At 39.3% G+C, this 520,452-nt stretch overlaps 6 protein-coding genes, 1 long non-coding RNA gene and 2 pseudogenes across 51 annotated transcripts; 2 read left to right on the top strand and 7 right to left on the bottom strand.

Moving 5' to 3' along the window:
- Nucleotides 1-13,770: 13,770 nt before the first annotated feature.
- QSER1 (glutamine and serine rich 1) lies at nt 13,771-87,782 on the bottom strand. 5 transcript variants are annotated; one of them, XM_072791057.1, is made up of 14 exons: nt 87,696-87,761; nt 59,547-59,735; nt 56,590-56,702; nt 56,049-56,210; nt 49,545-53,228; nt 37,075-37,403; nt 35,836-35,952; nt 35,067-35,200; nt 33,113-33,330; nt 25,597-25,734; nt 24,043-24,140; nt 20,465-20,617; nt 18,706-18,801; nt 13,771-17,444 (listed from the first exon to the last, which is right to left on the bottom strand). In XM_072791057.1, exons 4-14 carry the CDS (start codon nt 56,143-56,145, stop codon nt 17,304-17,306), a joined length of 5,205 nt encoding a protein of 1,734 aa, XP_072647158.1. In that variant the 5' UTR covers nt 56,146-56,210; nt 56,590-56,702; nt 59,547-59,735; nt 87,696-87,761; the 3' UTR covers nt 13,771-17,303. The 5 variants fall into 5 exon arrangements, with proteins under 5 accessions (XP_072647158.1, XP_072647156.1, XP_072647157.1 ...); XM_072791055.1 differs by lacking the exons at nt 59,547-59,735; nt 87,696-87,761 and adding exons at nt 85,617-85,718; nt 86,441-86,703; XM_072791056.1 differs by lacking the exon at nt 87,696-87,761 and adding an exon at nt 85,617-85,715.
- Nucleotides 87,783-108,458: 20,676 nt separating this feature from the next.
- On the bottom strand, nt 108,459-128,479 carry PRRG4 (proline rich and Gla domain 4). 3 transcript variants are annotated; one of them, XM_072791054.1, is made up of 6 exons: nt 128,402-128,479; nt 127,481-127,605; nt 121,008-121,171; nt 119,379-119,427; nt 117,726-117,858; nt 108,459-112,499 (listed from the first exon to the last, which is right to left on the bottom strand). In XM_072791054.1, exons 2-6 carry the CDS (start codon nt 127,581-127,583, stop codon nt 112,271-112,273), a joined length of 678 nt encoding a protein of 225 aa, XP_072647155.1. In that variant the 5' UTR covers nt 127,584-127,605; nt 128,402-128,479; the 3' UTR covers nt 108,459-112,270. The 3 variants fall into 3 exon arrangements, with proteins under 3 accessions (XP_072647155.1, XP_072647153.1, XP_072647154.1); XM_072791052.1 differs by lacking the exon at nt 128,402-128,479 and adding an exon at nt 128,162-128,308; XM_072791053.1 differs by lacking the exon at nt 128,402-128,479 and adding an exon at nt 127,924-128,122.
- Nucleotides 128,480-161,942: 33,463 nt separating this feature from the next.
- On the top strand, nt 161,943-301,382 carry CCDC73 (coiled-coil domain containing 73). 17 transcript variants are annotated; one of them, XM_072791027.1, is made up of 19 exons: nt 161,943-162,002; nt 162,138-162,303; nt 193,434-193,586; nt 215,524-215,595; nt 220,048-220,119; nt 221,988-222,023; nt 222,976-223,050; nt 240,250-240,288; nt 248,886-249,021; nt 249,253-249,332; nt 270,889-271,017; nt 271,518-271,577; nt 272,330-272,434; nt 279,006-279,116; nt 282,172-282,303; nt 290,563-290,743; nt 292,388-293,866; nt 295,931-296,064; nt 299,186-301,382. In XM_072791027.1, the coding sequence occupies exons 2-19, from the start codon at nt 162,262-162,264 to the stop codon at nt 299,405-299,407; spliced, it is 3,258 nt and encodes a 1,085-aa protein (XP_072647128.1). In that variant the 5' UTR covers nt 161,943-162,002; nt 162,138-162,261; the 3' UTR covers nt 299,408-301,382. The 17 variants fall into 17 exon arrangements, with proteins under 17 accessions (XP_072647128.1, XP_072647129.1, XP_072647130.1 ...); XM_072791028.1 differs by having other exon boundaries at nt 161,984-162,294; XM_072791029.1 differs by having other exon boundaries at nt 161,984-162,303; nt 240,250-240,276.
- On the bottom strand, nt 237,008-237,853 carry LOC140613478 (protein SET-like; annotated as a pseudogene).
- Nucleotides 299,778-324,504, bottom strand: EIF3M (eukaryotic translation initiation factor 3 subunit M). Of its 3 annotated transcripts, none has more exons than XM_072791043.1 (11): nt 324,334-324,464; nt 321,547-321,679; nt 320,127-320,265; nt 319,861-319,984; nt 319,613-319,707; nt 307,729-307,812; nt 306,670-306,769; nt 305,985-306,066; nt 301,448-301,591; nt 300,426-300,486; nt 299,778-299,970 (listed from the first exon to the last, which is right to left on the bottom strand). In XM_072791043.1, the coding sequence occupies exons 1-11, from the start codon at nt 324,373-324,375 to the stop codon at nt 299,850-299,852; spliced, it is 1,125 nt and encodes a 374-aa protein (XP_072647144.1). In that variant the 5' UTR covers nt 324,376-324,464; the 3' UTR covers nt 299,778-299,849. The 3 variants fall into 3 exon arrangements, with proteins under 3 accessions (XP_072647144.1, XP_072647145.1, XP_072647146.1); XM_072791044.1 differs by lacking the exon at nt 324,334-324,464 and adding an exon at nt 323,961-324,193; XM_072791045.1 differs by lacking the exon at nt 321,547-321,679 and having other exon boundaries at nt 324,334-324,504.
- Nucleotides 324,478-454,454, bottom strand: LOC140612849 (uncharacterized). Of its 8 annotated transcripts, none has more exons than XM_072791046.1 (7): nt 454,313-454,454; nt 424,423-424,588; nt 412,873-412,971; nt 392,098-392,154; nt 331,542-331,631; nt 325,257-325,334; nt 324,478-324,730 (listed from the first exon to the last, which is right to left on the bottom strand). In XM_072791046.1, the coding sequence occupies exons 2-7, from the start codon at nt 424,497-424,499 to the stop codon at nt 324,478-324,480; spliced, it is 654 nt and encodes a 217-aa protein (XP_072647147.1). In that variant the 5' UTR covers nt 424,500-424,588; nt 454,313-454,454. The 8 variants fall into 8 exon arrangements, 6 of the variants coding, with proteins under 6 accessions (XP_072647147.1, XP_072647148.1, XP_072647149.1 ...); XM_072791047.1 differs by having other exon boundaries at nt 324,478-324,724; XM_072791048.1 differs by lacking the exon at nt 331,542-331,631.
- On the bottom strand, nt 396,592-397,835 carry LOC140613477 (zinc finger matrin-type protein 2 pseudogene; annotated as a pseudogene).
- LOC140613476 (uncharacterized) lies at nt 410,002-412,027 on the bottom strand. Its single transcript, XR_012014488.1, has 3 exons — nt 411,879-412,027; nt 410,443-410,493; nt 410,002-410,241 (listed from the first exon to the last, which is right to left on the bottom strand). It is a non-coding gene; the product is annotated as an uncharacterized lncRNA (long non-coding RNA).
- Nucleotides 454,455-454,807: 353 nt separating the features above from the next.
- Nucleotides 454,808-503,884, top strand: WT1 (WT1 transcription factor). 14 transcript variants are annotated; one of them, XM_072791016.1, is made up of 10 exons: nt 454,811-455,483; nt 461,010-461,132; nt 461,595-461,697; nt 471,576-471,653; nt 472,707-472,757; nt 491,175-491,271; nt 494,905-495,055; nt 498,929-499,018; nt 499,703-499,786; nt 502,476-503,884. In XM_072791016.1, exons 1-10 carry the CDS (start codon nt 455,039-455,041, stop codon nt 502,595-502,597), a joined length of 1,344 nt encoding a protein of 447 aa, XP_072647117.1. In that variant the 5' UTR covers nt 454,811-455,038; the 3' UTR covers nt 502,598-503,884. The 14 variants fall into 14 exon arrangements, with proteins under 14 accessions (XP_072647119.1, XP_072647117.1, XP_072647116.1 ...); XM_072791015.1 differs by having other exon boundaries at nt 461,007-461,132; nt 499,703-499,795; XM_072791013.1 differs by having other exon boundaries at nt 454,989-455,483; nt 461,007-461,132.
- The last annotated feature ends 16,568 nt before the right edge of the window (nt 503,885-520,452 follow it).

The raw sequence follows: 520,452 nt of genomic DNA, 5'->3' as shown, positions 1-520,452 counted from the left end.
TGTTATAAATACGATCAAAGAACTAAAATAAAACACGTTTAGAGAATTAAAGGACTGTATGGTAACAATGTCTTATCAAACACAGAATATCTGGTGTGACTCAGTGGTTGAGCATCTGCCTTCAGCTCTGGTTGTGATCCTGGGGTCCTGGGATCAAGTCCCGCATTGGGCTTCCTGCAGGGAGCCTGCTTCTCCCTCTGCCTGTGTCTCTGCGCCTCTCTTGAATAAATAAATAAAATCTTAAAAAAAAAAACCCAAATACACAGTATCAATAAACAGACAAATTACAAAATGGAGTTGAAAAGTATAACTTAAGTGAAAAATTCACTGGAGGAGCTCAACAGCATATTCAAGCTGGAAGAAGAGAGAATCGGCACACTTCAAGATAGCTTAATTGAAATGATTCCGTGTCATAAAGAGAAAGAAAAAGAAGTGAAGAAAATGAGCACCTTAGAGACCTGTGGTACACCATCCAAGCATATGAACCCTAGATGGGATTGCTAGAAAGAGAGTAGAGATAGAAAGGGATAGAAAGAATATTTGAAGGACTAATGACCAAAATACTTCCTAAATTTGGCAAAAATATGAATCAACACAGTCAAAAAGCTTAACAAATTCTAAGTAGGATAAAATCAAGGAAATCTAAGCCTAGACATGTTTGTCAAACTGTCAAAAGACAAAGAATCTTAAAAACAGAAAGAGAGGGACCCCTGGGTGGCTCAGTCAGTTAAGCATCTGCCTTCAGCTCAGGTCATGATCTCAGGATCCTGTGTGGGGCTCACTGCTCAGCAGGGAGCTTGCTTCTCCCTCTGCTCTCTGCCTGCTGCTCCCCTGCTTGTGGTCTCTCTCTCTCTCTGTCAAATAAATAAATAAAATCTTAAACACACACACACACACACACACACACACACACACACACACAAAACTGAAAGTGAGGGGCTCCTGGGTGGCTCAGCTGGTTAAGCAGCTGACTCTTGGTTTCAGCTCAGGTCATGACCTCAGGGTCTTGGGATGGAGCCCACCTTGGGCTCTAGCTTAGTGGAGAGTCTGCTTGTGGAGTTTCTCTTTCTGCCCCTCCCTCTGCTCATACTCTCTTTCTCTTAAGTAAAGAAGTAAGTAAATAAGTAAATCTTAAAAACAACAACAAAAAAGAGAAAACTGACTCACTGCATACTCTTGATCTCAGGGTTGTGAATTTGAGCTCCACATTGGGTGTAGAGATTACTTTTTTTAAAAATCTATAAAAATAAGGAATAAAAAAATAAAAAGACCCAGGATGTATGGCCCAAGTATCCAGAAGAAATAATTTCTATTTTCACTAGTAGTTAATAAATCTTAGTTTATCTTCATTTTAATTTTTATTGCTGTGTAAATCTCAAAAACAAAACACTTCATACAGAATGGATGCTTAATAAACTAGGTAATGAATTATAAATATTGTTTTCCAGTTAGCCAAAAAAAATTAATATTTTTTACGATGAATGGATTTGAGAGCTAATGTTTTTACAGGCAGTGAATTAATAGTAAATTACACCCACTGAGTTAACCATCTGCTTTTTTTTTAAATTTATTTATTTATGATAGTCACAGAGAGAGAGAGGCAGAGACATAGGCAGAGGGAGAAGCAGGCTCCATGCACCGGGAGCCCGACGTGGGATTCGATCCCAGGTCTCCAGGATCGCGCCCTGGGCCAAAGGCAGGCGCCAAACCACTGCGCCACCCAGGGATCCCAGTCATCTGCTTTTTAAATAAAATACATATACACAGAGCACTTAGGGCATGGACCGTGTTGGATACATAGCAAGATAAACAATGAGGGGGATGTCAGGTTGTGCCTTCAAAGTTCAGTATGAGAAGTTCTAAATCCAATGACAAAAGCTTTCTTTTAAAGAACTGGATACAGGGATGCCTGGGTGGCTCAGTGGTTGAGCATCTACCTTAGGCTCACAGCATGATCCTGGAGTCCTGGGATCAAGTCCCATATCAGGCTGCCTTGAGGAGTCTGCTTATCCCTCTGCCTGTAACTCTGACTCTCTGTGTCTCTCATGAATAAATAAAATCTTTAAAAAAAAATTCAGGTTATGGTGAAAGGCAGTTGGGAGGAGATCTATGACACAAGCTAAACTATAGGCTGGTATTTGGAAGATAACTAAACATGACAGCTGAGGTCAGAGTGAATATCAGACACTAAACTCAGAAATTCTTCCTTCAAGTGAGCCTTGATTGGAGTAATTTGTAGACCAATTTAGGCCCAGGCATAAACTGTTAAAAATAGAGCAATCAGCTAGAAATTAGTGAAGTTTAACAGCTGGGTGTGGTTAAGGAAAAGAGGAAGACAGCCCTACCCAAACCACTGTCATCTCAGTGTGATTGTGGGCATACCCCAAACTACACTTTTTCTGAGGAGCAACACCAGAGGCTCGACTACCATGCAAGGGGGTAGTAAGGAGGGGAGACTTCACTGAGGTAATCCAGTCAGTCCCTAAATAAATAAACACATAACAAGTCCTGGAAAGGGGTGGGGACCAATACTCAAGAGTTACTACAAGCTACAATATATTGTCTGAAACATCCAGTTTCCAACAAAAACTAGGACATATGCAAAGAAACAGAATAGTATGACCAAACCCCAAGAAAAAGCAGGCAACAGAACTTGTCTAAGGGATATCAGATTTATCAGAAAAAAGACTTCAAAGAGGCTATTATGAACATGTTCACAGAAATAAAGGAAGCCATAATTAACAAAGTAAAGGTGTATATAATGACAATGGTCCTTCAAATAGCAATAAAAATATAGAAATCATAAAAAAACAAGTGAAAACTATGGAGTTGAAGAGTAAAATGATGGGCGCCTGAGTGGCTCAGTGGATGCATGTCTGCCTTTGGCTCAGGTCATGATCCCGGGGTCCTGGGGTCGAGTTCCTCATCGGGCTCCCAGCGAGGAGCCTGCTTCTCCCTCTGCCTGTGTCTCTGCCTCTCTCTCTCTCTCTCTCTCTCTCTGTGTTTCTCATGAGTAAATAAATAAATAAAATCTTAAAAAAAAGTAAAATGAATGAAATTTTAAAACTCAGGAGAGGGGCTCAATCGTATATTTGAACAGGCAGAAGAAGGAGTAAGTGAACTTTGAGATAGGTCAATAGAGATGATGCAGGGCGCCTGGGTGGCTCAGTTGGTTAAGCGTCTGCCTTCAGCTCAGGTCACGATCCCAGGGTCCTGGGATCCAGCCCCACATCAGGCTCCCTGCTTGGTGGGGAGCTGCTTCTCCCTCTCCCTCCCCCTGCTTGTGTGCACTCTCTCTCTGTGAAATAAATAAACTCTTAAAAAAGGAAAATATTTTTTTATTTATTTTTAAGATTTTATTTATTTATTCATGATAGACAGAGAGAGAGGCAGAGACACAGGCAGAGGGAGAAGCAGGCTCCACGCAGGGAGCCTGACATGGGACTCGATCGATCCCAGGTCTCCAGGATCACACCCTGGGCTGCAGGTGGCACTAAACCGCTGAGCCACTGGGGCTGCCCCCAAAAGAAAATATTTTAAATAAAAAAATAGAGATGATGCAAACTGAGGAACAAAGAGAACAAATAGAGTGAGGAGAAATGAGTCTCAGAGAAATTGGGACCATTAACACACCAACATACATGTTGGGAGTACCAGAAGAAAGGAGAGAGAGAAAAGAGCAGAAAAAAAAAAAATACTTGAAGAAATAGGGACGCCTAGGTGGCTCAGCAGTTGAGCTTCTGCCTTCGGCTCATAGCATGATCCTAGGGTGCAGGGATCGAGTCCTGCACTGGACTCCCTGCAGGGAGCCTGCTTCTGCCTTTGCCTATGTCTCTGTCTCTCTCTTTATGTCTCTCATGAATAAATAAATAAAATCTTTAAAAAAATACTTGAAGAAATAATGGACAAAATTCTCAAATTTACTGAAAAACAATAACAAAGCTAGACAAAGACAGAACAAGAAAAAACATACTGCAGACTAATGTCTCTCAGGAATACAGATGCAAAAAAATCTTCAACAAGGTCCATAAAAAACTGAATCCAGTAACCTAAACAAAGACTTACGGGGGTACCTGGGTGGTTGAGTGTTTGATTTTTGATCTTGGTCAGGTCTTGATCTCAGGGTGGTGAGTTCAAGCCTGGCATCAGTTTCCATGCTCAATGTGGAGACTACTTTAAAAAAAAAGAGAAGAAGAAGAAGAAGAAGAAGAAGAAGAAGAAGAAGAAGAAGAAGGGGAGGAGGAGGAGGAGGAGGAGGAAGAAGAAGAAGAAGAAGAAGAAGAAGAAGAAGAAGAAGAAGAAGAAGAAGAAGAGGAGGAGGAAGAAGAAGAAGAAGAAGAAGAAGAAGAAGAAGAAGAAGAAGAAGAAAAAGAAGAGGAAGAAGAAGAAGAAGAAGAAGAAGAAGAAGAAGAAGAAGAAGAAGAAGAAGAAGAAGAAAGAGGAGGAGGAAGAAGAAGAAGAAGGAAGAAGAAGAAGGAGGAAGAAGAAGGAAGAAGAAGGAGGAGGAGGAAGAAGAAGGAAGAAGAAGAAGGAAGAAGAAGAAGAAGGAGGAGGAAGAAGGAGGAAGAAGGAAGAAGGAGGAAGAAGAAGAAGAAAAAGGGCAGCCCAGGTAGCTCAGCAGTTTAGTGCTGCCTTCAGCCTAGGGTGTGATCCTGGAGACCTGGGATCGAGTCCCACATCAGCCTCCCTGCATGGAGCCTGCTTCTCCCTCTGCCTGTGTCTCTGCCTCTCTCTCTGTGTGTCTCTCGTGAATAAATAAATAAAATCTTAAGAAAAAAAAGAATTATGCACCATGACCAAGATTTACTTGAGAAATGCAAGATTGGTTTAACATATGAAAACCAATTAATGTAAAAAACATAACAACAGAGTATAAAACAAAAATCAAATGATCAATCTCAATATATGCAGAAAAAAAATCACAGCACATTCATGATGAAAAACCCTCAACAAGCTAGGAAAAGAAAGGACTTTTCCAACCCAATAAAGTACGTCTGCAGAAAACCCACAGCTAACATCATACTAAATGGTGAAAAATTGGATGCTCTTCCCTAAGATCAAAAACAAGACAAGGAACTCTGCTTCCTTCCAACATTGTGTTAGGTGTTCTAATCAGAGCAACTAGGCAACAAAATGGAATAAAAGCATCTAGATGGTAAAGGAGGAAGCAAAACGATCTCCATCTGTGCATGACATGATCTTGTATATAGAAAATCTCAAGGAATCCATTTAAAAAAAGCTGGTAGAACTAATAAGAAAGTTTAGCAAGGTTATTCTAGTCCTGTTTTTACTCCTAGGGCACCTGGCTAGCTCAGTCGGAAGAGCATATGACTCTTGATTTTGGGGTCACGAGTTCAAGCCCCACATGGGGCAAAGAGCTTATTTTTTAAAATTTGGGAGGAGGTACCTGGGTGGCTCAGTCAGTTAAGTGTCTGCCTTCCTCTCAGATCATGATCCTGGGATCCTGGGATGGAGTCTTGCATCAGACTCCCTGCTCAGCAGGGAATCTGTTTCTCCTTTTGCCTCTCTCCCCCAGCCCCGTTTGTGCGTGTGTGCTCTCTCTCTCTCTCTCTCACACACACACACTCTCTCTCTCTCTCATACACACTCTCAAATAAATAAAGTCTTTTTAAAGATTTTATTTATTTATTCATGAGAGACACACATAGAGAGGCAGAGACATAGGCAGAGGGAGAGACAGGCTCCCCGCGGGGAGTCCAAGGAGGGACCCGATCCTGGGCCCCTGGGATCATGACCTGAGCCAAAGGCAGATGCCCAACTGCTGAGCCACCCAGATGTGCCTGGAAGTATCTCTTAATCCTCTTCACCTATTTCACCCATCCTCCTACCCACCTCCCCTCTGGCAACTACTAGTTTATTCTCTGTATTTATAATTATGTTTCTATTTGTCATTGTTTACTGTTTTACTTTGTTTTTTAGATTCCACTAAGTGAAATCATATGGTTTTTGTTTTTTTCTGTCTGATTTATCTCACTTAGCATAATATCTTCTAGGTCCATCCATAATGTCACAAACGGAAAGATTTCATTTTTTTAATGGCAGAGTAATATTTTATTGCGTATACATAGCACATGTTCTTTATCCATTCATCTATTGATGAATACTTAGGTTACTTCCATATCTTGGCTTATTGTAAATAATGCTGCAATAAACTTAAGGGTACGTGTATCTTTTCAAGTGAGTGTTTTTGTTTTCTTCGGGTAGACACCCAGAAGAATTACTAGCTCATATGGTGCCTCTATTTTTAGGTTTCTTTTTTTTTTTTTTTTAAGATTGATTGATTGATTGATTGATTGATATTTGACAGAGAAAACACAAGCAGGGGGAGCTACCAGCAGAGGGAGAGGGAGAAGCAGACTCCCTGCTGAACAAGGAGCCCAATGCAGGACTTGATCCCAGGACTCTGGGATCATGTCCTGAGGCAAAGGCAGATGCTTAACTGACTGAGGTACCCAGTCACCCCTATTTTAAGCTTTTTAAGGAACCTCTGTATTTTTCAGAATGGCTGTACCAATTTACATTGTTATCAACAGTGCACAAGGATTCTGTTTTCTAAAAATCTTCACCAGAGTTATATTTTCTTGGGATGCCTTCGGCTCAGGGCATGATCCTGGAGTTCTAGGATGGAGCCCACACCGGTCCCCCTGCATGGAGCCTGCTTCTCCCTCTGTCTGTGTCTCTGCCTCTCTCTCCGTGTCTCTCATGAATAAAAATACAAAATCTTTATTTTTTTAAAAGATTTTATTTATTTATTCATGAGAAACACGGAGAGAGAGGCAGAGACACAGACAAAGGGAGAAGCAGGCTCCACACAAGAAGCCTGACGTGGGACCCGATCCCAGGGTCTCCAGGATCACTCCCTGGGCCAAAGGCAGTGCTAAACCGCTGAGCCTCTCGGGCTGCCCCCTTTTTTTTTTTTTTTTAAGATCTTTTTTTAAATACAAAATCTTAAAAAAAAAAGTTGTATTTTCTTGCTTTTTACAGTACTAGTTATTTTTGATTTGGCAACAGTGTGAATTTTACATTGTTGGGTGTTGGATTTTTTTAAAAAAATTCCTTTCTATATTTTTGGGCTTTGTTCTGGGCTGCAATTAAATGAATTGGAAACAATATGATCTTTCTCAAGTTAGCTTTTAAGCTTTGTTATACTGGTGCAGAACAGCCATTAGTCTAGGTTCAATTCTGTTGCACTAGTGAGATAGTAATCTTCTGAGGACTCTACTGATGTCTTGTGTTAGAAAGTCTTTCCTTTTTTTTTTTTTTAAAGATTTTATTTATTCATTAGAGACACACAGAGAGAGGCAGAGACACAGGTAGAGGGAGAAGCAGGCTCCCTGCAAGGAGCCTGATGTGGGACTCAATCCCCGGACCCTGGGATCACATCCTGAGCCGAAGGCAGATGCTCAACCACTGAGCCACCCAGGCATCCCTAAGAAATCTTTCCAATCTCACTGGTGGGGTCATGAAGCCTGCTAGTCCCTGTCTGAGCTCAGATTGTTCTACTCAACTTTCTGGTGGTCCTTTTTTGGCCTTGGAAAATTTCCTCCTACCTGAAAGCTGGTCAGTACTTAGTTGGAATCTTGAGGGCAACCCTCTGCAAATCTTCAGAATTCAATCTTCGTCAAGTCTCTTCTCTCAGGTCTTCTTCTCTGCAAATTCCAGCTGCCTAGGCCTCCCCAAAGACTGAAGTTTGCCTCCTTAATTTAAGAAGACCCTACAGGCTCTTTTTGGATTCACTCATCCTGTACTGTGGCCTTAGAACTCTCTCCAGGCAGTGGCTAGGACAATTGTGGGGCTCATCTCCCTGCTTTCAGGTTTAATGTCTTGGGCTGCCTATTGTTTAATGTTTGAAAATCATTTTCACAATTTTGTCCTCCTTTTTGAGGCAGAAAGTTTTATCTAGTTCCTGTTACTTTACCATGTCTGAAAGAGGAAGTTGCCATTTTGGCCTTTATTCTTTTTTTTTTTTAAGCTCCAGTATAATTAATGTACAGTTGTTATATTAGTTTCAGGTGTAAATTTTGGTCTTTATTTTAAGAGCAATAGAAGGGTTGAAGGGTTTTTAATGGGGAGGCACATGATTAGTTATTTTTTTAAAAGATTTTATTTATTTATCCATGAGAGACACAGAGAGAGGCAGAGACACTGGCAGAGGGAGAAGCAGGCTCCATACAGGGAACCTGATGTGGGACTCGATCCTGGGTCCCCAAGGATCATGCCTTGGAACGAAGGCGGTGCTAAACCGCTGGGCCACCCAGGCTGCCCTGATCAGTTGTTTAAAATCATGGACTGCCTAGAGGAGCATGGATGGAAGGCAAACCAGGCAGGAAGTGGGGGAGACAGCAATTCATAGGTTACCATATCCTGACAGTTGATGGTGTTCTGGGATCAAGAAAATGACAGAGGAAGAGAGAAGTTGGGAAAGGTAAGGTTTATTTAGGAACTAACGGTATATTGTTGCCTGTGTGAAGTCTAAGTGGCAAGTCTTTGACCTCTATGCTAAGGGAGTTTCATTGTGACCCTCTGCAAATCCTAGTAGAAGAGAGGAATTGTATATAAACTATGTTCTTGCTTCTGGATAGACCAGGGATAATTTTAAGCCAATCAATTAGTGATGGCTATTTGCAGGGCAGGCTTTCAAATTTTCTGTCATAGTGGACACCTCAGTGATTTAACGTTATGCCTTTTGTCCTGTGCCTCCAATTCATGTGTTGAAGCCTTACTCCAGTGTGGTGGTATTTGGAGATGAAGCTGTTGAAAGGTAATTAGGGTTAAATGAGCATCAACTCACTTCTGGACCTTGATCTGGGACTTATCCAGAACTGTGGGAAATAAGTCTCTGTTGTTTAAGGTACCTAAGTCTGTGGGATTTTGTGATAACAGCCCAAGAAAGCTACCACAGGGGCACTCGACTACCTGTTAGTGATGACCTGGTGTTTCTTATTTGGATGGCCCAGTGTTTGTTCATGAGCATGGGCATTCTTTTAAAACAGCAAATTTTTGCTTTGCAATGCTTTGTGAATAGTGCTTTAATACATAATCTTTTTGATAGTGAATTGTTTGCAAACTCCCGTGATAACGTTAATGCATTTGCATTAGCATCACCTGTAAAAAACCTCAACTTCCCGAGTTCTACTTAAGTCAAATAACGTTATCTTCTAATAAGCTCAATGGAGAACTGGCATTGAAAAGACCTTCTCCTGATTGGCCCATTAGCAGTTTTTAAGTCATTGATAAAAGAGTAGGTAAACAAGGCTAATTTAAAAAATTCATTCTGAAGCCTGGTTCTTTCAGTTAAGCCGTTGCTAGCGTTTTGAAATCTCTTGCTTCACTGCTTAAAGACAGCTGCTCTCCGATGATAGCCCATTCACTTCCATAGTTTAAATGGAAATTAAATATAAGAATTAAGAGAATGGACTTTGGTCTGTTGAGAAGCAAGCACAGTAAGAACTAAGAGCATGACATGCAAAAGGATGGGTATAATGAGAGATGGGTGTTTTTTTTTAAGCTTTTATTCATTTATTTGAGAGACTGAGCACAAACGGGGGAGGAGCAGAGGGAGAGGGAGAAGCTGACTTCTTGCTGAGATGCAGCGCTCCATCCCAGGACCCCATGATCATGACCTGAGCCAAAGGCAGACACTTAATTGCTTAATCGACTGAGCACCCAGGTGCCCTGAACCTTTTTTTTTTTTTTTTTTAAGTAATCTCTACATTTGATGTAGGCTCAAACTCACAACCCTGAGATCTAGGGTTGCATACTCTTTCAACTGAACCAGCCAGGCAACTGAGAGAGGTCTTCTTTTGAAGAGAAAGCAGGGAATGGATCACTGACAATAATGGCATTTTGAACTATAGGCTAGCTTGAAACAACTGATAGGCCAGCTTGAAAACACTTTAAACTGATTCCAAATGAACACTCACATATATATCACTCATCTGTTCAACACACACCTGTTAAGTGCCTAATTGTGTAAAAGACTTTGTGCTATTGGAGCTAGAACAACGAAGACAATGTAGATAGGACCTTGAGTACTTCACAATTGGTGGTGGCAGACATAGTTCTAATTAATCCTGTACTATCACAAGATAAACTAGGTGCTGCCGGGGGTGTGTGTGTATACGTTACCTGCTTAATGCTTTTGATCCAAGTCTTTGAAGTTAGTAAAAGCTTGGAAGTAACATACCAACATCATTCGTTCCGTTCTGCTATACCTCTCTTTTGGTGCTGCCACTGAACAACTTTGCTTTTCTGTCAACATTCCAGTCTCTCTGGAATCCAAGAACATTAATAGCCTTAGAAGACTTAGTTTCTTACCTCTCCTTCAGGATGAGAAAATAGATCTAGGTTAGGATTCACAGGACATGCTTGGGGACAGAACTAATTTAGTGGCAAGGAGAAACCATTTTCCTGACTGCTGAGTATTATGCCTTTTTCTTCAACCAGCTTTGTGTAAAATTCCTCCCAACCTTTGAGACGTGGCTTAATCATTACTACTCCCGTGAAGCCCTGCCTGACACTCTCCAAACAGATAAACTCTGTAAGAGTATTTTGTTCACAATGAGTACTTCTAACAGAAACATTCATTTACTTTTACTGGGACTTTGTTCCCTAATTATTTCAGCTGGAGCCTCAAGCCCAAAGGACAGAGGAATGTGAAATCATGGTTCCTGGGCACTCCCTGCAGATGAGGACAAAATGTGAAAAATCGGCCACATTTCACCTTTTCATAAAGTACCAATAATTTTTCTATTGTACGAACTCTTGGTATTGTCACTTTCTTCCGACGTTGCAATTACTTATTGCTCACTAAGGTCATTAATGCCTTTTTTGTTCACTCATTGTGAACAAAATACTGTCCTGTTTTTACCTTTTTAATGTTCCCTGTGACTTTTCTTTCATAATCCAGTTATTCACTAAATATTTAATGAGATCAGATATTGCACTAGATGCTGGGAATGCAATGGTGAGCAAAACACACATAGGTGCCATCACAGGATAGCCCTAGATAGGCCGCCAATCAAGCAACCTTAACAAGGCATAGTAAATGCTACATTAGAGCAATCACAGGACACACAATCTGGTTCAGAGGGTTAAAAACTAGTTTCATCCAACAGAAGTGAAAGTGAAAAGCGAAATCTGGAGAATAAAGAGATGAAAGAAGACCAGTCCAGCAGAGGGAATGTGAAGGACCAGAGGCAAGAAAAAAACACACGTTGGAGGAATTTAAAGATGTTCCTTAAGACTGGGTCACAAATGGGGAAAAAAGGGCAGGAGAGGTAAGGAGGGACCGTTTCATCTCATAAAGTGCTTTTAAACTGTGATAACAGTCTGGGTTAAGGCAATGAAAAGCTAGGAAAGATTGTGAAGAGCAGAAGGACAAGAGAAAGGTCATTCTCGCTGCAATTTAGGAAACACATTTCTACCATTATTTTTTATTCTAGGTTTTAAGTGATTTTCACTGTTGGCTTATTCTAAATACTGTAAAAGGAGCTAAATTAAAGGAAAACCTTTATTTGATTTCGGTGAAAACACTTCTCCATGCATCACTGGTAAATTACACGTAAAACAAGTTACTCTTGCAAAGCAATTTCTTGACTCCTGATTAACATCACAAAATAGATAAGGTTTAACAATAGACTAATAGGTAATTTTATCTTCCTTTTATTTGAAACCAGTCAGCTCTAAATTATTCATGCTAACTGAAGAACCGATATATATGCATAACCTAAAATGGTCAATAATCCAAATAGTTTCTATTTCACTTTGGAAAGTGCCTTTTAATTTTCATTTAAACACAAGAATCTCTGAAATCTAGTAATTTACTTAAAGCCACACCAGATTGCTGGAGCGGATGGGGTAACTGTGTGGTGGGCATTAAGAAGGGTACCTGATGTAATGAGCACTGGGTGTTAAATCCAACTGAATAACTGAACTCTACCTCTGAAACTCATGATACACTATATGTTAATTGATTTAATTTAAATAAAATTAAATTAAAAAGAAAGCCACAACCCAAGGCCAATTCATAATACCATAATGATTTTGTGATCCATCCCAAATTGGGACTTGAAACCATGTTCTAAGCTGATGTCAAGACTTTTTTTTTTTTTTTTAAGATTTTATTTATTTATTCATGAGAGACACACACACACACACACAGACACAGGCAGAGGGAGAAGCAGGCTCCATGCAGGGAGCCCGACATGGTACTCGATCCCGGGACTCCAGGATCACGCCCTGGGCTGAAGGCAGGCTCTAAACTGCTGAGCCACCCAGGCATCCCTGATGTCAAGACTTAAGAGAGTGATTTATGCCTTTTTCTTTACACTTTCATGTTCTCTGAATTTCTTTTTTCCCCCAAACAGTAAGTATGTAGCTTTATTATTTTTCTGGTAATAAAAACAATTCCATATGGAAAACAAAGAGAAGTACCCTCTTTCACATCTTCCTTGAGAAGGTCAGGTTAAATATTTTGAGAGCTTTCTCTGAAATACAAAATTCATTTTAAAAAACACTAATAGGGGCAGCCCGGGTGGCTCAGAGGTTTAGCACTGCCTTCAGCCCAGGGTGTGATCCTGGAGACCCCAGATGGAGTCCCATGCCAGGCTCCCTGCATGGAGCCTGCTTCTCTCTCTGCCTCTCTCTCTCTCATGAATAAATAAAATCTTAAAAAAAATAAAGAATAAACTAACAAAAAGAACTAGAAAGTAACAGGACATTAACAAAGCAGTGTAGAAGTGCTATCTTTTAGGTTTGCAACATGGATGATTTTAATAATGACTATTTTCTAAGATATCAGAATTACTATTTTCTAAAATGAACACGATTTTAGCAACCAATGGAGAATAAAACAGGATGTTACGGAATTCTAAAAACTTTTCTTTTTTAAATTTTTATTTATTTATGATAGTCACAGAGAGAAAGAGAGAGAGAGGCAGAGACATAGGCAGAGGGAGAAGCAGGCTCCCTGCAGCAGGAGCCCGACGTGGGATTCGATCCGAGGCCTCCAGGATCACGCCCTGGGCCAAAGGCAGGCGCCAAACCGCTGCGCCACCCAGGGATCCCTTAAAAACTTTTTTGATAGAGATCATTCGTCAGATTTAGTTTTGAACAATGTAAAATATTCCAGGGAATGAAAAGTGCTTTTACAATCAAAACTAATTGGGATGGATGCCTGGGTGGCTCAGCGGTTGAGTGTCTGTCTGCCTTTGACTCAGGGCATGATCCCGGCCTGGGATAGAGTCCTGCATCGGGCTTCCTGCAAGGAGCCTGCTTGTCTCTGCCTATGTCTCTGCCTCTCTCTCTCTCTCAGGAGTAAATAAATAAAATCTTTAAAAAACAAAAAACAAACTAATTGGGGCATCTGGTTGGCTCAGTCTGTGGAGTGTGCAACCCTTGATCTTGGGTTGTGAGTTTGAGCCCTATGCTGGGTGTAGAGAGATTAATCTGAAAAAAAAAAAAAAACTAATTAAAACACTGCAAATATGCGGAGTATTTATTTACTTGAAATACTTACTGTTTTTAAACAGTAAGGTAAAGGCAGGATCTTGTTATTCTGAAAATTAAGGAATCAGGATAGACTTGTTTTTATCTATTCAATAGTTTATATAGATTTGTTCCTAATAACTTTGTTTAGGACCTTACAACATATGTGTTGTGTGAAGAATCTGTAACATGATGATGCTTTTGGATAACAGAATACCTGTTTTCAGTTCTTTAAAAAAAAAAAATCTCATAACATTCTGATTTTGTTGTTTAAAAAATTGTTTTCATTTTAATGATCTGAGTTAGTAACAAACAAATATACAAAATTGTCTTTCACATTTCCATACATTGTATTATGGACCACTTGAAACTCTGGGCTACAAATGCAGGTTTCTTTGTATCCTTAACTTCAATTATTGTCACTTATAAATAAAGGTGATTTTCGAAAACATGCATTTGTGAACATAGATGCCAAAAGTTGTACATGTAAGTTAATGCACAACCAATGGTGTACATTGTTCTTTTGTGCAGTTATGTGTCAAGTGCAATTGACACACATAGAAGCAGTTATCCTGGGACAGTTTAATCTATTTGAAAAGCATTTTTGAGAAGCAGATGGAACTACAGTTTAGAACAAAAACTGTATTCTACAAATACAATAAAATTCACAACTTGCACATCTGAAGCAACTTTTGGGACCGAAAGCTGATTCAATAACCTTGCTGCTATATTGGTTTTATGGATATATCCCCAAAATCATAGATTGGAAAACAGCTGTTTCAACAAAAATAAATATATATATTAAAAGTGGGACTTTTAAAATTGTGAGGAAAGCTCTGCAAATAGTAATAAGGTATGAAACACCTATAATTTTCATTTTTAAGTTTTAGAAATTTAAAGAAATCTAGAAACTGAAAGGTAATCTGAACATTTTCTAAGTGGTTTTAAATTAGGATTTTTCCATTTCACCAATGTTTTCTATTTGATAGTATAATAGAAAAATGGACGGTTTCTATTGTTTACTTCCCATGATAATTCCTAAGTCATAATAAATTTGTGACTTCATTTGCGGATCAAATAGGTAGAAACCTATTATCATGGGTTATCATGAAAATGGGAACAAGGAAGCCCCTTCTACAATCACTAATCTGAACTACAAATAAACCACACCAACACAAAATGATTTTTTATATTAAATTATTTCCAGGTGTATCTGTAGGGAGGAAAATCCAATCTTTCTTTAAAATGTTTTCCTGGTTGGTGGCAATATGTGCTTTACCTCTTTAACTCTATCTACAATCTAAAATTATTTCTATATTATAAATTTCAAACTCCCTGGCAAGGAATGCAAAGGCTAACCAGCTAGGTATTTATTCAATTTCATACAAAGAAAGGACTCATGAATAGATGTCATAAGGCCCAAGTTTGATGTCCTTGCCTATGATATATGATCAAATGAGAGAAGACGGTGCAAAACAACTGGGTTTCCTTCAGGCAATTATCAAAGATGTGGCCTCTGATATTATGAAAACACTTGTTTTACTAAAATGAATACAACTGCCAACATTTTGAGAGCAACTGCAGTTGAAAGGAAATGGGTTATTTTCTATAGGAAACCTAAGATCAACTTTAATGAAATGTCCCTGTTTTCCATGGGCCGGCCTCACGAAGAAGATGTGGCTAGTGATTTCAAACATGTACTTCAAATGTTATCTAAATACATGACGGCTTTTAAAAATGTTTAACCATCAATGATTCAGGAAAGCAGGCTGGGGGAATGAAGACATGTACTTATAACACTAATTAGGAGATGTAGTTATCTACTCTGCAGTTTGGAAATGAAAGAAACCAATTCTGTCCAGAGTCAGTATCAGAAGGAAATATGGCTGCTTCCTACTCTTCTCCACTTTGCAAAATCAATTTTATGATGCTCTCACTGCTGATAAGTCTCATTTGAGTTAGGCAAAATGAATCTAATAGGTTACTTTTGTTTTCAAAATAGACTGTTTAAACGGGTCTTTTTAAAGACTTTCAGAAACAGAACATTTAACCATGGAGAGATACTTCCATTATTACCTTGTCTAATGGCAGGTAACAAAGACTGTTGGATTAAGGATTATTGCTTTTAATAAGATAACCATCAGAAATAAATATGTAAGCTTAACTCAAATACTCATTTTCTACCCAATGCTACAATATGTTTTATTCTCAAATCAAGTCACGTGTTATCTTTAATTCTTTGCCAGTTTACCAAGGCTTTAAGTTTAAAAGAAGTTGGCCTGTTAACTCAAAATCAAGACGATAGCAATGTTCACATAAGCACGTCTTATTTGGGCATTGAGCAGGAACACTGCTTTCTTGATAGGACTTAAGGCACTAAATGGTGGTAAAATAAACAAAAAGTATGATGATTAACAACTTCTTTAGAATCCTAAAAAAGGAGATCGTTTAGAAGGACACTAGTAAATCTTTTTCTCAAACAAATAAGGCATCCTGTTGGCAAACACAAATAAAAACAAAAGGTCATGTTGAACCTAATACATTCACTGTCTCAGCTAAACTACTTGAAACACTAGCTATCAAACTAAAGAAAGCTACAACAGCATGTATAAAGGTTGGAAAGGCACCAAGAGGAGAGTTATACTACTTCCAGTTCTAAGAGTTAGGTGAGCTGTGTCTAACACTGCACGTAGCCTAATTAGAAATTTCATTCTTCCAAACGTATGTGGTTAATTTTGATTTTGACATATCGATTAATCAAGCACTAGTTTAGTCAGGAATTTATTTTCATGAACTAGAAAATTACTGCAGTGTCTAACACAACTCCACTTATAAAGCTACACTAATTCTAGTACTGAATGCATATTCTGGATAACACTGGAGCAAAACCATATAGACAAAAATGGTTACCTCAAGATAGAATTCACAATAGAAATTCAATATATAACTAAATAAGATTTACTGAAAATAATGAAAAGTGTAGTACAGATACATCAAACATAATTATAACCACATTTTCCTTGTGAAAAATACAACTATTAGTGAAATAAAATGTACAATTGAAAATTTTTCCAAAGGAAAAACAGTATAAAGGAAAATACTTTTCTTTGAGATAGGGAAAATAGTATGTCATTGTTTTTTTTTTTTTTCATTACAATATAATTTGACACAAAAAGCAGTCCTAGAATTGCACCAATTCCACATCCAGTTTCCTGAACATGATAAGAGTAAAAGGAGTTCGTAAAGCAGAATGCAGTTTCTGAATTTCATATTTTAAATTGAGGATATTCTCATACAAAATGTCACATCACACCAGATCTGTTTACATAATATACAATACTTTCTGTTTTGTGGCCAGACACGAATATAAACATATGCATTTTGTGCCACCTCTCTTTCGTTCTGGTGTTTAGTCAGAGTCAGGAAAAAATAATCAAGTTACTTAAGTGTTATCTCTCTAGCAATAAAGAAAAATTATATTTAGTGCATGCTTCATCATTTGTCAAAAAACATTTCTGAAAATAAAACTCAGTTACCCAATGGTTTACAAAATAGAAAAATCATTCATTAGGATAAAAATGTGGTGGGATTTTAGGTCCATTTCCAAAGGACTGACTTCCTTGGCAGCACCACTGTCCTTCAGCAGAGGTTATGATGCAAGTTCTATGATCAAAGCAGGTATGCCCGCAGACCACTGCTTGACATTCAATTATATGAGGCCTTACACCCCCTTTGACCACCCTTCTCTGCTAGTTCATTAGTGCTATAAAATAGACGGAACTTTTGTGGAAATGTTAGGAACATTTCTGCTGTACATGATTTAGAAGTTCTCCAAATTTTTCAAATAGGTCTTCCACCCATTTTACATTTTTCATACAAAGTTGAACAATTTCTTCCTGTCCTAAGTCTTCATTTCTTTTCTGCACAGAAGAAATCTAAAATAAAGAGGATTATCACATTAGCTCATACTTGACACTTTATTAACTCTTTATAAGGGTTTATTGTTGCTGTATCTTGAACAAAAAGGATTTTATGGATATACCTACAAATATTGATTTAAAAAAAATTCCATCCATGGAGGATAATTATTTCATATAAATTTGAGTGAAGTCTAATCCTATAATTTTTAGCTCCATTAGGGCAAAGAGGAAGGCTAGAAAAAAATGGTTCAAATTTTCTGAATTCCTTCCAATCGCATTAAAAACTAAGTGACAGGGCAGCCCCAGTGGCTCAGCGGTTTAGTGCTGCCTTCAGCCTGGGGCGTGAGTCTGGAGACCCGGGATCGAGTCCCACATGGGATCGAGTCCCACATCGGGCTCCCTGCATGGAGCTTGCTTCTCCCTCTACCTCTGTCTCTGCTTCTCTCTGTCTCTCATGAATATAAATAAAATCTTAAAAAAAAACAAAACTAAATGACAAATTTTGGGTTTAATTTTGCATTTCAGAGCAGAGCATTGTAAAAATAATCACCACCTTTTGCATGACCATCTTTATTTTCTCCTTTGCTAGAGGTTAGATTTATGAACATCTTTCCACTGATTTTCACCAAATACATCAAGTGTAGGCTTGATCCAACTTAATTCTTAAATAAAAAACTGATAGTGTTGATCAGAAGATACTACAGTCTACAAGCATTTAACCGTTGAGGAAATTGATCTTTATATCCCCCCCCCACAAAGTGGTATTTTTGTCATATATAATTTCTGAGCAACTTAAATTATGGTACTTAAAAGTTACAATTAAATTTTAACTATCATTTCTTTCTATTCTTTTTTTTTTTTAGATTAACTATCATTTCTTTCTGCCAAGGCACAAAAACCCCTTTTACAGCAATTACGCGGGATAAGGCCATTCTAGTGATAAGGGAAGACAGCAGGATATCAAAGCAGTGACTGAAGTGAATTAAAGCAGGATCATTATGTATTATGAGTAAAGAAAATGAAATAAAGTACCATTTATTATGGCGATATAAGGCACGCATAACAGCTTAAAAACATTACCACTTACAGTTTCTGTAAGAGCCTCAGTTTAATATAAGCACAACACATAATAAAGAGACTCAGAATATTATTTACATAATAATAGACATGTATTTTTAAAAAACAATTCACTTTAAAACATTAAAAATATACCATAGCTTAGAGAGTCTCCTTAAAGTTCAGAAAAACAGATTTAAGTAAATGAAAAAAAAATTACCTCATCTTTACATATCAGATAAACATGATATTTATAATGATGGAGTGAATGATATAAAGAATATAGCTGTATTTTCTCTGGATCAACAGCAAACTCCTATAAAAAGAAAAGAGTTTACAAGTATATTTATTTCATGGAACTTTCAAGTCTCAATGGAAATCTTAAAAATAAATGACTAATACGGCTAGATACAAGCTTAAATATGGGCAAGAGGCGTATTCAAAATAAGAATTTAAATTGTATTTTAAAGTCTTCACTCTTGGGCGGCCCCGGTGGCACAGCGGCTTAGCGCCGCCTGCAGTCTGAGGTATGATCCTGGAGACCTGGGATTGAGTCCCATATCGGGCTCCCTGCATAGAGCCTGCTTCTCCCTCTGCCTGTGTCTCTGCCTCTCCCTCTCTCTGTATCTCTCATGAATAAATAAATAAAATCTTAAAAAAAAAAAAAAGAACCCAGGAGTCTGTTTAAAAAAAAAATAAAAAAGTAAAATCTTCACTCTTTTTCTTGAATATAAATGTATTTATATTTTATAAATATAAATATTTATAAAAATATTAAAAAATAAAAATATTATAAAATAATATAAAAATATTATAAAAATATAAACAGTAAACAGGTAAGATGACTTATAAAGAATCCTATAAACTCTTGTTTCAGAGTTAAACAAGGTTAAAAGCATGGTATATAGGTTCTTCCATATTTTTCCTGTGTATAACATGTATTGACACTAATTTTGTCATGGGAAGGAAATCCTACTATACATATTGTTCTGCAATTTTATTTTTCATAACTTGTTTTTAACCCAACTAAAACTGGCATATCCTTCTATTTATTACATATACCCACCTACTGCTATAAATTATACGAGGGCAGGGAATTTTGACCATTTTTCACAGTTCTATTCCCACACTTAGGACCGTATTTGGCACATGATAGGCACTCAAAAAATGTAATTGAAAGAATGAATGAGTCTCTCTCTTTTTTTTTTTTAATGAGTCTCTTTTTAAAAAGTGCATAGTGTTACATTATCTGGATGGCTCTACTTATCCAGTCTCCTACCAGTGATACATAACTAGATTGTTCCTACAAAGACTGTGCAATAAGTAAAGGTATATATTTTTATGCATGTTTCTACAGAATTTATTTTTGATGTAAAATTGATATGTTTCCTGATTTCTAAAAAGGTGATTGATAATTGGGGCTCCTGGGTGGCTTAATTGATTAAACGTCTGCCTTCGGCTTGGGTCATGATCCCAGGGACCTGGGACAGAGCCCTGCATCCCATTGGGCCCCCTGCTTGTGCTCTTTCACACTCCCTGAAATAAATAAAAATAAAATCCTTAAAATAATAAAATAAAAAGGCAATAATTTACAGTATGTTTGAAAATGAGTGAATTCCAATTTCAGTAACTATACAAATCTGGAATACTGAATCTTATGGGTATGTGCACCCTCAGATATGCATTTGTACCTAATGACAAAAAATATACTGAAAATATAAATATAGGCATCAGGTAATTCCTTGCCTATTCATCTACTTTAAAAATCTGCAAGCACTAACTACCTGTAGATACTGTACTATACAATGTAGAAAAACAAAATAAGACGGAGTCTCTGTTCCCTTGAGCTGGAGCTGTTCACTTCCAACTGAAAACACTTCACATTTAATAACAGTAGAGTAAAATATTTATTTCAATATTTTAAAGAGGAATTATATTAACTGAAAAAGGTATAATTATATCACTCCATAGACACTTACTTGTGCAGATTTGGTGGTTGTTTTAGAAGTCCTTAGAGTTTTCTTATTATAAGCTTTGCCGTTCATTTTGATTTTAGAAATAGTAGAACCCCCACTTTTTGCTTTAGAGTCTCGAGTAATTATTGTTAGCTCGGGAAAACTTTCCAAAGCAGTCTTTAAAATAAAGCAAAAATAACTGACATCAGAAGAAAACTAATCCAAACTACTTCCAACTATTCAAAACTTATTTTAAAAAATACAGATATGTATATACATTTACATGTAGTACAAACACATATATAGATGGGATATGATAAATATATACAACTTAGAAACATACATGAGTATTAAACAGAGCCACAAATTCTTTGTAGCTCCTCCATCAAGGTGTGGAATCCGTGAATCGGGGTGAACCTTAGCACCTGCTTTGTAGGGACTCCTCAGAGAGCCAGGGAGTTCTAGTACCCTGACACTTGGCCCAGTCCTGCTATTAAGAATTCACCTGTTCCCAGATGAGGATGAGTGAAAAACAGCAGCATTACAATACTTATCTGGCTTCACCACTTCCCTGCTTCTTTTGACCTCAGTTGTATGAAGAGTCCAAAACAGACCTCGATACATTCTCCGGCCACCATGACACAGTAGTTACTCACTGATAACTCAGTGGTCATGTAACCAAACCAATTCTAGCCCACTCTTTAACAGTCACTGGTGTATTTATGTTCTTACCTATTTGGCAAATCATTCGGACATGAAAAGCTACTAACAATAACTGAATGATATTTGTAGCTAAATTTAACTAGTTTTAAGTATTGTTTTAAGGGGCACCTGGCTGGCTCAGTCAGGCACAGAATTTACTTCAAAAAGTTGTTTTAAAAGATTAAACTGAGTAACCACTATCATTTACTATTTTGACGTTAAAAGGGTTCAACTGCTCCCATTATATTTATTATTCAAAATGAAGTTCCCATTTGATAAGCTACACTGTTTTGTAAACAGTTACAACCTTTAGGGCTACTTTATTCCAGCCTCTGCGTTCCCAAGACTTTTTGTGACAAGATGCTAAAGATGATTGGAAGCACATGGATTTCAGAGGAAAACAGAACATGATTAACTTCAAAAGGCTTTAGGATTCCTAAAATTACTGAGATCATCATGGGTAATGGTGTTAGTTATTTCTAAAGAATAGAAAATCTTTTATAATCTACTATTTGTAATATTTTACTATTTTAAAAACATACTGTAATACTGTGCATGTATTTTGGCTTTGAAACGCAAATTGCTGTAAGTGAAAATAATCAAAGTTAGTAACTAATTTTAAAATTAAAAATTTGTGTTTTCTTTGAAAATAAAAACATGGAAACTAATTTTTCAGTTGTTCATCATAACTATTGTATAAGTTTTAAACATCTAGTGCATCTATTAAATTTCAAGTGGTGGCTTTAATACAAATTATTACAGAACTGGTTTAATATTTCTAAAGGGTTGGCCAATGGGTGCTTGGTTGGCTTAGTCAGTGGAGCATGCAATTCTTTGATCAGGGGGTTGTAAATCTGAACCCCACATTGGGTATAGATATTACTTAAAAAATAAAAATCTTTAAAAAAAAATAAAAATAAAACGAGTAGCCAAATTGGTCATTTTAAAGGTTTAGTAAATTTTTAGAAAACACACATATTATAGCATTCCCTTCTCTGCACAAAATATGGCATTTTTTCAAATTTCATTTGATGACAGCAATTAAGCAGAAAATATTGGATTTAGGAGTCGGTAGACCAGATTCTTAACACTGCCTTCATACTACCTTTTGACCGTTTTTTCTCTGCAAGTACACGCCAGTGAAGAATAAGAATAGGACTATTAGTAGTTTGGTGTTGTTTATCTTTGATCTTTTTTTAAAAGCAAACTCTATGCCCAATGTGGGGCCCAAACTCATGATCCCAAGATCAAGTCACATGCTCTGTTGACTGAGCCAGCCAGGCACCTCTGTGTCATTTAATTTTGAACACCATCTCAGAGCACTAATTTTCTCCTAGATAAAATGAAGTCAGTTTTCACTTTTATGTGGAGTTCAGATAAAACAAGCATGTGAAAAAGCTATACAAATCACCCATATGAATTGAAAACTTACATCCACACAAAAACCTGCACACAAATGTTTATATAGTAGCTTTATTGATAATTGCCAGGATCAGGAAGTGACCAGGATGTCCTTCAGTACATAAGTAGATAAAATGTGATATATTCCGAGAACAGAGTATTATTCCCCGGTAAAAAGAAAAGAACTATCAAGCCATAAAGAGACATGGCAGAAAAAAATTCTTTCTTTTTTAAACAAGTTATTTTGTAGATCTTGATTTTTTGTTTTTTAAAGTAAGTTCTATGCCCAATGTGGGGCTTGAACTCACGACCCTTAGATCAAGAGTCATAGGCTCTATTGATGAGAGTCTGCTAGGTGCCCTAGAACATTAAATTCTTATTAGTATGTGAACGAAGCCAATCTGCAAAGGCTACATATGGGATAGTTTTCAACTATAGGACATTCTGGGAAAGGTAAAACTACAGAGTAAAAAGATCAGTGGTTGCCAGAGGTTAGGTGGAGAAGGAGGGAAGGCTGCATAGAGTATGGAGGATTTTCAGGGCAGTGAAACTACTCTGTGTGACACTTTCATAGTAGGTAACATTTCATTATACTTTTCTCCAAACTGACAGGATGTATACCATCATGAGTGAGCCAGCAGACTGAGAACTGGTTAGAAGGATGTGTCAATGTAGGTTCGTCAATTATGACAAATGTACCACTCTGTTGGGACATGCTGATAATGGGGGAGGTTGTTCCTATGTGGTAAGATGGGCACTCTCTGTACTTTGTCCTCAATTTTGCTGTGAACTTAAGACTGCCATAAAAATAAAGTCTCTTTATAAAAATAAAAAAGCCATACAAATGTATAAACAACTTCTTCCAAAGGAAACATGATCAAATGATTCTAAATGTTTTATGTTATACTTTCACTAAGAAAAGCTAGAAATTTCTGGATTATGAAGTAGCTTCTATGATAAGTTTTTTTGTGTGTAGATTAGCTTTTTGTTGTTCTGTATTTCTGGTAACACCAAAACCAATTTAGAGTTCCAAGATACATTAACAGATATAACTATATATATCTACCATTATGTTAAGATCAGTTTTTCCTCAGAAACTGAGGAAATCGGGCATGAAAAAGGAGTTTTGATAAGGAAAGGCCAATTCTAATTATAGATGAAATGCAAAAATTTGAAAAGGTTTAGAAGAAAAACAAGATTGGAATTTGGTAGTTTAAAGGAAGTACTTTTGAAAGCATTTGGAAATTATTATGTAGAAGCTTTCTAGATGAATATAGAAGCCTTAAAAATAAATTTAAGCAGAGAAAAGTAAATGACTAACACTAAGGATGGGCTTAATAAACTAAAAAGACAAGCAGACTCATAATGAATAAAAATCAAATTTTCAGTGGGTGAAAAAATTTTATAAAACTGAGAATGACTTACATAAATCTCCTGCCTATTACACTTAAGACTATGAATGCCAACAAGTCTGCTAATAAATCATCCGAAGGAAATACCTTGAATGACTGATCCAAATGAAGATTCAAAAGAAGTCTCTTTCGGTTATCATTCAGCATGCTATCAATTTTTTTCATATGAGGCAAAAGTAGCTCATCTAAAACAAGATAAAAATTTATTGTAACAGGATAAACTGCCAACACAAAAACTTGTTAAAAATCCAACTTTCCTCAAAGTTAAGACATTAAATTCATTGGTGTATACAAATATTACTTTTAAGATATTGGACACAGCTTTCTGAACAAAAGCTAACTTGAAAAATAGGTCTGCCAATAGCCACATAAGAAAGCAACAGCATAGTAGGATGACAGAATCAGAAGTCCTGGGTTTTAACCCTCTCTGCCACTAGATTGATGACAGCTAATGACCAGTGAGCAAAATGCCTAATTTCTCTAGACCTCTTTATCATCTAAACAATAATCATGAGCAGCCCGGGTGGCTCAGCAGTTTAGCGCCGCCTTCAGCCCAGGGTGTGATCCTGGAGAACTGGGATCGAGTCCCACGTCAGGCTCCCTGCGAGGAGCCTGCTTCTCCCTCTGCCTGTGTCTCTGCCTCTCTCTCTCTGTGTCTCTCATGAATAAATAAATAAAATCTTTTAAAAAAATAAGACTGACTTACAGATTACAGTCTCTGATTATATGGTCAAAAATAGGATGCACCAGAAATTAGACCTTGGATTTGAATCCTTTCTCGGCTACTTGTAAATTGTAGGCTCTTATGCAAGTCACTTATCTTCTATGAGCCTCAGGGTCTTCATCTACAAAATGGCTTTCTGAATTGTTTTGGGATTAAAACAGAATAATGTATATCCAAGTATGTAGAAATAAAATATGTACTATGAGGCACTACTGTTGAAGTGTATTGTTAGTGATTTTTCTTTGTTACTATCTTTTGTTCATACATGCATACAATTCATTGATAGAAGGGTAATGGAAACTGCTCATTAATCCTTTTATTCCTTTATTTTAGGTGTCCTTGGTGAATGCCATAATAGCTGAGGGGTAAACATTAGTGAGCAACACTAAATACATGAATCACCAGGTTATTTCATACATTAATTTCATCTATTTTACTGTAAGAAAAAGTTACTAAAGGAAGAGTATAAAGGAATAATATTAATTTTGTTAATATTAATAACAATACATGAATTATTTTACTATTAGTTGATTAGAAAATAATTATGTAATGTATCTTTTACTAGACACAAATGTATGATTTTAATCTTTATACCATTATTATCTGGTTCATCTTTCCAATTACTAGAAAGCAGAATATACTGACATCTGGACCTTGCATGTAATTTAGTGAAGACTTGTGGGTAGTTACAGAATTTTTCCAAGAGTAGAAATCAATAAAAATACATTCAATATAGAGTTTTTCAAGTATAGACAATTCATGAAATGACAGGACTACTTTATAGAATCAAAGCATGAATTTGTGAATTGACAATGTACAGATATCACAAAACTCATATATTAACCATGTAACCAACGAACAAGAATCAAGAAGATCCATAAAGTACTACCAAGAAAGTACTACTTAGTGGACTGTACCATTGCTCTTCTCTAAGGCTTGCATCGTGTCAGGGTCCAAAGCAATGCTAACAAGCAATTCCATGTAGCTCTTAAAGGTTTCCTTCATCGCTCTTGTGTTCAAAAAACGAGTGACAAAGGGAGCTGGAGGATCAAATTCTGGGAGAGTAAAAAGAAAACATAAATATCCTTTCTCGTAACTTTTAAAAACTTTTGTTTATAACAAGAGCCTATAAGCAGATAAATGGTTGTACATAGAATTTCTTCAAATTCAAGTTTTGCCCATTCGGTTTTTAAAAACACCCCAGGTTAGAGATTCTCAAAGTTGGTTTGTACATCACAATCACTAGAGAGCTTTTTAATTTTTTTTTTAAGATTTTATTTACTCATTCATAGAGACACAGAGAGAGAGAGAGAGAGAGAGAGAGAGAGAGAGAGAGAGAGAGGCAGAGACACAGGCAGAGGGAGAAGCAGGCTACATACAGGGAGCCCGAAGTGGGATTCGATCCCGGGTCTCCAGGATCACGCCCTGGGCTGCAGGTGGTGCTAAACCGCTGCGCTACTGGGGCTGCCCTAGAGAGCTTTGTAAAACAAAACAAAACAAAAGAAAGAACCCAGATTGCTGGACTTATTAAAACAGATCTTTTGGTGCATAGGGGGTGGGAACAGTAATAATAAAGCTTAAATATTATATTTCCCAGGTAACTCTGATGCCCAATACCAGCTCAGCATTTGCAAATGTCAGCCCCATAGAACCTGTTTCTTCCCGGCGCCACCACAAATATCTGCCACCAGGCTGTGTGACTCAAAAACTGATGATTTCCCTAAATCTAAGAAATCATAAAATATCTAAGTAAATATATAGCTATCTCTTTTTTACTTCTGCACTTAAATTATGTAAAATTCTGGCCTAGAGCCAAGGCTTATGCAAGATTTTAAGAAAATATAAAACAACCCATAAACAGAAAATTTCACTCAAATTCAATGGCAAAAACAAGATTAGAAAAGTCTCAATTTTTACTTTTTTTCATTCAAATACATAACTTGTCAAAAAAAAAAAAAAAAGGAAGAAAGAACCACAGGTCCAAAATGGTATCACTAAGGCTAAGGCCCTAACTCAGTAAAAATTTTTTTTTTTTTAATAAGTAAGTCAAGATTTAAATACCTAACCTAACTATAGTTCTAAGCCCCCAGAAATGTGACCTTTAACCAGTCAACATGGGAATTTCCTGGTCAGCAGTAGGAAATTTATTGATAGACCCATTTCAATCCATCTTAGGAGGGTGACCTTGCTTAAAACAACGGAATACTTTGCTAATAATTTATTTTTTTCCACTCTCTCTACCTTTAAAAACCTTTTCTTCTCTGTAGCCCTTTGGAATTCCCCTCCACCTGCTAGATGGGATGCGACTGATCCATGAATCAAATAAAAGCGAATTACATCTTTAAAATTTGCTTGGTTGCATTTTTTATTAACAAACTATTATCATAGTCTTTATTATTTTTTTTTAAAAGACTTATTTATTTATTTATTCATGAGAGACACACAGAGAGACACAGAGACACAGGCAGAGGGAGAAGCAGGCTCCACACAAGGAGCCCGACGTGGGACTCGATCCCAGGACTCCAGGATCACGCCCTGGGCCAAAGGCAGGCGCCAAACTGTGGAGCCACCCAGGCTGCCCCCTATCATAGTCTTTAATAGCAGTTCTTAAAGTATGGTCCAAGGATCTTTTGGGGTTTCCCTAAGATCCTTTACTGATTTCAAAATTATTTTCATAAAAGTATTAAATGTTATGTATCTTTTTTACTCTGTTCACCTTTATAAAAATGATGGGTAAAATTGCTGGTACCTTAGCATCAATCAAGGCCATGAAACCAAATCATACTAGTAGTCATATACTTTGCCATCTTACTGCCACGTATTTTAAGGGGGAAAAAAAAGTCAGTTTCACTTAAGGATAGTCCTTGGGACACCTGGCTGGCTCATTTGGTGGAACAGGCAACTTTTGAGGTTGAGGCTTTGAGTTTGAGCTCCATGTCGGGTAGTGGTTACTTAAAAAAATCAAAAAGTTAAAAACAAAAAAGAATTGTTTGATAAAGCAGTAAAAATTGTTAACTATTAAATCTTTACTACTGAGTAAATGTCTTAATATTCTGTGTGATGAGAGATATACATAAAGCACTTCTATTATGAAGGTATGATGGTTATCTCTAAAAAGAACATCCATGCAATTTTTTGAATTGATGAACTAGTTACTTTTCTCCCCATGGGACATCATTTTCATTTAAAAGTATGATTGACACACACACTATGCCTATGTAGACTTGGTATTCTTAAAAAAATTAATGGAAGTAAACCTGTCATTCATGAAAACAACTGACAGCATTTGCTGTCAATGATAAATTTGAGGTTTCAAATGAAAATTAGAATTTAGAAAAACATGTATCAACCACTATAAGCCTGACAACATCCCAAAACTTAAGGAGTTCACTGATGAAATCGGTCATAGCATTAATAAGTGTTATTTTTTGATACTGTAAAAATGTATGACCTAAATGTAAGAGCTAAAATCATGAAACTTGGGCAGCCTGGGTGGCTCAGCAGTTTAGCGCTGCCTTCAGCCCAGGGCCTGAACCTGGAGACCGGGGATCGAGTCCTGCATTGGGCTCCCTGGATGGAGCCTGCTTCTCCCTCTCCCTATGTCTCTGCCTCTCTCTCTCTGTGTCTCTCATGAATAAATAAAATCTTAAAAAATAAAATAAAATCATGAAACTCTTAGAAGAAACTATAGGGGTAAATCTTCATGACCTTGTATTTGGCAATGAATTCTAAATATAACACCAAAAATCTAAGCGATAGGGCAGCCCTGGTGGCATAGCGGTTTAGAGCCGCCTGCAGCCCGGGATGTGATCCTGGAGACCCAGGATTGAGTTCCATGTCAGTCTCCCTGCATGGAGCCTGCTTCTCCCTCTGCCTATGACTCTGCCTCTCTCTCTCTCTCTCTCTGAATAAATAAAATCTTAAAAAAAAAAATCTAAGCAATAGAAGAAAAAAATAGATAAATTTGGCTTCATTAGAATTTCAAATTTTTGGGACGCCTGATGGCTCAGTGGTTGAGTGTCTGCCTTTGGCTCAGGGTATGATCCTAGGGTCTGGGATTGAGTCACACATCGGGCTCCTTGCAACGAGCCTGCTTATCCCTCTGCCTACATCTCTGCCTCTCTCTGTGTGTCTCTCATGAATAAATAAAATACTAAAAAAAGAATTTCAACTTTTTGTGCCATCAATGGACATTATCAAAAGTGAAATATCAACCTACAGAACAGAATAAAATATTTCCAAATCATGTATCTGATAAGGGTTTAATATCTAGTTCATACAAAGAACTCCCAAGAACAAAAGGAAAAATGATTCAATTAAAAATGGGCAAAAGATTTGAATAGACATTTCTCCAAAGAAGATAAGGAAATGGCCAATAAGCACTTGAAAAGATGTTCAACATCATTATTTGTTAGGAAAATACAAATCAAAACTTCAATGAGATACCACTTTATACCCATTAGGATGGCTACAATAAAGAATAACACACCAAAACCAAAAAATAACAGGTGTTGGTGAAGATGTGAAGAAATTGGAACCCCATGCATTGCTGGTGGGAATGTAAAATGGTGCAACCACTGTAGAAAATAGTTTGGTAGAGCCTCAAAAAGCTAAACATATAATTATCATGACTTGGCAATTCTACTCCTAGGTATATACCCAAAGAACTGAAAAAAGGATGCAGGCAGATATTTGTATGGCAATGTTCATTGGTGTTCATTGCAGCATTATTTACAATAGCCAAAAGGTGGAATCAATTCGTGTCCATCAATAGATGAAAAGATAAAGTGAACATACAATGGATATACTTATAATGGAATAGCATTCAGCCATAAAAAGCAATAAATGTGAAAACATGCTGTAACATGAATGAACCTTGAAAACATCATGTTAAGTGAAATAAGACAGGCACATTTATATGAGATATTTAGAGTAGGCAAAATCATGGAAACAGTAGCGTTGAGATTACAAGCAACTGGGGGAAAGAGAATGGGGAATTATTGCTTAATGGTTACAAAGTTTCTGTTTGGTATGATGCAAATGTTTTGCAAATCAATAGTTGTGATAGTTGCACAACAGTGTGAATATAATTCTATAATACTGAATTCTAACTCAAAAATTGTTAACAGCAAATTTTATGTTCTATATATTTTACCACAATTGCTTTAAATGTGGAAAAAAGCAAAATCAAATATGTACATGAATGAGCTAACAGATATTTTCACATGACTAATGGATAATGTTATAAAATCATTCATGAATTAAAGACACATTCAAGGGATAAAACAAACCAATAGGTTTTAACGTAACAAGCATGAAAAGATGAAGAAACTACCACTTGTCAAGTTTATAAAATAAAAAACTTACTATCAAATAAAAATATCCATAATTGTTTGAAAATTAAAATATTCTTCCCTTTCCCAACTACAAATCTATCTAAGGCTGGGTTTTCTTCTTTCTTTAAAAAAAAAACAAAACAGGGATCCCTGGGTGGCGCAGCGGTTTAGCGCCTGCCTTTGGCCCAGGGCGCGATCCTGGAGACCTGGGATCGAATCCCACATCGGGCTCCCGGTGCATGGAGCCTGCTTCTCCCTCTGCCTTTGTTTCTGGCTCTCTCTGTCTCTCAGTCTTTCATGAATAAATAAATAAATAAAATCTTTAAAAAACAAAACAAAACAAAACAAAACAAAAAACAAACCACTTTATTTATTTGAGAGAGAGAATGAGAAAGCATGGGAGGGGGGAGGGGACACAGAGAAAGCAGCAGACCCCCCACTGCGCAGGGAGCCTGCCACGGGGCTGGATCCCAGAACCCCCAGGGATCAGACACTTAACTGACTGAGCCACCCAGGCGCCCCAAGGCTGGGTTTCCTTTTATATTTTAGCTGAAATAATACATGTAGAAGCAAATATGAAAATGCTACTCTTCTAACTACTGTGAATTTACGAAAATACAATTATTGTTTAAGAAATACTAACATGTAATGGGTTTATTTTCAATAAATATTTTTAAAAATTTATTTTAATTGATATTCGGTAAATATCAATAGGTAAAGCCCACAAAAACACAAGTGTTTTGGAATTCTCAATAAATCTGAAGATTATAAAGAAGTCTCTTAAAATAGTTTTGAAAACCACCAGCCTATAAATCTATGTTTATTAATATTTGACTTTTTAAGAACTAAAAATGCTTACCTACTAGTGACACCTAGTGGCAACTCAAAATAACAATAAAGAAAAATTTTATCGAACGTCGTTTGAAGAAGCGGTATAATTGTGTGCAAATTCAGAATCCAAACTACTCCATTCTAAGCAGTAGGCAGGAATGCTAACTGCAGAGATTATTTATATTGCCTTCCACACATACTCAAAGCACTAATTTCTCTATAAATTTTGATTTGCATACTTTCTAAGTAGCTTTTAAAAACAGGGCAGCCCCAGTGGCTCAGAGGTTTAGTGCTGCCTTTGGCTTGGGGTGTCATCCTGGAGACCTGGTATTGGGTCCCATGTCAAGCTCCCTGCATGGAGCCTGCTTCTCCCTCTGCCTGTGTCTCTGCCTCTGTCTGTCATGATTGAATAAATAAAATCTTAAAAAATAAAAAGATTTATTTATTTATAAAGATTTTATTTATTTATTCATGAGAGACATAGAGACACTGTGGAGCTCAATCCTAGGACCCTGAAATCATAACCTGAGCGCAAGGCAGACTACCTGAGCCACCCAGGTGCCCCCAGGCTTTTAGCTTTAACTTGGCACACATGGCCGTCCATCATCCTTTCATCTTTTTCGGTCTTCCTTTAACTTTATGCTCTAGGCTTTAATGGCCATATGCTCTCTGTCGCAACGACGTCGCAATGACTCAAAAATCTGCCACTGTGGTAGAACAGCAACTATTTGAAAATATGTAAATGAATCCGTGTTCCAGTTAAAACCTTATTTATAAGAATAGGCTGCCACTGCTGATCAGGTTTGGCTCACTGGCCGCAGTTTACAAACCTTTGCCCTAGATTGAACTGTTTGATGTTGTTTCTTGCATGTATTACACAACACGCCTGATGGCTAATGGATTGTAGGTGGGTGTATTCTTATGTTTCACAACTATCTCAGGTTTAGTTTCTAATAAAGTAAATACGTCTATATCTACATCTACATCTATATCTACATCCAGCCTACAAAAATGCTCTTTGGTGTCTTCAACAATTTTAAGAGTAATAAAAAAGTGTTCTGAGGTCAAAAAGTTTGATAACTGCTGGTATATTTCAAACTTTTCATTTTATAAGAGAAAACAGGGGCACCTGGGTGGCTCAGTGGTGGAGCGTCTGCCTTGGCTCACGTCATGATCCCAGGGTTCAGGGATTGAGTCCCATATCAGGCTTCCCCGCATGGAGCCTGCTTTTATCTCTGCCTCTCTGTGTTTCTCACAAATAAATAAATAAAATCTTAAAAAAAAAGAAAAGAAAACCAAGGCACAGAGAAGTGTTCCTAGTGTGCCTACATAGTCAAGGACAGCTGGTTGGCTAATGGCAGATACACAGCAGCATGTGATATATTATAATTAATAAGCATATTCCATATATACAGAAGTATACAGTATATTATTAACTAGTTTTAGAGTTACTGCTTCCTAGGCTCATTTTACTCTTTTCTTCTAGCATAAACATGGACTTGGAAGTTTAGAACAACAGGATTCTTTCTGTTTTTAAAATGGTATATATTTATTCATGAGAGACAGAGAGAGAGAGAGAGAGAGAGAGAGAGAGAGAGAGAGAGACAGGGACATAGGCAGAGAGAGAAGCAGGCTCCATACAGGGAACTCAATCCCGGGACTCCAAGGGCTCAACCGCTGAGCCACTCAGGTGTCCCCAACAGGATTCTTACTAAAAGTCATCTGATCTAATCCCCCATCCTACCCAAAGAGGTGAGCTAACTGGCATTACTATGATTAGAACTCCCATCTGTCAGGGGTCCCTGGGTGGCTCAGCGGTTTGGCGCCTGCCTTTGGCCCAGGGCGCTGTCCTGGAGTCCTGGGATCGAGTCCCGCGTCGGGCTCCGAGCATGGAGCCTGCTTCTCCCTCATCCTGTGTTGTCTCTGCCTCTCTCTCTCTATGTCTATCATAAATAAATAAATAAATCTTCAAGGAAAAAAAAAAAGAACTCCCAACTGTCTTCTTTGAGTTCACTGCTTTTTCTGTTTTACAAGACTATGTGTGGGCAAACTGTGCTTTCTATTAGTGGTCAGGGAATGTGACTTTGTGTTTGTTATTTATGTATTTATTTTTTGAATTTATTTTTATAAAAGCCTAGGCAGAACATAACTAGATTGGTAAATTCCCTGAAAAATAAAACAATTTTGAATTGTGAGCATCGTTGCTTCTCTCTGTTCATGTAGATAATCCAAAGTTATCAAGGTAGTCATTTCATGGAGAACTTACCCTCATCATCACTACTACTAGAATGGATCTCAGGAGAGGAGTCAGATTGGGAGGATGAAAACTCTTCTTTCCATTTCTTCCGTTTCTTTGGTGGTGGCTCAGCCTTTACTTTCAGCTGTTTAACTTTGGGTTTCACGGAAGGGGCTTTTGTTGTTGTAGTTTTTGGTGCTGGAGGATCAGAAGTTTTACTGCTACTACTTGGCTTAGCCTGAACAGTTCTGCAATGTTACAAACAACCTCATTAACACACTGAAATCTTGTCAAATTAAAATAAATTAGACCAAAAACGAGTACCAGTAGTGAAGAAAAGTGTATTTAATTACATCACCAATGCCTCAAAAATAAAGTCCAAGTCTTATATATCTTCAATGATAAGTCCTCTCCCAAATACTCTTCATATACACTCTAACCACTGACATTCAATATTCAGTTATTAAAGGACTATTAATCCAATCTCTATTTCTCTCTTCTCACTCCTTCTCCCCCTTTATGAACTCATTTTCCTGCAGATGAGGCTGTACAACCAGTGATCAAAGGCTTTGGGAAATAATGCATAATATATTCTTGAGAGCCACATCTAGCTCTGACCATCTGAAACCCTCATAGGCTCTGGTGGAACCAGGTTCTTTTTTTTTTTTTTTTTATTTATGATAGGCACACAGTGAGAGAGAGAGAGGCAGAGACACAGGCAGAGGGAGAAGCAGGCTCCATGCACCGGGAGCCCGATGTGGGATTCGATCCCGGGTCTCCAGGACCGCGCCCTGGGCCAAAGGCAGGCACCAAACCGCTGCGCCACCCAGGGATCCCCTGGAACCAGGTTCTGACGTGGAGACCAAACTGTCTGTCCTAGAGCCCCTCAAGATTTGCTGTGTTAGTTCTGGAGATATGAGTGGATAAGATTTCCTCATAAGAAAAAAAGGTGCACTGCTTCTGGTAAGTTGGAATCTTAACCAAACTAGACCTTGCTAGCACTAGGCTGAGAATATCTAGGGTCATACCTCTTTCCCCATACAGATCACAGGATTGTGACTAGGTCAGTTGTCTTCCAGGTTTGTGTTCCAGACAATCCAGAATTACATTAATTAATATGATAATTCTATTGTACACCTGCTTAGTAATAGAGGTCTTATAATTTTTTCTCAAAATTTATATCATTTAAAAATTTGATGTTTCGGGATCCCTGGGTGGCTCAGCGGTTTGGTGCCTGCCTTTGGCCCAGGGCGCGATCCTGGAGTCCCAGGATCGAGTGCCACATCGGGCTCCCGGCATGAAGCCTGCTTCTCCCTCTGCCTATGTCTCTGCCTCTCTCTCTCTCTCTCCGTGTGTCTATCATAAATAAATAAACTCATCCATCCCTCCCCACCAACTATATTAGGGTGACACCAAAAGGACTCTGGGAAAGAAAAGAGTATCCATCCCACCACAGACAGTCATGGGCTGTAATTTATAGCTCCTATCTCATTACTTCAAAAGGAATCACTTATTAAAGGCATGAATTTTCAGACTTATATATATGAAAAATAATCAGGCTCTTCAATTGATCTCATTCTTTTTTTTTTTTAAGATTCAATTTATTTATTCATGAGAGACAGAGAGAGAGAGAGAGAGAGAGAGGCAGAGACACAGGCAGAGGAAGAAGCAGGCTCCATGCAGGGAGGCCAACATGGGACTCGATCCTGGGTCTCCAGGATCACGCCCTGGGCTGAAGGTGGCGCTAAACTGCTGAGCCACCCGGGCTGCCCTGATCTCATTCTTTATATAAAACATTGCCTGCATACCTGGCTGGTTCAGAAGGAGGAATGTATGACTCCTGATCTGGGGTCATGGGTTTGACCCTCACATTGGGTATAGGGATTACTAAAAAAAAAAAATAAGCTTAAAAAAAAAATCACATTGCCAAAAACAAGTCTTCCAATAAATGCTATTTAAATGTATTACACACAAAAGTAAATACCTGATAGTTTGTGAAGGCTTACTTCTCGGCTTTTTGGAACACACTCTGACATATTCCTTTTTGTTTGTGTTTTCAATGAACTTTACATATATCTTTTTGTATTTACTCTTTGCATCTCCAAAATACCCAAGGTACTAAGGAAGGAAACACTCTGAATTATATACTTATACATTCTATACATAAAATATTTGTTAGCTTGACTATTACACATTGCATCCTTTAGGTTTTTCAAATGCAACTCTGGCCAGGCTACTTTTTACCCTCAATAAAAATGACCTCAGGCTTCTTAACTGCAAGCCCACACATAGAAGCAATCTTATTCAGCTAATCACCAAATGCTTACTTACTCAATGCTATTAAGTAACTATATAAGTACAAAAGAATCATTTATAAGTTTTATTTATAATCATTTATAAGTATAAGTTTTTTGGTAAATCAAAATGTTTGACAGAATGATCAATATAATATAACCTCTAAGCCCATATGAACTTTTCATAGGCTAATAACAATTCTTTAAAACAAAACAAAACAAAAAAAAAGCTAGTAGAAAGTGTCTTAATTTTAAGAAGCTGGTATTTATATACTGCTTGTAACAAAATCAGATGAGTATCATATATCAAATATTATGCTATTTTATATTAGAAACATAAATTACATTTAAATGATTCTGTATTTTCCCCAGGATCATTATTTTGGAAAAAAAAAAAAAAGAAAAGAAAGAAAGAAAGAAAGAAAAAGAAAGGAAGACTAATGTAAAGATTTTACTTACACTATTGGTAGCAGCAAATTCTCTTTGTCCATCTCGAATTTCAGGAACAAACTTCTGTAATAAAGCTTTTTGTACTTTCCAAATAGCCGGGGGTTCTTTTCCTGTTTTTAAAGCCTCCTGTAATATATAGAATTAATTACATTTATAAAAAACTGACAACAAATTCTGGATTTATAGAATCATAGAGCTGAAAGGAAAAATAAAAGACTTATCTGGCTAAACTTTTGTTTTTTACCTAGCTGAACTTTTGCAACAATTCTTATAAGCTGGCTATTAAGTCTCTGCTAAAATTCTTCCAGAAATAGGGAGGACACCAACATGCATGGTAGCTCATTATCCTTTTGTGTAACTATTGTAAAGTTTCCTCTAATGATATTGTCATACATTATTGATATAATTTTACAAGGGCACTTATGTATTCAAAAAGATCAGAAGCAAATATGCTAAAATATTAATAGTCGTAATTATGAATGGAAGGTTGGGCAGCCCTGGTGGCCCAGCGGTTTAGCACTGCCTTCAGCCTAGGGTATGATCCCGGAGACCTGGGATCAAGTCCTGCATTGGGCTCCCTGCATGGAGTCTGCTTCTCCCTCTGCCTGTGTTTCTGCATCTCTCTCTCTCTCTGTGCCTCTCATGAATAAATAAAATAAAATCTTAAAAAAAAATTATGAATGGAAGGCATAGTGGTAATTTGAGGTTACGTACTTTCAATGCCATTTCTCTCTGCCCCAGTTACAAAAATCAAAAGCAAGGAAACAACCCCCCCCAACCCATTTTTTTAAACAGCTAAAATTTCTTAGTATGAAATTTGACATTCTACCTATAGTTCCACAACTTGCAATTATGAAAACAAGTCAATTTTATGTGTACATCATATTCTTGTTTTCTTTAAACATTTAAATTTAAAAATCATTTTTTAATTTAATTTAGTTGGGAGCCTTGAAAAAAATTAACATTTTAAAACTACTCAATTACTAGTACCTAAATGCAGCATATTGACTAGTCAGAAACATGTAAATCTCAGATATAAGTCAAAACTATTTTAAGCTGTTTTCTTTTTCAAAATATCTGATATCTGCTAGTTTGATTTTATTATTTAACAATTATGACTTATAATAATCATCAAAATATACTTTTTGCAATTCAAGTTAGATCATACTATTAAAGTTATTATGAAGGCTTATTATAGGGCATGCCCACTCAACTATGACCTTTAAAACTTATGAACATTCAAATCACCTTAAAAGTCTCTATGTCTTCTATCTTCACCACAAATTCATCACGCTCTCTGTATTGGCCTTCTCCTCCACTTTCTGTGTTTTCCTCATCTGTAAAACCTTCTATGGCAACAGTGTCCTGTCCTTTTGCAAACTGGTCTGAAGGAAGACCATCAAGTTCGCAGGGTTTTGAGGGTTCTGTAGGATTTACATTTTCCAGGATATTTACTGCAGATGAAGTAGAGTAGGGAGGTTCTTGTTTAACTGCACCCACAGTGGTAGAGGAAGTAGTAACAGTACCAGTAGTATTGGCAGTTGGGCTAGTAGTTGTCATCCGTAGGGCTTCTGAAACTATATCAAGCAAATGCAAATCAGTAATACAAATAAATATTTGTCTGAGTAAAGTCTAAACAGTTTAAAAAGAAAGACTTGATTATTTTTACCATCAAATTGTTTGAAACAATGAATACTACAATAAGAAATTAAAGAATGGGGCAGCCCCAGTGGCGCAGCGGTTTAGCGCCGCCTGCAGCCTGGGGTGTGATCCTGGAGACCTGGGATCGAGTCCCACATCGGGCTACCCGCATGGAGCCTGCTTCTCCCTCCGCCTGTGTCTCTGCCTCTCTCTTCGCTCTCTCTGAATGAATAAATAAATCTTTAAAAAAAAAAAAGAAATTAAATAATGTTAATTTCCAAGAATTAAAGTGATGGAATTACATCTGGATGACCATCAGACTGAGAACCTCCATCAACCTACACTTACCCCTAAGTCCATTAAGTAGCACAAAGATATTTTAAGTAGAGACACAGAAGTGATGCAAGATAACAAAGGGTCAGCTGACAAAAGTTGTGAAGAAGCCCTAAAGAAAAGCCAACTGGATGCAAGAAGGGAAAACAACACCCCAAAATAATTTGAAAAAGCCCCAAGAGCTACAGAAATAAAGGGAATAATGAGGTAATATGAAAAATTGTATACTGACAAGATGAAATGGACAAATTCCTAGAAAGATGAAAACTACAGAAAAGGACTCAAGAAGTAATAGAACATCTGAAAAGACCAACGAGTACAGAGAATTAAAGAAATTAAAAAGCATCCCACAAAGATAAGCACAGGCCCAAATTGTTCACAAGTAGATTCTACCAATAGTTAAATAAGAATTAATACCCATCCAAATAAACTTAATAAAATAGGAAGAAGCACTCATTTTATTGGGCCAATAGTATTCCAATACCTAAACCAGACAAAAACACCATGAAAAAACCATAGGATCAATATCACTCATTAATATAAACACAAAAATCTTCAAAAATATGAGTATATCAAAAGCATTTAGCAAAATTCAGTATCATTAATTTAAACACTTTTGATAAAAAATGACTCAACAAGCTAAAAAGTAGAAGGGAACTGCTGCAATCTGATAAAGGGCATCTACGAAAAAATCTGACATACTTAAGGGTAAAAAAATAGATGCTTTCCCCTAGGAAAGATGTCTGAAGAAGTAAAACAATCTCTATGTGCAGATGACATGATCTTATAGACAAAAAATCCTAAGGAATCTCCTAAAAAACTATTAGAATTAATAAGTGAATTCAGTAAGTTTTCAGGGTATAAGATCACTATATAAAAATCAATTGCTTTTTTTTTTTAGGTAAGCTCTATATCCGACCTGGGGCTTGAACTCACAACCCTAAGATCAAGAGTCACATGCTCTATCTACTGAGCCAGCCAGGTGCCCCCACTTGCATTTCTATATACTTTCAATGAACTACCCAAAAATTAATTTAGGAACACAATTCCATTTATAATTGCATCAGAAAGAAGAAAATGTTAGAAAATAAGTGCAAAGCTTATATTCTGAAAACTATAAACATTGTAGAAAGAGTTTTGTTCTCTGTGTTCAAAAGTCTTATTATCCAGGAGGAAAAAAGATTATTAACAGATTTCAAGACACTGAAAATACTGTAATTCCTATTATAAGCAGGAAAAGAACAGAAATACTTCATCAAAATAATCAAGGGGGGAATCCCTGGGTGGCTCAGTGGTTTAGCGCCGCCTTCAGCCCAGGGCATGATCCTGGGGTCCCGGGATCAGGTCCCACATCAGGCTCCCTGCATGGAGCCTGCTTCTCCCTCTGCCTGTGTCTCTGCCTCTCTCTGTGTCTCTCATGAATAAATAAATAAATATTTTTTAAAAAGATAAGGGTTGGGAGAGTAGGTAAAGATATGAATGAAACAACACTGACCAAGTATCAATGAGGATTAAAACTGAGTGATATATAAATTGGCTTAATTATACCAATCTTTTTGTTTACATTTGAAAATTTCAATAAAAAACTAAGCAAATATATTTTTAAAAATGAATGTATAACTTTCAAAACAGTAGAAGAAGAAAATGTATCAATACTATAGAATGCCCTTTTTATGAAGTTTAAAACAAGCCAAACAAAAGTATAGTGTTCAGGTATAATACAGCGTAGTATAGTATTGACAAAGGGGTTATTAAGAGGTACAAATTTCAGTAATAAAATAAATAACAGAAATGGAACGTACAGGAGAGGGAATACAGTCAATAATATTGCACCAATGTCCTATGGTGACAGATTAATAAATATATGGAGTTACTGAATCAATAAGTTGTACCCTGGAAACTAATATAAAATTGTATGTCAACTATACTTCAAAAAAAAAAAAAAAAAAAGGATAGTGCTTAGGGAGGTATATACACACACAGGCGGTAAAATTATAAAAGAAAAGCAAAGAAGTGATTACTATCCCCAATGTAGATAGTGGTCAGTTCTAGAGGTTATAAATAGGGTTTAATTTAATACTCAATTTATTTTTGTACTTTCTTGTTCTCTAACACTATAAATCTTCTTCTTTGTTCTACACTTTTGGCACATCTCATCAGTTTTGAAATATAATGTTCCACTGTCCTTTCTAAGTGGTTTATCATTTCAGTTTTGGTTTCCTTTCAAAGCCGTGAGTTATTTAGGAGAAGTTATTTAGAAGTTATAAAAATAGAAGCTTATTTTTATTTGTCTTTTTTCCAACTATTATTTTATAAAATGACTGCACCATGGTCAAAGAATATGGCTTAAATAACGTCTGCATTTTCAAATTTATAAAAATTTTATCTGTTTTTCTTACATGTTTTATGTTTCCATATGTGAGTTTTATTTCGCAAGAAAAAATACTCTGAAAGAAAGAAAACAGATATAGAAAAATATACCAAAATAATAGCAATAAAATTAGTATGGTAATATTAAAAACAGATATGGGAAATTAAACTTAGTAAAATTTTATGTACCCAGTCACATGGGTTCAAAACATATCAAGTAAACAGTATTAGAAAAACAATCAAACATAGTTGGAAACTTTAACACACCTTTTTCAGGAATCAACAGATCAAGCAATCTAAAAACAAATAAGGATAGGGAGGATTTAAAAAACTGTTTATTATTAATAATTTCAAACATACATAAAAGTAGAGAATACAAATCCTCAAATACCATGACGCAGCTATGACCACCATGAACATTTTGGTATACTTCTTTCATATGTCCATCAACTCCATCTATATTTGCTAGGATGGCTTAAGGCACATTCTAGACCTGTCATTTACCTCCTCCACCATATACATATACATTTTCTTATGTGACCTAATGTCATTGATTACATTAAACAAAACACAAAAAGATACAAAGGATTTGAACAGCATTACCAAATACAATCTACTAGCAATTGGCATTCATGGAATATTTATAAAAATTGACCACTGACCAAGCTACTAACAAAATTTTCATAAATTTCCAAAAGTAGGCATTATTTAAGCATTCTCTTGACCAAAATACAATAGGGTCATAAATTAGTAATAAAGGAATACCACTATCACCACCACTAAAAACATAAACCTACTAGGAAACAGGCAAAACCCCACTTTTTCTTACTAACTCTGGGATTAAAAAGGAAATCAAAACTGAAATGATAAACCATTTAAAAAGGATGGTGAGAGCATTACAAATTGAAACCAGAGGCATAAATAAAGCCAGGTATAATGAAAACTTACACTTTAATGCTATTCATTAAAAAGCAAGGATATACAAAAATCAATTAAGTATTAAACTCAAGAAGCCAGAGTGAGAACAGTAAGTGGAACCCAGGGAAGATAGGGAAAAATAATTGATTAAAGAAAAATTTAAAAAGTGAGTAAAAATAGTGAAAACAAGAGTAAAAAAAGAAAAGCACACTGGTTCTGTGAAAACAACTATTAAATAGGCAAACTTTTCACAAAATGGTAAGAAAAAGATTCAAAGAGATTCAGAGCAAGAAAGAACAAAAAAGATTAAGACAAAAATTATAAGCAATAATCTCATTTGTGAGTTTAGGTGTAAAAATCCCAAACAAAACAGTAGAAACTTATATCTTGCAATGGATTAAAATAATTAATCATGACAAAGCAGAGTTCATGGTAGAGTTATCTTAAAAAGGTTCAGCATTAAGAAATCAAGTAATTGATTGGGGTGTCTGGGTGTCTCAGTTGGTTAAGACAGACTCTTGGTTTTGACTCAGGACCTGATCTCAGGGTTGAGTTGGGATCTGCACTCAACATGGAGTCTGCTTGAGAGTCTCTCTCTCTCTCTCTCCCTTTGCCCCTCCCCCTGCTTGCATACATTCTCTCTCTAAAATAAATAGGTAAATCTTTAAAAAAAAATCCAATAATAGATTAACGTGTGAAAAAATTTATCAGAAGCTCAAAAAAGCATCTAACAAAATTTAATATCCATTGTTAATTTAAAAATATTTTTTAAGAACCTCAAAACAAATTCAAAATTAGGAAATCAAGTAACAGGTTAATGTGGGGAAAAAGGAGATTAGAGGTTCAAAAAGGCATCTAACAAAATTTAATACCCACTGTTAATTTTTTAAAAAAAACAAGAATCTCAGGATAGAAGGAAATTTTCAGAGTGTACAGTACTAGAAACTGACAACAAATATATTTCATGGTCAAACACTACATATTCTATTTAATACCAAGGAGGAGGTCAGCATGATTGCTATCACTACTACTATTAAACAGAGGCTGAGCCAGTGAATTAAATTACAAAAAAAAAAAAAAAAAAAAAGAGAAAGAGAAAGGTAAAACTTCTATTATTTTTACAAGACATAACTATCTAAAAATGCAAGAAATTGAGAATAAAAATTCAATAAAAATGCCAAAACCAAAACGGAGATATAAAATTGTCATATACCATCAGTAAGCAATAAGAAAACAATGTGGGGAAATTTATAGTTAAAAATTGCAGAAACGGGGGATCCCTGGGTGGCGCAGCGATTTAGCGCCTGCCTTTGGCCCAGGGCGCGATCCTGGAGACCCGGGATCGAATCCCACGTCGGGCTCCCGGTACATGGAGCCTGCTTCTCCCTCTGCCTATGTCTCTGCCTCTCTCTCTCTCTCTCTGTGTGACTATCATAAATAAAAATTAAAAAAAAATTTTTTTAAATTGCAGAAATGATAGTATCTGTGTAGAAAAAAATTATATGATATGAAAATACATAAGATCTGAACAGATAAATAATATATTCCAAAAGTGCATGAGAAAACTGTAAAGATAAATTTTCCCTTAAAATCAATTTATGAATTCAATGTAATCACAATAAAAATACCAAAACATTGAAGGAACTCCTACTTGCCAATTATAGGATAAGTTGAGCATCAGAAATCATGACTATAAATTGATTAAACAATGAATTTTAAAAATTTTATGGGGCAGCCTGGGCGGCTCAGCGGTTTAGCACCACCTTAGCATCCCAGGGCCTGATCCTGGAGTCCCGGGATTGAGTCCCACATCAGGCTCCCTGTATGGAGCCTGCTTTTCCCTCTGCCTGAGTCTCTGCCTCTTTCTCTCTCTCTTCCTGTGTCTCTCATGAATAAATAAATAATTTTTAAAAAAATAAAAAAAAAATAAAAATTTTATGGCTTCTTGTGCTAAGCAACATGAAGTAGGCCCACTAGAGCCTATTATCACACACACACACACACCCCTATATTACAAATAAACACTTTGAACAAAATATAAAGGGTAGCAGGCAGCCCTGGTGGCTCAGCGGTTTAGCACCACCTTCAGCCCAGGGCTGATCCTGGAGACCTGGGATCAAGTCCCATGTCAGGCTCCCTGCATGGAGCTTGCTTCTCCCTCTGCATGTGTCTCTGCCTCTCTCTCTCTCTCTCTATGTTTCATTAATTAAAAAAAAAAAAAAAAAAAAATATATATATATATATATATATATATAAAGGGTAAGTAACTACCTGAAGACTTTGAGAAGTTAATAAAGCAGGTGGACTGGAGAGGTAAGGGCAAATTTAAATAACAATAAACGGAAATGTTTCTTACTTCTTTCCTCTCATCTCGCCTAGCATTGACCAGAGGTAACCCCCCATGCAGAATTGCAAGAGCACAGACAACAAAAACTCCAAGAAAATTTGTCTTTCTAGACAGAAGAGTAAAAGAGAGGAGCCTCGTGCAAGGTGAAGAATGTGGGGGGCAAATGCCATTTCTTTTTTTTCTTTTCTCTCTCCCAGACCTGCCCTGAGGACAACCCAAGTCACAAAGCTGCAATGCAAGGGACGCCTGGGTAGCGGTTGGGTGGCTGCCTTTGGCTCAGGTCGTGATCCCAGGATCTGGAATTGAGTCCTACATTGGGCTCCTGTGAAGAGCCTGCTTCTCCCTCTGCCTGTGTCTCTCCTTCTCTCTGTGTGTCTCTCATGAATAAATAAATAAATCTTTAAAAAAACAAAAACAAACAAAAAAACAAAGCTGCAATGCTATGGTGGTGAACCAGACATCTTAAACCCTGACAGAATGCCTGTCTTTTTGGCATTCTAGAGGAAACTGGAAACAGGGCCACTATGGTATGAAGAACACAGGGAATGTTTCAGGACATATATAATTATATATATATACTTATATAGTCAATTATATCTCAATAAAGCTGAGGGAGGAAGCCTAGGGGAATTCCCTATTTTTGGTCTTGTTGTATCACTTTAACCCCCACATGCAGATAACTGTGTCAACGCATCAGCAGCTAAAGCTCCAAGAAAAATTCCAGCTTTCTACACAAATGCCTAAGGAAAAGGAACGCAGGGAGCTGGGTAGTATGGGAAATTCCCAGAGAGGAAACAGCTGCAGAATGGTATCCGCTAATTCTACATATGAACACATGCAATCTGTTTCACGCTAAATTGCACTTACGCAGAGTAGATTCAAACTAGCATAATGAAGGCTTTGAGATCTAAACTATAACAAAGTCTACTCATCACCCAAGTTCTGGATTAACCACTGAGACAGATCCAAAGCAGTAGAGCAAAGGCTTTGTAAAACTGAACCAACACTGGAACCACCACTCAAAGATGAGATGGAATTTTGTAGTCTGACTGCCTGCTAAAACAACACAAATCAATATTTTCCAGAGAATTTTAATAGAACCCAGAGTCTTACAGTATAGTACTCAAAATGTCCAGGATAAAATCCAAAATTGCTCAATATACAAAGAACTAGAAAAAAGTGACCAATTCTCAAAGGGAAATTAGATGCCACTTTTAACATGACTTAGATGTTGGAATTATCAAAGTCTTGAAGGCAGCTGTTATACCATGCTCCAGGAAGTAAGGTAGCATACTTTTAAAATGAATAGAAGTATGTAAATTCTCAGTAGAAAAAAGAGGAATGAGAAACAAGAATCAAAGACAAATTTTATAATTTAAAAATATCTGAAATAAAAAATTCACCGGATGGGATCAGGAACAGAATTGAGAAGGATGAAAAATCAATAAAATTTAAGATAGGCCAATAAAAATTATACAATTTGAAGAACAGAGAGGGGGAAAAAGGATTGAAAAAAATGAACAGAGGGGATCCCTGGGTGGCTCAGCAGTTTAGCGCCTGCCTTTGGCCCAGGGCACGATCCTGGAGTCCTGGGATCAAGTCCCACGTCGAGCTCCCGGCATGGAGCCTGCTTCTCCCTCTGCCTGTGTCTCTGCCTCTCTCTTTCTCTATGTCTATCATGAATAAATAAATAAAAACTTAAAAAAAAAAAAAGAACAGAACCTCAGAAACAGTATCAAAAAGTTATACATTTGTGTCACCGGAATCCCATAAGCAGAGAAAGAGATTGGTGCAGAAAAAAAAATATCCCCAAATTTCTCAAATTTGGTTAAAGACATAATTTACAGATTCAAGAAGCTCAGTGAACTCCAAATAGGATAAACCCTACCCGGATAAACAATTAGACTGCTGAAAACCAAAGAAAAAGAAAAAGTCTTGGAAAAGGAAACGTTCTTTGGGCTGATGGGAAATGATACCAGAGAGAAACCTGGAATATCAGGAATAAAGCAACTGCAATAGAAAATATGTATGTCTAGGTAAACACAATAGGCTTTTTTCCTCCTCTTAAGTAATTTAAAGTATATTGGACTTGAAAGCAAAAATTATTCCTTTATTATGGTTTTCAATATATGTAGATAGATGTAATATATAGGACAAATATGTGAACATACGGGCAAAGGTAAAGGGACTTGTATGGTTGTTAGGCTTCAACATTTTACTTGAAATCATAAACATATTAATTTTAAATGGATGCTAATCACTAGGTCAACCATTAGAAGACTACAAAAAGATAACTGCTGGAAAAATCAGAAATAAATTAAAAATAAAATACAAAAAGTTCAAATAATGTGTTTTTAAAAGCTAGTAAAGAGGAAACAAAAAAGGGGGAACCAGAAAACAATAAAATGGAAGATCTAGCTATATCAACAATTAAATTAAATGTAAACTGTCTAAACATACCAATTCAAAGACAGAGATTATAAAATTAAAGCTTAAATAAAAGACAAAACTAAAATATATACTATCTACAAAATACCCACATTAAATATAATGTCACAGATCAGACAAAGTAGACTTCAAGTAAGATTATACCAATATTAAAGATGCACATTATACAATGATAAGGTCAATTCACAAGAACTTAACAATCTAAAACACAGAACTCAAAATACACAAAGCAATAACTGATTGACAGAAATGCAAGGAGAAATAGAAAAGTCTACAGAAATACTTTGAGACTTCAAAACTCCACTCTCAGTAATTGGCAGAACAAGGAACAAATAATCAGCAAGGACCTAGAAAACCTAAATAACACTAACAACCAACTTGACCTAATCAACATTTACAGAACAATCCAACACCACCAGCAGAATATACATTCATTGAAAGTACACATGGAACATCAATCAAGATCAAGCACATTTGGGGATGCCTGGGTGCCTCAGCAGTTGAGCATCTGCCTTCAGCTCAGGACATGATCCCAGAGTGCCAGGATTGAGTCTCACATCCGGCTCCTCACGGGGAGCCTGCTTCTCCCTCTGCCTGTGTCTCTGCCTCTCTCTCTCTGTGTCTCTTATGAATAAATAAAATCTTAAAAAAAAAAAAAAAAAAGACCAAGCATATTTTGGGCCATAAAGCAAACCTTAACAAATTTAAGAGAACTGAAATTACACAAAGTAGAAATCAATAAAGAAAAGGTGTCCGGAAAACACTCAAATATTTGAAAATTGAATAACTCATGTATCAAAGAAGCATTAAAGAGTACTGAAAGAAAATAAAAATAATAAAAATAAAATTGTGGGATACAGCTAAAGCAGGGGGCAATGAGAGGTTTGTAATATTAAATGCTTATAGTAGAAAAGACGAGGGGTCTCAAATGAACAATTTAGGCTCCTACCATAAGAAATCAGAAAAATAGAGAATGAATCTAAGTCAAGCAGGAAAAAGGAAATAATGAGAACCCCCCAAAAAATCAATGAAATTGCCAACAAAGGAGAAAAAGAGTCAATAAAACCAGTAAACTTCTATCCAGACTGACCACAACAAAGAAGATACAAATTACCAATATGAAGAAATGCTACCAACAACTTTATACCCATGAATTTGACAACTCAGATAAAATAGGTCAATTCCTTCAAAGATACAAACTATCAAAACACAGTCAGGAAGAAACAGACAAGGTGAATTAGTTCCATATCAAAGAAACTGAATTCACAGCAAAAAACTTTCTGACAAAAACAAACAAACAAAACTTTCTGACAAAAAGAACTCCAGGTCCAGATGGTTGCACTAACAAATTTGAACAACCATTTGTGGAAGAAACAGTACTACTCCATTTCTTGCAGAAAAAAGAAAACAAGGGGATAGTCCCAAATTCATTTATAGGGTCAGCAATAACCAGATACCAAAACCTGACAAAAGCATTACAAAAGGAAAACTACAGACCAATATCTACTGCAAACATGATGCAAAAAAATTAGAAAACTGAACTCATCAATGTATTAAAAAAGAACCGAATACTTCACAGTTGTTGGAGTTTATCCTAGGAATGAATGCAAGGCCATGAATATATTTGAAAATTAGTCAGTGTAGTTCACCACACTGAAAGACTGCATAAGAAAACCACATGGGGCGCCTGGGTGGCTCAGTGTTTGAGCGGCTGCCTTTGGCTCAGGTCATGATCCTGGGGTCCTGGGACCGAGTCCTGCATTGGACTCCCTGCAAGAAGCCTGCTTCTCCCTCTGCCTGTGTCTCTGCATCTCTTTCTGTGTCTCTCATGAATAGACAAAATCTTTAAAAAGGGGGGACGGGGGTCATAGACCTAAAGGTAAAATGCAAAAGTTAAAAACTTCTAGAAGAAAACAGAACATGTTTGCAAAGATTTCTTAGGACACAAGCACAAATCATAAAAGGAAAAAAATGGGTAAATTAGACTTCATTGCAATTTAAATTTAAAATTGCCCTTCAGAGATACTTGAGAGCTGTGTGAATTTAGAAGATATGAGCATGAATTCTCCCTGGAGTAACTTCCACAAAGTGACTTTGAAGATGGTCTTCAGAGACGACAAAATGTCTGCTGGGCTGAAAACATCAAAGAGGGCAATTCTGGTTAGAGAAAAACCTGTTCAAAGAGAATTGTGAAAGTGCGGCTTATGGGTCTCAGGAACAATGAGAAGTTTGGCTGTTATAGAAGAGGATAAGTGGAAAGAATGGAACCAGAAAGTAATATGGGAAGGAAGAGTTTTTACATATTATTTTAATGTTTTCCCCTAGAAGCACTGAGAAGTATCTTACTGGTGTGAAGGATTCTACCAAGAAGCAAGAGATGAGCTCGTGCACAGGAGGAAGCAGTGGGGATGGCATCGAGAGAACTTTGAATACCTAACAGGAAGAACTGGGTTGGTGATGAGGATTTCAACTACAAATGAGGCAATAATACCTGTCTGGAAGAAACCAGTCTAAGATTCCTATTTTAGAACAGAAATTACAAAAGCTTTGTTCTACAAATGGAAGAGGGAATATAAAAGTAATTGCAAAGCAGCCTGAATTTGGGGAAAAGGAGTCTAAAACGTTACTACGATTAGATTAGCCACGTCCATAACGTCTTTGATTCTAACACTGACTTTCCATTATACTAATTTCCCTGTATAACAAAGTGAGAATTCTTTAGAAATGTGTTAGCAGATGTTTATGCTAACAGATTATTTGGGATACCACAGTTGTTCCAGATCACTCCAGTAGTTAAAGGTAGTCTTGAGTTCAGAGAGAAGCTAAGAGTACATCACACAACAAAGTTTAAACTTTTAAAGCACCACTTTACTTATACAAAAGAGCTAGGCAGGAATACAGGCTCTACAACCAAACAAACCTGAGTGCAGACTCCGGCTCTGTCAGTTACTAGTTGTATGGACCCACACAATTCATTTACTCTTGGTTTATACCATCTATATATTGGAGGTAACAATGCATATCTCATAACATTGCTACTAGTTCCCAGCACAGAGGTGATGGCTATTATTGTTATATATATTCTCCCTTAGCATGTTCCTTAAATAGTTGACATGAGGCAGTGCTTCTTAAAACAGTTCCTCCAAATGTTCCCTTAACTACAGAATAAAGTGAAACACATACCCAAAGACTTGGCGACACAGTCTGGAGCCAACACAAATTTTCTAAATGTTATCTTAATTATATTCGTGTACATAATACACGTAACTATATTTAACACTAAAACATTAATCTTCAGGTAAAAACTGACATACCAAGAAAATATGACAGTTTATACTAGAACTGTACAGCACAATGCCTCATACCTGTAAACCACTCAAGTTGTCTCAGATTAGAGAAGTCTGGATACATACCATGTAAGTCATGTGTCACGTGGGAGAAAGTAAAAAAAACCACCAAGTTCTCAACCTAAAACCCAAAACTTTCCTACAGGGAAGGAGCATATGCAAAAGAGTAAGTACGTAAAATACCCACCAATGCATTTTGCCCTGAAAATTTATTTACAGACCTGCTTCAAGCTAAAAAAGCTTAAAGTCCAGTCTATCACCATACAAATAATAGTGGAAAGCCATAATTATGAATCTAAAATTTAAAACTTTACCTGTTTTCTTCTTTTTATCAGAAGTAGCATCTGAAGTAGTTAAGGTAATAGAGGCGCTTTTATAAATATCATGACTGCATACTCCAGGATCTTCTTCATCAGAAGAAAATGAAGATAAATGGTCCAAGTTTTTAAGTTCATTATCAACTTTTTCTGATGGACTGTTACCCCCAGTTTCAGACACTAAAGGTGCGGGTGTCGTAGAAGTTGTCTTTGGAAGCGGCGGGGGACAAAATGTACGAACAGTCTGGGTCCCTGGTCGTCTAGTCCTGTTGGGCATTCGGACGGCAAGAGTAGAAAACTGCTGCTTGGGCCCAGATTTCAGAAAATCTAAGAAAGAGGCAATAAATCCTGTCTTGACTTCTGGCTGTTTTTCCTCCACTTCTTTGATCTTCTGTCTCATTTTTTCTTGATGCTGATAACCATCGTGGCAGCTTTCTGAGGAAGGAGGAGTGTATGGCAAATACACATCTGTTCCCCTTGAATTCTGGCGTTTGCCCTGGGCAGGTCTTTTTGGCTGTTTCTGATTACTGTTGTCTTCCTCTTTCATTTGCCCCTTCCCAGATTTTTTCTTCTGAAGGTTAAAATGCATTAAATCTTGATTTTCTTCTTCAATCTTGACACCAGTGGCCTCCCCGGGCTGGGCCATGGCCAGCAGTGCAAGCGCACTTCTGGTTGGGTTCACCGACACACTGTTGTCATCACCCCCCAAGGTGAGCTCACTCTCTGATGCAGCATTCTCTCCACTTACACTTCTACTAGAAACAAACTCTTGGTTTCTGCTGTTATTTAATGTATTATCGATAGGAACTTCACTATCCTCTTCAGATTCATGATTGGTAGCAGACTGTTTCTTGAATGAGCCAGAACTCTGCTCCTGGGCTTCATGACTTGGTCCAACCACTGGTGAAATTACTTTAGGTGCTTTATTTTGACCAGTTTCAATATGCTGTTGATCGAGAGTCATTTTTGACTGGAGGTTAGGTACAGGTGAAAGGTTTACAGCAACTTGATTTCCATTTAAGGAAATGTCATTTATATTCTGGGGCTTTCCTACTGCAGCTGTTATGGAGTTAAAATCAGAAGTCACATGAGCAACATCTAATGACTGTTGAAAATGAGATTTAGAATCACCATCTTCAACTGCTGGAATGGTTTCATTTGAAGTTGACTTGGAAAAATCAGAAGGAGTAACCCCACAAGCTGCTGCTGTAGCTGCTAAGATATCATCTACATTTGATAAAATATTCCTCTCATCACTGAGAAGCATTGCCTCTGGGAAACATATTGATCCAAGAGAAACAAAATGATTCTTTGAATCATGCTGATTTGTTTCACTAAAATGGCCCTTTGTTGTTAGATGTTGTTGTAATGGTTTTGAAGACTCAGAGAGGTCCATTTTCATAATTTCAGAAGTTTGAGGATGGAGTTGCTGCTGAGAATGATCACCATTGCTCTGAATAATATGGCCATCCATTTGAAGGAAAGGATGTACTATTTGTTGAGGACTCTGAACACGCTGTACTTGTAAAGATGCTTTTACTTGTCCTAAACCTGCCTGCAGTATTGACTGCTGAAGAATCTGTAGGTCACATGCAGAATCTAAAAGAACCTGTGTATTAGGAAGAGATGCCTGATGGCCATGCCCTAAAGAATGATTTGGAATTTGAATCTGAGATGAGGCATTAATTATTTGATCATGTTGCTCCTGGACCTTGGCTTCATGTACCTTGTGTATAAGAGCATGCTGCTGGTTGAGGTCTTTAGTATTCAATCTTATCTGTGGGGTTGGCATTAAATTAGTTGCCTTCTTCATATCAAGGGTTGCTGTACTGACTTGGCCAATTTGTTGGGTAAGTTGTGTCACTGAACCAACCATGCTTTCTTCTTTTTTTGAGCCTGGTAGAGCAATCCCAACAACCTGATCCTCAAGACGAGAATTACTTCTGATCACACTCTGAGAATATCTGTCCTCTGCTTTTGACACCTTATAAGCTGATTCTTGAACATTAATTTCTCCATCAGATAGCCTTTGGGTCGATGACTCAAGAGATACTTGTGGCTGTAATACCTGTAACTCTTGCATTGGAAAATCCTCCTCTTGCTTTGAAGATGTATACACATTTGAGTCAAGTTTTCTTTCAGCATAAGACTTTGGATCAGGGGAAGGTATGCTGTTCTGTAACGTCTGACAGTGAGTAGAGGATGCAAAAGATGATGACTGGACAGCAGGCAAAAACTTCTGGGACTGGGGAGAGGATGACCCTTGAGTCTGAGCATTTTGGGAAGAATGCATAGAAATATAATTCTGGGTTGGGCTAGAATCTGACAAATTCTGAGCCCGAGAGGCAGAAGAATAGGAAAGAGAAGGGGCGGTCAATGTCAGGGACTGCCCTGAAGCATAGCTTTCTGAAGGACTGACTGCAGACAATACTTGTGACTGAGATGAATAACTAACCTGTGTCTGGCTAACTGGTGATAAACCCTGAGAATGACTAGATGAATAACTTTGAGACTGACTAACTGAAGATAGATCTCTTGTTTGAGAAGGGTAGTTCTCATTTGTAACTGAAGATAACACTTCTTGTTGATTAGGAGAATAATTAAGTGTCTGATTTTCAGAAGTTAGAGTCTGAGATGATCCAGAAAAAGTCAATGTTTTATATAAGGATGGCAACTTCTCAACTTTGTTGGATCTATAAACCTGTGAATGAACAATAGATGGCACGTTATGTGGCTGTACTAAGCCATAATTTTGGGACTGGCTAACAGATAAAAGGCTTGGGAGCTGCGCTGTAGAATAAATTTGTGCTTGGCCTGATATTACAGAACTCTGATTATGTAAAGGTTTGGAATAGCTTAATGTTTGCACAGGAGGAATTATACTTTGAGGTTTGGGGGTCTTAGTTGACGTTAGTGGTTGTTTTGTAGAACAGCTTTTTACTTTTGTAGTAGGAGGAAACCCTGATGATGGAATTGCAGATGAGTAAGACTGAGCAAGTTCCACTGACACCTGGGAGGTCTTCTGTTGTAATCCTCCATTGCTCACCTGAGTAGAATCTCCAATTGGGCTACAGGATAAAGATGACTGCCTGCTTGTTTCCTGAAAATTAACTACACTTGCATTTGATAGATAGCTATGTAAGGAATGCTGTGAACCAGTCAGTTGTGCCTGAATAGACTGGGTACCTGAAGGCCGCTGATGGTGTTTAATAACACTACATTCTCGAAGAAGAGCTCTTTCAATGGAAGCAGTAGAACTAGTAAAGAGAGTTGAACTGTAGGCTTGAGGAGTTTGCTGGGCTCCCCCAAGTGCTGAAGGCAACAAACTAAACTGAGGTTGTAAAAGATGGGGTGCAGACTCTTGAGCTGAGCGATATGTTGAAGACTGAGGTGGTATGCTGTTACTTAACGCAGAACTGCCCAGGCGCTCAAATGCCAAAGCAGTTGGAACAGTTCCCTGGGAAGTTTTGATTTGTAGCAAAGGGTCATGAGGATTTAAAATTCCATTTGATGTAGTGTTAAAAGACGAATCCTGAAGCACCAAAGGTGAGGTGGTAGCAAAGTTTCTATTGCTGAAGGTGGTGGGATGCTGATAAGCAGAGAGGGCAGAGGGTGGAAGAGTTCCAGTGGTTGGCAAAGGTCCAGTAACGAACAGCTCAGTTGCTGCTGAGGAATGCATACCTAGGAAGAGAAAACATAAAAAACTTTAACAATTACAGCATAAATACTATTATACACACACACAGAGACACACACACGTCACACGTCTTCACAGTAGAGACTTACATAATCTCTAATCCATTAAAATCTCTATAAGACTGAAAATGCCTGACAAATTATTTCTGCATGTAAATTGAAAATTACATTTCAAAACCAGCTAGTTTACTTTTTTAATTCTTTAAAGTGTGAGCTCCAATGGGAAGGGGCAGAGGGCGAGAATCTTTTTTTCAAGATTTACTTATTTTATTTTATATATAAATATATATATATATATTTAATTTATTCATTAGAGACACAGAGAGAGAGAGAGAGAGAGAGAGGCAGAGACACAGGCAGAGGGAGAAGCAGGCTCCACATAGGGAGTCTGACACGGGACTCGATCCCAGGTCTCCAGGATCATGCCCTGAGGTGAAGGCAGACGGTCAACCGCTGAGCCACCCAGGCATCCCAGCCACCCAGGCGTACCCTACTTATTTATTTTAGAGGCATGTGTACGCACACGCAGGGAAGAGGTGTAGATGGAGAGGAAGAGAAAGTCCCAAGCAGACAGAGTGCTAAGCATGGAGCACAATGTGGCACTGGATCTCATGATCCTGAGATTACGGCCTGAGCTAAAATCAAGGGTCGGTCACTTAACTGACTGAACCACTCAGGCACCTCAAAACAGCTAGCTTTCTTTTTTTTTTTTTTTTAATTTTTTATTTATTTATGATAGTCACAGAGAGAGAGAGGCAGAGGCACAGGCAGAGAGAGAGGCAGGCTCCATGCACCGGGAGCCCGACGTGGGATTCGATCCTGGGTCTCCAGGATCGTGCCCTGGGCCAAAGGCAGGCGCCAAACCGCTGCGCCACCCAGGGATCCAACAGCTAGCTTTCTTAAAGCAAAAACAAAATTACAAAGGTATTTGAATTCCTATTTATAATTGTTATATAAATGAGTTTATATATGTTCGATAAGGTCATCTGAAAATTAAGAAAGCAATAAAAATATATGTAATCTCCAGTGATTAATTTATCCTGAAATCTCAATGCAATTGCAACAGGATACAATATCCATAACATTAAAATTAAACCCAAACTGCCTACGTTTAATATGATAAATGAATCTAAAAATATACAATGAGATTAACACTGCAAAGTTTCTTTTATCAAAATATATACATTTTTGGGGCATCTAGGTGGCTCACTCTGTTAGGTGTCCGACTTTTGATTTGGGCTCAGGTCATGATCTCAGGGTCATAGGATCAAGATCCAAATCAGCTCCTCACTCGGGAAAGTCTGCTGGAGGTTCTCTCTCTCCCTCTCCCTCTGCCTCCCCTGCCACCCCGTGCACCCCTCTCTAATAAATAAAACTTAAGAAAAAAATATATATATACACATTTTAAAATGTTTTGGCTTCCTATGAACAAATTCCAATGATAATAGGTGCATGCTTATCATAAAAGGCTGACCAGAAATTAATATTGTCAAGAAGAGATTATTCACATTTCAGGAAAGCATTCTAGCTAAAAGTTACCGTATATCTTTATGACCCAAAAGTTCTACTTCTAGAAATTTATTCTGTGGAAATAAGTGGACACAAAGATATTTGTACAAGAAACTTCTTATAGTTATTGTGTGTGCTAATAAGTAGGAACCACACATATGTCCATCATCATAGGACTGATCAAATAATTATGGCATATCCTATTAATACTATTGCTATAAACACTGATTAAGTGGATATATATGTTTTGATATACAAAGATATTTACTGATACTTTACCAAAGAAGAGTAAATATCAGACTTAACTCTTCTCTACAAAAGTGGGACTGTAGTTAGGAACTATCCCCTTCCCTTTTGTAGACCTTTTTATTGTTTATTGTTTACATGTTTTTTAGTGACTGCCATTAACATTTTTTTTGTTGATTTAGAAAAATAGAAGAAAAAAGAAAAAAAAGGAAAAAAGATTCTCTGGCCCTTTCAAAAACCTTCTTCTTACCGTTAAATGTCAAAAAGTATTACTATGAAGACAAAATATATAGTTACACTTGAAAAAATAACATTTAAAATTTGTTTAAAATAGTATATATAAATAGGGGAAATACAATAATATCAGCCTATAATGGCTTTTACTAAATAGTGACATAATCTGTTCAATTCTGGATAACTTTACATTACTCTAATGATGAAATCAGTCCCGAGACTGTTTTTTACTATACTACCTACTCAGCCTGAAGTCACTAAGATAAATGAATTTAATTGTTCACCAAAAAAGCCAAAAATGATAAATATGGCAGGTGATGGATGTGTTAATTAACCAGACTTGGGGTGGGGGTACTCTTAAAATCACAAAGCACATTTCAAACATCTAACAATTTTATAGCAATTATACCTCAATAAAGCTGAAATGGAAAAATAAAAGAAATGTTTGCTTCTATTAAGTAGACAAGTAACTACTTAAATTGTTAGGTTTGAACTTTATATCTAAGGTTTATTTTTTAATAATTATCTTCTTCTGTCTACTTAAGTAGACAAGTAACTACTTAAATTGTTAGGTAAGAACTTTATATCTAAGGTTTATTTTTTAATAATTATCTTCTTCAACTTATTCGTTTTCATCAGAGTGATAAATCTGACTTCTCTCTAATGTAAAATTGTGAAAAATTCCAGGTTTTAAAGTTCACTGGGAAGTCAGTAATTACTCTCAGCCACACTACAGAGTGACAAGGCCATGAAAAGTTTCTTTTTTATCAGTATTTTTTCTGGACTTAAAATTTCTGAAAACAAAGAATCAATCACCTGTCTGCCAGGATGGAGCCCTGAATTGTGGTAAAAGAGTAGTTCCTGAAGAAGCAGCCTGAGCAGTTCGGGATTCAACAGCAGAGAGAAAGTTCATCACTGAAGATTCTTTAGTGTTAGTGCTGGCACTGTTCACACTAGTATCAAATATTCCAGAAAGACCTACATTTGAAGATATAGGATATATCACAAGGTAAATATTTATGAGTATAAAATTATATTTCTGTTCTTATTTTTAAAAGGAATTTCTGAAATCTGAGGCCAAAAGATCTACAACCCTCAACGATTTTATTCTGAAACAGCAAATATTAATTTGACCAAGTGTAGTTAGAATTTAAAATCCACAAAGATCCATGAAAAAAGATCTCCCAACTAATTATATAGGTATTTCCTATCAGTGAAAGACAAAGTTTTGATTTCATTTTCACTTTTCCCAAGGCTCCATTTTGTCCTCCCCCCATGCATAACCCAATATGTGAAAACTGATTTTTCTTCTCGTTCACTACATGTAGCCAGATTCATTCCAGAAGAGCATTTTTACCAGTTGGCTGAGGTGTGGTAGCATATCCAGGAAGCTGATGAGAGGCTGCAAAGGTCTGTCTCTGAAGGAGATCGGTTTCAGAATGTGAGGGATGTCCTTCTTCATAGCTCAAACTAAAGAATAATAAAAAAGAAGTGACCAAAAAACACAGAGCTCAAATCATAGTACCAAAACATTTATAGGAGAACAATTATCAAAAGTAGCAGAAACCTCCGATTAAATTCCTGACCTACACACCAATAGATCAAACACAGTCTCACAACACTGTCAAAATGGGGTAAATACTTTGAAGATACCCTATGAAGAAAAATGATGCATAGTATTTTCCTTAATTTAACTTTACTTTCTTTTACTGGGAGAGAAGAGACATGGTATAGTGGGGAGAGCAAGAGCCTGGAAAACAGGACAGCTGAGGTTCATTGTCCAAGCTCTACCGCTGGCTTACATTTCAATAAGGATTTCAATGAGGAACTTAATGAATGTCAGACTAAATTCCTCATCCGTATGAATAAAGGACTAGACAAGATAATCTCTAAAGTCCCTCTAATTCTAACTTTCTATGGAAAATCAGATAATTCGAATAAACTGATAATTAAAATAATACCTAGAAAATTTCAAACTTGTATATTTTGAGGGCAACACAGAACAAGAGATTTTTCTCTCCTTGATTTTTACTTTGAATATTTTAAACTCATTGAAAAATTGAACTAGTCCAATGAAAAACTTATATCCTTTCCTTAAAATTCATCAACTTTTCGTTACCTTCATTTTTCTTTATGCAGATATAAACACACTTTTTTAGATTAAACTATTTGAATATAAGTTGCAGACATGATGCTGCATCTTTAAATATTTCAGTTGCATCTCCTAGAAACTGAGCATTCCTTTATATAGTCAATTATCATTATTAGACTTGAAGAAATTTAACATTAAGTCAATAGTGGTATGTAATAACAGAGGTCATATTCCAATTTCCCAATTGTTGCCAAAATGTTTGGGATTTTAAAGCTCTATGTAGAATCCAATCAAAATTTAAGAACTGTATTTGATTATGTCTCTTTGAATTGATAACAGTGCCTTTACCCTGCCTCTGATCCCAGATCCCTTTTGTTTTGATTTCATGACACACTTGTTGTTGTTGAGTAATCCAAGTCAGTTGAATGGAGACTATCCCAAATTCTGGCTCTGTCTAATCAATTCCTCCTGAGAAGTACATAAATGATATAGTCTGTACTTCTTATTGTATCAGATGAAGATGCACGTCAGCCTGTCTCACTACTGGTGATGCTAAACTTGAAGTGGTTATGTACACCTGTCAGATCTCTCCCTGTAGTTGTTTTTTCTCCTTTGAAATGCAGTTGTGTGGGATGCCTGGGTGGCTCAGCGGTTGAGCATCTGCCTTTGGCTTAGAGTGTGATCCTGGAGTTCCAGGATCGAGTCCCAGCTCGGGTTTCCTGAGAGAACCCGGCTTCTCTCTCTGCCTGTGTCTCTGCCTTTCTCTCTGTGTCTCCCATGAGTAAATAAAATACATATATTAAAAGAAAATAAATGCAACTGTGAGGTGTTACAGTGTAAAAATCTTATGCCCAACAGCCAAAGGTTTCAGACACCATCCACTAATGACTTTTAATTCAATTATGACACTGGAGATTGGAAATGGTAGTTTTCTAATTACATCATTCTTTTAATATTTAAAAGGCAGTATTTACAAAATAAAAATGAGCCCTTTTTCCCTCTCATGTACATGACACATATATATACATACACACACACGCGCGCACTTATGTTTAATGTTTTTCTAAAATGCACATATCTTACACTTAAAAAATATCACTGTAGAGTTTTAAAAATTTAAGTACAGTTGACATATATTAGTTTCAGGTGTACAAGACAGTGATTCAACAATTATACACATTATGAAATGCTTACCATAACACATGTAATTACCATCTGTCACCATACAACATTATTACAATATTATTGACCATATTCCCTGCTAGGAACATTTGTATACAAGTCTTTCATGGACATATGTTTTCATTTCTCTTAAATATCTAGGAGTGGAATTACAGGGTCATAAAATAGGTGCATTTTACATTACCATCAGTAACGAATCAACATTCCACTTTTACTTTACATCCTTGTCATGACATGATGTTTTCAGTCTTCCTTTTTAAAAAAGATTTAGAGAGTGAGAGAGAGGGTGAGAGAGAGCACGAGTAGGAGGGGCAGAGAGAGGGAGACTCTCAAGCAGACTGTGCTCAGGCTGGAGCCCAACGCAGTGCTTGATCCCACAACCCTAAGACCACGACCTGAGCGGAAACTAAGAGTCAGCCACCTTTTTTTTTTTTTTTAAGATTTTATTTATTTATTCATAGAGATGCAGAGAGAAAGAGAGAGAGGCAGAGACACAGGCAGAGGGAGAAGCAGGCTCCACGCAGGGAGCCCGACATGGGACTCGATCCTGGGTCTCCAGGATCAGGCCCTGGGCTGAAGGCAGCGCTAAACTGCTGAGCCACCCGGGCTGCCCATGGCCTGTTTTTATTATAATAGTCATCTTTGTAGGTGTGAAATAGTATCTCATTGTAGCTTTGATTTGCATTTACCTAATGATGTTGAACATCTTTATTATTTTAAAAATTATTTATTTATTTGAGAGAGAGACAGAGTGTGCCATTTGAATGACAGCAGAAGAGAATCCTCAAGCAGACCCCTGCTGAGTGGGGAGCCCGACTTGGAGCTGATCCCACAACCCTGAGATCACGACCTGAACTGAAATCAACAGTCAGACAGTTAATCCAATGAGCCACCCAGACACCCCCATTTTGAATTAATTTTTCTACATAGTGTTAGGTAGTAATCTAACTTTATTCTTTTGTTACTCATTCTGAATATAATTTGAAATGCTTTAATAATAAAAAACCAAATACCAGCTGTTATTTTCAAAATATTCCTACCATTTTATCTGCTTTTCAGATTATCATAGCAATCATGCTTTATATTAAAACAATCTAGGAGGCGCCTGGGTGGCTCAGTTGGTTAAGCTTCTGCCTTCAACTCAGGTCATGATCTTGAGGTCCTGGGATCCAGCCAGTCCTGTGTCGGGTTCCCTGCTCCGTGGGGAGTCTGCTTCTCCCTCTCTCTATCTGAAATAAATAAGTAAAAATTTTTAGGAAATTAAAAAAATAAAACAGTCTACACATATACATTTCCTTGTTCTGTCAGGTGACAGAGCCTACAAATGAAGACTCCTCATGGCAGGCTCTGTGCCTCAGAGGCTGGGAGTCCATATACATTATTTAATATAGAACCTGCTCTAATACAGATAGTTCTTCCTAGCTCCCAAGGCCTGAATGGGTAGTAGGGAGAAAGAGAACTTAAACTATCCCCATATATACTCCAAAGTTACAGGAGATAAGACCTAGAGAAGAATAAGGAGAATATTAATCTTCATATTCCCAGCCTAGCACAAAACTTCAATCTTCCATCCCTTCTCCACCCACTCAAAATAAGGTAGATTCAATGTTGAAGATAAGAAGGACCAGAATTTTGCAGGGGGAAGTAACATCTTCCTTCAGTTGCTGTCACTTAAATGCCAAACTAAAAAAGTGACATTTTGCTATAAAATAAAACCAAAAGATTAATTATTCAGTTACTACCCACTATTTTAAGTCTGAACATTCTTTCCCTAACCTTAATTTTATTTTTTTTTTTTTTGAGATGAGGAGAAAGGGAGAACTAGAGAGAGGGAGGGGAAAGAAGGGAGAAAGGAATAGGAGAGAATCCCAAACAGGCTCCATCCAAGGCACCAAGCCCCATGTAGGCCTCCATCTCACAATCCTGAGATGATGATCTGAGCCAAATTCAAGGGTCAGATGCTTAACTGACTGAGCCACCCAGATGTCCCAAACTTCTTAATTTTAATCTAATATGTTCAGCAAAGAAAATTAAGTTTTAAGGCAGATAAGAAGCCAGAGGAAAAAAATCTCATCTAAATGATAATTCATATAGTGATGGTATATAATCATAAGAAAAAAATGTTTTAAAACATACTACTGAGAATAAGCTATCTTACAGTTTCTATCCAGTTAGTAAGAACATACAAATCTACCCCTTGGGTAACATACTCTTATGTCCACAGTAGTTAAGAAATAAACACATTCCAAGTTTTAAAATCAATTAGCAAAAAAATAAAAATATAAAAAAAAATAAAATCAATTAGCAAAAGCTCTATGAAATATGTTAAATCCCAGGGAAACAAGCCAGTACTTGCACACAAATAATACGTTACTTAAGCACTGAATGAATGATTTTGCCTTATGTAGACCTATTTTTTATTTTTATTTTTATTTTTTAAGATTTTATTTATTTATTCATGTGAGACACAGAGAGAGAGGGAGAAACAGGCTCCATGCAGGGAGCCCGACGTGGGACTCGATCCCGGGTCTCCAGGATCAGGCCCTGGGCTGAAGGCGGCGCTAAACCGCTGAGCCCCCCGGGCTGCCCTAGACCTATCTATTTTTTAAAGATTTAGGGATCCGGGATCCCTGGGTGGCGCAGTGGTTTGGCGCCTGCCTTTGGCCCAGGGCGCGATCCTGGAGATCTGGGATCAAATCCCACGTCAGGCTCCCGGTGCATGGAGCCTGCTTCTCCCTCTGCCTGTGTCTCTGCCTCTCTCTCTCTCTCACTGTGTGCCTATCATGAATAAATAAAAATTTATAAAAAAAGAAAGATTTAGGGATCCCTGGGTGTCGCAGCGGTTTGGCGCCTGCCTTTGGCCCAGGGCGCGATCCTGGAGACCTCGGATCGAATCCCACGTCGGGCTCCCGGTGCATGGAGCCTGCTTCTCCCTCTGCCTATGTCTCTGCCTCTCTCTCTCTCTCTCTCTCTCTCTCTGTGTGAATATCATAAAAAATAAATTTAAAAAAAATTAAAGATTTATTTATTTTAGAGAGAGGAAGTGTGTCAGAAAGGAGCAGAGCAAGAAGGGGAGAGAGTCAAGCAAAACTGCACTGAGTGGGGTGCCCAACACAGTGCTCAATCCCATGACCCTGAGATTATGACCTGAGCCAAATCAGGAGTCAGAAACTCAATGGACTACATCACCCAGGCACCCCACCTTAAGTAGTCCTATTACTTTCTTCTCTGTGTTAAAGAAATTGGCCACTGAAGATATAGATATTCTGGTATAATAAAAACAAAATTCTCTTTAAGCTTTGAAAATATGATTTTAGGGGATCCCTGGGTGGCTCAGCGGTTTGGCGCCTGTCTTTGGCCCAGGGCGCGATCCTGGAGACCAGGGATCGAATCCCACATCGGGCTTCCGGTGCATGGAGCCTGCTTCTCCCTCTGCCTGTGTCTCTGCCTCAATCTCTCTCTCTGTGACTATCATAAAAAAAAAAAAAAATTGAAAATATGATTTTAGTCTTAGATATATCAACTTTTCATAGTCAAGAAAAAAAAGACCCTGGATTAGAAGGAGCCCCAGATTCCAGTCCTGATTCTTCAAATAACATGCTAGAAGACTTTCAGCAAAACGTAATCTTGTAGAGCCTTCATTTTCCTATTTATAAAGCCTAATGCTCTTTGTATTAACTCATATTCTGAGTCAAGCTAGATATTTTTACTTCATCTATCATACAGTATTTAGTACAAAATCTGCCTTCAAAATTGAGTACAGAGATAAATTACATGGAATTCATGTAATTAACTTTGTGTGTGGAATTCTAATGTGTCTGTCCCACTCACACTTAAATGTCAAGTTATTTTATAAATACTTTATTTTATTTTAGCTAATCATACTCTGAGAATTAGTAACAAAAACCTGAAGTATAAGAATAATCAGCCTTGGGATGCCTGGGTGGCTCAGCAGTTGAGCATCTGCCTTTGGCTAAGGGCATGATCCTGGAGTGCTGGGATCAAGTCCCATATCAGGCTCCCTGCATGGAGCCTGCTTCTCCCTCTGCCTGTGTCTCTGCCTCTGTGTGTGTGTGTGTGTGTGTGTGTGTGTGTGTGTGTCTCATGAATAAATAAATAAAATCTTAAAAAAAAAAAAAAAAAAGAATAATCAACCCCAACCCCTTGGTGGCTCAGACGGTTAGGCATTCAACTCAATCTCAGCTCAGGTCTTTTTTTCTTTGAAAAGAAAGAAACATATGTGTACATGGTGGGGGGCAGTGGGGGGACAAGGATGTGGAAAAACTAGAACCCTTATACATTGCTAGTGGGAAAATAAAATGCTGCAGCTACTTTGGAAAATAATCTAGCAGTTCTTCATAATGTTAAACACAGAATTACCATAAAATCCCAACAATTCCACTACTAGGTATCTACCCAAGGAAAACGAAACATATGTTCAAATACTTTTATGCAGGGGATCCCTGGGTGGCGTGGCGGTTTAGCGCCTGCCTTTGGCCCAGGGCGCAATCCTGGAGACCTGGGATCGAATCCCTCATCGGGCTCCCGGTGCATGGAGCCTGCTTCTCCCTCTGCCTATGTCTCTGCCTCTCTCTCTCTGTGACTATCATAAATAAATAAAAATTAAAAAAATAAAAAAACAAATACTTTTATGCAAATATTCACAAGAGCATTATTTGTAAAGCCAAACAGTGAAAACAACCAAATATACATCAACTAGTGAACGAATAAACAAAATAAGCTACATCTATGCAATGGAATATTATTCTGCTAAAAGTACTTATAGTACTATGCTAACCACATGGATGAATTTCTAAAACATTATGCTTAGTCAAGGAATCCAAACACAAAAGAACACGTATTTTATTATTCCATTTATATGAAATGCCCAGAAAAGGCAAATCTAAAGAGACAGAAAATGGATAAATGGTCGCCTAGAATTAGGGGTGAGAATGAGGAATGATTATAAATGGGCACAAAGTTTCTTTTTAGGGGTAATGAAAAGGTTTGAAGATTAGATTGTGATGACACTGTGGTGATATAAATATACTAAAAATCACAGTATACTTAAACTAGGAGGATTTTACAGTGTGATAAATTAAATCTCAATAAAACTTAATTTTAAAAAATTGATTTCTTTGAAAGAACCAAATGGCTGCTTCTTTGGGCCTTCAATTTCTCATCTGAAGACTACATCAGAGCACAAGTAACTCCTATTCACTCACTGTATCACCCACTCTTTAGGGGCCATTAGAAGTGGGTTTTGCAAAACATTAGAAGGCAGAAAAGAAGAACCTAAATATTATTCGTCCGTTGTCTCCACCACAACCATGTTTTCAGCCAAGCCACATCCCTCTACAACTATAGCTCCTTTTGGGCTCCAATAACTTGTTACCTGGCTCCACTGGCCTAGAAATGGCTTCACACTGCTACAACTCATTCAAAGTCCCATCCTTTTTTGGTTCCCTTAACCTTGCCTCTTCAACTATAAGACTGAGCCCCTCATTAACACAAATCAAATGAATCAAAGGAATGAAATTATGTTTCAGGTAGCATCCTTAACTGATAATTAGTGTAAAGGAAGGACAATTGGTACTTTGTACCAACAAATTATTAAAACAAGTATGATTTCTTGAGATAAGTAAACTTGCTTTAACAGTTACATACATCTTTAATGATCTTTACCAAAACAATTATATTTCATTTTATATAAATGATACACTAAAGTGGGTTAAACAGATGTTTTCCTTTTTGCTAAGAAGGTGAAATAAAGACTAGTATGGTATTTCCTGCCTAGTGGTGTGGTAGGGCATATTAAAAAAAATCAGTCTATCAGTTCCAAACATTATCCACACAAAGAGAGACAGATTTTGGCATTTGTAACAGATGCCCAAGAAAAACGATGCCAAAGTCAAGGCTATGAGGAGTTTCCGTCTGTTGTTCTGTCAGGAAATAAATGAAATGTGATGGTGATGTGGCATATGCTTGGCTATATTCATAATAAGAGACACCAAGGCTTGGGTTGGGTTGGACACAATTCCAAAATTCCATTTCATCATCTTCCTTTTTTATTTGTCATCACCTGTATTACTGACCTTTCCTTTGAACAAAGACAAAATTTTCAGATCCAACTTTTCTCATCTCCAATATTTTCTGGAACACTTTTCTTTTAGAAGAAATACATCTGTACAGCTACATGCAAAAGAATGAAACTGGACCACTTTCTTTGGCTATACATAAAAATAAATCAAATATATTAAAGATCTAAATATTAAGATGTGAAACCATAAAACTCCTGCAAGAAAACATAGGCAGTAAATTTCTGGACATCAGCCTTAGCAGTATATTTCTGGATCTGTATCCTCAGGCCAGGGAAACAAAACCAAAAATAAACAACTGGGACTATATCAAACTAGTAAGCTTTTGCATAGCAAAGAAAACCATCAATAAAACAAAAGGGCAACCTACTGACTAGAAGATATCTGCAAATGATATATCCAATATGGGGTTAATACCCGAAATATAAAGAACTCATACAACTCACCAAAAACACAAATAATCCAGTTAAACCAAAACACAAATAATCCAGTTAAAAAATGAACAGAGGACCAGAAAAGACATTTTCCTAAAGAAAACATATAAATGGTCACAGACCCATGAAAAGATGCTCAATATCACTAATCACCAGGGAAATGCATACCAAAATCACAATGAGATTATCACCTCACACCAATCAGAATGGCTAAAAAAAAGACAAGAAATAAGCAATGTTGGCAAGCATGTGGAGAAAAGGGAACCCTCATGCACTATTGGTAGGAATGTAAATTGGTACAGCTACTATGGAAAACAGTAGGGAGGTTCCTCAAGAAATTAAAAATATCATACAACCTAATAATGACAATTGCTAATCTAGTCCATACAACCTAATAATGACAATTGCTAGTCTAGTCTAATAATGATAATCTATGACAAGAAATATCATACAATATGGTAATTTTACTTCTCGATATTTACCCAAAGAAAACTAAAACACAAATTCAAAATATATTCACCCCTATGTTTACTGCAGCATTATTTACAAAAGCCAAGATACGGAAGTAACCTAAATGTCCACCCATAGATGAATGGAAAAAGATGTGGTGTATATATACACAATAAAATATTCAGCCATAAAAGTGAAATTTCCCCATTTGCAACAACATGGATGGACCAAGAAGATATTATGCTAAGTGAAATAACAGAGAAAGACAAATATCATATTTTACTTATATGCGGCATCTAAAAACAAAAAACAGAAATAGGCTCATAAATACAGAGAACTGGTAGCTGCCAAAGGGGAGGGGATTGGAGAAAGGGCAAAACAGGTGAACAGGATTAAGAAGTACAAACTTCCAGGGGCACCTCGGTGGCTCAGTTGGTTAGGTATTGGACTCTTGATTTTGGCTCAGGTCATGGTCTCAGGTTCTTTGCACTAAGCCCCAAGACAGGTTCTGTGTTGGGTGTGGAGCTTGCTTGGGATTTTCTCTCCCACTACTTCAGCTCTGCCCGTCCACCCCCACACTCTCACTGGCACTCTCTCTCAAAAACAAAAAAAAACAAATTTCCAGTTATAAATACTTATAAATAAATAAGTCACAGGGTACCTAGATGGCTCAGTCAGTTGAGCGTCTGATTCTTGATTTTAGCTTGGTCATGAGATCAAGGCCCAAGTTGGGCTCTGTGCTGGGCATGGAGCCTGTTTGAGATTCTTTCTCTCCCTCTGCTTCCCCCTACCCTCCACTCCCACTCTCTCTCTCAAAAAAAAAAAATTATATATATATATATATATATATATATATATATATATATATATATATATAAAATAAATAAGTCACAGGGATGACCAGAACAGCATAGGGAATATAGTCAATATAGAATATAATGCAAAATAGGATATATACTGCAATAACTTTGTACAGGGACAGATGGTAACTACACTTATCACAGTAAGCATTTCATAATGTATTTAATTGTCAGATCACGATCTTGCAGGTCTGAAACTCATATAATATTGTATGTCAACTATACTTAAATTTAAAAATGTTTAAAAAGAAAACTGGGGGGCACCTGGGTGGCTCAGTCAGTTAAGCATCTGCTTTCAGCTCAGGTCATGATCCCAGAATCCTGGGATTGAGCCCCACATTGGGCTCCTTGCTCGGCAGGGTGGGGGTCTGCTTCTCCAACACCATCTGCCCCTCTTCCTACTGGTGCACGCATGCCTCTCTCACAAATAAATAAATGGAATCTTTAAAAAAAAGAAAAAGGAAAAGAAAACCAGGGGGAAAGAAACCCCAAATACATCTATCAAAGCAAATTACTTTGTGATTCAAACTTTTGCAATGTATTAACTCCTGTAAGGTCAACATTAACATAGTCATTTAAGAAGTAGACAAAAATGGGCAGCCCAGAGGGGCTCAGCGGTTTAGCGCCACCTTCAGCCCAGGGCCTGATCCTGGAGACCCGGGATGGAGTTCCACATCGGGCTCCCGGGATGGAGCCTACTTCTCCCTTCGCCTCTGTCTCTGTCTCTCATGAATAAATAAATAAAATCTTAAAAAAAAAAAAAAAAAGAAGTAGATAAAGATGGTCATGTGAGCCCTGGATGATTGTCTATCATTTTAGGCTCTGAAGGAATTATTAAAAATGAACTAATATACAACTGGTTATTTCTCACAACACATAACATAGTTCAAATTTCCAGGATTCAGGGACACCTGGGTGGCTCAGTGGTTGAGCATCTGCCTTTGCCTCAGTTTGTGATCTTGGGGTCCTGGGATCGAGTCCTGCATGGAGCCTTTCTCCCTCTGTCTGTGTCTCTGCCTCTCTCTTTCTGTGTCTCTCATGAAGAAATAAATAAAATCTTAAAAAAAAAAAAAAAAAAAAAAAACCTCCCAGGATTCAAATGTATAGGTATCACAAAATGTTTTTTATTTTAGCTTCTTCATTTTATCTGATTGTTTGTGGCCTAGTTCCCTTAACAAACTGAATTTCTTCCTCTTATGAGAAACTATTACAGCTGAATTTTTACTGTATCACAATTTTGTTCACTATTAACATGGTCTAGGATTTCTAGGCATTAGGTAAGTCAAGTATGTCTAAAGATACACGTTTATCACAATTCACATTTATGTGCTGATATCTAGACATTTATATGCCTTTGATTTAATATAAGAACCTAATAACATTTTATAGAGTAGAGAAAAAGATTTTCAGGTAAATCAAAACCCAAAGTTATAATATTCAGTATATTTGATACTCAATATGCTGTTTTTTCCTTCTCCACAAATTTTAATAAACATTAACCAAAAATTTCCTATAAGCTCAAAAGGTTTGCTACTTGTTTTAAGGATGTTTCCAGAAATTTGTAAGTCCATTAAAAAAAAATTTTTTTATTTATTTATTCATGACAGACACAGAGACACAGGCAGAGGGAGAAGCAGGCTCCCTACGGGGAGAGCTCACTGTGGGACTCAATCCCAGGACCCTGGGATCACGACCTGAGCCAAAGGCAGATACTCAGCCACTGAACCCCTCAGGTGCTCCAACTTGTAAGCCCATTAATCAAAGACATAAAACCACTATTATAACATTGTAATTGCATTATATTACTTATACCATCACAAAACTGACTTATATACCAAAGCAGGTAGACTGCCTTAAAATATTCTACATATTATAGTTATGTTAAAAAATGTTTTAAGTCTGTTTTCAACCTCATACTATGGTTGAAAGAGATACATAAGTAGCCTTAAATTTGCTTTGAAATAATACAAAATAAATACAAAGTAGGGAAATTAGTGGAGGTATATATATGAAATTAGTGGAGGTATATATATGAATAAGACTGATAACGTGTTGAAGTTTTTTTCTTGTTTGTTTTTGTGAGTGTTGAAGTTTTTAAAGCTGACTAATGAATAAGTAGGGGTTCATTGTAGCATTCTCTCTAAATGTGTTTGGAAATTTTCCTTAATAAAAATGTTATTGTCTGTAATAGAGAAAATAAAGCTCCAAGTGGCTGGATTTCTGGTTCACAACAATTATTAATGCAAATGAAAAAATTATAATGAACATTAAAAGAAAGGTATACACAATAGTTTGAAACAATAGGTAAAAACAATTTTATAACTTACAAGCTTACTTAGTTTTTTATAAACATGCCTGTTAAGTATGAATAACATTCATACTCACTCCAAAGTACACTTTATGAGGATGATGTTAAGATAAGCGTAATAAGGTGCACAATAGATCAGGGTTAATTAGCTGATATACCAGATTAGGTTTTAATAGCAAGTCTGAAACCATCATGTCCTATGCTATATCAAAACAATTTATAAGTTTTAGAAGCAACTAACATTAGCATGTTAGGAAGGATCAGATTGAAACCAAACTTGTTCTTGTTTAAAAAAAACACAGGGGGGATCCCTGGGTGGCGCAGTGGTTTGGCGCCTGCCTTTGGCCCAGGGCGCGATCCTGGAGACCCGGGATCGAATCCCCCATCAGGCTCCCGGTGCATGGAGCCTGCTTCTCCCTCTGCCTGTGTCTCTGCCTCTCTCTCTCTCTCTCTGTGACTATCATAAATAAATAAAATTAAAAAAAAAATAAATAAATAAAATAAAATAAAAAAAACACAGGGATTCCTGGGTGGCTCAGTGGTTTAGCGCCTGCCTTCGGCCCAGGGCATGATCCTGGAGTCCCTGGATGGAGTCCCACATTGGGCTTCCTGCATGGAGCCTGCCCCTCTCTCTCTCTCTCTCTCTCTGTCTCATGAATAAATAAAATATATTTTTTAAAAAACCCACAAAGATATTAACCAATGACAAAACACCATTGCTGGTTTTGTTTTTTGTATAGCCACAGTTTTTTTTTTTAAGATTTTATTTATTTATTCGAGAGAGAGAGAGAGAGAGAGAGAGAGAGGCAGAGACACAGGCAGAGGGAGAAGCAGGCTCCATGCAGGGAGCCCAACGCAGAACTCGATCCGGAGACTCCAGGATCATGCCCTGGGCCTAAGGCAGGCGTTAAACCGCTGAGCCACCCAGGGATCCCCTATAGTCACAGTTCTATTTAAATCCTATCCTTCCAAATCATTCACACTTTTATTTTGGGATTATTCCACTAGACTCTTTGTGGCTCTGGGCAAATCAAACTTTGACTTAGTCTAATGTCTATAAAAGTGAGAATACCACCAGCAATACTCATTTTCCAGTTTGTTCAATATGAGAGATGTTTTAAAATGTTAAGCCATCTAATTTAAGCAGACCCAAGCAAAAGTATTTTAGGCTTATCCACATTTTTGTATTTGTCATGCTTCACTGGGTCAGACAAATCTGGTCTCAAGTTATTTAAATAGGATCAGTGATCACATAGTGATGAGAATGATGAAGTCATATGAAAATTTCATTATTTTATGCTTAGTTATACCCCATAAGGGCCTACAGGCCTACCTCTTGTCCTACCATAGGACAAGCTACATGGTCAGGATCCCTAAGGGACCTTAAACTTATGGAGGCCAAATTTAAATTCTGAAGAGGAGCTAACAAGTCAAAGCAAAATATATGTCAGCATTAAATATATTTGTTTTAAAAAAAGATTTATTGATTTTAGAGGGAGAGTGTGTGTGTGCACAAGTGGGAGGAGGAGCAGAGGGAGGGAGAGACTCTTCAAGCAGTCTCCCTACTGAACACAGAGCCCTACATGGGGCTGGATCTCAGGACCTGAGCTGAAAAACAAGAGTTGGAAAGTTAACTAACTAAGCCATTCAGGTGCCCCAGAGTCAAATATTCTTTAGAAAATCATTATTTTTTTTTAATTTTTATTTATGATAGAGAGAGAGAGAGAGGCAGAGACACAGGCAGAGGGAGAAGCAGGCTCCATGCACCGGGAGCCCGACGTGGGATTCAATCCCGGGTCTCCAGGATCGCGCCCTGGGCCAAAGGCAGGCGCCAAACCGCTGCACCACCCAGGGATCCCGAAAATCATTATTTATTGAAGTTATTATATGATGGGTACATGGCAGAAAAAAAATCCAACTGCTCAAGGTAGACTGTCAAGAAACAGCCAAGTTAATGAAGATGGACCAACAATAAACAAGAACAGAGAAATGTTTAATATCAAGTATGGATGAGTGCTATGAAGAAACCTCAAGAAGAGCATTAGGCGGGGCAGCCCAGGTGGCCCAGCGGTTTAGCGCCTGCCTTCCGCCCAGGGCCTGATCCTGGAGACCTGGGATGGAGTCTCATGTCAGGCTCCCTGCAGGGAACCTGCTTCTGCCTCTGCCTCTGCCTGTGTCTCTGCCTCTCCCTCTCCCTCTGTCTCTGTCTCTCATGAATGAATAAACAAAATCTTTAAAAAAAAAAAAAAGAAGAGCATTAGGCTACACAGTGATGGGGGAGGTGCATACTCCATTAAGGATAGTAAGGAAGGACCTCTCTAACAATGCAACATTTTAAACTGAATTAAGTGACAGAGAAAGCCATGTAGATTATCAGAGGGAAGAGTGGTCCCTAGCAGAGGAAATAGCCCAAAGACCCCAAGATAATAGCATTCCTACGGTGGCTGTTCAAGGAACAATGAAAAATGTGTGTTTCATTCAGAGATAAGAGACTGAGGCCAAGGGAGAATCTGTGGTCATGTTCTACAAAAAAAATGAAAGGAAAACAAGCCGTGTCCTCCCATTTACTCTTCATATTATGCAATATGTCCACACATATTAGCATAGAGCTAGCACATCGACTAACAAATGCTTACTATTGACCAAACGAAAAGAGAATTGATTGCAATTGCCAAGGCCTGGACTAGAAAGGCCTAGCTAGACAGGCCTGAGTAAAAATTAGGAAACTGACCATAGCAGCCCCTAAAGCAAAGTCATCTAGCATGGTGCTAAAATTGAAAACAGCAGAAGTAACAACAAAGGATAAACATGTAACAAAGAAATAAGATTTTTGGTAAGCGAATTTAGCAAAGTAGGTAATTCTTTAAGAACAAAATCTGTAGTCTCATTTGAATTAGTGGCCGAAAAACAAAACAAAAAGTCTTTTATTGGAGTACCTGCTTCTCACTGTGAAATATTTCTTCTTTTCAAAAGATTACCGCCTTCAAGTCTTTGTTCACATATCACTATTTTGATTAGCCTGTCTAGTCCAAATTATTTAATCTGCACTATCCCCCAATCCACCTTCCATTCCTCCTTACCCTGTTTTCTTTTTCTCCTATCACCTCCAAATATACTAAATAATTTAGTTATGTTTATGATTTGTTATCTGTCCCATTCCACATACCTCAGCATAAATTACAGGACATGGATTTTGGTTTTGTTCACTGATGTACCCCAAGCTCACAAATATTTAATATATGAGAAGTGCTTGGTAAACATCTCTGAAATTCCCATACCTATGGCAACCATCCAATCTGATATAAACTCATATATCCAAATTTCTTCAAAAACTTTTCATGAGGGACACCTGGGTGGGTCAGTAATTGAGAGTCTGCCTTTGGCTCAGGGCATGATCCTGGAGTTCTGGGATCAAGTTCCACATCAGGCTCCCTATGGGGAGCCTGCTTCTCCCTCTGCCTGTGTCTCTTGGTGAGAATTTAGAGGCCCAGGGTCCCCAGCTTCATCTGTCTTCCCACACCTCCTCATCCCAATTTACAGGATCTCAATGCCCTCACTTTAGCAGTAGACACCCTGTGAGGCAGAGTGTTCAGCTTGCGTTATAATTCAGCCAGTCACAGGATGAGATTCTGCACTGATTTTCAGCAGTTTCAGCCCAGTGGCTACAGGAGGTAAGGTTCTCCTTCGGGACTACCTAGAAGCTCTTAGATCATTTACTCTGCCCTAGACCTGGGAATTCAAATCCCTGAGCTCATCCCCTTTTTTCACCACTTTGTCCAGCAACATTAGGAACAACCAACGTCATAATACTCATTAGTTTTCCAAAAATGTTTGAAAGTATCGTATATAGTCATTTAGCTTTTTGCTGCTTACAAGGAGTATCCAGTGCAGATGTTTTGCATACCTCTATAAGTTCATGCCATGGACTATCAGTGCTCTATTTCTGGAGTCATCACATATTTAAATCTAATCAAATTACAGAACCAGTTGCAGAAACCCCAGGACCATTTCAGAAAACTCATCCTTAAAATTCTGCTCCTATGGAACCACTCTTGATACCAAAATTTGTATTGGTCAGTGTTCTCCAGAGAAATGGAACCATCTGTCTTCCGTATATGTGCATGTATACAAACACACATATAAATGGAATTTTAGATATATATAATGGAAGTTTATCGTGAGGAATTTGTTCGTGCAGTTATGGAGGCTGAGAAGCCTTATGATCTGCTGTTTGCAGTCTGAAGAGCCAGGAAAACTGGTGGTATAATTCAGTCTGAGTCATGAGGCCTGGGAACCAGGGGAGCCCATGGTGTAAATCTCACTTCAGGGGCGGGAGGAAATGAATGTCCCAGCTCAAGCATGTGAGGTAGGGAAATAGGCACAAATTCCTCCTTCTCTCACCTTTTATTGTATTTAGGCTCTCCATGGATTAGATGATGCCCATTCACATTGGGAAGGGCCACCTACTTTACTGAGTCCACTGATTCAAAAGCAGATCTCACCCAGAAATAGTCTTTTTTTTTTTTAAAAAGATTTTATTTATTTATGAGAGACATATGAGAGACTCCCCTATGGGGAGCTTGATGCGGGGCTTGACCCCAGGACCCCGGGATTATGCCCTGAGCCAAAGGCAGACGCTGAACTGCTGAGTTACCCAGTCTTCTTTACTAATGGAAGAGGTTTCCCCACCCCCAGTGGAAGCATCCTTTCTACCTCCATATGAAATAATTAGCCCTGCAATGCCTGATGAAAGAGTGATGGCTTCCCACTGAGGCACAAGCTATGTAAAGACAATGCTGATTTTCGCTAGGACCCACTTATATCTTCTAGATCTATCACTAGGCTCAAGTCCCAGCAGCCCCTAAAGGTGAGGTACAAGGTGTTAGGTCCATGACAAAGCGTGTTACAGTCAAAAAGAACTACCTGAATTTCTATTTTATACAGACAGAAATCTGAGGACCATGAATGTGGGAATGGGTGTGTGTGTGGATCTGATGGTGGAAGAAACATAGTTTGATCAGGCCAAATTTATTGACATGGGCTCACTAAGCAGAGGTTCTGCATTTATTTAATGCTGCAGTTTAGGAGGTTAGAAAAGGCTCTGGCAGTTTGGTTGGCTAGTTGAAAAACGGACTAAGGGATGCCTGGGTGGCTCAGTGGTTGAGTGTGTCTGCCCTTGGCCCAGGGCGTGATCCTGGAGACCCGGGATTGAGTCCCACATCGGGCTCCCTGCAGGGAGCCTGCTTCTCCTTCTGCCTGTGTCTCTGCCTCTTTCTGTCTCTCTCATGAATAAATAAATAAAATCTTAAAAAAAGAAAAAGAAAAATGGACTAAAAAGTGGCCAACATAAGCGAACCGGAAATGCCAACATGCCTTGGTTTAATGCAGAGGAAGGGCTTCAAAGGCTTATGGAAATTAGAATGTTCCAGTAGATTTGTCAAGATGTACTGCTGGGAAGGTCCAGAACACATGCCTTTCACCAATACTGTGAGGAGTAAATAAATTTGTGAAGGGAGTCCTATTATCTTTGAAGAGCTCTACGACCACCCTTCTCTGAGGACCAAATCTCATCACAAAAACTGCACCAATTAATTGGGAAACCTAAATACATGAGAATCATTAGACTCCAGGATGGCTGGGGCCAAAAGTCACTCAATCACCAAAGGCAAGGTAGACATGGTTACTGTAATGGAAAGCAGAGTCAAAGCAGAAATCAGAACAGTCTGAATCACGTAGACCTATATTTTTGATTACGGTGTTCTTGAAAGTGAGATAGAAAGACTACCAAATTCTTAATCTGTAGAAGTACAAAATTTCTAGGTCAAGTGAACAAAAGCCTAATTCAAATAATAAAAACAGCCCTTAAGTCAATTCCCAGACATGGGTCAGACTGCAAACTCAGTACCCTTTGAATAAAGGGGAGGCCAGGTCTCCTTGAGGGAGAACCACGGTACATTATTGAAAATGTACACTGTTAATCCTTCTCCCCACGTTCCCCAAAGGGACCTATGTATATGGCATTTTACCAAGGTAACTGTACATCACAGAAAAGGAAATGTCAGACCTTTCAGGAACTCCTGGATGTGGGCTATAATCTGACACTAATTTCAGGAGATCCAAAAGATCACTGTAGCCCACTAGTCAAGAGTAGGGGCTTATGGAGGTTAGGCTCAAGTCCATCTCATGGTGGACCCAGTAGGTCCTTGAACCTATTTTATGGTTATCTCCCTAATTTGAGAAGGCATAATTGGAATGACAAAAATAGCAGCTCAGAGAATCCCTATGCTAATTCCCTGACCTGTGGAGTGAGGGTTTTTGTGGAAGGTAAGCCCAAGTGGACATCATTAGAACTTCCCCTACCTCAAAATATATTAAACCCAAAGCAATACCAAATCCCTAGAGGGACTGCAGAAATTGGTCCTTGCCATTCATCTCTATTTGGCCTATGCAGAAGATGGAAGGGTCTTGGAAAATGACCGCAGATTACTGTATATTTAACTAGGTGGCGAATCCAACTGTAGCTTCTATAGCAGATGTGGTTTCACTGTTTGAACAAATTATAACACATTCCCTAGTACCTGGTATGTAGCTATAGCTATAGATCTGGCAAATTCCTTTTTCTCCATACCTGCCCATAAACACTTTGCTTTCAGCAGGCAACGCCAGCGATACACCTTACTGTCTTATCTTACCTCAGGGTTGTGTTAACTCTCTACCCCTATGTCATAATTGAGTTCAGAGATCTTGATCACCCTTCTCTTCCACAGGGTATCACCCTGGCCTATTACACCGATTATATTAATGCTGCTTGGACATAATGAGCAAGAAGTAGTACCTACTCCAGACTTACTGGTAGGACATTTGCATATCACAGCGTGGGAAATAAATCAGACTAAAATTCAGGGACATTCTACTTCACTGAAAATCTAGGGGTCCAGTGGTATACAATATGTTAGGATATCCTTACTAAAGTGAGGGATAGGTAGATTGTTATCTCTGGCCTTCATACAATCAAGAAAGATGCATAAGACACATCTTTTGGAGTCTGGAGGCAACATATTTTCATTACTCTGGCCCATTTACTGAGTGACCCAAAACTGTTAGTTTTGAGTGACAAGAAAGGCTGTAGCCCCACATCAGGCTTCCTGCCCTATGGGGAGCCTGCTTCTTCTTCTCCCTTTGCCTGCCTTGCTTCCTGCTTGTGCTTGTTCTTTCTCTGTCAAATAAATAAATAAAATCTTTTAAAAATTAAATTAAAAACAAAGGCTGTATAACAGGTCCAGGCTGCTGTGCCAGTTATTCTGCCATTTGGGCCATAATGATCCAACAGACCCATCGGTCATTAAGGTGTCAGTAACAGGGGTGCCTGGGTGGCTCGGTGGTTGAGCACCTGCCTTTGGTTCAGGTTGTGATCCTGGGGTCCTGGGATCCAGTCTCTCATCAGGCCGCTTCTGCTAGACAAGGGACACACAGGGAACCTGCTTCTCTCTCTGCCTGTGTCTCTGCCTCTGTGTGTCTCTCATGAATGAATAAATAACATCTTAAAAAAAATTGTCAGTAACAGATAGGGATGCTGTTCAGAGCTTCTGGCTGGCCTCTGTAGGTGAATTACAACCACAGACCTTTAGGATTTGGAGCAAGACCCTGCCATCATCTACAGATAACTACACTCTTTGAAAAACCACTCTTGACCTGTTACTAGGCCTCAAGAGAAACCGAACGTTTAACCATGGGCCCCAAAGTAATCACAGGACCCAGGATACCCATCATGAACTAGGTATTCTCTGATCCACCAAGCCATGCTGGGCATGCACAGCAAATTCCGTCATCAAATGGAAGTGGCATATACATGACTGGACCCAAGCGGGCCTTGAAGGCACAAGTTACATTAAGAAACGGCCCAGGGGTGCCTGGCTAGGTCAGTGTGTAAACCATGCTACTCTTGATCTCAGGGTTGTAGGTTCAAACCCCACGTTGTGTGTAGAGATTACTTAAAAATAAAACCTTGGGCAGCCTGGGTGGCTCAGCAGTTTAGCACCGACTTCAGCCCAGGGTGTGATCCTGGAGACCCGGGATCAAGTCCCACGTCGGGCTCCCTGCATGGAGCCTGCTTCTCCCTCTGCCTGTGTCTCTGCCTCTCTGTCTCATGAATAAATACAATCTTTAAAAACTAAAATAAAATAAAATATTTTTAAAAAGTGTCCTATATGCCCATGGTCCCCATTCCTGCACTACAGCCTTCTTTCTCCCAGGCTGTATCTTTGTTAAGTACCCTTACAATCAGTTGACAGAGGAAGAAAAGTCTGTCACTTATAAACTGGGCCCAGTTTGTAAGTAGTCCAAGATATTTAAGCACCACCTAAGGTAGACAGCTACAGTAGTTACAGTCCCTCTCTGGGATATCTCTGAAGAATAGTGGTAATGGGAAATCCTCCCCATGGGCAGAAAACGACATACCTGGATATCCATTTTGCTTGAAAAGAGAAATGGCCAGATGAGCAATTATATACTGATTCATGTGCTGTGGCCAATGGTGTGGCTGGATGGCCAGGGGCTTGGAAGGAACATAATTGGAAAATGGGTGACAAAGAATGCTATATGGATATATGCCTGAATGGGCAAAAAAACCTGAAGGTATTTGTTTTCTATGTGTATGCTTACCAAAGGGGGACCTCAGCAGAGAATTTTAATCAAGTGGATAGAATGACCTGGTCTGTGGATACCAGAGAGCCTCCTTTCCCAGCTACCCCTAATGAACAAAGTGGCCATGGTGGCAGGGATGGATGTCATGCAGAGGCTCGAAGGCTGATGTGGTTATGGCCACTTCTAAGTACCCAAACTGCCAGCAAAAGATACCTACACAGAGCCCCTGAAATGGCACCATTTTCCAGGGTGATCAGACAACTACCTGGTAAGAGACTGACTACACCGAACAACTTCCATCATGGAAGGAGCAACACTTTGTTCCTACTTGAATAGATACTCTGGATATGGATTTTCTTTTCTGTTTTCAGTGATTCTGCCAAAACTATTATCTGTGGACTTAGGGAATGCCAATACCTGATCCACCATTACGGTATTCCTACCACAGCATTGCTTCTGATTAAGAAATTCACTTCACAGCAAAAGTAGTGCAACAGTGAGCCCATTCTTATGAAGTTCACTGGTCTTACCATGTTCCCCATCAACTGAAGCAGCTGGCTTCACAGAATGGTGGAATAGCCCTTTGAAGACTTCTTTAGTACCAGCTAGGTGGCAATACCTTAAGAACTGGGGCAAGGTTCTCCAGAAGGCTGTATGTGCTCTGAATCAGCATCCTGTTGCCTAGTACTCTTTCTCTGATACCTAGGATTCATGCGCACAGGAGTCAAGGGGTAGACTGGGAGTGTCACCACTCATTAACATCCCTAGTGAACCACTAGCCAAATTTTTACTTCCTGTTTCAGTCACTTTATGCTCTGCTGGCCTAGAGGTCTAATATCTAGCAGGAGGAAGGCTTCAACAGAAGATCCAATAATGATTCTATTGGACGGGAAGTTAAGATTTCCATTTGGCCACTGTGAGCTGCTCATGGTACTGAACCAACAGGTAAAGAAAGTAGTTACAGTGTTGGATGGGGTGAATGATCCTATCAAGAGGAAACTGAAATACTCCACAATGGAAATAATGATGAGTATGTCTAAAATATAGGAGGTCCCTTAAGGAGACGCTCCAGTATGATTAAAGTCAATGGAAAACCACAACAACTAAATCCAAGCAGGAATAGTAATGGTACAGACCTTTAGAAGTGAAGGATGGGGATCCCTGGGTGGCGCAGTGGTTTGGCGCCTGCCTTTGGCCCAGGGTGCGATCCTGGAGACCCGGGATCGAATCCCACATCAGGCTCCCGGTGCATGGAGCCTGCTTCTCCCTCTGCCTATGTCTCTGCCTCTCTCTCTCTGTGACTATCATAAATAAAAAAAAAAAAAAAAAAGGAAGTGAAGGATGGATGGGTCACCCCACCAGATAAAGAACCACAACCAGCTGAGATACTTGCTGAAGACAAGAGAATGGGTAGTGGAAGAGGCTGTTATAATACCAGCTATAAGCATGTAACCAGTTAAAGAAACAAGGACTGTAACTGTCATGAGTATTTCCTCCTTATTTTGCTTATGTTTTTGTGCATCTGTGTGTGTATATCTTTCCTCTGATATCCTTATCATATAAGGTGTAACTGATTTTCTATTATAATATAGTATAGTATCACTAATTTTACAACATAGTATTTAAGTTACGGAAATTAAGAAGAGTAAACATCATCCAAGGCCTTAATCTGCTCTCCCGGGGAAGGGATTAGCATGTTTTCAGTTGTATACAGATAGTTAAATCATGTTAGAAGAAATTATGATCTTATCTTTATTTAGAGATTAAGTACAGTTTAAAGTGATTCCCATAGGTATAAGGGCACCTAGGTGGTACAGTCAGTTGAGAACCAACATTTGGTTTTAGCTCAGGTCATGATATTAGTTAGGGTTGTGAGATAGAACTCAGCATGGGGCTCCATGCTCAGCAGAGTCTGCTTAAGGCTCTCTCTCCCTCTGCCCTTCCCCCCACCATCTCCCTAAAATAAATATTTTTTTTTTTTAAAATAAAGAGATGCCTACAGGTATAAAGTTAATAAGGGGTGGATGTGTCTGATGGTTCATTTTATTTGTCACTTTCACTGTCCACAGGATACCCAGATTAAGCACTGTTTCTGTCTCCTTTTCCCCAGAAGGAATCTGCCCCGTTTCCTGCCTCACTGTTTGAGCTGGGACACCTCATCTCATTTTTCTCCTGCCCTCAGATTTGTATCATAGGTTCCCCTGGTTCTCAGGCCTTAGGAAAATAATCTTATTATAACACGTTTTTGCTCATAATTATTATCATCATTATCCTTCCCCAAAGCCTTTCAAAGCTTCCTATTCAGATGTAGAGGCTATATCCAAAGGCCTGTCATCAAAGTCCTCTAAAACCTAGCATGAACACACTGTAGTAAAGTGTTACCCTGGTGACCTCCCCAATGAAACACACCTTTGTACGGTCTCTCCCCCGTAACTTTGCACTGGTCTCAGGACTGCTTTGACCAGTAGCCTGTGGCAGAAGAGAGGCCATGCCAGTTCAAAGATCAGCCCTTAACTGGCCTAGCAGGGGTCACTCCCTCCCTCCTTGTAACACTTGCTCTTGGAAGCCCCCTCTTCATGCTAATCCTCTATTCCACTCATGCAGCATGAACAATAATTCAGATCAGTTGTATGCAATACATCTGACAAAGGCTTCCACGATCTCCTTGAACTTTACCTAATTTTTCCTTCTAAGTCTTCCAAGTATTTTTGTAACTCTTAAAAAGAAACAAATATTCTCCCTAGTAGTACCATCATTTAATTAATTTGCTGAATAATTAAACAGGTACTTACAATGTGCCAGACATTGCTCTATGTGCTGACAATAAGGCTAATATTCTATATACTATCCTATATACTACAGACATGGATATCATTCTAAAACACTTTTCTGGTTACCTCATTTAATTCTCAAGAACTCTAAAAAGTATCCTCATTTAATACAAGGAACCTCAGGCACAAAATGAATAAGAAACATTTTTAACATCATACTGCAAGTGGAGTCAAAATATAACCCTCAAAATTCTGACTTCAGAGTTTATGCTATCAACCACTACTCTAGACTGCCTTCTACACACGTGAATAAGACAGACAAGATCTCTGTTCTCATGGAACATGCATTCTATTCATGGTAGTGGGAAGAGGAAAGAGTAGTTATAAAGGGTATGTATAAATCTACAAAATTACCTCAGAGAATGATAATGCTACGAAGAAAATAATGCTCTATGATATGATGCAGTGATGAGAAGTTACTTTAGTTACTTTAGATGGGGGAGCCAGAGAAGGCCTTTGTGAGGTGGTAACACCCAGAAGACCTGGATGTCCAGAAGAAGTGGCAGAGCAAGACTTGTGAAGAGAATACCAAATAAAGAGAACAGCCCATGCAAAATTCCTAGGATACAAATCATTTTAATCTTAGCATGTTTCAGGAACAGACATAATAAAGTCAGTGTAGCTGAAGGATGATAGGTAGAGGAAGTAGAATGATGAGGCTGGAGAATTAGCTGAGGTTCAGATCACATAGTGCTTTGTAGGCCATGATAATAGACTTTGGATTTCCCTGAGTAACATCGGAAGGTTTTTTTGGTTTGCTTTTGTTTTTAAAAATGTTATTTATTCATGAGAGATACAGAGAGAAGCAGAGACACAGGCAGAGGGAGAAGCAGGCTCCCTGTGGAGAGACTGATAAGGGATTTGATCCCAGGACCCCAGGATCGATCATGACCTGAGCTAAAGGCAGATGATCAACCACTGAGCCACCCAAGAGCCCAACACTGGAAAGTTTTAAGCTGGGTAACAACATTACCTGATTTATATTTTGCAATGTTACCTGGCTGTTAACATTTAATAAACTCTAGAAGGGCTAAGATAGAAGCAAGGGAACCAACAGGAAGCAAATGCCATAGTCCATGTGGGAAATTATGGATATGAGGATCAAACCACCAGGATTTACTGAGGCAATGAATATGGGAGGAAAGAAACGAATCACAGATGGCTCCAATCTTTTGGGTCTGCACTACTAAGCAAATAGTGGTATTATTAACTGAAGTCAGGAAAGGTTAAAGGTGGACCAGGTTGGAGGGTTAATGTGATAATCATGTTTGGGACATATTATGTTTGATATATCTATTCAATACCCAAGTGGAGATGATAAGGAGGCAGCTAGATAGATATGATTATAGAGATATCAATTTGAAAACTGTTTGATATACATAGCAAATTCATCTAGAATGAGTGAGGAGAGAAGGAAAAACGATGGAACTTCAAGCCCTTGGGCACTTCAACATTTAGAAGCCAAGTAGAGGGAAGCTTAGGTGGCTCAGCAGTTGAGTGTCTGCCTTCGGCTCAGGGGGTGGTCCTGGGGTCCTGGGATCGAATCCCGTCAGGCTCCCTGCATGAAGCCTGCTTCTCCCTCTGCCTATGTCTCTGCCTGTGTGTGTGTGTCTAATGAATAAATAAAATCTTTAAAAACAAAACAAAAAAAGCCAAGTAGAGACGTACCAAGTGTTTATCTACCCTGTCACCCCTCTGGATCACAAGTTCTTTGAAACACAAGATTGTGTCTTTTTCATTTTTTGGTGCCCCATAGAAAAGTTAGTTCACTAACAGAAACTCAAAGATGCTCAGTATATTCTAATGAATAAATGTCATTTGATTTCTCAAGCTTTCACTGCAGAAATATAAAACTTGAGGATAAAGGCAACAGCATCTCATATATTGTGGGCACTCAAGTATTTGTTTAATGAATGAAAAAATAATTAGACTAGGTTTTGCTAGATATATTTTAGTATTCATTGTTCCAGAGAGCACAGCAAGGAAAGGGAGAAAGCAAGCAGCAGCCTCCATCTTCACACTTCTAACCAATCATAATCACAAATAATACCTAAACCCTTCATCTTGGTTCCCATTACAGAGTAGAGGGGAGAGATGGAGGAAATGGCAGTAAAGGCTGCGGCATCAAGAAAAGGGATTCCAATTCCCACACTAACTCAAGAGTTCAGGCCTTCATGTCAAAAATATGTATTAAGCACCAACTATATGTCAGGTATCAGAGTAAGTACCAGGTATACAGCAGTAAGCAAAACAATGTCCCTCAAAGCACTTATCCTAAGAGGAAGGTATCTATTATATAAATAGCACATAGGTATAAAATTGAATTTCTAAGAATTATTTAAAAAGTACAGTAAAATGTACCATGAAAACAACCATACCATTGCACAAGACAACATGGGACAGAGCTTGAAAGGCAGTAGGTTTCTGACATGAGATACCTTACAAGTCAGGTTAAGAGGTAGGAAAAGGGGGAGTTATCTAGGTGGAGGTAACAGCATGTATCAAAGTTTTAAGGAAGGAAGGAAAGGAATTTAGAGCGGCCCAAAGAATTTAAAATGGGCGAGTAAATGCAGGGCCATGTACGTCGTATCACAAATTTTTAAAAACTTGACCCTAAGATGCAGAAGTAGCCACACACAGGTTTTAAGCAAAGGAGCAACATGATCAAACTAGTAAATTTATGTTTAAAAAAAAAAATCAGTCTGAATTCTATGAGATGTTTCTCATAGAAAAATTGAGGGAAGGAAAGAAAAGGTTCATGATTATTTAGTTTGGAGGATACTGCAGTTATTGTTAAAAAAAAATGGTGGCTTGGATCAGAGTAGAACAGTGGAAGCAAAAGAAGTAGACAATTGCAAGATACATTTAAGAGAGAAAAACGCCAACAGGGCTTGGTGACATAACCCCCAGGTCCTGACCTGAGCAACAAGATGTACAAAGGTGTGACTTACTGAGACAGGCCTCCCTAGAGAAGTAGAGGTGGAGTAGTAGGTGCAGAGAGCATGAGCTCATCACTAAATGGCTGTCATATACCCAAGTAAAGGCTCAGAGAGGTAGATAGCTAGTTATGTAATTAGGTGATGAGAACAGTTTGGACCTTAGACATATACGTAGGCACCACCAGAGATGATATTTAAAGTCACAGGCATGGATGTAATTATCCTCAAGAGCAAGCACAAGAAATTCTATCAAACCAAAGCACTGAAAAAATAACAATGTGTAGATATCAGAAGAGTAAGAATTAGCTGAGAAAAGCAGTGGGTCAGAAAGGTACAAGGAAACCAGCAAAGCACAATCCTATGGAAGTGAAAGAAAGCACATTTCCATCAGGACAAAAATAGTAAAGAGTGACATGAACACTGAAATAAAGATACTAATGATACTCAGTCAACCATAAAAACTCATTCAATCCATAAGGTAGTCAGACTGCATTGTTAGACTATCTTACTATGAAGCAGTGCAGCATAATTAAACATGCAGGCTCCAGATCCACAAGGTCTAGGTTTAAATCCTAGCTCCCCTACTTAACTAGCTAAGCAGCTGTAAGTATATTATACTTAATTCCACTTTCACTTAGTATATATTTAATGTCTCTGTGCCTTAGTTTCCTCATTCACAAGAGGAAGGTAAAAATAATACCCATCTAAAAGAACTGTTAACACTAAGTGTATGTATGTATATGTATATGCTCATCACTTAAAATAGTGGCAGTACAAATCAGTTCAGTAAATGATAGCTATTATTACTCACAACATCGTTCCTATGGGAAAATACTTTCCGAACAAAAGAAGTTTGTTTGAAATAACCTTTCACTAATTTGGGACTGTCCCTGCTCCCCATAAATTGTGATCTTACAAGGTCTTTTTCCAAAAGCCTTGAGGGGAACTCTAGATTTAAAATTTACTCAAAATGTCCTTAATATGGTAGCTGACCAGGGGTTTTCTGGGTTTTCTGGGTTGTTTTGTTTTGTTTTAGAGAGAGAAATCAAGTGTGGGGTGGGGTGGGGAGGGCAGAGGGAGATAGGCTCTTAAGCAGGATCCATGTCCAGCGTGGAGCCCAACTAAGAATGCCATCTCACGACCCCAAGGATCATGACCTGAGGTGAAATTAAGAGTGGGATGCCTAACTGACTGAGCCACCCAGGTGCCCCAGCAGCTGACCAGTTTTAGAGAAGCTAATCATTTTGTTTCGTTTTGGTTTTTGGAGGGGTACCTATCCTCCTCATTACACATTCATGCTGTGATGAGAAAGAACTTATATATTAGAACATTTAAAAAACTAATAGCAAAAAAAAAAAAAAAGGCTGTTTCAAATAACAAAGTTACAAAAAAAGAAGTCTATTTCAAACAAAGTGTTTTTATTTCGTCACTTTCTAGTGCATATTTGAATACAAGCATATTTATCATTAATAATGAAACAGCCTCTCAATGTTCTGTGTAAGATACCCATTCACAGGTAGAGAAAAGGAAGCAGATCTGCAGCTTCCTGAGGATCATCTTATTATCAAAAATATGCAAAGGTATTACTAGGATCTAAGCTCCACAAAAAGTATTTCCAACTGCATCACGATAGGCAAAGATATGCTCTTTTGGTCCCTAAAACTAACTAAGAACACAAATAAATGGAGACTTGTGGGACCAATTTTTATCCTCAAATTTCCCAGTGACTTAGCAAGTACTAGTTCAGAAATATTTGGAAAACTCTCTGTACGCCCTAAGGTAAAATGTTGGAGTTTCCCTGTAGCAGTTTGCTTTTTAATTGTTAAAACAACAGAAATACCTAATATGTGATGGTGCTGCTATACAAAAAAAAGTATTATTTCAGGGTAATAAGAAATTGTTTACCATGTTCTTTCCCCATGAACTAGTGAAAACACTCCATTTCAGGATCAAGCAAAGACACAAAGTAGGGACATGTCAGTAACAACTGAATGTCATTACCATCTGTTAGCTTCTGAATAGGTTACTGGAAACAAGGTGACAGACAAGCTAATTCTTTATGGATAAGTATCCATATCACATCATCACAACTAGTACTCATTTGCACCTTCAAGAAGAAACTGCCACAAAGGGGAACAAAAACATTCAACTGATATATGAATTATGAAAAAACTTTTTAAAATATTATAAAAAATATGAATAAGCTTCTGAAAATGCAGAATAATACTTAAAGACAGGCCATATTTCAGATTCAGTATTTTCTATATAACTGAAATGAAAGAGGACATCGCACAATTTGAAGAATAAAATGAGGTACAATTAAGAAGTGTGTAGTCCTGTACAGATGGCCTGATCCTAACACAAGATGTTAACAAAGCAAGTTGGTGGGGGAGGGGGAAAGCCTGCATTTTCTATGCTAAAATTTGGTTGACTCCACCCCCAAATACATATTTTTTTTAGGGGGGGCTTAGCATTTAAGAATCAATAACTTCCAAAAACAGAAAATAAATCTCTTTTAGATTATGTGTTCCAAATGAATCTACTTACTGTTTTCAAATGTGTTTGGGAAGTCATTCTTTGTTACTTTGATAAATAACATTTGGAAAATATGACAAGTAGATTTTAGTTTCTTGCCTCAGAAGTATTCTGCTAAAAGAAATAACAGAAATAACTAAGTAGAATTTGTTCCATTTACCTAATAAAACACTTTTTATTTATAACATAAAAAATGCTGCACAAATACCTATCATTATTGTTCACGGAAGAGAAAGTAGTTTTAAATTGTAAGTCATCACACTCAATGCAAAAGCTACTTGAAAAACAACAGTCGAAATAGCATCAAAAAAAATTTTTTTCTTAGCACCAAAAAAAAAAAAGGAAAAGTGCCAAGGATCTTTCATAAAACTCCTTCAAATGTCTTAATTGCATATAATACAAAGTTATGACTATATCTGAAAAGTTTCAGCAATTATTTAGCTCCAGATTGGCACGTCACATTATTATTCTTTTTTAAAAACCCAGCTCTTTTTAAACAAAGGACCTAAAATTTTCTGAGAAAGCTTGTTTCCCTTTTCTTGAATCAAATTTTTCTCATTCTCTCTCAATCATCCCACGGTACTATTTAAGACAAAGACCAGCTACTCTTCACACATGGTTTTCCAAATCACGAAGGTGGAACTTTGATAAAAACAAAGGAGATAACCTAGAACACCATAATATATAAAGCAAAAAAAAAAAGTTCACTTCTGTCGTGACAATAGTGAAGAAATCTGATGAGATCATAAAGCCACGAAGCTTCCTGTTGGTAGCTGAGGATGAAGTCATTAGCAACCCAGGATTCCCTGGTCCTTGTAATCAGAGGCTGCACCTACCAGATTCTGCATTGTTTGGCAGAGGTGGCTTTAAAACACCCCGCTCCCGAATCGTCCAAAGCAGACCACGCCTTCCAGTGATCATTCGAATGGACCATTTCACAGTGTGCCACTACTACCCGTTTCCCGAGAGCTTAAATATCCAGTAAGAGTCAACATTTTAGATTCCCTTGGTCATGATGGAGCAAAGATGAACTCTTGAACCCCGCGCTACGTTCAGAAGCCCAGATGGAGAAGCCTGCATGCTTGGGTTCTTCAAAACCTTTATGGCCTTCACTGACCACCCCCCACCCCCACGCCCCGGTCCAATTTCTTCCCAACTCTCAGTCACCCCAAGACACACGAGGCAAAAAAAAAAAAAAAAAGAGACTCCTTACTTCCTGCTGTTGCTAAAAGGGGAGGAAACCCAAGAGTAACTTTGAACGCGTGGAAGAGAAATAGCTTAATCTTGGCCACCACTGCAAACATATGTCACCCAGCCCCATCGCAGCTTGCGAGCCCCCCCGGCCCCCCGCCCCAGGGCTCTCCCGCAGCCCAGCCCGCCCCCGGCCCCCCGCCCCGGGGCTCTCCCGCAGCCCAGCCCCCCCCGGGCCCCCCCACTCCGGGCCCCCCGCCCCAGGGATCTCCCGCAGCCCAGCCCCCCCACTCCGGGCCCCCCGCCCCGGGGCGCTCCCGCAGCCCAGCCCCCCCGGGCCCCCCAATCCGGGCCCCCCGCTCCGGGGCTCTCCCGCAGCCCAGCCCTCCCGGGTCCCCCCGTGTCAGGGACGCAGCCTGGCGCCTCTTCCTCCCGCGCCTCCCCCACCCGCACACCGCCGGGGTCCCCGACACCACATTGTCCGCTCCGATACAATGGAATGTCACTGCCCGGGTCTCCTCGGGGCGCCCCGCGGCCCCCCCGCGGCCGGCCCCGGCTCTCCCAGCTCGCCGAGTTCAGGCACCACCCCGAACTTCACCATGTGAGAGCGCCCGGGACCCGCGAGGTGACGGGGACCGCGGCTCCCGCCCAGCCCGGGTCCCGCTCGCTCCCAGCCCGCCCCCCCCGCCGAGCGCGGATCCTGCCCCGGCGCCCCCCAGCCCCTCGGCCCCCCCGAGCCGTCGGCCGCCTCCCCCGGCGCGGGCAGGGGCGGCGGGAGGCGCGCGGGGCTCCCCGCCCGGCCCGGCCCGGCCCCCCGGCGGCGCGGCACCGCGGACGCAGGCCCCGACGCATCCCCGGCCTTTCCTGGCCCGCGACGACCCCGCCGCCCACCCTCCCTACCTGGCCTTGAGGCTGGGGCTGCTGCCGCTGCTGCAGCTGCTGGCGGCCGCGGCCGCGGCTCGGGGTTCGTAGGCCCAGGCGGGGGCGGGGGGGGGCGCGGCGGCGCCGGCGCTGGCGGGGGCGGCGGGGGGCGCGGGCGGCGGCGGCGGCGGGTCGGCGAAGCCGGAGGTCGCGTAGTTCCTGTCCATCGCGGGGGCGGCGGCGGGCGGGCGGCGGGCGGGCGGCAGCGGGGGCTCCTGCAGGGCCCCGCGCGCGGGGGGCGGGAGGGGCGGGAGGGGCGGGGGAGGAAGAGGAGGAGGCGGCGGCGGCGGAGGGAGCTGCCCCCTCACATGGCCCCGGCGGGCGCGCGGCGGAGGGCGCGCGGGCCGGGGGGCCGGGGGGCCGGGGGCAGCGGGCCGCGGCGAGGCCCCAGGGGCGCGTCAGGGCAGCGGCGGCGGCGGCGTCCACGGCCGGGACTCGCGACGGCGGCGGCGGCGGCGGCGGCAGCGGCGGCGGCCGCTTTGCCCCATGTTGGTGGATTTCCCAGGATGCACCTCCCGCCCCCTCCGCCCCGCGGCCTCGCCCCGCCTCCCCTCGGCGCCCCGCGCTCGCGGCTCGCGGGCCCCGCGGCCTCCGCCGCCCCGGCCGCCTGGCCGGGGCCTGCGGCTGCGGCCGGCTCCAGGGCCCCGGGGCGCCGCGGGCTCTCCGCCGCCGGCTGCTGCGAGGGGAGCCGGCCGCGCCGCGGGGGAGGGGGCCGCTCCTGCAGCTCGCCCTGCCGGGGGGGTACCCGCCTGCAGCTCGCCCTGCCGGGGGGGGGGTACCCGCCTGCAGCTCGCCCTGCCGGGGGGGGGGTACCCGCCTGCAGCTCGCCCTGCCCAGGGGGGGCCACCCGCCTGCAGCTCGCCCTGCCCAGGGGGGGCCCGCCTGCAGCTCGCCCTGCCGGGGGAGGGGAGAACCCGCCTGCAGCTCGCCCTGCCGAGGGGGGTACCCGCCTGCAGCTCGCCTTGCCAAGGGAGGGGGGGGTACCCGCCTGCAGCTCGCCCTGCCGGGGGAGGGGAGAACCCGCCTGCAGCTCGCCCTGCCGAGGGTGGGGTACCCGCCTGCAGCTCGCCCTGCCAAGGGGGGGGTACCCGCTTGCAGCTCGCCCTGCCCGGGGTGGGCCCGCCTGCAACTCGCCCTGCCGAGGGGGTTCCGCCTGCAGCTCGTCCTGTGCGTGGAGGGGGCCCGCCCGCAGCTCGCCCTGCCGAAGGGGGTCCGCCTGCAGCTCGCCCCGCTGGGGGGGCGGGAATCGCGCCTGCAGCTCGCCCTGCGCGTGGGGGGGCCCTGCCTGCAGCTCACCCTCCCGGGTGGTGGGGGTTGGGGGTCCGCCCGCAGCTCGCCCCGCTCGGTGGGGGGAGGCCGCCTGCAGCTCGCCCTGCCGAGGAGGGGCCGCCTGCAGCTCGCCCTGCGCGTGGGGGGGCCCTGCCTGCAGCTCACCCTCCCGGGTGGTGGGGGTTGGGGGTCCGCCCGCAGCTCGCCCCGCTCGGGGGGGAGGCCGCCTGCAGCTCGCCCTGCGCGGGGAGGGGCGGGGAGGGGAGCCGCGCCTGCAGCTCGCCCCGCGGGGGTGGGGGGTGCAGAAGCCCGGGTCGCTGCCGCCGCAGAGGGGCAGGCTTGCCAGCGTTGCCCGGAGGTGGTGACTTGACCCCTCGAGTAACCCCTGAGTGTCTCCGGTACTCGGCTCCCACATCGCGATTTCTTTCCCTCTCGGAGCCAGGTCCCGAAGCCGAGAGCGCGGAGCGGGCTGGTTCACAGTTCCCTTTACTCCCTGCACAAAGCTTGCTGGGCTCGAGGACCCTCTTCCTGCTGTTAGGGGAGATTTATATTCAAAGAGATTCAAATTCAAACGTATTATTTTCCAATCCTCGTTGAAAGGACCTTTCCCAGGGGCTCTTATTAGCTGTCCCCACCCCCACCTTGGGGATTTTTCTTTCTGGATTTCAGAATCTTCTCTCCCAAGGTAAATACTGCCTCTTCATTGATTAATCCAACTGCCATCTGGATGACTTTAATTACATTTAAAGTCACTGTGCTCACTTTTTTTGTTTCAGACTTGAGACTTCAGCAGGACTCGACCTAAATATTTTCCTGTGTGACCTCCACGCTGTTTGACGAGGGTTGATTTAATGGTTATTTTGGGTTATCTTCTGTTGTAAATCAGAGCTGTGTTTCTTTTTTTTTTTTTTTTTAAGATTTTATTTATTTATTCATGAGACACACACACACAGAGGCAGAGACACAGGCAGTGGGAGAAGCAGGCTCCATGCAGGGAGCCCGATGTGGGACTCCATCCTGGATCCCCAGGATCAGGCCTCTGGACTGAAGGCGGTGCTAAGCCGCTGAGCCCCCCGGGCTGCCCCAGAGCTGTTTCTTCTATGATTATGAGTAGTGAAACTTGGGGCTCATGGAAATCATCGTTTGGTCCTTAAGCATAAAGTAAAAGTTAGACCGTAAAGTTTATGCTTATTGACCATCACCCTTAAAAAAATCAATACTGGTTTAACACCTCTTATGTGCTCAGCACAGAAATCTGCCCCTCAAGATAAGCCTGAAGGTTTAAACAAACCAGACAGGCATAGCAGAAGACCTAATAAATTTGATACACTATCACTGATCACCATTTTAAAAGCCAGTTTAAATTTCGGTAATACCTGATACTGAATCTGCTATTCCTTCTGAGGTTATTTTTGTTCTTGGGAGATTCTGTTTTCCTCCTGGCGCCAACATCCTTTTGTTCCTATTCCTTCCTTTTTGTAAGTCTTTTCGGCACCTGTGATGCTTAAGAGTCTGATCCTGGGGTGGGGAGGCAAGGAAGTGAGTAGTGGTTATTTACAAATGAATTCAAACGGGTAGACACAAGTGAATCCTGCCAATTTTATGCTAATTTCAGTATGCATTTACCCAGGATATCTTTGAAAAGAAGTTTTCCTTGGGGAAGGAATTTGCCAGATAATTTGAGATCCTGCAGAGAAGTAACATAAATCTTCCTTACCGCATTTATTTTTCTTACTGCAGACTGGAGACCTGTAACCTAAATAAAGGGGGAAAGTTCTCACTACTAGCTGTTACACTTCTAAGTATTTTTGTGAGCACTGAAGTTTTGTCTTTACGGAAAGTGTAGGAAGTGGACTGGCAGGCTATAAATGTTTTATGGCACTTAGTTTGAGATACCCACAACTGGTACTCAGAGTGAGTTATGCAGGCAATAGCAAACAAGTGGCAATAAAACCTTTATAGTCCCTCACACTGTAATGGAGTTTATTTTTGTCACATAAATCAGGAAAGATATTAAGGGAAATTTTGGGTGAGTGTTTAAAAAATAATATTACTCTGTCACCATATATGATATTCCTTTGCCCACCCTTTCTATCTCAATTCTAACATTGGGGGACAAGTTTTGAAAACTAGTGACATCATAGGCAGTTTGGTTGCAAGGTGAATCGAAATCTAACACTTAAGAAGTCTTTCCTCATCCCCACCTCCATCTTCACTTCCTTCTGAGTTTATTGTCTAGGAGTTAGTAATGCCTGAGACTATATCTACAAACAGTATCCTCTGATTTCCCGGCTTTCCTGCCATCCCATTAGAAAATCACCCAAGTATTTCAACTGGTAGGAAGCTTGGAAGTTTGACTGAGTAGTTAAACACAATACTTTGTTGAGAAAACGGAGGCCCAGCATTTGGCAACTTGCTTTAAGTTGATGGAGGCAATCAGTTGGAGGAGGGAACAGTGAAACCCTGCCTCCACTGAGGCAGCTTTGTTTATTAGTTTGTTTGGGAAAGACAGAATTTGGACTTGCCCGACTAGAAAAGTAGTCACTAAATTCATAGATTCCAGTGTTATAAATAGACTACCTATTAATTGGAAAGATCCAATAAAGTCAAGTTTGTGGTTTTTACCGAGAATATCAGGAGTATTTTTGTGGGAAGTGGGTTCATGAGGGGAAGGGGCTTAGTTTTTCATTTTCCCTTTCTCTTCTGGCATTGAGGAAAACTATAAGCCCTGATTTCTGCCCTTAGGTCAGCATCAGAAATTAAAACACAGTAAGTCCCACTATCCTTTTCTTTGCCTCAGGAGCTTGACCCTAACATTTTGCTCCCTATTGCCTGTAATACCTACCCCCCCCCCCCCCCCCCCCAGGGAGACAGCAATAGAATCTGAAGAGCCTGCTTCTTTGGAAGCCACAGCCTCACTCAGAGGTGTCACTGAAAGACAATGATGAGGCATATTCCTCCTAGTGAGCAGAACTTCAAGAAGCATATTGATCATCAATTTTGTATGCATAGGAAGTGGTCTGAGCTATGGATATGGATGGACTCAGGCTCCAGTGAATGGCTTAGCGGATCAGGGTTCTGGAAGGGTTCTGGAATGAAGGTTGAATGACTGGAGACCAGGAGGTCTGGGGATGAAGAAACAGTGGTGTGGCCTGATCATGAAGTCTTCCATTGAGTGTATCTTTTATCTCTTTGAATAGATTACAGGAAATTTAAACCTCATTCTGTAGATGATAGCTATTCTCATCAGAATAACCAATAAATAGGGGCACCTGCCTGGCTGATTTGGTAGAGCATATTACTCTTGATCTCGGAGTTGTGCATTTGAGCCCCACATTGGATATAAAAAAAAAGATACAATGAACTGATGGGGGTGCCTGGCTGGCTCAGTCAGTGGAGCATGCCACTCTTGATCTGAGGGTTGTGAATTTGAGCCCCATGTTGGGTGTAGAGATTACTTGAAAATAAAATCTTAGGGGTGGGTGGGTGGCTGAGTTGGTTAAGTGGCTGCCTTTGGCTCAGATCATGATCTCAGGGGCCTGGCATCAAGCCCTACATTTGGCTCCTTGCTCAACAGGGAGTCTGCTTCTCTCTCTCTCTTTCTCTCCCCCCTCCCCCCCCCCCCCCCCCGCTCATGCCCTCTCTCTCTCAAATAAATATTTTAAAAAACGTTTCTTTTTAAATAATATCTTTAAAAAAATAACCAACAAATATAGAATATATATGTGCTAGGTTCTGTGCTTTGGGCTTTACATGGATGGCCTCATTTAATCCTCTCAAAATATCCTTAAGATGTGGGTGTGGGTTTTTATGTTTTCCATTTTACAGGAAATTGAGGTGTAATGAAGTTAAGTAAGTCTCCAAACCCTGCAAGCTCACACAAATTGATGATGGTGCAAGTGAAGGCCAGCTATGTTTGGCTCTAAAACTCAATAAGCTTGGTTAAAGAGCTCCTGCCAGGTTTCTCCACTGAAGAGTTAACCATATTTTCCTTTATAATTAATGCATATTTTGTGGGTACTTTAAGACTATGTAAATTCCTGAAGCATCATTCTTTCACCACTGGTTTTAGCATCTGTACTAGTTTCCTGTGGCTGCTGCAACAAATTATCACAAACTAAGTGGCCTAAAACAACAAATTTATTCCCTCTAAATTCTGAAGTCTGAAATCAAGATGTCTACAGGGTCATGTGCTCTCTGTGAAGGCTCTAGGGGAGAATCCTTCCCTTCTTTTTCCAGCTTCTGGTGGCGTTCCTTGATTTGGGGCCACAGCACTCAAATCTCTGCCTCAGCCTTTATAAGACTTCTCCTCTGTACATCTGTCTTCTTTTATGTTTTTGGGTTTTGTTTTTGTCTTTTTATTAATCTCTACATCCACTATGGGGCTCAAACTCATGACTCAGAGATCAAGAGTCTCAGGCTCTTCTGACTGAGCCAACCAGGCACCACTTCTCTTATGTCTTTTATAAAAGCATTTGCCATTGGTTTGGGGGCCCACTTGGGTAATCCAGGATGATCTCATTTCAAGATCCTTAATTTAATTACATCCGTAAAGACCCTTTTACCAAATAAGATCATGTTCACATGTTCTGAGGATTAGGACATGGACACATCTTATGGGGGGCCACCAGTCAACTCACTGCAGCATCCATTAATGATTTTTGTTTTAAATAACTCTTATTGGGGTGCCTGGGTGGCTCAGTCAGTTAAGTGTCTGCCTTGGGCTCAGCTAAGTCCTGGGATTGAGCCATGGGTCTGGTTCCCTGCTTAGCAGGGAATCTGCTTCTCCCTCTCCCTCTGCCTCTCCCCACCACTTGTGCTCTTTCTCTTTTGCTTTCTCTCTCTCTCTCTCTCTCTCTTTCTCTCATCAATAAAATCTAAAAGAGAAAAAAGAAAGAACTGTTATTATGGCTACCAAATAGTTATTTTTCTAACTCCATCATTCATCCTCTAATCATTAGTTACCACTCTTCTACAGGAAGGACTTTTCTTTATCCATCCATCTATCCATCCACCCACCGATCCCTCTATTTACTTCAGTACAGACTCATGGATTCTTATTTTATTCAATGGATTTGTGCAGTAAAGGATTAACTAAGCAGGTCCAGGTTGTCCAAATTCTGTCCATTGCAAAGAAAGATTGGGCCCTTGCCAAGCTCCAGAGCAGTAACTTCTAAGCACTTGAATATCCTGCCAGTTAAGATATCTTCGTTTACCTGAGGCCTTGGACCATACCAGATATGCTAATGATGTGACTTATGGTGGGGTCTTTGGACCACACAGTATCAGCTTGGCTTCTGGAAGGACTGGGAAATTAAGGTCAGCCACCAGGGCAATCAGCCATGTCTGTATAACCTATTCTCAATAAACACCCCTTACACCAAGGCTCAGATGAGCTTCCCCAGTTAGTAGTACTTCACTGATTAATGCTCACAGGACTCTACTGGGCAGGACACTGCAAGCTTGCACTGGTCTCCCTTATACTCTGCACTATGTGCCTTTTGCCATTTTAATCTGTATCCTTTCACTTTAATAGGCTCTAACCATCAGTACAACAACTTCTCTGATTTTTGATTTCTTGAACTCCATAAATCATTAAACATGAGGGCATTCTTGGGGAGGTCATAGTCTATTACGATATTTATTTATTTTAAACACAGGATTTATAATCTCTTACCATACTTATTTATTTTGCATGCAAGTGTGGTCTTGGGGGTCTTTGAACACGGGATTAGAATTCATTACCATATTTATTTTTAGGTTCAAATAATCCCATATTTGGCCCAATAACCAAACATTTAATTACTTTAGTATATTTCCTCACATTAGGAGCAACGAGAACCTTTTAAGCTGGTAATGACATGATTAAAACCATGGAAAATACTCATTTTTCTGCTTCTTCATTCCTAACATCCCACTCTAGTCAACATCTTCAGGCTAGATGGAACATTGGCATACCAATACAAGAAGCAAAGTCCCTTCATAGATTCACATGCATTCACACACCACCATCCCCACCACCAACGAGAAGAAAAGAAAAAATATTTCACTACTTAGGATGATAGTCCCACTATATTCCTGTTGTCCTAGTTGTTTGCAAATACAGCTTGAGGCAAATAATTTCCAGGGGTTTTGATACTGAAAGACTGAAAGACTGAACTTCAATCAACAGTGATAGAGCATATGTTCTCTAGTCTCCAGATTCTTCAGCTACACTGTAAGCATAAGACACTAAAGCACACTGTCTGAACAGAAAGCCATCTGCAAAGCTGCTTTATACCCTCTCTCTTCTCTTGTTACTTCTCTGTTCCCTTTGTCCCAAAGCCCTAAATATGGTGATGGTAAAGGAAGTTTATTGGGAGTGGTCTAGACTTCACCTAATTATCATGCATATTAATGTTAGTATATAAGATACTACTAAAATCTCATTACTTGGTATGAGATTTAATTTTGTCACATGGAATGTCTCAGTTACTTAAAATTCAGATATAGTTGGCTCAAATATCTTGTGGAAATCCAAAGCCTCTTCCAAATTTCTGCAAATTCTGGAAACTTGAGTCTCTTGCTCAACATGCCCTCCAAGTTTCTCTTGCTTCCATTGAGTGATTGTTCTGTTCAAGGTAGAAACTGAAATACCGTCTCTTCACGGAGTTACATAAGCATGTATGTGCACGTGCATATGCATACATATGCACACACACATGCAAATCCACTCATAGAGAACGTTTATGAAAGTAACAAAGTAAGAGCTGGACTATTCATTATACCAGTTTTATATTTATGTGTGTGTACTCATTTTTCTGCTTCTCATGTAATATGGCTGCTTGCTTACAACTTTAAAAACTCAGAGGAAGCATTGCTCATGACATGTTGTAGCAGACCCCTCTGGTGCCCTTGTCCCATCCCCTGGCTCACCTCTGAGACCGTTCTGACTTACCTCACTCTCACAGCATCCTATTCTAAGACCCTGTCATCTGTCTTTCTATATTCTTTTTATGACACCACTGGAGCTCTGTGTAGTGTAGGGAGGTTTGTATCTCCACAACAGGAGAAAACCTCAATCAATGGAGAATGGAAGTCAATGGATGAGTCAGCGACCCGGCTTCTGGATGGGCTGCAATGGGAGGCATTTTGTGCCCTTCCCAGTGGTCCTCATGGAAGGGAGCTCTTGTTGCTAACAACAACAACTTTGAAAATAATGCACTTTGGCTTATCCTCTTGCCCAGTGTCTCTCCCTGCTCTGTCATTCCTGATGCCTCCCAATTAACTACTTGCGTTCAAATCATTGTTTCAGGTTCTGCTTTTGGGGAAACATGTTTTATCCTATTATTTGATGTGACTACTTAATTTTAGTGCTTTAAATTTTTATGTATGTCTTTTCATAAGTGTCTGTCCCTAACTCAAAGTAATTATTGAAATTTCTCCTGTCAGATATGGATTGGCTTAGGGGACAAAGCAGAGTGAAGGAGTGTTGCTAAAAGTGCTAAAAGCTGCATTCTAAAAATATCCTCAAGACGTCAGAACTGGGACAAACAATCTGAAGTTATCAATATAAAGTGTGGAACAACTGAATTTATTAAGTCTTTTAAGTTTTTATTTTTATTTTTTTTCTTTTAAGTTTTTAAAACTTAAACATTTTAAAAAAACCAAACAAAACAAAACACTATAGGGTTTCCAAACAAAAGCTTACATGCCCTCTTGGTATGATAAAAGTGGAATCCTGAATCTTGCTGGCTCTCTCCTTAGCTCCCCATGCTCAACACACCTTATAAAACTCCATGGCCTTTATGAAGATGATTTTAAAACTATGGTGCTGGACAAATAGCTAGAGCCCAGGCAGAAAGCAAAAACAGGACCCAAAAATAAGAGTTGCTGATATTCAGGAAATGGGAAGGTGGCTGTTTAATTCTTGGTGCTAAAATGTTATCTATAATAGTGTTCTAATTTTGTTAAAATTCTGATAGCTATATCATAGCTGCTGTTAGATCTCAGCCACTGCCCTTTTTGCCTCTCCTGTCTCCCACTGCCCTATTCTCTGCCCCAGCCCCAGGAGACCCTGCCTTGCACATTTGTTTCCCTCTTAACTAAATTTGGAAATTCAAATTGTCCTGACAAGTTTTCTTCTTCACATGGGTAAGGGAGAGCTTTCTAAGCCAGTCTTCTCCCCAGTGGTCTCTGGAATCCTTTTGTGTTTGAGTCTTGACTTGAGGGGATTCATTTCTTTGAGCAGCATGTTAGGAGATGTGAACTCAGAAATGTCCTGTGGGATAGTGTCATAGTACTAAGTGGCACGTGGCTGATAGAATATGGTTGTTCTCATTGTTAATCATTTTGTATCTTGCCATGGTTGTCTAATAAACCTCTTGTATCCTTCTTGTGAAAAAAAACCCATCATATTGGAATGCTATAATTCAATTAACTCTTCATCTGTTGTTGAACATTCATTTCCAGTTTTTTAGTTTTTATACTTCAATGAGCAACTTTCCAAAAATATGTAATTCCTTTGATTCTTTAAGATACATTCCTAGAAGTGGCCTTTCTTTGTCATGGAACACAAGTGCTCCTCAGTGCTCCTTCAGGTCCTTGATCCATATTGTTAAATTATTTTCCAGAAAAGGTGCATCAATTTGTCTTCCACCCACACCATGTTGAGTGTACCCACGTCAGCATGAATGCATGGATACTTTTAGACTTACCTTGTTTAAAACAAGGCCACAGCAGCCACACTTGTGCTATTTCCTTTATAGTATTGGGTAGTTTAGAATCACAACTGGTCCCTTTTCTCTTTACAGTTAGTGTTAGACCTAAGTCCCTTTGCCCCAAGTCCTGTCTGAGCCATCCTTGTGACCTGAGTGTCCTTACCTTCTGTGCCACCTTGATTAAAGCGACAGCTGCTTACCAATTTTTTTCAGACACTTATCTACCAAAGTCAGTAAAGTCCAGTGGTTCTTCTCCAGCTGTTCCAATTTATAATGAATGAACAAACAAAACGAAAACCTTAGGTAAAGAGGTATTCCAGTTGAGAAACTTAGCCTTATTAGGAAAGGAAATAAGAGGGGATGACATTATAAGAGTACCTATGACTATCCTTATAAGTTTTTTTTTTTAATTTATTTATTCATAGAGACATAGCTAGAGAGAGAGGCAGAGACACAGGCAGAGGGAGAAGCAGGCACCATGCAAGGAGCCCGATGTGGGACTCAATCCCAGGTCTCCAGAATCACACCCTGGGCTGCAGGCAGCGCTAAACCGCTGCGCCACCGGGGCTGCCCAACTATCCTTATAAACAAAAAGATGTATGCTTTGGAGAGAAAGAATAGCATAGAGATTAAGAGCATAGACTCTGGAGTCAGGCTGCTTTGATGAAAATACTGCTTCAGCTTCCTACTGTGTGACCTTGGATAAGCTACTTAATCTTTCTGTCTCTCAGTTTCCTCTTTTGTAAAACTGAGTATTAATAACTGCTTCACAGAAGTGTTGAGAGGATAAAATAATTTCATCTATGTTTAGAACAATGCTTGGCACATAATTTGGGGGTTTTGTTTTCTTCAAATTTTTATTTTGACATAAAGAAGGTCAAAGAATGGTACAGAGAATAACTTTATATTGTTCATTAACATTTCATAAATGTCAATATTTGCCACATTTTCTTCCAATCTCTCTTGCTTTTGTATACCATTTTATTTAACGTTGCACTAGAGGTTTAGCCAGTGCAATGAGGTGAGGAACATATAAATAAAAAAGTAAAATTCTCTTTGGAAATGTCATGATTTTGTCATAGAGAATCCTAGGGAATTTCCTGTAAAAAGTAGAGCTCATAATTGAATTTAGCAAGATGACAGGATGCAAGGTCAGTAAGTTGACCCCGCTGAGCAGGGAGCCTGATGCAGGAGTCCATCCCAGGCTCATGACCTGAGCCGAAGGCTCAGGCGACCCAAAAAGATAACCTTTTAAGTAAATCTTGCTAAATAACTGCATGGTTCAATGAAGATGGAAAAAGAATCTTGATCCTAACTTCATATACACACAAAAATTAGACTTACATGTAAAAGCTAAAACTATAAAATGTCTAGAAGAAAACAGAGAAGGACATCTTTACAACCATGGGGCACATAATAACTTCTTGGCAAGACGCACAAAAAAAACAATGAACATTAAAAGAAAAGCTGATAATTGGACTCTTCTGGTCTTTGAAAGACACTTAAGAAAATGAGGGGATCCCTAGGTGGCTCAGCAGTTTAGTGCCTGCCTTCAGCCCAGGGTGTGACCCTAGAGTCCTGGGATCAAGTCCCACATCGGGCTCCCTGAAGGGAGTCCCCTTCTCCCTCTGCCTATGTCTCTGCCTCTGTGTGTGTGTGTCTCTCATGAATAAATGAGTAAGATTTAAAAAAAAAAAAAAGTGAAAATGAAAAAGTGGGGCTCCTGAGTGGTTCAGTAAGTTAAGCATCTGCCTTCAACTCAGGTCATGGTCCCAGAGTCCTAGGGCCAAGCCCCATGTTGGGCTCCCTGCTAAATGGGGAGCCTGCTTTTCCCTCTGCCCCTGCTCTTTCTCTCTTTCTCCAATAATAAATAAAGTCTGAAAGAAAGAAAGAAAGAAAGAAAGAAAGAAAGAAAGAAAGAAAGAAAGAGAAAGAAAGAAAGAACAAGGAAAGAAAATGAAACGGCAAGGCATGACCTAGGAGGAAATGTTTGCTAAGCACATACCTGATAAAGGACTTATATCCGGAATATTACAAAGAACCCTTTAACTCAAAAGTAAGATAAACAAGCCAATTTTAAAAAGGACCACAGAATCCAATTTTCAACTATTAGGAATCACACCAAAAATGGAAGAAATAAGTAGAAGAAAGTTACCAAAAATTATACTTGAAAATTTTCTAGATTTGGATTAAGGCCTACCCTAATCCAATATGACTAGTGTCCTTCTAAGAAGAGGAGATTAGGACCCAGACATATACTAAGGGAGAGCCATATAAATACATAGAGAGAAGAGGGCCATCTACAAGCCAAGTAGAGAGGGCTCAGAAGAAGTCAACCTTGCTGATCTTGTTCTCAAGGCTTCTAGCTTCCAGAATTGTAAGAAAATAAAATTTCATTGTGTAGGGGGAAAAAGAAGGTTCTATTGGAAATCAAAGGTCATATGTAAAAGAATTCAATCAGAATGCTATTAGAATTCTCTTTCTTTCTTTCTTTCTTTCTTTCTTTCTTTCTTTCTTTCTTTCTTTCTTCTTTCTTTCTTTCTTTCTCTCTTTTCTTTCTTCTTTCTTTCTTTCTCTCTTTTCTTTCTTTCTCTCTTTTCTTTCTTTCTTTCTTTCTTTCTTTCTTTCTTTCTTTCTTTTTCTTTTCTTTTCTTTTCTTTTCTTTTCTTTTCTTTTCTTTTCTTTCTTTTCTTTTCTTTCGTTTTACTTTTAAGTAATCTCTGTACCCATCATGGGGCTCAAACTTACAACCCTGAGATCAAGAGTTGCATGTTCCACTAACTGAGCTAGTCAGACACCCCAAGAATGCTATTAGAATTCTTAATGGCAATTACATGCTAGAAGGTATTAGAGCAATATCTGCAATATGCTAAGGAAAATGATTTTTATTTAACCTAGAACACTGCACACAGCCTAATTATAAATAAAATATGAGAGTAAAGAAGACATTCAGAGGCATGCAAGGACTAGGGTTTGACCCACTCTTTTCTACTTCCTTTTCTTTTGGGTGTGCCTTGGCTAGCTAAGGAATAGGATCAATTTCCCAAAATTGTTCTCAATATTGTTATTTTTTTGTTTTTTGTTTTTATAAGATTTATTTATTTATTTATTTATTTATTTATTTATTCATGAGAGACAGAGAGAGAGAGATAGAGACATAGAGGGAGAAGCAGGCTCCATGCAGGGAGCCCGATGTGGGCCTCGATCCCAGGACCCCGGGATCATGACCTAAGCCCAAGGCAGATGCTCAACCACTGAGCCACCCAGGTGCCCTTGCCTTATTTATTTATTTATTTTTCTTGACCATCCTCTTGATTCTGGACTGTTTAGCCCCTGCCCAACCTTATCTGGGTTGGTACAAGAAGTTCTGATTGGTCTTGCCACTTCTCTTAGGATGATTTTCAATGTCTGATGTAGAGAGCTGCTGGTTTTTCTGCTCAACATTTTTGGCCCTGATTTAGTAATAACATCAACTTATTTTGGGGAACTGTCTCTCCCCAACTTCCAGGAATAACATGCTACATTCTGGATATGAGATGGGCACATGAATCAGGCCTGCTCACAAAGTGGACGAGGTAAGGTCCTATGACCTGCACTTGGCCAATTAGAACCTTGGTTTTTTTATTTAATTCTTTTTTTAATTTAAATTCAATTTGGTGGGACACCTAGGTGGCTCAGTGGTTGAGAATCTGTCTTTGGCGCAGGTCATGATCCCGGGGTCCCAGGGTTGAGTCCTACATTGGGCTTCTCCCTCTGCCTATGTCTCTACCTTTCTCTGTGTCATAAATAAATAAATAGAATCTTTTAAAAAATAATAAATAAATAAATTCAATTTGCCAACATATAATATCCAGTGAATCTTGGTTTTATTTATTTATTTAATTTGTTTATTTATTTATTGAATATATATATATATTTAGATTTTATTTATTTATTTATTCATGAGAGACACACAGAAAGAGAGAGGCAGAGACGCAGGCAGAGGGAGAAGCAGGCTCCATGCAGGGAGCCCAATGTGGGACTTGATCCTGGGACTCGATCCCGGGACTCCAGGATCACTCCGGGCAGAAGGCAGGTGCTAAACTGCTGAGCCACCCAGGGATCTCCTTGAATATTGGTTTTAATATGTTGGCTTTGGGTCAGAGAAAACTGTCTCCTCTGCGGTCACTAAGCAAGTATGGTGTAAGCCTGTGGCTGTACCCCCCTCCCTCGACATGGAGAAAGTCTGTGTGCAATAGGAAAGTGTTAACACAAACAAGCCCAGTTTGGAAGAACTTGAGGTATCAAGTCCCTGAGAATTTCCAGTGTGAGACTTCTCAGTTTTGTAGGCCAGTTTGAATCAAGTTTTTGTGACTTTCTTTTCCCTTTTTCTTTCTTTTTTTTTTTTTTTAAGTAAACTCTGCACCCAACATGGGGCTTGAACTCACGACCTCAAGATCCAGCGTCACATGCTCTACTGACTAAGCCAGCCAGGCACCCCAAGTTTCTGTGACTTTCTACTAGAGTTCAGGTTTCTAGCTTTTAAAGATTGCATTTATTTATTTGAGAAAGAGGGAGAGAGCATGAGAGTACATGAGCGGAGGAGGGACAGAGGGAAAGGGAGAAGCAGCCTCCCCGTTGAACAGGGAGCCCAACACAGGGCTCTATCCCAGGATCCTAGGATCCTGATTTCAGCCAAAGTCAGACACTTAATGGACTGAGCCACCCAGGCGCTCCCAGGCTTCAATCTTTCAGACCTGCCTCCTAACCAATTTAACAGTGACTCTTTCATCATTTCTTCCAGGTCCTGAGTGAGAAAAATATACTTAGAGTCAGCAGTGGATTCTAGATAATACTGCACTAACTTTGTCAGGGTGTCTCTATTCAACCCTACCTCCTAAATCTTTATGAATTTAGTCCCCAGAGTTCTCTGTCTTCTCCAAATTGATGTTGGAAACATATTCACTGAACTGTAAGACAGGTTCTTCCTCTATATATATAATATATATAATATATTTATATATATATAAAACCCCTTGAAATTTCACTTATAGACTTTCCCTAGTAAAATTACACAAATAAATTACTAAACCAATTCATTCTTTTTTTCTTAATCTTCAATGGCATATAAATATTTTTTTAAAATCTTGTAATTGAAAAAAAATCTTGTAATTGGCCCTAAGAAAACTTTTTGTCTTAAAATCACTTCTTTCTATTAATAAACTTTACTTTTTAGAGTAGTTTTAGGTTCAGAGTGAAATTGATTGGAAAGTAGAGAGAGTTCCCAATACCCTTTGTCCTCCTCCCACGAATGACATCCCCCACTATCAACATCCCATACCACAGTAGTACGTTTGTTTTAATAGATGAACCTACATGGACACATCATTATCATCCAAAGTCCATAGTTTACATTACAGCTCACTCTCAGTGTTGTGCAATTTATGGATTTGGACAAACATGTAATGAAATGTATTCACCATTATAGTATCATATAGAGTAATTTCACTGTCTTAAAAAATCCTCTCTGCTACAAATAATCACCCCCCCCCATCCCTGACAACCACTGATCTTTTTACTATTCCCATAGTTTTGCCTTTCCAGAATGCCTTATAATTGGAATCGTACAGTATATAGACTTTTCAGATTGGCTTCTTTCACTTAGTAACATGCAGGTGAGGTTCCATCATGTCTCTTTATGGCTTGATAGCTCTTTTTTTTTTTTTTTTTTTAGCATTGAATAATATTCTATTATCTTAATGTACCATGGTTTCTTCACCCACTGAAGGACATCTTTGTTGCTTCCAAGTTTTGGCAATTATAAGTAAAGCTACTATAAACATCTATGTGCAGGCTTTTGTGTGGATATAAATTTTCAACTCATTTGGGTAAATACCAAGGAGCATGATTGCTGGATCAAATGGTAAGAATATTTAGTTTTGTAAGAAAATGCCACACTATCATTGAAAGTGTAGCTTTTTTTTTTTTTTTTTTTAAGATTTTCTTTATTTATTTGACAGAGCACAAGCAGGGGAAGTGGCAGGCAGAGCGAGAGGGAGAAGCAGGCTGCCTGCTGAGCAGAGAGCCCAATGTGGGGGTCAATCCCGGGACACCGGGGTCATGACCTGAGCCAGAGGCAGACGCTTAACCAACTGAGCCATCCAGGCACCCCTGAAAGTGTACCTTTTTTGTGTGTGTGTGTGGGGGGCAGGGAAGAGCACCATGATAGAAAACTGGTGGGACTATTTATTATTATTATTATTATTATTTAAAGATTTGTTTATTTATTGAGAGAGACACAGGCAGAGGGAGAAGCAGGCTCCATGCAGGAAGCCTGACGTGGGACTCGATCCCGAGTCTCCAGGATCACACCCCGGGCTGCAGGTGGTGCTAAACCGCTGTGCCACCGGGGCTGCCCAGAAAGTGTACTATGTTGTACTTCAACCAGCAATAAATGAGAGTTCCTGCTGCTCTACATCCACGACAACATTTGGTGTTTGTTATACATTTTGACCATTTTAATAGATGTGTAGTGGTAACTGTTAATTTCATTTGCAATTCTCTAATGACATATGATGTTGACCTCCTTACTGGTCATCCATACATCTTCTTTGGTGAGGTGTCTGTTCAGGTCTTTTGCGCATTTTTGAAATCTGTCAGTTTTCTTGTTGTTGAATTTTGAGAATTCTTCGTGTAATTTGGACAATATCTTTTTTTTTTTAAAGAATTTATTTGTTTGTTTATATGAGAGAGAGAAAGGGGAGGGAGGAGTAGAGGGAGAAAGACAAGCAGACTCCGCTCTGAGCATGGAGCCTGAGGAGGGGCTTGATCCCATGACTTTGAGATCATGACTTGAGCCAAAATCAAGAGTCAGACACTTAACTGACTGAGCCACCCAGAGGCCCCTGGACAACAGTCCTTTATCAGATGTGTGAGGTTTTTTTTAAGGTTTTATTTATTTTGGGGGAGAGAAAGAGCATGGAGAGATAGAGATCAGGAGCAGGGGAGGGGGTAGAGGGAGAAGCAGGGTACCTGCTGAACAGGGAGGCCAATGTGGGACTCAATTCAGGGACCCTGGGATTATGATCAGAGCTGAAGGCAGACCCTTAACTGACTGAGCCCCTCAGGAGCCCCCAGATGTGTCTTTTGCAAGTATTTTCTCCTAGTAAATAGCTTGTCTTCTCATTCCTCTGATTAAAGTAATTTTAAGGAGTATAAATATTAACATTTGTGTAAAACTCAATTTAATTAAACAAATTAAGGTGGTTTAAATGTTTAGCATGAAGTAATATTTAATAATAACCGTAGTTTAGGGATGCCTGGGGGGTCAGCAATTTGAGCATCTGCTTTTGGCTCAGGGTGTGATCCCGGGTCCAGGGATCCGAGTTCCGCATTGGACTCCCTGCAAGGGGCCTGCTTCTCCCTCTGTCTGTGCCTCTGCCTCTCTCCTCTCTGTGTCTCTCATGAATGAATAAATAAAATCTTAAAAAAACAAAAACAAAAACAGGGGATCCCTGGGTGGCTCAGTGGTTTGGCGCCTGCCTTTGGCCCAGGGTATGATCCTGGAGTCCTGGGATCGAGTTCCACGTCGGGCTCCCTGCATGGAGCCTGCTTCTCCCTCTGCCTGTGTCTCTTCCTCTCTCTCTCTTTCTCTCTCTCTCTTTCTCATGAATAAATAAATAAGTCTTAAAAAAAAAACAGAGTTTATTTATGCATGTGATACTTAGTATTACTTTTTTTTTTTAAGATTTTATTTATTTATTCATCAGAGACACACAGAGAGAAAGAGAGAAGCAGAGACACAGGCAGAGGGAGAAGCAGTCTCCATGCAGGGAGCCCCACGTGGGACTCGATCCTAGGTCTCCAGGATCAGGCCTTGGGGGCGCTAAACCGCCGAGCCACCCTGGCTGCCCCAGTATTACTTTTTTTTAAAAAAGATTTTATTTTATTTTATTTTATTTATTTATGATAGTCATACAGAGAGAGAGAGAGAGAGAGGCAGAGACACAGGCAGAGGGAGAAGCAGGCTCCATGCACCGGGAGCCCGATGTGGGATTCGATCCCGGGTCTCCAGGATCGCGCCCTGGGCCAAAGGCAGGCGCTAAACCGCTGCGCCACCCAGGGATCCCTAAAAAAGATTTTATTTTTAACTAACCTCTACACCTAAAGTGGGGCTTCAGCTCACGACCTTGAGATCAAGAGTGGGATGCTCTACCAACTGAGCCAGCCAGATGCCCCAATACTTAGTATTACTTAATGTGTCTCTCTTAAGCTGGAAGTACTATTATTCCTATAATTTAGTATAACATCACTCTATTTTCTTCTGATTTTAAATTATGTATAGATATAGGACACAGAAATAAATTCGGTCTTAAAGAGTAATATGTTATAAATTTGCTTTGAACAATATATTATTATTATTTTTTAAAGATTTTATTTATTTATTCATGAGAGAGAGAGAGAGAGAGAGGCAGAGACACAGGCAGAGGGAGAAGCAGGCTCCCTGCAGAGAGCCCCATGTGGGACTCGATTCAGGGTCTCCAGGATCACGCCCTGGGCTGAAGGTGGCACTAAACCGCTGAGCCACCCGGGGATCCCTGAACAATATATTAAATATTAAAACTGTGTTAAAGAAAATAGCACTTTTGGGATCCCTGGGTGGCGCAGCGGTTTGGCGCCTGCCTTTGGCCCAGGGCGCGATCCTGGAGACCCGGGATCGAATCCCACGTCGGGCTGTCGGTGCATGGAGCCTGCTTCTCCCTCTGCCTATGTCCCTGCCTCTCTCTCTCTCTGTGACTGTCATAAATAAATAAAAATGTTAAAAAAAAAAAAAAAGAAAATAGCACTTTCATGAGTGCAACTAAATTGTTTAAATAGAAAGCTAGGGCAGCCCCTGTGGCGCAGCGGTTTAGCGCAGCCTGCAGCCGGGGGTGTGATCCTGGAGACCCTGCCTGGATGGAGTCCCATGTCAGGCTCCCTGCAGGGAGCCTGCTTCTCCCTCTGCCTGTGTCTCTATCTCTCTCTCTCACTCTATGTCTATCATGAATAAATAAATAAATATTTTTAAAAAATAAATAAATAGAAAGCTAGTCCCACTTAAATAGAAGATATACTCAGCAACACCATGCTGTGAACATTGTTTTGAAAACATGCAATGCACTGTTTGCATTTAATTCATATAATTATATGTCATTATGTAGGAAGAATGTTTAATTGAAACAAGCAACAGATAGTTATTTAGTATAAAGTTTATTCATATGTATAAAAGTGCCTGTAATAGGAAATCCATTAAACCAAAATTTAATCAAGGGTGTTGGAAAAATGTGCATTCAAAAAAAAAGGTTGCTTTTTCCAGATAGTGAAAATATTGGCATATTTGTATTGGATTGCCTTAAATTCTTAAACTGTTAGGTAAACATTTTTAAACAACAAAAAAAGTCAGAGGCAACACACAGTACAGAAGATTGAAGGCATCAATATATGTCATATATGTTCTTAAATCCCACATAGGCATATCTACAAAAGACTCTAGTTTTATTTTATTTTTTTTTTTTTTTAAAGATTTTATTTATTTATTCATGATAGTCACACAGAGAGAGACAGAGAGGCAGAGACACAGGCAGAGGGAGAAGCAGGCTCCATGCACCGGGAGCCCGATGTGGGATTCGATCCCGGGTCTCCAGGATCACGCCCCGGGCCAAAGGCAGGCGCCAAACCGCTGCGCCACCCAGGGATCCCAAAAGACTCTAGTTTTAAAAAATTACAGAAATTCCAGACACTCCTCTAAGAGAATAAATGCTATACATAGTATTTCAAAGCAAATTAACAACTAATAAAAATGTAATTCACATTCAAATAGAACAAAACCAATTTGAATAATATGAAATTGAATTTTTGAGTAGCACTAACAAAATTTTTTTAATCAAAAAATTTTCTTCTACATAATGAAAAAGTATACACACACATAAGTTATCTGAGAAGTAGAAAAAATTGGTTAGAATTTTACAGGTCAGGGAGAAACTGAAGATACAGAAGACACTGTTGTTCTAGTTTTTAATGGTTCCAAGAATTTTTACCCAACTCTATACTCACTCAGAGGGCACATTATTAACAGATGCAAAACTTTGACACAGTTTATGCTTTGATTTTTTTCATTTTGAAAAAGAGAACATTCTGTGTAGAATTATATAAGGTATATCCTTATAAATATGTATTTGTCTTTTTTCCTAGTTTGATTCCCTATCTATACCCATATTCTATTCCTTCCTGATTGTAATGGAGGGACTGTAACAATCTAATTAAATACAAGTTTATGTCAAAATAGATTTAATGGTTAAACACTAATCAGTTGCTTGGGGAAGAAGCACAAACAAAACAGATCAAACAAAGAAAATACACTACCAAAAGTACAATAGGAATATAAAATGGTGAATGAGACTGAAATGTATGTCAATAATTTTATATTAAGATATTTTCCTTTCAGTCATTATAAGCATTTACCAGGTATGAAATTAGCATAGAGTGTTATATTATTTTCAAGTGTATAACATATTGATTCAACAATTCTGTATATTACTCAGTGCATCTGTCACCAAAGAACGTTACTATGTATTATTAACTGTATTTCCTTTTTTGTACTTTTCATCCTGTGACTTGTTTTATAACTAAAAGTTTATCCATTTGAATCTTTTTATTTATTTCACCCATACCCCCCACCCACCTCCCCTCTGGTAACCATCAATTTGTTTTCTGCATTTAAGAGCTTTTTTTTTAGATTCTGCTCATAAGTAAAATCTTTTTTTTTTTTTTAAGATTTTACTCATTTATTTATGAGAGACACAGAAAGAGAGGCAGAGATACAGGCAGAGGGAGGAGAAGCAGGCTCCATGCAGGAGCCCGATATGGGACTCGATCCCAGGAATCCAGGATGAGGTCCTGAGCCAAAGGCAAACACCCAACCACTGAGCGACCCCTGCGTCCCTGCCTGTCAGTAAAATCTTATGGTCTTTGTCTTTCTCTGTCTCACTTATTTCACTAAGCATAATACTTTGTAGGTCCATCCATATTGTCAAAAATGGCAAGATCTCATTCTTTTCTATGGATGAGTGATATTCCGTTATATATATGCCACGTCTTCTTTATCCATCTGTCAGTGGACACTTACATTGCTTCTATGTCTTGGCTATTAAAAATAATGCTGCAATAAATACAGGGGTGCATGTATTTTTTTAATTAGTGTTTTCCTTCTCTTTGGGTAAATAGTAGTGGAATTACTGGATCATCTGGCTTTTCTATTTTTAATTTTTTGAGGAATCTCCATACTCTCTTCCACAGTAGCTGCACTAATTTACATTCCCCATCAACAGTGGACAAGGTTCCAATTACTCCACATCCTTGCTAACACTTTTTATTTCTTATCTTTCTGATACTAGTCATTATGACAAATATAAGGTGGTATCTTATTGTGTTTTGACTTGCATTTCCCTGATGATTAGTGATACTGAGCATCTTTTCATGTGTCTGTTGGCCATCTGGATGGCCTTTGGGAAAATGTCTATTCAACTCCTCTGCCCATTTTTAAATTCGATTGTTCAGTATTGCATTGTGTAAGCTGTTTACATATTTTGGATATTGACTCCTTATTGGTTATATCATTTGCAAACATTTCCCTTTCAGTAGGTTGTCTTTTCATTTTGTTGATGGTTTCCTTTGCTGTGTAGCAGCTTATTTTGGTGTAATCCCATCAGGCTTCCTGCATGGAGCCTGCTTCTCCCTCTGCCTATGTCTCTGCCTCTCTCTCTGCATCTCTTATGAATAAATAAATAAAATCTTAAAAAATATATTTTAGTGTAATCCTGTATCACATTTTCCTTTGTATAAAGTATTATGATCTCAGCATTGGATGTTTTACAAATATCAGTGATTTCACAATCTTAATGATGAATTCTAGAAAAATTCGAGTGAAAGCAACAGTTTTACACTAAATGATGGCATATAACAAATCTAGGCTATTGCTGGGAGAAAGGGGTAGTCACAGTTCTGAAGTGAGCTTTGCAATTAGATTCTTATGAGTCAGTGGTAGTAAACAAGTTCAAGGAATATTTCAAATAATTATTCAATAAGAGATACATTCTGTCTTATATTTCTTTTTTTCCTTTTTTAAAAAAAGTTTATTTAGGTAATCTGTACACCCAATGTGGGCTTGAATTTATGACCCCGAGATCGAGTCGTATATTCCTCCAACTGAGCTGGCCAGGTGCTCCTGTCTTATATTTCTATTTATCTTAAGAAATACATGTGTGTGAGAATACATATACATATATGTAATATATGAACCTATATATATTTATGTACGTATGTTAGATGGACATAACTTTCTCATACAGAGCTAGAATTAAGTAATAAGATCCTTGTTCTTTATAATTTGAATTAGCATAATTCTGTGGGTAAGAGATGGGCTTAGAAAGGTGTGTCTGGGCAGCTCTTACTGCCATAGGTCCTGTCCCTGTGCTTTTATAAAACCACCAAAAAAAAAAAAAAAAAAAGAAAGAAAGAAAAGAAAAGAAAGGTGTGTTTGCTCCTTTTTTTTTTTTTTTTTAATCCATGAGAGACGCACAGAGAAAGGCAGAGACATGGGCAGAGGGAGAAGCAGGCTCCCTACGGGGAGCCTGATGAAGGACTCGATCCCAGGACCCTGGGATCACGACCTGAGCTGAAGGCAGATGCTCAAGCACTGAGCCACCCAGGTGCTCGTGTTTGCTCCTTCTAAACCTAGCTCTCACCAATATGTTAGATTTAGGGCAAATTATCCTTCTATGCCTTAGTTTGATTGCTACAAAGTGAACAAAGTAGGGTTTGCCTCTGACCTTTTGGAGAGAATGAAAATAAGGGCAAAGTGCAAAGTTCTATGAGAAAATAGTCCTTATGTAAAATCAAGGTATGACTAATGGTAAATTTTTTTTAAAGTAATCTCTACACCCAAAGTGGGACTTGAACTCATGGCCTCAAGATCAAGAGTTGTATACGCTACCTACTGAGCCAGCCCCATAGTGGTAAAATTTTTATAGGTCCTATAGGTGGCTTTGCTGGGGTGCCTGGCTGGCTCAGTCAGTGGAATGTGTGACTCTTGATCCCGGGTTGTGAGTTCAAGCCTCATGTTTAAAAAATCTTTAAAAAAATAAAATAATAAAATTAAAAGACCACTTTCCCTAATTATATCTAAATGTTGCTAGATAATTTCTTTGTGACGAGCAGCTGAAGAGACCCCAAAATCTAGAAGGATAAAGTGTTTGGCAGTCTAATGAGTAAGGTCTTGCTTACATCTGCCTTAAGATCATGTTGTCTTAAGAGACAGAAACACACATGTAATGATTATGCTTTCTAAACATTTAATTGGAAAGAATTACCAAATACGTGTGGGTTTTAGTCTCACTTCCGTAAAAATTATAAAAGAAAATACAATTTTACAAACGGTCTTAAATAATAGGAAAATATAATGCCTATCAAAACAAAAAGAACAGAATTTTCTCTTATTTCTCAGGCATATGTTATTTCTTGAGTTCCTGCAAAGAGAAAACAAATCCACATCCACATCCACACCCATTCACATAAATGTGTGCAAACATACTCACTCCAGAGGTTTATAGCTTATATTCTATTACATTGTTAAGGAGGACTGGTCATATATACAATTAGAAGAAGAGACAAAGTATACGTTCAAATTATTACTTATGGTGTTTTGTGTTGCTGATAACTTTAGTTAGTATTATTTTAATAGCAGAAAAGTAAACTAATTTTTTCTAGGTTCTTGAACTATTATTTATAAACATCAACAGAGTTTCAAGATAAAGAATTACATGTAGTTATATATAGATAATTTAGCAATGACAAAGGATGTGTCTACTCATCAGTAGCATGGGCAACTTTATCAAGTTCTAGTCACTCCTAGATTTGAAGACTATGTATTTGATAGTATAACAACCCTTGCAAATCCTTGCCATTGCAACTCTGTACCTTCTGAAGACCTAACTCTGCATCAAGTGATTTTTAAAAATTACTTACTCCACTCCATAACAAAACATGAGTGATAGTAATTGTTAACAACTAAAACCTACAAAATGTGGTGAATGCTATGCAATAATTTAAAATGTAAAACCAAGTGATTATATTAAGGCCACCAGTTTATATTGAAGTGTCCAATTTTGTGAAGTATTTCCAATCAAAAAGAAATAAAGAGTGGGTCCACTATCCTGACCTTGGATAATCTGATGATCAGAAATTCTTTTTTTATATTCAACACGAGAAATCTGCAACCTTTATTTGTACAAAAGATAGTTCACCAGTTCTAGCTATGGCATCTGTAACACAGATTTTCTGCACCATTAAAATAAACAAAAAAGTGGTCTCTTCTTTACTGCAAGGGTAAAGTTTCTTATCAAGCTGATAATGATCAAGTTCAGATCCAAGATACCAACAGAACTGCTGTGGTGCTTATTCTTTCTTCACTCCTTGCAGTTTGTCATAAATGGCTGAAATGACATGTCTCTGTGGTTCATGGAAAAATGAACCATTCAAATAACATGAATCTCCCATACCACCATGGTGGGCCTAGTGAGATGGGAGTGACATAGACTTTTTAAACACTCTAAACTCTTTTGCTGGCCCAGGGTATGGTGGTGGCGGGGAAACATTGTGTTTTCTGGTGAGTGCCATTGCCTGTTCATAGGAGGGTAATCCCGTGTCCTCCACTGAAAGTGGTGATGGATTCAAGGCAGCCTCCTCAGGTCTTCTGAAAATGATGGAGGGAGTGTGCCTTCTTACATAGGTAGCTGAAGAACTAAATGGAGACACAGCATTTAGGTCTAGAAAGGCAGCATTTTTAGGCTAAAATGGCAATATTAAAAAAAAACCCAACTGACTTTTGATAAAAGTTGAACCCAGTTTATTAATATAACATCATTTTTATTTTACCCATAGACTCTGAAAAAGTCTTGGTATGGTGGAAAGGTCAAGAGCTTGGGGGTCAGACATGGATATGAAACTGGATCTTCTTGTTTCATAGCAGTGTGGCCAAAGGCAAGTTATTTGTTTCCTTCACAGTAAAATGAGGTCAATAATAGCTACCTCAACAGAGTTGTTTTGTGTGTAGCAGAAAGATGTATGTCAAGTACCTAAGCAGTGTCTGGAACACTATGACAAAGACTCAGAACATGCTAATTCCCTTTTTCTCCCACTTCTGAATGAGAACTTTCTCAAAATACAGTGTGAAACCAAATCCTTTCTTGTCAAAAGGTAGCATTACTCCAAGCCAAGGAGACTGATGTCACAGAGATCATCACGAAGCTGTAGGCTTCAGCTCAGGTCATGATATTGAGGTGTGTCTCTCGTCTCTGTTTCCCCTGCAGTCCTGCTGCCTGGGCCTTCTCTCCTAAATAGCACCTCTATCATGTCCCTCGTCTCTGCAAAAGTCTAACCTGCAGCCTACTTTCCACTAAGTCAACTCCCATAACTCCTTTTAAAAGCCTCCCTTATTCTGGCCTCTCCATATTTTTCACAGCTCTCTGCTCTTGCAAGGTAGCCTCCCTACACTTCTCTATATGTGCAAGGAATTCTGTGTCCTGCCTCTGTGCTTTCACTGCTGTTGTTTGCTTTCTCAGATTATTGGCTTTTCACCACTCCATTGACCTAAGGCCAATAATTAAAAAAATATATGGCCTAGTTCAAGTTCCACCGTTTTCACAAAACTCTGTCAGCTATATTAGCCAATGAAAATCGAAATGCAACATTGGGTCTGGTGTTTTGAGCCTGTGTTTTCCCTTCTCATTATTGAATTATGAATTATAATTTAAACATTAGTAAATTGATCTGTTTGGACTCTAAAGTTGGCTGTCTATGAAGCACTTATGTATAAATTAAGCTCCTAGAACTATGGCTAATAAGGTAATTAAAATTCATAAGTAATCTCCAACTTCTCGTCAATATTTACAATATTCTTCCCGACAAGAGACAGGCAGACTCAAAATACTGTAAACTTTTCCAAACTAAGGCAGTCACTTTGCACCTTAGTACACCTTTTCCTTGGAGGCAATCATGAGATATGAAACTGGAGGAAAGGAAAGAGGATGACTGCAGAGAGAAGTGAAGAAGATCTGTGTAAATCTAGGAACTGGACAGTCAGCCCTTCAATAGCTGAGGGGTGACGAAGAGCATCCATCACAAGTTTACTTAGAGGGCTCAACACAATTCCTCCTCTGTCAGAAATCTGGAGCGGGTTTCTGGTAGGCTAGTCACTTGCCACGTTCATTAGTTTATGATGAAAAGTTCTGTTTGTTTGTTTATAGAGAACAGGAGAGACAGATGTTTTATTTGAACAAATAAACTTTTCCGTGTTGACTTCTAAATTTCAGATACAGAAACAATATTATAATTGCATTAAAGTTATTAAATAATCTACATGGTGATTTCTTACATACATCTTAAATGATTGATATCAGAAAGTAGGCACCAAAAACAACTCAAATAAACTAACATCATACTATGCCTATTTTCTTCCATAAAATATAGGAACCAAGAAATGAAAAGATTGTTTCCCATTTCTTGGCTTGTTTTGACAGAGGAATGAGACAGAAAATGATCTTATTTTTTACTCTTTTCTTTCTCAAATATTTCATCACCCTTCCCCCATTTTCAGACTTGCAAAATATATAGAAAGTGGACAAATAACTCTGCTAGAAGAATTTCTTGGGATAATAGATGAAAAGTACTCTAGTATTTGTTTAAAAGTTAATCCCAAAATAAGAGAATGTCTTACAAACCTAGTGTTCAATGTTCCCTAAAATCAAAGGGTTGCTCTGAGGATCAAAGTTAGATGATGGATGTAAAAATGATCTGTGATCTGTACAGTATTATACTGTACTGACATTAAGTAAGTATCACTAATCTTGCTTTTATTTATTTTTTATTTTTATTATTATTTTTTTTAAATCTTGCTTTTAAAATAAGAGATATTCAGGGATGCCTGGGTGGCTCAGGAGGTGAAGCAGCCCACTGCAGGCTTCAGCTCAGGTCATGATATTGAGATTGTGAGATCAACTCCACAGGTAGGCTCTGCACTCAGCCTGGAGTCTGCTTAGGATTCTCTCTTTCCCTCTCCTTCTACCCCTCCCCCTGCTCTCATTCTCTCTCCAAAATAAATAATTAATAATAATTATTAATAATAAATAATTAATAATTAATAACAAATAATAATAAATATAAATATAAATAATAAATAATAATAAATAATTCTACCCCTCCCCCTGCTCTCATTCTCTCTCCAAAATAAATAATTAATAATAATTCTAAAAAAATTTTAGAATAAAATAAGAGATATCCAGAGTTTTAAAATTTTACAGTAACATACACAGAAAATATATCTAATAAAACTATTTTGCTCCCTGTACCTTTGAATTCTGCTTCTAACCTTCAGCAGGGAAGAAGCTAGAAGTTTTCAGACAAAAAAGGCCTAAGGTAAGGAGATGTAGTGGTGCAGAAAAGTAGAAAAATGCAGAAAAATGAAGAGAAGAGAGAAGAAAATGCCATGCAGGAGGACACTGAATAATGGCTGTGCTATCACAGACCTTGAGCACAATTATTATTTATTTAAGATTTTATTAATTTATTAATGAGAGACACACAGAGAGAGGCAGAGACACAAGCAGAGGGAGAAGCAGGCTCCCTGCAGGGAGCCTGATGTAGGACTCCATCCTAGGACCCCAGGATCATGACCTGAGCCAAAGGCAGATGCTCAACCACTGAGCCAACCAGGTGTCGCTTGAGTACAATTCTTAAACATGAGAGTATACATGAACTTTTTTGGGAAGACATTATAAATGGGGAGGAAAAGAAAGATAAAAGGCAAGAAGAGTCTCCAAAGACAAATTTTGCCTAGATTTTCATTAGTTTGGGAGTTTCCAGGACTTCCTCCCCTACTTATAGAGAAAGCCACACTGAATAAAATTTTAGTCAAAAGTCCTAGAAAAAAAAAAAGTCCTAGAAAAATAGAAAGACCTTGCTCATTTCCTATCTGTTCAATAAGGGAAGTTTTTTTTATTTTTTATTTTTTTCAATAAGGGAAGTTAATAAAAGTGTCTCAGCTTAAAAGATGGTGGCTTATGAAAAATTAAGCAAGTTCTTCCTTACTTTCTCTCATTTCTCAGATTTTTTTAAAAATATTTTATTTATTTATTCATGATAGGCACACAGAGAGAGGCAGAGACAGAAGCAGGCTCCATGCAGGGAGCCCGATGTGGGACTCGATCCCGGGACTTTAGGATCATGCCTGGACCGAAGGCAGGTGCCAAACCGCTGAGCCACCCAGGGATCCCCATCATTTCTCAGATTTTTGCAGGATTTACAGAGGTCTCTGACAAACTGCTTTGTCTATGCCCACAGGTCATGTTAATGCCTCAGGAAGCTGTTCAGGAATTCTAGCTTGGGTATAGAATTACAATTTATGTTGCCCCTGTCCTCTGCCCTCTTTCTGGCATGTCTTCTTTCTGCACCTTGCTGTGGGTACCCTTTAATGCTCTGTCCTTTTCCATCTGTCCTTACATCACCCTCAGAGAACTTGCCTACTCTCATGGCTTCATGGTACCCATGGATTTAGTTTTATCCTCCAATAGATGAATCCTAATTCCACATCTGTTGCCCTAAACTCTCAATTTACAATAAAGAAAAATTTTGTAGTGGTAAAATACATATAACATAAAATTTACCATTTTAACTATTTTTAAGTATATGACTCAGTGGTATTAATTATATTCACAATGTTATGCAATCATCACCACTGTTTCCATAATCCTTTTGTCACTTGGTCACCATCATGAGCTTTTCTCATGATTGATTTGAAAGTGTGAATAGAGATATGTAAGCATCAATTTCGAATACTGTTTAGCACCTGGCACTTTTTTTGAATAAGGTTACTTATACACTTACTCATCTGTACTTACTGAGAAGATAATAGAGATAATAGAGAATAACTTTTTATTTTAATGAGGATGTTGAGGTTCTATTGTCCAAATAATATGGCTTTTATGAATCCTAATCAAGCTTTATTAATGTGCTATTATCTTTAAGTGGCAACCATTTTATTTCATTCATTTTTATCTAAAGTACCAATAAAAATGGCTGAATTTATTTTATTTTATTTTATTTAAAACTGCCTTTTTTTAAAGATTTTATTTATTCATTCATTCATGAAAAACACAGAGAGAGAGGCAGAGACATAGGCAAAGGGAGAAGCAGGCCCCATGCAGGAAGTCCAATGTGGAACTCCATCCCAGGACTCCAGGATCATGCCCTGGGCCAAAGGCAGGCGCTAAACCACTGAGCCACCCAGGGATCCCAAAATAGTTGAATTTAAAAGCCAGTTACATTGTTTCTATTTGGGTAGCTACATGGCTGGATCTGCTAAGACTGTGACTCAGTAAATGATGGGACTTTCTGCCTCTGGAAACAAAGTAGGGACACTGGCATCTACTCTCTGCTTAGAAAGGAGTATTAAAAAATCAAGCTGACGCTTGTGAATCCTCTTGTATTCTTTTGAAGGATTTTAGGAATTGCATCATTTTGTTGTTTATGTGTGAAATCGGGCAATCAAACAAATGTCACAGACCGGCAGAGCCTGGAGAGACAATGACAACTAAATGCCATGTGGTATCTTAAGTGGGTCCTGGAGCAGAAGAAAGACACGAATGGCAAAATTGGTGAAATCTTAATAAGGTCTGGAGTTTAGTTAATAGTAACGTACCAAAAAAAAAAAAAAAAAAAAAAAAAAAAAAGAAGTAACGTGCCAGTGTTAGTTGGTTTGTTTAACGAATGTACTATGATATATGAGATATTAACAAGGAGAGAAAATGGGTGAAGGATGGGATCTTTGTGTGATCTTTGCACCTTCCTGTATATCCAAAATTATTTCAAAATAAAATGTTTATTTTTAAAAATAGGCAGCCATTTTTATCCATTTAAATATAACAATATAGAATGTACAATAGTAAAATAAATATTTTTACTTGGTACTTACCTGGGATATTGTTGCCTGTTACACTTGGTGATACAAAGATAGTAACCAAGTAATCCAAAAATAACCAAAAATACTCCAGCAGCAATTAATCCAGTCAGAAGGCCCATGACATCAATTTTCTCTCTGTTGGCATCTTAAGAGAAATCAACAAAATAACGTAGCTATATCAACTGAAAAGCACTTCCTATGATTTCAATAGATTTATTTATTTAAAGATTTTTGTCACACAGAGAGAGAGAGAGAGAGGCAGAGACACAGGCAGAGGGAGAAGCAGGCTCCATGCAGGGAGCCCGATGTGGGACTCGATCCCGGGTCTCCAGGATCATGCCCTGGGCCAAAGGCAGGCGCCAAACCGCTGCACCACCCAGGGATCCCTATTTAAATATTTTATTTATTTTATTTGAGAGAGAAGGAATACAGGAACTGGGAGAGGCGCAGAGGGAGGAGACTCCCCACTAAGCAGGAACCTGACGTGGGGGTTGATCCCAGAATCCCAGGATCATGACCTAAGCCAAAGGCAGACGCTCAACTAACTGAGCCACCTCGATGCCTCTGATTTCAATAAATTTAACACTTGATCTAAGCATACTATTAAGAATCTAATAATATTGATTTTTTAAAAAAGATTTATTTATTTTATGATAGACATAGAGAGAGAGAGAGACTGAGACAGAGACACAGGAGGAGGGAGAAGCAGGCTCCATGCCGGGAGCCCGACGTGGGACTCGATCCTGGGACTCGATCCTGCGACTCCAGGATTGCACCCTGGGCCAAAGTCAGGCACCAAACTGCTGAGCCACCCAGGGATCCCCTAATATTGATTTCTTTACAAAGTCTTTCTGCTAGCAGCCAAAATTTGTAAATAACACTTTCTAAAAGCCTTGGTTATAGTTTTATTTACTGTAAATAGGTCATATTAAATGGATAGCATTCAAGACTAAACATATTCTGGGGTCCTGGTTGGCTTAGTCAGAAAGGCACACAATTCTGACCTCAGGATCATGAGTTTGAGCCCCATGTTGGGTGTAGAGACACTAAAAAAAAAAAAAAAGACTATACATATTCTTTGTTCAACTAGGCACATTTGGTATTAAACACACAGATAAACATACTAAGCAACACTAGCATAGCAAGATGATAAAGTCTCCTCTAGCTGGGGCTGTATCTGAGGGGAATGAAGGAAGAGCTGGCAAAAAAGACCTGACTGAAAAAGCAGCTAGAGATGATAATACAGATAATATAAAGGATCTCCCCTCTATAGAACTTATCTAATTCTAACACTCTTCATTTACTTAGTAGCAGAAGTATTCCATTTACTTGTAATGGTAAAAAAAAAAATTAAAATAGCTTACTACTTGGAACTAAAGGAGTCCTACTTTTATTCTGTGCAAGTCTTGACTTAGCTGAGTTGTTTAAAACACCTTTAAGCCTATTATCTCATTTCCCTAGTATCTCACCAAACTTGATTTTCAGTGTATAAAGATGAATGTGGCTTCCTCTGTCTTAGATAGCCCAGTGTATAATTGAGAAATCATCCCTGGATTTACAAGGCACATATGTTGAGCAATAGCCAAACTCAAATAATAAAACTAAAATGTATTATAATAGAGAGAGGGCGGGAAAAACATTCAATTTCATCAATTCTTGCCTTACCTGATTTTGTGGTTGGTCCTTTGACGGAATATTTCTGCCAGAATGCCATCTAAGAGAAAGGTACATTTTCCAAGTTTATTTCATTGTTTTGTTTTGTTTTGAAAGATTTTATTTATTTATCCATGAGAGACACAGAGGCAGAGACACAGGTAGAGGGAGAAGCAGGCTCCCTGTGGGGAGCCCAATGCGGGACTTGATCCCAGGACTCTGGGATCACTTCCTGAGCCAAAGGCAGATGTTCAACCATTGAGCCACCCAGGCATCCCTATTTCACTGTTTTATCATCATTTGATCCCAATGACCCGGACTGGGAAGGTAAATTCTTGGCATGTGCGACAGGTAGTATACTAGTTTATTCAAGCTGGAGGACTTGACTCACTCTAATTAAAGCATTACCACCCATCACTGTTTCTCAGGAACTGGTCAGGGGATTGTTGCCAGCTCCAGCTCTCTGCTACTGTACTCTGCCATTCTCTTCACCTGCTCAGGGTATCTGCTCAGGTATCAGACGAGACTCTTGCATTAGAGAGTCAGTGACAGCACCAAAGGTGCGGAAGCAGTAGACCCATTACCAAGTTTGAAAAGGAGCCTGAATTTTTCTACGCAAAGTGGGCCCTCGGTTTGCTAGGAGATTTTATTGAAAGGGATTGATCTGGGGAAAAGACATCCCTAAGACTCTTCAAGTTCAGTGTTACTTGAGAGAATGAAGCAGATGGGAAGGAACTACAATACAATTATAAAAAGGGTTTGCAAAAAACAGGATAAGATTTCAACAGGCACAACTACAAATCTAGACTTTGTTTTCCTTCTCTAGCCAATGTGGCAGCTGTCAGCAGGGAATGAGAGGCTGGGCACAATTTGGGGAGAAAAAAAAGCTAAGCCCCATTAATACCTGCATGTGAAGGATACCTAGAGTTCCCTGTTCTTATTGACCAAAGAGTAAAGTGGAACACCTAAGGAAGAGAAAAAAGGAGCTCTGCTAATTTAATTTACAAAAGTAAAGAAGTTGGGTCACTTAACATTCTCTAAGAATATGCTAGACTATAATAGGAACTGTGCTGTTCGTTTGTTTTGTACTGTCTCAAGATTGGTAGACAGGATTTAATTACATTTCAAAGGAGAACTTCTAAAAATTTCTCCCTGCAATTACACAGATATATCAAACAATAAACTCCTGGATGCAGAGACTAGATAATTTGTATCTTCAGTCTCTGGCAGAGCACTTGGCACATAGTAGATTGAGAATAAGTACAGTAGTCAGAAAAGATAAAGTCACTGGTAGGAAAAATTGCACTCAGTCTAGAATGATTGAAGCTTGACTCGAGGACTAACTCAAATAATATCCTAAAATTTAATTCGCTCCAGTACTTGATTGTTCTTAAATACAATTAACATCACACACACAAAATCACAACACAATCGATAATCTGCTAACTACTCTAAGTCCATTTAATTAAGTATAAAGCCAAGTATAAATAGGTTAATAAGCATTTTAAGGAAGTAGAAAGGGATAACAGGTATAAAATCTCGATTTTATTTAAAGCATAAAATCTCTGATGACTGAAAGTGCCATTTTCTTAAGTATGGTTTAATAAATTTCCAGCCAATTGACATTGTCAACCAAATTACCGTTTTATCTTCATCCACAAAAATCTCTCTGGCTTCTTCATAATTGCAAAGTTCTTCTTCGCACTCTCTTTCTAGGTCACCGGGCGTGAAGAGCTCCAAATCAAATCTATTATATAGCAGGTGTCTATGTATGAAAAGGTTTGCTTCTTCTTTTGCTGTGAAGACTAATAAAGAAACAGGTTTCAAAGGCTGATAAAATAGAGAACACTTCTGTTTTAATTATGGAAAAAGTGAATGTAAGATTGATGTAAAATACCAAACTTTTTTGTATGCTTTTAAATTCTTTTAAAAAAGATTTTATTTATTTGAGAGAGAGAAAAAGAGCACAAGCAGAGGGAGAAGCAGACTCCTTGCTGAGCAGGGAGCCAGGACCCTGAGATCAGGACCTGAGCCGAAGGCAGCTGCTTAACTGACTGAGCCACCCAGGTGCCCTTGTATGATTTTAAATTCTGATGATAAGAAATGTCATCAGTAAAAAAAAAAAAAAAAGAAAGAAATGTCATCAGTAAAAGCAATGTCTGCTAAATATGAAATACAAATATTAGCATAAGTCCATAAAATACTTGTCCTGGTTATGTCCAAAATTATTAGCATAAATGAAAATTATTTAAATATCACTTTTCCCTAGACTCTTCTACTTCAAAGCATTGGCTCTTGGGGCACCTGGGTGGCTCAGTCAGTTAAGTGTCTGCCTTTGGCTCAGGTCATGAGCCTGGGGTCCTGGGATCAAGCCCTATACTGGGCTCCCTGCTCAGCAGGTAGTCTGCTTCTCCCTCTGGCGCTCCTCATGCTCTGCTCTTTCTTTCCCTCAAATAAAAAAGAAAATCTAAAAAAAAATAATAATAAAGGGTTGGCTCTCTATTATCTTGACTGAGAAAAATCAGTCTGGTGTAATGGACAGAGTATTAGACTAAGAGAAGACAGAGATCCTTGGTTGTGATTTGACTTAGCTCTCAGTTGTTCATCTGTGATAAATCACTAACATCTCTGTGTTGCCATTTCCTCATTTGTAAAATTAGAAAATAAACAATTACTAAGATCTCCTTATGTTTTAAAATTGTTAATTAATACATTTATGTTAAAAATTTTAGAGCAAGTTTATCCTAAAAATTTCTAAAATTTTAAACTTCTAAGTTCGCAAAATTATAAGGTAATTATAAGGTTAATTAAGAGACATTCAGCCCCTCCTAAAGAAATAACTCTCCTTCTCTACTCATCCCCTGAATAGGTGTCTACAATGCTTTATAAGACACCCTCTACCTTTTCCAGGAACGTAAATAGTAAACACGATAGAGTTACACACAGGTTAACGCAAAACCAAAATATCCCACCATGGCAGTATTTTCAAAACCCACAAACTTTAAACTCATTCTAGTTGCACACAAAGAATGCTTAAGAAATCTTGTTCCAGGTCACATTACCGAGACTGGAATTCAGAAGCTCTGAAAACTACAACAAATGCTTAAAAGAATTTGGTATTTCACACTGCTAACCCGTACTATAAAGGAAGAATATATTAAAGTAGGCAACTGAAAGATAGCTCAGGACTGATGAGAGAGCATGGCCTGGAAGACTAATTCTGATTTGGGAATGACCTCAGGTTGGCCATTTATACTTAGCCCCTTGAGAACAGTCACATCTTGTCCAAGATATTTTTTTCCACTAGTCAATCGCCTTTCCAAACAGGTCTGAATCTCATAGAGCTGTTTTGTTCAAAACAGTAGCCACTAGGCTCATATGGCTATTGAGCACTTGAACAATGGCTAGTTTGAATTGAGATGTGCTATAAATGTAAAATATACACTGATTTGAAAGATTTAATAAAAAGATTATCTCAATGTATTGCTTATATTTGGAAATGATATTTTGGATATAATGGGTTAGATTAAATATGGTTATTAATATTAAATATTAAATAGTATATATATAATTTTACCAATTCTTTTTACCTTTTTAAAAAAATTATTTATTTTGAGAGAAAGAGAGAGAGAGAGAGAGCACAGGGGGTAGGGCAGAGAGAGAGGGAGAGATAGTCTCAAGCAGACTCTATGCTGAGGGTGAGCCGGATGTGGGGCTTGATGCCATGTCCTGAAATCAAGACCTGAGCTGAAACCAAGAGTCAGATGCTCAACGAACTGCATCACCCAAGTGCCCCTCTTTTTACTTTTTTAATGTGGCTGTTAGAAAATTTAAAACTATTTATGAGGTTTACATTATATTTCTATCAGCCTCCACTACCCCAGCATATACATTTCTATGTTATGAATAACATATATGAGCTATTTGAATCAAGGGGGAAGCTAGAATGCGATCACTGGTGATAGCTGTTTTAAGAACAGTGCAATGAACCAGTGTGATAAAATCTTTCTATTCTTTCTTCTCCCTTGTCATGTAGATTTTATGCTACCACCAAATGGAGACAAAATGAAAAAATTCCCAAGTCACCATTATCATTGGGATTCTCATAATGGCCCTCTAAGCGGTCACCTTGCTCCCCTATACTCTGTTCTTAACACGGTGTTCTAGCTACACTGGCTTCCAACGCACCTGGTTCTCTCCCGCCTTTGTATTTGCCGTTTCCCCTGAATAGAACTTTCTTCTTTCGGTTTGCTTTTTCACCTTCTTTAGTTCTTTTGTTCAATGTTACCTTAAAACCTCATCCCCCCAGCCCCGACCCACCTCTGGCACTCCCTGTCCCCTACTATACTTGGTTTTTCTCCATCACACTTGCCAGCATCTGGTGTTCCACCCATGTTACCACTTGTCACCACTCTGTTCCCCTTACTGGAAGAAAAAGTTCCATTAAAGACGGCATGTGGTGCCTGACACATACGAGGTGCTCAAAAAACTATTTACTGAATGAATGAATGAACTCAACTTTTCTACATTGGGAAGAAACTCTTGGACCTAAATTCTACTGGTTAGAGCAATTCATAGGTAGAGTCTGGTATTAGTTTGTTGTAGGTTTATTTTTATTTGTTTTTAGATTATTTATTTATTTATTCATGAGAGACACAGAGAGAGAGAGGCAGAGACACAGGCAGAGGGAGAGGCAGGCTCCCTGATGCGGGACTTGATCCCAGGACCCCGGGATCACGACCTAAGCCAAAAGCAGATGCTCAACTACTGAGCCACCCAGGCGCCCTGTTGTAGGTTTTCTTTTTTTCTTAGTTATTTATTTATGAGAGAGAGAGAGAGAGAGGCAGAGACACAATACAGGAAGAAGGAGAAGCAGGCTCCATGCCAGGAGCCCAACATGGGACTCGATCCTGGAACTCCAGGATCGCGCCCCAGGCCAAAGGCAGTCACTAAACCGCTGAGCCACCCAGGGATCCCTTGTTGTAGGTTTAAAATACTAAACTAGTGCTGAAGTAACTCATGGCCTGCCCCACTTAGCTATACTTACTATGTGAAATCTAATTTCAGAATGGAGAATTAGAAATCTGTTTCTGTTTTGCTACGTCTCAGTTACGCAAGATCTTTACATTTTATCGGCTAAGAAAGCAGTGCCAAATTTCTCATTGTTGGTCTTCCCTTCAAATAGGTTATTTGAGTTATAAAAATACTCTGTCCAATAGAACTACTTTCAACTTTCAACTACTCTCAAAGAGAGAATCATCATCATTTTTACTGTTCCTGAAATAATTATGCCAGTAAAAGTCTTCACTCCTGAATTAAATGTGCCCTCCAGGGGCTGCTGTTTGCCACTTGCCTGAGTGTGAAGGTTCTGATTCAGTCAGTGGTTGACGTTAGATCTTCGGTGCTTTGTTAAACTTTTGCCGGTCTCCCTTTTGATCTTAGATTATCTCTTTATTTCTATACTGTCCTTTGCTACTGGGATCCTAAGTAATTTGTTTGTTATCCAAAAAGGCAAACCTCCTTGTCCTGGAGCATCCTGAACTTCTCCCCTGGCCACTGCTGGAGAATGCACTGTTCTTAGTACTTTAGCATTTGCCTCAGGTTCTCCTCCCATTTCTATTTCTCCCATTTTAGGCCATCGTAAGAGGCTGTCTGTACATTTCACTATTTCTTTTCTTTTCTTTTTTTTTTTTTTTTTTATTCATAGAGACACAGCTAGAGAGAGAGGCAGAGGGAGAAGCAGGCACCATGCAGGGAGCCCGATGTGGGACTCGATCCCGGGTCTCCAGGATCACGCCCTGGGCTGCAGACGGCGCTAAACCGCTGCGCCACTGGGGCTGCCCACATTTCACTATTTCAAACCCACCAACCCAGATATTCCATTCTCTTCATTTTTCCTGACCCTCCATATTTCCTTTTTTTTTTTTTTAAGGTTTTATTTATTTATTCATGAGGGACACACAGAGAGAGGCAGAGACATAGGCAGAGGGAGAAGCAGGCTTCCTGTGGGGAGCCTGATGCAGGACTGGATCCCAGGACCCCAGAATCATGACCTGAGCCAAAGGCAGACCACTGAGCCACCCAGGCGGCCCTCCACATTTTCTAAATAAATTTCTTTTGAGTCACTTGAACTCTACCCTTGGGGTTTATCAGAATTTAGTTGAAGGTCCCTTATTTTCCTAGTTACTTTTCTTATCTCCACTTATTATGGGCTTCTGTGCCATACAACTCTTTGGAAATAGAGTTACTGCTACTCTGTTCTTGAGCTCTCTATTTCTACCTCCGTCCCAGAGCTTACGGAAATTAATTCTTTACACTTCACCCCCTCATCGGATGAAGAGGTCCTCCAGGGCAGGGATTACAGTCTTTCATTGTTATACCTCCAGTATTTAGATTAGGGCCTTGCACATAGTATGTATTAATAAAGAGATTACAAACTGAACAAATCAGCTTTTAAAATAGATAGGATTCCTCATTTACATTTCCCATAGATATTTCCAGCCTTCTGCACTCAAGTATGATCCCTGAATTCCTTCCATAGCTTGTGAGGTCCTTGAGAATCTCTTTTATGGCACACCTGGGTGGCTCAGTCAGCTGTGTTTGCCTTAGCTCAGGTCATGATCTCCGGGCCTTGGATCCAGCCCCACATTGGATTCCCTGCTCAGCAAGGAGTCTGCTTCTCCCTCTTTCTCTCTCAAATAAATAAATAAAATCTTTAAAAAAGAGACAGAGAGAATCAATGCCTTTTCTGTCTACATTATGTGAACGAATACACTCACCAGCATTCTGGGGATCAGCATCTGGTCCCACTGAGTATGGACCTTCAATCTTATATATGAGTGGACTTACACGTGTGATGTAATTTGGGAGGTCACCAGAAGGATCTCCTTCTTTTTTTTTTTTTTTAAGATTTTATTGATTTATTCATGAGAGATACAGAGATAGAGGCAGAGACAGAAGCAGGCTCCCCATGGGGAGCCCCATGCGGGACTCGATCCCGGACCCCGGGATCACGACCCAAACCAAAGGCAGATGCTCAACCACTGAGCCACCAGGTGCCCCAAAGGATCTCCTTCTAAAATCTCTCCCTATTCTCATTAGCTAGCTTATCCCACTGCCTAGAATTCTGCTATCACGGTTTGATTCCTTTGGTTCAGATACCTATTCCTTTGAGTTAAGATGTCTGTCTTAAAACACACATATGCACACCCTCCTGTAAGGTTTAATACACCAAGCTGTATTAATCATTAATAAGTTGTCCAGGACTATTAGTGTAACAGATCCTTCCCAGGTGAGAATGAGCTGAGAGTAGATCTGATAAAAAGGATTAAGATACAGGAATGTGTGGGGATAGAGAAGCACAATGACTAGGCAAGGAGAGGGATGCTGAAGCCAAAGCCAATTTTTTTTTTTTTTCTTTTCTCGTTCTATTTTCTGGGTTAGACTTTTTTTTTAAGGTTAGACTTTTCTTTTAATGTAGGCAGGAACCAGTCTGTTTATGACTTGGAACCCACAAAGTATGAAATTCTAGGTTAGCAAGCCCCAAACCTAATCTTCCATAACCATCTGACTTTATCCAAATAACCAGAAAATTCGTTGTCCAAAAGGACTTCGGGGATCAATCTACTCCCCACCCCCATCATTTCTATAGGGGAAGAAATTCAAGCAGAAAGGGGTTAAGTAACTTAAGGGCGGGGGAGGGGGGGTCTCCTAGCAAGTCCAGACTGGATCCTGGAACTCCCTGTCCATCTTTCCAGGAAAAACAAGTAATTATGATCATTATCATTCCCACACAGCCTCATCCAGAAAAACGGCACTCACTGATTTTCAGAAGTTGAAATGGGTTTTCCATTCAGTGAACCACAAACCAGGTCTTAAAATACATGCTCATCAAAAGTAACTCACAGCAATAGATTTGTATAAATTGTACCTAACATAACCACAGCATTGCCAAATAGACCACAAATTCAACTAAAGGTATCTCAAGGCTTCTGTGATGGATGGGGGGCGTGCGATTGCAGAGCCTACACTTTCTGGTTGGACTTCTGCCGCAGGTGGCTCAGGTTTCCAGGTTGGGGGGGGGGGGGCCGGGAACCCGAGCCGGGCGTGCTCACCTTCTTCTCCCGCATGCCTGGACTCCTTGGGACTTCTTGTGCAATGAGGAAACGCGAAGCTAGCTGGGGGCAGTTGGCTGAGCAGAACCAGCAGGGTAAACATAGTCTGGTAACTGTCAAACCACCTAAAACAAAACAAAATAGCAACAAAAAAAAGGTCAAGAAAGCCCCTGGCTCAGCGCTCTGAGTTCCGGAGCGGCCTGAGTCACCGACCTGCTTGCTGCGCCCCGGCTCGCGGGTTTCGGTCGCCCGGCCCGGCCCGGAGAGCCCGGGAGCGCCTGGGCACGAGAGCCGCGCCCCGGACCCCGCCGCCGGCCGAGGGGGCACCTGCGGGCACCTGCGGGCACCTGCGGGCGACCCCCTCCGCCCTCCCATCCGGCGGGGCCGGGGCAGACCCCCCCCCCCGCCCCAGGAACCCGCCCCACCGGCCGCGGGCCCCGCACCTGCGGCTCCGGGCGCCTATGCTGCAGCAGCTCCCGGGCCGGAGCCCCGGCGTTGGGTTGTCCCTGCGGCCGCCGGGCCCCCTGAGTCGCGGCGACGGTCCCGGGAGCTGCTGGGGAAGCGCCCGGGGTCCGCGGACGGGCGCCTGGGCCCCCCGAGGGCGCGCGCGGAAGACGCAGCCCGGGTCCCGCAGGCCCCGCCGAGCACCTGGGCGCGCTCCTCCCCCGGGGCCCGGCCTACCTGGGGCGCGCGGCGGGCGGCAGGTGCTTCCCGCGCCCCGGGCCTCGGGCGGGTCCCGCCGCCAGTTCTGGCCCCGCCTCGGCGCGGGAGGCAGGGTTTGGACTCTCTCCACCCCGCGTTGCTGGGGAGTTGGGGGGTGGGGGGTATTTTCAGGGGTCAGGGCGAGGAGGAGGCCCCCGGCGCACCCTCGGGCTTTTCGCTCTGGGTTTCACTGGGCTCAGGGGTTACCTAAGTGGTTACCTTAGGTCAGGCGGTTCTCCAAGGGCGGTTTGGGGATGTGAACGGGACAGTCATCCGAGAACACACACGCTTCGTGAGTCCTAAGAAATGGGAGGTGACTTTAGAATCAATCGATACCATTTGGTTCCCAAAATGTGACCCGCCAGGTCTTGGGATGTCTCCAAGATCCTCTGAAGGGGTCTCCTAGGTCAAAACTATTTCCAGTGGGATAATAAGTCATGATTTGCCTTTTTTTTTTTTTTTTTTTTTTTTTTTTTTTGCGCTTTCATCGTCTCATGACTGTACAGTGGAAATTTCCAGGCCCATTTGACGTGAATGATGTCATCACTCTGCTAGTAGAACGGGCATTCTTGTGTTTTCTAGTATGCTCTATGGTAGCGGGCTTAAATAGCACTATGTGCATTTTTAAAAATATTTTATTTATTCATGAGAGACCGAGAGAGAGAGAAAGAGAGAGGCAGAGACACAGGCAGAGGGAGAAGCAGGCTCCATGCCGGAGCCCGACGTGGGACTCCATCCCAGGTCTCCAGGATCAGGCTCTGGGCTGAAGGCGGCGCTAAACTTCTAAGCCACCTGGGCTGCCCTCACTATGTACATTTTTATAGAGATTAATAAAATTTATATGTTCTCAGAACTTTTGTAATTAGCTGCCTTTGATCATTCCTGCCAGAATAGCCATGACCTTATTATCTTCAAATAATTATCTTGAAATCTTGAACTTTGAGTTTATGTGGAAACAGAACAAAAAAGTACACTTTATTGACTTGATTGGAGATTATATTTTGAAACCAGTTTTAATATGTAATATGATAAATACCATTAGATAGACTTCACGTTAGTAAAGGCTCTTTGGGGCCCTGGATGGCCTTAAAGAGTGTAAAGAGGTCCTGAGACCTAAGAGTTTGGTAATTGTTGCCTCAAGTAATGAAGGCAGCCTGTGGACAGAGGACCCATGCCAAGTAACATTCACGTCCTTCCTTGTCCAAATGACTTGTTAACAATTCTTTGAAACATAATTTAAGATTCCGTGCTTTGACCCTAAGTGGCTTGACACTTGCTGGAAATCAGAGGAAACGTTTTTTTCCCCTTTCTAGTTCTTTTTTTAATTAAAAAAATTTTTTTTATTTTAAAGATTTTATTTATTTATTCATGAGAGACGCAAAGAGAGAGGCAGAAACACAGGCAGAGGGAGAAGCAGGCTCCATGCAGGGAGCCCGATGTGGGACTCGATCCCGGGACTCCAGGACCACGCCCTGGGCAGAAGGCAGGCACTAAACTGCTGAGCCATCCATGGATTCCCAACCCCCTTCTAGTTTTTAATTCAGCTTCCACCCGATTCTTTTTCCTCTTCACAAAGGCTATTGCCTGTTTTATTCTAATTATTTGGAATTAAGTGAATTCTTCCTAAGTTTTCTGCAGAGATTTTTGTCTTCAAGGATTCCTTCAACATACTGTTCTTTCTTTTCCCTTCTCCTAATCTCTTCCTCTTTGATTTCCATTTGTCCACCTTGTCTCTAACTTGTTTCCATGATAGATCTTTCTCTCTTTCAATCCTTTTGTTGTTTTTAAGCAGCTGGAATCAGAAGGAGAAGAGACAAGAAATGATTTCTTGTGTTTGACATCCCAGAACAGGAAAGATCTTTATTAGAGCACCCATTCTTCTACTTATTCATTTAGCCAAACTACATCACTAAGCCCGGAGGATACAAAGATAAATACCACAGTGTCTGTTTTGGAGAAGAATTTAATCTAAATCTATATCTAAGAATGTGGGTCTGTAAAGTTCTCATAAAGGCAAGAACTGATTTATTCATCTTTATATCCTCCATGGTACCCAGCAGAGTGCCTTTTATGTTGTTCATGCTCAATACATTTTTTTTTGGATGGAAGCAATTTATTTTCATGTGGGAAAAGTGCTTCACACTATATTGGGAGAGGCAAATGGTCAGATGCCTCATGCTGTGGAATAAGCAGATGTGAACTTTGGTGACATTCCTTGGTAGAATGCATCCACCCACATATCTGGATATTTGGACCAAAACAAATGAGGCTTTGTGCTTTCATCAAATATCAGAGTTTATAGTCTGAGAGGGGAGTCACATACAGAAATGAAAGTGTTTCTCAGTGGTGAATTACATCCCTGCATGTTTCCCTGTAATATTGGATCCTAAAGAATATTATAGCGTTTGGCAGTATGCATACAAACCTCAGCCACTATAGAATTGCAAGAGATTTTGAGATTAGATAACAAAGAAAGAAAAGAAGATATAAGTAATAACATTAATATATAAGTAATAGCATTGTCCACGACTGCCAATTTCGGTTATTTACTTGCTGTGTTCATTTTCTTATTTTGTGCCATTTCCTTTTTAAAGTCGTGGTATTCCTATGCTTTTCTTCCAAAAAAATTTAAGTACTTTTATTTTGGCCACCTGTGGAATTGGGCCAGATATTATGATTCTCATTTTGCAAAGAGGGATACTGAAGCATGAAGAAGTGAAGGGTCTTGAATAGTCATTGGCCAAGTAGTCACCTGGCTTTTGACTCTTCCCAGTGCTTTTTTGAGTTATTAACAAGCAATGGAGGGCAGTAGGTAAAGCATTATTTGATTTCAAAAGAAATAAGAAAAAAACAGAGCCATGAGATGAACGGACTTGGGTTAATGTGATAATGCATCTCTGAGTTTGAGCATATACCCACCCATTTACCTGTGTGAACTCAAGAATGAAATGGAAACTCACTTTACTGTGTGGGCATGAGGATTGACTCAAGGACTGTGACAGGAAATGTGAAGGCTGCAGCCATGAAGCTTTGCAATGTAAGGTCGCATCCACATCCTTAAAGACACATCGATGACTGTGTCATTAGCCTACTTGGAGCAGGAGATGCAACTTTACTGAACTTGATGTTTCTGTGACATTTTAGCCTTGACATTTCAACAGCAATTGTTTGCTGTTTTAATTTATCCCAGTAAAATCAGTAGGTGGAAAATGTAAGACTCCTCCTGTTCAAAGTTGATTATCTATATCCGAGCGCAGGTATGTTTGGATTCAACAAATAGGCAAAGGGACTAAAGATTTAATTTTAAATATTTACTTAAAACCCTCTACAGGAACTTTTGGCTACAGCTCATATATAACTCTATCATTTAAGAACAATGATTAATAACAAAATTAAATCACATCAAGAACGGTGTGAAAGGTAATCCAATTTCATGGTCATCTGGTTCTGCGTCATGCTGTGGGTAGTAATAAGAGCTATATGTCATGCTTTAAAAAAAATTGTAATCCTTATAGTCCTAACAGGGCACATTCGAACTCGAATCAGTGTGTTTCCAAGCTGCCCTCAGGGGCCTGTGACAGGGACTTGTGTCACAGTTGGTCACAAAACTCTCACTCTTTGTTCAGACTTCAGCATTTTTACAATTATAGTTCTGTCACTCGTCAGACTCAGTTCATCATCATAATCTTACTTTCTGACTGATAACACATTTTTTTTCTTCCTCTTCTTTTGTAAACCCATGTTCAGATAATCATGATGTTCTAAGTAAACACACAACATTATGTGACATCAATTGCAAAACCATACTTTCCGTGCACATGTGTGAAAAGGGAATTCAAACAAATCATTCATTTTTAGCTATACAATTGATGATGTTTAAGTATTTTTCATTTATTCTGCTTCAAAGAAGGATCAATAGCACAGTGTTGATGTTGCTGGTAGAGATGAAAAACACACGTTAGGAAATCTAGAAACCAGGATCCTATTTATCCTTCTTTGGTGAAGGATTCTCCTCTGGTTATTTTATTTTATTTTTTTAATATTGTATTTATTTATTCACGAGAGACACAGAGAGAGAGGCAGAGACATAGGCAGGGGGAGAGGAAGGCTCCTTCCAGGGAGCCTGATGTAGAACTTGATCCCAGGCCCCGGGATCAAGACCTGAACCCAAGGCAGACCCTCAACCACTGAACCACCCAGGTGTCCCCTCCTCTGTTATTTTATAGACCACCCTGGCTTGAAATGTTCAAATAAGAGTTCTCAATAGCTGAGTTTTGACATACAAAATGTGGATATTAAAGTATTATTTCTTTTACTGATGTACACTAATGGCTTTAGTAAAGTTTATGACTCTCCTTTTCTACTTTGACCACTGCCACTCTGACAAGTCCTTGAGATCCAGGAACAAAATTCACTAATCTCTGTACCTCACCTGACACATAGCAGGCTTTCCTGACTGCTGAGTAAATGAAAGAATTCTCTCGCTAGATTCCTTTGAACAAATCGCTTCTCTGAACAATCTCTGTCTCTTCTGAGACACTGAAGTTTTGGCCTGAATGAACTCTAAGATTTCTTCCTATGCTAAAATCCTATGGTTCTTTGAACATCTTTAATAATAGAAGGGTAAAGGGGGCTTTAAGTAATTTTTTTTTTTAATTATTTTTAAGTAATCTCTACACCCAATGTGGTGCTCGAACTCATAACCCTAAGATCAAGAGTTGCATGCTCTGCTGACTGAGCCAGCTATGTGCCTCTATTTAAATAATTTTCTAATTATTCTTTCCTGTTATAGATAGTCTTGGATGATATGCTTTTATATAACTTATGTTACTTAAAAGGAAAGTAATCACATTAATAAATGTTAGAATTTGGCTGTATACACAAATTATGTATTTTATAATTTGTTAAACCATAATTATACAAAATGGGAAATTAATATATTTTTCTATGTGGCAAAAGAGATACTAAACCATTTCTAGACTTATCTCTAGTCTGATAACTTGATTTATAGTTTTCATTTTTGTGTTATCAGGTGACATTGCTGCTGAACTCCTGTTTTATTTCTTTTCAACTTTACTACCTTTTTATCAGATTTGTATTGAATTTATATATAATTTTATATTTCTACTGCAGTTTCTTCCGTTATAGTTCTCCTACCACCTCAATATTTTAAAATTTTTTCCCCAGAATTTAGGATTTAAAAACATGGGGCACTTTGGTTTATCTTTCCTTGTTAAGGAGAACCATATTTTCTTTCTTTCTTTTTTTTTTTTTTTTTGAGGCACATATTGTGCCTTTCATGAAATTAGCTATATAGTGTTGGACGCTCAGTACACACTGGATGAATTAAATTAATTATTAAGAATATACTCATTTTTCAAACAAACAGACAAAACTCCTCAAACTAATAGATAGAACAGATTGTTAGTTGGCAGAGGCAAGGGGCGAGAGGTGGGTAGAATGGGAAAAGGGGGGTCAAAAACTACAAACATCTTCATTACATCATGAAGTATAGTGAAGTATAGCACAGTGACTATAGTGAATACTGTATTGCATATTTGACAGTTGCTAAGAGAATAGGTCTTAGAAGTCCTCATCAGAAGAAAAAAAATTTTTTTTGTAACTATATATCATGATGGATGTTAGCTAGACTTATTGTGGTGGTTATTTCACAATGTATACAAATACTAAATCATTGTGTGTACCTCTGACACTAACGTAATGTTGTATGTCAATTATACCTCAGTAAAAAAATAAAAAAATAACTTATATTAGTTTTTATTGTTGTATGTTTTTACCATTTTCTTCTATTTTTGTTTATATGTTCCCTTTTTCCATTCCCCAGTGATATCTTTTTCCTTTCATTCTCTCTTATTTTATCTGAGTTGTTAATTTTGAAAAAAAAATGTGTTTTTCTCATAGTTTTCAACTCTTTCTTATTTCTCCCCTCTCTTAGGAATCTCTGTAACTTTCTTAGGTTGAACCATATGAAATTACCATTGTTGTGAAAAAAAAATGCTTGATTATCAGGGATTTCATGTGGTTCAACTTAATAGTTTTCCTCAGTGCCTAGCACAGTGCAGGACAGATGCTCAATTCATATTTGTTGAATGAATTAAGAAATAAATCCTCCTTTTCTCTAAGGGCCTTTTCTACAGAGAGCTTCTGTACCAATTGTGGACTTAATTTTTAAACATCTTACCAGATTCGCTTATTGCCTGATTTTATTAGTTTTTCTCATCAATGTGCTAGAGATAAACCAGAAGATATGCTTATGAGCAAGCATGTGGTTACCCACATCACTATTATTATATACAAATATGTGTGATTGTTAGTAAACATAAATTTATGGATTACACATGTATTTATAAGCATTTGTGTTTGCAAATATATACATGCAATTGGCTGAAATATGCTAAAAGAGAAGTAGCAGAAATTGAAAGGAGGGTTAGGTTTTTAAAAACAAAATATTTTTTCAACCTCATCAGCAGTAATGAACAGACGTGAAATGTCTGTTATTCCCAAAACATTCACCTCTGATAATTCATCCCCTTCAATGGGCCTCTGAGAATTTATGAACACTGAAATAACAGCTGAGCCCTTGAGAGGAGACTTATTAATTAAGGAAACATTTTAGGTTTCCTGAGTTCCTGGATGACTAGAATTGCTAACACTGTCAGTGAAGATTTTTATTCAAGTTGCCTTTAGTACTTTGCTATGTTACCTCATAAGCTCATCTTCTCTAACAACTAAGATCTTTGTTTAATGTATTGACAAACAGGTACAGAAATTTTAAGAAATGTGTCTAAAGAAATTTAGTTAGTGAATCAGGGAGAGCATTGAAACTAGGATTTCTGGTTTCTCCCCAGTAGGATTTCCACTTCACCCCACTGGTATTAGAATTTCACTTAATCACCTAGCACTTATGATTCACGCCCTATGAATCATGAATCTTTTGTTCTTCTAGTCACAAAAAGGTGAAGTTCAAGATCTGACTCTGACATATGGCATCAACCTCTCATGTAATGAAGAGCATACTTTTTGTTTCTTTTTTAAAAAATAAATTTCCAATTTTTTGACAGCAAAGAAATACATACCCTTTGTAAAACATCCAAATAATATAGAAGTTAGTTAATAAAGAGTCCTTTTCCAAAAGAACACTATTAAAATAAGTTTCAATAGAACCTAGTCCTTTTTATTTTTTTAAAAAAGATTTTATTTATTTGAGTGAGAACACAGGCAGAGGAAGAGGCAGATGGAGGGAAAAGCAGACCCTCCACTGAACAGGGAGCGATCCCAGGACCCTGATCATCTATCTACCAGACGCTTAACCAACAGAGCCATTGGGCACACTGAATTTAGTCTTCTTAAAATAACTCTGAAGAAAAAAAAAAAAAAAAAAAAAAACCTCTGAAGAACTGTTTAAATGCTTATGTCACAAGAAATTTTGGTTTTGGGACATCTGGGTGGCTCAGCAGTTGAGTGTCTCTGCCTTTGGCTCAGGTCATAATCCCGGTGTCCTGGGATTGAGTTCTGCATCAGGCTCCCTGCGGGGAGCCTGCTTCACTCTCTGCCTATGTCTCTGTCTCTCTCTCTCTGTGTCTTATGAAGAAATAAATAAAATCTTTAAAAAAATGTGTTTTTAAGAGTTAGTTGGCTCTCTTATGTCTTACTCCCAAATAAACCCCAAATGGCTTTAAGAACGAAATGAAAAAAAAAATGACCCATAGAAGAATTAGAAGAACAGGTAGGTGGATTATATCTACCTCTAAAGTTGAGAAGGGGGATCCCTGGGTGGTGCAGCGGTTTGGGCACCTGCCTTTGGCCCAGGGCGCGATCCTGGAGACCCGGGATCGAATCCCACGTCGGGCTCCCGGTGCATGGAGCCTGCTTCTCCCTCTGCCTGTGTCTCTGCCTCTCTTTCTCTCTCTCTCTCTCTCTATGTGACTATCAAAAAAAATAAATAAATAAATAAAAAATAAAGTTGAGAAGGACTCTAAGAATAAAAGCAAAGCAAAAATAACAAAGAAAAAATTAATATATTTTACCTCATAAAAATAAAATATTTTTACATGTTATAAGACACCATTAAAGTTGGCACTGCCTTCAGCCTGGGGTGTGATCCTGGAGACCCGGGATCAAGTCCCAAGTCGGCCTCCTTCCATGGAGTCTGCTTCTTCCTCTGCCTGTGTCTCTGCCTCTCTGCCTCTCTGTCTCTCTCTGTCTCTCTGTCTCTCTGTCTCTGTCTTTGTGTCTCTCATGAATAAATAAATAAAATATTAAAAAAATAAAATGTCATAACAAATTAACAAGGAAAAAATTACTTAATAAACATGCAGCACATGAACAGATAACATCTCAAAGCAGAAATATGAACCGCTGGTAAATAAACCTTAGAAAATATTCAGTTTCACTAATGATCAAAGAGATGGGAAGTAAAATGAGACTTTTTTTTTTTTTTTTGCTGGTTGCATCAGTACTGAGAAGGGTGTGGTAAGAAGGCCATTCTCTGCTCACTAGTGGAATAACCATTTTAGAAGGCAAGTTAGCAACTCATTTCAATAAGGGTAGAGATTCTGTCCTTAAACATTACAAGAGATTATTGACTCATCCATTTTCATCGACCTAACTATTGCACTTTTGCATTGCTGATTTGTAAAGATAATGTCTCATGAATCATTCTCTAATTGCAGGTCTAATATCTCCTCAGTGTTTCCATATTTTATGTTTATTGTTTTCTAGATATATCACAAGTTCATTAAAGTTCTAGTTTATTCATAAAAGTGTTTAAAAAATTAAGCTGGCTTCAACAAAGCAAACCGGTTAAGAAATGCATGTACTATTTACTATTATAAGAGCATATTTACGTTTATTGTAGAAGAATATAGGAGGTTAGGGACACCTGGGTGGCTCAGTGGTTGAGCATCTGCCTTTGGCTCAGGGCGTTATCCCGGGGTCCTGGGATCGAGTCCCACATCCGGCTCCCTGCCTGGAGACCTCCTTCTCCCTCTGCCTGTGTCTCTGCCTCTCTCTCTGTGTCTTTCATGAATAAATAAATAAAATCTTTAAAAAAAAAAAGAATGTAGGAGATAAGGACAAGGGGGGAAAAGTGTTTAATTCTATTTCCAATGTAGCACTTGGAGTACATCATTCCAGGTCTTTTATTAGCCATAAATATATGTCTGTATTATACATGTTGTCAAATTAACTCTAGAAACGGTTATAAATGTATATGTTTATCTACATATAATGGTTAATGACAAGCCAGACCATAAGTTCCCATTGTGGATGGTAGATCTTAACATTTAGAAAGTGGTTTAAAATAGCCTCATTTTAATTAACTTAAAAAAAAACCATACTCAATAAAATTTTACAGTTCTTTTTTGAGTTCCCTATTAATATTTTTTGTTAGATTATATTTTAGCCAAGTGTAGTCCCAAGATTGTTAGAACTGTTTTGTTTTAGTCAGACCTAGCCTATTGAATTTTCTCACAGAGCAATAAATTACCATTTACTTATGGTTTGTTTTGTATTGAAATTGCAATCATTGGGATCCCTGGGTGGCGCAGCGGTTTAGTGCCTGCCTTTGGCCCAGGGCGCGATCCTGGAGACCCGGGATCGAGTCCCATGTCGGGCTCCCGGTGCATGGAGCCTGCTTCTCCCTCTGCCTGTGTCTCTGCCTCTCTCTCTCTCTCTCTCTCTCTGTGACTATCATAAATAAATAAAAATTAAAAAAAAAAAAAAAGAAATTGCAATCATTATAATTTATAGAAGTTACTTATATCATTTCACCTTTGCATTTAGGGCCATATTAAATATCTTTTCCTTTTAGAAAATCACTTTCTTAATGATTCCTCCTTAGGCACTGTAGAGGATACAAAGATGAGTAGTAATATAAGTAACTTTTTTTTTTAAGATTTTATTTACTCATGAGAGACACAGAGAGAGAGAGAGAGAGAGGCAGAGACACAGGCAGAGGGAGAAGCAGGCTCCATGCAGGAGCCCGATATGGGACTCGATCCCAGGAATCCAGGATGAGGTCCTGGGTCGAAGGCAGGTGCTAAACCGCTGAGCCACCCGGGCTGCCCCAAATAGCATTTTCTTAATGAGCTAAAATTCACATAGTAAATAAAATTTTAAAATTTACACAAAATGAATCATTTTAAACATTTAAAAATGTAGAATTCAATGGGTTTTTGTATATTTATAATATTGTGCAAACAAACCGTCATCACTAATTCTAGACCATTTTCAACATTCCTATGCAGCCTTATGCCCACTAGCAGTTACTCCCTATTTTCCTTTCTCCTCACCTCTGGCAACCACTAATCTACTTCTGTCTTTATAGATTTGCCTCTTCTGTACATTTAATACAAATGGAACCAGGGGCACCTGGGTGCCTCAGTGATTGAGCGTCTGCCTTTAGCTCAGGGGGTGATCCCAGAATCCTGGGATGGAGTCCCGCATTGGGCTCCCCACAGGGAGCCTGCTTCTCCCTCTGCCTATGTTTCTGCTTCTCTCTGTGTGCCTCTCATGAATAAATAAATAAAATCTTAAAAAATAATATAAATGGAACCACACAATATATGGTCTTTAAAAATTATTTATTTGAGAGAGAAAGAGAAAGTGCATGCATGCTGGATGCAGGGAAGAGGCAATGGAGGAGGGAGAGAGAATCTCAAGCAGACTCCATGCTAAGTGCAGAGCCCAACTCAGGGCTCCATCTAATGACTCTGAGATCACAACTTGAGCTGAAACCAATGGTTGGATGCCCAATGTATGATCTTTAGTGACTGACTTTTCACATAGCATTATGTTTTCATGTATTAGCACTTCACTCCTTTTTATGGCTGAGTAATATCCCATTATGCAGATATACCACATTTTGTTTATTCATCAGTTGATGGACATTTGGTTGTTTCCATTTTTTGACTGGTGAATAACGCCTCTTTGAACATTCATGTACCCATGTTCATGTGTGAACACGTTTCCAATTCTTTTGGGTTTATATCTAGGAGTAGAATTGCTAAGTTATATGGTAACTCTATGTTTAAATTTTTGAGAAGTATATAATATTTCTGAAAGCTTCATATGGTGTGCCCCTTCACAAAGCACTTGACTTATACCGTCTCATTGAATTCTCACAGCTATCTTCAGTAGGTCCAAGTATTATGTCCATTTTACAGATGAGGGCACGGCAACTTGAAGATATGAAACAACTTGCTTCAGTGTTCAAGGTGGTTGGGACAGATCCAGGATTTGCACGAAGACAGTCTGGCTCCTGAAGCTGGAACTCTTTCCTTATTGTCTTAAGACAATGCTTCAAATATGGGTATGGTTCAAATAGGGTAGAAAACAGCACACAAGTAAGAAAACAAGGTGAAATGAAGACATGCAAAAGCCATGTAATGTGCCTAGAGAATTAATTAATTAATTGGAGGTGAGAAGTGGAACCAGGTAAGGCTTTCTAGGAGAGGAAACATTTGAAATGAACTTTAATGTATGACAACCAATTCAAGAAGAAGTGGGGTGAGGGCCAACTAGGTGAAAGGACCATTACAGGGATGGCAGGTTACTTGCATTTCACCTGCCAATTCCTGGTCACTGGTAGTGATTGTCTATAGCACTGTGCTGAGACATTGTGTCCCACCTCAGTGGGAAAGAGTATGATGATTAATTAGCAGTATCTCCTAAAGGCAGGGGAGGGGAGATTTGAAGCACTCGTGATATGAGTGTTCATCACTGGACTATTACGACATGGAGATGAGAAATTATGGGTCATGTTCTGGAAAACAATGACTACCATATGATTTTAACTGGATTGGAGGGGATGAACACCTTTAGAAAGTGGAGGATAAAACAAGATTGGAAATATGTGATGAAGCCATATTGCAGGATGTCTTAAATGACAGACTGGAGAGTTTATGCCTAATTCAGTAGATAATCAGGAGTCATTGAATATTTTTGAACAGGAAATTGTGTCATAAGAACCCTATAAGAAAATTAATCTGGGGGCTCCTGGGAGGCTCAGTCTGTTAAGCGTCTGCCTTCAGCTCAGGTCATGATTCCAGGGTCTTGGGATGGAGCTCCACATCAGGCTTCCTGCTCAGCAGGGAGTCTGCTTCTTCCACTGTCACTCACTCTACTCCTGCTCTCTCTCAAATAAATAAATAAAATCTTAAAAAGAAGAAGAAGAAGAAGAAGAAGAAGAAGAAGAAGAAGAAGAAGAAGAAGAAGAAGAAGAAGAAGAATTTGGGAGTGGCATACAGAATGAATTGACATGGAAAAAAATTAGAAACAAGGAACCATTCAGGGTCATATTAAAAAATTTAATGGGTAAGGATGATGCCATATTAAAACAAGGATCTACCACTTTTTCTGATTAATTTGATAACGATTAAAATGTAGGTGAGAGGGAATGAACATTCTAAAATTATGTTGGTGATACATTAGTTCAACTTCTCTGGGGGGCAATTTGGCAACATCTATAAAAAGCCTTAAAAAAAAAAGCCTTAAAACGTGGTCTATTCTTTTTGATACAGGATCTAGAAATTTGTGCTAAAAAAGTCATCCTGAGTATATGCAAAGATATAGTTCTAAAGGTGTTCATTGCAATGCCATTTTAAAAAACAAATGTAGGGACTCCTGGGTGGCTCAGTGGTTGAACGTCTGCCTTTGGCTCAGGGCATGATCCCGGGGGGTCTGGGATCGAGTCCCACATCAGGCTCTTTGCAAGGAGCCTGCTTCTCCCTGTGCCTGTATCTCTGCCTCTCTCTCTTTCTGTGTCTCTCATGAATAAATAAATAAAAGCTAAAAAAAAAAAAAAACCACAACTAAACAAACAAACAAAAAACCAAATGTAGCCCAGATACTGGCTGTACAGTTTCTCCTCTCAAAGCCATCCCACCTGTGTCAAGACTCGGCATTTAATTCACTATAGAGAACTCACTGCAGTGAGTTAGTAATGTTGAATTTACTAAAGATTACGTAGGCAAGTTGGAAGACAGTTTTTTTTTTTTTTAATTGAAAAATGCTCTGCAAACTTGGTAGATTCCCCTTACACATTTCTACTTTCTCTGCAGTGCTGGGCAAGGATTCTCACCTCTCCAACCCTTGTCCATACAGCACTAGCTTTGCTTCCCCTCTTCTTCCCTCTTTTACCATTCAGACTTATTTCTTCTGCTTTGACTTTGGGTCTCAAAGCCTGTTCTGAGTTAGGTTCTTTTTTGAAAAGCTGGTTTCTATTGGAAAAAAAATTGTTATAAATATCTGTGGAGGATATAAAAATTACTCACAAGTTACACAAAACACTGGGAACACATATGTTAAAAAAAAAGAAAGGGGATTTATTAAACAAATTATGGTACAACTCATACTTATTGAACACTCTTTACAGATATTTCCTTCCTAGGTGATTGTGTTCACTTCCATGGTTTTAAATATTGCTTATGTGCTGACAACCTCCCGATTTATACCTCTAGCACAAATCTTTCCTTTGTGCTCTAGATACATATTATCTTACTCCAGACTGATATCTATACTTGATATCTCCACTTGATGTCTCATACACAGCTCAAGTTTACCATGTTTTATTTTGTTTTGTTTTTTAAGATTTTATTTATTTATTCATGTGAGACACAGAGAGAGAGAGGCAGAGACACAGGCAGAGGGAGAAGTATGCTCCCTGTGGGGAGCCCAATGCAGGACTTGATCTCAGGATCCCAGGACCATGACCTGAGCTGAAGGCAGACACTTAACCAACTGAGCCACCCAGGTGCCCCAACAAGTCTGTTTAGAATTGCCTTCAAAATATGGTCATCAACTCCTCTTCATATTCATTGTTACCCCTACTCCAGAAAGAATTTCTGGACAGAGAGCACATGATGTGGCCCAGAGATCTAAGAAAGCTGGATTGTCCAAGAAAACTACAGATGTATCAGGGTGGTAGGTCTATCTGTTTTTAAGATGAAGTGGTAGAGAAGTGGAGAGGATGGGGTTCAGAGCCAAGGCAGCAAGTTTTGTTGGGAGACTAAGCAGGGACTTGGGGGAAACACATAGGCCATCTCGTCTCAGAAATATGAGTAAAGAAAAAAAATCAAAGCAACACAGGGCAACAGCGCAAGTCACAGACTTTTAATAAATAAAGAGAGGTTATAAAATTCTTTCTATTTCATCTGGAAGAATAGGTCTTGCTAAAGGTACAAAATCAAACGTGTTACTATTGAAAGCCGTTATTAGGAAAGGGAAAATAATAGAAACACCAATGTTCACTTTTAGTTACCAGCGAATTTATTTAATCTAGAGATCAGAACTGGCTTTATGTTGGCAGATTATAACTTTTGAGGAAGGCCCAATATATAACTTTCTTCTCTCTCTCTCTCTCACTCTCTCTTTCTCTCTCTCTCTCTCTCTCTCTCTCTCTCTCTCTCTCTCTCTCTCGTTTAAAGTAGGCTCCATGCTGAGTGTGGAGCCCAACACAGGCTTGAAGTCCCCACCCTGAGGCAAGACCTGAGCTGAAATCAAGAGTTGGATGCTCAACTGACTGAGCCACCCAGGCACTCCTCTTTTCCTTTTTTGGTGTTAAAACATTTGAAATTAAGATATAATTTATAAACCACAAAATTCACCCTTTTAACATGTAGTTCAATGGTTTTAGTATCTTTACGAGGTTGCAAAACCATCACAAGTATTTCATTCTGTAACATTTTACCACGCTTCCAAATAAACCCCATACAGTTACTCCCTATACTTCCCTCTCTCTAAGCCCCTGGAAATTACTAATCTACTTTCTGTTCCTATGGATTTACCTAATCTGGATATTTCATATAAATAAAATCATACAATATGTAGCCCTCTGTGACTGGCTTCTTTCACTGAGAATAATGTTGTCAGGTTTCGTCCATGTTGTAGCACAAATTAGTACATGCTTCATGTCTTTATATGGCCAAATAATTTTTCCCTGTGTGGGTATGTCATATCTTGTCTATCCGTTCATCATTTGATGGGCATTTGGGTGGTTTCCACTTTTTTAACTTTGGGGAATAATGTTGCAATAAATATTTGTTTACAAATTTTTGTGTGGACTGTGTTCCCACTTTTCTAGGGCATATATCTAGAGGTGGATTTGCTGAGTGATGTGGTAACTCTGTGTTTAACTTTTTTCCTCCAGCTTTCTTTTTTTTTTAAATTGAATTGTGTTTGATGTATAACATTATGTAAATTGAAGGTGTACAACATTTTGATTTGATATATTTATGGATTGTAATATGATTACCACTGTAGCAATAGTTAGCACCTCTCCCACATCACATAATTATCACTTCTTTTTTTTATCACTTCTTTTTTGAGGTAGGAATAACCAAGATCTATTGTCTTATTGAGTTTGATAATTACAATGCAATAGTATTATTCATACTATGTGTTTAACTTTTTGTGGAACTACCAAAGTGTATTCCAAAGTGGCAACACCATTTTATATTCTTACTAGCAATGGATTCCAGATTTTGCACATTTTTGCTAACACTTGTTATTGTCTGTCTTTTTATATTATAGCCACTATCATGGCTTGCTTTCCTTTCTGCTCTCACTTGTTGGCTGAAATCTGATATTCACTTATCTTTATTTTAAGTCATCTGACTATGATTGAAACTGGTAGCCCACACAATATTTTAAAGATCAGAAAATTTCTAGCAAGCCTGGAATATTTGAAAGTTTGGCAATATTGAGCAACAACTGGCCATAGTGGAGTAGGGGCCCTGTGATCTTCATCATTTTCTACTGTCTTACATTTTGGTCTGGTTTCCACATTGTTTTTTTTTTTTTTTTTTTTTTTTAATCTGGCTCCATAGACAATTGAATTTGCAGCTCCTGGTTAAAGTCATTTGGCATAACTTAATTTTGAATGTTGACTTTCAGAGCAAAATATAATGTGTTCCATATAGAAGTAGATTTAGAAACAAATCTAACTAAAGAGGTACATAAACTTTATGAGGAAAATTTTATTTTATTTTATTTTTAAAATATTTTATTTATTCATGAGAGACACAGAGAAAAAGAGAGGACGTGGAAGAGGCACAGGCAGAGGGAGAAGCAGGCCCCATGCAAGGAGCCCGACATGGGACTCGATCCCAGGTCTTCAGGATCAGGCCCTGGGCTGAAGGCAGCTCTAAACCACTGAGCCACCCAGGCTGCCCTATGAGGAAAATTTTTAAATGTTTTTGAGAGATATCAAAGAAGGCCTAAATAAATGAAGAGAAATAATATATTCAAGGTTACAATGATTCAGTTCTCCCTAATAAAATCGAATTCAGTACAATACAATAAGAATTTCAACAGGATTATTTATGGATACTTGTCAAAATAATTCTAAAATTGATTTGAGGGGGCACCTGGGTGGCTCAGTAGTTGAGCATCTGCCTTTGGCTCAGGTCATTAACCTGGGGTCCTGGGATGCAGTCCCACATCAGGCTCCCTGCAGGGAGCCTGCTTCTCCCCCTGCCTATGTCTCTGCCTCTCTGTGTGTCTCATGAATAAATAAATAAAGTCTTAAAATTTTTTTTTTAGAAATTAATTTGGAAAAGCAGAGGCCCCAAAATAACCAAGACACACTTCGGGGAGAATATGGTAGAAGGAGAGTTCCCCTACCAGATTATCATATGACTTGCAAAGCTATAGTGATTAAGATAGAGTGATATTAAACTAATAGATCAGTGGAACAGAATCTAGAGGCCAGTAACAGAAACATGGGAAATTTATGACTTGATATACAAATAGATATGTCATTGCAAATCATAAGGATAAAAAGGACTCTTCAATAAATGGTATTGGGACAATTTGTTATTCATATGAGGAAAAAATTCACTTCTCATATGATACATGAAAATAAATTTTAGGCTGTTTGAAGATTTACACATAAAAACCAGAATTTAAATCATTGAGAAATTATGTAGAAGAATATCGAGGAACATATCATCATCAATCACATCAAGGAAGGAAAGAATTTCTTTTTATTTTATTTTATTTTATTTTATTTTATTTTATTTTATTTTATTTTATTTTATTTAGAATCCAAGAATCACTACCTGAGCCAAAGGCGGACACTGAATCACTGAGCCACCCAGGTGTCCTGGAAAGGAAGGATTTCTTAAGGAAGACATAAAAAACACATCCTCAGAGAAGAATATTGATAAATGAAATAATGTTTTCAGCAAAAGACGTAATGAAAAAAAGTTGAAGAGATAACTCATGAGGTATTTTCAAAATAGATAATTGATAAACAATTGGTATTTTAATAATTTTTTTCAAATCAATAAGATAAGGACAACCAAAAAAAAGGTTCATAGGGGGTTGGAATAGCCAATGAATATATGAGAACATGCTCAATATCATTATTAATCAGAGAAATGTAAAATAAAACTACTACATAATTGATTGATATAAAAAAAATCTTACGTGTCCAAGTGTTAGCAAGGATATAGATCAATGGGAACTCATATCATCATTTGGTAGAGTAAAATTCGTAAAAAGAACTCCAGAAGACAATTTGGCATTATATCTCAAATTTAAAGATGCATATAACCTTACCACTCAGTGATTCCACTATTGAAGTACTTTTATCCCCATGCAACAGGATAGAGGTACAAAGAATATTCTTGGCAATTTGTTTGTAATAGTAAAAAAAATGAGTTGCTCATTTACAGAAGAATGGATAAATACATTTTGGTATATTCATCTAATGCCATGCAATACAGCACTGAAAACATATACAGTTGATCCTTGAACAACACAAGAGTTGGGGTTACACCCCCCCCTGCAGTCAAAAATCCACATATAACTTTCAACTCTCCAAAAACTTAACTACTAATAGCTTTTATTGTTGACCAGAAGAAACCCTACCAATACATAAACAATACATATTTTGTATGTTCTATGCATTACATACATAAAGTAAGCTAGAGAAAAGAAAAATGTTAGTTAGAAAATCACAAAAGAAAATACATTTATAGTAGTGTACTATATTTATCGAAAAAAAAATCTACATAGGGGTGCCTGGGTAGCTCAGTTGTTCTGAGCTTCTGCTCAGGTCTGCCTTCTGCTCAGGTCATGATTCCAGGAGTTCCGGGAGAGCCTGCCTCTCCCTTTCGCCCTCCCCACCACCCCAACCCCTGTTTGTGCTCATGCACATGCTCTCTCTCTTAAACAAATACAATCTTTAAAAGAAATAAAAAAGAAAAAATCTACATATAAGAGGACCGACACAGTTCAAGATCAGCTGAACATTAAGGTAACATAAAACAGTTTTTAACAAATGAAATGTTGAATAAAAAGAAAGTTATAGGAATATATTTATGTTTATGCAACTTACATAAGGTTTAAAAGCATGCACAAACTAGACAATATATTAAATGGGGGTACATTCACATCTTAGTAAAACTGTAAAGAAAACCAAAGAAATGATAGAAAAAGAAGAAATGATGGGAGAGTGGTTGGTTAACTTCTGTGCATGAGAGAGAAGATGAATTTCAGGAAGGATCAAGAAGTGGTGATATACCAATGGTATGTTTTATTTCCTAAAATAAGAAGTAGGTACACCCGGGGTGTATGTGTGTGTGTGTGTGTGTGTGCATGTGTGTGTGTCAAACACACTGTTTATGTATGAAATAGTGAAATAAAATCTCAGAGGAGTTTTCATGAAGGACAGAGGGGAGGGGAAAGACTTAATTGGGAACCTGGTAGGAGTATCAAATGTGGAAGGAGCTATCAAACAGGAAGGGAGGGATCAAAGAAAGCCTTGACTTCAGAATTTTGCCAAAGGTTGGCCTTTTCAAATGTAAGGTTATATTTCTTTCCATCTGAACCTCACAAAAAGAAAATTGGGAAAATGTACACATTTTCTTTTGTTATTTTGCACAGGAGATTTCTACCTCTTGAGGGCATGGGAACTGAAAACATTACACACACTAACAATATGAAAAAGCATAATAAAAGAATTTTCTTTTCTCTTCCTTTAAAGTGCTTGATGAATTTGAAAGAGCACTGGATAGGAGTCAGAGACCGAAGTTTCTACTTTTGCCCTGTTCCTAATTAATTGTGTGACCTTGGGTTACTAATTTAGTCTCACTGAATCTCCGTTTGCTTAACAAGATGATTTCTAAGGCTCTGGTTTACATTCAGTCTCTATGAGTTAGAGAGCCTCTCAACCAAAAAGAAAGTGGGCATGTACATTCATCATTTTAATAAAGATATATTCTATTAATTTGGAAAAGCTGAAGAGAGTATTAATTTTCCTCCCACAGTCTTAATGAAGAAATAAAGAAACTAATTTTCCATTACCATTCAAGGGGCAATCCACTCCTTCACAGATTGTGAAATTAATGTAACAGATCCAGCCAACTGAACAGTCTATGCATCTTTCTTCCCCTCTCCAATTCTAAACCCTAGAACTGTATTTTATATAAACAAAGTTTAAAAAGTTAACTAAAAATTAGTGCAGTTTTAACTTAGTTTATATATAGTAACGTAGTTAGAGCAAAATGCCTGCAGTTTCCAGTATCTTTGACTTTCTACCATTTATTGAGTGTTGTCTAAGTCTGAAGCACATCAGATATTATGAACTCTACTAATTATAGTTTTGCTAATTAAAATCACTTGTATCTATAATGCATTCTTTTCCTAAGGTGTTCAGGGTAGTTAGCAGATATTAAATCATTTATCTTTACAACATATTAATGAAGTAGTAGGATCAAATATTACTCTCATAATTTAGAGGAGAATATTAAAAGTCAAAGAGTAGGTCATGACCATATAGCCATTTTTTTGGTGAGGAATTTTAAGGCTAGATCTCTCTCTCTCTCTCTCTCTCTCTATATATATATATATATATATACACACACACACACAATATTTCATATATTATATACATATATTATATTCTCTCTCTCTCTCATATATATTCCTCTCCCATCCACTTCCTATTGAGGGGCAGTTCCCTATTGTGTGTAAACTTAGTGGGATGCAAGGGCCTGCCTTCTACTACTAAAACCAAAGAGGGATAACCTTCTCTTTCCCCAAGCTTGGGGCAGCCAGGGTAAGGGCACTTTATCTAGGATCCAGTATTTGGCACTCCAGCTCAAAGTTTTGAATCCTGAGGGAGTAACACACAGATGCAGAAACAATTTAGGAATTACTTGTAATAGCAAAGACAGCAAGAGTCTACAATGGTGTTAAGTGTCTGATGTCAGCTGGGTCCTGTGGTGTGACTCTTCTCAGCGTCTTAAGTAACCTGCTCCTCTGTTTTTCTCTGGGTTGTGGCTCCTGCTGTTCGGTCTTCCTTGGCTTCTGCCACTTTTTCCAGTCTCCTCCAGGCTTCTCATTGATTTTGTGAGCTGCTCAATCCCCTTCCACAAATTCCTTTTCTGCTTAAGTTAGCCAGACTTGATTTCAATTGCTTGCCTACGAGAACATAGATTTTCTTAGTCTTACTTCAATTCAAGACACTTTATTTTATTTTTTTTAAAGATTTAATTTATTCATTCATGAGAGACAGAGAGAGAGAGAGGGAGAGAGGGAGAGAGAGAGAGGCAGAGGCACAGGCAGAGGGAGAAGCAGGCTCCATGCAGGGAGCCCGACATGGGACTCGATCCTGGGACTCCAGGATCAGGCCCTGGTCAGAAGGCGGCGTTAAACCGCTGAGCCACCCGGGCTGCCCAAGACACTTTATTTTAATCATTGAGTTGTCCTATATACTAAAGATGTTTAAGTTTTGTATTAAAATTTTTTCTACCATATTAATTGAAGGTTGACTGTGAAATCAAAAAAATTCTGTGTAGGGGATCCCTGGGTGGCTCAGCGGTTTGGCGCCTGCCTTTGGTCCAGGCAGGGCACGATCCTGGAGTCCTGGGATCGAGTCCCCTGTCGGGCTCCCGGCATGGAGCCTGCTTCTCCCTCCTCCTGTGTCTCTGCCTCTCTCTCTCTCTCTCTCTCTGTCTATCATAAATAAATAAATAAATCTTAAAAAAAACTCTGTGTGTATGGCCTTTAGAATAATGCCAAACACATATTTTCTACTGGACTAATCAATAAAATTAAAAAATTAAAATGGAATAATAGATTGAACGTATTTTCATTGTATTAAGGAAGGAGAGGCAAGAAACAAAGCAGTATGTATAAGATGATCTTAATTTTATAAACATACATCTGGGGAAAAAAAGGTACTAAAGGGATGGACAATGAAAATATTGATGGGGTAACATCTGGGTAGTGGGATTATAGGTTAGAGTGCTTCTTTGTGCTTTATTTTGACAATTAAAAATTTAACATGTATTTATCATAATTATGAAAAACCTATACTTACTTAAAAATTGTTTCTTATGAAAATTTACAAAAATAGGAAAAAAGAGTTCTTATCCTACAAACATAGAAAGAAAAGTATCCTTCTCCACCACCTCATCTTCTTAAAAACAGATAGACCTACCACCCTGATACATCTGTAATTTTCTTGGACAATCCAGCTTTCTTAGATCTCTGGGCCACATCATGTGCTCTCTGTCCAGAAATTCTTTCTGGAGTAGAGGTAACAATGAATATGAAGAGGAGTTGATGACTATATTTTGAAGGCAGTTCTAAACAGATTTGTCGGGGCACCTGGGTGGCTCAGTTGGTTAAGTGTCTGCCTTCAGCTCTCAGGTCATGGTCCTGGGATCCTGGGATCAAGTCCTGCATTGGGCTCCCACAGGAAGCCTACTTCTCCCTCTGCCTGTGTCTCTGCCTCTCTCTCTGTGTGTGTCTTGCGTGAATAAATAAATAAAATCTTAAAAAACAAAACAAAATAAAACATGGCAAACTTGAGCTGTGTATGAGACATCAAGTGGAGATATCAAGTATAGATATCAGTCTGGAGTAAGATAATATGTATCTAGAGCACAAAGGAAAGATTTGTGCTAGAGGTATAAATTGGGAGGTTGTCAGCACATAAGCAATATTTAAAAGCATGGAAGTGAACACAATCACCTAGGAAGGAAATATCCGTAAAGAGTGTTCAATAAGTATGAGTTGTACCATAATTTGTTTAATAAATCCCTTTTCTTTTTTTTTTAACATATGTGTTCCCAGTGTTTTGTGTAACTTGTGAGTAATTTTTATATCCTCCACAGATATTTATAACAATTTTTTTTTTCCAATAGAAACCAGCTTTTCAAAAAAGAACCTAACTCAGAACAGGCTTTGAGACTAAAGTCAAAGCAGAAGAAATAAGTCTGAATGGTAAAAGAGGGAAGAAGAGGGGAAGCAAAGCTAGTGCTGTATGGACAAGGGTTGGAGAGATAAGAATCCTTGCCCAGAACTGCAGAGAAAGTAGAAATGTGTAAGGGGAATCTACCAAGTTTGTTGAGCATTTTTCTTTTCTTTTCTTTTTTCTTTTTACAGATTTTACTAATTTATTCAAGAGATACACACAGAGAAAGGCAGAGACACAGAGGGAGAAGCAGGCTCCCTGCAAAGAGCCTGATGTGGGACTCTATCCCAAGACCCCAGGATCACGCACTGAGCTCCAAGGCAGATGCTCAACCACTGAGCCACCCAGGCGTCCCCATTTTGGTTAAATTTCTAAGTTTGCTTCCTACTTTTCAAATTCTGCTTCTAATTTTTGTTGTGTATAGCTTTCAATGCAATTTTAAATTTGATGATCATGTTTTAAATTCAATCGTTTCTATTCTCAAATTGTTTCATTTTTCAGAATGCCTATTTTGATATCTTAAACACAATTTATTCTTGACCTTCTAGAGAATAAGAAATAGAAAATATTATAAACTTTGGTTTTTGAGGCGAATTTATTTTAGAGGGACCCATTTCCCTGATTATTCTAGGTCAAGGGTGGGCAAACTACAGCTCTCAGGGGATTGTTTTAGTAAATAAAATGTTATTGTAATATAGCCACACTCTCATTTACATAGCATCTCTGGCTGCTTTCCTGCTACAATGTGACTCTATCTTGTTACCACAGACTGTATAGCTTGGAAAACCTAAGTTATTTATTATATGGTCCTTTGTGGGAAAAGTTGAATCCCTTTTCTAGGTGGTTTCTTATTTTTGAATTTCATAATGTTTTTATAGGTCCAGAGATTTTTTATTTGCATATCAATAAGTATTGTAAACAAAGGGTTTGTACCAGAATCAAATAGGGAAAGGAGCTTTTCAAAATTTTCCAGCTCTCAGCCCCACATCAGATCTACAGAATCAGTGTCTGTGTTGCGTTGTCTTTTTTCCTCACACTGGTCTGGATCTACTGTTCATACCATCCTGAAGAGGCCCTCACCATTCTGCTGTATGGACAGCTCTCTGATCTGAACCTGGAGAATGGGGGTATGTGAAATCTCTTGCCTAGGAAAAGGCAAGAGATTTCACATACTAAACTTTTCTTTTCTTTCTTTCCTTTTTTTTTTAAATTTTATTTATTTATTCATGAGAGACACAGAGAGAGAGAGAGAGAGAAGCAGAGACATAGGCAGAGGGAGAAGCATTCCTTCTGTGGGGAGCCTGATGCAGGACTAGATCCCAGGACCCCAGGATCATGACCTGAGCCAAAGGCAGATGCTTAATCACTGAGCCACCCAGGTGCCCCCCCACCCGCCCCACTAAGCTTTTCTTAAAGTCTACTAGCTTTTTTTCTCCATGCCTTTGCTGATTTCACCTCTATGTTAACACAGACCGATAGGAATTAAAATGTTATTTTATGCTGTTTTGGCTTGATATAAATAACTACGATCAGTAACTGAAATAAACTTGAATTTTTAAACTTTACCTGGTCTTATGTTCACAACATAAAATATATGCATATTAGGAAGTTCACAAAGGGCAATGTGAGTTAAACATTATTATTATCTTGGGTCAAATTAGTTTACTATTTTGTAACAAGAAAAGAAGACTTTCCAAAAATGAATCTTAGGCCCTAAGTAGGCCATAAGAATGAATCACAGATTTGGAATTAGTATTAGCTTATTTGACTTTGGGAAAAGTAATTGAATTTCCTGGCCTTACCATCAGAATTATAATTGAAATTGAGAATTTTCTCAATTTTTTCTTTCTGGCCAAAAAATTCTTTAATGGTACTCTTGAGCAGTCCTAGAGCCTGTAATAGTGGTCAGCTCCCTGTGAGTCTCTACAGAACCTCCTGTAGTGACTCACAGGGCTACTCACAAGTGGGGTGGTAGGGTGGGGGAGGTAGAGGGTAAAGACAGAGAAATTAACTGGAAAATAGCACAATTTTTCCCCCAGGACTAGTTCAAGTCTCTCTTGCTAGGTCTTGTGAAATTGTTCCTACCTGATTTGATAAGGATGTTTCAAGCCACATTTGGCTAGAGCACAATTTTTTTTTTTTTTAGAACAAGATTTTATTTTTTGTTTTTTTATTTATTTATGATAGTCACAGAGAGAGAGAGAGAGAGAGAGGCAGAGACACAGGCAGAGGGAGAAGCAGGCCCCATGCACCGAGAGCCCGATGTGGGACTCGATCCCGGGTCTCCAGGATCGCGCCCTGGGCCAAAGGCAGGCGCTAAACCACTGCGCCATCCAGGGATCCCCTAGAGCACAAATTTTTATGTTAGATAAATTTTGTGTGAAGAATTTTCTTCAGAAACTTACTTCCAGTTGGCCTTGCGTCTTATTTTGTTATTTGACTCAGATCTGTGTTTCGGATAGTTTCATACACTTGATTGACTTATTGAAGTCTATGAATAAAGGGGCCCAATAAGCATATTAATATATTTTATAACAGTATACATTTTAAGAGCCTTTCATCCTTTTCCTACATGTGTGGAATTCCTATTAATGTCATGAAGTATTACTGTGATTGAAATGAAGGAAGTCTGTGTCCTTGAAAAGTTTGTAAGCAGTCTATAGGCATATAAATGGTATTACTTATTTATGAACATCATGTAAAAGTTTAAATAGCATTAAATGAACAGAATAAAGTAAGATGTTGAAGATATGTCTACATTAGCAACTGAAGAGAATTGAAGGAAAAATTGAATTAATTATCTGGGTAGCCACTTCATTGTTTCACTTTAAATTTGGGACAGAGTATTAAGAGAAGCTTGCTATTCAGGTTGGGTAATAGAAATGCCTTCTTTCAGAAAAAAGTTTCTTTAAGTTTGAGTTGGTATATTCAGGGTTGCAAGACCAGAACTACTTTTTCCTGGTTAAAAATTTTTTTTCCTATCCTCTTAAGATAGTTTGTTTCTGCATCCATTCCTTTATCTCACAGTTTGAGTCAGGGAAAAATGGGTAGATGTTTTATCTATATTCTACAACTAGTTCTGGAGGAAGAAAGGAGTGGGCAGAGATAAACATTCCACACTATTATTTAGCAAAAGTGGGGGGGTCTCTTTTTTATCTCAATGTAAATACTCAGTGAGGAATATCCGTACTTCATACATCAAAGGTATTTAACACAGATAGGGCTTAAGTAAACCTTTGTTTTGAGGTTATGGATTAAAATTTTAACCACAGCATGAAAGAAGAGGGAAGAAAGTGTGGAAGGCTGAGAAACTCTCTACACCATTTCTGGGAAAATACTTGGCTTACAAAAGTCCTAGGCAAAAGGTAACTCCACTCTGGGTTAGTTGATTATCAAGGTGAACATGAAACTGATTCAAATCCTCTGCTCCTTTCTGGAATTTTAAGCAGCTCTAGTTAGTGAATTTATGACCATGAAGAGATAGCAGAAATGAGACCTTTAATTTGACAAAAATACCATATCTAGTGAATTACCCATTAAATGGTCACATAATGGACTTTCAGGTTGTACTTGAATTAAAGAGAGTCAGTCATAACTAGAAGCTAATCTACAAATATAAGGATAAATCTATAGCATTATGTCATGTTATAATATCTAGGAGAATCGATTAACTGATACTATTTGGGTCATGGCAACACAGGATAACTGTAATATAATGGCAACATGCAAAGTTCAATGTTTAGTTCTTAAGTTAAAGGTGCAAAAATTCAGTTTTATCTGTTCTCTCATGAAATTGATCTGACTAAAAGATTGAATTATATGAACCAACTTAATAAGTGATCATTAATATTCAATAAGATATTCATGTGATTTAGTGTATTAATCTACCAGTGGAGACAAACTAGGATCATAAGTTGTTATGGCAAATAAAGCTGCAGAAAAAGGGGAATGATCTGAAGCTATGATAGGCACAAGAGTAATTATTACAGCAGTAACATTTTGAGTCATTCAGGTTAAATTATGATTGATGTGTCTTGATATTAAGCACATTTTACTGTGCTTGAAAACTGGCTGGGCGTTTATGATATTAGTCAGTCTTTATAAACAGAATATTGAAATAGGTAGATATTCCACATAGCAATCACACCAGAGAAAGAGAGAACAATAAATGTTAGTACAGTAGGCAATCATTCATGAACTGATGTTTGGGAGTCCTGCCTAATAGAAAATAACTTTCCATTGTGTTTTTCTGTGGTTCAGATGTGTCATCAGAGATACTGGTTAACATATGATTAAAGATACTGGGTGTTTGCTATGCATCCAGTGCTTTATGCTTATTGTCTCGGTTGACTCTCACAATCATCCAAAAAGATAGGTAATGTTATTATCTATGCTTTATTTATTTTTTTTCTATGCTTTAAATATGACCAAATTAAGACCCTCTTCTCTATACTTTGGGTGATCCAATCTATATTCCCCAGGGTTAAACACTTTTTTGCTGTTGATTCCAAAATTTATATCACCAAATGAAATTTTTATCTGAGCTTCTGACTCAGGTTTCCAGTTGTCTTCTTGATTTTTCACTTAGATGTCTCACAGATATCTTAAACTTAATTTTTGCAGAAACAATCATAAGATATTAATTGGTTTTTGTAGCCAATGCTTTTGGTTGCCTATTCAATTCTCTTTCCTCCTTTTATCTTACTGTCAGACTCTTGATTTTGTTGGGTGTTCTATACTCCTCCTCAGCATGTGGCTCAGGGGAAAATGACCCTGTTTCCCATTCTAGAAGTAGATCTTAATTGATCTAAGCTAATCATGATGATCTCATTTCTCAGATCAGTGATAGGTTTAAGACATGTGAGTTTGAGCTAATGAGAGATGTCTGCTGGCAGGATTTTTCTCCCTTCCAAGAAGTTACTAGACAATATGTCCCTTTTCTTCCTCCTTATATTGTTGTCCTCTGGATATGATGATAAGAACTGAAAGCTATCTTGTTACCACTGTGAGAGTGGAGCCAATACCAGAGGTAAGCATAGCAAAGAGAACCACTGAAAAGTAGAGCAGAAGACTTAACAAATCAAATCTAGAGTCCTGGGGTGCCTGGGTGGCGCAGTCGGTTAAGAGTCTCCCTTCCATTCAGGTCATGATCTCGGGGTCCTGAGATTGAACCCTACATCAGGCTCCCTGCTCAGTCTCTCTCTCCTTCTGCCCCTTCCCCTGCTTGTGTTCTCTCTCTCAAATAAATAAATACAATTAAAAAAATTTAAAACCCCGAATTTGGAGTCTAACTCTTGACTTCCTGTTATCTGAGATTAACTTCCCGATATCTGTTAATTAACTCAATTGGAGATGAAGTTTTAATGGCCACATGATCTATCTAGTAGCTCAAGTGAAAACTCCAGGATTCATGATTTTACTTCCCTTCACTTACTTCACCCAAAATCCATCAGTAAGTACTGAAACTTGGAGAAGAGGAGTAAGAGAGAGGGAAAGGTTAGAATACTCTTCTTCTTCTTCTTCTTCTTCTTCTTCTTCTTCTTCTTCTTCTTCTTCTTCTTCTTCAACATTTTACTTATTTATTCATGAAAGACACAGAGAGAAAGAGGCAGAGACACAGGCAGAGGGAGAAGCAGGTTCCATGCAGGGAGCCCAACATGGGACTCGATCCCGGGTCTCCAGGATCACACCCCGGGCTGCAGGCGGCGCTACACCCCTGAGCCACCCGGGCTGCCCTATTCTGAAGTTTCTATCCTAATTAACTGGGAGAATGGTGCAATGATAACAGCATGATATAAGTAAAGGGGTCAGGAAGAGGATCTGGTTCGGAGGGCAGACAGGATAAATTTCATAAACTTGCTGACTTTGTTTTGTTGCTTTTCATTACAATTTGAATTAGCAGTTAGAAGAAAAACCTAGTATAGGGCAGCCCTGGTAGCTCAGCGGTTTAGCGCTGCCTTTGGCCCAGGGTATGATCCTGGAGATCCGGGATTGAGTCCCACATCAGGCTCCGTGAAGGAGCCTGCTTCTCCCTCTGCCTGTGTCTCTGCCTCTCTCTCTGTGTGTCTTATGAATACATAAATAAAATCTTTAAAAAAAAAAAAAACAACAAAACTTAGTATATTAGAAAAAAAAAGTCTTGGGGAGAATATGTTTAATTAGAAAATGCAAGTTTTTGAATATAAATGACTTATTTTTCTTCTATGTAGTGCATATATAAAATAAAGTTAAATAAAAACAAATCAGAAGCCCAGAATAAACTTCTTCCACAGCATATGTAATATATATAATACATCTTGTGGTTGATTAATCCATCATCCTGATATTGACACCTAAAATTCAACAACTGATGGATATGTTACAGTCTTACATATTGTCAAAGTGAAAAATCATATCCAGCAAATTTTAGAGAGATTTCTATCACAATCTGTGGCACTACCAACCATTACTTGAAATTCTTTGAGGTATATGCAACTTTGACTTTAAATTTTAGTATGTATCCACAAACATTTATTATATGTATTTCATGGGCCAAGCACTGTGCTCAGGTTGCAAGATACAAAGACAAATAAGATACAATCCTTTCCCACAACCATGGAAACAAATAACTATAATGAAATGTGTTAAATGTTGTAGCTTTAACAAGTTATAAGCACTTGTTTTCACTATAGCATTTACTACCATAGGCTGTAGAAATCTGTTCATTTACTCTGTGCATATAACATTATTCTTTGATGCAGATATTATCTTCTATTATTCTCCAAGGGAGTCATTGTGCTTATTCATGACAGGTTCTAAGTAGCTCCAGGCCTATTAATATAAGATATGAAAACTCTGATTATAGAGAACCTAGTTTGGGAGACATGTAAATATGCTCACTCCCTTTGCTGCATTAGGTAAAAATGACATACATTCACTCTCTGACAATTATGGTTAGGGTCGGATTAGAAGCCTTAATCTATGTCAAGTGTAAAAACTATTCTACATTATAAAAAAGAACACAGACTTTGTAGTGAGGAAAGGTTTTACTTTTTTGTATATGTTAAAGTTATATCAGATTGACTGAGGAGGAAATCCTCAGGGGGGTACCTGGGTGGCTTAGTCAGTTAAGCAGCCAACTTTTGATTTTTGGTTTAGGTTGTGATTTCAGGGTCATGGGAATGAGCCCTGCATTGAGCTCTGCGACGGCCTCTGTGCTGGGTGTGGAGACTGCTTAGGATTCTCTCTCCCTGTCTCTCTGCCCCTCACCCCTTTCCACCTCCTCCAATCTTTCTCAAAAATTAAAAAAAAAAAAAAAAAAAAAAAGGCAAAAATAGGAAAGTGCAGAAGAAAGAAGAAGATCTTACCACTAACTGGGCTTGGATTTAGATGCCTGATAGTCACCTAAAATACAGCTCACTTGTTCATTAGCTCATTCAATCAATATTTACTGGGTTCTTAGAAACAGTAGTCATGATAATAACAGTAGTAATAAAAATGATAATGATAACAGTCAACGCTTATCAAATACTTACTACTTGCAGACACAGTATGTACTTTATGCACCTTATCTATCACATTTACACCTTAAGGATAGGTACTATCCTTATCCCCATTTGACTGATGTGGATTTTGAGGCACAGAGAGATTAAGTGCCTTGCCCAAAGTCATGAGCAGTAAATAGCAGAGTTAGGATTTGTATCAAGCCATTTGTTCTTCTTAACTACTATGTATGTGCCATTCACTGTGCTAGCCTGTAAGAGATTTATTAGTAAATATAATCAGAGTCCCTGTCCTCGAGGAGTTCACAGTCTGTCAGGAGAAAGAAAGTGCAAATAATTGCAGTGCAGTGTGATAAATATTACAATAAGATATATAGAGTGCAGTAATTATACCAAGGAGAGGATGATTAATTCTGCTTAGATGGGAGTGGAGAGTTGATGAAATTTCAAAGAGGAGACTTGTGAGCTAGGATTTAAGGAATAAGGTATTTTTAGGCAGGCAGAGTGATTGAAAGGTAGAGGGAGCAGCATGTGCAAACACCAAGGGAACTTCAGGGTGTGGTGAGGTAGTGGGTAGGGAGAGCCAGGAGGAGGACTACAAGAATATACCAGGCAAGTGACAGAAGTATGTGGAATTTTAAACATTTTTAATGTGTTTGCTAACTTTCAGAGAGCATGTCTCTTTTAGCAACTTATTCAAAGACAAAATAACCTATTCATTAAATGGAATTTGCCATAAAATATAACAACTTAAAATTTTGTTTGTTTGTTTATTTATTTATTTACTTATTTATTTATTTTAGAGAGACAGAGAGGAGGAGGGGTAAAGGGAGAGGGAGAGAATCTCAAGCAGACTCCATATTGTGTGCAGAGCCCAACGTGGGGCTCGATCCCACAGCTCTGAGATTATGACCTGAGCTGAAACCAAGTCAGACGCTCAATCGACTGAGCCACCCAGGGATCCCTAAAATATAACAACTTAAAAAAAACTTAAACTTTAAAGGATCTACTCAACCATTATTTTCCCTCTGTGGATATCACTTTTAGGGCATTGTATACACAGATATTAAAAAAGCCCATAGTTTCCATTTTATATTGTATTAAAATATATTGTATTAAAATACCTTTTAGGTATTTTGACAAAGATATTTGGTCCAGGTAGTTACTATCTGGCTACCAGAATGAAAATTCTAGTGTTCAGGGAGGAAAAAGCAAGGTTAGCAACATATATTACAGAATGACATCTTAAGGCTTCTATCTTTGAGATATATGAGAGAAAATCTCTACTTGGGAAGGGTGTCTACCTTAAAAGGACTTCTCACTTGGCTCTTCTAAGTTTTATAGGCCCTTTCATAAAGAATCCTGGAGTAGGGTCAGATGGGTAGAGTAGAGCCCTCCTTTAGGATTTTTCTCTTTTAGTCTTTAGACTCTCCTTTTCCCCACATAATTGACTTAACCCATGAATTAGATCATGGCAGATACTAAGGGGTAGGTAGCATTGTTCTATTATGAGTCCATTAAGTAATCATATAATAGTAATGCAATTAACAAATCATGATAATCATATGATAAATAAAAATTCTATATAATAACAATGTTATGATCACAATAAAAAGGGGTTCTGTTCCTTCACAATAATTTTCTTATTTTGTGTAATCTTTGAAATACTATTTCAGTGCACTGTAATTTACTCAATCATTCTTTTATTTTGATATTTAGGTTATTTTCAATTTCAGTCTGTTATAGATAATGTCAAAATAAATATCTTTGCACACATATTTTTCCCCATGTTATTTTATTTTCTTTTTTTAAAATTTTTATTTATTTATGATAGTCACAGAGAGAGAGAGAGAGAGGCAGAGACACAGGCAGAGGGAGAAGCAGGCTCCATGCAGGGAGCCTGACGCAGGACTCCATCCTGGGACTCTAGGATCACGCCCTGGGCTGAAGGCGGTGCTAAACCGCTGAGCCACCCAGGGATCCCATTTCATCGTTTCTATCACTGTGTGTAAAAGAAAATTTCTACTACAGCTTAAAGCAAGTCTACATAGTTGTAACTTGAAATAATAAGGCTTTAGAATTTATCAAGTTTCCTTAAGTACTTTAACAATTAAAAAAAATTCATGAATTTAAATGATGAGTTACGTTGTACTAAAGTCTTCTCTGATCCTTCTCAGAATTCACAGATAGAGATATAAAGATTTGTAGCTTTAATCATGCTACCTATTGCTGGGTTCTGCCTTTTATACTTGAGTTCTCTTACATTTTTGTGCATTGAAATCAATTTTTTTATAGATTATGAAGGATCTGAATGTATTGATATACCATGTAGCTTCTAAAAATATCTAGCTATTTCAGAATTATTATTTCAAAATTTTCACTACTATAAATAGCTCAGTTACAAACACCTTTGTAAAAATTGTTATTCTTCCTTCTCCCATCTCTAGTTGATTATTTCTCTTGGAATGTTATCTCCAAAGTGGGATTACTGGGTCAAAAGATACATTTAGTATTATTGTTCTTGTTAACATAATGATGAGGTTATTTTTACATGATTAACGAAATTCTTATTTTAAAATAGGCACGTTAGTTGAAACCAGGATATTTTCCATTGAGCCAGATATGTCTATAATGAATATTTTAGTAAGAGATATAACAAAAAATTTCTAAAAATTATTTTCAATTTCTCTTCTAGGAACAAGTTATATTTTATACTTACCCGTCATTGGAAAATTTGCATAGAATTAGAAGGGGATCAGAGGTCGTTAAATTCTACATCACTGTTGCCTAATGTGCAAAAAGTATAATAATAAAATATAATAATAATATTGTATACAATATGATAATATAATAAGGTTGTTGTAGATACTAAAAGGAGATAATATACGTAAATCATTTAGCTCACTGTCTGACACAGTAAATAGTAGATATTTGTCATTGTTAGAGTATAGCTGTTATAGTTACCATACGCCAAATTGAAAGGTTATATTTATTGGCATTTATTACGCCACCTTGTGCTAGGATTTTGCATGCAAAAATGAAAAAAAGTAGTTTCTGTTTTCATGGAGCTTATGTTCTAGAAAACAGATAAACAGATACTGTGTTAGATGGTGATTGTGCTACAGAGAATACAGCAAGGCGAGGGTCAAGTATGTTGCATGGGTGTTACTTCTTTCTAGAGTACTCAAGGGGAATTCTAATAGGGTGACATCTGGGCAAAGACCCGAAGGAAGGGAGCCAAGAAAAAGAGTTCCAGACAGAAATGTACTTGGATATATGGTTAAAATTTTGAGGGCAGGGATCATTTCTTTCAGATTTTGATAGCACAGCAAAAACTATGCAGGAGGCCTGAAATATATTCCATTCTGTATTAGGTGCTGGGGTAGGTGTAATCATCAGTATGTGTGTTTATTTATTTTGATCCTCAGTATGCTTAGAGCTATAGTTTTTCTCTTAATTTTTTCACTTCCAAAAAAAAAAAAATCAACACTTAATTTTTTTGTGCCATAACGCTTTCATAGGATTCAACATAAGAAAGTATAGAAAAAATGTGTTCAGTGAGGTCTTCTTCCTGTCTTTCCCATCCCCACCCACACACTTCCTCTTGCTCCCAACAGGTAAAACATTCATTTTTCTTCATCTTTACAAATATATTTTTTCAATACGGATAGATAAACCAATAAGTAGTTTTTTTTTTTTTAAGATTTTATTTATTTATTCATGAGAGACACACAGAGAGAGGCAGAGACACAGGCAGAGGGAGAAGCAGGCTCCATGCAGGGAGCCTGATGTGGGACTCGATCCCGAGTCTCCAGGATCACGCCCTGGGCCAAGGGCAGGGGCTCAACCGCTGAGCCACCCAGGGATCCCCCAATAAGTAGTTTACTTAGAGCCCACAAAGAAAAAGCTCGAACAATCAGAGAAACTTTCCAGGAGCTAGTTTTTCTGTCTTGTGGTTTTTTTGTTTTGTGTTTTCAGTCAATGCCACTTGGCCCCAGGGGCGCGTTTAGCTGGTCTGGAGACCGGAAGTTCCGCCGGGAGGGGCGGGCGGGGCGGGAAGGTGAACCGGAAGCTGGAGGAGTGAGCCGCCGCCGCGCGGTCCGCTGAGGTAACTTGCTGCGGTGTCTAGCTTGCAAGTGGGCTTATCAGAGGCCGCTCTGATCTTCCCATCCAGCCGTCGGTGTAAGGGATTGGCCTGTATTTCTGGCCGCCTGACCTTTCCTTCTTCTCCCCGGCCGTCCAGGGGTTGACTTTCCCCGGAAGTCTCCTGACGTGGCGTCGGCGGTGTCTGGAATCTTCGACGCTCACGCCGACCGGGGAGAGGCCTTCACCCCTGGGCCTCCCTGTCTTTGCTTCTTGGGCTTCTCATGGCGTTTCCTGAAGCGGCGTCAAGGCTGCCGGTTAGTAATGTGAGTCTTGTCTGTTCCTTATAGAGACGCGCGGGAGCATCCTATACGTATGCTTTAGGTTTTGCTTATTTTTAAAAAATATTTATTTATTCATGAGAGACGCAGAGAGAGAGGCGGAGACACAGGCAGAGGGAGAAGCAGGTCCCATTCAGGGAGCCCGACGTGGGACTCGATCCGGGGTCTCCAGGGTCACGCCCTGGGTCAAAGGCTGCGCTAAACCGCTGCCCCCCCCCCCCCCCCAGGGATCCCCTGTTTATTTGGTTTTAAACCTCACGTTTGCGTTATGAATAAATAAGGTTGGTGAAAAAATTTCAGACAAGCCTGGGGCTCACAGTTTGCAGCGTTTTCAACCGTTAGCAGTGAATCTCGACTTTCTTTGGTGGATGTCACTTTGCAGAATGTTTGAAGCGTGGTGCCAAGTTCCGCCAGTACTAAGCAGTTGCCGAAGTGTGTAAACCTCCAAGGGAAATTTCTCCGGTGTCCTTTATCCGCAGAGTGATGATGTTCTTTCTGAAGTGCCTTGCACAAGCAAACTGAAGTGGAATTGCCCTGGGAATAAAATGACTGGCTTGCCAGTCCCCCTGATGCTGAATTATAGATTTACATTATTCATGGCATTGTTTTATCTTCCAATTACCTTTGCTTTTGGAAGTAGTGACAACTCTCAAGGTGTTTATGGGAACGTTTATAATCAGTACACTCATTTAGAAAGTACATGTGGGGGGCGCCTGGGGGGCTCAGCGGTTGAGCATCTGCCTTCGGCTCAGGGTGTGACCCCGGGGTCCCCGGATCGAGTCCCACATCGGGCTCCCCGCAGGGACCTTGCTTTTCCCTCTGCCTGTGTCTCTGCCTCTCTCTCTGTGTATCTCATGAATAAATAAATAAAATCTCAAAAAAAAAAAAAAAAAAAAAAAGAAAAAAGAAAGGATACGTGAAGGTTCCATTAAGCATCTTACACTTAGAATAATGAGATCCCTTTACTTTTGGTTATTTGCTGTTTTGCCTTAGTTGTGATAAATGCCTATGGCTCTTTGTTTTGAACCTCGAAGGAAAAATCCTTATGAGGTATTACAACCTGAAAATCAACAAACATTATTTGGGTGGAATTTATTCTACAGTCTTCCACAATTGTCTTTTCGAAAACCGATTTTTGCGTTCATCACCCTCCCTGGTTTCAGGGTTGACTTGAAGTAGTTTTTCAATTACTCTTTTTTTTTTTTTTTTAATTATCTATCTATTTGAGAGAGAGAACGCGAGTGCAAGCGGGGGTGGGGGCAGGGACAGAAGGGGAGAGAGAGAATCTCAAGCTGACTGTTCACTCAGGCAGAGCCCTAAGAGGGGCTTGATCCCTGGACCCTGAGAACATGACCGGAGATGAAATCGTGAGTCCCACGCTCAACTGATTGCGCCACCCAGGCGCCCCAGTAGGTCTTGAATTCATAAGAATTATATTGAGTTTTTTTTTTGGATTTTATTTATTTATTCATGACAGACAGAGAGAGAGAGGTAGAGAGAGACACAGGCAGAGGCAGAGGGAGAAGCAGGCAGAGGGAGAAGCAGGCTCCATGCAGGGAGCCTGATGTGGGACTCGATCCCGAGTCTCCAGGGTCACACTCGGGGCTGAGGGCTGCGCTAAACCGCTGGGCCACCGGGGCTGCCCTAGTGTTTTAATTTTTATACTGCTTCCTACCATAGTATCCGGAAGAAACCTGGTTATCACTTTCTGTATAATAATGCCCACTGGGTGGCAGCATAGCGTTTTTAGTTTCTTTAGCTTTGACTATGGGTTTCATAACTACTGGGGCTGTAATAGTGTTTTTCTGATAGTAATAGACATCTTTCATATGTTGAAAGTTTATTACATGCCAAGCACAGGACTAAATGCTTTATGAACACTATCTTATTTAAAACTAAAAAAAAAAAAACAACAACAAAACAAAACAACAACAAAAAAAAACAAAACCCTAAAGAAAATCAATCTTATACTTGGTGACCTAAGTGGTTTTTTTTTTTTTTTTATAATGAAACCCATTTTATCTTTTTTTTAAGATTTTATTTATTCATGAGAGACACACACACACAGGCAGAGACACAGGCAGAGGGAGAAGCAGGCTCCATGCAGGGAGCCCGACGTGGGACTCGATCCCTTGTCCCCAGGACCACACCCTGGGCCGAAGGTGGCGCCAAACCGCTGAGCCACCCAGGCTGCCCCTGACCTAAGTGTTTTCATTAGCATTTTTGGAACCCGTAGCATTCTTAAACTTTCTAATTATAGCTCACATTAAGAAATACATTTTACATTCAGGTCAGTATAAGTGTGTATATACACCTGAAATACTGAATAAGACGAAGCAACTACTTTAGTATGAGCAATTTATGCTTTTTTCTATTTTATTTTTTCTAGTCTATTTTTTTTAAGATTTAATTTTTTAATTTTTTATTCATGAGACACACAGAGAGAAAGAGAGGCAGAGACACAGGCAGAGGGAGAAGCAGGCTCCATGCAGGGAGGCTCACGTGGGACTCGATCCCAGGACCTCAGGATCGCGCCCTGGGCTGAAGGCGGCGCTAAACCGCTGAGCCACCCAGGCTGCCCTTCTAGTCTATTTTTAAGTGATAAATGTCTTTGTCGAAGATAATATTCTTCTATTAGTCCTGGTAACAGTTGAATGAACACATTTTTTTTGGGGGGGGGAATAAGAATTCTTAATTCTTTATAATCAATTCAAGCCTCCATCCATAAATCTCTCCACCTCTGTACCGTCTCCTGCTCTCGATTACTGAGAGGACTGAAGAACCTTACCTATTTGTCTGGTCCCCTCCAACCTATTACCCTAGGGCTCACCTCCTGTATCTTCACCTTCTCAAAATGTCACATAGCCTTTGTTTGGTTTCTAACAAGTAAACATGCCCAGATCTTTCCCATCTTTAAATAAAAGGCACTTTTTCTGTCCAAAAAAAAAAAAAAAAGCCACTAGCAAAGTAAGACCATGAGAATGATTTCATGTGAGAATTGTTAGAATTTCCCCAAATACATTCCTTGGAACACATGTACCCCAGAATATTAGTTTGCAGTTTGAGTTACCTAAAAAGAAAAATGTTCCATGGTTAAGATAAACTTGAGAAATTGGGGTGGATTAAACTTAAACAGGTTCTAACTATGCTAATGATGCTGTTAATCTCTAAGATGGGAAGTTAGTATGCAGCATTTCCCAGATTTATTTGACAGTGGAACCTATTTTTAGAGCTCTGTTTTATGGACCTCGTGCCCTCTAGACTTTGGAAAATGATCATGTAGATAATTAAGGAAAAATATTTTTGTTGTATGTATTTTGGGCGAGAATTTTTACTGTAATTTATTCATGTAATTTTCATAATTTATTCTGTTTGCTAATATGGATGTTACAAAAGTTATGTCAGGAAGCTGTTCAGCTTTCTTAGTTTTCTTATGATCCATGGAAACTCTCTGTTAATAAGAAAAGCCTTTATGGAATTCTCTGGCACTGATTAATATAAACTACAACTTTTATTTTCAGTTTAAATTCAATAAGCAATAAATTTCCAGCTATATTAGAATCCCTCTTTTAGGATATTTTGGAAATTTACTCTTGTTTGTTCATATTTGGAAAAATTTGGAGTTTAGTATAATTAAAGATTTTAAGTGGTTAAGAAATATTTAAAGGATTTTCTTAGATTTTATTTATAAGGTGGCCAAAATTAGTGTTTATGTATTTAATACAAAGATCTCTGTTATATTGCTTTAGATTAGTTGAATTTATAGTATTTTTAATAGCATATTTCATGTTTGGTTTCATATAATGACCTTATGGAGAGAATTTCCAATTCTTTCATTTCCTTCATATATTTCAGACTGTTCATTTTTAGAATTTAAGCATTACATTTCTAAAATTTATATATGGAATCCCTATTCTTTTTCTTAAAACAAGGAGCAATATGGCAAAGATTTTACTGCAAATAGAGAAAATTTTACTTATAATAGTGTAAAACATTTTCTTTCAAGAAACTCAAAGTGTTTTAATAATTATACATGATTTATAGTAATTTAAGATATTATTTATCAGGTATTCCCAAAGTGCATTTCCCTCTGGACCTTAATAAACCTACAAAATTGAATACTTAATGAAAAAAAACATTTATGGCACCATTATAAATTGACATAATAAAGTGAAAAATTATGTGTAACAGATAGTAAGAATGTATGGCAATAAATACAATAATCACGTGATATGGGCAACAAGTACAGTTCAGGAAAGGAGAAATGGTATAAACTGGATTCACAAGAAAAGTTTCACAGAGGAGATGAAATGTGACCTGATTTTTGATTTGCATTTAAACAGAAAAGATAGAGGAAGGCATCCTCTGTGAGAGAGCAGAGGTGTGAAAATATTAATTAGTTCAAGCTCCTTAACATGGAACAGAAGACCTAAAACCTGTGTGTTTCTCAAGCCTTATCTCTTCTTCCAGCCTTACATGTTAAACTATAATCTTAATCTGTTTTTAGTTCCTCATTTAAAATGATGATGTGTCCATCTGTGCCTTTGCTTATGCTGTTTTTCCCCTCTAAAATACCCTTACCTCATTTTTCATTTTGCTAACTTCTTAACTTTTAAGATTTTTAAGCCTCAGTCCAGAGGTCACCCAGGAAGTCTCAGACCTTTTCAATTGTTTGATTTTTTCCCTTGCTAGATTAGAAGCCCTTTCTTTCTACTATCATAGTGTTTTCTAAGGATCTCTACCATTGCACATGACCATATTGTATTATAATTATTTGCATATATCTGTATCTCCCTACTAGAGTTCTTCAGGACAAGGGCTCTGCATGTTTTGTTTGTTTATATTTTATTCATTCATTCATTCATTCATTCATTCGAGTTATAGAGAGAAGCAGAGACCTAGTAGAGGGAGAAGCAGGCTCCCTGTGGGGAGCCTGATTCAGAACTCGATCCCAGGACCCTGGGATAATGACCTGAGCCAGAGGCAGATGCTCAACCGCTGAGCCACCCAGGTGCCCCTATATTTTTGTTTTGTTTTGTTTTGTTTTAATAATTATATTTTGAATGTAGAAGGAGTTCCATAAATGTTGAATGAATGAATGTTTTTCCTTTGTTTACATTAATATTTTCAGACTTCAAGATTCTCCTTAGGTTCTGATATTTTGAAATTCATTAAATAAGATCAGGTTTATGCCTAATTTTATAATGTCCTGTTCCTTTCTGGAACCTCAGTAGTCTTTGTATTTTGCCCCTTTCACTTTATTTTTCACTTTGCTTTCTAAGAAAGAAAGGAATGTTCTTCCCCCACCTAACTAAGGCTAATCATTCATCATATTATTTCCCCTCTGCTCAACTCCTAGACATCACTCCTTCAATTATCCCCTCTGTTTTCTCATTTAATTCCTTGTCTTTACTGACTTCTTTCTGTAAAATGTAAAATGTTCCAATTTTTCTCCTTCCCCTACCTTTACTTGATTACTTATGACCTTAAACTGTGTAATATCTCACTTCCCACTTCATTTTGTGAAAATTGCTCAGTGACTTCTACTTTCTAAATCAGTTTGTGTAAAGACCTACCCTCCTATCTTTCAGCCAGATTTGATTTTCCTTTGCTCAGGGTCTGTCTCAAAATCCTTTTTTTGCGAACTATTTCTTGAATTCTTCAATAGCCTAAAATCTCTTCTTCATAGATTAATTAAATCTGATTTTTACTGCTAGAAGTGTTGCTAGACATCATGTACTCCAATTTGCTGTTGTACTTATAACTAGTTTAGTGTCTTTATTTTCTAGATTGAATAATTAAGGCTTGGGCACTATGTACTTTGAATTTTTTGAACACTTTACCCTTTTTTATCTGTGTCTTATATCATGCCTAGTATTATCATGTTTGGGCTTACACTTACTTGAATGAATGCTTTATCTATCTACCTTTCTAGACTTTGAAGGTAAAGATCATTAACTCAGATTTGTATCATTTGCAGTTTCTTAAACAGATGTGTTAAATTATATTAGTCTTGGTTCTTTATTGTTTCTATATTAAAGTCTACTTAAAATCCATCTGTGGACATTTTCCATTTTCCTTCATTACACAATTATTCTTCAATAGGTCTTTTCTAGAGTTGTGATATATTTCTTTTAAAATTTATCACAGTTACAGGAAATACTGATTGTACATCCTAACTTATTTGACTCATGGTTTCCAAATATTATCCTCCCCACCTTATCCAAAGGGTAGGAGTTAGTAGTCAGTTCATTGCAACATGCAGTGCAACACATATTGAGTGCCTGAGTTTTGTAAATCATTGTATTAGTCAATGTGAGGATACAGAAATGAGAGAGACTTGGCCACTAGTTAAGGAATTTATAATGGCTAACATAACCATTGCTAACACAAGATAGAATATGAGTGCAAATGTACTCACTTCTACTTGGCACTGTCCTATACATAAAAGACCCTTTGGTCCTTCACTTTTAGAGGGATACACTCTAGGAAGTGTAATATAATAAAGGGTTTTGATGGAGTTAGGTGGTTTCCCAATAAGTGTCTCAATCCATGATCAGATAATTAAATAGTGTTTATATATTTTTAGATCATGTTATGGCATTTTTTTTCTGAATCTTTTCCAATCTACACACACACCACTGTGTGTATAATTAATGAATACAGTTTTTCACACATTCACTTTTTGTAACAAATGTCACCCATATTTTACATTTAAATATTAATAATTACTTATGAAGGAGATAGGCTTTTGAGACTGATTTAGTACTCAGTTCAAGTCATAAGAGTGTTCCTAAGAATAAAAGGCAATATGATGAAACCAATTTAAGTGCTATTTAAGGAAGAAAAGAAAACTTGGAAGTTCTGCCTCTTTAACAAAGAATTTTGGAGGAAAAATTCTTTCTGTTACTGAGAAATTAAATTGTTTCTTACATTTGTAAAGCTCTTGTTGATGATTTTGCGTATACTCTTTGAATGTTTTAGCTAATGTCAAAGCCTACCAATTGTTATTATGTGAAATGATAGTGTGAAATTGATGCTGTTATAGTATAACAATAAGGACGTGACTCATGTATTTTATGTACACATGCATTCAACTGTAGTGACAAATGGCTTCATGCTGTGTGATTAAATGCATATTAGCGTTTGCCCTAGGCATTTGATTATTACCATCTTTACTTCATTACATTACCACACTGTATGGCCATATAATTTATAAGATAATACACACATCACTTTGTTGCTGATAGGAATTATTCTGTTTTATGGATGGTGTCCTTTAATTTTGCCTTTCATGGATTATAAAATTGGTTAATATCTGCTGAAGTGAATCACTGGAGAAGCAAATAAAGATGTTGGCCTCAGGTCACAGTGTCATTTGTGATACTGGCAAAATCTTACAGGCTCATTTATCCCTGTACATGATTGATAACAGCATGGGTTAAATGGAGAAAGCTTTGCTTCTATTAAAGGATCATCATGAATGAAGACCTCCCACTTAAAAGTCAGGCATGATGAGAAGACAAGAGACTATCTACAGGTCAAATTAAATAACTTAAATAATTTAAGTAGAATGACAGTGTAATTTGTCCATTTTGTGTTATTACCCTGACCCCTATCAGGATTATAGGCTAACTTCCTTTCCTCTGTAGAGTATTTAAGATGTAATTTTTAATAAATACTTTCAAAGATATAAAAGCCTTTAGAACTCCTAAATTGTGGTAAAATATAGATTTTTATTTATGTAGTTTTGAAAACTCTTTTAAAAAATGGCAGTACTTGCAAAATATAAAATCAGTAATATGGTGAATGTGGAGGTAATGCTTCAAATATTTTATTCTATTGGTGTTATTTTTAAGACTGTTAAATAATGTAGTATAACTAATATATTTATGTTATGAGTATATTATACATACTTAAGTATTATAAATAATAAACTTATAAATTACTATAAATAAATGAACTATTTGTAAGAGTTTGTTATTAACACTATGGAGCCAAATGTTAAAAATAAAGATAGTCAGCCTTTTTTTTTTTTTTTTTTTTTTAAATTTATTTATGATAGTCACAGAGAGAGAGAGAGAGAGGCAGAGACACAGGCAGAGGGAGAAGCAGGCTCCATGCACCGGGAGCCCGACGTGGGATTCGATCCCGGGTCTCCAGGATCGCACCCTAGGCCAAAGGCAGGTGCCAAACCACTGCGCCACCCAGGGATCCCGATAGTCAGCCTTTTTTAATGACTTCTTTCCTATATGGAATCATTATTTGAATTTATTCAAGTTGTGTTTCAAAATAGGGAAAAGCATATGTATTTTTGGCGATTGCTGTAATAAAAGCAATATTGAAATATGAAAGTATTTTGATTTACAGAAAAGTAAATGAAGCCTCAAATTAAATATTTCCTGTCTCCTTTATAAATGACCAAAAAGGCATGTTTTTTCCATATTAGCATTATTGTTTCTTGTTCACTAGCAGTTGAATCTCTTTATGTCAGGACTTTAATAAATTGCCTAATTTTTAAAAAAGATTTTATCTATCTATTTATTCATGAGAGACACACAGAGAGAGGCAGAGAGAGAAGCAGGCTCCTTTCAGGGAGCCCAATGTGGGACTCGATCCTGGAACTCTGGGATCATGCCCTGAGCTGAAGGCAGACGCTCAACCACCGAGCCACCCAGGCGTCCCTAAAATAAATCTTTAAAAAAAACAAAACTATTTTTGGACTCTGGCCCACAGTAAGAAATACATTTTATATTGTGTCCAGTATACATGCATATGTTTGTATTTACATAAAATTAATATGAAAGTTTAATGAAACTTGCTACATGTGAAGATTGCGGATAAAGTCTAATCTAGGGCCACCTGGGTGGCTCAGTTGGTTGAGTAGTTGAGTCTTGGTTTCAGCTCAGGTCATGATCTCAGGGGTCATGGGATTGAGCCCATGTCATCTGACTCCATGTTTAGCAGGGAGTCTGCTTGAGGATTCTCTCCCTCTGTCCTTCCCCTAACTCTTTCTCATGCACTTGATCTCTCTCTAAAATAAATAAATCTTAAAAGAAAGTCTAATCTATCCTATTCTTTTCTTTCATAACAAATGCTGCTTGCAACTAAACTAATTTCATATCTCTCCAAGAAATATCAACTGAAGTAATTCTATAACAACTTAAAACAAATTTTTTTCCTCCATTATGGATATTTTTTATAGAAAGCAGGATGGAGAAAATATCACTTGTGCTTTGATCACTGAAAGATAACTGCAGTTATCATTTTGATGTATTCCCTTTCAATATTTTTTTGATGAAATTTATATGGGTATGGTTGGTTTTAACCAAGATACTTATGTAATTTTGAATCCCCAATTTATTTTTTTTTTAAGTAGGCTTCATGCTGGGCATGGAGCCCAACATGGAGTTTGAACTCAACAACCCTGAGATCAAGACCTGAGCTGAGATCAAGAGTCAGACTGACTGAATCACTTGAATCCTGATTTTTAAGAATTTAGTATGTACTTTTATCAGTCATATGAGTACATAATGTAATTAGTTAAAAAATTTCAAGGTTTGTTTAGAAAAACAGTAATTAAAAAAAAAAAAAAGGAAAACAGTAATTTACCCTGCTGTTTTTCTCCTCCACAGCAACTACTTTAAGCTATTTCAGCTTATTCTTTAGCCATTTACTTCCACATATCTAAATAATATATTTCTTGTTGCTGATTCTTGATTTTCCAGTTTTAGGCATTATCTAATGACTATCCATGATTGGAGGTGAGGATTTAACTTTGTTTCATCTTGTACCTCACCCTTTCCCCCGTCACATGCTATCCATCTTATGATAGTTATATCATAATCTTGACTATATCAGTGTTTAGAGTTATATGATTATTACTGCATAAATGCTATTCATAACTGAATCATTGTAGTATGCTATGATTATTTTTCCTTTCCTGTACATCCCCCCAACGATTGTCTTGTTTCTTCCATTGCTTACTTTTTTATGTGTTCATTACGAATTAACCTCAGTAAATGAGACTTTTCTCCTTTATGTACAACTCTTACTAGTGATTTAAAACAGTAATCTGTTCATTTCATCTTATTGAGGAGCTTTTTTCCAGAGCCTACTAAATTACACCAATCTGGACTGGTTGCTGTACAAGCTCCCTTCCCCATCCCAGGGGTTTGTTTCCTTTCTCTCTCACTTAGAGTCCCTTGTTTCCTGGATTTCATATCTTTCTCTTCCTTGAAGAAATCCTTAAGTAGCTTCCTGAGAAAGGATGCATGGAAGGTAAATTGTCTTGAGCACTGCATGCCTGAAAATATCTTTTACCTTCACACTTGGCATAGCAATAAAATTCCAGTTTGGTAATAACTTTCCCTTATGTTTGAAGACTTAGCTTCTTTATTCTACATTTTATTGTAAATATTGAAAGCTCTAATGTGTTATCATTTGTATGGATTTTTTTTTCCTTTTTGGAAGCTCTCAGGTCCCCCCATTTTCTCCGGTGTTCTATCATTTCACCATGATATGTCTTGGTGTCGATACTTAATGAGCTCTTTGCAAACTCATATTTTTTAGTTCTGAGAAAATCAGTCTTGAAAATTTATCATGATTTATTCTCTAATTTCTCTATTTGCTTTTTTGGAACTTCTAGGGTATAATTATTGGGCTTTCTGAATTAATCCTCTAATACTTTTTTCTTCAATTCTGTATTTTTTGGGGTTTTCTTTTTGTAAGATTTTTTCAATTTTGTCTTTATTTCCACTAAATTAAAAAAAACTGTTTATTTCTGTGACTCTTCCTTTTATCATAGCCTCTTTCTTTTTTCTTTTTTAAAGATTTTATTTATTTATTCATGAGAGACAGAGAGAGAGAGAGAGGCAGAGACACAGGTAGAGGGAGAAGCAGGCTCCATGCGGGGAGCCTGATATGGACTTGATCCCAGTACTCCAGGATCATGCCCTAGGCTGAAGGTAGGCGCTAAACTGCTGAGCCACCCAGGTATCCCCGCATCTTTCTTTTTTAATAAATGCAATCTATGGTCTTATCTTTTAGTGAAAATATTAAAGATGTTTCTTTTGAAAGTGTTCCCTCTATTTGATCTTTGCTTCTTCTAAATTGCATTTAAAAATTTTATTGTTTGTTTTGGTCTTTGTGTTTGAAATTAGACATTTACCCTCAAGTCTGTTGTTCTTTAGCTCTCTGCTGTTGTTTAAGAATTAGGCACCAGAAAAGTGGATTGGAAGCTCTAAATGTATGGGTATAGTTTATGGACTATGGTCTTTATTTTAGGATAATCCGACTAAAATATTTTGTGAGTAAGCTCCCACTGTCATATTACTTATGTCTTTTCTCTTGGCCCAGATTCCCTTAAAAACACACTTCCAGTCTTGCTTGGAGAACTGGATGCCTGTCAGTAGCTTTGGGAGCCCTGTTAGAGGAGGAAGGCTGGTCAGGCAGGGTTGTCTCAACATTTGGTATGTACACTTTTCAGTATAGTAGGTCCCCCCAACCCCTGAGGTGTTATCTCTTATTGTAGACTCTCTGCTTTGATCACCTTTGGAACTTCTAATCTGTCCAGATGAGGAAAGTGTAGCCATCTGGTTAACCAGAAAGAGAAAGGAAATCTTGGGTCTAACTTCTTAAATAGACATTCAAGGAATTGTCCTGTTTTTGGCCTCACCTTTGCCTTCCCTTTGAGAGGTTCTGGTATCTCTAGACCTTTGCAGGGGTGAGGAGAAGGGTTCAGGGAAGTGGTGTGGCGAAGGGGTGTGAGTGATGTAAGTCAATTGCTTCCCAGTTTTTTGTTTACTGGCTTTGCTTTCTTAGGTCTTGTAAATACTACTACTCTGTCTCCTTCCCAAAAAACTGTGGTTTTTGTTTTTGTCACATTTCTCATTTGCTTTGCCCAAGATTTCTGCCTTAAGTTGCTTGCTGTTGTTTTAGTGGGGCTAAACTATATACTTGTGTTCAACCCAATATTTTTTTTTTAAATTTTTTATTGATTTCTTTGAGAGAGAGCAAGAGCACGAGAGGGAGGAGGGACAAAGGGTGGTGAAGGGGAAGTAGACTCCCTGCTAAGGCTTGATCTCAGGACCCTGGGATCATGACCTGACCCGAAGATAGGCACTTAACCAATTGAGCTACCTAAGCACCCCTAATCCACTCTTTAACTGGAAGACTCTAAATTCTGTTTTTGTTGATTATTTGCTTTTTATAAAACATTATAACGTAACATTTTGTTATAAACTACATAAACACAGTATTGAGAGGCAATATAATGTAGTGGTTAAGAATACAGGCTTGGGACTAGATTATTGGGTTCATATCTTGGTTCCATCCCTTATGTGTAACCTTGGGCAGATTACTTAATCTCTTTATGCCTCAGTTTTTTCATTTCTGAAAGGGAAATACTAATAGTAAATATCTCAGAGTTGTTTGGAGAACTAAATATATGTTAAGAATGTCTTGCATATGGTAAGAGCTCAACGCATATTAGCTATTTTCATTTTAAGTGGCTGCATATATTGTACCAGGTAGTGATACCGTAATTGACTATTTTCTTATTCCTGGACATTTAGGTTGTCTCTAATTTTCTTGTTTTACTACTACTTACCAGTAAATGTCTGTGAATGTGGAAATTTTTCTACATTTAAGATTTTTTTCTTTTGAGTAGATTCTCAGAAGTAAAATGAGTATATATCTGTATAGTTTATGATTCTTGAGACATTCTCAACTTTTTTCCGAAGGATTGTTTCCACTTATGTTTCTACCAGAACTGATTGAATGCCAGTTTCACCATCCCTTTACTAGTACTGGATGGTAATTTTTATTTTTATTTCTTTTACATTTTTAAAATTGTAACTCAATTTGCCAACATATAGTATTAGATAGTCATTTTAGAAGATTTCTTTATTTTTAGAGAGAGAGGGAGAGCATGCGTGTGAGAGGTGGGATGGGCAGAAGGAGAGGGAGAGAATCTCAAGCAGACTCCCTGCTGAGTGCGGAGCCCACTGCAGGGCTTGATCTCACCACCCTGGGATCATGACCTGTACTGAAATCCAGAGTTGGATGCTTAATCAACTGAGCCACCCAGGCGCCCTTTGGTACTAATTAAAAAAAAAAAATCTGTTCTAATTTGATAGGTAAAAATGTTATTTTAATATAGTTTTTTTTTTTTTTTTTTAGACTACTAGAGTGGCACTTGCCTTTAATCCAAAGAAAAGAAGCAGTCAGTTTAATTTTGTATTTAACTCATTTAGAGATATGTGGTAAGCTATTATGGAAAGCTGTTTTTGTTGACTCCCATACATTCTTCCTTTTTCCTCCTAACAGTATCTGACGTTTCCCTAAATAGTCCTCACTTTCTCAGGCATAGTGATGTTTGTGAGATTAACCTGGATTGACTTTACCTCTAGCTCCAGAGGTTGAACTTGTTGAGCTGTGCTTGCATCAGTCCTGAGCTCAGTAATTGGTTCAGGGTTGGAAAGATAACCTATGCAGCCCCAAATAGGTAACCTTAGGACTTTTATCAGGATGAAGACTCTCTCTTTTCCTTGTGGGAAGAATGAACAAGGAAATACATAACTCTGCTAACTGCTTACAGCCATTTTGTCATTATAAAATGATAGCCTATTGAGAATGTAGCCAGTATCAGGGTAATATAGGCAAAAATTCAAAGAATAACAATCCAGGTGCTGGTTACATTGCTTGTCTGAAGGCACACTTAATTCTAGAGTATTAAATCAGACAAGCCAGTAAATTTCCTTTTCTTTTTAAACCCAGTTTGAGTTGTATTTTGTGTAACTGCAACTGTTATTCTAGTCATTGAATTAGCAGAAATGGTTAGAAGAGTGCTTCCTACTTTTTTCAGCTCATGTCATGGTACAGTTGGAAAATGATAACACAGTATTTGTACAGTGGAGAAGGGCATCTGGACAAAGTTAATCCTGTCCAATTGCAACCAGTTCTGGGTGTTTTGTTTTGTTTTTTCCCAGGCTGTCCCCAGCCTTTTGTACAACTAAGAGGAATAATAATTATTCTCAAACCTAGTAACTTATTCATAGCACACTGTCCTACCACACCAGTTGGAAATCTCTGGGTTAGAACAGAATATTTAGGGGATCCCTGGGTGGCTCAGCGGTTTGGTGCCTGCCTATGGCCCAGGGCGTGATCCTGGAGTCCCGAGATCGAGTCCAGTCTGGGATCGAGTCCAGTCCGGGATGGAGTCCCACGTCAGGCTCCCTGCATAGAGCCTGCTTCTCCCTCTGCCTATATCTCTGCCTCTCTCTCTCTCTCGCTTGGTATCTCTCATGAATAAATCCTAAAAAACAAAACAAAACAGAATATTTATAAACTTAAGACCCTGGGATTGATTCTCTTTTGCTTTGCTTTTTTTGCTGCTTCTACAACATTCCTGATTCTGATCATAAATTTTAAAAGTGTGCTGAATGCAGAAACAGTTAAGTCTTCTTAATCATATGCCCTGGTACAGATTTTGGAAATATTTCAAATTTGGGGTATTTAGCATTAATTTTCTCTGATTCTTTTTTTTTTTTAAGATTTTATTTATTTATTCATGAGAATATACAGAGAAGAGAGAGAGGCAGAGACACAGGCAGAGGGAGAAGCAGGCTCCACGCAGGGAACCCGATGTGGGACTCGATCCTGGGTCTCCAGGATCATGCTCTGGGCTGAAGGCCGTGCTAAACCTCTGAGCCACCCAGGCTGCCCGTTTTTCTCTGATTCTTAATAAAAGTTTAGAGTTATCACCAAGTTTCTCATTTCCATTTTTGAGGCCTGATTATAGCACTCATCAATATTTGTATAGTACTTTAAATCAGCATTTGGTAAATTAAAACAGGAAGCCAAAATATCTTTTCCTAGGCAGGACCTAAACTTCCTATATATTTAGAAAATATTCAGTGACTGAGTAATAATGGCATGCCCAGGTTAATTTGCATCATGGGTTTTGATACTTTAGTGGACTTGTTAAAGCAGGATTGTTGGGCCCTATCTGCAGTTCTTCATTCAGTAGACTTGAAGCCCTGGAATTTGTATTTTTAAAAGTCCTTTAGGTGTTGCTCCAGGAACCACAATTTATTTCATTGCTCTGTTTGTTTAACACTGTTATTAAACAGATAATATAATTTTCTGCTTTTAATGTAGAGATATTATTCCCAAATTTGTAGATATTTGGCTAATGATTTTGAACTATGAGTATGTAAGATAAGTAATGCTATGGCTCAGTTGGTTAAGTGTCTGACTCTTGATCTCAGCTCCGGTCATGATCTCAGGGTTGTGAGATTGAGCTCCATGTGGGGCTCTGCACTGGGTATAGAGCCTGCTTAGGATTCTCTCTCTCCCTCTCTCTCTGCCCTCCCCCTAACCCACTACCCTTCCCCTTGCATGTATGCATGTGCTCTCTCTCTCTCTCTCTCTCTCTTAAAAAAAAAAGGTAATGTTATATAGCAAGAAACAAATACTGAGTCACTAAATAAATGTACTTAAAGTATATATATTTTTTAGATGTATTTTTTGAGAGAGAGAATGCATGAGCAAGAAAGGCAGAGGGAGATGGAAATTGAATCTCAAGCAGACTCAGTGCTTAGCATGGAGCCCCATGGGAGGCTTGATCTCATGACCCTGAGATCATGATCTGAGCTGAAACCAAGAATTGGATGCTTAACTCAGAGCCCCTAATATACTCAGGCACCCCAAAGTATATTTCTGATAAATGAATAACATTTTGACATTGACTCCCCATATAAAATAGCAGCATCTGATGGAAATAATTCAGTCTTCTCTAGTAATCAAAATCACAAATGAAAATGTAGCAAGCTTCTTAAAGAAATCAGTATCTTAACTTTCATTTGAGATATATTTGGATAAAAGTAATAGATAAGATCTATTTAAAGAAGTATAGCCTTCTGGTAAAATAGTAATAATACTTAAAACATTTGTATTATTACATATAATATTTTTTAAAGTTTCAGTAGTGTAAAAATTAAAATCAGATGTAGTTACAGATTTTTCTTATATTCCCTTCACACTTCTTAATTTAACTCATTGGGTTGTTAATCCATTTAAAAATATGTTTCAGTCTTTCAACAGTGCTGATCTCATAAAATATAAGCCTATCGTTTTGGGTTAAACTTGAAATTTATTATCAGGTTAGGAAACTGGGTCTCAGAAAAATTAGTCTTTTGCCCCAAGGTTTTATAGTTGTCACAGCAGTCAAGTTTGTTTTGTGTTTTTAAAAGATTTTATGTATTTATTTAAGAGGGAGAAAGGATACAGTTGGGGGGAGGGGCAGAGGGACAAGCAGACTCCCTGCTGAGTGGGGAACTGACTCAGTCAATCCCAGGAACCGGAAATCATGACCTGAGCTGAAGTCAGACACTTAACCTACTATGTCACCCCAGTCTCCCAGAGCAGTCAAGATTTTACTTAAGTATAGGCCTGAACATGTCAGAGATGCAATTTAAGGATAAAGTGGAAAATTGAAATTGCATTGTAATATGTAAGGAGTTACATAAAAATGTCTCTCCTAAGAGCACCTGACTGGCTCAGTGGTAGAGCGTCCAACTCTTGATCCTGGGTCATGAGTTCAAGCCTCATGTTGGACATGGAGTCTACTTAAAAAATAAAAACTCTTCTAATTGCCATTTAATTCACTGAGTTCTTACTTTGTGCTTAGCACTGTATTAAATCCTGCAGAATTATAAATGAAAGAAGTGTAGAATAGTTCTTGCATTTAAAAAACATCCCATTTAAAGAAATAGATTGAACACAAATAGAAAAACTGGGAAATTATATTAAGTCTTGTGTTGAATTTAAGCACACCAGAAATTTAGAGAATGGAGGGGTCTGTACGGGTTAGAGTGGTCAGGGAAGGATTCTTGGAGAAAAGGGGCCTTGAATTGGATGTAAAATGTGGATAAAATTTAGGTAAGGGAGGAGTTGAAAATTCTAGGTATAGAGGTGGGAATGAGCATGGATTAGATAGGAGACAATAAGGAAATTATAGTAGAGGGTATCTTGGTCCCTTATTGGGACCTCCACTGTGTGCAGAAGATGATGAAAATTGAAAAGGACGATGAAACTAGAAAGTGGAGAACCATTAAAAGTCAGGCAGATGTGTTTGGACTTGGTTTGTAGATAATTGGAAGCCTCTTGGATTTGGAGATTGACGAGATTTAGGTGGTATTTTGAAAAATAATTTTGGAGAAATATGCAGATTAAATTAAATTGGGGAGGAAGATTAAAAGGATAACAGGAAAAGATGATTATATTTCATATCTGAAGGAATAAAGGTCTGACTTGATTCATAGCAGTGAGAGTAGTGATGCTGAATGAATCTAAGGGGGATGCCTGGGTGGCTTAATGGTTGAGTGTCTGTCTTTGGCTCAGGGCATAATCCTGGAGTCCTGGTATTGAGTCCCACATTGGACTCCCTGTGGGGAGCCCACTTCTGCCTCTGCCTGTGTCACTGCCTCTCTCTCTCTCTGTGTCTCTCATGAATAAATAAAATTTAAAACAATCTGGAAAGATTAATAAAGTGGAATCCCTGCTTTAAAAAAAAAAAGGATGAATCTAAGGGCCAATTAAAAGGAAGAACAAACAGGTCTATTTAGATATTAGATTTAGGGGATAAGGAGGAGTAAAAGAGGGAGAGAGATCGAAGATTTTGTGAATGTTCATCTTGGAGATTTAAATAAAATATGTGATACTACTGACAGAATTGGAATTTAAAAGATTTGAGGATGAAAAAGTACAAATTTTGATTTGTTAAATTGGAGGTTAAAGAAATGTATTTTTGAGATGACTGAAGATGCATTAGGAATTGTTCACATGGTAGTCACTAGATAGAACTGTGTAGCTGGAAATAAATTTAGAGATAAAAGTAGATCCAGAAAGGTCAAGAGTTTGTTTGCCATCACATGACTACCTATTAAGAGATCTGTTAATACCAACTGATTCTCAATCTGTTTTTTTTTATTTTTTATTTTTTATTTTTTTTTCAATCTGTTACTCTTTGAATGATTATATGCCTATAGCAAGAGTTACTAACTAATAAATACCTTTGAGAACTAGAGAAATAAAGTAAATTAATTCAATATTCAATAAAGATTTATGTAATCTTGGATATTATTCTGTTATCAGGCTCTGTCCTAGGTGCTGAAGACATATCATGGTCAGTACAGATGAGATTGTATTCTCACAAAGCTTATTTTTTAAAGATTTTATTTATTTGAGAGAGAGAGAGACAACTAGCATGTGTGTGTGTGTACATGTATGCGTGCAAAGGGGGAAGGAGCAGAAGGAGGAAAGAGAAGGAGAGGGAGAGAATCTCGACTCTGCAGGGAGCATAGAGCTTGTGGCAGGCTCAATCCTGTAATTATGAGATCATGACCTGAACCAAAACCAAAAGTAGGATGCCTAACCGACTGAGCCACCTAGGCACCCCTCAGAGCTTTTTTTTAAAGATTTTACTTATTCATGAGAGACAGAGAGAGAGAGAGAGAGGGGCAGAGACACAGGCAGAGGGAGAAGCAGGCTCCATGCAGGGAGCCCGACATGGGACTCGATCCCGGGTCTCCAGGATCAGGCCCTGGGCTGAAGGCGGCACTAAACCGCTGAGCCACCCGGGCTGCCCCAAAGCTTATTTTTTAAACAAGGAGATATAATGAAGTTAGATGGATAATTAACAGATAATTTTGGTTAATGGTAAGTGCAATGAAGAAAATAAAACAGAATGATATCCTGAAGAGTAATGAGGTGTGGTGCATATTGAAGAGGTAATATCTTTTTTAAAGATTTATTTATTTATTTATTTATTTATTTTATATTATTTTATTTTTTAAAGAATTTGCTTATCCATTCATAAAGACACACACACACACACACACACAGGCAGAGACACAGGCAGAGGGAGAAGCAGGCTCCATGCAGGGAGCCCAACGTGGGACTCGATCCCAGGTCTCCAGAATCATACCCCGGGCTGCAAGCAGTGCTAAACCGCTGCACCACCAGGGCTGCCCTATTTATTTATTTTAGAGAGAGAGTGCAAGTGGGGTGAGGGGCAGAGGGAGAGAGAGCATCTCAAGAAGACTCTGCACTGAGTGCAGAGCTGAACACGGGACTCGATCTCACAACCCTGAGATCATGATCTGAGGTGAAACCAAGAGTTGGATACTCAGTGGACTGAGCCACCCAGGCACCCTTGATGGAGGTAACATTTGACCTGAGACCTAAAAAACATGAAGAAAATTCTGTGCAAATGTTGAGATAGAGCCTTCCTTAAAGAAGGAAAAACAAGTACATAGGCATGGAATAAATTTGCTATGTTTTGGACTGGTAGGAGATTTATTTAGTACCATTGTGTGCCAGACATAATGCTAGGCTCTGGGGGACAAGAATGAATAAAATAGCAGTAGGTGGCTCTCAGAACTGAGTGACACGTCATCTAGACTTGCACTGTGTGATACACATTTCTGTTGGTAAATTGATAAAGTTTGTAAACATATAGTTATCATCTTGTTTATGTTATTCTCCCCCCCAGCCAATATTTAAGGTCTAGCACAGATACTGTCTTTTCTATAACATTCCTTGTAAGTCCTGTTGATAGAATCAATTGTTTTCATTTCTTTTTTTAAAAGATTTTACTTATTTATTATTATTATTTTTTGTATATTTTCTTATTGGAGTTTGATTTGCCAACATATAACACCCAGTGCTCATCCCGTCAAGATTTTATTTATTTATTCATGAGAGACAGAGAGAGAGAGAGGCAGAGACACAGGCAGACTTCCCACAAGGAACCCGATGTGGGACTCGATCCCGGATCCCGGCATCACGCCCTGAGCTGAAGACAGACAGATGCTCAACTGCTAAGCCACCCAGGCATCCCAGAATCAATTGTTTTCTTATATGTATTTTCATAGGTATTTTGTATATGCTTCTATGTTTCTGTGTCTGTCTTTCCAACTAGGTTGTGAGCTTATATCCTCAGAAACTAGCATAGTGCTCTGGGGTATGCTAGGAACTGAACTATAAAGCGTTTTAATCACCTCTGTGCCATTCATCATTTTTTTTTTAGGAGTAACATTGTTCAATATGTTCTATGCACAACAGAATTTATATAATTATAAAGGAGTTGGGTTTTGAAATCCTGTTTGAGACTTCTAAACATGCTGGATTAACTGCATATATTTGTTTTTTCACTGTCATTAAAATGCATTAAAAGAGTTAATGACTCGCAGAGACAGGAGAGATAATTCAGCAGTACCTGTCAGAAAGAAAATAGAGGAGTTAGTGACTGACTTAAAAATTTGGAAGTTTGCTTAGTACTTGGGGAATACCAAATAACCTGAAAGGCAAGAATAAGGTTTGGGCATAAAAAGAAAGATTTGTTGAAAATCTATGTGTAGAATACTTGAACCTTCCCAGGTCTTCTTCCCCACAGAAGATGGGAAATTTAAAAATTTCTGAAAAACTTTGAACCATTGCAGTTCCAGTCAGGAGTATACCAGACACAATGGACAGAGATGAGTCATAGGCTTGCAAATAAATACTGAGTAAAAATCTCCCCACTGAACTTGGAACCCTTACCTCCTATCTGTCACACTTCTATCAGAATCGATGCGCCAGATAGAATCCTCTATCCTCTTCTCTTCCACTCCAAGACAGGAGAATGGAGAGTTTTTCTCTGGAGAAAATGAAAGGCCTGAGAGAAAACATGTCTACATATTGATGTTGGGGAGGCAGTCTCCTGATGAAAAGATTGTCTTGCCATTTGGTCACCTGGTATGAAGGCTGTAGTCAGTAAGCCCTCCCCCAGAGCTTCCCACAGCTTTCTCGCATATTATTCCATTTTGAAAAGTGACAGCTTTATGAAGATCTAGTTCACATACCAAACCATTCATTCATTCAAAATGTATAATTCAGTGGTTTTTAATGTATTCTGAGTTGTGCAACCATCATCCCAGTCAATTTTAGAATATTTTCATCACCTGAAAAAGGAACCCCACATTTATTAGCATCACTCCCCTTTCCTCTCTAGCCTTCCTAACCCACAGCATTCAGCAACCACCAATCTATTTTCTGTTTCTATGGATTTGCCTGTTCTGGACATTTCATATAAACGAAATAATACAATATGTGACCTTTTGTGACTGCCTTCTTTCTCTTAGTATAATGTTTTCAAGGTTCATCCATACTGTTACATGTGTATCAGTATTTCATTCTTTTTTATTGCTGACTGACCTACCATTTTATGGATAAACCACATTTTGTTTATCCATTCATCAGTTAATGGATATTTTGATTATTTCTACTTTTTGGCTATTATGAATAATGCTCCTATGAACTTTCATGTATCTCTTAAGTATCTAAGAGTGGAGTTGCTGGGTATGTGGTAACTGTATGGTTAACCTTTTGAGGAACTGCTAGATGTTTTCCAAAATGGCTGTACCATTTGTATTCCCACCAGGAGTTTATGAGAATTCCAGTTTTTTACATCCTTGCTAACACTTGTTATTATCTGTCTTTTTTGATTATAGCATCATTCTATTTTTCCCTAATATTTTATCTTAACAAATTTCAAACTTTAGAAGAATTCAAATAATAGAGCAATCAACACCTTCTTACCCTTTACCTAGATTCACCAGTTATTAAAAATTTGCTGCAAAAGCTGGATCTTCATCTCTATATACTTCTTTTTCCTGAAGTAGTTGAAAGTAATTTTCAAGCTTTATGATACTTTGAAATGCTTAGCATGTATTTCCTTAGAAACAAGAATAAGGACATTCTCTTTCATAGCTATCCAGGAAATCTAATATTGACCTATGAATGTTATCTACTACACTCAACATTCCAATTTCCCTAGTTGTCCCCCAGATGTCCTTTTATATAGGTATTCTGTTATTCACTCTAGGAACCAAAGTTCGCACTTTATTTGGTAGTCTTTTTGTTGTCCTTTAATCTAGAGCAGTCTCCTTGTGTTTTTCTTTTCTGATACTGACTAAAGTAGTACTTTTATTTTTATTAAAAATATTTGCATTAATTTTTAAAATTGTTTTATTTATTTTATTATTTTTTAAGTTGGCTCCACGCCCAGCATGAACTCACAACTCTGAGATCAAGACCTGAGTTGAAATCAAGGGTTGGATGCTTAGCTAACTGAACCATCCAGGTGCCCCAGAAATTTGCATTACTTTTAAATATGAACAGATAGCCAGGGATGAGCAGATATTTGAGAATAGCATGAAAGAGTTGAAAACTAAATAGAAAAAAAAAAAAAAAGGAACTTGTAGAAAAGAGACAATGCAGAATTAAAATGTTAAAATAAACATTTTTGAATATATGGCTGCATAGGAAATTATCCCCAAACTTAATGTCTGAAAACAATGACTATTTTTCATAACTTTGCAGGTTTGATGGTATTTTTTTTTTTTTTTTTCTGGTCTTGCTTAGACCTACTCTTACAGCTGCATTCAGTTCAGCTTGTAGATTGGTGGAGGGCTGTGCCTCTCCCTATCCATGTAGTTTTGTTCTTCACGGCGTGACAAGACAAGGCAAGGCAGGTTCAGAGCAGCATTTTAAGAGAGCTCAGACTTCAGGGCCTATTGGTCAAAGTGAATCCTAAGGCATTCCCTTGTAGAGAAATAGATTCTGCCTCTGGAAGGGAGAAGTGATCATGTCACATTTCAAATGAGCATAATGAAGAATTTGTGGCCATTACACAATTTAGCACAATTTACCTGGCTTATATTTTTCTCATAAGCAAAATATGCTCATTCTCTCCCAAGATCTCACTCCAAAACAGTATCAGGCTCAATATCTAGAATCACTTGATCTTTATTAGACATAAATGTGGTTGAGGCTCCTGGGCTGCAGCTTCTCAGGTATAGCTCCTCTTGATCCAGAGACCTGCCAACTAAAAAAAATCATTCACCTACCAATCCAATATACAGTGATGAGACAGGGACAGGATAACCACAATAGACACTTTCATTTAAAAAGAGGAGAAAGAACATTTAGTAGTCATTAGTACATAGTAATTCTATAATGCAGGTGGGTATGTGTTATCATGGGCATGGAATGTTCCCTGAGAGGTCTCTGATATTGTGGGTTTATAATAAGAATGTATTGATGAAATTTGCTCTTCATTTTATTTCTGGCATAGAACTGTTAAAACCTTTGGAATTTTCTAAGATAAGAACAGTGAGAACATCTTTTGTTGGTATATAGTCTTTTGTCTTCTGTTCTTGAAAATAGCTCTAGAGTTACAAAGGTGAAAGAAATGTCTTGTTATTCATAACAGGCCCTTTCACCCACATCTGAGTTTATGTTAATGAAATGACTTTTGGAAAGCTATTAAGGATGGGGGCTGCTTGCTAGGGGAACCAATCATGTGATGAGAGAGTTGGAACTTTCAGGTTCCCCCTTCTCACCAGGCCTAGTTTAGGAAGGGAGAGGGACTAGAGATTGACTTGGTTGCTAATGGCCAATGATGTAATCAGTATGTCTATGTAATGAAACTTGCATAAAAATCCCTGAACTGCAGGGAATTGGAAAACTACTGGGTTAGTGAAGTAAGAATGCACCTCCAGGGGTGATTTCAGTTGGTTAAGCCTCCAATTTGATTTTGGCTCAGTTTCTGATATCAGGGTTGTGAGATCGAGCCCCGTGTCGGGTTCCAGGCTGGGCATGGAGTCTGCTTAAGATTCTCTCTCTCCTGCCTCTTCCCCCACTCCCAAAAGAATGCATCTCTGAACCAAGAGGGTGGTGTATAGGAACAGAAGCTCTTGTGCTTAGAATCCTTCTAGATTTCTCCCTGTTATCTTTTCTTCTGGCTGTTCATTTGTAACTTTTAATATCCTTTGTAATGTACTGGTAATCTGGTAAGTAAAGTCTTTTCCTGAGTTTTGTGAGCTGCTTTAGCAAATTAATTGAACCTGAGGAGGGGAGGGTTGAGGAAACCTCAATTTGTAGCCAGTTGGTTTGAAGTATAGGTGGCAACCTGGATGTGCAATTGACATTTGAGTGGTGATGGGGGGCAAGTCTTGTAGCTCTCAACCCTTAACCTCTGGGATCTGATCTGATGTTATCTCCACTTGGGTAGGGTCAGAATTGACTTAAATTGTAGTTCACCCAACTGGTGTCACAGAAATGGTGGATTTACTCCCCATTTATTTGGTGACCAGAAGTATAAGTGAGGTATTGTGTGTAATGTAAAGGAAGACAGTAGAGCTGTTCTTGACAGTCTCCATTCTGTCCCTTGGGGGTGTTCATTCTAATCCATTATTTTCTTTTTGGCTTTACCTCCAGATTCTTGGCTCAGCTCTCTTTGAGAGGCTCTTTATTTTTCATAAGAAATCATCTCTGCAACTGAGTAGTTGTTTCAGTCTTGCCTCCTACTGGTAGAACTTTGGTGGCCCAGAAGCCTCTTCATTTTGAATTGTTTCAGTCCTTTTAGTTTAAGCTGGCAGTGCTTCTACCAGTACTGTTAGAACAAACAGAAATGAACAAACAAACAAAAAAGCAGAAACAGACCTAATATAAAGAACAAACTGATGATTGCTAGAGGGGAGAATCATAGGGAGAATACACAAAATGAGTAAAGGGGAGTGGGAGGTACAGGCTTCCAGTTATGGAATGAATAATAAGTCCCTTTTGATGAAAGGTATAGTATAGGGATTAGAATCAGTGGTGTAATATTGTATGGTGACAGATGGTAATAACTACACTTGTGGTGAGCATAGCATAACAAATAGAACTGTTGAATCACTATGTTGTATACTTGAAATGAATATAACAGTGTGTGTCAACTATACTTCAGTAAAAAATACTCCACAAAATTTTCTGGATTTCCTATAAATTTTTCTCTCCAAAGTCACATAAAATTCTTTTCAATCCTGACCTCTCTCTACCTTGGGCATATCAGGCTGCTGTGAGATAATTCTCTTGAGATTCTTTTTTTTTTTTAAGATTTTATTTATTTATTCATGAGACAGAGACAGAGAGAGAGAGAGAGAGAGAGAGAGGCAGAGACACAGGCAGAGGGAGAAGCAGGCTCCATGCAGGGAGCCCGATGTGGGACTCCATCCTGGGTCTCCAGGATCATACCGCATGCTGAAGGTGGCGCTCAACTGCTGAGCCACCAGGGCTGCCCTAGATTCTTATATAGTAATGTTGCCTTGTATTTTTCTGAGGCATTAAATGGTTTTATACCCATGCCCTTGGTTTGATATTTATTTTGAACTATTTCTTAGTGTGAGAATTTTGGTTGATTAGAGATACTAGAAATGTGAATTAGCATTAATTTACTACCCTAGCACATCTTGGGTTCTTCATATTTTCCACATATTAGACTTAATGAACCAGAACAGGTTTTTTTCTTTAATTCATCTCTCTTCTCATATCTTTCATATTCAACTAAAAAAAAAAAAAAAAAAAAGGCCACTTGACACTTCAGCATTCTGCCCGGAAATCTCCTCAGACTCATGTTTTTTCAGCAGAGAGTCTGCTTGAGATTCCTCTCTCCCTTCGCCCCTCCCCCATGTGCATTCTCTCCCATTCTCTAAAATACAAAAAACGAGTAACATTTAAAAAAGAATTACAGTGAATCCAAAATGGATTTTAAAAATCCATTTCTACAGATATCACAGTAAAAAATATGAAAAAAAATCTTAACAGAATACAACTAAATCTCAAAGGACTTAAACTATGTGATTTTACCAAAAGAAGGAATCAGAAAATATGGGATTGAAAAATTACAGGCCAGGATAACTAATGAAAGTAGATCCTGATTCTAAACAAAATAATAGCATAGTGAAATTGACAATAGACAAAATGTTACAAGCAAGTTGGGTTTATCACAGAAATCTAAGGTTTAACATTAAAAATCAATTACTGTAATTCTCTACATTTTTGTAGATTCTGATCAAATTAAGAAAGTTCTCTTTTGCTTATTGTTTTCTAAGAGTTTCTGTTTTAGAGAGAGAGTACGCACACAAGCAGAGAGGGTCAGAGGGAGAAGGAGACAGAATCTTAAGTAGGCTCCATGGTCAGCACAGTGCTCAACTTTATTGCAGTACTCACTTTATAGTGATGGTCTGGAATTGAACCCATAATATCTCCAAGGTATGTCTGCAATGCTGTTGGAAAATAATACAGAATATATTAGTCGCTTTTGGTCTAGGAAAGGATATTTTAAATAAGACATAAAAAAGCACTGGTAATGAAGCAAAAGACCAATAACATTCATTATTAAAATTACAAACTTCTATTCACCAAAAGACATCTGAAAGAGAGTAAAAAGATAAATCACAAAGCAGGAAAAGATAACACATACAGCCAAAAAAGGAGTAATATCACAGAATATATTTTAAATATAATAAAAAGAAAATGACAGATAAACCAATAGAAAAATGTGCAAGATATTTAAACAGATATTTAATAAAAGAGGATATCCAAATAGACAATATGCACAGGAAATTATGCTCAGTCTCATAAGTAATCAAGAATATGAGAATTAAAATTCTCAAGACTTCACATCATACACTCCAGATTGGCAAAAATTTTAAAGTTTGACAATGCCAAGTATTATTGAAAAAATGAAGCAATGGGGACTTCCAGACACTGTCAGTGTGTAAGTTGGCAAAACCACTTTGGAGAACAGTTTGGTAGTATATTGAAGATGTAAATCCTTTATCAATATAACACCCCCCCCAAAGAAAAAAAACATCAACAGCTGAAAATAACAACAAATAAAACATAAAACAAGTACCTCAACATGATAAAAGCCATATATGAAAAGCCCATAGGTAACATCACACTGAAGGGTGAAAAGCTGAAAGCTTTTCCTCCAAGATTAGGAAAGAGACAAAGTTGCCCACTCTTACCTTTTATTCAACATAGTACTGAAAGTCCTAACCAGACCAATTAGGCAAGAGAAAGAAATAAAAGGCATCCAGATGGGAAAGGAAGAAGTAAAACTCACTTTGCAGATGATGTATATACAGAAAACCCTAAAGGCCCCACCAAAAATGATTAGATTAAATTAATTCAGTAAAACTTCAGGATAGAAAATCTATATAAAAAAATCTGTTGCATTTCTATATACTAATAACCAACTATTAGAGGAATTAAGAAAACTAATTTACATTTCATCAAAAAGAATAAAATACTTATGAATAAATTTAGTCAAGGAGGTGAAAGACCTGTACACTGAAAACTGTGACCTTGATTAAAGAAACTGAGGAAGACACAAATAAATGAAAAAATAATTCCATGCTCATGGATTGGAAGAATTATTATTAAACTGTCTGTGCTACCCAAAACAATCTACAGATTTAATGCAATCTCTATCAAAATTTCAATAGCATTTTTCACAGAAGTAGAACAAACAATCCTAAAAGTGTATGGAACCACAAAAGACCCCAAATAGTCACACAAGAAACAATAGGTGTTGACAAGGATGTGGAAAAAAAGGAACCCTTGTGCACTGTTGGTGAGAATGCACACTTGTATCTCCGAGTTTGCTTTTTGTTGCTTGTTGTTGTTTAGATTCCACATACAAGTGAGATCATATGGTATTTGTTTCAGTCTAATTGATTTCAAATTAGCTTAATGCCCTCAAGGTCCATCCATTTTGTTGCAAACGGCAAGGTTTTCTTTTTTTACTGTTTTCTTTATCGGTTCATCCATTGCTTGATACTTGTTTTCATGTCTTAGCTACTGTATATAATGCCATAGTGAATATGGGATGCATATATCTTTTTGAGTTAGTATTTTCATTTTCTTTGGATAAATACTCAGAAGTGAAATTATTGGATTATGTGTTAGTTCTATTTTTAGTTTTTGAGGAACCTCCATACTCTTTTCCATAGTGGCTGCAACAGTTTACATTCCCACCAACAATGCCCAAAAGTTCCCTTTTCTCTACATCTTCATCAACACTTGTTATTTCTTGTCTTCTTGATTTTGGCCATTCTAACACATGTGAGGTGATATCACTGTGATTTTAATTTGCATTTCTCTGGTGATTAGTGATGTTGAACACCTTTTCGTGTACCTGCTAGCTATCTGTATTGTCTTCTTTGGAAGACTGTCTATTCAAGTCCTCTACCTGTTTTTAAAAATTAGACTATAGGCAATTATATAGGAGGTGGGTTATTTTTGCTTCATCTTTTCTTGAGTTTAACTTTTCTTAATTCTACTTAATATAGTAGGTATCTTATTGGACTTCCTACTTTGACAGGCGCTAGGTTTGCCGTCCCTATCTCTCAAACCAGAGGTCATCAATGCTGTTATTTAATTTTACTCAATTTGGCAAATGCCCACAAGATAAAAACAGTTTTCTATGTTTAGTTTATTTCTTGGTTCATAATCTTTTTATTTTTTTTTTAAGATTTTATTTTTTCATTCATGAGAGACAGAGAAAGAGAGGCAGAAACACAGGCAGAGGGAGAAGCAGGCTCCATGCAAGGAGCCTGGAGTGGGACTTGATCCTGGGATCACGCAGTGAGCCAAAGGCAAATGCTCAACCGTTGAGCCACCCAGGTGTCCCATGATCTTTTTAGAATTTAGAATTTTGCTTGATAATTTTTTTATTATCTTGCTAGGTCTTTGATACTTTTAAGAAAGTTTATTTATTTATTTTTTGAGATTTTACTTTTTTATTCATGAGAAACAGAGAGAGAGGCAAAGACACAAGCAGAAGGAGAAGCAGGCTCCATGCAGGGAGCCTGACATGGGACTGGATCCCAGGTCTCCAGGATCATGCCCTGGAGTGCCCTGAAGGTGGCGCTAAACTGCTGAGCCACCCAGGCTGCCCAAGGAAGTTTAAAAATATTTTACTCAAATTTATTAATTGTTTGTAGTTGGAGAATTCATCCAAATAGCATAGTCCATCATTTGCAGGAATGGAAGTTTCCCTTTTAGAGTTTCTTGCATACATACCTGTGATGGTTAATTTATGGGTCAAGTTGGCTAGGCTATGAAAGGGTAAACTCATTAAAAAAAAATACAGAAAATATATTGACCAAATGTATTTGCCCAAACACCTGTCTAGATATTGCTGTGAAGGTAATTTTTAGATGAGAGTAATATTTAAATCAATACACTTTGAGTAAAGCACATTACCCTTCAAAATGTGAGTGGTCCTCATCCAAACAGTTAAAAGCCTTAGAGGAAAAGACTCAAGTTCCCCAAGGAAAAAGGAATTCTGCTTCAGGACTGTGTTTGGTCAAGTGTCAGTATCAATTAATTCTTCACTGAGTCTCCAGCCTGCTAACTTGCCCTGAACATTTCAGGTATGCCAGATTCCCAATCACATGAGCCAATTCCTTAAAATAAATTTCTTTCTCTCTGGATATATACATCCTATTAGCTCTGTTTCTTTGGGTAATGCTTACTAATTAAACACCTGTCAAAATGACTAGAATAAAAAATAGTGGTAACACTGAATGTTGGTGGGGATTTGGAGAATCTGGATCACTCATACATTGCCAATGAGAATGGATAATGGTATTAACATTCTGGAAAATAGTTTGGCAGTTTCTTTCACAAGCTAAAGTGGACTCTATTCATTCATCTCAGTAGTTGTACTCTTGGAGATTATCTCTAAGAAATGAAAGCTTACCTTATGTAGAAATGTTCATTCATAGCGTCTTTATTCATAAAAACAAACCTAAAACAACTCAGATGTCCTTCAATGAGTGCATGTTAAACAAACCATAATACATAGGACGTACTATGGACTATTACTCAGCAATAGAAAGGAATAAACTATTGGTGCTTAGATAAACCTTAAGGTGATTATTATGAATGAAAAAAAAATTGGACTTTTTTTATTAGGAGAGATTAATGTATTAATTAAGTGATCTCTATACCCAGTGTGGGGCTCAAACTCACAACCCTGAGATCATGAGTCACACGCCATACCAACTGAGCCAGCCAGGCACCCCTGAAAAAAATCCAGTCTTAATAGGTTATATATGATTCCATTTATATAACACTGTTGAAATAACAATTATAGAAATAGAGAACAAATTAGTGTAGTGGGTATGGAAACAAAGAAGCTGCTTTGTTGTTACGATTCTGTATTTTGTTGATGGTACAATTCTGTATTTTTATTACAGTGGTAGTTACATGAAGCTATACATATAATAAACTTGCACAGAATTATGCACACACCCACACACATGAGTGAAAGTATAACTTGGTAGAATTATTATATAGTATAAACTCTGTGGATTATACAAATGTCAGATACACAGTTTTTGTATTGTACTATTATTCTGCAAGATATTAAAGTTGGGAGAGGGGATCCCTGGGTGGCTCAGTGGTTTAGCACCTGCCTTCGGCCCAGGGCGTGATCCTGAAGTCCCGGGATTGAGTCCCACATCAGGCTCCCTACATGGAGCCTGCTTCTCCCTCTCCCTCTGCCTCTCTCTCTCTCTGTCTCTCATGAGTAAATAAATAAAAATAAAGTCTTTAAAAAAAAAAGTTGGAAGAGGCTGAGTGAATGGTATATAAGACTCCCTGCACATTTCTTTCCAACTATCTATGAATTGATAATTATTTTTATGAAAAGTTGAAAAGAGAAGTCTCTTGCAGCCTGACTCGTACATTATCTGGGTTGGAAAAGATATATAAGTGCCTTGGTTTTTAACAAAGACAGTTACTCCATTCTTCTTCTTTCAACTTTGTAATGTTTAAAGATTGTCTTACTATTAGTATTCATACCATCCTTGCAGAATGCTTTATATCAAGGCAAAGTTAGGAAGCACAGTGGCAGCGTTGGTACGAAGCATTTACTGAAGGGTCAACCTTGCCTGAAGCTTATAGAACATGGTGTCTAGGGACATGCCAAAAATTTAGCCCTTGGAGGTACTAAGGTAACAGAAAAAGCTTCATTTACAGAGAAATTGGATGGATCATCGTTGCTAAGTGTTGTGTGTATCAAGATCCAGAATAGGAGTGATGACGAAAATTCAGTGTTAAACCTGGAGGATTATGGGATACAGGTTGTTATATTTTTGTGGTAATTCTGCTGTTACTGAAAAACCTAGATAAATGATTTTTTCATTTAAAACCTTTTTATATTATAGGAAATAAATGTTAATATGGAGAATGATTTTAAGAGTGATTCATCGTCCTCTACCTTTGCTCTTCAAAGTTCTTCGGAGACCATGTTTTCTATTCAGCTATTGGATTTCAAAACAAGTTTACTGGAAGCATTAGAAGAGTTACGTATGAGAAGGGTAAGCTCACTTTTAAAATCCTTTTTTAAGTTAGGGAACTTGATCTTGTCCAGCCATTTGGTTTAAGGAAAAAAAAGATACAACAAAATAACTTCTTATTTTGAAAGTAGAAATATAGAAGTATAGTCCAGATAATGAAGTAAAAGAGAAAAGGACAGATTTAGTCATTATCACAGAAGGGAAAAGAAGAATTTATAAAGCAGAAAGTAAAATGGATTTTTAGATTGTTAAATACTCTGTAAGTCAGATAGTATTTACTGAGTGCCTAGGAGTGCATAGGTATTACTATAGCTGACACTCTGGCTTATTTAAAAAAGAGCTGCTCTTCAGGAGGTTATATTTTTGTTAAAGGCTATGAGATAAGTGTCTATGAATGATTAAGTAATGAAACAGGACAATACATTAAGTGACAAAATAAATTTATGTAGTGAGTATTCTGATTCAAAGAATAAACTAAAAAAAACAAAAACAAAGAATAAACTAATAACTCTTGAGGTATTTAGAAAGGAAATAGCCTGGGGCAGCCCAGGTGGCTCAGTGGCTTAGTGCCTGCCTTCAGCCTGGGACATGATCCTGGAGTTCTGGGATCGAGTCCCACGTCAGGCTCCCTGCATGGAGCCTGCTTCTCCCTCTGCCTGTGTCTCTGCCTCTCTCTCCCTCTCTCTGTGTCTCTCATGAATAAATAAATAAAATCTTAAAAAAAAAACTGCAGAATTATAAACAGTTCTATTTAAAAAAAAGGAAATAGCTCTATAAAATTTTTTTAATTTATTTTTTAAGGTTTTATTTATTTATTTGAGAGAGACACAAAGAGTGAGAGAGAGAGAGAGATGGAGTGAGGTGATGGGTAGAGAGTGAAGCAGACTCCCGCTGAGCAGGGAGCCCCGATGTGAGACTTGATCCTGGAACTCCAGGATCATGACCTGAGTCAAAGGCAGACACCCAACCGACTGAGCCTCCCAGACACACTAAATTTATTTTTTTAAGATTTTATTTATTTGAGAGAGAGAGGCGAGGGAAAGAGAGAGAGAGCAAGCGAGAGGAGGAGCAGAGAGGGACAAGCAGGGAACGTGATATGGAGCTCAATCCAATGACCCGAGCTGAGATCAAGAGTCAGACACTTGGGGCAGCCCAGGTGGCTCAGAGGTTTAGTACCGCCTTCAGCCCGGGGCATTGATCCTTGAGACCTGGGATCAAGTCCCACGTTGGGCTCCCTGCATGGAGCCTGCTACTCCCTCTGCCTGTGTCTCTGCCTCTCTCTCTGTGTCTCTCATGAATAAATAAAATCTTAAAAAAAAAAAAAAAAAAAGACCTGAGGTAGATGCTTTACTGAGCTACCCAGAAACCCCCTGCTTTAAAAAAAAAAAAAAAAGTCAGACACTTAACTGACTGAGCCACCCATGTGCCCCTATATAAAATTATAAAAGTTGTTTCAGCAGAACTCTATTGTTCAAAATCCCTTAAAAACATTTCATTTCTGAGATTGTGGGTCTACATTTGAAGTGTATGTTGTCAGTTCTTTGTAAGATAGATAGATTGGGGTTGGTATGATTATTATGGAGAGAAGAAAATAAACTATAAAACTACTGCAATGATGGAGATGGGATCATTAGGATTTATATATAACTGTGAAGACAGAACAGAAGAGACAAGAAGGAAATCAGTAGAATTTGGTGGTTTCCTGAAAATGAGCTGTGAGAAAAAAGATCTGAAACCACATTTTTATTATGTGAATCTTGTTCTAGGATTTAAAAATATTGAAATTTGTTATAATAAGAACATTTAATTACTGCAGTGTTCATCCTATATAAAGGTATTTATTATCTGTATATTAAAAGCATATTTAATAAAGAAATCCTGCTAAAAAAGGATATGTTGGATAAGCATTAAAAAATAATTTTTGTAAGAATAGCTTAAGGTGGTATCTTTTCTAAGTTAAATCAAGTCTAGGTAACTATTTAGAATTTCATATTCTCTATGTTCTAAGCATTATATTTAATCTGTTTATATTTCCAACTTAAAAAATACATTTCCTTTGAAAATCTTTTGAAAGTTTCAGGGTAGCAAGAGGAAATGTGTTTTTAATAATTAAATGCAGATACATATATACTACTTTTAATAATAATCTTTACTGAAAGAAGACTTTATTCTTAAGAAGGGGAAAAATTCTTCCCTTTTATTGGAAAAGAGATGTATTGATTTTCACATTTACTGTGGTGGTAACACTATATCCCTATTGTGGGATTTTAATTTTTCCCCCATATTTTATTAGGAAAAATGAAAAAAATACGCAGTTGTTGAAAAAATTTCACGGTAAACATGTATATACCCACTGTGGTGGGTAGAAAAAATGGCATCCCAGTGATCTCCAAATCTTAATTCTGCATCTTTGAATATGTTACCTTACATGGCAAAAGGGATTTTGCTGTGGTGTCTGGATGGCTCAGTTTAAAGAAACTCTTGGGGGATCCCTGGGTGGCGCAGCGGTTTGGCGCCTGCCTTTGGCCCAGGGCGCGATCCTGGAGACCCGGGATCGAATCCCACGTCGGGCTCCCGGTGCATGGAGCCTGCTTCTCCCTCTGCCTGTGTCTCTGCCTCTCTCTCTCTCTGACTACCATAAATAAATAAAAATTAAAAAAAAAAAAAAAAGGATTCCTTTAAAAAAAAAATAAATAAATAAATAAAGAAACTCTTGGTTTTGGCCCAGGTCATGATCTCAGGGTTGTGGGATCGATTCCCACCTTAGGCTCTGTAGTGGGCATGGAGCCTGCTTGGTATTCTCTCCTTCTCCTCTGTCCTCCCCCCCACTCACTCTCCCTCTCTTAAATAAATACATCTTTTTTTTAAAAAAAGGGATTTTGCAGATGTGATAAAGTTATGAATTTTGAGAAGAGGAATTGTGCTGGATTATTCAGAGGGCCCAACATATTTATGAGGGTTTAGAATCAGAAGGAAGCAGGATAATATCAGAGAAAAAGATGTGATGACAGAAGTAGGGGGCATGGTGAGAGAGAGATTTGAAGATGTTGTGTTGCTGCCTTTGAAGATAGCAGAAGCAAGTCACAAGTCAAGGAATGCAGGTGGAAGCTGAAAGAGGCAAGGAATTTTTCTCTGGAGACTTCAAAGGGTATGCAGCCCAGACAACATCTTGATTTTAGTTAAGAACATATCAGATTTCTGACCTCCCAAACTGTAATAGAATAAATTTGAGTTTTAAGCCAACAAATTGGTTATAATTTTTTACAGCAGCAATGGAAACTAATATACCCACCACCCAGATTCTATACTTGATCTCGTATATATCCATATAACATTGGCCCTATTTCTTTGATACATTTCCATGCTGGTTTGAAATTAGTATACTTCAGTATGCATATCATTAACTGAAGTTCAATATTTATGTATTTTTCTTTTAATAGAAAATGTACATACAGTTGACCTTTGAACAACATGGGCTTGAACTGCCTAAGTACATTTATATGAGGATTTTTTTGGGTAAATATAGAATAATACTGTAAACACATCTTCTCTTATGATTTTCTTAACATTTTCTTTTCTCTAGCTAATTTTATTGTAAAAATACAGTATATAATACATGTGACATACAATATATGTATTAATCAACTGTTTATGTTACTGGTAAGGCTTCTGGTCAACAGTAAGCTATTAGTGGTTAAGTTTTTGGAGAGTCAAAAGTTATATACAGATTTTTGATTGTGCTGGGAGTTGGTGCCCCTAACCTTCAGGTTGTTCAGAGGTCAACTATACAATGAAATGTTTAGTTCCTAAGTGCACCATTTCATGAGTTTTAACAAATGCCTGTAACTGTCTCATCCAAATCCTTGTCAGGATATAGAACATTACTAACTCCCCCAGAAAGTTCCTTCATGTCCTTACTCACTTATTCCTCATCCTTATGTATCCAGAGGTAACCATTGTTCCAGTTTTTTTCACTAGGGATTAGTGTATTGCTGTTCTGGAAATTCATATAAATAGAATCATTACACTATATGTTCTTTGTATAAGTTTTCTTTTACTCAGCATGATATTTTTGAGATTAATTTGTTATTTTACATATCAGTAGTTTTTTTCCTTTTTATGATGGAGTACTAGTCTGTTACATAAATCTGTAACACAATTTGTCCATCCTAGTGATGGACGCCTTGCTGGTTTCCACTTGGTGGCTCTTATGAATAAAGCTGCATGAATATTTTTGTACAAAATGTTGGGCAGACATGTAGGACACGGCTAACCAGGAAAAGATCTTATTTGGGAACTATTTAAGAGATACTGATTACTTCACATGCCCTTCCTGCTCTGCTGAATCTTCATTGAAAATTTTTAATATTTCCCCTTGGTAGTCTGTGAATAGATATTTTTATTTAGCATTTTTTTAAAAAGAAAAAGGTAAAAAAAATAAAAAGGAAAAAAAGAAAAAAGAAAAAGTTTGAGATCCAATCAAAAGTAATAATTATATTTAATTTATAAAGTTAAAAATGTAGAACTAAAATACTGTTCTACAATTACTGATATGCTTGGATGGAATTGATTCTTAGGTCCTTGTATTGTTCAGGAGGTAACATATTGACCAACTATAGACTTTGTTTAGTTATGTAGGCATATTAAAATTTTCAGAGTAATCAGTAAGTGAATAGAAATAGGTTTGTATCATTCCAAATAGTGGAGAGAAAATATGTAATCATAATAAAGTATCTTTGATTTGATGTTGCAAATAGCCATAAAGAAAGAGTAATTTTAGATTTTAGCTGTCTCTGAAGTTTTATCCTGATAAAAAATACTGATGCTGTCTTCTTTGTATTCCAGAAGTTGGCCTAGGTAATCTCCATTTTTCTAACAAGTTTTAACACTGAAAGTTCTGTTCATGGTAAACTCAAGGCTTTCTTTTCTCTTTTATTTATCCCCTCCCCTTGCCTCACCAGAAAATGTCTTTGTTTTGCCATGGATTTGTAGGTTACCATTTTTGTTCTGTCAGAATTTTGAAGAGATTTTGTTGAATTCTTTTGTTGCAGTTGAGAAGTTTGATATTCATTTAATTGTCCCTCTGTGGGTAATCCATCATTTCTTTCTATTTGCTCGCTGGAGTTTCTTTTTATCTTTAATGGTTTGTAGTTTTAATGAGTCTGTATGAGATTTTATTTACATTTCTTGAGACTAATTTTGGTTCCTGAATCTTAGGAAAATTTTCAGCTGTCATTTTTTTTTTTTTTTTTTGTCATCTTTTTGAGTATTGCCTCTCTCTTATTTCTTCTATTATCTTCTATCTGGAATTCCCATTAGGTAGCATATTAGACCATGTCATTTTATCTTTTATGATTTTTTTTTAAAATATTTTATTTATTTATTTATGAGAGACAGAGAGAGAGAGGCAGAGACACAGGCAGAGGGAGAAGCAGGCTCCATGCAAGGAGCCCAACGTGGGACTTGATCCCCAGTCTCCAGAATCACGCCCTGGGCTGAAGGTGGCGCTAAACCACTGAGCCACCCGGGCTGCCCATCTTTTATGATTCTTAACTCTTTTCTAAGAGTTTTTTTTGCTTCTCTATTGCACTCTGGGTGTTTCGTTTTGTTGTATTTGCTGTTCTATTGCACTCTGGGTGTTTGCTTCTCTATTGCACTCTGGGTGTTTCGTTTTGTTGTTTCCTAATTGTCTCTTCAAATGTTTTTACTTGCTACCTAACTTGATTAGAGCTTTAAATTTCAGTGATTAAATTTTTCATTTCTGTAGTTTCTTCAAAGAATTTGCTATGGTCTGAATGTTTGTGTCCCTCCAAAATTCAAATGTTGAAACCTGATATCCAGGGTGATGATATTAGGAGGTTGGGTCTTTGGGAGGTGATTAAGTCATGAGGGATAGAGCCCTCATAAACGGGATTAGCACCGTAACAGAGCCTCCTAGCCCCATATGCAATGTGAGGTTATGAACTGGGGAGCATTTGTCACCAGAAATAGAATCTGACCATGTGGGCACCCTGATCTTAGACTTCCGGTCTCTAAAACTGTGAGAAATTAATTTCTGTTATTTGTAGGCTGCCTAGTGTGTGCTTTTTTGTTATAGAAGACTGAACAGATTAAGACAGTATCTAAAAATTTAATGAAATATCAATAAAAACCCAGGAGAATGTTTTTCAGAATTTTGCAGGATGATTCTAAGGTTATATCTATAAGAAAAATGTATAGGGGCACCCAACACAGTATTTGATCTCATGAGCCTGAGATCATGACCGAGTGAAAAATCAAGAGTTGGATGCTTAACTGACTGAGCTACCCAGGCTCTCTTTAGTATACTATAATTTATTTAGTTTTATTTTTTAAAGATTTATTTATTTATTTATGATAGACATAGAGAGAGAGAGAGGGGCAGAGACACAGGAGGAGGGAGAAGCAGGCTCCATGCCGGGAGCCTGGCGCGGGACTCGATCCTGGGACTCTAGGATCGCGCCCTGGGCCAAAGGCAGGTGCCAAACTGCTGAGCCACCCAGGGATCCCCAGTATACTATAATTTAAAACATCAGATACATTGGGAATTAAAGTGTTATTTTTTTTGTGAAAAACCTATTCAGATAATTTGAACAGTGCTTGTCTCATTCTTGCATGTCACTTACAATATGGAGTTAGCATTATTTCTCTGCCTTTACAACTATAATACTCTTGTTCAAGTTTGGATAAGCTTGCCACCGTTTATCCATTGCATTTTCAATGTTGTCAGATAACTTTGAGAACTCCTTCAGTGTGCTATTTTTGCTAGCATTACTAATTCTGGGACATCTTCATCCTTTTGATCACAATCATTTTACTTCTATAATCACTTTTTGTTAAATTGATGTTTATCTTCTTTCTATTCTTCTGGCTGCATTTCCAGTCTCTCAAATGACAGCAGTGTAAATATTCTTATGGTCACCTTTTTTTTTTTTTTTAAATAATCTGATTTTTATTCCAATATTTGGAAAACTGCTATATAATTTAGATGAATATACAATGATGTATAAATAATAATAACAAAGGCTTTCTAAAGAAGCACATTTATTTATTTTATTTTTAAATATTTTATTTTTAAATATTTTATTTATTTATGATAGACATAGGGAGAAAGAGAGAGGCAGAGACTCAGGCAGAGGGAGAAGCAGGTTCCATGCCAGGAGCCCGATGCGGGACTCCATCCCTGGACTCCAGGATCGTGCCCTGCCTGGGCAAAAGGCAGGCGCTAAACCACTGAGCCACCCAGGGATCCCCTAGAGAAGCACATTTAAGCTTAAGAAAAATTCCACAAATTGTTGACATGTTTTCTACATTCAAATTTAAATATTTTTCACATGAAATACTTATAATTGATTATAAAATGAAATTTAGAAGCACAAAAATGTGAATCAGCTCAAGTATCAGGTAGTCTTTATTTATTTTTATTTATTTATTTATTTATTTATTTATTTATTTATTTATTTATTTATGATAGTCACAGAGAGAGAGAGAGAGGCAGAGACACAGGCAGAGGGAGAAGCAGGCTCCATGCAGGGAGCCCGACGTGGGATTCAATCCCGGGTCTCCAGGATCGCACCCTGGGCCAAAGGCAGGCGCCAAACCGCTGCGCCACCCAGGGATCCCTCAGGTAGTCTTTATTAATAAGACTCAAGTCAGGGCAGCCCAGGTGGCTCAGCGCTTTAGCACCGCCTTCAGCCCAGGGCGTGGTCCTGGAGATCAAGTCCCACATCCGGCTCCCTGTGTGGAGCCTGCTTCTCCCTCTGCCTGTGTCTCTGCCTGTCTTTCTCTGTGTCTCTCATGAATAAATAAATAAAATCTTAAAAAAAATAAGACATCAAAATAAAAAATAGATATATTGAATTTTGTGTCTACTAAAATTAAAGGAGCATGAAAATATGTATTGCAAACTGGCCAGTTGACCAGAAGAATTTTCTAAAGAAACCTCTTCATGGTGAACTAAAAGATAGATAAAATGTTAATTTTTAAAAGGTTTACAACTGTCTTCTTTTGGAGAATAAATGACATTGATTTAAATTTTTATTGTATGAACTGGATTGACAAATCTAGCTTTATTTTAAAAAATTATTGGAAAAAAAATTAAAAAATTATTGGGCAGCCCCGGTGGCTTAGCGGTTTAGCACTAAATTTGTGCAATTACTCATGATACTGTTCCATAGTAACTGAAAATTGAACCATGTCGTTAGGTAACTGGTGGTGTTTATCCAAACAAGGTAACTGAAATTCGTGTTTATTGAAATCGTGAGGACTGCTTGTATATTGTTAAATGAAAAACGCAAGTTGTTTTTTAAAGAATTAAAGTATCACTTGCCATCAGGGAAATACAAATCAAAATCACAATGAGATACCACCTCACACCAGTGAGAATGGGGAAAATTAACAAGGCAGGAAACCACAAATGTTGGAGAGGATGCAGAGAAAAGGGAACCCTCTTACACTGTTGGTGGGAATGTGAAATGGTACAGCCACTCTGGAAAACTGTGTGGAGGTTCCTCAAAGAGTGAAAAATAGACCTGCCCTACGACCCAGCAATTGCACTGTTGGGGATTTACCCCAAAGATACAGATGCAATGAAACGCAGGAACACCTGCACCCCGATGTTTCTAGCAGCAATGTCCACAATAGCCAAACTGTGGAAGGAGTCTTGGTGTCCATCGAAAGATGAATGGATAAAGAAGCTGTGGTCTATGTATACAATGGAATATTACTCAGCCATTAGAAATGACAAATACCCACCATTTGCTTCAACGTGGATGGAACTGGAGGGTATTATGCTGAGTGAAATGAGTCAATCGGAGAAGGACAAACATTATATGTTCTCATTCATTTAGGGAATATAAATAATAGTGAAAGGGAATAGAAGGGAAGGGAGAAGAAATGGGTAGGAAATATCAGAAAGGGAGACAGAACATAAAGACTCCTAACTCTGGGAAACGAACTAGGGGTGGTGGAAGGGGAGGAGAGTGGGGGGTGGGGGTGAATGGGTGACGGGCACTGAGGGGGGCACTTGACGGATGAGCACTGGGTGTTATTCTGTATGTTGGCAAATTGAACACCAATAAAAAATAAATTTATTATTAAAAAAAAGAATTAAAGTAAATGTATAGTCAAAAAAAGCAGTTCTGGAAGGATATATATTACATCATTAGCTATGGTTATTTCAGAAGAGTAAAGTTCTTTGTAGTATTTTTGTATCTGTTCTGTAAATTTGAGGATGTTTTATAGTCAAATATTTAACATAAAGTATTTGGTATACCAAGAAATACTATATAAATCAACACCAATATAAAAACCAGACAATAGAAACAGTATATGATTTGGATATTGGATTTTAAACAGAAAGGGGGCACACCCCGGGTGGCTCAGTGGTTTAGCGCCATCTTCAGCCCAGGGCCTGATCCTGGAGACCCAGGATCGAGTCCCACGTCAGGCTCCCGGCATGGAGCCTGCTTCTCCCTCTGCCTGTGTCTCTGCCTCTCTCTCTCTCTGTGTATCTCATGAATAAATAAATAAAATCTTAAAAAAAATAAACGGGGCATTTTAAATAGAAAATGATATTTAATATTATAATTAATACATTGAAGAAATTAGAAAATTGAGAAAATAGGGGAAGAGATGGAAAATTTTCTCTGAGACTTCCAATTTTAAAATAATCAAGTGGAAATTCTGGAAGTAAAATATACAGTACCCCCCCCTCCCCATTAAGAACTCCCTAGATGTAACAGCTGCTTAAACACAGCAGAAGACAGAATTAGAGAACTAGCAGTAGAAAATATCCAAATGATAAAGTGCCACCTACAGATTAAAGGAACTCTGCAAAATCCAAGTGTGATGAATACAAAGGAAATCACACTGAGATGCATCAGAGAAGGACTACTGAAAAACCAAATGGAAAGTCCTAAAAGCAGCTAGAGTGGAAAAGATCCATCAAAGGCACATACAATTGATGGTGGAGTTCTCAGTAATAATTATTCAGCCCCAAAGACAATGCAGTGACACTTTAAAGTACTAAAAGAATAACTACCGGTCTAGAATTCTATTCTCTTAAAATATCCTCAAAAATAAAGGTGTGAATCTTAATTAATTTTTAAATGAATTTTTTAAGAAAGAAAGAAAGAAAGAAAGAAAGAAAGAAAGAAAGAAAGAAAGAAAGAAAGAAAGAGGGGATCCCTGGGTGGCTCAGCGGTTTGGCGCCTGCCTTTGGCCCAGGGCGCGATCCTGGAGTCCCGGGATTGAGTCCCGCATCGGGCTCCCGGCATGGAGCCTGCTTCTCCCTCTGCCTGTGTCTCTGCCTCTCTCTCCCTCTCTATGTCTATCATGAATAAATACATCTTTAAAAAAACAAAACAAAACAAAACAAAAAAAACAGAAAGAAAGAAATAAGGCAGGCCAGCCCAGTGGCTCAGCGGTTTAGCGCCTGCCTTCAGCCCAGGGCGTGATCCTGGAGACCCGAGATCAAGTCCCATGTCGGGCTCCCTGCATGGAGCCTGCTTCTCCTTCTGCCTGTGTCTCTGCCTCTCTCTCTCGCTCTCTCTCTATGCGTCTATCATGAATAAATAAATAAATAAATCTTTAAAAAAATAATAAAATCTAAAAAAAAGAAGAAAGAAGCCAGATCCAGGTACATTTATATGACATCCTGGAAGAGACAAAGCTATAGGGATGGAAAACAAATCAGTGATTGCCAGGTGTGATAGGCATTGACTATAAATGGAATGTGTAAGAGAATTTTTGGGAGTGATAGACCATTCTGTATGGTAAAGTAGTTGGAACATTACTCCACATGTTTGTCAAAGCCCATAAAACTACACCATAAACAGTGAACTATGAAGTATGTAAAAATTCAGTCAGGATTCAGAAGAATTACAAAATGGAATACAGACTGTGAAAATATATGTAACTGTTTCACTAACATAATGACATCACTTCAGTGAATGAAATGAGTAGGAAGAGAACTTGACTTAAGTAACTTTGGAAAACAGCATTTAACAAGATACTGTAAGGATAACACCAAAAAGGTGCATAAACACTTTCTAGTTGGTGAATTTGTTTCTCATGGGAATAAGGCTGAAACTATACATATGCTAGGGTTGAACAAATAAGCAAAAATTGTGGATAATGAGAGCTAGGTAGAATATTTTTCTCTGTTGAAGGAAGTTACAAATAAGCTAGACTGAGCTCTGTGGTCCTAGATTTGAGTTGGAGATACCACTATGAACTCATGATTTCATTATATATGCATATAAACAGATATAAAAATACAGATGTATGTATGTACATGAATTAGTATATTCTAGCTGCTGAAAAGGCCTAGAAATAGTGACACCACAGTATCAGCAACCATTTATAGTGCCCAGATCTTGGTTCTAAATATCTTATCTAAAAAGAAAAAAAAAAACTTATTTAATAAAAGAAACCAGGACTTCTTGGAGAAATGGCTTATTCCAGGGTTGGACATCTTATAGTCCTGGATAGTAAGGAGGAACAACATGTAAAAGGATACAGAAGCCAGCCTGAAAGAGCTCTTCATTCTTCATGGACAAAGCTGCAACAATTTGAGCAACAAAATAAGTAACGACAGTATTGGATTATAACCCAAAGAATATTGGATCCATTATTTCCTACTGATAGAAATAAATGATTGGGGGAGACAGAACGAAGAAGAGAACTAGAAAATTACCCTTAGAACATTAGAGTAATAATTGCTGCAGGCAAGATCCACTGCTGATTGCTAACATTGGTGGAAGAAACTTATAGGTGAAACAGAATAGTTGTATAGCAGTTCCTCCTCAAATTATTTGGTAAGTTACTGTGTTTTGTTTTTTAAATTGAACTATAATTAACATACAGTGTTACATTAGTTTCAAGTATACAACATATTGATTCAACAGTCTTATACATTACCCATTGCTCACCTTAATCAATGTAGTTCATGTTTGTCACCATACTATGTTTTTACAATATTATTGACTGTCTTCCTTATGCTGTAATTTTCAGTTGCATGATGACTTATTTTATAACTGGAAGTTTAATACCTCTTAATTCCTTTTATCTATTTTTACCTATCCCTCCCCACTTTCCCTCTGGCAAACACCAGTTTGTTTTGTGTATTCAAGAGTCTGTTTCTTTGTTCAAAGAATTTTTGTTTTTAGATTCCACAAGTAAGTGAAATTGTATAGCATTTGTCTTTTTGTATCTGAATTATTTGACTTAGCATAATACCCATCCATGTTGTCCCAAATGGCAAGATCTCATTCTTTTGTATGGCTGAATAATATTCCATTGTAAATACATATTACATCTTCATGATCCATGTATTAGTGGGCATTTGGGTTGCTTCTATATCTTGGCTATTATGAATAATGATGCAATAAATATAGTGGTGCATCATCTTTTTGAATTAATGTTTTAGTTTCCTTTAGGTAAATGTCCAGTAGTGGAATTACTAGATCTTACAGCATTACTATTTTTAATTTTTTGAGGAATCTCCTTACTGTTTACGATAGTGGCTGCACCAGTTTACATTTCCACCAGTGGTGCACAAGTGTTCTTTTTCTCCATATCCTCACCAAAACTTGTTATTTCTTGTCTTTTTGATTCTAGACATTCTGACAAGTGTAAAGTGATACCTCATTGTGGTTTGGGTTTGTATTTCTCTGATGATTAATAATGTTGAGCATCTTCTCATGTATCTGTTGGTCATCTCCCTGTTGTCTTTGAAAAGATGTCTGTTTAGGTCTTCTGTTCATTTTCAATTAAATTATTTTTTTTGGTATTGAGGTATATACTTTTTTTTTTTTTAATTGAAGCATAGTTGACACACAATGTTGTGTTAGTTTCAGGTGTACAACATAGTGATTTGACAAGTTTACCTTATGTTGTGCTCATCACAAATGTATTATGCATTTGTCACTATGGAACATTGTATAAGTTCTTTATTTTAGATATTATCTCCTCGTCAGATATATCATTTGCAGATATCTTCTCTCATTCAGGAGGTTACCTTTAGTATTGTTGATTGTTTCCTTCACTATGCAAAAGCTTTTTATTTTATTATAGTCCCAGTAATTTATTCTGCTTTATTCCTTTGCCTGAGGAGACATATCTAGAAAAATGTTGCTAAAGCCAAAATTGAAGGCCAATTACTGTTTGTATTTTCTTGTTTCAAGTCTCACATTTAGATCTTTAATCCATTTTGAGTTAATTTTTGTGTATGGTATTAGAAAGTGGTCCAGTTTCATTCTTTTGTATGTAGCTGTCCAATTTTCTCAACACCATTTGTAGAAGAGACTGTCTTTTCCTTACTGTACATTCTTTCCTCCTCTGTTGTAGATTAATTGACCATAAATATCCCTAGGTTTATTTCTAGGCTCTCTGTTCTGTTGTATTGGATGGTGTATCTGTTTTTGTGCCAGTACCAAACTATTTTGATTCCTACAGCTTTGTAGTATATCTTAAAACCTGGGATTGCAATACTGCCAGCTTTGTTCTTTCTCAAGATTGCTTTGGCTATTCATAGGTTTTTGTGGTTCCATAAAAATTTTAGTATTATTTTTTCTAGTTCTATGAAAAATGCTATTGGTATTTTGATAGGGATTGCATTGAATCTGTAGGTTCCTTTGAGTACTATGAACATTTTATCAGTTTTAATTCTTCCAGTCCATGAGCACTTGGTATCTCTCCATTTATTTTTGTTATATTCAGTTTTTTTCATTAACATTTTATAGTTTTCTTAGTATAGGCCTTTTACTTCCTTGGTTAAATTTATTTTTCACTGTTTATGATTTTTGGTGCAATTGTAAATGGGGTTGTTTTCATAATTTCTCTTTCTGCTGCTTCATTATTAGTGTACAGAAGTGCAATGGATTTCTGTAGATTTATTTTGTATCCTGTAGCCTTACTGAATTCATGTATCAGTTCTAGTAGTTTTTTGGTGGAGTCTTTCAGGTTTTCTGTAAATGTATCATGTCATCTACAAATAATGAGAGTTTTACTTCTTCCTTACCAATTTGGATGCCTTTTATTCCTTTTCATATCTAATTGCTATGGCTAGGACTTCCAGTACTATGTAGAATAAAAGTTGTGACAGTGGACATTTTTGTCTTGTTCCTGATCTTGGAGGAAAAGCTCTCAGTTTTTCACCATGGAGTATGATGTTAGCTGTGGGTTTTTCATATATGGCCTTTATTATGTTGAGGTACGTTCCTTCTAAACTCACTGTTGAGAATTTTATCATGAATGGATGTTGTACATTGTTGAATGCTTTGCATCTATTGAGATGATTGTATAGTTTTTATCCTTTCTCTTGTTAATGTGTTGTATTGCATTGATTGTTTTGTGAGTATTGAACCACCCTTGCATCTCTGGAATAAATTCTACTTGATCATGGTGAATGATTTTTTAAATGTGTTGTTGGATTTGATTTGTATTATGTTGTTGAGGATTTTTTTTATCTATATTCATCAGAGATACTGGCTTCTAGTTTTCTTTTTTTGTAGTGTCTTTGTCTAGTTTTGGTATCAGGGTAATGCTGACTTTGTATCATGAATTTAGAAGTTTTCCCTCCTATTTTTTGGAATAGTGAGAGAAGAATTAAGGTTTTTTTTAATTAATTTATTTATTTTAGAGACACTAGAGAGAGCAGGAGTGGAAGGGGCAGTGGAAGAGGAAGAGAGAATCCCAAGCAGACTCTGTGTGGAGCATGGAGCACAACAGAGGGCTTGATCTCACAACCCTGAGATCATGACCTGAGCTGAAGTCAGATGCTTAACAGACTGAGCTATGCAGGTACCCCAGAGTTGTATTCTTTTTTTTTTTTTTTAAAGATTTTATTTATTTATTCATCATAGTCACAGAGAGAGAGAGAGAGAGAGAGGCAGAGACACAGGCAGAGGGAGAAGCAGGCTCCATGCAGAGAGCCCGACGCGGGATTCGATCCCGGGTGTTCAGGATCGTGCCCTGGGCCAAAGGCAGGCACCAAACCGCTGTGCCACCCAGGGATCCCCCAGAGTTGTATTCTTAATGATCAGTATTTTTTTCAGGATCATGAAATTGTAGAATTTTAGGGGTATAAGTGCTGAGATAGTTTGTAGTCCAGCCTAAAGCCCAGAGCTTTTAAGAGACTAGTACTCTGATGTCTCTAATCCTTGTCTAAAGCTCTTCCACTGGACTGACTAATGCGGTCAACATAAAATTTGGCCATAATATAAAGGGTTAGATAGTAAAGTTTTTTTAAAGAAGCAAAACACAATAGACAATAAAATAAAGTCAAAGAAACTTTCTTAATTCCACTGAACTACAGATTTAATGTACTTAACTATGCTGTAATAAACAAAGTAACTCATTTTTTTCTGTATGGACCTAAATTGGTGATGATATTTTAAAGACATTTGTTTAAAATTAATGATCTTTGAATAAACAATCTGAGTCAACAGATAAATTTATATTGAATCCATAATATATGTTTTTTAGAAGTTAGACAACATTTCTGGTGATTCCCTTATCAGATTATATAATAACTGATTAGTAGGGATGAACCAATGGCAGAGGGGTCACAAATTCAATTTCCTTCAGGATTCAGGTAAGTTGGCATGTGATATGAATAGGTTAGGAATTGTGTTGAACTGGAGAGCCTTTGTCTTCAGTTCAACTTACATTTGCCAGTCAGCTTCAAAAACTTGTTGCCATTTAGAACAGTGAGTTCTGTATTATCAGTTCTTCCAGTTACTGAAGAGAAAATAGAAATCCAGACTTTAATAAGAAATCTATTAGATTCTAAAAATAGGAAGTGGGTTGAAAGTTTTTAAGCAAACAATATTTCTCAGCCAAATCATCTATACAGTGAGGATAAAAGAGCTCTACCACAAAACTTTCACTCTTAAAATATGTATTCATTTGATAACCTTTGAAAAACCACTACTCAGTCTTACCCTAAGAGAATTTGAAAATCAGTCATCACCTAATACTATATAAATTAATTACTATATTCTTACATATATATATATTATGTATGATAAAATTATGAAGAAAAGTAGTATAGGAGTTCAGAAAAAATGCATTAATTTATTAACTATGTGAAGAGCAGGAAATTTTAGAACTTTAAATTAGCAATATATAAAAGCCAGGAAATTTGAGCATTCTAAAATAGCAATGATTTGCTAAGGAAATTGTGAAGGAAATATGTGGTAAATAACATTAAGCCTCATTTCAGTGCCCTATAAAATTAGTTATGCTATGAGTAGAATTATACCCCTTTATAATTATAATGATTTGTAGAATATATGTCTCTATACCACATGGAAAACTGATAAAATGGGTGTTATCTGCAATGCTGAAAGGTAACATTATAACATATCTTTACTATTAGGATTTTAATTTAACTTCATGCTTTTATATTAAACATTACTATTTTTCTATTGGAACTTTTCATTTCTATCTTTCATTAGTTCTTCAAGCAGCTTTCATAAGTTATTAATACAAATCCTTACTGTCAATGAGAAAAATATATTAAATTTGGTAAGAAAATCCCATCTGTAACTTCAATAAAGTATCCAAGAATATAGAACCTTAGAAGTGTTCATTTTTTATTATCTGCCTTAGGACTACAAGGATTTAAGTGTTTTTATAAAAACAATAAAAGAAGAGTAATTTGATGGTTTATTTACTCTTTATAACCTTTAGAAAGTGTCATGCTTTTTTTAAAGTGCTTGCTTCAGGCTGTAGTTTTACAAGATGTGCTGTGTATTGGTCAGGCTTCTTCAATTCTTGACCCTGAACAGATTTAGGGACATAGTACATATAGCAGGCACATGTCCAAGCAGCCAAAACTGTAACTGGGTACTTTTATTCTCCTTTTCAAACTCAAATCCACCTCCTACGAAATTGCCCAATTCAATTTCTCGTGTTGTCTAATAAAATACTAATCATTCTTTCAGATAGTTTCTTAGTTTGATTAGCTACAAAGTATTCAAGATAAATATCAGTAATATACATGAAATAGCCTAAAAGTTTGTATTTTTAAAAACCTCTTTTCTAATTAGTATTTAAACTGTTTTCACATTTTTCAACTTAGTCTATTACAAAGGTTTCTGAAATAGAAAAATATTCTAAGAAAATTTGTAGCAATTCTTAATTTGTTTTTCTATTCAAGAAATATTTCTACTTGTTATTTTGAAATGTACCAAATATTCAGAATGTACTTGTATACTTAAAATAGGTAATATAATTTTGAATGTCTTTCTATCTTTTGTGGGATATGAAGATTAAATTCTGAGTTTTTTTTTTTAATTCTGAGGGTTTTTTTTTTTAATTTTTATTTATTTATGATAGTCACACAGAGAGAGAGAGAGGCAGAGACATAGGCAGAGGGAGAAGCAGGCTCCATGCACCGGGAGCCTGACGTGGGATTCGATCCCGGGTCTCCAGGATTGCGCCCTGGGCCAAAGGCAGGCGCCAAACCGCTGCGCCACCCAGGGATCCCCAATTCTGAGGGTTTTGAAGGAAAGGAGTGTATCATAGCAATCCATACTGTCCTACAGCACCCACAATCTCCTAAAGATAATGAAATAATGTGTTTAAGAGACTCTAGAGACAGATCATCTAGGTTCAAATATTAGCTCTGCTGTTTAGTTGCTATGTGAGTTTAGGCAAGTTACTTATTCTCTTGCTAACTTAGTTTTCCTCATCTGTAGAATAGTGATAATAAAAGTACTTACCTCAAAAAATTACACCTAGGATTAAGTTAATCAATACAGGAAAAGTACTTAGAAGAGTTTCTAAATCACAGTAAGATCTCAGAACCCATTTAAAAGAGAAGTGTATAACCGGGCCCACGTGAAGAAAGCAGTGTCTTGCACATTTTCAATCCAACTGCTTTGGGAAGATATGTGTGTAATATGTACCCCTTTTCCAAGCAAATGTGTATATTTTTATTTTCCTTTTTAGTATGTTTTGACCATAGTTACGTATTTTGGAAGAGCTTATATTTTCTCCTCACTTTGTTAATTGCATAGCATACCCTGTTGGTATACATTCTCTTCCTTATTCCATATTAGAAGAACCCTGACTGTGCCTAGGATCCACTTCTCACCAATGTGATTCAGGTAGATCCTTACTGATCTTAACTACACATAAAGGTCCAGTGTATTCCCCTTGCCAATGACTGACTTAGGAGTGGGTATGTGGCCTGGTTATGGCCAATGAGAGATTACATGTGTTGGGAAGCTTCTGGAAAAAGTTTTGTTATTCTTTTATTAAGAGATTATACTTTTTTTTTTACCACAGTGTATTGCCCTTCCTGACCATAATGCCTGCAATTTAGGCAGCCAAGTGATGAGAAGCCTAAAGAAAATAACTTAGATAATGGGAAAATGAAAAGATGGGCAAAACCATAGTCCTTGATGATACTGTTGAGCCACTGAAAATCAATGTTAGAAGTCATTATCATGTGAGATAAATCCCATAAACCATTGTGAGTTGGGGTTAGTTGTTGCTGCTTGCTGCTGAAAGCATTTTAAATGAGACAACTTTCATGAAAACCTATCTTTGAATACGTATTTGTGTATAAGTCAAAGAACATGTAAGAGAGGCATAAAGAAAATATTTCAGAACAAAAACATGTATTTTATCTGTTAACATTCACTTTTTGATCTCTTCAAAACATTTCATTGTGAAAATTGTCAAACATACAGCAAAACTGAAAGAATTTGACAGTGAACACTCATGCACCATTAACATATTCCTGTACTTGCTTTATCACATATCCATAGATTTATCCCTCTTTCAGCTTCATTTTTGGTCATTTCAGAGTAAATTTCAGGCATTGGTGTACTTCCTTCTGAGTACTTAAGACTGCAAATCATTAAGTAGAGTTCAACATTTGTTTACAGCTTTTTATTTCTTAAATTAATATACAGTAAAAGGTACAAATCTTAGCTGTACATTTGATGAGAATCATAGATCCATAAGATATAAAGCCTTATCAAGATATAAAATGTTTCTGTCTATCCAGGCCAGTTCTACTCCTACTCCCTCCCCAAGAGGCAACCACTCTTTGATTTTTTTCCCATTGTCAATTAGTTTTTTTCTAACATTTCATATAAATGGAATCATGCAGTATGTACTCTTTTAGGTAAGGCTTCTATCACTCAGCATACAGATCCATGTCTATCACTCAGCATACAGATCCATGTCTATTAAGTGTATACCTGTGTATTTCATTTTCTCTGGAGTGATTATAAATTATGTTGTGTTTTAAATTTTGTTTTCTGCATTTTTATTGTTAGTATATAGAAACATGATTATTTTGAGTGTTGATCTTGTATCCTGAAACTTTGCTGAACTCAATTATTAGGTTTGGGAAATTTTTTATAGATTCCTTGGGGTTTTCTATGTAAACAATCATGTCATGTACAAATAGAGACAATTTTCTTCTGATTTGTTTCCTTCCTTCTTTTTTTTCCCCCCTTGTCTTTCTCTTTACTTTTCCTCTTTCCTTTTCTGTCTGTTCATCCATCCATCTATCCATCCAGGCTTTTATCTCCAAATATGGTGTTTAAGTATAGTGTTTTTATGAATGTTCTTTATCAAATTGAGATATTTCTCTTTATTCCAAAATGGCTGAGAGTTTTTATCATGAAAGAGTGTTGGGTTTTGTCAGTTGCTTTTTCTGTATCAATTAATATGGTCATGTGATTTTTCTTCTTTAGCATATCGATATGTTGAGATACATCAACTTATTGACATTGAATCAGCCTTGTATATCTGGAATAAATTCTAGTTGGTCAAGATGTAGAACGTTTCATATGTTATTGGATTCTATTAGCTACTATGTTGTTGAGGATTTTTACATCAAAACTTGTGAGGGGTATTGGTCTTAGTTTCCTTTTTTTGTACTGTCTTTGTCTAATTTTGGTGTCACAGTAAACAGGTCTTATAAAATGAGTTGGGATGTGTTCCTCCTTCTTTTACTTATCTGGAAGAGAGTGTAAAAGTTATGTTAATTCTCTATATGTTTGGTAGAATTCCCTAGAGATGAAACCATTTGGGCCTGGACATTTATTTTTGGGGAGCTTTTTAAACCAGTGGCCATAGGGCTATTTAGATTGTGTATATTACCTCCAGTGAGCTTTGGTAGTTTGTAGTTTTGAAGAATTGGTCCATTTCTGTAAGTGGTCAAATTTATGAGCATAAACTTGTTTGTAGCATTCTCTTATTGACTTTTTAATGGCTGTGGTATCTTTGTACATGATTTCTTTTAGTTCTTAGAGCATATTTAATTGTTTATGTAAAGTTTTTGTCTAGTAAGCCCATTGTCTGCACTTGGTCAGAGACAGTTCTTTTTAATTTTTTTGCTTGTGGAAGGATCACACTTTGTTTCTTTGTATGCTTTGTGTTTTTTGTTGGGAACTGGACATGGACATTTTGAATATGTGGCAACTCTGGAAATCAGATATTTTTCCTTTTTAGGGTTGCTGCTTGTTGTCATTGTTTAGTGACTTTTCCTAAATTTGTGAAGTCTGCTGTTTCTGTCATGTGTGGCCACTGAAGTCATTGTGTTCTTAACTTAATGATTAGCTTAGTACTTTGTCAGAAATTTCCTTAAATACCCGGAGCCAAAAGAAACTAAAACAACTCCCAGCTTTGCAGATGGGCTCTTTTTATGCATGTTGGGGCATACCTTTAACACTACAGGGTCTTTTCAAGTCTACCTGTTAAATTTTTCAACAGAAGGTTCAGATTTCCCTAGTGATACCTTGTATTTATGGTATAGGCTGATTCAGGAGTGTTACATGATTTTAAACAAAATCAGAGGATTTTTCTAAATAACTGCTTCCTGTGTGGCTTTGGACCTTGTTCCTTGACTGTGAGTCTTCCGTTTGTGCTATCTCTGAGAGTCTTTGCAGCCCTCCCAGCTGATCTCCCTATTCTTTTTATTCAATACTAATTTGTCAGGTGGTGGCTGCAGGTGGAGGGAATAAGGGCATTCTCTGACATTGTTAAATTTCAGTACTTACATGAAATTGTCTCAGGGTGAGGTCTTCACAAGAGTTCTAATCCCTCTTTTGTTTTTAATGCTAGGCCTACTGTATTCCTGCTGTTTTTCTGCTTCTTCCCCAGTGGTAGAGCTGTTATTTCCTAGCTTGCTTCCAGTGCAGTGGCTTTCCACAGGAGCTCTCATGCTGTAGTTTTTATTGCTCCTTCCCCTATTGATGAGGCCCTTATTCAATAACTTAGGGGAGTTAAGGAAGACCAGTCTGTCTTGGTAGAGTTTTCAGTGGTGACTCGTGGTCCCCTTTCCCAGCTGTAGAGGGTTTCCACTAGTGTTCTTAAATACGGTTTTTTGTTGCCCTTTCCCTTACAGAGTAAGATTCTTGAGCTGTAAGGGAAATAGAAAAGATGGGTTGTGACTGCTCTTCTTTTCCCCAGCCAGTCCCGCAGGGGAAAGCTCAGATTGCTGAATTCTTCTTATCCTTCCTTGTAAGCACCCGATGGACATCTGGAAGAAAAACCTGGTAAAAAGTATAAAGCCTCCTTATTTCTGCTGCCCCTGGGAATTCATATTCTTATACTAGTCCACGTTCTGCGTTTAGCAATTGTTTAAGAACTTCCAGCTGAGTTTTTTCATCAGCACTCAGTGGTTTATGTACCAGGTAAGCAAATCCTGTGGTTCTCTTCTCCTTGCAGGAGAGAGTTATCCAGAGTTTGGATTACTTGAATGATCTGATTTCAGTTCTCCGATGGGTTTGTCTATTTAATTTGCATTTTGTTCAGATTTTTTCTTGTTGTAAGCATGAGGGAATGCTTTTTTAATCTCTCTAGAAAGAGCCAAAATGGAAAGTTTCAAAATCTGCTCGCTTCGGCAGCACATATAGTGGAAAGTTTTAAAATCCTGATTTTCCTAACATTTTTCTTTTTGATTTAGGAAGCAGAAACTCAATATGAAGAGCAGATTGGTAAAATTATTATGGAGATCCAAGAACTTAAATGGCAAAAGGTGAGTTGTTTAAAAAGATTTATTTACGAGAGAGAGAGAGAGAGAGAGAGAGAGAGAGAGAGCGCGCAAGAGAGCGAGCGCATGGGAAAGCACACTGAGTGGTGGGGGAGGGGTAGAGGGAAGAGAAACTCAAGCGGACCTTGCTGAGCATGGAGCTGATGTGTGGCTTGTCTCACCACTCTGATATTATGACCTGAGCCAAAATCAAAGTCGGATGCTTAATGTACTGAGCCACTCAGGCACTTCAAAAGATGTGTATTTTAATTTTTATTTCAGGTTAGACTTTTTAGCATCTATTTAAAGAAGTATTCTAACTTAATTGAAATTTGAATTTTTAATTCAATTTAATTTAAATTTCCTAAACATATTTGGGGATTGTATATTATTTTAAACAAAGTATTAAGAGAATTCTGACTAAAACTGTTTTTAATAACATTTGAACCTCCAGAACCTTGAGAATGAAAAATTTTTTTCAGGCTTTTTGATAATAGTGCTGCAGACTACTATGATCTATTTAATACTTTAGAAACACAATATGTGTTATAATGGAGTCAGAATATCTTTTAAGAAGTAAAACCTCTTTATTTTCCCAGGCTGTTATTATATACCATAACCAAATATTTAAAAAAAACTCAGTAGCAGAGGGACATCTGGTTGGCTTTGTCAGTAAACCTGTGACTCTTGATCCTGGTGTCATGAGTTCAAGCCCCATGTTGGGTGTGGAGCCCACTTAAAAAAAAAAAACAAAAACAAAGACATAACCACCAGTATCATCAGATCTGAGTCTCTCTAGCCTTATTTATATGGAAGCATTTTTTGATAGTGCTTCACATGCCTTTCCACCAAAGTATCTTAATAGCTAAAAATTGAGATCTTAATTATTACCCCCCCCTTCACTATTTGGCAGTATTTAAACGGGAACTTGGAGGTAACATGTCAGAATTCACGTGACAGTGAATAGCTCAAACTAGAAATGATGGGAATTTTGAGACCAGACAGGCCCATAAGGTTGTGTAGAATATGGGAGTTAAACTAGAGCAGGATTTTATGAGGCAGAGATCTCAAATCTCTCTGCACAAGGAAAAACCAGATAAACGCCAAGTACAAGCAGAGACTCCAAGCAAATTAAAAATGTAAAGCTATATCTGTTTTTGGATAGAGAGAGTCAACAGTATAAAGTTATCCAAATCCTTAAGTTAACCAGTATGTTTAATATAATCCAGTCCCAAGATGGTGTTTGCTGTTCCTAGACTGATTATAAGGCTCATGTGGAAATAAACATATCAGAGTGTCTGGGAAATTTTTGAAAAAGAACAGGATGAAATAGCTATACTAGATTCTTAAATATATTATTATAAACCATAGTAATTAAGGTAGCTTAGTATAGCATACGTGGATAGGTATTCCTTGAAACATAATAGAGTCTAGAAATAGATCCAAATCATAAGCTAAATTAATGAATGATAAAGGTTGGATTTTATTCTGATAAAATTATAAAATTCTTTAACTTATTTGGAATTTTCATGTCCTTTTTGTGCTAAAGCAGTAAGTAGTTAAATGGAGTCAGTCTTAGAGCTCTCCTCATCTTTAGAACAACAAAAATTTGCCCATGTATTGAATAAAAGTAGAGTTACAGAGAAATTTAAGTTCCTTAAGGTTCCTCATTAAACCCCTGAGGCATAGCTGTCTAGGTAAATTGACTTTCCCAGGACTAAACAAACAGGTTACACCATCTTGATTTGAAGGGACACTATAGAAAGCAGAACGTGTATATATATATATATATATATATAGTATATGTAGAGTCAGAAAGCATTAAAGATAAAATAGTATTTGGGCTCAGTACCACAAAGAATTAGGGCCATGCTTATTTTATTTATTTCTCTTGAACAGATCTTTATCTTCACCCATTGGGTTTCTTGACTGGGAAACAACAGTATTCAAAGACTGGTATAAAATGTGTTTCATCCTTTCTCTATTATAGGCTTTTAGACTACTGGCTTTAGTTTTTAACTTCTGGTTTTAAAGATTTTATGTAAAGTTAGATAGAAGTTTGCTGCTAATATCAGTAAGACATTTTGTCCACGAAGAATGTACTTCATAGAGATCTTTATTTGGTTTGATTATACACAAAGGTAACAGTAAGTCAATATCTAAATTAGCTGTGATATGATTATAATAGAAAAATCCTCAGGGATGTAAAAGAAAAAAAATCAGGGAAGAATTTAATTTTGCAGTTCTGTTTACATAGTAGATTCCTTTATCTTATGTTAATGGGTATCGTGTCATAAAGGAGAAAATAATATCTAACTTGAGGATCCAAGGATAACAACTGGAGGCTGAAACAGTGGAGGAATATCTCTGGGTTATTAGAGATATTCATTATCTGAGTAGCTCATTGACTCTGAGCAAGAGGTTATGTGATGATGGCAGGATATATGGTGTAAAAATATTTACAAAGTTCCTTTTAATATTTAGAGAAGTTTCTCTTTGCAAGTGTGAGGATAAAATGGGAAGTTGGGTGCATGATTTGCCCTCAGAACATTATCATTGATTTGCCCACTTGGTTTTTTTTTCCCTTCACTTTTTTAGCTAGTTCAGGAAAGGTTTTTCCCCAGTGCCTTTTCTGTTTATGATAAATATCTACAGGTATTTACCAAGAGGCTCACTCCTTCAGTGCTTGATGACTGGGGTGGGCGCATTAAGTTGTTTTATCTGTAAGGCCTCCAGTTTATTCTGCTTTTGTTCTAAAGCTTTTTGAACATCTGCCTTTGGAGATCTAGCAATGGGGCTATTTCCTATTCCAGTTTTTGTTGCATATTACATCTATTTCCAGACTTAAGGCGTTTCACAAAAAGTGAGGAGAAAGCTAGAGGTCACATGTACATCAGAATGTACTCCTCAAAGAATCTATCCTGGAGGACTTCAATAAATTCTTTCCTTGCTTGCAAGCGTGGATTAGAGTCTAATTTATTTTCACAGAAAACTGGACAAAGACCTCTGAAAGGTTTTGTCCAACATTTCTAGCTTTTCTAAACTTGTCTGGTTTCCTGGGCATTTTTTGATTTCCTAAGCATTTTTGGGATTTTCTCACTTTACTTTTTCCATTCAATTTTTTTTTCATTTGGGAATGTGAACCATTGGTACAGATCTAGGAACTGGCAGTATTATTTTTTTTTAGTTAGCTGTAGGAAATAAAATATTTTTTAAGTTTAATTTCTTTTTTAGTAATCTCTGTGCTTAGCACAGGGCTCAAACTCAGATCCTTAAGACCAAGAATCACGTGCTCTTCTGACTGAGCCAGCCAGGTGCCCCAAGAATTTTTTTAAAGTAATTGCTAACTTCAGAAAAAATAAAAAGCTGTGTTAGGTAGAATGTAATTATGGTATATTATATGGCTGAACACTGAATAAAAATTGTATAGTCATAATAGTATAAATGCTGAAGATTGATTTAAGTCACAATTTTTATGTAACTCAGATTGTTAGATGATGGTTGTACAAGAAAGCCAACTCCCAACTATCATAATAGGAAGTCAGATAAAATTTTTAAGTTGGTAAATCAGCACATATTTAGAAACATGGAGTCAAATAACAGAAACATTCAAAGTGGTTCCCACTTTTAGATCTAATTTTTTTAATTGTGAGAATTATTCAGTAAACATAGAAAAAAAAGTTTGAAGTCCTCTTGAATCTGAAGAACAGAACACAACTTTTATCAAAAAAGGAAGGAGAGAAGAAAAAAAAGTCACATATGTGGATTTTTAAAAAATGCCCCGTGGTCATTTTGATATTAAAAAATTACTTCAGTGAATCTAAAGAATTGTGCCTCAGGTGAACATTTGTGTTTAGATAATAAAATGGGTTTCTTTGGGAATACTAAAAGACTATAGGCTTCTTGTGTACTATTAATTTTAATAACTTTTGATGATATATTTTCTTGAAAGCTTTGGGATCAACCATGTTTAGAGGTGTGTGTGTGTGTGTGTGTGTGTGTGTTTTAAAGGTTTATTTATTTGAGAGAGAGAGAGAGCAGGGTGGGGAGAGAGGTAAGGAGAGAGAGGGAGACGGAATCTCAAGCAGACTCACCACTGAGCATGGAGCCCCATGTGGGGCTCGATCCCATGACCCTGAGATCACGACCTGAGCCGAAATTAAGACTTGGATGCTTACTCAACTGAGCTACCCAGGCACTCTGAGCCATGTTTAGAGTTTAAAAACTTTAGGAAATGTGTTTTAATGTGAAGATGCAACTGAAAGCATGATTATTATATGCTGATTCTTTGACAGGTAAAAAAAAAAAATCGTAGGATTACTTTAAAGTTGCATTTAAGAGCATACAGTAATATATGCAATAAATGTTTAACTTTTATTTAAATTGTGAACCTAAGTAAAAGTTAAAATTGGAAGTTGCTCAAATTTATGTTTTGACTTTTCATAATTTTTAAAATAGGAAACTCTTCAGAATCAAAAGGAAACATTAGCAAAGCAACATAAAGAAGCTTTGGCAGCTTTTAAAAAGCAGGTAATTTTATAAGCATAGGTGAACACTACAGTTTCAAATATCTCACCCCCTGCCCCCATATGAATATTATGGCATATCACTTTGAAAATCAAAAGAGTATTAATGGAAGCAGGAGATAGAGTTCTTTGAATCACAAGTGATATGTAGTAGGAGGAGTTAAGGAGGGAAATTAGGAAAACTAGGTTTTTTTTGAGATGTATTTTCATCTCTCCTAAATAAATTAGGTCAGTGATGTGTCTGTGCTCTTGTTCCTTCTCTCCCTTCTCCCCTCTCTCTTTGATGAGAGGATTTTAGGCTCTTACCTTTTCTGCTTTCCTCCTTTACCCAAGCCAGAACTAGAACACTGATAAAAAGCTGAGATACAAGGAGGGAGATGTGAAGAATGAGGAGATGAGATCATCATGCACTGAAGCCTCCATAAATATTAACTATCAGCAACTAAGAGCAGAGAAAAACATATATGTATGTTATTTAAAAAATGAATAGAACTTCCTAAAGTTATTTTGAGTTGTATAGCTCTTCTTTCTAACTTCAGATTTCTCTTCAGCCCCTCGTTAGAAAATCTAAGTGTAAGAAATGTGCTCGTGATAAATACTGTCAACTTTTTTCTTTCTTTTTTTTGAAGATTTTATTTATTTAATCGTGAGAGACACAGAGGCAGAGGCACAGGCAGAGGGAGAAGCAGGCTCGGTACACGGAGCCTGACGTGGGACTTGATCACACCCTGGGCCGGAGGTGGCCTAAACCTCTGAGCCACTCGGGCTGCCCAACTGTTTTCTTATAGCCATTCCAGCATCACCATTTTTTCTTTCTTTTTCCTTCCCTCTTTTTTGTCTTCCCATGAGTGTGTGTGTTTAGAAAGTGAAATGCATAAAAAGAAATATACCTACATAAGATAAATTACTAGTTGGTTGAGGTTATTGTAATGCACACTGTAGTATAGGGTTGTTGAAGCAAATGATGAACTTTTCTTCTTTTTAGTCTGAGATTGGCCTCACCAAAGTTATGGGAATTTTAATTGAAAACTTAAGAAGCAGAAGTCAAATATACCATATAGTATTTTCTAGGAGAGGGGAAGTTTACGTCTCTCTTATCACAAGGGACTTTAGGCAAAATAACAATGTCTGGGTATCTGAAGGGTAGTGGAGAAAGTGCTCTTGGGCTCTTTTTTTCTCCTTGTTTTTGTTTATTTCCTTTCCTCCCCTTGCCTGCCCACCCTTCTCCTCTTCTTGATTCTTGAATGTAAGTGAGGGATGTGGAAAATGAGATGGAGAAGTTCCAAAGAAAAATTTTATTTCTTGTCAGTTTTGCCTAGTATCCTGTGTTGCTTGAAATACTTATTTTTCTTTGGCATGTTGACCCTAGTTACTCTGTTTTAAAATATCACTATTTATTTATTAGACAGCTACATGCATCTTTTAAAAAATTTCAGAAAATACTGCCAATGCTAATACAAATGATACAGATTTCATAAAATAAATTTATTTATTTTGTGTCTTCAAAGTAAAATTTTAAAAAAATTTAAAAAGTGTGCCTTCAGAAAATGTTACATGTTATTATTTAAGAGTAGATGGCAAACTATTGAAACGTTTAAGAAAACAAACTTGTGGAAGGAAAAATTAAAATTTCAAGGATGATGGCATCCCTAATCATGTGATTAAATTGTTCATTTTTTTGGTGACTGGCTTTTTGCCTCCTTTTATGTCTTTTATTATTTTTTATTTTCTCAGTGTAAAGGCAGCACGTTCATATTGTATTAAGTTCAAACAGTATAGATATGTAAAATCTTTTTATAGTCTCATTGACCAGTGTAAATCACTGTTAACAATTTCCTTACCAGTATTTTAATTTTTAAAATTGTTTATCAGTTGCAAATGAAGATGTGTGCCTTGGAAGAAGAAAAGGTATTTATTAATTTTTTAATAATTTAAAGCATAGTTAAGTACATTTTTTTTTTTTAGTTAAGTACATTTAATGATCAGCTGTTCACCACAATGAAAAGGAGTATTAGCAATAGGTAAATGGAGACTGTTAATTGCTTAAAACCTTAGATATTGTAAAGACCCAAGGAAATCATGTTACCTCTGTCATTTTATGGTTGATAATAGTGAAGCATAGCAAGATTAAATGACTTGCTAAAGCCCTTATTCTGAAGTGGCAAAGTTGGGACTAGAACTTAGATCTCTTCAGCCTCCAAATTAATGCTCTTTCTATTTTACTGCAATGTTTCTAGTAAGTGTATTTTTAATGCTTTTTAAATGTAATTACATGTTTAAAAAAACATTAAAATGATTTGCATCTGGATGCAGACCAATGGGAAAAGAAGATACAACTCTGAACTAGAAATTCACCTGGAATTAACTATTTTCTCTCATTATTTAATAGTTAATACATGTTTTATTATATCAGTAATCATACTGTTTATAAAGGCCTTTAAAAAAATTCTTCCATATCTTTATAAGACAAATATACTTGTAACTAATTAGAATATATTTATTCTAGCTCTATGAATTAAATAATTATATAGTGTCCATAAATTCTGTGGAATGCTCTTCTAATAAAATTATTATCATGCACCGAGGCCTCCATAAATATTTGTTATAAATATTTGTTTAATACTGATAAAGTGATTTGCTATAATCTTTTATTCCATGATATTGGTAATCTTATCTTATTGTAAGTTCATGGTATTTTGAAGTCATTAGGGATGTCAACTGTGGTGCAGATCCAAGTTTGAAGCTGTGAAGTGTTAGTTTTAAAGCAGAGGTTTTGGTTCTTGAACTTTTCTATTTTCCCCATTTACACTGGAAAGTACTGAAATATAGGTTTTTTTTGTTTTTTTTTTTTTACCTAAAGGGAAAATATCAACTTGCTACAGAAATAAAAGAAAAAGAAATAGAAGGATTGAAGGAAACATTAAAAGCATTACAGGTAAAACGACTTAGTACTGCTTTAAAAATAATTTGATATTTTAACATTGTATTAGTAAAATGTCCAATAAATATGTGGGTTAGCAAAACAAAGCTGAGAAAAATTCATATAGTATACAATTTAGGAGTTCTTCCCTGAAAGCCTTGAGTTTCAAATTAGTAGGATTTTTCCTCATCTTTTATTTTAAAAAGAAATATTAAAATTAGCCTTGAGTTTCAAATTAGTAGGATTTTTCCTCATCTTTTATTTTAAAAAGAAATATTAAAATTAGCTTCATTATTTCTTACTGTAGTATAATTAAATATGTTATTTTTAACACTTTATAGATGAAAAAACCAAGTCAGGCGTATATATTATAACTGATTAACTGTGGTCCTTAAAAAAGTTAAAATAGCATTAAGCAAGTCATGATTATTTGCTAAGAACTGCAAATACAGAAATGATAAAATCATCACATTTGCCTTTAAGTTGTTCACAGTCTCATATAGAATACAGAGGTATACAACAAGGATTGTTTAATAAGTATATTTTTTGAAGGTCTATAATATGCCAAGCACTGTTCTAAGCTCTGGAGATACAGCAATGAATAAAAAGGACGAAAGTCTTTACTTTTATGGAGCTTCCATTCAAAGGTAGAGGGGGAGAAGACAAGCAATAAAATGAGATACAAAGTAAAATAAAGATTGTTAGGGGAGAAAATACATCATTTTGAACTATCTATAGATAACATTGATTACAAAGGCCAAAATATATTTTTAATGGAAGGATCCTGATGGATCCTTAATTAGGTAACTCACATCATAGTGTCAATTTGTTTAAGCATATGATAAACTTTCGTTAGTTGATTAAGGTAGTAAGAAGGTTCCTTTTTCTTCATATCCTTACCAATTTTGTTATCTCTGGTCTTTTTGGTCATTGCCATTCTAATAGGTGTAAGGAGATACCTCTTTGGGTTCGATTTGCATTTCCCTGATAATTGGTGATGTTGAGCTTCTTTTCATATACCTGTTGGCCATTTGTATGTCTTCTTTCTAGAAAAGTCTATCCAGGTCTTCAGTCCAATGTTTATATTGGTTTTGTTTTGTTGCTAGGAATGTACGAGCTTCTGATACATTTTGGATTTTTTTTTATTTTGGATATTAACCCCAATCAGATACATGGTTTGCAAATGTTTCTCCCATTCTATAGATTGCCTTTTCACTCTGTTGATTATTTTGTTTGCAGAAGATTTTTAGTTTTATGTAGTTCTAGTAGACTATTTTTACTTTCATTGCCTGTGCTTTTTGGTGTCATATCCAAAAAATCACTGCCTATACATCAAGAAGCTTTTTCCCTGTGTTTTTTCTTCTGGTAGTTTTATGGTTTCAGGCCTTATGTTTTATGTCTTTAACCCATTTTGAGTTGATTTTTGTATATAGTATGAGATTTTGTATAAGGTGTGAGATGAGAATCTAATTTGCCTTCTGCATGTGGATATCCAGTTTTTCTAACACCATTTATTGAAGATTATCTTTTCCCCATTGTATATTCTAGGTACCCTTGTTAAAGATCAGTTAGCTGTTGGGATACCTGGGTGGCTTAGTGGTCAAGTGTCTGCCTTCAGCTCAGGATGTGGTCACAGAGTCTCAGGATAAAGTCCCACATCAGGCTCCCCATGAGGAGCCGGCTTCTCCCTCTGCCTATGTCTCTGCCTCTCTCTGTGTGTGTCTCATGAATGAATAAATAAAATCTTAAAAAAAAAAAAAAAAAAAAGATCAGTTAGCTGTAGTTGCATGGATTTCTGGTCTCTTTATTCTGATCCATTAACCAGTATGTCTGTTGTTATACTAGTATCATACTGTTTTTGTCACTGTAATTTTGAAATATATTTTGAAATCAGGAAGCATGATACCTCTAGCTTTGTTCATCTTGCTCAAGTTTGCTTTGGCTATTATTTTCTGGTTTTAGGGGCTTTTGTGGTTCTGTATGAATTTTAGGATTTTTTTTCTATTTCTGTAGAGATTAACATTCTGATTTTCATAGATTACATTGAAGTGGTGGATCACTTTCAGTAATATGGACATTTTCACAATAGTAATCCTTCCATCCATGAGCACAGGATATCTTTCCACTTACCTGTCTTTTCAAATTTCCTTCATCAATGTTTTATAATATTCAATGTACAAATATTTTATCTCTTTGGTTAAATTTATTTCTAAATATATTTTTCGTTGTGAATGGGATTGTTTTCTTAATTTCCTTTTTGGATAGTTTGTATATAGACATAAGGCTGATTTTTATATGTTGGTTTTGTATCCTACAACTTTACTGTATTCATTTTTTAGTTCTAACACTGTTTTTGTTGAGTGTTTAGGATTTTCTACATATCTGATCATGTCATCTCCAAACAGAAAATTGTACTTCTTGCTGATTTGGAAGCCTTTTATTTATTTTTTCTTGTCTAATTTCTCTGGCTAGGACTTTCAGCACTGTGTTGAAATTAGTGATAAGAATGAGTATCCATGCCTTCTACTGAAATGATGGTGATGTTTACTGTGGGCTTTTTATATATGGCCTTTATTGTGTTGAGGTCAGTTACCTTGTATACTCATTTTGTTGAGAGTTTTTATCATGGATGGGTGTTAAATTTTGTCAAATGCATTTCTACATCTATTGAGATGAACATGTGAATTTTTAAAATTCTGTATGTAGTCTATCACATTGATTGGTTTGCATATGCCAGACCACCTTGCATCCCAGGGTTAAATCCCACTTGGTCATGGTGTATGAACCTTTAACATGCGTTGAATTTGGTTTGCTGGAATTTTATTGAAGATTTTTGCAACTGTGTTCATCAGGGATATTGGCTTATAGTTTTCTTCTGTTGGCTTTTTCTGACTTTGTTATCAGAGTGATGCCAGCCTCATAAAATGACTTTGGGAGTGTTTCTTCTTCTTCTGCATTTTGGAAGAATTTAAGAAGGACTGGGATATTTTAATTCTTCAAATGTTTAGTAGAATTTGTCCATGAAGCTATCTGGTCAGGGATTTTCTTTCTTGAGAGTTTTTAAATTATTGATTCAGTTTCCTTATTTGTGATCAGTATGGTCAAGCTTTTTATTTCATCTTTCTTCAGTTTTGACAGATTGTGTGTTTCTAAGAATTTATCCATTTTTTCCAGGTTATCCGATATGTTGGAGTGTAGTTGTTTTTTATTTCTGAGGCATCCATTGTAATGTCTCCTTCCATTTCTGATTTTATTGATTTGAATTTGTTCTCTTTTTGTTAATCTAGCTAAGGGTTAGTAGAGTTCATTTATCCTTGCAAACAATAACTTAGTTGTGTTGATTTTTTTCCTGTTGTTTTCCTATTTATTACTTAATTTCTGTTCTAACTTTTATTATTCCCTTTTGCTGACATTGGGGTTAGTTCTCTTTTTTCCTAGTTCTTTGAGATGTAAAATTAGACTGTTATTTGAAATATTTCTCTCTCTCTCTTTTTTTAATGTAGGCATTTATCATTATAAAAATACCCACTAGTACTACTTTTGCCACATCCCATAAGTTTTGTTATGTTGTGTTATTGGTTTTATGTGTTTCAAGATGCTTTTTAAATTCTCCCTTTTTGGACACAATAATTATCCAAGAATGTTGTTTAGTTTCCACATACTTGTGAATTTTCCTGTTTTCTTACTGTTATTGATTCTTGTATCATGCCACTATAGATGGAAAGATACTTGGAATGATTTTGATCTTCTTTTTTTTTTTTTTTTAAAGATTTTATTTATTTATTCATAGAGATGCAGAGAGAGAGAGAGAGGCAGAGACGCAGGCAGAGGGAGAGAAGCAGGCTCCTTGCAGAGGGCCTGACGTGGGACTCGATCCCGGGACTCCAGGATCATGCCCTGAGCTGCAGGCGGTGCTAAACTGCTGCGCCACCGGGGCTGCCCTGATTTTGATCTTCTTAAGTTTGTTAAGACTCATTTTGTGACCTAATGTGATCTGTCCTGGAGAATGTTTCACATGCACTTGAGAAGAATGTATTCTGCTGCTGTAGGGTGAGAACTTCTGTGTGTATGTCTGTTTATGTTCATATGATCCATAGTGAGGTTTAAATCAGCTGTTGCTTGGTAGATTTTCTCTCTGGATGTTTTGTACATTATTGTAGTGAGGTATTAAAGTTTCCTATAATTACTGTATTTCTGTCCATTTCTCCCTGTAGATCTGTTGATATTTGCTGTATATATTTATATATATATTTATTATCTCTGATGTTGGGTACATATACAGTTGTTATAGCTGCCTGTTGAACTGACTCCTTAACATCATATAATGATCTTTTTTTTGTCTCCAAAGACAGAATTTAACCTGAAGTTTATTTTATCTGCTATAAATATAGCCACCCCTGCTTTATTTTTGGTTACTATCTGGTATATTTCATTTATCTCTGTACTTCAGCCTATTTGTGTCCTTAAATCTAAAGTGACTCTCTTGTTGATAGTACAGTAGTCCCCCTTTATCAATGTGGAGTATGTTTCAAGACCCCTAGTGGATGCCTGAGACCATGGATGGTATTGAACCCTAAATATACTGTTTTTTTCCCTATACCTAAATACTTATAAATAAACTTATAAAATAAATTAAGCACAGTAAGAGTTTAATAATAACTAATAATAAAATCAAACAATTATAATAATATATTGTAATGTTATGTGAATATGATCTCTTTTTCCCTTTTTTCTGTCTTTCTTAACATATCTTGTAGTATCTTATAATACTAACCTCACCCTTTGGGGGACTTGGGGGGCTCAATCCATTAAGTGCCTGACTCTTGATTTCAGCTTAGTTCATGATCTGAGGTTGGTGGGATTGAGCCTTGTGTCAGGCTTCATGCTCAGCAGGGAGTCTGCTTGAAGATTCTCTCTCTCTCCCTCTTCCTCTCCCCCTTCCCCTACTCTTCTCTCTTTCAAATAAATAAATCTTAAAAAACAACTCACCCTTCTCTTCTTGTGATGCTGTACGATGATCAAATGCCTGTGTGATGAGATGAAATGTAGTGAATGATGTAGGCATCATGACATAGTATTAGGCTCATATTAACCTTCTGATGATACATTAGAAGGAGAGTCATCTGATTCCTAATTGCATTTGACCATGGGTAATTGAAACCATGGAAAGGGAAACCACAGATAAGTGGGAATAGCTATATATCACTAGATTTTTTTTTTTTTATCCTGTCACTATTCCTTTTGGTTGAAAAGTTTAATATTTACATTTAAAACAATTATTGATAGGTGTGGAATTACTGTTGTCATTTTGTAAATTGTTTTCCATCTCTTTCACAATTGTTTTGTATATCTCTTTTCATGGTATTTTTGTAATGTAAAAGTAATGTAAAAAACTTGATGTTTTTGTAATGATTTTCTTTGATTTTTTTCCTTTTATCTTTGTGTATGTATTATAGTTTTTTATCTTTATGGTTATCTGAAGTCTCGCATAAAATATCTTGTAGTTATAACTGTTTTAAATTGATAACAACTTGAATTGCATACAGCAGCACTACACTGTAATTGTCCCCTTAACTTTGTGTTCTTTTTTTTTTTTTTTTTTTTTTTTTTATTTATTCATGATAGGCACACAGTGAGAGAGAGAGAGGCAGAGACACAGGCAGAGGGAGAAGCAGGCTCCATGCACCGGGAGCCCGACGTGGGATTCGATCCCAGATCTCCAGGATCACGCCCTGGGCCAAAGGCAGGCGCCAAACCGCTGCGCCACCCAGGGATCCCTAACTTTGTGTTCTTATAGCCAGGGTTTGCATCTTTTTATATTGTGTATTCATTAATAAATTTTTATTTTTAATTTTCATATAAGGGTTAAAAGTAATTTACTACTGATTCAGTCTTGAGTTACTCTGTATTTGTCTATATACTTACCTTTACATATGAGAATTATACTTTCATATGTTTTTGCATTGCTGTTTAGCATGTTTCAATTTGAAGAATTTCCTTAAGTATTTTTTATAAGGCAAGTCAAGTGGTAATTGATTCCCTTAGTTTTTGTTTGTCTGGGAAAGACTATATCTCTCCTTCATTTTTTAAATGATACTTTTGCTTATGTATAGTATTCTTAGTTGGCACATTTTTCTTTTGTTACTTAAAATATATCATCCCACTCTCTTCTTGCCTGCAAGGTTTCTGCTGAGAAATCTACAGATAATCTTATTAGAGTTCTGTTATACATGACAAGTTGTTTTTCTCTTGCTACTATCAGAATTCTGTCTTTGTTCTTGACAACTTGATTATAAAGTGTTTCAGTGTATTCTTTTGGTTCATTCTCTTTGTAGTCCTCTGAGTCTCATTAATCTGGATGTTCACTTACCTCCCAAGATTTGGGAAGTTTTCAACCATTAATTTTTAAATAAGCTTCCTCTGTCCCTTACTCTTTTCTCCATCTGGGACTCCCATAATGCTTGTATTGATTCCATTGATGCTGTTTTATAACTCTTGTAGGCTTTCTTCACCCTCTAACCTTCTTTTTTCTTCTCTTATTAAATAACTTCAGATGATCTGTTTTTTTTTTTAATTTTTTTTTATTTATGATAATCACACAGAGAGAGAGAGAGAGAGAGAGAGAGAGGCAGAGACACAGGCAGAGGGAGAAGCAGGCTCCATGCACCGGGAGCCCGACGTGGGATTCGATCCTGGGTCTCCAGGATCGCGCCCTGGGCCAAAGGCAGGCGCCGAACCGCCGCGCCACCCAGGGATCGATCCCAAGATGATCTGTTTTCAAGTTCACTGATTCTTCAATTCAGTGTGGCCATAAAGCTCTCTCTTTTGCATTTTTTCATTTCATTCATTGCATTCTTCAGCTCTACATTTTTTTGGTTCTTTGTAAAATGATTTCTATTTCTGTTTTGAATTTATTTTCTTACATATATTTTCCTGATTTTATTGAGTTTCCTATCTGTAGATTTTAAGTAAATTATTTTTTCCTACTAATGATTTATTACATGATGCTGTGATAAGATACTTTGTCTTCCTGAGCCTCATTTTCCTTTATGTAAAGTGAAGAAATTGAAATATGTCAGAATTTCCCAAACAAACAGAATTTCCCGAACAAGATCACTTCATGAACCACTAACATATCTACATTCCTTACTCTCAAAGTCAGGAATAAGGAATTTGGGAGAGGTCTTCATTTACCCACCCAGAAGAGGCATAAATATGAGAGCATAGATAGAAGATGGTAAAAGCTGGATTGGGAGATTTTCAGCTCTATAGATCTATTATGTCATTATTTCATTAAATTTTAAACTTACTGAATTTATAAATTAAGATAGTAATTACTTCCACAGAACTGAGGGCATATTTAATACAATAATTTATTGTTTGTACCATTGAAACACAATTTTATTAAGCCTTCACTAACACAGTGACAAGGGAAATTACATTCCTGTAGTGTGTACATTTATCCATGAGGAATTGGTAGACATTTGGATATTTTTTAGCTTGGAGAATCATAAATTTACAGAGATATTGGAAATACAATATAAAGAACTTAGGTTTTCCTGAATGATTTAAGAGTAGTGTGCCATCTTATACCCTACTATCCCCAAAACTATAGTTTATCTTTCCTACAATCAAGGACATTCTCTTATAAAACCATAACAACACCATCAAAATCAGTGAGTTAACGTTAACATATAATTAAAATCTAATTATCATACCCCAGTGAGGTTTTACTAGTTGTCCTAATAAGGTGTTGTAGAGCAAAAAGATCCAGCTTAGGATCTTGGGTTGCATTTGTTTGTCATATCTCTTTAATTTCTTTTATCTAGACTAGTTCGCCAGTATTTGTCTAATTTTTATGGATTTGACACTCTTAAAGAATACAGACCAGTTATTTTGTAGATGTCCAATGTCTGTTTATAATGACGTTTCCTCATGATTAGAATTAGCTGTATGGGGCTGCCTGGGTGGCTTAGTGGTTTAGCGCTGCCTTCGGCCCAGGATGTGATCCTGGAGACCCAGGATCGAGTCCCACATCAGGCTCCCTGCATGGAGCGTGCTTCTCCCTCTGCCTGTGTCTCTGCCTCTCTCTGTCTCTGTGTCTCTCATGAATAAATAAATAAAATCTTAAAAAAAAAAAGAATTAGTTGTATGTCTTTGGCAGTAATATTACAGAAGAAATTTCTTGTTCTTATAATTGAATCCTATCAGACAGTTCATGATTTCATTTTCACTATTGGTGATGTGCACTTTGATTAAGGTAGTATCTGACAACTTTCTCCATTGAAAAGGAACTCTTTTCCCCTTTGTAATCAGAGTATTTTGTAGGGAGATACTTTGAAATTATGTAAATCCTGTTTCTAATAAAAATTTTACTATAGTTGTATATTTGTTTATATCAGTATAGATTCATTGTTTTTTTCAATGGATTAAAATCTATGACTGTAATTTATTTTGTTGCTCAACACACCCTTGATTTGGTGAGTGGAAGTCCATAAAGCCAATTACTGAGTTCTTTGGATATGTCTTCATTCTTTCAGCATTTTCCTGCTTTTAGATAAAAGCAAAATATGTCAGGATCATTTTGTAATTTATCTGACCCTGCACTGGAATGAATCATTTCTCCATGTTTCCTTGGTTCCTTTTAATGGCAAATGGTATGTAGAAGCAAAGATCTGGGCACTGTTATACTCATTACTATGGGTATGTCACTGCTCTCAGACTTACTTGGTAGACTGAGATCTATGTATGTATTATATACACACAAATATAATTTATGTTTATGTATAATTTATAATGTTTATTTTCCTAACAACCTGTGTATATCAAAACTATAAATTCACATTACCTCCAATTTTAATACAAAACCACAAGGTTAATTGTAGTTTATTTCCTTTCTGTACTTACACATTTCTTTTCTATTACAGTGAGAAATGTGACATTCTTTTTCCTTAATATTTTTACTTCTTTGATAAACTACCTTGTATACAACCAGTTTGGCATTTTGCCATGCCTTCTTCCTAATCTGGATGCCCCTTTTTTTCCTGCTTTGAGTCTGGCACTATGAGCTGGGTTACCCTTTTACAGGAATTTTACTGGAATAAATTTTATTTTAATTCCAGTATAGTTAACATACAGTGTTATATTAATTAGTTTCAGGTGTACAATATGGTGATTCCAACAATTCCATACATCACTCAGTGCTGTTTATGACAGATGCATTCCTTAACCACTATCACCTATTTTAACCTTCTCCCCATCCACCTCCCCTCTGGTAACCATCAGTTTATTCTCTATAGTTAAGAGTCTATTTCTTTGTTTGCCTTTTTCTTTTCTCTCCCCTTCTCTCTAAACTTTGCTTATTTGTTTCTTAAATTTTACATGGAAGTGAGATGATACGGTATTTGTCTTTCTCTGACTTATTCTGCTTAGCATTATACACTCTAGCTCCAACTATGTCGTTGCAAATGGCAAGATTTCATTATTTTTTATAGCTGAATAATATTCCATTGTATATATTGCATACACACACACCACATCTTTATCCGTTCATCTATCGATGTACACTTGGGCTGCTTCCATATCTTAGTTATTGTAACATAGCTGTAAACATAGGGGTGCATTTATCCCTTTGAATTAATTAGTGCATTTCGAGGGTAAATACTGAATAGTGCAATTACTAGATTGTACAGTAGTTCTCTCTTTAACTCTTGGGGAACCTCCATAATGTTTTCCACAGTGGCTGTACCAGTTTGCATTCCCACCAACACTACATGAGTGTTCTCTTTTCTCCACATCCTTGCCAACACTTGTTATTTCTCGAGTTTTAGCCATTTGAACAGGTGTGAGGTGATATCTCATTTTAGTTTCGATGGGCATTTCCTTGATAATCAGTGATGCTGAAGATCTTTTCATGCGTCTGTTGGCCATATAAATGTCCTCTTTGGAAAACTATCTGTTCATTTTTAATTGGATTGTTTTTGGGGTGTTGAGTTTAAGTTCTTTATATATATTGGAAACTAACTCTATCGGATATGTCATTTGCAAATATCTTCTCCCATTCCAAAGGGTGTCTTTTAGTTTTGTTTATTGTTTCCTTTGCTGTGCAGAAGCTTCTTAAAAATCGTGATGTAGTTCCAATAGTTTGTTTTTGCTTTAATTTCCCTTGCCTTGAGAGACATATCTAGAAAAGTGTTGCTACAGCTAATGTCAGAGACATTTCCGCCTGTGGTCTCTTCAGGATTTTAATGGTTTCAGGTCTCACAGTTAGGTCTTTATCATTTTAAGTTTATTTTTGTGCATGGTATAAGAAAGTGGTCCAGTTTTCCAACAGCATATTTTGAAGGGACTGTCAACAGTTGGATATTCTTTCCTGCTCTGTCAAAGATTAATTGAACATTTATTTCTGGGTTTTCTGGGTTTATTTCTGGGTTTTCTATTCTATTCCATTGATCTATGTGTCTATTTTTGTGCCAGAACCACACTGTTTTCATTACTACAGCTTTGTAATATAACTTGAAGTCCAGAATTGTGATGCCTCCAGGAATTTGCTTTTCTTTTTAAAAATTGCTTTGGCTATTCAGGGTCTTTTGTGGTTCCATACAAATTTTAGAATTGTTGGTTCTAGTTCTGTGAAAAATGCTGTTGGTATTTTGATAGGGATTGCAATTAAATGTGTGGATTGCACAGACATTTTTAACAATATTTGTTCTTCCAATCCATGAGAATGGTATGTCTTTATATTTCTTTGTGTCCTCTTCAGTTTCATTCATCAGTGTTTTATAGCTTTCAGAATATTGGTCTTTCACCTTTTTGGTTAAGTTTGTTCCTAGATATCTTTTTATTTTTTGTGCAGTTATAAATGGGATTTGTTTTCTTTTTTTTAAATATTTTATTTATTTATTCATAAGAGACAGAGAGAGAGAGAGAGAGGCAGAGAGACACAGGCAGAGGGAGAAGCAGGCTCCATACGGGGAGCCCGACGTGGAACTCCATCCTGGGTTTCCAGGATCAGGCCTTGGGCTGAAGGCGGCGCTAAACCACTGAGCTGCTAGGGCTACCTGGATCTGTTTTCTTAATTTCTCTCTCTGCTGCTTCATTACTGGTGTATAGAAATATAACATTTTTCCACATCAATTTTGTATCCTGCAACTTCCCTGAATTCGTTTATCAGTTCTGGTAGTATTTTGGTGGAATCTTTTGGGCTTTTTCTTTTCTTTAGTAATCTTTACACCCAACATGGGGCTTTACCTTTTGACCCTGAGATCAAGAGTCACATGGTCTTCCAACTGAGCAAGCCAGGTGTCTCTCATGTTTTCTGTATATAGTATCCTGTCATCTGTAAATAATACCTTACTCAGCTTCTGACTCCTCCCAGTAGTTGAGGAAACTACTTGGATCTTGAAGAAATCCTCACAGATTTCCCTCTCTCTCATTGGGATCCTCTTTTCCCCATTCAGGCCTGACACCCTGTTCTGGAATGCTGCCACCATGACCCCTTCATCCCTTCCCTGAACACTAACCTTGCCCTATCCCACCCCATGGACTTAGGACTGAATTGTTCAGGAAGGGGAAAAGGTTAAATATTTTTAAATATAATTTTGAAGGATTTTATTACCAAGTAACATAAAGCTCGCTAATGGAAAAATAGTGGGAAAATAGGGTTTGCTCTAAAGAAATGCATTTTATAGTAGCTTTTTATGAAACTTTCCATAAAGTGAGGGATAACCATAATAGGAAAACATTTGTGCTTTATCTTTGAAACTGTCTTTTGTAGTTAATAAGTTTATTAGTGTTAGCATAGTTTTGTTCCTGTATCAGAAAGATGTCTGTATCTCATACTATAATCCACTTATATTTAATTTTAGAATGAAAAAAAGTCATTATATATAATAGCCTCCGTAAAAAGATTTTATGTCAGTCTAGTTATATTACGGTCAAATTCTACTTATGTTTCATAGGAATGCAACTATGTGGTAGGTTGTTAAGTTGGGAAGTGCTCTAGAAATGTTGATAAAATATAGCTGTGAATCATAATTCAGAAAGAACTAAATGCAGAAGTGTTAATGTCTGAAAAACAATGAATTAAAATAATTTTGTAAATATGCTCTAGGTGTATGAGTTTTACCTTTGGCAAATGGTAGCTGTGTTAGTGAAGATTCTTCAGTGAAACAGAACCAGTAGGATATACATATAGAAAGAGATTTATTATGAGGAATTAGGTTACCCTTTATGGAAGCAGAGAAGTACCACAATCTACTTCACGGATTCTGATTCAAATGCTCATCTCTTCCAGAAACACCCTCACTGACACACTCAGAAATAATGTTTATTCTAGGCACCTTTTGTTCCAATAAAGTTGCCATGTAAAATTAACTATTACAGTAGTGAATAATGATTTCAGAATTAGAACGAAAGTGTTCTGAAGTTTGTTTTCCTCTTATTTTTCTAGATAATTTCTACCCTTTTACTTTTCTTTTGTCTATATGCCTTAAAAAATACTCTGATCTCATCCCATCTCATGTCTTTCAGAAGGGATCTATGTATGAAGCACTTTCAAATATATATCTTTAGCCCCAAATCCCACCTGGATTGACATGAAATTTGATATATTCAAAGTCATGAACATGATTTTTTTTTTGTTTTAGAAAATGTCCCCCTCCTCAAAACTTTTGTCTTTTCTTTCCTTATTAATTATAGCTCCCTTTTTTTTTACTTGTTGCAGCTTTTTTTCCTCACCATTTCCCTCAGAGTATATTCAGACTATATTCTCACTACATTCATTATTAAAACCCGAGTCCTCTTTAATTATCCTTTTTCATCTGGATAGTGGTTTACTTGCTTACACCTGTATACTCTGTTACTGTTAACATAACAGTGTGATTCTTCCAAAAATTAAGTCAGGCTATGTTACACTTGTGCTTGGAACTTTTGAATGTCTTCCTGTCTCAGTCAGTATATAAACCTGAATCTGTATTGTGCGTTACAAGACTGACGATGATTTGCCCCTCTTGCCTCCTACTCTTCTCTCAGCTGTTGCTGTTCTTTCCCTTGCTTGTTCCCTTCCAGTCACACTGGCCCTCTTGTTCTTCTGTGAGTTCACATTTAGTTTTATTGTAACAAAGCAACTTGTTCACTTTTAATGTTTAAAACTGAGCATCATCTTATTTTCCAGTGAAACAAAAGGAAAATTTAAAAATATATAGGAACAAAATTACAATTGAGAATGTCAATTCCAAATAAAGTCCAAGTTCTGCTGATTCTTCCATTGAGTGGCAGGCTCAAGTCATTTGGATAGAATTTTATTTAAAAAGTATCAACTTAAACCACAAGGATGTCCATTAAAAATCACAATTAAACATGCCAAAGGAGAAGCCATATTGTCAAAATGCCCACTTAACCTACTCAGACATCTAAATTTCAAATTTTTCTGATATTCTATAACCTCATTTAAAAATTTTCTTTCTTTCTTTCTTTCCTTTTTTTTTTTTTTTTTTGACAAGATAAAGTAGACAGATACATGTTGGTAAGTGCTAGCTTAGCTGTCCATATTCACATTGAGGCACAATATAATCTCTGAGCCCAATATACAGAGAAAGGGGGAAGAAAGCTAGAATTCTGTGCACCACTACACCGGGGCCTAGCTCCCTCCAGCTTCCAGCAGAGCTAAGGTAGCAGAAGGTTTTTCTTTTTTCCCAGAGGGCACGGGGGGGTTGATTCTGTAAAATTTTTGTTGAAACAGGAAGGGATAAAAATGAATTAGGAACAGAAAGGAGTAGAGCTTCTTTTCCCACTGTATTCTGCTCAAGGTATTTCCCCCAAAATTAGTCAAGAACCATGGTATAAAGGGAGAGAAAAGAGATTTCAAAAAACAGGGTGAATAAGCACAAGGGGTGGGGGCGGAGAGATTGCAGCTTGCTCCCAGGGACTGTAAAAAATTCACAAAGGAAGGTTGGAATCTATCAGTATTTCATTAGTCATCACCTCCTTCATCCTCTTCTTCCCCCTCATCATCACCATCATCTTCTTCACTCTTAATCCTCATCTCCTTTTCAATCTCTTCTAATCCTTCTTCATCACCTTATCTTCTTCTCCTTCCCCTTCTTCATCATCCATATTGGGAACCAAGTAGTGCTGTGATGGATTTGGCTAAATATCATCTTTGATGACCTCTCCTAACTCGTCTGCACCTGTATGAGGATGGTCAGTAAACCATCATGAAGCTCTTCGGTGAAGAAGCTCTTCAGTTCCTCAGGCCATCTCTTCCTGCTGGCTTTATTGTGTGTTTGACTTGAACGTTTCATCAGACCCTTCCCAAGTTTCCATTTAATTTCAGTGGACTTTGAAGATGGATCAGATGAAATTCTTTAGAGAGAACTTTATTTTCGAAGTAAGCGTTTTCATCAAGATAAAAATCTGTTCTGTAACCTGATTTAGTATCTTCAAATTCTGTCACTTCAACTCTTGTCAGATAATGCAGCGCCTCTTCATCTTCCTTCTCAAGTAGTACAGAGGCTTGTAGATTGTTGACAAATGTTGTTACCCCAAAATTTGGGATTTTGGCAATCAATTCCAACCTATTCTGAAAAAAATGGTGGGTGGGGTTTGTTATATTTCTGTTCTACTTTAAAAATCTCCTCACTGGCTTGTTCATTGTCTATTTCATTCTGTACTTCATCAATATGTTCAATTGCTTCTTGCAGTTTCGTTTCTCCCTTTGGCAAGTGCTGAGAGGTTGAAGTCTTCTCTGCCTTGAGGGCAGGAGGCAGTCTCAGTTTCTTTGTTTGAAGCAGAGTGAAGACTGGCATTTGGGGGCCATGCTGTTAGGAGAGCTCACGAAATAAGGGCAGATGCATTTTTGCAAGAAGGTCCAATTTCTCTTTCTTGTTTTGAACATGCCATATGTTCTCCTACCTTAGGGCCTTTGCAGTTGCTGAATTCTCTTCCTTGCTCCTATCAAGTCTTGACTCAAAAGATGCCATCTCAGGAAGGAAGGATTTTCTTGGGTATCTTACACATCCCCTTCCTTGATTTATTTTTCTTTAGTTCTTCTCAATATTTAATAGACTATATATTTTAACTTATTTATAGTGTTATTTTCTATAATCCCCAGATTTTAAGCTGGACAAGATTTTTTTATTAAGATTTTATTTATTGGGATCCCTGGGTGGCGCAGCGGTTTGGCGCCTGCCTTTGGCCCAGGGCGCGATCCTGGAGACCCGGGATCGAATCCCACATCGGGCTCCCGGTGCATGGAGCCTGCTTCTTCCTCTGCCTGTGTCTCTGCCTCTCTCTCTCTCTCTGTGACTATCATAAATAAATAAAATTTTTAAAAAAATTTAAAAAAAGATTTTATTTATTCATGAGACACACACACACACACACAGAGAAAGAGAGAGAGAGAGACAGGCAGAGGGAGAAAGCAGGCTCCATGTGGGGAACCTGATGTGGTACTTGATCCCGGGACTCCAGGATCATGCCCTGAGCCGAGGGCAGACGCTTAACTGCTGAGCCACCCAGGTGTCCCAAAATTATCAGCTTACTTAAGGCAGTATGCTAGAGTGATTTCATAGGAAATGTGAAGTAATTATTTTTGCTTAAGATTTAGCAAATAAGAGATTTAGGAAAATGAGCACTTACACAGCTGGTTGGAGTTTAAGTTGATCAGCCACTCCAGAGGACTTCATAAGAATTGCTAAGAGTTTATGAAAGGGAACAGAAAATAGGAATTCTGCTTCTTGGAATTTATTCTGCTAAGATGAGTATACTTCCTGGTACAAGCATGTTTATTTCACAGTAGTGTTAGAAAACTGCAAACTGGGCAGCCCCGGGTGGCCCACAGCTGTTTAGCATTGCCTGTGGCCCGGGGTGTGATCCTGGAGACCCTGGATCGAGTCCCACGTCAGGCTCCCTGCATGGAGCCTGCTTCTCCCTCTGCCTGTGTGTCTCTGCCTCTCTCTCTCTCTCTCTCTGTGTCTGTCATGAATAAATAAATAAAATCTTAAAAAAAAAAAAAAGAAAGAAAACTGCGTACTGGGCAAATCTACAAAAATGAGTTGGTAAACTATGGTATTAAGTTAAACAGTAGAATACTATGTAACCATTAAAAAGTTGCATTGTAGATTAATTTGTTTTAGAAAGGTGTTCCTTCTATATTAAGTAAAAATGGGTTATAAAGTAGTACATATATTATTATCCCACTTCCTACTGGCTCTCTCTTAAAGTATAAATGCATAGAAAAATAGCTGGAAGTACCAGAGTATTAATGATTATTACTTCTGTGTTGTGAGATCATCTGTTTAAAACTTTTTTCCCGGGATCCCTGGGTGGCGCAATGGTTTAGCGTCTGCCTTTGGCCCAGGGCGTGATCTTGGAGACCCAGGATCGAATCCCACGTCAGGCTCCTGGTGCATGGAACCTGCTTATCCCTCTGCCTATGACTCTGCCCCCCCCCGCCCCCCTCTCTCTGTGTGAGTGTGTGTGATTATCATAAATAAATAAAAAATTAAAAAAAATAAAATTTTTTTCCCTATGTTTTTCCATTTTATTAGATTATCTTCAATGAAGAGCTGATACTACGTAGGAAATTCTCCTGGGCTGTTCTTGCTATTTTGCTTGCTTTATTTTCCTTCATAGTAGTTGTCATTCTCTAACCTCTACTTTTTACCTATATTTTATTGTCTGTCTACCACTACCCCTACTAGACCGCTTCTAAAAAAAGGACAGGGATCTGTTTTGTTCAGTGCTGTATCCCAGACTTGTAAGAAAGTGGCTGGTATATGGTAGGTACTCCATAAGTATGTGTTGAATAATTAATGAATGTATTGTTTTTATTTTATTTATTTTATTATTTTTTTTATATTTTTAAATTTTTTTTTAAATTTTTATTTATTTATGATAGTTACACAGAGAGAGAGAGGCAGAGACACAGGCAGAGGGAGAAGCAGGCTCCATGCACCGGGAGCCCGATGTGGGATTCGATCCCGGGTCTCCAGGATCGCGCCCTGGGCCAAAGGCAGGCGCCAAACCGCTGCGCCACCCAGGGTTCCCTATTGTTTTTATTATATGGAAGAAAGTTATGGTAAATAACGTCTTGAAAAAAATAGTGCATGGGAAATAAACACCACATTTTATAGCATACAATTTTAATATTGGGAGGAATTTGTAACAGATAAGTGCAGAATTATAATGAACTTTCTCCTTGTTTTTTTCAAGGTTTCTAAATATTCTTTACAGAAGAAAGTAAGTGAAATGGTAAGAAAATTACAAAATATACACCCACTCCCCAGATTAGAATATAATGTGTGTGGTATCTTGTCAATATAAGTGACTTTTATGTATTAAAAAAATTGAAACTGGATATTATGATATCCCTTTTAAAAGACTGAATTATAATTTCAAATATAGATTAAATGAATTTATTTCACAAATTTATTTCTGGATTACATAGTATTTACATATTATAAAATAAATTTAACCCAGTTCCCAGATTATTGATAGAGGTCTTATGTTAATATCAAACAACAAGGAAATAAGAACAATAAATCTATTATTTTATTATCTTTTCTAGGTATTTATACAAACATGTAGTTATTAATGATTGCCTGAAAAATTAAAGTAATATGAAGTTGCATTTGAATATGACACTTGGGATATGGCCTTTATTTTTTACCATTCAACAAGTGTTTGCTGTGCCTTCCTCTTCTATAGGATATTAAAATTAATATTTGCATTTTTACAGCATAGTGTTTTATGGAATATTTACTTGGATATTCTCTTTTCCTATCCTTATTTGATTCAGAAGGATTTTTTCCCCTGTAGTTTTTTGATTGAGCAAAATTCTCCCATATCCACTTAAATCTTCTTTTTTTTTTTTTTCCACTTAAATCTTCTGAGGGCTTTTTGGGTGGGCTTATGCTATCAGTCTTCCTTCTTTGGAGCATACCTTAAGACAAGTAAATTTTGGTGAGGTTTGTATATTATACATATGAGAAATAAGAAATGAGGGGTCACTTTTTATTAAATACAGAAAAATAAGGTAACTGTTTTGCTTCTTGAAATTGTTTTTGGTGTGTTAGAAAATAAAAGAGCCTTAGAAAGATTGCTAAGCTTGATTGAATAAAAGATGTGAAAATTCTGTCGCTGTTCAACTGGAAAGAATAAAGATAATATTGTCAGATATTTTAAACTATGATTTTAATTAAGAAGCTGAAAAACTAGATTCTGGTTTAGCTTTAAGTACCATGACATTTGTACTGAAAGTCATCTTCAACGCTACAGCGGTTTTACACAAAATACAGTGAAATTGAATAATGTGCCCTCTGACCTGGGAGATAAGGCTACAAGTTAAAGATCAAAGGCAACATAAAGTGTGTTTTATTTTATTCCATTTTGTTATTTTTGTATATCACTTTCCTCTAAAGAAAAGACTTTTAAGAAAGATTCATTTTTCTTAATTAAATTAAAAAAAGGTTGAGTACTGAAGGTTTCATATGATTTAAAATCACCACCTTTTTTCCTTTCATAGAATGTTTTTAGAATGAAGACTTGTCTGGAAATAATCTTCATAATTGTAAATATTAGTTATATCTGTACACACAACGTGTTAGTATAACTAAGTTAGTTTTTAAGTATTATATGCCTTATCTTTGTGATTACAAAAGGTAAAAGTATCTTAAGATGCCATAGTTTGTTTAAAAAGTGAGAAATTATTTTGAGTTCATTTTGAGAAATTGAAAAGTAGGTTGCATAATAGATTTTGAAGAATGTATGAAGTTTCTTTTTGAGTTTTTATCTTTTTCTCTAAAATTTACTTTAATGAATTAATTATTTTAAGGGAAATTAGTTTTATTCTTAAAGGTTTTCAAATTGGTCTCTATAAGGAAATAAGAAAACGGGGAAATTAGCAGCTATTCCTTTTATTAGTCAATGTAGTTGTAAAAAGTTGTGTGTAAATACTATTTTAAAAAATTATTCCTAAAAAAATAAAAATAAATAAAAAAATTATTCCTATTTAAATGACTTGAAGCTTTAAAGTAATCTTTTAGACTACACACGTGCACACACCTGCACACTTCACTTTTAATTATGCAGATACTGTCTTTATTTCCTTTAATCTTGTTTTTCGGTGATTAACCTTGTTAAATTTTAATTTGTATTAGGAAAGCAGTGAATCCTAACATTCACTCTCTACTCTGTGGACAGAGTCTTTGCATTTAGTAGTAAAATTGTGTAAAAGAAAATAGCTTGAACAAATTCAGAGGTAAAAACAAAAACAGTATGTAGCTAACTATTTCTTAGTCATCATAATAAAATTATCTTTACTATGATATAGTATGTAATATTAAAGTGTTAATAACACACTAAAGTTATTTATATTATTCTTTAAAATGTTCTTGGGTTTCTCAAGCAAGGGGTGTTACCATTTGGTTTTTGTTGTTGCTTCCCAAAGAATTTAAGCTATTTGCTGACATGCAATTAGTGGCAGACTTGACAACTGGCCTCTTCATCTCATTATCAAAACCATATCAGAGCAGCCAAGTAGGTTCATATACGAACAGTCCCATATGGGCCTCTATAGGCTAATGAGTTATGGGTGTCCATGTAATTTAAGTTTTTATAAAAGTATAATGGCCATTGAATAGGTTAATGTATTTGAAAATCGGAATTATGTCATACAAATGAAATTGCATTTTAATTGACTTTAAACAAGAACATTGGAATAGAGTATATCACAAAGTATTCTAGTGTATATAGAGTTCTACGTATATAGAGAAAACCAACTAAATTACTTTAATCTTTGCTATAGTTTTAGTTACAGAATTATTAATCTTTGCAGGCATTGACAGCCTATTATATTTACCTTTTTAACTGAAAGGTTAAAGAAACCTATATTAATATGTTGTGGACAATATTCTCATAAAGACTATAAAAATTGATATGAACTGAAATTTTGAAAAATTCCTTGACCACTGGAAGTCAACCATAAGAAAACATCTGGAGACCACAAATATGTGGAGGTTAAATATCATGGTACTAAACAATGAGTAGGTCAACCAGGAAATAAAGAAATTATGAAAAACTATATGCCAACAAATTGTACAATCTAGGAGAAATGGATAAATTCCTAGAAACATATAACCTACCAAGAAACATATAACCTACCAAAACTAAAGCAGGAAGAAATAGAAAATTTGAACAGACTGATCACCAGCAGAAATTAAATAAGTAATAGAAAAACTCCCAACAAAGTTCAGCACCAGCTGGCTTCACAGATGAATTCTACCAAACATTTAAAGAAGAGTTAATACCCGTTTTTCACACAGTATTCTAAAAAATAGAAAAAAGAAGGAAATTTTTTTTTAAAAGATTTTTTATTGATTCATGAGACACACAGAAAGAGAGGCAGAGATGTAGGTGAGGGGGAAGCAGGCCCCCCTGGATCACGACCTGAGCCAAAGGCAGAGGGTCAACCTCTGAGCCACCTAGGCATCCCAGAAGGAAAACTTTAAAATTCATTCTGAGGCCAGCATTATCCTGAAACCCAAACTGGATAAAGACACCAGTAAAAAAGAGAACAACTGGTTAGTATCCCTGGTGAACATAGATGCAAATATCCTCAGTAAATTACTAGAAAACCAAATTCAACATTACATTAAAATCATTCACCATGATCAAGTGGGATTTATTCCAGGGATGCAAGGGCAGTTCAATATTTCCAAGTCAATCAGCATTATCATGCTGATTCATATCAATAAGAGAAAGATGAGGACCATAGGGTTTTTCAATAGATGCAGAAAGAGCATTTGACGTACAATATCCATTCATGATTAAAAAAAAAAACCCTCTTAAAGTAGATTTAAAGGTAACAAACCTCAACATAATAAACATCATGAAAAACTCACAGCTAACATCATCCTCAATGAAGAAAAACTGGGGGCTTTTCCCCTAAAGTCCAGAACAAGACAAAGATGTCCACTCCACTCTTACCACATTTATTCAACATGGTACTGGAAGTCCTAGCCACAACAATTAGACAACAAAATAAAAGGCATCCAAAACAGTAAGGAAGAAGTAAAACTTTCACTATTTGCGGATAACATGATACTATGTAATGAAAACCAGAAAGAATCAATTAAAAACTACTAGAAATGATAAATGAATTCAGGAAAGTCGCAGGATACAAAATCAATGTACAGAAATCTGTTGAATTTCTATGCATCAATTATGAAACAAAGAAATTAAGAAAACAAATCCCATTTATAATTGCACAAAAAATAATAAGATATCTAGGAACAAACCTAACCAAAAAGGTGAAAAACCTACATATACTCTGAAAGCTATAAAACACTGATGAATGAAATTAAGGACACAAAGAAATAGACATGCCATTCTCATGGATGAGAAGAACAAATATCATTAAAATGTCTGTGCTACCCAAAACATTCTACACATCTAATGCAATCCCTATCAGAATACCAACAGCATTTTTCACAGAACTAATACCAGCAATTTTAAAATTTATATGGAACCACCAAAGACCCTGAATAGCCAAAGCAATTTTAAAAAAGAAAAGCAGGGCGGCCCCGGTGGCGCAGTGGTTTAACACTACCTGCAGCCTGGGGTGTGATCCTAGAGACCCGGGATTGAGTCCCGCATCGGGCTTCCTGCATGGAGCCTGCTTCTCCCTCTGCCTGTGTCTCTGCCTCTCTCTATGAATAAATAAACAAAATCTTTAAAGAGAAAAAAAAATTCCTGGAGGCATCACGACTCTGGACTTCAAGTTATATTACAAAGCTGTAGGAGTGAAAATAGTGTGGTTCTGGCACAAAAATAGACACATAGATCAATGGAATAAAATAGAAAACCCAGAAATAAAACCACAATTATACAGAACAGGAAAGAATATCCAGCTGTTGACAGTCTCTTCAAAAAATGCTGTTGGAAAACTGGACCACTTTCTTATACCATGCACAAAAATAAACTTAAAGTGATTAAAGACCTAACTGTGAGACCTGAAACCATTAAAATCCTGAAGAGACCACAGGCGGAAATGTCTCTGACATCAGTTATAGCAACATTTTTCTAGATGGGTCTTCCAAGGCAAGGGAAATCAAAGCAAAAATAAACTATTGGAACCAAATCAAAATTTTTAAAAAACAGGGCACCTGGGTGGCTCAGTGGTTCAGCATCTGCCTTCAGCTCAGGTCATGATCCTGGGGTCCTGGGATTAAGTACCACATCAGGCTCTCCATGGGGATCCTGCATCTCCCTCAGCCTATGTCTCTGCCTCTCTCTCTCTCTGTCTCATGAATAAATAAAATCTTTAAAAAAAAGTTTTTTAAAAAAGCTTCTGCACAGCAAGGGAAACAACAGAACTAAAAAACCTTTGGAATGGAATGGCATATCCAATAAAGGGTTAGTTTCCATGATATATAAAAAACTTAAAAAACTCACCCCCAAAACAATCCAATTAAAAATGAGCAGAAAACATGAACAAACCTCCAAAGAGGACATTTATATGGCCAACAGACGCATGATAAGATCCTCAGCACCACTGGTTATCAAGGAAATGCCCATCAAAACTACAATGAGCTATCACCTCATATCTGTTCAAGTGGCTACTCAAGAAACAAGTGTTGGCAAGGATGTGGAGAAAAGAGAACACTCATGTACTGTTGGTGGGAATGCAAACTGGTACAGCCATTGTGGAAAACAGTATGGTCCTCAAGAGTTAAAAAGAGAACTGTGCAATCTAGTAATTGCACTATTGGGTATTTACCCGCAAAATGCAAAAATACTAATCCAAAGGGATACATGTACCTCTATGTTTATAGCAGCATTATTTACAGTTAACAGCATTAATTACAATAGCCAAACTATGGAAGCAGCCTATGGATAAAGAAGATGTGATATATATGACATATGTATATATACGTAGTATATATGTGTATACTGTAAACATATATCAATCTATATCAAATATTCCACATACAATGGAATAATATTATTAAGCTATAAAAATGCAACCTTGCCATTTGCAATGACCTGGATGGAGCTAATAAAATAAGTCAGAGAAAGACAAATACCGTATCATCTCACTTCTATGTGGAATTCAAGAAACAAATGAAGTTCTGAAAAGAGACAAACCAAAAAACTGACTTTTAAGTATAGAGAACTGATGGTTTTCAGAGGGAAGGTGGGTAGGGGAATGAGTGAAATAGGTGATGAGGATTAAGGAATGTACTTGTGATGAGTATCAGTTGTATGGAATTCTTGAATCACTATTTTGTACACCTAAAACTAATATTAGACTGTATGTTAGCTAACTGGAATTTTTTAAAAAGATTTTATTTATTTATTCATGATAGTCACACAGAGAGAAACAGAGAGGCAGAGACACAGGCAGAGGGAGAAGCAGGCTCCATGCTGGGAGCCCGACGTGGGATTTGATCCCGGGTCTCCAGGATCATGCCCCGGGCCAAAGGCAGGCGCCAAACTGCTGCGCCACCCAGGGATCCCAGCTAACTGGAATTAAAATAAAAACTTAAAAAAAATTCCTTGAGTTGAAATAATGCCTTTAGACTAATTTTAGTGAAATTCTATTAGTTTTCTACACATCTGCTGAAAACAAATGTAATTCTCTAGGTTAGAGAATTAAGTGGTATTTTAGAGGAATGGAAGGAATATAGTTCATTATTTTTCATTGTTTAGTTATTGATAATAGTGACTACTTAGGTAGACATAAGATATCCAGGGTAAGTACACTTGTCATCTTGTTTGTGGATATAACTGTTACATGAGTAATTTGTATGACTAAGTAGTAAATTTGAAAAGCCCATAGAAGTGCATGAGAAACTTGTATTGATCCATCATGATCATCACCAATGATATTATCACTTTGCTTAAAATCATTAGAAAGTATCTTTGAAAAAATAACGACTATCATCAAATTTTCCAAGATAATATAGTTAGGTACAACTTAAATTGTAAAATATATTCTTTATTATTAATATTAGGGCTATTATTCCAAATAAAATTAATTAAAAATATTGAAAGCAGTTTTATCATTTAAGGAACACACTAACGTACTGTATTTATTCAGTGGCAGGCTCTGTTCTTTATGTTTTATATATATTAATTCATTTTACCTCAGAGCAAACCTGCAAGGGGGGATATACTTTTAGAATCTGTTTTTTTAGAGATCCCCCCTGGCTGGCTCAGCGGTTGGTTGGTTGGTTGGTTGGTTGGTTGGTTTGTTTATTTATTTATTTATTTATTTTTATGGCTCAGAGGTTTAGCGCCACCTTCAGCCCAGGGCATGATCCTGGAGACCCTGGATCGAATCCCCCATGGGGCTCCCTGCATGGAGTTGGCTTCTCCCTCTGCCTGTGTCTCTGCCCGCCCCCCCCCCCCCGTCTCTCATTAATAAATAAATAAAATATTTTTTTAAAAATAAAATCTTTGTTTTAAAGTTAGGGTGGATAATTTTTCCAAGCACACAGCAACTAAATTAGAGGCAATATTTAAACACAGGCTCACTAGCTTTCGACTGGTTTGCTATACTGCCTGTACTTTGGTTTTTAAGCAGTAGGAAATGGCTGTTTAATTTATGCAAAAGGAAATTTAGTGGTGGCACTCATAATTAATCAGAGTGAAGAATGGGCTTGAGAATGAACAGGAACCAGGGTAATTACAGACAAGACAGCAGGATGTAGGAACCCAGGACCGAAATCTCATCAGTCTGGATAGGATCACTGTTGAACTTATTTAGCTTTCTAGTCATTTTGCTCAAGTTTCAAATTCCAAAAAGGTAGAAATCAGTTGGTTTATTTTGAGTAATATGCTCTTCACTTGACTAGGGGAGAATCCAGCCTATGAATTTCAATTCTACTAAATTGTAATGAGGAGGAAATACTTGAAGTATATATTTGAAATTGTGATAATATGAGAGAAGGGAAACAGGTACAGGCCAGGTAAATCTAACAGATTTGTACTAATGGAACTCCATGGGACAACACCAGTTCATTCAGGAAACAACTTCCAAGTGCTGGCCGATGGGCTCCCACTGTCCTTCGTTACTGCTTATCACAGGTGCTGCAGCATGTGGCCCAATGAATGCAAGTTGTGAAACCAGTCATTGATTCTACCAATGCCAAGTCAAGATCAAGACCTTTAAAAAATATTTATTCTATTAACATAATATTTCTTTTTAATATTTAAAGTCCTATTTCTAATTACAACAAAGCAAGCTTCTTTAGCTGAAAGCAGTGAAGGCCCATATTAAAATGTACATTGGCTCCAATTTTTACCAATTATGGTTCTCAGCTTAAGTAGACTTTCTACTATACTGTATTGCCCCCATCTCTGATAAAGATTATCCTTATCATTCAATTTTTTAATGCAGTGAGAAGGGGCCATACTCATTAAAATTAAATCATCCATATTACTTGAAAATTACTTGAGTTTTGATCCTGCACTCATAATTGTGCCCCCAAATTTAGAGAAAAAATTCCTTTCCTAAATTATCAAGAGTATTGCTTTAACATTCCAGTGATTTTACTTAGTGTTGGCATGGACTAATCAACTTTTCTATAAATGATGCGAGTTGGTTTTTGAAAAATTATAAAGGGCAGTATAAACTTAAATGACTATTTTGCTACCAGAAAAAAAGGACTTTAATTTTACACAGGTTTAGAAATATCTCCTAACATTTCCTCCCTATGGTGTACTCAGCACTTTTTCGTGGCTTGTTTCATAACAGTTACTAAAAACCATTTTTATGTATGTTTAAATATATGTGTGTATATAGGTATGATATATTTATAACATTTTAAATAACTTCAAAATAGGAAAAAAAAGTCCAGTTACATCTTCTGGCTAAAGAAGATCATCAGAAGCAACTCAATGAAATTGAGAAATATTATGGCACAATAACAGGTCAATTTGGATCGGTAAAAGAGAACCATGAAAAGTTAGAACGAAATGGTAAGTGCTATCTTATTTAAACATATATTTAATAGGGAGTGATAAAATGAGCTCATTTACAATGAATAAATTGAACTTCTGTCCTGATAATACTAAATGGCATTTTAATAAATATTTAAATTCAATAATAATTATATACATTGCATTGAGTCTATTTTCTCTGTCCATTTTAGTGATACTTTCCTTAAAATGTTGAATATAATATTTTTATAAATGTTTTTCATGTTGCAGTACAGGAAGCAATACAGTTAAACAAAAGACTTTCAGCTTTAAATAAAAACCAAGAATCTGAAATATGCAGTTTAAAGAAGGTATGAGTAATATAGTTTTATAGTATTAGGTAAATTTATAGTCTAATTATTTTTATGAAATTTTTCTAGAAAAAGTGGGGTAGAAATTTTTGGTATAAAGAAAAGCAAAAAAAAAGCAAAGCAAAATGTTTTAAATACAGATTCATAAACTGAGTTATGATTCCAGTAAATGTGATGAATCAGTTCTAACTCAGTTTAACTCATTATTTTATGTCAATCTCATTAGCACCATTTATTCATTATTCTTCAGTACTTGAATGTATGTGTCAGGTACTGTGTGGCACTGAGGATACAGATCTGAAGAAAATAAAACATTTTCCTGCTTTTTTGAAGTTTATAGTCCAATGGAGGACTTAGACACAAAATACATAATCACACAGATCAAATAATTTTAAAATGTTATAAATGATATGAAGAAAAGGTAAAGACTGATATAATAGGTGACTTTCTTATATTGGAGGTAAAGGGATAGGGGAGAGAAGAGAATAAGGTTTCAGGCAATAGATATGTCCCCATACTGGACCCAAAAAGCAGAAAGAAGGTGTTACTGGAACCCAGAAAGAAAGCATCACACAATAGGTAATACTCCAGCACGGAGAACAACATGTGCAAAAGCCTTGAGGCAGAAGAGTTTTGGTAATCACTTCTCAGACTTTTGGCTAAGATTAAGTATAGGAAAGAGTTTATTTATTTATTTTTTAAAAGATTCATTCATTCATTCATTCATTCATTCATTCATTCATGATAGACACACAGAGAGAGAGAGAGGCAGAGACACAGGCAGAGGGAGAAGCAGGCTCCCCCGGGAGCCTGATGCGGGACTCGATCCCGGGATTCCAGGATCGCACCCTGGGCCAAAGGCAGGCGCCAAACCGCTGAGCCACCCAGGGATTCCTAGGAAAGAGTTTAGGGTATATGTAAGGAACTGGAGACAGTCTGATATGGCTGGAGCATTGTGAGTGAAAGAGTACATTGACATTGAGATCTAAATTGGAGGAGGCCATAAACATTTTATTCCTCATCTCACAGTTATTAGTTGAGAAGTGGACAAATGGCCTTAGCTAGTGGTCATAAACAAGGAAGACTGTAACCCCGACTGTGGTTGTCCGTCATTTCTCTACATGAGAAACCAGACAGGAGGAACCTGACAATGAGGATGCCGGATTGGTGTGAAGTGAAGAAAGCTGTTCTTTGAGGACATTATTGAGTTCCTGGATCCACCAAATCTACCATTCCTCTATCTCTAGACTTCTCAGTTATACAAGTCAGTAAATTCCCATTATTATTTATGTTAGTTTCATTTGGACCAGTTTAATTTTCATTATTTGCAACTAAAAACATCTTCACTGATATAAGGTGAGAGTGGTATGAGAGGAAGGAGAAGTAGCAAGGCCTTGTTCTTCTTTTCTCAGAGAATGACCTCTTGTTTCCTTTCCCTGCTCCCTTCAAACCCCCATCTGAAACAATTCCACTTTGGACCATCTGCCTATTCCTGAGAGAAGTAAGTATCTATCCTTACCGACACTCAATAAATGCTTTTAACTAACGTTTACTGAGTGCCACTTAAATATTTACTAGTAAATTATACTCTGTAGTTAATTTATCAAGGTGCAAAATACCTTCCATTTGTCCCTCCAGATTCAGATGTATGCATCCTCTTCTCCATGTAAGGCTTTCCTATACGGATTCCATCAATGCCCCCATATCTTCTGGCTTCCTGTTGAGTTGGGCCAGTGGGGAGCAGTCTGGACAGGAGAGAGGAGGAAAGAAATACTGAATCGGTATATTTTCCCCTCATACCCTCCATTTGAGATCACTTCAGGGTGGCCTTGTCTCAGCATATCACTAGCTTTCTCAAATTGACTTACTTTGTGTGATGCTCTCCTTTTGGGTTTCAGTACTTACCTTCTTATTATTTTGGGGGCTCCCCAAGGGGACATCTCTATTGCTGCTAGCCCCTGGAACTTGCACCATATTTTATGGTTCCTTTATATTGTGTCCACAGTTTTACAAATAAATCCTCTTCAAAGTGTCCTAATTTATATGTACCATCTGTTTCTTGTTGGGATTCTGATTATGCACTTGGTTAGAGTGTTAATATTAGTGAGGCCAAGCTTCTCAATTCAGTTTTTGCATAAGCTGGTTGGTTCATTCAGTACATTCTTTTTTACAAGAATTATACCCCAAATCTCAACAAGTCATGTTTGCAATACTTATTTTAGAGACAATAAATAAATGAATATGGATGATATTGTTCAGATACATCATAAGTTCTGAGGAAAATTTAAATTTTGGGTCAGTGTCTTCCTCTTGATTTTAAATGGAGTCTGCTTTTAAAATGGAAGGAAAAACACTCCAGGCATTTATAGCTGTAGGTATACATTGAATTTAACTATTTTTATTTATTTAAATTATTTTTTAGAGCATTTTTAGCTCCACAGCAAAATTGAGTGAAAAGTATAGAGCGTTCCCATATACTACCTGACCCACTGTTAACATCCTATACCAGAGTGGTGCATTTGTTATAATTGATGAACATACATTGAAACATCAGTATCATCCAAAGTCCATTGTTTACATTAGGATTCACTCTTGGTTTTATACTTTATCTGGTTTGGGCAAATGTTTAGTGACATGTCTCCACCATTATAGAGTCCTACAGAATAGTTTTACTGCCCTAAAAATCGTCTGTGCTCTGCCCTTTCATTTGTCCTTTTCCTCAACCCTTGGCAATCACTACCCTTTCTATCTCCACAATTTTGTCTTTTCCACAATGTTACAGGTTTGGAATCATATAGAATGTTTCCTTTTCAGATTGGCTTTTTTAGTAATATATGTTGTTTTGTCTAGTGTCTTTTCATGGCTTGGTAGCTCGTGGAAACGGATCAATGGTTATATCCATTTTTTTCATTTCTGACATTAGTAATTTGTGTCCCCCCCCCCCTTTTTTTTCTTCTTAGCCTAGCTAGAGGCTTATTGATTTTATTGATTGTTTAAAGAATCAGCTTTTGGTTTCCTTGATTTTCTCTTTGATTTATTGTTTTCATTTTCATTAATTTCTGCTCTAATTTTTTATTATTTCTTCTGCTTTGAATTTACTTTGGTCTTCTTTTTCTAGTTTCATAAGTTTGAAGTTCAGTGTTTAATTTTAGATTTTCAAAAAACTTTTAAGTTGAAGTGTAGTTGACATATAACATAACATTAGTTTCAGGTGTACAACACTGGGATTTGATAAGTCTATACATTATGCTGTGCATACCACAACTATAGCTACTATCTATCACCATAAAATGCTACTATGGTACCAATGACTATATTCCCTATGCTGTATCTTTTATCCCTGTGACTTATTTGTTCCATAACTGGAAGCCTACTCCTATCCTCTACTCCCTTTCATCTGTTTTACCCATACCACTACCTTACCCTTCTGGTGACCATTAGTTTGTTCTCTGTATTTATGGGTCTGTTTTTGTTTTTTATTTGTTTTGTATTTTAGATTCCACATGTAAGTGAAATCTTATGGTATTTGTCTTTCTCTGTCTGACTTATTTCTCTTAGCATGATACCCTTTAGGTCCATTGTGGTTTGCACATGGCAAGATCTTATCCTTTTTTATGGCTAATATTCCATTGTGTATACATACCACATCTTCTTTATCCATTCTCCTATCATTGTCACTTGGATTGCTTCTATATTTTTGTGTTTTTTCTTTTCTAATATCTTCATTCAGTGCTATACGTTCCCTTGTAAGCATTGCTTTCATTGCATCCCACAGATTTTTGATAAGTTATATTTTCATTTCGCCCAAAATATTTTAAAATCTCTCCTGAGATTTGTTTTTTAACCCATGTGTTGTTTAGAAGTGTGCTGTTTAGTCTCTGAGTATTTTGTTTTTTTTTTCAAGCTACCTTTTATTGATTTCTAGTTTAATTTTATTGTGGTCTCGGAGCAGACAATGTATGATTTTTATTCCTTTAAATTTGTTAAAATTTAAACCACATAAAATGTGGTTTCTCGTCCAGAACATGGTCTATCTTGGGAATCCTCCATATGAGCTTGAGAAAAATTTGTAATCTGCTTTTGGGTGAATTAGTCTATACGTGTCAGTTATATCCATTTGATTGATGATGCTAAGTTCAACTCTGATCCTTCTGATTTTCTGCCTACTGGATCTGTCCATTTCTGATAAAGGAATAATAAAGTCTCCAAATAGATTCTTTATTTCTTTTTTGCAGTTATTAGTGTCTGCCTCCTGTATTTTGGTACTCTCTATTGTTAGGCACGTAATACAGGTACTCTTTGTTATGTCATCTTGGGGTGTTCACTCCTTTCTCATTATATATGTTCCTCTTTGTCTTTGATAACTTTCCTTGCTCTGAAATCTACTCTGGTTGAAATTTACCTAGCAATTCCTAATTTTGATAAGTGTTAGCATGGTATATCCTTCTCTATCCCTTTACTTTTAACCAATATGTGGTTTTATATTTATTTATTTTTAAATATTTTATTTATTTATTCATGAGAGATACACAGAGAGAAACAGAGACACAGGCAGAGGGAGAAGCAGGCTCCCTGCCAGGAATCTGATGTGGGACTTGATCCTGGAACTCCGGAATCAACACCCTGAGCCGAAGGCAGGCACTCAACCACTGAGCCACCCAGGCGTCCCTGTATTTTTATATTTATTTTTTTCCTGTATTTTTATATTTAAAGTGGATTTCTTATAGACAACATATGATTTAGTCTTGTTTTTGGATCCACTCTGATAATTGTTGCATTTTACATTACTGATGTTTGAAGTGATTATTGATACAATCGGATTAATATATGCCTCTGTGTGTGTGTGTGTGTTTTCCATTTGTTGTCCTTGGTTCCTCTTTTTTGTCTTCCATTCTTTTTCTGCTATTTGTGGTTTTAACTGAGGGTTTTATGACTCCATTTTCTCCCCTTCTTAGTCTTTAAATCATACTTTAAAAATTTTTTTTTTAGTGCCAGCCCTAGAGTTGACAGTATATCTGCAGTAAGCCAAGTCCACTTTCGAATAATATATCCCTTCAGGGGTAATGCATGTACCTTATAATGACTAAATAATCCTGATTCTTCCTTCCCATCACTGTGTCATTGCTGTCATTCATTTTACTAATACCTAAGCATACATAATCAAATATATTGTTGCTATTATTTTTTTGAACAAATGGTTATTTTATCAATTTCAAATAAAGGAAATAAAATACTTAACTATTACTTATTCCTTCTCTGATGCTCTTCCTTTTATTTGGTATATCAGAGTTTCTGACCTGTATCACTTTCTTTCTCTCTGAAAAACTTCTTTTAATATTTCTTGCAAGACAGGCCTATTGGCAAGAAATTCTTTCAATTTTTGTCTTAAAAAAAGTCTTTATTTCTCCTTCACTTTTTTTTTTTAAAAAGATTTTATTTATTTATTCATGGGAGACACAGAGAGAGAGAGAGAGGCAGAGACACAGGCAGAGAGAGGAGAAGCAGACTCCATGCAGGGAGCCCAATGTAGGATTCAATCCCAGGACTCCAGAATCACTCCCCGAGCCAAAGGCAGACGCTCAACCACTGAGCCACCCAGGTGTCCCTCTCCTTCACTTTTGAAGGATAATTTCAGAGGATACAGAATTCTAGGTTAATAATTTTTTCTCTCAACCTATTAATATTTCACATCACTCTCATTGCTTGTATGTTTTCTGAGAAGTCAGGTATAATTCTTTGCTCTTCTGTAGATGAAGTGTTCCCCCCGTTCCTGGTTTCTTTCAGTATTTTTGTTTGTTTGTTTTACTTTTGATTTTCTGAAGTTTTAATATGATATGCCTAGGTAATACATTTTTTGGTCATTTATCCTTATTAGTGTTCTCTGTGCTTCCTGGGTCTGGGGTTTGGTATCTGACACTAATTTAGGAAAAATCTCAGTCATTACTGCTTCAAATATTGCTTCTCTCCTTGCTCTCTTTTCCTTCTGATATTTCTATTATGCATATGTTACATTTTGTTTGGCTGTCCCACAGTTGGTGGATATTCTGTTCTGCTTTCCTTGCAGAAAGACCTTGGTGGTCTTTCTCTTTGTTTTCTGTTTTTGAATTTTTGCCATCATATCCTCAAGTTCACAGACACTCCTCAATCTTGTCCATACTACTGTTGAGCCCACCAAAGGCACTCTTCATTTCTTTTTTTTTTTTTTTTAATTTTTATTTATTTATGATAGTCACACAGGGAGAGAGAGAGAGAGAGGCAGAGACACAGGCAGAGGGAGAAGCAGGCTCCACGCACCGGGAGCCCGATGTGGGATTCGATCCCGGGTCTCCAGGATCGCGCCCTGGTCCAAAGGCAGGCGCCAAACCGCTGTGCCACCCAGGGATCCCCGCACTCTTCATTTCTGTTGCAGTGCTTTTGATCTGTAGCATTTCTTTTTTATTCTTTCGTAGAATTTCTCTCTCTCTCCTTACATTATCCATTTGCTTCCTATGTTTTGTCAACTTTTTCCATTAAGGCATTTAGGATATTAGTTTTTTTAATTCCAGATTTGATAATTCTGATATTTTGCCATACTGACACAGGGTTTGTTTTTTTTTTTTGACACAGGTTCTGATGCTTGTTCATTCTCTTCAAATTGTTTTTCTTGCCTTTTAGTATGCCCTGTAATTTTTTGTTAAAAGGTGGACATGATATACATATGAAACTACTTGCATTAAATAGCCGTTAGTAATGTAATGGTAAGGTTGGGGGAGGGTGGCAGTGCAAAGTGTCCTATGATTAGGTCTTTGTCTTTTGGTAAGCCTGTGTCACTGGACTGTGAACTTCACAGTACTTCTTAGTTTTTTTCCCTCTGTTGGTTGTGCAACATGGTTGGAGAGGGCTGGATTTAAGTATTACCCTTTCCCCAGGTAGTTTAGGCTCAGGTCCAATCATTTTTCCTGAGTTCAAGCCCTCTTAAGAACAGAATTCCCTGGCATATTTCAAAAATGATTCCTTTTCCTCTCTCCTGAAAGCAGGAGGGAATTTTTTTTCTTCTGATATTCATGGTGAGAGGACTTGGAAGTGAAATTCACAAAAGTATGTGTGGCAGTGTTCCCCCTAGGACTGTGTCCTCTTGAAATTTTTTAGCTCTCTAAGTTTTCTACACTGAGCCTCTGGTAGTTGGTCAATTACAGTTCAGGCCTTTCCTACAGTGGCACTAGTTCCTGCAGAGGTTTCTGTTTGTGGGCTTCTACTCCAGTAATTTATAATTCTCTATATTCACCAGTCTATCTCTCCAATTATTGAGGCAGCTATTTGCCTTATGACCTCATTTCTCTGACAGATCTAAGAAGAGTTGTTGATTTTCAGTTCAGCTTTTACTTGTCAGGACAAAGTTTAAGCTCCTTTATTGGCTAGACTGGAAATAAGTCCCCCTGTTTTTATATTTAGCTATAATTTTACTAAAATTTTAATTTTACTTTTAAAATTTAGTAATTTTAAAATTACTAATTTTACTTTAATTTTACTAAAATTAAAATTTTATTAAGGCTCTAGAGTAACATTTAAGTATTGAACAGAAGTGTTTTTTGCATTATGAGATAAATAACATACTTTAATGCATAATTCAAGAAATCAGGAAATTTTACTACTTTCTGTTTTAGCGTATTTCAAGGAAAACAGGATTACTTAGAATAAAGATTGAAGTGGCTTCTAAATGTTAAGCCAGAGTCCAAAGTCCTTTAATATTTCCAATGTTAAAAAAAAAAATATTTCCAATGTTAATCTATCTAATTCTTTGGTCTTATAACTGTCAATAAGTTGGTTTTATATTCTGAAGGATCAGAAAGGAAGAGCATAGGAGTAGCTCAGTATAAAACATAAGAATGGGTGGTAATAGACATATGTTCCTCACCCTTAAAAGTCTTAAGTCTGTCTAGCAAACTAGACCATTTTTATGTAGAAAACATTTATTTTCAATCACAATCTAGAATATTAAGGATGGCTTTTTTAATATGAAGAGAGAAGCTGTAATTTAAAATTTGCCTGTAGTCTCAAAGTGGAGGATTGTTAAAAGGACCATTCATTTTTTTATCAATGTAAACTTCAAATGCAAATATAAATAGCTAAATACTGGGGATCTCTGGGTGGTTCAGTGGTTTGGCACCTGCCTTCAGCCCAGGGCCTGATCCTGGAGTCCTGGGATCGAGTCCCACATAGGGCTTCCTTCATGGAGCTTGCTTTTTCCTCTGCCTGTGTCTCTGCCTCTCTATCTGTGTCTCTCATGAATAAATAAATAAAATCTTTTAAAAAAATAAAAAATAAATAAAATTAAGAATAAAAATTAAAAAAATAGCTAAATACTGACCGAATAATTTTGAATAAGCACGTATTTCAGTGATGTCTATTTGATTCATTTATTTTTTTAATATTTTTATCCATGAGTTAATTGATTAATCATATTTAGTGGTTATATTAAAATATTCATATGCTTTTTTCAGTTTTTGCATTATTATGAAAGGATTATACCTTATAAGTTTCTAAGTTATGTGGTTCTTTTCATTAAATAAGGACAAATGTTTCATTATAATATTATATTTCTGATATATAGACTGACCTGTAGATGGAGACGAGGCTCATGTAAAATCATGTAATGGAGAGACACCATTAGCAGATTAGGGTAAAAGAATGTTTCCTTCTTTGCTCAAGTAGTTTAGTGTTGCTCAGGAGCACACTTACCCTTTTCCCCCCCCAGGTCTCGAGCCCTGCAAGGGCTAACTAAATGTACTGATATGTCATGCAGTAGTGGCCTGTGTCTCTAAAGAGCATTACAGTCAGTGACTGTGCTACCAAATTGTTTCTGGAACAGAGAGTGTATGAAAGGGTAAAGCAAGAGAATTTTATTACCCTGAGAGTTCCAAGTGGCTAAAGGAGTGAAAATTTAAAAATATATTTTAATAGCCATTTTTATATTTCAGACATCCTACGTATAAGTATTTTTTTTAGTGTAAGTATTTTGTATTTTGTATGTAGTCTTAATTTTTAACTTTAAGAAAGTTTTTTCATTTTCTATTGTTTATTTATTTATTTATTTTTAAAGGTTTTATTTATTCATGAGAGACACACAGGGAAAGGCAGAGACACAGGCAGAGGGAGAATCTTTTTTTAGAAGCTAATCAAAACTGGTAACATTGGTTCTATCACTCATTTAAAACTATTAATCATTCATTTTCCAAAGATAATTTTTATTTTGTTTTATGATTTTGTTCAAAACAGTTAAGCTAGTGGTTTGTGATAAGATGGATTTTGGGGGGTGGAGTGGGGGGAGCAAAGTTAAACAGACCAAACTTAGTTGTTAGATTGGACTAGATATTACAGTTCTGAATGCTGGGTTCACCATTATGGCAATCATGAAGAATTCCTGATACTATCTGTGAGCAGCATTCATAACCTCTGCTATTTGTCTGAGTAAACGTCAGGGCACTCAAGGAGATAGTGATATTTAACAGACTACCCTGTACCAGAAAAGGAGGGGTAAAGGAAAAAAGAGCACAGTATTTATGAGTCTAGGAACTATAAGTTGTAATTTAATGAGATCAAAGCATGTGCTGTTTACTTGCTGCACTAACAGCTTTGAATAAAATGGTTAGAAAACAGACAATGTACTAAAAGTTCAGGATATTTAAAAGCTATATAAGGGCTATAAAATCAAAAGCATATTTTCAGTGGAAAATCATTTCATGGAGGTCTCTGATTTTAATTTATTATGTTCTTAAGATTAAGTAATTAATATAAAAGAGAAAAAGACATAAATGATTAGTTTTTACTTTTGTCAGCCACATGCTAAATTTTTGCTCTTACCCTCCTTTCCCACTTCTGTTGTTTCAAAACAATTATTGTAATAGGAATCAATGCATTTTAGAGTATCTCAGAAAACTTAGCAGATTACAACAGCTCCAGGTTTTCAGTTGTTGAAAAGCATAGGAAGCGATAGAAGTTTGTTGCACTTTGTAACCTTGACAGAAAAAATAACTTGTATTTATTTTTTAAAGATTTTATTTATTTATGAGAGACACAGAGAGAGGGGCAGACACATAGGCAGAGGGAGAAGCAGGCTCCCTGTGGGAAGCCTGATATGGTACTTGATCCCTGGACCCTGCCTGTGATCATGGCCTGAGCCAAAGGCAGAGGCTTGACCACTGAGCTACTCGGATGCCCTGATTTTTCATGCTTCAGAAAAAATAACTTTTAGAAAAATGAATATTTATTTATTTATTTATTTATTTATTTATTTATTTATTTATTTATTTTTATGATAGTCACAGAGAGAGAGAGAGAGAGGCAGAGACACAGGCAGAGGGGGAAGCAGGCTCCATGCACCGGGAACCCGACGTGGGATTTGATCCCGGGTCTCCAGGATCGCGCCCTGGTCCAAAGGCAGGCGCCAAACCGCTGCGCCACCCAGGGATCCCCTGAATCACTTTTTAATTGAGAGAATTATAAGCCACTTTATATAAATATAAGCTTTAGCAACATATACTTCAGTTTGATTGTACTTTTATCAGTAAACATTGTGTCTTAGGATTGAACCTAGAATTGATCACTAGTATAAAACCAGTATAAAAGGCATCTAACTTACTTTATAAGTTGTTTGAATGTTTATTTCTTGCAGGTGTATCTTGCTTAGGAAAATGCAATATAAAAAAATTAAAAGTTCAAAATTGTTATTTTTTAAAAATTTCATGAGAAATTTAAATTCATGAGAGACACAGGCAGAGGGAGAAGCAGACACCCTTTGGAAAGCCCGATGTGGGACTCGATCCCAGGATCCTGGGATCACAACTTGAGCCAGAGGTTCAGCCACTGAGCCACCCAGGTGCCCCTATGTTTTAAAACTACCATTTTAGTGCACACAAAAAGCAGCTTGAAAGCAAGTTTTTGGAAACACCTAAAGAAAGATGTACCTTATTTTAAGCCCAGTATTATTGGTGGCTTTTTTAAAAATAGGATCAATTGAGCACAAAAGATTTTTTTTAATACTCAGATGATATTTGACTAAATACTGAGTAACAATATAAAAATTAGCCAAACATCCTATAAATATGAACTGAGATTAAAACTTTGATGTTGGACAGCCTGGGTGCCTCAGCGGTTTAGCGCCACCTTCGGCCCAGGGCCTGATCCTGGAGACCTGGGATCGAGTCCCACATCAGGCTCCCTGCATGGAGCCTGCTTCTCTCTCTACTTCTCTCTCTCTCTCTCTCTCTGTGTCTCTCATGAATAAATAAATAAAATCTTTAAAGAAAAAATACTCTTTAAGAAAAATAAAAAAATAAAACTTTGATGTCCTCTAACAGATATTTTTCCTTTGAATTAATCTCCTAAAATTTTAAGAAGTTAAAGTGCTAAAATTACTAGATTATTTTTATATCCTTCAGTATTCATAGTCAATTTAACTACCATCCCATGTTTTCACATGTTTATGCAGGGTGGAAATAATGTCAATACATTCTTTTGTTCAATAAGTTTGTTAAGTCAAAGACCCTCTAGTTCTAGAGTAATGTTTTATTATACTGTCTTATTTCTGTAATTGTTGTTTTCTAGCATATTCTTGGATCTTTACTTAAAATGAAGAATTAACCTATTTTAAATTCACAAATTTAGGGGCTGTTGGTTACAACAGTCAAGGTTATTTTCTAGCCCCCCAAAGACATAACTTCTAGCCAAAAAATATAACTTTCTAGCCAAAAAAAAAAAAAAAAACAAACCTTTCTTTTAAAGTTAACATAATGTTAGTGACTCACCATCTATTAAGCTTTATTTTTCCATTATTGTACTGGTCTGTTCACATTTAAACTAGGAGCATCTGTCTATAACATGGTGATCTGTGGGTCTGTGGTTTGACATTGAATGGAGTAAAACCAGCTGTTTTAATCAGTGATTAAACCCTCAGCACTATACTTAAACCTACCACTCTCTATCCAGTCTTGCTAATGGACTATGAACTATTGTTTCATTAATAATACTACTGTTTCTGGCTGACGTTGACTGCTCTCACCAAATTTTTAATGCCATTTGTTTTATCCTGAATAAATCAACCTTTGATCTCATCAAATCTTATTTTAGGTAAAGATGTCACATTTTTTCCATAATTATGTGACTTTTCTTCTTACAGTCTTTATAATGTTTAGTTCCTTTTTAGATTTCTTGAATGTATTAAGCTTCTGAGGGTTAAGTATAAAACATGGCCCCTGTCTTTGAGGAGCTCTTGGTCTACAGAAAAATTCGTACTGTTTTTAGCTCTAAAAGAATGAATCTTAATTCTTTAAATAAACAAAAGATTATTTAATTATAAAATGTAGTCTACTTTAATAATAGAGAAAACAAACCTAGAATCCCTTGGATAGACCTTAGTAGTAATAATAGGGAATAGTGAGTAGATGTTCAACAAATACTTGTTACACGGAGTATTACATGCCAGACACTTTGTTTTTAAAAAATTGTATTTCCAATTTGCAGATGAGGAACTTGAGGCAGAAGGAATTATCTGAAGTTACATAACAAGGAAAATAAAGCCAGAATTGGAACCTAGACAAATTTGGCTCCAGAACCTACAGTCTTAACCATGCTGATAATAATAGCAGCATAAGCAATTTATCCACACAAGTTTCTTCCCTTTCTTATTCCCCATTAGAAAGGAGATTATTAAACAGGGGAATTGTTAACTACTCATACTCCTGAAATACCAGCTCCTTATATGTCTTGACTCTAAAGATTTGTAGACTAGTATGTCCCTACCTTGAAATCTTATCATTAAAACACTGCTTCCTTTGGGCTCTTTCATTCGGTCCTTCTCTTTCTTCAGCCAGAGCATCCTTTTCTATCATCTGTACCATTACACTCTCAAATCTGTTCTCTTTACCTCTAGTCCTTCAGTTCCCATTACTTCACCCAGTCCTTTAGTTTCTTCCTGCCCCCACATAATTCCGTGCAATATTTGTAATTTATTCTGTTTATCTTAATTCATCACTTTACCTTTTTCTTTAAAACTAAACCTTTCAACTATAGTCCTCTCAAAGAGCTGCTTGACTCAGACCTATACAGATGTTGTTTTTCTTTTTTCCCTTTTGTTTTCTTCTTTTTAATATAAGTAGAATGATCCCTACCTTTCTTGGTTTACATATGTATAATAAATATAAAACAATAAATGCACGAAAAAGCACTTCAGAAAGTCAAATATGCCATAGAAATTTATAGGATTATTGTTACTTGCAAGTAAAATTAGGTTAAGATTAGGATTAAGGCAGTTTTGTTAGATTCAGCTTTTCTGCACCATAGACTAAGTGCTTTATTTGTATAGCCTTTCAAGACAACTGAAACAGTTGCTTTTAAATTCCTTTATCAGATAGGAAAGTCAGAAATTTCTTGTGACTCAACTGTTCTTTCTCCCTTCATGCTTGAACTATTTTTCTATTTCTACAGGATCTAGTTCTCTGTAAACTGTCTTCTTCAGGTCATCTCTAAATTTCATGGAATCATTAGGGATCATCTAATCTGGCTTTTGTCTGTCTTTGAGCTCCAGAAACCTCAGTTCAAGATGGTGGAAGCTCAGTATTTAATAAGGTAGAGCGGGATCCCTGGGTGGCTCAACAGTTTAGCGCCACCTTCAGCCCAGGGTGTGATCCTGTAGACCCAGGATTGAGTCCCACGTTGGGTTCCCTGCATGGAGCCTGCTTCTCCCTCTGCCTGTGTTTCTGCCTCTCTCTCTCTCTGTGTGTCTCATGAATAAATAAATAAAATCTTAAAAAAAAAAAGGTAGAACTGCTTTTACTTGAAGAGAGAGTTGGAGGAACACTAGAGCTATATATATCTAGGGGCTCTTTCAATTCTGTTAGCAGCTATGAATGGTCTTCATGGAACCTATAGGACTTCTCAGAGCACAATTTAAAAACCATTAACTGGATCTAACCTCTCCTTTTTTTGTAAAGGGAACTAAAACCTAAAGAGTCAGTGAGGGACGCCTGGGTGGCTGAGTGAGTTAAGTGTCAAACTTGGTTTTGGCTCAGGTCTGATCTCGCAATTGTGGGATCGAGCCCTGTTTTGGGCTCTGTGCTCAGTGTGGAATCTGTTTCAGATTCTTTCTCCTTCTTACCCCTCCCCCTCATGCACACGTGCTCGCTCGCTCTCTCAAGTAAATAAAATCTTTTAAAAAAGTAGGTTAATTATACAGTTGTCAATCAGGTAGTAAAAATATTCTCCATTTATCTTCTATTATACTGTATACTATATGTAGTCAGTAATATTCTAAATAACCTGTATATTTTACAGTGTTGCTGAAATTTTTCTTGTAGTGGACATTGTGATATCCCCCATCATTCAGTCCACCTTTTATGATCAGTCTATTTTTCATGCCAGTGTTTGGTTCAGGAATGAGCCTGTGATCTGGTTCTGGCCAGTAGGAAGTGATTCAAAGAAAAATTTTCTTACTCTTTAAAAGGAATTGCAGGAAGAGAGAAGTGCTATGAAGTACCTAAATTGGCCTCTTGTTATAGTCTCAACAATGGAAGAAAGAGGTCAGTCCCAAGAATGGAAAGTGAAGAAATGAAAATATCCTAGTCTTTGAGAATACCTGGCCTTTAATAAATGTCCCAGTTATTGAGTGCCTGAATCAATCAACACAAGAAGCTCCCCAGCTTTTTGTTGTCTTATTTTTATTTTACTATTAATTTTTAAATTCTGGTATAGTTAACATACAGTGTTACATTATTTTTAGGTGTACAATATAGTGATTCAACAATTCTATACATAACTCAATGCTCATCATGATAAATGTACTCTTAAAACCCTTCACTTGTTTCACCCATCCCCCCACCCAACTCCCTTCTTATAACCAGTTCTCTATACTTGAGTTTGTTTCTTGGTTTCTTTCTTTCCTTTTCCTTTTCCTTTTCCTTTCCTTTCTCCCCTGCCCTCTCTTTTTTGCCTTTGTTTCTTAAATTCCACCTGAGTAAAATCATAAGGTGTCTTTCTGTGACTCATTTTGCTTAGCATTATACTGTCTAGCTCCATCTATGTTATTCCAAATGGCAGATTTCATTCTTTTTTTATGGCTGAATAATATCCCATTGTGTGTGTGCTTGTGTGTGTATTCTATTCATCTGTTAGTGGCCACTTGGGCTGCTTCCATATCTTGGCTATTGTAAATAATTCTGCAATAAACATAGAGGTGCATTATCCCATTCTCTTTGAATTAGTGTTTTTTTATTTTTGGGGTAAATATCCATCAATGCAGTTACTAAATTATAGAGTAGTTCTCTTTTTAACTTTTGAGGAACCTTCATACTGTCTTCCAAAGTGGCTGCACCAGCTTCCATTCTTATCAATAGCGCACACATGTTCCATTTTCTCTACATCCTTGCCAGCATTTGGTTGTTTCTTGAGTTTTCTATTTTAGCCTTTCTAGCAGGTGTGAGGTAACAGCTCATTGTAATTTTGATTGGCATTTCCCTAATGATGAGTGATATTGAACATCTTTTCATATGTCTGCGGGCCATCTGTATGTCTTCTTTGGAGAAATATGTATTCATGTCTTCTGCTCATTTTTAAATTGGATTATTTGTATTTAGGGTGTTGAGTTTTATAAGTTCTTTATATATTTTGGTTACTATCCTTTTATTGGATATGTCATTTGCAAATATCTTCTATTCTTTAGGTTGCCCTTTAGTTTTGTTGGTTGTTTCCTTTGCTGTGCAGAAGCTTTTTATTTTGATGTAGTTCCAATAGTTTATTTTTGCTTTTATTTCCCTTGCCTCAGGAAACATATCTAAAAAAAATGTTGCTATAGCTGATGTCAGAGACATTACTGCCTGTGATCTCTTCCAGGATTTTAATGGTTTTGGCTTTCACATTTAGATCTTTAATACATTTTGAGCTTATTTTTGTGTATGGTGTAAGAAAGTGGTCCAGTTTCTTTCTTTCTTTCTTTTTTTTTTTTTTTTTTTGTGTGGTCCACTTTCAAAGTTGTTTTGCATGTAGCTATACACTTTTCCCAACACCATTTGTTGAAGAGACTGTTCTTTTCCTATTGTAAATTCTTATCTCCTTTATCAAAGAGTAATTGACAATGTAATTTTAGATTTATTTCTGGGTTTCCTATTCTGTTCCTTTGATCTGTGTCTATTCTTATCCCAGTGCCATACTGTTTTGCTTACACAGAATATAACTTGAAATCTGAAATTGTGACATTTCTAATTTTGTTTTTCTTTTTCAAGATTGCTTTGGCTATTCAGAGTTTTTTGTGGTTCCGTATAAATTTTAGAATTGTTCTTGTTCTGTGAAAAATGCTATCTATATTTTCATAGGGATTGCATTAAATCTGTAGATTGCTTTGGGTAGTATAGACAATTTAACAATATTTGTTCTTCCTATTCATGAGCATGAAATGTCTTTCCATTTCTTTGCATCCTCTTCACTTTCTTTCATCAGTGTTTTATAGTTTTCAGAATATAGGTCTTTTACTTCTTTGGTTAAGTTTATTCCGAGATATTTTATTGTTTTTGGTATAATCATAAATGGAATTGTTTTCTTAATTTCACTTTTTCTGCTTCATTATTAGTGTATACAAATGCAACAGATTTCTGTACATTGGTTTTGTATCCTGTGACTTTACTGGATACAAATTAATTTATCAGTTCTAGTGGTTTTTTGGTAATGTCTTTCAGGTTTTCTGTATATAGTACGATGTCATCTGCAAATAATGAAAGTTTTATTTCTTCCTTACCAATTTGGAAGCCTTTTATTTCTTTTCGTTGTCTAATTGCTAGAGCTATGTCTTCTAGTACTATGTTGAATAAAAGTGAAGAACTTTGGACTCCCTGTTATATGGAAGAACAAATATTATTATTATTTATATTGTTTTCTGATATTGTGACCAAAGGATCCTAACTGATACCCTTTGTGTTTTTAATTACAGAATATTATGTTTTGTACAAAATAATAGATGTTTAAAATATAAAATGTGTTCATTTTATAACATGTATGTGATAGTTCACTTTTTAAGGGTCTTTTGATAAAAATTCCTTTGGCTCCCTGATTATCCATGTCCTTTCATTCCTCCAAAACTCTTCGTCTCTTTCAGTGAGCTCTTATATTCTGTGATTCATTCACTTCATGTAGATGACTTTATATTTCCAGCCTCACATTTCCCTTAATCTTAGTTCTATATTTTCAACTGCTTGAACTGGTCATCTCCTTTTATAACTTACTGTGATTTCAGGGTCACATGGATTGATTCTTCATTCTCCATATCCTTCTTCTGTCCCCCACACCTCCCCAGATTCATGGAACTCTCCTTTCAAAGGAAATCCTCTTGCTGACTGTGAAGATGAACCATTGCTGGGACATTGAAACTTCATTTGAGAGAATTCATCATGTGTAACCTTTTGTAATTTGAAAAGAACATGGATGAAGGACTTTTTAAATATGATAACAACCTGTGGCTCAGGCATAGTGATTTGTGCTTTTTTGCTTTCTTAACAGTCTCAGAACATTGTTCATCCCTTGTTTCTTGTCTTAAATACATTTTCATGTATTTCATCAGTGAAGCAGACCTTTCATTTCCTTTCCTTTGTCATGCTTTCTTTTTCAGATTTCATGGTTTTTCTTTTCATTTCTTTTAGCTTCACATAGACATCCTGGAATAATCTTTGTCTTTCATTCCCTTTGTGTAGTCAATTATTTATCCTCCTCTAGAATATCTCATATTTGCCATTCTTCATTTCTTAATGGTATAGACATTCATCATTTCACGCTTAGATTAATAAAGTAGCCCTTTAGCCAGTATTCTTTTATCTGGTTTTTATTTATTCCTTTTTTTTTTTTTTAAGATTTTATTTATTTGAGAGATAAGGTAGGCAAGAGAGAGAGCTCACATACAAGCATGAGCAGGGGGAGAAGAAATGGGGGAAGCAGACTCCCTACTGAGTGGCTTGATTCCGGACTGTGCCACATGATCTGAACAGAAGGCAGACACTTGACTGAGTCACACAGGCACCCCTGGTTTTTATTCATTCTTGTTGCCAAACTAACTTTGCTAGGTAACTAGTTTAATGCATTGCTTCTATGTGTCTGACATGCTAGATACTTAGTACATATATAGGAAATGGTAGATTGAGTAGTTCTCTTTTGCCTACCAAATCAAGTCCTAATTTTTCTCAAGCTTTATTAAGATATAATTGACATATAATATTGTGTAAATTTGGGTGTATTAATACATTGATTTAGTCCCACACTTCTTTAATTGGCTTTTTAGAGCTTCCACGGCCTGGCCACATTCTACATCTTCAGTGTTGTTTCCTATTACTTCTGAAGCATCTTCTGTTCTATTTAATGCAAGATCCTTTTGCAATCGTCATAGTTTTTCATTATTCCTACCTTTTTGCCTTTGCTCTCCTCATTTCCTCCCCACAGTTAAAATCCCTTCTCTCAATTTACTTGTATTAAATGTATTAAACAGGATTGAGTCAGGAAACAGAGGACACATTCGAATAGGTAAAAGAAAAGTTTGATGAAGAAGTTGCTTACAAGGTTGTGGGCAGAGTTCAGGGAAACCAGCAGGGACACTGAAGCACCAAAGGGAGAGAAGCAGTTGGGGGATGATTATACCACGGGAACCTGCGGGGGAGCCAAGGAAGGAAGCAGCTCCCAGGAACCTGGAGAGAGCTGGAGGCACAGCTATAGAAGAAAGCAGAATACAGAAGCTATGACTTATGGTAAAGGTGGAGAGCTTTTGTCATTTTGTGGCCATGTGGGGAGGAAACAGAGAAATACCTCACTCTGTCCTGCCGGCATACTGATTTGCTGGTTCCTTCCAAAGAGTGCCCCCAACCGGGAGCCAGAGTGCACAAAAAGCTGTTTGCCTTATCCTCAGATAGCAGCACAGGGGACACAGCAGTTGCAGAAAGGGTGGAGAGTGAGTGCATCTGGTCAGAGGCTAGCCAGTATGCTACTTACTCAGCAAGGCCTACTTGTTCAGACTCCTTTTGTTATTCAGTATGTGCTGGTTGTTCTCTTTGTCCTGCCTATTAGTCTATCTTTTCTTTTTTCTTTTTTTTCTTTTTTAGTTTGCCTGCTTTTCTAAAAGTCAAATCCTGTCTCTTGACCCACACGTGATTACCTTAGCAGTGTTCTCTGCAGTGAGCATATGGCAAAGGGACGTGTGAACAAACTCCTTTGTCTTGGATTTGGAACTAGGTATTGAGTTGTAATTGGGTGTCTTTGTGGGCAGCTGAAGCTACATTATGTAGAACTCTAGAGGTATTAGCAGCCCTATTTTTTGCTGTTCCTCCTTCAGCTTCCTGCATGTTACACTCTTAATTTTCCACCTACCTCAGTTGACTGTACTTCTCAGCCTTCTCTTTTAGCTTCTTCTGTAATCCGTGAGTGTGGGAATTCTTTAGGACTCAGTCATTTGCCGTCTTCTTTCTTCTTTTTCTAACTAATAACTAGAAGTGATTGCCCCTGTTTCCATAGCTGTATATGTATATCTATATCTTATACACTGAGAAATACATGTCTACTTTAGGAAAAAAGAAAATAACAATTTCCTGTAATGTCACCACCCTAATGAACTTTTTTCCTACAAAAGAGTTGTTTGTTGTTATTATTCAGTTCTTACATATAGTCTTTTAAAAACTAAAGTATATTAGACAAGATTCTTAACTCTAAGATGATATTTGTCAACAAAGGAATTTGGGTGTTGGTCATCTCAGACTTGGAAAATGGTCAGAAACAGGGGAAGCTGTGCAGTATCCAAGACCACACCATAAAGCCAGCTTCCACTCCTGAGTATTATACATTGTAGGTTGTACTGTCACTGTTGACTATAGTGGATGCTGCTCCTGCTACAGTGGTACCATTGTTGTCCGTGGAAAGGTGATATCACTAGCATTGCCCCTAAAGCCTACCAACAGATGGATTTGCAGCAGTTCCTGTTCTTTGTAATACTACTTCCTGATCCAGTATCCAGGATGGGTACATCTGATTAGCAGTCTGGCCTCATGCTATATAAAGGTAGTATCTGGCATTTCTGGCTTCTCTGGTGGACTCTTATAATGTAGAATTCTTCCAAAAGTCAAAGGGAGTTCAGATACTGTGTAATTAAGAGTGTGAAAATTGGATTCTTGAGTATTTAAGATAGTGTGTATAGAACAGGAGAATAATAAATTACACACCAACTCAGAAGTTGGTATTTCAGAATTATGTGTTTGGATGATATCTGTTCAGCTCAGTGGACGTCTGACTTCACAAATGAAGACTTTTTTTTATATCCTCTTCAATTCTAATAATCTAATGATGCTAGAGTTATTTTCTGAATTATAAATCTTCTGTTTTTCATATATCCTTCAATTATTAAATCAGAATCCTTCAATTATTAATTCCTCATTACCCATAGGATTGGATAAAGTTAAAGCTCTTTTTAGCTTGGCCTACAAATCCTTTTCAATATCTGAGTCCTGTCAAGTTTCTAGCCACAATCATGAATACTCTACTCCTCTCTCTCACTCATAATGTGTTCACTCCAGCCATATCCTATTCTGTTTCCCTGAAAAGTGCCATACTCTTCCATGTTTCTGTACATTTGTGCATGTAGAATCTTTTTGTCTGGGCTACTTTTTTGTACTCTTTGCAGATTTATCTTTAAAGACTCAGTTCAGGGCAGCCTCGGTGGCACAGCAGTTTAGCGCCGCCTGCAGCCTGGGGTGTAATCCTGGAGACCTGGGATCGAGTCCTGCTTCCTGCATGGAGCCTGCTTCTTCCTCTGCCTGTGTCTCTGCCTCTCTCTCTCTCTCTCTCTCTCTCTCTGAATAAATAAATAAATAAATCTTAAAAAAAAATAAATACTCCGTTCAGAAACCACTTTTCCTAGTGATGCTTGCTTGATGCCATTCTCTTTCTTTCTGTATGCTTCAAAACATTCCTCTAATATAGCACTCATCACATTAGATTATGATTATTTCTCACATAAATTTTTTTATTAGATGCTAATGAACTTAGAAACCTATAATCTTTTATTATTTTTTATCTCAGAAGATTTTTGTTAAATGAGTGAAATCACCCTACTTCTGATTAGTTAGTTCATTTGGTTAGTGTGCTCTTTTTAAGAGAAAAAAAAAATTGGAGAACCTGGGTGGCTCAGTGGTTGAGCGTCTGCCTTTGGCTCAGGTCATGATCCTGGGGTTCTGGGATCAAGTCTCACATCAGGCTTCCTGTAGGGAGCCTGCTTTTCCTTCTGCCTATGTCTCTGCCCCTCTCTATGTCTCTCATGAATAAATAAATAAAATCTTTTTTTTTTTTTTTATATCGTACATTCTATCCTGGTAGCATTCCCACCTTGGCTAATTATTTCACAAGGGAACTGGGAGAAATAGACCTTGATGGACCATTAGTATTATCTTGATATGTGAAATACAGTAAATTATAATGATAGGTTTAAAATGGACTTTAAAACTGTCAGAAAAGTACCTTGGTTTGATGAAATGTTTATACTGAATTTAGTGTTTATATTTCTTATGTTAAGGAACTAAAAAAAGTTACCTCAGACTTGATAAAGTCCAAGGTCACATGTCAACATAAGATGGGAGAAGAAAACATCCATTTAACAGTTAAAGAACAAAAATTTCAAGAACTTCAAGAAAGACTCAACATGGTATTTAATTAAATGTCTTCATGTTTATATAGATGTTTTTGTAAAAAGAGAATTTCAGGACTATAATATAAAAATGTCCCTCTCTTGTAAAGTTAATATACTGTAATAGTGAAAAAACAATATTGTGAATTATTTTTCACCTATTAGGTATTTTTGCCATTTTCAACAAGAATTTAAGACAATAAAATTTGTGTATAACCATTTTATTTCCACTTTAATATAATGTCAGATAATCTTAGGATACAGTGGTGTCTCCAGAAAAGCTTTTGGAGATGAGAAATTTTGTAACTTTTTAATGTGAATATTTATAAATTTGCACATCAGCCTGTTATGGGTATCTCATACCACCTTTATTTTGCTAGAGCCACTGCTTTACCAGCAAACAGATGTTGGTACTCTGGGGTCATAAGGGGTCATGACTTTCCTAAATGTGTTGAGCACTGAATTAAATGTAGAATTTGCTGAATTTTATAACTTTAAAATTACTCAATTTTTAAAAGGAGTTGGAATTAAATAAGAAGATTAATGAAGAAATCACACATATTCAAGAAGAAAAACAGGCAAGCAGTCATAAGATATTTTGGGAACCAGGCAATATTTTTAAAACCAGGTATAATGTGGGAAATAAAGTAAGTTAAATAATAAATGGAATCATGTCTAGATCAACTCCTGGCACATAGTAAGTACTCAGTTGGGATTTCTTGAATGGATATATGTGTACCTTTTTTTTTTTAACCAGGTCTCACATATGTTCCATTAAAAAATAAATCTGAGAAATGGGGAGATGCTAGTCAAAGGGTACAAACTTCAGTTATAAGTAAGTTCTGAGGGTTTAATTTACAGCATGATGGTTTTAACACTATGTTATATATTTGAAAGTTGTTAAGAGAGTAGATCATTAAATGTTCTCACCACACACACAAAAATGGTAATTATGTGAAGTGATAGTGATGTTAATTAATCTTATGGTAATCATTTAGCACTATATATGTGTATCGAATCATCATGTTGAACAATTTAAGTTTGCAGAATGTTATTTGTCAATTATATCTTAATAAAGTTGGAAAAATATGATATTAAAATATTTAATGAGTAAATAAGAATAAAAATAAATCAGTTTTTTCATTGATAGTTTAGACCATTGGTACCCTAACAAATTAGAAGATGTAGTTTATTAAGATTGCAGGTATGTTTCTAAATTCATTCTTAAATGACATCTTCTAATGGATTTAGAAACACACCTAAGATGTATTTAGAAACACATCTTAAAATTCTTTCAACTGATATATCATATTTATACTTTTTTTAAAAGGATATTATCATTTCTTTCCAACGTATGCAGCAGTTACTTCAGCATCAAACTCAAATTAACACTGAACTGGAAGCAGAATTGAAGGTGTTAAAAGAAAATAATCAGGTTGTATATAGAGATACAGATAGTATATTTCCATTTAATGAGCTTTACCTGTCTAGTTGCATTTATTTGCCAACTTTATCTGAGACCATTTTGAATTTTAGGGGTAAGATAATGGCCCTCTTTGTCAACTTGGTATCAGTGTCTAAAATAATAAACATATATATTTTTTAACATTTAAGTCACTAGTTAAATGTTCAATTTTATCAAGTGTCTGACTTAATTTTGTAACAGATTGGATGGGATTTTTTTTCTTTGTCTTAGAATTGTGGCTAAGACCAAAACTGAAAATAGAAGAGAGCAGTTAGTAGTGAACTCCCAGAAATTGAAGGCAGATCCAAAAAAAAAAAAGATTCGAAAGGGGAGGAAGTTATGGTCACTGATGCCTTGGGAGTGAGAGTTCAATAAGAGAGGCTTTTCTATTACATCCCTAATTGGGAAGGGAGTACATTTCCTCATAAGCTAAGTGAAGGAGTCTAGTGAAAATCATATAAAGACTGGGCTACAAAAAGGAGAAGGTGCCATCTCGTTTTGTAGATGGATGCTTGAGATGCTCTAGGAACTTGCAGGTCCATTCTGGTGTTGCCAGTGGAATAAAATGTGGTAAATTCAGTGGAAGAACTTGGCATATGTTTCTTGAAGTTTGGGATTATACCCAAAAACATATAGACTAATGCACAGTTATGGTCCAGAAATTTCAAGGAGGAAAGTTTTTGGAGTGATATGTACCAATGGGCTTGTAGTGTATTATGCTTGTTACAATACTATATGGAACAAGAAGGGTGCAGAAGAGAGAACTTTGTGATTCCTTGGCTCCACATGAAGGAACATGAAGGTTAGTGGAATGACAGAAATTGCCTTGTGTGCCACTGGCCAAATGACAGGATGTTCAGTTCAAGGAAAGGAGCTGGGGACATGTTCCACTGGGGTGGCCAGTGGAAGATATTTGTGCTCCTCTGAAGGGATTCTTGGTAATGATGGTGAAGCTGAACATTTCTCAAGAAAACTACAGTTACCTCCCATGTAAAGACCACAAATTATGCTGAATTCATCATCATTGAATGGGACCAAACAACCTGAACAATGCAAGCTTTGTCTCCTCACCATTGATGTTCTGTGACTAATGATGTAAAGAGAGTTTTGCCCTCTTCATTTCTCTTGCCTGTCCCCAATACTGTAAAACATAGACCTGGAAGAGGGAGAGGGAAGAATTATGCTGGAGTCAATTCTTCCTTCCTCTTTCTTTTTTTTTTTTTTAATTTTCTAAAGATTTTATTTATTCATGAGAGACACAGAGAGAGGCAGAGAGAGAAGCAGGCTCCATGCAGGGAGCCCAATGTGGGACTCTATCCCAGGACTCAGGGACTCCAGGATCACACTTTGGGCCAAAGGCAGGCACTCAACCGCTAAGCCACCCAGGCATCCCACTTCCTTCCTCTTTTAACCTCTTCACCTCCTCCACTAAGACAAGTGAAAAAAATTTCTCTGAAAGTCCAGTTACAAGCAAGTAATCCCTCACCTTTTTTACCTACCCTACAGATAGACGACTGGGGCTTTCTCTAATATTTTGAATCTTCTCCAAAGAAACGTAGAATAGAATTTACCCAAATTCTTTATAAAGAGTAGCAATTATCAGGATTGTTTTCTTACCCATTTAAAGGAGTTCAAACAGCTTTGTTAGGATGAACAAAATATTAGTGGTCAGCCAACCCAATTATTTCATTTCTTGGTAAACTAAAGATAAAGAAAGTGAAAGCAGTAGAGTTCAAGGCTTCTTAATTAGTGGCAAATCCCAAATTAAATTTTTGTCCTATTCTACTCCAGCATTATTTCTATATTACATTGTTAATGTACTCTTCCTAGATCAGTGAGACCTGCCACTTTTGTTAGATAACTTACTCAGAAACTATGACTTTTAAATTACCCTTCATGAGCTCTAAATGCAATGTTTATGTGTTGTTGAATTCTGTGGAGCGTACAGTAGTCAGAGACTTACAGTCATGTGTTTCTTTAAGGTAACAAGGACTATAACTATGGTTCCAGGATCTTTTACCTCTAAGTGCCAATATCTTAGATAAGCCAGATGCCTCTTTAACTAGTACTATTATTATTTGAGCTTGATGGTACATCGAGAAACTAGATTCCATATGGAAATTTTGTTGCAAAGTATTGGCAAGAACAGGATAGAATTGTCACCTTTTTACTTTGATAAGGACATTAAAAATAAGACCATCTGTCATCACTTTCATTTTATAAAAAAGAATATTTTAACACTACATATTAAGGATATAATCTCAGAGTAGATACAGTCCTTTACAAGAAAAAGACATCTGATGGCTCTTATAGACTTTGTTTGCCATTAACTAGTGAAATTTTGTCATGGATCAGTACTTGTTTGCAGACAGTGTTGGAGAACCACTGATATATAGTATAAGAAAATGTTAACATTGAACTATTGCTGAGGATTATGTTGTATAGATATCTCAAGTGTTTTCTCGAGGAGCTTTCTAATTCCACCTATATTAAAAGGGATCATTACTCTTCATAATGGCCTTTTTTTTTTTTCAGTGCTCTGCAGTCACACTGTCATCTGTCTCATTTTTTTAATAGTACAGTGTGGAGCATAGAGACCTGAATTCCCATGATAGAGAATATTTTCTGCTATGATTTTATTATAGTTTAGTCTAAATGTAAGTGTAGTTATGCTGCTGTAGTCATAGTGTTAACATGAATAATTTACTTAGTTTGCTCCCATAGTCACTAACCAGAATATATTACTTAGTTTTTGGTATATTAAAACATTAAGAGATGATTTTACTTTGATTTTCTGCAATATCCATTTTTTTTCGGAATGGTTTTTAGATTTGTTAATCCAGATGCAAATAATATCAAATAATTTTCTGATAGAGACTGAATTCCATGAGAATAGTAATAGTTTCATTCATGTAGTGTAAGAGCTTAAAAGAGTATCTGGCATACAGTTAGAGCTTACCAGATTTTATTAAATTAATGAATGATTAACAATGAATAAATTTAGAATCTTTGTAAGTTCAGATAGTACAAGGTATGGGCTTCTGGTTAAACATGTTGAATTGAACCTACACATTAACTTCTATTTCCTTCTGAAACTGCAATAAAATGATGTTAATAAATTCTCAAGGACAAATGAAATACTTAGCAAATGAAAGAACATAGAAACCCAAATCAAAGATGCAGAGATGCTTAGGAATTGCAAGCATCATGTGCCTCTAGAAGCTGAATGTGCAACTGAAGCCAAGAAGAAAAGGTCTATATAAGAAGCTAGAAGCTACTATACCTCCAAATTCTTTTCCCTATCCTGCACAAAAAGGCACTGCCTGTCTTCTACTTGGCAGAAGATTGGAGATTTATGTTGAAGAGTTTGAGGGACAACTGAGGTTGGAAAATCCAGTAATGTTCTAGAGGCAGCTTATACCAGGAAGAGCTAGTTGTTAGAGCTGTTGTCATTTTGCTAGCTGGTTGTGAAACTAGTGGTGGCTTGAAATTGCCTATGGTTGGAATGTTTAAAATTGGCAAATGCTACAAAAAATTGTTTACCAATATGTTACTGAGAGTATTATATTGAAAACAGGGTGGAAAGTCTAAATACTGAAATCTGAGACCTTCCTGCTCTGTTTCCCCATTTAGAGGACATCTAGCCTTGTCACTTCCAGGCAGGAGACTGAAGATTCCTTTGTAGGGAAACTAACTTGCTCAAGTTATTCCAGTTACACTCTCCCAGGGAAATTGCTCAGCCAGGTCAACCTACAGTGAAGTCTATCATTTGACATAACTTGTGACCAGCTTTTTAATACTTCATTCTTAATATGAACATACAGTTAAGGATCAGTGGGCACCTGAAGAATGTCTCTACCATGCAAATTAGACAAAACAGGGTAATGAAAAAAAAAAACAGGGAAACTAAGAAAATATACTCAGTTAAGAGAAACATTTATTAATCCACAAAAACAGGAATTAGGAGTCTTTAGAGAAAGAAACACTCAGAATAAAAGAGAACCTTTAAATATTTTAGACATAAAATATACAGTAAAAGGTTTGGAGGGTAATATTGAGATAGTCTTCTAGAAAGTTGAATCAAAAGACAAGAAGATGGATAACAGAGGGGAAAGAACACTAGGAGTTCAATCCAATAAGTTTAGTGAGTTTCAGAAAGAACAGAGAAAATGGAGAGATGACCAAAGAAATAATACTAGAAGGTAACCTAGAACTGAAGAATTAGAGTTTGTTTTGCTCAATACCAGTGCATATTATTATGGAGTTTCATACAAAAAGGGAAGATTCTAAAACTCTCTGTGGAAAAAAGAATTAGTTCACATACAAATGATTAGAATAAAAATGGCAACATAATGACTTCAGACTTCTCATTGGCAGTGCTGGAAGATGGAAGATAATGGAACCATGCCATCAGTGGTTGGAAAGAAACTGATTTTTAAAAAATATTTTGTTTATTTGAGAGAGAGAGAAGGGGGAGGGAGGAGCAGAGGGGAAGGGAGAGGGACAAGGATGCTCTGTGCAGAGTATAGAGCCCTACACAGGGTTCAGTCTCACAAGCCTGAGGTTCTGCCCTGAGCCAAAATCAAGATTTGCAAGTTCAACTGACCAAGCCACTCAAGCGCCCCTGAAAAATTGATTTCTAAAGCAGAATTGTACTGCATTCAGCCAAACAAATCATTATGTATTGGTAGAAAAAAATACTTTTAGACATGCAGGGCCTCAAAAGTACCATCTGTGCCTCCTTTATCAAGAAGTAATGGAAGGTTTGCTCTACCAAGACAAGGGAATAAACCAGGAAAGAGGAAACAGTAGAATATAGGAAACAAGAGACCAATCCCAGAAAGAGAAGGCAGTCCTCCGAGATCACCCGATCTGTGTAGCAGATTGAAAGAGCAAGGGGTCCAAATTGTAATGGAAGGATGGAAGGTCTCCAGAAAGTGGAAACAAAGAATATCTGATATAGGCAGTTTCTTTTAGATGAGAGTATGGGTCAGGACAGGAAATGGTTGACGTATCTACCACAGTTTTAAGAATGTAATGCTCTTGGTCATTTATTATTACTAGGATAGATACTGTAGTGCATTCTCTCTCATCTCCTAAACTTTGATTTGTTTATCTTCCAGAATATGGTTTTATCAGTATAAATACATACTGTATTTGGTAGAATGTTAAAATAGTAAGCATCTATTAAATATATACATTGTAAATATTCAGAAACTACTCTATTGTTTACCTATAAATTAAGAGCTTATGACTTCTATAAAAATATTTACATTATCTTGAAGTAGAGGCAGTCAAAATAGGTATTCATTGAAGGCTATCAAAGTGCAATAATCTTCATTGTGTGCTAGAGGAGAATTTTAATGTTAAAACAAATGCTTAAAAAAATAAAAAATAAAAAAAAGCTTTTTATTACACATTTCCATAATTTAGCATAATTGTGTCATTGTGTATTGATATTCTAGATATAATTGAGAAGTCTTTAAATAGAATACTGTGAAGCCTTTAAAATTAGATCTGTACTTGATGGTATGGAAAGTAAGCAAGAAATATTAACTTTTTTTAGAAAAACAGATTGTGGAAGAACACGATATGTATGGTATGGTCTCCTGTGTATTTAAAAAGATGTATTTTATAAACTTGTATGCTTAGAGACAATTTCTCAAAGACTATGCAAGAAACTGCTAGAGTGGTTACCTCTGGTGGAGGAGACCTGGAGAGCTGATAGAGGGACACTTTATCTTTCTTTCTCTATCCTTTGTGTGGCTTTAAATGTTAACCCTGAATGTAAATAGCTTTACTGGTGATAAACAAATGGGCTTAAAAATTCCCGATGTATTAGGCATGTGGGTAGAGTTCTTAACTATTTCTCTTTTTACGGAAATTAACTTGGACTATCAGCAGACATTGAGAAACCTAATAAATATTGGTGATAATAATTTAATAGCTTTAAAACCCTTGCCTTAGAAAACAGTAGTATTTTTACTCTTTAAAGGTTTTTTTGGGGGAGAGGGTGGTGTAGTGGTGATTATATTATGTTAATTTATGAAGTAATAAGTTAATATGGTAAATACTGAAGCTCTACTAAAAAAGTGTTAATTTGAAATTAAAAATTAAAATTGTATTTAAGGGTTTTCTAAGCCAGTTAATTTCTAAAATAAACAGATATGGAAAAATGTTCTGTGGTAGTTAAAATTTTGTAGTAGAGTTAAGCTGGATTATGCTACATTTCATATTTTTCAGTGCTGTACTTTATATTACTTTTTCAGTACATTAAAACTTATGCAGTGAAACTGAATAATGGCAATGTTTTTATACCCTTTTATAGCCATTTCTTTTTCATAACCTCCCCCTATTTCCTGTTAACTAAACTATAAGCACCTTTCTGTTAATTTATGAAAATTATTGTTGAGATAGCACATTATCACTGATCTGTATGGCACTTTCAGCATGTTAGAAGCAAAGGTCCAAGCAACATAAAACACATCAAAATTCATTAATGTGGTATTGATTATTTTTTGGATAATTAATTTTATTGCAGACCCTTGAAAGAGATAATGAGCTGCAAAGGGAGAAGATAAAAGAAAATGAAGAAAAGTTCCTTAATCTTCAAAATGAGCATGAGAAAGCACTGGGAACTTGGAAAAAACATGTAGGTTTATTAAGTAATAAAATAGTAAAATATTTTAAGAAGTTGTAGACATTTAAAATAACTATTAAATGCTAAGAAAATACTGCAAAAATAATATAAGAATAAAATCAGACACATATTCTTCTTGCACTTGTATTTCCAAGAAGTGAATGCTGTTGAAAAGCTAAATTTAATAAAATTGCCTGTAATGCTTTCATGCATGAAAAATCACACATAAAAAAAAAAAAAAAAAAGAAAAATCACACATATACATGTGTGGATATTTATATAACTGTTGAACTATATATATGTATATATATAATTTGAATGACTTCCCATATGTGACAAAGAAGAATTAATTTACTTTTCATAAAACAATTACATAGTATTTTAGTAAATGATTGAATAATTATATAGGTAGTGGTATTAGTTGACCTATTTAGCTTTCCTTAGCAGTTTTGTTAAAATGTATTAAAGTCATGTTTAGGACATGTGTACAGTAGTTGAGTTCTGTAGTGTTAACATTTTATCATAAACAGTTGATATGTTATAAACATAGCTATTTCCTTAAACCACATCCATTTATTTTACACTAAATTTTCATTTTAGTAAAGTAGATAATAAAAGTATGAAATGGCATAAATTAAAGTTGTTAAATATAAAGGTTTGCCTTAAAGATTGATGGACTCTAAAATTGATTATTCTATTTTAATATGTATTTTCATTTCCTTTCAGTTTTTAAAAGAATTAACACAATAGAAAGTCACTATGAGTTTATGAAAACTATATTTTGGGAGAGAAAGATTATATTTTGCACTATTATACTAAGTATACTATATTTTTCTAATATTAATGCAATATATTTTATACTAATATGTATCCAAATACCAGTTTGATAAACATTTTCTTGTAGATGAGTTTGATATAAATTGTTATATAAGTAATTTTTGAGTTTTCACTTCATTTGTAGCTAATATGTTCCTTTAATTTATCTTTTGGAGAGATCAAGTCTTCACTGATAAATTTAATAAGATTTATCCAAATTTCAAGAAGTATTTTGTAGTTAGTTGTATCAATACTAAAAATGCTTAGTCTCATAGTTTACCATTAAGCAGCATGCTTAGTAATATTTATTTTAGCTTCAGAAAATTCACATTGCATCCTAACTCTTCCTTCCCATTGCTAATGTTTAAAAACCATGGAAATGGTATTGTCAGGTTAGGGAAAAGTGCAAAGTGTAAAGATAATATACCTAAATAAATTATCCGTGCCAAAAAAAAGATTAATTGCGCTCAGAAAATTAAACATTCATTTTCCTTGAGACCATAACGATACCCCTCTCACAAGGAGAAATCAGTTGAATTAAGAAAAATAAGCATTCAATTTTACTGGGGAGGCCTCAGTCTATAAATTTGTATGAAATTGGTCTTGTCTTAGGATTGTTTAGCTACTACAATCATTTCATTTCCATATGCTTTAGTACTAAATAGAACATAGTTAAATAAGAGAAAGCTGCTGTGTAGAACCATGTAAAAGTTTTCTTGAATGGGAGGTTAGATCTACTTTTTAGTTGCATTTCTGTCTCTATGCAGCTTTTTCACCATTCTTGAGTGAGGAACAAGAGTATTGCTATTGAGATTGGATCAAGATGGGTTTTTAAAAATTTTAAAGATATTGGCAAAAATAAGATGGAAATCTTAAAAACTGCTATTTTCCAAAAAAATAAAACCAAAAAACAGTGAAAGAGATACTGTACAAATAAAACTTTGTAATTATTTTTAGACAGTGTAGTTAAAATTCATTGAAATATTATAAAGAACAGTGTTCTGTGTATTTTCATTTGGCTAGTTAAATAGCTAATGGGTATATATAGACAAAAAGACAATAAACGAGGATATTCAGAAATTATTTAGGGGAAGGATAGGTCACAAAAGGAATTCAGTTCACACTATTTGTTGAGCATCTATGTGTTAGGCACTATTCTAGGTACTGGATTTTCAGAGATGCTTAAAATACAAAGATCAATAAGATCTCACACTCAAATGGACAGGCAATTAGGAAATTGACCACAATACCATGGAGAGGTTTTAGCAGTATTAAAAAATTACTATGAAAGTACAAAATCATATCATTTAGCCAGGTTAGAGAAAGTTTTAGAGAAAAGGTGACACTAGTTTGGCCTTGAAAGATAAATAAGGTTTCACCACACAACATGTGCCCTTTTCCTGCACTTCTCTTTCCATCTTGTTAGCATTCCATTTAGTAAAGAATGAGAAGAATCATGGAGGCACGAAAACTGCACTTTCAAGGGTGATAAGTGGTCTGATTTGAATAAAGCATAGAGTATGGAATGTGACATTGGAAAATAAGTTGAACTTTGTTACATAAGTAACAGAAAGCCTGTATGTCTTATTTGCAACAAGAAAATAAAACTTCAAGAAAGTAATGAGGATATAGCTTTGAGAGAATTGTTATGATTGAAAATAACAATTTTTCATTTTTAACAAGAGGTTGTTTAATGTGGTAGTTAAGACTACACCTAGATTTAGCTTTGGGTTTGGATCCTGCCTATGTCCACCTAATCTTGGCAAATTACTTGAACATCTGTGAGTCACATTTCTCACCTATAAATTGGGGATTTTTAGGAGTATGAAATTATATTAAGTACTCAGCACTGTTCAATAAATAGTAGCTCTCAGTATTAGTAATTACTTTGGGATCATTTTTATTTTTTACCATTTCCAAAAGCTTATGTTAATAAAATATTTTCATATGAAACACATTTTAAAAAAGATTTATTTAGAGACAGAGCATGCAAATAGGGGGAGGGACAGAGGGAAAGGAAGAGAATCTCAAGCAGACTCCCTGCTGAGTGAGTGTGGAGCCTTATACAGGACTTAATCCCACAACACTGAGATCATGATGTGAGCTGAAGCCGAGTCAGATGCTTAACTGATGGAACCACCCTGGCGCCCTCATACAAAACACATTTACATAACTATTCATTTTGGTTAAATTTTATTTTTTTATTTTTTATTTTTATTTTTTTTTCCATTTTGGTTAAATTTTATATTAGGTTGAAGAACTTAATGGAGAAATTAATGAGATTAAAAATGAGTTATCATCACTTAAAGAAACTCATAAGTTACAAGAACATTACAATGAATTATGTGATCAGAAGAAGTTTGAGGAAGACAAGAAGTTTCAGGTAAAATTCAAGTGTTTTGAGGGTACAAAACTTAAATTAGGACCATCACTGATTTTGTCTCTGCTTTATATTTTCAGTATCCCAACTTCTAAAAAATGAGCATAAGTATGTAATCTGATATATTTTCAGTTAATTTTTGTGTACAAGGATTGAGGGTCATTTTTTGGCATTGGATTTCCAGTTGTTCCAGCACACACATTTTTTTGAAAAGACTTTTTCTCTCATTGTACCTTGGCATGTTCTTTGAAAATTAGTTGATCTAATATATGTGTGGATGTATTTCTGACTTCTTTATTATGTTCTATTGATTATATGTTTATCATTAAGTCAACATACAACATTGTGTTTATTATTAAAGCCTTGTAAGAAGTCTTAAAATATGGTATTGTTAAGTCCTTGAATTTTTTTTTCTTTTTCAAAATTGTTTTGGCTATTTTAAGTCCTTTGCATTTCCATATAATTTTTCGAATCAGTTTGTCAATTTATAAAAAACAAGTCTGTGGGGTTTTGGATTGTGTTGAATCTGTAGATAGATTTGAGAAGAACTGACATCTTAACAGTATTGACTCCTCTGATTCATGAACACGGTGTATATATATATCTTTACATTTATTTAGATATTCTTTAGTATCTTTCTCAGACATGGTTTGTAGTTTTCATTGCGTAACATTCTTTAAAATGTTTTGTGAAATTTATCCCTGAATATTCCATGTTTTAGGATTCTATTATAAAGAGTATTTTAAAAATAAAACTTTCTAATTGTTTCTAGCTAGTATATAGAAGTAAAATTTTATTTTTATAAATTGACCTTATATCCTATTACTTTTTACAATTTATTGTAATGGTAGTTTTTTTCTAACTTCTGGGTTTTCTGTGTACAGTATCATCATCTATGAAGTTAAGGAAGTTTTCTCTCTTTCTTTCTGCTTTGTATGAATCTTGTTTTTTTTCTTCACTTATTACAGTAGCTAGGACCCTCTAGTACAATGTCAAATAAAAGTTGTGACAGTAGACTGGCTTACCTTGTTCCTCCAATCTCGGAGAAGTTTTAGTCTTTTACCATTTCATATAATGTTAGTAATAGGTTTTTGTATGTTTTCTATCAGATCGAGGAAGTTTCCTTCTGTTCCTAGTATTCTGAGTTTTTATCATGAGTGGGTATTAAATTTTGTGAAATGCTTTTTCTGTATTTATTGAGATAATATTTTCCTTATTAATATGTTAATATTAACCAATTAATTGATTTACAAATCAATTACATAATTTGCTAATACTATGTTAAGGATTCGCATTGATTAGGAATACTGATCTGTAGGTTTTGTTTGGTTTTTCTTTGTATTCTTTCAGTTTGGCTTTCATATCAGAGTAATAATGACTTCTTAAGATGAGTTAGAATGTGTTCCCTCCTCCTGAAAGAATAATGTAGAGGATTGGTATTATTTCTTTACTAAATATTAGACAGAATTTGCCAGTGAAGCTATCTGGGCTTTTTCTTTGTGGGAATATTTTTAATAACAAATTCAGTTTTTAATTATTTATAGGTCAGTTCAGACTCTCTATTCTTGTGGTGATGTGCAGAAGAAAACAGTTAACAGGCTTGTGAATGCTATCCTTAAAAAGGCCTGCTTGTAAAGTTGGCCCTTAAATGATACCTGGAAATTTTGGTTTGGAGAAGGTTCCCATTTCCTAACTGACAAGAGTGGTTCACTGTGCCTACACCGTTAGTCAAACAATGTGGTTTATTCTGAACATCTGTTTTCTTACAGGGAATCTGGAGTTCTGGCATATGTTAGGCAGATGGTGCCTCCATGACCAGCACCCAAAAAAAACTTTGGGCACTGAGTCTCTAATGAGCTTACCTGGTGGATTAAAATTTGTATTTGTTGTCACAATTCACTGCTGCAGGAATTCAGCATGTCCTATGTGATTCCACTGGGATAGGATTCTTGAAAGTTTGTACCTGGTTTGCTCCAGATTTCTATCCTGAATGCCTTTCCCCTGTGATGTTTTTTGTTTTATATTCTTTTGGTGTAATTAAGTCTTAGTCATTAGTACAACTGTATACCAAGTCCTCTGAGTCTTCTTAGCAAATCAGGGAACCTGGGGGTGATTTTGGAGACTTACAGTAGTCATTTTTGGTAATTTTTCTTTCTCAAGGAACTAATCCTTTTCATCTGAATTGAATTTATTGGCAATGAGTTGCTCATGATATTCCTTTATTATTCCATTTCTCTCTAGAATCTTTATTGATGTCCCCTCTGTCATTTGTGTTGTCTTGACTTTCCCCTTCCTCTAACTCCTCCTTGTCCTCCTTCCTCTCTCTCTCTCTCATCAATTTAACTAGATTTTCAATTTTACTGGTCTTTTCAGAGAACCAGGTTTTTACTTCATTGTTTTCCTTCTCATGTTTGTTTATTTACGATTTCATTGCTTTGGATGTTAACTTTATTATTTCCTTCATTATATTTTGGATTTGACCTGCTTTTCCTTTTTCTAACTGTTTAACATGGAAACTTAGATCATTGATTATTGGCCTTTCTTCTTTTCTAGTATAAGCATGTAAAGCTATAAAGTTTCCTCTAAGAATTCTTATAGCTTCATCCCACAAATTCTGATATGTAGTGTTTTCATTCTTATTCATATTTTAAAATTCCTTTTGTGAGGTCTTCCTTGATCAGTGGGTATGTGGATAAATCATGGTATAAGTATGACCTGTAATTGTTTAATTTCCAAGTATTTGAGAATTTTCCAAATATCTTTCTGTTAGTGGTTTCAAATACAATTTAGTTGTGGTCAGAGAATATTTTCTGCAAGACTTTTTTTTAAAAAAAAAGATTGTATTTATTAATTCATGAGAGACACAGAGAGGCAGAGGGAAAAACAGGCTCCCCATGGGGAACCTGATGCGGAACTTGATCCCAGGACACCAGAATGAGCCAAAGGCAGATGCTCAACCACTGAGCCACCCAGGGTGCCTCTTCTATAAGACTTTTAGCCTTTTAATATAAATATATCATTTTAAGGGTAAAAAGACCTGTTTTTTAGCCAAGCATATTCTCTATCTTGGTGAATATTTCATGTGCCCTTGAAAAGAATGTATATTCTGTTATTGGTTGGTTGAATGTTTTATAAATGTCAGGTCAGGCTGGTTAATAATGTTGTTCAAGTCTTTTCCATCCTTTGACTTTTTTTGTGTACTTGTTCAATCAGTTAGTGGGAGAAGGCTATTGAAATCTTTAGTTCGAAGTGTGAACTTCTTCTTTTTCAGTTCTGTTTTGGCTTCATGTGTTTCTAAGCTGTTATTAGGTGTATATGCATTTATGATTGTTATGACTTCCTGATTAATTGATCCTTTTATCTTTATGAAATATATATCTTTTTCCTAGTAATATTTCTTATCTTGAAATCTATTTTGTATAAATACATCTACTCCATCTTTTATGATGAGTGTTTATATTATATATCCTTTTCATCCTGTGACTTTTTCTTTTTTTTTCTGTGACTTTTTCTAATGGAAATATTCATAATTCCTTTTTTATATTGAATAATAACAAGAAGTCTTTCATTTTCTGAGAACCGTTTCTTGTATTTTTTTTATTGGAAAATATACAGAAAATTTACTACTTTAACTATTTTTATGTGTGCAGTTCAGTGGCATTAAGTTCATTCATAAATGGGCATGGTTGTGTACCAATAAAACTATATTTCCCAAAACAGTAGGCCAGATTTGGCCCACTGGCCATAGTTTGCCTAGTACTTTTCTAGAGTTTAATTGATTATAGTCTGCTTTCAAATAATGATATGCAAAATTTTCTGATTAGTTAAGAAGCTTACTTTATTCTCATTTTCTCCTTCCTGGTCTGTGTTACTTTTATAATACACTTTTATATATGTCATCAACTCTATCATATATTGTTATTTATTTTATTTTAAATTTTTAATTATATGGTTAAGAAGATTAATTAGAGAAAATGTCTTTTACATTCACTCATCTTTACCATTTCTGGCACTCTGTGTAGATCCAGGTTTCTATCTGGTATCCTATTCCTTCAGCTTGAACAACTTCTTTAATATTTGTATGTGTCTGTGTGTGTGTTGTGTGTTGTGTGGTCATTACTTCTTCAAAGATTTTTTTTCTGTCCTCTTCCTCTCTTTTTATGGGACTTCAACTACATATGCTAAACTGCTTGCTAGTGTCCCACAGGTTATCAGGTGCTGCACATTTTTTTCTTTTTTTTTCTCTCTTTTCCCATTGGGATTTTCTATTATTCTGTGTTCTGAAGCCCAGTTATCTTTTGTTCTAATGTTTAATCTGCTTTTTTTGTTTGTTTGTTTGTTTGTTTGTTTAATCTGCTTTTAAGCCTATACAGTGAGTTTTTATTTCAGATACTTATATATTATCTCTAGAATTTCCATTTGATTCTTTTTGGGGGGGTATATTTTTATTATATTCGTGTTATTCTTGAACTCTTGAACATTTATAAGTTTTACATTTTTTTAAGTTTTACTTTTTTTTTTTGCTAAATCCATCATCTATTTCTTTTGACATTTAAAATTACAATTCGGTTGCATTAATTACAATTAATTATAACTACAGTGTTGTGCAGTCTTCACCACTATTTCCAAGATTGTCATCATCTCAAACTGAAATTGTGTAACCATTAACCAGTGACTCACCACCACCCACCCTCCCTCCCCAGCTCCTGGTAACCTAATTTACTTCCTGACTTTATGAATTTGTCTATTCTGTATATTTTATGTAAGTGAAACTATGTAATATTTGTCCTTTTTGTCCAGCTTATTTCACTTAGCATGAGGTTTTCAGAGTTCACCCATATTACAACACATATTAGAACTTTATTCCCTTTTACAGCAGAATATTCACATTGTATGGATATACCATATTTTGTTCATCCATTCATCTTTTAATAGCACTTGGGTTTTCACCTTTTGGCTATGTAATAGTGCTGCTATGAACAATGGCATACAACCATCTATTTGAATCTGTTTTCAATTTGGGGGCAGTATATACCTAGGAGTGGATTTGCTGAGTCATATGGCAATTCTATATTAAGCCTTTTGAAGAACTGCCCTTTTTTTTTTAAGTAAAATAGTGGATGTCTAAGTCAGAAGAAATTTACATATATCCCAGTTCTGATTGTATGAATGAGGTGTGCCATAATTAATTTATCCACTCCTCTATTGTAGTACATCCCTATGCAAATATCTTTGTGTACTTTTGTGATTATTTCCTTAGGATAAATTTCCAGAATTGGTATTGCTGGGTCAAAGTGCTTGTTCACTTATAATTCTGACACATATTGCCAGATTGCCTTCCAGAAAGATAGTATATTTATAGTCCCACCAACCACATTTAAAATCACCTGTATACCCAAACTCTCTTCATACTTAGTTTTAATTTGGATTTGTATTATATGAAACCTATTTTCATGTTTGTCAATTTTGTTTTTCTTGTGAGTTTACTAGTTTATATTTTACTAGTTTTTATATATATATATAAATATATATATATATAAATATATATTTTCCCATTTACAATTAAACACACTCAGGGTTCTCCCATTTTACAAAATCCACAAAAAGCCTTTTTGATCCTGTGTCCAACTCTAAATACAAATCTGTTCTCCTCCTGTAGAGTCAGGTTTGAACACATACTCTTTAAACGTGAAAAGAGTGGTCTAAACTCACACTCTTTACTTCCCTCCTTCTCATTCATCCTCATAGGATAGTGTGGCTTCACCCCTCCCACCCCATCCAATGGACACAATGTCCAGGGGACATTTTTCAGTCCCTTTGATACATTGATGCTATCTCCTTCTTGAATACCCTTTCTTCTTTCCTCCTGTCTTGTTTCACTCATCTGTTTTCTTCCCCACCTCTCAAGCTGCTTGTCAAAGTGGAAATAATAGTTATCCTTACCATTAATAAAGCAACCATGAGTTATATGCTTTATATACATAATTGAATTTAATCTTCAGGTTTTCATGCTGTGGATGAGAAAATAGGCTCACAGTGTTTTAAATATTGTAGGCAGCCTCTAAGACAGCTTCAAGTGATTCTGCCTCCATTTATTCATATTCTTTTGTAATCCCTCCCCCCCTCCCCCCGCCCCGAGTCTGAGTTGAATTTAGTGGCTTGTTCCTAATTAATAGAACATAGGAGAAGTAATGTGATATCATTTCTCAGATTAGGTTTTAACAAGACTATGGTGTCTGTCTTGGGTGTACACACTCATTCTTTCTGTGCCTCTTTCTGAGCCCATGTAAGGTCCATCTTGCTAGAGATGCCACATTGTAAAGAGAGGCCCTAGGGGGAAGAAAGGTCACATAGAAGAGAATTTAGGCCCTCCACCCAACAGCCAGCACCAGCTGCCAGCCACTGCGTGAGCCTTCTTAGAAGCAGACTCTCCAGCTCCAGTTAAAGGCTTCCAATGATGACAACTTGCCTAGAACCTCATGAGACCCTGAGTCCGAATCAAGCCAAGCCATTCTTTAATTCCTGATTCATTGAAACTATGGCATAGTAAATGCTGTTTTAAACCACTGAGTTTGGAGTAATTTGTTACACAGCAATATGTTATTCTTCTAAGATTTCACACTTAATAAATACTGAAACCAGGATTTGAACTCGTATTTTTTTTTTTAAGATTTTATTTATTTATTCATGAGAGAGAGAGAGAGGGGCAGAGACACAGGCGGAGGGAGAAGCAGGCTCCATGCAGGGAGCCCGATGTGGGACTCAATCCTGGGTCTCCAGGATCAGGCCCTGAGCGGAAGGCAGGTGCTAAACCGCTAAGCCACCCTGAACTCGTATTTATCCAAGATTACAAAGCTTCTGGTAACTACCATTCTGTTTTTGTCAATCTCCTTTGTAGGTTCTTCCAAGTTTCTCTTCCTCTGCCTCTTTTGTGGATTTCACTAGCATTTTATATTTTACCTCTTTTTTTCCTCAAAATATGCTCTCATAAGTTTAGTCTCATCAACATGTACGTCTTCAGTTGCCATCTACCAATGATTTTCAAATCTACATTTCCAGAGAAATTTTCTCATAAGCTCCAGATTCATATATTCAAATGTTCATTAAACCTCTCCACCTTAATATCTAACTCTTCACACTCAACAAGTTCAAACAACCCTTACTTTCATCACACCTGCTACTATTCCTAGTTGAGTAAATAACATCCACCAGTCTTCTACGTACCTAATCTGAACTCTGAATCAATCTTGACTCTTCATATTCTATCGTTCATCAAACCCTATTGATTAGCTTATAAATAATTCCTGTAACTATTCAGTTCTTCATCTTTACTGATATCACCTGCACTATGACACTGTGGCACTTCTGATGTATCTGCTTCATGTTGTAGCCCTTTGATTCAGGATTTTTCAGATTTTTAGGTGCAGCCTGTTAGTTCATAGAAATTAGTTTACTAATTTGTGACCAGCAGTCTTTAAAAAATGAAATAAAAGTAGCATAGAAAGCAGAATGCCATCTTATTGAGTAGATAGATATTCGGTGTGCTATGTTGTAGAACGTTCCTCATTGCAGGTTTTAATCAATGAAGTTTAGAAAAACAGTCTATTCTCGATGCTGTAGCCAGAATGGTTTTTCCAATCAGATCATATTTATTGCCTTGTCTAAAACCCTTGTGACTTTACATGGTCTTCTTGGAACTCTTCAGCATGCCATATTTGGCCCTTAAAGACCTGGGTGTAGCTTACCTCTAGCTACATTCTCTCAGCATCTAAGCTCTAGCTGAAATAAATTGAGTAGTTCCATGAAGACTATAATCTTGCTTGCTTTTAGCATCTGAATATGCCATGTTTTCCCTTGAGTGCCCCCTAATCTTCATCTGTATTACTTTTTTTTTCCTATCTTCCTCACTGGATTGTTAAGTTTTCTGAGGCCAGGGACTGCTTATTGTTCATCATTGTATCCCAAAGCCTAATGCAGTGTTTGTGCTGAATATATAGGGGGAGTAAAAGGATGTTGAATTGATTCACTAGAGATAGAAACATCAAAAAGATCTCAACTTTAAATATGATAAACTATACAAAATGAGGTTAAAGTGATCTTGTTACAAAGAGTAGTATATTAAACTTAGTAAGAAAGTCATTTGGATCTCAAAAATTGCTGAATGGTTGACTTGAAACATTATTTTATCAGCAAAATTTGTTCAGATGTCTTCTATTTAACAATGTTTTTACATTAAAGGTATTTTTTCCCATTTTACATTAGAATCTTCCAGAAGTAAATACTGAAAACAGTGAAATGTCAATGGAAAAATCAGAAAACACCATCATACAGAAATATAATTCTGGGCAAGAAATAAAGAAAGATACTGTGAGTTTTTGTTTCGATACTAACTACAGAGAAAAGGAGAAGAAAGAAGGCTCCTTTATAGAATTCATTATAGAAGGTAACCAGCATACTGAGGTTTTTAAAATTTATTCATGAGAGACATACACTGAGAGAGGCAGAGACACAGGCAGAGGGAGAAGCAGGCTCCTCACAGGGAGCCCGATGCGGAATTCGATCCCGGATCCCAGGATCATGACCTGAGCCAAAGGCAGGTGCCCAACCACTGAGCCACCCAGGTGTCCCATATTGAGATTTTCTAATTTTATATATGGAGGGTCCCCCTGCCTCTTTTCTTCCACAAATAAAGGATCTGTCAAAGTGCTGTGGAAGGCCCTTTACGAAATTTAAGGGAATATCAATTATATAGTCTTTGCTTGGGGGATCCTGTATTTTTTTTGAAGAATCACTTTTTCATTTGTATATGTCTTAAGACAGGCTTCTTCTGAGCTATTTTGGGGGAAAACTGTATTTGTCTTCCCTTATTATTTACTCCTTGGCTTTTTGCAGTTTTCTGCATTCACTGCTTTGTAGAGTGTGTTCTCTGGGCTACCAATAACCTTCTGATCTGATGATCAGACCTAGAGCACTTTCCTTAGTTCAAATGGCCTTTTTGTAACCGCTGAAATAATTTACTAATTTGTCCATCTTGAAAAAGAGTTGCTTCAAGACCATAAATTTACTGTATGAAGGTATTCAAACCTAGGCTGAACAACCACTTGGTGGAGATGTTGTAGAGAGAATGAAGACTAAAGCCCTTCAAGTCCTGAATTTTGTATTCTGGGTTATTTTAACATTATTGGAAAAACTTGAAATCTGTAGTTAAAACCCAGATGAATAAAATATAGGTCCTTAAGTATTCTATACTTTTGCACAAAGGTATCCCCACATTTTAAAATACTTACAAGGCAATGAATAAAAAATTGAGGATTGTCAGTCTTGAAAAACTAGCAATTCTGGATCCTAGATAGTGGTAAGAAGAAAACCACAGACCCAAAATGGAGTCACTCTGGTTGAGAACCCCATGCCAGCAAACCAAAGCTTAATACCTAACCAAACTGTAGCTTCAACCCCCAGGAATGTAACCTTTAACCAGTCAACCTGGAATTTCCTGGTCAGCAATAACAAATCCATTGATAGACCTCTTCCTTCCCTTGTAGGAGGGTGACCTTGCCCAAAACTGTGAATTCTTTGCTAATAATTCCCTTTTTCCACTCATTCTCTACCTTTAAAAACCTTTCCTTTTCTGTAGCTCAATAGGGCTCTTTTCTATTTGCTCAATAGAATGCTGCCTGATTCAGTCAGTCATCTAACAGTCAATTAGAGCTTCAGATTTCCATGGTTAAATTTGTGACAGTAGTACTAGAAATTAGAGTCTAACTTGTTAGGATAAATTCATTTTTATCTGTACAGCTGGGTGTTTACATGGAATTGTACTGTGTGCTCAAAAGGCAGTGTAACAGACTAGAAAGCTAAAAACCATTTTTTAATATCCTTAACTTGCCGCTTTTTAAATCAAAAATACTTTTGCTCTTTTGAAATAAAAATTTAACATGGGCAGCATGCTATATAATATATATGTGTATACACACACACACACCAAGTGAACTCGATATTTAGGTAAAATTGGTATCATAAGCTTTGTGGAATGGCCAATGAAATATTTAAGGCTAAATATATTTTTACTATGTTCTCATCATGACAGACTTACAGCTTTTTGAAAAAAGCTCCAAGAATGAATTTGATCCTGTGATACCTCAGGATGAAAATCAGAGTGAAATCTCCCAAAGCAAAACCCTCTGCACAGAAAAAGAACTAATTAGTCAAGGACAGACCTTGAATGACTTTAGAAAAGCAGTTACTTCAGAAATAAAAGACAAAGTGGGTTCAGAAAAAGACCACGGATGTACAGAATTTAAATCACCAAACAGTTCTTTTTTAATGGCGATAGAATCAGAACAGACAGACCTAGAAAGAACTGAAGGCTTCGATCTTCATGCAGATGTCCAGCTGGAGGTTGAAAATAACAGAACATCATCTAACAGTATCTTAAGTGAGATGGTTCACCATACAAATCAAAAGAGAGATGTTTCTGAAGATCAGTCATTCAAACGATTCACATTGCTTCCAGGGATTCAAGAAAATGCCACAGAGAAGGATATTACAAATAGTGACCAAATCAAAGTAGATCTGGATTCCTCTCTAAATGTAAAAAAGGATGCTGTTCAGGGTCAGAAATACAATTTACAGGAGTCAAGTAATGTTATGTCAGACAACAAACAATGTAAAATAAACCAAATGCAACTGTTAAATAAAAAAAGTAAGTGCGGCATATTGCCATTTAAGCAAACTTCAGTTTTTCAACAAATCTGTAATGATACTTCAGAGAAACCTGAATTAACTATTCCCCCTGATACAGCAGCAAACCACATCTCATCTGCTTTCAGTGAGAATTTGAAAATACTTAAGAATTCAGACAAAAATGTTAGTATTATGCCTATGTTGGTGAAACCCAACTCAAGCCTCGGGGAAAGAACTATATGGAAAAATCTGAATGATATGCACACTAGTCAACTAAAGAACTGTTTGGGATATTTAGAAAACAGTGCGACCATTTCCCATCTTCAGGTTAACAATGAGAATATACATACTTCAGAAGCCAAAGACATGAAAACTGCTGTTCCTACGAAAACTTCCACAGAAATACAGTCTTCCAATAAAGAGAGTCAGATTGAGGAGAATCAGATAACTGAAGCCACAAAAAATGACCTCTTACTTTTTGTGAATGTCAATGAAAGACAGCATTCATTGTTAAATAATACAGAGAAAACAGAGTCATTAAATGACATCGTTTCAGGAAAAATTTACAGTGAAGGACAGCTGGAAGAATCATGTTCATTTCACATAAAGCCATCTGGAGATTTAGTAAACAGAAGTGCAAGGTCACCCTTTGATCTTTCAACTTCAGATAAAAAAACTGAGAAAATTCCAGTATATGTGAATTTCTTAGACCCCAGTCCTTGGTCAAAAGTAAATCAAATTGAAAGTCAAACAGTGAGCACTTCAACTTCTAGCATTCCTTTGTTGCTGAAGGAGAGACCAGTGGGCCCATCAGAAAATAAAAATACGGTTTCAGTGACACTTTGTGAAAATGATCATAATGGTATCAGGGATACTGGACCAGGTAAGAAAAAAGTATTTATGTTTTCTTTTGAAATTTAAATTTCTAATCCTTATTCCTGTTAAAGGGTCTCCAAACCGATTGTATTTAAAATGAAACCATTAGGGTTTTTTTCACCTAGACCTAAGATACTCCATATATGTATTTATGTAAAACTAGGAAAGGTTTTATTTAAACCTAAGTGGATTTCTTTTCACCTAAATCTGAGCAACTAATATCAACATGTACTAAGGAGAAAATGCATATTGGAAATTTAAAAATTTCACCGAGGACCTGAAAAAAGCAGAAGCGACCACAGGTCCATGTCATTAATTTTAAATTAGGAACAACTACTTAGTCTTGCAGTTTTCTGTAAGGCTTCTGCCAGTGGGCATATTTATTCCTTTTCATTCTATCCTGAAAAAACTTCCCTCACTTTCTTTCCCCAATTTTCCTTTCTTAAGACTTAATTTTTCTACTTCTGGTTTCTGTTCACCAGCACTAGAATCCAGCTTTCTTCGTTTTACAAGCACTGCTGAGAGAACATGAATACATTTCATATCATTGGTATTTGTCACTCACTTTCAACAGAATCCTCCTAGTTGGGTACCAACGTTAAAACATGCAGATGTTCAATATTCAGAGAACAGTGTATTCTAACTACCATATGAAATAACACTGTCCAAATTTTACTTTATATAAATACTGTAGGATAAAACATAGATGAGAGGTAAATGGATGAAATACATAGGACTTAATGATGGGTGTTGAAGCTGAGATGGTCCCCAAGTTCATACTCTTATTTTTGTGTATTTGAAGTTTTTCCCCCCAAATATTTTTTTTTAAGATTTTATTTATTTATTCATGAGAAAGAGAGAGAGGCAGACACAGGCAGAGGGAGAAGCAGGCCCCATGCAGGAAGCCCGACGTGGGACTCGATCCCCAGACCCAGGATCACGCCCTGAACCAAAGGCAGACACTCAACCACTGAGCCACCCCCCAAAATATTTAAAAAACAGAAATAAACCACATATCACATCTAAGTGCTGCACACGTTAAACTGAACAATGAACAAGTTCAAGATTCTCATGAAGAAAGTTTACTTTGCTAATAGCAATCTCAAAGTTTACAAGCAAAGCTGTGAACAGGCTTCAGAGGTACTGGCTTCTTTAAAAAAATGGCAATTTACCAATTGAACTTTGAAAACTTGGGAAATTAAAAGCAAAATAACGTTTATCATACGTACTAGCATAAATGGAAAAGTAATGCAGGGAAAGAGAAAACATCAAAATATAAAATCTCATTTTGCACACTGTAACTTTTCTTCTAATAAAATATATTAACTTCAGATTCCATTAATTTTGAATCTCTTGAATGCTGCAGTTAGGCAGATGCTGTTTTAGTTAAGGTGGTGGTATCACATTTACCATTTTCCCACAGGGCCTTGTAAGTTAAATCTCAATGATATAAGGATGAAAGGGGGGAGATCTAAAATTCTGTAGAAATTCAACTTCAAAAATGTCCACTCATGAAAGATACAAGTATCTTTTAACCTTCAAAGCTCACGTATTTCTCTAAATAATTTTTATCTATTTATTAAACTTCAGTGAACTCTACTAGTCAGCTGTTTGTTGGTCTTCTGTGGCCAGTTTTTTTAAAAACATACTATAGATCCGACTTTTAGTTGATTCAGACTTTTTCCCATTTATCTGAACTGTTAAGATGCCCACTTAATGTGTTTACATCTATGGTAGTGCAATAACCAGGGGAATGACGGTAATATTTTATGGGAGTTATTTTATTTTAGAAGATATTATACCATCTCACTCATTTTTAGTGTGAAATCAGGTTTTAGAGAGTAGCAATAAAATTGTTACCTGATGAAATGTTACCTGAAATGAAATGCCCAACTTATATTAAGAGCAAAGTCAATGAAAACTATAAAATGTTCAAAGTAAAAACAAAATAGAAATTGTTACTTTTTAAATACAAAAGCATAGATAGGATCAGAGAAAAACAAGTTCAGTCACTAAAATGAGTGCCTGGAGAATAAAATTCAGTTGTTACCATTTCCTCTTTGTCAACCAGATACTACTAGCATTAACAGAGTTGCTGACACTTTGAATAACTCGAGTATCCATCCAGATCCCAAGGGAGAGCCCAGTGAAGAGAGGAATGCAACTGCAAAGACTTTTTACGATTCTTCTTTTCCCACAGAACACGTAAGTCAATTAAAAATATTGCCGAGCAGACCTTAGTGAGCTAATTCTACAGATATGTGTAGAACTGTATGCATCTGGATGCTTTAAGACCTAACTGATCTCCAAAATAATATCAAGAGGGCAACATGGCACCATTTTTCACAATTAGGGTTGATGGAAAACAGCAGGAAAAAGTCACAGTGTATAAATCAAATAGATATAATCCAGCTTGTTTTGGGAAGGACAGTGTGAGGTAGTGTATTATGTATGTATGTACTTCTATTTTTTTAGTCACCTAAATTTGGGAGTAGTGGCATTTCAGCATTTAAAATTTTATCTTAATAAAAGATGCCTTAAAATAATACAATCAATTAAAGCTCTATTGTTCTTGATAGTGCTTAAGTAGTAATTATATCATTTTGGGAAGCTAATGCAGAGGAAAATTTATTTTAAATTATTTCCATTAGGACACATAGTATGTGACGGGATCAAATATCCTTACTATATGTAATATCAAGTATGGATGTATATATATTCTAAGCAAAGTATTTGTAGAGATTATAGGAGTCCAAAAGTCCACTTGTCATATGAAATGCAACTAACTACAGCTGACCAGGCTTTTGGTGAAATGTATAAGTTATTTTTATCTTGGTAAAACTAGCACGAAAAAGGCAATATTGTTCAAAATCTTAAAAACAGGCAATCATAGGTGTTAACTGCTGAAAGGTATAATCTATAAAGGTTCGGAAAGATTACTTAAGAAAAACAACTGCACAGTGACAGATTTTAAGTCATTGTATATTTTTAAAATTTTGAGGTACACGTTAAATAACTTTCTTATTAGCACCTATAAAATAGAAATTATAGCAGGAACACAGCCTTTAGCAGGTAACAGCTTTTAACAATGTATTTTATTTTCCTTTTTAAATTAAGTTCATTTAAATTTTAAAATACTACCCCAGGCTGAAATAAAGAGGACTTGTAACCTGCCTGGGGAAATTTTAGGCCAAAGACTAGATCTTTTTACTCAAGCAGAAAGAGGAGGTATAGAGGTAAGGAAGTGATTTTTAAAAAGAAGTGATAGGAAAGGAAGGAACAAAGATATGTAACAACATGTCTGGAACTAGAGTTATTGCTGTAGGCCACAAAACCTCAAGCCAAATAGGACAATTTTTGTTAAGTGTAAACTTTAAAAGACACTACACATCCTTGATTTTCCAGCCAATCCCTGCTCCTGCCCCTCCCAAGTAGGTAGTTAAGGGGAAGAAACTAAAGCAGGTATGTGTAAATGTCTTTCTCTCCATCAAGATAAAAAAAAAAAAAAAATCAAGGATTCTGGAAAATTAGGGAATTTGTACTTGGTATCAAATGCACCAAAATGTATCAAGCATTGTGAGAGCAAAACAGAACCATTAAATCCTACAGACCATCAGTTTACCTCAAAATTAGCAACCTAAGTTGAGATTTGATATAGTTCTCTAGATCTATTCTCCACATTTCATGGATGACTTACAGGGCCAAAATGAATGTGAGTTAAAGGACGTATACTGGGCACTTACACACCAGACATCATCAGAAATACACACTTACGCACATATTTACCCATTACCAGTTACTCTACGATAGCATCTTGCAACTAAATGGTGCCGGAAAGAGTGAGGCCATGAAACTTAAATGACTTGCCTATGGTCTCTGGGCAGTCCGGTGCTGATCTTGTGTTTTCTGTTATTTCTTAAGAACACAGGCAGTCAACTGTGAAGCATCGCCACAAGGATCAGCGATTAAGATTTTAAGGGCTGACTAAAGAATTCTCAGGAGCCAAATAAACCCATTCCAAAGGAGCAACCCTTAGAGAACTGAGGTTAAATGTAAACATTTAAGCTCATTTAAAAATTACTATATAATCTCACTTTGAAAATGTTTATACATATACCACCCTTTCCAGTCCAATTAGATTTTTAATGTAAGGCAGTACTCGAAGATCTTCACAAAGATCTGACAACAAATGACATTCATCATAGCCTAATTTACAACAGTAAGTATTTCTCAGCAACTTAAATGTTCAACATATTACATTATGGAACATGGAATATAATGGAGCCATGTTCTTAGACTTTTAAGAACAGAGGAAAAATGCTAAAAAATGTTTTTAACACAGACTAGAAAATGATATGAATATGATCCAGATCTTAAAGTGTATATATACACAGAAGAGACCAGAATATTTACATCAAAATGTTTAATGGTAGGTGAGATTTTAGGTAATTTTTACCCTGTTCATTATTTCTAAAATATACAACCTTTTATCAGAAGTTTTTTTTTTCAAGAAATTAACTCAAATTTATTTTTGTGCAGCCACTGACAATGGTTTATGAAAAATTTTAAAGACCTAGGAAACAGCCCATAGAGGGGGAAAAGCAAGATATGAAAGTCTATAGACTGACCAGATATGCTAAAAATAGAAGAAAAAAAAAGATTAGTAGCATACAATACCAAAACGTTGACCACTCTCTCTGGATAGATTACTAGTGATTTTGGTTTCTTTATACTTTTCTATTATCTGAACTTCGAACAATTATTATCAGGAAAAAATTCTTAAAATGAGCAACTTAGGTATTTTTAACACAGTATTAGAAGTATGACCCAATGCAGTGCCTTGGAAACATGCCAGCTTCCAAATACCTCACTGCTCTTTCCTGTTTGTGAACAATGGTTCCCTGAAGCACGAGAGGAAACCTGTAGTACAAGGAAGTTTCTATAGGCAGTCTCCCTCCATTAGCATTTTTAGAGAAGATACAAAACATAGACATGTTTGGAAAGGGAAGAGGGGTAGCAGCAGATAAAACAGATTTTGACCTGCAGCTGTTTTAAATCTCTTTTCCAATGTAAAGCTCAAGACCTTTTAGAAAATGTTCATGGTATCCCTAGGCTCTATTAGGGATCTCTAGGAGCTACTACATACACACAAGCCTCCAGATTCACATTTCATTTTTTCTTCGGCCAAATTAAGGTAGTTGTTGAAAATCAGTCAAGAAAAATGATGGTTTTATCACATATTCATAAATTTTCTTTTAACTCTTAATGGTGACTTTAAAAACCGAGTCATTTCAATGGTAAGCAAAACAGGTTTGGTCTTTCCTAGGTGAAAATAAAGCCTCTGGAATCAGCTCTGCTACAAAGCCATTCTCAGGCAACCAGGACTAAAGATGCTGCTGCCCTGGCTGCATCCTCTACTGAGGAGGATGACTGGCAGAGCCTGGTAACAAATCAAATTAATGAAATCGAAAAGTCCCTAAGCTTAGAAAATGACAACCAACCTAAGAAAAGAAAAGCAGAAGACATGTTGGAAGAAATGACAGATTAAAGGAATGTTGATGAATGCTTTCAGTGGTGAACTGATGTAACTGAAATATCAATAAGGTTTTGACTAGAACAAAAATGTTACACCAAAACTTTAGTTATACTCGGTTTTCCAGTTTCTTTTGATGTGATGGAATTACTACTATTATGCTTTTACAAATGCTCACTTAAGATAGCTGAGATTGCCGTTAGCAGCCAATTCCCCTTAATTAAGTTTGCTTTTGTTCCATATATCCTTTCATCAAAGCTCTTTCCGCACTTTCAACCCCTTTCCTTGCAGAACACAACTTATGTATTATATGAGTGACCCTTTGTAACATTACTTTGTATCCTCCGAAATTCGTGACTTAAGACAATAAATGTCCAGACTGTAGTCAAATTTTAGTTTGTTTTACTATGATTTAGATTTCTTCCAAAAAGAACCAAATTTTATATAGCATAAAAATTCATGTATCAGAAAGACTCAAAAGGCTGTTTTTCACTTTGTTCAAGTTTTGTTTCCAGGCATTTAGTGTGTCATACAGTTGCTGCCACTGCTGTTTTCCAAATGTCCGATGTGTACTATGACTAAAAATTGAAAAATTAAAAACAAAGTTATTAGTCAACTTCTTATCCTTTTGGCATTTTTTTTTTTTTACAATACTACACACTTGTATCTAGTTAAATATACATGAAAGACATAAGCTTCTAATTCTCTTACAATTCTAAATTATTAAAAAAAAATCTTTATCATATTGATCCTACTTCCTTCTGTTTTCCTGAACTACATAAACCAGACACAAAAGTCATTAGTATTCTAGCCAATGCTGAGCCATTAAATGAAATGTGCTGGAAAATAGGACTCTTTCATTAAATAAGCTAATCACATTCAGTCTGAACTTTAATAAAATTATGATAAATAGCAACTATTTAACTACAGTCAACTGATAAGAACACCACCTTGGTTCTCTAAACATTTAAGTGAAATAATCGGAACAAACTAAATTGTTCTACAAAATACTGCAAAGTCTTAAGTGTCTTACCTGACAACTACTTTCCTCTGGGTCTGATCAATTTTGCAGTAGACCATTTTAGTTCTTACTGCTGAAAAAAGATGTTTTACATGATACATTATATGGAAAATTCCCAAGAAAAACAGCTAAGATATAAAACTAAGTAAACCACAATAAAACTTTACAATTCTCAAACATGATTTTATAAATTGGCTTTTTGTATCTAATAACAAGCACAGCAACATGATGGAACCAAGAAGAAGGTCACACATTTGTCCTATACTTGCTAGGCAAGTCTATTCTAAGTGTTCTCCCTTACAACTGCATAGGGGGGGGAAATACTAAGTTCCTAATAAGATATTACTCCTTTATAGGACAGTTTGAGACTTAGACCATTAAAAAGAAACCATGTCAATAGTTCTATACGTTTTATTAATCTTGTACAATTTCTCCAACTTTCAAACTTAAGCCCAGAAAAAAATGTGAGTAACAGTTAAAATCATTTTATAATGCAATTGTTGGGAAAGGTCCTATTTCTAGCCAATGGAAAAAACTGATAATGATTAGTATTTACAGAGTATGTGCCAGGCATTGGGCTTACGTGCTTTACCTGCATTAGTTCATTTAATCCTCACAATTACATTATTAACTCCTACATTCTGATTTCACAGAGGAAGACCTGGCCCTCAAACCTCAAACCCAGGTCTGATACTAAAACCTAGGCTCTTAACCACTATGGTACACCATAAAGGCCTTTGTATTTCCATTGAATTTTCATTCTACTACAAATATAATCTGCAAATCTAAACATACACATCTGCTGCAAGAGAACCTAGCTTTGTTAGGATATGACTCAGTTTCAAGATACAAAATCTTTTTTTGTTGAGAAGTAGGCTCCATGCCAAATGTGGGGCTGTAACTCATGACCCTGAGGATCAGGAGTTGAATGCTCTGACTGAGCCAGCCAGGTGCCCCAAGATACAAAAATCTTATATTCCACAAGGTAAAAGAGAAATTCTAGGGAAAAAATGAAAATGTTCTAATTGCCTTACCATCAATAACAAATGCTTCAACATCATCGGCTCCAATCTGAAGTTCTTGCTGCATTGTGTCAAAAGAAATTTCTTTATTTTCCACTGCCATTCCCATGAAAGTAAGCAGTCTCATTTTTGCCATATTCTGTTCATGTAATAGACCTGAATAACACAACGGTAAAGCCTGATGAACATCCATAGCAGTTAAAGATCTGCACAATTACAGCTCTTGTGTCAAAAGTCACCGAGCATTTACAGAGTAATTTTGACAAAGCTACTTATATTTGCAAACCATAAACTAATCCCATAACCAAGTTATGAAACATTACAATTATTTTTCTTTACTACTACAGGACCACAGGTCACGGGTTCAAAGTTAAGAACGGGCTTATAAAGTGATTATTTTTTAAACTCTAAACATTCTGGACATTTTACATTTTTTACAGTTACACATTTTAGGAGATAAAATGTACAAAGTTCATTTTATAAAAACTTTTTTTGTAATTAAGTTTATTTTTACTATTTGCTTTCCATTTAAACACAAGACTCCTTAATACTTTTTGTTTTGTGTATTACTAGTAGACACAAAGCCTTAAAATATTTTCATATACATTCAGTTATAAAAACATTCCATTTCCCTTCAGGTCACAGAAAACTGTACAAACAATATTTTGTCTTAAAATTTCTAGTGAAACATGCAGTTACGATTATTCAGATCACAATTGTGAGACCCAAAAGGAAACTTAATTTACTTAGTCCTGATTCTTTCATTTTAAAATCAAGAAAACTGAAGAGCAAAGAGATTAAATGTCTTATATATAGGGATCCCTGGGTGGCTCAGCGGTTTAGCACCGCCTTCAGCCCAGGGCCTGATCCTGGAGTCCTGGGATCGAGTTCCACATCGGGCTCCCTGCATGGAGCCTGCTTCTCCCTCTGCCTGTGTCTCTGCCTCTCTCTCTCTCTCTCTCTCATGAATAAATAAATAAAATCTTAAAAAGTAAAATGAATGAAATCGTTAAATAAATAAATAAAAATCAATGTCTTATATGTCAGAGTGGCAGTACTAGGCCTCAAAACAGCATTTACTTACAAGATAAATTACTAGTAATACAAATAAATATTTACAAGTCCTTAATACCCAAATTACCAGTTCTTAAGTGGAAAGTGAATTATAACACAGGTATCATATATACTTGATTTGATGCTAACTTATTAATTATATATAAACAGATTTCTAAAATTAATCTAAATTACACGCTCCTTTTCTCTAATATTTCAAATTATGTAAACTGAGCAAATGATCAATCACGTACCCTCTAATAATTAAGAGCCTCAAGTTTCTATTGTTAAAAAAGTTCTAAGCACTCCATAAATAAACTTGAAATTTATAACATATATTAGCAGAAGACAAGGGAAGCCCATTAATACAGGACATAATCATCTGTTAATTAGCTGTAATTATGATGCAGGCCTTCTATTTGGCACAGATTCAACAAAAACATGATCATCATAACTCAAATGAATGAGGTATCCAAGTAAGTTCTGCTAACCGGGTTTAATGGAAATCTACAAGCATCAAAAAATCAATTAGTGCACATTAACCCTAATTAACAAATGCAAATTAGATGCTGATTAACTTTCTGAAGCAAGAAGGTAGCAACTGTATAACACCAGATTACATGTAGACATGTTAGGGCAATTCAGTTGACACAGGATAATGCTTACTGTTGGCCCAAGTTGTCAGTGTTAATAAAACAAAGTGTTTTAAAAAAAAAAATAAAAAAAAAATAAAACAAAGTGTTTTGATAAACTGATGCCACCTGTAGAATCTGAGCATTTGAACCAGACTTTTAGTTGTAATAAATGTTACTAACACATGTAAAATAAAAAATACACATATTTAGTAAGATGTTTTGCCCAAACCATCTTTTACAAATTTCTAATAAAACATAGCTTAATTGCATATATGTTCAAGAAACTAAAGGCAAAAAAGGGAATTGGACTTCTGGGTGGCACCATGAACTAGAAATAGGTTTTTTCTATCACAGAGAATAACTACTGAACATTTTTCCTCAATATTTTCAAATACAAGAAAATTCCTTACATTCCAGTTCTCTGGGCATATACAATTCTTTTAGTATGATAAACTGATAGTCATTCCTAAAGTTTCTGATACCGTTAAAAATACTTCTTTACTGCTACTCTTTGTGTAGTTACAAGCTTACCATAAATTTAAGAATTTATCAGAGAAATGAAGATTACTTCTAGAATGAATTATGTAGGACCATTATCTGTGTTACATGAGGAAACCTGTGGTTAGAACTCATTCTCAAAATCAAAACTATTAAGCCAGTGAAGTATGAGTTAAAGACTTGTAGAAAGCTATGCTTTGTTTCATGAAACTAGAACATTACCTTCAAAGAGGAAGTCACAGTGTTCTGTGTCATATTTCAATTTTAAAGTTATAAAAAAATCTAATTTTATGGAAACATTTATTCATTACTAATATGTCAAAACCTTAATGCAGTAATAAAAAAATGTGCATCATTGAACAATTTCTGCATTGTCACTGACCCCTGTCTTAAAATGCTGCAATATAGAAAACGTAATTTTAATGCATGCAATAGCTTATGAACCAGTGCTCCTTTGAAACAGTCAATTACACATCAATGGGGGAGTGTCAAAGTGTTAATTACTACTCCTTTTTCCTTGGTGCGTAAATAAAGAGGTTGCTGACATTAACATTCCATCACATAGCTTCATGCCACAAAACAAATTAACTGGGACAGAATGTGGTTTTCTGGGTCTAGTGCACCTGGCAAAGCATTCTACACAAATACACTTGCATCTACTTTATCTTGGTGTATTTCAAATGCCTTATTATGTTCAGAATAATTCAATCTTCCCCAATTCCAATGGCAGCACAAAATATACAGCTGACAGGAATTAATGACTGCCAAATTGAGGACTAATAGTATAATCAAAATAGATTATAAATGTATTCTTCATCTTTATCTCAAACCAGGAGGCTAACAATTCAATATTAACACAGAAAACATAACCAACCTCTAAGATATTTTCATCATTGCCTAGTAGAAAAACAAAGCACCTTAGTTTCATAGTTGACTTCACGCTCAAAAAACTGGTAGCTTTAGAACAATTTAAATCTGTTCAACTAAAGATTTTCTAACTTTTCTCCTTGTAATTTTAGTATCTTAAAAACATGCTCCAGAAGTAAATTAAATACTGAATATATATGTGGAATTTGCTCAGTGAGGGTAAGATTAAATTCAGTTTGGCAAACACTGAACTCTCATGCTCTACAAAGAAAATTCAAAGATTAAAATCATATAAAACTAAGACTGACTATGCTGTCTTCAACAAATCGTAGTAAAGAAAGTTTCTCCCATCATGTAACGCCATTTCTAATTCCATCTACAGCCTCACTTAGATCTGCTTAACAATACATATACTTCTAGAATTTGTTAATTTTGGGGAAGGGTTGTGCACCAAGCATAAAATATATTACAAAGAAAAAAAATTGTTTCAATTATGTAACTATCTTTTTTAAAAAGCACCAAAAATGTAAGGAATTTTACGGTTTTATTTTAAATAATAAAGTATCTTAGTCATCAAATTTTGTCAGCTATTAAAATGAGTACTTCTGAAAGTCACCATTATGATCAAAGTAATAGTGATCCTTAGAGTGCTCTTCTGCTCCACCCTCCATTCCACAATTTAAAAACATATGTATCAGGGGATCCCTGGGTGGCGCAGCGGTTTGGCGCCTGCCTTTGGCCCAGGGCGCGATCCTGGAGACCCGGGATCGAGTCCCACATCGGGCTCCCGGTGCATGGAGCCTGCTTCTCCCTCTGCCGGTGTCTCTGCCTCTCTCTCTCTCTCTGTGACTATCATAAATAAAAAAAATAAAAAAATAAATAAAACCTTAAAAAAACAAAAAAACAAAAAAAAAACATATGTATCAGGACACCTGGGTGGTTTAGTGGTTGAGCTTCTGCCTTCGGCTCAGGGTGGAATCCCAGGGTCCTGGGATCGAGTCCCCACATTGGGCTCCCCGCAGGGAGCCTGCTTCTCCCTCTGCCTATGTCTCTTGTGAATAAATAGATAAAATCTTTAAAAAAAAAAACCAAAACCCACATACATATCAATGGAAGTGTTTTTATCTGTATCTGCTTCCTGCTAGAATTTCACCTCAAAGAAGCACGGTCTAGTAGAACCTGGTAGGAGGGCTTGAAGTCCAACAAGCTCTTACAGAGAGAGGGGAAAAAAGGCTCAAGTTTTCTAACTCCAAGTTTCATGCTCTTTCCACCACAAATGCTACCTCCTACAACCTCTTGGTTTCTCATTCCCAATTCATTATGAATAATCTTTTAAACGGCCTCTTTTGTTGCTGTTCTAGCATACACCACTGGTTAGGGTAATCTACACAAAAGGCCAGTCTTATTTGCTGGATCTTACAGTACAAGAGAGTTCTAGAATAGCATGTTCCCATCTTTCTTTATACCCCAACAAAAAATAAACTCCCAAAACTTACCAAGTGAATCAATGAAGTCTTTATTATTCTGATAAAACTTGACATATGATGCCAGTTTAGCACTCACAAAAATGGTTAAAAGCTACAGATAGAAAATAAAGATACAATATTCAATAAAGAATCTAGATTTATACTCAAGACATTTTTAAGACATTAACTCTCAGCAATAAAACTCTCTATGCTTCTTTTAGTGCAGAAATATAAATCTGTTTGATCAAATTACCATCTAAACCATTTGCTTTCATTAAGACTCATTCAGATGAAGAATCAGTAAATACTAAATGATCTACCCTGAAAAGACAGTGGTAACAGCACAGTACAAATGGAAACTAATACAAAATGTATTTTATACTTGTACTCGAAAAGTATGTTCATGTGTTTTTAAATATCAGTTTTATCTTCCTAACGAGGGTTAGCTGACACTACATATAAAAAGAAATTTGCTTATCATATAAGTTCATAACAGCCCAGCAAGTAGATAAAGGAAAGGGAGAAAGAATAGGTACATTCAATGATTGGGAAAAAAAGCTGGTCCTAAATTTCATTCTGTTACTGACATAAAAAGAATAAACGATTCTCTTTCCAGATCTAACAGTCATGTTCATGAATACAAAGAAAGAGTTCTGCTTCAGTATTTTACATTTAGGAAAAGAGAACATTTTCCACATTTAGATAAAGTACTTACATCATGAATAAGCTCGCCTTCCAAAAATTTGACTGGTTTTAAAGTGAGAAGATGGTCAAAGAGAAATGCATTTGGATCTTTCAATGCTCGTACAATACACCTTAATTAAAAGACAAAAATACAAGCTTAGAGTCCTGAGATTCAGGAACTTTTCACCAACTTTTACAGATTGCAAAATATATTTAACTCAGTTAAATATCTACGAGTTCAATATACACAGCATAAAAAAAGCCACAGGACTGAAATTAAAACAAGCCAATAAATCTATTTATCAGGTACATCTGTTTTAATAAAATAAAATAATAAAGTAGATTTTAAAAAGCTGGAGAGAAAGCACGATCAAAATAATCAGAGTGAATAAAACAGCAGCAGCATTTTCTCATATGCCAGACACTAGGTAAGTGCCTCACTCAATCCTTACAACACTCTGATATACAGTATTATCACGTCCATTTTATCAATGATGATAACAGGCTCTGAAAGAACTTGCCCAATAAGTACTAATTAAGTGGTGGAGTATTTGAATGTAGGCAGTCTTACTTCAGAGTTAGAGATCTTTCTCACAAACTATGCTTTATATAGCAACACCTATCGTATAGCTCCCTGTGAAGCCATACCCAATAAAGAAGTCATCATTTCCATTTCAGATTTAAAAAACTGATTCCATTACTATTGCCACAAAGTTGGCCTAGATTGTCTGAAGCCGTTATTCTCATTAGCAATGGGCTAACTTTCAGGATGCCACCAACTTTTCCTCATCCTCATAGCTTAACATTAAGGTAAAATCAACCTGATACTAGGTTCTACTTCTCAGGTTGGAATTATCACACCCAAACCAGCAATACCCTAAGGAGAAAATACCATGTGGCTCTTCCATATCCAATCTATGGTTATTCCAATAACAAATCCTGAATTTTAGTATCTACATTGGAACCCCCCAGAGCCCATAATTTCAAACTGCTCTGGTCCCCTGGGAGATGCAAACAGGATTTCTACTGTAGCTCACTCAGCCTCCACACTGCAGGCACCCCATCCAAACAGCAGGCTTATTAATATTACCTGTGGGCATCAACTCGAGCCTGGGAAGCGTTGTCCTCTGTGTAACTTCCTAGCAACTCTACCATGACTTTTGAGGCAGCATCACTAAAAAGAAATACTGCTTTAGGAATTTCAGGACATCATTACTGTCATTCATTCACTCAAAAATATTAACTAAGTGCCAAGCACTATGCTGATAATACATACAATGGTGACCAAGAGACACGGTCCCACTCTGAGAAAAATCATGGAACTTTCCTTCTAGGAGGAAAGCCCAACAACTAATGAAAAATAACAAGTAAGCGCCATGATGGTAACCAGAAATAAAAAAGCACTAACAGATGTGCAAAAAATAGATACATCAAGAATAAAGAATTCAAGTATATCATTTTCTAAAAGCCAACAAACCATGAAAAAGAGCAAGAAAATGATCAGAGAAAATCTATAGAAACAACCACAAAATAAATAACATACTGGTAATAAATACTTACCTATCAAAAATTACTTTGAATGTTAAATAGACTAACCACTCCAATCAAGACATAGGGTGACTGAGTGGATTAAAAAAACACAAGACTCATCTATCTACATGCTGTCTACAAGAGACTCATTTCAAACCAAGAGATGCCTTGTAACCTAAGAGTGAGGGGATAGAGACACATTTAACATACAAATGGATGTCAAAAGAAAGCCTAGGTAGCAATTCTTATATTGGACAAAACAGAGTTAAAAACAAAATCTGTTAGCAAGAGACTAGGACACTATATAACCGTAAACAGGACAATTCAACAAGAGGATTAACAATTGTAAATATTTATGCACCTAACATGGGAGTACCCAAATACATAAAACAGTTAATAACAAATATAAAAGAAATAATAGTAATACAATAATAGTAGGGGGCTTCAACACCCCATTGACATCAATGGACAGATTATCCAAAAAGAAAATCAGCAAGGAAACACTGGCTTTGAATGACACACTGAACCACATAGATTTAACAGACATATTTAGAACATTCTATCCTAAAACAAAAAACACATTCTTTTCAAGTGCCAAAAACATTCTCCATAATAGATCACAGAATAGGCCACAAAACAAGTCTGAACAAATTAAAAAAACAAAAACAAAAACCAAAGTCATACCATGCATTTTTTTCTGACCATAATGCTATGAAACTAGAAATCAACCGTAAGGGGGGAAAAAAAAAATCAACCGTAACAAAAAAATCTGGGAAGAGCACAAATATATGGAGGTTAAATAACATGTTCTTAAACAATGAAATTTGTCAACCAAGAAATCAAAGAAATAAAAAACTACATGGAAACCAGAGAAAATGAAAACACAATGGTCCCAAATCTTTGGGATGCAGCAAAAGTGGTAATAAGAGGGAAGTTTATAGCAATACAGATTTATCAAGAAGTAAGAAAATCTCATGGGATCCCTGGGTGGCGCTGCGGTTTAGCGCCTGCCTTTGGCCCAGGGCGCGATCCTGGAGACCCGGGATCAAATCCCACGTCGGGCTCCCGGTGCATGGAGCCTGCTTTTCCCTCTGCCTATGTCTCTGCCTCTCTCTCTCTCTCTCACTGTGTGCCTATCATAAATTAAAATAAAATAAAATAAAATAAAATAAAATAAATAAAAAAAATAAAATAAAATAAAATAAAATAAATAAAATAAATAAAATAAATAAAATAAAATAAAATCTCAAATAAACAACCCAACCTTACACCTAAAGGAACTAGAAAAAAAAAATAATATCCAAATCCAGCAAAAGAAAGGAAATAATAAATAAGATCAGAAAGAAATGATACAGAAACTTAAACCAAACACCCAGAACAGATCAATGAAACCAGGAGCTGGTTCTCTGAAAAGATGAACAAAATTGATAAACCTCTAGCAAGATACATCCAAAAAAGGGGGGGGGGGGGCCAAATAAAATCACTAAGAGGAAAAAAAATACTACAGAAACAAACAATTTTAACAGAAATATTATGAAAATCTATATACCAAGAAATTGAACAACTTGGAATAGGTAAATTCCCAGAAACAAATAACCCACCAAAACTACAGCAGAAAATTGGAACAGACCAATTACCAGTAATGAAATTGAACTAGTAATTAAAAACTCCCAAAGAACCAAAGTTTAGGACCAGATGGCTTCACAGGCAAGTTCTAATGAGCATTTAGAGTTAATACCTATTCTTCTCAAGGAATTCAAAAAAATAGAAAAGGAAAACTTCCAAAATCACTCTATGAGGCTTGATACCCAAACCACATAAAGATATCACATAAAAAGAGAACTACAGGACAACATCTTTCATGAATATAGATGCAAAAATCCTCAACAAAATATTAGCACACAGAATCCAACAATACTTTAAAAAAATCATACTCCACAATCAAATGGGATTTATTCCAGGGATGCAAGAGTGGTTCAATATTTGCAAATCAATAAGTATGATATATCACACCAATAAAAGAAAGGTAAGGACCACATGATCATTTCAATAGATGCGGAAAAAGCATTTGACAAAGTACAACATCTATTTGTGATAAAACCCTCTGCAAAGCAGATCTAGAGGGAACATACTTCAACATGATCAAGGTCTTACATGGAAAACCCATAGCCAACAAAATACACAATGGTGAAAAACTGAGAGCCTCTCTCCTAAGGCCAGGAACAAGACAAGGCTGTCCACTCTCACCACTTTTATTCAAGAGTACTAAAGTCCTAGCCATAGCAAAAGGCATCCAAATTGGTAAGGAAAAAGTAAAACTCTCATTATTTGCAGATGACATAATACTATCTATACAGAAAACCCGAAAGACACTACCAAAAAAACTACCAGAACTGATCAATGAATTCAGTAAAGCCAGAGGATACAAAATTAATGTACAGAAATCTGTATTCCTATATACTAATAATGATGCAACAGAAAGAGAAATTAAAACTTCATTTACAATTACACAAAACAATAAAATAACTAGGAATAAACTTACCCAAAGAGGTAAAAGACCTATACTCTGAGAACTATAAAACACTGATAAAAGAAATTCACAATGATGCAAAGAAATGGAAAAACATCACAGGCTCATAGGTTGGAAGAACAAATACTGTTAAAATGTCTATACTAGCCAAAGCAACCTACACATTTAATGCAATCCGTATCAAAACATTAACAGCATTTTTTACAGAACTAGAACAAACAATTCTAAAATTTGTATGGAACCACAAAAAACTTCAAATAACCAAAGCAATCTTGAAAAATAAAAAACTGAAGTGTAGTATTCCAGATTTCAAAATTTTTTTTTTAAGATTTTATTTATTTATTCATGAGACAGAGAGAGAGAGAGAGAGGGGGGGGCAGAGAGTGAAGCAGGCTCCATGCAGGGAGCCTGACGTGGGACTCGATCCCAGGTCTCCAGGATCACGCCCTGGGCTGAAGGCAGTGCTAAAATCACAGAGCCACCCAGGCTGCCCAAGTTATATTTTTACGAAGAGATAGTAATTAAAATATAGGATACTAAAAAAATAAAATAGTACACAGTACTGGCATAAAAATAAGACACATAGATCAATGGAACAGAAAACCCAGAATAAATCCACAATTATTTAATTTGTTTGTTTTTGTTTTTGTTTTTTTAAAGATTTTATTTATGATAGTCACACAGAGAGAGAGAGAGGCAGAGACACAGGCAGAGGGAGAAGCAGGCTCCACGCACCGGGAGCCCGACGTGGGATTCGATCCCAGGCCTCCAGGATGGCGCCCTGGGCCAAAGGCGGGAGCTAAACCGCTGTGCCACCCAGGGATCCCTAAACCCACAATTATATGGTCGATTAATCTTCAACACAAGAGGAAAGAATATCCAACAGTGAAAAACAAATGGCGTTGGGAAAACCGGACAGCTACATGCAAAAGAAACTGGACCATACACAAATATAAATTCAAAATATATTAAAGATCTAAATGTGAGACCTGAAACCATAAAAATCTTGGAGGGATACCACTGGCAGTAATTCCCCTGACGCTGACTGTAGCAACATTTTTTTAGATGTCTCCCAAGGAAAGGGAAACAAGCAAAAATGAACTATTCAACTACATCAAACTAAAACGCCTCTGCACAGCAAAGAAAACAATCAACAAAACTAAAAGACAACCTATGGAATATACAAGATATCTGCAAATGACATATTCAATAAAGAGTTAGTATCCAAAACACATATAAAGAACTGATACAACTCAACACCCAAAAAACAATCCAATTAAAAAATGGGTGATGTCCAAAAAACACATGAAAAGATGCTCAACTCCCTCATCGTCAAGAGAAATGAAAATCAAGACTACAATGAGATGTTCCATCTGTCAGAATGGTTAAAATAAAAAATACGAGAAACAGTAAGTGTTAACAAGAATGTGAAGAAAAAGGAACCCCTGTGCACTGCTGATGGAAATGCAAACTAGTACAGCCACTGTGGAAAACAGTATGGAGGTTCCTCAAAAGGCTGAAAACAGAACTATCCCATGATCCAGCAATCACAGTATTGGGTATTTACTCAAAGAATACAGAAACACCAATTCAAAGGGATACATGCACTCCTCTGTTTACAGCAGCATTATTTACAATAGCGAAGATATGGAAGCAGCCCAAGTGACCACTGACCGATGAATGGTTAAAGAAAATACATACACATACACAACAGAGTATTATTCAGCCATAAAAAAGAAAAAAAAACTCGCCATTTGCAACAACATGGATAGAACTAAATACTAAGCAAAATAAATCAGAGAAAGACAAATACCTTATAATTTCATTCATATGTGGAATTTAAGAAACAAAACAAATGAGCATAGGAAAAGAGACAAACTAAGAAACAAACTCTTAACTACAAAGAATAAACTGTTACCAGATGGGAGGTGGGTGGTGAGATGGGTGAAACAGGGCAGGGGGATTAAAGAGTATACTTACAATGAAAAAATAAAGTGATTAAAAAATAAAAAAAACCCACAAGTGCCATGAAGGAAATAAATGGTGATGTAAAGGAGTAACAGAAGCAGAGACAGGAAACTACACAGGGAAAGTCTCTCTTTGAAGGAATGAAGGAAGATGAAACCTAAAGAAGGCAAAATAATTGATCACAAGTGTTGGTGGTGGAAGGCTGGGTAAAAGGAAAGACCAAGTACAGAGGCCTTAGAAGGGGAAAAAAGTTTTGTGTCCTAGGAATTATTAGAACAACATGGGTGAAGTTGGGCCAACAGCATATATTTAAATTACTACTAAAAATACCCTTCCGATTGTATTATTCTTAAGATTATACAGATGATTGATTTTAATTGCAGTGAGAAGCACAAAATGCATTCATTCAATTTGAAGTCTTAGAAAACGTTTAGCTTCACCTTTTATTTCTTCCTTTAAATCGATGAATCTTCGGACAGTTATAGAAAGCTTAGCTTTTTAGGAAAAATCTTTCTCCCCCGCTAAACACCCCGCCCGCCCCCAATATCTGGATTCAACTTGGGTAAAATCAGTAGGAGCTATAGCACTTATTTAAAAAAACTAAACGGTATTTTACAACTTCCTACAAACTAAAGGTTTATTAAAATATACAAATGTAAGGGTGCCTGGGTGGTAGAGTCAGTTGAGCAACTGATTTGGTTTTAGCTCAGGTTGTGATTTTGGGGTTATGGAATCAAGCCCTGTAACAGGCTCCATGCCCAGTGCAGAGCCAGTCATGGAGTCAGCCTGGGATTCTCTCTCCCTCCTACCCCACCCCCCAAAACAAATCAGTCAATCTTAAAAACAAAACAAACCAAAACAAAACCCAATGTAAACACAGACATGGCTAAGTGGTAATCAGCATCTTAAATACAGTGATATAAGAATCAAAAGAAAATTTTAATGAAAATCTGTTTTACTCAGTTAATTATCCTATGATTCTCTACAAGTACATGTGCACTTAATTTTCCAGTTTTAGCAGCCACAGTATACTTCAACCTAATATATCATCCAGCTAAAGAACTCTGAATCCACAAAAGTCAGATAAAAGAATCCATTTAAAGTGCACGGTATCTGACATATAATAAGGGCTCAAAAAATGCTGTTCGATTTGAACTCATCAAGCACCAATGTAAGTAAAATAATCAAGCACCACAGATAGAAGCATTCTTACTAAAAGGGCAAGGTGATGGGATGCCTGGGTGGCTCAGTGGTTGACCATCTGCCTTTGGCTCAGGGCATGATCCGGGGGGTCCAGGACCAGAGTCCCACATTGGGCTCCTTGTGGGGAGCCTGCTTCTCCCTCTGCCTGTGCCTCTGCCTCTCTCTCGGTGTCTCTCATGAATAAAGAAATAAAATATTTTAAAAATAATAATAAAAAAAATAAAAGGGCAAGGTGAATCTCAGAATTTTAATCCAGAGGCAGGAAAGAAAATTACATTTTATGTGTATTGGGCAAAAACCGAATCTTAAAATTTAAAATTTAAATCAGTTGTGTGACAGAAATTTAATATTTAAATGAAATAGCCATCCTCTTCTACTTCCTTAGGGTGGGTATCGTTTATTCATCCAGGTTGACAGATCAGGTTTCTAGCCTTCACTGTGGGTACAACCTCACAAACCTCTTCATAAAGGGTTATGGGGCAGCCTGGGTGGCTCAGCGGTTTAGCGCCGCCTTCAGCCCAGGGCCTGATCCTGGAGACCCAGGATGGAGTCCCATGTCAGGCTCCCTGCATGGAGCCTGCTTCTCCCTCTGCCTATGTCTCTGCCTCTTTCTCCCTCTCTCTCTCTCATGAATAAATAAATAAATAAATCTTAAAAAATATAATAAAATAAAAATAAAGGGTGTTTGTTATGTGCCATGATAAAAGAAGGCTGGAGAAGAGAGGTACCTAACCTCAACATGAGAGTAGTGTTTTAGGCAGAGAAACGAAGTTAAATGTAAACAGTCTAAATCAGGGGTAGGCAAACTTTCTGTGAAGGGTCAGACAGTAAATATTTTAGGCTTTGTAGGCCATACAGACTCTGATGCAACTACTCTAGTCTTGGCAAAAACAACCACAGACAATACATAAATAAGAATGGCTATGTTCCAACAAAATCCTATGGAGATGGACATTTGCATTTCATATACTGTTCACATGCCATGATATACTATTCTCCCTTTGATTTTCTTTCTTAACCATTTAAAATTGTAAAAGCCATTTTTAGCTCGTGGACCACACAAAAAGGTGCTAGCCCCTGGTTCAGATTGGGAAAGACCAGGGTGCTTTTGTAGCAGACACAGGTTTACTAACTCTCAGGTGTGATAAGCAAGAAGAAGGGTTTATGTATTGGGGGGAAATGGAGGGAAGAAATATCCATTAAACAAAGCAAAGTTTCTGTAGTTTGTCAACATACCATACAAAAATGGCATGATTATCACTACATTCACCAAGCCCATGCTACCTTAGTAGGTAGGAACCCATGTAAGAAAGGTCTTACATGCTATGGATTTTTTAGTATGTCCTAAAGAAAAATGTGCTGAAACTTGTATTTCACAAAATCATTACGATTGCAGACAGGAGAAAATAGAAGATTACACCTCAAGATGTCTCGCTAAGGAACAGAGACTAATTTAGAGAGAGAAAATGACAAATTCTTTACGGTCACATTGAGTTTGAGGCAGCTGTGTCTCAGTGGAAACACTCAGAAAAACGTTGAAAGACACTGAATATAAAAATCCACACACAGAAGAGAAGCATGAGTTAAAGACATGGATGTCCACAGAGTAGATGACGAAGCCATAGGAACAGATGTGATGACCCAGGCAGAGAGAGTGAGAAAAAGGGTCCTGCCCAGGACACAATCTTGATTTAATAGAGGTATTTAATGGAGCAAAGAAAGAATAATTTACAAAGGTGTCTGAGAATCAACTGCCGAAGACACTGGAGAAAAGCAAGGAGTAGTGTCACCGAAGTCAAGAGAAGTTTCTATGAATAGGTATCATGGTCACATGGCGCTGAGAGGTCAAGGAAAACAAATTATAGTGACCAGTGGACTATATCTGTTCACGGAAATCAAAGAACAACACTCAAATACTGGAAACTAATTTCCAAAACAGAAATCGGGGAAAAAGCCAGGGATCTTATACTTGACAGGTGTTTCAACATTTTTTAATCTAAAAAGCCTTTGGGAAGGGCATGTACTCTAGTTCCATAAACTACCACTTCATGTGCTTTTTCACATCTCTGCTTCTTTAACATATTTTGGAAATATTCATCCAACAAATACAGAGTGCCTACCATACATTAGACACTAATGAATTAAAGTCCCTACCCTTAGGAAATTTACATTCTAGCAGGGACAGACACTAAACATTAAAATATAATTAAGTCTGTTAGTAAGAAGTGCAAGGGGGAAATAATGAAATAGGGATGAGAGAAACAAAAAACAATGCAAGGGTGTAGGAGGGAATATTGTCACATATACAGACAGACAAAGACCTTCCTGATGAAATAACAAGGGAACAGATTTGAAGGATTAGACTCTGGAGCTAGCTTTGCCTTTTATTCCCAATGAAGCCACGGGGGGTTCTGAATAGAAGAGTAACAGAAGAGAAACATAATCTGATCTTCCATATTAAACAAAACTTTCTGGCAGCTGTACTAAAACAGGCTATAGGGGGGACAAGACCCCAAAAGGGACATTTAAGAGGCTACTTAAAAAATCTAAATAAGAAATAATGGTACCTTAGACCACAAGACAGCAATGGTAGTGGTAAGAAGTCAGACTGACTTCAGATTTGTCAGAGCTGACAGGATTTGATATTGGATTAAGATATGGAGGAATCATAAAGGAATCCCAGCTTTGAGTTTTGAGCAAATGGAAGCAAAGAAATGGCATCTCCTGAGTTGGAGAAAGTAAAACAGATTAAGAAAGAAAAATCAATGGCTCACTTTTGCAGATGTTGAGATGTCTTTTGAGTATCTAAATGGAGATGTTAAAAAGGAATAGATACTTGGAATTCAGAGGAGAAATACACGACCTAAATGTGAAAATCACTAGCATATAAACAGTATTTAAAGGCACATGATTGAATATAGATAATTGGAATTCAGAGGAGAAATACAGGACATAAATGTGAAAATCACTAGCATATAAACAGTATTTAAAGGCACATGACTGAATGAGTGCACTTAGGTAGCAGTGGCTCTAAACCATGTGCCCTCCAGAACATTTGCAAGTGCATGAGAGCTGTTGTAGCTGTTCTCGTAACTGGGAAGCACCACTGGCATTTTAGTAGGTGAGGACAGGGATGTGAAGTATCTCATACTAAACTTTAACAACTTAGCAATATAAAAAACTGTCCTGCATTTGGTACTCAGCCTCACCCAAACTCACAGCAAAAAACAAACAAACATGTATCAGGAATGAATAAAACTGAGCAGAGAAAGTCCCAGGAATAAGTCATCCTAATGTTGAGAGAAGAAGGAACCCACAAAGAAGCTGTGAATGAAGAAAAGAATCGATGGGCATCTGACTGACTTGATTAAACATCTGACTCTTGGTTTTGGCTCAGGTCATGATCTCATGGGTCTTGAGATGGAGTCCCACATCAGGCTCCATGCTCAGTGGGGAGTCTGTTTGAAGACTGTCTTCTTCTGCCCACCCCCTACTCTCACTCATGCACGCTCTCTCTCAATAAATAAATAAATAAATCTATAAAAAAGAGAATAATCGAGAGAGGTGCCCCTTGTAGATAAATGTAGAATCACTATGTTGTACACCTGAAATTAATATACTGTATGTCAACTACACTTCAATAAAAGAGGGGAAGAGAAGGAGGCCCCAAAAACCAACTGAAGAAAAGTGTTTCAAGAAGGAAAAAGGTGATCATCTGTGACAAATGCTGCAGGTATTTTCTAGTACATTAATATTAGGACATGTCCAGTAAGAGTATAGATGGCTACTGATGTTCTATTTCCATTTCTCTAAAAATTAGATTTGGAATTCCTTAGAACATTAGTCATTTGTCTTTTACATATAGCAGACAGAGAACCTACTAAACAGCAATTAGAGAAATCATCCAGTGAGTAGTCATCTCTGATAAACAATAGACATTCAGAGAGAAACCTAAAAACTCTTACTCTATCAGAAAAAAAGACTAACTTTTAAAAGTTAGCTTGAAAAATGAAGAAGGGATTCCTGGGTGGCTCAGCGGTTTAGCACCTGCCTTCAGCCCAGGGCATGATCCTGGGGTCCTGGGATCGAGTCTCGCATCGGGCTCCCTGCATGGGGCCTGCTTTTCCCTCTGCCTGCGTCTCTGCCCCACCCCCCCCCCTCTGTCTTTTATGAGTAAATAAATAAAATCTTAAAAAAAAAAAAAAAAGAAAAAGAAAAATGAAGATAGTGAGAACATCTCTCTCTCTGTCTTTTATGAGTAAATAAATAAAATCTTAAAAAAAAAAAAGAAAAATGAAGATAGTGAGAACATCCAAATCTGAGTGCTATCTCAATAATGAAGCCACTGTGTTAAAAAGTATATGAATATTATCTTGTTTTTCAGCAACCCTATGAACTAAGTACTATTATTTCCACTGTGAAATTGGAAACTGAGTTACAGAGATGGTAAGTAATTTATTGTCATACAAGTAGGAAAGCCAAGACTTGAATCTCAGTGATCTGGCTCCACAGATTGCCCATTTGAAGTGTGAATGAAAATAAGGATTCTTTCTCTAACAGCTTTTAATGCTCTCTCCATTTGAAATGGCCTCTGTTATAAACTATTTTTTTTTTTTAAGAGTTTATTTATTTATTCACAAGAGTGTGTATACAGAGAGAAAAAGATGCAGACACAGGCATAGGGAGTGAGCAGGCTCCTCGCAGGGAGCCTGATGTGGGACTCAATCCTGGTTTCCAGGGTGTCGCCCTGGGCTGAAGGCGGCGCTAAACCGCTGACCCACCTGGGCTGCCCTAAACTATTTATTCTTAAAACTTTACTGGCTAGAATGCTGTCATTAGTCTGCTAACATGAACAGACAGTAACCGCTGATCAGAATGAAACAGCTATTAATGCAAGATCCCCTGCTTCTCTTCTCTTAGGATAAAACATTCCAACTTTCACAAGAAAAATTTCCCCTTATATTGTTAAATTTAAGTAGTTGCAAAAAGTTTACATTACTTAACAGAAACATATTAACCTTGCTGACCCTAATACATTAAATACCCAGCATTAAAAGCCAGTATAAAAATTGTGCAGTAATAAAACTAAAGGGAAGACTATTTACTGTTTTTTACAAGTATTTAATCACTACATGAAAAGAGAAATAGAAAAGCTAGGTCAAAAAAGGGTAAGACTATCCGGTTCTGAAAACTAAGCCAAACCTATCACTTAGTAAGCATCCTAAAACTGGTTATATAGAATAAGTATTTGGGGCATGAAGTTTGCTAGGCTGAATTACAAGCCTTAGAAACCTAAAACCTTGTAGAAGCCCAATAGGTATTCAGTTAGTAGAGTCTACTGCAAAATTTAATTTTGGGAGTACTGTTAATAAAAGAGCCTTTGTGGAAACTATGATTGATAGATCCTAACTATCGTTAAACAAAAGTGGTAGCACTACCCCATTCTAAGACATCAAAGCATCATTAAATAACTTAATCTTTTAAGTTACGTAAAGCTTTTGGATTAACAGTTATACCATTTTTAGAATAAAAGTTTTGCTTTTGAAAAAGTTTAAGGATGGGAAAAACTATTTTAAACTTTGCAGTTATGTTTAACTTAGTAGGTGAAAGTTACAGAAATACATTTAGAGCAATTCTTTGGAGAACAAAATAGAGCAAAATCACTTACCCTACTTGTTTTTAAACAGCCTCAACTACCTGTACTGCCTGTTAAGTTTTAAGGTAGTATATTAATTCTGAATACCTTTTCTTACAATCCACAAGTGCCTCATAAAGGAGCCTTAAAAGGGTGTGTTTTTTTTCAGTGGTGAGGTTCCAATCAGAAATCCATTTTCGAACCTATAGGATTGACAAAAGGAGGAAATTTAGTGACATAGCTGAACATACTTACATCATTTAAGAGGTAATATTTAGGACATACATATTTCCTATTTTAGTTATAATATAAACCTACATTTATAAGCAGAACAAGTATTCCACATAATAACTCACTTGATCCAGCTCAGTTGGAATATACTGGATGGCCCCACAAGATGCTGCCACTTTAATGAGGCTGCAATATACTGTATATCTTACAGGAGTATTCTTATCCATCCCATGGAAAAGGTTGCTTAGCCTGATTAACAAAGAAACATCACAAAACTAGTAAGAGCCACAGCTGACAGTCAAGCCCCAGAATTCTTGCTTTCAACCATTAAATGACATCGATATAAAAAGAGCCTCTTGAAAAACTGAGCCTCTTTCAGTTCTTAACTTACAACTGCAGTCTCAAAGATGGGCGTTCACCTTCCCGAAATTTGACCAGTTTTTCACATAGGCTTTCAATCAGAGCTTCTTGCTTGTCCGGCTCCAGGATCAACAGGAGGGATACCACGCTGTTCATCACACTTTCAACATCTACACATGTATGGATAACACAATAGTGATGCTATCATATACCTAGTGTGCAATTAAGTATGTATTTCCAGTGTTTTAATATATCAAAGACCATTAAACTTAAGATACTTTAGGAAGATACAAGCTGGCTACTATAAAACAGTTCCAGAGAACCCTTTTCCTTCAATGATGTGCATTATGCTAAAAACATATTATACATGAATTCAAATGAAACCAATTATGTTGTATAGCTAACATCCAGAAAGCACTGTTGTACATTGTATTAAAGAAAAGGAAAACCATTATCTAAGATTTGGTTTTCAACCTGTAAAACAGATTAAGTGATTTCAATTTTTACTGGCAAGATATTCAATTATTTGGAAGTTATTGGTTAGGTCTTAGGTTAGAATGCTTTCCCAACTGAAGAAAACTTTTACATATAAATAGAAAATTACTGAGAAATGAAAGTTGTCAACTTCCTGGCTGGGTCACTGTTTTTTGAGTCTAAGATAGTAATTATATAACAGATTCAATCTCAACCTTACATGAGTCCCAATTTTCAAAATTTCCCATTTTATGTCAATAAACAGGGAACCAGCCAAATAATTCAATATCTTTTAGATTACCTGAAATTATATCCCATTTGATATTAATGTAAACCTATGAAAAGGAAAGAGCTTTACTTTTCTTCAGTTCATTCTGAATTATCAGTACTGAATGTATATAAATACAATGCTTAAAAAACATGACATAAAAAAGGTTTTCTCAAAATAGGTTTAATGCACAGATAGAACAGATAAGAGTAACCTCAAGCATGTGCAAAGCTAAATTAAAAACAAGGCTTAACAGTTCTAAAACAAATATAATTTACAAGAAAAATTTAAAAGTAGGTCCTTTATGGGGCACCTGGGTGGCTCAGTCAGTTAAGCATCTGCCTTCCAGGTCATGATCCAGGGTCCTAGAAGAGAGACCCGCCCCTCCACTCACATGTGCTCTCGTTCTCTCTCTTTCTCAAATAAATAATTTCCCCCCCAAAAAATTTTATTTATTTGACAAAGAGAGCGAGCACACACAGGGGGAGCAGCAGAGGGCGAGGGAAAAGCAGGCTCCTTGAGGAGCAGGGAGCCTGATGTGGGACTTGATCCCAGGACCTTGGGATCATGGTCTAAGCCAAAGGCAGAAACTTAATCCACTGAGCCACTCAGGTCCTTGAATAAATAAAATCTTGGGGGACCGGGGGCAGGGGGAGAAGTAGGTCCTTTATAAGTAGTAAAAGTTATTACACAAAAATTAAAAACAAACCTTTATCGTCTTCTTTCAGACATACATCACAGGCCTCAATAATTTGAGCTAAATCTACATGAAGTCCACCTTCTGAGTTCTCTTCTGAAATTTCAGCTCCTTTAGATTTCAGATAAGCTCGAAGCTCAGCAGCCTGTTGAATCAAATAAGATTGCTATACATCTATAAAATGGACAATGCCAAAATTCAAGATCTCAAACCATTGTTTTTTAAAAAATAAGAATACTTCACTTAACAACAACTTTAAATTATCATGCTGAAGTACCTCTCCTCCTGAGTCCCCATCACCACCCCACAGAAGCCACAGGTTTTCCTCTACAAGACCAAGTGACTACAGAAACCCACTATGGCCCACATGGATCACCTTTAGAATTTCTCTCATATCACCTATATGCTGCTGAACTTCCAGTACATAGCAAAAGCTTCTAATATATCCCAAAGCGTTTCTGAGGGAGCTGTGTATGCTGGAAAATTAATCTGACCTAGCAAATTCAACTGGTTTTAAAGAAATGAAATATTTTTGCTCTCAAGTGTACATAATAGAGCTACTTAAAAAAGCTACAGACATTTGCTACTACCTTGGCAAGAAGGTAATTATTTGTTAATAAAATGTTTGAGAATCTATCTGAGACAAGCATTTTGGGAGGACACAAAGATAAAAAAAATGCCTTTGAATGTTGTCTTGAATACAATACTTTTCAAATTGGATTTACTTGGCAATTAGTCTTTTAGAATACCTATCTGGATCAGAAAGCACCCTTGGACCTAAAAAAACATAACTACAGTAGCACAGGTATTGTGGTCTGAACATAGGTATTCAGACATTTTCTAGTCTAATGCATATATATATATTTAGTAAGGTGCTCTTTTGAGGGCTTGGTATTTATGGCAGCCAAACATGAATGTAGATGGTATTTAAGATAGTAATATGAAAAACTTAAGCAGGGAGATGAAAGGATACCATTAGTAAATGCACAAGTATGACATTTTCTAAACCCACAAACACGTTTGGCTACCTACAAGAAGTACATTAAATCTGTAGCCCTGATGGCGCTATCCTTGCAGATAACTTCACCTATGAGTTGCATTACAAACAAGATTTCATGAAACAAGTGTCACCATGTCAGAACATAAAAACACTGCTGGGAACATGTTTTTCTATGCAGGAAACATAATATGGTCCAAAAAAGCATTTGTTCAGCTTCTGCTTTGTAGATACAAAGCAAACTTTTTCAAGAACCATTAAATCGGGGCAGCCCAGGTGGCTCAGTGGTTTAGCGCTGCCTTCAGCCCAGGGTGTGATCCTAGAGTCCCGGGATCAAGTCCCACATCGGGCTCCCTGCATGGAGCCTGCCTCTCTCTCTCCCCCTCTCATGAATAAATAAATAAAATCTTAAAAAAAAAAAAAAAAGAACCATTAAATCAACAGTTTGTTTGTATCGGTCAGCTTCACTGGCTACAAGTGGTTGTGGGAGTAGGACAAGTAAAGGAAAAGACAAAATTCTGAACTCCCATTTCCTACTCTAATCAAACACAGAATTTCACCAAAGTTAAACTTTGAAGCAGTCACGTATCCACCTGAAAGGAATGGCTGGTGTCAAACTGATATATTACAAGAGGAGCATAACCTAACTAGAAATGACACTAAAATAAGGCCAACGACAAGAACATCCTACATCTACAAGTTCTTTCTTTATGTTAAATCAAATACTTTTGAGGGGATCACTGGGTGGCTCAGCGGTTTGGTGCCTGCCTTTGGCCCAGGGAGTGATCCTGAGGTCCCGGGCTCGGGTCCCACCTTGGGCTCCCTGCATGGAGCCTGCTTCTCCCTCTGCCTGTGTCTCTGCCTCTCTCTCTATCATGAATAAATATTTTTAAAAAATAAATCAATTACTTTTTTGAGGCAATCTAATAGCCAATTTGTTGATAACATGATTCCATTAATAACCATATATGCTTTTTTCCCTGGTCTTCCACATTTTCCTTTCCAATGAGCTCAACTCCTTTCCTAGCCTTATCTCCTCCCCTAATCCCCTCCCCCACCCTTTCATTTCCCCTTCTTCCTCTACTCTTCAGGGCTGAGGATCTGCCCTTCTACCATGGGGGGTAAAAAAAAAAAAAAATCAACATCTGTAATTCTAAGAGTTATCTTCGAATAGTAATGGTGTTTTCTTCTATGGAAACCAAATTTTTATGTTAGTTGGAGTTGCAAAAAAAAAAAAAATACTAGGATGGTTCACCACATGAGTATGCCTCAAAGCATGAGGATGAAACTGACGTTCTGTTTTTCAGGTTTCAGAACCCTCACTCTAGGGCCTTCGTTCGTTTAAAAGGGGGTCACCCCTGCCTGTGGGATCATATAATAAAACCATTTCGTCTTCCATACGAAATCATTTTTCCCTGGGACTGCTTACGTCGTCTGGAGATTCGCCACCTCCCACTCCGGATGTGGCTGCACTGGGGAGACGGAAGCAGACACCATCCCCAGTCAGTCAGAAAGTAGTGTCGCCAGGAGTGACACGGCCTGGAAGAGCGACGCCAACCAGGAAGCCGGCCGCGAAACCTCGGCGGGCCCGGCGCCCGAGCCCACGCTCCGAGAGCTAACGCGGCTCCAGGCCAGGCCTTAGCGCCTCGCCTCGCGGCCTCCTCCCTACTCTCGCGAGGGCGGCGTGAGCTGCGCCTCTCAGCCCCGGAGCGGGCTCGCGGGGTCCAGGCTCGGCCGCTCACAGCCTCGAGACTCCCCTAACCGCACCCCCCGCCGGAGGCACGCGCGGCCCGGGAGCCCACCTGATCTTCCTCGCTGATGTCGATGAAGGCCGGGACGCTCATGGCGAAGACCCGGGCGCGGCGACCGCTCCGCTCGCAAAACCACGCCGACCGGAAAGAGAGCGGCAGCAGCGCGCGCGGGCGGGGGGGAGGGGGGCGGCCTCACTACCGCTTCCGGGTTACCCCGCGCCCGTCTTGCGGGGCGTGGCCACCGAGATGGGCGGGACCAGGGGGGCCAATCCCACCTCGCGCTGGGGGCGGGGCGCACGCGCGTGGGCGGGCCTCACGGGCGCCCTCGACCGCGCCGGGTCTTGGCTCCGCCTGTCGCTTCCATCGTCCGGAACGGTGTCGCCTGCCGTCCTTCGCTGAGCTCGCGTCTTGTGCTTCAGTTAGCTCAGCTCCCCGCGCAAATCTGTAGCTTGCGGGGTCAACAGTTGTGCTCAAAATAGTTGTTCCTTTGCAGCCACGCCCCCGCAACCCCCGCAGCCCCCGCCAGCCAGTCCAGGCCACGCTGCCTGGTGCCTCCGTTGCTGCCCCTGGCCACCGAGCCTTGGCTCTGGACCGTGCAAAAACAGCCTTCAGGGGGTACTTTTTTTTTTTTTTTTTTTTTTCTGAGCTCGACGATTTTTTTAATGAGCTAAAATTGATCCTATTTTTCCGCGTTTATTGGGGGACTTGCTGTGCGCCGGGGATAACCGTAGTTTCCACTAGAAGCTCGGGATTGCAGTTTGCATTCCAGCGAGCGCACGGAACACCAACATCTCCAAGTAATGAGAAAGGCAGCCCTTGTTGGGCATCGACTTTGACAGCCTGGCCTCAGGATTAGAATTCCTAGGGATGGAATCCCCGCCCTGCACCCTTTGATGGGCGTGCGGTGTAGGGCGATGGCTTAACATCCGTGTTTCAGCCTCCTCTTGGAAAAATAAGAATAATTAAGTACTTACCTCGGTGTTGCTGTGAGGTTAAGTAATTTAGCAGATAAAGCACTTAAAAAATGTGAGCACTGCCAACTAGGTAAAAGCCTAAGAGGAAGGGGGTTAGAAAAAAAAGAAAGAAAACCAGAGAGCGTATAAGTTTGTGTGCATAAGATGATGGAAGAAAATTGCTCCATTCGGGCGTCTGGGTGGCTCAGGGCGTGATCCCTGGGTCCTGGGATTGAGTCCTGCTTTGGGCCTCCCTGCAGGGAGCTTGTTGCTTCTCCCTCTGCCTGTGTCTGTGCCTCTCTCTGTGGTGTCTCTCATGAATAAGTAAATAAAATCTTAAGAGAAAAAAATTGCTCAATTCATATTGAGGAAAGTATGAATTAAGAAACCTGTGGGAAAGTGTTTCATCCTAAGAACAGCAAGGAAGGGATGCAAGGTAGGGGCAAGCAGGCCTGTGGGCTGGATCTAAGTAAGAGAATAGCAAAAAAATGAAATAGCCATGGCCAGCCAGATCATGGTCTCCTAGGCCGAAACGAGGATTTTGGCTGTGTCGGCTAATGAATTGGGAAGTCTCTGACATGTTTTGAGCAGAAGAGTGAAGAGATCAAACTTAACTTTTTTTGGCAAAGGATCACCCTGGCAGGGGTATTGCAATTTGAGGTAATTTGGGCCCTAGTCAAAGTAGTGACACCAGCTCGGAAGTTATTACAGAAGGCAGAGTGAGAGAAGGTGGTGGAGTGGTGGTAGGAATCTGAATTCTGATGTTTTAGTGGTAACACTGGTAAGATTTAATGACAGATCTGATGCGGGGTGTGGAAGAAAGAGAAAGTCAAGGTGACTCCAAAGTTTAGTCCTGAATTCAAGCCAATGCCTTCTAATATTCTGGGACAAACTACTTAGGGTAATTACAAGCTTGCCTCTTACTTGAAAATGCAAGAAAACAAGGCCATGATACACTCCTGGGAGGGTTATTTTTTAGGAAGCAAGGGGAAAAAATTTTTTTTAAGATTTTATTTATTTATTCATGAAAGACAGAGAGAGAGAGGGGCAGAGACACAGGCAGAGAGAGAGAGAGAGAGAGGCAGAGACACAGGCAGAGGGAAAAGGAGGCTCCATGCAGGGAGCCCGATGTGGGACTCTTAGATCCTGGAACTCCAGGATCATGCCCTGGGCTGAAGGCAGGCGCTAAACTGCTGAGTCACCCAGACGTCCAAGGAAAATTAATTTTTTTTAAAATAATGGAAGAATCAATAAGATAAAGAACAACCCAATTTTAATGAAAATTTAAAACATGTTGATACCGCTACACACTTGCCGTAATAAGTAATTAAAAGAAAAAACTTGACGATATCAAGTGCTGTAAGAATGTAGAGCAACTAGAACTCTAATAAATTGCTGATAGGGATCCAGATAGGGATCCAGAATGGACAAAGATGAAAAGAATAAAGAGCATAGAAACATTCCCATGTGCTCAGTTGGCTTTTGACCAAGATCCAAAGGCACTTTAGTCTTTTAAGCAAATGGTACTGGAATAATTGCACTTGGCAACCACTACTTAATTTTCTGTCTCTGTGAATTTGTCTATTTTGGATATTTCATATAAATGGAATCATACAATATATAGTCTTCTATGTCTAGCTTCTTTGTTTTAGCAAAATGCTTTCAAAGTTGTATCTATCAGTCATTCATTCCTTCATAACATTTTATTTATCCATTCATCAGGGGATGCATACTTAGGTTGTTTCCATTTTTTAGCTATTATGAATAATGCTTCTATGAACATCCATGCACAAGAATCTGTGCAGACATAGTTTTATATCTGTCTTGGGCAAATACCTAGGAGTGGAATGCTGGGTTATATGGTAATTATGTTTAGCTTTTTGAGGAACTAGTTTCCAGAAAGGCAGCAGCTTTATATATAATAGCCCAAAATGGTAAACAACCCAAAATTTCTTACAACAGCTGAATAGGTTTTTTTTAAATATTGTATATCCCTGTGATAGAATACTACTCTACAATTTAAAAAGATGAGCTATTGATATATGCAACATGAATGAATCTCAAAATAATTTTACTGCATGAAAGAAACCAGACATACTATATGATTCCATTTATATCAAATTCTAAATAATACAAACAAACCTAAAGTAGCAGCACTGTATATGGTCACTGCCTAGGTGCACGGGACTAGGCAAGGAGAGGGAGAGATAGATTACCAAGGGGCAAAAAGGAAGCTTTGGGGGGGCGGGTATGGATATGTTCATTATCTCAATTGTGATGATTGTGTCGTGGTTGTAAGCGTATATGAGATTTATCAAGTACATTTGAAAGATCTAGTTTGTTGGTATCATGATTATGTGCCAGTATAAAAAATGGCAGGTAAAGGTGGAAAAAAGGAGGGCTAGGAAGTATAGAAACATCTGGCTAGACCAAACTTTTTAAAAATTTTATTTTAAAGATTTTATTTATTTGACAGAGCCTAAGAAGGAGCAGGAGAGGGAGAAGCAGACTCCCCACTGAGCAGAGGCCAGATGCAGGGCTCAATCACAGGACCCTGAGATCACAACCTGAGCTGAAGGCAGCCACTTAACTGACTGAGCCACCCAGGCACCGTTGGTTACACCAAACTTAAAAGGATTCATTCTTGCATGGAATATCTTTGATGATGTAGAAACTGGACCTGATGGCAGGGAACTGTGTCATGTTTACACTACATTCCTTGCTCACACCTCAGTGCCCAGCACCCAGCAGGTAGTCTATAGATATATGTTGGTCCAGAAAGAATAGTCCCTGACTTCCTCCTCCAAGACACCTTATTATATCCCAAGAATACCAAGAAGTTCTAAGAATACAAAAAAATACATGTACCATTTCATCAAACGTTTCAAAGTCTCACCCTTTTTACCACTTTTCTTCATTCTATGGTCCGTGAAGTTAAAGAACATCCTTTCAAGGGAAGTTCTTGAGAGAGAGATGGTGGAAGGACATAGGCAAAATCATTTGAAACTTTAATCTTTCACTCATTCATTCATTCATACGTATTTACATCTATGATGTACCAGGTACTGTTTAGATACCAGAAAGAATAAAATCAAAGGATGCATCTTGAATGGGGATAGGAAGCTTGTATGCCTCAGCTTGAAATCCATTTTTCTAAACTTTCCTCCTGGTTTTCAAAACAGCGAATTAGGTTCAATTTCTAATAGCTACTGGGTAAAAGAACCACTTTTAAGTAGGAGATAGGGATCAACCTCATGAGAAAAGATATATATTATATATTCCTATGGTTTATAGTCATTTAAAAATGGGGCACCTGGTTGGTTAAGCAGCTGACTCTTGATCTTAGGATCTTGAGTTCAAGCCCTGCTTTAGGCTCCACACCCATCATGGATCCTACTTAAAAAAAAAAAAAAAAAAAAAAAGAGAGATATCTCAGATTGATTTTTAAAGGAAGGAAAAATTTTGCAGCTTTATTTTTGCTAAATAAAATAAGTATTCTATGGACTTTTTTTCTTTTTCACTTAAGTCTCCTTAACTTAGACAAGTGATATAAGAAATATTGTCTATTTTTCTATATATGACATGTTCCATATGTTCCAAATATTTAAGATAAATTTGGAGCCAGTTAAAGAAATTTGCAACCAGTTGAAATTGGAGCTGGCCGATTTCAACCTGGTCTTAAGCCTGAAATAAAATACAGGTCATTAGTGTGTTAAAGGCAATAAAATAAGAGTTGTCATTTATACCACCACAGTAACAACCTGTTATCATATTCTTTAGAGTTTCTTAAAAATATACCTAGAAACTTTCAAAAACTGAATTGCCAAGAAGTTGAACAAGACTCCAATCTTCTGCAAGACAATAAATATTCTCTTAGCTAATTTTTTACCTGAAAAATAAAAATATTTATAGTTCTTTATTATTAAATTGTCTGCTTTTCCTCTAGTGCTCTTTGTTCTTTCTGATTAAACATTCTGGAAAACATGGATTTAGTTATATTTTTAATTATTCTATTTGCTGTTGTGCCCAAGATTGCGAATCCGAGAAACAACCAAGGAGCCAACACCGATGCAAACACACGAGGGTTTATTTACAAGCTCAAGCTTTAGTCCAAGAATACCCGACACAGCGGAGCAGGGACTTGGACCCCGAAGTGGGTTATAGCTGGGTTTTTTATGGGCTGGTCTAGGGGATCTTCAGAAGGGGTGGAGGAATTTTTTCCATTCCAATATGGGGGAAAGGGTGGGGGAGTTTCTTAAGATCTGATACGGAATTCTCTGCTGAGGGCATTCTAAGCTTTATTGTCTTTCCAATATGGGATTCCCTGCCTAGGACATCTGCAGTTTTTCCTGTAAAGTTCAGCTCTTATTCCCAGGGACCTGTACTTGTGCTAATGCTAAACTTGAGGTGGAATGGCCTTAATTTTTCTCAGCCTCCACATTTGCCAGGGCCATATTAATATATTCACCTGGAATTTTATTATTGGACCCAAACTGTAATTTTTCTCTAGGGAGAATGCTATGCATACTGGTATCTAAAATTTATCTTCAAGTCCACAGCAGGCATCTCAACACTGTAGAATTATTCATCTGATAAAGAAAAGTATATTTTTAGGAAACTATATTTTTATGTTAAAATAGTGCAAGTATTTGACTAATAGTAATGCTACATTATAAAGGATGAGCTATTTGAAATGGGCATCATTTAAATTAGTACTCATTATCCTTTTACTAAATTAATGTACACTGACCTCTAAGAAGGTGAGATGTGTTCTTGCATCTCTTCCCTTATCAAAGTGTCAGATACAAAGAAAATTCAATAGTTTTTATATTAGTGAATTATACCACAAAAGTTAGCTAAACTGATTTGTAATAAACCTGATAATTGTCTCAAATTTTAATTGTGAATAAAACAATAGATGATTATAACATTGTAGAAAGACGTAAAAAAGTTCAAAATAAATGTGGCAGAGACTACTACTTGTCAACCAGCTATCCATCTTCTTACTCCTTGGTAGCATAGAGGTGGCAATGTACCCTTCTATTCAACTAAGTTTATCAGCCTGATTATGGCTGGGGATAGCCAGTGAGCTGTAAATGGGGATTTTGAGAGTACCTTTTCAGAAAGCTCTAACAAAGGAGCAGACTTGGCCTGGAAGCTGATCCTTTTGCCCTTGCCCCTTTCTCCTCCTTGCGCCTAAAACATGAACTTGATGGTGGAAATTGCAGCAACCAAACTAAAACCAAGATTTGGACTTAATATTGGAAGCCATGATGGAGAGGAAAGATGGAAGGAGTCTGTGTCCCTGTTAACTTCAGACCGATGTGGTGCTTACTCATGTCTGCCTACCTCTAGACTTGTTTTACTTAAGACAAAAAAGAAACCTGCAACTTGTTTAGTCCATCATTATATTGGATTTCTCTTATATGCAGCTGAACCTAATCTTGACTGACACAGAGAGAAAAAAATCTAAAATCATAATTTTGTAAATAAAAAGTTTACATACGTACAAGTTCACAAATTTTTGTAGTTTGTATGGTGAGAATCTTTGAATCTCTTTTAGTGCTGTTGTGGTGTAACACTGAATTTACAAAGCACTATCATCTTAGGATCTCAGAGATTTACAGCTAATAATTAAATTTTATGCTAGTGATGCAACATATGATTATAGTGACTTTATAGGTGAAACAGCCTTTAAAGCCAGTTGATTGGTGACTCACTGGAACGCATTGCACCTGAGCTATAGATTGAGCAGTAAAACTAATACAGTGCCTTAAATCTCAAACACCTTGACCATTAGAAAACATTAATCTTCCCATTAGGGTTTGCAGTAAGACAAAATTCACAAGGTTAACTTCTTCACTTCACATGACATGACCAATTATTGAAACATGCATAAATCTATTAAATCTAAGGAAGACGCACTCATCATTCATGTTTTTTAATGACTTCAGAAAGGCATGTCTATACCAGAGGGGGAAAATGCACTCACTAGTCAAGAGGCTTATCAGCTGCAAACAATGCAAATACAAAATGAGTTTTATGAGCTGATAAGTTTTATGTTTTTTTTTTTTAAACTCATTATTTTGAGCTCATACATGAGCCACGCTAACCACAACACTGTGAAGTATTACTACTTTTAAAAAAAATTGTATTTAAAGATGAAGCAACAGAGGCTCGGAAGTGTTAGGGAGCTTTGCCACCAGGATACACAGAGCATCAGTCAGCATGGATTCTTATCCGAGTCTGTCTCACTTTAAAGCTATCTCTGGGGATCCCTGGGTGGCTCAGCGGTTTGGCGCCTACCTTTGGCCCAGGGCGTGATCCTGGAGTCCCGGGATCGAGTCCTGTGTCGGGCTCCTTGCATGGAGCCTGCTTTTCTCTCTCTCTCTCTGTCTATCATAAATAAACAAAAATAAATTGTTAAAAAAAAAAACCACTATAAAGCTATCTCTTCTTTTTTGTTGGTTGGTGATGATGTCATTTTTCAATAGAATGTAAGAAATCTTTTCCTGAAGCAGAATATATACTTTTTTTAAAAAAGATTTATTTAGGGATCCTTGGGTGGCACAGTGGTTTAGCGCCTGCCTTTGGCCCAGGGCGCGATCCTGGAGACCAAGGATCGAATCCCACCCACATCAGGCTCCCGGTGCATGGAGCCTGCTTCTCCCTCTGCCTGTGTCTCTGCCTCTCTCTCTCTCTGTGACTATCATACATAAATAAATAAAAATTTTTAAAAAAGATTTATTTATTCATGAGAGACACAGACTGAGAGAGAGAGAGACAGAGACACAGGCAGAGGGAGAAGCAGGCTCCACACAGGGAGCCCAACATGGGACTCGATCCTTGGTCTCCAGGATCACACCCTGGGCTGAAGGCGGCGCTAAACTGCTGAGCTACCCAGGCTGTCCCAGAAATATACTTTTAAGTAAACTTTTGTATATGTTCAGAAAGATGCACCAATCACAAGTGCAGACTTCGATGAATCATCACAATGAACACACACATATAACCACCATTCAGGTCAACAAAAGAGCACTCATTAGCCACCTGGTAAATGTAAATTAAAACCAAAATGAAATACCCTTGTACATCCACTAGAATGGCTATGATATAAAACGTAGTAACAAATGTTGATGAGGATGTAGAGAATTGGGAGCCCTCATACACTGAGGAGGAGAATGTAAAGTGGTGGAGGTACTTTGGAAAACAGTCTGGCAGTTTCTTAAAAAGGATTAAACATGCAGTTATATGACCCACCAATTCCCCTCCTCGATATATATCCAGAGAATTAAAAACGTATGTCCATATAAAAACATGTCCACAAATGTTCATAGCAGCATTATTTATAACAGCCGAAAACATTCATAAGAGCCAAATGATCATCAGCTGATGAATGGATAAACCAAATGTGAACTATTTATACAATGGAATTTTATTTGGCAGTAAAAAGGAGGACTCATACATGCTCCAACATGAGTAAACATGGAAAATCTTATGCTAAGTGAAAGAAGTCAGTAAACAGAAACAGCACATATTGTGTGAGTCCATGTGGTAGGGGAGGGGGCAAGAATGGGGAGTGATAACTAAAAGGTGAGAGATTTCTTTGTGGGGTGATGAAAGTGTTCCCCAAATCACTGTGGTACTGACTGCACAACACCGTGAATATATGAACTAAAATTCATTGAAATATAGACTTGAAATGAGTGCATTGTATGGTATGTGGATTATATCAACAGAATTGTGGGGGGTTTTTTAAAGATTTTTTTATTTGAGAGAGAGAACGAGAGAGAGAGAGAGCACAAACAGGAGGAGAGGAAGAGGGAGAAGGAAAAGCAGACTCCCTGCTGAGCTGGGAGCCCAATGCTGGACTTGATCCCAGGATCCCGGGATCATGACCTGAGCCAAAGGCAGATGCTCAACCAACTAAGCCACCCAGGCACCCCAGAATTGTTTTTTTTAAAGGAAATAAAATAATGCCCAGGAGAGGCAGATGGGGGACAAAATAGCATTTTCATTACTAATAGAGGTAGGTCATATGGCTTTTGACCTGCTAACTAAATATACTGGGTAAACCTTAACTCCAGAATTAGGCAGATTTACCTACCTGGCCACAGGCAAGGCTGGATGAGGAGGCCTCAGACATAGTAAGACTCACTCCAGGGAGGAGCATTGAACTTATGCTCTCCATGGTCAACTTGCCCAAGATGAAAAAAGAGGCAGTAACAGACTGGTTCCCCACTGTGCAGGCCTAGTGGAGAAAGACACCTCCAGTTTGCCAGCACGGGAGGTGCTGCACACCACGAGAGGCTGGCTCCTGGGTGGAAAATGCTGGATGTGAAATGAGCCTCATTGCTCTTCCCCCACGCACTGATCAGAGAAATCACACCCTGTCCATTGGGCAGAGGCACATTAAATATAGGCAGAGGCCGAGACCAGAGGGACATGACGTACAGCTCTCTGCACTTGGAAAGAAACATCAGGCATAGGGAGGAACCATATCCTCCAATTCTCAACAACTTTTCTATCCTTCTTATTTACATTTCTACTCAGATCCTCATAATTTCTTGTCTAGATTATTGAAGGCATCTCCTATCTGTTCTCCCTATATCCACTTTCACTGTCTGGCCACTGATTCTCTGAGATCGTACTCAGGTTGTACAAGTATAGCTGAAAGATAGATTTTGTCCTATATAGCATTAACATTTTTTGAAAAATAAATTGCTGTGGTGGACGCTGCTGGTAACTTAACCAATACATATTTTCTCTTTTTACTTCTACTAGCAGAACCCTCCTTTTGTTCAGGGTGGCACTACGGCCACCTAAAGAATTGTGTTTTCCAGCCTCTATTTGCTGCTGGGGGTGGGACTGTGACATGTTTCCACTGATAAGCTGAAAGAAAGCTACCATGTGGGGCTTTCTCAACAGTTCTTTAAATGGAGGCATATCTGACTGACAGGAGCCCTTATGCTTTTGCCTTTTTCCTTTCTTGCTATCTTGGTTGTAGGCATGTTGCTAAAGGTGGGTCAAGTACTTTGCAACCCCAGGGTAACAAGCTGAGGATGAACTCTACATGCTAGCAGGCCTGGGTAAAACAGCTAGAAGGAACCTGGAATCTGGTTCATTATGGAACCACCTTTTCTGCTCTGGGAAAAATTACCTCTAATTTTCTAGTTTTGTGAGTGAAATTCACCCCTTATTTGTTTACGCCACTGTATGGCAGTTTGGTTTTATTACTTGGAACTTGGAACCAATCTGAACAAATATGGCACCAGAAGCAGAGTGCTTTCATTAAGAGAACCTGAAATATGGTAATGGCTTAGAGAAAGAAGGCTTTGACAATGGGGACACAGATTTTGTAGGCGAGAAAAAGCATGAACCTTGTTATATGAGGTCAAAACATTCTCCATGGAATTCTCTCTCCATTTGTTTCTTGGGACATAAACTCTGGTGTTTTATCTTGTTGTTAGAGAAAAAGAGTAGATATAATTCATGTTGACACATGCTGGTTACTTCTTGCCACTTTCTGCAAAGAGCCAAAGGATAGGGGTGAATTCAGATTATGTGGATGGGCCCAGGTGTGTGTTCGATGTGCACATCACAGGAGAGGAACCCCAAGCTTAGGGAACCCAACTATTTTATAAGGGATTGTGAACATGCTTGACCTTTGTTCTGGAGGGAAACACTATTGTTATCTTCCACAACTGTTTTCTACACAAACACCCTTGAAAAGATAGTTGGAAACTAAAGACCGCAGGTGCTTCTGAATACAAGATATGTGCAGATGCATGAACCCCAACAAAAATTGTCTCACAACAATATATTGTCAAAGAAATTCTAGGCTTGTCTGGCAACAGCCTCTACCTGTTCAACCCCTAAGGCCACCCCAGGACCCTAAACTCACACCTACGAGATAGAAGTGTGCTATGAAGTTCTGTGAGGACCCCTGGAACGGCATCCTTTCCAAAGCTCTTCTCTTAGGTTGCCATGGATGATAATGAACTAGGAGGATTTCTCCAGAAGGCAGAACCAGAAGCTATCAGATGTGCTAATCAAGATCCTATACCACCACCAAGGCAAAAAGTCTTCAATCCCCCTACCAGAACACTGTGTTTGATGTTTGCTGATTGCCATGGTATTTCCCATTCTCCTCTTTCCGAACTGAAGTTGTTACAGAAATTCTGATCTTTCTCTATTGCATATTCAGTGAATTGGAGGTAGTCACTATATCCTATATCTTTTAGTGTTAAGGTCACAGGGCCCCCCAGGAGACACATCTGACATTGCACATCAACAAGGCTAAGATTCTGAACTGTATGTATGTAGTACTTGGATGGAATTTGTTTTTAAAGAGGTTCTCCCTTTTGGACAGAGAGGTAGCTTGTTACTTGCATGAGAGATATTTGCATTATGTTCCTTAGGAGAATTTTATTGTCATTGTTCATGTGTTGTTATTGGGTATAGAACAAGGATATACCGATATTAAACAGCTGAGAAGCATGTTGTAGTGGATTTTCTCATATTTCCCACTATGTATCACTTTTTGGACATCCTTGTGATTTCCAGGCTTCTGATTGCTATCTCCCCTGAGGGGGAATTCAGGAAACAAATTCCCCAACTTTTGACCTTAGGCTCCATCAGTTAGATAGACCCACTTGAATCTAATGTTTGTGAACCCATATCTCGAAGAAGAAAACTCTATGCATAATCTGCTCAGCAAAGGGGGCAGCAGAGACCTTTGACTTTCAGGGGCTACAGTGCCATTGGCCTGTCCTCATATGTCCCCTAGGGCAGGAGCAGCTCTAATGGCTTTTGTAGGCCAGGAGGGCCATGTAGTTTGGGGTGTTGTTTTAAGAACAACCTCAAGCCTATTTGTCCAGTTCACCCAACATTTCTGTGAGTTGCCCCAGTTATACCTTTTCTTTCTTTTTACTTTTATATTGAAACATAATATGCATGCAGAAAAGCATACATATTTGGCAGCATATCAAGAGTGGGGTAGTGGGAGAGGTCCACCCCCAGGTACATACAATAAGGAAGTACACGGTACAAACCGTAGATGATTTTAAAACAATAACAAAGCTGATTCTGCTTTTTACTACTGCCATGTACAACTCCTTCTAAATAATGTCAAGGATAGAATAGTTCTCCCTGAAAAACTCTTTTGGTGGTGAAGTTTTAAGCAATAAGTTTTGCTATTATTGAATTAAATATGCATATATATTAAATATACATATATTTACATATTATATATATCAACCTCTGGAATAATATACTTATAACTATATTAATTTATGTATAAATACATTGCTATATTATTCTGGTGCTACTATGTGTATTTTTAAACATTAAATAAATTTATATATATATTATATATATGATAATTAGCACACTTTTATTTCTTATTTTTTAAGAAGCATTATATTCTAGGGGCACCTGGGTGGCTCAGTGGTTGAGTGTCTGCTTTTGGCACAGGTCATGATTCCAGGGTCCTGGGATCGAGTCCTGCATGGGGATCCCTACAGGGAGCCTGCTTCTCCCTCTACCTATGTCTCTGCCTCTCTCTCTCTGGGTCTCTCGTGAGTGAATGAATGAATGAAAGAATGAATCTATCTTTTAAAAAAGCAGCATTATATTCTATAAGGAATTTAATTTGGAGGACATCTAGTTATACAGTTGGACCCTGATATATGTGGGTTCAGCTACATGTGTACATTTCAAGAGTAACTCTTAAAGGTCTGAAATCTTTTGAGCAGCCTTTCCTCAGAGATTGTGTTTCTGACTCCTGCAATCCTACATATTTCTGTGTTTAAGTAAGAGGTTCAAAATAAACAGCTGATAGTGTGGGGAACATAAAGACAGAGAAATAGAACTTAAATCATTTCAATTCTGTCAATCCATGACTACTTTAAGAAAGTTTTACTTTGTTCTTGAAATTTGAACAGTGAAACCAAGGAGACTATAAAATACTTTCATAAATTTTTACTTTCCAAATTTTGTAATAGATATGTAATAGATTTTACTGACTTTGAATAATGTCTTTAATGCTGAAATTTCTTTTTTAAAACATTGTTAATTATTAATATCATTCTGATATCAATTTTGTGTGTATGTGTATATGTAAGCATGGAGAGGGTGGTTTCCTTATACCAGCAAGCAATACCTAAACACCACCTACCTACCCATTGGATTCCACTGGTAAGAGCTCAGTCCTGTTAGACTACCCCCCACCCCCATCCTCCACCTCAGATGCCAATTCTAAGTCCAGGTTGTCACCTGGGCTTCTGACCAACCACCTATAGATTGGAGTTTCCAGTGATTGCCTCCTCAGGTTCAATTAATTTGCTACAGTGGCTCACAGAACTCAGAGAAACATTTGACTTACCAGATCACTAATTTAGTATAAAGAGATATATAACCCCGGAGCAGCCAGATGAATAGATGGGTAGGAAAAGGTACAGAGAAAGGACAAGGAGCTTCCACTCTCTGAGCACCCCATTCTCCCAGCACCACCACAGGTTCAGCAACCCGGAAGCTCTCTGAACAACAGTCCTTTTGGGGATTTATGGAGGCTTCATTACAAAGGCATGATTGATTACACCATTGGCCATTGGTGATTGAACTCAATCTCTACCCCCTCTCCTCTCCCAGGAAGTGGGGTGGGAGGGTGGCTGGAAGTTCAAATCTTCTAATCATTTGGTTGGTTCTCCAAGCAACCATCCCCTAGCCAGTAGGTCACCTCATTAACATAACAAGAGACACCTTTATCCCTCTGATCACAGGAAATTCCAAGGGTTTTAGGAGCTCCATGCCAGAAAGGGGGGGGGGGGGTTGAGAACCAAAACATCTATTTCTTATTATAAATCACAATATCACAATTATTTAAAACCTTACATATAATGTGCATGTGTGTAATCACTCATATATCCATATACATACACGCACAAACACACATGCATGTAAAATTTAACTTAAAAGGGTTTCACCATCTATGTTTCCTTTAGAGCTATTATTACTTTAGTTTTATTTTGTGATTATTACTGAAATGTATTTTGTCATGTAGAGGAGGACTTTGTTTAAAAATAAATACACTAGGGCAGCCCCGGTGGCGCAGCGGTTTGGTGCCACCTGCAGCCTGGGGTGTGATTCTGGAGACCTGGGATAGAGTCCCACATCAGGCTCCCTGCATGGAGCCTGCTTCTCCCTCTGCCTGTGTCTCTGCCTCTCTCTGTGTGTCTATGAATAAATAAATAAAATATTTAAAACAAATAAATAAATAAATACACTAGGGCTGTGCCTGGGTGGGTGAATCAGATGAGTGTCCAGCTCTTGATTTCCACTCAGGTTATGATCTCAGGGTTGTGGGGTTGAGCCCTGTGCCAGCCTCTGCACTCAGTGCTGGGAGTCTGCTGGAGATTCTCTCTCTCCCTCTGCCTCTGCCTGCACCCTCCCCTTCCTGAATCATGCTCTCTAAATAAATAAATAAGTAAATAAATTCTTATAAGAAATAAATAAATACCCCGGGGACACCCCTGCACATATCATAAATGTATAGCCCAATAAATCTTCACAAACTGAACATACCAGTGTATTCAGAACCAGATAAAGAGATAATATTTTGAGAATCTCAAAACATCCTGTTGGGTTTCCTCCAATCACAACACTCCTTCCCAAGGGTAACCACTGTTCTGATCTCAGCATGGATTAGTTTTGCCTGTTTTTGTGTTAAATATAAATGAATTACACAGTATGTACTCTTTGGCTTCTAGCTTCTTTTCCTCAACATTATGTTTGTAAGATTTATCCATATCACTGTGTGAATATTCTAGTATGTGTCTTTTGGGGAACATACCTACACATTTCAGTATATATCTTGGGAAGAAGTTCTTGGAAACACAAGGCATATATATATGTATGTTTGCCAAACAATTTTCCAAAATGGCTTTACTTTGTTAAATATCATTTTCAAAAAATATATTTTTCTCAGGGCACCTGGCTGGCTCAGTTGGTTAAGCATTCCACTCTGATCTCAGTTCAGGTCTTGATCTCAGAGTCACAGTTTCAAGCCCTGCCTGGGGCTTTAAAAAAATGTATTTTCGGGAAGCCTGGGTGGCTCAGCGGTTGAGCATCTGCCTTTGGTCCAGGGCGTGATCCTGGAGTACCAGGATCGAGTCCCATGTCGGGCTCCCTGCATGGAGCCTGCTTCTCCCTCCTCCTGTGCCTCTGCCCCCCCGCCCCCCCCCCCCCCGTGTGTCTCTCATGAATAAATAAATAAGAATCTTAAAAAAGAAATGTATTTTCTGCTTTAATCATCTAGAATCATTTTCTGATCCTTGCCACTAAGTACCTTACTGGCATAGTTGCCATTTAAACACTAGGGAATTTTACATTAAAATATGGATGATCCAGTTTATTTTCAAAAGTGAACAACAGTCTGACAGCACTGGGTTAAAAATTCTTACTTGGGGATCCCTGGGTGGCGCAGCGGTTTGGCGCCTGCCTTTGGCCCAGGGCACGATCCTGGAGACCCGGGATCGAATCCCACATCGGGCTCCCAGTGTATGGAGCCTGCTTCTCCCTCTGCCTATGTCTCTGCCTTTCTCTCTCTCTCTCTGTGTGTGACTATCATAAAAAAAAAAAAAAAAAAAAAATTCTTGTTAACAATTGATTGAAACTGCACAGTGGCTGTTCCTTTAGCCAAGGCTTGTGCTTCTGGGTTTGCCACAGGTCTTACTACTCCCTGTTGTTACATCTTGCCTGCGTGAGTCATTGATCTCACATGATAAGCCCATGTAAGCACCTGTGTTTAGAGTTTTTGATGATACTATTTACCAAAAAAAAAAAAAAAAAAAAATTGTAAAAGCAACTCTGATTGTCCTGTTTATGACTTTTGAATGTCTCCCATTGTAACATATGCAACGAGAATGTGTGATTTACATATGTGTAATAGCTGTCCTAAAACCTTATTGTATGTAGGAATCACCTAGAGAGCTTTGCAGATTCTTGGTCTTTCCAACCTCACCCATCATTCTTCTTGAGATTCTGAATCTTAAGAGCCCAAGGATCTGCATTTTAATAAGGAAGCTCTAGAAAAATATGAGACAGGTATTTTCCTTGGATCACAGTTTGAGAAATACTTGCCAATAGGATGAAATCCCAACTCCTTACCATAGCATATAAGGAGTCATATGCCTCACTGCCTACACACATTCTCACATACACACACACACACACACGCACGCATGCACAGAGCCCAGGTTCAGACATATTGAACTATTTGTACTTTCTTGAATTCAGCAGCGTGTTGCATATCCTCAAGCCTTTGCTTATGCTTTTCCATTTACTTTGAATGTCTATTGTCCAATGTCCACTGATGAACACACACGAACTTTCAAGACCCATCAAGCATCATCTCTTTTGGGAAACTGTATTCCCACTTTCCTCTTACCCTCTCTCTAGAGAAATAAAGCACTCTTTTCTTTGTCTGCCCTCTGTATCCCATGCAAACTTCCATATTTCATATCTACAACATTATATTATAGGTATAAGTTGGCCTATCTCTCTACCAGTCTGGGAGCCCCTGAAAAGCCATGACCTTATGTTATTAGTCTTGATAGCAAAAGGCCTAGCACAATGCTTGATACTCATTAGATGGTTTAAAACACTGAGCTACTCAAATAATAAAAATATTACTCTCCCGAAATTGAACTAAATACCACAATTCATCTCTAACTACATACATTCTAGCTATAAAAATTCTTTTCAAACTCTGAAAGGGCAAAAGAAAAGGCTTAATAGGGAAAAATATATCAAATTTCTGCTGATCCAGAAGCTTCATAAATGAGCAGGATTAATATTTCAAGGTATACACTCTAGAATTTTCTTTTAAAGTCTCAAGAGATCTAGGTGAAATGCCCAGACTCTGGACTGTTTTTTCTCTTTAAACTATTAACATCAGAATTAATCATCCTTCATTGCAGAAAAAGGGTGTTCTGAAGTTTGTTTCGGAGGTAAAAACAACCCAATTGCATTCGAATCTGAGGCAAAGATGTGGTTCTTTATGTTCGAGAGTTCTGTTTCTCTTCTACACAGTTATTAGTTCTCTGGCCTTATATCCTACCCCCATACACACTCTAAGATCAAGCTATAAAAAATGACTTGTAATTTCTCAGCTGCAAAGATTCTCCCCACCTCCTTCTGAACTCGGTGAACTTTCGAATGGCTGTCAAAGCTCTCTTTCTGTATCACCCACTGGATGGAGCCTAAGCCTTTCCTGTCTGCGGCTTTCTTCTACACCTGCCAGGCGCCTGCCTCACTGGCTGCCCCTTATCTGCGTTCTCATCTCACCCAGCACCTACCACCATCACTGCACTTCCCACCCTGTGCACCCTAATGCCAATTCCCTTCTCTTTCTCCTAGACCAGGGACATGTTTCATCTCTGTAGCTTCAGTGTCAGATCACTGGTCCCTTAATTAATGCTTTCTGAATCTCCCTTGCACTTATTATGTGTCAGATTTTGTTCTGCGTGCTTGGAGTCCCAAACAATGAAGAAAATCAGCCAAGGTCCCTGCCCAAGTCAAACGGACTTTCTAGCAGAGGGAGACAGATAAGATTTAAAACATAAGCAAATCACACAGTATGTTAGAAGGTAACAAGTTCTATGAGGATAAAAAGGAAAAAATAGAGTAGGGTAAAGGGGAGCAACAAGGTAGGGGCTGGTGGCTTGTAAAGAGTGGCCAATTTACCCAAGAGAAAGGAAGCCAGAAGCAAGCTTATAAAGGAGATTTCATCTGACACACATGTAGGGGACTGAATAGGAATTTGAGGTGGTAGCGAGAGGTTTAAACCCCAAAGGGCATTCCAGGCAGCAGAAGCTGCATCTCCAGAGGCATGCCGTCTTGAGTGCTAATGATGAGTATGTGTGTGGGGGGCAGTTCTGGGTGGCTGGAGGAGTGTGGAGTGCCCGGCCCAAGTAGTGGAAGATGAAGCTGGTGGGGAGCATGGGGCCAGGATGTGAAGGGGCTTGCATGCCCCGCTAAGGAGTTTGCACTTTACCCTGTAGACAGCCGGGGTCCTGTTGATGATTTTATGCAGGGGAATGTCATGTTTATATTTATTTTTAAAAAGATAATTCTGGCAGATGTACTGGAGTGGTGAGAGTCTGGGCAAGTCACTTAACCTCCCTCTTCCTCTGTTTTACCATCTATCAAATGAGATGAGCCATATCTGCTCTACTTACCTCCTAGGATTTGGGTGAGAAATAGATAAGAGACATGGAAACACTTTGAAAAGTATATGGTATTGTAAAAAGGCAAGCTGGTGCTGTTGTTATTTCAGCTGTGCTGTGTTTAGAAATGCGGTTTTAGAGACGCCCAAAGAATTAAGGAGCAAAGCAGAGGGATGACCACACTTCTGTTTCCCTAAAAGAATAAAATCCAATAATGCTCTAATTTGTTGACTGCCTATTTCAGCACTCCGCTACAGAGAGCTAAGAAGGTCTACAGAATAGAAAGAAAACCAACCCAGGAGGCCGCATAGTCTACCTGGAGAGGCATAATACTTCTAGGAAATGAAAACAAGGACATGAAAATATGATCCAATCCAAAAGGAAAATGCTGGAAGGGGGCAGAGTTTGAATGAGTTGAGACTTCCTACAAGAAAAGACCCTCGTGAAATTTGTCTTAATGGAGATGACGATTTGCTAATAGTAGCAAATCTGTCATTCTGCTCCCTCTTAGGAAGCAGAATGGGTAGAAGAAATGGGAAAATATTTCACCAGGTAGAAGATTTTATTTCATATTCGGTGGCAGCCTGCAATCTATTCTTCTAAAAGTAACACTAATAAATTATATTTTAATGTTTTCAAAAGTATGAGTTATTTGGTGACCAACACGAGAAAGCCTCATTACAGAAATATCTTGGGTGAGTCTACCATGTGCTGTTCTCTTCTCAGGTAATTGTTGGGCAAAAGCAGATTAGACATATTAAATGGTTTCTTCGGATTCCTTCTTGCATGCAAGTTTGAGTGGCTTTCACTCATTTTGAGCGGTATCTTTCTATCTCCAACTAACCCTCATTTTTCCAGAAATACATAGCATTTAAAATTCTTATGTCCCCCCCAAATAAAATTAAATTAAAAAATGAAATGTTTCTGTCCATCTGTACTTTATTTTGTAGATTACAATGACAAGGTGTGTATTTTTGTGAGACGGACAGAAACCTTAGTGTTTGTGAAAGATTGAGAAAGGATGATATAATAAATAGTTTAATAAAGCAGAGATTAGCTTCTTCTTAGCCTCCATAGAAATATTATTTCATGTATTAAACACTTCCCAAGGTGGTAAATTTTCCTTTTACCCAAGGTTTTTAGTTAGGAATTATATAAACTTTGAGATAATATTTTGATAAATCAAGCTTTTAACTGAAATGAAGTTCTCAGCCTGTGAGTCCTTAGTATGTACTCAATACGTGCTTAGCACATGGTCATCATCCCCTCAAACCAATGATCTGATTAAGGAGACAAGATTTTTTCTTTAAGATTTTATTTATTTATTTATGAGAGACACACACAGAGAGAGAGAGAGAGGCAGAGACACAGGCAGAGGGAGAAGCAGGCTCCATGCAGGAAGCCTGACATGGGACTCGATCCTGGGTCTCCAGGATCAGGCTCTGGGCTGAAGGCGGCGCTAACCCACTGAGCCACCTGGGTTCCCTGGGAGACAAGATTTATACATAAGTAACAAAAAAATACAAAATGTGCAAAATTATGAGGCATAAACTAAAAGAGCCATGGGAGTGAATTAGCTTGGCTAGAAACAATTTTTCAGTTTCAATGCCAATGTGTCAATGTGTGCAGCTGCTGGTGAATGTAAATATGAAGAGTTCTCCTTGCTGAGGATGTGGTGTAATGAAAAGAGCATGGCTTTGGTGTCCAGCTGATCTGGGTCCTAATATAGGCTCTCATACCTTTCAGTCTTGTGATGGTGGGCAAATTACTTAACCCATCTATGAAATGCAGCTATTAATAGTAGCAGTTAGGACTCTCATAAACAAATAACAGCAATTTCTAGAAGGAAGATCCTTCTATTTAGTTCTACTCCTTACCACCTACCCAAGAAAGGATTTTTAGCCATTGTGGGGTATTTTCCTGAGAGCCCTCAGAAACAGAGAAAAGCAATCATCTTCCTACTGAAAGGTAGGAATCCATCCTTGGGTGATGAGAGGGTACAGTGGGGAATATGCTGAGGTAGGTAGGATGGGATGAATTATGAAGAAGCTTGACAGTCTGGCAGAGGAAAGAGGGCTTGAGGAGAAAGTAGGAGGAAGGCATTGTTAGGTCTTGAGCAGGGGAGAGAGTCCAGATAAAAGTGACAGGCTATGGGGCTGCTGAGGACAATGGAATGGAGGGGTAAATCCAGATATGAGACACTTAAAAATCCACCTTTGCCATCTTTGAATTACATTACATACCAAATGTAATTTGTGCATTGCAGCAAGTTGGGAAGTATACAAATATAAAGGAGAAAAGAATTACCAAAAGTCATTTCCTTTGAGATATTCAATGCTTATGTATTGCCATATTTCTTCCAAGTCCCTCCACATTCATTACCCTAATAGACCTTTGGCGGGGAATGTTGAAATTAAGATGATTTAAAACTTACAGGTCACCTCCTGTGGGAAGCCTTCTTAGATTTCTATGCCAGATTCATCCTCGGTGCTTATAATCTTTTATACTTATGCAGAATTCTTCTTTACGGGAAGATTTCTCTCTCTCTCTTTTTTAGATTTCTCTTTTATTTGTAAGGAAAACAACTTATAATGTTCCTTTTGAGTCACACAAAGGTGAAAGCAGATCCTCCTTTGGGATAGAGCAGTTCAGGGTGAGTGGTACAGAACAATGTAAAAGACAGTCTGACTATGAGCAGGGAGCATTTCTAGAGAGAGTATTATTTAAACAGGGCTTTTACTTGTTGGGGCCAAGGGAGATGTTGCGGTGCTTGACTTGGGTGGGGGCTGAGGACAGGCTGTGGAGGGTATCTGTCTTGAAGTTCGAGAGCTGGCTGCTGCAACCCAACAGCAGGCTGAGGGCTGAGCAGAGAGACGTATTATAAATGACTTCCCCGAAAGGGGCATCCTTAACAGACCCTAGGTGTAGCAATGTTTTCATAAACACTAGACTATTTATTAGCAGTGCTTTGTGGAATTAGGGGAAGCAATGGTGGCTGCTAGAAGTGCTATGGATGGATGGGAAAACAGCAGTGTGAAAAGGTGGATAAGACTTAAGTGGATAAGGTCTTTATTACACCAGGTTCTATTCTGGGACCTCTATAGACATGAACTCCTTTAACCCTTGCAACAATTTTATCATCCCCCACTTATGGATGATGACGCACAGAGAAATTTAATACCTCCAAACAATCTGGGAAATAGTGGAGTCAGGACTCAAGGCCAGGCAGTTTGGCAGCCAAGTCTCTGTTCTTAACTATTGAATTCTAATGTCGCTTGCATATTAGAAAGGGACTGTACCATCTCCAGTCACAGAGGATGCTGGTTCAGACAAGGTCCACTAGGAATTGAGGGAAAGAGGGCACATAAAAGCTGGAGAGCTTGAGGATTTCCATCAGAGCATTTGCCAGATAGATTCATTCATGTTCATTCTCTCCCATCTGCCAGGCTGATTCCTTCTCGGACAGGAGCGTGTTGTTTTTCCCCTGTATCCTCAGTGCCAAAGCATGGTGCCCTGCACATAGCAACCACTCAAAAATAGTCCCCCAAAAGAGCACATGGGACACATCAATGATGACTCCAAGATGTTTAGTCTAATTTACTGAGAATTGTATATAGCTCTTGGGAGACAGCTCTTTGTTTGGAAGATCCTTTTTTTAAAAAAAAAAAAGATTTTATTTATTTATTCATGAGAGATACACAGAGAGAGGCAGAAACGTAGGCAGAGGGGGAAGCAGGCTCTCCGCCAGGGAGCCTGATGCAGGACTCCATCCCAGGACCCCGGGATCATGCCCTGAGCCAAAGGCAGACGCTTAACCACTGAGCCACCCAGGTGCCCTAGTTGGAAGATCCTTACAGACTAATGACCATGCTATTATTTTTTAAAATGTGTCTATTTCTCAGCCTTTCTCCCTAGAGAAGTCTGCCTTAGGAGATGGGCTGAATTTTTCTTGTAATTTTCTCTCCAGTGGCGAGGTACAATAGGGCAGAAACCAATTTGAGATTTACAGCCTTGAATATTATCAAGATATTTGAGAACAGGTAATAAGAGCAATCTATGAACTTGGTTGGATTTATAGCGTGTTTAAACCTTGTGTCTAGCCTTGATATATAACAAAACACAGTGGGACATTCAAGAAAAATTCATGTAGGATGCAAGGTGCATGGAATAGCAAGCTAGTGCCCCAGTGCCTGAACTTGGAACTTATGTTCCCTACTAACAAGTCCATGGGGAGTTTGGACTATTAGGAACTGTAGCTAAAGACATTTGACTGTGTTTAACTTAAAATATCCCCAAATAATCTGTGTATAGTATAATTGCTATTGATTTTGTTAAGTTAAAGCCAAGAGCAAAAGCAAGATTTTACCTCAAAACCAAAAAGCAATTCTGAAAATAATTCAAACCTACACAAAAGTAGAACTTTTATGCACCCATCATTCAGTTTTAATAGTTATTAATTTGAAGCCAATCTTGTTTCATCCATTGGTCTTCACTCCACCCCAGATTATTTTGAAGCAAATCCCATTGGTCATTTGCTTATAAATATTTCAGTATATAGCTCTAAGTGAGAAGAACTTTTTTTTAAACTGATCACACCTAAAATATTAATCATAATTCTTTAACACCACCAAATATATAGTCAGAGTGCAAGCTTCCCTTATTATTGTTTGATTTTTGTAGTTTGGCTTGAATAAAGGATGCACTAGAGTCTATAGCTTGTGATTGACTGACATGGCAACTTATTTACAGGCTTAATTTATAGGCTCCCCCTCCATCTTTTTTTTTTTCTTTCCTTGAGATTTTGGGTTTATAGAGTACCTCGCATGCAGATTTTACAAATAGCATCTAATCTAGTATCATTTAACGTGTTTTCTTTTCTCTTGCTATTTCCTGTGGATTGGTTATTAGATCTAGAGTTTTGATTAGATTAATTTTGGCAGGGTGTTTTATAAATAGTGGTTTATGAGTGTGTTCTATCAGCAGGCATTTATACTGGGTTTTTTGTTGTTGATGTTGTTATAACATTAACAACCATGGATCATCACTTACATAGATCATTAATTCACTGGGGTTGCACAAGTCATTAATTCATTAGGGGTTACCTTGATTTTTCTAATTCTAGATTTTTTTCATGATTTATCAGCTGAAATAATCCTATAAAGAGAAACTTTCTCTGTTCAACTATTTGATTACCCTCAGATATAGCCCATTTAAGAAAAGCAGGACAAAGGCTTGATTATCTCCTTTTATTTACCAGATTTTAAAATAGTAAGCAGATTCCCTAGCATTCTCTAAAGGAGACTTTTTAAATACAGTTTAAACTCATGGATTTATATATATATTTGACGTATTTCAATCCATTGTGATTACTGGCCAGTGGGAGCTTTGGCAAATTGTCCCTTGACTCCTTTGAAGAGACTTCAGGAGTCTTTTCTAATTTGTATCTGAAATGTTTCAGGCTCAACTAGTAGATTTCCTCCCCTAGATCTGGCATTACCTTTTTATCTAAGGAGCTCTGAGTCATTTTGGAGCAAAATGGTATTTAGAAACCATAATCTGAAAACTATTTGGAATGGGACTTCTTTGAATTGAAAAAAAAAAAAAAAAAAAAAGCAGAAAACTTTGTAGCTCCAAATATCAAAACCTTTGGATATTTAGAGAACCACCCATTTAAACCGACTCACAAGATTCCTGGAGATTTTTTTCCCCTACTTTTTTTTTTTTTTACTACTTTGATAAAACACTGCAGTCTTTGAACATCTAAATTTAAAAAGAAAACATACTACCTAGAAGCAAATGATAACAATATCGTTAACTCACACTTGGGGTCTATGTAGGCTGAACATGTGTGCTTCCCCAAAGGAGTCCATGTCCTAATCCCTGGAACCTGTGAATGTTACCTTATATGACAAAAGAAATTTTGTTGCTGTGATTGAAGATCTTGAGATGGAGAGATTGTTTTGTATTATCCAGGCAGGCCCTAAATATAATCCCAAGTGTCCTTAAAGAGAGAGACAAAGGGAGATTTGACTACAGAAGTGAGATGGGAGTGATGGGGCCATAAGCAGCCACCAGAAGCTGGAAAAGGCAAGTTAATAGATTCTCCTCTGGAGCCTCCAGAAAGAACTGGACCTGCTGACACTGATTTTATCTCCATAAGACTTATTTTGAATTTTTGTCTTCCCAATTTATAAGAGAAAAATATTTTCTGGGCTTTAAGCCACTCAATTTGTGTTAATTTGTTAGAGCAACAATAGGAAACACAGAGACTCGTCCTGAAATAAGAGATAGGAAGTAGGGCCATATCTCTTGGAGTGTAACAGAAAATTTGCAAGCCTTGGGAGGCTCCTAGGATCTGGGGAAGGGCTTGTGTTTAGATGAAAGTGAAAGGACTAATGAACAAGGCAATGTTCCATGCCTGTTTCAGCAGCTCAAACCTAGTCTCAATCAGCTCTGGAGAGAGGTGTTTGGAGGCTCCAGAGCAGGAGGTCCGATTGCAGGTAGCCTCAGCCAGGTTCAAGGAACTCCCAGGAGCAATTAGGTGCTAATGTGGTGGGATTTGGCAAACCCATGGCATTACTTGGGGCTGGCAGCAGGATGGGAGGCGGGGATGGCAAAGGCTTTCAGACTCTCTGTTCTTGGTAATAACAATGACTGTTAACAAGTAATAAAAGAGCTTTTCATCACCCATCAGCAGAGGAATAATTCAAAACATATTTTTGTGAGGGAAGAAGAGGTAATAGGATTGTGCAGTAGTAGGAACTAAGGAGCTGAAACTATGGCTTTTTTAATAGGGGTGCAGAGGCTGCTGCTGCATGTGTGGTTTACATGAGAAAGTGGGAATCACCCCTGCTGACCAAACGCTTCGTAAACTCTTCCCTCTGACTTATGGTTTCTGGGACAGACACAGTGCATACTAGTGGCATTTTGCTTCATGCTTCAAAAGTTTAAATAAATAATCCTTCACTTCAATTCAGCAGCTATCAGGGAAAATGATATTGTTTTTACTCATCCTGGCGAGGGGAGGCACTTCTGAAGTGCCCACGCTTTCAAGCAGAAACAGAGCATTTCTGCCAATGAAGCGTGTAGCGAGTTCTCGAGTCACCAGCCTAACTTTTTATCACCAAGGCAAGATGAATGCCCCAATCTAAACTTTGGCTGCCCGCTATTTTTCCTATATATGGTCAGTGGTTTCCATAGAATCAAGTATGAGAAAGGCTTTTGATGATGATGTTTTCTTCTCTTGGCTAACTGAAAGTTTTTGATATTTAGGTGAAAAAGTCAGAACATTTTGTTGGATGAGTTGTGAAATTCATGAAAGTGCAGCAGATTCACGCGGGTGTTGAGGAGTCTCAAGGGGCCACGGCAAGGTTACCATACTTAGGAAGAAGGGAAATGGATGTCCTTTTAAAATTCCACAAAGTCCCTTTCATAAAAGTGTATCAATCCCCATTAAAAAACACAACTTGACGTGTTTGACTTGATGACTTTGACTTCTTTGGCAAAATAACCATGAGAGTTTACCATGAACCCAACATCAAAGAACCAATAAATTTAATGAGTAGTTTCCAACACTACAGACTCACTAGCTAGTACATTTCATTGCTACTGCGTCCACGTTTATTTTTTTAATTTTTTTTTAATTTTTTTTTATTTTTTTTTTATTTATTTATGATAGTCACACAGAGAGAGAGAGAGAGAGAGGCAGAGACACAGGCAGAGGGAGAAGCAGGCTCCATGCACCGGGAGCCCGATGTGGGATTCGATCCTGGGTCTCCAGGATCGCGCCCTGGGCCAAAGGCAGGCGCTAAACCGCTGCGCCACCCAGGGATCCCTGCGTCCACGTTTAAAACAAAAACAAAAACCCCCAAAGAATCTCATTTCTAATTGACACACCTCTTGAGATTTAATCCAGAGACTGTGCTCAGACCTATTTGATGAATAGGTAAAAGAGTGACGTAAAGGCTTTGGCCACAAAAGTGCCTCATGGTGCCCAGAATATTGTCATTAAAGAAAAACTGCTTTCAGCTAAAAACAGTTTTTTTTCTAGATTCCTTCTCTGCAAATGCAAAGGGTGCAATGCTGAGTCACACATGGTCAGATTACTTTTCTCTGGGAAAACAGGAAGCAAGTTAGGAAGCCTTGGGAAATGTGGTAAAGTGAGGCTGATAGATGGGGAAAGGTGTGGAAAGGGGCAATGAGGCTGACTGAAAGGATAGGCTTCATCCGTTCACAGTATTTCAGAAGATTGCCCCAAATCTTTCCATTATCTTGGTGGTTGCAAACTCCGATGTCAGTAGGGCATCTTAAATTACAAGGTAACACTGGTGAGTGGCGAAGACCATGGCAAATTGGATTAACAGGTCTGTATAAAGAAGCCAACATTTTCTTAGCTGCAGGCCATTGTCACTCCATGTATTGTCAGATGCAAATACGAGCTTAGTCTTGCTGGAACTTCTGATTTGTTTTTAAAAAGCCGGAAATCCATATTTTTATATGTACTCTTCTGATTTTGGAATATAAACAGCTAATTCCAGTACTCTTAAAACATTGTGCAGACTAAACAAAATGTGTCTGTATGCTGCATCAGGCCACCATTGGGCCATCACATTACATCTTTTGCATTAGCTTAGAACAAATTTTGCATTTGCGAGAATATGCAAGTTATTTATGAGAAAAGGCCAGGATTCTCTTGTATCTCCTATACAGGATGTCCCAATTGAGAATGAAGAAGGAAAATAATCACTTAAAAGGGAATTTTAAGTGGTTTTTTTTTTTTTTTTTAAGATCTTTTGGCCTTTAATCTTGCAGACTACTCATTTCCAAAGTTACTGGGGTCAGCATGTTTGTCCCCCACTCCTCTAGTGAAGTTGTCTCAACAATTGCAATAGAGTTGATAATTTCATCACATTCTTCAGGAGGATCCCCTAGCCCCCTAAATGAGTTTTAAAAATTTGCATACATTACGGTTCACCCTATGTGCTGTGGAGTTCTATGGGTTTTTGTAGGTGTCATCAGTTATTCACCACTACTGTATCATACAGACTTGTTCACTGACCTAAAAAGATAATGCCTTGTGCTTCACCATTCAAATGACTTTGTAGTTTAGTCACTGTGAGCCAGACATAAGAGATAGTATGGGGCTCAATCTAAAATGATACTATTTAAAATAATAGCATTTTCTTTTCAAAACATTTGTAAGAAGGGATTGGCCAAATGGGAATGTATTGACAGGATTTAGTTGCCTAAGTTAATATTTGAAGCAAAAAGTGATTTAATGTAGGGTTATAGGTTGGACACCCAGAATTACTCCCAGAACAACTACCAGAGAGCTGACCCACCAGGAGTACTGTTACCTCTGCCCCAATTGGGAAGGTGGGAATCACCTTCTTTCTTGTTGCCTTCAAGAACACAGGGCTCTAGCCGCACGCTAAAGATCAGGAAGTCACTGCACAGAAATTGCCCTTGATCTTCAGATATTTAAAGGCTGTCCCCTGCTAACTTGTTGCAGTAAATTTCAAGATCTTCACAACTGTGATCACCAACAGCTTCAACCAAGGATGTGGAAGGATGGCCTCCTCCTCACTTCTACATTCCAACTTCCACACTGTGCATCTAATGGACATAACCTGGTTCACATCCAGAAACTCTTGCATAATGGATTGAATGGTGGCTCCCCCAAAGATATGTCCATCCAGAACCTGAGGATGTGACATTATTTGGAAAAGGAGTTTTTGCAGAAATAATTATGTTATGATTCTTGAGATGAGATTATCCTGGGTTATCTGGATGACCCAAAATCCAAAGACAAATGTCCTTATAAGAGATGGAGAGGAGAAGACACGGAGAGAAGAGAAGGCCATGTGAAGGTGAAGGCAGAGACGTGGGTGAGTGATGCAGCTACAAACCAAGCAATGCCTGGAGCCATCAGAAGCTAGAAGCGTAGGTCTGCCCTAAGCCTCAAGGGACCACAGCCCTGCCAACACCTTGATTTGGGGCTTCTAGCCTCCAGAACTGTGAGAAATACATTTCCATTGTTTTAAGCCATCTAATTTGTGGGGATTTGTTATGGCAGCCCAAGGAAATAATACACCTAGCTTCAAGTGACTCTAAGAAGTGTCCTCCTCCCCAGATTTCCAGCATCTGCCATATAAGAACACTAGAAGGAGGGTAGATGGATGCTGAGTGTTAATCTACCATGTTTACCACTTGGAGATAGAAATGACATGGATCACAAGAGAACAAAAATTTCTCCTGAGCGTGTCTGTTTGATGACAGCTAAGTTCAAACCAGTTTATTTACATTTAAAAGTCTACGGATCCAACCTCCACAAATATGCCCTTAAATGAATCCTCAACAACTAAACACATGTAAAGTACAATGCTATCAGCATTTTTTTTAAGAACAGTGTTGTCTACGTAAAGACTTTTGGTCCAAGTGTAAATCGGTCAGATTTATCTTAATTTATGAAGCATCAGAAGGTTTCTTATTTTGGGGATCCCTGGGTTGCTCAGTGGTTTCGCACCTGCAAAACCTTTTGCACCTTTGGCCCAGGGCCTGATCCTGGAGTCCCAGGATGGAGTCCCACGTTGGGCTCCCTGCATGGAGCGTGCTTCTCCCTCTGCCTGTGTCTCTGCCTCTCTCTCTCTGTGTGTCTCTTGTGGATAAATAAATAAAATCTTTTTAAAAAAATTTTAAAAAGAAGGTATCTTACTTTTGTTTAAAAAAAAAAAAAAACCATCTTGGGTATTCTTTATTTCTACTGCTAGATGTCTTCTGATGGCAGAAGACAATATGCCTCCTGAAGTTAAATATGAGGGATAGAATGTCATACTGTGGAATATACATTCTATTTAAGACACACAAGAATATGTCATGTTTCTAGCATCATCTAAGGTTGGCGAAATGGGATTTGTAGTCTTACAAAATAAAAAGAATCATTTTCTCAGGTTGCTCCAGTTAAGTTGAATCTAAGTAAGCCAATCAGTAACAGATTATTATCTTATATAGCAATTACTAGTGTTGAGGTATGAACTCTACCATCCGTTTGTAGGGACACTGAGCTGTCCCTGTCAGATTCTGTGCAGGTGGATATTCTCTATCTGAAACTAAGTGGGATTCTAAAACTGGAAGAGGAAGCAGAGTCTAGAATCTGGTGAGAATCCAAAGCTCAAAAAGCCCAAAGAGAATGTGGTGTGTCTTCAAACAGAAGGGAGAGTAAGGGTGAAGTAAGGGTGTGAAGCCAGGGATCTGAGACTATAGAGAAATAATACAGTGATGAGAGAATCTGGGAAAAGGTCCTCATGGGTCCAGGAGGCATCTGCTATTTGTACCTTCTTTTTAGGAAGAGCTAGGGTGTGGTGCCTGGTGGGAAAGGCAATTTAAATGGTCAGAGTAGAGGGCACCCCCCACCCCGGGGGGTGAATGAATCTCTTGGTGTAATGATAAGCTTTTGATAAACATAGAAACTCATTGAAGTGAGTGATCTACATTTTCTCCGTCATAAGGATCGTAAACACACAATAATAAGCAATTTAGCATTAAAGATTTAAAGTTCAGCCTCTAACTATTCAGAAATTCAGAAGGCTTATATGTTTAATAATATCACAGAGGAGATAGTAGCTATGTGATGTAATGCCTGCATGGATGGATGGATGGATGGATGGATGGATGGATGGATGGATGAGAAACTTATATCTCCCAAAACCTTTCCTCTCACTTACCATTCTACTATTACCTTGGCCAAGTTATCACCACAAGCAGCCTCTGTTAATATGCAAATACACCACATGGAGTTATAATAATAAAGGCCTTTTCTGGGGAGCTGTGCAGTTTTCAAAGTATCATCTTAGAAATATTCCATATCATTTTTCTAACATTTATGAGGAGAGATCAGAGAGAAAATAGGAGCTTTGGATGGAGAGATATGGGAGGACTAATGTGGGAACAGAGAGCATGGTCGGAGGTGACAGCTTGAGTGGAGAGATGTATCAGAGGGTTGCAGGTGCCACAAGGACACTGAGGGCCAACAGAGGCCTGAGAAGCCCAGGAGAGAGGGCACTGGTGGGGAGAGCATACTCTAGATGACTTCTCTGCTTGAGGGTCTTGCACCCCGAAACTCAGAGGGAGGTGTTTGTTCACACTCTTTTTGCTGCTCTGCTAGGACTTTGATCTACTTTCTCTGTGCCCTAGCAGTACCACGGCTATATATTGATCTCTACAGGCAAAAATCTGGAACAATATTTTTATTGCAGTAGAATATGGTGGGGACTACTGAATTATAGCTACGACCCTAGTGCTTGGTAACTTCATGCAAGAACTTTCCTTTACCAATTTATGCCTGAAATTTAAAAGACATTTTGTGTGTAATACCTCAGTACTTTAGAGCCACTGTCATACCCACTTAAGTATTAATTGTTGGCAAACATTTTTGTGGCCTTCTCTTGGAATAAAGGGTTAAATAAAAACTATATTTTTAATATAGTATGAGCCTAAATAAAGGATTAAAACGAATTAAGTGGAGAAAAGACAAAAAAAGAAGCTGTCTGTATAAAACAAACAAACCAACCTTAATAACCACAAGTAGCAATTTTCAGTTTGGTGGGAGTTTTGTGGTGCTTTGGTTTCGATGAGTTACAAAGTAAACCTGACTTTGAATAGTTGATCAAATGGAGTGAGTGAACTTATATATTGATTTGATAGCCCTCATAGTCTTGTTAGAGCGAGGCTGAAAAGGTTGGGTCACATTCTTTCCATGACATTTTAATGAGCAGTTAAGGGAGTGTGGCTGGTGTGGTGATAGTAAGTGGGGACAAGTGGCAGAGATTAACTCACTATTCATCTTGCCTCCTGCAGAATTTAATACCCCACTGTGGCTGTCAACACAATGATAGAAAATATAAATTAGATTAGGCTCTATGACATCTTGTATACAATAGCCTCACCAGCTAATTAGAATATTTTTTTAAGGTTTTCAGTTGATAATATTTCCTTCCCTAATTTTTCTATAAGGATCATATATTTATAGTAGTGTGATATTTTTGTTGAAATATAATGCGCACACCATAAAACTCATTCTTTAAAAATGTTCAGCTGAGTGGGTTTTTTTTTCCCAAAAAAGTTTGTGAAGCCATCACCAGTACCCATTACTAGTCATTCCCCCAAGTGTATTTATATTTAATTGGCTTATAATTAAAAAGAGAGGTTGTTTAGGAATACATCATCCATGAGAATCAGGGGTTTAAGACATACTTTTAAGATGATGTGAGGGCGCCACTTCCTCTAATAAGTTAGCTTGTGCCAGGCCCTTGATTTTCAGATTCTTACCAATTTAATTTTTTTTAACTGCATGCAAATCTCAGCTGTTGCCAGAACAGAGAAACACAATTTGGACAGCGGACAATTAAAAGTGTGAGATAATGAGTGGTTTACAAAAAGTTCTACATATCATTTTATATCATTCCCTTTCAAAAAAAAATCTTCCCCGGATTTTATTTACTTTCTTAGTTACTACCGCGAAAACTTTAATAACCTAGTTACAAATTTGTGGGCAGGAGTTTGGAAATTGTAGGTTAATGATCTAAAACAATATCTGGCACAAAGCTACGAAACACACAAGGACTACCATTACTGTTAACCTTAAAAAAATAAAACTGCCAATTATTTTACTAGCAAAACTGGGTTTATTTGGGAGTAGCACAGAATTATAGTCCCGTAGAAGCAAGCTACAGCAAAGTCATAGATAAGAGTGCAGAAAGGGGAGAACCACATTTCTATATAGGAAAGAGGGAGAGGCTGTTATAAATAAAAAGTCCAGTGGAGTAAACTGGGAGGTCAAAGAAGAATGGCGTTTCATTGGCTGAGTTGTAACTGTCTCTCAATGGCTGGGCTGTTGCTGGGGGAGGAGGAGAGACTTTCTTCCAGGGTAACATCTCTCTTCCAGTGGGATCCGCAACTGATGAGGAGTGGTAGGGGGTAAGAGCTCCCCCATCAGCCTCCCATTCTTTTTTTTCAGTCTCCCTTTTATTAATTTTCACATTACTAGCAATAATAGTTTGTGTCATCGTGTAATATTTAATTCATAGACATCAAAAGCTTTTATCATAATGTATAGACTTATCAAATCACTGTGTTGTACCCCTGAAACTATTATCACACAGTATGTCAACTAAACTTCAATTAAAAAAAAACTTTGCAAACCATTCACCATCTATTTTTCAGGAGAACTGAGTAAAGTCCTAACTGAAAAATACCTTATAATACATTGACAGTGTATGCTATTGGCAAGAGCTACAGTTTTTTGTCTTGTAGTTGACGATGGATACCAATATCTGCATGCTTTACAAAGTAATGGCTATAGAATACAACACAGTAGTGGGTAACATAAAAACTAGTAACTGGTGGAGCACCTGACTGGCTCACTTGGTACAGCATGTGACTCTTGATCTTGGTTGGAGTTGTGAGTTTGAGCCCCATGCTAGGTGTGGAAGTTGTTTTTGTTTTTGTTTTTTTTTTAATAAAATGTTTTTTAAAAAATAGTAACTGAGTTATTATTGCCAAAATGAGTAATAAAGTTTTAGAAGACTGACTTCATACATCAGAATATAACGTGAATAAGGAGTTGTAGCTTTCATTTCAAATGCATCCTTTAAGCATGCATGGAGATTTAAAAAAAAAAGGGCTCATTTGTTTGAGTTTGCATTCACTACAGTAGCTAGTAGTTAAATACCGATCTCTACCGTTTCTGGAACTATTCATGGATTTGAGGGTGGAGCAGTATTTAAAGATGGTCACAAATTCTCTGACACTTCCCCTTCAAGAGTTAATGTTCCTTTCCTTTGAAAGTAGGCAGGCTTATGACTGCTTCGACAAAAAGAGCACAGAGAAGTGATATGTGTGACTCTCCAAACTGGGTTATAAAAGGCCACGCAGACTCTATCTTGTTCACTGGGACACTGGCTCTCGTAAGGACTCTGACCCCTCAAGCTGCCATGCTGGAGAAGCCTCCTGAAGTCATTCTGATTGACAATCCCAGCTGAGCCTAGCTTTACAGCCATCCCTATCAGTAACCAGTCCCAGAAGCGAAGCTTCTTGGATCCTACAGACGAGACCATCTTCTGGGTGAATACCCCCAAGTGATTTCTGAACACCACATGGAATAGTCAAGCCTTTCTCAAACACCTGACCCGCAAAATTACAAGATACAACAAGAACTATTGTTTTAAGCCACTAAGTGTCAGGATTGCTTGTTAGGCAGCAATAAATAATCGGAACTGAGGGTCATCCGTCTGCATCATCTGTTCTACTGTTGATCCCCTGTTCTGGTTACACTTGCTAAGCTGATATTCCCTTCCTTCCTCACAGCTCTAAATGTTCTCCAAAAAAGAAACCTTCCCAGGGAGAGACTACCATTTCAGTTCCAGCCTGCTCTTCCCTTCCTTGTCCTTTGCCACTTCCTCTATCATTTTGTTTGTTTGCTTTGCTCTTTTGCTGAAAGCCTTTGAACTTACGTCAGACCTTAGTTGTTTTGGTCTCTGAATAGTTCAAATGATCTGACCTAAGGCTTATCATACACAAATACATTTGGAAAATTCACAAAAAGTAATTTCTTGAAAGATTTAAAAATGCTTTCGACTTACATTTATCCATTATGACTATTCTTGAAGTCTTTTCTTTCACTAAATTGGATATTCACGTACAAAGTGAAGTGAAAAATTGAAGTCATCAACCCTGCTCTATAATTTTTAAAAATACAGAAAACAGAAACAAAGAGAAAAACTGAGATGCCAGTTTTGCACCTTTCTAAATCAGTATATCTCTTACTCTAAAGAGAAGAAAAATCCATGAAATCCAGTCCACAACAATAGATTCAAAGGTAGTCAAATGACTTTTTAAGCCTGGGGTGAGTTTTGACTTATATCTTGGCTGAAAGTTTAAGAATCATCCATCTCTAGCTACAGATACAGTATGAATGATATAGGAATGAGTTAGTATTGGAGAAAGAAGTCTCCTGGATTAGTGACTAAAGCTTCAGGATATCTCAGGAGCATATATGATGAATCCACATTTCCTCCTATCCTTCCCTGAGAATATAACTATACTTTGAGTAAATTTGGTATATCTTGTCAGAGGCAGATCTTGGTTTCTTCTTTTCTTCTAACAGTACAGCTGTGTGTTTCTGGTTGATGGTTGATGAATGAAAGAAAAATTTATGTAAGTACAGGAGCTACCCAATTGAATGTGTGTGTGTGTGTGGGAGAGAGGTTACTGGAAGAAAAGAGAGAGGGGAAGAGACAGAGATAGCATGAGAATGAATAAAATAATTTTCTCTTGACCCAAGACAAAGATACATTCAACATCACACTTGTTGCTAATCAGCTAATGTTAGGTTCACTTGTATTCTTCTGCTTGAGAATATAAGTGGCAATATATGCGGCTTTCAAATTTTTAAACATTTTCTATCAGGATTTTGAGTCATTTCATAGACACTTCAGCGACCCGCCACCCCCCCCAAAAAAACCTGCACTGGAACCCCTAGGATATGGCATTAAAATTGGAAGTGACCTTTGATATCATCTAGTCTTTGCTACTCAAAGTGTGGATCAAGGGCCAGTAGCATTGGCATCATCTGGGGGGCTTGTTAGAGATGCCCCACTTCAGACCTACTAAGTCAGAACGACCTTTTTTTAAAAAAAAAGTAATTAATTTTTTAAAATTCCAGTATAATTAACATATTAGTTACATATTTCATAATATAATAGTTATGTTAGTTTCAGCTATACAATATAGTGATTCAACAATTCAATACATCACCTCAGTGCTCATCACAATAAGAATACTCAATTCCCTTCACCTGTTTCGCCCATCCTCATACCCTCCTCCTCTCTGGTGACCACCAGTTTGCATAACTATCCTTTTAACAAGATACCCAATTGGTTTGTGTGTACACTAAAACACAAGAGATGTGGATCTAGTCTACATCTACCCCGCATAGGGAACCAAATGGAGTGAATGCTGGCATATTCTAAGATGAGGAAATTGTCATTATAATGACAGGTAAAGAGAGTTCAAACTTCTGTTTTTAAGTAGGAAAACAACAAAATTTTGGGCAAAAATCACCTATCAAACAAAACCAACAAAAAGGTGAGAAATCAAAGAAGATGAATGCAGTATATGACTTTAGTGGGAAGAATTGAGAGCATCAGGATAACACCGAACCAAATTAAACAAAACCAAACAACACAGCTCTGTATAGGACAGATTGGAACCATTAGTCCAAGGGAGCAGGGTGACCTAGGGATTACTCTATGCATTTAGTAAACAGGAGACACTTCTCCAATGATTTTCAAATAAACCTGGCCTTGTGGATTTGTTTGTGGAAATTTCTAACCTGTAATAGACCAGCAAGTCCACAAGAGAAGGCTTTAGTAGTACTGAAGTGTTTGTTTGTTTGTTTGTTTGTTTGAGGACAGTTTTGTTTGAAGCAAGTAAGCCCGCCGTGTTTTAGGACTGTCGTAGCAGGTGTTTTTCTTAATCTTTTTTTTTTTTTTTTTTTTTTTTTTAAGGAGAACTGCTGAGTTCAGAGGAAATGAGCACTCTTTTATTTAAATTTCCTGAGATTAGAGGAAGAACATATTGCCAAACAATGCCTCTTCACTTCAAAACCTCTCCCCATAAATTATTTGAGGATATCTTATTAAAAGTCTGTAAAATTTCCTATTAAGAATGGTTGATTGCAGTCCAGACCATCATAGCTTTGGTGCTTTCTCTGAAATACCACAGCTGTCGGGAAGAAATATATTTTGAGACAAAAGGTTTTGTTTCTCCAGCAATAAATTATTTTAGTGATATCTCAAGATAGATAAAACTTTCACTTATGTTTGAGTGAAGGAAGATTCTACTGATAACTTGTTAAAAATCTATAAAAAGAATACGAGAATGTAGATGTAGATAGCAAATTAAAATCAGACTTCCTTTAAGTTTAGCAAAGCAATTACTTGTAAAGCCGGTGAAGATTATTATTATGGATAATGAAGTGATTTACTGGGAAACGTGGAAATGACATTCAATATGTCCACATCTCCGCACAACCTCAAGTTGGTATTTTCAACTTTAACCTTGGAGCCATTAAGAAAAAAAAAAAAAGGCAACTTACCTCTAGTAGTATTTTACGTAAATTGCTAACCCAAAGCCCTACTTACAATGATGTGGATCCTGAATAAGGTAAGAAATGTCGTGTTTGAGACACTAAATTCAACACCCAGAAAGATGTTACACTCTATGTTAGCTAACTGGAATTTAACTAAAAATTTCATTTTAAAAAAAGAAATATCTTTTTTTTTTAGTGCTGATATAATAATCCATTGATTTCATGGTAGGTGATATCTTAAAAATATAGTTGTCCTTCCTAACCCTAATAGGTTAACCCTCTCACTCTTCTTTATCCCTAAACAAGGAGGATCTTTCTTATTGTAGTCATAAGAAAATGTGTTTTATCAAATACATTCTTTTGAAAATGGCAAATATCTTTATCCCCTTGAAGTAATGATGTATACCAAGCAAGCTGCTAAAGACTTCCAATTTTATTTATTTCTTTTTTTTTTTCAATTTTATTTATTTCTTATGAAACTTTTCAGGGAACATTGGGTTCATAAAACATTTTGTAGGCCAGAAGAACTGTTTTTTTTTTTTTTTTTTTGGCCTTTGTTTTCAGTTTTGGTGTAAAGCCATGAGAAAAATTTGTTATGTCTTCACCATTTCCAGAGTGATGTTAATTAAGAAAGATCCAGTCCATTTTTCATCAAGTCCCTGAAAGCAAATTCTAATGACGTCTGGCAAATGCAGATCTTTGATATTTAAGTGATGGGTATTAACAGTGGATAGAGATTGAGGGGTTTGAGACTTCAGATAGCTCAGTAATAATATAACTCACCAGCTTTGATGATAGCAGCAAAGTGGCACAAAATGCTACTACACATTGATAAAACAATAATATTTTTAAATGTGTGATAAAATAATCTTATCTGTCCATTCGCTCTTAGTTTGAGGATGACGAATAAATTGTGTCAACAATTTTGAAAGGAAAATTAAAAACTAAGAGAACCGTATAACTTTTTAAAATAAAAGAAATATACATCACAAAAATACATTCTAGCCTTTAGTAGGGCAAGTAAAGTAAAAGAGTGATACAACTCTCTGTATACTAGGGTGCACTTTGTGAGCAGGTTTATGTCTGAACAACTCTATTTTGCCTCGAATAAAGGATCTGTACACAGTAAGTGCATGCTGCCTCCTGCAGCCTGCAGTTGTTAAAAGAACATTAATCATTTAAACAAGGTCACAAGCAACAAAGGCCAATGAGGGTTCAAAGTTTACAGGTCCAGGCATTTATCAGGTAGAAATGGGCTACATTTCAATATTTCATAAAATATCCTTTTATGAAAAAGCTATCAGTCATCGCATAGCCTGGCAAAATTCTGATTATCCCAGTGAGCAAAATGAATGATGACACTGAATCAAGAACCCCTTTATGGGTTTATATTTTTGTAGGACCACCATGGCTGGAACATACGTTTTCAATTTCTATAAGGATGTGATTATTATGTGGGAATGTCTTCCTCCCTCTGGCTGAAGCAGAAGATATATCAAAATTGTCTCTGCTTCTGATAGGCAGATTAGGATCAATTGGTTAAGGAAATCACAGAGCTGGTATCACTAAATACCATGCAAATCGTGGTTTTCCACCGACTTTTGTTATAACTTAAATTATTTTTATGGGAGAGATGTAAAACTGAATGCTTTTGTTTATATTTAGTTTTGTGTAATTGCATCAACTCTGTCATCCATCATTTGGTGCCATCTTAAAAATTAGTCTATGTGTATTGCACTTCTGATCTAAGTTTTAGATTGGGTATTTTCCCCAGTTGTTGGTGGCTTTTCCCATTCATTTGAAATCGTAACATTCAGGTACCTCATACCTTTCAGTACTCCACTTCCCAATGTGTGCGACCTTGCATTAATCAGAGAACAGCCCTTTTTGTCTGAGTTTATTTTTTAACACCTTTGTTGAGCTTTAATTCCCGTATCTTTCAATTCGCGCATTTACAGTGGCCAATCCAATGGTTTTCATATATTCACAGAGTTGTGTAACCAGTACTAGAATCCACGTTAGAACAGATTGTACCACTCCAGAGGGAAACTGTACCCAGTAGTGGTCAATCCCCATCTTCTCCCCAAACAACCCCCAGCTTTAGGCAACTGCTATTCTACTTTCTGTCTCTATACATTTATCTACCCAGGATGTTTCAGATAAATGGAATCGTACGATATGTAGTCTTTTTGTGATGGGCTTCTTTCACTTACCATAAAGCTTTCCAGGGCCATCCATGTTGTAGTGTGCATCAGTACTTCATTCCTTCCCGTGGGTAAATACTATGCCATTGTGTAGACATACTACATTTTGTCTATTCATTCATCAAATTCCATTCAGATGGAGATTTGGGCTGTTTGTTCCCTACTTGGGCTATGATGAATAAGGCTACAATTAACATTCATGCACAAGGTTTTGCATGGACATATGTTTTAATTTCTCGTAGGTATATATATCCCCAGGAGCAGAATTTCTGGGCCATATTGTAACTCTATATTTAACATTTTGAGGAACTGCCAAACTGTTTTCCAAAATGGCTGCACCACTTTACATTCCCACAAGCCACATTTGAGGGTTTCGATTTCTCCATATACTTTCTAAAACTTGTTATTACAGAGTTTTTAAAAAAGATTTATTTATTTATTTATTTATTCACGAGAGAGACACACACACAGAGGCAGAGACCCAGGCAGAGGGAGAAGCAGGCTCCCTGAGGGGATCCCAGTGCAGGACTCGATCCCAGGATCCCAGGATCACGACCTGAGCCGAAGGCAGACTCTCAACCGCTGAGCCATCAAGGTGCCCCTATTACAGAATTGTTGTTGTTGTTGTTGTTTTTATCAGAGCCTGTCTGCATTTACTTGTACTGTTGTTACAGTGCCAGAATTAGATATTAAAAAAGTATTCAGCTAGAAAAGTAAGTACTTAGTAGAAAAAATACTTAATTATTTAATTAGACTAAAAAATGTATTTAACAGTATTATAACACTAAAATTTATGCAGCACTTCTAACTTTTCAAGAGTTTTCCCATTTTTCAGTGTATTATAAAGAATTAAAACCCCACTTTGGAGCTATATAACTACACCCCATCCTCATGAGGCCCATTGGAACTCAGAAGTTTTCTGTGGTGACTCCACTCCAAGATTGCTAGAACTCAAACAGCAATTCGGCAGTGTGGCAGGATACAAAATCAATGCCCAGAAGTCAGTGGCATTTCTATACACTAACAATGAGACTGAAGAAAGGGAAATCCCATTTACAATTGCAACCAAAAGCATAAGATACCTAGGAATAAACCTAACCAAAGAGGTAAAGAATTTATACCCTAAAAACTACAGAACACTTTTGAAAGAAATTGAGGAAGACACAAAGAGATGGAAAAATACTCCATGCTCATGGATTGGAAGAATTAATATTCTGAAAATGTCAATGCTACCCAGGGCAATTTATACATTTAATGCAATCCCTATCAAAATGCCATGGACTTTCTTCAGTGAGTTGGAACAAATTATCTTAAGATTTGTGTGGAATCAGAAGAGACCCCAAATAGCCAAGGGAATATTAAAAAATAAAACCATAGCTGGGGGCATCACAATGCCAGATTTCAGGTTGTACTACAAAGCTGTGGTCATCAAGACAGTGTGATACTGGCACAAAAACAGACACATAGATCAATGGAACAGAATAGAGAACCCAGAAATGGATTTTATGGTCAACTAATATTCAACAAAGGAGGTCAACTAATATTCGACAAAGGAGGACAGACTATCCACTGGAAGAAAGACAGTCTCTTCAATAAATGGTGCTGGGAAAATTGGACATCCACATGCAGAAGAATGAAACTGGACCATTCTCTTACACCATACACAAAGATAAACTCAAAATGGATGAAAAATCTAAATGTGAGACAAGATTCCATTAAAATCCTAGAGGAGAACACAGGCAACACCTCTTTTTGAACTTAGCCACAGTAACTTCTTGCAAGATACATCCATGAAAGCAAGGGACACAAAAGCAAAAATGAACTCTTGGGACTTCATCAAGATAAGAAGCTTCTGCACAGCAAAAGAAACAGTCAACAAAACTAAAAGACAACCTCCAGAACGGGAGAAGATATTTGCAAATGACGTATCAGATAAAGGGCTAGTATCCAAGATCTATAAAGAACTTATTAAACTCAACAGCAAAGAAACAAACAATCCAATCATGAAATGGGCGGAAGACATGAACAGAAATCTCACAGAGGAAGACATAGACATGGCCAAGAAGCACATGAGAAAATGCTCCGCATCACTGGCCATCAGGGAAATACAAATCCAAACCACAATGAGATACCACCTCACACCAGTGAGAATGGGGAAAATTAACAAGACAGGAAACAGCAAGTGTTGGAGAGGATGTGGGGAAAGGGGAACACTCTTGCACTGTTGGTGGGAATGTGAACTGGTGCAGTCACTCTGGAAAACTGTGTGGAGGTTCCTCAAAGAGTTAAAAATAGACCTGCCCTACGACCCAGCAATTGCATTGCTGGGGATTTACCCCAAAGATACAGATGCAATGAAACGCCGGGACACCTGCACCCCGATGTTTCTAGCAGCAATGTCCACAATAGCCAAACTGTGGAAGGAGCCTCGGTGTCCATCAAAAGATGAATGGATGAAGAAGCTGTGGTTTATGTATACAATGGAATGTTCCTCAGCCATTAGAAACGATGAATACCCACCATTTGCTTCGACGTGGATGGAACTGGAGGGTATTATGCTGAGTGAAATAAGTCAATTGGAGAAGGACAAACATTATATGGCCTCATTCATTGGGGGAATATAAAAAATAGTGAAAGGAAATAAAGGGGAAGGAGAGAAAATGAGTGGGAAATATCAGAGAGGGAGACAGAACACGAGAGACTCCTAACGCTGGGAAACAAACAAGGGGTGGTGGAAAGGGAGGTGGGCAGGGGGTGGAGGTCACTGGGTGATGGGCACTGAGCGGGGCACTTGATGGGATGAGCACTGGGTGTTATGCTATATGTTGGCAAATTGAGCTCCAATTAAAAAATATGTAAAAAAAAATTTTTAAATAAAAAATAAATAAAAAGAAGGGGAGGTGGGCGGGCGTTAGGGTAACTGGGTGATGGGTACTGAGAGGGGCACTTGAGGGGATGAGCATTGGGGGTTATACTATGTGTTGGCAAGTCGAACTTAAATAAAAACAAATGTAAAAAAAAGTTTTCTGTGGTGATCATAGTTAAGAGGCTACAGGATGGAGGAAACAATAATTGGTAAGTGGAAACATTACACAGGGACTTATATAAGATTTCATCAGACTAAGTCAATACTGTGGCAACATGCGTCAAAAATATAAATTAAATTGTTTTTAAAATTAGCAGTAAAAGATGCCTAGATCCTAAGAAAGCAAAATCTCATTGGCTGCACAATATTCCTTCATACAAATAGACCATAATTCATTTAAACATTTCCTAATTTTTGAGCATGTAGGCGGTTTTCAAACTTCACTACGATAAATAATGTTGCAATAGACAATATAGCAATTTCCCCCATGCCAAATAAAGAGCTGATAGACTGAATTTCCTATTGCTGGCTTTGGCTTCGTGGAGATCTAGTCTGAGATTATCTTGAGATTGTGTAAAGTTGATGCAAAGCAGACCGAGCTTCACTTAGCAAGGGGCTCATCCAAAAGACCCCTGCGAGCCCACTAAACAGGGGGCATTCCAAGAACTCAATTTATCTGTCTTAAAAGGTTAAGCTATCATGTTGACCCTGCCAAGATTCAAACCTGTGCACCCAAGTCGGCTACATATTTTCAGACTGCTGTCGGTCCTAAGTAGCCATTCCCTTCAGCTATACCAGTGTGATTTCTTTATCCTCGCAACTAGAAGGCAAGGACTCTGTGATCCACCAGAATTTTCTCCTCCCATTTGAGACTATGCAATGTAGATCTTTTACTTCCACAGACACAGATTTCACTACAGTGGAAAGACTTTGAAAAGCACATATGATACTGCAGGAAAAAGTATGTTACACTTCAACATGGAAATCATCACATGCAAGAAGGAAATGCATACTAAGGAAAGCTTGAGTCAAGTTCTCATCCTGTCTCTCACTAGCTGTATGACCTTAGATGAGTTACTAAACTTCTCTCAGTGTGTTTCTTTTAAACAAAATCAGTTTGCTAAGGTAATCATTATAGACTTTTCCGCTTCCAAAGTTCTAAGCTCTCCAAAACAAAAATATTACCGGACTAACAAGTATATAGAATTTTCAGGAATGGAGTTTGTGTATGTGAGCCAGTTCTAATTTGCATGTTTGTTATGAATGCTGCATTGTATTATTTGTTTGACTCTTCACAGTTTATAAAGTAGTTATATTCATTTTGTTATTTGGATTTTCCACAATTCACCCCTCTCCCCCACAATTTTTACTACCCTCATCTTACATATTAGGCACTTGAAGCTTGGAGATAACTTAGGACTTGATCGAAGTCAGACATCTATTCAGGGGCAGAGCGTAGGCCCCGGTCTTCTGTATCTAAAGCCCATACTCTTTCCCTGCCATCAACTATTTTTTAGTTCAGGCACATTGAGAAACTATTATAGATGGATTTTAAGACCGATTCTTATGTGCATGGGAGAGAAGGGAAACAATGGACGCGGGACACCTGGGTGGCTCAGTGGTTGAGAGTCTGCCTTTGGCTCAGGTCGTGATCCTGGGGTCCTGGGATCAAGTCCCTCATCAGGCTTCCTGCACGGAGCCTGCTTCTCCCTCTGCCTATGTCTCTGCTTCTCTCTGTGTGTCCTTCATGAATAAATAAATAAATAAAAAATCTTTAAAAAACAAAACAAAATAATGGACGTGTATAGAATATTCCATTGGAGATAACCTCTCTTAATTCAGTCACTCTGGTTACCACTTCTCACTCTGTCCTATCATGGCCAAGTTCTTAAAAGCCTGCTTTCTCATTTCCCATTCACTCCTTGAGCACCACAGTCTGACTTCTGTTCCCACGACTTCTCACAGAGGCAATCTGTGGTAGACCCCAGCTGGAATGGCTCCCTGCTCACAGCGGTTCCCTGCTTCTCTAACTCTGCCCCAACACACCAGAATAGGCCCTCACCAGCCTTTCTGTGCTAGGTCCTGGTCCCCAATGGCCCTGGCTGATTATGTAAGAGGAGACACCTGCCCTGAGCTGGGTCAATCTCCCAGAAGCTTGAATGGAGATCCAGAGACAGGGAGTGACTGGATCTGAGCTGATGAGTGGCTTCACCCTCAAGAGTCCAGCCAGTGCTCTAGGGCAAGTTCCTGCAGCTGCCTTGATTCCTGCGTGGGTGTTCAACTCTTGCTCTGACTTTTCACATTACCACTTTTCTTGCCTAAATTACTTTTTCAGGCATGCTACCCAGAGACCTCAACTAACACATCCATCAGCAAGCCCAGTGGACTTGTTGTCAATTCCCATTTTTGAAATCCTTGCCTTCAGTTGGCTTTCACGATACCGTCCCCCCAACCCATTCTCTTCCCATTTTTTGGATCATGCCTTCTTAATGTCCTCAGGGGTTCCTCTCCAACTATCCTGTCACCAAGGCTCCATCCTCACACTCTGCTCCTCTGCTTATTCTAACTTTTCAGCTGGATGATTTGTCTGCTGCCCGGGCTGTGGCTACCTGCTCGGGGCCTCACTCCAGCTGTACCAAAACACTTTTCTTCAATCTGCCAGTCTTTCTCTCCAGTCTCCCAGCCTTGTTCCTGCCCTGCAAGAGCTGTCACCCACTCCCCAGTCCATTTCTCTAGAGTTCTTCAGCCTTTTGGATTCACTGTGGACTTTGTGTCCACAGACAGAAAGATCCACTGGGATCCTCCAGTGTTTTTGTTCTTACACATACCAACTCCATTTTGAAAAACTATGCATCCCCTTGCACAATTTATGTTGGCCATCAAAAAGTGTTATCAGGAGGTGCCTGGGGGGCACATCGGTTAAGGGCTCAGCTCAGGTCACAATCTCAGAGTCATGGGATTGACCCTTATGTCAGGCTCTGCACTCAGTGCAGTCTGTTAAGACCCTTTCTCTCTCTGCCCCTCCATCCTGCTCTCTCTCTTTCAATAAATAAATAAATAAATCTTTAAAAAAAGTGTTATCATAAGTTTAGAAAGTTGCAAATGTAGTAATGTCTGGTCCATTGTAAACGTTGACATTTTAAAATAAAACTGGACTTTAAATACTTTAAGTACTTTAGTGATTTGATGCCCTTCCTTACCTTTTTAAAGAATACATGAATCCACTCTTTTAATAGTCAGAAACTTTATATCATTTTTCTTTCCTCTTGAATTTATATCTTCATTCTACTTCCACCATACAATTTCACCCCCATGCAAATTATTTTAATCTCGAAAGACTTTGATTGATGACTCATATTTCTCTGCCACATAAATATGTAAATAAATTGAAATTTAAAAAAAATGTTCTCTGGTCATCAGCCTCCAAGAGAGAAATTGTTTTCTTCTTGGTTGGGTTTTTATTAAAATTATACAGTACATGGCAATACCCACCTGAGCAAAAGATTATAAAATATATTACAAATTTAGGAAAATAATTATTGACTCCAAAAAGCAAACGATTATTGAGACAGATGGGCCTTTAAAAATTGATTTATGTATATATCATGGATAGTACTTATTAGAATGAGATTTTTTGCATCAATTCTATTCCAATCTATCTTTTATATGTAAGCATTGAGAAACATCTCATAAATAGGAAAGAAATTTTATTAGGGCAACATTATTTGATTCCTTGAACTCCTTTCAAAATGTCATTAAAAATAACATATTATTCTGGCATACAAATTATTTTAAATTTTCTGTTGGCTGTCAACTACATTATACCTTCGTTTAATGTTGTAAAAATATTTGTGGTTCAGCTATTAGAATAATTTGCTCTCTAAATTGCTGGTACATAAACCCAAAGTTTTTATCAAAACTTACTAAATGACTACTGATTATATGTTACTCTTTCATTTTGATGTATCTTATTTTAACCCAGTATATTAATCAAGATTTGGGAGTATTAATTTTTTTATTAATACTTTGTTCATTTTTTTGGCTAAAATTATTTTGTATTGGAAAATATCTAATATACAACTTAATTGGCATACATGGTCCTCACTCTTAAGATAGATGCATTTGGTCTTTCTATGTGGAAAGGAATCAACTGTTTTATGGTCTATTTGGCTTCTGCTTATGTGAGTGTGTTTTATTTAATGACATCATAACTGACCCGGCTGTTCGGTTAATGTTCACATTTCTCTGACTTTACGGCTTCTTGTGTCTTGCTGGCATTTCTGAAGGGCAATTATTGTCTGGAAATTGAATATCAGAATGAATTCATTTAATCTACAAACTATTTTAAAAGCTATTTTCTTCATAAATTTTTATTATATGGTTTATCTGATTCAGTTGAGCCTGGTTAAAGAATTAGACACAACAGAATTGTTTTGATCATATGTTGGTGTGATTAAATTGTATTGATTACATGACAGGTAGCCTCAAGTAATCAGAATGGTTATAATGAACACATACTGAACAAATGCTTTGCTGAATAAATGAATCATGAATGGGAAAGTCCCAAACAGATGTCTCAAAAGTTGCTTGAAAAGTTTTCAGTAAATCTCTCCTGTTTTTAATTCTCTGCAAAAGAAAATTAATGCCAGCATCTTACATTTATTAAGTCTTTACCAGGTGTCAGGCACTGTTCTAAGTGTTTTGTGTATATTAATTAATTTAATTATCACATTGCCATGAGGCTCTTATAAAGATTTAAGATCTATAAAGTTATATATATTTTTAAGATTTTATTTATTTGCGAGAAAGAGAGTGGGAGTGGGGGAGGAGCAGTGGGGAAGGGAATGAGAAGGGGAAAGAATCTCAAGCAGACTCCAAGCTGAGTGAGGACCCTGACTTGGGGCTCAATCTCACAACCCTGAGATCATGAACTGAACCAAAACCAAGTATTGGAGGCTCAAACGACTAAGCCATGCAGGCACTCCCCTAAGGTGTATAAAGATAATAAAGGTGTATATCGAAATCTGTATCTGATACTAAGTTAAAAGATTTAGTTGAGGGATGCCTGGGTGGCTCAGCAGTTGAGTGGCTGCTTTCAGCTCAGGGCGCGATCCTGGGTCCGGGATCAAGTCCCACACTGAGCTCCTTGTGAGGAGCCTCCTTCTCCCTCTGTGTCTCTCATGAATAAATAAATAAAATCTAAAAAAAAAAAAAAAAAGATTTAGTTGACATCTTTCTAAATTTAATTTAACTGGAAAATAACTCTATTCTCCAATCTTTCAGGAGTAGAAGTTAGATATTTCTACAGTTGCTACACAGGCCTTTGATTTTAAATAACCAGTTTGAATTCTTAGTGGAGGAGCCCAGAACCTGTGTTGATAAAGCAAACTCTGCTTGATTTTTTTGGCCCTTTGAAATATTTGCTTTTTTCCTAACATAAATAGAACCCAACCCAGCATATTTAAACTGTTCAATTAAATCTACCTTGTCAAAAATAGTCATTTTACATATCTAATGCTCTGATTCTGCTCACAGTGGCCATGAATGCCATCACCCTCAACCTGCATTGGAGGAAATTTTCACATGTACAAGTCATGGAAACTCTGGAAATTGGCTGTTGACTCTTGGCAGTTTACATTTGTTGTTATTCATCATTAAGACCTTGGTTATCTCACATCCTGTACTGATAGAGATCTCTACCCACAGAATATTTATCAAGACCATGCTATTGGGTTATCACTAACTTCTAGGACATCTCCCAAGGGCATATTACAGAGAATTTTAGTTTTCTTCTGAGCTTTTTTGGTTCTATTGGTATTGCCAAAAGGGCGTTCTTGCATCCATTCAAGTTTGTAGGGTGTGAGAGAATGTTCTTGAGCACACAGCCACATTGTCATTCTGTTACCTATAAATTAGGGTGACCACGTGTGTTGGTTTACCCCAGACACTGAATTGTGCCTGTTTTCCCAACTCCCATCCAGCCTTTGTACCAGTATTTGTGTTTCATTTTTTAATGGGATATTATTTAATAGTGGAATGAGAAGCTAGGATGGTTTTGACAGACCTCCACTCTAAACATCTGGATTCTGTCGTGATCTCTATTGCACACGAAATGGTTATGTAACAGATGGAATTCTTACTTTAACACATGGTTCTATATGGAGACTAGCCCTCCTCTCTTAGCTGGACCCTTTCAAGGTGCAAAGCAATTGACACCTTCCTTTGAAGGACAGTGTGCAGAGTACTTGTTGATAAAAACCAAAGTGCCCTCAGATAGGATCAGTCATAACAGCTAATTCCTTCTATCTCCAGAGATGGTGGGAGACACAGTCAATGATGTTGTTTTTGCTGGTCTCTGGGTACACCTGCCAGACCATTGGTGGGCCAACCCAGAAAGAAATGGGCAAATTATGGACTAGGTGTACATGCAATGTGTGCAGGAAATACAGGCTGAGCAGTCTTACTAAAAAGTGAATGGAGAATAGCCTGGACACTCTTAGTACAGAGGTCTTATTATTTATTGCATGATGAAAATAGCATTTATTTCATTGTTTAGTAATGCTTTTTAAAAATGTTACAAAAAACCTCTCAGCAGCTGTCTTACACTGGATTTTTGAGGAATAGACTCTGAAATGGAGGTTTGCCTCCAGGGGGTTTATTGGGAACAACACCTGTGAGGGAGCAAGGGAAGCAGGATTGGGCAGTAGGAAAATTGATTTGTGATGCAGGTGCGGCAGAAGCCTCAGCCGATCTCATGGGAGTTCTGGAACTGAGTGATCTATCAAGGTTACAAGTGGGCCAGGTCTTTATATTTTATCACCACCTTCCATCCCCCTGCCATTCACTGACTTTATAGGGTGGAAGCTGCCTTCCTTCCCCGTGCCCCTCCACTCTCAGAGAAAGAACATGACATTGAATAAGGCAGCACGTTTCAGCTAAGGGCAATTCTGGATATTGAATTAACTGTGAGCTATCAACTGCTAGCATTCCCAGCAGCTGGGAGAAGCTTGTCACAGTCCTGCAAGAGGAATCTGGACAGCACACCACAGTGTTCACTACAGCAGCAATGAAAAGAGAAGGGGGGAAGGAGGGAAGGAAGGAGGGAGGAAGAAAAAAGGGAGGGAGGAAGGATAGATGGGAGGTTTGTTTTATAAAAATTAAATACTGAGTTTCTATGTTTCAAGAAAGTTGATGAACTTGCACATAACATGAGTGTACCTTTACCATCTGTTATAGGATTCATAGTGATATTATTGATTAATGAAAATTAGAAGACATAAATGTTCTTAAGATGTATTAGGTTAGTAGTTATTTCAAGAAGACCACACATGCAGCTTCAGAAGTTCATTTGTTAAAGTGTGAAATCTCCTTTTTATAAATTAATTTGGCTATTTTAGATCTTTTCTACAGATTTATTTATTTTAGAGAGAGAGAGAGAGTGTGTGTGTGTGTGTGTGTGTGCACTAGCAGGGGGAGGGGCAGAAGGAGAGGAAGAGGATGGCAAGCAGATGCCCCACTGAGCACAGAGCATGGAGCCTGAGGTAGGGCTCTATCTCAGGACCTTGAGATCATGACCTGAGCCCAAATCAGGAGTTGGTCACTTGATCAACTGAGCCATCCAGGCACCCCTAATTTGGCTATTTTAATTTGAGCTATCTTAACCTGGGTTCCTCAGAAAGTAGCACCTAAAATAAATCTTTATATTCAAATATTTTATTGGTAAATGAGATTAGGGTAGCAGGCATGAGGGACAGGAAGAGCAAAGCAGGGAAGGAGGCAGGGCAGAGTCAACATAAAGAAGTGCTATCAAAGTTGGCCACTACTCCATGTGACTTACTATTCAATCCATGAGACTACCTGAAAAGCCATATTAAACACATCTCAAGACAGTCCTTCAGATGAAGAAAGGGATAGCATTTAATGATTGGCCCCATTTGCTACAAGTTCCTTCCAGGGACCATTCCCGTCCTTTTACCTTGTACACATATGCCAAATATACTGCAAGGTGTCATGCGATGAAGCTCTGGAGCACAAAGTAAGAAATCCAAACTGAAGGTGCAGAGCTGAGATGAAAGACTTTGAGGATGCATTAGTGCGGCAACCAAGTGGAATTGGGGAGCTGAGATAATTGGAAGTGGTACACAACCGATATCAAATATATTTGTGTTTGTGTGCATTTATAAGAAATAAAAAGCTGTTAAGTGTATTGGCTCCATTAGCAGAAGAAGTTTGCAAATAGAGAAGGATTTTTTTTTTTTTTTGTGAGAGAAGGATTTTTTTAAAAGATTGTATTTATTTCTTTATTTGAGAAAGAGAGAGAGTGAGTGAACGAGAGAGAGAACACGAGCTGTGGTGAAGGGAGAGGCAGAGGGAGAAGGAGTCTCCCCACTGAGCAGGGATCCCATGCTAGATTCCAGGACCCTGGGATCATGACCTGAGCCAAGGGCAGACGCTTAGCTGACCACCCCAAGAAATTTATGAATAGTTAAATGATGCCCGATTTGTAGGCGTTATATCAGATATTTCAAATAGACACTGAAATTAATTGCAATAGTGATTCCACTTTTTAATCCAATTCATGAAATAAGAGTTAATAAATTATTTGAAAGTTTGTTCGGTCAAGGGCAAAATATCTGCCATTTCTTCCATTATTATGAATGCTATAATAAATTTAGTTAAGTTCATCAGTGAAGATAAAATAATTTATGTTTCTGGTAATAATATAAATTTGAATTTTGATGGAGCATAGTGTTGAGGTAGAAATAACGCTTGTGTTAAATGAAGAAATTTAATTTGGAGTAGAAAAGTATTTGAAATTGGTTATAGTGTGCACATGACTCACAGTCTTATCTGTGATGTTGCTGTTGGCCAACAGGTTGTTACAAAACCAAATCAAGTTGGCTTTCTTGATTTGCAAATGATGAAAAAGTTGGAGAGATTACTTATTGAAAGACTTGCTGTGAAGCTACATAAATGGAACAGTGTAGATTTGGTGTAAGGATGAATAGATAGAAGAATGGAATAGAATATGTAGCCCAGAAATGGACTGACAGGTATATTGTCAGATTTTTAACAAAGGTGTCAAGTAATCCAACAGGGAAAGAAAACTCTTTCCCCCAATAAGTGGAAGTGTTCCAAATGGAGATTCATAAGGAAATAAATAAACCCTGTCCCCTACCTCACAGCCTTGCACAAAATTTAATCATAATCATAATGAAAATGGCTCATATGCTGAAATATCAAAGCTAAACAAACTTCTACAAGAAAACATATAAGAAACTCTTTGTGATTTCAGGAAAGCAAAGATTTCTTAGATAGGACACGAAAAATACAAACCATGGATAAAAAAAATAGCAAGTTGAATTTCATTAAAATTTAAAGCTGCTTCTCTTCTAATGTACCATTACAGTAAAGAAAAAAGTAAACCAATGACAAGGGGGCAATATTCATAATACATAAACCTGATAAGGGACTTGTACATACGATGAATACTTGCACCTCAGTAATACAACAAAAACCCAACTAAAAAATGGGCAGAAAATTTGAATAGAAACTTCACTAAAAAAAAAAAAAAAAAAGAAAAAAAGAAAAAGAAACTTCACTAAAGCAAATATATGAATGGCAATGGCTAAGAAGCACATGAAAAAAATACTTAACATATTTAGTCATCAGGGAAAAGCAAATTAAAACCACAGTGAGATTGCACTACATGCCTATTAAGATGGCAAAAATTAGAAAGAATCACAGTACCAAGTATGAGTGAATGTGGAGTTATTGGAACTCTTGGTCGCTGCTGGTAGGAGTGTAAAATGGTACCGCTACTTTGGAAGATGGTTTGGCAGTTGCTTTTATATGGAAACATTCACTTTTCATATAATCCAGAAATTCTCTTAGGTATTATCCAAGAGAAATTAAATCATATGTCCACACAAAGACTTGGCCATGAATATTCATAGCAGCTTTTTTCATAATCTTTTAAAACTGGGAAGCAAGTGAACAGATAAAGAAATTGTGACATAGCCGTATAATAGAATATTGCTCAGCAATCAAAAAGAAGAAACTACTGAAATGAACACCTACAGGAAAGAATTTCAAAACGGGGCACCTGGGGCACCACTGAGCATCTGCCTTTGGCTCACGTCGTGATCCTGGGGTCCTGGGATCAAGTCCCGCATCCGGCTCCTTGTGAGGAGCCTGCTTCTCCCTCTGCCTGTGTCTCTGCCTCTCTCTGTGTGTCTCTCACGAATAAAGAAATAAAATCTTAAAAAAAAAACATAAAAAACATGTTGGATGAAAAAAACCATATCCAAAAGACTGTATACAGTATAGTGTATAATTTCATTTAATGAAGATCTCGAACAGGCAAAACTTATTTCCTGTAAGAGAAAGCAGACCACTGGTTCCTCGGAAGCAAGGAGGGTGGAATGGTGAGACTGTCTACAGGAACTATGAAGGAAACTTTTGGTGTGATACACATACTCTATAGCTTGATTGTGTTGGTGGTGATAATTCCCCATCCTCAACCCCATTCCCATTTCCACATACTCGTTTCTCACCCTTCCTTCTAGGCCCCAGCTACCTCCTCTATGAAGCCCTTTTCTCAAACCAGATCTTTGCCCTCTGAGCACTTTAATTCTCTTGGGTGATTTGTCACACATGTTATCAATAGTTTTTAAGTGCATGTTTTATCCCCTCTTTTTTCCTCTAAAAAGTGCTTTAAGGCCAGAGAGGTGGTATCTTATTCATCTTTGTATCACCCATAGTTCCTAGCAGTGTCCAGCACATAGTATGCAATCAGTAAACATCTGTGAAGGAAAGAACAAACAACACAATGAATGAATGAATGAATGAATGAATGAATGAATGAGTGAATGAATGAATGAAACCTCTGTTGCACATGTGTTGATCATAATAATATCAATTGGCATAGTATCCGTTGGCATGGTGTAGTGAAACAGATTTTTAAGTCCTTTTTTTCATTACATTTGTGATCATTGATAAAATTTACAAGTCCATTTTAGGGTAAGGTCTGTGCACATGAAGTGGTTAAAAATCTTTCTTTCTTACATCAGAATTTCTTGTGGTTCATTGGAATGTGTTTGACATCCTGCTACAAAAAGAAAAGGGAAGTTCTGAAGTGTGGAAGTCCTGATTTCAAAGGTCTTGATCCATGGTTTTGCTTTCCACCCGGACAGCACGTTCCAATAGAGAAGTCCAGCCAGCAGCCGGGATACTGACGTGTGATGCCCATTGTTTGCAGATTATGCCCCCTATGTTCTTCCGTGAGGAAGAGCCGAGATTTTATCTGATTATAATTCAGGCTGAGCTAGGGCACCCCAGATATCATGGTTCAGAATTTTTTGGTATGTTCTCCATGACGCCTAACTTGTTGCCTCACACATAGTACATGAGTATGACTCAGAAAATAATATTCACTGAATTAACAAATGAGTGAACAATCTAATTATCACATGAAGCAGGAAGGGCTGCCCTTTTGTCCTGAATTGTGCAACTGTGGACCTTCCAGGGACGTGGGAGTGCTGTATTGCTCAGCCTCCCAGCTTCTAACTTTAGCCACTATTCAGAGGTAGCATTTAGCTCCAAAGACACAGATCTCCCCAGAAGGACTACACTTTCCATCACCTTTGCTCCGGTGCCTAAGACTCCTAGCTGAATTAAGACAATGAATCAGCCAGTATTTATTATGCTTTCATACATAAGCTATGTGAGCACAACACTTTTAAGGCTGACAAAATTTACAAGTGAAATACAGGACACTGTTCTCACTTTTCAAGAACTTTACATTTTGTTGGGATGCAATATTAAAATATCCACAAAATGAAAAATAATGCAAAACCATAACAAAATATCAAGTTGTGTGGGTTGGAAAATAAGGAGGTGCTGAGTTCAGAGAAGAAATTGATCGAACTACAGAAACTTGTGCCATAGAGGTGGCTAGTGTTTGTCGGCAAATGCTGTGCAGGTTGTTTCTGAGATGTTGCAGCCCAAATTCCTTATGTGATGCCAGCAGTGCTTCTAAGCCAACAGTGTTTTGTTTTGTTTTGTTTTGTTTTGTTTTTCAGTGTTGTTATCTGGCTGGTCCACAGGGTGGGGAAAGTGTAGAGTCCCTAGAAGCAGGATGGACCAGACAGAGTATGGATGTAGGATTGCCGGAGGTGTGGGCTAGAGAGAGAGAAAGGAGGTAGGAGCGAGATAAAGGGTGAAAACACACATATATCAGGGATAGAGGACTGTGGACACTGCAGCTGTGTTGGAAGCCAAGGGCGTCAAGGATAGAAAAGGGAAAGCAGGGATTAGAATACAAAGAAGTTAGATCAGAGGTTGAGAAACTTTTTAAAACAACCACCAGTTAAAGATTAGTCAGTCTAAGAAGTCCAGAAATAGGATTTTGTAGTGAAAGGGACCATAAGGGAAGAGGGGGGACTGAGTGGCGAAAAACTAGAAAAGAAGATAAACCATGAGAGACTCCTAACTCTGGGAAAGAAACAAAGGGTTGTGGAAGGGGAGGAGGGTTGGGAGATGGAGTAACTAGGTGACGGGCACTAAGGAGGGCACTTGATGGGATGAGCATTGGATGTTATACTATAGGTTGGCAAATTGAATTTAAATAAAATTTTTAAAAAATAGGATTTTGATCTACTCTCTGTCTTGGGGAGCTCCAACCTGAGTGCAAAATTTTCAGCCTTGCCAATGCAGTCATTTATGCCAAACTGTGCAGGAGAGACTTGGGAATGGAAAATAAAACTTACTTAGATTTTGTTTGTTCCATGTGACTGCTCAGTTCCCATATACCAGTCTCACCAGTATTTTTCAATTTCTTGTACATGTAGAGCATATTTGCACCTCAGAAATTTTGCATATGCTATTCCCTCTCCAGAGAACTCCTTTGCCTTGAGTCTTCAAATGTCATCTCCTCAACACCTAACATTGGTTCCTATCAATCTCCAGCTTGGCTGAGTGTCTATGGAAGACCTCACTGGGGTTGGATTCAATTTGTGTTGGGCCACCCTATTTGAGGAGACTGGTCCATGTCTCAGCACCACTGAGCAGCTTGGTGGCATAGCATGGGGCAGACTTGATGATTTGGAGGAGCCAGGAAACGCTGGTCACTATCAAGAAGGACCAATCAAACTCAGCTTTATCTGAGTTAGAATGACTTTAAAAATAGAAAACAGAAACAGCTTCAGAATATTTTAATGCCTCTTGATGTATTGAGAATGTAGAATCAATAAAAGCATGGGCATCCCTAACCCACATGAAAACTGGCAGGTTTGGAAGTACAGAGTAATCAAAGCGAAATATTTACAACGAGTTTTTAAAGCAGTGAAAACACTAAAAATATAAACCAGGGATAGGAATATGAAAGCATCCTGCTACTGCTCTACTAATTTGTGCCATGTCTTACACCTGCCGTGAAAATGGCTGAGAGTTGAGTTCATGATTTCAAGAGGTATTGGTAGATCACATGGGCACCCAACACTAGAAACCAGGACAGTGACCTAGAATTAATTAATTAATTAATTAATTAATTAATTTTTAAGGTTTTGTTAATTTATTCATAAGAGACACACACACAGAGGCAGAGACACAGGCAGAGGGAAGCAGGCTCCACGCAGGGAGCCCGATGTGGGACTCGATCCCGAGTCTCCGGGATCAAGCCCTGGGCTGAAGTCGGCGCTAAACTGCTTAGCCACCCGGGCTGCCCTAGAATTTAGAACAAAGGGAAAACTTTTTAAAAGGCCCTAAATAAATAGGCAGACATCCCTCAGTGGATTTTCACTGACTGCAGAAGGCATTCAACTCTACATTTTTTATTACTTCTGTGGGTCCTGTGATTTTCTAAAGTAATGTGTCTAAGATTTCTGAATCTCAGACTAGAACAAAAATGATCTAACAATGGGATAGACTACTATAAGTAGGACTTAAAAAAAATCCTTATGGGGGGTGCCTGGCTGGTTCAGTGGAAGGAGCATGAGACTCTTGATCTGGGGGTCATTAGTTCGAGCCCCAAGTTGGGTGTAGAAATTACTGGTAAAAATAAACTTAAAAAATAAAATAAATTTTAAAATCTTAAAAAAATCCTTATGATTTCATTATCTGAAATCAACTAATCCATCCTTCAAAAGACTAAGACTTTGGGCGGTCGCACCCATATCAAAAGATGAGCCAGTTTCTTCCATCCCATTTACATGTCTCAAACCCCTGGGACTATCTAAAATATTTATTGGGAACCCCAATTTTTCCCAGCAAACAATTTCCAAGAGCATACATCTTAGTTAGTAACCATACTTTACCTGGACTTTTAAAAGTGGATAAGAAATGGGTGAAGTGGTGTGGGAGCTACAGGCCTCCAGTTACGGAGCGACAGTCATGGGAATAAAAGGTGCAGCATAAGGAATATAGTCAATGATATTTTGGAATAGTAATGTAATGGGACAAATGGTAGCCCAAATTCCTTATGTGATGCCAGCAGTGCTTCTAAGCCAACAGTGTTTTGTTTTGTTTTGTTGTGGTGAGCATAGCCCGGTGTGAAAACTTGTCGAATCACTAAATTATACACCTGAAACTAATGTACCATTATGTGTCAACTATACTCAAATAAAAAAATAAATAAACTGGATAAGAAAGAGGAAGATATGGTATAAAAGCATATATTTCCATGGAATCTAAAGACTAGACAGGACTTTGCTGTTGCTCTGGCCCAATCCCATTATTGTTCATATGGAGAAACTGAGTCCACTGAGGTCAAAGATTTTCCCAAGTTACTTAACATCAGGGGCTCTTTATTCCCATTTTTTTAGTATCTTCGGAAGGATTGTTAGGATGGTTTAATTCTTTCATTCAATAAGTGATGATGGAAGGCCTATTTGTGTACCTACCTTTATGCCAGCTGTTGGGAGTATCTACTGGGTGACATAGATATCATCCTGGTTTGCATGGAGCTTAGAATCCATTAAGGAAGACATAACGACATAAGCAATTATGATGAGGATGGGTAGTTCATGATAAGGCGACTGCAGGATAATTCATTCATCCAAAAATTATGAAATGCCTACTGTGCACCCAGCACTCTTCCTGTATCAGCGATAGACAGCAGGAAACAGACAAAAACTTGCCCTCAGAGTACTTGTGTTGTACCAGGGGAGCCGTCTAATAAACACAGTAACATAAAAGTTAGTTAATACTAAGTTAGGAGGCAATAGCTATGAGAAAGAGGAAAAATGGAGCTGGCAGGGGGTGGTTGGGGAAAGTGGAGGTCTGGGGGAAGGCCTCATTGAGAAGGGGCATTTGAGTGAGGCACTGGAGGATGGGGAGGAAGCCCCACAGACAGGGGAGGGAAGACTGTTCCTAAGGCAGGGGGTGCCTGACAGGTTTGCAGACCTCCCCCAAGGACAGCGTGGTGAGGGGATGTGAGTGAGTGATGGGGAGGCTCCTTTGGGCCCACGTCAGGGCCCCAAGCCAGGGTGGAGGGTGTGTGCGCTGCTGTGTTCAGTGCCCGTGAAGTTCAAGGGCAGGCCTGGCTCTCCTTTCTAAGCTTGCTCAGATCTCCAGCCAGCTTACCCACTTAGGAAGTCGCCCTGCCCTTGTGGAGAACAAACATTTACAAAAGGCCCTGAGTTTTGGTCCCGTTTCATTTAGAGAAGTCAACTATTCCAAAAGCAAGCCCCACAACTTGAGAAAGAACTAGACATGGCCTTTCCCTCAGCAACAAGGAAATGCTGCCAGCCGCTCCCCATGGGCCCATAATTATATAGCTAAGGGTACAAATGAGGTTGATCTTTTTTTGCTTCCCCTCTCTTCTTTCCTTTCATAGAAAACAAGAGTCACCGTGTTTTCCTTAATTTTACCTTCACTCATCCTGCTAGAGTTTGGCAAATCTTGTTCCAAGAGAGCCCTGATGGGGAATGTTTTCTTTACCAAAGTTCACGATTCTCCTATTCAAATCACTAATTTCCATGGTTTCACTTCAGTGCTTTTGTGCTCCTCAGGCCTTTCAGGAATGAGCTCAATTATCAACCCTGAGTGAATCTGAAACCTGATTCAGTCTTCTTATGATCTGATTAAAGCAACGGGGTTTTATAAATGTCACTACAGAAATAGTCGGACCTCCACTGCTAGAGGCTGGCCAGGCAATAATTTCCTCCTGTGAACTTGTAGCTTATTATCTTTCGAATATTTGAAGCAGATCAGTGGTCCGGTGGTCATTGTGTGTCTTAGGGGGTTAAGATTTTACCATGAAAAACATTCTTTATAATACTTGGCATGCACATTCCAAAAAAAAAAAAAAAAAATCCTATCAAGAGACTGGCAGTTTTTAAATTAATTATTTGAGCTTGAACAATTCAAAAGCATCATCAAATTAAAACAAGGTAATTTGGCACAGAGGTTATTGCCCATCATGTCTTCTAATTACTTTTCTGTATTTTGAAAAAACAAAAACAAAACATTAAATGCTGAGATAATGAACTTTGGGGGCGGCGTTCCGCAGCAATCCCCTTGGTGATGGAAAAACAGCGCTGACTTCCAAACAGACCCATCTGATCTTTCCCAGAAAGATCTGTTTGTAGAAAGTGGCAAGAATAAGACTCAAGTCTCCTTAGAATGCCTTTATAGCACACTAGCTGTAAACTGCACACATGGTTATGGAGCAAGGAAAATAAAAAGAAAAATATAAGAAAAATCTCACTCTCATAGAGTAAGATGGCTGGGTCAATTTTGATAGTCATGGCCAAATTCTCCTCCGTAGAATGCACCCTTATATAGTGTATAAGAGGCCTGTTCCCCCAAAGTCTTACAGTATTATTGAGCTTTTGGGTTTCTGCCAGCTAATAGGTAAGAAATGATGTCTCAGTGTGGTTTTAATTTACAGTCCTCATATTATGAAATAAGTTGAGCATCTTATCATATATTTAAGAGTCATTTGTATATCTTTTTCTTAAAAAAAAGATGCATGGTCATGTTTTATGCCCTCTTTCCTATCAAGTTTTAGTTTTTCTTCTCAATTTTAAGCGTCCTTTATACAATAGGGAAATTGGCCCTATTGTATTTTAAGAGTTTCAAATAGCCTCACCATTTGTCTTTTGTTGTTATTGTTGTTTGCTTATGTTTTCTTTCTCCACAAAAAGTTTTAATGCACTCATATTTATTAGTTTTTTTCTTTTCATTGCTCCTAGGATTTGAGTCATAATTAGAAAGGCTTTCCCCATGGAATTTATCCAAATTTCCTTTTAGTAATTCTCTGGCTTTATTTTTTATATTTAGATCCTGGATCCATTCAGCATTTATTCTGGTAATGCTGTAAGTTCTTAAATAAATTTTATTTTGGCATTTGACTTTACTTCATAGTATTTTTAAGATGAATCAATTGAATGTTTCCATATTTTATCATTAACATCTTTTCTGATTTTAAAACTAGTATAATAGGTTAATGAAAAGCAAAGAAATGTACAGAGAAGCAGGGGGGAAATTTCAAAGAGTTTACATATGTGCATATTTCCACTTTTTAAATTTATATTGTATATTATTGTGATAATATTGCCTATGCAATTTTGTAACCTACTCTTTTCCTTTGTGTGTGTGTGTGTGTGTGTGTGTGTGTGCTTTATTGGAGTTCTATTTGCCAACATATAGCATAACACCCAGTGCTCATCCTGCCAAGTGCTCCCCTCAGTGCCCATCTCCCAGTCATCCCCCCCCCCCCCCCCCCCCGCACACCTCCCTTTCCACTACCTTTTGTTCGTTTCCCAGAGTTAGGTGTTCCTCCTCTTTTCCACTTAATGTTCTAGTACAAACACTTTTCCATGGGATTAAAGGCAATTCATAAATGTGGATTTTAGTGCCCCCCAAATAATCCATAATTTCAATATATTGCATTTACTTACTCATTTTCCCTTAGTGATTGAGTTTTTTTATCAAACTTTCATTTCTTAACCATCCCCAATTCATAACTAGCTCTGTGATTACTGTATCTACACAGTTCAATTTGGAAGATGGATTCCAGAAAAGGAATGTTTAGTGAAAACCTAAGCTCTTTTTTTTAGGATCCTGAAACATAATGCCTAATTGCTTTCTAGAAAGGTTATGGCGATTAATACTGCCACCAGCAATATGTGACACTACACTACATCTTAATACCGCATTTTTGAGAAATATCTTTTTCTGCCAACAAACTTATTTTTTGAATCAAAAAGAAAGTAAAATTTTTAGTACAGAACAGATAAAAATGTCATCCAGAATATCTTTGCATTGACCCGTAAATTTAGTTTTTCCCTCTTTTCATGTTGTATACGTTGATAGTCATAGTTATCCAATCAAAAAACTACTAAAATTTGACATGTATAATTGCACCCAATTAATAATAAAAAATCTTACATTAATTCTTCTAGCAAACATTTGTTAAGTACCAGGCCCTATCTGGGCCACATGAAGTACATGTGTAAACAAAACAGACACCCCTATGCATATTTAGGTTACCTGACCAAGCCCTGAAGTCATCTGAGTTTGTAGCATCCACTTAATATATGCTATCTTGCATGTATTCTTTTGCAAATTTTTGTCCATTCTTTTATCAAATACAAATATATATGTATTGATTGCTTACTTTGTGCTAGATACTATTCTGGGATCTCAGGATAAACCAGTAAACAAAACAAAGACCCTCCCTCCCGTCTTCTATAGGAGACCATGCCATACACACTAACTATAGGAAGTAAGTAAATTATATATGTTAGAAGGTGAGAAGTGCTATGGGAAAACAGAGTAAGGAGAAGTTAGAAATGGCAGTGCACCCTGTAGGTGGGGCCTTCAGTTTCCTCCACGATTTTTTCCTATTAAATTTCCTAAAATATTTTTAAATTTTTTTGTAACTTTTATTTTGAGCTGATTTTAAACTTATAAAAACAAGTGGCAAGAATAGGGCAGAGGGTTCCTGGATACCCTCACCTACTTCCCCAAGTGTTAACATCTTACATAACCATAACACAGTTATCAAGCATTGATAGAGTTTGAATATCACCACTTTCACCGCTAATGTTATTTTTCTGTTCCCAGACCTTATGCAGCTTCCCCAATTGCATCTACTTGCTAATTCTCCTATCTCCTTTAGTCTCTAACAGTTTCATAGGCTTTTCATGTCTCTTATAACCTTGATAATTTTGAAGAGTACTCCTCATTTTTTAGAATGTCCCTCAATTTGCATTTTTGATGTTTTCTCACAATTGAGCTAAGGTTATAAATTTTTGGCAAGAACACCACAGACATGATGTTGTGTCCTTCTCGAAACAAGGGGTTTATGATTTTAATATATTTTATCGTTGGTGATTTTAACTTCAGTCACTTGGTTAAGTCGATGTATGCAAGGTTTATCCACTATAAAGTTACTATCTTTCCCTTTGTAGTTAATAAATATCTTGGGGTGATACTTTGAGACTTTGCAAAATTTTTGTCCATTGATTTTTTTTTTAATTTTAAGTAAGTTTCATGCAGGGCTTGAACTCACAACCCTGAGATCAAGATCTGAGCTGAGAGCAAGAGTTGGATGCTTAACTGACTGAGCCACTTGGGTGTCCCTGTCCATTGATTTTTTTTTTTTTTTTTAGCATCCATCCGTAGAGCTTGTCTGCAACAAGAATTACTATAATATGTACCTAATGATGATTTTTCTACTTCCATCTTTCCTTTTACATCTGTTCATTGGAATTCTACTGTAAGAAAGAGCTATCTCTTCTTAGCCATCTATTTATTTATCTATTTATTCAATTACATATTTATATCAGTCTGGTCTCCTGAATATTCCTATTATTCTATGGACAAAATCCAATGGTCTCAATATTTATTTTGTTGCTCAAATTGTCCCAACTTGTCCATTAGGAACTTCTGTTGGTAGACTTTTGTTTTCTTTTGACATGCCCCCGTCTTATTTAGAGTACTTCCCTCCTTTCTGGCTCTACAAATATAAGATGAGCCTCCTTTCCAGGCTCATCTTATATCCCTGCCCTTGTCCCTACTCTACTATTCCTCCTTTTATTGGAGAATGATTCTTTAGAAACCAAGATCTGGGCACTAGTTATGCTCATTGCAACTGGGACTATTGTTTCCAGGCCCTCTCAGCAGACAGAGCTAGGAAATTACATATCTATAAACCATGTGTATATACCCACTAGTACTATCTACATCCACACTGTATTTCTGTATGTATCTTTCTATGTGTATATATCTGTGTGTATGTATGTCTACATATACACACTTACATGTATTCACATATGTATATGTGTACGTATATGTATGTATATAATAATATGAATTGATATCAATAACTTGGACTCTAATACACAGGGTTCATTTTAACCTTTCCCTTTTCCTTATCTGTAACTTCTTTCTCCAACACTGAGAAACTTGGCTGTGATTTTATACAACCTATTCACGTATTTTTAATGTTCTAGTAAACATTTAAGGAGATCCACATTTCCAATAGAAGACAGCATTTTGGATGGTTCTTTTTGTCTTTGGCCTGACAATACCTAGTCAAGATAACTGTTTTCCATAGTTACTTAAGTCAATTCTTTTCATCCCCTTTTTTAGTGCAGTTCTGTTATTCATTAATGAACACTAATGAACATTAATGAACACTAATGTTAGTGTCTGTAAGTTCCCTTGATACCTTGGTTGGTTTTTTGTTTATTTTTTAGGGCATAGGAAAAGTATACTGAAATATTACTATGTTTTAATAAGAAGGGGTATATGAAAATACAGACTCAGAGATTTTATTAACCTTTTAAAACTCAGCTCTTGGGACACCTGGATGGCTCAGTGGTTGGGCATTTGCTTTCGGCTCAGGGCGTGATCCCAAGGTCCTGGGATCAAGTCGAACATCAGGCCCTCCACAAGGAGCCTGCTTCTTCCTCTGCCTGTGTCTTTGCCTCTCTCTCTGTGTCTCTCATGAATAAATAAATAAAACCTTTAAAAAAAATAAAAATAAAAACTCAGTTCTTGGTACAGTGTTGGCAATTCAATCACTATTTATTGAATAAAAGATCTTATATGTACATGAAAAATTGTGATAAACTAAAAGCATAGTTATAATAGTAATTGAAACTAAAATGATGGCATTGGAAAAAACATGGCTGGGGAAAAGAATTTAGAAAAAAATCAGAGTCAAACAAAATCAGAGTCAAAAAAAATCAGAGGGAAAAATAGCCTCAGGTTCTCACTTTGACTTTTTTGACTAAATTCTATACCTTTTCAATCAGTACGTATGAGTTTCACAGAAATTTGAGAAATACCAAATTTGTCAAAGATCTCTCAAAAACTGTCTTATGCTCGTATCAGAATTTAAGTTACCTAGAAAGCAGAATCACCTATAATGTTATTTTCATATCTGTATCTATCTGTCTATACTTATTTATTTCTGTAGAATCTGAAGTGTTTTCTATCCATTCCTGTGTCTCATAAGGAATTTAAAGAACTTTCAAACAAAAGAAGACATTTAATTATTTCACATTATAAGTTCGCATGTTTCCTCTAGGTAAATGCCATAATAGGTCAAAACTAATGTAAATTTCCAAATAATTTAAATTTCATTGTTCAAAATGGGGGTGGGGATGGGGGACCTAGGGAAGATTTCACCTCCTTCTGTTAGTTGTTGTACGATCCCTTCCATTGTCTTTTTTGTTTGTTTTCTGGGTCATGTTCCAAAAAAAAAAAAAAAAAAAAGTAAATACAAGGTTCTTTATAAAATCTGTACACAAATTTTCTTTTTCGAAGTAAGGAGATGAGTGACAAGATACATTAGAGCAATAACAACCTAGACAATGGAAAGAGTTTTCTGAGCAGTCTGAGTAAGATCCCCAGCAGCTGGATTTCTCCCGCATGTGTTCAGGCTGGCTGTTAAGCATCAAGTGGCCTCGGTGTTGCAGATTTTCCCACACATGCTTTTTTTTTTTTTTTTTTTTTGCTACCAAACTATAGCATTCACCAAAACAGTACCTTTCCCTGAGTTCCTCACTGACATGTCTCCTTGGCCCTCCTCCTCCTTTTTCCTGCCAAATTGTGCTTTCAGGAAAGAATCTGCATCAGGTTACTGCAACTTCCATGAATTAAAGTCCACAGGACTGGGAAAATGAGAAGGAAACCAGCGCCTGGGGGCATATTCCAGGCCCTGTGCAAGGGGACCTGCATATATTCCTTTAAAAAAATATTTTTAAGCCTTATGTCTAAAATGAGAAATGGTGGGGATTTGACCACCATGTTCAAAAAATCTTAGTGAGAAATTTGAAAAAAAAAAAATGATTTTAACAGATGGAGTCCCTTGTTCTGTGAAAGGTGATGCTACCCTCCTCACCCCACTGGGAGGGCTGGGAGCAGCATCTCCTTGAACTTGTCTTCCCCCTTCCCTGGCTACTCTAGCTCCTCATCTACTAGATTCTGAATAGTATCAGCTGAAGAGTGAGCTGCTTTTACTGCTGGTCAGGACGGATTCAGTTCTCTGACTGAGCTCGTTTCACAAATATTTATGGAGCTCCTGCTTCATAAGTCTCATTTCCTCTAAAGGACGATTGGGAGAGGATGTACAGGATATAAAGCATCACCCCTATCTCCAAGAAGCTCACAGTCCCTGGATAAACACACACACGAAGTGTAATTAGAGAATATGTGTGGGTCTAGGAGGGGCATCTCTACGCTTTCTAATCTCTGTCGGGCTCTAGGAGCCTCAAGAATCCTGTGTGGAGTGTTCTGATATCCCTTTAACCTGCTGTAAACACAGCCACTTTCTCTGGCTCTCAAACAATAATAAACATGGTAGGCGAGCGATAAATAACTCTACGAGGGCTGTTCTGTTTCCAGCTGGAAGGAGCCTCCTTATCCCTGTTAGTGCTAGGCTGGATTTAGGGGTTTAGGCTTGGTGTCAGGGTACCTTTTCTCTCTCAGGATACATGATTTTTTCCTAGCTCTTATCTTGATTCATGCAGCAGTGTCTCTTGATTTGTACTCTTACCCCAGCACAGGGTAAGTTGTGAGGGAGTGTTGGCGTCTTGTCTTCCCAGCAGAGTTGAGATGAGCACCTCATCCCAAGAACATCCCCATCTCTCTGGATGTGTTTTCCCTGCAGGTGATGAATACAGAACAAGAGAAGGGGGCCACCAGGTTGGCCACGTCCACCGTGAACTTCCGCTCTCCTCCCAACTCTCTGGATCCCTGGGTGTGGGACAAGATTTGGTTCCATGTTCATTTTCTCAAGACTCGCCCAGGACTTGATGAGAAAAGTGACTTCTAACTCTACTCTTGGACTCACCCTGGCCAGTTTCATTGATGCCAGCTGTTGCAACAGCTGAGAGACTTGGGTGTGCCATGTTTTCTGATGGGCTGTACGCTCATCCTGGCTGGTGTGGTTGAGGGCCTGGTCACCCTGTATGGGGTAACCACAGAGGGGACAAAATTTGTCTGCTCAAGTACACACACCATCTCTTCACCCTGATAAGACCATGGGGTATCAGTAGTTGCAGAGGGACGTCTGGTGAGGAAGACAATGCCTCTTGCTGCCAGCTTTCCTTTGCATATGTCTCAAAATCTAGAAAAAGCTGAAGACGAGAATTTTCCCAGGAAAGGGAACCAGACCATAAACACCTAAACTACTCTGGTTTTACAGAGAAATAAAACAGTTATGAGTTCCTTGACATACTTCCTCACCCCAAATCTAATGCTTTGGAACTCCATGGGTGAAATCTAAGAGATAGTAACCAGGAAGACAAAGCCAATATTTCTATTTACTTTGTTGAATGTCCTGCAGAACTTGGGTAAAGACCTCACAGTTTCATCTAGAGTTCCTAAATAATAGCTGGGGGAAATATCCATAATCCTTTGGACTCTGGGAGAAAAGAAAGCAAGTTGCGGAGTCATATTTATGATATGTCTATATGATAGCATGTGGAAAAGTACTGACATTGTATTTCTTAGGTATTTACGAGTCATGGGAGGATATTTCCAGAACAATTGCTGCTGGTTACCTCAGGATGAGGGTAGCGGAGTGCGGAATAGAGAGGGGGGAGACAGCAAGACTATGAATCCTGTTCCTTTATACACTTCAGATCTGTTCCAAATGTTATGATAAGCATTTCCTTGTATGTTTATAATTAAGAAATAAAGCATTTTGTTTTAAAAAATAGCTAGAAGCTCTGCTTCTGTGCTTGAGACTGAGAAGAGGATTAAATCAGAGTCTTGCTAATCAGGTGGGAGCACGTTAGGCCGCATGGAGTCCCTCCAGCCCCCCAGGAGGCTGCCCAAGGAGGAGGCTGAGGCTGGCTGTCGGCATCTCGGCATCTCGCCTGAGGGAGCCTGCACTTCCTCAGTCCCAACCTCTAGGACGTGTCAGGGCGGTGATCCATCAAAAATCGGGCTAGACTTGCGACTGGAGGGAGAATCTCGAAACCCAATGAGCTGATAACCAGGGAGCACTGCGGTGGGGCCCAGAATCTCACACCGTTTTTAGTTACAGCCAGCACTGAGCAGCCACTCAGGGGCCAGAGGACATGCCAGTGCTTTGCAAACATCTTGTTTAATCTCCCACATGCCTACGAGTTGGTACTGTTATTACCCATCTTATAGACGAGAAACAGAAGTTCAGGAAGCTGAGTGATTTCTCCCAAGTTCACCCAGCTTTCAGCACAGGTCTACAGTGAAAAGACAATTACAGTTGTGCAGTTGTAGTATATGCACAGTCCTATATTCACACACTTAGAGTATATGCGGTACAGCCCCCTAATCTTTCCAGCACTTTCTCACACCTGGGTAACCTGTAAGCTACAGTCTTCTAAAGAGCAATAAATATACGGATTCATTTCAAGTGTCCACAGGGCCTGGTATGTCAGAGACACTCGCTAAACAGTAGTTTAGGTGTATTTGTTTGTTGGACGTGACCCTATCAGGGCTCAGACTCCGGATAGGTTGGAGAAGAAGCTCCCCAGGATGAAGCAGTCCCATGCAGGCCTGGCACTTGGGAGAGCCTCAGTAACACTTTGTGTGGAGAAAGTGTTCTAATTCTTCAGCTCACTCTTTCCTCATATCTTTCTCCTCTTCCTCTTCCTTTCCCTATAAAAACATCTGAGTTTGTGTTCTGGGATAAGAGAAAAATGCAGGTTCTACCCAATTTAGTTCTTCCTCTACTGATCTGATTAGAATAAACAAGAGCCTCCTAGGACTTGTAAAAAAAAAAAAATCCTTACTCAGATCTTGGATGAATTATTGCTGAGAGGTTTTAATTGGCTGTGGTTGGCTTCTGACCTCTTGTACGGATTGATTTATGAGGTGAATTTGCAATCCACTGTTGGGAAAATTGATAGCATGGTAGCAGATAGAAGTTACTGTTTGAATAAGGCTTGGAAAATATTCATGCCATCCCAGCCCCCCACCGCAAACACCCAAATTCACGTCCACAGGCAACCTTCCCTAGGAGCACTGATGGGCCCTACGCTCGCCCTATGTGTTTGTTCATAGAGTCAGATGAAGGTTGCCATTCTGTAGTCTGCAGAGGGAAAAATAATAAAATGTGTAGAATAATCTGTTCTATTTTTTCTTGCAATTGTTCCTAAGCCTTCTGCAAGATTTTACCTCTGAGGGTTTTTCTTTTAACAGAAAAGTGATTGGCTTTTTTTTTTTTTTTTGCCACCATTTTAATATTTTGTGTGGTTCTACAGAAGACACAATGACTTCTGCTTGTGAACCACATTTGGATGAGCCCTTTTTGGACAAGAGCAGCAGGTTCTCCTCCCTGCTTAAGGAAGGAAGTCAGATTTGGAGGGACTGTGTGGGGCAAAAGTGAGCACATGCAAAGTGATACCGGTTGGCTCCACTTCAACCTATGTATCTGGCTCTAGATACCTTTAGAAAAATGGGATGCCTGTGCTCAGGCCTGTGATCTCTCTCTCTATTTCACATTATTTCTAGAAGTAGAACATAGTTCACATCCAATGAGCCACTCTTAGGAAATAGTTTAGAAATAACCCAATCATTTCCTTGCATGAATTCTCATAGCCTGAGTTATCAGTTACACTGATTTACACTGATTACCAGCCACCAGCTATCTAGTTCCTGTCTTCTTCCTCTGAAGAGCTTCTAAGCTTTCCATGACACTTTGCTAGGTACAGAGCCAGTGCCTAAAAATTTTGCATTACCTTTGTTCATTTATTCATTCATTCAAGTCTTTCTTGAGTGCCTGCCATGAGTAGCCTCTGAGTAGGCACTTAGTGTACAGTGGTGAAAAAAACAGTGTGGACCTTACCACACACCCTCAGTGTGAGAAGGCGAACAAGTACAACACACAAATATGTCATTACAAATTATCATGTGTGTGAAAAGGGAAAAGGACAGGATGCTGCAGGGAAGCATAATAGGGGATGCTTACCTTATGTGAGGTAGCCAAGAAAGGACTCCATTGAAGAGATGACATTTAAGCTGAAACCTGTGGAAAGAAACCAGCCATGAGAATGGGGAAAAACGTTCCAGGCAGAAGAGACAGCATGTGCAAAGTCCCTGCACACCAGTAGGGCTAGGCCAGTATAGTCTACTAGCTAAAAAAGGCCCGTGTGGGGGTAACACAGCGAGCAACGCAGAGAGAGGGTGGAGGGATGATCAGAAGACCAGAGTCATGTAGGGCTTTCCAGCCTAAGTTAAGAAGTCTGGATTCCCACTTCCATGCAGTGGGAAGACATGCTTCACACAGAACCTCAGAAGGACACTGCACTGAAGCTCCAGTTAAGGAAGCCTGAAGTCATGTCTTTACAGAAAGTTCTGAGTATCTCTTTTAGTATTTTTTCAACGCCCACTATGTATCCTGTAGGTATATACTACGTAACGAGGATAGCATCCCCTGTGTTCACTGAATGTATTAGAGCAGTATCTCATGTTATCAAATATTCTTCTACAGCATGATTTTTAACGACTTCCTAACATTGCCAATGTGGATGTACCACAAAGGATCTCACCTAGCTCCTATTAAACACTTGAGTCTAATAATTTAGTAACAATATTAATAACTTGGTAATAAATAGCTTAAATAACAATGTATAGAACTTACATGCACATTAATTTTTGCACACATATGCCTGGTTATCTCCTTTGGGAAAATTCCCAGATATGGAATTAGTGGGCCAAAAGAATAGGCTTATTTTTATGATGGGATCAAAAGCGCCATGGTGTCAGCCTGAAAGCTATCAGGTTACCTGCCCTCGGTGAAGTTTCAGAGTAGCCATTTCAGTGGGAATACTGTTTTCAAATGGTGTGTTTGGAGCTATAGGGAAAATGGGAGTTACTCCTATCTGCTTCGGTTGGAATCTTGCCTCTCATAAGCTTTGGGTACTGTAGGTTAAGTACACAAACCTTAACCTGAAAGACTCTCAGTTTGTACTTCCATAACATAAAGGAGATAATGCCTCAAAGAATTAATGCAAAGATTAAGAGCAATCATGTATGGAAAGCACTTAACAGAACATAAGATCTTCCTTGACTTATGATGGCATTATGTCCCAATAAGCCCACCCTAAGTAAAAAATATGGTAAGCTGAAAATGCATTTAACACACCTAACCTATGGAACATCATAGTTTAGCCTAGCTCACCTTAAAGGTGCTCAGAACACTTACATTAGCCTACTGCTGGGCAAAATCATTTTGCACAAAGCTTATTCTATAATGAAGTATTGAATATCATCTAATTTATTATTTACTATACTGAAAGTGCAAAACAGAATGGCGGTGTGGGTACAGAACGGTTGTGAGCATATCTGTTGTTGACTCTCATGACTGCATGGCTGACTGGGAGCTATGGCTCACTGCCCTGCTCAGCATCACAAGACAGTAACACTTTGCTAGCCTGAGAAAAGATCTAAATTCAGAATTTCAAGTGCAGTTTCTTTCTTTTTTAAGTAGGCTCCATGCCCAAAGTGGGGCTCAAACCCATGACCCTGAGATCCCTGAGATCAAGAGTCGTGTACTCTATGAACTGAGCCAACCAGGCACTGCTCAAAGTCCAGTTTCTCCTGAATCCATATGGCCTTACCACCATCATAAAATTGAGAAATCATAAATCCAATGAGCATAGTCAGGGATCGTCCGTACCTACCCAGAGTAAGCATTGATCCCCTCCCCCACTCTCTCAGGCACACACACAGACACATACACATATTTTCGGTCTGCAGCTTATACTTGTGAATCGTGACACTCTCTTGAGCAAATGAAAAAAGGAAAATTCTTGTCTCTGTTATCACATCTTTGAGGCATTGAATAAAGTGTTTACTTACTTTCTCCTGGCAACTAAGAGTATAATCTTCACATTCTAAGGTGAAACCCCTCCCACATGGATATTTCTTTTCTAAAGAGAAGACAAGTCATTTTTGGCTAACAGTGGGCTTAGAGACTAAATGTTTTGACTTAAATGTTTCATTAGTTGTTCATGTTATGAGACAGAAATATGGCATGGGAATAAGAGCCCCTAAAGATTGGGGTTGTAAGCCTGACTCTTGCCACTCACAGTTGGCTTGGGCTTGGGTAGGTTGCTCGTGCTCTCAGCCTCATTTTTCCCCACAGCAAAATAATACAATACCACTTCTCAGTGCTGTTGTGAGGATTAAAGAGATTAACATAAGCAAGGGCACTTAACCTCTGCTGTGTCAATAAATCAATAAATATTTTTTAATCCAAATTTCATATCCACCTCCTGAGCAATGAATAGTAAGGATATAAGCACAAAAAACTTCCTACATCCACGAGAGAAGACATCTACTCTAAGGTCCAGTTCAGTCTTTTATTTCTACAATGATCAACTGCCTCTCCTCTTTTATATGTGGTCTTAAAAAAATCACAGTGACTCTGATTTACAAAACAGATAACAAAACTCAAGCGACGAGGACATTGATGAATCTCCTGATACATTGCAGAGGTGTTGAATGATTAAGTTGACCTGCAGTCTTCCTCCTTTGTCAACCTATGGAAACTCTGAAATGGCCAAGAGGTCCAGACAGCCAGTAGCCTGAAGAACTGAGGAGTGGAAGGGATGTCTGAGTTTATGATGGTCCTCAGAGAGTGTCAACAAACAGAGAACCACTGTTTCTGTAAAGTTTGCTCTGAAAAAAGTATATTCATTTCCACCAGGAGTGACGGCCCTGTTGTTATCATGCCAGAAACAACTTGGACATAGATTTTATTTGAGGTGGGAGTGGGGAGCAGTAAGGGTAGGAGAAGAGCCCAGATAGTCAGAGAAAGCTTGGGAAGATCAAGACTTTGAAAGTCATAGCTTAAACTAGTTTTGAGATTGTCTAATTAGTTTTTTCATTCTTGATACTTCTGGAAAGCTATTTCTCCCACCCCCATACAAATAGGAACAAATAGGGGCTTAGTGGTTGAGCATCTTCCTTTGGCTCAGGGCGTGATCCCAGGGTCTTGGGATCGAGTCCTGCATCAGGCTCCCTGCAGGGATCTTCCTCTGCCTATGTCCCTGCCTCTTTTTCTGTGTCTCTCATGAATAAATGGATCAAATCTAAAAAAAAAAAAAAAAAAAAAGACACATGTCCCCAGATTCCAAGTTTGTAAGATATTGGCTAGAGCATGGGCTTTGAAACCTATTTTTGAGGCTGATCTCTACCTGCAGTCCAGATTTCTTCTCCCCTGTATGTTAAACAGACATCTTGAAAATCTCTGTCTCAGATAGAAACAACTCCATTCTCACTGGAGCCAAAGTTACTGAGGTCCCTCTTGTCTCCTGGCATTTATTTGTTTTGCTCTGCTTTTCTCTCACCCCTATCCAATCTGCTAGGAAACCCTATTGGCTGTGCATTCAAAATATATTTAAGCCAATCTGACCCCTTTAAACTGTTCTCCTTGCCACCATTTATCTATCCTTTTTGCCAACCTTCACCTCTTATCTGATTACCACAATATCCTCTTTATTATTCTCCTTTGTTTTATCCTGGTCCCTTCAGTCCATTTCCAACACAACAGGAAGACAAAGCAGGTCAGGTGTTGTACAAATCCAATGACGTCCACATCCTCCAGCTACAGCTCATCTCCTTAGAAAGAGTCCTTACTAGGAGTTCTGAGACAGAGGTGCTCAGCCCATTACCTGCCTGCTTTCCCTCTGGCTCTCCTCATTCATCCCATTTCTGCCACACGGGGCTCCTGGCTGTTCCTCCAACACCATGGCAGGCACACACCTGCCTCAAAGCCTCTGCTCTTGCCCTTCCCTCTGCCAGGAAGATCCTCTCCCCAGATACACACTTGGGTGGTGTCACTTTTTTCCTACCTTTGCTTTGTTGTTACCTTCTTAGTGACACCTTCCCTAACCACCATTTCTAAAATTGTAGTCTCCCTGTCCCAACCTATCCCTCTCTCCCATTTTATTTCTTTCTCCTCTTGCTTACTGCTGTCCAAAACACTTATATTTTACTTACTTATCTGGTTTATCATCTGTCTCCCCACTTGACTGTAAGTTCCATGAGAGCAGGGATTTTTATCCATTTTCTTTGCTGCAGTATTGCTAGGTCCTGGGACAGAGTCTGACCTATCCAGGTGCTCCAGCAACATTTATTGAATTGAATTAAACACAGAGCTGACCTAGTGCTGGGCTCTCCTACTTTTTAAAAAATTTTTTAAATTTTTTATTTTTTTACTTTTTTTGTGAATAGGCCCAGTCAATGCCATTTATTATACATGTTGAACAGTCTCTGAGACCCAAGGGCTCCCATATAAAAATTTTTTTTTCTTTTCTTTTTTTGCATCAAATAGGTTCTTCCAAGAGCCTGCTCACAAGGAAGAAAAAAAGAGTAATCCTCAATAAAATGAAACAAACAGGAAAGGCTGAACAGTCTACATATGAAAAACAAAGGTTAAAAAACTCACCAGACAAAAACCACACCAAACACTCATCCCATTTAATTTCCTGTTACATGCACTGAGGGAGCCAAGAACATCAGGCCCCAAGGCAACAATGCTCTGAGGATCTAGCTCAGGCTCCCTCTATGTGACAAATTCATGCACACACGCCCGCACATACCACTGACCCAGGCAGAAATACACATGCATGCACAGGCAGTAGAGAACCACAGGAGGTTTGGGGAAAAAAGAGGGCTGGTCAAAAATGTGCTATCAACTGGACACAGGGGACCCAGAGAACCCTTCTGCTGCAGGCTAAGCAAGAGTCAAAATTAAAACAAATGAAAAACACAGGATAAATGTCAGCTGCTCAAAGAGATTGGACAGATGAAGAGGGAAAGATGCAGGGGGAGGTTTGGGAAAGCAGCCTCAGAAGAGGTTTTTCTTTATTGGACACTCAGGCAGAGGCCCTGTGACTCCAGTGATATGCTGAGGCTGAAGGAATATGCCACAGCATTACCTCTGCATCCTGTGTTCTCTCCCAAAGTAGAGGGAAACCACCAACATCCACCCTCTAGTCCACTCCCATTGCAGCTCTTAAGGACTTTCCCAAGTACCCCCCCAAAAATGACCCCCCACACACACAGTTAACAAAAGGCCAAGCATAGAAAGCCTCAGTAACTCTTCTTGGTGGAACCAAAGCCAGAGAAGCCCATCACAGCTGCCATCTCATCATCCTCCTCAAATGTCAAGTCCTCCTCAGCCCTCTTTTTCTTCTCCTTCTGTTTCTCTTTCTTGTAGGCTTTGGCCTTTTCCTCCTCTTCTCTGAGCTCTTTCATCCTTTCCTCAAAATCATAATCCTTCTGTTTCTCTTCCATCTTCTTCTTGTTGACTTCAAAACGTTTCTTCACCTGATCCAAGGTGGAACGTTCCACACGCATAGACATGCCCAGATTTCGCTGATGTTTCTTTCCATTAATGTGATCCAAGAAGTTGATGGAGTCCTTCACCACACAATCACAGACATTGCAGTAATACCCTCCCATCTCAGATTGTGGCGTGGTCTTGGTAATGACAATTGTCTTCCCAAGCTTGGATTCCAGGTCCACTTTATAGTCTCTATGCCGGAGAAGCTCCCGTTTGACTGGCTGTACTGGTTTTCCATCCTTCTTTTCTCTCTCTTACTTGAGCCTCTTCTCAGCGAGTTTCTCATATTCATCTTTGTCCCACTTTCGGTGAAAGTCCAAGTTTTTTGTCCCGCTGCCCGACGCCATCTTCACTGCCCCCCCCCCCCTTTTTAAAGATTTTATTTATTCATTCATGAGACAACAGAGAAAGAGACAGAGACACAGGCAGAGGGAGAAGCAGGCTCCATGCAGGGAGCCCGACATGGGACTTGATCCCGGGTCTCCAGGATCAGGTCCTGGGCTGCAGGCGGTGCTAAACCTCTGAGCCACCCAGGCTGCCCTGGGCTCTCCTACTTTATGTGGTGTGAGAATGAGCAAAGTGCTTAACCTTTTTGAGTGTGTGAAATACGTGGGACTGTGCTAGGTTTACAGTGGACTTCGATAAATGTTTATTCTCTTGATCTTCTAATTCAAGTAATGGCAGAAAGCCTTTTGAGATGCTGGAAAAGGATAGCCAAGCACAAGGAAATTATTACTCTGTCTTTATTTTTCTTTGCTTTCATCTTCTTCCTCTATCAAATCCTCAGGTCCTTAGTAAGATTTTCCCTAACCATGCCATCTCGTGTTTTCTCCATTCTGCTTCTTGGTCATCCACATGTTGGCTATAACTTCCATTTGGACACATACTTAACTTTCCTTTAGCACTCTTTGCAGTCGGTATTATTCACCGCCTGCTTCCTATCATGTATCTCCAAGAAGACAGCAAGTCCTTCTAGCCAAAGACTGTTTCATGTTCTTCCTTTATGTTCCCTGCCTTGGCAATGCTTGCTGACCTGAAGATCTTATGATGAATCCATGAGGAGTGGGTTATTGAGAGAAATATGATGTTCTGGAGACACCTGCAGTGTGGTACTTATGAGTCTGACTTTGGGGACTGGCAGGTGTGGCTGGCCCTGCCGGTGTATGGGTAGCCCTCTGGTATAACCCCCATTACATCTGTCTCCTCCTCTGGAGGGCTATAGTGAGGGATGGCCAAGGAAAATGGATGAACAGTTCTTTAGGAAGAACTGTCTTGCACATAGCATGTGCTCAGTGAATAGTAACTGTGATTTTTCTTGACCCTAAGCTGTGAAGTTTATATCAAACAGAACAAGAGAACATATTGGAATATGTTCCCTGGTGAACTTGTCTGAGGCTTCTCAGACTGTGAATCTGTTCCAGTACATCATTTTGGATGACTTTATGTTAAACTGAATTGTAGGGTTTTCAACTTCTTGAAACTGTGGAATTAATGCTATTAAACATTTAGGATGGGGCACCTGGTTGGCTCAGCAGTTGAGCATCTGCCTTCAGTTCAGGGTGTGATCCCTGTGTCCTGGGATCGAGTCCCACATGGCGCTCTCCACAGGGAGCCTGCTTCTCCCTCGGCCTCTCTCTCTGTATCTCTCATGAATGAATAAATAAAATCTTTAAAAAATTTAAACATTCAGGATGGAAGGTTCTCAGGAAAGCCTGTGAGATTGGATGGAAGGGATAAAGCTAAAGCTTTTGATTATTTCCTGATTGTGACTTTCCCCCTGGCTTTCTTTTGTTTCTTTCCTCTCGCCCTTCCCTGCAAGTTTTGAAGGCTTGTCACAAAAATGAACAAAAGATAAGGAAACCATTGATATACTTAGGTTATGTGCATATAGATATTTATGTTCTTTTGAGCCTTCAACATTTAAAAATTGAGTTTACTTTTCTCAGTAAAACATCATTGGTTGATTCTTCACTCCCTCTATTTTTAGCCTGTACATTTTATAGTTGCAACATGAGGCAAAACCTCCTATTAAGATTTTGACTATTCACCCGGCCTTTCATTTTTTTTTAAAGATATTATTTCTTTATTCATGAGAGACACAGAGAGAGAGGAAGAGACACAGGCAGAGGGAGAAGCAAGCTCCATGCAGGGAGCCCAATGTGGGACTTGATCCCAGGACCCTGGGATCACACGCTGGGCCAAAGGCAGTGCTAAACTACTGAGCCACCCAGGCTACCCTCTTTCAGCCTTTCAGATGTGGGTTCTTAGATGTTGAATTACAATTGCTATATCTGTATGTTAACTATTGACTAGTGAGTTCAAAGGCCATCTCTCACTGTTAATGTTTTTTTCTTTATTTCATTAATTCCAAACATTGGGTTCTTGATATGTGTCAGTTATGGAGATAGAAAGATGAATAAGGTATGAGGCCTCCCCTAAGAAGCTTCATCTACTGGATCATAATGATCTATTATGATAGATTAGTTAGATTTCCAATGATTCATCTGAATACTAGCCTCATTAAAAAATACTGAGGAAGTTTTCACCTGTTAAAAGGAGTGTGTGTGTGTATTTACAACCTCCAAACAATTTTTTTGTGCTTTAACAAACTGTTTTTAAAAAGTCCTCAAGTCCAGTTTATAGTTGGGGAAGAATAAATAATAATAAAATTTCTTATTTTTTCCATAGTCATATTTATTTACTTTAAAGATTTTGTTTATTTATTTGACAGAGAAATAGAGAGCACAAGCAGGGGGAGCAGCAGGCAGAGGGAGAGGGAAAGCAGGATCCCCTCCATAGTTGTAAAATGTAAAAGTCATCTTATATCTCCTAAGAGTTCTTTTATAAAACTAATCCTTTTGTTCTCAGGAAATTTTTGTAGAATAGATATATAAGCCCATAGGAAAATTTAAAGACTCTTAAGTCTGTCTCATAATTGAAAACATCTTATCCAGCCACATTGTTTACTACTTTATGAACTTTAATAATGTTTATTTAATTCTGGGGGAGGCTGTTGCTTTTCTGGGTGATACATGTTCTTTACAATGAATGACAATGAAAAATAGTTCTTTTTTAAACTTTAATTCTCTTATTTATGTTTCACGTGTTGCTGCATTATACAAAGCAAGGTTCCTTACCTTCAGCATTATTGACATTTTGGGCTGGAGAATTCTTTGTTGTGGGGACTGTCCTGCGCATTGCAGGACATTTAGCAGCATTTCTGGCCTCTACCCACCAGATGCCCATAGCCCTCCAGTTCCCAAAGTTATGACAACCAAAAATGGTTCCATACATTGCTAAATGTGCCCTGAGAAGCAATGACTGGTCTGGAATTTCCAATAATAACAGTGATAAGGGCATCCCTAATTTGCTTCTGATTTTACAGGGAATAATGCTTCTGGTGTTTTTTCATTAAGTCTATCAGTTTAGAATAAGTAGTCTTCATGAGATCAAGGAAGTAGACTTTTACTCTTATCTTAAAATAAATAAAATGTAAATTTGCAATGAGTGCTGATTGATGATAATGTAGGATAAATTCTTCATAGTCAAAAAGAATTAATACAATTCAGTGGACCCCTTGGAGTAGGGAGTGTGTGTGTGTGTGTGTGTGTGTGTGTGTATGTGTGTGTAAAAAGTTGGGTGGGGAGTGTTGTGTAACTCTTGATTCTGGACACTTGACTCATAGAAGCAGAGAAGAGTCTGTGCTAAGAGAACACAGCCAAGGCTTTCACACAGTGAAGGGAATCCAAATGTGGGGATTATTGCTGTAGCTGAGAAATAGCCCCTAGGTATTCAGAGTAGATGAGTTCTTTAGCCACTCTTTTCAAATGATGATTTATAGCTCAGTTTTGTTTTTCTGAACTCATTTTATTGGGCCTCTGCTTTCAACATTTCAAATATAATAATGACTTTGAGAGTCACTGTTATTAGCTTCCAAAGGCCTCAAGAAGTCTGCTTCTGTGGCTCAAGTGATGATGGCCACAGACTTGGCAAAAAGCTGGGGGGTCATGTTCAAACCTCCAAAACCAGACTGGGGTAGGGGCCACAGACAGACGGCACAGGTGAGGGGAAGCATAAATTCCACTCCTAAGCTGTTCAGACTCCACTTGGCCTGAGCAGGCCTCCCTCCGTGGGGGGTTCAGAGGCCCCCTGGGCTGGCGGATTTATGTCAGCAAGAGCAGCGCAGTAGAAAGAGATTACAAATGCTTTCAAAGGGTGCATGAGGGGGTTGCTCCTGGGTCTGAGCGGTCTGGGACACAGAGCTGAGTCTGTGAGGACCTGGGCTGGTGCCAGCGAAGGGAGTAGGGTGGCCTGAGGAATGGAAGGTCACTGGCCAGTTGGGGGTTGTGATAATTATATCCTTGTTTCCTTGAAGGTACCAGCGTCCTTGATTTTCCAGCTTCAAAGAGAGCTGCCTCTGAAGTAGGGGGACGTTCACACCTGCTTTGCCACAGTGATTTCTGCCTTCCTGGCTGCAGACTCAACAAGACAACAATACGTCTGTGGACATTTTCAAGGCCATATTTATAAACCAGGCATGGGAAGCTTCTCTTCCACCCTTGCTTCCTAAGTGAAAATGGAAAAGTTAGTGTGCCCCATGAGAATTCAACAATGAACCTAATTTAATGGTTTTACCTTAAATTCAGATACTTTGTAGGTCAGGCACACTAAATCATCACACACACACACACACACACACACACACACCCTTATCCCCTCTCCTTCCAATTCTTACACCATCCCAAAGGGGCTATAATAGAACTGGAAATCTAGTAATTACTAAAGGCAGCGGTATACAATACACCTGGAACATTGTTTATCCTTTCTCCTATCCCATTCGTCTCCAGAGAAGCTGTGCTGACAATAGTTAAGAAGTATAAGCATAATCCTGCCTTTCATATTTTCCTTCAGGCACTTAGATTCCCATGAGACCTTTAGAAAGGAAAGAGGTTTTTAAATGGGACCCGGTTTGTCTACTGGGCCCATGACTATGATCTAAAAATGAGATGACCTCTGACTAAATGCATCCTTGCTGCTCCTCACCCCATCTTTCCACTGATCATCTGAACCCTCCCATCATTAAATGTGCAAATTTAAAACCGTGTTTTGGTTAATAAATTCCATTTACTAAAGATGAGATGACTGGCTTCTGGCACATGAAATCTTCCCAAGAATTAGACTGTTAGACTGGATATCACACATAATTTCTTGGATCCTACGCTCCAATCCTTCTTTTGCTGCCACCAGCTCTGCAGACCAAATCTTCCTTCCCTAGGGCAAAAGCATGTCCTGGTCAAAGCCTTTCTAAGAAATTAGAAAGAGGGAAATATTGTCTCTTTTTCTAGCAAGTTCTTGTTCTGGCCTTGACAGTGAAAGTGGCTCCACATACAAAATATTCCCTCTTTTTGACTTTTGCTCTGAGATTGCACAAGTTATACACTGTTACGTGGATGAATTCCCAAGTTAGTGACATACAAAAACTAGAATCTTCCCTCATTGAAACATATAGTCTCTCCCCAGCATCCTCTTGCTCTCTTCCTTCCTCCCTCCCTTCTTCCCTCCCTCCTATCTTCTCTTTCTCTCTCTATCTCAGTTGCTCTAAGAGTTTCTGAAGTCATGGGTAATGACCACTATGACTCCATCCTCCAAAGTCAGCTCCTACCTGTCACCTGGGACCCTGGGATCCTGAGCTCTTGCTTGTGATTTAATAATGAGACCCAGTGGAGCAGCCCAGGTGCTGTATCTCATACCCTTACTGATTGCCAAGGGAACATTTAATCTGTTGACTTTATTCAGTTATGCTAGTCTGGCAAACGTACCTGGAGCTGTAAATTTTTCAGATGTTTAATTTATTTGGTGTAGAAGGAGCTCTCTTATACTTTAGTTATCTAATAGCAGAAGATGAAAAACCACTTTGTTTGCAAATCATAAAAACTTTAACAGACTGTGCCTTAAAGAGTAAAACAGACTTCCTTGACCTTAAAGGTGTAACGGGGTCTAAACGAGCACTGTTAACACATTATCCCCTAAGATAAAAATTATGACATAAATCTGTTTAGGTTAGAAGTGAAATGTGAAACAAAGGCCTTCCATTGGCTAATAACAGACAGCTAGTCTGAAGCGAACGCAAATCTAGACTATAAATGAGGGGTCAGGGGTGGCAAAGAAGGGGCCTTTGCCAGAGTGCCCTTCTTTCCCAGTACAATATACTTCCCAACGACCCAGGGAGGGAGGGATGTGATAGGACCTAAACCCAATTAGTATACAAAATGACTACCTAATAGTGAAACATGTCATTGTTTTATTTATTCTTTGGCCTCAGACTCAGGACAATATCATTAAAACAGAAACTCAGTACATATTTTATTAAAATAGAAACAACAAAAATAAATGATCTCACGGAACAACTCTGTCACACCCTCCAACTGTTTCGTTCATGCTCCTGATGAAGAAGAATTGATCCGAAGCAAAAAGAAGCATAATCTCTAGTTAACACAAAAATATAAAAAACAGGAGTACAAAAATTATTTGTAAAAGTTTTATTTTACAATTGCCTTGCTCTAAAGGTCCTTCTGGAATCAGGTGACGTCTTTGGGTTTTTATTTATCATCACCCAAATACATTAAAATTTTTTGTTTAGCAGTGGGAGACCGCAGAACGTTGGTTCTGCAGTCCTGCTGCCTAGGTTTAAATTCTTGACTTTAGCTGTGTGGTGTTGGAGAAGTTATTTACCTTTTCTGTACCTCAGTTTCCTCATTTGTGAAGTAGGGATATTATCTTCTTCCTGGAGTTTTTGTGTTGTGAAGTCCATACCGTGACACATCAGTGCTCAATAAATGTTAAATTATTGCTGCTAATCATTTCCTACATACTTTGGACTCATTTCTTTATAATAAAGAATGTTATGAAGTAGTCATTATTTCCATGTTACTGAAGAGGAAATTTACTCCTAGATCCAGCGTGGAAATAAGCAGAGTCCCAGTTTGAACTCAGGTCAGTAAGTCTTTGTGGCAGGTCTGGATCCCCAGAAAGGGCTCTAAGAGATCTTGGGGCAGGAAGTTTAGGGAGGAGCTCAGAGGTGACACCTGTGGGTCCACAGGAGAAGCTTCACTCATCCGCCCACGCTCTGGGAGCTCAGGCTCCCTCAGAGGTGGACCCCACTGGGGCAGAGGGTTGGCCATTAACCTGCCTCTCCAAGGAATCTGCAGTCCTTAGATGTAGGCTGCCCTGGAAGTGGGGTGGCTTTGGGCAAAGCAGCTGTCTCCTGAAGAACTGCCAGCTGCCAAGGCAGCTGGGAGCATGAGGGCTTCAGTCTCGAGGGGGGATCTGGGTAGTGTACCACAGGGAGTCCACACCTCCCTGCAGTTTAGGAAGCTGTTCAAGGTCCTCTCATGGACCATGGCAGTTGTGATCACTTCTTCTTGTGCCCAGAATGTCTCAGATCCCTTTCGTGTTGGGGAGTCAAGGAAGCACATGGACAGACTGTCTCTGTGAACTACAGAGACTTGGGGACTTGAAACGGGCACAGCAGCTGCTAACCAGCACCAAAACCAAGTAAATCACTGATAGGCCCTGGCTGCCATGGTTTACATAACTGGCTTTAAGGCAGATCACTTAAAGATGCTTAAGCAGCCCAAAATTTAAAAACCCAATCCCTCTAGCCAGCACGTTTTATGGTGTTTATGTCCTAATCCCTAGGCTAGAACCACAGAATTTTAAAATCAGGAGGGGCCTGAGAGATCCACCTCCATAATTTGGGTTGGGGTAAGGGGAGTGAGTTTGTCAAGGTCATACAGTAAGTTAATAGTTACACACAATGGGATTGGGACCATAAGCATGAAAACTGATATCTCAAGTAGAGTCTAGCTGTTTGCCAACTGCAAAGAAATTGTAAAAACAAATTCTTGGCTGAAAACTTGAAAGGATAGGTTTGGAATGTTATCTTAATGCACATTACAATCTTGAAGTTTCTTGCCATATCCTAGATAAAGTACTGTGTTTATATTTTATTCATTTCCATGCAAAATGGCTTCTAAAACTAAATGCCAAGAATTCTCACTGACATTGTTTGGTTCACATTTCTTTGATTATATTTTGCTTCTTTTCTGGCAACACAATATTTTATGATTAAAAGATTCCTCTCCTCTTAGCCCTATAGTTTTTCTCCATATAATTGAAACAATTCCGCAAATACTGTATGGCGTTGGAAATGTTTAAAGAACCTATTTCAGATCTGAGAGTAAAGTCTTATCTTTAAAATTACTTTCACAGAATGTATCAGACACACAGAGCTGTCAGATTTAAACTGTACCACCAATTTTATGTTAACTTATTATCTAAAGTGCAATTCTCTGGCACATGGATATATTCAGAACCATGAAGAGTAGTACTTAGGCCCCCCCGCCAGAAAAAGGCTTTTAATTTTTCATTATCTTCTCTCTATACTACCTGGCTGGAGTTAGACATTTAAAAATCCCATATGATTGTTCAACTCTTCAGAGATGTTAACCCTTAACTTCCCATAGAAAACCTTCTGGACAATATCTGAAGAATAGTGGCAGTTTCATATTAGAGTTCAGAGTGGAGACTTAGAATCCATACTGCATTTGGTCAAAGCCCAGCTTCACCAACTGTATGACTTTGGGCAAATTATTGAACCTCTGTAAAATGGGAATAGTATTAGTACTTGGCCCTTGTGGTTGTCAAAAGGATTAAGTGAGATAATACGTGTGAAATGCTTAGAACAGTGTCTCTACACAATAGTGCTGAGTGGATGCCATATTATTAGAATTTGATTTTTAAACTACAGAGGATTGAACTTTTACAAAGACAGTGAAGGATGAGAGTTTAAAGTTACAGATGAGGGGCACCTGGGTGGCTCAGTGGATGAACATCTGCCTTTAGCTCAGGTCATGATCCCTTGGTCTTGGGATCGAGTCCCACGTTGGGCTCCCCCCCAGGGAGTTTTCTTCTCCCTCTGCCTATATCTCTGCCTCTCTTTCTATGTCTCTCATGAATACATGGATAAAATCTTTAAAAATATCTATATTATGCTTCTTCCATTTTCTCTATCCTCTCCTTCCAAAACTCCAATTAAATATGTATGAAAACTTTCCATTTTAACTTCCATATCTTTAACCTTCTCCTTCATACTTTCCATTCCCCTTTTTCCCATGCCACATTCTGGATATTTTCTGCAGATAGTTCCCCATTCCCCAATCACCTCTTTAGATATTTAACGTGTTCATTAGATGTTTACTTCTAACCATATTATTTTCACTTCTAGGGGTTCTTCTATTCTTTTTTCAAATCTACCTGGTCATCCCTGAGGGGCTTTAGTTGCCTGCTTGTTTTTAATATTTCACCTGTTATTTCTTTAAATTCTTCATATGTACTGATTCTGCATTAGAAAGTCACCAAAATGCAATGGTGGAGAGTGCAGGCCCTAGATCCAAACTGTAGCATTACTACTTAAGAATAGTTCACCTGGGACAATTTAATCTCTGTACCTCAGCTTTTTCATTATAAAATGGGAATGATAATAATACTTGCTTCCTAGAATTGTTGTGAGAATTAAATAAGTTAAAATTTGAAAAAAAGGGGAACCCTGGGTGGCTCAGTGGATTAGTGCCTGCCTTCGGCTCAGGGTGTGATCCTGGAGTCCCGGGATCAAGTCCCAGGTCAGGCTCCCTGCATGGAGCCTGTTTCTTCCTCTGCCTGTGTCTCTGTCTCTGTCTCTGTCTCTCTCTCTCTGTATCTCTCATGAATAAATGAATAAAATCTTTAAAAAAAACCAGTTTTTAAAAAATTAAAAAATTTTTTTGAAAAAAAAAATCCTTGCCGTGACACCTAGCACTTAATCCTAGCACTTAATCATTGTTACAGTTTTGTTAAGTTAAAAATATATATTCTATACCTGAGAATTCCAATATTCAAAATTCTTGGGTTCTAAGCTGGATATTTGTTTTTCTGCTGCCTGCCCTCCCCCACTCCCCCCAGTGGCCTCCCTCCTTTTGTGCTTGGTCATCTTGGATTTGAACTCAAATGTGAATCTGAATGGCCCTCCTACCCTGAGGATTTGTATCTGCTTCTGGCTAGTGGCAGAGGGAAAATAGCAACCTGAGATCTTCTACTCCCTGTGGAGGGTCCTAGTCTTGTGCAGAAGTCTCAGATTCTTGGCTCCCTTACCTTCTGAGGCTTTAGAGCTCCTTACAGTGCTACGCTGGCCCTCAGGATAACCCAATTCTTTTTTTTTTTCCTAACGCTCTTGAATGTCAGGCTGGAGCTTCATTCAGAAGGGAATGGAGAGCTACTGAAAAAATTTCAGTAGAAAAACAGCATAAGTTCAATCCAGCCTTTATTGGGTACCTACTAGGTATCAGGTACCGTTAGGCACTGGGATATAAAAATGAACAAAATAAGGCAGCCCGGGTGGCTCAGCGGTTTAGCGCCCTCTTGGCCCAGGGCGTGATCTCGGGGTCCTGGGATCGAGTCCCATGTGGGGCTCCCTGCGTGGAGCCTACTTCTCCCTCTGCCTATGTCTCTGCCTCTCTCTCTGTGTCTCTCATGAATAAATAAAGAAAATCTAAAAAAAAAAAAAAAAAAAAGAACAAAATGCAGTCCTCCCCATCTAGTAATATGATTGGAAACATAATCAGGAAGATTGAGCTAGACTAGACCATCATAGGAGTGACCAGACACCTATGTGAAGAAACCAACTTTGAAGCTACTGTCATGGTTCAGGTAAGAGCTCAGGAGGGCTAGAATGAGGGCACTGGTAGTGGGGATGGAAAAGAAGGAGTGGATTGAGAGATCTTATGGAGACTGCACCTGGAGAATATTCTAATTACCCAGACAGGAGAAGTAAGGTAAAAGAAAGACCCGGGGGGGTGGGGGGTGGGGGGGTGGGAGGGGTGGAAGGAAAAGAAAGACCCAGAGGTCATTTAAATCATTTGAAGATTATAAACACAAAGGACACGGAGAAAGACACCATTAATAGAACTAGAAACACAAAGGGTGCCTTGATGGTTGGTTAAGGGTCTGACTCTTGATTTTGGCTCGGGTCACGATTTCAGGGTCGTGAGATGGAGCCCCATGTTGGGCTCCAAGCTGCTTGCTTGGGATTTTCCCTCTCCCTCTGCACCCCAAACCCCTCACTCATGTTCTGTGTAAACACCAGGAATGGGGCTTGGTTTGGGGGAAAAGATGATGACTTTGGTTGTACACATATTGAATTTGAGATTCCATGAGTTTATCCTGATGGAGGTAGCCAGCAGGAAGTTGGATTTATGAAAACGGAATCCATGAGGGGGGGGAGGAGTAAACAGCAGTCATGGTTTATATCATTTGCAGAAGATGAAATTGCTAAGGAAGAATGCTGCAAAGTACCCCTCCCAATACATGCTTTTTAAATTGCTGGATAATCATGTGAAAAATCATACGATTATATCCTTAAAAGAGAGTGAAGCCCAAAACTATTCCTCCATCCAAAAATCCCATCCTGTCACAATGAACGAAATTCCATCCTTACAAATCCATTCTCTTGTGTCTTGGGAACATTTTAGTCTTCAGTGTCCCCAGTTACAATGCAGATATCCCTCAAATAATCCTTGGGCCTAGGGATGCCTGGGTGGTTCAGTGGTTGAGCGTCTGCCTTTGGCTCAGGTCATGATCCCAGAGTCCCGGGATCGAGTCCCACATTAGGCTCCCTGCATGGAGCCTGCTTCTCCCTCTGCCTGTGTCTCTGCCTCTCTCTGTGTCTTTTATGAATAAATAAATAAAATCTTAAAAAATAATAATAATCCTTGGGCTTTTCTGGGAAAATACCTTAGTTAGTGTGGGTTTATCAGGAGCTTTCCCAGTTAGCTGACAGTAGGCATTGGGTTGAAGTGATGCGGAGGTTAGTCCTGCAGGGCAGCAGGAAGAGGCAGCAGGACTCTGAGTACAAAGTGATCTGGTAACAGATAGAACCACCTTCCAGAGTCCACTGAGGCCCAGCTGCCAGACACATGCAGGTGGACACACACACACACACTTATGCACATGTGTTGACCAAATGTATATAATAGGAATGTGGTATAAAGTTCAGCATGGACAAGTCAGCACTGCAATTTGATTTGACAGTTACAATGTTTATATGTCAGGTTGCTTGACTAAAATACTACATTGGCTCCCTTTCCCTTCATTCAAGCAGGCTTCCAGGTTTTGCATGCTTTGCCTGGAAAATTTGGTTAGAGCTAAAAATTGGATGCAGCCTCTCGGGGTAAAAGTTTTGCACCTTGGGACTCAGTGCCACTGAACACTTAAAAAAATGGTTAGGATGGGAGTTCACACAAATTTTATGTGAACTTTTACCACAATTTTTTAAAACTTCATTGAACTAAATATGCAATGATTGTGTTCTGAGTAGTTCTGATGTATGTATGTTATAATAAGAAATAAGCATGACGTTTATGATTTTATTTTATTTTATTTATTTATTTTTTACATTTATGATTTTAAAAAAAGTTTTGCGCCTTGAGGGACCATGAAGGGTGGTCTGGAGAGGGAGGGCCCAGGGACTGTGCCTTTGAGAACCGATGAGTCTAGGAGAAGAGGTCCCCTTTAAGAAGGAGTGCAGAATCATCTAGATGGGAATCTGCTCCCCACTTCCTGGTGATGCCATGTTAGGCAGCATCTAGTGGGGAGCAGCTGCACAAGCTCCTAGGGAGGCCCCATCCCAGCCTCGCCAGTGAGGTGAGGAACAGAGTGCTGCTCAGCCTGGAACAGAGGGCAAGGATTTAACCTCTTTTGTACATCACCATTCATCAGCTCCTAGAGCCAGGCTTGGCACATGGTAGGTGTTCAACAAGTAGTTGTTGAACAAAGGAATAATGATGAGAAGGCAGGGCCTTGGTGTTGCAGAAGACCTCTGGACTTCGCACAAGTCCATGGATTGAAAAGAGGGAGGTGGATAGTTACCTTTCTCACAAGCCTGGCAGGATAGGGACTTGGAGTCAGAATGAGGTGGATCTAAGGAAAATAATAGTGACGTATAATACATCTGGTAGGCAACTTTTAAAAAACTGACTGTTGCTCTGCATCCTCTACCATATGTTATGTGACATATTATGTTTGCAAATAAATTATGCTTGTAATTACATAAGGGTAGATGTTTATGTACTAGTGGATAAAGAATTTTCAACATTAGCACAAGCAGTGTCACAGCTATAATCCTCAGAGTGGAGGTACGAAAGCTTTCCCCACTTGGGACCTCTAGAGAACCAGACACCCTGCCCATGGGCAGCCTTGGGTAGGAGTCAAGTTTAGGATAAACCAGTAGGGCCCTCCACCTGTCTCATCCAGGCCTTGAGGCTGGAGAGAAGTCAGGTATGCAGCGGAAAGTGTTGGAAGGTGAATACAGGGGACCTGGGCTCCACTCCTAGCTCTGTCGCCACATGGCCTCAGGTTAGTCCTTAAGCTTCTCTTGCCAAACAAGTGTCAGGTTTGATGGTCCTGAAGACACGGCTGGAGTAGTCTGCACACACTTTATGTAACCATCCCAATGTCTATGGACTGTGTCATCTGACTGGTCTGGTATCTATGATACGGTGGTTAAATATTTTCTATGTTGGGACACCTGGGTGGCTCAGCAGTTGAGCGTCTTTGGCTCAGGGTGTGAACGTGGGACTCTGGGATCAAGTCCCGCACCAGGCTACCCACGAGGAGCCTGCTTCTCCCTCTGCCTATGTCTCTGCCTCTCTCTCTCTCTCTCTCTCATGAATAAATAAAATCTTTAAAAATATATGTATTTTCAATGTCATCCTCACAGTCAGATCCCTTCCATGTGAGGAGAAGTCTCTTGAAAGTCTGTGGAAGACAGGTAATTTGGCTTTCCAGAAGCAGAAGAGTCACAGGCGCTCATCCAAAGCATCAACTTATCTGATTATAAATATTACTCCTGATGACTCCAGGAGCAGTTGTCATGAGCCATATAAAACAGACTGCTTATCCTGGCTCTGTGCTCCAATTTTCCATTTCCCACCATCCTCTAAACCTTTTCTCCTTCTACTGTAAAGTAATATGTTCCTTGGCTTCAAAACATCAGTGGGACACCTTCCCACTGATGTGGAAAATAACAGAAGGCTTGAACTCAGAGCACCTGAGGTTCTCCCATGGTGCCTCACTCTTCCTTTCAGGAAAAAAACAAAACACAAAGAGAAGTTGCTAAGGTAAGACGTGGCCTGGCAGCCAGGGAGCGGTCTATGTTCTCTCATTGCTCTATGCCTTGGCCTCTACTTGGAACATCCTCTCGATACCCTTTCTCTGCATGAGCTTCTAACCACCCCTCAATGCCCGAACCTATAGTTACTTTACTTCCACAACATTTGTTATCCCTTCCTCCACTGTACTAAAACCATTTTGTGATAGAAGTATTATTGGGAAGTCTACTTCCCAACTAGAACTCTTTAAGGGTTCTAGAAATTGGGTTTTGTTCTCTATGTCCCTTTGCCCACCACAACGCCTGGTGTGGAGAAGTCAGATGGACAAGAAATGTCACTCATGTCCTAACTAACAATAAGCCCACTGACGGTCCCCCCCCCCCATAGCTAAGTGTCACCCTTGATCTGGACAAATCAGATTTACAGAATTCTAAACTTAAGAGTCATAAGGGCTAGAAGTCAGAGAGTATGGCCACTGGAATCTCCAAAATCCAACCCTGAGACAAGAACTTTGGTGCAAGAAGTTTATTTGAGAGGTCATTCAAGGAAGTACAAGTGCGGGCGGGGAAAGTGAGGCAGAACGGGAGAAAAGCCAATATAAGGTATATTAAGGAGCAGGTTATCACCATGGGAAACTGTGATTTAATCCCTTGAGACGCCCTGAGAAAACATGCGGGACACACCTCAGACTCGTCCCACTGGAGAACCAGAAGGTCGGGGCATTTATGCGGTGGCTCCCGACATCCACTGTTTGGGGGTGCACATTCCTGCAGCCAGCAAGCTTTCTGGTACAACAACAGCAACAAAAACTCTTTGAGAAGCAGAGATATGGATACTTGAGGCGAGAGCTGCCAGTCCATGGAGAACGTCTACCCCTACTGCAGGGTAGTAGTAGGTAGATCAAGAGGTGCATGCTTTTCCAACGGAGTCAGCAGGCTCCTCTACACTCACATTTTTATCTTGAAAAATATCTCCAAAAATAACTCCAAGATGGGCCAGAGAATGTGGGCAGGATGTTAGCGACACCTGCTACAATCCCCCAAAGCAAGAGCAAGTGATGGAGCACTGGGAACCTGGAGCCTTACAGAGGGGGCCGATCTGCAGAGGGGAGAATGTGGTAGGGAAGCAGGAGAAGCAGAGGGCCTGGCCGTCACCCCTCTCGATCTATCAGCAACCTGAAGAGACCCACCTGGCACAGTCCCCATAGAGATGTGATGCAGGCTCTGCACACCAGCCATCGCTCTTCCAGTCTCTCTTCCATAATTTTTTCCAGCTCCTGTTCATGCATCTGTTGGTCAATCCTGAGCTTCACTGACCTGTCACAAAGACCTACTAAATCAACACTCCCACCGATATCCCTAAGCTGAGCTGGACTCTCTGCTTCTTTATCCAATGCCTTGGAGGATCTACACCCTGGAAAACCTGTATTCTAACATCTAACACAACACTCTCTTTTATATCTTTGCAGTAGGTCCAGTGTTATGACCTATACATTTTGGTCAGCCAGTCTGGGTCAAATTTGTTTGCCAGACCACAAAAGTGAAGGCCGAAAGGGAGGTTAGGGCAGAAAAAAAACAATATACATCACAGGATACGTTTAACTTTGATAGCGAAGTAAAGAGCTCAGCTTAGTGGCTGGAAGCAGCCACAGTAGTATACATAAATGCTCACTGGCCGAGGAGAGTCAACATAGTTTCTCTGCTCTAGATCTCATGGGCTGAGAGCTCTGATGACACTCAGAAACTGAGGAGAGACTATATACACTCATCACATTTTTAAAAAAAGTTTTATTTACTTAAGTAGAACCCAATGTGGGCTCAATCTCATGACCCCGAGATCAAGAGGTGCATGCTTTTCCAACTGAGTCAGCAGGCTCCTCTACACTCACATTTTTATCTTGGAAAATATCTCAAAGAAAAACAGTGCTGTAATGATTTGATATTGAGAGGGGTAATACTAAATATTAGAAGTATTCCTTGATGTTTAATTCTAAGGAGTTCCACTCTATCAACAGTAAATCCTTTTTACTTAAATTAGTCTGAGAGGCTTTTGGTTACTTTGCCATTAGACAATCCTATGCCAAGATCATGCCACCTGTATTAGGGTTTTCCAGAGAAACAGAACCAATAAGAGAAAGAGGGAGAGAGAGAGAGAGAGATACAGAGACAGAGACAGAGATTTTAAGGAATTAGTTTACATGATCCCAGAGAATATCAAGTCCAAAATCTGCAGGGGTAGTCCATTGGTGGGAGACCCAGGGAAGAGGTGTAGTTTGAATCCAAAGGCGTCCTTCTGGTAAAATTCTCTCTCTCCCTCAGGGGAGGTCAGTCTTCTTTCTATAAGGTCTTCAACTGATTGGATGAGGCCCACCCATATTATGGAGGATAATCTACTTTACTCAAAGTCGATTGAATAAAAAATCTAAGCAAGGTCTATTGAGTTTGGGTAAATTTCAACTAACTCTCAACTAAAAATAAATCCTTTGTAGAAATTTCTGGAGTAATGTTTGACCTAATATCGGGATACAATTAGCCACATTGAGACAGAAAATTAACCATCACACTCCCATCTCTGATCCTTAACAGTAGCTGCCTTGAGGACCATGTTGCAAATGATTCTGAAGCCACTTCAGACTCCACAGGAAAGAACACCCACATGAACTGGTAATGTCTGCTGTGAGTGCAGACGGGAGGAGAGGCCACCTGTGTCACATATTCATTGTTCCTGCAACAGAAGTTTAGTTCATGTTTACTGAATGAATGAGCAAATGACAAATCCTGTCCATTTTGTCACTAAACGTAGGACTTGTCTCGATTCAAGCTGTCTTCAAATTGCATTGTTTGGTATTAACCAGGCAGGCCAAGCAAATTCTCACGTACACCTGCAAACATGGGCAGGAGCACTTTATCAGCAACATCCCCAAACTGGAAATAACCCTGATGGCCATCAGCAATACATGGAAGAGTTCAGTAAATAACTATTGTGTCATAACGATTATGCCACGATAAATATGAACTATAGCTCCCTACAACATGGATGACTCTTACAGACATAATGGGGCAAAAGAAGCCAGGTACAAAGAAACAGGGCATGAATTCCATTTATATAAAGTTCTAAGATACAAAACTAAACTATTCTATATAGATGCACACTGAGGTGTTGAAGAATTATATGAAAAAGCAAAGAAGTGATTCCCATAAATGCCACAATAGTGGTTATCTCTAGGAGCATGAAAGGGGTTTATGGGGGAAAGATAGCGATATTACATATGCCCTGACTTGGGTGTTAACATTATTTTTGTTGTTGTTGGGTGATAACTTTAAAACAACATGTCAAATGGCTCCCGCCCCCCATCTCTGTGTTAAACTTTACAATCAAAAACTTAAAAAAAAAAAAAAAAAGTTCCCGAGGTCTCCTTATGCCAATTCCTGGAAATAGAAAATTCAGGGGACATCACAAACCCCTTACCCAGTCCTCATTTAGCCTCTAGCCAAAGAGACCAGTCACTGACTCTCCAGCCTTCTTCCTCACTAGCATCTACCCTGTACCCTTCTCTATTTTGTCTCTTCTCCAGAACAAATGTCTCCATTTTAGTACAGTGAGTAGATTTACAATATTACAAACTTAACAGTTGAAGGTCCTAAAATTCATCCTCAGCAAAACTTGCAAAGCAGCTGCAAAAAAGATGAATGCCGCTCATGGGATCAAAAGCCTAGAAGGATTTCGTGGAAAGGTTGGGTAGCGTGTGCACGCAAGGTCTATTCTGAGTGGAAGGCCCCGTCAGAGGATAGGGTGTCTGTCTGTCTCACCACGGGCTGCAAGTGCCAGGGAGAACCGAGTTTTGAAGGCTGCCCTTTCTGGTACAGAAATCCTGCTGCAAAGGGCAGGCTCTCATGATTTCGCCTTCCAGGATCTCACGCTTAAAATTCGGAATGCAGCTTCCAGAGGGTTAAAGAAAAGGCAGAGTGACTTTAAGGGCAGGTGCTGGAGGTTTACGTTTGCCTCTTTTTCATGGCTTTTAGTACTTAGAAATTTGTGCTTAAATATGCTTCTTCTCTCTGGAAAACAGACTCACCCCTGTCCCACCTCTGCCTGGGGAATAACAAATTTCGTATGGAAACCTGAAAACCCAGAGAGGACCACGCAATGCTTCAGACACCTCGTGTCGGACTGGCTGTCGTCACAGCCCCTGGTTTGGGTCAGGCTGTTTAAGAGTCTTTGGAACAAGTCTTTGTCTAGGGGGGGTCATTTTATAGATCCATTAAATCTACATTTTCTCTTGGGCTCCTTTCCCCAGCTCCCCTCAACCCGGCTCTAGTCACACACTCTAAAAACCCCCTTAAGCCCCAGAAATAAATCTCTATAAACTGCCAAGTGTTCAATCAGGCTTTTACTGTATCTCTTTGCAATTAGAATAAATTTACTGCTCGGAGAGATGAGGGGAAATATGCAAGGTACTCCTTGGATAAATATACTGCAGCGAGAAAAGTAGAGGCTCTGTAAAAATTATCTCTGTGAATTCAACAAGAATCAAGGTCACTGGAGCTGCTACATACCAGGGAATGTTAATTAATGGGCCTGCAGCTGGTGGTACCACTTGGCTGCTCGGCTCCAGCTGCTCGCTCCATATTTCTCTCGTTTGTAGGACCATTCTTGGATCAAATCCCATCTCTTTTTTTCCTCCAAGTACAAAAAGTACATAAGTCTATCCTGGAAGGATGCCAGCCTTTCAGAGAACTAAGGAAAGTGTTGTTTCTTAGCTATTTTTATCTCCTTTTTAAAAGAAAGGACACTCTATCACCTCGGGAGCTGGATTACTTGTAATCGGCGTTCAAGCTGTGGTCTGAGGTCACCGTTCTGGCACCGTCCGCAGGGAGGTGTCCTGAAGACGGAGAGCAGAGAGGGGCACTCAGGATTGGCCCTCCAAGTAAAGTGGGAGACACCTGAAGAGATGTCTCCCTTCGCAGGCTCCTTCACCATGAGGATCGCATGTTAGGCCTAGTCCCAAAGCAAGGGGAAAATGCCACCAGAATGCACTCGACATCTCGGAGATGGAGAAAGACGGAGAAGAAAACCGGAGAGAAGGAGAAAAGACAAAAAGTCTGATGAAAGAGGCAGAAATTATTTCCAGGGTCAGGGTAGTCTGTTCCATTTAAGCCTGCTGGGGGGATCCCTGGGTGGCTCAGTGGTTTAGTGCCTGCCTTCCGCCCAGGGTGTGATCCTGGAGACCCGGGATCGAGTCCTGCGTTGGGCTCCTTGCATGGAGCCTGCTGTTCCCTCTGCCTGTGTCTCTGCTTCTCTCTCTCTGTCTCTCATGAATAAATAAATAAATCTCTAAAATATAATAATAAAAAAATTAATAAACCTGCTGGGAAGCATGAAATGAGACCAGGCATGTAAATCAGCACACTTAGCGGCGATACGGACGCCATTGTTAAGTATAATAAAATTTCAGCGACAAAGTGGAACAGAAGTGTTCAACATAGGCCCTGGCTGTAAGGCCTGCGGGCTATATTTAGGCAGCGCATGGGTCTGGTTAAGTGTGGACTGCAGAGCCAGAAAGATCTGGGTTCAAGTACCTGCTCAACCACTTGAGTAGCTATGTGTCTCCCGGGGCTGCGGCATTAGGCTTTCAGACCTCAACTTTTCCATCTGTAAAATGGGGTTGATAACAGCATCTGCCCCCAGGCTACCGCATGGATTGGCCAAGATGGGGCAGGTCAGTAAGCCCTTTAACAAAGGGTACCTGCTTGGGTACCTGGTTCATCTCAACTAATATTCATTGTTATAACTGGAGCTCTTATCACTGCCTCCATAGGTCAGCAAGGGGAGAATCAGGCAAAGTGGTTCAGGATAAGGGTAGGCCTCTCTGGGCAGGTGAAGACAGCTTAAGAACGTTCTCTAGGGCCGCCTGGGTGGCTCAGGGGTTGAGCGCCTGCCTTTGGCCCAGGGCGTGATCCCGGGGTCCTGGGATCAAGTCCCATGTCGGGCTCCCTGCATGGAGCTTCTGCTTCTCCCTCTGCCTGTGTCTCTGCCTCTCTCTCTGTGTGTGTCTCTCGCGAATAAATAAATAACATTTAAAAAAAAAAAAAAAAGAACGTTCTCTAAGGCAATGGAAAGGGTCCCACTGCATCTCTTGTAACCAGCCTTGTTTTTCTTCTCATTTGGAAACTTTCTTTCCTTCAGTGTTACACAGCGGAGGGACTGGGCGTTCTTCCACACAATGACAGACATGCAAATCTGGCCCAGAAATAACAGGGAAAAGGCCTGACACTGCTTCTTTCAAGAATTCTCCAGGTAGTCATTAGCCATCAGCTCCAGGCTCAGGGCTCTGGGGACAGCTGCCCCGACTCCTGGCTAAGATGGGCAGGTCGCCATCCATTTGGGCCGGTTCCTCTGCAAGTGGGGAGGGGGGAACCCAGCTTTACAGAGCCCCCCCTCCCTTTTTTTAAGGAAGGAAGAATGTTCTTAAAAATCGGGAAATGTTTTCCATTACTACTTTACACTGTAAAATGATATTTGGGCCTTTTAAAAGACTTGGGAAATTTTCTGAAATTAAGGAATATGGATTTAAAGAAGCCTTGGGGGATTAGATTTTTTCTCCTCTTTGAAGCATTTGAAACAACTTTAATCTGCTTTTAGACTTCTATCCAATTTGGTATGGCATTCTAGGAGAGTATTGTTGCCTTCCTTGTGGAACTGATACTTTTGTGCCTCTTGTAAAAGGCACGAGGAGAAATATTTGGGGCGGAGAAAAAAATAAAGCTTGAGTTTAAAGAACAGGACTATTCAAGGTAAAAGGACGATTTTTAGACATTTTTAAATTTTTGTTTTGAGCAGAACAAAAATCAAACAAAAGCCTAGTTTTATGTGCAACCACAATGGTCTGGCTGACTATCTACCTTCCTGGCGGTTGGTCCTCCTAGGATATATATGGTGCTTTACGATATGCAAAAAACTTAAATCCTCTCATGTAATAGTACTGCTCTGGGAGGCAGGCATTATAATCTTTATTTTACCGACAAAAAAGCTGGGGCTCAGGGAGTTAAAATGTTTGCTCAAAGAAAATGTGATATGTCAAGAACTTGAACTTAGGACTCAGGACTTTGAACCCAACACCCTTTCCACAACATCCCATTATTTCTAATCTCTCATGTGGCCTCGGCAGCCCCAGTCAACTTTCCATGCCTCAGTTTCCAGATCTGTGAGACGAAAATCATACCACTAGAGGCTAGATTTCCAGGACAAGTCTGTTTATCATGTGACCAAGACTTCTGGGAACAGTGTACAAAGAGTCTGAATGAAACACTGCATTATCCTGGGGGATGGGAAACCTGGAGAAGCAGCAAACAGGAAAGAGAGGCACACACTTGTCAGTCTGGGGCCTTCATTCCCTGAAGCAATAAAAGAGGAATTAGGTATTTTATCAAAGTAAATGAGAGCTCAACAGCCATGCAAGTCTAGAAGAACACATAGTTTTGAAATATCTAGGAAAATACTATATTCTCCTTTTTATTTATTTACTTATAACAAGCATATCTATTCATTGTTAGAATAATCAACAGAGGGGCACCTGGCTGGCTCAGTAGTTGAGTGTCTGCCTTTGGCTTGGGTTATGATCCCGGGGTCCTGGGATTGAGTCCTGCATCAGGATCCTTACTGGGAGCCTGCTTCTCCCTCTGACTATGTCTCTGACTCTCTCTCTGTCTCTCACAAATAATAAAAAGTCTTAAAAAAAAAAAAAAAGAATAATCAACAGAGAAGTGCACAATTAGAAAGTGCATTCCTTCCTTCATCTGCTCTTTACCCACCTCACTTGCTAGACTCCCCACTGTTAAAGTCTGTTTATCTCCTAAAAGTATTTTCATTCAAATACTATGTGCATGGGTGTATTCAGATACACTTTATACAGAGTCACACATGTATTTTTAAGTGGGGTCCTACAGCAGGTATTGTTCTATAACTTGCTTTTTAAAAATTTTACAATGTATCATAGATACCTGTTCATACAGACCTCTCATTTCCACCCCCTTCCAGCTTTATTGAGTTCTAGTTGACAAATAAAAATTGTATATATTTGAGGTGTTCAACATGTTGTTTTCGATCAATGTGTGCATTATGCAATGATTTCCGCAATCCAGCTAATTAACATATCAATCACTTTTTCTAGGTGGGGAGATGATCTACTCTCTCAGCAAATTTCAAGACTGCAATACAGTACTATTAACTATGGTCACCATGTTGTCCATTACATCTCCAGAACTTATTCATCCTGCCATAACTAAACCATTGTACCCTTTGACCAACATCTCTCTGTTTCCTCCAACCCCCAGCCTCTGACGACCACCATTCTAATCTCTGCTTTTATGCATTCAACATTTTTAGACACCTCTTGTTCTTTTTATTTTTTTAAAGTTTTATTTATTTATATTAGAGGGAGAAAACGAGAGGGGGGGAGGGAGAGAGGGAGAGAAATAGACTCACCGCTCAGCGCAGAGCCTGATCCCACCATCCTGAGATCATGACCTGAGCAAAAATCAAGAGTCAGACCTCAATGGACTGAGCCACTCAGGTGCCCACCAAGACCTTACATTCTTTTTAAAGCATGAAGAGAGTTCCATTGTATGGACATGCCATAGTTTATTTAACTACCTCCCTACAAATGAAGATACAGGTTACTTCTGGTGGGGGGGGGTTCTTAACTATTACAAATGATGTTCAGGAGCACCTAGGTGGCTCAGTTGATTGAGCATCTCCCTTCGGCTCAGGTCACGATCCCAGGATCCTGGGATCCAGCTCCTCATCAAGCTCCCTGCTTGGTGAAGAGTCTTCTTCTCCCTCTCCATCTGCCCCTCCCTTCCCACCCATGCTCTCTCTCTCTTGCTTGCTTTCTCTCTCAAGTAAATAAATAAAATCTTAAAAACAAAAACACACAGAAAAACAAATAATGCTTCAGTGGATAATAATAATGGTTCATTTAAAAAAATAATTTATAGTTCATTAATATGAAAGAAAACAATGTAGGGATAAATAGGCTAGAACAAACTTGGGATAAGTAGATATAACAACACCCTTACCAGCGAGCCCCAGGTGGGGCACCTGAGACAAACAGACCCTTCTCAGTTTAGCTCCTTGTTATTTCAGATCACTAGCTGGTGCCAAAGAAAGAACCCAGCGGGGGTGGAGGGTGGGGGGGAAACAAGTTAAAGAAAGAAAAAAATTGCACAGCAGTAGTTTTGAGAAGTTGTTTAATTTGAACTACATGTATATCTTAAAGAGAACTAAGTAGCAAGTGTGTAGAAACCCCACAGAGTAACCATAGCATGTGTAAGGAGGATTGTCTATAAGGCTCAGATTGATGGCATTTTAAGAAAGAAAACAATGGTGACAGTGAGAAAATGTTTGAGCATTTAGTCTCCATGTCAGTCCCTGTAGGACAAGGGCTGTGTCTTATTCGTTTGTAGCCTCAATACTTGGCTTAATTCCTGACAAGTAAAAGGTGTTCATAAGCACTCAAAGAAAAGCAAGGAAGACTACTCTCTAGAGGACCAAGTCTTTTGGACATGAGCCAGCAGAATCGACCTGAATGTAGATAAATCTTGATTTGTGACTTTAAAAATTATTTTAAAATGTTAAAACATTTAGCTTAAGTTGAGAAGCAGTAAGTTTTTTTTTTTTTTAAAGTGTCCCTAAAAGCCTCTGTTATTTAATTTAATGTCTCTGCGTACTCTTTGGGTCTCATTCATTGCCTGCTCAAAAATATGTAATGAGTTAAACTGTAACTAACTGGTCATTGAATTTTTAAAGATTATTTTTTTAAGATCGACATCATTTTTCTTGAACCTATCACTGGAATTGTTTTGTGTCTAGTTGCCGGTTGTGTCAGTGGGCTAGTTTCTGCCTCTTGGCCTCAAGATTCATGTTCCTAAATGAAGTAAAAAGAATCAAGTGACCGGGGGCATGTCTCCCATCTTGTTAACAGAGAAATTCAGGGGAAGTGTTTAAGACACCATCATCTGTGTGAAGGTCCTGTTAACTGGCTAACTATGGTTCAATCAACCAAAGGCTCAGATAACTGGGTCTGTGTGTGTGCATTTCTTAAGATAATGTGATGAAGAAAAGGATAAGTGAAAGATAAGCAGACTGATATGAAGGGATTCACTTTTTTAAAAAGAGAAGATCCAGTTTGGGTCACCCTCACCTTCTATAACAGGGTCAGCAAATTACCAAAAATACACCAAAGGGAACAGTGCCTACCCTGTTCACCATCAGCTGAATTCTCCAGAAAGGTAATCCATACTTATCATGATGACTTCAATGCAGTAGGGGAAGAAAGGCTTTATTAAACTCGGTAGCATCCCTTGTATTATATTTCAATGCTCCATATAGTCATTCATTCAACAAACATGAGCAGAAAGAGTAGATAACCAGGAAGGCCATTCTCTAGTCATTCTGAATCAGCAGGATTGTTCTATTGAGCCTTTTAATCACTTCGGTCCTCAAACCAACCTTGAATTCTCCCTCCATCTGGGCAGAAGCTCTAGTTCATAGTAAGACACACTTCAGAGTACTCTGAATAGGCTGTGGATAGAATCATAGAATCATCTGCTGGGAAGTGGCCCACCAACCTTGTAAAAGAGGAGGAGTGATCTGGGTAAAAGGACATTTTTTAGAATCATCTTTTAGCCGTGTGGCTCTGAGGGTTGCAAACTAGACTGACAGCTGTGGTCTTGGGTTCTGGCCTTTATTACTAGGTTGCTGTCTGACTTTGGGCTTCGTCTTCTTGATCATAAAATAAAAGAGTTCAATTATGTGGTGGAGATTAGTAGCGTCTACTAGCACATGGAACAGGAATGCTGATAAAACCACATCAAGGTAAGTTTTTAAAATCTTAAAAGCTGGGCAGCCTGGGTGGCTCAGCAGTTTAGCGCAGTGTTCGGTCCAGGGCATGATCGTGGAGACCTGGGATTGAGTCCCACGTCGGGCTCCTTGCATGGAGCCTGCTTCTCCCTCTGCCTGTGTCTCTGTCTCTGTCTCTCTCTCTCTCTCTGGGTCTCTCATGAATAAATAAATAAAATCTTTTTTAAAAATCTTAAAGACTTAACTATCCTTTATAGATATGGGGAAAAAAACCAAAACCCTGGAAATTCTTTTTTTTTAAAGAAAAGAATCCCAAATTGACTGAATTTGGGATTCCAAATGATGCCCTGACTGAAGCCATCATTTGCCTGATAATCACCAATCTAGAGAAGTGAAGAAAGCCTCATCTCCAGGTCTCTTAGCCTTTGTAACCAGTCACTGTGAGGCAGGGAATGTCTTGTGTTATCCTTCGGTACCTGTAGGTATCTAGAGTTGCTCTAGAGAACAAAATCTTAAAGATGAGTTTTCTATATTGGTTCAGGAGATTTTGGAATTGGTTCTCTAATTTGGTTAGATTTAAAGACACTAATGGCTCTATTTTCCATAGCACTGATGGTCCATAGTGTGTGTGACAATAGAGATACACAAAATATGAGCATCAGATGCTCATAAGCAAATATTTACAAAAGGAGGCTAGGTTCTGGGTGACCACATAAAAATGATTCTTCGAAGGAAATCCATTGCTGGCTCTTATAGGAAAGAGATGTCCCCACCTAGCCCCCTTTCTTGTTACTACAACAACTTACTGCTGACCTGGAGAATGTGGCTTTGGAAAGGGCTGGTTTTGCTTTGCTGGTTGCTGAAAGCCCCTGGGGTTGGGAGCAGCGGCCTGGAGGCAGCACATATTGTGTCACTTGGCTAGGAGACATCTCGTGAGGCAACATGAAGTGGTGTCTGTTTGGATCATTTTTTTTTTCCTGCCTCCTTATCCCATTTTTAAGAGTCAGTGTAATAATAACAATCATGACATAGTGATCACTCACATGGACCTTTGCATGTGCCAGCACATAGCTCTCGGGCTGTAGACAGATTCCTATATTTAATTTTTACAACACAACGAGGTATTATTACTAATCCAATTTTACAGATAGGGAAATGGAGGCAAATCCAAATAGTTAATGAGCAAGGAGCCAGGACTGGAACCCAGGAAGTCTGGTTCCAGAGTCTATGCTCTCAGTGCACTTAGATGACCCATAGGTCTGTGTGCATCCCAACCACACCACTCAGTGGTGATATGATCTTGGACTGGACTCTAAAACTCTTTGAGCCTCTGTCTCTGAATCTTAACATGGGAATAAGAACATTTCCTGCTTGAAGGAATTACTATGAGCCGGAAGTGAGTTGATGAAAGGAGAGGGCTCAGTCCAGGACCTACACATCCTAAGGGCTCAGTAAATGGCCTTCACATTCACTAAGACACCAAAGTACTACAGGCACAGTCAACTCATCCCAGCTCAGTGATGGAGGAAAAGGATGCTTGATAGTGGGTAAGCTGGTGATTACAACACTGTAGGAGAGAGAGCTCTGGACCCAGGAGCACCATGAGGAGAGCAGGGACACTCAGGAAAAATGTTTGTTTTGTCAAAACAGGTTAGAAAAATATTGCTTTGGGAAAAATATTTAGTGTTCCTCATCCTAGAGAAGTGAGTCAAGACTATGAATAGGAGGCTACTGAAATTGTTCTGCTGCTCCATAGACAGGCTGGTTGTCTCCCTTCCCTCCTGCCCTGACACCATTCATCCAGCTCGGCTTATCATCTCTGATGGGCCACAGGGAGACCCTCCCCTATGGATCCCGTGGATCCCAGTTAATGACCTACTTGATGAAGTATCTTGATTTCAGAAGGTGATGCGGATAAGTGAAGCAACAAGGCCAAGGGTCTCCAGATGCCCACATAGGTCAGCCTTGGTTTGAATAATGGGAGGTCACAGGTCAGCAGTCCAGGTTGGAAAGAGTTGGCTCAACTAACCAATGTAAAAGAGACCCTGCAGTAAGAGAACAAAGAAAAATTGTATCAAAAATAAAAATTGAATATATCCATACAATGAAATATTATTTAACCACAAAAGCAATAAAACACTGGTGGATGCTACTCCATGGACGAACCTTGAAAGCATTATTAGAGGTGAAAGAAGCCAGTCACAAAGGACTGTTGTATCATGTTGTATGATTCCATGTGCAGACACACTTCATGTATGTGGAATCAAATAATTTGTGGAAAGTAGATTAGCTATCACAGGGGAGGGAAAAGGGCCTGATGGGTATGAGGTTTCTTTTGGCTGATGAAAATGTTTGGAATTGTATAATGGTGATGGTTGCACAATACTGTGAATAAAGTAAAAACACCACTGAATTGTACACTTAAAACTGTAAAAATTATGATGTTTTTATGTTGAGTGAGTTTTATCTCCAATAAAAAATTAAGCAATAAATTCTAACATTCTAAAACAAACATATCCAAAAGGTATGAATTTTAGAACTCGTAGTCTTCGTATTTTTTTCCTGCATATTCTAAATTTTCCATAATAAAGATGAATTCCTCTTAAAAATGTTTTATTTTGAAATAATTCCAGATTCAGGGAAACTTGCAAAGATAGCACAGGATGGTCCTGGATACTCTTACTCATTTCTCTCTGTAGTTACATCTTATTTAACTATAGTACAATAAGAAAGCCAGGAAATTGATACTGGTACTGGGGGGGGGAGGGGCGCACACGTACATGTGGTATTTTATCACATGTGTAGATTTGTGCAACCACCACTGCAATACGGATGCAGAACCATCCCATGACCACAAAGATCTCCCTCATGCTACCCTTTATAGTCACACTCCTCCCCTTCTTTCCCACCAACTGCTCATCTCTATAATTCCATCTCTATAATTTCAAGAATATGGTATCAATGGAATCACACGGTATGTGGCCTTTTGAAATTTGCCTCTTTCACTCCACACAATGTCCTGGAGGTCCTTCCTGGTTGTTGCATGTATATCAATAGTTTGCTTTTTTGATGTTGTTGAGTATGATTCCATGGTGCGACGTGCCACAGTTTAACTAGCTATTGGTGTGACATTTGGTGTTTTGCAGATTTTGGCTATTGCAAACAAAGCTGCTATGAATACTCCTGTTCAGGTTCTTTCACTTCTCTGAAATAATGGCCCAAGAATAAACTGCTGAGTTGCATGGCAAGTCTATGTTTAGTTTTTTAAGAAACTGCCAAACTATTCTCCAGAGTCACTGTACCATTTTACGTTCCTACTAGCCATGTATGAGAGATCTGGTTTCTCTGATTCGCTGTCAGCATTCAGCATTGACACTAGTTTTTTACATTAGCTGCCTTACTAGGTGTGTAGTGGTATCTCATCATGGTCAAATGCATTTCTTTAATGGCCAGTAATGTTGAACATCTTTCCATGTGCCTATTTGCCATCTGTATATCCTCTTCAACAACATGTCTCATATAGGTTGCCCGTTTTCTAATTAGGTTGTTTGTTTTTACTGTTGAAATTTGAGCATTTTTTATGTGTTCTAAATACAAATCCTTTGTCAGATGTGTGGTTTGCAAGTAATATTTCCTCTCAGTCTACAGCTTGTTTTTTCATCCTTTTTACACAGTCTTTCACACAGCAACAGCTTTTAATTCTTCTGAAGGGTAATTTATACTCTTTTTTTTTTTTTTAATGGATGTGCTTTTGGTGTCAGGTCTAAAGATTCTCTTCGTCAAGCCCTAGATCTTGCAGATATTCTCCATCAAGGTTTCTAGGTAAGAATCACTTTTTGAAAGAACATTTTTTTTTCGAAGTCTAAAAGAAAGACATGGCTATTGTAGACCATTTGGAATATAAAGAAAAGCTCAATGGGGAAAGTTAAAAATCACTAATAAAACCAACATCCAGAAATATGCTTGGTATTAGATGCCAGGACTTGCAACTTAATAAAAATGTCACCTCCTTTATAATGGGAAAACAGAACCCTCCAACAGTAAACTGCACTATTGAGTACCAACCCAAGTGCTGAGGAGAGGTGCTTCTCGTAATGCCAAGATCAGCTGGGGGAGTTGCCATTCGGAAAAGGCTAAGAACTACTGACCCAAACAGTGAAACTCATGTTTATGAACCACAGCTGTTAGTCACAGACTGTAATTGCCCTGCCAGATAAAGAAGCTATTTAAGAGAGCAGGTTGCAATAGCTGAAAAGAAACAGAAAATAGTCTTTTGGAAATCACAGGATTGTAACTAAGGGAATATCAGGTTTGAAGGTGGAACGGATTTTGGTGAATTCACTGGCCTGGGACAGGCTGATCTTATGTGAAGATGATCCAGCCCTGGCTGATGCTCTGTTCCACTGGAGGGAAATTGGTTGAGGTTCTCTTTTACAAATCCTGGCATGTGGGGGCTTTTAATAGCTAGAATCCTTCCAGCCTACCCACTTCTGGGCACCTGGAACTTTGCTTTTCATCTCGCCCCTCTCACTTGCCTGACATGTTGGTCACACGGTGACCGTGGTGATCAGAGCAGTGGAGTCCAACAGTACTCACCCCTACCCTCACCCCACCACCTCTACACAGTAGATGTAAGCTGGTCTTAAAACAAAGCATTAGATAGACTTCAGAGGATTTGCTCCCTACCCTTCACCGCCAACCTTCTGAGAAACTGATATTTTATGAAGGAGCATTTTGTGGGGTGCCTGGGTGGCTCAGTGGGTTAAGCCTCTGACTCTTGGTTTCCTCTTGGGTCATGATCTTAGTGTCATAAAATCAAGTCCTGCCTGGGGCTCCTGCTCAATGGGGAGTCTGCTTCTCCTCTCTCTCCCTCTGCCCTTCCCTTAGGTGAGCACTCTCCCTCTATCTTTCTCAAATAAATAAATAAATAAATAAATCTGAAAGAAGAAAGAAAGAAAGAAAGAAAGAAAGAAAGAAGAAAGAAAGAAAGAAAGAAAGAAAGAAAGAAAGAAAGAAAGAAAGAAAGAAAGAAAGAAAAAGAAAGGAGGGAAGGAAGAAAGAAAGAAAAGGCACTTAGTGAAACTTGCTGTTTAAATTGTTTAGTGGCATTAGGAAATAATCCTGAATTGGATTTGGTCAGTCTAGATTTTCAAGCATTCATTTGTACTCGAGTCTGCTTGAGTTTCTCTCTCCCTCTCCCTTTGCCCCTCCTCTCACTCTCTCTCTCTAAAATAAATAAGTAAATCTTTTAAAAAATTTAGATTAAGGGATGCCTGGGTGGCTCAGCAGTTGAACATCTGCCTGTGGCTCAGGGTGTGATACCAAAGTGCCAGGCTCAAGTCCCGCATAGGGCTCCCTGCGTGGAGCCTGCTTCTCCTCCCTCTGCCTATGTCTCTGCCTCCCTCTGTGTGTGTCTCTCTCGTGAATAAATAAATAAACTCTTAAAAAAATTTTAGATTAAGAGTTAATTATGTGGTGAAAATTGCAATCTAAATGTCCATTAACTTAAATTATGATAGATCCAGACAAAAGCCCAGCATTTATTGTCATGGAAAGGTGCCTACACATATTGAGTTTTTAAAAGCCAGTTATAAATTAACAAGTAGATTTTTAAAAAGGCATTAGGAAAGAAATATAACAAGATATTATCAGTGGTAATCTCTGGATGATTAGTTATGGAGAATTTTATTTTATTTTTTAATTTTCTCATAAGCTTTCCAAACCTAATTGCACTGAGCTTATATTGCATTAATAATCAGGAAAAAAGAAAACTGATTCTCATCAGTGGTCATAGGGTTGCATGTTAAACAGAACTGTATATATAATTCACAATTGTATTTACTAGTTTTATGAGTTGTAAAAACTCGTATTTTGAAATATTCAAAAGGGACAAGAAGTATAAAGTGAAAAGTAAGAATTCTCTTGTGAATCCCATGTAACTACTGTCAACAAAAAATACATATCTCAAAAGCACAAATTAAATAGTGAGAACAGATCTGAACTGCAGAAGCTAACGTGAAGAGGTGCAGAGGTAGGAGACAACCTTGAAGACAAGTGAACGAGATTTACCAGCCTACTGCCGGCCACCCCTCAGCCCACTCCCAGAACATTCACTTATAATCACATTGCCCTTCTAATAAGGGAAATCGCCCTCTTTACACTCTGAGCACGTGGGTTCCAACAGACATTGACATCTAGTCAGGCATGCAAATTAGCATGGGCCCTAAAACCCAAATGAATCAAGTCAAATTCAAATTACAGAGCACACTTGGGCGGTAAGTCACAGAAGCAGCAGGCACTGCTACCGAGTGTGAAAGGAAGGCTCTTCCTCTCTCCTGTTCCCGGTCACCCCCAATTGGTTTATTTAATAGTTCACTCCCCATCCTCCATGCTTTGGCTTTAATGTCACTTTCTCAAAGAAGAGAAAAATTGGCTTGGCTAGATTGGCATAGCCCCTTACTTTATTCTCTATCATCATCCCTGATCATATCCTTGGGAGCACTTATTACTATTTTGTAATTTTTAATTTAATGTAATGTAATGTAATTTAATTTAATTTTAATTTTATGTACTTGTACCTGAGCTCTACCTTCCCTCTCTCCCCAGATTGTAAACTTCCTAAGGGCTGGGACCGTGTGTGTGTGTGTGTGTGTGTGTGTGTGTGTGTAAATGCTGGCTTTGTTTAGCCAGCTTTTAGTCCATAATGGGCATTTAATAAATACAGTGTAAATAAAATGGAATATTTTACAAGTCCATTTTGAGATGACATTCTAATTTCCTTAATGTTTTAGATAAGACTGACCCTTGAATGGTAGGTTTGTTTATTTCTTCATTCACTCTTTCACTCATTCAATCAGCAAACTTTTATTAAGAGCCTACTATTTGCAAGATTCTGTGTTAGGTGCTGGGGATAGAGGTGTCTAGCAAGGAAGTCAAATAAAAATAGGTAAATACGATCTAGGCAGACATGAGCTGTGATATAGGTGATACAGGGTTTTAGGGGAGCATGCAGTTGGCTATTTCCTGAACTTTGAGGATTGTGGCTGATTTCCCCACCCACCCACCCCCGTCACCCTGTGACATCCGTTAAAACCCCACAACTTCATATCCAAAATGTTGACTTGGGTCATCTGTGTATCTGTCACTTTGTATAGAAAAGATCATCATCAACTTTTTAAACAGAAAATTGTATTAAGGAAGTGACACCATAGCAAACAAATGAGAAACCAGAGAGACAGTTTGAAAAGCTGTCTCTTCAAAGTAGGGTTTTATAAAGTGCACACACTCTCTCTGTTCTTCCTTGCCTCCATCCTTTCTCTGTCCTTCCTTCCTACTATTCTCTCTCACACACAACTCAGACACAAGACATGGAGAAGCAAATGTTTTCTGACTCGATGACTTCAGCGGATTAGAGCTCCTTTGAAAGTGATATTGTTACAGCCATAACGTGTTTATGTGTAACACAGACATCTTTATGTATAATGCAGACGTGTCTGTGTGGGGAACATTAACATCCTGGCCTTGTCATTTAGTGAGGTAGGAAGTTCAGCCTAGGACTACAGATCCCCAAAGCTTTAGAGAATCTTGATACAGGAGAAGGAGGGAGCTGGAGAGAAGAGGGGAGATTTCTTTTAGGATTATTTCTCCTTTTTGCCTAACTCTCATGGGCTTAACTCCTACTCTCTGAGAAACAATCCTCTTCCAACACAGCTGGGATGGTTGTCAGGCAGAGGTATCCTTGCTGAGGATAGCAGCCATCCAAGAAAGGGTCAAGCAATTAGAAGATGCTGGTAAATCACAGAGACACCACAATGAGAGTTCCACTTTATAATAACCTGATGGCAAAACATTTATTTTAGACCCTGACACACCATCCCAAAAGAAACAAATTAGAGGGAGTGTTTTCTCAAACATTTTGATATATCCTAGAAATGAATTTTATTTTCACATTTTAAAGGGTCTTTACTCCTCATAAATTGTGAAAGTAATCCAGGCTCACTGTAACAAAATCAAACAATACAGAAGTATATAAATAAAAAGTTAGTCTAGCTTCTCCTCTATCCCACTCCCCAAAGCAGCCGTACCCAATAGAAATATCTTTTTAAAATATTTTTTTCTTTATTTATTTATGATAGTCACAGAGAGAGAGAGAGAGGCAGAGAGAGAAGCAGGCTCCATGCACTGGGAGCCCAACGTGGGATTCGATCCCGCGTCTCCAGGATTGTGCCCTGGGCCAAAGGCAGGCGCCAAACCGCTGCGCCACCCAGGAATCCCCCTGATAGAAATATCTTGTGAGCTATGTGTGTAAAGTTTTCTAGTAGCCACATTAAAAAAAGTAAAAAAGGAACAGGTGAAATTAATTTTAATTATATATTTTATTGAATGTAAGGTATCACAAATATTTTTACTTCAACCTATAATCAACATTATCAAGTTATTATTAAAATAGAAAATTATTATTGAGATACCACTTTGTGGTACTAAGTCTACTAAATCTGATGTGTATTCTATGCTTACAATACCTCTCAATTTGGATGCTATCTTTTCATCGAAAATACTTGCTCTCTATTTCAATCTCATAAAACATACAGTTGAAGGACCAGTTTTAAATTAAATGTGCAGTAATTAAAATTAATTAAAAATTTAAAATCCAGTTCCTCAGTCACACCAGCCACACTGTGAGTACTCAGTAGTTACATGCAGCTACCATATTGAACCGTGCAGCCCTGGAGCGAACTACTATGATTTTTGGTGTGGAATCTTCTCAATCTTTTCTCTATGCATATGCATATATAATTAAATATAACATATATTACACATATCTGGATTTCATTTCAGAATAAACATAATCATGTTATATACATTTTACTAGACAATTTCACTTTTCACTTAAAGTTATATTTTGGATATTTTTATTATAGATTACCAGGAAAACGTATCAAAGTATTACATATTTTTTATTCTTTATTATGGGTGAGTAGTAGATTTATTTAACCACTCCCCTACTAGTGGACGCCTAGGTTGTTTTTGATGTTTTGCAGTTATAAACATCCACATTTGCATACTTATGCTAGTATTTCCACAGGATACATCCCCAAAATTGACACTTAAGAAGCCAAAGGGTATGTCAAGTTAAACATTTGAAAGCTAATGCCCTCCCAAATAGTTGTGCCAAATTTTATCCCACACTCTTGGCTGGCATTCCTCTCTAGCATTTGTAGATGCTCCGAATGCCAGAATCCTAATATCTGAGAAAGAAAAGATCTTAGAGCTCATCTTTTCCAGTCCCTTTATTTCATGGACCAGGAAAACCAAATCTAAGTGGTGGGAAAAGGCCATGCAGCATTGTGGCCAAGCTGGGACTTGAGCAGCTTTTTAAAAAAAAAATTTTTTTAAGCAGTTTTTAGGTTCTTGTCTCTTGTCCCACCATGCACTGCAGGGCTGGGCAGAGTCTTTGGAAGCATCCTGGGGAAGGGCATCCCTCCTTGGACTCGGCCTGCTGCCCCTCCCTCCCGCACTTTGTCATTATCAGCTGGCGCTGGCTTAGATCAGCAGGTCTTTCAATGGAGCATCACACTGCGCCTCAGTGAACAATGAACAAGAGCCAAGGGAGACTTTCCTTGACATTTGTATCCAAAATTAAATTCAATCCACTCAAATGCTTGCCACAATTTCAAAGTGTGCCTTGCCTGCCTTTCTTCTGCTAAACACAGCCAAATCATGGACCCAGGTAGAAGAGGGGGAGGGGGAACCTAGGTGTTTTGTTTCATGCAGAAATAAACTCCACCACTCAGCAATTCCTGGTGGGTCAGCTCAGAAACATTCCACATTTAATAGGAGTCACTTTGGGAGGACAGAGGCAGAAGGACATGAAGATCCTTTTGGGGGAAGGTTGGCTCCCTTTAGCTACGAGGCCCGTGAGGTAGCAGAGGCAACTCACATGCCAGTGAGATGGGCTCCCGAGGACCATACACCTCCCTTCCGCTCCCTGGAACTTTCCAGAACCCATGAACACAAGAGCCATCTCATGGAATCCTTGTGAGTAAGCTCCATGCTCAAATGCTCGTTGGTGGCAAAATGGGGCCTGGAAACCAAATCTCCCAACTCTATCTCCAGAACATTTCCCTCTTCCCCATCAGTCACTCACTGGCCCCATCCCATATTCCGCAGAGTCACAAAGGGCCTGGTTCTCTATTCTCTACCTGCTGCCTACACTCCCAGCCCCACTTCATTACAGGCATTAAAAATTAAAAACCACTTTCTTATGCTATTCATTTATGTATTTTTCTAAAAATCAATTCAGACATTTTTAATTTTACTTATTTTTTCTTCCCCTGTTGTCTTACACCCCCTCTTTCTGTCCCTTCATGATGCCTTCTTCATATCCTGGCAAGAAAAGCCAGAGTCAGGTAGAAGAAGTCTCCCGTTTTTTGGTTACGTTGCCAAATAGTTTATGCTTCTATACCCGGTGCCTTCTTTGGCTCTTGTTTTTTGTTGTTGTTGTTGCTATTGTTGTAGTTGCTGTTTTCCTGGTGTTTCCTTATTATGGGAAGAAAGGAAAGAATACCACAGTAGGAAAAGATAGGGTACAAGAGAGCCCAAAAGCAAAATAAGGATTTATTTCATGCTGTAATGAGCATATCATCATAAGGTTTCTGACTTTGTCATCCTTGACACATCTTTACCCCCATATGCAATTCACTGACAAGCCTGGTGATTTTACTTCTGCAGGATTGTCAAATCCACCCACTTTGCTCCATTTTGACCATCTTCACCCTGATTCAATCATCTCCCAACTAGCTCTTGTCCACTTGGATCCCTCTTGCCTGTATAGTATGTGTCCCACACTGCACACAGAATGCCCCTAAAGGACTTTTAAACCTCATTCTAAATGCTGTAGGGAATAATAATAGCAGCCATCATCACTATTGTTAAAATTTGAGCACTTTCTGTGTGCCAGGCATGATTTTTCATGTTTTTTTAAAGATTTTATTTATTTATTCATGAGAGACACAGAAAGAGAGGCAGAGACACAGGCAGAGAGAGAAGCAGGCTCCCTGCAAGGAGCCTGATGCGGGACTTGATCCCAGGACCCCGGGATCACGCCTTGAGCCAAAGGAAGACACTCAACCACCGAGCCACCAGGCACCCTGATTGTTCATGCTTTAATACCAAAGTCACTTATGCATCACAATCTTGGAGGTAGATATTATTAACTTTTAAAGATAAAGAAATTGAAGCATGGGGATGTATGTAATTTGCCCAAGAAGACACGGCAATTATGGGACAGAACCAACTTAGGAACCCAAATCTAGAAGAATTAAGAAATATACAACGGCGGGGGGGGGGGGGGGGGAGCGGGTTATACAGCAATGCCAGGTCATGCTCAGTGTAAGTTGTTGCATAGACCCTGCAGGATGCAAAGTGAGTTGCATCTCACTGACTAACTGGGAGTAGCTGCCTGGACTGCTGGGTTGAGAAAGACCATGGGACTAGTGGGAAACTGAGGGATTAAAGCTGTCTGTCCTGGTGTGGCACTTTGGTGGCTCAGTGCTTTAAGCATTGGACTCTTGATCTCAAGTCTTGATCTCAGGATTGTGAGTTCGACTCCCACATTGAGCTCCACACTGCATATGGAGTCTACTTTTAAAAATTAATAAAAAATAAAAATAAAAATAAAAATAAAAATAAAAATAAAATAAAATAAAATAAAATAAAATAAAATAAAATAAAATAAAGCTGTCTGTCCTGGGACAGATACTGGCTGGACTGGGGAGTGCATTTTTTTCCCTAATGCTGGTGTAAAGATGATCACAAATTTAGTGGTCTGAAACAATAAACAAATTTATTTTCTTAAGAGAATCAGAAGTCCAAAGTGGATCTTATTAGGCTAAAACTAAAGTACTGGCAGGGCTGCATTCCTTTCTGGGAGCTCTAGAGGAGGATCCACTCCTCGCCTTTGCCACCCTCCAGAGGCTGCCCTCCTTCCTTGGCTTGTGGCCCCGACCCAGGAGTTGCATTGCTCACTCTGCTTCAGCCCTTACATCTCCTTCTCTGACTCCAGCCCTCCTGCCTCCCTCTTTCACTCTTAAATGGACTCTTCTGATTACATCAGGCCCACCCAGATGATCCAGGATGATCTTGCCATCGCAAGATCCTTAACTTACACAAATCTGCAAAGGCTCTTTTGCCATATGAGGTAATCTGTTCACAGGTTCCAGGGATTAGGATGTGGGCATTTCAGGGATGCCATTATCCTGCCTCCCCCAGGGACCTGAGTCTTACTTGCTTTTCTCTTTCATGTCTGCCACACAATAGGTATGCAAATCTTTGATAAGTGAATAAATGAAAGAATTGATTAAAAAAAAAAAAACCCTCCAGAATAATAGAGTATCTGTCCCAACCGTGTAAGGAAATGCTGCCATTTTTAACACAGAAATCCGGGGGGAAATCATTTTTCTTAATCTTAAATTCCTGCAGTTTGGGCAATGCCAAAACTAAAGCTGGTGCCAGAGATTAATATTAAGCAGTGCTGAATGAATTTTTGGTTTTCCAGTTGTCTTAATCCATCTGGGCTTCTATCATTACTTACCATAGACTGGGTGGCTTATAAAAAAAAGAAACTTCTCACAGTTCTGGAGGTTGGAAGTGGAAGATCAGGGTGCCAGATTCTGGCATGGTCAGATTGCAAATAGCCAAATTCTCACCATGTCCTCATAAGGAGATAGCTCTCTGTGTCTTCTTAGAAGGGCACTAATCCCATCTGTGAGACCTCTGCCCTCATGACCTGATTACCTCCCAAAGGCCCTGCCTGCCTCCTCATACCATGACCCTGGAGATCAAGGTTTCAACATATGAATTTGGAGGAGGGCCGCACAAACATTCAGTCCATAACATCAGTTGTTTTCTTGACACCACCATCTTCTAACTACAACAGAGGACAGAGATCTGATAAGAACAGAACTATGGAGAATCCTCGGTCTTCTACAGAAGATGATGGGAAGGAGGGGTGAGTTGCTAGCTCAGCAGCAGCCTCCGTCCTTTGTGGGGAGAACGCTTTTCCTCTCCCAGCTATAGTAGTTGTGCTTGGAGCAACTCCACTGAGCCCTAGATGAAGTCTGGTCTTTTAGGAGCTCCCACTCCGCTCAGTATTTAGCTCAAGATACTTAGCAGGATTTACAAGGTCCCACTGGCTCGGACCCTTGCCTACTCTCCAGCTTTGCCTTCATTCCCCACAACCCAATCACATCAGCCTCCAAAGCCAACTCCTTCTGTCTCTGAGCCTTTGGACATGCTATTTCCCCAATTTTGGAATATTCCTGTTACCTTCTTTTGCCCAAATTATTCCTACTTATCCTTGGGCATAACCTAAAATCATACCCTGAAAGACATTTTCTTGAACCTGGAAATCTAAATCAATGGTCTTTTCCCACTCAGGTCATAAAAAAGTGACACAGAGTCAGGAACTCAGGGCTTGGACTGACACTGCTTGACATTATATTCTGAGCCCACCACTCATTAGCTGTGTGGCCTTGAGCAAGACATGTAGGCCTTCATACCTTTATTTCTTCATCTTTAAAATGGAGCTAATATTAAAAGTATGTAGAGAGTTTGGAAGAGTGTCTGTACTATTAGTATAAGCTAGGATTCTCCTTCTTAGCATTTATCCAAGTTGTAATTAGAAAATTATTTTTGTTATTATTTGTTTAAGATTTTTCTACATGCTGTAGGTTGTATGGCGGTAATGCAGGGTCTCTCCTGTTCTCCATTGTACTTGCAATGCCTCGCACATTGCCTGCCAGGTCACGGGCTCTCAATAGACATTTCTTGAATGAATGGATGAACATATTACTTTTTCTTGGGCTGGGTCCCCTAAAGACGTGTCACCTTGTCAGAAAGCAATCCATATTATTAAAGAACATTGTCTGATTTTTGATGGTCAGATTCAAGGCTGATTAATAGCCTAAAGTTAGATGTGACATTCACCATCTCTCCCTTTCTGGGGCCTGTTCTCACACAGGGCCTTGTGATGCTCATTGCCAGGCAGATTTATGAAACATCTCAACAGACGCTTACATTCCATATGTTACAATTTACACATTCCTTCTGGGGTCAAGGTGGGGAATGGCATGCGTGCTAATAGCTGCATTTCTCACATGAACTTTCACATAAACCCTTTTCCCGGCTCGTTTTACTGATACATTATAATATACTTTTGTAAACATTTTTCTCAAGGTCATGAATGAATGCTTCCTAATTTCCATTTTTCGAGGATTGCAAGTCTAGAGAGGGTGACTAGAGGTTTCTTAGCCTAGCCCCTTCCAGAGGCCAGAGCTCTATCTGAACTATTCTATCAGAGCTCCAAATAAATAGGACAATAGCATTTTTCAGTGAGTCTCCCAAGTTCTCACTGGTTCTTCCTTTGGTTTCAAAGATACTGTGGCTATATGTGTTTTTTAAAGATTTATTTGAGAGAGAGACAGAGCACACAGGAGCAGGGGAGAGGGGCAGAGGGAGAAGGAGAAGCAGGCTCCCCACTGAGCAGGGAGCCTGATGGACACAGAGACGCAGGGTTCCACCCCAGGACCTTGGAGTCATGACCTGAGCTGAAGGCGGACGCTTAACCGACTAAGCCACCCAGGTGCCCTTATGTGGGTTAATTGTGTAGTATTTACTCTAATTACATTTGAAGTTCTGGAAAAAGTGCCCTTTGGCCAGAAAAAAACTGACAAAATTGCTGAATCCAAATGGCCACCAGGGAACCAGTTTGTCATGTCAGTGGAAACCTCCCCTGGAGTATTTGCTTCTTGGCAAGAAGGAGCCCAACATCAGTCTTCCTGTGCCTTCATTTTCTTTCTGACCTGAATTGTCAGTCAAGCTATATCTTTGTTCCATTTGTCAAAACACCATTGTTCTTTCTCTTCCCTGTGGCAGTTTCATTTCTATTGTTAAAAAAAAAAATCAGAAGTCAGTACAGCCTTGGGTTTATGGAAGCAGGTCTTAATGCCAGGGCAGCCTAGTTTGTGGCCAAGAGCCAACCTTGACTTTGGTGTTCAACAGACCATGGAAATCTCTTGGGCCAACCAACTTTGGTTCCATCAGGAGACTACAACCTGCAGAAGAATTTCTGTCACCCACTGTGCTGTGTGGGGCAACAACATATTACATGCTGGTTTCTATAGTGGGATAATTTCCCAGTTATGATATCTACATATAAAATAATAAGCCCATTAAAAATAAAGCATATCATTTTTCTAAGAGAAATGTTTGTTAGTCTGCTTTTAAAAGAGCCTATGGCCCTAAGTTATTGAAAAGACACACGTTATTTATTCGTATCTTAGGTTGATTTTATTCAACAGCAATTGCATGTGAGGATAGGATAACAGACATTTTTAGATGCTGAACAGAAACAATAATTTTGAATGCTCCCACTATCATGATTTCCCATCCCCCCCATGTCTAATGTGATTTTCCCAGAAAATGCATTTTAAACAGAATTCAAAATTCAAGACCTCTATTAGATTGGGCCCTAAATGTTGCTAAAGGGAAAAATGATTTTCCCAAAAATGGATAGGTAATTTCTTTTTCCTGTCTCTATAAATTGTCATTCTAAAATAATTGTTGGGACAGTTTATTTAACAGATCAATTCTTTTTAACAAGGATTATTGGGAATCGAATTGGGCAGTTTAGGGAACTCCTGCAGATTCTACAAACTTCCAGGAAGGAAAATCTAATTCATATGTGAACTCAGAAATCAGAATGGCTTTAGATTTCTCAAAGGTAAATGCTAGCAGTTAAAAGGCAAAGAGTGATGTCTTCAAAATTTCAAGGGAAAATGATTTCCAATCTATAATTATATAGCCAGCTAAATATCAATCAAGCGAAGGTTAGGATAAAGTCATTTTCAGACTGACAAGCCTCCTCCAAGTCCATCTCTACCTTTCTTCACCCTACTCTGAGCTGCTAGAGGTTGACCTGTATATATTGCCTCAATGGGTTCCCTTGCCTTCCACTTCTGGTAGGATTTGGCCAATGGGAATATACTGGCAGAGTCTGGAGGGAGTCTGTCATTTTTTACCTGTGGGACTTTGGACAAATGGCAAGCTTTCTTGTCTCACATATACAATATGGACGTTTATATGACTTTCCCCCTGGAGTTTCAGTAAGGATAAAATGAAATAATCTAAGAAAATATGTATCACCGTGCCAGTCACTCAACAAACACTCAATAAAAGGTGGCCATATTATTATTATTATTATTATCCTTGTGCCATGGCTAGCCTGCCAAGGCCTACCCCTCCTCAAAGAAGCCAAATAACCCAAATGGCAGGAATGCCATTCCCATAAGTCTCAGAGCTTCATCCGTGAATCCTGAAGGGTTGTAAAAAAAACAAAAAACAAAAAACTCAGCCAAGTAGGGGAGCTCCATGCCCAGCCCCTGAAGCATGGCTTAGGCTGAGAGGGCTGCTCTTGCATTTGAGTTGCACCCCTGCAGGGCGGGGCATCATCTGGTGGCTGGTTCGAAGTTCTACCCACAGTCCTCAGTTTATGATCACGATGCTCTTTGCTAGAGATTAAGGGGACACTGGAACCAAGATGTATTTCTGAGAAGAGTTGTGATCCCAAATACCTGTCTGAGGACCCATGGCTGTCTTCCTAAGGCCCTCAGCCAGCCAGAACTGTCTCCACTTTTGGGCACATGACTCCTGCCTGGGATATTTAACCCCTCTCTCCTACCTATGAGAAGCTCCAGAAAGTTGAGTCTCCAGAAAGTCCAGTCTCCTACCTATGAGAAGATCCAGAAAGCTCCAGAAAGCTCCTATGAGAAGCTCCAGAAAGTCGACCTTGAAGGAGACCTATCTTTTCATGTAACTGGGAGGTGTGACTTTTCCTTTATGAAACCATTTTCTTTTTTTAAAAATTGGCAATATTCCTGGGACACCTGGGTGGCTCAGCAGTTGAGCGTCTGCCTTCAGCTCAGGGTGTGATCCCGGGGTCCTGGAATCAAATCCCGCATTGAGCTCCTTGCAGGGAGCCTGCTTCTCTCCCTCTCTCTCTCTCTGTGTCTCTCATGAGTAAATAAAATCCTAAAAAAATAATAAATTGGCAATATTCCTTTAGCTCATAACTTCAGAATTGTTTATGTGAGTAGTGGTGAGGAAGGGAGAGAGATGTAAACAGAAGTTGCTCTTGTGGGGAGAAGTACAAGTGAGAAGGCTCAGCTCAGGAAACATCAGGAACATATGTGTGCATGCACGTGTGTGTATGTGTGTGTGTGTGTGTGTGTGTGTGCATGAATGCATGCATACACGTGTGAACATCTGTATGTACATTTGAGCTTTGGGCTCATAAGGGTGCACTTTCTTCTTCCACTGACCATCAGAAATGGCCCAGCTCTGAGATCTCTGGAGAGCCACCATGTTGGAAACCTGAGTAGAGCCTTCAATAGAGCTTCTTTCTGCTTTACTTAGATGCAATACTTGGTGTGCTTGCACATCTCTCCTCTCTAGTCAATCCTGGCATTTAAAAATTCAGGTTTGAAGAGAGGCAGAGAGAGATGGGGGGGAGGGAATCATGTAAAAGGGGGGAAAAATCACCTTGGGATTCCCTGAAATAGCAAATTCCTTCTGTAACTCCCCCACAGTGCATTGTCACTGTTATTCACTGTATTTAACAACAACCAAAAAAATTAATTTCAGGGACACAGCCATTGTAGGAAGGAGGGTACGCCAGAATTTGATACAAACAGGAACTGGGTGGGTCGGATTCCAGTGGACACTGTGTGGTAGAATCAGATTCTGTGGCAAAGGCCATTTAATTTTCCTTTGGCCTGTGGATCTTGTCATAATTGGGCTGGACCATCATGGGCTGGAAGTCTGATTCTGAGAATAAGCTATGCCAAGGGCTGCCGTGGAAGTGGATCCTCAACGTTCACCTACTTCACTTCCTTCCAGAATTCTGATGCAGCACCCTCCAGAGCCATGACGTTTGCTCTGGCGGCACCATGTCCTCCACGGTTAATATCGTGCAGTTCAAACCTCCCAGCATCGATTTCCTCATCTCAGAAATGGTGATCATAACCGTTCATTAAAATGGTTGTTATGAGAAGTAGAGAGAATGTATGAGAGAGCCCATAAATGATGGCTGATGATAATAATTAATAATAATAATAATAATAATAATAATAATAACTATTATTACGAAAAGAAGAGAAGGAGGAGGAGGCAAGAAGGAGAAAAGCCAATTCTAATTACATAAAGAAGCCACCCCACAGGGCCATCTGGGTAGCATAAGAGTGATTTTATAGTACCCTTTGGGAAATCTTATTTAACATTCTCTTCAATAAGCTTGCTGATTTTCCTGATGGCATTATTCTTTGTTTCTAAGCTTCAGCATTTTATTTTGTTTTAAGTATACAATATTTTAGGTCTGACGTCAAAAAGTGCATCGTCTGTTTTTATCTTTCTCAGCCTCATCCACATCCTTGGTTACTGTTGCCAGGTATCCCGGGGTCACCCAAAGTACTTTTGTTCTAGAGACCTTTCAAAGGAAGCCAAGGGAGCAGTTTAGAAAACTTCTCTTGTTTGTAGACAAAAATATATTAAAACAACCAAGGGAGTGATGACTCTCCGGGATCATTATTTTTAATGCCTTACTGGACACGTTTGAAATGCTTTTCAGGTCCGTTGGGAGTCAAATTAGGAGAAAATCTTTGTTTTATATCTTGGAACTTGATCTTTGGTGAATGCGAGGTTTGCACATTGTGTAACACCCCCCCCGCCCCCCCCCCCCAATACTGTCAGGATTTCATCAGCTTTAAATAGGCAACAAAAACACAGGGCGGAGAGGATTAACGGTTTCTTTGTGGCTTTCTGGTTATCTTCCTTTGACTATGTTACTAAATGCGGCTCTAAAAGGCTTGTTGTGCTTTGGATTTGATCAGCCACTCACTTCAATTCAGTTCCAAACCAGAAGAGCTCCCCCTTGGGGTATGCTTGTTGCTAAACCTCTCGGAGGCATCATTGACCAATTTAAGCCAAAAAGGATGCTGTCGCTGTGTGAGGCATCTTTGTAGGTCGAGGCCTTTGTAAGGTATAATGATGCTTTCCTATTTCTAACAATATTGAGATTAGCCTAATTATTTACAGGCCCATCAGAGGCCCTCTCTCTAACACTTAATGAAGTGGCCTCTGGTCTCCCTGATGACCATAGGGAAGAACTGAAGACAATTCTCAGACCTGGTATAAGGGAGGGTGGTTACAAGGACACCTCTCCTAGCAGAACTTCCACATCCTGCTTCCACTGTGACCAAGTCCTAGAGCACAGCCAGAGAGAGCACGTTGAGAGAAAGGACTGTGTGTCTCAGGTTTGATCACTAGGCCTGTGATGTGTACTCAGTAAGTGTAAATGAGTGAATGCTGTTACAGGAAGACAGATCTCACCTCCCATAGGCCTGACCTTACGGAGAGCTTTACCACTAACTAGCCAGGTGATCTGGGGCAAGTCATATAATGTTTTATCTGGGAAATGAAATGTAGAACTAGATGCTCTTTGAAGTTCCTTGCAGCTGTAATCTGCTGCAAACTGCTGTTTCAGCCCAAAGAAAAACTGTCTTACACATCCTGGGTGCACTGATATGATACTGAGGAAGTACCATGTTGAGTTAAGAAAAGGAGATGATGAAGAATTTCTTTAAAAAAAAATATTTAGATTCCTCCTGCGTCCCCCCACAACCACTGAAATTATTTAAAGCATGTACAACATTTATCTGAAAGTGAAGAAGGACAGCCATCTCAAATAGTCTCATCTTTTGAAAATGGTCCTGTTGATGGAATTTAGGAGAGAACTAGAGTCTCTACGGGGGTCCTCCATGCATATGACCCATCTGAGAGGTGCAGGTACATTTTTCTATTTTTCAAATCTGGTTTTCAAACATAGAGATCATCAAGAAGCAGCTCTGGCATTATGCACTCATCTTAGATCCACTTGTGATAGACACAGAACTGTGTTTGGTGAATGCAATTGCCTTGAGGAAATAGGATAAAATTGACCTAACAGATGTTCATGTTTGTCCAATAATAATAATGATACGCTGTCTTTGTTTGGAGCACAACTAAATTGTTCCTGCTGACTTCAAGGTCCCAGTACAAAATCCTGGATTCAGATCCTGTGGATTTATCACACCCACTGGAGGACACTGGCTTTCCAAACCTCTGAATGGATTATCCTCTTCCATTAGATTGGGCTCATCCTTTCCAAAAGATAACATCTTGTTTCTCCGGCCTGAATTTCCCTCAACTTCTTTCAAAACACAATTTGTGAAAACAATGTGTGAGAACACATGACAATGGGAAGTGCTCAGCAGGAATACTGCAATAAATATGTCAGGAATATAAACTAACTGATGCTATTTATTCGGTCCTTAGGAAGAAAGTATCGGGATACAATAAATTACAATCATTTTTCAACATCTCCGATTTCTCCAGTAACGTATATTGGCAGACCTTAGTGGATCGTGCTAATTTATTTGTAAACCATCAAAGGAAAGAATAAAACATGTTTCCAGGCAAGTGAATGGACTAGGACACTGAATTGGGCAACAGCAATATTTTCCTACGCCAGAAGTAAACATGTCAACATGGTGAGGAGGGTTTTGTCCCACTTCTGGCTGAACTTTGAGGGGTGAGATGGCTAATATCGAGGGACCCAGCTTTGTAGTCCTTTCTCACAAAGCATTCCATGATTCAAGAAAAGGACAATCTGCAGCGTGACACGGCGAACTAGGTCAGAATAATATTTCTTAATGGTGATTCCTACAATGCTCTATTAATTACAGCAGTGGTTCAGAATTTTCTGTGCCTTGATAGGTTGTATTTTTAAGTAGGCATCCATTTTTTAAAATTTAATGTGATATAAAACTGAGTTCCAAGGAATCCCTACTATGTAAGTGGTGAAAAATGATGTAGGGGAGTGGAAGAAAATATGTGTCTATCCATATATATACAGCACAAGCCGGCATTCAGAGATGATCTTTGTGAACATAAAAGTTTATGCTGCTTTTGATTTGTGTGGTTTAAAAAAGAAAACACTAGCAATGTTTAGGGATCTTGGAGCATAACATCAGAACAGAAACTCTTTGCCCTAAATTCACATGTATTCTCTGGCTTTCTCTCTTCTTGCTTCACATAGATTCTCTCTTCTCCAGCTCAGTTGGTTTACTCCCTTTGTGGATGGCATCCCTACAACATGCTTTGCTCTTCTCACCTGCCCATTTCTGTTCCCACCATTTCTTGAGCCTGGGGAGAGGCATCCTCCAGTCCACTGGGTTGGGGTGGGGGAACCTAGTTTATGGCCCCCATCTCCGGGAAGCTTCTTTTTAACCCAGCTAGAAATGATCTCCTCTAGTGATAGTACCCTAAGGCAGGGTTCCTTAACCTCAGGAATGTTGACATTTTAGGCAGGATAATCCTTTGTTGGGGGGGACTGCCCTGTGCATTAAAGAAAGTTTTAACAGCATCCCTGGCCTCTACCCACTAGATGCCCATAGCATCCACCTTCCTACTCCCACCAAGTTGTAACAATCACAAATGTCTCTAGACATTGCCAGATGTAGGTGCAGGAAACCATCTCTGTTAAGAACTACTACTACCCTAGGGCTCTCCCCAAATCAGATCACAAATTCCGGAGAACAAGGGTCAGATCCCTAGCAATGTTTTGGTTCATAGTCAAAGTCATTTGATGATTAATGAATAAAAGATATTTTAAAAAATTATCAGTTAGCAGTTTCTGAAAATTAACACATTAGGCTAATTTGAATCAGGTCAGACTCCCAGAAAACTATAAAAAAGGATTATATTACTGCTTCTTTCCGTTTAGAAAAGGTTTGGGTTTGTTTTTGTTTTTGCTTTAAAGGAACTATAATTTAAAAAAAAAAGAACTATAATTTTAATACTACACCATTGGGTTGAAATGAGAAGCCACCAATCAGAGAATGTCTCTGCATCTTTTGAAATGTTATTGTTGAAGTCACTAACCATTGTCTGATGATCCTTAGAGGAAGGCCAGTGAGATAAGTTTCCGTTAGAGTTTAGCACTCGAAAAGTTTGTCTCTGAAAAAATTGGCTTTCTTCTTTCTATTGCATAATGATAGGTAACTAGTTGTATTTGACTCGGGTGTCAAGAAGCTCAGAACTAAGTTTTATGCTCAATTACAGTAATTATCCTCCTTTCATTTCTTTTTTAAAATTTTTGTTTATTTATTTATGTATGTATTTATTTACTTAATTTTAGGAGAGAGAGAGAGAGAGAGAACACAAGCAGGGGTATTTGGGAGGGGCAGAGGGAGAGGGAGAAGTGGACTTTCTACTGAGAAGGGACCCCATGGGGGGGGGGGGCTCAATCCCAGGACCCTGGGACCATGACCTGAGCCGAGGGCAGACACTTAACTGTTTGAGCCACCCAGGTGCCCCAAAGATTTTATTTATTTGAAAGAGAGAGAGAGAGAGAGAGAATGAGCAGGGACATTAGGGAGAGAGACAGTAGGGACAGAGGGAGAGAGAGAAGAGACTTCTCCCTGAGAAGGGAGCCTGATGTGGGGCTGGATCTCAGGACCCTGAGATTGTGATCTGAGCTACAGGCAGATGCTTAACTGACTGAGTCACCCAGGAGCTCCCGCATCCTTGGATTTCTAATATTAATGCAATCTTTTCTCCTTCTTACTAGCCACAATTAACTCTTGTCTTTCACCTTTTTTCTAATGGCTTTCTTGAATCTTTTTATAAAATAAAGTTTTAAGCAAGTGGAGTCCTTATCATTTACCATCAATACCAAAACACTTTGGGAAGTAAAAGGAGAGCAATTAATAATTAAGCTGGGACAACAGCTTAAACTGTGGCTGTTCTGGGCAAGATAAAAATGTGGTGTCACTCTAAAAATAAATAATAAGTATAACAGATAACAACAGTTATTCCATTCTCAGGTTGGGGATAATTAAAGATAAACATGTGCCCTAAATAGAGAATCAAAGTTATGTGCTTCTTATTTATTGCGTGTCACGTCTGTTGATTAGAGTTTGATATTTATTACCTCTTGGGAAATTTTGTAATTAGCCTCTGTATCAGTAGAGAAAAAAAATCATGGGCTTTTTAAAAAAAAATGTTATTTAATTTCTGCTAAAGGGGAGAGGGAGATCCTTTAGATCTGGAACAGTGATCACAATAGAAGTTTCATTTGTGATTTATGGAGACTTGGGATAAAGGCACTATTGACCAGTATCAGATTTCTAATGACTTTATCTTGTTTTTCCTGAGCAACTTCTCACAAACTTTTGTAATATCTTGAGCGGCCAGCTGATACTATGTTCAAGCCTGTTTACAGAGCTATTAATAAATGCTATGTGGCAACTCCAGGAAGAGAGTCAAATTGTTTTTTTTCTCTCCATTGACTGAAAATTTTTCTGCTTATTTTGAAAAAATATGAGATTACTGAAGTCCTTGATATATGCTGGATATTCTGTAAAGAAACTCAGTGAAAATAAATGGGATCCTAACTTATAATCTAACAGACTCATAGTCAAAAAGGAAAGTCATTGTCAATGCCTTGACTGCAAAGTCTTTCCTATACGAAGCAGTGAGATTTTGATGTGGCATGGGTGAATTTATTTACTTATTGGCACAGGTGAATTTAGACAAAGATGGGAATTTGTTTCTGTGTGTGCTCAGAGTCATGCTCTCATTCAAGTTCTTAGTCGCTGATAGGTTTTTTGAGGTAAGTTAGTATTCTCTGGTTAGGCAAATTGAAAGTTTAATAACTACCATGTATTGATTTCTGACCCCATGCCAGGCACCATGTAGGCACTCTACATGTGTTGTGTTGATCTGTTCTCAAAACTACTCTGCGAGGGAAAGGTATTAGCTCCCATTTTTACAGTTAGGAATCTTAAAGCTGGGATCCCTGGGTGGCTCAGCAGTTTGGCTCCTGCCTTTGGTCCAGGGCGTGATCCTGGAGCCCTGGGATTGAGTCCCACATCAGGCTCCCTGCATGGAACCTGCTTCTCCCTCTGCCCGTGTCTCTACCTCTCTCTTCTGTCTCTCTGTCTCTCATGAATAAATAAATAAAATCTTAAAAAAAAAAAAAAAAGGAATCTTAAGGCTCAGAGAAAATAAGGAAGTCACTCAAAGTCATACAAAAAAATAAAAAATAAAAAGCAGAGGAGGATTTAAACCCCAGCCGTCTGATCCCTAAGCCCTACTCTTTGTACTATTTCCTCCTGCCAGAGCAAAACAAACAAACAAAACAAAACAAAACAAACCCCAACCCTGTCAGTGTGAAAATGTAAAGCTCAGCTTTGGGAGCATGGCTAGAGGAGGATACCAACAAAGGTAGCAAGCCCTCTATGCCAGGTGGTGTTCAGAAAGGTTGCCCACGTCTCATGTCATTCTCACAACAGTCCCATGAGAAAGGCACTGTGCCCTTCAGAAATGAAGAAACATGCAGGAGAAAGTGATGTACTCCAATGTTCCCTGTAGCATTTCTTTCCCTGGTTTTTTTCTTTTTCTTTCTTTCTTTCTTTCTTTCTTTCTTTCTTTCTTTCTTTCTTTCTTTCTTCCTTCCTTCCTTCCTTCCTTCCTTCCTTCCTTCCTTCCTTCCTTCCTTCTTTCTTTCTTTCTTTCTTTCTTTCCTTTCTTTCTTTCTTTCTTTCTTTCTTCTTTCCTTATTTTTTTAAAGAGATTTTATTTATTCATGAGAGACACAGAGAGAGGCAGAGACATAGGTAGAGGGAGAAGCAGGCTGGCTCCCTGCAGGGAGCCTGATGAGGGACTGGATATCAGGACCCCAGGATCATGACCTGAGCCAAAGGCAAACGCTCAACCACTGAGCCCCCCAAGTGCCCCCCACTGCCCCATTAGTTTCCATGTACCAGATGGTCCTGATGGCTGTCTGCAAGCGTTGCCTAGCGTTTTGCAGTTTTCAAATCACTCTGCTTGCTTTATTTCATTCTTGTTATCATTCTCGTTTTATAAGTTTTCAAATCACTCTGCTTGCTTTATTTCATTCTTGTTATCATTCTCGTTTTATAGATAAGGGTATTGAAAAACCAAGAGCTTAAGTTATTTCCCAGGGGCCATGGTCATTGTCAGAAACAGGATTTGAGCCCAGGTGCTTTTCTACCTAGCCCAGCATTCTTTATTCTAAACAAGGCTACACATCTGAAATGTGGCTGTAAGGAACAAAGCAATCCTAAACTTTTCAAGCCGACATTAACCTGTAGCCTTCTGTACTGAAAGGAAAGAATCCAAGCTTGATTCTGAACCAGAAGCCACTTATTTTCTGTTTCAGGCCTGGGTGTAGGACAGAATTTCAATTCGTTTCAAGGTGGCAACAAACCTTCCTTAAGGTTGGAGCTGTTGGCAAAGGGCTTCTCTTCCTGCCTTGATCCAACAACAGTGAAGATTCTCTCAGCTCACACCAATACTGAGGCTAAGTCTAGAACTTCTCAATTAATGAGAAGCAAAAAAAAACAATCTGTATGAGTATAGATAACAGTTACCATTTTATTCAGTGCTCCCTTTGGGCTAAGAAATGGTACATACCTTTCCTCATCTAGTTCTCTCAACTTCAAAAGGTGCTGGTTGTTTTTATCTTGAAGAGGAGAAAAGGGAGTGTTTCGGAGGTTAAGGAACTTTCACAGTCACTCAGCTGGTGGTGGCAATTTTAATCCAGCCCTGTCTAACCAGCTACCCTCCTGATTCCATGAAGTCCAGCCTCCCTGCAGACAGAGATGTGTCTAGACCAAGCATTCCAAATCCTTCACACCCTTCCTGCCACTCAGGTGGGACACTTACAAACATATTAAGATGGGGCAGGGTGAATATATTCGTTCCCGTCCCTGTCTTAACCTTTACTCCTCTAGGCTAACAAATCTCCTTGTTCCTTTGTAGCAGGTACTCCTGTGTAAAAGTATCTGCCTGGTTTACTTGTAATTTGTCTGTCATTCCTACTGGAATGTCAGCTCCGTGAGAGCAGAGTGGAGACTGTCCTCTTCCTGCTGTATTTCCAGTCTCTGCCACAATGCTTGGCACAAAGGAAGTGCCCATAAATAGTTGCCCCACGGTGAACGAACTGATGGCACCCAAAGGCTGGGGATGCCCCTGATGAAGAAAAGGGGGGCTTTTTCCCTTTCTCTGGTAAACTCCTTGATTCAAGAGAGAAAAGGGGAACTTTTTTTTTAAAAAAAGGCTTTGGAATAATCATTTCTTTGGTTTGCCAAGATTTACAGAAAGCTGTGATTATGAGCTTTGTGAGCCACTGCTCCTTAAACATTTTGCCTAATTTTTTGTCTTAGTAAACCTCTGCTAAGAATTCTGGAAACTGCCCTTCCTCACTCCCCCATCTCTCTTCTCCCTGTCTACCTCTAGCGAATTCACATCCTTCTCCTTCAGACCAGCTGCATATCCGGGTTCACAGACGAAGGCCCAGGTGGCTCTTCACTAATGGCTCATCCGTTATCTTGTATGAAGAGCCAGTGCCTTTTCTGAGTAGATTTTTTTTTTTTTTTGAAGCTAAATCGACCTTTGGGGCGGGGGGGAGGCATTCTACTGAAAGCAATGTTTTGCTCTCTATTCATCTCTTCTTTCCTTATTTCTTAACTTCTCATCAAATATACCCTGTCTACCTTTCTTCAAAAAATTGTCTACTGAGTATTCCTCATGCAAACTGTTGAGATTTTTCCCTTGTGCCATGCTTTTTGAGCCATCACAATGGCTAACAGGCTGCTCTAAAGAATAGACCTTTCCTGCCCTGCCATCGCCCCCGTATTCCTAACTCAACATTTGGATATTTTTACAACGTATATTCAGTTTGAAAGATAATACCGATACCTTGTTTTATATGAACATTTATACACCAGGACCCTTGCGAGGCACTGACTTCATTGGGATACTTTATGGCTTAATACATCTGAATGATTTATATCTCGTTTTGTCTAAGCATTTATGCTAATAAATTTAACAGATTCCCCAGTACTGCCTGGTCCTTCGTTTTCTTCAGAGGGTCAAAGTGAGAGGAAAATAAAGCAGTGTGTTACTAAAGAAAGAAGGAAGAAATTGGCCTAACCGATTTAGAACACAAATAAAATTACAACACAAATAAAATCTCTGATTACAGTTAAGCTGAAGCAACACTAAAAAAAAAAAAAAAGTTCCTAGATCCAGATAGATTTCTGTAATTAAGCTGTTTCTCAAAAGCAGAATCACAAAATGACAGAATATTTAGCAAGCTAATTTCCTGAGGAATATTTTGGTTCCATATAATTAAATCCAACACGTAACAAAAAAACACTGTGAGAAAAAACTGACAACTATTAAACTGAGTGCAATCGGGAGAGGGAAAGGGATAAGATAAAATCCAATCTATAAAAGATATTCCATTATCTTTTATAGGTTAAAGAAAACTCAAAAGAATACTTGGAAAGAATCGTCTAAGATGGAAAGATTTTAAGATAGTGTGGGGATTTTTTTTTTTTTTTTTTTTTTTTTTTTAGAGGTGCAGAATATAAGTTGGGATTGTTGGGTTGTTGTTTTTTTTTTCTTCCGTCTCGGGTTTTTTTTTTTCTTTTTCCCATTTTTTCCCCTGTTGTTTGCAAAGTTGAATCTGGGGTCAGGAGTTCTAATTGTAACCTCAGACTGGAATTCCAGATGGTGCGCTTAGGACTGGGAGCAACTCTCAGCTCATCAATTTCATGGGCCTACGTATCTGCTCTGGCCACGGCCCGGCCTCCATCCCCACTGTGGCATTAATGCAGAACAAATTGAGACATATCCTCTATATAATTAGTTCCAGAATTTAAAAAGATTTACGGTATAATAATAGAGGCAGCGCTGCGGAATCCTTTCAGCGGGGACTCTCTGGGAGCTTGGGGACCATCTCGCGGTGGCATCAGAACAGACGGGTAACTCTGGCGGTTGCAGGAGCTGCAAGCTGGGGGCAGGGTGGGGTGGAGAGGGGAAAATTTGGCACCGCCCAGGCAACGGTGCTCACCGGTCCTGAACCCCCAAACTGGGTCTGAGAACGGAGTTTGAACTGTAGGCGAGAGGTGGTTCAAAAAGATCGAGTTATTTTTCAAATGAACAGAGGAAGCCAGGGTGGGTGGGGTGGGGGGCACAAAGGGGCTAGGATCTAACAAAAGTCCCTCCCTTACTTTTCTTTTCTTTTTTTTTTTTTTAATTTAAAGAAATGAAGCTGGGGCTTCTCTGGTCAGCACCGGGCTGCAGACCGGCCCTAGCGCCTGCCCAGAGGTTTGTGCCCGGGGTAAGCCCACACCTAGGAGTGGAAGCCTGCAGGGAGGGAGGAGCCGCGGTCGGGCTGCTGCTGGTGCGCGCGGAGCTGGGCGCCCGGGCCCCTGCGCCAGGTGCTAAGCGAGCCGGTCCCGCCGGGCTGCCGGCGGGCGAGCCACCCCTCTCCTGGGTCTGCGGCCCCAGCTCCTGGCAGGTCGCAGCGCTGCGGCGTGTTTATTCAGTTGTGCGCGGCCTCGGGGTGACGCCGGGAGCGCAGGCTGGGCGTCCGCGCTGCCCCCTGGGGCCCGGGCTGCAGGGCCAGGCTCCGTCTCCCGGTCACATGCAGCTGACAGCGCCGGGTCAGAGAGGATGGGGTGGGGTCGGCGGTCCTCAGTACCCTCTACCACGCAGAGGCGATTTTTTTTTTTTTTCTGATCTCGCAATAACTAAGCACCTCCCAGGCCAGGATGCGTTTTACCATCGTATCAGAGCCACATGGGTTTTCGGGGTCCCCCCTCCTTTCTTTGCACCCCATTCCGTTAGCTCTACAGAGAAGAAGGGGCGTGGGGGTAAAGCCCTGAGCTAGACTTGAGAGATCTGGGTTTCAGCTCCGCTTTGCCACGATCTTGTTACGGATCCTTAATAATAATAATTGAAACTTTTATTGAACCCGGCTAATCCTCACGACCCCATGAGGTGGACGCTAGGATTCCTCATCCCGTCTGATGAAGAAGGAAACTGTTACAGATGTTACCTGGTGGACCTGAGATTCCCTTCTCTGGCCACCCACGCCTTGCTCTTAACCTCTGCGCTCTGCAGCTGCCTTTCCTCCCTCCTCCGCCTGGGCCTCAGTTTCCTTCTCTGTAGACGGGGAGTTGAATTTCCATCTCTGCCAAACGGTGATTCAGACCAGATCCTCTTGGGCCCCCAGCCTCAGCGCCCACGGGAGCGGGTAGGTGGGTGAGCCGAGGGAGCAGCCAGGGCTCCGCCGTCCCGGTTTCCTTGGGCCTCGAGCTACCGGGGTGCAGGAGAGCGCCCCCCTGTCGAGCGGGCAGAGGGTGGGCCTTCCTCCTGGCCAGACTTTCCGTCCCTCCGCCCAGGCAGGCTCGGGGTGACCCCCGAGACCGCAGAGAACGTTACTCAAGGGAGGAGGTGGGACCGCAGTCCGCGGGTTTCCCAGCTTTGGCCCAGGCGCTGCTGGGCTTCCAGGGATGGGGATGGGGATGGGTGGGGGCACTCGGGGGCCTCCTCTGGGGTGAGGACGTCCGACTTCGGGGGGCTGCAGAGGCGCAGAACTTACGTCTCCTGCCCTTCGAGTTGCGGGTAACTCCTCCCACCGCTTCGCACAACGAAGTTGGGGCGCGGAGGCACCGTAGGTTTGAAGCGGGCATCGCACCGCTGCTCTTCCCTCCCTCCAGAACTCTCTGGCCACACACGGCGGGGGCGAGAGCAGTCCTAACTTTTCTCGGCCCCCCTTTCCCCCACCCCACCCCTGAACAAAGATTTTTCTTTCTTTCTTTTTTTTAAACATAAAGTCACAAAATTAAGCACCTCTGCCCTATCTGGGATTCAAAACCAGAAAAGTTCACGTTCAAGCCACCTTCCCCCCAAACATCCTCCCCTCTCAAAAAAACTCTGCAAAGGAGGATAAAAGAGAAACAATCTCGACCTTTTCGTTGGCAAATGAAAATCCCTGACTGTTGTTCATAAAGGGCTCTCCTTCCCTCGTGGCGCTTGAGTGAATCCTAATTGAGAAAAACTCCTTCGAAGGAGAAATAAAAGTGGTGGGTAGGAGGCAGGGGTCTGTGGCGTTGTGAGGGCAAGCTGGCCCCAGAAGTTTCGTCCTGCGGGGCCTTTCTGAGCCAAAGGGACCAAAGGCGCATGCCCTCTGCCCAGCTCTCCAGGCCAGGGGCAGGCTGACACACTGCTCTAGTGGGAGCGTAGTGGGCAGCCCACGAGTGTCGGCGGAGACCGAGGGGGCCTCCAGAACCTTTCCATTTCTGAATGAATGAATGAACGAATGAGTGAAGGAATGAATAAAATAAAGCTTCTGAGTGGAGACAAGCACAGTCAGGCACCAAAGTAGCGCCGAGAGGTGCAGGACCTCGTAAATGGCCCGGGGAGGGGGGGCGGGGGCAGCGGGTAGCGCGTGTTCCCGACCTTTGCCCTCCTGGTCTGGGGTCTCCGGCGCCTCTAGGACGAGCGACCCCAAGAGGAGGGAAGTTTGTTGGGCGCGTGGGTTCTGAGCCCGCCAACGCCTCGGGTTCGCGGCCGGCGCTCAGGTCGATCTACTTCGTTTACTCGGTGCAAACGAACGAAAACCAAAGCGCAAGGAATGGAGAGCAAATCACGGCTCTTAAAACGCTCCGTTTCTTTGTGAAACTGCAACTACCGCGGCGGGGAGCCGCGGGCCCTCCCGGGCCGGCCTGGAGTGAGCGGCGCCCGCGCTCCCGGAGGCTCCGGGCTGCGCGGTCGCCGCGGCCTCCCCGGCTCTGCTGGGCGTTTCCGCGCGCCCCGAGATGCGCCCCGGCCCGGCTTCCCAGCGCCTCTCGTTGCCTGGGCTCCGCATCCCCCTAACTCCTGACTATTCTGGAAGAACCAGAAGACAAATATCGAAACATCAAACACCTGCCCCGAGGCGCGGGGCTCCCAAAGAGTGACTAGGTGGGGAGAGGGGTCCGACGTGGCAAAGGCCGGCGCTCGTTGCTCCCAGCGGTGTGACCGCTGCCCCGGACCTTGGGCCACTGGAGGCTTTCCCTCGGGGTCCTCCCAACGGGTTTGCGTCTCCTTGTCCGTCACTGCTTATCCAGAAGGGTATTCTCGACCGTGAGCGGAGGCCGAGCTGGGCGGGATTGGCTCCAGGGGCCAAGCTCTCCCCGGGGGGCTCGCACCCCCAATCCTCCCTACCGCTCACCCACCAAACTGGGCTCCAGGATTCCCCGGTCGGGGTACGTGCAGGCCCTAGGAGTTTTCCTCCCTCCCGAACTAGCCGCTGTTTTCCCGGCTTCACCGTAGAAGAGTTAAACACCCATCCCTAGAGAGGGAGATTAAGTGCCGCTGACACCAATTTTTAGGCAGGCGACAACTGCCCTCCTCTGGGCGCAAATCCCGTCAAGTAATCAGCTACCAGACGATCGAAATAAGCTCACAGCGGATGCACCCCTGCCCCCCCCCCCCAGGTCATCCACGTTCACCTTGAGTCTGGCCTCTGGAACCCAGAAAGTGTCACCCGCACCCCCCAGTGAACGTAAGATTCCGGCCCCACTCGTGCCCGACGGCTCTGGAAGCCAGAGCGGGACCTGCGGGCTCAGAGCAAAGGAATTCGCCTCTCCGCCGCCCGGGAAAGTTTTCTGCGCTTTCCCCAAGTTCCCGCCCTCGTGGAGCTCACCTGCCCCTCCCTTGAACCCGCCCTCTCAGATTGACCACCCCATCCCGCCTCCCCCCTCCCATCCCCCCCATCACCCAGGGCTGCAGTGGGGACCTTCACAGCTCACCTGAACGGGCTAGCCAGGGCCCGGAGGCGCCCACACCTGCGACGGCCGAGCAGGGGAGGTGGGGGAGGGCCGTGTCCCGCAGGCCGGCAGGAGAGGAGGGTGTCTCCCCGAGGTGCGCTCCCTCGGGCCCGCCCCCACCCCACCCCACCCCACCCCACCCCACCCCACCCCCGCTGCGAGGGCGCCCCCACTGATCGGCGCGCGCCGCCCGGCCCGGCGCGGGCTGCGGTGTGAATGGAGCGGCCGAGGTTCCTGGCTCCTCCTCCTCCCCCGCCGCCGGCCCCTCTTATTTGAGCTTTGGGAAGCCGGGGGCAGCCAGGCAGCTGGGGTAAGGAGTTCAAGGCAGCGCCCACACCCGGGGGCTCTCCGCAGCCCGACCGCCTGTCCGCTCCCCCTTTCCCACCCGCCCTCCCACTCATTCACTCCCGCACCCACCCACCCACCCACCCACCCAGAGCCGGGACGGCAGCCCGGGAGCCGGGGCCCCGCCGCCTCCTTGCCGCGATCCTGGACTTCCTCCTGCCGCAGGAGCCGGCTTCCACGTGTGCCCCGGAGCCGGCGTCTTCTCCCTCGCTCCGCTCCGGGCCTGGGTGCCTTCAGCAGCCCGAGCAGCCGGGGCTCCCGGGCCCGGGCGGCCTCTGGGCCAGGCTAGGCGCGGCCGAGTCCGGCGCCCAGCGTCTGCAAGGCCGAAGGAGCCGCGGGGCGTCCGGGGCTGAGCCGCCGCAGATGGGCTCTGACGTGCGGGACCTGAATGCGCTGCTGCCCGCGGTGCCCTCGCTGGGCGGCGGCGGGGGCTGCGCCCTGCCCGTGAGCGGCGCCGCGCAGTGGGCGCCGGTGCTGGATTTTGCACCCCCGGGCGCCTCCGCGTACGGGTCTCTGGGCGGTCCCGCGCCGCCGCCCGCTCCGCCGCCACCCCCGCCGCCGCCGCCGCCTCACTCCTTCATCAAGCAGGAGCCGAGCTGGGGCGGCGCGGAGCCGCACGAGGAGCAGTGCTTGAGCGCCTTCACCGTGCATTTCTCCGGCCAGTTCACTGGCACAGCTGGGGCCTGTCGCTACGGGCCCTTCGGTCCTCCTCCGCCCAGCCAGGCGTCCTCGGGCCAGGCCAGGATGTTCCCCAACGCTCCCTACCTGCCCAGCTGCCTCGAGAGCCAGCCCGCTATTCGCAACCAGGGTAAGCAGGGCGGGGGCGGGGGGAGCGCCCCCTACACGCGGGGTGGCGCCGGGGCTGTCGCCGCGCCCCAGCGCTCCCCTTCCCATCCCTTTCCCGACCCCGGCTCTTAACCCGCTGCCTCCCCCAGGACGGTGAGGGTAGCAGGAGCTGCGGCCGGGAGGGGTGGGGGGAGGAGGCCGCGGAGAGGCCCCTGACATCCTCCAGAGCCGGGAGCCGGACCGGTTCGCCCGAGCCGGGAGGTCACCTGGGGCCCCGTCGGACCCCGGGAAATTCCAGGGCTGCTCGTCTCCGTGGGAGTGGGAAGGGGGAACCCGGCCCGGTGCAGCCTCTGGCCCTGTCTCAGGAAAGCGCTGTTGTAGCTCAAGGCATCACCAAGCCGTTACGAGGCACTGGACCTTTGCAGCTTCTAGACGGTGGGACCAGCCCGGGGTGGGCAGCCCGCGTTCCCGCGCTGCGCCAAAATGTCAGGAGGCGCTGCAGCCTCCCCTAGGGCGGAGGCACACATCAGACGTACGATGGGTATCACGGCGCGAGGAAGAGTGGGTGAACGCGCTGACACCTAAACAGTGGCTGTCCTGGAACCGCGTCCGGGCGCGCGTAGGGTAGGACAGCAGCGGACGTCTCCCGGGTTCCAGCTCAGACGAGGCGGGTGAGTGAGGGCTCCAGGGCTGGAGCAGGACCCTGCTCATTATCCTCTTCCAAGCTGTGCGGGACCAGGTCCTGCGAGAGGCGGTGAACGAGGCCCCAGCATCCGCCTCCCTTTCAGCGCCCCTTGGCGCCTTCTTGTCGTTAAACTCGGAGCTCGGCTCGGGGAAAGATTTTTTGCAAGACATGGGGGTGAGAACAAGAACAGCTTCTCCGCCGACTTCAGCCAGTGTACACGGAGGGACACAGTTTCCTCACCCCGCTCTGGTGGCCGCACACCTACTTCCTTACCTCTACTCCGGACTAGCTGGAACCAATCATATCCATACCCCAGTGGTTTGTTTTCCAATTTTATTCTAATTGGACTTCTGTGCTGGTTGAGAATGTAACAGCACGGAATTCGGGTTGATTCGATATTTTAGGAAACGGTTTCCAAACGCAACGGGCGGATGCTTTTGCTGGGGCGAAATTTCGCGCCGGCCCGAGGGACTGGGGCGTTTCTGGAATGCGTGGGACGAGAGACGCAGAGCCTGGATGGTTTGCAGGAGGTGCCGGGGCGCCCAGGGCGCAGAAGGGCGCTATGCTTCGGTCCACACCATACCTTCTAAACGAGTATCTTCAGGTGGCCCCTACCTTAGACCAGTCTGGAGCACCTGGCTCACCAGAAGCCCTGGTGAAATCGAAACCACCCTCGCCTCTGGGTTCAGGGAATCCGAGATCCCTGTTCTGTGGAGTAACCTCTAACGGCCCACCTGGGTTCCTCCATTCTGGGTGTTTCCTAAATAGAAGCTAGTGTTTCCCACTCAAGGAACAGTTGAAACAACTGAGTATGATTCAGAGGCTTGTGTTCTCTGATGGTGTCATCTCCACTGAGCAGGCTGTTGTTACCTTTTAAACAAATCTCCAGGTCTCAGTTTCCCTATCTGTAAGAGGAGAGCTGAGATGAACAACTTGGGGGTAGGGCCCTGCTGAAGTTCTATGCCAACGGAGCAGAAAGCCCAACTTTCCCTTGGCTTGGGGCTCTAAATTCAGAAGGCAGCAGACCACCTAAAATTGACTGGACAAGAAACTGCAAGACTGGCAGGCAGGTGTGTGATGTAAGGGAATCTGTGTGTGGATGTGTGCTCCCTGGAGTAGCTATTTGGTCTGTTTCTGGGGCTCTACCGCGCTATTTGAGTCCATCTAAGTTCCGTGGGGGGATTTTGAAACCTGGGCTCTCTCACTTTGGGCCTCTTCTATTAGGCAGGTCTAGTGCCTGGGATCCCATCAGTTCAGCATGGGATTGGCTGCCAAAAAGATAAAAGGCTTGGGAGTAGGGGGACAGGACTAGCAGGTGAAAGAATTCTCCTCCCCATTCCAGGGAAAAGCCCAGTGGAGAGCCCGCCCCAGACACGTGCCACAACCTGCAAGGCAGTTCCCATCTGTGGCCTTAGGTTTTCTTGCATGGAAGATGTAAGTGGGCCATGCTTGCCTGGCTGTTGGAACTTACTGGGCAGCTGGGAGCTGGGCTGAGATGTCAGAAGCTGCTCCAGCCTCAGCCCTGGCCTTGGCAACCCTGAGGCCTGGAGGTTCTGGGATTATTCCCTTGACTTCTGAGGTTCCTGTGGCTCCCCCAGGAATGCAAAGTCTGGCAGGAGGCTTGTGTTGGAAGCAAGGGCACCAGCTCCTTCTCCAGAGTATGGGAATGGCTATGCTCCAGCAGAGAGGAATCGAGATTCTGAATTCCTGTCCCTAGGCAGAGCAGCCTAGCCCTGGCCCACAGGAGAGACAGTTGGCACTCCAGGCATCAGACCATCCCCCTACATCCCCCCAATTTCTTAAATAGTATAGGTGGTGTACTGATCTTCTAAACCTTAATTCAGCAAACATTTATTGAGCATCTACTCTGTGGAAGGCACGGGGGATTGAGTATTAAGGCCGTCTTTGCCCGTTGGAGTGCACGGAGTCTGACATTGGAGGACTCCCTTATTTCTGGATGAGAAAATCTGGGCTCTAAGAGATCAGGTGTGCGAGAGGTCCCTCTGTGGCACAGCAGGGACTCAAAGCCAGACCATACTAGGCTATTTCTACCTCCTTTTCCAGGGATCTGGGCCCCTCTGTTGAGACGGATTTCCTTTGCCGGGCTGGATGGTCAATGAACCGACTGCAGGCTGTGTGTGAGGGTTAGATGGTTCCTCGGGGCAGGAGGATCTGGGTAGTCTCAGACTAAAGGCAAGGTTTAAGGAGGGGGGAAAAGATTGCTTGTCAGCCGGCCTCTGATTCGCTCAGCCTGAAGGGCTCCCAGAGTCCCAGTGCAGGGAGGCAGCCTTGGCATTACCAGGCCATCCTAGAGTTAAGTGTTAGAGACCAGTTCTACCCAAGGGCGAAGGGCGCCCCCCTTTAGGTCACATTGGAGAGGGTATTTCGTTGGGGGAAAGAGACTTCTCCTTATTCTGCTGTAGCAATGGAGTCCTCAAGTTCAGCCTTCTGCCCCCCTCCCTGGCTAAGCCTGCAGCCCACCCTACCCCTCAGCTCTCGGGAGGCCGGGCCGGGCCGGGCTGTTCCCGGTCCCTCGGCTGCGGCGGGCGGGGGAGTGAGGCGCAGAGCGTGCCTCCTGTCTCCGCGGTCAAGGTTGCCCTCCCTTCCCCGGGGGAGACTAACCGTGGGAAAAGCGCTACCTTGGCGGCTTAGAGCCTCTCCCTCGAAGGCCTGTACGAAGAGTCTGAACACGCAGCCCCTCTCCGCCGGCCACTGTGCCCCCCTGGCCCCCGCCCCCGCGCTCTCCGCGCCCGGCCCCGCGCGCGGCCCCGGCACAGCGCGATCTAATCAGCCCCGGGCCGATAAGCTTCTATGAGCAGAGCGCTCAGTCCCCTCCGCAGGCGCTTTCGCTAAGGGGGTCGGGAGGGAGGGAGGAGGTTGGAGGCCGGCCTCTGCCGCGCCCCCGTGCGCCCTGGTCTGCGCGTCCGGTCCCGGAGGGAGCCTCGGGAGCCGCGCGGGGCGCCGTGGGGACCAGGCCGCTGCGGGAGCTGCAGCCCGCACCCCCAGGACTGCGGAGCCCGCCTCCGAGGACAGCACGTGCTCCGGGCCACTGCCTACTGCCCAGGGATGGAGAGGGGTTCGTCTAGAGACCATTTCTTTGCGGTTTCTGTTTCTCCTTCTCTATTTAAAAAATATCTTCTAAAAATTCGGCCTTCTCTCTGCAAAATTGGGTGCCGAGAGCCTTATTTCGTTTGTAAGTTGACAGGCAGGCTTCGGGCAGCGCGGTGCGTTCGCTCCCAAAAGGAAGCCCAAGCTGCTCACCCACGCACCCCCCCCCCCCACAGCTAAGGGAAGGGGTGGAGTGGGGTGGGGGGGGGAGATCTTTGCCTACTTAGCAGGTAAGAGATGTAGGACTATGACGTCATGCGACTTATAAAAGCTGGTGGCTTCTTAAATTGTCAACTTAAGCAGTGCGTGAGATTTGGCCTGCCTGGTTCCGACCCGGTAATTAGGACCTGCCCTGGCCCTCCTTCCCACTCCCACACACCACACTGCCCAGAGTGGGCAGGAGAAGCTCCGTTTTTTTTTTTGTTGGAGGAGGGATTATGTTTCGAACCTTCCTCTGTCCATCCTAAGTCTTCTCCGACACTTGTTACAGAGCCTGCGTCACGCCTGGGGCAAGAATGGGGTGTGGGGGTGGGGCCGTTTGACCCATTCCACTCCCCCAAATTGAATGGTGTTTGGAGATGGAGCACAATGGTCGGGTGGGCCTTGGGAGAATGAGCAGAGGATGGGTTGGCACCGTGGCCCTGCCGAGCGCCTATGGAAGCTTCGGGGCCCATCACATTCATCTCCTGGCCTGGACTCCAGGGCTTGTGTATAAAAGGAGGGAATCCCCCCAGTCGGTCCAGGGCCCAGGACTGACCTTTATCCTAGTTGGAGGATGCTTTTTCCCTAGAGGTGAAAACAGTTTTCCAGAGGCTGGTGGGGTCTATGTTTAAAGCAATTTAATAATAATAATAATAATAATAATAATAATAACTACAAAGGAGACTACACTTTTCAATCAAGACACCACATTCTGTTACTCAGCCTTCCCAGAGCTGGGGAAGAACACGGTGGATATCACCCTTGGTTTCTCGGTAGGGAAATTGGCAGGGGACCCGTGCACTGCCAGGGAGGGAAGGCGCACTCCCAACACAAGCATGCTCCCCGACCTGGAGCCCCAGGAACGTGTCCCCCACAATGGTGCCCAGAATAGGGACACACTGAGTGCAAGTTGGGTGAGGGTAAGGAGGCGACACAGGGCGTGGCCAGAGGGCCCAACTGAAAGGGCCTCTTCTTTTAACCCTCACCAGCTTCCGGGAGGGCTTTGGGTGTCCTGGGGTTCGCACAGCCTCCGATAACATTACTCAGTAATTACTCTCACCATTTAAAGCCAATGCTGTTGAACGGGCTCCGAATAATTAATGAAAGTTGGTGCGCAGTCCCCTGATTTACGGCTCCGAGTCAGCGCGGGGTCAGCCCAACAGATTCATTTCGCTCGCCCGCTCTGCCCCTTGAACAAGAGCCACGGTGTTTGTTTTTTGGAGAAGAACTTTCTCTGGCCAGTGGTTGGCGGGTTACATACCTCACTTACCTGAGGTTCGGTTCAGAAGCAGCAAGCAGGCAAGGTGTGGAAGACGGGGCCGTCAAAGAATTGGGAGGTCAGGGTCTTACTTGGGAAAGGGCAGGAGCCTGCCCCCAGGTCACACCTCTGGGCTTGGTCTCAGCTTCCCCCCACCCTCCAAGCCCTGGAGGCCGGCTGGTGGCATAATTCTCCCCTGGGGTTTGGAGTTGGGGGGGCGCACTCCTCCACCAGGTTCTGGTGTAGACCCACCGACCAGCTCCCCCTGACCTGTGCCTCTCTCCCCCGCCTAGCAGGATACAGCACTGTCACCTTCGACGGGACGCCCAGCTACGGTCACACGCCCTCGCACCACGCCGCGCAGTTCCCCAACCACTCTTTCAAGCACGAGGACCCCATGGGCCAGCAGGGCTCTCTGGGTAAGCAGGCGGGAACGATGTGGGGTCCTTCTGCCCTTCTTCCGCCTTCCCCCCCCCCCAATTCCCGGAATTGCCAAACCACAGCAAATTGCGAGAGAAGGGAGTTTTAATCATCAGCCCAGTCCCACTCAGTTTTAAAGAAAGGACTGAGTTTTGCCCCCACCCCCAAGAATGTTAGGGACAGCTCTACTCAAGCAAGTCTGCGTCGGTCTCGATGGTCTTTTCGGTGTACTAGGAAGCGACCGCCTAGGGAATGTGAAGTGAGAAGCTCATTAGCACCCTATGATCAATCGATCCGGACGCCCACTCTCTCGGCACGCCCCAGCATCCAGCCCCCCAACCCCGCCGCTTAGTCTCCGAGCCCGGCTGTCCCAGACCCTGCCCGCGCGTCCTCGCACCCCCACCCGCACTGGCACCCCGATCCCTTGGGGCGCGCTCACGCAGCTCTCGGGTTCTCTGCAGGCGAGCAGCAGTACTCCGTGCCGCCCCCCGTCTACGGCTGCCACACCCCTACCGACAGCTGCACCGGCAGCCAGGCCCTGCTGCTGAGGACGCCCTACAGCAGGTAGGAGGGCGCTCGGCCCGGTGTCTGGGTCGCCGGGACCCGGGGCGGGGGGTGCGCGCGAACCCCGGGAGCGGTGACGTCCGACGCGGGCACCCTGGACCTCGGGCGTGCACCATCCCGGACGCAGAGGACGCCTTTAGCTACTTAAGGCAAATTTAAGCAGACCTCCTGGCTCTGCTGCGGAAGAGGTAGGTTTCCTCCTCTGCTGGTGGTTCTTGTTTTGAGTATAAATGACGGCGGTTACTATTTGAGCTAAAAGAGTGGCGCTTCGAGAAGTTTTTTTTTTTTTTTTTAAGGCTCCTTATGGGAGGGCTTTAACTTCCTCGGGACCAGAGATGAAACGCGGAGTCCACTCCCACTCCGTTCTTCCCACTGCTCACCCCCCGCCCCCGCGCCCACTGCCACTCCGGCCGGCCGTCTCCTTCTCCGGGAGTCCTGCGAGGGCGCGGACACCCGGACCGCAGCCTTCGGCGCGGCCCTGCGGTCCCGGGGCCGTGGCGGCGGCGGCGCGCGGCGGGCGTGGTTGCCAGCGCCCGGCTCCGCGCGGGGACCCGACCCCGACCGTGTGCCGACTGCAGCCGGGACGCGGCAGTGGCCCCCGGGGACCCCGCGCCCGCCCTCCCGCCCGCGCCCGCCCTCCTCCCCGCTCCGGGGAGGCGGGAGACCGGCTTCTTTTTCTTCCAAGCTTTTTTTTTTTTTTTTTTTTCTGTCCCTGGTGCGTCCTCCCGGCTCTCGCTCCACCCTCCACCTTCTCTTCCCCCAAATTTATTCTTCAACTTTGGGTGAACTTGGCCGGCGTCCCGCGCCTCCGATAGGGTTGCCTAGTAACTGGTGCACACGCCGGCGCGCGCGGGCCTGGAAGGTGCGGCGGGGGAGGGAGGCGGCGGCCCTCGGCCCGGGAGGCGGGGGTCGGGCGCGCGTTAGCTCGCGTTCCGCCCCGACCCCCCAGCCCGGGGCTGCGGGGAGCCTGATACCGACTGCCCCAAACTCCTCTCCATCCTCCCCCCTCCGCTCGAGGACCCGGGGCTGACGTCAAGGGAAGGAGGTAGTGAGGTAATGAAGGAAGGAAAAGCGCCTGCCCTGGGAGATTGGGTGGGTGGGGGGTGGCCGCGCCTGGGGGACCTGCAGTCCCACAGGTGGAGGAGGGGAAGGAGTCTGCGCTCCCCCGCCGGCGGCGGCGCATCCCAGGGCCCCGGTGCGCATGAAATTGAGCCTGGCACCGGTCTGATTGTCCTGTGGGGGAAGTACAAGGTCGAGCCCCTTCTGGTTTTGTATGCTTGAGGCCCAGGGGCTTCGGAAGCCTTTCCTTTTGATGGGAAACTCTGGCCTATCTACTTGGATCTTGGATTCGAGATCACTCCCCTTCCCTTCCCTTCCCCTTCCTTTAGCCTTTCTTCTTTTCTTTTCTTTTTTTTTTTTTCCTTTCCTTTCCTTTCCTTTCCTTTCCTTTCCTTTCCTTTCCTTTCCTTTCCTTCCTTTTCTTTCTTTTCTTTTTCTTTCTTTCTTTCTTTCTTTCTTTCTTTTCTTTTCTTTTCTTTTCTTTTCTTTTTTTTTTTCTTTCAGCCAGAAGGGGCAAAGAAATGTGCAAGGGTTGCACAGAAAGAGGTAGAGTGACCACACCTCCTCATCCTCCTTTTCTTTCTCACTAGCAGATCTCGTTCTTTTTTTTGACACTTCAGTCCCAGTGCCCTGTGCTTCCAAGCCCATAGTCTCTGTGCTTCCTCGTGGTGGGTGGGGTCACTGGAAGGGGTGCAGAACCCAGAACCATTTTGTGTTGCCAACACTCCCACTCCCACTCCCACCCCAGCAAAACTGTGGTGGCAGGGCCATTGCTATCATTCTTGAGGAACTGCTTCTGCCCGTTTCTAAAGTGGCGTTGTGGTTATCCTAGTAGCCATTGGGGGTGCATTTGGAATGGTTCCCCATGGGAACTCCTACCTCCTTGGTTCCTGATTGGAGCCTTACCTAGGCAGCAAGGAATACCTCCATGCTGGAATGGGTGCTGTTGAGATGTGCTGGGTTACCTCCTTGGGTGTTGGGGCCTGGGAGGCATTGGAATCTAGTTCAGAAGGGACACAGATACACAACATTTTTTACTCTCCTCTCTCACAGAGGGGCTGAGCAGCCTAGAAAGAGGAGGTGGGGAAAAAGTGGTCACAGTCGCTATTTCAACAACAATTCTCCAAACTGAGTCCCTGTGGTGGATTTTGACTTAGGGCTGAATTTGTGGTTGCCATGGAAGTAGGAAAAGTCACTTGGATTGCATTTTATAGGTAAAATTCTCACCTTTCTAATCCAGCTTCTGATTGTATAAAGCAATTTTGTCAAGTTCATCTTTTGGAAATATTTGCTTATCCCTTTCTGCTTTCTACATAAATGGAACTTCTTTTGCTTCTCATTTTTATGTTTATGTCAACAAAATACCATTTTCTTCTGTGAGAGAACATTTCTAAGCAGTAGCATCTGAAGAAGAATTTGTGACTCCCTAGGAAAAGAGTTTGCTCCCTTGAAGTTTGTACTGTCTTTGAAGTTCCAGTCACCCTAAATTCATAATGTTTCTAATCACTTTTCAAAGGTCAGATAGTTCCCCTGAAGTAACGATGAGTGGACAGGTGTCGGGAAGTTTTAAAATCGATTCTATGCATCGACATCACTGGAGTTATGTCATTTTCTTCTTTTTGCTCCTAAAAAAAAATCTGAAAGGGTATTTATATGCTTTTATGAACGCAGTGTTTGAAAAAGCATGGGAAATAAGACTAAATTTTAATCACTTAATGGCTTAACATTTGGGTTTTAGATACTCAGTGGTGCTTCCATGGTCCTTGGCTCCATTCCCTTCTGTCTAAAATTGGGACCTCCTGGGAAAGGCTTGCTTGTATTTCGTTTGCCTTGGTGCACTTGACCCCCTGGGGCAGCCTGCCCAGCCTCTTATCCGCTGCCCTCCAAGAGCTTCTGTCTCTCTAATCTTGAATTTTGTCTTCCCAGCATGAAATAAAGGTGATGATACATATGCTGATATTAAACAAGCAGTGCACAATACGAATTTGTTTTCAGAGAATTCTCAAGATTCTCTCCTCATTAGGAGAGAACTATACAGGGATTCTTCTCTCTCAGGTAACAGATCTCAGGAGTTACAGCGGGGCACATTTGTGTGCAGATGTGAATGATAGTGAATAGAAAATGTCCCCAGTCAACTTATGGGTAGTGATAGGAGATGGTTTTTCCCATCCTCTCTGCCATCCCGCATATTGAAGGTGGGTAAAGCTCTGTCTAAAGGTCACTAAGGCTTCTGAAGCCAGATTTCAGCCCCTATGGGACCCAGTGATCATAGCTAAGTGAAACATGAGTAAACAATGAGGATTTATTGCATGCTGACTATGTGCTGCTGGGCACTGAGCTAAGTGCTTCATTCAGGTCACACTTTTAATTCTTCTGATTACTTTGTGAGGTAAGTACTCTAATCTCCACTCTGCTGAAGAGGAAATAGGTTCAGGCTCTCGAAATAACTTCCTTAAGTCACACAGCAAATCAGAATCAGGACCAGGACTTGATCCACACAGTGTCTCTGACTTCAAAACCCATCTGTGCTCTGCATTGTGGAGGAGTTTCAGGCCACTCGGCATCCTCCACCTGGAATGTTCCCCTTACACAGTCTGTATCAGTACTGTTGCTGATAAATATGCAGAGCAAATCCTTATACAGACTTCCTTCTTTAGGGGCCCCATTCTAAGTACTTTACAAGCATTGACATCTTTAATCTGCATGACTCGTTGAGGCAGGCAATAGATTTTCATCCCCATTTTACAGAGGAAGCCTTTGGAGGTGAATTTGCCTGGTATGCCACAGTAAGAGACAGAGCTGGCGTTCCATTTCAGGTAGTGAGGTTTCAGAATCCATCCTCTTATCCACTTCACCCTGCTACCTCTCCTGATGAATAAGTGCTTTTTCTTTCCAAAGGTGGCATCTGCCTGGTGTCTCACTACAGAAAGGTTTTTATTGCCCAGTTATGAAAGAAATCCCATTATCCATTAGTTTTACCCATAACTTTTGGTAGAAAGCCCTTAATAGATTGGGAGCAGGATTATTCCTGATTATTGTCAGGTGCAAACTTGAGCTTTCTCCTGAAACCTTCACTCCCAAATCAGCTGTCTGTCCTTCAGATTTCAGACTCCTCTAGCTGTGCCTTAAGCACGAGGTGTGAACCATTGGGGGCAATGTTCAGTCCAGACACCCGAAGACCTTTCCCCCCATCCATCCAGACCCAGGAAAAACGACTGCTTCCAGGGCCACCACGATTGTGCTCAGAGCCAAGGTTCAGGAGAGGTTGGACCTTCCCCTCTCCTGAGGGGAGAGAGTAGTGAAATCCATTCCCACTAAGCACTAATTTTTTCCCAATTTCTACCTAGAATAGGCAGCTAGCTGGGCTAGCTCACTTTCTTTGAGTCTTCTTCTGCAAACACATCTGCCTTCTCTGCTTGCTGACTTCCTTGGAGCCACCCCCCCCCCCCATCCCATCTACCCAGTTCATGGGTTGATATTCACAGCTACTTTGACAAAGAGTTCTGTGCCCTGTGTTTGAAAAGTATTTCCCATGCACTGGCGTTTTGTTTTGTTTTTTATATCTTCTAGTCCTTCCCCTTTTTTCTCACTCATTTATTAGGCTTGCATATCCCTCTTTAGCAACTGTGCTACCCCTTTAAAGGAGGATATTTCCTTTTGCCCCTTAGTAGGTAAAACGACCCCAACTTTGGAAGCAGCAACTGCTGATTCAAATACTCTTAAATTGAATGTTGGTGATGCACAAATGATGCGGTTGACAGTGGAGGCTTTTTGCAGCAGATTGTTTTTTTATGAGAGAGAGACTTCCGTAGCAGCCACAGAGTTTCTTGGGAGCCCAGGTCAGCGGGAAGTGCATCATCAACCATTTAGGTTGGCCTTCAGCATAGACGTGTATCAGAGGGGGATAGCTCGTGCCCAAGGAAATAAAATGACAATTGATAATACCTCCTTTCACTTGTGTATCCACACACACTTTACATGGTGTAAGGTTTCACTTAAGACAGTACCGATAATTTATTTCCCACATAGGTAGGCGTGAAGGCAGAAAGTCTGAAATGGTTTCCAGGGGTGGGCAATGTTATCACAACCAAAGGCTTGAAATGGACTTGTCTCCAGGGAGGGGGAAACATCTAGTTTCAAATATTCCTGCAACTTTTGTGCTGACCGAGTGTTTATTAATAGAAGTTGAATCCCCAGTGGGTTTTTCTTTGGTTAACTGGTGAGCTTGAGAGAAATAACAATACCAAGAGATTGACTGTGAAATAATTATTCACCATGGCCTGCTGGGCAGAAATTTCTCAACAGGCAGCCTCCATGGCGCCTTAGAGGGAAGAACGCAGGAAAAGGGCTGCGTGGAGGTCTGGCTGCAGCCTCTGTGCTTAAGCCCCGGTTATCAGGTAGGGGTAAACCCCAGAGGCCTCTCTGTCTGTGTGGGGCAGAGCTGTCTGCGCAAAAGCTGAGCAATCACGAATTCTGATCACAGGTGCCAGCTACCTCTGCATTTTCCTTGTTGGTATTTTCTTTTTTCATTCATGCATCTTTTTTTTTTTTTTTTATTTTCCCCTTCAATCTTGTGGGGAAACTGTACTTCCACCAAAGTGCTCCTTTGCCAGCCTGCAACCATCTGGCAGAGGTAACACCAACCTCAACCGGGTTCGACAGCTCCATTCCAGGGGTGACATGAACTTTTCTACCTTGTTCTGCTGTCTCTAGTAAACACACTTAAAGATGAACATGTACTTGAATTACACGTGCAATTGAAGAGTGGGGGAGTCCCAGTCCAGATAATAGCCGAGGGCTTTTTTTCCCCCTCCTTTCTTTTTTGTGTGGAGGTCGAGAACTCAGTAATACTGCAGTCCAGGCCAAAACAAACTCTATATGATCTACTACCGATTTCCTTTTAAGTTCCTCTTTTTGCTAGGACTGACTTCCTTTTATTTTACTCCAACTTGCATTAATCCCAGTTATAGAAGTTTCTTTCCTCTCTCTCCTGCTTCCAACTTCAAACATTTCTTACATAGGAAACAAGGGGCCTTAAAAAAAATCGACTTGAAAAATATAAAGGATACCATGACTTTTGGAATATATTTTGGCAGCCTGCGATTTCAGAGTTCACTTCCGAACAGACAGAGTTAGACGGCGAGCTGAAATGCCTACGTGACCACTGTGGTTTGCTCTGAGCCAAACCACCTGCTTATCTGATCTCCTCTGGGAATGAAGCGGTCGACACCTACAGTGGTTATTTAATAATTAGATGCTTTATTTGTCAGAGGCCTTACATTCCTTGACCAATGTTGCCTCTTTCTGTGGGTTTTCATGATGAAAGCTGGGTGTTGACCGATTGCCCAGAGAGATCAGAGCTGGAGCATGCTCCGGCCTGGTATTTTTAGCTCAGGTTCACATTCCGTCTCCTCCCCGACAGCAGTTGCTGCCATGCTGTCATTGACTTCCAGTGAAGAGGCTGTGCCAGCCAAGCTGACGGGCCGAGGCCCTGAGGAACCCCAGGCCGCAGAAGGCAGGATGTGGTTAAAATGCTGCTCCGATCCTATCACTGGACTCAGGAAACCTAGTCGTAGCTTGGGGATTTTCCAAAACTCCGTCTCTCCTATCAGCCCTTCCCATCTTCTCTCTCCCCTAGAGGATTTGCAAGCTGAGCTGTTAGGACCACTAAAACAAGACGTGGGGCTCCTCCTGTGATCTTGGCATACTGTTCTTTGCTTAAAAGGCTATGTCAGGCATCTTGCGTCTTAGAACTTTCTGGAGACGGAGAACTGTCACAAGGCTTCCCCGGGCATGTTCTCTTTCAACTCTGGACTTGTCTGCATTATTGTTGTGTTATGATTACTATCGTTGAAGTGGTAGAGGGTGAGCTGTGAGGCCAAATGATGCCAGGATGCCTCCCGAGGGGTGCGGCAGGTGAGGTGGGGGCATCAGGCAAGCTCAGGCACTTCTCTGAGCCCTAATCTTCCTCTAATAAATGGGGATCGTAACTATACCTGCCTCGCAAAGTTGTGGGACATATTGAAGATGTGTGAAAAAGCACTGTGTGAAATTGGATACATTAGAAAAAATTAAAATATATTTTCTGTGTTCTTCAGAGAGCCACTGTGAGGGCTTTACAATATCCCTGTAGGGTTAGATTGATGGAGATTAATATTTCCATTTGGCAGATGAGAAAATGGGGAGGGGCAGAGAGCTGAACTGATTGGCTCAAGGTCCTAAAACTTATAGAGCAGTACTGTTCAATAAAACCGATGCTAGTAGCCAGGGGCACCCGGGTGGCTCAGTTTGTTGAGCATCTGACTTCAGCTCAGGTCACGATCCTGGAGTCCTGGGATGGAGCCCCTCATCAGGCTCCCTGCTCAGCGGGGATCCTGCTTCTCCATCTCCCCTGCCTGTGCTCTCTCGCTCTCTCTGTCAAATAAATAAATAAAATCTTAAAAGAAAAAAATTTTTTAGAACCAATGCAAGCCACATATATTTGGAATTTGTTAGTAGCTGCATTAAAAAAATAATACCGTGAAATTTATTTTTAAAATATTCTATTTTAAAATAGTCAAAATCTAATTTCAGCTTGTGGCACTGGCCATTTTTCAAGTTCTCGATAGTTATGTCTGAGCAGTAGCTATCATACCAGTGCAGTATAGAGTATTTATTAAACACACATTGGAAGATACATATCTGGAAGACATAGACTGTATATTTGAGGAAGTTTGCTTTCTGGGGGCTGAGAGAATGGCCTTAAAAATAGTTGGTCTCTGGGGTCCTTCCTTATAGAGACCCTTAGGAATCTACTGGACTATCCTTTAAGCCTGTGAGAAAATTCCTAAATCATAAAGTGAGATATTTGGAACTCATTAATCCATGTGCATAAGCTTCTTTCCCTCATCTTGCTTCTCAGCTCTCTTGAAAATTAGGGTCTTAGTCTTATGCAAAGATGAAATAATTTCAGAAAGGTCCCACCTCCCAATAGGACCTAGGAAAATTGTCAACTGGAGCTGAGTGATTTTAGCTGGTGAACAATTTTTTAAAAATCAGTGACAAAAATACAACGCTGCCTGGGGAATACAATGCCCGTTGGCCGAGATTAATGGCAAGATTAATAAATGGATTGCTTGATGAAAAGGCGCAAGAGAACAAAAACCAGTAGAGATTGTGGAGGAGGCTGCTTATTAATGAGCTGTCAGCCCAAAGAAAGTTCAAGAAACTCTTCTGTGTTAAATGCAGCAGGGCTGGCACTTCTAATAAAAATTGGGGTCCTTCAGGAATTAATTACATCGGCCTTACAGCAAGAATTTGTGGAATTGCGAAACGTAGTGGCACAGACCAGCACGGGCCGCTACTGCAAATGGAGAAGCTGCAGGAGAAAGTAATCTTTTTTTTTTTCCATTGATCTGTAGGATATTGTAGTAGCATAATAGCCGGTCAGACCCGAGCATGAATGATGGGGCCCAGATACACACTGACTAATGAAAGGACGCATACTTCGAGTTTGAAGTCACTTCACATTTCATATGTAAAATTCCCTCCTGGAATCTGATTTTCTCCTTATCCCCCCGTGTGCCCGCCACGAAGGAGTTCCAGATCATTTTCAGAGTGATTATTCGAACGGCAGAGGGACTGTGCCATGATTTATCAAGCTCTGCCTAGAGGGAGCACCGTATCCATTTATTCCAGGTTGCTGTGATTTCCCTGACCCCTCCGCAAGTTCCCAGTGTGGCTGGCCAGACAAAACCTTCTCTAAATTATTAAAATTTGGTGTTGCCTCTGCCCGATGAAGCAATCCAAAGGCATGCCACCACGGGATGGAGATTGTCGAGGTTTGGGGCCTGATACCCCACATGAGACACTGGAAGCTTCTCTCTTTCGCTCCTGCCATGAAGGGACAGTGAAGGGATTCCTCTGGCATGTGTTTAGACCAAGGGCCCCCAGACAGCCCATTCATCTGTGGGTCTCAAATTTCATAATTAACCATTTCAGCTCAGGACTGAATAGATTCCTAACAGAGCTTGGTAATTAAGGAGATTTCTGCTAATTGATTTATGTGCTGCTCTTCTAGGAATGAGATAGATATAAGAGGAGAGGAGAGAATGACTTTTGTTTCTCGCATGCTAGTGTACTCTCTCCTCTGGGGTCTTGATGTAAATGATCAGCCATTATTTTCCTTCTTAGAGCTTGATAGAAGTGGGCCTAGGGCTTTTTTATTTCTTTTCTTTTTCTTTTTTTTCCCATTCAACTTGTACCAAGATTATAAAATTTCTAAAGAGGAATTCCTTTGGTTGTGTGTACACTTTACCATCCTCTTCCTTTTGCTTGTCACATCCTCGCGTATTAGACCATCCACCACCCATCATTCTTTGACTTTTCAGACCCTCATAATCCACATGATACTTCTTTTGATTAAAACAACTTAATGGCCTTTTCACGAATAATTAATCTGCCATCTTTTTACTTTCAGCTCCAGGCTTTTAACTTTAATGTTGAGTTATCCGGCCTGTGTTGCCTTTCAAGAGTTCCACTCCCTTTAGCCTCTTCCCCTGGAAAGGTTTAATACCTTTTTAGAAGCTTCAGTGTTTGCTCTACTAAAGTTTTTAAAAAAGGCTTCCAGATTACTCTTACATCCTTTCTGCTCTGTGTGAAGTGAATACAGGAATCAGTGGGGTGAAATGAAAATCATTTCAGACTCACATTTTCTGTTGTTTTGGAAAATGTGGAGGATTCACTGCAAAGAAAAGGTAAAACGCCGTTGCTTTTTGAAGAAATAATTGTATATATTTTTTGTAGTTATGTATTTCTAACTCTGGATGTTTTTCTAACAGTGACAATTTATACCAAATGACCTCCCAGCTTGAATGCATGACCTGGAATCAGATGAACTTAGGAGCCACTTTAAAGGGGTAAGTTCAATAAATTGAACTTTATTTGTTCAATTGCCCTTAAACAAAAGCATATACCTGTTTGAACCATTTAAAGGTGCTTATAGCTCATGGAGAAACTGCAGTTTTAGAAAAATAGTCCTGGCTCTCTGGAGAATTAAGATGCTTTCCTCCCTCCCCCAGCTAGTGGATTGTGTTCAGTATTAAATTTTCGGGAATATGAATAGGGATTTTTGTGTGTATCCTGAACAACGGAGGTGAGAATATTGAGAAAACATTATCTGGCCTTTACTTACTGAGCATTTTAGAGTTCTTCAAAATCGTGTCAGTTCAACCTCATTTAATGTTTATTTTGCTAGTGATATCACAGATATTAACTATTACGTTATCTTATCGAGAAATACATTATTTAGTTCATAACACCCAGGATCCAAACTCACATTTGAGTGCTGATGATTAGGACGTTTCCGAGTCAGAGGTGCTCATACCTGGTTGCACCCACAGGTTTTCTTCATGCTCGATAGACAGTTGCAACAGGGAGAACATAGCATAGGCAGGGGAGATTCTTTGCCCCGGGAAATTTTGAAAGGCAGACAGGTGGGACTTGCTTTCAACAGTACAAGAACTCACTTTTTCACTTTCTAACAAGTCTGAGTCAGTGGGCATTAGCGTAGGACTCCAGTGAAGTCCCTGTGATGCAGCAAGTGCTCTTCTAGGTCACCTCACTTACTCTTCCTAACAACACTGTAAGGCTTAGGTATTGTTACCCTGTTTTCCAAGTAAACAAACCAGAGAATTAAGTAACTTCCCAAGGTCACATCATGTGAAGTAGTAGAGCTGGGATTCTAAGCCTGGATCTAATTCTAAAGCAGAGGCTCTTTCTGGCCTGCCTGTGCTGCCTTCCCCCTACCACCAGCCCCAGTGGCACGAGAGACTAAATCCAACACTCTGGACTAGACAACTAGCTGCACATCTCTGTGTATTAGTCGCTTCTCATTGGATTCTGGGATCTGGGGGGCTTGCTAGAGCCATGCATGCTCCATTCCCCATTCCCCGCCTCTTCTTCTCTTCTAGAGTTGCTGCTGGGAGCTCCAGCTCAGTGAAATGGACAGAAGGGCAGAGCAAGTGAGTGGACGATACGATGATGGCAAAGCAAATGATGTAGGCCTTGTTGACTGGCTCCTGGGGTGCTGCAGGAGTTAGCATTGACAGTGGGTAATCAGGGTAGTAGATGGTGCAAAAGGATGGGAAGACTCTTGCTCACTCTCTCTCTCGGTCTCTGTCTCTGTCTCTCTCTGTTCTCTTATTTAACTGTGGGCAAAAATGGAGGTGGTGACATTTCTCATCCAAGTACTCCTAGAAAACAACTTTTACAACAATGCTGTAGGAACTCTGCTCATTTCCTCTGGAATGTTCTATAAAACACAAAATTTGTGGTATTATTCATATTCCAGTTAGATAAGTCAAATCTTCCAGCCATACATAGCTTGCTTTTTCTCTATTTGCTTTTAAATCTCTCAGGGAGAACTTAATTTTTACCCCAAGACTGTAGCCAGAATTCTTACAAAAACTTTTCTTTTTTTCATTCTCAGACATCTGTGCCTTCCCCAACCCTACAGCCTGCACCCTGGGACATTTCTGAAGCTATTTCTTTTGATTTTATTTTCTCTGCTTGAACACCAGAATTGGTCTCCCTCTTCCTCCTTTCTTTTTCTTGGCTCTGTCTTGGCTTTTGGATCATCCTTCAGTGGTCAGCAGGGTTGTTTTTCAGTCTTTCAGGACTTACTGTTAGATCCTTCTCTCCACCCCCATCCTCCATTTTTTCCTGCTATTTTATCCAAATCTCAACTTCCTCTCTTTCGACCCAAAAGTTAAAAAGCCTGTTGATTTGAATTTTTCCTTTCCACACTTCCATCCAAGGGGCTACTGACAATTTCAGCATTTTTCTTTCTACCTACACTCAACTTGTCTGAGGTTTCTTGGCTTCTTGCTCTCACCCTTTCTTTCTGGATCCCTTCCTTTTCTTCTCTCTCCTCTTCTCAGAATTCAGAAGCTGTCCCCACATTAAATGCCAAGAGTAGATAGAACATGATTGTGAAGTGAGTAGTATGTATCAATTTTTAAAATTTCTTCATGCTGGAATACAGGGTTTGTTTGTTTGCTTAATTACAAAAGTTACAGATAGGGACTCTTGGCATGTCTGGGTCTTTCCATTAGTTGAGATAATTTTGATACCTTTTAAGGTCTTTAGACACATGATATTAGTCACTTGCTGGGGAATCAGAAGCCATATTGTAAGGATGAAGTACGAAGTGTGAATAGTTTGTTTTGTTTAATGAAAAAAAAAACTAGAAAAGTTTTTATTGGTCTGGTGCTTACATTTTGGAAAAGGATTTCTGAAACCAAAATGATGAATTTCTTGAATACTATTTTTATTCAGAAAGCTGAATGAAAAGGATAAAATGCCTCCAGTAGGTAGTCCTACAGAAGAACAACTATTTGGAGAGCAAAGTTGCAATTGTCTAATTTTCTAACATCTTCTCTCACACTGTGGATTTATCCCTTTAGAATGTGTTGTAAGTCTACTGAAGTCCGCTTCCATTTCTGACTTGAACATTTACCTAAGGGTGGACGTTAACATTACTTGGCTTTGTGTAAGGGGCTTTATGTAGGTTTTCTCCTTTGACCTTGTGACAATCCTCGGATACTATGGTGTGTCCATCTTTCAGATGAGGAGGGTGGAGAGACTAAGCCACCTAACCCAATTTCACACAGCAATGTGAACTTTAAAATGCTTGTTGTGATGCATAAATTGATTTTACGACACCCTGATGTGTCATGACCCACATTTCGCCTCTCTTATGGCCCTTAAAAATGACTACTCCTTGGCTCTTTCCTCCAAGCCCCTGAATTGCTGAAAACTGAATTCAATTGAATCCGTTACTCCAGTAGAAAATTGGGCTTTTCTCCAGGGAAGACACAATCTGGGTAGGAGTCATTCTTCTCTCTGATGCCATATTCATTTCCTTTTGCCATGGTATGAAAACGCTGCTAGTATGGAAAATACATTTGAGTAAAGATACTCCACGAAGAAAGATAAATTTTTTATTACTTAAATCCATAGCTAGTGTCTTGACACTATTTGAAATCACTGGTAAGAAAAATCATGGTGATACAGTAGTTATAAAACTAGATGTTTACCTCATATTTTGGAGAAAAAAAGATAATTTCCATATCATTCATAAAAAATGAGGCAGTATCCCAATTTTTTAATTAAAAAAGATCATGAACTCCAGACAAACCCCATTAAATATTTGTTCATGTCTTTTTTTCTTGAAAATTTTACTTAAAAAAGAATAGGTTTTTGTTTTTTTTTTTTCTTGTGTATTAAGCAAGTCCTTGGAGACATCTTTCATTACATGTCAGGGAGCAGTGCTATTACAATGGGTGGGGATAGGATTTTTAGGGAGAACATGGGCAAGATGAGATGAAAACATGATATAATGGGGAGGAGGGGATACTCCTGCCCCTGATTTACTCCTCCCGCCTCCTCTCTTTATTCATTTTCTGATCTCTGTTGCCCATTGGGATCAGAACTACTTTTATGACCTCAAATAAGAGAGTATTATATTCCAATTTAAGATAAAGTTCTTCTTGAACCCACTTTCTTAACTCTGACCCTTTTTTTTTGTCACTCACAAATGAAAGTAGATTTTTTTAAGTGAGTCACTGGAAGAGAAAATTGCCAGGGATCCCTTCTAAGCGTTAGTCCACCTTTAAGAATAATTCTGTTTAGGTGCCTTTGCGTTCGTTGTCTGCTTTTTATTTCTTTAAAAGCCTTTTCCCCATATGTTCTTAATGGCCGATGATTTCCTAAAGCTGCTCACAAGCCCCAGCTACTCCGTTGGTCTCTGTTTTGTCTCTTCTGAAGAAAATATCCTGCAAAATGGAGTAACACATCAACCTTGACGGCGATCCAAGTTATTAAAACAAGGAAGAAGTTATTCTCTTGGGAGCTGGGCAGGGGGAGTGGGAAATTGAACACAATAGAAATGTGAAAGGAGTGCTGAGCGGAATGAATGTCCCTTTGCTGGCCCAAGAAGTTCATGGACTGGTGGGAACACACAGTGTTTGACCTGGGGATGGTTGAAAGGAAAAACGAAAGCCTCACGATGAGTGATGTATGGTGAAAACAAAGCTGTGCGTTTTGGTAGGGCCAAGGCTGTCGAATCTGGAGAAAATCCCCGCTAGACATGGTCTCATCCCTGGGAACCTGTGCCAAAAGAGATAACTGTCTTCTCTGGCCGGGAGTTCCAATACACAGCCCAGCACCTTCCCATTCCAGCTCATAAACATAAGGTATTCGTCTAAGAGATTTACTTCTTGAAAATAGATAGTCTGCTTTTAAGTGACTCCTGGAGCTTGGGATGCAGAGCAAAGGTGGAGAGAAATAGTTCTGTGAGTATGAGCATTCCTGAGTGAAATCCTCCGCTCCACCCCCAGCCAAACTTTGTTCATCTCTCCTTCTAAATGGTTACCTTTATGCCAGGAAAGTGGGCCTTTGTCTTCCCTTGAACGCTGCTTGCCTTGGGTAGCCATACTGCCAAGACCAACATGGGGCTCCTGGGTTGGCAGGGTGGCAGTGGAGACTGATATTTGAGCTGTCTCCTGTTCCTTGCACTTGGAGAGGACTTAGCTTCTTTGCCCTCAATTCTTACTTCCATGTTACGTGTTTCCTCTCCTTGGCTGTTGCCTTTCCCACCTTTTTCTCTTTGGGTATATATTCAATTAATATAGTTAACTGTTTACATTATTTGATGTCTGTAAATTATAGAACACTTAAGGATGACTGGGTGGCTCAGCCTTTGACTCAAGTTGTGATCTCAGGGTTCTGGGATCGAGTCCCATGTCGGGCTCCCCATAGGGAACCAGCTTCTCCCTCTGCCTGTGTCTCTGCCTCTCTCTCTGTGTCTCTCATAAATAAAGTAAGATATATAGAACACTTAGAAAACACAACTAAACAGGGAAGGAAATTACCACCCTCCCCCCAGTAGTTCAGATGAAACTACTGTTTAATATTATGTTGCATACACTTAGACTTTGATCTTTTTTGGGGGGGTGGAGGGCAGAGGGAGAAAGAGAATCCCAAGCAGGCTCCATGCCCAGTGCCCAACATGGGGCTCCATTTCACAACTGTGATATCAGGGCCTGAGCTAAAATCAAGAGTCTGACACAACTGACTGAGCCACCCAGGTGCCCCTGGACCTTTTTTTTTTTTTTAAAGATTTATTTATTTATTTATTTATTTATTTATTTATTTATTTATGATAGACACACAGAGAGAGAGAGAGAGAGGCAGAGACACAGGCAGAGGGAAAAGCAGGCTCCATGCCGGGAGCCCCATGTGGGACTCCATCCAGGGACTCCAGGATCATGCCCTGGGCCAAAGGCAGGCGCCAAACTGCTGAGCCACCCAGGGATCCCCTGGACCTTTTTCTATGCAAACATATACATTTGTGGCCTTTTCTTCTTTTCATAACAAATGATTGGGCCTCAGCTTCTGTCGGCATGGCAAAGTTCTATGTTTCAACTATCAAGAGAGGGTTTTTGAAAATATTAAAAACATTTCATTTAAAAAACTATTTGGGGCTTGATAGACATCATCTCCACACTATGTTTCTATTTTATTTCTATGCAAGGAGTCATTTTCATCTTGTAAAGGTGAAGGAAAATGACGGGTCTTTTCAGATCAGAAGAAGAAAGAGATCAAGCAGGAAAGATAGAAAAGCAAGGAGGTGGTAAAGGATCGAGGATGGATATGAGGAGGATGATGGCCTCAGCAGAGAAAGAGGAAGTAGGATTCCAGCCTGTTGATAAAGGGGTGTGTGCGTGCATGTGTCTGCACGTGTGTGTGTGTGTGTGTGTGTGTGTGTTGGAGGAGGATAAGTATATCAGATGTGTGGAGGATGTCTTTCATGACCTAAAAGAGTATTTTGGACCACTCATGTCTATGATCCCATTTTGTGCCATTCTGAGACCCTCTACTTACCACGAATCCTTCTCCCTATCATTTACCCAAGGGGAAAAAAAATCATAATCTCCACTAGGAAAAGGTGGACATGGAAGCTACACCAGCAAAAAGTCATCCATAATATAACACTTCTCTGAAACAAGAGTTTGAGTAGGTTTTTTTTTTCTTATTAAAAGTGAAAAAGTTAAAAAAAAATAAATAAAATAAAAGTGAAAAAGTTCATTTACTCTAGCTTTATTTCTAACTCTTTAAAACCAAAGCCATAGATATAATGTTCTTAAGGCTAAAATGATGACTTTATTACAATGAAAACGACTTTTTCCCTCTTGATTATAAAAGTAACACAGGCTTGCTTATTTATTTATTTATTTATTTATTTATTTATTTATTTAATTTATGTATTTAAAAATTCAGGCCAGTACCAAAACATCATAAAGGAGAAGAAGTATCTGTTATCTCACCATGCAGTGGTCACTAATTTTTATTAGGATGTGTTTGCATCTGCAGAGAGAAACTCCTGGAAACATTTACCGAGCTAGTAACCGTAGCTGTCACTGGAGAGATTGGGTTGGGGGGTGCCTCACAGAGATGGGTTTAAGAGATCCTAAGAGGAGATAAACTATAGGCACTTGTACAAAGACACTTGCATGGAGTTTTGCTGCACAAAGAAGCAAAGAAATGGGGTTCTAACTCAATGAGGATTGAATGTCAGGAAAAGGTGGTTTCTTACTGTTTTTATTATTTATTTATTTATATTTAGAGAGAAGGACCTGCATATTTGTTTACTGATGAGAATGGTCAAGAAGAGGGAAAAAGTTGTTGGTGGGAGAGGATAGACTTGCTGGAACTGGCAGCCCAGGTGGCTCAGTGGTTTAGCGCCGCCTTTAGCCCAGGGCCTAATCCTGGAGTCACGGGATCGGGTCCCACATCGGGCTCCCTGCATGGAGCCTGTTTCTCCCTCTGCCTGTGTCTCTGCCTCTCTCTGTGTGTGTCTCTCATGAATAAATAAATAAAATCTAAAAAAATAAAAATTAAAAAAATAAAAGAATTGCTGGAACACTGTCCTTGAGAGAGAAGAGGCTCCATGGGAAACTGGTGTCTGACTAAGAGCTGGGATAGGTTATCTAGCAACCCTGGATCCGCAAGGGTTCTTTGTTTATAAGGATATTAACCCTTTGGTTGTCCTGTGCCCTTCAAGTATTTTCTCTGATTTGTATTTTAACTCTTAATGGTGTTGTTTTTTCCTGTCAGAAATTTTTACTTTTATAGTAAAAATGATCAGTTTTTGTCTTACGGTTTCAAGTTTTTGCTTTAGTATCCTGTCTGAAAAGATTTTCCCATCCCAATTTTTTTAAATTACTTATTTGTTGATATTTTGAGGTATATTTTTAAACTTAACTTCTTATATTTAAACATTTAGTTCATCTTGCATTTATTTGGCAATTTGATTCCACCCTGACCTGTATCTAGAGGATTAGCCAGTATCCTCAAACTATTTTAAATAATCCAGTCTTTCCTTGTTAACTTCAAATATTACCTTTATAATGGGGCACCTGGGTGGCTCAGTGGTTAAGCGTCTGCGTTTGGCTCAGGGCATGATCCTGGAGACCTGGGATAGAGTCCCACATCGGGCTCTCTGCAGGGAACCTGCTTCTCCCTCTGCCAGTGTCTCTGCCTTTCCATGTGTCTCTTATGAATAAATAATAAAATCTTTAAAAAAAACAAATATTACCTTTATTAATCCTTGGAGCCTATCAAATTCCTTGGATCCATTTCTAGACTCTGCTCTCTTCTTTTGATCAATCTGATTCTTTTTGCTAAGTATCAGACTGTTTTCTTTGGTATAATTTTATAGTTTGTTTAAAAATCTGATAGAAAAGTTTCCTAGCTTTGTTTTTTCTTTTTTAAAGATTTTATTTATTTATTCATGAGAGACACCGAAGGAGAGAGAGAGAGAGACAGAGGGAGGAGTTTCCTAGCATTGTATTCCTTTTTTCAAACTAATTTTGGCTGTTATCGCTTGTTTATTATTCAAGATGAATCATAAATTTAAGATTCATTTTGTTAATTAAAAAAAAAGTCTTTATCGAGGCACTTGGGTGGCTCAGTTGGTTACATGTCTGACTCTTAATTTTGGCTCAGGGTCATGATCTCAGCACCATCTGGCTCTGCGCTGGGTGTGGAGCCTCCTTAAGATTCTCTCTCTCCTTCTCCCTCTGCTCCTCCCCACTCCTACTCATGCACTTACACTCTCCTTCTTTAAAAAAAAAATGAAAAAAGAAAGTCTTTGTCAATATTAGCTCATTAATTGTGACAAATGCACTTATATTAATGTGAGACATAAATAAGAGAGGAACCTGGGTATGAGATACATGGCAACTATCTATATTATCTTAGAAACTTTTCTGTAAATGTAAAACAATTCTAAAATAACAAGTTTATTTTTTAAGTCTTAATTAGAATTTCGAGTGGATTGCATCAGTTTTAAAAATTAGTTTTGGAGAAGATTGACTTTTGGAGAAAAACTCAACCTTTCTTCAAGAATGTGGATAGCTGGGGCACCTGAGTGGTGTAGTTGGTTAAGCAGCCAACACTTGATTTCAGCTCAGATCTGATCTCAGGGTCATGAGATGGAGCCCTGCGTCAGGCTCTATGCTTAGTATTGAGTCTGCTTAGGTTTCTCTCTCCCTCTCCCTCTGCCTTTCCCCCACTCCTCTCTCTGAAATAAGTAAGTAGGGACACCTAGGTGGCTCAGTGGCTGAGTGTCTGCCTTTGGCTCAGGGCATGATCCTGAGGTCCGGGATCAGGTCCTGGATCGGGCTCCTTATAGGGAGCCTGCTTCTCCCTCTGCCTTATGTCTCCGCCACTCTCTCTCTCTCTCTCTCTTTCTCTTTCTCTTTCTCTTTCTCTTTCTCTTTCTTTCTCTTTCTCTTTCTCTTTCTCTTTCTCTTTCTCTCTCTCATGAATAAATAAATAAAATCTTAATAAAAATAAATAAATAAAATAAGTAGATCTTTAAAAAAATAAAAGAATATGGATGGCATTCCTCAACATTTTTTCAAGTCTTATTCTGTGTCAGATGTCTATTTTGAATTTCCTCCTTTTCAAGACTTTTTAGCAGTAATGCCTCTAGCTTCAGAATTTCTTTGAGAATGAGTGTGATTCCATGAATATATTATGAGGATTTTTCCTTTGTTTCTTCACCTTGAAATACTTTGTTGTGTTACTAACATTCGTTTGGAGGATGGGACTTGAGGAAAAGATGATTTATGCACACAGCCTTCATACCTGCAAGCCTCCGTTTCAACAGTGGAGAAGCAGAGGACATATTAATCTTTAGAACCCTTTGCTTGATCCTGGTGTTTTAGGGAGGACAGGTTTTTTTTTTAAATGTCATTGAAAATAAATAAATAAATAAATAAATAAATAATAAAAATAAAAATAAAATGTAATTGAGCATAGTTGAGTAAACTTTTTCAGATTCAAGAGTATAAAAGCAAGCTGGGTAAGAGCCTTTAGGAATCCAGGCTGAGAAGATCCTGCTCCCTCCGTCCTGTGTGAGATTTGTCTCCCATGTGGATCTGGGACAGCTGTTCTTGGTATCTAGCAGCAGTTTCTGGCCATAGAACCAAGGCTTTGAGAACAGTGAACCCAATAAGTTAGATCAAATTGGGATTTGGGTAAACTATCACTTCAATACCAGACACATGTAAGGAGAGATCCAGAGATTTCTTATATGATCTGATTGAGGTGGTCTATGAAAATATAGTTCCTGTGTTTGTGTGTGTTGAAATAGGAATGAAAGTCGTGCCAAAAAATATTCTTCCAAGTGATAGTGGCCGGTAAAATTGTGGTGTTCTTGGGCTGTGTTCTCTTCAAACTGTTGTGAGAAACTGGATTTAAATATTTAAAATATCTCTTAGCTCTGCTCTGTGTGCTAAATAGCAGGGAAAGGGTCAGTTGGAGGAGGTTTGTGTACCATTTCAGGTGTTGAGGAAGGCTCAATGGTTCCTAAGGACTGATTTATACAAGCATTGTTGTCAGGCTGTCAGCCACTCAGTCTGTGTGCCCTGTTGAACAGCAGCCAATGACCAGGTTGCATGAGACGTGAAGACAGGAGCCATGACCATAGAGAAACTTCCAAAAGAGGAATACCAATGATAGCATTGCTACAACAAGTATGCATCTTCCAGAAGGTAATACTTTGAAGGGACCAGTACTCATTTATAGATACTCTGTATTTTGAAAATTCACTAAGGAAATAAATCCAGTGACTTTTAGGTAACTGCTAGATTATGCGTGAATTAAGACTTTTTCTACAGCAGGTGGCAAAACTCCAGTTGTAACTGGCATGGTCAAAGGGGAAACTTAAATTTAGTAACTTCCTATATTGTATTTTAAAACCCCAGGTCTGGATTCAGGGGCTCATTAGGATACTGTTTCATTGTCTCTTGTCTCTGCTGTTTTCTGTGCAGGCTGCCTTCTTAGGCTCTTGCCATTGTGGAAAAAGTAGCTTTGGTTTTGGGCATCTACAGGCTCACAGGGAGGATACCTCTTCTATTGGCTCTTTTCCAACAAAAGGCCCAGAGAAGGCGCTGACTGGCCCGGGCTGGGTCACGTGGCTAGAGAATGCAGTGATCTGATTGGCCAGGTCCTGAGCATATGTCCATCCCTGGAATCTGAGGGCAGGAGTAGAAGAAAAGTGGTCCCCTGGAAAGGAGGAGGGCCATATTTCCAGAGGAAGGTGGGATAGATGTGGAATGGGCAGAAAAGAGATACTCAACAGAGAATTAAAAGAGCCAAAGTCAGGGAGCGCCCGGGTGGCTCAGTCCATTAGGTGTCTGACTCCTGGTTTTAGCTCGGGTCATGATCTTACAGTCAAGCTCTGTGCTCAGCGTGGAGTCTGCTTTGGATTCTGTCCAAATAATAATAAATAAATAAATAGATAGGTAAATAAGTAAATCAGTCAAAGTTAATAAAAGTGGCATGAGCCCTCTTCCTCTCCAGATAACTTTGTAACTGGATGCCATAGGGGTGTATGAAACTTGGAGAGAAAGTAAATGAGGGATGGAGTGGAGAAGCCTTCTTTCTAATGCTCATGGGAAAAGTGTTCATTAAAAGTTCCATAATATGCTCTTTAATGAAAAGTGACACAAGATAGATTAGGTTTTTGTTAAAAGTCAAAAATGCATCGTTGTCTTGAGATGTGAACTGAAATGAAACACCTGAGTTGGGGAGGAAGACACATTTTTTTGAGCAAAAAAAAAAAAAATAGCTGGTTGTTTTCTGTAGACTGTACTTCTGGGGAAATTTTATACTCATGAATCATCAGACTGCAGACATTACTTGTAGTTTTGTTTTTGTTTTTTTTAAAACTCAATCAAATTTAACTTGGTTGTTTCATTTTTTAAGTTCTGGTTTCTCCGCTGGATTCATAAAAGAAACTGCATCACTTGGATATTCTCAGGAACAGAAAAAACCCTTTGACTTTGATATACCCATTGATTTGCTATATTCCCACTCTAAATGATGAAATTACGAAAAGAACAGAGGATGGCCAGATGACATTGCTGTGGATGTTTGTGCAGAATTTTATTTAAATATTGCCCTGAACACATCACGTTCAGACAGAGAATCAAATAGCATTCACGTTGAGCTGCAAGTGATCGTGCTGGGTTGCCATCACCTCTGACTATGTACAGAAAGAAAATTCCTTGTGTATTCATTTTCCCAAGTTAGATCTTATAAGTGGATATGAAAGTGAGTTCTGAAAATACTTTGGCTACAGGGAACTTAGATTTTCATTCAGTAAAGCTTTTAAACCTACACATTCTTTCTCATGCTACTGATACGTTAGAGACAGCAAGTCAGTTGGTCAGTAGAAAATCTCACAATCTGGATTCTGCAGATTGCTTCCTCTTATAGTCTTTTAACTTTGGGCCTCCATTCCCTGTAGTTCCTATAAATACATAGTTAGGTCTGGAAGCTTGATTAGATTTTATTTTATTTTTATTTTATTTTATTTTATTTTAGCAAGAGTGGTGTGTTTAGCCCCATCTCTTGTGTTTAACCTTTAAGGATGCACACTTTTTGAACATGGTTCCAGTCCTCTTTTCCCTCAGAAGTGGCACACTAGCCAGGGGTGATGGTTCTCAAGGCTTGTGGCAAAGTGTATTTTCAACACCAAGAGGAATTAAGCACTCAAGCATCTCATAAGCCTGAGTATCAAGGATGGACAGAGAAGAGGGGTGGATGGGTAAATTCCATTTTCTGCATATGCAAGACTTTGAAGTCTCCCCAGGTGCTTTCCTTCAACCTGATTAAACTCTGCAGAGGTGAGAAGACCGAGGTAAAGATGGGGGGATGCCCACCTGGCCAAGGACTAGAGGCAGGAGAGAGAAGTCACAGATGGAGGTTTTTCCTTTTTTGAATATTTGTATCAAATGCTAATTACCTTCAAAAGTCCTCTTTTCTTTCTTTCTTTCTCTTTCTTTCTTTCTTTCTTTCTTTCTTTCTTTCTTCTTTCTTTCTTTCTTTTTTTCTCTTTTTTTTTTTTTTTTTTTTAACCTCCTCTGTTGATAAGGGATTTCAGGGCAGCTCTGGTTTTCCTCATCTGTAAAACCTCAATTCCTTTTTATTAATCTTCTTGTGCCTGTGGAATATCAAAATTAATCATTTCTAAAGAAGCTACTCTTCTAATGTTAAGTTTTTTTTTTTTTTTTTCTGGGCCAAACCTCAATGTAAAGGTTTTAGCATGAAGAAAGCTCATAATTTGTGTTATATGAGGGACATTTTTCTCTTTTCACAAACTTTCTAAGGACACATGTTTATGTATTTTAAAGCTGTCTAGGAAAAGCAAACTTTCTCAGGATATATATTTATGCATTTTAAAGCTATTTAGGAAAACATATAGTCCACACCACCACCAAGAAGGAAGCCATGAGGTGTATGGTCTGCTGATAACTGTTTCTGTTTACTTTGTTTTCCCAGTTAGGTGGAAAGAATTTCCTTTTGTAAAAATGATGCTCAGTTTTGGTTGCTTTGTTGCATATAAGCAGGCCACTTCTATCAGCTAGCTTTGTGCTTGCTTTGTACCAAAATAAATATTGTGCCTCAGAGCAGAAGCTGGAGTGTACTGAAAAGTGAGTGTCTTGAACTTGCTCCTCCTGACTGCTCCCCTTATCTTATCCTACCCACTCCCACGACATTTTTAAACCTTCAGCAAGTCTAATTTCATTCATACCACTGGAGAAAATAGCTGGGGATTAGTCAAGTGTCTTGATGATAGAAGTGAACCCAGGCTGGGGTTATACCACTCGGATTGTCGAGCTAGTTTTGAAGGAAGAGAGCTGGACTGACCTGCATTCAAACCCCATCAGTCTGACTTTGGGCAGATAACTCAGTGTCTTCTTAAATTTCCATATCCTTTGCTGTAGAATGAAGATCTTACTAATTAAGTAATAGTGAACATTTATTGAGGGCATACCATGTGCTGAACAGTGCGCTTTACTTACCTAGTCTCATTTTATGTTATGAAGTTCTGATGGGGAGGTGTTTGTCGTGTCTCTTTTGGACTAGTCTTATAGATTAATCTGGAGATAAAGAACTCAGATTAATTTAACTCTTTAAAATGCATCTGCAAGAAACTGAATAAATCTGGTTCTCTTGGTATAGTAGATTGAATAATGACCCCGAAAGATATCTCAGTCCTAATTCTTGGAGCTTGTGAATGATACCTTGTGTAGCTCAAGGGACTGTGCAGGTATGATTAAGTTAAGGATCTTGAAGTGGAAGATTATCCTGAATTATCTGGGCAGGCCCTAAACATAAAACATAATAAGTGCCTTTATAAGAAGAAGACACAGGGGAGATTTGACAACAGAGGAGTTGTAGAAGATGTGACAAAGGAAGCAAGAGGACAGAGTAATGTGAAGAAAGGACCAAGGAATGCAAGCAAGTCCTAGAAACTGGGCAAGACAAAGAGATTTTCTCCTTGGCCTCCAGAAGAAAATAGCCCTGCTCACACCTTGACTTTAGGACAGGGAGGCTGATTTTTAGACTTCTGATCTCCAGAATTCTAAGGGAATGTATTTATGTCTTAAGCCTCCAGGTTTGTGATAATTTGTTGCAGCAGCTGTAGAAAACCGATATGCTGGGATTTGCACTTTCCTGCCTAAAGCTTCAATGTTTAAACCTACCAGCAACTGGGCCCATGAAATTTAGAGGTGAAACACTGATCCCTGTAGATGAAAAGTGCCTCTGGATTTTGGCCTAGTGGCATTGGCCATGTCTGCTGTACTAGTACAGCTTCTTTTTCAGTGTTCAAGGGTTTAAAGAGTTCTAATACTCAGTTTTCAAAGAATTAAATATATCCCCACTCTACTTTGTTGCCATGTGGCAGGAGACAACAAAATCAAGACAAAATTATCCAGTTTGTAACTTAAAATTCCTTGCATAACCTTTAAAGCTGAGGTTGCAAACTGGTGGCCCTTAGGCCAGAGATATTTTGTCTGACCTGACAGTGATTCTATAAAATCTCAATTATTTGCCAGAATTTTTAGTTGATTGATTGAGGGGAGAGAGAGACAGAGACAGAGACAGAGAGAATGGGTAGGAAGGCCAAAGGGAGAGCATCCTTCCAGTAGATTCCTTGCTGAGCATGGAGCCTGATGCAGGGTTGATCTCATGATCCCGAGACCATAACCAGAGCCAAAATCAAGAGACTTGACTGAGCCACCAAGGTGCTCCATTTGCCAGAATTTAAAGCTGAAGTGATCTCATATAAAAATATTGATTTCTGACTTTTCTGGAAAATGGAAAGATTTGGCAACACTGGGTTCATATAATTACCAGTCCTTGGCTGGAAGAGCACAGTCCTTACTTTCCTCCTCATTATCTGAGTTGGAAGGTAGATCTACCCACTGCAAACATTTCTACCCTAAGGCAGATTTGGGATTCATACTCCACTCTAGGGCTGCTCCATGAATGATAACACTCTTGTCTCTGGGTCATGATAAATTTTTACTCCCCAACTATCCAGGGCTTTATGATTGATTTATTTGGAAAGTACATCTTTGGCCCCAGAAACCTCTTCACTGGGTGGTAGCTCCTTGCCCTTCTTAGAAGGCTTTTTGGCTCTAGACCTCTAAGAATTCTTCCTTCACTCGCTTAATTCACCGAGCAATCAAGAGACCCAGATCTCCCTTGGGGTAGAAATCTGAAGCATAGTCCCTGGAACTTTTTCAGTATAATTCTCTTGGAGGAAGAGCTTGGTTTTCCTTGACCATCTAAGCTAATAGTTTGGTATTAACAGTGGCTATTGTTCCAAGGGCAGCTGTCATCATCCTGAGCCATTTTGTTTCAGATGAACCTCTGCTGATGATATTTGCCCATCAAAATGACTAAATTCTCTATGATGGCTTCCCCCAGGTTGCCACAGAGAGAGACCTTCTAGAATCTGGTCACATCCTGAATACTAGAGAACAATTACGTGTATTGTAAATATAATAGTTCCCCACAACAGCATTTAAAAAAAAATAGCAACACAGAAAAGATGGTTTCCAAAGGTGGAGATGATACGAAATGGGATGGAAAGCAAATATTTTGGAAGCTAAATTGAGTCAAAAAAGATTTCAACGGTTGGGAATGACTTGCTAAAAGAAATGAAATGGAATTTAAAGGGTAAATGTGACATTTTTAACTGGGTGACGGGCACTTGATGGGATGAGCACGGGGTGTTACATGTTGGCAAATTGAATTTAAATTTTAAAAATGTAAAAAAAATAAATTAAGTAAGAAGGATGTGTAGTCTTGAACTGCAGTTAAAGAAGTCATGTTCAAGCGCAGGGTTGGAGATACATGCCTTAATTGCAGTTCATGCTTTCTTGGACGCTGAGGATTCTATTTGACTGGGGAAGACCACTGTGACCTGTGTGCTACAAAGTGATATGCTCTTAGATGTGTTCGTGGAGCCCTGACAGCCTGTGAGCCTAATGCATTGTGTTGTGTTTGACTGGATACTGGTTTTGAACAATGCGATGGAATCCCTTGGGTGAGGCATGTACTCTTTGGTCTTATGCACTTATGTAAATTCCTCAATTCTTAAGATTTTTGTGTTTATGGATGGCCCTCCTTCCCCCCTCCCTTATAGTAGCACTCTTCTGGGGCCACTAGGATCCATTTTAAGCCCAAAAGTTGAGAGAGAGTTAACAAAGGAAGGGAATCAAGAAGAGGATGATATGGATGGGAAAGGAATCAGACACCAGTGTGTGTTGTAATCACTGAGAGAACTGCAGCTCTGTGCCCTGGAAAGCTGTCTTCCAATACCTGAAGGGCCGTCGTGTGGAAGAGGAGTTAGCTTCAGTCCTTCTCATGGAACATTTACAGGCTGTGCACCTTACTTTGGTCTCTGAGCTGAGAGGATACAGAGGAGCAGGTTGGTCTCTGTCTTTGAGGCCGAGTTTACTGCAGAGCAGAGGAGATATACAGGTGGCTGTAAAACACGAATACTCTGGTTCTCCAGAAGACAGAGGGGAGGAGGCAGATTTCAGCTTGGCCTAGAAAGGCCTTTCCTCACAATTAAAGCACTCCCCCAACTGGAGTGGGCTGCCCTAAAAACTTACCACCAGTTGTATTGTCCAACTGTTGAAGATGAGCTCCCGGAGCTTTCAAATGAGGGTTGGAGTAGATGCCTTCGCCACATGTTAGTATATGGTCCCAAGACCACTGATCTGCTTTCCTTTACTTATCCAGAGAGCAGCTTACTCACCCTCCAGCTGCTGTGGCTGTGGGACGTGTGGACATGTCAGCTGTCCTGGCAGACACCAGGATGCCTATGTGTTGTACTCAGTGTTCTGGGCAGACCACGTTGGGAAGAACGTTGGGTTGCGGGGTTTCCTCAGCGTGGAATTGCACTGATGTGTTTGTCTTTTGGAGACATCAAAGCCAGCCGGCAGGCCCAGCTGTAGTTTTTGTTCACAGACCTGATAGGAGAACCTAGGGGCGTGTTTGGCAGGTACAGTCTTGTTTCTGGGTGCTTCTTTAGTGTGTTGGTTGCATCTGGCTCTGAGGATCATGTCATTACCTTTGAGTAGTGCGGCGCCTCATTTCCTGGGACAAGTATTTTGAGGAAAGTCTGTTACCTATGCCCTCCAGGAACCCAAGTAATATCAAATCCGGAGAATAGCTGCCAAGGCTAGAGATCCCTAATTCTTCCCCTTTAAAATAATTCAGATTTCTGTTGTGTCCCTAGAGATCCCTCAGCCTTAGAAAACGTGTCACCTTCTGGCTCCATGCAGAGGACTAAAGCAAGCAGAGGCAGCATGTCTTCACAGCCCTCAAGGCAGAATGTTCTGGCGGTGTCATTCTTGCCTTGTCCTCTCTCTGCTACCACACGCCACTGTCATCAGCTCTTACACCCCCACTGTCTCTGTAGCATAATTGTAAGGCAGACCTGGCCTCTTTCTGGGCAAGTACCTTGTATGGTTCAGAGAGGCAGATGTTATCTGGATTTGGCATTTCTTCCCAATTTTTGCGCATTTAACCCTGGCTTGGCTCTTTGGGACCCTGCCCCCCAGATATGTCAAAAATCACCTGGAGGATGTAGAGATGAAGTGTAGTAGGTTAAAGGGAGCAGAACTGCCACCGAGTTCCCCAAACTGCTGTCACTGATCTCTGCAAGGGAGACAGGCGATTCTTTCTAGAAAGCTTGGAGCCAGAATTAAATGTGATGCATCCCATAGCTGCTGTGGCCATGGGACGTGTGGACATGTCAGTTGTCCTGGCACACAGCCTTCCCCTCCAGGAATTGTCTCCCCTGGGGAAGTGGGAGGTGGAGCCGGCCCCAGGGTTTCCCCACACTATGGAGTGGGCTGAGCAGCCAAGCTACCTGCTTCCTGCACTGGGACCCCTGGCCTCTCTAGAGGAACAGAGGCAGAGGGTGGAGGTTCTCGGCCCTGACAGCAAGTTAGTGACACCTGGAGGCTTGAGAAAACCAAACCAAACCAAACCAAAAAACAAACAAACAAACAAAAAAAAAACAATCGTGCATGGAAGGAACCCATTATTCCCCAGAGTTAATTTTGTAAAGCAGCTTTATAAATTCCACATACTGTCAGTTTGGAGTATACAGATCAGTGGTTTTTAGTATATTCGCAGAGTTGTACGACCATTCCCACAACTTTAGGACATTCTCAGCAGTCACTCCCCCGTTCCCCCAACTTCACGGGTCCTAGGCAGCCGATCCCCAATCCACTTTCTGTCTCTACATAATTTGCGCTTTCTGGACGTTTCGGTTAAATGGAATCACACAGTAGGTGTGTCCTCTGTGGCCGACTTCTTTCACTCCCCTGTTGTCAGGGTTTGCCCACATCATCATGTATCAGTACTTCCTACCTCTTTATTGCCAAATAATGTCCCCTTTTATGAATATACTATAATTCGTTCATCCGTTCATCAGCTGATGGGCATTTGGGTTGGTTCCACTTATTGGCTATTACGAATAATGCTGCTCATGAACAATGTGTACAAGTTGATGTGCAGATACAGGTTTTCGTTTCTCCTGGGAATATACCTAGAAGTAGGATTCCTGGGTCGTATTGTAACTTTAGGTCTCATCTTTTGAGGAACTGCCAGACATTTTCCAAAGCAGCTGCACCATTTTACGGAGGCATTTCATAAGAGCTCCCTGTGCTGATTCTAGATGCGATTATACCGTGCTTCCCATGCAGATAAGAATCCTTGCTCTGCCTCATTTGGAAGTAAAATAACTGCAGAATAGATACCAGCTTTTACCTAAAGGAGAGAATACTTTTAGAGGATTCACTGCCTCCGAGGTATTCTCTTCAGCAATCCACATCCCTCAGCCCTCGCAAGCTGTCCAGGATCAACCTGAGCACCAGCTAGAGGACCAGCCACTCCAACGCTGGGTAGGATTATCCAGTGTCCAGTGGTGGCACCGGTTGGCTGCAAAGAGTTAAGTCGATCTGGAAAACTGATCTGTAGGTTAAGTGGAGCAGGGCCACAGATGTGTAATCCCCACGTCTGAGAATGTGACATTTCTTCTGTGTCATCACTTTCTCCGTGCTATCTGGTAAAAACTGAGTCATGAGGTGCCGACAAAAATCCATTGCACTTAATGTGAAACTTGAGGTATCTGCTCATTCCTGAGATATTCGCAGCTGTCAGTTCGGCTGGCTAGAGGGTAAACAACTTGCTGGGGATGAAATCCTGCCCCTGTGACTTTTCCCAGCCTGTCGGAGAGGCAGAGACCCAGAAGGCCGGCCAGTGAGAACCTGAGCGTAGGGCGGGCTGCGTGGTGGTGACCCCAGGGTTGAGCGGCCCTGCCCCGCACAGGGTCCTGTTTCCAGAACAGCCCAGGTGGAGGGATGCAGACAACCAACTGTTGTTGTCCCGTGAGCCTTTTAAAGACCTTCTTTCTGGTGCCGATGCACATTTCCAGATGGCACCTGCGGACCCCTCTGAGCCTTGCTGTCCGTTCTTTGTGTTCGCAGCCACGGCACGGGGTATGAGAGTGACAACCACACAACGCCCATCCTGTGCGGCGCCCAGTACAGAATACACACGCACGGCGTCTTCAGGGGCATTCAGGTGAGACCTCGGGGGGTATCACTGGGCGGGGACCTCAGTGCCTCCTTCCCTTCTCATCAGCCTTTTGCTTCCTTGCTGATGGCCATTCAGCCAGGTAAGTCTGTCCTCATCACAGGCCCCTCTGACGATAGGGACCTCTGCTCTTCCCCCGGGGCAGAGGGCAGCCTCCTCTCCAGGTGGGTCATTGTGACCACAGCCACGTCCCTGGCTCAGCCCAAGAAGCTCCTGGTGGAATCCCATCCCTTCCCCCGTCCACCGCTTAATTCACCTTTCCCGGTGGGCCATGCAGTTCTTGGAACGGGTGACCTGGACCCTTGGCTTCCTGAGCGGACCCTGGACTTGGTCTGCATCGTCAGGTGCCCGAAGCTGACTCTGATCTTGCCAAGTGTTCCACTAGTAATAATAAATAATGACAATAACGGCACTACCTTGTTGCTGCTGGACGCTTTCTGCATGCCAGGCACTGTGCTGAATTTTATATATGGGCTTTTTCTCTTAACAAATGTAATTTCTTTTTTTTTTAAGATTTTATTTATTTATTCATGAGAGACACACAGAGAGAGAGAGAGGCAGAGACACAGGCAGGGGGAGAAGCAGGCTCCGAGCAGGGAGCCCGACGTGGGACTCGATCCCGGGTCTTCAGGATCACGCCCTGGGCTGAAGGCGACGCTAAACTGCTGAGCCACCCAGGCTGCCCCAGATTTAATTTCTTAAATCAGTTTTGGGTTTAGGGAAAAACTGCAGAAAATACAAAGAGTCCCCATATCCCTCCTCTTCCCTCTCCTCCCTGTTATTATCTTGCCTCCGTATACTACACTATTACAGTTGATAAGCTGGTATTGATCCTTTTTTTAAAAAAATACATTATTGTTTTTTTTTCCAGATTTCAAGATAATTTAATTCATAGTAGAGCTAATCTATTCTCTGTACTTTTTTGCCTCAACATGCCTATTTCATCTTTACATTTTAACTTCAGTATAAGTTGAAATAATTTCAAATTTACAGAAAAGTCTAAAAATAGTAGATATGCTACCTGCATTCAGATTCCTCATTGCTAATAGCTTACCACATTCACTTTATTATTCTTTATGTATATATAACTTATTTCTGAATCATTTAAGAGTTAAGTTGCCAGCACAACTACCAGTTTGTCCTAAGGTTCCTTTTTGATACATTATTGTTAATGAAAGTCCATAGTTTATGTTAGGGTTGATTTCTTGTGTTGTGCAGTTCCATGGGTTTTCTTTAAATGCACAATTCCACGTATCGACCTGCACATTCTAGTACAGAATAGTTTCACAATTGGAAAACAAAAATGCCCATGTCCACCTATTCACCTCTCCCCGCCCTCTCACCTTCCCAAAGGACTACTGACCTTTTTACTGACTCTGCAGTTTCGCCTTTTACCAGAATGCCCTATGGCTGGAATCACACACCATGCAGCTTCTTCAGACTGCCCTCTGTCACTTAGCAATATGCACTGAAGTTTCTTCCATGTCTATATTTTATTTTTCCAGTTAATCCTCAGTGCATCTTAACAGCTGGGTCCATCATGTCCATTTTATGGATGAGGAAACTGAATTCCAGAGAAGATGAGTGACTTGTCCACAGTCACATAACTAGTTAAACACAAGTCTTGTCTGATTCTGGAACCCCTGTTTTTGTTTTTCTTTTTTTTTCTTTTTTTAAGATTTATTTATTCATGAGAGACACAGATAAGCAGGCTCCCCACGGGGAGCCCGATGTGGGACTTGACCCGAGGACCTGGGATCATGACCTGAGCCAAAGGCAGATGCTCAACCACTGAGCCACCGAGGTGTGCCCAGAACCCCTGTTTTTAACCACCATGTTGCATTGCTTCTTAGGGAGACAGAGGGCTGTGAACAGTTTGGGGGAGAAGGGCTTCAAGGAGAGTGAGGAAAGTAAAGTGAAAAAGTAAACATTTTGGAGAATTTGGGGAAGTCAATGGCAGGCCACCTCAGCGGAGCCTCTTTTGGGAGGTCAGAACCACACGCAGGTACCAAGGGTGTGCATTTGTGACTTTGACTTGTGACTCAGTGGCTGTAACACAAGTGACATCAGTGGTACTTTCACCAGAATAGTCAGTACCCTAGAAATAAGTGGTGTGTGAGCTGGGTGTCCACATGATGTGTGGGGCAGGTAGCTCTGAGAGGTTCTGATTGATGTCTTCAGAAGCAGCGTGGTGATTGAACAGTGTGCTCCCTCAACCCAAACCTTCCAAGTGTGAGAATAAAGGTGAGGGTTACAGAAATATAAAATCTGATGGAGGTACCATGAAGAGTCATCCTGCTCTCTCCTCCAAAAAATACCATCTTCCACCAGGATCCTTGACTGACTGACAACTCGATTTTATATCCCATTGCTGTGTGTGCCACATATAGATTGAATTAAAGGAAATGAAAAAAGCTCCTTTTGCCTTCATCTCCACCAAGCCATTTGTCAGACTCACTGTCATGGCTGCTGATAGACTCCAGACCTAACAGGTGTTGTTTCACTACCTACTCGTTTTCTCCTAGAGTCTGACAATCAAACACAGCTGGCTCACCATTTAATTTTGCCACTGTTTGCCTTGAGACACTGTGGCCTATCAACAGCAATGTGTATGTCACTTTAGTACTTATTCTTCAAAGAAGATCTCACAGTGCAAGGCAGTGTGAAGTAGAATCTAGAACGTAAGCATGGTGTGGAAGATGCACAGGGCAGGGACACCGCTAAGCTCAGAGGCAGTTCCAGGTCTTAACACAAACATGGGTATGCTCTTTGGTCTTGACTTGCACATCTGGAAGAGACTGAGGAGGATTCGGTGGCCCCTCGGGCACTCTCAGTTCACCCATCTATGAGTCGTTGATCCTGAGAGCAGGAAGGAGAGTTTGCCTCACCGTGTCCCCTTAGTACCTTGTCATAAAGAACTGACCATACACATACCCACTCCCATAGATAAAGGGAATCAACAGTGAAGGATGGAAAGTGCCTGGAAGGCAGACCCAATGTTTTCTGGTGTTACTACTAAGCGATTACACTGGTTACACCATTAGCCCTGGTGGTTTCAGCCCCATCACAGAGAAAACCCCCAATTCCCAGGGGTCCCTCCTTCCTTGTCATTTATTCCCATATGGAAAGTCTGGTCAGTTTGGGGTTCATTGAGGATCCCATATCTTTCTCTAATAAGGGCTTATCCGCACATGGCAGATTGGGCCTGAGATCATGTGCCGGTGCATCCAAGTGGAAGGAAATAGAATCTGGGACTTGGAATTTCCAGACCTCACTGCCTCAAGTGGAGAAGCTGAGATACAGAATGGCTTGGAAGCTCTTGGAGTCCCCAGCATTTCTTTTCCAGATCCTCTGGATCAGCAACCCCAAACAGACTTCAGTGAAGTAGCAGCTCTGGTTGATCAGTAGTAATGACATTGGGGTGCTGCACAATAGAACGTCCTGATCTGTCATCCATTAGTGATGTCTGCTGTGGGCATCTGGGGTGTGGATGGGAGTGGTTTTAGATCTTATATCTGTCATCCTTTCTCTGGGTATATTCTAAAGCTCACTTTCCCTAGGACTGACATGAATATCCACATGTGGCTTAAAGTCTCCATTTCTCTCACACTCTGCCTGCAGGATGTGCGGCGTGTGCCTGGAGTTGCCCCGACTCTTGTCCGGTCAGCATCTGAGACCAGTGAGAAACGCCCCTTCATGTGTGCTTACCCGGGCTGCAATAAGAGATACTTTAAGCTGTCACACTTACAGATGCATAGCCGGAAGCACACTGGTAAGTGTGTCCACCGTCCAGCCTCTTTTCCAGTGGCCTTTGGGCAAGGTGGTTCAAGAACTCCTGCTCTTGGCTGGCACACCACTAAGGACATGGAAAATTTCTTGGATTGATAGTCGGTAATGCTTTGAAAGGTCTGGCCGATGTGATTAAAAAAAAAAAAAAAAAGGCTGTGGGGAACTTTGTATCCTGACTGTCCATCCTTCAATAAAGAATTCAGTAAACTGTTTTCAGGAAGAGCAGAGGAGAGTGGTGGAGAGAGAATTCCACAGAACTGAAGAGACTTGCTTGTGTTAGAAGTCTGGCTTCATGATCAAGTGGTGAGACCTTGAGCAAGTTACTTAACCTCTCTCTGGATTTCATTTTGTCTCAAGGAAAATGGAGGTGATAATACCTGCCTTAAACCATAGTTAAGACTAGATTTTTTTTTTTTTTTGAGAGAAAGAGCCGGGGAGGGGCAGAGGCAGAGAGAGAGACAATCTCCCACAGACTCCACACTGAGTGTGGAGCCTGATGTGGGGCTTGATTGCACCACCTGAGATCATGACCTGAGCTGAAATTAAGAGTTGGACAGTTAACTGACTGAGCCACCCAGGTGCCTCAAGACTAGATTAACTTTTATTTTTAATTTTTAAAAAGATTTCATTCATTTATTCATGAGACACACACACACACACACACACACACAGATTCAGAGACACAGGCAGAGGGAGAAGCAGGCTCCATGCAGGGAGCCCAGCGTGGGACTTGATCCCGGGTCTCCAGGATCACGCCCTGGGCTGAAGGCAGCGCTAAACCACTGAGCCACCAGGGCTTCCCTAGATTAACTTTTAATACCAAATTAAATTAGGGGCGCCCTGGATGACTCAGTGGTTGTCTCTGCCTTTGGCTCAGGTCATGATTCTGGGGTCCTGGGATCGAGTCCTGCATCAGGCTCTCTGCATGGAGCCTGCTTCTCCCTCTGCCTATGTCTCTGCCTCTCTCTGTGTCTCTCATGAATAAATTAATAAAAACTTAAAAAATTAAATTAAATTAAAGGCATTAGATGTGAAGCACCCAGTATAGTAGCCTATGTCTATAGGTCTGAATAAACAGTGGTGTAACTATTAGAATCCTAGTAGCATCTCTAAAGAGAGAGGACCTGTTCTGGGAGCTTGGTAATCAGACGGTTTTGAGAGATTGATGGGCAAGGTCAGTAAGACTTAAGGAGAGACATGGCCCAAAGAAAAACGGGATGGATTGCTTGGGTTAGTAATAACCAACCAGATAGGAATGGGAAAATGGATTTGGTTTAATTTTTGTTTTCAATCTTAAAAAAAGAAAGATGATTTTTGATGATGGATGTATCAAGGAAAACTGGATTTTCCCACAGGTCATGAGATCTGCCTTCTTCTAGGAAAGAGAATTGGCCTTGTCTGGTTGTTGGCCACATTGAGTATAAACAGCTATTTCACAAACATTTGCTCTTGGCCTTGTGGGCACTGAATGGGAGCGTAGTTGGGTCTCCATTGCAGGGAAGCAGTGCAAAACACAGGCTTTCCTAAAGGGGAGCCGGTGCTGGGGTTTTTTGTTTGTTTATTTGTTGTTGTCTTTGGTAACTGGAAAGACAGTTTCATTATTATAATTACCCTTACTATTTTGTTATTACTGCTTATTTTGCTTTGGAGAAGCTGAAAAGGAGAGTGAGCCACGTTTAGATCTCTCTGGATCGTTGAACTTTGCTAAGTTGTGTCTGGAGGATGCAGTTCTCTTATAAACCTGAGTTTGCACTCAGTAGACCACATGCTTTGAGGCTAAAGATGAGACACCTAGAGGCCCATTATATTTTTACATGGTTCCCCAAATGGGATCCTTTGAAAAGTGTCTGTAAAGGTTATAAAGAAAATAATAAAGTAAAACTGTGGCTGGAGAAACGCAAGGGAATACAGTGAAGGAAATACGGTTTTAGAAACCTTTGATGGAGAAGAGGCACTTAACAAGCAGTGAGGGGGAGAGGTCTGTGTGAAGGGGAAGCAGTGGACAAGATAGCCAAGACCCCCAGACCTGCTGGAGGTTTTAAGAAGCTCTTCTTTCCAGAAGACAAGGAGAGGAGCCTGGTATTTCACAGTCCTGCAGCCCTTTTCTTGAAACAGTGCGATCATTTTTTATCTACGTATGATAATAGTAAGACTATTCTATTAAGTACTTTTATATAAAATATCTCTTAGGTGCCAGACTATCTACATTAATTATTTCATTTAATCCTCAGGCACTGACCAGTTACCAGGTGGATAGGGTATAGTGGAAGCAGAGCCCAAATTCATACCTTTTAACTCCAATTCACAAACCCCCTTCTCAAAGAGTTGATAGTCTGTTTTGGAGCTAGGATACATACAAACGAAAAGGGGTCACGAGAGTAATGACAGTGTACTAAACCCGAGGCTGGAGGAGCCAAGAAGAGTTGCTGGTGTGAGCTAAAATCATCCCAGAAGGAGGAAGGGCTTGGCTAACCATCCAAGGGTTGGTAGAGTGCAGTAGAGGAAGTAAAGAAGGAGCAGAAGCAGAAAGGCAGAGAAAAGAAATTAGACCGAGTAGGATTGGTGGAATGTAAGGCACTGAGCCAGATATAAATACAAAGTTAAGGAAAGGCTCCTGCCCTCAGAATTTTCCAGCCCACGGAGGAAGGTAGCCCTGGACGTAGCCTACAATGTTAGATATTCCGGAACAAATCCCGTACTGAGGCAAGGAAGGGCTTTCAGTCTGAACATGAAATGTCCAAGAAGGCATATGCAGAGGAAGCAGGTGGCATTGGTGAGAGACATACAGTAGACTTTTTTTGTGGGAGGAAAATGTGGAGATAGGGACAAAGGGCATTTGGTGTGAGCGAACTGCAAGGCAGTTTGGGGAATGCTGAGCTCTGGTATAGCGGGAATACAGATTTATCAGGGAAATAGAGGAGGGTATGAGGCCGGAAAGGCAACTAGGGAATGCCTTGCAGCAGAAAGAACAACTGGCCTCAAATAGTTTGCTCTCCATCCCAGAATACTGGTGACTCAGAGTTCTCATAAGAAGGTGGGAAGGCCCAAGGTTGCTCAGTTGCACTCATGGCTGAATTTTCTCCAGCAAGCATAGGGGTGGGGCTTCTCCATTCTGAGGCAGAAAGTTGTGTAATCCCACTCCTGACTACTCTCGGATAAAGGGATACCAAAACCTTCCTAACTATTTTGGTTCCTGGTTTAACTTGAGTGTCTCACAACCATGGCGCTGTTTATGCTTGATTCAGGGATGAGAAGTCAGTAGCAGAGAACATCACATCTTTACGCCATGGAACATAGGACACTTATTTCATGGGGCCAGCTCCAAGGCGTATCCATCCCAGAATTGCCTCCCAACTCCGTTTGAGAGTTAAGACTTCTTTGGTTTATTATTTGTCTAAAGATTCTCTACCAGTGTTTTTGGAGCAGTGCCTCTGTGCCAGACCCTGGGCTAAGCCCTTAATGTGGATGGCCTGGTTTCGTCTGTTCGTAAATCCTTTGAAGTTGTGAGATTTGGGGCCCCATTTCTCAACAAGGAAATGGCACCTGCCCAGAGCTTTAAGTGGCAGAGCTGGATGTGACCCTAGTGAGACTTCAGAACCTGAGCTCCCGTCTACTCACAACCCAGAGGTTAGGGACCATCCTCATCCACCCAGTCCTCTCTTGTACACCCACTGGCCAGGAGCCTGCGCACAGGAGGGCCCTTAGCCTCTCGTTGCTGTCGGCAGCACCCCCCTGACGAGGTCTGCCAGAGTGCCTTAGGCGTTTGGGGATCCCACGGTCCCAGGAGGAGAGCTCGGCTTTAATGAGATCCCCATTTCTGGCATCATTTTCAAATGGAATATGTGTCTTCCCCAAGGTGAGAAACCGTACCAGTGTGACTTCAAGGACTGTGAACGAAGGTTTTCTCGTTCAGACCAGCTCAAAAGACACCAAAGGAGACACACAGGTTTGTAGGCTCGCTTCTCATTGCTGCCAGTACATTCTCTTGGGTCGCACTTGATTTCGTGATTCTCTTTGCGGTTGAATATGGATGTGAGAGGGTTAGCCATTTGCTTAGCTTTTCCCGATAATCGTGCCTCCCCCCCGCCCCCCCAATCTCCAGAGATTTTCCTTTTCTTAAGGGAAAGAAGAAAAAAGAAAGAAAGAAAAGAAAGAAAAGAAAGAAAGAAAGAAAGAAAGAAAGAAAGAAAGAAAGAAAGAAAGAAAGAAAGAAAAGGAAAGGAAACATCCCCTGTTTCTCCTGCAAACCACAGAACAGTGGGATCCCGCTAGCAATTTGCTGATGATACACTAGTAGTGGTAAAGAACAGGGTGGTGGAGAACACAATCCGGTTTGTAGGGTGTGATTCACTTTTTCAGTCTTGGACACAGCTGAGACTGGTGGGAAGCTGGATGTTTGTGGTTAGGGAAGAGTTGTTCCCCAGACAGAAGCAGGTCTTCAGGGATTACACTGCAGCATTAGGTGGTTTGTACCAGGCCTGGGGTGTTGGGGAAACCTGCGGGCGAGGCAGACATCATCACAGGTGCCTGGAAACGTCCGGCTCCTCCGGCCACCAGGAAGCTGGCCCTGTGGGCCTCGTTATGCTCCCACATTGTTAGGGCTGCGGCTAGACCTTCTCTGTCCATTTAGGTGTGAAACCATTCCAGTGTAAAACTTGTCAGCGAAAGTTCTCCCGGTCTGACCACCTGAAGACCCACACCAGGACTCATACAGGTAAAACAAGTGCGTAAACTTTTCTTCACATTTATTTTTCATTATTTTTTTAAAAAAATGTTGTTGAATGAAGTTGTTTGTGATGAGAGAGATGGGGAAAAAAATTAGTGTAGAAGTTCTGAGCAGGCTTTAGAGTGGGTGGGGAGAAAGAACAGTGCATGGCTATCTTTAAATAATAATATTGTTTCAGAAGGGATTGGTGGGGGGAACCATAAAGCTGGAGGAGGGACGTGTGAAAAGAACTCTTACTGTGAGCGTCAAATTTGAAAGGAAGAGATGAGCTAGGTCCCTGCTGTTCCCAGTTGGCTCCCTCACATTGTGTCACTCAGTTTTGATATGATAATCAACCTTACAGAAAAACAGCAGAAATTCTCCCAAGCCAAATACTTATTTTTTGGAGAGCTCACATTTCATGACACTATTTTCAGAGATGTTGAATCCTTGCTGTGCTAAAAGTTGATGTCCCCAGAGCAGACATGGTGTCTGCTAGACTCGTATCAGCAGATGGATATTATTTCCTTTGTACTCGTATAGACAGGGGAATAGGACATTTATTTACTGGTCGATGGATGTTTCTTGCTTCTTCACAAGCCTGGTGTGATTCATAATGAAAATGGCACCACCTTTGTTGTGTATTTTCTACCTGTAGAAAGAGGCTTAGGGTTATCTTGCGTCTCTTTGTGACACCCTTGTAAGAAAAGGGTAGGCATGGTTTATCCCCATTTCTGAGATGAGGAAGACTGAGGTGATGAAATGACTTGTTTACAGTCCCAATGCTTGTAAGTAGCAAACCCAATTCCTTCTGTTCCCAGCCCACCGTGTCCCACAGCCTTCCTTCTTTGAGAGAGAGAGAGAGAAAGAGAGAGAGAAAGAGAGAGAGCCTAGGTTTGTCTTACAGCCAGGGAGGATAGGAATCAGGAAGAGAGCCAAGGTCAGGAAAGCCGAGTGCCACCAAGACACTGAGGAAAGTGATGACCACCAGGAGAAGGGGTTGGGCTTAGTCCATTAGAAGGTGACCTTTGACAGCACGGCTGGGGGTGAGGTGGGGGCCAGGAGCAGATTGGGAAGAGCAGAGGAACAGTGAGCAGAGGTGAAGGGAAACATGAGGTCACCAGCCCCCGTGCAGTTGCAGACTCAGCCCAAATAGGCTGCGTTTACAGACAGGCCAGGCACCTGTGCCCCAGAGTTGGTGGGACGGGCATCTCTTTTTGCTCTACTCAGGTGCCTCTGGTGTTTCTTCTTTTTTATTTTTTTTTTTTTTAAAGATTTTATTTATTCATGAGAGACACAGAGACACAGGCAGAGGGAGAAGCAGGCTCCAGCGGGGAGCCTGAAGTGGGACTCGATCCTGGGTCCCCAGGATCCCACTCTGGGCTGAAGGCAGCGCTAAACCGCTGAGCCACCCAGGCTGCCCAGTTTTCTTCTTTTTCTTATTCTTGAGCTCATAAATTGGTGAGAAAGTTATCATGCCTGGTGTCCCAACCCCTTGTCCTCCAACCCCCGGACATACCTGCGTATGCGCAAAATGGCCCTTGTCACTGGCAGACGCTTTTACCCTACTTGGGTCACTCCCTTGTGACCTTGGGACAGCTCCTCCTCTGGGACATTCCTCCCTGCTTGTCCCAACCACTAGCTCTCAGAGGAGGCAAAGTGGGGGCCAGCGATACCCTGGAGAATCTCCCTGATGGTACAGAGATTGGCTCCTGTGGCATTTTTACTTAGGATAAAGCCACGCCTCTTTTCCCATTAGGGCCAGGCCTCGGAGGCCCGGATAATGCCAAGCGCATGGGCCTTTGGCATAGACCTGGATGGACATCCTGCTTGGGTCTGCCCTCACTAGCTGTTTAGCCTCCTCTCTAGAATGGGGATACCAACGCTTCTCTTACAAGGCTGTTGTAAGGAACACAAGAAATAGCGTATGTAGATGATACCCAACAAGGCTGGGCGTTAAATTAGGCATTTCATAAATGCTAATTATCCCTCCTCATCCAGAATGAGGCTTGGAAGGAACTTCTGAGAACTCCTTAGATGGAGAGGTCTCGATCTTACGGCAGGCTTGTTAAAAATCTGAAAACCATGCCTCACCTAGAACCAGGATTAAGCTCTCAGCAACACTTGAAGGTAAAAGAAGCAAATATCCTGCACACTGGTATCCAGGAATTATTTTAAAATACCAGCCCCCCCCAAATATCCACACGACAAAGATATTAAAGTTACAGTCAAGCTCTAATACTGGAGGACAACCAATCAGTAATATCCAGGGTGATGATCCTGACTCTTCGCAGCCCAGTTAAGCTCAATTCCCTGTGAAGACAGCCGAGGGGAACGTGTATGCAGTTCACAAAAAAAATAGTCCAACAGCAAAGGTTAAAACAAGTGTTTTCCCCTCGATTACATATGAATTACCCAGACACTCTGATTAACTAGACTTTTTCCTTCTCTGCCATTTCCCTAGGCCTCTGACATAGGGGAATATTTTAATACTTTCTACAGTAGTGTAATCCTTAAGGGCCCAGAGGGGCTTCCATTTCAAGGCTGCCCATGAGATGAGCCCGATTTGTGAGCCTAGGGCAAGAGCTAGAGGGAACCGAGAGGGGTGCTTGGAATGATTTAACTCAGGCTTTTGATAGTTGAACTTTTGCCCGGCCTCTCCACTGCAAGTGTCTCTGACTGGCAATTGTGTCAACAGGTGAAAAGCCCTTCAGCTGTCGGTGGCCCAGTTGTCAGAAAAGATTTGCCCGGTCAGACGAATTAGTCCGTCATCACAACATGCACCAGAGAAACATGACCAAACTCCAGCTGGCGCTTTGAGGGGGTCCGACCCGGGGACAGTTCTGTGTCCCAGGCAGGACAGTGTGTGAACTACTTTCAAATCTGACTTTAGAATTCCTCCTCACTCACCTCTCTAAGAAGGAAATGGCAGGTGATCTTCTTCAATCCGGCTTCCGAGACAAGATGCCTGTACGACTGGATCCTACCAGGTTTGCCCCGGAGGAGTTGGCTCTGCTTTGCTTGCTTTTTGTTGACTCAAGGCCCTGGAGAGAAGTGGCTAACGATGTCCGGTTAGTTTAAAAGCCCACCTCTGCCATTTGGTCTGGATTTTCCACTGTTAAGAAGAGCCACTGTGGATCATGTCCCCCCCCCCCCCCGCCCCCTCTCCCTTTTATGCTCCTTTTCACACTAGGAATGGAGTCATTGTACCACATTTTCCATCATAGAATATTTATAGGCCAGGGCATGTGTATGTGTCTGCTAATGTAAACTTTGTCATGGTTTCCATTTACTAACAGCAAGAAATAAATCAGAGAGCAAGGCACTGGGGTTGAGTCCCGTCCGACATTCCGGAGGTTAGGCAGGCTGCTAACCTGGAAGGCAGGATGTAGCACCACCAGGCAGCTTTGAAAACTTGTGCGTTCCAAGCAGCTGAAGAAAGCATCAGGACTAACCAGTACCTCTGTAGAGATATCGAGAAGAATCCTTCCGTTCAGCTAATTCGGTGTTAACATTTAGCACAGTGCTGTTAAGAAAACTGTGTTTGAAGAGCTGAGATTTTGGTGGTATTTTCCGACTTTTTTGAGTTGTAAATCACATGCATCTTCAGAGACGTGCATATGTCCTCACACAAAAGAAGTGGAATTCATTTTATCATCTGGGGTGTCCTTAGAGTGTACTGACCACGCTGGTTATGTGGCTTCAAGTTGTAAAATTAAAGTGATTCTAGGAGAAAATTGGGCTGGTCCAGGATGTCCATTGATAAGACTGTTCTTAAGTAACTCTGAGTCTACCGGTGTATGTGACAAAATGAGACTCACTAGTGTGAGGAAATCCATTGTTTAAAGGTGGTTGGGTGTGTGTGTGTGTATGTGCGTGTGCATGTGTGTGCTTAAAGGAGGGTGTTTATTATTTACTGTTTGCTTGAAATTATGTAAATATATATATCTGATAATGATTTGCTCTTTGACAACTAAAATTAGGAAATGTATAAATGTTAGATGCATCACTGTTTTGGTGTTGATCTTACAACGTATCAATGATAACACTAAAAATGTAACCTGCATTTTTCACTTCGCTCTCAATTAAAGTCTATTCAAAAGGAAAGTGGCAAGGTTGTATCAGCTGTATTGTGTTCAAATCTCAAGAACAGTTGAGACTGTCTTAAATAGGTAAAAAAGATGCTACGGGACGTCGAAGATCACTAGTGTAGTCTCTCCAGGTCCTGGCTCCTAGCTGTTTCTCTCTGTCGAAACTCAGGAGGCGCAGTTATCCATCCTGGAAGCCGCCAGCATCATAAAGGGATCGTGTTCATGCTGTGGTCAGCTGGGTTTGTGGCCGGCATGGTGGGAAGCATGTTTGAGGGTTTATTTTAGTCAGGCTATCCTTGTATCACTTGTTATTCCAGCTCCAGCAAAAGAGAATAGGGATGCTAGTGGTAACTGGTCTTTTCTGGAAAGTTCACAGATACGTAGTGCAATCAGGAGGCCATAGGCTGAACACCTAGCCCAACTGAGTTGTCAGCTGTAGTTACCATAAATCAGCTCAGCAGGCCGAAAACTACTTAGACTTTCCAGGGCAGCCGAGTGTAAAAGCAAATGTAAAAGCATTATATATAAACTATAAACTCTCTCTCTGGTTCTGGTGTATGGTCTTTCGGGTGTAAATAAGGAGATGGATTTGGTGCCGCCCCTCCCAGCTCCAGTAGCTTGGAGTGTGCATGCATCCAGATTTCATTTCTTCATTGAAAAAGTATCCTGAGCACACCGGCAGCTCAGCCCCTCACCAGGGAGAGACTCTGTGCAGCAGCTCAAAGTTTGGGCCGCCGAAAAGTCGGGTCCTGAGGCCCTGCTTCGTTCGCATCTGGCTCTTGCATCACTGTTAATTATAGCGAGTACGGTGACTCATTTGTATCAGCCAGTTTTATCTTTTCCTGCCAGAAGACAGCATTTCTCTGGAGAAGCTCAGGACAAGCATGGCAAACGTCAGCAAGTCAGATCGAGCCAGGTTTCAACAAAAGCAAAGCCACATTGTTTCAACTGCAGGAGGAAGACCAGAGATTCTCCCACTGCCCTGGCAGTTGAGCGAGCAACAGTTAATAAGGTCATGGGCTTCAGTAAGCCGACCAGCCTGGGTTCAAATCCTAAATCCCTAGTCTCCTCACCTGTAAGGTAGGAGGAAAGATGGCCCTGCCTGGTAGGATCATTGTGAAGATGAAATTAAAAAACACCTAGGACCTAGCAAAGGCTTCATAAGCATTACCCAGGAAAACGCTTACCCAAGGACACACCTGCTAATTTCCTTTGGCTCCCCCTTCCCCGGACATCCTCTGGCACAGTCCAGCCATCTTCATCGGCCAGCTCCGCAAGATGCTAACCCCATTTTCTTATGCCCCCAACCGGAGGTAAGGTTTGCAGCAGTGGGGCTCTTGCCAGCCTCCCCACAGAGACGACATCTGCTTGCCCTCCGTCTTTGGCAAAGCCCTGGGTGGCAGTGAGTGTGTGCTGCTGAGGCCCGCCCAGCTGAGCGTCAGTCGATGGTCAGGATGAAAGTTGGTGCAAGTTGGTCAGTGGACGCTCCCTGTACCTCCGGTGAGGGGCTCTGTTTGGTGCATTTGTCAAAATGTGCATTTTTCCATCTTGCTTTACTCTTGTGTCTGGTTCAGTATATGGTTCAATGTCTTTGAAAGGCCCCTTCCCCTTAGCTGGATCTTTGCAGCCCGCTCCAGCGTAGCACTCTAAGTACGTAACGTTAAATGGTACCTCCTGTGGGTGCAGTGCTTTCGCATCTAGAACAATCTGTGAGGCGGATGGGGCGAGTACTATCACCAGTTTACAAATGAGGAAGCTGAGGCTCGGTAAGAGGAAGAGGCTGAGGCAGGATTGGTCTTGGTGTTCTGTATCCACCAAATCACCCTTGATGATGGAGGCTTGCACTCTGCTCCACTGTTTCATGTCTATAAATCATACCTTCCCAGCCAGGGTCTGAGCTTCTAGAGAGGAGTCTGTCTGCCTTTCCTGTGTTACTTATAGAGAAGCCTTCTCGACCTTCGGTGACCGTGCATGTCACTTGAGGAATCGCTAAGGGGTATGCTCAGATTCGGAGGTTCTGGGGCAGGGCCTGAGAGTCTGCATTTCTCACAAGCTCCCAGCTGGCCTGTGAACCACCCCTTCCACAGCAAGGACCTAGACCGTCAGCTCCACAAATACTTGCTGAAAGGTGACCGATGAGATTTGCCCTTGCCGGTTCTGGGGCCGCTCTGAATCTGTCCGACTCAGAGAGAGCAGCCAGGGAAGGTGGCCCGGGGCTGCGCTGTGGTACTCCATGGAGCTGTGCGTGGGGACCTTCGTGCTGAATGTGGTCAGAAGAACTGGGGAATCCATCCTTGGGGAGATTTATTTTCCAACCCAGGCTCCCCATCCTCTGTGGGTGACTCGCCACAAGCAGGGAGGCCTCCCTAGGGGAGGTGAAGTGCTCTGCATGGTCACACCTGCATATCCAGCCCTTGGGCTTTCCTTGGTCCACATCGCAACAGCAGGCCTCGACCTCCCTGACACCCACAAACTGGAATTCTGTGGCTTTGGAGAGAACGTACTCCCTGTGAGCCAGCAGTCTTGTTGGCAGGCTGGAATTCCCCATGTTCCGCTCCTACCAGGAACCACTTTCTTAGCGTCTTTGGTAGGGTACCAACGAGCAAAGGCAGTGGCTTCTAGAGCCCTCTCCTCCCTGCTGGGTGTTTGCACTTCCGGTCTTGGACCAACAGGTGTATCAGGGAGAGGTGTGTGTGTGAGAAGCACTGTTCTGGGGGCCTTTTTCTTCAAAGCCTTGCAGCTGGCGGAATGGCTTCTAAGAATTTCTCACGGGTAAATGTGTAAGACAGTTAAGAAAAAGTAAGCTTCCACTGTAAGGAACACAAATCCCTAAAAAAAATAGAAAGGTGTTGGCCCTTTGCTTTACTCTTGTGTCTGCTTCAGTATATGGTTCAATGTCTTTGAAAGGCCCCTTCCCCTTAGCTGGATCTTTGCAGCCCGCTCCAGCGTAGCACTCTAAGTACGTAACGTTAAATGGTACCTCCTGTGGGTGCTGTGCTTTTGCATCTAGAACAATCTGTAAGGCGGACGGGGCGAGTATTATCATCGGTTTACAAATGAGGAAGCTGAGGCTCGGTAAGAGGAAGAGGCTGAGGCAGGACTTGGTCTTGGTGTTCTGTATCCACCAAATGACCCTTGATGATGGAGGCTTGCACTCTGCTCCACTGTTTCGTGTCTATAAATCATACCTTTGCTGCTAATGACCAAATTTTATGTATCAAGTGATTGAAATCTGCGTAAAGCTTAATAAATTTAAGTGATCATGAGTATGAAGATCACACCTGGTCTGATTTCTTGCCCTGGGAAAGTAGCTGCCTTGGTAGAGGGCTCTGGGCTCTTCTCCATTTTTCAAGCGAGACCCTGATTCTGTTAGTTCTTGAACTGACCTTGAGAAGGAATTGGAAGGAGCTAGAAACCCACCAGGTCAGCCAGCAGACGGCCTCATGTAGTCAAGGCCTGAGTAAGTTTGCTTTGCAGAGACGGATGAGAACAACCTCCTTAAGACCCAAGGCCCTGGAGAGTCAGTGCCGTTAGGCCCAGGCTGAAAGGCAGCCAGGTGTGAGCGGAAGCCCCAGACAGAGAGACTGCAGATGCGAGCGGCTAACGCAGACCAAAGCAGCAAATGTGCATTGAAGAGATAACGAGATATTTTTATGGAGCAGGGGAGGATTGACTGCTGGTCCGGGGGAGATGGGGCTGAGATAAGTGCACGGTGGGGGGGGGGGGGGAGCAAGCGGCCCTTCCCCCCGCGGCGTCCGGGAGCGTTGGCGCTGTTGACGCTGGCTAAGAAGGATTGCCTGACACGCAGGGATGCCGAGGGCCACTGAGGGAGGCAGCTGGAGTCCAGGAGAAGGGGGAAGGAGGGGTGGAAAGAGGGAGACAGACAACCCTGGGAAGAAAGATGAGACGGATGAGGGATGAAGTGTGGACGTCAGGGAGGTCTGACGGGAAGAGGGCGCTTCTGCCCGACCGGGCCTGACCCCCGCGTGAACCTGCGCCGGCGCTGTGGACACACAGCCGGGGCTCCCCGCACGGGAGAGGCTCACGTGCGAACGTGCACGTGGTCCCACTGGGTGCCGTGTACGGACTAGTGCCCGGCGTGCTCTTCCTGAGAATATTCCCATTTAACAGATGAAGAAGCAGGTTCCAAGAGGTGGGCCACAAGGCTCCTCCGGCCTGTATGTGGCGGACCGGGGGTCCTAACCCGACTCTGACCCTTGACCCCCGCTTTGTTCCCTAGTCATCCTCCGGCTCCTGGGCCTGTTGGCCCCACAGGCCCGAGGAGCCGCAGCTCCGCTTTGCCCACTTGTTGGGAAGCCGGGCATGTGGGCCTGGCGTGACCGGCGAAGGGTCTTCTCCTCACGTATCCATCCCAGTCGTAGAGCTGTTTTGTAAAATATGTTTTCATTCAGTGTTTTATGTTAAATACCGGAAGTTAAGAAATGACATAGCGTAATGTTAGCCGGACAGTGATAAAAGGGGAAAATTGAGAAACACATTTAAAAGTTCAAGGTCAATGAGTACTTTTAAAAAGCAGCATCCTGCTTTCCCAAGGAGCTGGACGGCAGAGGGAACCGGCTGAGGAGGAAGCGGGGGGGGGGGGGGGGGACTCGTGGATGCGTCCCATACATAGGACTGTCCCCTCGCCTCAGCAGGCAGTCCCCATTTTTCTAAGATGTCATTGGGTCCTTCTGATCCAAAGGAAGAGGGCCAGGGGAGACGGTCACAGATGCCTCTTGTCCTAATTTTCCAAGGTCTAAAAATATAGTGAGCCGTGTCCCTGGCCTCAGTGTGGCACAGCTTTCCTTCCAACCCCAGCCCTAGCAGACCTCTCCCCCTAGCAGGCCAGGAAGGGCAGGTGACGCTTGATCAGGGCTTCTGGAGATCTTACGGGGGGAAGATAATCAAACGGGGCTGCAGGATAGGCCTTTGAACTCTCTGGGTGGGTAACACAGAGCGTGTTCCTGACGCTGTCCTCTGGAGATAAGCTGCCACCACTTTTAGGCGGGGACCCCGAGGCCCCGGGAGAAGCAGCCGAAGAGATGGGAATTTTGAAAGATTGCCCTATTCCCTAAGTGTTCTGGTAACGTCCAGCACCGGTGGCAAGACATGGTGGTTCTGTTTGCTCAGCCAGCCATTCACCTCTGATGAGAGCAGCCTAGAAGGGCCCAGAGCAAAGGATGAGGATCGTTGAAGCGGGGTGAACATGTCCTCCGGGAGGCAGGGACATTCCAGCAGCGTGTGACACAGCCACTAACAGCACGGGCTCTGCTGTCACTCCTGTGAGACCCCAAACACCTTTGGAACCTCAGAGCTTCCACTCATAACAAAACTTCACCTCCAGGGGTTGTCCAGAAGATGGAAGGGGACCCTGGGCAGGTGCTTAGCCCTCAGACCCTCAGTCAAGGACAGCCAGGTCCCTGGCTGTGCGTCAGACAGGCTCTGGGCCTGCCAGCAATCCCTGGTCTGGCCCCACCGTGCAGAAGAGAGGTGGGCCGCACTGGGCGAAGAGGCCAAGTTCCTCTTGTCACACGGGTGTCTCCATCTTCCTTGTTTGACCTGCCCAAGTCAGGAGGCTGAAGGGACTGGGGGTACAAGGTCACTTCCCCACCTTTCGGTCACTTCACAGGGGAGGGTGCTGTCGGAGGGCAGGGGGGTGGTGAGGGGGGGCTGGGCTGGCCGGGACCCACCCACATCGGGTGTCCTGTGGCATCCTTTGCGTAAAGGTCCTCTCTGAAGCCACCAAAGTGCCTCTTGCTGGTTCAACTTCCCAAATGAGGGGAAATCAGTATTCAGACGGCTTGGGACAGGGACAGTTTTTTTTACCAGGTGCGTGTTGGCAGGTGGGACAGTATCAGGGAACTGGGAACTCTGTGGGTCTCAGTTTGCCGACCAGGACGGGGCCTTGGAGAAAACCTTGCCTCCCACGTTGCTGGCTGCGTTGTTTGGTCAGGGGCACCAGATGAGCAGAGCGGTGGCTCAAATACCCCAAAGCAGCGGTGATTAAAAACTTCTGTTACTGGGTTCTGAAATGAATTTGTGGTGTGTATGTGTTTAATCCGTTAAGGGCAGATTCATCTCTCAAATTAGGGTCATCGCCAGATGCTACTAGACCTGGATGAAAGTGGAGGCGCCTGGCTGGCTCCGTCGGTTAAAGCGGCTGGCTCTTGGTTTCAGCTCAGGTCAGGATCTCAGGGTCCTGGGATTGAGCCCCACGTCAGGCTCCATGCTCAGTGGACAGTCTGCTTGAGACTCTCTCTCTTTCTCCCTCTGCCCTCCCCATGCTTGCTTATGATCTCTCTCTCAAATAAATAAAATCTTTTTTTAAAAAAGTGGCTCAGTCAGTTAAGCATCTGGCTTCAGTAGGTGGTGATCCCAGGGTTCTGGGACTGAGCCTCGCATCGGGCTCCCTGCTTGGCGTGGAGCCTGCGTCTCCCTGTCCTACTCTCCCCGCCTCTGCGCTCTCTCTCTCTCTCTTTCTTTCAAATAAGATTAAAAACAAAAACAAGAATGAAACTGAAAAATTTACCCCTTTCTCTGACCATCTACCACCAAGGCTCCAGGAACATCATTTCATTGTGCCCGCTGTCCTCCGACGCTTGTCCTTTCAGGATTACAGGCTCTCGGAATAGATGAAACACAGTTTCATTCCCTGGATCTGCCACTTACCAGCCCCGGGACTCTGGACTGGTTGACTCCCCCCCCCACGCTGCTCATCTGTCAGGTGGGACTGGAGCCCTGACCTCGCAGGACAGGTGTCCGGGTTCAAGGGGCCAAACGCCTGGCGTGCTTGGCACAGAGCAGGGAGTTACAGCAGCGCTTGCCTGTCTTTGGTGCTGGGCCCCGTGCATGCCCACTGGGTGTCGGGGTATCTACTGCCTGGGGTGCCCAGGGCCGCTCCTGGCTTTTCCTGGGTGCCGCCCCCCGCAGGCCCGCCGATCTGGGATGCAAACACCGGGGAGCTGCACCCCCCCTGCCAGCAGGCCCTGGGTGGCAGATGGGGGCAGGTCCCCGGGTGACCCCTTAGGACAGCCCATGACAGGGTGCTGAACCCGATCCCCCCCCAGGCAGCCCGGGCTGGGGAGTCAGGCCCCCCTGAACCCCTCCGGCTGACAAAGGAGCCTCCGCTGGCGGATGTCACAGGATGTCGCAGGGCCACTGCATCCAGTCAAGGGGGCCTGTCTTGCCCAAACCCCTCCTCAGGGGCGGCGTCAACCCCGCACAGGCCCCTGCACCCACCGAATTAGGATCCCGTGCCCGGGGCCGCCCGCACTGTGTGGTGTCCCCAAAGGGGAGCCGGGGAGCACATGGAGCACAGCAGCAGCCGGGGGGGCGTGTGGCTGTCCCCCCATACCTTTTGATCAGTTACTGCTGAGTGAGCTCAGCAAATCTTCCGAGCAGTGTTTTCATTTTCTTAATTTTGTCGTAGCTGTGACCCACTGTTACCACCTGTCCCCGTAGGGAACATCGGTCCTCCCCCGTCGCTGCTCCTGCCTTCCCTCTTGCTCTTCCCCTTCTCGTTCCTTCTTCCTCCATCCCTCTGGCAGGTCCAAGTTCCCAGTTTGAGATGGTGGGTCTGAGCTAGGCCTGGCCCCCCAAGCCTGGGTTCCGCGGCAGTCCTGAGGGGACACCCTGGAGGACACTCTCCCTGCCCGCAGTGGATCCCTATATAAGGCTCATAGGTTTGGGGTGGGGAGGACTCACCAGAAGGATCAACTTCCAGCCTCAAAGTTCCCCCCCTTTTTTTTGATCAACAAAATGTTTAAGGCCAGCTGTGGCAGTCTGGTACCTTCAGAGCTGGGATTGACCCAAGGAGCTCTGTCCCCTGCCCGCAGCCAGAGGATGGATGCACCCCACCAGCCACTGTCGCCCGATTACTACCACTAGAACTGCTTTCATGGGCCTTCCAGAGACATAGACATTTTATGTCGGCTGAGGAGTCATGCCATTCACTGCCGAATTCAAAACTGGAGAGATGTTTATAATTTTATTCATTTAGCAAACACGCATGGTGAGCCTTCTAATGTGGGTGACCCCTCGTTCAGAGCCTTCTTTCTCCCCAAGAGCCCCACAGTCTAGTGGGAGAAGCAGGAACTTAAACAGATGGTACGAGCGTGGGCAAAAGATGAAGAATGAGGTTTGCTTCAAGAGGCTTAGGAAGGTTTACAGTCAGCCTGGTGCTTGTCAGGCTGGTTTTGAAGGATGCATAGGAGTTTCTAGAGAAGGAAGAGAAGGGAAAAACATTCCAGGTAGAAGGAACTTCGAGAATTAAAAAGATGGAATATTTTAATATACCTAATGCCATCGTGGAGAAGGAGAGCACTGGGCCACGGTCCCAAAAGACTGCTGCTTTCTCTGGGTGGCGCGACCTCAGGTCTGGTTACCTAGTGGTGTATACAGCCGGCTTCCACTGACTTGTGAGCCAGTTCTTTTAAATATTCAGAATTTTGTTGGGGTGCCTGGGTGGCTCGGTCGGTTAAGTGTCTGACACTTGATCTCAGCTCAGGTCTTGATCTCAGGGTTGTGAGTTCAAGCCCTGCATTGGGCTCCAGGCTGCATGTGGAGCCTACTTAAAAAAAATTAGAATTTTGCAATACTGTGGTTAAAACATTAGTAGCTCGGATTGGGAGTATTATGTCACAGACACTGGCAAATGCTACAAAGCAGTACTGCTTGTTTCCTGGAGAGCCAGTTCACTGGCCTAATGTGTTTGTGCTCAGTCAGTTACTGTTACTGCCCTTTGCCAGGAAGGCCTCGCTTTGGTTCTTCTGAAGCATCTGGCCTTCAAAGATGGGGTCAAAAGACAAATAGAACAATAATCCGATTCTTTCTGTTTTGAAGATGGCTTGGTTTGTGCAGGCCTTGTGCCTACCTCACTCCATATTCTTATACTTCCTCCCACAAACTTATCTTAAAGCCTCACGGGGGTCTGGCCTAGAGGCAGCCCCGCCAGGATGAGTCTCAGGCTCTGGTTTCCTCCCTCATGGGTACGGTGGCCCTTGTCCAGAAAGAACTCCTGCAGGGGTGCTGGGCCTCAGACACAGCTCTCAGCTCAGCTTGTGTCAAGGAAGCACTGACTTTTTAAAGAAACATATTTTTCTTCCTTTTCACCAAATTGACCAGTTATTTCATTGTCCGTTGACAGAGCCTTGACCTTGATAAATCTACATAGAGCTGCTCAGGCCCTGAAATCTCTGGCCACCAACCATTGTCCCACTGTAGTGTGATAGAAGGAGTCAAACAAAACATGTTCAGATCACGGCTTTGCTGCTGGCCAGTGGTGGGAAGTGTATATAAGTTACTTAGCCTCTCTGAGCCTCATTCTCTTCATCTGTATAATGGGAATAACAAGCTCACCTCATACGGTTGTTGTAAGGATTTAACTAGACCGTGTGTGTTAAGGGCCCGGTGGTGCTATTTAAAATCTTTTCCCCTCCACCTCACCTCTCACCATCCCCCTGACGACTTCTACCCACTGTCTTATCCTCATTTAGCTAGTAGAGTCTGATGCTGACTCTTTTTTTAAAAAATCAATGGTGGATCTACCTTCATTTCTTCTGCTGGACCCTATTTGTTTTGTTTTGTTTTAAGATTATTGATTTATTCATTGAAAACACAGAGAGGGAGACAGTAAGAGGCAGAGACACAGGCAGAGGGAGAAGCAGGCTCCACACAGGGAGCCCGACATGGGACTGGATCCCGTGTCTCCAGGATCCCTTCTTGGGCTGAAGGAGGCACTAAACCGCTGAGCCACTTGGGCTGCCCTGGACCCTATTTGATGCATATTCATTAGGTTAGGAAGAAAGTCAGTAAGCCATCTGGGGAGAGGTCTCGTGACTATGGCTTTATTTACTTCCATAATCGAATCCCCCTGAAGCTGTAAAATGTGGATAATAATAGTGCTCACCTCATGGGTTTCTTTCTTTCTTTATTTTTTTTTTTAAGATTTATTTATTTACTAAAGAGAGAGAGAAAGAGAAAGCATGAGCAGGGGCAGAGGGAGAAGCAGACACTGCTGAGCGTTGAGCCCCATACGGGGCTCGATCTCAGGACCCTGGAATCATGACCTGAGCTAAAGGAAGACGCTTAACTGACTCAGCCCCCCAGGCGCCCCTACCTCATAGGTTTACAGTGAAAATCAACGAGATAATGCATTTAAGGCATCCAACAATTTGCCACATGCTCTGTGAGCAGTCAGTGATGGGAGCTGCCAGGGTTTCACTTGCTACGACTAAAGCGACTCGAAAGGAGTCTAAGGGTCAAAGGACCATAGAACCGGAGAGAAGCTTAGAATCCAGTCCTCTTATTTACAAAGCCTCAAAGGGCCACAGAATGAGTGTCAAAGCCAGGACTCAAATCTGGGGATCCTAACTCACAGTTCAGAGTTCACCACGTCTCCTCAGCAGGAAATGGTTAATCCTTGCACTGGCCTTTTTTTTTCCCTACTGATGTTGGAAGACCAGAACAACCCTCCAGGAAGATCATTAATATTGGGGTTTGTTATTTTGAGTCTAATTAGGACTCTCATTGCTGTGATCCCCAAGGGAGAGACTGTAAGAGGAGGCCGGGGCCTCGTTTCCAGGAACATGGAAGTTGTTACATGTTGCCTCTGAGCGCCTCAGTGGGGACCAGAGTCCCCGAAAGCTGATGGGACATACATCATCCAGAAATCTGGCTGTTTTGAGCCAAATACGAATACAGGAAAGACCCCAAACTGGAATTTTAGCTCTCTCTTTAGGAAAATGAGGCATTTTAGCAGATAAGACAAAGCTGGGGAAATTGGCAAAAATCAAATATCAGCCTCATAATAAGTGTATTTGGAACAGAATATTGACCATATGTAAAATGCATGGAAGTGATTTTTAAGTAGATTTTTTTTTTCTTTTTTCTTCTCCTTCATGTTTATGTTGGCCATTAGCTTCAGATGACCATTGACATTCTTCAATGTTGAAAACCTTCCTCTAGGAGCAGGCCTCTTTTTTGCATTTTTGGCCCTTGTTTTAATCTGAATACCCAGGACATAAGAGCATGGGAAAGGAGGGCCGAGGGCAGGTAAGCCCATCACTCTGTCCTAGGTCATGTCTTTACACTAAGCCCTAGTTAGTGCGGTAGAGTGGTGAAAAACAAAGGCTTTGGAACCAACAAACCTGGGTTTGTGTCCAGCTTTGCCACACTCCTCCTATGATACAAGGAAGTCATTTCTTGGCCTCTGCTCATCTCATTCCTTTATCTTTAAAAATGAGTTAATAACGGTACTTGCCTGTATCTGTCTGGGTCCAACCAGGACGCAGAAACCACACAGTGATTTGTTTTTGTTTTTTTAAGATTTTATTTATTTATTTTATTCATGAGAGAGAGAAAGAGAGAGAGAGGCAGAGACACAGGCAGAGGGAGAAGCAGGCTCCATCCAGGGAGCCTGACGTGGGACTCAATCCCAGGACCCCAGGATCACGTCCTGGGCTGAAGGTGGTGCTAAACCGCTGAGCCACTTGGGCTGCCCCACACAGTGATTTGAACAGAGGTGGTTTAATTTAAAGAAGTATTAAGCTTGGAGAGGTCAGTAAATAGAAAGATGGGAAGAGAATTCTAAAGGGTACACCAGAGCCAAGGGAAGATACCCAAGGAAGGACAAACTTGGGGTGGGGAAGCCTTCCCTAAGGCTGGGGTTCAGACTTGGTTGGAGGTTGCAGCCCGCCAGATGGCAGAGAAGTTTCCTGGGTTATTTGGCCCAGAGCTGGTACATGGTGGCCACACAGGAGGAACCAGCCCAGGTTTAGGTGAGCCCAGATGGGTGGGCAAAGGGAAGGAGATTCTTTGGGAGTCTGCTTCCTGGCAGGAGACACTTGGCCTAGGATTTGAAGTGTTGACATTGCGAGGGCCATGAGAGGTGATCCTCCAGGGTGCAGACGAGTCAAGGCTGGTGGGCAGGTACACAGGGGGTGCCTGGGAAGACTGAGGAGAGGCCTGAAGTGTTTACATCAGTGAGGTGGTCACCGGGCTCTGGGCGGGGCTGTGAGGTTGTTGGAGGGACTGGGTACCCTGGGTGGAACAGAGCACCATTGGATGGCTCCCCATGGGGGTGCGGGGGGTGCACGGAGCAGCAGGGACAAACAAAAGGCAAAGAGCGCTGGGAAGAGAAACTTCTTCCTATAACGTTCCTCCATTGCCCTCTACTGACGGAGCATAACACAGTGGTCAGTGTGAAGAAGAAATGCTCAGAGTCCAGTTGGTCATTGCAAAGCATGTACTGAAGGGTGAGTTTGGAGCTGAGAGGCAATACATGGATCAACCGGCCCACGAGTTCTTTAAGGGATTACATCAAAGAGGCCACGGAGGGTCCTTATCACAATGCCTGGCAACTTGTAGTAAATAGAATCTGTCCTCTTGATTCCTGCTAGGGGGTATCAATCCACATTTCCCAAAACGTGTATCAAGGTCTTTAATTTATGTGCTAATAAACTTTATTGTCTAATGAGAAACCAGCTCAGAAGAACATTCTGTAAATGCTCTAGCTGAAAGCAACCGCAGAGGCCAGAGGCTTTGAATGGTGATACTTAGCAGGTAACACCTTTAGAGATGCTTTCTGGGTACCTGCAGCCCGGGCTGCCCCAGAATTAGGACTGCACCTGTCCCCCATCCACCAAGATTTACGGTGATGCTGGGGTGCTCCCCACCAGGGCCACCTGTTTCTGTCCATTATGTCCCCTCCCAGCCTCTCGCATGGTTTCCTGATGGTTCACTCCCACATCTCCCTGAGTGAAAGCGACTTCATTGGGTCCCCCAATCTTGTGAATAGCCAAATTAAAAGAGACTTTAGAAGCCACCTGTCCTGACTTCATTTTCCAGATGAGACACAGAAAGGTGACGTAGATTTCCCAAGGTCATTCAGCTCAAGGCAGGACAGTGACTGGAATCTAGGTCTTCTGAGTGCCTCACAGTGTCTGCCAAGGGCACACATCAAAGGAGGCCCATGTCTTATAACCTGCAATTGAGTTTCCAAAGATGTGTCAATATAAGTGTGTGTGTTGGCTTGGATAGTGTCCTCCCAAAAGCCATGTCCTCACTGGAACCTCACAATGTGACTATTTGGAAATAGCTTCACTGCAGATGTAATTTGCTAAGATGAAGCTATACTGGAGTAAGGGGCGGGGGTGGTGTCCTTCATCCAATAGGACTGGTGCCCTTACAAGAAGAGGAGAAGAAAAAAAAAGAAGAGAAGAGAGGAGACAGAGACAGAGACACAGGGAAGAATGTCACATGAAGACAGAACAGGGATTGGAGTGATGACAACCCCAAGGATGTCAAGCATTGCTGGCAGCCACTAGAAGCCAGGAGAGAGGCACGAACAGGTTCTCCCTCTGAGCCCCCAAGAAGGACCCAAACCTTCAGGCATCTTTATTTCAGACTTCTGGCCTCCAGAAGTGTGAGATAAATTTCTGTTGTCCTAAGCCACTTAGTTAATCCAGTGTATAAAGATGAATGTCCAGCGATTCTGTGTGTCAGGAGATATTGGCCGATGTATGCCCTCGGTTGCTTGTCACATTTCACAGAAAATTTGATCTCAAATCGTCAGTCTTGCCATCAGGATTCACCAGGCACCTGTCCTCCATCCAGCCATGTGCTCTGTGATGAGGGAGATGCTGAAGCATAGAGAGATGGAGTAACTTGCCAGGTCATAAGGCTGGTGAGTGGCCAGCTGATATTTGGAGCAGTTCTGTTTGCATCCCAAGTCCCTGCTCTTTCTATGGCAATGTAAATACTCCTTTTATTACACAAATTCTTCCAAAAATCTCAGGAGTTGACCTGTTCATGGAGCCTATTGTATGAATTGAATTTGGTTTTGATTCCTAAATCTGAGAAGGACACAGCTCCACCTTGAGCCCACTCCTCTTACCACCAGATAATTTAAACTAATTTTACATGGGAAAAGATACAAAAGCTGTATATTAAACCCTACCAGTTAGAATAAAACAGCACATATTAAGAGAATTGTCTATGATGGTAATGTGGGGCTTATTCTGGGAGTGGAAGATATAATTTGGAGAAACTATTAACATTTCCTATTTAACAGGAAAAAGAATTACCTTCATAAATACAAATGCCTTAATAAAGAATCTATCATTTTTCTTGGTCAAACTTAAAAATTTGGTGGAAAGAATTTCTTGACACACGCGCGTGCGCAAATTAATCTCAACAAATTGAAATGCCACTTCACATTGGCTAGAATGGCTACAGTGAAAAAGACTAACAACGCCAAATACTGACAAAGATGTGGGACATCTGGAATTTTCACATATTGCTAGCAAGAGTTTAAAATGGTAAAGTCATTTTGGAAAACTTTCTGGCAGTTCCTTATAAAGTCAAATATATACCTATCCTATGACCCAACAATTCCACTCCTTAGTATCTACTCAAAAGAAATGAAAACATACATCACCAATAAATATCAGAATGTTTCTATCACCTGTAATACAGTAGTTAAAAATTAGAAACAGCTCAAATGTCCATCAACAGGAAAATGAATAAATAAATTATGATAAATTCATAAAATGGAATACTAGTCAGCAATAAAAAGGAATGAAGGAATAACCAATGCAACAATTTGGATGAATCTCAAAAGCAGTTTTAACGAAAGAAGTCCGACACAAAAGAGAACATACTGAATGATTCCTTTTATATGAAGTTCAAGAAAAGGCAAAATAACTCTGTGGTGATAGAAACCAGAACAGTGGTTGTCTATGTCTCCAGAGAGGAAGTTAACTGAAAGAGGGCATGAGGGAATTTTCTAGAGTGATGAAAGTGTTCTGTATCTTGATCGGGATTTTGATTAGTTGGTTGTATGCATTTATCAAAATTCATCAAATTTTTCACTTGAAAATCTATACAACTCCTTGATTTTTATCCCAGGTATAAAAATGCTCGAGCCTGCCTCACCATCCTTGAGGAGGAGGAAGAGAAAAGAATGTTGGAGTAGAGACTGTAAACAAAAGAATAGAAAAATGTTAAAAATTGTCGAGGTTTGCTGTTGAGCGCATGGTGGTTTCATATACTTTGCTCTCTACCTTTGTACATTTTGAAGATTCCCATAATAAAAAGTTTTTTTTTTAAAGTAAATGCAACAGCCAAAAAACATCCTTAATGTACAAGAACCTAAGCCATTCCTCCTGAAAATGAAAGTGGACAAAGAGATCTCTTGCTACAACTCCGTCTAACAGGGATTAGATACATTGGCAAGATCTACTCACATTGCCCTTTAAAATAAAATGGCAAAACCAACCTGCCAACTCTAATAGACCGAGTTCTCTTAAATATTACCCTTAAAGTCTCAAATATGTGCTGATGTCTTAACACAAAAATGTTTGTGTTTTTGTATGATTCTCTTGCCATCTCTACACTTAGGTATAAAAACCAAAATCTTCTGGGTTTCAGAATTAAGGAAGTTTTCACCCTCTGAAGAAACATTTTTGGGGTTACCTTTATTAGGGTTGATGGCATCTGGATGCTGATTACAAAACCATCCAGCCGACTGATGAGACCTACTGGGCTTTATTTGTGGTCCTGTATCCCAGTCTCCCCCAGATGCAAGTCCCAATTCCTAATCGTTCTCTCTATTCACAGAAGTCTGCACCCCTCCCAGCCTGCTACTTCCCTTGACTGGACTTTGAATTTCTTTGATTCTTGATATATTTAAATGTCTCTGTTCTAGTTTTAAAGACTTTTTTTTTTTTTTTTTTTTTTTTTTTTTTAGTTTTAAAGACTTTTACACTTGGTCAAATCCTTCATTCATTGAATATTTTTCCGTATTGGAGTCCAACAACACATAAAATATACTAAAACAACAACCGACTGGATTCTGGATATTTCTCATTGCATTGTCTGACCTCGGGCTCACAACTTCCAAAGTTATCCTATTGACAATGAAGACAGGCCAGGAACTTGAAATGCTGTAACTAGTTAGTGGTTAATGTTCCTTGAATTCCATTTATATCTTACGAAGTTGCTGCATTCATAATGATAATATTTAAAGGAAATAAATTGCCCCTGGTGCCTCATAGATCAAAATTTTTTCCTTGTACCAAATGGTACTTTTTCCTGGAAAAATTAATTCCTCTCTCTGAGGGGCAAGTATGAATATTAAACTGCCAGGAGAAACTACCCCAGTCTTCTTACAAGGGCCTGGATGCCCAGATGTGCAGACAGAGAGCTCTCTTTGATGGCAAAACTAGGTTGAGATCAGAGCTAAGAGAAGAATCGACTCATTGCTGCTGTTGTTGATGCTGAGAAAGGCCTGTCCCACTCCTCACCCCCACCAAGCTTCCCATTAAGAACCAACCAGCCTGGGGTTCATCTTAGTCATCACTCTGAGTTTCCCTCCTGACTCCCCCAGGGAATATTGTGCACTCAGGGTCATTTTGTTTTCTCCATATGGGGTTGATGCTAATTGAAGTCCCTACTTTCAACAGGAGAACTGTCTACCTTTTTTTCTGTTAATCTCTGGGACTCAGCATGAGAGCATGCACACGAATGCAGCTACAGAATCACCCTTTTCCTTCCTCTTCCCTCATTGATTTGCCTTCCTTTTGT

This window comes from Canis lupus, chromosome 21 (assembly GCF_048164855.1).
Source record: "Canis lupus baileyi chromosome 21, mCanLup2.hap1, whole genome shotgun sequence".
NCBI lineage: Eukaryota > Metazoa > Chordata > Mammalia > Carnivora > Canidae > Canis > Canis lupus.
Note: the sequence above shows the minus strand (reverse complement) of the source record. Positions and strands in the feature narration are given on the sequence as shown.

Bases quoted from the DNA above. Each gene is read 5' to 3' on its own strand.
- QSER1 (XM_072791059.1), bottom strand. From the start codon at position 56,145: ATGAACTTTCTCTCTGCTGTTGAATCCCGAACTGCTCAGGCTGCTTCT. The intron at 35,953-37,074 runs GTGATTTGAATG...TATATATTACAG, and splicing joins AAGACATAGAGACTTTTAAG to GAGGCTTTAAAAACAGGAAA. The intron at 25,735-33,112 runs GTAAGTTCTCCA...TTACTCTCCCAG, and splicing joins TAGTAGTAGTGATGATGAGG to AATTTGATCCTCCAGCTCCC.
- PRRG4 (XM_072791054.1), bottom strand. From the start codon at position 127,583: ATGTTTACCCTGCTGGTTCTGCTCAGCCAACTGCCCCCAGCTAGCTTC. The intron at 117,859-119,378 runs GTAAGGCAAGAA...ATTTCTCTTAAG, and splicing joins AGGACCAACCACAAAATCAG to ATGCCAACAGAGAGAAAATT. The intron at 112,500-117,725 runs GTAAGTACCAAG...GTCTCCATTTAG, and splicing joins AACAGGCAACAATATCCCAG to TTCTTCAGCTACCTATGTAA.
- CCDC73 (XM_072791027.1), top strand. From the start codon at position 162,262: ATGGCGTTTCCTGAAGCGGCGTCAAGGCTGCCGGTTAGTAAT. The intron at 272,435-279,005 runs GTTGTATATAGA...ATTTTATTGCAG, and splicing joins TGTTAAAAGAAAATAATCAG to ACCCTTGAAAGAGATAATGA. The intron at 296,065-299,185 runs GTAAGTCAATTA...GGTCTTTCCTAG, and splicing joins CTTCTTTTCCCACAGAACAC to GTGAAAATAAAGCCTCTGGA.
- EIF3M (XM_072791043.1), bottom strand. From the start codon at position 324,375: ATGAGCGTCCCGGCCTTCATCGACATCAGCGAGGAAGATCAG. The intron at 321,680-324,333 runs GTGGGCTCCCGG...TTGATTCAACAG, and splicing joins ACATCAGCGAGGAAGATCAG to GCTGCTGAGCTTCGAGCTTA. The intron at 306,770-307,728 runs GTAATATTAATA...CTTTTAATTAAG, and splicing joins GCTCGAGTTGATGCCCACAG to GTGTATTGTACGAGCATTGA.
- LOC140612849 (XM_072791046.1), bottom strand. From the start codon at position 424,499: ATGTGGGCATCTGGAGACCCTTGGCCTTGTTGCTTCACTTATCCGCAT. The intron at 325,335-331,541 runs GTAGGCGCCAAA...CCTTCCTCTTAG, and splicing joins GATCACGCCCTGGGCCAAAG to GCTTTTACCTAGTTGGCAGT. The intron at 324,731-325,256 runs GTAAGTACTTAA...TGACCCCGCAAG, and splicing joins AACCTCACAGCAACACCGAG to CTACAGATTTGCGCGGGGAG.
- WT1 (XM_072791015.1), top strand. From the start codon at position 455,039: ATGGGCTCTGACGTGCGGGACCTGAATGCGCTGCTGCCCGCGGTGCCC. The intron at 455,484-461,006 runs GTAAGCAGGGCG...TCCCCCGCCTAG, and splicing joins GCCCGCTATTCGCAACCAGG to CAGGATACAGCACTGTCACC. The intron at 461,133-461,594 runs GTAAGCAGGCGG...GGTTCTCTGCAG, and splicing joins GGGCCAGCAGGGCTCTCTGG to GCGAGCAGCAGTACTCCGTG.